Genomic DNA, 508,619 nt, shown 5'->3' with positions numbered 1-508,619 from the left:
TAAGCCCCACCCACCCGCCCTAGTTCAATTGCGACGAATTTTTCATTCGTTGTTAGACCAAGGGACGAAGCGTAACTGCAAAGTCTCTATTTTCCTACAAAAAATGTACCATTTTGAATCTTTTAAGCTTATCTAAAAATTGATGAATCGAAAAATTGAAAATTCGGAAAATACTTAGATACATCAAAAATCGAAAAATTGGAAAACTTAAAATCGAAATATCAAAAATTTATTAAGTCGAAAAATCAGGAAATCGAAAACTCAAAATTGAAAAATCGAAGAAAAATTGAAGACTCGACAAATCAAAAAATCCCGAAACTGAAACATCAAAAATTTAAAAAATAATAAACCTGAAAGATGCCAAAATTCAAAAATCTAAAAATTGAAAAAGCAAAGATCTGAAAAATCGGAAAATTGAAAAATCGAAAAATTAAACAATTAAAAAACCGAAAAGCATTCGATTTTGCAATTTTAAAGTAAAATTGTAAAATGTTATACAATTTTAATTTTTTTTTTTCAAAAATCTGGATCCCTAGGGTAAAAACTCAACACGTATTCATAAACCACATGTGGGGTTGTAGGTCATTTTATAAAATATAAATAATATTTACTGTTGTAAAATTTGGAAAAGGGGTACCTATTTTTCGTCCTGTAGGGGTCATGAAACATCGAAAAAATATGTGTAAGGTAATCATTTTCTGTAGATTTTTGTCTCACTGGGGTATTTTCGAACAATACGGAATAATTGTTGAAACTATTTAAAAGGAAATGACATCAAACTAATCCTCCTACATTCCTTGGTTTTATTTTATAGAGAGAAAGTACATTCTGAATAACAGAACAAAATATTTGGGTTTGAACTGTTGTGTTTACAGTACGAAGATCCTAAATTTTGATTACTCAGATTAATGACCCATAAAAGTTTGAACGTCCGATTTTTATTTCACTTAACAAAAAAATCTACGCAGACTGTGACTTTGAGAAATATTCAGTTCTTGAGGGATCTTCTAAAAAATGTAAAAAACTTAAGAAGATCATTAAACAATTTTTTAGGATTCACCTAGGTATAAGAAAAGTAAATGTCACGGAATTTTAAAAATTAAACCCACACATTTACTGAATTAATTTTGTCCCAAGAAGCTCCGAAATAACGCTATCAATGTAAACAACCCAAGATGATGAAAGAGATTCTAAATTTATTTAAAACCGGTCTTTGTTTACGTTTCCGGCACCTGCGAAAATTAGCATTATTATTTCTGCCGCGGCCCTCTTAATAACTCATTGTAAATTTTTCTCTCATTTATCGTACGACATTTTCATGCCCTCAACACCCACATTAACACTGCCAAAAGTGTGAATTAGCACCCTCTAGCACTCAGTGTTATAAATGGCCCTTATTACCCTTAATCGCCACTTTCCTTGTAACTTAAAACCTGCGTAAAACCAAAATACTTAATTAAACCGCTGTTTGATTAAAGCTGTGACCTGCTAAACCCTTAATTATACCACATAAACCTCGTCCATCTAAAGTCGGCGACTCTTAGCGCCTCTCTGTGTTCCACACGTGATGAAAATTCGGTCCTCTGGGACAAAGATCGCCAGAATGGTAACTCGTGATTAAAGTTGGAGTTCATCAGCGAACCGACCGCCGAGTGAGTAATCAATAAAGAAGCAGGATCGAGGAACGAGCCGTAAGCTGGCCTTTTGTAAGCAACTTCAAACTTGATGTTTTCAGATCGGATGTCATTGTTGGACTTTCAGTTTCTGTATTGGCTTAGTAGCCATGGGACAGCGGGCACGGTCACGTTGTCGTCGCCGTAGGCACTCGCACACATTGCCCTTTTCGTGTTTTCTTTCTCAACAGAATCGCCCAGACGGAATCCGACATATTTATTTTTTTCGGGAGGTTTTCGGGTGAACTGGGGACGGCAACGAAACGAGTTGTTGGGAGTTGGCGATTTTTAAATTATCTGGGTGTGGATTAGCATTAACGCGTTATTGTTCCCGCGACACCGGAAATTTAGACCAAGCGTAAACGCTTTATTTGGATAAAAATTGAAATGGGTGATGTAATCGCACTAACACAGAGAAGTTATTATTCCCACGGCGGTCACTTTATACCGAAACGATGACAGCGTAGCTGTTGAAACGTGGCGACTGTTTAAATTGAGTTTTAATGGATACAGCGTAATCTTCGGTGTCAGACCGTTGGGACACCCTGTATAGATAATATCTGTTAACCTTTCCGATGTGAATTCAGTCTTGTAAGTTTTCTGGCGATTTGTTAGTCAGAACGATTTACATAATAACATACATGCAGGTGTCCGTAAAGTTCGGAATAAATTTGGTAAAACATTCAGGACTGAAATTTCATGTAAACTCGAACTGATTACTTTAGTTTTGAATTTTTTTCGGCAACGCATTAGTTATTTTTTAGCGTAAGCTAAGTAGTGTAAACCAGTCTGTCGAGCGACTGGCTACTTTTATGTTTTCTCGACGTTTCTTGACCTCTAGAGTACGAAAAATAGGTCTCTAGTTTCGGGACCGACAGTTATTAAATTTTGTACGTATATTAAGAATATCGTGTAGACGATAAAACACTTTTTTTGTCTGATCATCCCCACCAACGATGATATGACGTCATCTCCAACTTTTATAACAGTAAATGTTATTTAAATTTTATAAAATAACACTCTTCCATTCGTAGTTTATGAATAGACATCCGGATTTTTGGAAAAAAAATACATTTTACCTGTAAAACCGATTGTTCTGCCACCTTACAAATCTTTTAGGATTATCGGAAACATGGTAAATTTATCTGTTTACTATCCTCCAAAAAACTGATGACGTCATCACAATTTTTTAAAGAAAAACTTATTTAACATTACATGCATATCTTTATTTTAATTTCTAGTGGCTCTCATAAAAAATTATTAAAAAGTTCTACCTATTTTTATAATCTTTGAAACAGCTAGACGTGTTTTATTGTACTTCAGACCATTTTTTATGAATATTGTCTTAATAGTTTTAAATTTTTTGCATTTTTTGGATATCTCGAATATTTTGGTGTTCTTCGGAATTTTGAATTTCGTGGGTTTCTCGTATTTCCTTGTGCTTCTAGATTTCTTGGATTTCTTTCTTATTGGGCTTTTAGGTTTTTTAGATTTCTTGGATTATCTGAGTTTCTGAGGCTTCTTGACTTGCTTGGGAGTTCGAAACTTTTGATTTTTTACAAAGTTTATGATTTCCAGAATTTTGAATTTATTAAGTTTTTTGGTCTTGGTTTTTAGAAATTTAAAAATTTTGTTCCAAATTGTTGTTTTAGAATGTTTATAATCTTAACAACTTTGGATTTTTTGGGTTTATATGATTTGTCAAAGTTTTTGGGTTTTTTGGATTTCTTGGGTTTCTTGGGAATTTTGAATTTTGTGGGTTTCTTGGGTTTCCTTCACCCTCTAGATTTCTTGGATTTCTTCTCCTTGGGTTCTTGGGTTTCTTAGGATTCTTGAGTCTTCTTGAGTTTCTCGGGAGATGAAAATTTATTAAGTTTCTTACTCTTGGATCTCTCATAATTTTAATTTTTTCCCAAATTTTTGTTGTTTTAGAATGTTTATATTCTTAAGAATTTTGGAACTTTTGGATTTATTTCATTTCTCGAAAATTTTGGAATTTTGCATTTGTTGGGTTTCCTCAACCCTTTACATTTCTTAGATTTTTTCTCCTTGAGCTTTTGGGTTTCTTAGGGTTCTTGGGTTATCTGAGTTCTGAAGCTTCTTGAGTTTCTCGAGAGATCATTTGTTTTTAATTTTTCAGAGTTTATGATTTCTAGAATTTTGAATTTCTTGGATTTGTTAAGTTTCTTGATTTTGGGTTCTTGAAATTTTGTTTGATTTCTCAAAGTTTTCAGGTTTTTTGGAATTCTTGGGTTTTTTGGAAATTTTGAATTTTCTGGGTTTCTCAGATTTCCTTGACACTCTAGATTTCTTAAATTTCTTCTACTTGGACTCTTGGGTTTCTTAGGGTTCTTGGGTTATCTGAGTTCTAAGGCTTTTTGAGTTTATCGGGAGATCAAAATTTTTCATTTTTTAGAATGTTTATAATTTCCAGAATTTTTAGTTTCCTAGATTTCTTAAGTTTCTTAGCATTGAGTTTTTTGAGATTTCAAAATTTGGTTTTAAACTTTTGTTTTAATGTTTATAATTTTCGAATTTCATGTATTTCTTGTAATTTTTTAATTTTTTGTGTTTCTTGTATTTCTTGTATTTTTGTATTTCTTGTATTTCTTGTATTTCTTGTGTTTCTAGTAATTCTTGTATTTCTTGTATTTCTTGGGTTTCGCGTACTTTTTGTATTTCTTGGATTTCCCGTACTTCTTGGATTTCTTGGATTTCTTAGGCTTCTTTTTTTTGCATAGGTCACTTAGGACTCCTTGTCTCACTGGACTTCTTCGCTGTCTTGATTTTCTTGGGCCCTTGATATTCTTAGATTTCTTGAATTTCTGTGGCTTCTTGAGTTTTTTGGGATTTAAAATTTTTGAATTTTCAGAATGTTTATAAGGAATTTCAAGAATTTTGAATTTCTTGGATTTCTTGGGTTTTTAATTTCATGGGTTTTTGGGTTTCCTCGTCTCATTAGATTTCTTGGGTTTCTTGGATTTGTTGGGTTATCTCAGGAGATGAAAATTTTTGATTTTTCACAGTTTATGATTTCTAGAATTTGGAATTTCTTGGATTTAAAAATTCCTTGCTCTTGGATATCTCATAATTTTATCTTTTTTTTTGTAAATTTTTGTTGTTTTAGAATGTTTATATTCCTAAGAATTTTGGAACTTTTGGTTTTATTTCATTTTGACGAATTTTTGGAATTTTGCATTTCTTGGGCTTCTTGGGAACTTTGAGTTTCCTGGGTTTCTCGGGTTTCCTCAACCCTCTATACAGGGTGACTGCGAAATAAGTGCAAATATTTTAACCACGGCATCCCCCACCCTAGTAGAGCCGAAATATAGAAAAAAGAAATTAAAAATCGAATGGGGCAAAACCCCCATGAACCACCCTCGATACGAAGGCACTGAGCCACCTTGTAAACAGAGTTGGAAAAACGTTCGAATAAAAACGACCTAAACACTTTCAGTTTCAATTAAAAGTAAAACCGACTTTTTGCTGCTTATCATTCGTTCATTCATTTACTCATTCATCGTTAAAGGTCATTGTGAAAGTTTTTTGGTAATTTTGATTCTGACGGATGTTTGGTCCTTGTCACAACGATTTTACGTTGTTTATTGGAACAGAAATAAGAGCAACTTAGAATGCTACTACCTTTTTACAAGAAATGTTGAAAATGTTGTCCTTGACTAGCAATACAGGCGTCAGAGCGTCGCAAGAGGTTTGTTGATAGGTAAAAAAACACCGGAGTAGCGGGTGTCACTTTTACTTGTTGAAGCTCTTCGATAATTTCTGGACACTGTTGATTTCCACAAACGAACTGTTTCATCCAACTGATACACATTTATCGAAAACCGTCTCTTGAAATCGTACTTGTTGACCACTACGTGGAGTTCCATCGGACAAAAAGTGAGTTACACAACGTGAACAATCAGTGGACTCCAAACCGTGCACTTTGTCAACATGGTATGGATGTGGCCGTATTCTTTTAATGTAGGATGCACTACAAGCTGTGAAAATCCAACTTCTTCTTTCTGTCCTATCACGGCCACGATCGTGAGTTTGAGGTTGAAGGTACCATGATCTCGGAGATGCACCCATTACCATATCGACACAATCTGCATGGGAAAACTGCACCATAAACCGATTTCACCGACCGCTCGATGCTAACTGGCCCTTTTCGTGTTTTTCACGTTGCGATTAAAAAAGTGCCTGATAAAGTAACTTTTTTGGTTCTTTAACCGACTCGCTCTGTTCCATTCATTGTAGTAATTATGTAGGTCACAAAACAGTCCAGCGGCGCGTACAACAATTTACATTGAATTTCAAATAATTTTTTCTAGACACTGCTACTACTTAGGACCGTGAATTTTACCCAGTGACATAATCATATTGTGAGCTATTCCCCATTTTTTTTTTGCATGTATTTCGCAGTCACCTTGTATGTCGTGGATTTCTCTTCCTTGAGCTCTTGGGTTTCTTAGGGTTCTTAGGTTATCTGAGTTCTGGAGCTTCTTGAGTTTCTCGAGACATCATTTTTTTTATTTTTCAGAGAGTTTATGATTTCTAGAATTTTGAATTTCGTGGATTTATTAAGTTTTCGGGGGTTTTGGAATTCTTGGGTTTCTTGGAAATTTTGAATTTTCTAGGTTTCTCGGATTTCCTTGACCCTCTAAATTTGTTAGATTTCTTCTCCTTGGACTCTTGGGTTTCTTAAAGTTCTTGGATTGTCTAAGTTCTGAGGCTTTTTGAGTTTCTCGCGAAATCAAAATTTTTGATTTTTCAGAATGTTTATAATTTCCAGTTAAGAATTTTTTGGGTTTCTTTATTTTCTTGGTTTTTTAATTTCATGGGTTTTTGGGTTTCCTCGTCTCACTAAATTTCTTGGGTTTCTTGAATTTGTTGGGTTATCTGTGTTACTGAGGTGTCTTGAGTTTCTTGAGAGTTCCAAATTTTTGATTTTTCAGAATGTTTATGATTTCCAAAATTTTATATTTTTTGAAATTCTTAAATTTCTTGGTCTTGGGTTTCTTGATATTTTCAAATTTTGTTTCAAATTTTTGTTTTTTTTAGAACGTTTAAGAATTTTGGATTTGTTTTATTTCTCAGTGTTTTGGGTTTCTAGCGAATTTTAAAATTACTGGATTGTTTTGGTTTCCACGTCCTCCTAGATTTCTTGGATTTCTTCTAGTTGGGCTTTTAGATCTCTTAAATTTCTTAGATTTTTTGGGTTATCTGAGTTTCAAAGGCTTCTTGAATTTCTAGGAAGTTTAAAATTTTCGATCTTTCAGAATGTTATGATAACCAGAATTTTTAATTTTTTGAATTTCTCAATTTTCTTGGCCTTGTAGTTTCCTGATAATTTAAAATTGCTTCTGGATATCTTTACTTTCCATGCTCTCCTAGATTTCCTGGATTTCTTCCCGCTGTGCTCCTGGGTTTCTTAATTTTCTTGGATTTCTTGGGTTATATGAGTTTCGGATATTTCTTGAGTTTCCTGAGAGTTCAAAATTTTTGACTTTTTTTATTTATAATTTTCAGAAAATTGGGTTTCTCAGGTTGCTTTTACTGTTATCTGAGTTGGTGACGATTCTTCAGTTTCTTGGGAGTTTAAAATATGTAACATTTCAGAATGTTTATGATTTCTAGAATTTTGAGTTTCTTGACATTTTAAATTTTTATTCCAAATTTTTGTTTTTTTTTTAATAATCTTAAGAATTTTGAATTTCTTGGATTTCTTTGATATATGGGATTTGTGTTTTTTTTTGGGTTTCCTTGTCTCACTAGACTTCTTCGCTTTCTTGATTTTCTTGATCTCTGGCTTTTCTTTGATTTCGTGGATTTCTTGGGTTAACTAAGTTTCTAAGGCTTCTTGAGTTTCTTGGGAGTTTTTCAGAATGTTTCTATGTAGTTTTCCATAATATTAAATTTCTTAGGTTTCTTAAATGTCTTGATCTTGGGTTTCTTGAGAGTTTAAATTTTGTTCTAAATTTTTGTTTTTTTAATGTTCATAATTTTCAAAATTTTGGATTTGTTGGATTCCGCGCATTTATTGGGTTTTTTGAATTTCATTTTTCTTAGGATTCCTCGTCTCACTGGACTTCTTGGCGTTCTTGGTTTTCCTGGGCTCTCAGTTTCTTGGGTTTATTGAGAGTTAAAAAATGTTTTTTCAGAATATTGAGTTTTTATACTATTTTATATCAAGGCAAATTATATCATAACATTTTGTGCCACTTCTTTGAGTAACTCGAGCATAGCGGTGAAATAGCAAATATTAACGCCGAAGTTTCCGGTTCGACCTCCTCGTGAGGAAATTTTTTTCTTACACTGTGACTGGTATTATCTATATTTTTAGCTAATAGGGGTTATCATAAAATAAATAAAATTGGACAAATCACTGTTTCTACTAATTTTGTTATTAAAACTCATGTTTCCATTACATAATTTCAAAGATAAAATACAAACTGATATTTTTGTTATTTTGCACCTAGTGAAACAAACTGTAAACAATTATTTACCACAAAATAATAATTAAATTGGAGGATTATTTCAGGCTTTCGATTTAGAATTGTGAATGAATTAGTTACGTCACCATTCCCCTAAATATACATAATAGGCCATTGTTGACGAATAATCGATTATATAACACAAAACACCACAACTAATATATCTTAATCGCGCTATATCCTTATTAATGGCAATGCTGAATAATACTCCTACACCCACGACTGAAATTACGAGAGATGGCTTTCACGCATGAAACGAAAATTATTTGTAACTTATTGTCGATATCGTTTAAACAAAATTGAATTGAATTTTTTTAAATAAATATCAATTCAATAACAATATCGGGCGCTTTGAAATTTAAATTGCTCTCCAAATAAATTTAGGAAATACAGCGGGATTTGCATTGTTATTCGTTTTATATTAAAAAACAGAAATTTTGTTCGTGGTGTCGCCAGTTTTTCCAAAATAAAAAACCGCAAACACACTAAATCTCCCAAAAAGTGCACTGTTTTCTGTGACTTTACTAAAATAGAACTTCAGGCTCCTCACTGCCAGAAATAACTTCGCCAAAATACTTAAACGCTCGTAAAACAAACATCTCTATGAAATACGGACAATTAAATTTCTTTTTTTTTTTCTAGAAACAGTGACTAGAAAATTTAACATTTTGACTAGTTTCTCTCCCCGAAATGACTGTTTTAACTTGTCGGATGGGTGTAATACGACTGGCTGTTTTCGATTACGACCGGTGTGCAGTGACAGATAAAGCACGTTTCAGATGACAAAATGAAGTATATTTATGATGATGTATTTTACGAGGTCGCATCAATTTTTACGGCTTTGCAGAATATTTCAATATCCGATGATCGGCACTTTGTGCGTTGGGAGAAAAATCAGGACGCAACTGTAAAAACATGGACGTGACGATGTCCACAAGATTTACTGTTTCGCCACAAAGTAAATTTGACGGTCGATATGTTTTGATTTAGGGGTTCCTGGTATGCATTTGTTGGCGGAAATGGATTATATCGTTTTACGCGCTTTGTCTCTTTCGTGCCACTTTTGTTGTGCCAACTAAGTTAACAGGGCGAATTTGACACTCTTCGGCAGGAATGACCCCACGGTTATCCATCATCCCGAGAAAGTTACGTTTTGTATATAAAGTTGAAGGTATTTCCTTTATTAAAACACACAGTTGAGTTATGTAAATATTTTGCGAGGTTTAAAATATTCGGCGTCTGGTTTTTATGAAATATTGTTATTGACGCTAACAAAATGTCTTGATGGCGTGGTTAAACGGAAAATATATGTTAAGCCGTTGCTCAAAAAGTTTCATATTTGACGTTTCCGCTTATTTATTTTATTAGTATTAGGTGAAATATTTTTTGTTGTGAAAGAAATCTTGCGGAAATTTTTTATGCTCATCCGCAATGTTGTAACGCAAAAGCCACAATTTCATCTTTTAACCGCAAAACGCAAACGTTTCTTACTAATTTACAGCCCGTAGTACGTCTCTGTTGAAATTTTATTGTACCCACGAGCGGCGTCTTCTTCGATCTAAATTGCCAATACGGCATCAATCCCAGCCTTAAAAAAGCCAATTCCCGTTTTTATTGAGATGGGATTTTTGTTTAAGAGACTCATTCTTGGAGTCTTTACTGCGGTCTTTTTACTTTTATTTTCGGTAAATTTAATTTCTTGCCTTTCTTGGAGTTGTTGGATTTCCAGGATTTCTTTGGTTTTTCGAATTTTTTGGGCTCCTTGGACTTTTTCATGGGTTTCACGTTTCCTTGTCTCTTTTGGTTTTCTTAGATGTCTCCAATTTCTTGGGTTAACTGGGTTTCTGAGGCTTCTTGAATTTTTTAGGAGTTCAAACTTTTTGATTTTTTAGAATGTTTATAGGTATTTTCAGGAAATTTGAATTCTGTTCTAAATTTTTGTTTTTTTATGTTTTTAATTTTAAAAATTTTCAAATTCTTGGATTTTTCGCATTTTTTGGGTTTTTTGGATTACTTGGGTTTTTTGAATTCCGTGCACTCTTTATGTTTCCTCATTTCGATAGACTTCATGGGTTTCTTGGGTTGTCTCAGTTTCTGAAGGTTTTTTGAGTTACTTGGGAATTTTTTAATTTTTCAGAACATTTTTGACTTCCTGAATTTTGCATTTGTTGGATTTCTTGGATTTCTTGGATTTCCTGGATTTCTTAGATTTCTTGTACTTCTTGGATTTTTTTGCATTTTTGAATCTTTTTGGGTTTCTTGGCTGTCTTTCATAGGTTTCTTAAGTTTCCCTGTCTCACTGGACTTCTTCGCTTTTTTGAGCATCTAGGGAGTTAAACATTTTTTAATTTCCAGAACGTTTATAAGTGATTTCAACAATTTTAACTTTTGGTTTTTTTAATGTTCTTGGAATCCTTGGAGTTTTTTAGGTTTTAGTGGGTTTCTTGGATTTTTTAATACCATCTTTTTTGGGTTTCCTCTTCTCACTAGATTTTTGGTTTTCTTGGCTTTCTTGGGTTCTTGGGTTTCTTGAGTTGTTTGGGTTTATTGGGGGCTAAAGAATTTTTGATTTTTCAGTTTTTGGAGTTTTCTAAGTTTTTTGGATTTCTTGGATTTTTTTAATTTCGTGCGCTTTTTAGGTTTCCTCATTTCGATAGACTTCATTGATTTTTTGAATTTCTTGTGTTATCTGAGATTTTGAAGGTTTCTTGAGGTTCTTAGGAGTTTAAATTTTTTGATTTTTCAGAATGCTTTTGATTTCCTAGATTTTACATTTTTTGGATTTCTTGGATTTCTTGGCTTTTTTGGATTTCTTGGCTTTTTTGGATTTTTTGGATTTCTTGGATTTTTTGGATTTCTTGAATTTCTTGGATTTTTCGAATTTGTTGGAATTCTTGGATTTCTTGGATTTTCCGAATTTCTTGGATTTTTTTGGATTTCCTGGATTTTTTGGATTTTTTGAGTTTCTGGGATTTCTTGGATTTCTTGGATTTCTTGGATTTCTTGGATTTCTTGGGTTCTTTCATAGGTTTCCTAGGTTTCCTTATATCACTGGACTTCTTCGCCTTCTTGAACATCTAGGGAGTTAAACATTTTTTAATTTTCAGAATGTTTATGCATGATTTCAACAATTTAAAATTTTTTTTAGGTTTTTTGCATTTTTTGGATTTTTTTAATTTCGCGCGCTTTTTGGGTTTCCACATTTCAATAAACTTCATGGGTTTCTTGGATTTCTTGGGCTATCTGAGTTTCTGAATGTTTCTTGAGTTTCTTGGGTGTTCAAATTTTTTGAATTTTCAGAACGCTTTTGATTTGCTAAATTTTGCATTTTTTGGATTTCTTGGATTTTTTGGATTTCTTAGATTTCTTGGATTTCTTAAATTTCTTGGATTTCCTGGATTTCGTGGATTTCTCAGATTTCTGGGATTTCTTGGAATTCTGGGATTTTTTTTGGATTTCCTGAATTTTTTAGATTTTTAGGGTTTCTTGGATTTGTTGGATTTCTTGAAGTTCTTGGATTTCTTGGATTTTTTGGATTTCTTGGATTTTTTGGATTCCTTGGACGTTTTTGGATTTTCTGGATTTTTTGGGTTTCTGGGATTTCTTGGATTCCTTGGATTTCTTAGATTACTTGGAATTCTTGGATTTTTTGGAATTTTTGGATTTCTTGGTTTCCCGGATTTCCTGGATTTCTTGGATTTTTTGGATTTTTTGGATTTTTTGGATTTCTTGGATTTTTTGGATTTCTCGGATTCCTTGGAATTCTTGGATTTCTTACATTTCTTGGAATTCTTGGATTTCTTGGATTTTTTTGGATATCCTAGATTTTTTAGATTTTCAGAGTTTCTTGGATTTCTTGGAGTCCTTGGATTTTTTGGATTTATTGGATTCCTTGGATTTTTAGGATTTCTTGGATTTCTTGGTTTCCCGGATTTCTTGGATTTTTTGAATTTTTTGGGTTTCTTGGATTTGTTGGATTTCTCGGAATTTTTGGAATTCTTGGATTTCTTATATTTTTTGGAATTCTTGGATTTCTTGGATTTTTTTGGATTGCCTAGATTTTTTAGATTTTTAGAGTCTCTTGGATTTCTTGGAGTCCTTCGTTTTTTGGATTTATTGGATTTCTTGGATTTTTTGGATTTCTTGGATTTCTTGGATTTTTTGGATTTCTTGGATTTCTAGGATTTCTTGGATTTCTTGGACTTTTTGGATTTTTTGGATTTCTTGGATTTTTTGGATTTCTTTGAATTCTTGGATTTCTTGGATTTCTTGGATTTCTTGGATTTCTTGGATTTCTTGGATTTCTTGGATTTGTTGGGTTCTTTCATAGGTTTATTAGGTTTCCTTATATCACTGGACTTCTTCGCCATTTTTTAATTTTCAGAATGTTTATGGATGATTTCAACAATTTAAAATTTTTGTTTTTTTAATGTTATTAATTTTCAAAATTTTAAATTGTTAGATTCCTCGAGTTTTTTAAGTTTTTTGCATTTCTTGGATTTTTTTAATTTTGCGCGCTTTTTGTGTTTCCTCATTTCAATAGACTTCATGGGTTTCTTGGATTTCTTGGGCTATCTGAGTTTCTGAAAGTTTCTTGAGTTTCTTGGGTGTTTAAATTTTTTGATTTTTCAGAACGCTTTTGACTTCCTAAATTTTGCATTTTTTAGATTTCTTGGATTTCTTGGATTTTTTGGATTTTTTGGATTTCTTAGATTTCTTAGATTTCTTGGATTTCCTGGATTTCTTGGATTTCCTGGATTTCTCAGATTTCTGGGATTTCTTGGATTTCTCGGATTTTTTTTGGATTTCTTGGGTTTTTTAGATTTTTAGGGTTTCTTGGATTTTTGAAGTCCTTGGGTTTCTTGGATTTCCCGGATTTCTTGGATTTCTTGGATTTTTTGGATTTCTTGGATTTTTTGGATTTTTTGGATTTCTTGGATTTCGCGGATTTCTTGAATTTTTTGGAATTTTTGGATTTCTTGGATTTTTTGGATTTCTCGGATTCGTTGGAATTCTTGTATTTCTTACATTTCTTGGATTTTTTTTGGATTTCCTGGATTTTTTAGATTTTTAGGATTTCTTGGATTTCTTGGAGTCCTTGGATATTTTGGATTTCCTGGATTTATTGGATTTATTGGATTTCTTGGATTTCTTGGATTTCTTGGATTTCTAGGATTTCTTGGATTTCTTGGATTTCTTGGACTTTTTGGATTTTTTGGATTTCTTGGATTTCTTGGATTTCTTGGATTTCTTGGATTTCTTGGATTTCTTGGACTTTTTGGATTTTTTGGATTTTTTGGATTTCTTGGATTTTTTGGATTTCTTGGATTTCTTGGATTTCTCGGATTTCTTGGATTTCTTATATTTCTTAGATTTCTTGGATTTCTTGGATTTCATGGATTTCTTGGATTTCTCGGATTTGTTGGATTTCTTGGGTTCTTTCATAGGCTTCTTAGGTTTCCTTATATCACTGGACTTCTTCGCCTTCTTAAACATCTAGGGAGTTAAACATTTTTGAATTTCCAGAATGTTTATAAGTGATTTCCACAATTATATATTTTTTTTAATGTTCTTAATTTTCAAAATTTTTAAATTCTTGGATTCCTAGGAGTTTCTTAGATTTTTTGGATTTCTTGAATTTTTTTAATACCATCTCTTTTGAATTTCCTCTTCTCACTAGACTTCTTGGTTTTCTTGGCTTTATTCGGTTCTTGAGTTTCTTGAGTTGTTTGGGTTTATTGGGGGCTAAAGAATTTTTGATTTTTCAGATTGAGTTTTTAAACTAGGCAGCCAAAATTTCCTACAAGAAAGTTTAATTATATCATCACATTTTATATTACTATTACTATTATTAATGTGGAAGTTCCCGGTTCGATCTCTTCATGGGGATTTTTTTTTCTTACACTGTGACTGGTCTAAATTGTCTAAAAATCCATAAAAAATTCTGGGATGTAGATCTCGATGTACCAATTCCAAAAATATCGTGTGTTAATGGTCACGGAGTAATATTTTCGAAATATCCTCTTTTAAAAGCAAATTTTTTGAAAATTTCAAAATTTTCTTATTTCAGTGGACGACTCCGAGTAAAACGGTTGAAGTTATCCAAGAATTGATGCCGGAAGTAAATTGTAGAACTCGAAATCTGATTCCAAATATATCGCGTGTTTATTGTCACGGAGAAATATTTTCGATACATTTTCTTTTAAAATCAATTTTTAAAAAATACAAAAATTGTGATATTTCAGTGAACGATTCTGGAAAACGGTTGGAGTTGTCGAAGAAACGATGCCGGAAGTGGTTGCGATCTAGAAAAAATGTGTTAGTTAAGTTTCGAAAATAGTTAATAATAATTAATAGGTCGAAATTTGAAGGAAAATATCACTTTTGAGAAATTTGTCTTAAAATTCACAAAAAAATCTGGGATATAGTTCTCGGTGCGCTGATTCCAAAAATATAGCGTGTTTGTGGTTACGGAGCAATACTTTCGAACTATTCTCTTCTAAAATCACGCCAAGAAATTTTATTATACACTAAAAGGAGCAGCAGCAGTTTCAGTAAATCGTAAAAATATTCAACGGAACCGAGAGTAATTATTGTATCAGAAGTATTAAGTGGAATTGTAAAGTTTAGACGAAACTTAAAAGCAGTCCAGATAAAATTGTGGGTTCTGTACAACTACGACTGAGCAAAATAGATATCGCCGACACCGAAATAGAATTTTATTTATTTTCCACACGTATGTGCCCATTTCTCGTTAACCGCCTCGTCCGTCGCCTCTCGTTATTACATTTTTATCCACCTTTTGACTTGCTTAATTACAAACGTCTTCGTTACATCGCAACGGAAAGTGTGTGCGTGATTTTAGCATTTTTTTAATTCCCGCAGCCTGATTATTAATTCTGAAAGTTCTTAAAGCGCTCCCCTAAAAATGCCACTAATTACGCCCCACGTAAACAGGAAAAATGATCTCACCCCTATCTCCCGTAAAACTCGCAAAGAGCCCAATTTAAAATTACGTCGCTGCAGGATGCAGATTTATCAAAGAAATTAATTGGGGTTAAATCCGGCATAATTCCGGCGCGCCTCTCCCGGAATATCATCCTCATCAAACGCACATCCCATTCTTAGTGGGCAATTAGAACATCACAGACATGTTGCATGCGCATAATTAGTTACGTACGAATACCAATTCCAATTAGAAATTGCGATCCGGCCCGGATCCGGGCCCGGATTAGCGATAGCCGAGCCGGGGCGGCCGGCAGTGACGCCTCGTGAAGCAGAGATAGGTGCCGCTCTGCACTGAAACCAATACATTGTTGCCAAGTGTTTGTTATAGTACGAGCGTGCAGGTTAGTGCACGAGCTGTAGCGAGGGCTGCAATCGCAGCAACCGCTCCATCCAAGTCTTGTAATTTATATTTTCAGTTTAAAAACAATTTGTTTGTCGTTGCTGTAAACCCGAAAGTACTTAAAACCCGCACCGGCGTCGGATTTGCCGCCCCTGGCGGTCAGCCGTCGGGATTTCGCAATCGATACTCACGCGGGAATGGAGCATTTCGCATAAACGAGACAAATATGTACACGTGTGCGCGTTTTTCACCCGGAAATTCCGGGCGGTCTTGAATTATGCAAGGGTCGCGAAGCGCCGCCGGCGACTTTCCACCCGCGAGCTCTATTTCATGTAGTTTTGCATGTTTGATGGGAGGGGCGACGCCACTGGTTGCCCGACGCTGGCTTACTGGCCCATTTCGGGGCTGACGTCATCGCCGGCACCTACGTCATTGGGATAGGTCGCAGGAGGTTGCTGGAGCTGCGTCGAACTTGACAAAAAGAGGTGCAGGTGTTTGCATGGAGCGGCCGGGCTGCAGGAAAGAAAGCCGGGGAGGATTATAAATGAGGTGGACAAGGAGCCGGGCTGGGACCGAGGTTGTTGTTAATCCTTGGCAGTGATCGTTACAAGAGTACTTAGAAGCTTCTCCTTTTGCACTTTTATATGATAATTAGAGAATAATCTGACGCTGTAGCTCTAATTGCAAGTGATAAACCTGGTGGGGTTTCATTAATGTGAACACTGTGCAACAGATGAGGAATAAATTTTCAATATCAACATGGTTCAGTGAAGTGAGAAGTTTTTTGTGGTACGTACGGAATAAATTGTGCACAAGTTTTAAATTGATTGCGGTGGTATTTATTTGATGATGTCTGTTTCGTTTAGATATTTTAATCCAATTGAGAATTAAACAATTATGGGCAATATTAACACTTCGTTGCGTTACATATTTAAACATTTATTTAAAACGGATAGAATGCATTGTGTTTGATGAATTAATTACAAATAGCAAAAACAATGCACTATGTGTAAATTTTTAACCAAATGTTGTAAAATTGAGTACCGAATGTTGTACTCAGCGGGATTAAATTATCTAAATTGATAAATGTAACATATATTTTGTTGATTAAAAATTAAAAATTTACTAAAATTTGTGTGTACTTAATATCAAATATTAATCTGTTATTTGTATCTTTAGCGGTATTAGTTCAAGTAAGATCAAACCGGGTCAGAGTGGGTCACACCAGGTCGAATCAAGGCAAATTATGTCAGATTAGGTCTGACCAATAGTTAGATAGCGGGGTTCCTAGCTCAGTTCATGTGACTTGATACCTCGTAGAAAAGCTAGGAAAAGACTGTTCCATATCTACATACAAATATTTCTGTTCTTTAAATAATGCTAAACAACTGGAGGTATTCAATATTTCCTCAACAAATAACATAAAATGTGTTTCAACCCAAACATATTTGCCGAATTGCATTTTTCCAACGGAAACGAGAAAAGAAATTGTCAGGTGTGGGATTAAAACCCACGTTCTCGTTCGAGCATCAGAGCTTTAAGCTAACGTCTTAAATCGCTTGGGCTGATTATATTTATTTGTTTTATTTATAAATCTGTACTTTGGGATATAGTGGGGCTATAACGCGAATCTGAGCAAAATACAATCGCAGACCGACCTCAAGCGCGCTCGCCCAAATAGGTCAGGTCAACCGAGCACAAGACGATGTCAAACGTTCGATAAAAAGTAGTGCGGCTTCTAGTTTAGGTCAAATGAGGTCAAACTTAGCTAGGAGCCCCACTATATAACTACTCAGGCCAATTTTGTTAAAGTTATGTCAAATCAGTTGTAAGTATTCTCTTTGCTTCTTAATAAATTGAACTAGAATTGGGTATTGGAATTTTGACGTCCTTTGATTAGGGGTTGTTTTAACATCAAATTTTATCAGTTTTGAAGAAGTCGGATTTGTTGGACTTCCACTTCAGGAGCGAAGGAAGTTCTGTATAAATAACCTTAGATTATTTTTTTAATGGTTAATACTTAAGAGTAATTTTGGTAAATGATATACTCTCTAAGAAAACAGAGGGTGGGTGGGCGGTTATGGTACTTCCTAAGATGTGACTGATGAAGAATGCAGAAAAATGGGAAAACTTTCTAAAAATTTTCGAAAAAAAAATTGTAAGAAGATTTGATTCAAATGAAAAAAGCAACATTCTTGTAAAGGATTTTTTTCATAGATTACGAATCTGAAGTTGTTTTTTCGATAACTTGTCAGATAACCGAGAAAAGTAGAGAAATATTTTAAAGAATTTTCTAAAATTTTTAAAATAACTTTAGTCGTATACAAAAACGGAATATTGCCAAAAATTATTAATTTTATTTTTTCAAATAACTGAAAAAGAATGGGAAAATGATCTTCCGAATTTTTCTAAAAATGATAAAAGAGCCTTCGGTTAACAAATTTGAAGATTTCATGTGTACCTTTTCCAATAACCCAAAACGTGGGAATACACTCCAACTTTAAGCGAGGGAAGCGAACCTTTTTCATTTTTTAAAGTCAGCCAGATTTGTTTCCGGATATCTTATTTTTTTCTTAAATCACTTATTAAAACGAAACGACCGTTTAATTCTGGGGTTTTTACGAGCGAAGCGAGCTTGATTCCTAATACTAGCACCATAAATTTTCAGATTTTTTGTCACTATGTCATAAAAGTGACACCAGAATTTTTTCCTAAGATTCTTTCTACTGACGAAATTACAGATTATGAAGTGAGATTTTCTTCATTTTTCGAAATAACCCCTAAAAAAAATTGAAAAATTTGCCAGTATTTTTTTAATATATTAAAAAAGACTCAAATCAAATGGAAAAAAGAATCATCTTAGCGAGAACTCTATACGTACATAACGAATTTGAAGATTTTTATCTGTACCTTCCTCAAAAAAAAAACTTTTAACGAGCGAAGCGAGCTTCATTTATTTTTGAAGCGGTGCCAGATTTGTTTGCGAAAACTTTATACACACTTGAGATCTTTTTGCGAGCGAAGCGAGCTGTACTTTTGCCATTTCTCAAACGACGTATTAATTTTTTCTTGAATTTTTTTTACTAAAATAGAGGTCTGTTAAATCAGTTACAAACCGTTTTTGAAAAGCGTCAACAATTTTTGTAAAGATTTCAAATTTGATTTATAATAATTAATGCTTTTAGTCAATCAACAGAAAAAGTTTTTTCAAAGAATATATTTTTTGTCAAAGTTTATACGACATTCATAATTTCGTTTAAGTCACTCTGTCGTCTGTGTCAATTTTTATCCGAGAGATAATCTCCAAAACTACTGGACTGACTTTTGTTGGTTTTTAAAGCTATTTTTTCTACGGCCCACGTTTTTTGGTTTTCTAATAGAGCTATTAACGCACGCAAATGACGTCACAGCAGTTCGTTAATAGCGGAAAGGCGTTCTTTAATAGATCTGGTGTAATTTAGATCGGTAAGATTGGTAGCCATGACGAGAAATGTTAGGTGGATGTCAGTGGCAAATGTAAACTTAAAATTTCCCATGTTTCCGGACGCGTAACTTCTTCGCAAGACATTTGAATCAATTTTAAATTACAAAAACTCGAATTGATTCGAATTACAGTTGTTGTTGTGAAAATTAGAACCTCAAATATTACGTGGTTAGTGTCAGACCGACCCATCACCAACCACGACAAAAGTCCCCAGATTAAAAAAAATGCAAATTTCAATTAAAATTTGGGAAAAAACGTGTGCGGTAGAAAAAATAGTATAAATAACTCGTTCATAAGGCAATTGAGGCACTCATCCTTTATATAACTCGCGGCTTCGCCGCTCGTTCTATAAACTTGGATTCGTGCCTCAATATTTGCCTTATGAAACTCGTTCTTTAATATACTATTAGGAATATAGTGTACGTGTTAAAACGCCAACCAAAATTTCTTTGATCATCGCTATCAAGAATTTGATGACGTTAGCTCAAAGTTTTGCATACTAAATGCTATTCAAGTTTTATAAAATAACATACTCCTATAGTTATGCCCCCTTTCGTTTTCTTACATAGGGATTCATACCATATATTACAATGTTTTTCTTAAAAAACTGGTTTGATCGTACTTCAGGGGCGAGTAAAATTCTGTCCAATAAATTTAGCCAATTCTTACTTCCCGAGCGTCATCTAAGGAAGTATTGTAATCGAGTCCATCGGACGAATGGCCACTTTTATATTTTCTCGACGTTTCATGACCCCTAGTCTGCCGTTTCCGTTTGTCTGTCTGTCTGTCTGTCTGTATTCATTTTTATTAGACACGTAATCTCCGAAACTAATGGACCGATTGTTGTCAAATTTTGTATATATATTAGAAATATCATGTAAATCGTTATGTGCTAACCAAAATTGTACTAATCATCCTCACCAACAATTTTCTACGTTTAACTTGTTACAGTCTTTCAAGCAAGCTGTAGCCCCGCCACTCGCACCCTCCTCATTCCAGTGACTCCTTTACATATTGTTCAGTCTTACCTTGACAAGTGATAGCTCCGCCCACTTTTCCTATATTTTTTTAGAAGGTGTTATTTGCCAAAATCAGTCTTATCTTAGCAGGTACTAGCCCCGTCCACCAGCCACATTCTCATTTTAACGATTTTATTTCTGTTCATCATTTTTCATTCAGGTACAATGAATCACTAAAATGGTGGCGGGGTAAGTAGGCGGAGTTAATTATATGTTCTTCGCTAAAGTGACAAAAAACTAATAGAACCTGGTCTGTTAAAAAGAGAAATAAGAACTCTAATCGTATTTTTTTACACTATTTGCTATATAAATGCATTTTTTATTTCATAAGAAAAAAAGAACGGGTGGGTGGGCGGGGCTAACATTAACTTTGTCTTACAGAGTCTTTTATAAGCAAGCAGTAGCCCCGCCCACCCACCCCCTCTTCATTCCAGTGACTCCTCTAAATATTGTTCAGTCTTATCTTGGCAAGTGATGGCCCCACCCACCCACCCTCTATTTTTTTAGATGGTGTTATTTGCCAAAATTAGTCTTATCTTAGCAGGTACTAACCCCACCCAATCGCCCCATTCTATTTTAACGATTTTATTTCTGTTCATCAGTATAAAATCCACCTTTCATTCAGATACAATGAATCACTAAAATGAAGGCGGGGTAAGTAGGCCAAGTTAATAATATGTTCATCTGTAAAGTGAGAAGAAACTAATAGAACCTGCTCTGTTATAAAGACAAATAAGAACGCTAATCGTAGTTTTTTTACGCTATTACAAAAATGCATTTTTTATTTCAGAAGAAAAAAAGAACGGGTGGGTGGCCGGGGCTAAGTTTAACTTTTTCCCACAGAGTCTTTTATAAGCAAGCAGTAGCCCCGCCCACCCACCCTCCCTTCATTCCAGTGACTCTTCTAAATATTGTTCAGTCTTATCTTGGCAAGTGATAGCCCCACCCACCCACCCTCTATTTTTTTAGAGGGTGTTATTTGCCAAAATTAGTCTTATCTTAGCAGGTACTAGCCCCACCAAATCGCCCCATTCTATTTTAACGATTTTATTTCCGTTCGTCAGTATAAAATCCACCTTTCATTCAGATACAATGAATCACTAAAATGAAGGCGGGGTAAGTAGGCGGAGTTAATTATATGTTTCTTTGTAAAGTGATAAGAAACTAATAGAACCTGGTCTGTTAAAAAGAGAAATAAGAAAACTACTCGTATTTTCTTTTAACACTATTTGCTATAAAAATGCATTTTTTGTTTCAGAAGAAAAAACGAATGGGTGGGTGGCCGGGGCTAAGTTTAACTTTTTCCCACAGAGTCTTTTATAAGCAAGCAGTAGCCCCGCCCACCCACCCTCCTCATTCCAGTGACTCCTTTACATATTGTTCAGTCTTACCTTGACAAGTGATAGCTCCGCCCACTTTTCCTATATTTTTTTAGAAGGTGTTATTTGCCAAAATCAGTCTTATCTTAGCAGGTACTAGCCCCGTCCACCAGCCACATTCTCATTTTAACGATTTTATTTCTGTTCATCATTTTTCATTCAGGTACAATGAATCACTAAAATGGTGGCGGGGTAAGTAGGCGGAGTTAATTATATGTTCTTCGCTAAAGTGACAAAAAACTAATAGAACCTGGTCTGTTAAAAAGAGAAATAAGAACTCTAATCGTATTTTTTTACACTATTTGCTATATAAATGCATTTTTTATTTCATAAGAAAAAAAGAACGGGTGGGTGGGCGGGGCTAACATTAACTTTGTCTTACAGAGTCTTTTATAAGCAAGCAGTAGCCCCGCCCACCCACCCTTTCTTCATTCCAGTGACTCCTCTAAATATTGTTCAGTCTTATCTTGGCAAGTGATGGCCCCACCCACCCACCCTCTATTTTTTTAGATGGTGTTATTTGCCAAAATTAGTCTTATCTTAGCAGGTACTAACCCCACCCAATCGCCCCATTCTATTTTAACGATTTTATTTCTGTTCATCAGTATAAAATCCACCTTTCATTCAGATACAATGAATCACTAAAATGAAGGCGGGGTAAGTAGGCCAAGTTAATAATATGTTCATCTGTAAAGTGAGAAGAAACTAATAGAACCTGCTCTGTTATAAAGACAAATAAGAACGCTAATCGTAGTTTTTTTACGCTATTACAAAAATGCATTTTTTATTTCAGAAGAAAAAAAGAACGGGTGGGTGGCCGGGGCTAAGTTTAACTTTTTCCCACAGAGTCTTTTATAAGCAAGCAGTAGCCCCGCCCACCCACCCTCCCTTCATTCCAGTGACTCTTCTAAATATTGTTCAGTCTTATCTTGGCAAGTGATAGCCCCACCCACCCACCCTCTATTTTTTTAGAGGGTGTTATTTGCCAAAATTAGTCTTATCTTAGCAGGTACTAGCCCCACCAAATCGCCCCATTCTATTTTAACGATTTTATTTCCGTTCGTCAGTATAAAATCCACCTTTCATTCAGATACAATGAATCACTAAAATGAAGGCGGGGTAAGTAGGCGGAGTTAATTATATGTTTCTTTGTAAAGTGATAAGAAACTAATAGAACCTGGTCTGTTAAAAAGAGAAATAAGAAAACTACTCGTATTTTCTTTTAACACTATTTGCTATAAAAATGCATTTTTTGTTTCAGAAGAAAAAACGAATGGGTGGGTGGGCGGGGCTAAATTTAACTTTTTCTTACAAAGTTTTTTATAAGCAAGCAGTAGCCCCGCCCACCCACCCCTTCTTCATTCCAGTGACTATTCTAAATATTGTTCAGTCTTATCTTGGCAAGTGATAGCCCCACTCACCCACCCTCTATTTTTTAAGAGGGGGTTATTTACTAAAATCAGTCTTATCTTAGCAGGTACTAGCCCCGCCTACCCAATTCTCATTTTAACGATTTGGTATCTGTTCATCAGTATAAGATCAACCTTTCATTCAGACCACATACAAGGAATTACTAAAGTGAAGGCGTTGTAAGTGGGCGGAGTTAATTATATGTTCCACTGTAAAGTGGCAAGAAACTATATTTGTCATTTCAACGAATTCTAAGTTTACTTGATTTAATTGTTATACAAAAATTTAGTCCTATAAGTGTGGTGTACGAATCCGCTTTGGGCTTTCCCCTAACCATCGATTCCAAACTTGGCGTTTCGTCATTTTCTTTTTTTTTCTCTTTTTCTCTCGCATTGTGTATTATCTATGTTTATGACGGCATAAAAAGTTTTTATTGATGGTAATTTCTCGTAGAAAAACAAGGATTTTGCAGCTAATCTCCGCCTCTCAGCTTACGACGAATAAAAAAAGTCATCGCAATGGAGATAGGGCGGGTGGGCGGGGCTCAGGTGGTACTTTTTTTCTTAATATGTGTAATCTTCTTTTCACAATAAGAAACTTAAAGCATCTTTAAAGTGCTAAAATTTTTGTAGGGGAGTTTTGCAATTACGCTCCACCCCTCGGTCTGACAACGAATGAAAAATTCATCACGATGGAGATCGAGACAGATGGGTGGGGCTTATCTTTTGGCTTTCTTTTTTATTTAATACATTTTCACTTAGTTTTCTTTGAATAACACGATTGCTTAAGAACACGTTTTACGTGGTAATTTCTCGTGGAAAATTAAGGATTTTGCAGTTAAGCTCCGCCCCTCTGGCTTAAGACGAATAAAAAAAAAATCATCACAATTGAGACAGGGTGGGTGGGCGGTTCTTATATTTTGCCTTAACTTAAGAAATGTAAAAAATGGTAAATTTTTGAAAATAAATATTGATTTATTAAGCTTCGATCTAACAACGAAGGAAAAATTCACCACAATACGTTTGACTAAAGAGAAAAAAAGAATCAAAAACATGTAAAAAGTGTATAATTTTGCAATTTCTCTCTTTCTCTCCCATTGTTTATGTTTATGATGTCATAACAAATTTTTTATTGACGAAATTACCCCACTTTTCCAAAAGGTTAGAATTCGCCCCCCTTTATTTAAAAATGTAAAACCTTCTCGGAGACCCCAATTATATTTTTTTAAGAATGTGAAACCTCGGTCATTCATACTATCTCTACTGTTTTTCCGAGAAATCCGGTTAGATTGTACTTCAGGGGCGATGGAAGTTCTATCCAGTAACTTTGGACCAATTTTTTATACATGTACAGGTCAAATATAAGTCAAAAACGCTTCGCTTAGTAAACGAACAAAATAATCCATTTTTTATTTTAAAATGAAATTGAGTTTCCGCTTCCAAATCACGAATTAAAAGAAACAAATTGAATTATTAGACAAAAAGCCACTTTGTGCCACATCTAGGTCAGATCTTATAGTCGCAACTAGACAAACATGTTCTAACCCAATTTTCCCTAATTTTATACCAAACCAAATTCATTTTGATTCTCGACCACCAACCAATACACAAAATGAAATTCGACTGCAAAATTGATATTTCTGAATATTGGCAGCTTCTGCTCTCTTGATTTATGAAGAAGGATAAGAACGCTACGATGTTTTGTTAAGAATTCATTGCTATTGTGCAAGTTCTCTCGAACAAAGAAAATAATTAAAGTAGCAGGAATATGGTTTGAACAGATAATAAAATGCAGCTGCAGGGGCGAAAGAACCTCTTTGTCTTCCACGCTATGTTCCGTGAAAGCATTATCAGAAGGAAACGAGATACAAGAATACTTTATCTAACAAACTTTACGTGTAGCTTTTTGTTGTATTAGCGCACTCCAAAAAAAGTTTCATCTCAAAAGTGCCAATTAAACGAGGCTACTTATCAGTTAATCACATCAGAGAATCCATTACTAAAGATGCAGAAATAAAAGAGAGGGACTGAAAAATCGGCTACAGGTAACATTGTGGCCAACTTCATTTGTACAAGACACGTGTATTAATACTGATATATCTAAACAGTGAAAGCGTGTAATTTAGTAAGTTTTTGCTTTGTGAATTCATGTATAAATTACGTGTCGTCTCGTCTCATAAATAATCCACATTAGTATTTAGCAGCGTCTGTAGTTGTCTGAGTCATTAAAGTAATGATACTTTTCGTCGCATAGAAACAGTTCGCTTGAATAGACTTTAACTAATTCGCGTGAATAAACGCAGATAACGTTCGTCCCATTATTCGTGAGCTCGCACGCCATAGAAATGCAGTTTCAGCACAAATATAACCTCCACATTCTTCCCGGCGGCTCAACGTCCTTTTAATGCATCGAAATCAACATAACACGCGTTCGATCGTTCGTTCGACTTTTCAAAAATAGATCTGCGAGGAGGGAAATTCATAAAGGCGTTCGTAATCTACGTTATCTAGTTTCATAAATAGATGAGTGTAAAAGCGCTCGATAGAAAGTTTCAATGAAAACACAATCACGTCGATGATGGAAATAATAAACTGTGGCGACATGTAACAAGGAAAATATGTAACGCTGAAAGTCTGCGATAATATTCATAATGGTATTATGTAAGCTGACGCGAGCATAGACGACATGCGAAAGCTTATAACAAAGTCTACAGAGGAATAAAACAACTCGAGTCTTCAAGACTAGGCATAATCTGGATATTTATGAAGTTATTCGTCAAGTTTAGAGCTACTCCCGGACGAGACCCACGTCGAGCGCAGGTTTCACTTTCTCCGCCAAATCGCATTATCTGTTCAGTGTCATAAACGCAACCGCCGAGTTATGAGCTTACACAGTTTTTGTGTACATTGCGTCTTGTGTAAAAGTACTATTTTTATCCAGAGCGTATTAAACATTTCCATTGTAAACATTCGCTAAATTAGAGGCTTGTGCGGTGTTGCGTAAACGAGAAGTACTATAGACGCTAAATTTAAATCAACGAAAGAGAGAGCTTTTAAATAATAAGCGGCTTGTTCATGTTTAATAATATCGGCCGAGCTGGGGTTTGTGAATTAATAAATAGGAGGAAATGAGAGAAAACGTCTTCTGAAGTCTAGTAGATTAGTTTAATCTGACATTTACAAGAATTTTGTTGTTAAGGGGAGCGAAAGAGGAGAAAAATTATCGTCGGGATTAAAGTATTCGGTTCGCAACGGTCTGAAAGAGTTACTAAAGACAGTATTTATTTTTTTCGTGTTTGTTACATTTTGCTTTTGCTCGCAGTAATCTGTTTAATTGCTGTAAAATTAACTTTTACTATATTTTTTCATTTTTAATTATCAGACTTGTCTAAACAAACCCATTTCAGTGAATACATTTATTGCTGAAACTGGAAACCGAGTGATGGAAAAGAATGATTTATAAAATTAATGAACACTAAATGGAATTTGTGGTAAATTGCATTCCATATCAGCTCCTGCGTTAAAATTAACCTGAATTGTAGAAATAAGCCCACTGAACTGATAATAGCTAATTTTAGTGAGGACTGTTGGGAATGCACACAACGTAATAAATTTATAGCTGATTCAATAATTAAAGCGTTGCCTAAGGTTTATTAAATCTGAAGCTCATAATTTTCGCTTTTAAATATTATCAAATGTTATTATAACGAATTCATGTCTTCCCAAATTGCTCTTTTCGTGTTTAAAAGAAAAATAAAACATGATATCAATCCTTTGAGTTTTTTTTGACCTACATCCACCACAGTTTAACTGTTTGTGATCCTCAAAATCGTATTAAATGTAAATGTATGTTTGTTTATAAACTACTAACTGCATATTGTCAAATAATGTTACTGATTTAATTCGCAAACTGTGCTGCACTAAATAACCGCAAATTAATTTATTTAATTAAAATGTACAATTTAAACATAATACTAAATTAAAAACCGTAAAAATTAACCTTCAAAACAAGTGAAAAAACCCGGACACAAAAAATTGTCCTTAAAAAGTCTGAATTTGGTTAAGATTCGCTGCAACAATCGATACGCAGTCCCCACCTTCCTTCGAACTGAACTGATTCCTACACCAACTGAATTATAAACAGCTGAAGTGATTATCATAAAAAAAAAACACACAAAATAAATAAGACACAATCAGAAACGTGCATTTACGTACTCTGAGTTTTGAAACGCCAAGTGACCTTACTTATGTATTTTTGTTTAAAATATGTAGGACTTCCGTGTCCAAATTCTAAAATGTGATTTGCAAAGGCTGACCAGTTTCTTGTTGCCCCACTATTTTTTAAAATTTTATGGTCTTCTAGTATATTTTATGTTCGATTTCAGTTCCCTAGTATACGGTATGTCCTGTGTTCATAGGATATACTAGGGAATTACAAAATCGGATCATCGATCATATTAGGAAAGCAAACGTCCCATCCTTTAAATTTTTTGGTGCCCTAGTTCTATACTCGTTTTCGGTCCCATAGTATATTCTATGAATACCTATAAACGTAGGACATAATGGATACTAGGATATACGGATACTAGGGGAACGAAAAATTAGAAAAATCAGACTTTTAGTCCCCTAGTATATTCTTTGTTCGATAATTCGATTTTGTGGTTCCTTAGAATGCCCTGTCCTCGTTTTTGGTCCCCCGGTAATCTTATACATAAACGTACAATAATCTGTATACTAGGGGACCGAAATCGAACATAGAATATAGTAGGGAACCGTAAAATTCGAAAATTCGGACTTTTAGTCCCCTAGTATGATGGATGTTCAATAATCCAATTTTGTGGTTCCTAATCGATTATATCAAGGGAGATACAAGGGACCACAAAATTTGATCATCCAAGATTTGTTATACGAGGGTTCCAAAAGTCCAAATTTTGAAAATTTTGTGGTCCCCTAGTATATTCTATGCTCATGTTCGGTCTCCGAGTATATTTTATGAATAGCTGTGAACATATAATATAACGGCATATGGATTCTAGGGAGCCAAGATCGAACATAGAATATACTAAGGGTCAAAATTTGATTCGATTTTGTGGTTGCTCAAGATGTCCTATGTTCAATTTTGGTCCACTTGTAATCTTATAAACGTAGAATAAACTGTGAGGGACCGAGATTGAACATAGGATATACTAGGACTAAGGGCCCACAAAATTTGAAAAATCTGACTTTTAGTCCCCTAGTATGATGGATGTTCAATGATCCAATTTTGTGGTACCTAATAATCGAATATATGATATACCAGGGGACCACCAAATCGGATCATCGAACATTTATTATACGAGGGTACCAAAAGTCCAAATTTTGAACATTTTGTGGTCCCCTAGTATATTCTATGCTCATATTCGGTCTCCGAGAATGAATATGAGCATATATGAATACCTATGAATATGTGATATAATCACATATGGATTCAACGGGGGCAAGATGGAAAATAGGATATACTAGAGGACAAAATTTGAAAAATCGGATTTTTAGTCACCTAGTATATTCCATATTCAATGACTATATTTTTTGTGGTTCCTTAGTATGTCCTATCTACGATTTTAGTCTATCAGTCATCTTACAAACTTACAATAAACATAGGATATACTAGGGGCTATAAAATTTGCAAAATCGGACTTTTAATCCCTTAGTATGATGTATGTTCCATGATTCAGTTTTGTGGTCTCCTAGTATATCCTCTGTTCGATCTCGTTCCTCTAGTATACGGTGTGTCCTATGTTAATTGGATATACTAGGGGACCATAAAATTAGAACATGGAACATTCATCATTCTAAGGAAGCAAAAGCTTGATTTTTCAAATTTTGTGGTCCCCTAGTTCTATACTTGTATTCCGTCCCCTAGTATATTCTATGGATATCTATAAACATAGGGTATAACGGTATATGGATACTACGGGCTGACATCGATTGTAGGATATATTACGGGAACAAAAGTTTTGAAAAATCAGACTTTTATTCCCCTAGCATATTCTAGTTCTATGATTTGATTTTGTGGTCCATTAAAATGTCCTATCTTCGTTTCTGGTCTCTTATATGCTAGAGAACCGAGATCGAATATAGGATATACTAGAGGACCACAAAATTTGAAAAATCGGAATTTTAGTCCGCTAGTATGATGGATGCTTAATAATTCAATTTTGTGGTTCCTAATAATCGAATATGGGAAGAACTAGGGGACTGCAAAATCGGATCATCGAACATCCTTTATACTAGGGTACCAGAAGTCGGATTTTTTGGTCTACTAGTAATCTTAAAAACTTACAATAAACTGTAGACTAGTGGGTCGAGGTTGAACATAGGATATACTAGGGGACCACAAAATTTGAAAAATCGGACGTTTAATCCCTTAGTATGATGAACGTTTCATGATCTAGTTTTATGATCTCCTAGTATATTCTCTGGTCGATCTCGTTCCCCTGGTATACGGTGTGTCCTATGTTCACTGGATATACTAGGGGCCATAAAATCGGAGCATCGAGAACATCAATCGTACTAAAGAAGAAAAAGCTCGATTTTTCAAATTTTGTGGTCCTCTAGTTCAATACTTGTATTCGGTCCCCTAGTATATAGGATATAAGGGTATATGGGTAGTAGGGGAGGGATATCAAACATAGATTATAGAAAGAAACAAAATTTGAAAAATTGGATTTTAGCTAACCCTTAGTATATTCCATGTTCGATGATTCGACTTTGTGGTCCCCTAAAATTACCAATGTTTAATTCTCATCCATTAATAATTTTCTAAAGGTACAATAAACTGTATACTAGGAGACCAAGATCGAACGTAGAATATACTCGGGGACTACAAAATTTGCAAAATCGGACGTTTAATTCCTTAGTATGATGTATGTTCCATGATCCAGTTTTGGAGTCTCCTAGTATATTTTCTGTTCGATCTCATTCCCCTAGTATACGGAGTGTCCTATGTTCATTGGATATACTAGGGGACCATAAAATCAGAACATCGAGCATCCATCATACTAAGAAAGCAAAAGAAGATTTTTCAAATTTTGTGGTCCTCTAGTTCAATACTAATATTCCGTCCCCTAGTATATAGGATATAAGGGCATATAGATAGTAGGGGAGCGATATCAAAGATAGAATATAGTAACAAACAAAAAATGAAAAATTGGGTTTTAGCAAACTCTTAGTATATTCTATGTTCTATGATTCGACTTTGTGGTCCCCTAAAATTACCAAACTGTATACTAGGGGACCAAGATCGAACATAGAATATACTTGTGGACCACAAAATTTGAAAAATCGGACTTTTAATTCCTTAGTATGATGGATGTTGCATGATCTAGTTTTGTGGTCTTCCAGTATATCCTCTGTTCGATCTCATTCTCCTAGTATACGGTGTGTCCTATGTTCATTGGATATACTAGGAGACCATAAAATCAAACTAAGGAAGGAAAAGCTGAATTTTTCAAATTTTGTGGTTTGCTAGTATATTCGGTGAATAGCTAGGAACATAGGATGTAATAACATATGGCTACTAGGGGGCCAAGAACGAATGCAGGATAAACTAGGGGACAAAATCTGACAAATCGGATTTTTTTAGTCATCTAGTATATTCTATGTTCAATGATTCGATTTTGTGATTCCCTAGTATGTCCTATCTTCAATTTTGGTCTAACAGTAACCTTATAAACTTGCAATAAACTATATACTAGTGGGCGCAGGTCGAACATAGGATGTACTAGGAGACTACAAAATTTGAAAAATTGGACGTTTAACCCCTTAGTCTGATCGGATATTCCATGATCCAGTTTTGTGGTGTCTTAATATATCCTCTGTTCGGTCTGGTTCCCCTAGTATACGGTGTGTCCTATACTAGGGGACCATAAAATCGGAAAATTTTCAAATTTTGTGGTTTCCTAGTTATATACTTATATTCGGTCCTTTAGTATATAGGATATAATTAGAGATGTGCCGACTATAGTCGGCCGACTGTTCCGCTTTGCTAAAACCGGTTTATAATTGCAACAGTGTGTTTTTTTTTTTCTATTTCTCTGACTACCTTAAAAACTTGTTTTATTTTAATAAAAGGAATAACTAAAGTTTCTTTGTTTTACAAAAAATGTGTTAAATTTGTTTGGATAATTTTAACATTTAATTTTTTGTAGTAATTCAGTACAAAAATAAAGAATAACACAATTTAGGGCAGTTTATACAATACTCAACCAATTTTAACCACTTTTTTGGAAAATTTTTGGGAATTTTGAATTCGCTTTGCGTGTTTATTGGACCAGATATCGTGACGGTGATTTCAGAATCGTAACTAGCGGAAAATTATCTACACTTTCACACCAATTTTCGGTCGATTAAACCAATTTTAACCGGTTTTGACTAAGCCGACTAGTCGGCCGACTATAGTCGGTACACCTCTAGATATAATACTATATGGATAGTAGGGGGCGATATCGAACAAACGATATACTAAGGAAAAAAAATTGAAAAAATTGAATTTTAGTCCCTTAGTATATTCTATCTTCGATGATTCGACTTTGTGGTCCCCTAGAATGGCCTATCTTCAATTTTGATTCAATAATCTTCTAAATGTACAATAAACTGTATACTAGGGGACCGAGATCGAACATAGGATATACTAGCAAACCACAAAATTTGAAAAATCGGACTATTAGTCCTCTAGTATGATGGATGTTTAATGAACCAATTTCGTGGTTTCCTAGTATATCCTACGAACATAGGGCACAGTGTACACTTGAGAACCGAAATCAAATGTAGGATGTACTAGGGGAGCACAAAATTGGATTATCGAACATCCATTATATCAGGGTAACACAAGTACGATTTTTCAAATTTTGTGGTCTGATAGTATATCCTATCTACTATTTTCGTCTACTAGTATCTTACAAATATACAATAAACTGTATACTAGGAAACCAAGATTGATCAAACATAGGATATACGAGGGGACCACAAAACTTGGAAAATCGAACGTTTAGTCTCCTAGTATGATGGATATTCCATGATCTAGTTTTATGGTTCCCTAGTATATTCTATGAACATAAATAATAACATATACAAGGGGACCGAAATCGTATATAGGATGTAGTAAGGGACCACAAAATCGGATCATCGAGCTTCGATTATACCAGCCCAGGGTAGCACAATTCCGATTTTTCAAATTTTCTGGTCCCCTACATGTTCGATCTTGGTCCCCTAGTATGCGGTATATCCTATGCGATATACTTGGGGAGCAAAACACTTTTTCGTCGATTTTCGGTCCCCTAGTATAACTTATGTTCATTCTAGATACCTTAGTTTGTCGCATTATAATAATACTAGGGGACCAAAACGCGTTTTCGTCTATTTTTGGTGATTCCATGTTCGATGAAGCCGATTTTGTGGAACCCTAGTTTATGGCTGTCCTGAGCTTCGGCTTGACTTGACTTGGCTCAGCTTGTTATCTTATGTTCTTTTTTTTTTCATAACGAATGAAAATGATGAAAATTTATTTAGTAGAACAAAATCTTCTGAAGTATAAGTTAATTGGACATTAAAAAATATTATGTAACTGAATCACAAAGAATAGCAAATATGAATGTGATTATGAATATTATTGACGAAAAGATTTACTTAAAAATGAAGTAAAGAGTGTTTAATTAAATAAAAAATTGGGAAAACTAATCCAGAGTGAAAGGCGATGAAGGATTATAGAGTATAATTATCACCTAATCAAATAAAAAAACTGCAAAATTGTAAAGAAAAAAAATAGGTGTAATATAATTTTCGATTTAAGAGAACGACCAAATACAACTATTAATTGCCTCTAAAAAGCTTGAATTTGGTTAAGACTCGCTGCAACGGTCGACACGTCTTCCCCACCTTCGCTCAAACTGAACTGATTCCTATACCAACCGAATTATGAGCTAATGATCTTGAAATAGCTGAAGCGATTATCATCAAACATAGTTAAGACCCATCCCGATTAAATCCGCTTTCAAACAAAAAAAACCCACTCGGTTTATCCGTTTTCGTACGTAATCTACTACGAAAAAAATAAGACAAAATCAGAAACGTGGATCTACATACTTTAAGAGTTGTAAAACGCCAAGTGACCTTGTTTACGTGTCGATTAATGAACAAAAGCGGTAAAAATTTGTACTGTGATAATAAAAAGTACAAAATTTGCATTTTTAACACAAAATACATGCAAATTATTTTCAAATATGCTCCAAGTATGAATTAAATTTCGAAGCATATGTTAATTTTCACCAACGCATAAAATAAAAATTGTTTTTTTAAAGCGCGATTTAATTACAACATTAATTAACTAATAAACTGGCGTATTGACGCAGGAGTAAGTATATCTAAAAATAATTGACTTGCTGTTGCGCCTCTTGTAACTTTTTCTAACCTATAAATAAGAAACCGTTTTGGAAAAAATCAGTTCAGTGTAATGGGCTTCTGGTGAAGCAGTCGCATTTAAAGAAAAATCCGAAAAAACGAAATTACGCGACTACTTTAAACTTTAAATCTGTAGCGAGCTTGCTCGTCTCAATTATCCCCGCTTAACGTTCAACTCTTCATTTTTAATTCCTCTCGTGTACATCTCCCGCAATACCTATCAGGAGACTTCCTACGTCGAAACCGATATTCAAGTGCCTTATCTTCGGAAATTACCGCCTTGATGGAGTTTACTAGTTATCCTAGTTTATCGAACTTAACCATTTAACTACATATTATCCCCATAAAGGTCAAGTGAATTAATTAAGAAACACCAGAGTCGATAAGAGCCGAGGGTATACCAAAACCATCTCGTTACCGATAACTCAACCTCAGACATCACTCCCGAAACCCATCTAAAAATAAATCCGAAAAGTCGTCGCTAAACAAATCTCATAAACTATCATCTCCCACGGCGGAATTTTTAATACGTCATATAAATATATATTTTACGGTTGGACAAAGTTAGATTGGAGTCGTGCGCAAACACCAACCTAAGGGAGAAGAACTGTCGCAGAGTTGTGATTGGTTATCAATGTCTGCGAAACTTTATTTTGTCATTACATTACGAAGAAACTAGCACTGGACGGAGGTACGCGTGAAGTTGGGAAAAGTTGAGGCGCGGACGTGAGTCGGGGAGATGGGCGGACGGGGTGAACGGTCGCGGCAGGACCGGACTTGAGAACCCATAAATACAAGCCACCATTCGTATGAAAAAACATTTGTAGAAGTTTGATTTTGTTGCGAAAATACGAAGTCTACGGTCAAGGCGGATTCATAAACCACAAGTACAGGTGTATGTTATTTTGTAAAATTTGATTCGTATTTAGCACGCAAAAAAATCGCCGTCAAAGTACGGTCCTGTCCACCGGAGATTATTATGCATGGAAATGGAAATGCGGTTGTTGACAAGGTTGATTTTTTTATGGTGCAGTAAAGCCCCAAAGGGAGTGATTTAATGTAGTAGTCGTAAGAGATCGATTATTTAAAATAAGGATCTATCAGCGCTTTATTCTTTCGTAACGTATCCACTACTAGTTTTTTTTTTATGAAAACGTTTTTTAAATCGACGAAAAATGTGAACAGCGCCTGAAAATGCTTTCCGCCCAGAGCAACTCTTCACCTGTCCCGGTCTATAAATATCACCGCCCCTCAATTACAAAGCATCAATTCAAAATAAATTAGCCCAAACTGAATTTTCAGGTGGACGTTTCAAGTGAAATAAATCTTGATTCCGGTGTTTATATAAACATTTACATCGTCCGGGCTTTAGTTCCAATAAATAAATTTCAATATCGATTCCAGTTTCAGCGGTCGATGTTAAAAGCTCGCTCGTATCTCTGAAATTCTTCATGTTCTTGTAAATTTCCAACAAAGTTGCCACTTTCGTGGTGATATTTTGTTTCAGGGTGAGTAAACGGGGCTTAAACAACATGTCTGTAACATATTTGGGGATTGTGTGGTTCGTTTGTGTTTAATATCGGTGCATTTTATGCACTGTTTAACTATTCTGGGTATTTCAGGAGCTCGGAGGAATTTAGCAGAGCTTACAGACTGTTGCGTGGTGGAGCTTTCGCGAAATTTGAAAAGTTTGAATGGGTCGTAGGCGCTTTAGCAAAATTTCTTCCATGAATTTTAAAAAATACAAAAATTAACAGCCGGATTTGAAATTTTCATGCAATCCCTCGATTTTGCTCTGGAATAAAGCATGTTCTCACTAAACATTTATGAACGTATCTAAAACGTACATCAGAAAGAAGCCGTCTCGGCGTATCCATCGTCCAACCGGACTCATTGTGTATTTCAGACACACGCATTCATATTTTTTAAAAATCAAACTCGCATAAAAGCACACACTCAGAATACAAGGTTCCGTAAAAAATGGAAACGACAAAGTTTCCTTTCACTTCTCCACGTTGACAAAGGTTATCAGTCGTACGTCACGTCACAACGCGACACCCGAAATTAGCCCCCACCCCCTGAATCCGAAACACGACATAAAGTTCTGTTACTTTTACGAGAAAAATTGGGGTAAGTGTCACAAAATCTGGATAGTCTGTGAAGGATATTTTAAATGTGCTGAAATAATGTTGCAAACTAGAAGTGACAGTAAACCTGTTAAACTCCCAGTTTTATTAGTCTAATAAAACAGTTTTACTGTGTAATAAACATTTTATTTAGAATTGGTTTTATTAATAGTTAACAGTGAGTATCTGTAATCTGTAATTGACAACTAAATGTGGTACTTTCAAGTCGAATAAAATATTTTTCTAAAGCTAATGGGCAAATATTGGCTTTAAACAAAGCTTTATTGGCAGTAATATTTTGGTCAGTTCAGCAGGTTTTGTCTTGATTAATTGAAATATTTTTTGCGTTAGTAAAAGGTTTATTATAGTAGACATTGCTGATTAGAAGTAAATAATCGTTTATTACGCAGAAAGTACCCAAGTGAGTAAAAGCAAACTTTATCCACTAGCGAGCAATTTCGTGCACGTGTATTTACCCGAGTGACTCATTTTCGTGAGTAGATAAAATCTCTATTCAGAACTCTATTAATAATGGCACAAGTCCGGGAGTGGGTTATTTTATAAAATTGAAATTGTTTTTAGTAAAAAACATTTTGCGTGGACTTCATTGAATTGTTGATAAAGATGATATGACAAATTTTAGTTGGCGTTTTACCCTCAACCCAGTAGTTTCGGATAATAAAAGTGAAATGTCATTGATGAATTAATTATTTCACAACGTTATGTAAACCCTCGTTGGATTTAAAATAATTTATTTATGATAAGTAACATATTTACTTGAATTTATAGCAATTGCTGGAATCAGGGCTTGAAATTTTACTTTATATAAAAGTATATGAAATTTGGATTCGAGCACTTGCACTCTGGTGTACTACAACTGGTGCCTCTAGAAAATTCTTCCGAATTTGCCTCTTCCTGTGATGAATGTTTTTGAAATAATTTGAAAAATCCTCTAGGACCTCTTGTGGTTTGTTTTTGAAGTAGTTTGAAAGAATCTCGGGGATCCTCTTTATTTGTTTTGTTTTTGAAGTAGTTTTTAAGAATCTCGGGGACCCCTTCGGTCTGGTTTTTGAAGTTGTTTGAAAGAATCTCGCAGACAACTTGTGGCTTGTTTTTTAAGTAGTTTGAAGGAATCTCTATAATCCCCTTTGCTTTGCTTTTGAACTACTTTGAAAAAATCTCACAGATCATTTTTGTTATGTTTTTGAAGTAATTTTTAAGTATCTCGAGGACCACTCCTGTCTGATTTTTGAAGGAGTTTGAAAGAATTTCAGGGACAACTGGGGGCTGGTTTTTGAAGTAATTTGCAATAATCTCTGGGATCCCCTTTGTTTTGATTTTGAACTAATTTTTGAAAGAATTGCAGAAACTATTTTTGTTTTAAATTTTGAAGTAATTGAGTCTCGATTACCTCTTTGGTCCGGTTTTTGAAGTGGTTTGAAATAATCACGGAGATTCCCATCGTTTTGGTTTTGAAGTAGTCTGAAAAAATCTCAGGGACCACTTTTACTTTGTTTTTGAAGTAATTTTTGAGAAACTCAGGGTCCTTTCCTGTTTGGGTTTTGAAATATTTAGTCTGAAAGAATCTCGGGGACACATTGTGTCTGGTTTTTGAAGAAGTTTGAAAAAATCTCGGGTATCCCTTTGTTTTAGTTTTGAAGTAGTTTGAAAGAATCTCGGGGACCACTTTTGTGATGATTTTGAAGTAAGTTTTAAGAATCACAGGGACCTCTTCTGTCTGGGTTTTGAAGTAATGTGAAAGAATCTCGGGGACAAATTGTGGCTGATTTTTGAAGTAGTTTGAAATAATCTTAAGGACCATTTTTGTTTTATTTTTGAAGTAAATTTTAGAATCTGCCGATAATTTTTGAAGTACTTTGAAATAATCTCGGGTATTCCCTTCGTTTTGGTTTTAAAGTAGTTTGAAAGAATCTCAGGGACCACATTTGTTTTGGTTTTTAAGGAATTTTTAAGAATCTCAGGGACCACATCGGTCTGGTTTTTGAAGTAGTTTGCAAGAATTTGGGGGACATGCTGTTATTTGGTTTTGAAGTAGTTTGAATTAATCTCGGAAACTCCTTCTGTTTTGGTTTTGAATTAGTTTGAAATAATCTTAGGAACCACTTTTGTTTTGGTTTTGAAGTAATTTTTAAGAATCTGAGAGACGACTTCTGTCTGGTTTTCGATGTAGTTTGAAAGAATCTCAGGGACACCTTGTGTCTGGTTTTTGAAGTAGTTTGAAAGAATCTCCGGGACATTTTGTGGCTGGTTTTTGAAGTAGCTTGGATAAATCTCATGGATCACCTTTGTTGTGGTTTTGAAGTAGTTTGAAAGAATCTCAGAAACCACTTTTGTTTTGTAGTAAATACCGGGGGCTCCTTCTGTTTTGGTTTTGAAGCAGTTTGAAATAATTTCAGACACCACTTTTGTTTAGTTTATAAAGTTATTTGAAAGAATCTCGGAGATCCCCTTTTTGTGGTTTTGAAGTAGTTTGAAAGAATCTCAGTAAGCAGTTTTGTTTTGTAGTTGAAGTAATTTTTAAAAATCCCGAGGACCTCTTCTGTCTGGTTTTTGAAGTAGTTTGAAAAGGTCTCGTTGACACCTTATGGATAGTTTTTGAAGAAGTTTGAAAAAATCTCGGGAGTTTCTTTTGCTTTGGTTTTGAAGTATTTTGAAACAATCTCAGGAACTACTTCTGTTTTGTAGTTGAAGTAATTTTTAAGAATCTCAGGGACCAATTCCGTTTGGTTTTTGAAGTAAGAACTTCGGGGAAAACTTTTGTCCGGTTTTTGAAGTAGTTGAAAAAAAATCTCAGGGGCTCCTCCTGTTTTGGTTTTGAGGTAGTTTGAAATAAACTCAAAGGTTAATTTTGTTTTGTTTTTGAAGAAATTTTTAAGAATCTCGGGGATCCCCTTTGTTGTGGTTTTGAAGTAGTGAAATAATCTTAGGAACCAATTTTTGTTTTGTAGTTGACGTAATTTTGAAGAATCTCGGGGACCTCTTCAGTCTGGTTTTTGAAGTAGTTTGAAAGAATCTCAGGAACAACTTATGTCTGGTTTTTGCAGTAGTTTGAACAAATCTAGGGGGCTCCTTCTGTTTTGGTTTTGAAGTAGTTTGAAATAATCTCAGGGGCCACTTTTGTTTTGTTTTTGAAATAATTTTTAAGAATCTCGGTGACCTCTTCGATCTGATTTTTGAAGTAGTTTGAAAGGATCTCAGGGACACTTTTGGCTGGTTTTTCATGTAGTTTGAAAGAATATCGGGGGTTCCTTTTCTTTTGGTTTTAAAGTAGTTTGAAAGAATCTCAGGGACAACTTTTGTTTTGTTTTTGAAGTAGTTTTTAAGAATCTCGGGGAATTTTTTGTCGGGGTTTTGAAGTAGTTTGAAAGAATCTCGGGGGCGTGTTTGTTTTGGTTTTGAAGTAGTTTGAAATAATCTCAGGTACCACTTTTATTTATTATTTGCAGTAATTTGAAAGAATCTCGGGGACACTTTGTAGGTGATTTTTGAAGTAGTTTGAAACAATCTCGGGATCGCATCTTTTGTGATTTTGAAGCAGTTTGAAAGAATCTCAAAGGCCACTTTTGTTTTGTGGTTGAAGTAATTTTTAAGAATCTCGGGGATCTTTTCAGTCTGATTTTTGAAGTAGTCTCGGGGACAACTTGTGTCTGGTTTTTGAAGTAGTTTGAAATTATCTCGGGGGCCTTCTCTGTTTTGGATTTGAAGTAGTGTGAAATAATCTCAGGTGCAACTTGTGTTTTGTTTTTGAAGTAATTTTTAAGAATCTCGGGAACCTCTTCGGTCTGATTTTTGTTTTGAAGTTGTTTGAAAAAATTTGGAAAACAACTTGTGGCTAATTTTTGAAGTTGTTTGAGAAAATATCGGTGGTTTCTTTTGTTTTGTTTTTGAAGTAGTTTTTAAGAATCTCGGGGAATTTTCTGTCGGAGTTTTGAAGTAGTTTGAAAGAATCTCGGGGGCGCGTTTGTTTTGGTTTTGAAGTAGTTTGAAATAATCTCAAGGACCACTTTTATTTAGTATTTGAAGTAATTTGAAAGAATTTCGGGGACTCTTTGTGGCTGATTTTTGAAGTAGTTTGAAACAATCTCGAGATGGCATCTTTTGTGATTTTGAAGTAGTTTGAAAGAATCTCAAAGGCCACTTTTGTTTTGTAGATGAACTAATTTTTAAGTATCTCGGGGACCTTTTCAGTCTGATTTTTGAAGTAGTCTCGGGGACAACTTGTGTCTGGTTTTTGAAGTAGTTTGAAAGAATCTCGGGGGCTTTTTCTGTTTTGGATTTGAAGTAGTTTGAAATAATCTCAGGTGCCACTTTTGTTTTGTTTTTGAAGTAATTTTTAAGAATCTCGGGAACCTCTTCGGTCTGATTTTTGAAGTTGTTTGAAAGGATTTGGAAGACAACTTGTGGCTAATTTTTGAAGTTGTTTGAGAAAATATCGGTGGTTTCTTTTGTTTTGGTTTTGAGATAGTTTGAAAAAACTCTCAGGGTCACTTTTGTTTTGTTTTTGAAGTAGTTTTTAAGAATCTCGGGGAATTTTCTGTCGGAGTTTTGAAGTAGTTTGAAAGAATCTCGGGGGCGCGTTTGTTTTGGTTTTGAAGTAGTTTGAAATAATCCCAGGGACCACTTTTATATAGTATTTGAAGTAATTTGAAAGAATCTCGGGGACACTTTGTGGCTGATTTTTGAAGTAGTTTGAAACAATCTCGGGATCGCATCTTTTGTGATTTTGAAGCAGTTTGAAAGAATCTCAAAGGCCACTTTTGTTTCGTAGTTGAACTAATTTTTAAGTATCTCGGAGATCTTTTCAGTCTGATTTTTCAAGTAGTCTCGGTGACAACTTATGTCTGGTTTTTGAAGTAGTTTGAAAGAATCTCGGGGGCTTTTTCTGTTTTGGATTTGAAGTAGTTTGAAATAATCTCAGGTGCCACTTTTGTTTTGTTTTTGAAGTAATTTTTAAGAATCTCGGGAACCTCTTCGGTCTGATTTTTGAAGTTGTTTGAAAGGATCTGGAAGACAACTGGTGGCTAATTTTTGAAGTTGTTTGAGAAAATCTCGGTGGTTTCTTTTGTTTTGGTTTTGAGGTAGTTTGAAAAAACTCTCAGGGTCACTTTTGTTTTGTTTTTGAAGTAGTTTTTAAGAATCTTCGGTCTGGTTTTTGAAGTAGTTTGAAGGAATTTCGGGGATCGTTTTTCTTTTGGTTTTGAAATATTACCAAAGAATCCCAGGTACCAGTTTTGTTTTATGTTTGAAGTAATGTTTAAGAATGTTGGGGACCTCTTCTGGCTGGTTTTTGATGTAGTTTGAAACAATCTCAGGGACATCTCGTGCCTGGTGTTTGAACTAATTTGAAAGTATCTTGGGAAACCCTTGTCCTGCTTTTGAAGTAGTTTCAAAAAATCTCGGAGTACCGTGATCTGGGGTGGAGGGAAAATGCTGACCCAGTGCGGGAAAAATTTAAATCGGTGCCTGAGAGGCCGAAATTTCACTTCACTTAAACGTGTATAAAATTAAATGCATGAGTTTACTTGGCTTAACTGATTTCCTAATTTCATTTGTGGAATTTTTACATAATTTATTATCGCGCTGTGAATTAATGAATTGCGAGCTTATAAAAGTAAAAATAACGGGTTATAATATATTACGTGTGCCTTATCTTCTTTTCAAATTAAAATATTTCCGTAATAAAAGTGGAAGAAAAATATAGCTCTCATTCAAAGTGTCGCTATTATACTCGGAATATTGTAAGAAAAATGTACACTACTAAATGCATATTTCTATAGTATTGAACCAAACTAAACCAAAACGGTTTTTTAAATCTTCTGTATAATATTACGTTGTTGATGTTAGTTAAAGAATCTCGTCTTGATTATGTTTCCACTTACTTGGCCCCTACCAAAGTTACATAAAATACATGTTAATGTCATTACTATGATTGCATTCACAACAAAAGCACTCAGAACTTTCGCTCCTTCCGAGCCTTTTCCCCCGTGCACCCCATTTTTTCCTCGCTCCTCCTCCAATTAAAAGTGCAAGAAACGGCGTCGCTTCCGGTGGATTCCGGACGCGGAGCGGATTCCGGAAACGGTCGGTCGCATTTGGGGCAGCGGGTAAGCGGTCGGTTGTTTGATGATGATGTATGCAGGGTATTCATCTTCTCTGGCGGCCTCGCTCTCATTAACACCGCCTCTGGCCAACAAGACGGCTCATTTTTCATCATTCACGCACGCGCGCGTATTCATCTCCATCCAGACGCTGACTGACGGACGTCTGACATTCCAGGCACACTTGATTGTGATTAATATTCTCTGGATTTGGACGCGGCGGCGGCGGCGGCGGGGAGATTGCCTCGCTCGGGGGAGGGCCACTCGAACGCGACGTCGACAGATGAAGGAAGGAACTCGTTATGTGGAAACGAGACGTTTCAGAAATCTATCACATCCGAGCACACGTGTTTTGTTTGGGGGCGGGGATGATAAGCTCACCTAGGCGTGAGGTGCATCGGGAAATGGACGATGCAGAGGGAGCGTAAGAGTCATGAGAGTCATTTTTTAATGTCAGTGTAAGAGACAGGGAGAGTCGAAGATCAATGATATTATTTTTACTAGTGTGTATCTTACTTCAGAATGTTTGCAATTTAACATTTTCTCTATATACCTTCAAATAGGGAAGTAGGTTGAGTTTATGTGCAATAATTTAAATTTTGTGAAATCTTTCCGAAAATGTCATCTATCCCGCCGCCTCCAATATTTTTATGAAAACAACTTAAATTCGTAAATTCGGTTGTAGAAGAGATTACTATAATAGAAAATTTTATCGAAATCTCAAATCTATATTTATTTTCTCTGTATTCCATTAAACAAGGAAATTAAAAGTGTTTATTTGAATTAATTGAGATTTTATCAAATCGTTCCGAAAATATTTAATCTAGGTCTTGATTCAAAGATCAAGATATTATTAACTAGATACATGATTGCAGGTAAATTACATTACTTGATGTACAAGTTTCTCTAGAATTTTTGGAATTTTTATTTAAAAAATATTTGTTAGCCCGGCGCCTCCACCATTTTTACGCCAACAAATTAAATTCGCGAAATTGGCTGGAGAAGAGATTTACTATAACGGGAAATTTTATCAAGATCACAAATTTACAATTATTTTCTCCGGATTAGTAAATAAAACTTATTTATTTGAATTAATTTAGATTTTATCAAATCGTTCCGAAAATGTTTCATCTAGGTCTTGATTCAAATTTGTACTGGTTTGTTATAATGTCAAATATCAAGATAATATTAACTAAATACATGATTTCAGCTAAATTATATCACTTTTTGTACAAGTTTCTTGAGAATTCTTGAAAAATTATTTAAAAAATATTTGTCATCCCGGCGCCTCCACCATTTTTATGAAAATAATTTAAATTCGTAAAATTGGTTGGAGGAGTGTTTACTGCAACTACAAATTTTATCGAGATCACATATCCATATTTATTTTCTCCGTATTCCTTCAAATAACAAAATAAAACGTATTCATCCGATTTATTTGAGATTTTATCAAATCGTTCCGATAATATTTGATCTAGGTCTTGATTCAAATTTGTACATGTTTGTTATAATGTCAAACATCAAGATATTATTAACTAAATGCATGATTTCAGCTAAATTATATCACTTTTTGTACAAGTTTCTTGAGAATTCTTGAAAAATTATTTAAAAAATATTTGTTGTGCCGGCGCCTCCACTATTTTTATGAAAACAATTTAAATTCGTAAAATCGGTTGGAGGAGTGTTTACTGCAACGATAAATTTTATCGAGATCACATATCTATATTTATTTTCTCCGTATTCCTTCAAATAGCAAAACCAAACTTGTTGATCTGAATTATTTGAGATTTTATCAAATCGTTCCGAAAATGTTTTATCTAGGTCTTGATTCAAATTTGTACGGGTTTGTTATAATGTCAAACATCAAGTTATTATTAACTAAAAAGCATGATTTCAGCTAAATTATATAACTTTTTGTACAAGTTTCATGAGAATCCTTGAAAAATTATTTAAAAAATATTTGTTACACCGGCGCCTCAACAATTTTTATGAAAACTATTTAAATTCGTAAAATCGGTTGGAGGAGTATTTACTGCAACGGTAAATTTTCTCAAGATCACATATCCATATTTATTTTTTCCGTATTCCTCCAAATAACAAAATGGAACATGTTAATCTGAATTATTTGAGATTTTATCAAATCGTTAAGAAAATGTTTCATCTGGGTCTTGATTCAAATTTGTACGTGTTTGTTACAATGTCAAACATCAAGATATTATTAACTAAATACATGATTTCAGCTAAATTGTATCACTTTTTGTACAAGTTTCTTCAGAATTCTTGAAAAATTATTTAAAAAATATTTGTTATCCCGGCGCCTCCACCATTTTTATGAAAACAATTTAAATTCGTAAAATCTGTTGGAGGAGTGTTTACTAGTACGGTAAATTTTATCAAGATCACATATTTATATTTTTTATTTTCTCCGTATTCCTTCGAATAACAAAATAAAACGTGTTGATCTGAATTATTTGAGATTTTATCAAATCGTTAAGAAAATGTTTCATCTAGGTCTTGATTCAAATTTGTACGTGTTTGTTACAATGTCAAACATCAAGATGTTATTAACTAAATGCATGATTTCAGCTGAATTATATCACTTTTTGTACAAGTTTCTTGAGAATTCGGGAAAAATTATTCAAAAAATATTTGTTATCCCGGCGCCTCCACTATTTTTATGAAAACAATTTAAATTCGTAAAATCGGTTGGAGGAGTGTTTACTGCAACGATAAATTTTATCGAGATCACATATCCATATTTATTTTCTCCGTATTCCTCCAAATAACAAAATAAAACATGTTGATCTGAATTATTCGAGATTTTATCAAATCGTTACGAAAATGTTTCATCTAGGTCTTGATTCAAATTTGTACATGTTTGTTATAATGTCATACATCAAGATATTATTAACTAAATGCATGATTTCAGCTAAATTATATCACTTTTTGTACAAGTTTCTTGAGAATTCTTGAAAAATTATTTTAAAAATATTTGTTATCCCGGCGCCTCCATCATTTTTATGAAAACAATTTAAATTCGTAAAATCGGTTGGAGGAGTGTTTACTGCAACGTTAAATTTTATCAAGATCACATATTTAAATTTTTTTTCTCCGTATTCCTCCAAATAACAAAATAAAACGTGTTGATCTGAATTATTGGAGATTTTATCAAATCGTTCCGAAAATGTTTCATCTAGGTCTTGATTCAAATTTGTACGTGTTTGTTACAATGTCAAACATTAAGATATTATTAACTAAAAATACATGATTTCAGCTAAATTATATCGCTTTTTGTACAAGTTTCTTGAAAATTCTTGAAAAATTATTTAAAAAATATTTGTTATACCGGCGCCTCCACTATTTTTATGAAAACAATTTAAATTCGTAAAATCTGTTGGAGGAGTGTTTACTAGTACGGTAAATTTTATCAAGATCACATATTTATATTTTTTATTTTCTCCGTATTCCTCCAAATAACAAAATAAAACATGTTGATCTGAATTATTCGAGATTTTATCAAATCGTTCCGAAAATGTTTCATCTAGGTCTTGATTCAAATTTGTACGTGTTTGTTATAATGTCAAACATCAAGATATTATTAACTAAATACCTAATTTCAGCTAAATTATATCACTTTTTGTACAAGTTTCTTGAGAATTCTTGAAAAATTATTTTTAAAAAATTTGTTATCCCATCGCCTCCACCATTTTTATGAAAACAATTTAAATTAGTAAAATCTGTTGGAGAAATGTTAACTGCAACGGTAAATTTTATCAAGATCACATATCCATATTTATTTTCTCCGTATTCCTTCAAATAACAAAATAAAACGTGTTGATCTGAATTATTTGAGATTTTATCAAACCGTTCCGAAAATGTCTCATCTAGGTCTTGATTCAAATTTCTACGGGTTTGTTATAATGACAAACATCAAGATATTATTAACTAAAAGCATGATTTCAGCTTAATTATATCACTTTTTGTACAAGTTTCTTGACAATTCTTGAAAAATTATTCAAAAAATGTTTGTTATCCCGGCGCCTCCACAATTTTTAAGAAAACAATTTAAATTCGTAAAATCGGTTGGAGGAGTGTTTACTGCAACGGTAAATTTTATCAAGATCACATATCTATATTTATTTTCTCCGTATTCCTTCAAATAACAGAAAAAAACGTGTTGATCTGAATTATTGGAGATTTTATCAAATCGTTCCGAAAATATTTTATGTAGGTCTTGATTCAAATTCGTACGTGTTTGTTACAATGTCAAACATCAAGATATTATTAACCAAATACATGATTTCAGCTAAATTATATCACTTTTTCTACAAGTTTCTTGAGAATTCTTGAAAAATTATTAAAAAAATATTTGTTTTCCCGGCGCCTTCACAATTTTTATGAAAACGATTTCAATTCGTAAAATCGGTTGGAGGAGTGTTTACTGCAACGGTAAATTTTATCAACATCACATATCTATATTTATTTTCTCCGCATTCCTTCAAATAACAAAATAAAACGTGTTGATCTGAATTATTTGAGATTTTATCAAATCGTTCCGAAAATGTTTTATCTAGGTCTTGATTCAAATTTATACGGGTTTGTTATAATGTCAAACATCAAGATATTATTAACTAAATGCATGATTTCATCTAAATTGTATCACTTTTTGTACAAGTTTCTTGAGAATTCTTGAAAAATTATTTAAAAAATATTTGTTATCCCGGCGCCTCTACTATTTTTATGAAAACAATTTAAATTCGTAAAATCGGTTGGAGGAGTGTTTACTGCAACGATAAATTTTATCGAGATCACATATCCATATTTATTTTCTCCGTATTCCTTCAAATAACAAAATAAAACTTGTTGATCTGAATTATTCGAGATTTATCAAATCGTTAAAAAATGTTTCATCTAGATCTTGATTCAAATTTGTACGGGTTTGTTACAATGTCAAACATCATGATATTTTTAACTAAATACATGATTTCAGCTAAATTATATCACTTTTGGTACAAGTTTCTTGAGAGTTCTTGAAAAATTATTTAAAAAATATTTGTTATCCCGGCGCCTCCACATTTTGTATGAAAACAATTTAAATTCGTAAAATCTTTTGGAGGAGTATTTACTGCAACGGTAAATTTTATCAAGATCACGTATTTATATTTTTTTTCTCCGTATTCCTTGAAATAACAAAATAAAACGTGTTGATCTGAATTATTTGAGATTTTATCAAATCGTTAAGAAAATGTTTCATCTAGGTCTTGATCCAAATTTGTACGTGTTTGTTATAATGTCAAACATCAAGATATTATTAACTAAATACATGATTTCAGCTAAATTATATCACTTTTTGTACAAGTTTCTTGAGAATTCTTGAAAAATTATTTACAAAATATTTGTTATCCCGGCGTCTCCACCATTTTTTATGAAAACAATTTAAATTCGTAAAATTTGTTGGAGGAGTGTTTACTAGTGCGGTAAATTTTATCAAGGTCACATATTTATATTTTTTATTTTCGCCGTATTCCTTCGAATAACAAAATAAAACGTGTTGATCTGAATTATTTGAGATTTTATCAAATCGTTAAGAAAATGTTTCATCTGGGTCTTGATTCAAATTTGTACGTGTTTGTTACAATGTCAAACATCAAGATATTATTAACTAAATGCATGATTTCAGCTAAATTATATCACTTTTTGTACAAGTTTCTTGAGAATTCGGGAAAAATTATTTAAAAAATATTTGTGATCCCGGCGCCTCCACCATTTTTATGAAAACAATTTAAATTCGTAAAATCGGTTGGAGGTGTGTTTACTGCAACGATAAATTTTATCGAGATCACATATCCATATTTATTTTCTCCGTATTCCTTCAAATAACAAAATAAAACGTGTTGATCTGAATTATTTGAGCTTTTAACAAATCGTTCCGAAAATGTTTCATCTAGGTCTTGATAAAAATTCGTACGTGTTTGTTACAATGTCAAACATCAAGATATTATTAACTAAATACACGATTTCAGCTAAATTATATCACTTTTTGTACAAGTTTCTTGAGAATTCTTGAAAAATTATTTAAAAAATATTTGTTATCCCGGCGCCTGCACTATTTTTATGAAAACAATTTAAATTCGTAAAATCTGTTGAAGGAGTGTTTACTAGTACGGTAAATTTTACCAAGATGACATATCTATATTTATTTTCTCCGTATTCCTTCAAATAACAAAATAAAACGTGTTGATTTGAATTATTTGAGATTTTATCAAATCGTTCCGAAAATGTTTCATCTAGGTCTTGATTCAAATTTGTACTGGTTTGTTATAATGTCAAACATCAAGATATTATTAACTAAAGACATGATTTCAGCTAAATTATATCACTGTTTGTACAAGTTTCTTGAGAATTCTTGAAAAATTATTCAAAAAGTATTTGTCATTCCGGCGCCTCCACCATTTTTATGAAAACAATTTAAATTCTTAAAATCGGTTGGAGCCGTGTTTACTGCAACGATAAATTTTATCGAGATCACATATCCATATTTATTTTCTCCGTATTCCTTCAAATAACAAAATAAAACTTGTTGATCTGAATTATTCGAGATTTTATCAAATCGTTCCAAAAATGTTTCATTTAGGTCTTGATTCAAATTTGTACGGGTTTGTTATAATGTCAAACATTAAGATATTTTTAACTAAATGCATGATTCCGCTAAATTATATCACTTTTTTTACAAGTTTCTTGAGAATTCTTGAAAAATTATTTAAAAAATATTTGTTATCCCGGCGCCTCCACCATTTTTATGAAAACGATTTAAATTCGTAAAATCTGTTGGAGGAGCCTTTACTAGTACGGTAAATTTTATCAAGATCACATATCCATATTTATTTTCTCCGTATTCCTTCAAATAAGAAAATAAAACGTATTGATCTGAATTATTTGAGATTTTATCAAATCGTTAAGAAAACGTTTCATCTAGGTCTTGATTCAAATTTGTACGTGTTTGTTACAATGTCAAACATCAAGATATTATGAACTAAATACATGATTCCGCTAAATTATATCACTTTTTTTACAAGTTTCTTGAGAATTCTTGAAAAATTATTTAAAAAATATTTGTTATCCCGGCGCCTCCACCATTTTTATGAAAACGATTTAAATTCGTAAAATCTGTTGGAGGAGCCTTTACTAGTACGGTAAATTGTATCAAGATCACATATCCATATTTATTTTCTCCGTATTCCTTCAAATAAGAAAATAAAACGTATTGATCTGAATTATTTGAGATTTTATCAAATCGTTAAGAAAACGTTTCATTTAGGTCTTGATTCAAATTTGTACGTGTTTGTTACAATGTCAAACATCAAGATATTATTAGCGAAATACATGATTTCAGCTAAATTATATCACTTTTTGTACAAGTCTCTTGAAAATTCTTGAAAAATTATTTAAAAAATATTTGTTATTCCGGCGCCTCCACAATTTTTATGAAAACAATTTAAATTCATAAAATCGGTTGGAGGAGTGTTTACTGCAACGATAAATTTTATCGAGATCACATATCCATATTTATTTTCTCCGTATTCCTTCAAATAACAAAATAAAACATGTTGATCTGAATTATTCGATATTTTTTCAAATCATTAAGAAAATGTTTTATCTAGGTCTTGATTCAAATTTGTACGGGTTTGTTATAATGTCAAACATCAAGGTATTATTAACTGAATACTTGATTTCAACTAAATTATATCACTTGTTGTACAAGTTTCTCAAGAATTCTTGAAAAATTATTTAAAAAATATTTGTAGTCCCGGCGCCTCCACCTTTTTTATGAAAACAATTTAAATTCGTAAAATCGGTTGGAGGAGTGTTTACTGCAATGGTAAATTTTATCAAAATTACATATCTATATTTATTTTCTCCGTATTCCTTCAAATAAGAAAATAAAACGTGTTGATCTGATTTATTTGAGATTTTATCAAATCGTTCCAAAAATGTTTTATCTAGGTCTTGATTCAAATTTGTACATGTTTGTTATTATGTCAAAGATCAAGGTATTATTAATTAAATACACCATTCTAGCCTAAATTGCATCATTTTATGTTCCAGATTCTTGAAAAATCTTGGAAAAATAATTTTAAAAATATTGGTCATCCCGGCGTCTCCACCTATTTTATGAAAACAATTTAAATGCGTAAGATCGGTTTGGGGAGAAATTACTATAAGAGGAAATTTTATCAAGGTCTCGAATCCATATTGATTCAATTGTGTGCGTGTTTGTTGTTTTGACAAATATCAAGGTATGGTTAACGAAAAACGTAATTTGGCTAAATTTTATCATTTCGTGTACAGGTTTCCTTAGAATTCTTGAGCAAATTATTTTTAATGTATTTGTTACCCGGCGCCTCTGCAATTTTTATGAGTAAAATTTAAATTAGTAAAATCATTCTTAGAAAGAGTTGGTATACTTAATCGGAACTTTTTCAGAATTACAAATCAATGCTTATTTTCGCTGAATCACTTAATAAGGAACAAAAATGAGTCTATGTAATAGGATGAAGTGAATTTGGGCGAAATTTTCCAAGAAAATGGAAGTTTTCGGACCGAAATTTTATGATGATTGTTCCACGTTCTCAGGTGGGAAATACTAAAAGCGAGGCACTGAACAATAAGGTGTATTTGTAATTAATTCAAAACTAGTATATTTATCTTTGTTTTCGTTTGAAGTGAGATACCGTGTTATGTTTGTCTTTTTCTCTCTCTTTCCCTAATGCACTCCCGAAAGGCATGTAACAGCTCGGCATATTCTAAGAGTTTGTAAATAAAAGGCGGCCGAATTCGGATAAAGTATGAAATTCAGATGGTAAATGGAGTGTCTGTTTTTTCGTTTCTTCTGCGGTTTCTCTATTATTAGTACATCCGACAAGCCATCTAGCCATGATGAAACGTTTCTCCGTTATTGAAATTCTTCGTGCAAGTCTGTGCAGAGAGTTTGACAGTGCAGGATCACTCTGTCTCGAAATTATTTTTCCAAGGATTGTGCGGAAAGGCCTGAATGGTCCATCCCGAGGCACGACAACGAAACGCGATTAGAGTTGGAGCCGTGTTTCATGACGCATTGTCCTTCCGTCTGTCTCCGCGAAGGAGTTAAAAATCCTCGCCGGATAATTAAAATTGATCGTGGACAAATAATGTCACGTCGGTCGATCTTGCACTTTTTAATAAACGATGTCGGGAACAAACCGGAATGTCAAAGTTTCAAGTTTTAAAAATTAGATTGCTTTTATTATCCAATTTATTCCCTGAGTTCTCGCTATATTAAATGTCAAGTGTTGGAGGAACTGATAATGAAGTTTCGAAGAATGTTAATTAACTATTATTAGTCCTTTGAAATTAAAAGAATTACGGGGGATCCAAATTTGATTGACACCGATGCGGGTGATTTCGTCGCTGAACGCATTAATACAGATTTTCGAAAAAAATCGTCACTGGCGTTTTGACGTGTAGCATCTTCTGGGTAATTTCGTTAATCGGTCGCATTTTTCGCGTTATTTATGCCGCCATTAAGTTCTCTCGCTGGTGTGAGTTTAATGAATAAAACAGGTGCGCCTTTAATTCTTTCTCGAGATGGTTTTCGAGCTAACGATCTCGCGAATTTATTACCGACATCTGTGTTATTGTTTATTTGAAGTTTTATAAGGGAATTAGTGCCGGCGCGGACGGATGCTGGAAATAATCGAAATGGGAGAAGCTGGCAGGTGCGATTGGCAGAGGAGGCCAAGGACGAACAGCTCACGGGAACTATTCATTATTATTATTATTAGCGAACAGCAACTCGCGGGGAAAAATTTGGGAAAAGTAAGCCTCTTGAGGCCGGTATTGATTTGAGCTACACAGTGGCGGTGTGTGTGATTTTGGCGCGGCTCTTCAGGCTTGAAACGTCCTTGAAAGAGTAAGAGACGCACAGTCACAGAAACAACAGTCCTTGAACATAACAAGAAGTGTCGCTCGCAGGCCCAAGTAGGTACAATGGGAGCCGCGCCAAGTGGTTTCACTGCTGCAACGACATCTACACAGCGAAATGGGAGTCAACATGTGTAAATATTTAGAGAAGCTGCACGAATTGCAATTGAAGTTTGACAGGAATGCATACGGCAAGCCGAATCGCTGCAACAGGATCTGAATAATTTACGGTGCTAATTTGCGGCAGTGGGCCATTAAAGGTTCATGTGATATTGACTTAGTCGACGTTTGCTTGGATGGACGGATTCTGGGTGACTGCGTTTTGGGTGGTAAATAGAGAGATGTGTGTCAAACGGAACTGAAAACTAAAAACCGAACATAAAAATTGCTGAGATATAGCTTATTGACGGTTCTGGATCAAAATTTGACGACAAAATCGAAAATTCCGGGGCGATCATAGTATTTTTGATAAAGGAGTTGTCCAGCGCATGTCTCAGATGTGGCCATATTTTATTTTGGCAAGTTTGAAAATTTCGTAAATTTCTGGAAGTCAAAATTAATTAAGGATATTTTTTTCGTCATTTTCGACCGTGCTTGGAGAAAGGTCAAAATTTTTATTTACCGGAAAATTGAAAAAATTTAGTTTATCTAAAAATCTACAAGAAATTCTAAAAGTAAATTTGGACAAATTGAATAAAAAATATAGGTTATTCATGGTTCTGGACCAAGATTGGTAGGTAAAATCGAACATTCTGGAGAGATCGATTACGAAAAAACTGGGTGGCCAAAAATTATGAAAATAAGAATGTTTGCGCCTATCGAGAAAATAATAATCCAAAGTTGATATGACGACTGGTTTTCAAAATTTTCAGTTACAAAATGAAATTACATCTCTGGAAAAACGGTAGGAATTTTTGAATAAATTAAATCGCAAAAAATTTCTCGAATACAAAATTAGGTGCAGGATATTTTTTTGGTCATTTTCACTGATGCTTAGGGAATGAACACGCCTATCAGAGAAAATTATCCAAAATCGAAACGATGACTACTTTTCAAAAAGTTTAAGCTCAAAATCAAATTTTCAACATGTCTCAGATGTGAGCATATTTTATTTTGGCAATTCTGGAAAATTCGTAAACTTCTGGAAGTCAAAATTAGTCAAGGATATTTTTTTCGTCATTTCGTCTTGCTTGGAGCAAGGTCAAAATTTTTATTTGCCGGAAAACTGAAAAAATTGAGTTTCTTTTTGCGAAGGTGACGAAAAAATCTACAAGAAATTCTGAAAGTTAATTTGGACGAATTGAATAAAAAAATATAGGTTATTCTTCATGGTTCTGGACAAAGATTGGTGGATAAAATCGAAAATTCTTGAGTAATCGTTTTCCGAAATCGTCCTGAATAATTCAGCACAATTTCGGAAAAACTGTATGGTCAAAATGATGACAATAAAAATGTTTGCGCCTATCGGGAAAATAATGCAAAGTCGATATGACGAACGGTTTTCAAAATTTTCAGTTACAACATTAAATTTTCAAAATGTCTCAGAAATGACCACAGTTTATTATACGTCTCTGGAAAAACGGTAGGAATTTTCGAATAAATTAAATCGCAAAAAATTTCTCGAAGTCAAAATTAGGTCCAGGATATTTTTTTGGTCATTTTCACTAATGCTTGGGGAGGGACCAAATTTTTCACCTATTGAGGTATTGGAAAATTGAGCATTTTCACGACGGCCACGAAAAATCCACAAAAAATTCTGGAATATAAACTTCGAAGAGTTCAACCGGAAAATATAGTTTATTGACGCTCCTAGATCAAGATTTGAGAACAAAATCGAAAATTCCGGGGCGATCATATTTTTTTTAATAGAGGAGTTATCCAGCGCTATTTCGGAAAAATTGGATCGCCAAAAATGATCAAAATACAAAATATATTAATTTTGTGAAGGAATGACACGCCTATCAGAGAAAATATTCCAAAATCGAAACGATGATTGGTTTTCAAAAAGTTTAAGCTCAAAATCAAATTTTCGACATGTCTCAGATGTGGCCCTATTTTATTTTGGCAATTCTGGAAACTTCGTAAACTTCTGGAAGTCAAAATTAATCAAGGATATTTTTTTCGTCATTTTCGACCGTGCTTGGAGAAAGGTCAACATTTTTATTTACCGGAAAATTGAACAAATTCAGTTTTCTTTTGCGAAGGTGGCGAAAAATCTAGAAGAACTTCTAAAAGTTATTTTGGACGAATTGAATAAAAAACGTAGGTTATTCATGGTTCTGGGCAAAGATTGGTGGAGAAAATCGAAAATTCTGGAAAGATCATTTTCCGGCATCGTGCTGAATAATTCAGCAGGATTTCGCAAAAACTGGATGCCAAAAATTATGAAAAAAAAAAAATTATTGCGCTTATCGGGAATTAATCCAAAGTCGATATGACGAACGGTTTTCAAAATTTTCAGTTACAAAATCAAATTTTCAAAATGTCTGAGAATTGACCAGATTTTATTAAACATCTCTAAGAAAACGGTAAATTTTATGCTCAAAATCAAATTTTCGACATGTCTCAGATGTGGCCCTATTTTATTTTGGCAATTCTGGAAAATTCGTAAACTTCTGGAAGTCAAAATTAATCAAGGATATTTTTTCGTCATTTTCGACCGTGCTTGGAGAAAGGTCAACATTTTTATTTACCGGAAAATTGAAAAAATTATTTTTTTTTTGCGAAGGTGGCGAAAAGTCTACAAGAAATTCTAAAAGTTAATTTGGACGAATTGAATAAAAAATTAAAAAACGTAGGTTATTCATGGTTCTGGGCAAAGATTGGTGGAGAAAATCGAAAATTCTGGAAAGATCATTTTCCGGAATCGTGCTGAATAATTCAGCAGGATTTCGCAAAAACTGGATGTCCAAAAATTATAAAAAAAAAATATTGCGCTTATCGGGAAATAATCCAAAGTCGATATGACGAACGGTTTTCAAAATTTTCAGTTGCAAAATAAAATTTTCAAAATGTCTGATAATTGACCAGATTTTATTAAACATCTCTAAGAGAACGGTAAATTTTATGCTGAAAATCAAATTTTCAACATGTCTCAGAGGTGGCCATATTTTATTTTGGCAATTCTGGAAAATTCATAAACTTCTGGAAGTCAAAATTAATCAAGGATATTTATTTCGTCATTTTCGACCGTGCTTGTAGAAAGGTCAAAATTTTTATTCAACGGAAAATTGGAAACATTCAGTTTTTTTGCGAAGGTGACGAAAAATCTACAAGAAATTCTAAAAGTTAATTTGGACGAATTCAGTAAAAAACATAGGTTATTCATGGTTCTGGGCAAAGATTGGTGGTTAAAATCGAAAATTCTGGAGAGATCGTTTTCCGGAATCGTGCTGAATAATTCAGCATGATTTCTCAAAAACTGAATGCCAACAAATTATGAAAAAAAAAATGATTGCGCTTATCAGGAAAATAATCCAAAGTCGATATGACGAACGGTTTTCAAAATTTTCAGTTACAAAATCAAATTTTCAAAATGTCTCTGAATTGACCAGATTTTATTAAAGATCTCTAAGAAAACGGTAAATTTTAAGCTCAAAATCAAATTTCCAACATGTCTCAGATGTGGCCCTATTTTATTTTGGCAATTCTGGAAAATTCGTAAACTTCTGGAAGTCAAAATTAATCAAGGATATTTTTTTCGTCATTTTCGACCGTGCTTGGAGAAGGGTCAAAATTTGTATTAACCGGAAAATTGAAAAAATTGAGGCGAAGGTGGCGAAAAATCTACAAGAAATTCTAAAAATTTATTTGGACGAATTGAATAAAAAACATAGGTTATTCATGGTTCTGGGCAAAGATTGGTGAGTAAAATCGAAAATTCTGGAGAGATCGTTTCCCGGAATTGCGCTGAATAATTCAACACGATGTCGGAAAAACTGGATGGACAAAAATTATGAAAGAAAAAATGTTTGCGCCTATTGGGAAAATAATCCAAAGTCGATATGACGAACGGTTTTCAAAATTTTCAGTTACAAAATCAAATTTTCAAAATGTCTCAGAATTGACCAGATTTTATTATACATCTCTAAGAAAACGGTAAATTTTAAGCTCAAAATCAAATTTTTAACATGTCTCAGATGTGGCCATATTTTATTTTGGCAATTCTGGAAAATTCGTAAACTTCTGGAAGTCAAAATTAATCAAGGATAATTTTTTCGTCATTTTCGACCGTGCGTGGAGAATGGTCAAAATTTTTATTCAACGGAAAGTTGAAAAAATGTATTTGTTTTTCCCGAAAAATCTACAAGTAATTCTAAAAGTTAATTTGGACGAATTGAATAAAAAACAGAGGTTATTCATGGTTCTGGGCAAAGATTAGTGGGTAGAATCGAAAATTCTGGAGAGATCGTTTTCCCTAATCGTGCTGAATAATTAGCATGATTTCGCAAAAACTGAATGCAGAAAAATTATCAAAAAAAAAAAAATTATTGCGCTTATCGGGAAAATAATCCAAAGTCCATATGACGAACGGTTTTCAAAATTTTTAGTTACAAAATCAAATTTTCAAAATGTCTCAGAATTGTGCAGATTTTATTATACATCTCTAAGAAAACGGTAAATTTTAAGCTCAAAATCAAATTTCCAACATGTCTTCTATGTGACCATATTTTATTTTGGCAATTCTGGAAATTTCGTAAACTTCTGGAAGTCAAAATTAATCAAGGATATTGTTTTCGTCATTTTCGACCGTGCTTGGAGAAAGGTCAAAATTTTTATTAACCGGAAAATTGAAAAAATTGAGTTTTCTTTTGCGAATGTGGCGAAAAATCTACAAGAAATTCTAAAAGTTAATTTGGACGAAATGAATAAAAAACATAGGGTTATGCATGGTTCTGGGCAAATTTTGGTGGGTAAAATCGAAAATTCTGGAGAGATCGTTTTCCGGAATCGTGCTGAATAATTCAGCATGATTTCGCAAAAACTGAATTCCGAAAAATTATGAAAAAAAAAATGATTGCGCTAATCGGGAAAATAATTCAAAGTCAGTATGACGAACGGTTTCCAAATTTTCAGTTACAAAATCAGATTTTCAAAATGTCTCAGAGTTGACCAGATTTTATTATATATCTATAAGAAAACAGTAAATTTTAAGCTTAAAATCAAATTTTCAACATGTCTCAGATGTGGTCATGTTATATTTTGGCAATTCTGGAAAATTCGTAAACTTCTGGAAGTCAAAATTAATCAAGGATATTTTTTTTTCGTCATTTCGTCTTGCTTGGAGAAAGGTCAAAATTTTTATTTGCCGGAAAATTGAAAAAATTGAGTTTCTTTTTGCGAAGGTGACGAAAAATCTACAAGAAATTCTGAAAGTTAATTTGAACGAATTGAATAAAAAAATATAGGTTGTTCATGGTTCTGGACAAAGATTGGTGGGTAAAATCGAAAATTCTTGAGTGATCGTTTTCCGGAATCGTCATGAATAATTCAGCATAATTTCGGAAAAACTGGATGATCAAAAATGATGAAAACAAAAATGTTTGCGCTTATCGGGAAAATAATCCAAAGTCGATATGACGACTGGTTTTCAAAATTTTCAGTTACAAAATCAAATTTTCAAAATGTCTCAGAATTGACCATATTTTATTATTCATCTGTGGGAAAACGGTAGGAATTTTTGAATAAATTAAATCGCAAAAAATTTTTCGACGTCAAAATTAGGTCCAGGATATTTTTTTGGTCATTGTCACTGATGCTTGGGCAAAAATTGAGCATTTTCACGACAGCAACGAAAAATCCACAAAAGATTCTAGAACATAAACTTCGAAGATTTGAATCGCAAAATATAATTTATTAACGGTCCTAGATCAAGATTTGAGAACAAAATCGAAAATTCCGGGGCGAACATATTTTTTTTTTGACAGAGGAGTTGTCCAGCGCTATTCCGGAAAAATTAGATCGCCAAAAATGATCAAAAAACAAAATATATTAATTTTGCGAAGGAATGACACGTATATTAGAGAAAATAATCCAAAATCGAAACGATGATTGGTTTTCAAAAAGTTTAAGCTCAAAATGAAATTTTCAACATGTCTCAGATTTGAGCATTTTTATTTTGGCAATTCTGGAAAATTCGTAAACTTGTGGAAGTCAAAATTAATCAAGGATATTTTTTTCGTCATTTTCTACCATGCTTGAAGATAGATCGATTTTTTTTGCGGAAAATTGAAAAAATTGAATTTTTGTTTCGCCAAGGTGGCGAAAAATCTACAAGAAATTCTGAAAGTTAATTTGGACGAATTAAATAAAAAAATATAGGTTATGCATGGTTCTAGACCAAGATTAGTGGGTAAAATCGAAATTTCAGGAGAGATCGTTTCCCGGAGTCGTGTTGACTAATAATTCGGCATGATTTCGGAAAAATCGGGTGGCCAAAAATTATGAAAAAAAAAATGATTGGGACTATCGGAGAAATTAATCCAAAGTTGATATGACGACTGGTTTTCAAAATGTTCAGTTACAAATTCCAATTTTCAAAATGTCTCAGAATTGACCACATTTTATTATACTTCTGTGGGAACATAATAGGAATTTTCGAAGAAATTAAGTCGCCAAACATTTTGGAAGTCAAAATTAGCCCCAGGATATTTTTTTTTTGTAATTTTCAATGATTCTTGGGGAGTGGTCAAATTTTTAATCTATTGGGGTATTGAAAAATTTAGTTTTTTTGCGAAGTGAACCCAAAATCCACAAAAAATTCTGGAACAGGAACTTAGACGAGTTGATTCGAAAAATATAGCTTATTGACGGTCATGGATCAAGATTTGAGGACAAAATCGAAAATTCCGGGGCGATCATATTTTTTTGAAATTCCGGAAAAATTGATTCGCCAAAAATTATGAAAAAGCAAAATATATTAATTTTGCGAAGGAATGACACGCCTATCCGAGATAATAATCCAAAATCGATATGATGTTTGGTTTTCAAAAATGTTAAACTCAAAATCAAATTTTCAACGTGTCTCAGATGTGGCCATATTTTATTTTGGCAATTCTAGAAAATTCGTAAATTTCTGGAAGTCAAAATTATCCAAAGATATTTTTTGGTCATTTTCGACCACGCTGGGGAGAGGCCAAAATTTTTATTTACCGGAAAATTGAAAAATTTAGAAATTCTAAAAGTTAATTTGGACGAATTCAATAAAAAAATCTGAGTTATTCGTGGTTCTGGACCGAGATTGCTGGGTAAAATCAAAAATTCTGTAGAAATCGTTTTCCGGAATCGTCCCGAAAAATTCAGCACGATTTCGGAAAATCTGGATGGCCAAAAATAATGAAAACAAAAATGTGTGCGCCTATCGGAAAAATAATCCAAAGTCGATATGACGACTGGTTTTCAAAATTTTCAGTTACAAAATTAAGTTTTCAAAATGTCTCAGAATTGTCCACATTTAATCAAACATCTCTGGGAAAACGGTAGGAATTTTCGAAGAAATTAAGTCGCAAGTTATTTCTCGATGTTAAAATTAGCTCCAAGACATTTTTTTCGTCATTTTCGACCGTACTTGGAGAAAGATCAAAATTTTTAATTACCGGATTATTGAAAAAATTTAGTTTTTTGCGATGCTCTCGAAAAATCTACAAAAAATTCTGGAAGATAAATTTGGATGAACTGAATAAAAAAATTTAGATTATTCATGGTTCTGGACCAAGATTGGGGGGTAAAATCGAAAATTCTGGATAGATCGTTTTCCGGAATCGTGCTCAATAATTCAGCACGCTTTCGGAAAAACTGGATGGAAAAAAATTATTAAAAAAAATGTTTGCGCTTATCGGAAAAATAATCCAAAGTCGATATTACGACTGGTTTAGTTTCAGCTACAAAATCAAATATTCAAATTGGGTCAGAATTGATCACATTTTAGTATACATCACTAGGAAAGCGACAAGAATTTTCGAAAAAATTAAGTCGCAAAAAATTTCTGGAAGTCCAAGATGTTTTTCTGATAATTTTCACTGATGCTTGGAGAAGGTCCAAATTTTTCACCTGTTGAGGTATTGAAAAAATGAACTTTTTCACGAAGGCAATGAAAATTCCACAAAAAATTCTGGAACATAAAGTTCCACGAGTGAATCGAAAATATAGCTTATTGACGGTCCTGGATCAAGATTTGAAGACACAATCGAAAATTCCGGAGCTATCATAGTATTTTTGAAAAAGGAGTTCTATAAAAATTATGGAAAACGAAATATTATTAATTTTGCGAAGGAGTAATACGCCTACTAGAGAAAATAATCCAAAATAGATATGATGATTGGTTTGAAAAATTTGAATCCCAAAGTCAAATTTTCAAGATATATCATAAGTGGCCCTATTTTATTTTGGCAATTCTGGGAAATTATAGGAATTCTGGAAAAAATGAAACCGTAAACTTCTGGTAATCAAAACAACAAAGGCTCTTTTTTTCGTCATTTCCAATCGTGCTTGGAGAATTGTCAAAATTTTTAATTACTGGAACAGTAAAAAAAATGTTTTTTTGTGAAGGTGAGGATAAATGTACAAGAAATTGCAGAAGTTAAATGGGGACGAATGGAATAAAAAATATAAGTTATTCAAGGTTTTGGACCGAGACTGGTGGGTAAAATCGAAAATTCTGTAGAGATAGTTTTCCGAAATCGTGCTGAATTTTTCAGCACGATTTCGGAAAATCTGGATGGCCAAAAATAATGAAAACAAAAATGTTTGCTCCTATCGGAAAAATAATCCAAAGTCGATATGATGACTGGTTTTCAAAATTTTCAGTTACTAAATCAAATTTTCAAAATATTTCAGAATTGACCAGATTGTATTATACATCTTTAAGAAAAAGGTAGGAATTTTCGGAGAAATTAAGTCGCAAAAATTTCTGGATTTCAAAATTAGCTCCAGGATATTTTTTTGGTAATTTTCACTGATGCTTGGGCAAGGATCAAATTTTTCACCTATTGAGGTATTGAAAAATTGAGCATTTTCACGAAGGCAACGAAAAATACATAAAAAATTCTGGAACATAAACTGCGACGATTTGAATTGAAATATAGCTAGATCAAGCTTTAAGGGCAAAATCGTAAATTCCGTGGTGATCGAAGGAGTTCTCCAGCATATTCTTGTTGCCCAGCGCTATTCCGGAAAAATTGGATAGTCAAAAATTATGAAAAAAATGTAAATATTAATTTTGGGAAGGAATATCAAAGAAAATAATCCAAAATCAATATGATGATTGCTTTTCAAAAATTTTAAGCTGAAAATCAAATTTTCAAAATATTTCACAAGCGGCCATATTTTATTTTGGCATTTCTGGAAAATACTCGGAATTTTCGAAAAAAGGAAGCCGTAAACTTCTGGAAGTCGAAATTAATCTAGGGCATTTTTTTCGTTATTTCCAATCGTGCTTAGAGAAAGGTCAAAATTTTTAATTACTGGAATACTGAAAAAAAATATTTTTTTTGCGAAGGTGAGGACAAATCTACAAGAAATTCTAGAAGTTAAATGTGGACGAATTGAATGAAAAAATATAGTTTATTCATGGTTCTGGACCAAGATTGGTGGGTAAAATCGAAAATTCTGGAGAGATCATTTCCCGAACGTTCAGTACGATTTCGAAAAAACTGGATGGTCAAAAATTCTGAAAAAGAAATTATTTGCGACTATCGGGGAAATAATCCAAAGTCAATATGTCGACTGGTTTTCAAAATTTTCAGTTACAAAATGTCTCACAATTGGCCAGATTTTATTGCACATCTTCAAGAAAACGGTAGGAATTTTCGAAGAAATTAAGTCGCAAAAAATTTCTGGATTTCAAAGTGAGCTCCAGGATATTTTTTTAGTAATTTTCACTCATGCTTGAAAAGGATCAAATTTTTCACCTATTGAGGTATTGAAAAAATGAGCTTTTTCACGAAGACAACGAAAAATCGACAAAAAAATCTGGAACATAAAGTTCGACGAGTTGAATCGAAAATATAGCTTATTGACGGTCCTGGATCAAGATTTGAGGACAAAATCGAAAATTCCGGAGCTATCATAGAATTTTTGAAAAAAGAGTACTACAAAAATTATGGTAAAACTAAATATTATTAATTTTGCGAAGTAGTGGTACGCCTACTAGAGAAAATAATCCAAAATAGATGTGATGATTGGTTTCAAAAATTTTAATCTCAACATCAAATTTTCAAGATATCTCAGAAGTGACTATATTTAATTTTGGCAATTCTGGGAAAATATAGGAATTCTGGAAAAAATGAAACCGTAAACTTCTGGAAATCCAAATTAACAGTCACAAAAACTTTCTGGAAGTCAAAATTAGCCCTAGTATATCTTTTTGGTAATTTTCAATGGTGCTCGGGGAAGGATCAAAATTTTCACCTATTGGAGTATTGAAAAATTGAGCTTTTTTGCGAAGGCAACAAAAAATCCACAAAAAAATCTGGAACATAAACTTGGACGAGTTGAACCGAAAAATGTAGTTTATTGACGGTTCTGTATCAAGATTTGAGGACAAAATCGAAAATTCCGGGATCATAGTATTTTTGCCCAGCGCTATTCCAGAAAAATTGGATCGCAAAAATTAAAAAAAAAAATATATTAATTTTGCTTAGGAATGATACATCTAAATAATCCAAAATCGATGTGACGATTAGTGTTAAAAAATTTTAAGTTTAAAATCAAATTTTCAACATATCTCAGAAGTGACCATATTTAATTTTGGCAATTCTGGAAAATTGTAGGAATTTTCGAGAAAAATAAAGCCGTAAACTTCTGGAAATCAAAATTAACCAAGGATATTTTTTTCATCATTTTCGACCGTGCATATAGAAAGGTCAAAATTTTTAAATACGGGAATATTGAAAAAATTGGGTTTTTTCCGAAGGTGACGAAAAATCTACAACAAATTCTAGAAGATAAATTTGGACGATTTCGGAAAAACTCTATGGCCAAAAATTATGAAAAAAAAATGTTTACGCCTATCGGACGCAAAGTCGATCTGACGACTGGTTTTCAAATTTTTCAGGTGCTAATTTTTGGACAAATCAGATCTTAAAACTTCTGGAGGTCAAAATTAACCGAACAAGTTTTTTGGTAATTTTCGACAGTATTTGGAGAAAGGTTAAAATTTTCACTCTTGAAAAACTGAGATTTTGGCGAACTTTCCTGAAAATCTACAAAAAATTTGGGAGATATTTATATTTCCGAGACTTTAACTTAATGCAACATGTTTGGCTCACCCCTGAAGTTACCCGGAATTAATATGAAGATGTCAATGATTTAATTTCCGACGTAAAGAAAGTATTTTTTCCAACTCATTTGAGGATCCAAATCTTTCAGGAAACCTTACCGGATTGTCCATTGCCTCCAGAACCTGTTCTGACAAGATCGGGTGAAGCGGCAATATATTATTGAGATCATTTTGGCGATATAAAAAAGGTTCGTTTCATAATTTTGTTGTGTAATTCTGAACTAAATGAAATATTTTAGGTTGTTATGGAATCTGACTCCAGAGTGTCGAAATCCATCTCCGATTCTCAATACTATTTCCAACACGAGCATCTCAGACGTAATTTGGCTTATATAAAAACCCATTTTGCCATCTTAAAAACAAGTATAACTAAATTAGGGACCATTGGACTGACTTTAAGTTGATTCACTTACGTTCATCATATAAGAGGCCTATCAATTGAAAAATTTTAAATTGTTAAAGTTACCCCATTTCCGATTTTTCACGTTGAACTATCAATCCAATAAAGCTTAATTTTCAGAGGCGTTATGTCCACTTTTAAAAATTTTGACCAGCTAATAAAGCATCAAAAAAGACCGCAAACAGCTTTACTCTAAACCTACCTGAAGCCCCAGTTTTAAAACGATCGTACAAAGTATGTTCGACAATGGTGTTGAAATTTTAACGTGACTGCGGGCTGTGTAATCTAATTTACTTTACGTAAACGACCCCAACGCCTCGAATTTTCAATCCGCGAAAACGGTTTCAAATGTTTAAAAAAAAGCTTATAGAGTGCGGGGGAAATCGATTTCCCTTAATGCCTTCTTTAAACTACTAATACTGCTAGTGCTGCGACAACTATTACTACTGCCACTACTTTGAAATTTCTGTCCCCTTGACACAAATAATTTCGAAATTTCGAAAAACAACCATCTCATTTACCAATCACTCCTCCTTGTATTCAGATAAAACGCTAAAAAAAAATTGAAAGCTCGCCCCGCATTAATGCAGTCCCGCACCGCTGCAAACAGCATTTCTCCGATTCACTTCCATCCATCACTCGTCGCTCCCCCGAGATTTGGTCAGCCCATTTCCGCGGCCATGTTAGTTGCGATTTTCAATTGTTCCGAATCATGGGCGCCCATAAAAACCTTTCTCAGGGGGGGCCACCCTGAAATTTTTGTAATATACTCTGTTCTTGTATATATAAATAATATAATAATATAAATCTTTACTATTATAAATATATATTTTAATCATCAACTACGTTAATCAAATCTACTCGCAAATAACCCTACAACATCATTATTCTTATTATTAACACAACAGTGTAAAATATCTAAATTAAAAAGTTACAAAAATATAAAATTAATCAAAAACAAATTGCTAATTTCTTTTTTCTTGGCCAAAATCGTCAATTACTGTAGCAACAGATGTTTCTTCGGCATTAGCTCTCTCTGTCTCACAAATACTACTGTCAAGTTTTTTTTATTTTTACAAAATCTTGCCAATTTTGGATTTCGTCTGATAAATTGTCAGTGGAGTAAAATTCGCCCAACCCTTTAAAGCAACTTGGTTTTAAGTTATGTACATTCTTTGGATGTAAGGAAAATAATGAGTATGATGACACTTTTGTTTCGGAAAATCATGTCGTTAAGGAAAGAATGAAATGATCCAGGTATGGAATAAAAGTGCCAAAATAATTTTCTATGCTATCTGTGTTGTAGTTCGCACGCCCACAGGTGAAACAGTTCTGGAGCAACCGAAATTTCCACTCGAAGTCGATGGCTACTCTGAAAAACCGCCATCAGTAGTAATAAATAACACCACGTATTTTATACTTCTTATTAGCTGAAGTATCATCATCAGTATTTGTAATTTTTCTCTTGAAGAAATTTCAAATATCCATATTTCTCTGTTTTTAAATAAAATATTAAATTTAAAACTTAAACAGACATTTAATCAAGAGTACTTAGGTACGCTTGTATTTTGAAATAAATAAATAATAAAAAGTATAGTCAACAAAACGCCGGTTTAACAACTGTTCGTCTTTACACGTCACTTCACCACAGATAAAAAGTGAAAACGGATTGAATTTTTGGACGTAAGCAATAAAATATTTGCTCTTGTATTGTAATAACTGTAAAAAGCAAATAACGAAACAACCCATAATTCAGTACCGGTTAAAAAGGACAGATTTATGATGTTTCCAGGCAAATCTGGGCCGAACAGAGGGTTTCAAAACCAGATGGTCTAAGTTTGTCACATTTCTGTGTTTGTGTGGCAATAAAACTGAAAGTGTAGGGTATGTACCTACTCTTACAAATGTGCTGAAGTTTAATTTTAACAAATAAAAAGGAAATTGACGCAGAATCTCAGGGGGGGCCATCGCCCCCCCTGGCCCCCCCCTATGGGCGCCCATGTTCCGAATTAAAGTAGACCGTCACATATCGCATCCCAAACACAAACAACAATTTAATTATTATAAATCCTTCTCGTTTATCTCCCGAATTCGGTTTCGGAGAGCGGGTAAATAAATATTGCAAAAATTAATCTGGAACTTGGGGTGTCGGCCAGCGCAGCCCATTTCGGATTTCCGCTTTGCCATCCGACGTAATTTAACGCGGTTTGGCGGTCGTGGTGCTTTATTTGAATCGGAGCACGTGTAGATTTTATCTGCGATCTTAAAAAACGATATTCGCTCTTATTACTAAGTAAAATAAACACATGTGACTAATATTAAACTAGTTGTTGATCGTTAATGTACGTCAGAAATAATCAAGGGTCAAGGTTCCAGCCTTGTATTACTACGACCTGCAGCGAATGGAAATAAAATTTCCGATACTGCGGCTAATTTTCTGCCTTGACTGCCCCAAATAGTGTATCATTTATGTGAGCACCTATAGTTTATATTAGCCATGGAAATTGCGATTAAATTTGCATGAGGACTAAATTGCGATGGCGCTTACGCCCAAAATCAATATTATTACGACGTACATATTGTTACGTGTACACAGTTTATGCATATGAATGGTTTTCGGCCAAACCCCGATACAATATCGCCTTAATATCTAAATTAACTTAACGAAATAAAAGTGCTTTTGTTCTAGTAATAGCAAAAATTAATTTTCCGATTTTCCACATGAAAGAAAGGCGTTTTCAATCGGACAAAGGAACAAAGAGATAATGTCGAAGCTAAGAACCCCGAAACCAGTTTATTTACGAAGAGATGGAGTTGAGAGTCTACTTGGAGATGTTGCGTTAAAGCCCAGAACTTCTGAATATTGAAATTTTTCTCCACCGAAGCGCTCGGATCTAGTTTACGTTAAAAACACGTAACAAACCTGGTTGAGGAAAGCGTGTGAAGTTTGTTTAATTTTTCTTTCCTTTTTAACTACAAACGGATGCAATTATTCGCCTTGCAGAAACGCTAATATTTAATGCATTTCTTGCGCTTTTATGTTAATGGAGTGCTGCATTTTTATAAAGTGGGACGGGCGACATCAAAGATTTTACAGCCGGCTGCAAATTAAACATGAAGCGAAATAATTATTTGCCAAAAAACACACAATCGTAAAAGTTGACTTTATACACCACCAACTCGTAATAAAAAAGCAATATAAATGCTACCTAGGGCTTTATCATAATAAAAACGTAATAAAACAAACACTAAACACTTAATTTTAATTCCTCTCTTTATCCCGTCGACTCCGACAAGCAATAAAATTAATGTTTAACAACAAAACTCCTGCACCATATTTTTGTCATAATTAGCGCACTTGTAGTTGCATAATTTCATTTGGCTGTTTTTTAGAGGCGGGCCGCTTAATGTCGTACTTTCAAAAGCTTTTAGTCTCGAGATACTTATAATAATGTTCTATCTGGCGCCTGAATGTCTCTAGTTTAAATAACTTGGAGAGGAGCTATCTCATCAAGACCAAACATTTCGAACAATGCAAATAAAACCGTACGGCTTTGATGGTCTTTTCATGGTTGGCTCGGATGCAATCGACCACATGCAAGTTAAACGTTGCATACAGAATGCAAATGATGCATTACTCCGGATTTTTGCCGGCTTTCGGCTTTTGATGCGAAAGCTTTGACCACTGAGAGAATCCGACTTTTGCGAATCAAATTTGTATTTGAGCTACGCCCACAGGTAATGACCATGTGGGGGTGGCGCTCTTATGGATACTTGACAGTACAAAGCTTTCGAGGTAGGGAAAGTTCTGACCGCAGACGCCGCAATACCGCTTCAGAGCCGCAGTTCTGAGGGAGAATTTTATCTAAAAAAATTTAACCCCACTGAGACGAATTATTCATTTTTGACGTTGCCAGTGCTTAGAATTCTTGCGTCTCCTAAAAATATATGCAAATAATTGTGCTAGAATGGACATGAAGCTTTAAACACGCTATTATAGCTTTTAGAACGTTGAATGCAAGCTAAAAGAGTAAAGTGGGAATGATATTACTGGGATGCATTTTACGCAATCTGCACATTCAAGCCATTTAGCCACTAATGTTAATTCTTGACAAGCGTGAGGTTTCAGCTTTCTGAAGATAATGAAATTTTGGTTTTATAAAATTATTCCACTTGTGACGTAATTTCACCGTGGCTAATTCATTGTTGATCTAATTTGAAAAAATTGGTGCCCGAGATTTCGTCGCCTGAGAACTTATTTGATCTACAGACCAGAGCGCACTCAGGCCAATATCGGCTCTAAGCGATTTATCCATAAGTTGAATTTCGTTAGAGCTGAACGATTTAATACATAATGTTCTCGAATGACAAAATTTACATTTCAAATTGTGTTATGAAATGGTAAAACGCTCACCAAAATTTGTTACCAAGAATGAAATGACGTAAAATCCAAATTTTACAATAGTGGATGTAATTTAAATTTTATATCCTCCGTTTATGGTTCATGAATCCGTGTTGAATTTTTATCTTAGACGTCAAGATTTTTGAAAAAAATCAACGTTTTCCAAATTACAGTTATTGGAAGCATGTTAAATAGTTAGATTTATTCGTTAATGCCCTCCAGAAGTTGCAATTTTATCGAATAAATGTTATTTAAAGGTTAAAAAGTAGCATAGTCTTAACTTGTGGTTTATAATTACTCTATTGAGATTTTTTGGGCTTTTCGTAGGTGTTTCAATTTTTCCATTCTTCAAATTTTCGATTCCTCGATTTCTCAATTTTTCGATATTTCAATGAGGCGATTTCTCAATTTTTGTCTTCTTCAATTTTACAGTTTCTAAATATTTCGATTTTTCAATTTTTCAAATTTTTACGTTTCTAAATTTTTGGATATTTCTTTCAGTCTCCATTTTTCAGCTTTTCGAATTCTTGACTTTTCGACTCCTCGATTTCTCGTTCTTTTCACTTTTCGGTTTCTCGATGTCTCAGTTTTTGAATTTTTCGATGGGTCGATTTTTGAATTATCCGATTTTTCAATTTTCCAATTTTTTTTAATTGTCGAATTTCGATTTCTCGATTTGTTGATTTTTCAGTTTATCGATTTTTGAATTTTAGGTTTTCGAGTTTTTATTTTTTTGATGTTTAGATGTCTCCATTTTTCAGTTTTACGATATTTTAATTTTTCTTTCGACTTTGTTTTTTTTGACTTTTCGATTTCTCAATTTTCCAATTTTTGGATATTTCGTCCAATTTTGTGATTTTTCAGTTTTTCGATCCTCAGTTTTTGGATTTTTCAACTTTAGATGTTTCAATTTTTCAATATTTAAATTTTGGCCTTTCTTAATTTTTCCATTCTTCGAATTTTCGATTCCTCGATTTTTTTATTTTTTGATACCTCAGTTCTCCATGTTCCATTGATACGATTTCTTAATTTTTGTCGTCTTCAATTACACGATTTCTAAATATTTCGATATTTCAATTTTTCAAATTTTAACGTTTCTAAATTGTCAGTTTCCCAATTTTTAAAGTAAACTTTTTTTATGTTCCCATTTCTCGACTTCACAAAATTTAGATTTTGCGCCACTTCAATTTTTCGATTTTTCAGGATTTTGATTTTTCAATTTTTCGATTTTTTAAGCTTACGATTTTTCATCTTTACTTTATAGTTTTCTGATTTCTCAACTTTCCAATTTTTTAATTTCTCAAATTTTTGGATATTTCTTTCAGTTTTGGGATTTCTCAATATTTTGTATCTTCTTCTTTTTCTATCTTTCGAATTCTGGATTTTTAGATCTTTAGATTTTCAGTTTTTCGTTTTTTAAATTTTAGAGTTTTCAATTTTTCGACTGTTTTATATTTCAATTTCTCAATTTTTGAACTGTTCGAAATTTTAAATTTTCAATTTGAAAAATTCTAGATTTTTCGATTTCTCGAGTTTTCAGTTCTTCTATATTTTAATTTTTCAATTTTCCGAATTTTTAAATTTTCGATTTATCAATTTTTTTAAATTTCGATTTATCGAGATTCGGATATTTCGATATTTTAATTGTTCAGTCTCTAGATTTATCCATTTTTCCATTTTGAACTTTTCGATTTTTCGATTTTGGCCTATTTCGGTTCCTCAATTTTTTAATTTTTCGACTCCTGGATCTCTCGCTATTTTGATTTTTCGATTTCTCATTGCCTCAGTTTTTGAATTTTTCGATGTTTCGATTTTTCGATTTGTTGGTTTTTTGATTTTTTATTTTTCGGCTTTTCGATTTTTCAGTGTATCTATTTTTGAATTATGCGATTTTTGAATTTTACAATTTTTTTAATTGTCGAGTTTCGATTTATATTTTGTTGATTTTTCAGTGTTCTGATTTTTAGAATTTAGATTTCCGAACTTTATTTTTTTGATGTTTACATTTCTCCATTTTTTAATTTTACGATATTTTAATTCTTCAATGTTTTTAATTTTATATTTTTTGACTTTTCGATTTTTCAATTCTTCAATATTTTTTAATTTTGCAAATTTTGATGTTTCTGAATTTTCAGTTTTTCGATTTCTCAATTAATCTATTTTTCGATTTTCCCATTTCTCGACTTCCTTCGATCTTTCAGTTCTTCGATTTTTTAAGTCTACGATTTTTCGACTTTTCTTTTCGATTTGTCAATTTTTCAATTTTTTAATTTCCCAATTTTTGGAGATTTGGTTCAATTTTGTGATTTTTCAGTTTATAGATTCTGCAAATTTTCTTTTATTTTTCAATTTTTCGAGTTCTCGATTTTTCCATTTCTCGATTTTTCAACTTTAGATGTTTCAATTTTCAATATTTCAATTTTGGACTTCGTCAATTTCTCCGTTCTCCAAATTTTCGATTTCTTAACTTTTCGATGTTTCAATGATACTCAATTTTTGTCCTCTTCAATTTTATGATTTCTGAATATTTCGCATTTTGAATTTTTCAAATCTTGACGCTTCTAAATTTTCAGTGTACTGATTTCTGAAGTAAACTTTTCTTTTATTTTCTCATTTTTCGACTTCCCAAAGGGTCGATTTTTCACTTCAATTCTTCAATTTTTCAGGTTTTTGATTTTTTAATTTTTCGATTTTTTAAGCTTACGATTTTTCGACTTCGCTATTTCAGTTTTTTGATTTCTCAATTTTCCATTTTTTTAATTTATCAAATTTTTGAATATTTCTTTTAGTTTTGGGATTTCACAATTTTTCAAATTTTCAATTTTTCGACTTTTCGACTCTTCGATTTCTCGTTCTTTTCAGTTTTCGATTTCTCAATGTCTCAGTCTTTGAATTCATCAATGTTTCAATTTTTCGAATTTTGAATTTTAGATTTTCGAATTTTTATTTTTCTGATTTTTTGATTTAGAATTCTCAATTTTTTTTCCAATTTTGACGTTTCTGAATTTTCAGTTTCTGATTTCTCAATTAATCTATTTTTCGATTTTCCCATTTCTCGACTTCCCAAAGTTTCGATCTAACAGTTCTTCAATTTTTGCTTTGCTTTTTTGACTTTTTGATTTTTCAATTTTTTATTTTCACAATTTTCGGAAATTTTGTAATTTTTCAGTTTTTCGATTCGTCCATTTTTCAATTTTTCGACTGTTTTATCTTCGATTTCTCAATTTTTCGACTTTTTGAGATTTTAACTTTTCAGTTTTTGAAATTTTAGGTTTTTAGATTTATTGACTTTCCAGTTCTTCGTTTTAATTTTTCAATTTTCGGAATTTTTAAATTTTCGATTTTCCATTTTTTTGTTGCTCTATTTTCCTTAATTTTTCGATGTTTCGATTTTTCAATTATCCGATTGTTCAATTTCTCAATTTTAAAATTTTCGATTTTCCAGTTTTAATTTTTTCAAATTTTTTGATATCTCGATTTATCGATTTCAGATGTTTCGATGTTTCGACTGTCAATTTCTCGATTCTTGAATTTTTTCATTTTTAACTTTTCTTCTCGGCTTTCGGTTCCTCGATTACTTGATACTCTGATTTTTCGATTTTTCGATGTCTCAGTTTTTGAATTTCTCCATGTTTCGATTTTTGGATTTCTCAGTTGTTCGATTTTTTACTTTTGGGCTTTTCAGTTTTTCGATTTTCCAATTTTCCAATTTTTTAAATTATGTAGTTCCGATTTCTCGATTTGTCGTTTTTGCAGTTTCTCGATTTTTCAGTTTTACGTGTTTTAATTGTTCAATGTTTTAAAATTTAGATTTTTCGATTTTGTCGATTTTTTAATTTTTCAATTCTTCATATTTCGATTTTTCTTTTTTCAAATTTTGGCGTTGCTAATTTTTCCCATTTCTCGACATCTCCAAGTTTCGATTTTTCAGTTCTCCATTTCTTGGATTCTTCGACTTTGGGTTTTTGGTTTTACAATTTCTCAATTTTCCAATTTTTTAATTTCTCAGTTTTTGGATATTTATCCGACTTTTCGTTTTTTAAATTTTACATTTTTCAATTTTTCAATTGTTTTATGCTTCGATTTTTCAATTTTTCAACTTTCCGATATCTTGGGTGGGATTTTGTTTCTATAACGATAAAATATCGGTACCGATAAAATGTGGTAGTCTTTTTCTTTGGCATCTGAAATTTATATTTTCGTCCTTGTCATTTATCGCTTCGTTATCGCTTCGCATCGTATAGGTAGAAACAAAATCCCACCCCTTAACTTTTCAGTTTTTAAAATTTTAGGTTTTTGTTCTTCTAGATTTCAATTTTTCAATTTTCGGATTTTTTTATTTTGCCATCTTGGTTTTTCCAATTTAAAATTCTTTTTTTTTCATCTTTCGATTTTTAGATTTCCCGATTTTTCAAGTTTTCGATTTCTCAATTTTTTCAACATTATTAGTTTTGGGAACTTTTCAATTTCAGGTTTTTTTAATTCTTCGATATTTTCATTTTTCGATTTTTAAATTTTCTGTTCTTCGATAAATTCAGTTTTTTGGTTTTTTAGTATCAGTAAAAAATAACTACCAAAATTGTGAGTGAAAATGTATAAAAACTAATATAAAATAGAACGCAATGCCTCTAAAACAAAAAATAACTGTATGTCAAAAACTAGCGAAACATACGAGATGTGATATATTCTGAACGCTTAGAGTCGACATTTGAATGAGCGCGCTGCGGTCTGTGATTCAAACAAGTTCTCAGGCGACGATTTGTCTCCAATTCGTTTGATTCTAGTCATTTCTAGATACACATGATTTAATGTTTTCAGTTTTTTGGAATAAATACGTTCCGCAGACACTTAGGCTTGACTTTTTAAATTGTCATTTTTCGTGGTGACGTGATTTGCGTAAACCAATTCCGATTCATTAAATCGTTTTTGCGGTTGGACCAGACCCTAAAATATTTATTCCCGTCTGGATTTCTTCCTCTCGAGCACAAATAAAACTTGATCTCATCTCCCCCACAAGTTTCATTAAGATTGACTGTTCCAAAGAAGCATGGTGGTTATTGTTGATGATTTTTTGCGGGCGTATTTGCTTTGCTTTTCGTCGTCTCATTATCGAGAGTTTCGTTTCATGTTCTTTCGGACAAAAGATCCGCTTCGAAAATTAGCTTTTCCCTCGTTGAATCCCGTTTCGTTCGCATTGTCTTATTGCCGTTTATCGTGATGTCACATTGTTTTACATAAATTAACGAAATTGTCGGATTATTTGTGGTGTCTCTGCCGCTGGCATATTCGTATTGATTCATCAAACTTATCGTCTGTTTGTATCTAGAAGCTCCGTCATTATGGTGGAGAGCACGTAATAATTTTATTAGCGGAATGCTGTCAATCATCCTCTATAACGTCGTAAACTCGAGGAAATGAGGCACATTGTAAATACCACCTTAATGATAATGTTATACCATTAACAGAGTGTCAATAAGCACGTTAATAATGGAGCCGAATTAATAGGGAAACGTATTTTCGTAGGGAGCTTTTATGTTGGGTGAAATAACAATGGCGCAGCTTTCAGGGAAACGCCACCAAAAAATGTGGCACATCACCGCCTGCGTGGCAGGATTTATAATAATTTTTTCGAGTGACGTCATCATTGTCTCGGCGGGGGTTATTAATTAAGTCGCATTAATTTCGTGGCTGTGTCACGTTCCCAGATAAAGTCAATCTTGTCGTCAAACGATTTTGACTTCGTGTAGCGGCCTTGTGGGAGTAGCAGGGGTTAAAACACTCATCTCAATCCCTTCCTTTTTGGCCGAAAAGTAATCAAACAACAAACACCGAAAGGACGATTTGTGCAGTTTATTTTCGTTATTGGATTTGGAATTGTGAAAGTAATAACAGACTGACTAGTAGAGAATTGGAAAAATGTCTGTTGTGAAACAAAGCGCGTTCGTCTATATGATTCTTTTATTTCATTGTCCCGTTCAATCTGGCCGAGTCTGACCCGAGCCAAACAGATGTACAGTTTTAAAACAATTCCGCTATTTTCTTATCCCGAGTCGAATAGTCAAGTGCATCGTTAAAACATTATTGGTCGTATCTCTTAATGGCAACACGGAATTAGAACGCGACTTTGTACACAACGAAATCCAAATATAAGTCGGCCGCTGACGGACGAAAAATTTTACGTTCGGCTCGTGCTTAGCATTATTATTATTATTATTTCAGATCCTGGTGGAAAAAGTTATCGTGGGCGGGCACTCTGCTAAAAATAACAAATGCACGATTGCTGTCTTTCGCCAAAAAGAGAATTCTAAATATAGGGAAAAAATCCGCGCTATTATATTTCGATGAAAATGGCAACATTTCGTTTGTTGTGCGGATTTGCGCCCCAAATCACGAATTTAAAATTCCCTCAACTCCTGATGCGAGGACACATTATCCTTTAAACAGCCTTGATCCCATCCTGTTTCCCTAAACAAGACATAAGTTGGACACGAATACAAATCGGATGACAAGGATCACGAATACGATCCGAATTATTCGCTTAAGTGACCCGAACCCTATGACCCGAACCTACAAAATATTATCAAACAACTAAATTAAGGATATATTTAGGCGCTGCTTAGCACAATCAATTTTCGCTATCAATTTCGACCAGTCCGAAACGCTTTAAGAGTTTCGAGGGACACAGCTCATTCTCTACGGCGCCATGTAACGTTGACCCGCTTAATCTAGCTTAATACGCTATATTACAGCCATGTAACGGATATTACCTGGAAAATTTAAACTCCGACTGGAAATAATACCCGAACACGGTTTCAACAAATTAACTTCCAAACCACAACGCTTCGGCGCTTTAATGTCAAATAGCAGAGATGTAACAGGTGATACTTAAACACTTTGACAATTTTAGACGTTTAAAACAAATAAGTCACGGCTCTGAGGGTGAGGGAAATACTGTATACGTTATTTAGGTTGATTTTCTTCAATTGATTTCTGTTGTTCACCTGATCATAACTTTTTTCTTCATAACATTGTACAGGGCTTTATAAATGATTATTTAATCGAACTAGGTCATGGAAGCGTGTCGCCTATCACTTTATGTTTTGATATTTTTCAGCTCCTGTGGTTCTTAAACACTTTGATAAAAAAGTATTCTTTTACGGAAATATTAAGGAGTTTTGTTGCTTTTGCAATCTCGAGACGCAATCGAGGTACGGATGCAAGGTTGGAAGGTCAAGGGGTGGTTTGAGACCAGCAGTAACAAGCTGAATTTAATAAGTGGCGGTGTAGCGGAAGGACACAATCTTCACCCGAAAATTCAAATTAATTGATGGAACCGATATTATCTGGAAAATTTAAACTCCGAGTGGAAATAATTCCCGAACACGGCTTCAACTAAATAACTTCGAAACCACAACGCTTCGGCGCTTTAATGTCAAATAGTAGAGATGTAACAGGTGATACTTAAACCCTTTGACAATTTTAGATGTTTAAAACAAATAAGTCACGGCTCTGAGGGTGAGGGAAATACTGTATACGTTATTTAGGTTGATTTTCTTCAATGGATTTCTGTTGATCACCTGATCATAACATTTTTCTTCATAACATTGTACAGGGCTTTATAAATGATTATTTAATCGAACTAGGTCATGGAAGCGTGTCGCCTATCACTTTATGTTTTGATATTTTTCAGCTCCTGTAGTTCTTAAACACTTTGATAAAAATGTATTCTTTTACGGAAATATTAAGGAGTTTTGTTGCTTTTGCAATCTCGAGACGCAATCGAGGTACGGATGCAAGGCTGGAAGGTCAAGGGGTGGTTTGAGACGAGCAGTAACAAGCTGAATTTAATAGGTGGTGGTTGAGCGGATGGACACAATTTTCAGTCGAAAATTCAAAGTAATTGATGTAATGGATATTATCTGGAAAATTTAAACTCCGAGTGGAAATAATTCCCGAACACGGCTTCAACAAAATAACTTCGAAACAACAACGCTTCGGCGCTTTAATGTCAAATAGCAGAGATGTAACAGGTGATACTTAAACACTTTGACAATTTTAGATGTTTAAAACAAATAAGTCACGGCTCTGAGGGTGAGGGAAATACTGTATACGTTATCTAGGTTGATTTTCTTCAATGGATTTCTGTTGTTCACCTGATCATAACTTTTTCTTCATAACATTGTACAGGGCTTTATAGATGATTATTTAATCGAACTAGGTCATGGAAGCGTGCCGCCTATCACTTTATGTTTTGATATTTTTCAGCTCCTGTAGTTCTTAAACACTTTGATAAAAATGTATTCTTTTACGGAAATATTAAGGAGTTTTGTTGCTTTTGCAATCTCGAGACGCAATCGAGATACGGATGCAAGGCTGGAAGGTCAAGGGGTAGTTTGAGACGAGCAGTAACAAGCTGAATTTAATAGGTGGCGTGTAGCGGAAGGACACAATCTTCACCCGAAAATTCGAAGTAATTGATGGAACCGATATTATCTGGAAAATTTAAACTCCGACTGGAAATAATACCCGAACACGGTTTCAACAAAATAACTTCGAAACCACAACGCTTCGGCGCTTTAATGTCAAATAGCAGAGATGTAACAGGTGATACTTAAACACTTTGACAATTTTAGATGTTTAAAACAAATAAGTCACGGCTCTGAGGATGAGGGAAATACTGTATACGTTATCTAGGTTGATTTTCTTCAATGGATTTCTGTTGTTCACCTGATCATAACTTTTTCTTCATAACATTGTACAGGGCTTTATAGATGATTATTTAATCGAACTAGGTCATGGAAGCGTGCCGCCTATCACTTTATGTTTTGATATTTTTCAGCTCCTGTAGTTCTTAAACACTTTGATAAAAATGTATTCTTTTACGGAAATATTAAGGAGTTTTGTTGCTTTTGCAATCTCGAGACGCAATCGAGATACGGATGCAAGGCTGGAAGGTCAAGGGGTAGTTTGAGACGAGCAGTAACAAGCTGAATTTAATAGGTGGCGTGTAGCGGAAGGACACAATCTTCACCCGAAAATTCGAAGTAATTGATGGAACCGATATTATCTGGAAAATTTAAACTCCGACTGGAAATAATACCCGAACACGGTTTCAACAAAATAACTTCGAAACCACAACGCTTCGGCGCTTTAATGTCAAATAGCAGAGATGTAACAGGTGATACTTAAACACTTTGACAATTTTAGATGTTTAAAACAAATAAGTCACGGCTCTGAGGGTGAGGGAAATACTGTATACGTTATTTAGGTTGATTTTCTTCAATGGATTTCTGTTGTTCACCTGATCATAACATTTTTCTTCATAACATTTTACAGGGCTTTATAAATGATTATTTAATCGAACTAGGTCATGGAAGCGTGTCGCCTATCACTTTATGTTTTGATATTTTTCAGCTCCTGTAGTTCTTAAACACTTTGATAAAAATGTATTCTTTTACGGAAATATTAAGGAGTTTTGTTGCTTTTGCAATCTCGAGACGCAATCGAGGTACGGATGCATGGCTGGAAGGTCAAGGGGTGGTTTGAGACGAGCAGTAACAAGCTGAATTTAATAGGTGGCGGTGTAGCGGAAGGACACAATCTTCACCCGAAAATTCAAAGTAATTGATGTACCCGATATTATCTGGAAAATTTAAACTCCGAGTGGAAATAATTCCCGGACACGGTTTCAGCAAAACAACTTCGAAATCACAACGTCACGGCGCTTTAATGTCATGTAGAAGAGATGTAACAGGTGATACTTAACCACACTCACAATTTTATTTGTTTAAAAAAAATCAAGTCACCGCTCTGAGTGTGAGGAAAGTACTGTATAAATTACGTAGATTGATTTTCTTCAATGGATTTCTGCTGTTCACGTGATCATAACTTTTTTCTTAATAACATTGTACAGGTTTGTTATAAATGATTATAGAGTCGAAGTGGGTCATGGAAGCGTGCCGCCTATCACTTTATGTTTTGATGTTTTTCAGCTCCTGTAGTTCTTCAAGTTCTTTTACGGAAAGATTAGGGAATTTTGTTGTTTTTATAATCTAGAGGGGCAATCAAGGTGCGGATGCAAGGTGATCAATAAATGCAGCCCGTTTTCTGGATTCGGCTTCCGTTTTTGCAGAAGATGCAAACTGGAAGGTCGAAGGGTGGTTTGAGAGCAGGAATAACAAGCTGAATTTAGTAGGTGGCGGTGGAGGAGAAGGACACAATTTTCACCCCAAAATTCAAAGTAATTGATGTAACGGATTTTACCTTGAAAATTTGAACTCCCACTGGAAATAATTCCCGAACACTGTTTCAGCAAAATAACTTCAAAACCACAACGTTACAGCGCTTTAATGTCAAATAGCAAAGGTGTAACAGGTGATACTTAAACACTTTGACAATTTTAGTTGTCAAAAAAAATCAAGTCGTCGCTCTGAGTGTCAGGGAAGTACTGTATTAATCATTTGGGTTAATTTTCTTCAATCGATTTCTGCTTTTCATTTGATCATAACTTTTTTCTTCATAACATTGAGCAGGGTTTTTATAAATGATTATAGAGTCGAATTCGGTCATGGAAGCGTGCCGCCTATCACTTTCCGTTTTGGCGTTTTCAGCTCCTGTAATTCTTAAAGACTTTAATAAAAAAATGTGTTCTTTTACCGACAGATTAGGCAATTTTGTTGCTTTTGTAATTTAGAGGCGCAATCAACGTACGGATAGAAGGTGATGAATAAATGCAGCCCGTTTTCTGGATGCGGCTTCCGTTTTTGCAGAAGATGCAGACTGGAAGGTCGAAGGGTGGTTTGAGAGGAGGAATAACAAGCTGAATTTAGTAGGTGGCGGTGGAGCAGAAGGACACAATTTTCACCCGAAAATTCAAAGTAATTGATGTAACGGATTTTACCCGGAAAATTTGAACTCCCACTGGAAATAATTCCCGAACACAGTTTCAGCAAAATAACTTCAAAACCACAACGTTACGGCTCTTTAATGACAAGTAGCAAAGGTGTAACAGGTGATACTTAAACACTTTGACAATTTTAGTTGTTAAAAAAAATCAAGTCGTCGCTCTGAGTGTGAGGGAACTACTGTATTAATTATTTAGGTCAATTTTCTTCAACCGATTTCTGCTTTTCATTTGATCATAACTTTTTTCTTCATAACATTGTGCAGGGTTTCTGTAAATGATTATAGAGTCGAATTCGGTCTTGGAAGCGTGCCGCTAATCACTTTCTGTTTTGATGTTTTTAGCTCCTGTAGTTCTTAAAGACTTTGATAAAAAATGTGTTCTTTTACGGACAGATTAGGGAATTTTGTTGCTTTTGTAATCTAGAGGCGCAATCAAGGTACGGATGCAAGGTGATGAATAAATGCAGCCAGTTTTCTGGATGCGGCTTCCGTTTTTGCAGATGATGCAGACTAGAAGGTCGAAGGGTGGTTAGAGAGGAGGAATAACAAGCTGAATTTAGTAGGTGGCGGTGGAGGAGAAGGACACAATTTTCACCCGAAAGTTCAAAGTAATTGATCTAACGGAATTAACCTCGAAAATTTGAACTCCCACTGGAAACAATTCCCCAAAAAACAGTTTCAGCAAAATAACTTCAAAACCACAACGTTACGGCGCTTTAATGTCAAGTAGTAGAGGTGTAACAGGTGATACTTAAACACTTTGACAATTTTAGTTGTTAAAAACAATCAACTCGTCGCTCTGACTTTGAGGGTATTAATTATTTAGGTTAATTTTCTTCAACCGATTTCTGTTTTTAATTTCATCATAACTTTTTTCTTCATAACATTGTGCAGGTTTTCTATAAATGATTATGGAGTCGAATTCGGTCATGGAAGCGTGCCGCCTATCACTTTCCGTATTGACGTTTTTAGTTCCTGTAGTTCTTAAAGACTTTGATAAAAAATGTGTTCTTTCACAGAAAGATTAGGGAATTTTGTTGCTTTTGTAATCTGGAGGCACAATCAAGGTACGGATGCAAGGTAATGAATAAATGCAGCCAATTTTCTAAATGGGGCTTCCGTTTTTGCAGAAGATGCAGACTGGAAGGTCGAAGGGTGGTTTGAGAGGAGGAATAACAAGCTGAATTTAGTAGGTAACGGTGGAGCAGAAGGACACAAAAAACACAAAAATACAATTCAAAGTAATTGTAGTATTAATTTATTATTTGCCTTACAGGCTTAATAATATTCCCAGTAGGGGTACAAATGAACTTAATCTACCTCAGATAAATCCAAAACAATAAAAATAAATAAAATAAAATAAAAATTCGAGCGTTATATAATAAATATTCTATTCTTTCTGCTTGCCCACCCCTTGCCATAGTTCCCTTATCTTCCATACTTCTTTCATCCAGTCCAGTCCTCTTCCATCCTCGTTTAGCGCTTCTTCCCTACTTTCCTCCGATTCTCTCAATCCTTCACATCCTTCCAGCATATGCTCTATTCTTTCTCCCTCTCTCCAACATATCCTACACCTTCTGTCAGTTTCATCCATCCAAAAATTATTCTCTTTCTCTTTATTTCCACACCTAAATCTCGCCATCATTCTTTTCTCCTTTATACTCTCTCTCTCTGTGTACTTTGGTACTTCTTTTTTTACTGTTTTTCTATAGTCTGCATTATATCTAGACTCCGATATTCTCGATCCACGTTCTTGCTTATCTATATCCTTATCTCTTACACTCAGCTCTTCTTTCATACTCCTTCCCATTTCTCTCATTCTCTCTATTTCTTCACATGCATATCCCTTTCCTTCATAATACTTGTCCCTTTCGTTCCAAACATGTTTTCCCCCTTCCTTACTTATTTCGTTCCAACATTCTTGCAATATGTTGCAATCACCTCTCTCACTGAACTTCTCTTCAAATCCAACCGCCCTTTTACCCGCTTCTACTCTCATTTTCTCCCTTTTTGTTTCTTCTCTCACTATATACCCCGGCGTATACTTTTCCAATCCCAATGTCCATTTCAAGTATTTTTCTTGCACTCTCTCTATTTCTTCATATTCCCTCCATCCCCAAATCTCAGCTCCGTACATGAATACACTTTTGACCAAAGTATCAAACATCATTATTCTTTTCTTATAATCATGTCCAAATTTTCTCTCTCCTATTCCCCATACTATTTCTACCACTTTGTTCGCTTTTTGGACCATTTCTTGAATATGCGCTCTATCTGAGTTATTGCTCTTTAATGTATATCCTAAGTACTGAAATTCTTTCACCTGTTCAATCTTCTTCCCTCTCCATGCCCACTCTTCCTTCTCCTTTCTTACTTTCTTCCCAAACACCACCATTTTTGTTTCTTCCACATTCACTTCCAATTCCTTTTTTTTACATACTTTTCCAAACTTTTAATCATTGCTTTCATTTCTTCTCTTTTCTTTGCCACAATCACCAAATCATCTGCGTACGACAACGACCACACTTTCTCTTTGCCGACTACCACCCCTCCTGTCTGTGCTTTTCTGAACATTTCATCTATACCTCCTAGATAAGCTGCAAACAATGCGGGGCTGAGTGGGCATCCTTGTCTCACTCCTCTATTTGTATAAAAACTCTCACTCTCTATTCCATTTACTCTCACCGTATTTACTGTTTCTTCATATATTTCTTCCATTTTCGTTACCAAGTATGCATCTACTCCCTTTCTCCTCAAATACTCCCACATTTTCTCTCTATTCACGCTATCAAACGCTGCTTTGAAATCTATGAACAGTGTGTACATTCGTCCACCCTCTTTCCTTATTTCTCTTCCTACTAAATACCGCAGGATGTACATATTGTCCATAGTACCTCTTCCTTTCCTAAACCCTGCCTGAACGTCTGGTAACATATCCCTTGCTTCCATCTCCTTTCGTAACCTCTCATCGAGTATCATTGCATATATCTTGTACGCCGTATTGAGCAAGGTAATCCCTCGGTAGTTCTTCACATCACTTTTTTGCCCCTTTTTAAATAATGGGATTATTATACCTTCTCTCCACTGCTGAGGAAATCCTTTTCCCTTCCAAACTCCATTTACCACTTCCCATATCTTTTCTTTCACTTCTTCTGTCCCGAACATCCACCCTTCGTTCTGGATTCCATCCCCTCCTGGTGCCTTTCCTCTTTTCAGTCTTCCAATCTGTCTTTCTATTTCATCTTTTGTTATTTCCGAACGTCTCCACATTTCTTCCGTCGTTGTGATTCCTTTATTTATTTTACAGCATTTTTCCTCACAACCTCCCAATAATTCCATAAAGTGTGTTTTCCATTCATGTATTTTGATTTTCCCGCTGATTTCAGTCTTCCTTCTCCGTTCCTTGTTTATATATCTCCATACTTGCTCTTCTGTTTTCAGGGACTTTATTGTCTTCTCTTCTTCTTCTCGTTTTTCTCTTTTTCTTTCTTCCCATTTTCTCCTATAATTCTCTCTTGCTTTCAGGTACTCTTCTTTCCTTCCCTTGTTATTCTTCCATTTTCTTAATTTTTCCCTTGCTTTTCTCTTCAACTCACTACATTCTCCGTTCCATCCATTATCCCTCCCTTGCCATATCTATATCTTTCTTTTTTCCGTAGCTTCTACAATTAGGTTGCTCAGTTCCACCATCATAGCTTCTATATCTTCTTTTACTTCGAATTTCTTTTTTTCTAGTCTACTTCTGTATGTTTGAATTCCCTCTTCATCTCATATTCTTTTTTCTAGTTCTTTTCTTTCATGTCTTCTCTCTTCTTTTTCGTACTCTTGCTCTTTTCCTTTGATTTTTATTTCTAGAGGCATGTGGTCTGATTCTACCCTTTCCCCCACTTTGAAACTCTCTATTTCTTCCCACGCCTCTTCGTTGACAATCCCATAATCTATAATTGATTCTCCCCTCGCCCCTACGTACGTCCATTCTCCTTCTTCATCTCCTTCCTTGTTTCCATTCAAAATTTCCCATCTATTATCTGCCACAATATTTTCCCTTCTTTGTTATTTGCTTTATCTTTTGATCCTCTTTTCTCTCCCTTTTCTTTATCTATTATTCTTGTCCCCTTATCGCCCAATCTTGCGTTAAAATCCCCTCCTATAACTATTTTTTCATCTCCTTTTTCTTTTGTTTCCATTGCTATGTTTATCTTGGTTTCCTCCATTTTCTTGCTATAAACGGTTATTATTTCCCATCGATTGTTATCCAGCTGTATTACTTTCTTCATTAATCCGTTTTTATTATTACACCCTTTTCCAATTCTTGCATTTCTTTTCGAATTCCCATTACTATTCCCCCGCTTGCTTTCCCCTTTTTCTTTTCCTTTGTCGCCCCTTGACACTCCCACACATATTCTTGTGGTAGTGTCTCTTCCAATTTCTCCCAGTTTTCTCTTTGCACCCAAGTCTCTACTAGCCCCACAACACCAAATTTTCCCACGTAGTCCCAGAACTCCTTTTCCTTTTTTCGCAACCCTTGGACATTCCAAAACAGTACCTTCACCCCTTTTTCTCCTAACTTTGTACCAGCTTCTCTTTTTCCGATTTCCCTATCTACATCCTTTATTTCTTTTCCTTTTTCTTTGCCTTGTTTGCTTCCCTTTTTCCTCGTTTTCTTCCTTCTCTTTTGGCTCTTTACTAAAAATTTTCTGCCTTCTTAAGTCTGCCCTCTTCTTCATTCCATTTAAAATTTCTGCCGTCTACAGTTAACTTTTTATATCCCATTCTAAACGTTTTTCCTTTATTTCTCTCTTTTGTTGCCTCTTCTTTTATCTTGTTTTGAATTTTTCTTTCCGTTTTCGTCAGATCATCATTTATGTAAATTGACGACCCTTTTAAGTTCTTCTTGCTTTTCATTACATTTATTTTTTGTTCTCTGTTTTCGAATTCCACTACATAAACTTTCTCTGCAATTTTGTACGCGCTTTTAACTTTACTCTCTACTTTGACTTTCTCTTCTAAAAATTTTGTCACTTTTTCAATTATCTGCTTCTGCTCTCCTGTTTCTATGTCCAATCCCATCATCACTGCTTTATTTCTTCTCTTTTCTCTCTCCATTCGATCTAGTTGACTTTCTACTTCACCCACTCTCTTTCCCATTTCTTCCTTAGCTCTCTTCCATTCTTCATACTTATCTCTAATTTCTTGATTTTGCTCCTGCAGTTAATCTCTTGTCTGCTTTAATTCTTCTCTTGTTGTTTTAAGCTCCTCTTTAAGCTGTGTATTCCATTCGTTCAATAGTTGTTTATTACTTTCTCTCATATCATCTCTGATTTGTGTCACAAGTTCGCTGATCATCTTTTTGACCTTCTCCATCTCTATATCTCCTTGATTTTCCTTCTCTCTCGATTGCAGAGGTGATCTTACTGTTATTTTGCTTCTTTGGAAGACCTGCTCGTTCTCTTTCGGCGACTCTACTTCTCTATCCCTTTTCTTTCTTTCTGTCCCTTTACTACTCATTACCTCTTTGTCTCTTCAGAGGTTATTCTCCTATCCGTGTTTACGTTTATCCGTTATCTGTGCTGATCCCTCGATTTTTCTCCCCTATCGCTTCGCTGTTATCGTTTCACTTCTAACTTAGCTGAATTTAGCAGGTGGCGGTGGAGCAGAAGGACACAATCTTCACCCGAAAATTAAAAGTAATTGATGTAACGGATTTTACCTCGAAAATTTGAACTCCCACTGGAAATAATTCCCGAACTCAGTTTCAGCAAAATAACTTCAAAACCACAACGTTACGGCGCTTTAATGTCAAGTAGCAGAGATCTAACAAGTAATACACTTTGACAATTTTAGTTGTTTAAAGATCAAGTCACCGCTCTGAGTGTGAGGGAATAAGTACTGTATAAATTATTTAGGTTGATTTTCTTCAATGGATTTCTGCTTTTCACGTGTTCATAACTTTTGTCGTCATAATTTGATACAGGTTTCTATAACTGAAGTCGCAATAGGTCATGGAAGCGTGCCGCCTATCACTTTATGTTTTGACGTTGTTCAATTCTTAAAGACTTAAAGAAAAATTGTGTTCTCAGAAAGACTGCAAGTCTTTTCGTGCAAAAAATCTGCTGCGTTTAGCACGACTGCCCCAGCGCTCGTACTTCTCCCAGCTTTTTTATCACGAACTGAGCAGGCAGCAGCAGCGAATAAGATCACTAAAGGCGGCCAAATCCGACGTTCGTTACGGCAGCTCTAATTACTTTGGATTATTAATCGACTTTGAAACTAATTTAAGGCAATCAAACAGCAATAAATGCTCGATTTGGCAGTGCATGTTCGAGTTTCGCTTTTTATCAATTTTAAATTAGGTAAATCGGGCAGGTCAGATGGCATTAAGCGGGCAGATTTCAGGTCCAATTAAGACGTGAAATGTTTCCTGGTGCGTTTTAATATTCCGCAGGAAAGTTGGTAATGTTTCTTTAAATTGCGTGTAAAAATAAACAAGTTGTTTAAAGGACCGATGCTGGAAAATTGTATAAAGGAATGAGAGAAGGGAGAATTAACATTCAGGACATATCGTCGACAGTGGAGAGATATTTAACTAGATTGGTTTGAGATACTTATTGGGGAAGCAGCTGGAATTTTCTTTGTGTTTTTCGATAAGTTTGTACTTTGTTAGCACTTGAATCGGTGTCAGTCTAAGATTATGCAAAGAATTTGGGAAAATCAAACTGGGGGAGACACTATAATTCTGCTTGTGGAAATTGAGGTATTAAAAGCTGTCAAAGTTTGTTGTAACGTCGAGAGATCTGGAAAATTTAAAAGCTCTTCGACTGAGAGCAGCTGGACGATCGTGAAGTTCACTTAATTGCAACGGAGTCGGATACACGTTTCAGTAACATTATTTGCACTTGTAGACATTTTTCACCAAAAAAAGAGTGGATTATAACGACTTGTACACCTGAGAACACACTCGGCCATTTTGTTTCACAACGTATACGCGACTTGTAGGCCAGTGCTAGATAAACCACCAATGCAACGACCGCAATAAAAAATAAACTTTATCACACCGCTGCACAACCCAGGCCAAAGTTCTAAACTCCGCTATTGAAGAAGCTTCAAAATCAATTCCAATGTCTTTATTTCTCTATAACGTAATTGCTGGCTATGTCCGGCTTCGTTCCATAATTCATGACCCGAGCCTCCCGGTGCACCCATCGGTGAATAATTTTCACTATTATCACGAAAACTTGCGAATTATACGACAAAAACACGAAAGTCGATAACAGCGATACTTGCATGTATTATTCAAACAAAATACAACCCAACTTCTTTTATCCCTTGTATTTTCCGCAGTCATTGCTTATGTTTCGCGTGATTGATAGACAATCATGCCTTATTCCAAAACACGTACGCTTTCGATTCTACATGGATGCTTAATGCCAGTGTCTTGTAAATGTGGATGTCGTTTTCAATTTTCCGAATCTCAGCGACAGATTTTTCCATGCTCGCTTGTCATGTCGTATCGACAACTTGGGGTGATTATTATTTTTTCTCTCACCTGAGGCCCAAACTCAAGCATTTCATTGCTAGTCAAGTGTTGATTTTTTAAATTTATCAGGTGTTTTTAATAACTTGAGGAAAATAAGTCGCATGTCGCAAGATCTCGTCTCACATTGTCAAGTCGAAAAATGGAATTCTCAACTAAGAGTCTTGTTTTATTCAAAACTGGCGTGACCGTCAATTTGGCTCGGAATTATTTAAATTGAAATATCTCGAAATAATTGAACGACTTGTAAAAATCGAGGAGAAATGCGCGCTGAATTATTTACGTTATTGCAATCGTGCCTCGCATTTCACCATGAGAGAACATTTGACAAATGTGGTAAGTTGGTGACCCTTCAGTGATTAAGAGCTTCCAGGTAGTGGCCGGCCTGAAAGCTTTAGAAGGTCACTAGAGCTTTACGTAAAGCTTCCACTCAGCAGGAGACAGAAGCCGACATTACAACTGGATTGAGCGACGGAAATGTATATTGTTATCGGAAAGTGCTTTACCGCACGCTGCCCAATCGATGGTAAAGACAGGCATGCATGGAGATAAATAAAATTATGACCCGGCTTGCTTTACTTAAACCTTACTTTTTAATCAACCCGTTAAAAGCTTTCAAGCTTTGTGAGGATTTTTTGTAATTTGTTGTTAAAAATTTACACGATTTCGAGGGAGAAAATTCGGATTTTTTTTTTTAAGTAAATTGGTCTGGGTTGGTTCTGTTTGTTTTAATTCCAGCGGGATTACAAAACCTCTTAACACACAAAATTTTCCTAATTTTGCTGAAAAACTAAACCACTACTTAGTAAAATTATTCATCCGAAATTAAAACACAAAATTTTTAACAAAATACACAGTACATAAAATTCGCTTATCTGTCCAACGCAGAGACGTATCAAACCTCTGTTTCTCTTAGTGTAATACTGAAAGCTCGCGCCGGCTCCATCCATCCGCGACTTTTCAGTTGAATAATCCATATTCATGGCACAAAGGCAACAATTTATTTTTTGCAAGCGGCTACAACAGGCCAAAATAAACTTCGATTAAAGTAAACAATTCAATTTCAATTTCAAATATTACACATCTATCCAGACAAAACCGAAATTGAAAACGGAATCGGATTATAACAGAGGCAACGAACATAAAGTGCAAACTTTTATGCACGCCGCCACGAATAGAAATTGGAAAGATTAGGGAGTTTTGTTGCTTTTGCAATCTAGAGGCGCAATCGAGGTACGGATGCAAGGTGAGTTTGCAAAATGTTGCCGCATCCGAACTCGTAATGAATAAAAGCAGCCAGTTTTCTGGATGCGGCTTCCGTTTTTGCCGAAGATGCAAGCTGGAAGGTCGAGGGGTGGTTGGAGAGGAGGAATAACAAGCGGAATTTAATAGGTGGCGGTGGAGCGGAAGGACAAAATTTTCACGTGAAATTTCAAAGATTGATGCATAATTACTAACTGTTCTTGTACTGTGGTAACATGTGCTTTTTCCAGAAAGCTTAAATTTAACATTACTAGACAGATCGTTGTGAGGCATGTCTGTGGGCTTGAGGAAAAATAGTGTATGTATAATGCAGTCTAATGAACTTATATATCAAGGGAATACAATTGTCTAAAGTGACTAAAACAAATGAACACTGTTTGCTATAACTACACTTTTATTAAAACAGAAACGACAGAAACTATTTCAAACTGTCCTAGAAAAATTGTAAGCAAAATTTGTATTTCTGCGGTAACGTGCTTTGTTGGCCATTTCCAACTTTATTTTCAGTAATTTATGTTCTTTTTAGTCACACGATGCAACTCCTTTGTTGCTGAAACACGTTCAAATTCAGGCATTGCGTAGGTTTTGATTTGTTTTTTATTTATTCATTCGTTTATTTATTTAAAGAGTTTACTGTTTTGCTGGGTTTTCTAGCAAGTGTCGTTTTATTATTCGACGTGAAAATATATGAGTTTTTTTCAGGTCATACACCGTACCACCGAAACCCAAACTTATTAAAATTTTAAAATCAAAAGATTAATTTATTTTATTTCATTAAAAGTATCGTAGTATCGCATTACATTACATTTCAAAATTAATATATTTTTCCCCCCAAAAAATCGATTACCTAAAATTGACAGATACGGTGTTGGTTATGCTCTCGAAGTCAGGTAAATTCTTGTGTAATTTTTTTTTTAAGGACTTTTCACCTCATTTTATTTTTTAAAAATTTGAAAAATCCGGATGTCGCTAGTGTTTTTTTATATTTAAATGAGTCTTGAAGTTGCTTGTTTATGAAAAAGTTTTAAATATCTTTAGAGGACTGCTGGTGTTTTATTTCAGAACCAATTTAAAAGAACCTTGGGGACACGTGGTGTTTTCTTCTTAAAAAATCTTAAAGGTTCCAGATATTTTGAATCCAAATTTGATAGGCTGTTGCGGGGATCTTTGAAAAACGAAAAAATGATCTTCTAGTATCTTGTTTTCAAGACAATTTTAAAGAATCTTGAGATTCCTAGTGTTTTTTTGAAGAATGTGAAAGAATTTGATGTTCGATTTTTGAAAAAAAAAAAAAAACTAGAAGGACCTTAGAATTCTCTAGTCTTTCGTTTTCAGAAGAATTTGAAAGAGTGTCGGGTCCCTAATGTCTTTGAAGAATTAAAAAAAAATTAGGACCCCGGCTTGATTTTTGAAGAGAATGTGTTTTCAAGAGAATTCGAAATAATTTTGGGGTTTCTAAGATTTTTTTGACGTATTTAAAAGAATTTTAGGATCCATTTGTATCTTCTTTTCAAGACAATTTAAAAGAATTTTGGGTCCCCAATTGTTTTTCTGAAGAATTTGAAAGAATTTTAGGGGCCCACGATTTTTGGTTTTGCAAGAAATTGAAAGAATCTTAGAAACCCCTTATGCTGTTTCTACACAAATTCGAAAGAAACTTGGGGTCTTTTGGAAACAGATAAAAGTATCTAGTGTTTTGTGTTCAAGAGAATTCCAAAGAATTTTGGGGTTCCTAAGGTCCTCTTTGACGAATTTAAAAGAATTCCTTTAAATTCCGAAAATGACAAAAAAAAAAAATAATAAGGTCGCAAAAGGACGAAAAGGACGAAAAAGGACGAAAAGGATGAAAAAGGATAAATAAGGATGAAAAAGGACGAAAAGGACGGAAAAGGATAATAAGGACGAAAAAGGACGAAGAGGACGAAAAGGACGAAAGAGGACAAAAAAGGACGAAAAGGACGAAAAGGGATAATAAGGACGAAAGAGGACCAAAAGGACGAAGATGGACGAAAAAGGATAAGAAGGACGAAAAAGGATAATGAGGACGAAAGAGGACGAAAGGACGAAAAAGGATAATAAGGACGAAAAAGAACGAAAAGGACGAAAAATACAGAAAAAGGACGAAAAGGACAAAAAAGGATAATAAAAACGAAAGAGGACGAAAAAGGACGGCAAAGGACGAAAAGGACGAAAAAAACACGAAAAAAGACGAGAAGCACCTAAAAGGACGAAAAGGACGAAAATGGATAATAAGGGCAAAGAAGGACGAAAAAGGACGAAAAGGACGAGAAAGGTTGTAAAAGGACCAAAAAGGACGAAAAGACGAAAAAGAATAAAAAGGTCGATAAAGAACGAAATACTACGCAAAAGATGACGAGGACGAAACAAGGCGAAAAGGACGAAAAAGACGAAAGAGGACGAAAAAGACGAAAGAGGACGAAAAAGAACGGAGAAGGACGAAAAAGGCCGGAAAGAACGAAAAAGGATAATAAGGACAAAAACGGGCGAAATGGACGAAAACGGATAATAAGGGCAAAGAAGGACGAAAAAGGATAAAAAGGGACAATAAGGAGGGAAAAGGACGAAAAGGACCAAAAAGGACGAAAAAGGATAGTAAGGACGAAAAAGGACGAAAAGGACTAAAAAGGCGAAAAGGACGAAAAAGGACAATAAAGGACGAAAAGGACGAAAAAGGATAATAAGGACGAAAAGGACGAAAAAGGTAGAAATAGGACGAAAACGACGAAAAAGGATAATAAGGACGAGAAAAGATAAATAGGACGAAAAAGCATAATAAGGACGAAAAAGGACGAGAAGGACCTAGAAGGAGGTAAAGGACGAAAAGGACGAAAAAAGACGAAAAGTATGAAAGAGGCAATGTGGACGAAGAAGGACGAAAAGGACGAAAAAGTTAGAAAAGGACCAATTAGGATAATAAGGGCGAAAAAAGACGAAAACGGATGAAAACGACGAAAAAGGATAATAAGCACCAAAAAGGACGAAAAGGACGAAAAAGGGCGAAAAGGACGAAAGAGGATAATACGGACGAAAAAGGACGAAAAGGACAAAAAAAGACGAAAAAGGATAATGAGGACGAAAAAGGACGAAAAGGATGAAAAGGACGAAAAAGAATAATAAGGCCGAAAGACGACGAAAAAGACGAAATAGGACGAAAAAGGACGAACAGGACGAAAAAGGACGAAAAGGGCGAAATAGATTATAAAGACGAGAAAAGACGAAAAGGACGAAAAATACGAAAAGGACGAAAAAGACGAAAGAAGACAAAAAAGGACGGAAAGGATGAAAAATGATAATAAGGACGAAAAAGGACGAAAAGGACGAAGGAGAAAAAAGGATAATAAGGAGGAAAAAGGATAATAAGGACGAAAACGGACAAAAAGGACGAAAAAGGACGGAAAGGACGACAAAAAGGACGAGAAAGGTTGTAAAAGGACCAAAAAGGACGAAAAGACGAAAAATAATAAAAAGGTCGATAAAGAACGAAAAAAATGAAAAAGGACGAAAAGGACTAAAAAGAATTATAAGGACGAAAAAGGGTGAAAGAGACTAAAAAGACGAAAAGGACGACAAGGACGAAAGAGGACAAAAAGGACAAAAGGACGAAAAGGACGAAAAGGATAACAAGAACAATAAAGGACGAAAAGGACGACGAAGGACGAAAAAGTACGAAAAGGACGAAAAAAGATTATAAGGACGAAAAAGGGCAAAAGGATGAAAAAGGATAATAAGGATGAAAAAGGACGAAGAAGGACGAACATTACGAAAAAGGACGACAAGGGACGAAAAGGACGAAAGAGGACGAAAAGGACGAAAAAGGACAAAAAGGACGACAAAGGATAATAAGGACGGAAAAGGGCCAAAAAGGACGAGAAGGACCTAAAAGGACGAAAAGGACGAAACATGACGTTAAAGGACGAAAGGGACGAAAAAGGCAATAGGGACGAAACAGGACGACAAGGATGAAAAAGGAATAAAAAGGACGAAAAGGACGAATTAGGATAAGAAGGACGAAAAAGGACGGAAAAGGACGAAAAAGGATAATAAGGGAAAAAGGGCGAAAAAGAACGAGAAGGACCTAAAAGGACGAAAAGGACGAAACATGACGAAAAGGACGAAGGACGAAAAAGGATAATACGGACGAAAAAGGATATTTGGAAAGAGATAACACTGTCTTGGGGTCCTCTAGTGTTTAGGTTTAAACAGGATTCGAATGAATTTTGGTATAGCTAGTGTCTTTTTTGAAGAATTTAAAAGAATTTTGGGACCCCTGGTGTTTGGTTTCTGAGAGAAGTTAGAAGAAACTTAGGATCCTGTAGCATCTTGTGTTAAAGAGAATTTTAAAGAATCTCAAGGCCCCTAGTGTTATTTTTTGAAGAATTTTAAAGAATTTTGGACCTTTGATAGTCGGTTTTTGAAACAAATTGGAAGAATTTTTGGACCTCCTGATGCTACTTTTGAATGAATTGGCAAGAAGATTGGGGACTTTTGGAAACAGATGAAAGTGATTTGGGGTCATCCTCAGTTTTGTTGTCACAAGAATTCGATACAATTTTGCTGTCCTAGTGCGTTTTTTTGACAAATTTTGAAAAATTTTCGGACCTCTGTTGCTTGGTTTTCGAAAAAAATTAGAAGAACGTTGAAAATCTTGTTTTCAATAGAATTTGAAAGAATCTTGGTGTTCTTTGTGTTCTTTTTGAAAATTTTAAAAGAATATTTATTTGGTTTCTTATTTTCACGAGAATTTGAAAAAAATTTGAGGTTCGTAGTCTTCTTTTTGAAGAATTTCAAAGAATTTTTGGGCTCCTGATATTGGGTTTTTACAAGAAATTGCAAGAATCTTGGTAACTGCTGGTGACTTGTGATTTTCTGGTGTTTTGTTTTCAAGAGAATTAAAAAAAAATTGGGGGTTTAGTTTTTGAAAGAAATTAGAAGAACTTTAAGATAGTCTAGTATCTTTTTTTTTCAAGAGAATTTGAAAGAACTTTGGGGCCCCTGATATTTGGTTTTTTAAAGAAATTGAAAGAAACTTGGGAGAGAGATAAAAGTGACGTGGGGTTCCTAGTGTTCTTTTTCAAGAATTTCATAGAATTATAGTACCTCTGATTTTGAAAAAATAATGGAAAAATCTTGTGAAATCCGGATGTTGGTTTTGAACGAACTGGAAAGAAATTTGGGGACCTTTGGAAAGAGATAAAAGTGCCTTATGATCCTCTGAAGTTTCGTTTCCAAGAGAATTGAAAAGAATTTTAGGGTCCCTAGTGTCCTTTTTTACAAATTTAAAAGAATTTTGGGACCCCTTATTATTATTAACACTAATATTATTGTATTATACATTGATGGTTACATCTATGGTTTAACAATGCATTCATTTTTAACCCTACAAGTTTAGATTCTTTGAAAAACTTTACAATTTCTCTTGGAAATTGCTAAACGAATTTAGCAGGTGCTTTGAAGTTGTAATCACACATTTCTGGACCTGTTTAATTGCCTGTATTTTAAAGCGGGCACAACTTTTTCTAAATAACTTCAGACCATTTTTTACACGCATTTGACCTTTGCTAACTGCCTCCTATTTAAAAAGTCTGCTAAATTTTTTCATTGAAAAAGTATAGACGATGTCACAACCGAGAGCCCGAGTTAGTTACTGAAAAATAGGACGCCCGAAGCACCGTCTGAGTAGTCTGAAGCTTTTCGTTTAATATCATTATTGAATTTTTTATCCTATTTATACACAATGTTTATTTAATATTTCTTAAGTGCTATCATCGAAGCAACATCAACGATCGTGCTTATATTTTTGAAAAGCCGGCTTGTTTACGTAACGATTAAGCGATGAGAGGCGAAGAAATTTCAGATCGATCGAACTTTGAAATTGGTTTCCCGCAAACCGGCAATTCGTGTGAAGAACAAGGCCCGTTAACGGTGAAAAATCGTGAACGACGTGTTGCTCGAGCTTCGATAGTACACACAATGCGTCCTTCGTGTGTATTGCTCGCAGTCTTCAGCTCGCATTAAAACTTTTCGCCCCGTAATAGAGACCCCAAAACTGCCCCGTAGAAATTCATCATCGACCGCATTTCGGAGCCCTCACACACCACCACCATAATTTCCTAACGAAATTCAGTCAGAATGAAATACGGCTCGGTCCAAAGTCACAATCCACGTAATGGGAGTTCTTGGCAATTCTCGGCGAGTATTCTTCTGTCGTTATAACGAATCGGTAAACTCCTCGCTGACGGTTCTCCAGAGTACTGCAATAAGCAATGTCTAACTGCTGCACCACTGAGCACTATTAAGGAACGAATATCTCGCTCTTCTGGCGGATTACATCTGCATTTATTAAGATTCTTTTTGTTGTTCTTTAAGAGCTAATCCCACTATTTATCTCTCTACAGAACATTAATCTGGGAGTGCAGATAAATGGATTATGTCTGGTCATAAGCTGTGGAACGCCCATCTCTTAACGTCGGCCTCTTCGGTTTTGTTGCGCCGTCAACGTGTCAAAAAAAGTAAAAAGTGTGTTCGAGCTGGAAATTTCTTAAAACTTTGCCGAGTTTTTGTAACCGGAGAATGGGTTATAAGTTGGGGATTTTTGGGCAATGAATCAGCCAGACATGACTGAAAGGAATTCTTTTAAATTTACTTCGCCTCTTTCACAGCGTTTGGAATTAAAAACTTAAAAAATCTCCCCTATGCTTGCCGTAATATATTTTTCCGGTTTCGCAGGCTATTTGCACCACTTACTGCTCATATCTCCCTCTACGTCCACCTATTTCAATGCGTCTTCATTAACCCTAGTCTAAATAACCCCAAACGAGGAGCTTGTACGTGACACTATATTTAACCAGACCTCATTAAAAAGCAAGAGTTAAATTCGCCAGTTGAACGGACAAAACAAACACCCAGCCATCCGGCGGGATGTTTTTCTAGTTTTTTCGGCTTTCGAACGATCGATTTACGTTCGGTGGAAAAAATTCAAGCAAAAACTGACAATGGAAAATTTATATCGCCGATATCCAATGCATTTACAAGTTGACAGAAGCGAGGGTACATATTGTAGTGTTTTGACAGTATCAATTCTCAGAATAATTGCACAAGTTGTAGTTGAACATCCGCCAGACTTCGAGCGTCATTGCTAAAGTTTGAGATGTAGCGATATATGACTTTGCAGTAACATTTATTGCGTTTTTTAGACTCGAAACTTCATTAAAGTTTGATTGTTATTCGGCGTTTATTGCTGAAAATTAGATTCATTTGAAGCCATTTCCGCATAACTGAGTTTGAGTAGATTTTCTGATTTGTGAGACGGAGTTTTCACAAATGAAAAACTTATGACACGTGTTGCGCAAGTTTAGACTTTTGAGGACACAAGTATTAACGCACTCACACAAAGGCTGCTAAGAGATTTTACGGAAGATGTACACAATATCGACGAAACTAATCATAACTTTTCTTAAAGTTCGATATTGCTGTGTAATGTTTAGCTTTTTATTATTTTAAAACAACTTGTAAACTTCAGTTTACACCACTTTAAAGTTCCTCAAAGGTTAGTTCTTGGACGGTTGGTCTTTCAAATTTGTGAGAATGATTTATTTACAACACTGTTACAACGCGCTAAAACTAAATATGTATTTACGCAGTGGTTTTGTTAAACATTTGGAATAAATTCTTCTCCTCTATACCCTTTTCAATATTTTTCGATCTTTTTAATACTTTTATTTGTTATGTACAGATTTTCTACTTCTTTCTATTTCTTGTGTCCTTTCAATCATTTGATTTAGGGGGTCAATGTCGTATTTTTCCAACATTTTCCATTTCCCGATCTCTTCCTAAAATATTTTATTCTTCCATTGCTTTTCTTCTAGATCGTTCTAATTCCTCTATTTATTGCATTTACGATTTCTTCGTGTTGTCTTGTGCCTTTTCGACCGTCGAATTTAGGGGTTCAGGGCCCATTTTTTTAAGTTTTCCATCTCTTTCGTTCTCCTGGTAAAATATTCATTTCTTCTATTATTTTCCCTCTCAATCTTCCTAATTCTTCTCTTTATTGAATTCAGGTTCTCCTCTTCTGCTCCTTTGTTGTCATTTATGCCCCTCTGACGGGTTTTTTTCAATTCCTTCCTAAAATCTTCATTTCTTCCATCGTTTTTCCTTTCGATCTTCATAATTCTTGTGCTTATTCCATCTAGGTTGCTGGATTGGGGGTCCACGACCCATTTTTTCTTCCTTTTCAATTTCTTGCCAAAATATTCATTTCTTCCATCGCTTTCCCTCTCGATTTTGTTAATTCTTTTATTTATTGCATTCAGGTTTTCTCCTCCGCCTCCTGCTGCTGCTTCTTCTTCTTCTCTATCCCTTACGCTTTTTCGCGTTTGATTTAGGACATCCACGATCCATTTATCCAATTTTTCTTTCGTTTTCGATATCTTGGTAAAATTTTCATTTCTTTTATAGATTTCCCTCTCGATCTTCCTAATTCCCCTATTCATGGAAGCCACGTTTTCTTCTCCTTCTTCCATATGCTCTTTCAAACGTTGGATTTAGAGAATGTACGACCCACTTTTCCCACTTTTCCATCTTCTTCGATGTCTTCCAGGTTTTCTTCTTCTTAGTTCCCTATGCTCTCTCTAGCTTTGGATTTAGGAAGTTCGTGATCTATTTATTTTCCATCTTCTTCGATCACCTGCTAAAATTTTCATTTCTTGAACGTTTAGATCTTTTTGTAGTTCCTCTGTTTGTTGCACTTAGGTTTCTTCTTCTTCTTCTTCTTCTTCTTCTTCTTCTTCCTCTTCTTTTTCTTCTTCTTCTTCCTCATTTATTATGGCCTCTTAAACGTTGGATTTGTCAAATATTTTCTTTTTTTTCGATGTCTTGGTAAAATTTTCATTTCTTCTATAGTTCGATTTTCCCAATTCCTCTATTTATTGCATTGGGGTGTTCTTCTTCATTTTCTTTATACCGTATGCCCTTTAGTGTTTTTTTTTTCATCTTTTTCGATCTCTTGCTTGTAGTTTTATTTCTTCCATCGTTTGACCTCTCAATCTTCCTAATTACTTTATTCATTGCATCCAGGTCTTCTTCTTATTTCCTATATTCCTTATGCCCTTTCGCGTTAGATTTAGGGAATCCTCGACCCAGTTTTCCAATTTTTTCGTCTGCTATCGTTTTCTTTCTCGATCTTCATAATTCTTCTATTTATTGCATCTAGATCTTCTTCTTCTTTTTCTGTGTACTCCTTATTCCCTTTTACGTTTGATTTAGGATTCATGATCTATTTATCTAATGTTTCCACATTTTTCAGTCTCTTGCTTGAATTTTTATTTCTTCCAGTGTTTTGTCTCTCCATCTTCCTAATTATTCTATTTATTGCATCCAGGTTTTCTCCTTCCTTTTCATTACTCCTTTTGCCCCTTGGCGTTTGATTTAAAGGATCCATGTTCCATTTGTTAAATTTTCCATCGATTTCGATCTCTCAAGTACTTGAATTTTTACTTCTTCTATCGCTTCCCTTTCAATCTAAGTCCTCTATTTACTGCATCCAGATCTTTTTCTTCCTTTTCTTCCTTATGCTTTTTCGAACGTTGGATTTAGGAAAAACACGACCCATTTTTCCGATTTTTCAATCCTTTTCGATCCTCTTCTAAAATTTTTTTCCTCTACTGTCTTCGCTCTGGATCTTCCTAATCCTCTTAATTATTACATCCAGGTTTTCTTCGTCTTTATTTCTGTTCCTTATGCTCTTTCGCGTTTGAGTTAATGCATCCATGATCCACTGATCAAATTTTTCCATCTTTTTCGATGTCTTGGTAAAATTTTTGTTTCTTCTTCTTCGTTCCATATGCTGTTTCGAGCCTCAGACTTAGGGAAACCGCAACACATTTTTCCTATTTTTCCATCTTTTTCGATCGTCTGCTAAAATCTTCATTTCTTCCATTTTTTACCTTCTCGATCTTCCTAATTCTTCTATTTATTCCATCCAGGTTTTCTTCTTCTCTGTTCGTTATGCGTTTTTGCGTTGGATTTAAAAGAGCCATGATAAATTTATCCAATTTTTCGATGTCTGAGAAAAATTTTCATTTGCCCCATCGTTTTCCCCCTTGATTTTTCTAATTCCTCTATTTATTACATCCAGGTCTTCTTTTTTTTTCTATTTTTATGCCCTTTCGCATTAGATTTAAGGAATCCATGATCCATTTATCTAATTTTCCATTTTTTAGGTCTTTTGCTTTAATTTTTGTAGTTCTCCCTCTCAATCTTCCTATTCCTTTATTTATTCCATCCAAATTTTCTTCGTCTTTTTTTTCATTCCATATAACCTTTCGCGTTTGATTTAGGGAATCTATGATCCATTTATCAATTTTTACCAACTTCTTCGATGTTTTGGTAAAATTTTTGTTTCTTTGAGACTTTTCCTCATTGCATGTAGGATTTCTTATTCTTCTTTTTCTTCTTCATTCCATATGCTGTTTCGAGCCTCAGACTTAGGGAAACCGCAACACATTTTTCCTATTATTCCATCTTTTTCAACCTTCTGCTAGAATCTTCGGTTCTTCGATTTTTTACCCACTAGATCTTCCTAATTCTTATATTTATTACATCCGGGTTTTCTTCGTCTCTTTTATATTCCTTATGCTCTTTCGTGTTTGATTTAGTGCATCCATGATCCACTGATCTAATTTTTTTATCTTTTTTGATGTCTTAGTAAAATTTTTATTTCTTCTAGGGTTTTCCTCATTACATCTAGGTTTTCCTATTCTTATTCTTCTTCGTCATTCCATATGTTGTTTCGAGCGTTAGACTTAGGGAAACCGCAACACATTTTTCCTATTTTTCCATATTTTCGATCTTCTGCTAAAATCTTCATATTTTCTATTTTTTACCCTTTCGATCTTCCTAATTCTTTTATTCAGGTCTTCTTTTTCTCTATTCGTTTTGCTTTTTTACGTGGGATTTAAGGTAGCCATGATAAATTTATCCAATTTTCCGATGTCTTAGCAAAATTTTCATTTCCCCATTGTCTTCCCCTCTGATTTTTCTAATTCCTCTATTTATTGCATCCAGCTCTTCTTCTTCTTTTTCTCTATTCCTTATGCTCTTTCGTGTTGGATTTAGGAAATAAACGATACATTTTTCCGATTTTCTAATCCTTTTCGATCTTCTTCTAAAATCCATTTCCTCCACTATCTTCGCTCTCGATCTTCCTAATTTTCCCAGCTATTACATCCAGATTTTCTTCGTCTTTTTTTCTATTCCTTCTGCTCTTTCGCGGTTGATTTAGTGCTTCCATGATCCACCGATCAAATTTTTCCATCTTTTTCGATGTCTTAGTAAAATTTTTGTTTCTTCTAGATTTTTCCTCATTACATCTAGGTTTTCTTCTTGTTATTTTTCTTCGTCATTCCATATGTTGTTTCGAGCGTTAGACTTTGGGAAACCGCAACACATTTTTCCTATTTTTCCATATATTTCGATCTTCTGCCAAAATCTTCATTTCTTCCACTTTTTACCCCTTCGATCTTCCTATTTCTTTTATTTATGCATCCGGGTCTTCTTCTTCTCTGTTCGCTATGCTCTTTTGCGTTGGATTTAAGAGAGCTATGACAAATCTATCCAATTTTTCAATGTCTTAGAAAAATTTTCATTTCCCCATCGTTTTCCCTCTTAATTTTTCTAATTCCTCTATTTATTAAATTCAGGTCTTCTTCTTCTTTTTTTCTACTCCTTATGCCCTTTTGCGTTGGATTTAAGGAATCTATGATCCATTCATCTAATTTATAATTTTCCATCTTTTTCGTTCTTTTGCTTTAATTTTTATAATTCGACCTCTCAATCTTCCTATTTATTGCATTCAAATTTTCTTCGTCTTCCTTTTTATACCATATAGCCTTCCGCGTTTGATTTAGGGAATTCATGACTCATTTATCAAATTTTTCCAACTTCTTCGATGACTTGGTAAAATTTTGTTTCTTCTAGAGTTTTCCTCATTGCATCTAGGATTTCTTATTCATCTTCTTTTTCTTCATTCCATTTGCTGTTTCGATCCTTAGGCTTAGGGAAACCGCAACACATTTTTCCTATTTTTCCATCTTTTTAGATCTTCTGCTAAAATCTTCATTTCTTCCATTTTTTAACCCCTCGATCTTCCTAATTCTTCTATTTATTGCTTACAGATTTTCTTCTTCTCTGTTTGTTATGCCCTTTTACGTTGAATTTAAAGGAGACATGATAAATGCATCCAATTTTTCATGTCTTGGTAAAATTTTCGTTTGTTATAGAGTTTTCCTTATTGCATCCAGAAATCCGCAACCGCAACACAGTTTTCCTATTTTTTATATTTTTCGATCTCCTACCAAAATATTCATTTCTTCAATTGTTTTCCCTCTCTATCTTCCTAATTCTCCTATTTATTGCATCCCGGTTTTATTTTTTTCTATTTGTTATGCCCTTTCGCGTTGGATTTAAGGGACCCATGATAAATGTATCCATTTTTTTTTCAGTTTCATTCAAATTCTAATTCCTCTATTTATTGGATTCAGCTCTTCTTCTTCTTTTTCTCTATTCCTTATGCCATTTCGCATTTGATGAAGGGAATGCATGATCCATTTATCCAATTTTTCTATATTTTTCGGTCTCTTGCTAAAATTTTTATTTCTCTGACGTTTTCCATCTGAAAGTTTGTAATTCTTTTACTTGTTGCATTCAGGTTTTCTTCTTGTTCAGTATTCCTTATGCCATTTTGAGCGTTGAATTGAGGCAACCCATGGCCCATTTGTCTAGTCTTTCCATCCTTATCGATCTCTTAATAAAATTTTCATTTCTTCCATCGTTTTTTCTCGTAATCTTACTATTTCCTCTATTGGATGGATCCAGGTCTTCATGTTTCCCCCTCGTTTTCTTTTCCTCAAGGTTTCCATCTCATGCACTCTCCTTGTCAGCCTTCCTGGGTGCATTCTTATTAAATACCATGTCAGCTTTCGTGTGTTTATCGCATATTTTCAGGGTCTTAGTTTACTTTAATTTAATTATTCGAATCCATTACTGTTTTGATTTCCTTTCGTTTATTGGCTTTCTGTCCTTTAATTCTGTTCCAAAAAACTCTTATCTTGTCTTTACGAAGCTCATTTAGTGTGAATTTTCATCCCGTTATAGTTTAATGTTTTTATTTATTTTTCCCTTCTCACGCTTTTAACTATACAATTTATTTAACCTTTCCTCTATTTTAATAAAAAATAACGACACCACTAAGAATAGCGGGAAAAGTAACGACGAAATGAAAATAACTTGGCTATTTTCCCGGCGCATCCACCATTCGTCGCCCGATTATTTTAATTAATATTTCTCACCACAGCCTAAATTAGCAGTTTTCGCCACATCATTCCGCCATATTTTGTTTACTCAGCAAAAACGCACGCGCCACCATTATGCAAACAAGCTCCAGTTTTTGCACGTGATAATGCGAGAAGAAGTTTAACTTAATGAAAATCCGCAGCTTTTAGCAAATTAACAATAAAATCTCCCACTTGTTCGAGTCAATATCAAACAAATTGCGTCTACGCGAAGTGAAACGTCTGCCGGAAAATTATTTCAGCAAACAAGAACAGCCGTTGCATTCTGGCCCCATACGGAAGAATCCAGCCTAGAATTCTAATCATGTTTTAACAATATCACGAATTCCGCAATATTTCGTTGCAAATCTCTAATTTTCATGCACGTACACTCTTTATCCTTTTCGCTCGTCGCTAATGAAATCCGATGTAACTAGCCCGGATTTATGGGTTAGTTCTCTTGTTTCGTTCTAATGTGAAGTGGAATTTATGGGGTTTTTTCAGGATGTTGTTTATTTTTTCTGCTTGTTCGGATACTATAATTATTGGGTTTATTTATGAGCTGCGTCGGACGAGGTCTTTGTTTTGAATCGACTTCGGATAAGCGTTAAATGTGCTATCGGTATATTTTTTTATAGTTTGATTATCATTTACAACACACTGCAAAATCCGACTGGAAAAACAAGAGGTCATTATAATCTTGTTTTGTATGCATTTCGTGTTGTTTTTCGGTGTCTACGACCGGAATGTGGAAATAGTAAAACGTGAAATAAAAACTTTCAGTTGTGTGTCGGCTTATAAATAAATCAAATCAATATTTGCTGTAAAAATTGGCTACAAATAATGTCGCGCACTAAACGCAAGCTTACAAATTTCAGCAAGGATTTATGGAAAAGTAATTAATTTTCGTCATTTTCCCGAATCGGAAACCTATCGGCGTCCAATCAATTTTTCAGGGGCTTTTCCAATCAATTACCAAAAGAAATTCGCAGCCGCCACGAATGCCCCCAATTAATCAATTTCCTTTCAAAATATGTTTCAATTTTAAACACAAACCGAAATGGAACGTCTTGTGTTGCAATAAAGTCGTAAAATTTCGATTAATATGGCAATTAGATTTTGTTAGTGCGTTGCTTTTAGTAAAAACCGTGCCCGTATACACCTACATTAAAATTCTAATAATGTAAATTGTTTCGGGTCGGAAATTCCAAATTGAATTGTTAAAATGTTTCGCAACAAAATGCTAACTTACCGAAATATTTCAAATAAATTAGAATATCGAGCGCCGAGTAAAAATTTTAATAATAAGCTTTGAGTAGAATTCGAAGATCTCGATTGTTCGTCGAATGCGCTTAGCAAACGTTGCGTTTTCGTGCATCCAGTTCGAAATTTTCCTTTAACTCCGTCGCAATAAAACTTTAACCGTTTCCGCGGCTCTCGACATATTAAAATGAGGCAAATCGTGGCAATAAAACTCGGCAATGATGTGTGCGATTACACGGGATCTAAATGTAAGCGCCGTCAATAAACGTAAGGCAATCCGCACGGGTTTACATGGAATCGCTTAAATAATTGTGACCCACTTCCAGTGATTAATTGCGAGGGTTTTAATATCTTTTATAGTTCTGAAAATGGCCTCAAAACGTATAGAAGCGTTAGGGAGCGAACTGAGCGCAAACACCCATTAAAATCTAAGAAAATAATATATTACCCTTACTATTTGTTGAAAGTCGCGCTAATTCACTCTTCTGTTCCGAATAGGCGTAAATCGCCCCGGAGCCGAGTAATGGTGATTTTATTGTGCAGGCCAAGAATTCAAACGGAAGATTTCCAATTTTTATGGTTCAGAGGGCCGAATTTATGGAGCCGATTTTTAAATTAGTCATGAGTTCTGACAGATATATGAGTAATCAAAAACAAAGCACGCGAGCTGGTAAACAAACGCTCAAAACGAGAGCCCACTGGGCGAAAACCAATTCGGAAAGAGCACGTGCAAACGTAATTAACGCACGGTAAATAAAGTATACACTTTTGACCATTAAGCTAACTTCACGACGTGTTTTTATGGGCAAGCTGGTGACAAAGCACGTCGTTATGACACCTTTCAATTAAATTGAATTGCAATTTGTTCACATGAAGAGTTCTTGTCTTTTTCTTACAATAATCACATCTTAAAAACACTCCCTTGTTCACAACACTTGGTACTACTTTATTTTCAAATCAAAAACTAATCTAAATTTAAATTTAAGTCAGTGGTTCCCAAAATGTGCGTTGTGAGCTAGACATACTCTTGAATTGTTTTGGACCAAATTTGTTGATACTCACTAATATGGATTTAGTGAATACGAATTCGAGTTCAGAACCCCTTAAATTTTCTTATTTTTTTGATATTACTCAGCTTATATAAAACTAACATTGTCTTGCTCTAATGAATGAAATAATACAAACCGGAAGCGGAATACTTGATCGTTTTGAAATGGTGAATCCGTAAATTTGCAACATATTTTTCGTAAAATATTTCGATTTACATAACTTCCTTATTCCGTAGCGAAGTTTTCCGAAATTTGCTCTTTTCACTAATTTGAATCTAGGGAATCCGAATGCAAGTTCAGAATTGACCTACGGAAATTCTTGTATTTTTTTTATTTATTTTTTTTTAATTGTGCTGCTTATAGAAAAATATCATGGCCACTTTATCAGTCTTTCAAAGCGGAAGGGCTAAGTTATCGGGCTCAAAAGATCGTCGAACACGATTAGAAAGGTCCAAGAAATCCAATGGTACAACTCGGAAGTCGAATTCTTCAACCATTTTGAATTAGTGAATCCGTAAATTTGAAAAATATTTTTCGTAAAGTATATACTTCGCCTGAACTTCCTTATTTGATAAATGAGACTCCTGAAATTTGTTGTACTTAGTAGCTTGGATCTACTGAATAAGACTCGGAATTCAAAATCGACCTGCGGAAGTCCGTAAATTTTTTGGGATTTTTTTATTTTATGCTACCTACAATAAAGAAACATCGTTTATTGTATCCGTCTTTCAAGGACCAACAGGTAAATCATCTGGTTCAAAACATTACCTGGTACAAGTAGAAAGCTTCAAGGAATAGAATACTGTTGGATACTTGAACCGCTTTGACATGGTGAATCCGTAAATTTGCGAAATATTTTTCGTGAAATATTTCGCCTGACGTGGTACTAGCTTCCTTATTCGGTAAGGAGTCTTCCTAAGTTAACTATACTTCCTAATTCAAACTTGACCTACGTAGATACTTGCATTTTTTTGATTTTTTTTTTAATTTCTCTACTTTAAAAAAAATAACGTTGTCTGCTTTATCAGCGTCTCAAGGCCGAATGATTAAATTATCGTGTTCAAGAGGTTATCTGCACGAATAGAATACTCTAACGAATCAACTGTTACAAACCGGAAGCGGAATACTTGATCGTTTTGAAATGGTGAATCCGTAAATTTGCAAAATATTTTTCGTAAAATATTTCGATTTACATAACTTCCTTATTCCGTAGCGAAGTTTTCCGAAATTTGCTCTTTTCACTAATTTGAATCTAGGGAATCCGAATGCAAGTTCAGAATTGACCTACGAAAGTTCTTGAATTTTTTTATTTATTTATTTTTTTTAATTGTGCTACGTATAGAAAAATAACATCGCCACTTTATCAGTATTTCAAAACGGAAGGGCTAAGTTTTCGAGCTAAAAAGTTCGTCTAACACGATTAGAAAGGTCCCAGAAATCGAATGGTACAACCCGGAAGTCGAATTCTTAAACCATTTTGAATTGGTGAATCCGTAAATTTGAAAAATATTTTTCGTAAAATATATACTTCGCCTGAACTTCCTTATTTGATAACGGAGACTCCTGAAATTTGCTGTACGTACTAACTTGGACCTACTGAATAAGACTCGAAGTTCAAAACCGACCTGCGGAAGTCCGTAAATTCTTTTGGATTTTTTTACTTTATGCTACCTACAATAAAGAAGCATCGTTTATTGTATCCGTCTCTCAAGGATGAGCAGGTAAATCATCTGGTTCAACACATTACCTGATACGAGTAGAAAGCTCCAAGGAATAGAATGCTGTTTGATACATGAACCGCTTTGAAATGGTGAATCCGTAAATTTGAAAAATATTTTTCGTAAAATATATACTTCGCCTGAACTTCCTTATTTGATAACGGAGACTCTTGAAATTTGCTGTACTTACTAACTTTTGGATCTACTGAATAAGACTCGGAATTCAAAACCGACCTCCGGAAGTCCGTAATTTTTTTTTTATTTTTACACCATGCTACCTACAGTAAAGAAGCATTCTTTATTGTATCGGTCTCTCAAGGACGAACAGGTAAATCATCCGGTTCAACACATTACCTGCTACGAGTAGAAAGTTTCAAAGAATAGAATGCTGTTGGATACTTGAACCGCTTTGAAATGGTGAATCCGTAAATTTGCAAAATATTTTTCGTGAAATATTTCGCCTGACGTGGTACTAACTTCTTTATTCGCTAAAGAGTCTTCCAAAATTAGTTATTCCTACTAATTCAAACTTAACCTACGTAGATACTTGGATTTTTTTTTATTTATTTTTAAATTTCTCTACTGTTAGAAAAATAACGTCGTCTGCTTTATCAGCGTCTCAAGGCCCAATGATTAAATTATCGTGTTCAAGAGGTTAGTTGCACGAATAGAATACTCTAAGTAATCAACTGTTACAAACCGGAAGCGGAATACTTGAATCGTTTTGAAATGATGAATCCGTAAATTTGCAAAATATTTTTCGTAAAATATTTCGATTTACATTACTTCCTTATACCGTAGCGAAGTTTTGGGAAATTTGCTCTTTTCACTAATTCGAATCTAGGGAATCCGAATACAAGTTCAGAATTGACCTACGGAAATTCTTGAATTTTTTTTATTTTTTTTTTTTTTAATTGTGCTACTTATAGAAAAATAACATCGCCATTTTATCAGTCTTTCAAAGCGGAAAGGCTAAGTTATCGGGCTCAAAAAATATTCTAACACGATTAGAAAGGTCCAAGAAATCGAATGGTACAACCCGGAAGTCGAATTCTTTAACCACTTTGAATTGGTGAATCTGTAAATTTGAAAAATATTTTTCATAAAATATATACTTCGCCCGAACTTCCTTATTTGATAACAGAGACTCCTGAAATTTGTTGTAATTTCGATCTACTGAATGAGACTCGGAATAGAGAACTGACTTGCGGAGGTACTCAAATTTTTTGGATTTTTTTAATTTATGCTACTAACAATAAAATAGCATAGTCTATTTTATCCGTCCCTCAAGTCCAAACAGCCAAATTATCTGGCTCAAAACATTACCTGGTACGAGTAGAAAGCTTCAAGGAATAGAATGCTACACATTAGAAGTTGTATACTTGAACCGCTTTGAAATGGTGAATCCGTAAATTTGCAAAATATTTGTCGTGAAATATCTCGCCTGACGTGGTACTAACTTTCTTATTCGGTAAGGAGTCTTCCGAAATTTGCTATACTTACTAATTCAAACTTGACCTACGTAGATCCTTGGTTTTTTTTATTTTTCCACTTTTGGAAAAATAACATCGTCTGCTTTATCAGCGTCTCAAGCCCGAATTACTAAATTATCGTATTCAAGAGGTTATCTGCACGAACAGAACACTCTAAGGAATCAACTGGTACAAACCGGAGGTGGAATATTTGAACCGTTTTAAAATGGTGAATCCATAAACTCGAAAAATATTTTTCCTAAAATATCTCGTTTTACATAATGCTAACTTCCTTATTCCTTAGCGAAGTCTTCCGAAAGTTGCTAATCTCACTAATTTGAATTTAGGGAATCCGAATGCAAGTCCAGAATTGACCCACGAAAATTCTTGAATTTTTTTTTATTTTTTTTTATTGAGCTGTTTATAGAAAAACAACAGTTTTCAATTTACCAGTCTCTCAAAGCCGAACGGCCAAGTTATCGGGCTCAAAAGGTCTGTTAGATGACCTTCTGAGATCGATTAGAAAGAAATCGAATGGTACAACCCGAAGGTCGAATTCTTGAACAATTTTGGATTGATGAATCCGTAAATTTGAAAAATATTTTCGTCGAAATCTTCCGAAATTTGCTGTTCTCACTAATTTGAATCTGGGGAATCTGAATACAAGTTCAGAATTAACCTACGGAGATTCTTGAATTTTTTTTTTTTAATTGTGCTACTTATAGAAAAATTACATCGTCCGCTTTATCACTCCCTCAAAAGCGAACGGCTAATTTACCGGGCTCAAAGGGTCATTTAACATAATTAGAAAGGTATAAGAGATCGTTTGGTACAAACAGGAAGTCGAATATTTGAACCGTTTTGAAATGGTGAATCCGTAAATTCGATAAAAATTTTCGTAAAATATCTCGCCTGACGAAGTGCTAATTTCCTTGTTCGGTAACGAAGTCTTACGAAATTTGGTGTTCGCAATAATTTGACTCTAGGGAATCCGAATGCAAGTTCAAAATCGACCCACGGAAATTCTTGAATTTTTTTGTTTTTTTTTTTAATTGAGCTATTTATAGAAAAACAACAATTTTCAATTTACCAGTCTCTCAAAGCCGAACGGCTGAGTTACCGGGCTCAAAAGGTCATCTTACACGATTAGAAAGGTCCAAGAAATCGAATGGTACAACCCGAAGGTCGAATTCTTGAACAATTTTGGATTGATGAATCCGTAAATTTGAAAAATATTTTCGTGCAAGTCTTCCGAAATTTGCTGTTCTCACTAAATTGAATCTGGGGAATCCGAATACAAGTTCAGAATTGACCTACGGAGATTGTTGAATTTTTTTTTAAATTGTGCTACTTATAGAAAAATCACATATAGCCGTTCGCTTTATCAGTCCCTCAAAAGCGAACGGCTAATTTATTGGGCTCAAAGGGTCATTTAACATAATTAGAAAGGTATGAGAGATCGTTTGGTACAAACAGAAAGTCGAATATTTGAATCGTTTTGAAATGGTGAATCCGTAAATTCGATAAAAATTTTCGTAAAATATCTCGCCTGACGAAGTGCTAATTTCCTTATTCAGTAACGAAGTCTTACGAAATTTGGTGTTCGCACTCATTTGACTCTAGGGAATCCGAATGGAAGTTCAGAATCGATCCACGGAAATTCTAACTTATAGAAAAACAACAATTTTCAATTTACCAGTCTCTCAAAGCCGAATGGCTAAGTTACCGGGCTCAAAAGGTCATCAAACACGATTAGAAAGGTCTACGAAATCGAATGTTACAACCCGAAGGTAGAATTCTTGAAGAATTTTGGATTAATGAATCCGTAAATTTGAAAAATATTTTTCGTCGATATCTTACGAAATTTGCTGTACTCACTAATTTGAATCTGGGGAATTCGAATTCAAGTTCAAAATTGACCTACAGAAATTTTTGAATTTTTCTTTATTTTTTTTAAATTGTGCTACTTATAGAAAAGTAACACCGTCGGTTTTATCAGTCTCTCAAAGCCGAATGGCTAAGTTATTGGGCTCAAAGTGTCATCTCTCATCTAGCACGATTAAAAAGATCTAAGGAATTAAATGGTACAAACCGGAAGTCGGATACTTGAATCGATTTGAAATGGTGAATCCGTAAATTTGAAAACAAAATTCGTAAAATGTCACGACTGATGTAGCGGTAACTTTCATAATCGGTAACGAAGTCTTCCGAAATTTGCTGTTCTCACTAATTTGGATCTGGAAAATTCGAATACAAATTCAGTATTGATCTACGAAGATTCTTGATTTTTAAATTTTTTTTTTTTTTGTAAATTGTGCTGGTTACAGAAAAATAACCCCATTCGTTTTATCTGTCTATCAAAGCCGAACGGCTAAGTTATTGGGCTCAAAAGGTCATCTAACACAATTACAAATATCAAAAAAATCGAATGCTACAAACCTGATGTCAGATACTTGAATCGTTTAGAAATGGTGAATCCGTAAATTCGTAAAATATCACCACTCATGTAGTTTTACAAATCCAGAATTGGCCTACAGAGATTCTTGAATATTTTTCGTTTTTTTTAATTGTGCTACTTATAGAAAAATAACATCGCCTTCTTAATCAGTTTTTCAAAGGGGAACGGCTAAGTTATCGACCTCAAAGGATCATATAACACGATTAGAAAGGTCCAAGAAATCGAGTGATACAACCCGGAAATCGAATTCTAGAACCATTTTGAATTGGTGAATCCGTAAATTTGAATAATATTTTTCGTAAAATATGTACTTCGCCAGAACTTCCTTATTTGATAACGTAGACTACTGAAATTTGCTGTACTTACTAATTTCGATCTACTGTATAAGACCTGGAATCGAGAACCGACCTGCGGAGTTCCACAATTTTTTTTGTTTTTTTACTTTATGCTACCTACAATAAAATAGCATCGTCTATTTTATCCGTCCCTCAAGACCGAATAGCCAAATTATCTGGCTCAAAATATTACTCGGTGGGATAATTTTTTTTTATTTATTTAACTTGTGCTACTTATAGAAAAATCACATCGCCCGCTTTATCAGTCTCTCAAGGGCGAATGGCTAAGTTATCTGCCTCAATAGGTCATCTAACACGATTGTAAAGGTCCAAGAAATCGAATGGTGCAAGCGGAAGTTGAATACTTGAACCCTTTTTGAAATGGTGCATCCGTAAATTATCTCACCTTATAAAGTGCTACATTTTTTATTCAGTAACGGAGTCTTCCGAAATTTGCTGCTCTCACTAATTTGAATCTGGGGCATCCGAATGAAAATTCAGAAATGATCTACTGAGATCCTTAATTTTTTTTTTATTTTTTGTTTAATTGTGCTACTTATAGAAAAATAACACCGTCCGTTTAACCAGTCTCTCAAAGCCGAAAGGGCAAGTTATTGAGCTCAACGGGTCATCTAGTTCAATCAGAAAAGTCAAAGAAATCGAATGGTACAAACCGAAATTTGGATACTTGAATCGTTTTTAAATGGTGAATCCGTAAATTTGAAAAAAAAAAAATCCTAAAATATCATGACTGTTGTAAATTCCTCATGCGGTAACGGAGTCTTCCGAAATTTGCTGCTCTCACTAACTTGTATCTAGGGAGTCCGAATAGAAATTCAGAATTGACCTACGAAGATGCTTGATTGATTTTTTTTTGAGTTTTTGTTAAATTGTGGTGTTTACAGAAAAATAGCACCGTCCGTTTTATCAGTCTCTCAAAGCCGAATGGCTAAATTAGTGGGCTCAAAGGGACATCCAACACGATTGGAAAGGTCCAAGAAACCCATTGGTGCAAATCGGAAGTCGGATACTTGGATCGTTTGTAAATGGTGAATCCGTAAATTTGAAAAAAAAAATCGTAAAATATCACGACTGATGTAGTTGTAACTTCCTTATGCGGTAACGGAGTCTTCCGAAATTTGCTGCTCTCACTAACTTGTATCTAGGGAGCCCGAATAGAAATTCAGAATTGACTTACGAAGATCCTTGATTTTTTTTTTTTGAGTTTTTGTCAAATTGTGGTGTTTATAGAAAAATAGCACCGTCCGTTTTATCAGTCTCTCAAAGCCGAATGGCTAAATTAGTGGGCTCAAGGGGACATCCAGCACGATTGGAAAGGTCCAAGAAACCCATTGATGTAAATCGAAAGTCGAATTCTTGAATCATTTTGGATTGGTGAATCCGTAAATTTGAAAAAAACATCGTAAAATCTCACGACTGATATAGTGTTCACTTCCTTATTCGGTAACAAAGTTTTTCGAAATTTGCTGTTCTGACTAATTTGAATCTGGGGAACCCGAATACAAATTCAGAATTGACCTATAGAAATTCTTGAATTTTTTTTTATTTTTTTTTAATTCTGCTATTTACAGAAAAATAACACCGTCCGTTTTATGTGTCCCTCAAAGTAGAACGGCTAATTTATTGGGTTCAAGGGGTCATCTAGCATGATTAGAAAGGTCCAAGAAATCGAATAGTACAAATCGGAAGTCGAATAAATGAACCGTTTTGAAATGGTGAATCCGTAAATTGGGTAAATATTTTCGTAAAATATCGCGACTGATGTAGTAGTAACTGCCTTATTCAGTAACGCAGTCTTCTGAAATTAACTGTACTTACTAATTTGAGTCTAGGGAATCCGAATATGAGTTCAACGTTGACCTATGTAGGTTCTTGATTTTTTTTTTCTTCATTTTTTATTGTGCTACTCATAGAAAATAGCATTGTTTGCTTTATCACCGTGTCGCGGCTGAACGACTTATCGTGCTCGAGAAGTTATTTGCACGAGTGGAACACTCTGATGAATCGATTGGTAGAAACCGAAAGTCGTAAACTTGAACCGTTTTAAAATGGTGAATCCGTAAATTTGAAAAAAAATTTCTTGAAATATCTCGCTTGACGTAGTGCTAACTTCCTTATTCGATAATGAAAACTCCTGAAGTTTGCTGTACTTTCTAATTTGCATCTAGAGAATCCTAATCCGAGTTGAGAATTGACCCATGGAATTCCTTAAATGTTTTTGATTTGAATCATAAAAGGATGAATCTGTAGAATCGTCCAAAAAGCTCTAGTTAATACACTCTGCAGCTTTAACTGCGCTAAATACGAAGAAAAAACTGTTAGTTGGTGATAGACGGCTCAGGGAATATACAAAGAGTTGCTTTATTAAAAACGACAAAAAAATCCAAAAAAAAAAATCAAAGTGGCCCTCTTCGAAACAATGTTGGGAACCGCTGGCTTAAGCACTACTTCCTTGTACAAAACACGAGAGCTCAGGTGAGCTGTTTCTGCGTTAAGAACTCCGCCAAGCCGCTCATCTCCAGACACGAAAATTTCCTCACAATTCCTCTTTCCCCGGTAAGTGAGAATTGTGGTCTCGAGCTAACTATAATAAATCGTTTAATTTTAATGCACCAGTACTGGAATGGAATCTGTAGAAACGTAGACCTTGTTATCATAAATAAATCATGGCGGTGCTTACAAACAATATCCAGAAGGAAGGCGAACGCGAAGTGAAGTAAAGTAATTAGATTTCGAGCGATGTGAACGCCTTGAGCGGCCAAATATTGTGTGCAACTGGAGCAACATTGTCGAATTTCAAACTAGTTCACGCTTCTGTCGCGTATAGGCGCTTGCATAATATTTCAAACTCAATTACGCATTCCTCCGACGTCATTGGATATTTATTTAATGCCGTTCTGATGGAAGATCCTCGGGGAACTTCGTGCACATGCTAAATTCATTTCCTTCTTAATTGGATCGGTTCCGAATAGTTTCATAGCGGCGACGTGACGGCGAAAATTGAATTTTTTACACCAAGTATTTATTGACTGTTTAAAAAAAACAACGGTTCACATGTGGGTCTATTTTACAAAATTTATTTGCGACGCAGCCTAGGTCATGCTATAACGACAACAGTGTCACGAACTTTTTTCGTGTTTATTAAACCAAAAACAACAAATAAATAAATCTGGTTTAACGTGACGTTGGCCTTTGTTCAAAAAACTAAAAACGATAATAATTCATAATTATTTTCATTGCATTAAATCATTCTCCATTATAATTTTATAATTGTGTATAAATTTTCCCAATCCCGGGTAGCACTATATATTATTTTCTTCCAACTCATTCAAATCAAACCAGTTTCTATGTGACATTCTTTCGATGTATAAACAGAAATAAATACTTGAGCTTCAGATTGCTATTACCTAGTGCTGAAGGACAATTTGTCATCATTTTATTTTATTTAGGTATGTGTGTATCACAAAACGAAAATGGTAAAATTAAATTTTATGATTTTTTTAAAGAGCTGGGTTTCTCGGATTATACTTATAGCCTTCGGCCAATTTTTTATTGATCAAATAAGAATAATAATAATAATAATAATCAAATTCGAAACATGTTGTTCCATTGTGACTTAATTAATAATTTTAGTCCTCTGTTTTGAGGAAACAACTCATTCAAATTAAAGAAATTTCTACGTGACATTCTTTCGATGTATAAACATAAACAATCGATGTTAAGCATGTACATTGATAATAAAATACTCTTTTCTTATGGTTATTTGCTTTAAATATATTTCGTATTGTCCGTATGTCTGCGAACGGTTCGAGGTGTCATTTACACCACTGGTTTTTAATAGTATAAAAGTTTCAATGTTCCTAAAGTATTATTATTAATGAGGGACTTTTTAGTGTCTAATAAAAAAAGTTAATCTTAAAAATGCTTGTGGATACTAAAGTGGGAAGAATTCCAGCTACCTAAACGTGCTCGCTACGCTCTCATTCCAAGGATATATGTGTTTTTTTAATCTAGAGATTATTATTACAATTGAACCTAAAAAGCTTCACAAAGACTCTTTCTAGAATACTTCTAGACTACACTCTAAAAATAGAACGTTTAGAATGCGAGCGCAGCGAGCACGTTCAGGTGTAATTTAAAAAAATATTCATGTGTGTGCTTGAGAAGCTAAATTATTTACGAGAGAATTTTTTAGTGTCTAAAAAACTAAATCTTGAACACAAATAACTTCTCTAATAAGACTCTTGCTTAAAAATTTCTGAGACTAAATTTCAAAAGTAGAACGTTTAAAATGCGAGCGCAGCGAGCACGTTCAGGTGTAATTTAAAAAATATTGATGTGTGTCCTTGAGAAGCTAAATTATTTACGAGAAAATTTTTGTGAATGTCAAAGTTGGAGAAACCTGAACGGGCTCGTTGCGCTCGCATTCTAAGTGTTTGTTTTTTAAAATATAAAAATTTATTATTACAACTAAACACAAATAACTTCCCAAATAAGACTCTTTTTTAAATATTTCTGGGACTAAATTTCAAAAAAAGAACGTTTAGAACGCGAGCGCAGCGAGCACGTTTAGGTGTAATTTAAAAAAAAATCATGTGTGTGCTTGAGAAGCTAAATTATTTACGACAGAATTTTTGTGTCTAAAAAACTAAATCTTGAAAATGTTTGTGAATGTCAAAGTTGGAGAAACCTGAACGTGCTCTCTGCGCTCGCATTCTAAGAGTTTGTTTTTTAAAATATAGAAATTTATTATTACAACTGACCACAAATAACTTTTGTAATAAGACCCTTTCTTAAATATTTCTGAAACTAAATTTCAAAATTAGAACGTTTAAAATGCGAGCGCAGCGAGCACGTTCAGGTGTCATTTAAAAAATATTGATGTGTGTCCTTGAGAAGCTAAATTATTTACGAGAGAATTTTTTAGTGTCTAAAAAACTAAATCTTGAAAATGTTTGTGAATGTCAAAGTTGGAGAAACCTGAACGTGCTCTCTGCGCTCGCATTCTAAGAGTTTGTTTTTTTAAATATAGAAATTTATTATTACAAGTGCACACAAATAACTTCTCTAATAAGACTCTTTCTTAAATAGTTCTGAGACTAAAGTTCAAAAAAAGAACGTTTAGAATGCGGGCGCAGCGAGCACGTTCAGATATAATTTGACCAGTTTTTCATTAGTGTCGCTGAGAAGCTAAATTATTGAGAAATATTTTTTTGTTACTGAAATTTTAAAAATATGAAACCGAAACATCTTGAATATGCTAGCTACGCCTTTTAGGGCTTGATTTTTTCAGATAATTTACCTTCATAGTAAGATTTCGAAAATCATTACAATGAAAATTAAATTTCAAAATCGTCAAAAATAACAAGGCGTCAACATCCTTAAAATTGACAACAAAAACAAAAAAAATCAGTGTGAAAAACCTCAGAAACTTCATTCTTCAAAGAAAACTACATGTATTAAGTAAAATGGAAAAATTAATCTATTATCAAATATTTCATTTGCCAAAATCAGTCTTATCTTAGCAAGTACTAGCCCCGCCCACCCGCCCTCTATTTTCCTAAAAAGTATGTCATTCGCCAAAATCAGTCTTACCTTAACTATGAAAAAAAATCCATTTTTCTCGGATCGATTTAAATTAACTTCGACTTGCATTAGTGTTCAAATTGCATCTTAGTAATGTCAATCAGATTGCTTATATTCACCAATCCACGGTTGTAAAGTGGCATTAACATTTTTGCACAATTAGGCTCCGCCTCCTTTCTCACGACAAACAAATAAAAATCGTTACAACTGAAATAGGGCGGGTGGGCGGGGTTTATTATTCGACTTACTTTTTTCTTATTAATATACATACTCTTCACAACAAAAGACTGAAAACATGTTTAAGATGGGAAATTTTATCTGCCACACGTCTCTACAAATTTACCATTTTAAACAAGTTTTCAGTTTCTTGTCGTGAATAGAAAACTACGTACACATAAGAAAAAAAAGGAAAAATACAAAGCCCGCCCACCCGCCCTCATCTCAATTTTCTTATTGGTCGTGAGCCGAGGGACGGAGCTTAACTGCAAAATGCTTACCTCTTTGTAAGAAATTACCATGTGAAACATGTTTTTAAGTATCATGTTGAAAGAAAAGTATATATGTTAAGAAAAAAAAGTTAAAAATAAGAGAGCATTGTTATTCAAAATTTTAACGAAAATTAGGATCGTTGCGTAAAATGTATTTTTCCTAAAGCTTGCCTAAAGTGCCTATTTTGCCATTTTTAGAAAAAAATCCGCTCTACGGTCGTCTTTGTTAATATTTACAAACAGACTAAAACTCAGACGTAGACTTTTTAAGATGTCCAGAAATATGTATACAGTTATGTTTCAGGATGCAATCAATTTCGCATCTGCGACTGTTTATACCCCAAACATTCCAGCTAATGCGGTTTAATTAATTTTATGGTGCGTAAGTAACTTAATGGTTATTTTACCTTGACAAGGGGAAATAAAAATTTTCCGACACGTTTGCTGAAAGTTTTATGATTAAATTTCTGAATAATGGAGAAAACTGTCACTCAAAGTGAGTCAGTGTCTCCGGATTTCGGCCCTTAATTCCTCTCCCTGCCACATTCAGATTTTATTAAAAGACGGATTAAGCAAGCAGGTAATTCAGTGAATCTATGTTTTAAGACCTCAGCTCCTCATAGTTTTCGGATTTCTCTCATCGCCGCTGGGTGGTCGAGACTTAAACCACCCCCGTACAATTTAACTGAAAAAAAAAAGGGTTCGAGGAGCACAAAACAACAACCTTTTCATTTTTCCACGACACGTTCTCCCTCTCGCACGATATTATCTCGCTCATTACCCGCCATCATTTCCATAAGCTTTGAATTAAGCCGAACCGTTCGTACCGCAACCAACTAAAGATTTAGCCCCGAGTTGCGCTTTTCGCATCCGCGTTTTGCTTTCCCTCCAAGAAAAGCGTGCCAAAGATGGAGGATGTGTAATTTAACGTAAACTTAATTAGCGACTGGATTCAAAGATAGTTGGGAGTTCATTAACGAACTCAATGTTCCATTTAGACGATTATGCGAGATTTTATTAAAACGTTTTATATGAGCGACGAGAGAATGAGAACCGAAATAATTACTAATGAGTTTTAATGGTATTAACTTCACAGTTTATCGGATGCTGACAGTTTGCGCGAAAGGGTGCATTGATGCCGAAGTAGACGACGGAATTGGTCGATAGTTGGGACGAAGCGGATGAGTGGCGGCCTCTGTGAATCCCCGTGTGAACGAAATTGCTATTTCGGTCAAGCTTTAGAGTTGTTTTCTGTATAACTCGAGGACGGATTTTTAACGAAGAGGTTAGAGGGCGGCAGTTTAGTGGCACTGAATTTGTTTAAAATTTATTTGAGACAACAGTTTGTGGAAATCTTTGCTCTTCTTAGAAGCGACAAAATTTTATCAGGATTGTCTGGTTTTGTTATTACGTTTTAGTGTGAACTGTGGTTAAATTTGGTCTTATCTTTATTCGTTTTTTTCGTAAGATCCGAATGTCAAGGTTGAGAATGATCACTTATCTGCACTAATTTTGTAATTAATAGAATGGTGTGAGTTTATTAACATTTCTGGTTTGTTTATCTTTGACTATTTTTATTAGAGACGTTTCCTTGGCTATAATGGGTTTTTCGCAGCATTTGTGGCATTTATGTGGATTTCCCACCGTTTGTGGTTGGCCTGGATTGTCTTATCACTATATTAGCATTTTATTTAGTTGATTTTTCTATTTTGAAAAGGTCACTAATTTCGTCTTTGTTCTCTTATCTTATTTAATTACTCATTTACATTTATTTTACATTAAAGACATTCGTTTGGGTTAAGTAATGAATTACATTACCGCACTAGAAACCTAATGTATATTAATCCACGTCCAAAACACCGAAATGGCACTAACTAGTGCCTTGTTGGGGGCAAATTTATACTTGTGTGGTAATAGAACAAATTTTGAAAATTTTACATTATTTACTCTCATTTATAAATTAGATTTAAGTTACATCGTGGTAGAATACATGCTATCATTATACAGGATGTCCCAGTGACTTTTTTTACACAATATTTTTACAGAGAAAAAAATACACATCAATAATGTTGCGTTATCTCTGTTTTTCTAATAAAACGATTTCATACTATGTATTTTACGGTTCGCTGGATCTACAAAATGTTAAAATGATAAGACGTTCTAACATCAAAATGATCTTACTGAAGGACATTTCAACGTATAAAATTAAACTTAAGATCTGTTGTGCGTATCACATATTTATAAATACGTATTCGAAATTAGAAACTTCATTCTCCTCTAGTTAAACGTATCGGTGTACTTTTTCCATTAACATTTTATCAAATAACAAATGTGCCTAGTAAACGCCATTTCAACTTTATAAAATGATATCGGCCTGTATTTGTGCTCTATGAATCCGCCTTGTTTTTCTATATCATAATTATATCTTTTATTGTTTAAACTTTCTTTTTCTTTAGTCACATAATACGCATCCGCGCAAGTCTAACTCGTAGACCTTTCATATACTTGCATATGATTCATTTATGTGTGATCTATTTTTTTTTGTTTAATTCTTGGCCACATAACAATACCGAGCTTTCTAAGTTCAGCCACAGACAACCCATATTCAGCAAAAGTCCACAAGTGTGTTCGTATCAAAAGCAGTGGCGAAATGTGGTTGATTAAAGTATGATACATGAATGAACGAAGAAACATAATCAGCTTGCTGAATCAGCCAGGGAAAAATTTAGACTGACGCCATTTACGCCGAAATTCTACTTCATTTACTACTGGTGCCTCTGGTGAAATTTTCCAGACCTGACTTGACCTTACTTGTAATGTCTTGTGTTTCAAATAATTTGAAAGAATCTCGGAGATCTTCCTGTGTACTATTTTTGAAGCAGTTTGAAAGAATTTTGGGGATCCCTTGTCATGTTTTTGAAGTAATTTGTAGGAATCTCGGAGACTCGTTTTGTTTTGTTTTTGAAATAGTTTGAAAAAATCCCGGGAAACCTGCTTTTTGAAGTAGTTCAAGATCGAAGACTTCTATTGTTTTGTTTTTAAAGTAGTTTGAAAGAATCTCGAGAATCTTTTTGTTTAGTTTTTGAAGTGGTTTGAAAGAATCTTGAGATTTCTTGTCATGTTTATGAAGTATTTTGAAAGAATCTCAAATACTATTTTTCTTTTGTTTTTGAAGTAGTTTAAAAAAATTTAGGAAATCTCTTTTATTTGAAAGAATCAAGGGGACTCCATTTCTTTTGTTTTTGAGGTTATTTTCAAGAATCTCGGGGACAATTTGTGCCTAGTTTTTGAAGTAGTTTAAAGGAATCTCAGGAACCTCATTTGTTTTGTTTTTGAAGTAATTTGAAAGAATCTAGGCGTGGTCTTGTGCCTAGTCTTTGAAGTAATTTCAAAAAATCTCAGGGACCCGTTGTGCCTGGTTTTTGAAGTAGTTTGAAAGTATCTCGGGGACTACTTTTGCGTTCTTTTTTAGGTGGTTTATAAGAATCTCGGGAACCCCTTTTGCTTTGTTTTTTGAATTTGAAAGAATTGTGTGCCTTGGTTTGAAAGAATCTCGGGGAATCTTTTTGCATGGTTTTTGAAGTAGTTTCAAAAAATCTCGGGAACCCGTTGTGCCTGGTTTTTGAAATAGTTTGAACGAATCTCTGGGATTTCTTCTACCGGATTTTTGAAGTAATTTGAAAGAAACTCAGGGATCTGTCGTATGTCGTTTTTGAAGTAGTCTGAAAGAATCTCCGAGAGTTCTTTTGTTTCATTTTCTAAGTAGTTTGAAAGAATGTTGGGAAACCGTTGTACTTGCTTTTTGAAGTAGTTCAAAAGAATCTCGAAGACTTCTATTGTTTTGTTTTTGAAGTAGTTTGATAGAAGCTTGAGAATCTTTTTGTTTTGTTTTTGAAGTAGTTTGAAAGAATCTCGGGGACCGCTTGTGCTTGGTGTTTGAGGTAGTTTGAAAGAATCTTGAGATTCCTTGTCATGTTTATGAAGTATTTTGAACGAATCTCAAACACTATTTTTCTTTTGTTTTTGAAGTAGTTTAAAAAATTTTTGGAAATCTCTTTTATTTGAAAGAATCAAGGGGACTCAATTTGTTTTGTTTTTGAAGTTATTTTCAAGAATCTCGGGGACAATTTGTGCCTGGTTTTTGATGTAATTCGAAAGAATCTCGTTAACCCCTTGGATTTTTGGTTTTTGAAATAATTCGAAAGAACCTCGGGAACCCCTTGGATATTTGGTTTTTGAAATACATAATTCGAAAGAATCTCGGGGACCTCTTGTGCCTAGATTCTGAAGTAGTTTAAAAGAATCTCAGCAACCTCATTTGTTTTGTTTTTGAAGTAATTTGAAAAATATCGGCGAGGTCTTGTGCCTAGATTTTGAAGTAATTTAAAAAAATCTCAGGGACCCGTTGTGCCTGGTTTTTGAAGTAGTTTGAAAGTATCTCGGGGACTACATTTGCGTTCTTTTTTAAGTGGTTTATAAGAATCTCGGGAACCCATTTTGCTTTGTTTTTGAATTTGAAAGAATTGTGTGCCTTGGTTTGAAAGAATCTCGGGGAATCTTTTTGCTTGGTTTTTGAAGTAGTTTCAAAAAATCTCAGGGACCCGTTGTGCCTGGTTTTTGAAATAGTTTGAACGAATCTCTGGGATTTCTTCTACCGGATTTTTGAAGTAATTTGAAAGAAACTCAGGGATCTGTCGTATGTCGTTTTTGAAGTAGTCTGAAAGAATCTCCGAGAGTTCTTTTGTTTCATTTTCTAAGTAGTTTGAAAGAATGTCGGGAACCCATTTTAGTTTGTTTTTGAAGTGGTTTGAGATAATCTCGAGACCCAATTTTTTCATGTTTTTGAAGTAGTTTGAAAGGATTTTGGTGTCCTTGTCTGGTTTTTGAAGTACTTAATTTGAAAGAAAGTGGAGAACCACTGAAAGACTCTCAAGGACCACCTTTGTTTTTGAAGTAATTTGAAAGAAACTAGGGGATCGCTTGTGCGTAGTCTTTGAAGTAATTTTAAACAATTTTGGGGACTCGTTGTGCCTGGTTTTTAAAGTAGTTTATAGGAATCTCGGCGACTTCTTGTGTCTCATTTTTGAAGTAGTTTGAAAGAATCTCAGGGAACTGTTGTGCCTCATTTTTGAAGTAGTTTGACCGAAACTCGGGAACCCTTTTTACTTTGTTTTTGAAGTAATTTGAAAGAATCTCGGGGACCTCTTGTGCATAGTTTTTGAAGTAGTTTCAAAAAATCTTGGGGACCATTTCTGCCTCATTTTTGAAGTAGTTTGAAAGAATCTCGGGGACTTCTTTTTTTTCATTTTTTAAGTAGTTTGAAAGAATGTCGGGAACCCATTTTGTTCTGTTCTTGAAGTGGTTTGAGATAATCTCGAGAATCACTTTTTTCATGTTTTTGAAGTAATTAGAAATAATCTTTGGGACTGCTTGTGTTTTGTTTTTGAAGTCGTTTGGCGGAATCTTGGGGGCCTCTTTTGTCTGGCTGTTGAAGTATGTAGTTTAAACAATCTCGGGGACTTCCTATGGGACTTGTTTTTCAAGTAATTTGAAAGAATCTCGGGGATTCTCTTGTGTTTTGTTTTTGAAGTAGGATTTTGGTACTTTTGTCTGGTTTTTCAAGTACGTACTTTGAAAGAAAGTGGAGAACCACTTGTATTTTATTTTTTGAAGTAGCGTGAAAGAATCTCGGAGATCTCTTTTGTTTGAAAGAACCTCAGGGACTCCTTTTGATTTGTTTTTGATCTTATTTTAAAGAATCTCGGGAACCCCTTGACTTTTTGGTTATTGGAAGAGTTCGAAGTTCTCAGGAACCACTTTTGCTTTGTTTTTGAAGTAATTTGAAAAAATCTCGGGGATGTCTTGTGCCTAATGTTTGAAGTATATTTCAAAAAATTTCGGGGACTCGTTATGCCTGGTTTTTGAAGTAGTTTGAAGGAATCTCGGGGACTTCTTATGTCTCATTTTTGAGGTGGTTTGAAAAAATCTCAGGGAACTGTTGTGCCGCATTTTTGAAGTAGTTTAACCGAAACTCGGGAACCCTTTTTACTTTGTTTTTGAAGTAATTTGAAAGAATCTCGGGGACCTCTTGTGCCTAGTTTTTGAAGTAGTTTCAAAAAATCTCGGGGACCATTTCTGCCCCATTTTTGAAGTAGTTTGAAAGAATGTCGGAAACCCCTTTTGTTCTGTTTTTGAAGTAGTTTTTAGGAATCTCGGGAACCTCTTTTGTCTGGCTGTTCAACTATGTAGCTTAAAATATCTCGGGCATTTGTTTTTGAAGTAGGTTGAAAGAATCTCGGAGATTCTTTTGTATTTTTTTCGAAGTAGTTTGAAAGGAGCTTGGTTTCTTTGTCTGGTTTTCGAAATATGTAATTTCAAAGAATGTCGGGAACCCCTTGTGTGTTTGTTTTGAAGTAATTTGAAAGATTCTCGGCGACGTCTTTTACCTAGTTTCTGAAGTAATTTCAAAAAATCTCGGGAACCCGTTGTGTCTAGTTTTTAAAGTAGCTTGAAGGTATCTCGGGGACTCCCTGTGTGTGATTTTTGAAGTAGTTTGAAAGAATCTCGGTGAATCTTTTTGCTTGGTTTTTGAAGTAGTTTAAAGAAACCTCCGAAACCCTTTTTGCTTTATTTATGAAGTAATTTGAAAGAATCTCGAGAACCTCTTTTGTCTAGTTTTTAATGAAGTTTCAAAAAATCTTGACGAGCCGTTGTGCCTGGTTTTTGAAGTAGTTTGAAGGTATCTTGAGACGTCTTGTGCCTGATGTTTAAAGTAGTTTGAAAGAATCTCGGGGATCCTTTAGTGTTTTTTCGAAGTAGTTTGAAAGAATCTTGGTTCCCTTGGTTTTTGAAATATGTAATTTCAAAGAATGTCTGGAACCCCTTGTTTTTTGGTTTTGAAGTAATTTGGAAGAATCTCGGCGACGTTTTGTACCCAGTTTTTGAAGTAATTTCAAAAAATCTCGGGAACCCGTTGTGTCTGGTTTTTGAAGTAGCTTGAAGGTATCTCGGGAACTTCCTGTGTCTGGTTTTTGAAGTAGTTTGAAAGAATCTCTTGGAATCTTTTTGCTTGGTTTTCGAAGTAGTTTAAAAGAACCTCCGGAACACTTTTTGCTTCATTTATGAAGTAATTTGAAAGAATCTCGAGCACCTCTTTTATCTCATTTTTAAAGCGGTTTCAAAAAATCTTGAGGAGCCTTTGTGTCTGGTTTTTGAAGTAGTTTGAAGGTATCTTGGGGACGTCTTGTGCCTGATATTTAAAGTAGTTTGAAAGAATCTCGGGGATTCTTTTGTGTTTTTTTCGAAGTAGTTTGAAAGAATCTTGGTTCCCTTGTTTGGTTTTTGAAGTATGTAATTTCAAAGAATGTCGGGAACTCCTTGTGTTTTGGTTTTGAAGAAATTTGAAAGAATCTCGGCGACGTCTTGTACCTAGTTTTTGAAGTAATTTCAAAAAATCTCGGGAACCCGTTGTGTCTGGTTTTTAAAGTAGCTTGAAGGTATCTCGGGGACCTTATGTGTCTGATTTTTGAAGTAGTTTGAAAGAATCTCAGGGAATCTTTTTACTTGATTTTTGAAGTAGTTTAAAAGAACCTTTGGAACCATTTTTGCTTTATTTATGAAGTAATTTGAAAGAATCTCGAGAACCTCTTTTGTCTAATTTTTAAAGCAGTTTCAAAAAACCTTGAGGAGCCGTTGTGCCTGGTTTTTGAAGTAGTTTGAAGGTATCTCGGGGACGTCTTGTGCCTGATATTTAAAGTAGTTTGAAAGAATCTCGGGGATCCTTTTGCTTAGTTATAAGTGCCGGATTATATATTTTCTAAGCTGTCTAAAAGAAGTGATTCCCATAGTAGAGAGCTTAGATTTGTTGAAAAACAATTGACTATACCCACTCATATGACTGCTCGTTTTGAATCATCTTTCTTATATCTGGCTCCCTATATTGTGAATCACTTAGATCAATTTCTTGATATGTCCAGCCAAGTCATTAAAAAGCAGCTGATTTTTGATATTTTACGAGGTACCGACTTAGGCATTTCTTTTAATAAATTTTAAATTTGTGTTTCTTTTTTATTGTGTTTGATGTATGATTTTATTTGTTTTATTCTTAGGTTAGTTAAATTAATTATCAGTAGGTATACACTGTTAACTAACCGTTTGTACTGTTGTGCAATAAACTTATCTATCTATCTAGTTTTTGAAGTAGTTTGAAAAAATCTCGGGAACTCCTTTTGTTCTATTTTTTAATTAGTTTGAAACAATCTCAGAAGCCCATTTTGTCCCATTTACGAAGTGGTTTGAGATAATCTCAGGAGCCCCTTTTTTCATGTTTTGAACTAATTTGAAATAATCTCGGGGACATGTGCCTAGTTTTTGAAGTATTTTAAAAGAATCTCGGGAAATGTTTTTGCTTGATTTTTGAAGTAGTTTAAAAGAATCTCGGGAACCCCTTTTGCTTTGTTTTTGAAGTAATTTGAAATAAAGTCGGGGACCTCATGTGCCTAGTTTTTGAAGTAGTTTCAAAAAATCTCGGGGATGTCTTGTGCCTGATATTTAAAGTAGTTTGAAAGAATCTCGGGGATCCTTTTGCTTAGTTTTTGAAGTAATTTAAAAGAATCTCGGGAATCCCTTTTGATTTGTTTTTGAAGTAGTTTGAAAAAATCATGGAAACTCCTTTTGTTCTATTTTTTAATTAATTTGAAACAATCTCGGAAACCCATTTTGTTCTGTTTTTGAAGTGGTTTGTGATAATCTCGGGAGCCCCTTTTTTCATGTTTTTGAACTAATTTGAAATAATCTCGGGGACCTGTTGTGCCTAGTTTTTAAGTACTTTAAAAGAATCTCAGGAACCCCTTTTGTGTTGTTTTTGAAGTAGCTTAAAAGAATCTAGGGAAGCACTTTTTCTTAGTTTTTGAAGTAATTTCAAAGAATCTCGGGGAATCTTTTTGCTTGGTTTTTGAAGTAGTTTAAAAGAATCTCGGGAACCTCTTTTGCTTTGATTTTGAAGTAATTTGAAATAATCTCGGGGACCTCATGTGCCTAGTTTTTGAAGTAGTTTCAAAAAATCTCGGGGATGTCTTGTACCTGATTTTTTAAGTAGTTTGAAAGAATCTCGGAGAATATTTTGGCTTAGTTTTTGAACTAGTTTAAAAGAATCTCGGGAACCCCTTTTGTTTTGTTTTTTGAAGTAATTTAAAATAATCTCGGGGACCTCCTGTGCCTAGTTTTTAAAGCAGTTTCCTAAAATCTCGGGGACCTGTTGTGCCTGGTTTTTGAAGTAGTTTGAACGAATCTCGGGGACCTCTGGTGTCCGATTTTTGAAGTAATTGCAAAGAATCTCAGGGAACTGTTGTGTCTCGTTTTTGAAATGCTTGATAACCCCTCCTGTATTATTTTTAAACTCATTTGAAAGTATCTCGGAGACACCTTGTGCCTGCTTTTTGAAATAGTTTGAAAGAATCTTGAGGATCCTTTGTGACGTTTTTGAAGTAGTTTGGAAGAATTTTGTGGACCCTTGTCGTATAATGAAACTTGGGCCATCAAATTTGTTACTAAATGCCAGTACTCCTGTGATATTTAATGAGACATAATCCGGCCTAATAAAACTAGAACTACGCCGACTTGTACCAATTTGTTACTCTTAACGTGACAATTAATTTAAATATGTCAAGTTCATTTAAAAATTACGCCTCTAATTAAAAAAACGGCGCCGCCATTTGTCACGATTTATCGCATTTTCGAAACAGAGTCGTCGTTTTCAATCACCGTTATTTATTGTAATTTATGTGCGATCGGTAACAAATTCACGGCAATCAACACCCGTATGATTAACGAGGCGCTCAAATCGCCGGCTATTAAGCGAACAGTTATTATTACGTCGAAAATATAAATAAAACTGAATGAATTAGACGAAATTATTAACAAATTCCTTTCATATTTCCAACCTTGGCATCTCCTACAGTTTAGGCGTGTCCGCAAGGTATGCTATTGTTTATTTATAATTAATTCGATCTGGTTAATATTGAATATCTTCATTGACGCCGGGCAGTAGAATGCGTCTCAAATAAAAAGGAACATGACAAGTCAAAAACAAAAATCGAAATGCCGACCTTGGGCGGGAATTTCGAATTACCTCAACGCATCCTTGATTCGCGTCGCGCTTTTTGCACAAACCGCATTTTTCGATATTGTCGATATGTATTTCCCAATTAGAGTAAAATTCAGCGATTACGAAAAGTTACGTGAGGCGAATACGTGACGAGAGTGAACTTTAACTGTTGCTATTACGGGCGTTTTGCTACGGTTTATCGGAAAAATGAGCCTGTGAAGGTACTGCGACCGCGCCCAGCTTTAGGCAATCTTCATTCTTCATTCAACCGTTAGAGGTTTAATGAATGCGATTAATTAATGTGAATTTTGATAAAACACGAAAATATCATGGTCAACATATGTTTTTATTAGTGTCGAATTTAATTGTAATTAATTGATAAGATAATGGTACTACTGAATCGAATTGAGATAAAAATGTGGAAATATTCAAGGCTTGGGTTGACGTTTTCTTAATGGTTCGACTGATTTTGTGTGAACATGGTAGTAATTAATATCGGAATTAATTTTTAGTTTTCGTAAATCGAATTCTTTACATTTTTACTATGACTAATGGTCATATGAATATGTAGCGGAGTTAAAAAATGACGGACTAAAATTAAGAGATTAACACGTTTAAAAATACCACGCAAAACTTTGATATGACGTCATCAAATTTATAGAAGGGATTGGTTGGATTTGTAATCTCGAACATAGCGTGAGCAACAAACATAAAATTAGTTCTAAGGACTGTCATAAATTTAAAATTTATTTTTAACAACGGTAAGTTTCGCTAAGTGATCGAGTTTTTAGCCACAGATAAAATTATATTAATAGCCTTCTAGTAAATATATGACAACAAAAAAGGCCAAATCGCCCATAAAACAAATAAAACAGGATATTAATCTGAATAAAATAAATTCCATTATAAATAATTCTAACCGATTACTTCACCTCCACCTCCACCAAATCTGGACCAAATGCAAAAAGCGCTTTTTCCACATTACCACATTTAACACTGCCATAAATTCAGAATACAAAAGATCTCATTAGAAACAAAAAAGTCATAAATATTGAAAAGTAGGAGTGTTCGAATCAGATTCCTTCTCGAAAAGTACAGATTTTCGAATTCGCGCGTCCCCAAAAAAACGGAGTCAGAAAAATCGGTCACGCCTTGCAATTTACCTGTCGATTTTATAAATTATTCATCAGACGCAGACTGACCATAAAACTGTAAATTTTTAACCGGTGGCTTAACGATTACAACGAAATTATATCAAGGTCGTCTGAAGCGACCTTAAGAGTTCAGTGAGGGCAAAGATAAGTATCAAAAGAAAGAGAAAAACGAATCTAGAATGGCAGAGGTGCATGGTGAAAGGTTAAGCAGTTTTGTCTGTGTGGAATGTATAGGTCGACTTTGATCGAGTCTAATGGGTTGCGATGGTATCAGCTGTTGTAAACAATGTAGGTACTTTGGTGGTACTAGGGCGGTGTTTTTGGTTCGATTGTCTTCTAGTTTAATTATGCTTTAAAGCTTAAAGGTTAATCATTGTGTCCACCTAATTGTTTTGTAAATTAGGCAGATCTTATCTTCCGAAAATAGGACCGGTAGGGAAATTATCGCCATCTATGGCGACATTTTGTGGGCTTGTATCAGCTCCTGTGTTACATCATCGTTTTTTGAAATTAATTAACGAAAAAACTCCCACAACAAAGCGGCGCCTAATCGAACATCTCGCCGCTCTATTGTGCAAATTTTTTCGTCAAAAAGCAATTTCCTAACAATCGAAATTCCTCAGCCTTGATCATCGAGTCGAATTTTCCCCGAGTTCAATCAACCAACCTCCACCAAAAGTAAAAACTTCAATTAATTCATTAACAAGGTCGATCCGTGTGAATTAACAACACCATCAATTTCGCCCGAACAAATTGTGGCTACCGTCTGGACCACCATCAGATCTATCAAAAATCAACTCGAACGACGTGTTTTGGTAATTCAATGTAATCCAGATTCGCCACGATACAAATAAATTAAAGGAAATTGATTTTTAATTAGTTTTATCGCATACTAACATCCAACTTAACCTTTCCGAAATGCAAATCGACGAAAAATCGAAAATCAGATCGGACAGGTGTGGTCTCTTCATCAGTTCACCTTGCAGCTACAATAATCGTCTTATTTATTGCGTTATCGTTAAGTACCGCGACAAATTAATATTTTTGGGCGTGTGCTCGACTCTAGTCGTAAATTTCACGCTAGTTCTCGGTGACAAAGCGGCCTTCTACAGGGAAAAAATCGCGCTCCAGGATGCAGACCCTTATACATATTGATACTCACCTGCATTAACATAGCATTTGAATAACACTTGAACTTACTCTTGACAAATTGGCCTTTTTCCGACACTCTAAATGGAAATAACGCGTAAACAATAATCCAGTCGTAATCTCATAAACGCATTCCTAACGTTCCTGCCGCTGTTCGTTAATAATTCATCGATTTTGCAATTAAAAAATTATGGCGATATACACACAGCTACTGGTTCCTTGACAATAAAACGCTTGAATTACGGCGTTATTATGCAGTCTTGGGGTTTAAATTAATTGGTTTTCGCTCACGAGCGACAATTCCGCAAGAAATATATTATCACCATATCGTAATTTTTGCAAATTGACACTTTTTTTTTAATTGCCAATAAAATCGTGAGACCTTTAAACTAATTTAGACTACAATCTGATTATTCCTAATTATTATTTTTAAATTATTGTTGTCCAAAAATGTAAAAATTGTTGGCGTGCCGGCGGTAAAAATGCAAACAGAGCATGACACAAAAGTGAGAACAGCGCGTGTGGTACGTGTTATCTAACATTTTCCCAACTCCTGAAAAAACTGTAAAAAAAGAAAGAAAATCGTACGTGTCGTTACGTCTGTGGAAATCGTTGCGTTTATCGGCGCGTTTTTCTTGTTGCTCTTCAAGAGCTTTGGGGAGATCTTCTAGTGAAAGCAGAGGACCTTGCTCTTCAGTTGGGGTACTGAGGGACTGGGGGAATCTATATAATAAAGGCGGGGCTGCTGGGTTGGGTACAGTGTTCAACAGTCCTAGTGCTTAGGAGGTTGGAATTTTACACAAAATGAAGGTCCTGGTAAGTGCATGGGTACGGGGAAGACGGCATTTTTAATTTTTGCTATATTTTAAACACACTTCCATTTGATCAAAATATTTTTTCTTTAGTGTTGCTATTTGTTTTAACTTTGTCTTCATTTTTCGGGCTTGTATTTTCAAATAATGCGTCTTATTTTTCGAACATGTCGGTGGTCACGTATGATTTTATTAATTTCTGGTTTAAAATATGTAAAACAGTTGGTATGTTTCTTATTTGTTGTTAGTACGCTTTGAGTTTTATATTTTTTCGGATATTAAATGTTTTATTAAAAAGTAAAATTTTGTAGGGCGAACGAAGCGCGTGACTTGTTTGTAAAATTTGTTACCAATATTTTTTAAAATAGACCTAGCCTGAATCGTCTGCTATTATGTTGATAAATATTTTTCTAACTATGTAGTTAATACACTTTTACTGTTATAATTTTATTTCTGTATATAGTTTTTTCTAATTTATCTACTTATAAAATTTATTTTCGTTTTTTTTTTCTTGTCATAAAATTATAAAAAGGAAACTAAAGTCAATGCAAAAAAGGACATTTTGATTTTTATATTACACGCTCGTAAAATTTGTAAGCAGTAATTAGCAATCAAATGTCTATAAAACCTGACAGGTATAATTTATAAATGCTTTTAATTGAACTAATTTAGGCGACCTTAATTAATAAAATCTAAATTGGAAAAAATTCCACGAAAAGTGACTTAAAGCGCCACCTGCTAGCAATATCGCGAGTAGATCTTCAAGGAAAAAATCTGCAGGCCTTTAACAATTTCTCTTTCTAAGCCTTACATCAAACATTATATTTTCTGAATGTAGTATTTTCCAAAACTTTCACGGTTTTTGCGATATTTTTACCACAATTTCAGAAACTAAATATCAACCAATTACTTCCGCATAACACAATCATAAATTTATTAAAAATATAACTCACATGTACCACGTTTCTAATCCCAGTACAGGCAGTACCGGAAGAAACTTTTTCCCTCTTTATTGAAAATCGTATCTAAAATATTCTTTCTTTCGACAAAATTTCATTCAACCTTAAATAATATTAAACTTGTTGCGGTACTACCAAAAAATTTCGAGAAACTCTTTCCGAACCCCAATTTTCCAGATCTTAGTAAGTTGCGTGTTGGCGGCCACATCCGCCACCTATGTCCCCTACGCCATCTACCCCCAACACATCCCCGTGATTGACTCCAACGGCGTCCCGGTTGAGCCCCTCGAGAACCAGCAGGCTAAAGCCGCCCATTACGCCGCCCACGCTGAAGCCAGCGCGCGCACCGGCCAGTACTCCCCTCTCGCCCATGCCGTCTACGCCGTCCCCGCCGTGTCCGCCGTCCCCGTCAACGCTCTCCCCGCTGATACCCCCGAGGTAGCCGCCGCCAAGATCCAGCACTACCACGACTTCGCCGTGGCCGCCCAGCGCAACGGCGTCAACGTCGCCGTGCCCGTAGCCCAATACGCCGGCCACCCCGTCGACACCCCCGAAGTCCAACTGGCTAAAGCCGCCCACTTCGCCGCCCACGCCGCCGCCCGCGCCAACGTGCACCTCCGCAAGAGGCGCGACGTCTTGGCTTACCACTACCCGGTGATCGGACCCAACGGTGTCCCTGTTAACACTCCTGAGGTACAACAAGCCACCGCTGCGCACCTCGCCGCCCACGCTTCCATCACCGGCGTGCCTCTAGACACCCCCGAAGTCGCCGCCGCCAAGGCTAGCCATTTCGCCGCCCATGCCGCCGCCGGGCATGTCGTGGGTGCGCCCGTCCTGGCTGCGTATGGGTACTACGGGTCCGTGTACCCACACGCTGCTATTGGGGCTGACGGGCAACCCGTGGAGACCGCTGAAGTCCAATTAGCCAAGGCTGCCCACTTCGCCGCCCACGCCGCCGCCCGCCACTACTAAGACGACCTTTAGTGATTGAAGATACAGTTTTATAAATTAGTTTGTTATGTCATACTGCCGTACGATTCGTTCTTGGTTGTTAACGGCTTTTGGGTTTGGCGGTTAAAAATCAAGAAAAGATTTTTGTTGAGGAACCATGTACATAATGTTGTGGAAAAAGCCTAAATCTTTAATAAAACCATTAATGTAATTTGAATTTAATTTTATTGCGTTGATAAAATGAGAGGTTATTGGCGGTGGGAAGAAATCTGGCGTCGGGTCTATCGGGATCACGTGGCGATAAAAAGAATTCTTGTTGCGAGTTATGACCGGCCTTCCCTGTCTGCACTGAGAGCATGATATAATTTCTTTTATCAGAAGTTACGCATGAATACCTCTCCTGATGTAACTCGGTGTGAAATTAGAAATTGGTTCTCGATTCAAGGACTTCGGAGCGAAGTTGGCAGAACTTTATGACAAAAAAGTGGGGTTAAATAACTCCAGCGGACACGAATCGACGCTCCAAACGTTGCACTGTCCCTTAGTATCGTGTAGGTCAAAAGTTATAGGTTGCACAATTCCTTATGGTCGCGCAATAGATAGTACAGAGGTAGTACCAAAATTAATTTAACCCCACGTACAACGTGAATAACAGTTCCTATAAATGCTACCATTTTTAGACCGACTACGCTTTAGTACGACGTTTTCGAGGTACCACCAAATCCAGTTAAAAAAACTCAACTACATCCATTACTGTCACACTGATTAAAATAATAGCGTTCATAAATTAATTAAAATAAATTTTTTAGCGGTACCACTCCATAAATATTCCTACCTCTATCTCGTCAGCATCAATAAACAAGTGAACAGCAAAAACAAATACCAGTCCGATGATTAAGAAATAAATTACAACAACAAAAAGTCCCCATGGGCGATGATATCCTTGATCCGAGCTCGCATCTCATCAAATACGTCTTTCGACCACTCCCAACAGAAAAACTGTTCACATCTCCTACTCTGTAAAGTCGTACCGCGAAACTGGACCTGTCGTAACATTCCGGAACCGTACCAAAAAACCTAGACCTTGAAGTTGCACCGCCTTCCATACTCTTGAACTTTAAATAGTCAACCACAATAACAATTATTTCACTTCACCTTACTGCCAATATATGAAGCAGACATAGGCGGGGCGGGGTATATAAGCTCTTAAGGACGCTTTTTCTAATAGTTGTTGCGAGTTCTCTATAGAAGCGCAATGAAGCTCGTGGTAAGTGCAATCTTAGTGTGTCCATAAAAGGTAATGTCATTCTAACAGGTACTCATCGTTGCGGTACTCGCTTATACTTCCGCGTCTCACGTGGTACCGGTGGGAGTCACCGTAGGACTCACACCCTACTCCCACCCAATTGCTTCGTTGTACCATAGTCAAGATGTCTGGGGGCAGTACGCTTACGGGTACGCCACCCCCACTAGTACCAAAGCGGAAACTAAGACAGCTGATGGAGTCACTCATGGAGGGTACTCATACATCGACTCTAACGGAATCCTACAAACGGTGCACTACACCGCGGACCCCGTCCACGGGTTCCGAGTAGCCGCTACCAACCTTCCGAAAGACGCTCCTGATGTAGCCTACGCTAAAGCGCAACATCTCGCTGACTATGCAGCCGTCCAAGCCGAACACGCTAAAATTGCAGTCCAGTACTCCAACCCAATCGTAGTACCCGCCGCTTCCGTACTACCAACCCCCGTCCAAGACCTACCCGAAGTTGTAGAAGCGCGCGCTAGACACTTAGCCGTCCTCCAAGCAGCTTACACCGGTGCCGCCGTAGTACCACCACAACCCGTCCAAGATCTGCCAGAAGTAGCCAAAGCTCGCGCCGAGCACTTAGCTATAGTTGCGCAAACCCGAGCAAGAGACGCCGCTGCCCATCTTAGCCCAGTACAACTCACCGGGAACGTGGTAGCAGTGCAAACCACAGCACCGGTTGCTGCCCCTGTGGCCACTAGCCAAGTTTCATACACCCCGGCGTCGTCCCAGTACCACGCCCAAGATGGTTTAGGGCAATACTCGTACGGGTACGTAGGTCCAACTAGCTCGAAAAGCGAAACCAAGTCCGCTGATGGGGTCACCAGAGGCGGGTACTCTTACATCGACGCCAACGGGGTACTACAAACCGTGAATTACATTTCTGATGCAGTGCATGGGTTTAGGGTAGCTGCTACGAATTTACCAGTAGGGCCTAGTGGTACCGTCGCGGAGCAGCAGGTTGTGGCAGCTAAGGCAGTACCGGTAGTAGGGCAGTTGTACTCTCACACCGTCTACTTTTAAACTAGATGCTTGTATTTCGCAATTAATAAATTAATTAATTAGATGCATGCTGAAATCCTTGATTAATTTATGTATGTAGTTTGAAGTGTTTTAAGTAAATTGTTGATTAATTTGTTTTTGTAATTGTGTTGACCCGTTAGATGGACGTTAAAAAGGTATCTGTTATCGGAGATTAGTTCATAATGTCAAAGTTTAGCTACTATGATGCTAATTGATTAAACAAAATAGAAAGTTAGGCGCTTGAACATTTCTTTTTTTAACAGGAAAATGTATACCGGGCGACAATGAAAACCGGTACTTACGCAATTCTTATTAAAGATGCAAGTGAACTAGTTTTGCGAGACAACATATGCGTTTCTGCTGTGTAACTGGTGGAATAAAATAACTGCTTTTGTTCTAAAAAAAACTGCGTAGTAGGATTTAAATTTCGGCATTTGTACAATTTTTACTTCCTGAACTAAGCTGAGGCTACTGTTTTGTTTTCTCTGTGTCTGTCTGTCTGTCTGTCTTCCGTGTGTTCGAATTTTTGTTGGACGGATAATCTCCGAAACTACTGGATCGATTATTGTCAGATTTTATATGTGTATTAGGAATATCGTATAAATGGTAAAATGCTAACCAACATTTGGATAAACGTCCCCACCAATAATAGGATGACGTCATATTATTAAAAAAAATCAAAATTGTATAACAATATTTTGCAATTTAACTTTGAAACTGCAAAATCGAATGCTTTGAAATTTTGCAAACGTTTTAAAGTTATCGTAATCATGGTGAAGTGTTAATCAAAATTTATTCGTTTATCCAATTCCAAAAAATTGATGACGTAATCTCCAAATTTTACCGAATTAATCTTGTCTGAAATATGTAAAATATTACAATCGTAGAGTTTAGAATTACTTATACAGGGTGACTCAAAAAATTGATAAATGAGGCAATTTATTGGATGATTGAATAAAGTCAAAAACTCAAGAATCAATAATAATCAAGATCAAGAATCCATTATTTTCTCAAAAATTTGAGAATACAATAGGAATATTAGTACTACACTGCATCTGAGCAAATAGATATACTTGTCCTTGAAAACAATGCTGATGACGTCATCACAAAATTTTGTATGGAAAAACTCACTAGAAACAATCCCGTAGCATGCTTCTTTACATTTACTTTAATTTTACCTACATATCTTTATTTTTTTTATTTTATCTTATAAGAGTCATCATAAAAAAATTAAATTCGCAAAATGAAATCTTATAATTTTTCGAAATATATGGATTTGTTTACCTTTGAACAATTTTTTGATATCCCCATTTTTCTTTTTTTATTTTTGTTCATTTTTCAATTTTTCCATTTTTATTGTTTCGGTTTCATAATTTTTCGTTTTTTCAACTTTAATTTTTAAAATTTCTCAATTTCTCGTTTTCCAAATTTTACAATTTCTCAATTTCCAAATTTTTCATTTTTCGCACTCAGTTTTCCGCTTTTCAATTTTTCAATTTTGCAACTTTTCACTTATTCAGTTTTTCAAATTTTCAGTTCTTCTATTTCTCAATTTTTTAAATTTTCATTTTTTCTATTTCCCAATCTATAAATTTTGAACGTCAATTTTTAATTTTCGATATTTCAATTTTTTGTTTCTTCAATTTTTCTTGATTCCAAGTTTCAGATTTTTTAAAGTTTTCATTTTATACTTTCTCGTAATTTCATTTTCAATTTTGTAATGTTTCCATTTTTTTCATTGGACAAGTTGAAAAATCGAAAAATTAAAGATCGGAAAACTAAAAAATCAAGAAGAAATTAAAAAACGAAAAACTGAAAAAACGAGAAATTGTATAATCGAAAAATTGCAAATCGAAAAACTGAAGAAACAAAAAATTGATACATTGAAAAATTAAAAACCCGTAAACTTAAAAATCACAAAAAATTAATGTACCAAAAAATTGGAAATAAGCAAAACGAATCGATTCGAATCGAAAATTTGGAAAACCCAAAAATTGTAAAATCGAAAAGTTATAGATTCGTCAAAATTGGTAACTCGAAAAGCTAACATCGAAAGATGGAAAACTTGAAAAATTATTAAAAATGAAGAAACTCAAAAATTAAAAGTCGAATAAATGAAAAAGTTTTAAAACCAATGATTGAAAAATGGAAAAATTCTAAAATCGTAAAATTGAAAATCTAAAATCTAAAAATTGCAAGTCGAAGAACTGAAGAAAAAGGAAAATTGAAAATGAAAAAAATAAAAATCGGGAAACTTAATGAAAATCGAAAAAATTACTGAACCAAAAAATTGGAAAGAAACAAAAATGAATCGAAAATTTGTAAAACCCAAAAATTGCAATAAATATGAAGGAAATCATAAATTGAAAATCGAAAAACTGAAAAAGTGCTTAAAAACTTTTAAAATGCACTGATTGAAAAATGGAGGAAAATTTTTACAATTGTAAAATTGAAAAACTAAAAAAACGAGAAATTTCAAAATCGAAAAAGTAGGAAACCGAAAAATTGCAAATCGGAGAATGGAAGAAACGAAAAATTGATGCATTGAAAAATTAAAAATCGAGAAACTTAAAAATCGAAAATTAATGAACCAAAAAAATTGAAAAGAAGCAAAAACGTATCGAATCCAAAAATTGTAACATTCCATGATTGAAAAATGAAAAAGTTAAAAAAGTGGAAAATATGAGAAATTATAATTATTTTACGTATTTCCAAAGAAAACTAGAAAAATTGAAAATCAAAAATTGAAATATTAAGAAACTGAAAAATTTGAAATTGAAAAAATGAAGGGCTAAAAAATCTAAAAGTTAAAAAACCATAAATTAAAAACCGAAAAATAGAGAAATCCCAAAATTATACAATTTCACAATGCAAAAAAGAAACATAATAAAATCCGAAGATTGCAAAACCGAAAGATTGCAAAATTAAGCAAATAAAAAACTAGAACGGAAAATTGTAAATTGAAAATTTGAAAAACTGAGAAATTAAACAATTGGAAAATTGAAAAATTAAAAACTAAAGAATCGAAAAACAGAAAAATTCAAAATTGAAAACTTGTAAATCGATAAAGTGAAGAAACAAATAAATGGAAAACTGATGAATTAAAAATAGAAAAACGAAAAAATCGGAAAGAAATAAAAAATACCAAAATCGCAAATCGAAAAAATGAACAAACGAAAAATTGATACAGTGAAAAATTAAAAACGGAAATATAAAGTTCAGAACAAATTATTGAACCAAAAAATTGGAAAAAAGCAAAAACGAATCGAATCGAACTGAAAATTTGGAAAACCCAAAAATTGTACAATCGAAAAATTATAGATTCCTCAAAATTGTAAACTCGAAAATCGAAAAATTTTTATAATCCAATGATTGAAAAATGGAAAATTCTAAAATTCATAAAACTGAAGCGAAAAATTCAAGAAATTACATATTTAAAATGAACACTAGACAAATTTCAAATCAAAAATTGAAAAATCAACAAATTGAAAAATTTGAAATTGAAAAATAGAAAATTAAAAAATCTAAAAGTTGAATAACGGAAAAATTAGAAAGCGAAAAATAGTGAAATCCAAAAATTTAAAAAGTTCACATTGTTGAAAAGAAAAATTATAAAATATAAACATTGAAAAACTGAAAAATTGAAAAAATAAAATAAAAAACCGAATGAAATAAAAAATTAAAGAATTGGAAAAATGAAAATTCGGGAAACATAAAAATCAGAACAAGTTTTTGAACCAAAAAATTGGAAAGAAGCAAAAACGAATCGAATCGAACTGAAAATTTGGCAAACCCAAAAATTGTACAATCGAAAAATTATAGATTCGTCAAAATTGTAAACTCGAAAAACTAATAATCGAAAAATTTTTAAAATCCAATGATTGAAAAATGGAAAAATTCTAAAATTCGTAAAATAGAGAAAGTGAAAAATTCAAAAATTATATATTTAAAATGAAAACTAGAAAACTTTCAAATCAAAAATTGAAAAATTTGAAATTGAAAAAACGGAAAATTAAAAAATCTAAAAGTTGAATAACGGAAAAATTAGAAAGCGAAAAATAGTGAAATCCAAAAATTTAAAACGTTCACATTGTTGAAAAGAAAAATTATAAAATCTGAACATTGAAAAACCGAAAAATTGAAAAACAAAGTAAAAAACCGAATGAAATGAAAAATTAAAGAATTGGATAAATGAAAAATTAAAAATTGAAAACTAATAAATCGAAAAAGGAAAGAAACAAAAAATGGAAAATTTAAGAATTAAAAATCGGAAAACTAAAAAAATCGGAAAAAATTAATGAACCAAAAAATTCGAAAGAAGAAAAACGAAACGAATCGAAAATTTGGAAAACCCAAAAATTGTAAAATTGAAAAATTATAGATTTGTCAAAATTGTAAACTCGCAAAACTAAATTGAGGGATCAAAAAATCGAAAAATTAAATATAAAAAAATTCAAAAATTAAATATCAAGAAAATCAAAAATTAAAAATCGAAAAACTGAAAAAACGAACAAATGAAAAAGTTTCAAAACCCAATGGTCGAAAAATGAAAAAAATCGTAAAATGAAAAGTAGAAAATTTACAAATTAAAAATTGAAAAATCGACAAACTTAAAATTTTGAAAATCAAAAAAGGAAAAATTAAAAACCGGAAAATAGAGAAATAGAAAATGTAAAAATTGAAAAATATATACAAATATGAAATCTACAAAACCCAAAAATTGAAAAAAGAAATCGGAAAACTGCAAATCGAAAATTTGAAGCATTGAAAATTTAAAGAATTGAAAAATTGAAAAATTAAAAATTAAAGAATCGAAAACTTCAACAACTAAACATTGAAAACTTGCAAATCGAAAAAGTGAAAAAACAAAAAAAAATGGGAAATTAAATAATTAAAAAATTCAAGTAAAAAAAGCTACGGGAGTGTTATTTACGTCACTGGCTTAAACCTCATCGAAGGTATGTAAAAACAAAAATCGCTGTACTTCAGGCTAGGAAATTTCTGTCGCAATAACCTTCGTCCAAATTTTTTTTGGGGATATTCTAATCTATTAAATTTATTTCTATTCTATTCTAGATGAGAATATAATATATATAATTTTCCCAAAAACTATCCACCAGACTTTTTTGAAAATTGGTAATCCGTTTCAAAAAATTGTTGACGTCATCTGAATACATTAATAAATCCACTTGATAAATCCTTTGGCCACACAAAAACTACAATGACGTCCAGTGCTCATTATTCAACAACAAGTTTTTCAGTTAACCAATTTCATCAATACTTGTTTTGGCTAATAAATTTTAATCTGCCTCGTTATATAAAAATTGAGCAGTAATGCGTTTCTTATCAAAGTAATATAAAGAATATTGCATAACATTTGCAACAATTATAAAAAATTAGAGTCACTATTAATACAATATTTCGCAAAAGTAAAAATTCAGTCTTATCACCACGAAAACAAATAAATAAATAAAATTTGACATCTAGAATAATCCGGATTAGAATTCTCCTAACACAGATAAAGCAAATCACAAACCAGTATTTTGATTAGAACAGAGCGAAATTGCAACACATTATTTTGTTCCAAATTTTTTTCCAAACAACTTCCTGTATTTCAAAAAACAGACAGTTTTTTTCCAACATCTAACTAATGCTCCCGCGACAGTAAAAACGTATGTCAAAGTCCACACGTAATTACCACACAGGGGCTCGCCGGATGATAATGAAATCCTTATCAAGTGACCTTTGGGTTAACTCATCCAAAACTTATATAAAGAAGTTACAAGAAAGACCAACGAGTCAAAACCGGACACATGCCGTCCAGACGCGTAGTGATTAAGTGAAAAATTATTAAATTGGAACTAACTGTGGACAAAATGGTGCACTCGAAAATACTACAAACCGAAAACTCCAGAACCCTGTTAACAGTGTCCGAAAAGTTGGAAAAAGAACCGCGAAAAGCGACACAATTTTTGGCTTCGGCGTTAGGTAAGCAAAAAATTTATCACTAGTAAATTCAAGTACGCAAATTAAGATTTATTATTGTTATCGACGTAGTAGTGCGTCAATTTAGTGTGATTGACGTTCGATTTGTTTATCACTGGTAAGTGTAATTTTCGACTTTGATTTTTCAGCGACACTGAGTGCGCTATGCCTCGGCATGTGCCTCGTGTGGACTTCCCCGGCCTTGCCCATGCTGGAAAACCCCCAAAGTCCCGTTAAAATTTCCAAGAGCGAAGGCGCCTGGATTGGTTCACTTCTGACCCTAGGGGCTTGCCTGGGTGCTATTCCTACAGGACCCATCGCCAATTGGGTGGGTCGGAAACGCACCCTTCAATTTCTAGCGCTACCGCTTTTCGCTTCATGGATGATTATAGCCTATGGGTAAAAATGGGTACTTTTTACCACCGTCATTCACTAGAACGGTTGTTTTATTTCAGTGATTGCGTGGCGGCGCTTTACGTCGCCCGTTTTATCGCTGGAGTGGCGTGCGGCGGCGTCAGTGTCGCCGCCCCCATGTACATAGCGGAACTAGCACACACGTCCATCCGGGGGACTCTAGGGACGTTTTTCCAGGTCCTGATTACAGTGGGTGTGCTTCTGGAATATTTACTGGGTGAGTAAAATCCTGCAGACGGTTCTTTTTTCGGTTTAAAGGTGGCTCTGGACTCACCAACTCCACAAATGATTATAGTAATTGTGAAAATATCACAGTTCGTTAACTAAAATTGTACGCTTTTGCGTCCAGAAGTGGATTAACTGATGTAATGTAAACAAGCCGCTTAATTAGGTTTTTCATGATTGCTTTTTGTTTTTACGAGTCTCGGTGTATTGACGATTCAATTTTTCAAGCGACCTATAACATTTTAGCGCTCGAATTACGTTTATTGGTGTTATTTATGGGAATGTTCTTTGAGAGATAAATGGAGTGTGTGCAAAGAGTATTTGCTCAATTTTCGGGGGTTTTTAAGTCTAATTTGACGTGTTCGAGTGAAAAGTAAAAGGTTTTTTAATCAGCTGGGTTTTGATGTTTGGGGGCTAATTCTGCGTGTCGTAAAGTAATAAACTGTAGTACACGATATTACAACTAAAAAAATACGGTTTATTTATCCAAGGGTAAACGACATTTATGTAAATGTTAATTTTTTGGAGTCAAAATTTTATGTATTTTTGTCAATAATTTCAAATGGAGTCAAATGGGTTATGTATCTACTCGTACAAATCAGGGTTGTGCACATTAACAATAAAACGCACACAATAGCGATCGCTGACAATGCTACAATGATTTATTTATTCGCAGTTACCACGGTTTTGTTTATAATTGCGTTGTATATAAAATCATAACATACGTAATGTTGAAATAATTCAAACATGTTGTAATGCGCATTATAAAGCCGTCAATATCATTCATTATTTATTTAATTTCACGCAAAAATCACAGCGTTCGCTTCAAAATTATTTTTCTACCAAATCTGCTGATTTTATATTTTACATATTATGGTAAAATAAGGTTATCCAAATTTTGCTATTCATCCCCACCAAAAATGTGATGGCGCCATATCAATATTTTGGTAAAGGTAGGGATTAATGAGTGTCAGGGTCCGCTAACTCACGCTTTTTTTCGTCACGGGTGGAGCTGAATTGTGGATCTTTGCGCGATCCGCTCGTCGTAGAAGGAATGGGAGTACAGACCAACATATGCTTTTCGAAAAATCGAAATATGGAGATCTCGAACAAGCGAAAAACTAAATCATTGCAATATCAATAAATCGAGAAATCAAAAAATTTTGGAAATCGAGAAATTTAAAATTCGAAGAAAAATCGAAAAATCGAGAATTTTAAAAGTCGAAAAACCAAAAAATCGAAATCCGAAAAGACGAAAAATCGGTACATCAAAAAATCGAAAAACTTATAAACCAAGAAATTCAATCACCCAGACATCGAGAAACCAAAAAATTAAAAGATCGGAATACCCATAAATCGAGAAATCAGGAAATCAACAAATTTTAATATCGAAAAATTGAAAAGCCGAAATATTAAAATAAGAAAAGTTGTAAAATCGAAATCTCGGCCTATGGAAACGTCAAAAGATGAAAAAATCTAAAATTTTACAATCGAAAAATTCAGAAATCAAAAAATTGAAAAATCGAGAAAAAGTAAAAATGGTCGAACAATTTTAAAAATCGGAAAACCGAGACGTCGAGAAATTGAATATTTGAAAAATTCAAAAATTTAAATATGTATTAAAAATTTGAAATCTGGAAATCGTATCATCAAAAGATCGAAAAACGCGAAATGTAAAATTTAAAAAATTGAAAAACTACAAATCAAAAAACTAGAAATCGAAAAATCGAAATAGCTAAAACTTAAAATATTGGGAAATTGAGTAGGTAATCGAAAAATTAAAAAATCGAAAAAGAAAAATCGATAGATGAAAACTTTTTAAATTTAGAAAAGTGAACAATTGAAGAATTGAGAAACTAAACAATCGAGAAAAAATCGAAAAACCGAGAAATAGAGAAATCGAATCAAGAATTGAAGTCCAGAAGTCAAAAAATTGATAATTTGAAAAATCGAAATAACCCAAAATTGAAATGTCGAAAAACTCGAGATTGAAAATTTTAAACTTAAAAAAGCCCATAAATCGAAAGTATAAACTTCGAAATCTCGATAAATCGAGAAATGGAAAAATTGAAAAACTGAAAAATTGACCGAGGAATCAAAAACTTTTAAATGAACAAATTGGTTAAAAATCCAAAAATTTTAAAATCCGAAAAATTGATAAATTGAAAACTTGAAATATTAGAAAACCCGACACTGAAAAACCCTAAAAGTGAAACATTGAAAACTTGAGAAATCAAAAAGCTGAGAAATTTAAACATCGAGAAATTGAAACTTTGAAAAATCAAAAAATTGAAAAATCAAAAATCGATTAATCGGGAAATTGAGAAACACAAAAATCCAAAATTTAAAAACACAAAAAATTGAAAAATTGAAAATTTGAAAAATTTAAAATTCGAAAAAGAAAAATCGAAAAACGAAGATTTTTAAAAATTGAAAAACCCAATAATCGAAGTTCGAAGAGTCGTAAAATCAAAATCCGCAAAGTGGAGAATCGAAAAGCTAATAAATCCAGAAATTGAAAAATCCCAAAACTGAAATCTCGAAAAATTTAAAAATCAAAAAATTGGAAAATCAAAAAATCGAAAAACTTAGATATCGAGAAATGGAAATTGAAAAATTGAAACACAAGAAATCTAAACATCAAAACATCGAGAAATCCAGAAATTGAGAAATCGAAAAATCGAAAATTTCAAAAATTGAAACGACGGAAAATTGAAAAATTTGAAATTTAAACTTAAGAAATTCGATTAATTGAAAAATCAAAACTTTCAAATCTCCCTAAATCGAGCAATGAAAAAGTTGAAAAACTGAAAAATTTATAAATTGAAAAATTAAAAAATTGAAAAATCGAAAAACCGAAACAAGAAAGGTCGAAAAATCGAAAGATCAAGCAATGGAAACGTCAAAATATCAAAAAATTTAAAATTTAAATATCGAAAAATCACTAAATCGAAAAATTGAAAAACCAGAAACTGGAAAAGTTCCAAAATTCTAATGTTGAAAAATTAAGAAATCAAAGACTTGAAAAATCGAGACATTGAAAAAAAAGGGGAAAAATTTTAAAAACCGAGTCGTCGAGAAATAGAAAATTTGAAAAATTGAAATACATGGGTATTTAAAAATTAAAAATTTGAAATCGGGAAACTGAATCATCAAAAAATGGTAAAAATACAAATGTTAAATTAAAAAATTGAATAATTTAAAAATCGGGAAAGAAAAATCGAAAAATCAAAAATTTTAAAAATAAAAACATGGAAAATTGAAAAATTGAAAGATTGAGCAATCGAGCAATCGAAACATCAAAAAATCTAAAATTTAAAAAATTGACAAATTGAAGAATCGAAAAAGTAAACAATCGAGGAAAAATCAAGAAATTGAGACGTCGAAATTGAAAAATTGAAACATCAAGAAATCTAAAGATCTACAATTTCAGCAATGGAGAAGTCGGAAAATTTAAAAATTGAGAAATCAAAATAGCCCAAAATTGAAATATCGAAAAATTCGAAATTGAAAAATGTGAACTTAAAAGATCCGATAAAAATCTGAACTTCGAAATCTCGATAAGTCGAGAATTGGAAAAATTGAAAAATTGAAAAAGTTGAAAACCTAAAAATCACAAACTTTTAAAATCGAAAAATCTAAAAACGAAAATCCGAAAACAGAAAGATCGGGAAATCGAAATATCAAAGTGGTGAAAAATCTAAGATTTAAAAATTCTGAAAATCAAGAAATTGAAAACTTGAAATATTAAAAAACCCGAAATTGAAAAATCCTAAAACTGAAACAGAAAAATTGAGAAATAAAAAAAATGAGAAATTAAAAAATCGGCAAACTGAAAAATTGGAAAAACAAAAATCGATTCATCGAGAAATTGCGAAATCGAAAAATCCAAAATTTAGAAACGCAAAAAACTGAAAAATTTAAAATCCGAAAAGTCAAAAAATCGAAATCCAAACAGTCGAAAGATCGAAACATCAAAAAATTAAAAATTGAAAAAGTCGAAAAATGAAAACATCCTACAATTTAGAAATTGACAAATTGAGAAATGTTGAAAAAGTGAGAAATCGAGAGTTTAAAAAATCGAAAAACCGAAAAATTGAAATACATATTAAAAAATTTAAAATCGGGAAATCAAAACAACAGAAAATCGTAAAATGAAAATTTGGAAAAATCGAAAATGTAAAATTTTAAAAATCTAAAAACTAAAAATCTAAAACTAGAAATTCAGAAATCAAAAATTCTACAATTAAAAAAAATAATAAAAAGTGATAAATTGGGAAATTAAAAAATTCCCAAACTGAAATGTCAAAAAAAAAGAAAAACCGAAACATCGAGAAATCGAAATCGATATCGATAACTTGAGAAATCAAAAAATTTTAAAAATCGGAAAGTTAAAAAACCGAAATATCGAAATAAGAATAGTCGAAAAATCGAAAGATCGATAATCAAAACGTCAAAAAATCAAAAAATCTAATATTTAAAAATCGAAAAATTGTTAAAAATCACAAATTGAAAAATTCCCACTATTGAAATGTAAAACTGAGAAATCAAAAACATACAAAATCAAGAAATTGAAATAATAAAAGGCCCAAAAATTTAAAAAATCGAAAAACCGAAGAGTGGAAAAATCAAGAATTCGAAAAATTGAAAAATTGGAATGGATATATAAAACACAATAAATCAGGAAATCGAAACATCAAAAAATCGTAAAAAGGCGAAGGTAAAATTAAAAAAAAACAAAAAATCGATAAATCAAAAATTGAAAAAATTGGGAAATTCAAAAACTGAAAAATTTAACAATCGAAAGAAAAAATGGAAAAATCAAAAATTTTTTAAATCAAAAATCGAAAGATTGAGCAGTCGAAACTCATCAAAAAATCAAAATATCTAAAACTTAAAAACCGAAAAATTGAAGAATTGAAAAATCGAAATAAAAAATTGAATCCTCAAGAAATGTAAGCATTAAAACATCGAGATGTCCAGAAGTCGAGAAATCGAAATAGCAAAAAATTAAAAAATGGAAAAATTAAATAACTGAAAAATTGAAGATTTGAAAAACCAAAAAATCTAAACACGCAAGTGCGAAATTGAAAAATCCTAAAACTAAAACATCGAAAAATTTAGAAATCTAAAAATCGGGAAATTGAAAATTGAGAAACTGAAACATTGAGATATTAAAAAATTGAAAAATCAAAAAATCAATTAGTCAATAAATTGAATGGAATCGAAAAAACTGAAATTTCTGAAAATTGGGAAATCGAAAATAAAACATGGGGAAGTCGAAAATCTGAAAATCAAGTGATTGAAAAATCAACAATATGAAAAGTCCCCAAACTGAAATATTTAAAAATTGAATAAAGAAATCGAAAAATCATAAAGCCGAAAAATATAAAAATTGTTATTCAATTTTGTTTTCTTCTCCCAAAAATCTCAATGTCTAGGATAATTCAATATTAACTTATTAACTACAAGTTCGGAACTATGTTACATTTTAACATTCAAATAACATTTATTTGACAAAATTGTAAGATGTGTAATGGTGTTTCTTCAAAATAATTAGGATTTTCAGCACTCCACATTCTGAATTTTTTGATAAAATTTTGATAGGTTAGGAAAAATTCAAGGCGCATTTATAAACCACGACTACAGAAGTATACTATTTTATGAAATTTACATAATATTGAATTTAGGTAATTTTGAGGAGACGTAACCAAATTGTAAACTTTATTAAAAAGAGTTGGAAAATTTACGAGATTCTTATTTGTTGTTTTTTTACAATACCAAAGTCCTTGAATTCGACGTACCTCTGTTCATTCAACTTTTAATTTTTTACATGGAGTCAATATACGTACGCGAATTTGGCAAAAAACTTATCGTAAACAACTGAAGGATTTTTTTATTAGATTCATCAGTCAAGTGTATTTCAGCGTTGTTTTTAGATAACATTTTGTTTATTTTGAAACAAATACTACCTCTTTTATCTGCGACTAATAATTAAATTAATTTTCTACATAATTATGCTTAAATTGGGTCTGTTGAAAGCAATGCCCGATGTAGCGTTGTGTTAATCCCGGATCTAATTGAATTCGTATTTATATTTTCGTTGTTATCTAAACGACTACAACTTCACATTTCTCTGTTCCTAATTTACGAATAAATATTGATAAACATTTTGTAACGTTTACAGTTTAGTCAAGTTTCTATCGCAGTATAACAATCTCTCGAATTGCACCCTAAAGAGCGTCAATTTCCCCCAACTCCCCAAAATAAAAACGTGCAACCAAATTTGCACCTTAGTTCTCCTCTATTTTTAGTGAACTTAAATCGATTCTCAGCTCTATTTCCCAGTCCCCCGAAACTGTACACACCGAACCTGCCACATTTCATACGCCGCCGTCCTCGCACCTTCTCTCCCTTAATTCTTTTCTTCAGCCCCAGAATGAAATTTCTCGAATTAAATAATCCCCTTTCAGCTTTGTAAACCCAGCGAATAAAACATTACAAAAGCACGTAAGCTTTTAAGCAAAAGGGACCGAAATGAATAATAAAAAAAGAAATCTTGTCCATCCCACTTGCTTTATGTGTTTTACCGATGCCCGGCACGTTTGTCCATTTATTGATTTTTCCCAGTTCGTGGACATCCCACGTATTAAAATTTGAGACGTCAAAGTTGCGTACAAAGTACTAGTTCGAAACTAATTAAATGGAACACGAGTACAAAACACGTATGCGCCCTGCGCTAAATCACTGCGTCTCCCTAGAACTCCTCAGCACAAAGCCACTTAAAACGTAAACATTTCTCGTTTGAAATGTTTACGCGCGTAATTAGAATCACATTAACAATTTGTTTTTCCAGGGGGAACGATTACTTCCTTCCAATACCTCGCCCTGGCGTCGGCCGCCTTCCCGCTGCTTTTCCTGACGACGTTCTCGTTCATGCCCGAAACGCCGGTGTATTTGTATACGAAGGGGCGGATCGACGACGCGAGGAAGGCGCTCCAGTTTTTCAGGGGACGCCACTACAGCGTGGATGAGGAATTGATGAAGATCGCTGAAGACATTAAAGAGGCGACGGCAAACAAAACTAGTTTGGGGGATTTGTTGAGGTCGAGGGTAACGCTTAATGGGCTGGTCATTTCTATGGCATTAATGGCCTTCCAGCAGCTGAGTGGCATAAACGCTGTGCTTTTTTACGCCGCCAATATTTTCGCCGAAACGGGAAGCTCGATGGCGCCGGATACGTGTGCAATTTTGGTGGGAGTAGTGCAGGTGGGTAGATTAAAAAAGTTTTGGGGGAAGATCATTCTCTAATATTTAATAAGGGAAGCGTGAGAGGCGTTTTTGTGACAAATATGGTTTTAAAATATGTTAGCTGCATTTCCTAAAAGTGAAACCAGCTTGTAGTTTCAACAAACTGCACAAAAATGTTCCGAATTAAACCTTAGCAACCTAAATATTAATTTATATTACACTGTTAGTATTTATACCGTAACTGCTGCTCGTTCCATTGTCATTAGTACGGATATGACCAACATCTGCACTAAACATTCTATCCCTGAATTTTGAATTGTTACAATTTCTTGAATCATGGCGAAAATAGCAAAAATATCGTCCACATACATCAACTACACATACGTAAATGAAAAATATCTAAACTTATTTATGTAAAAAAAATGTCAAAGAAGAAAATACACCTTCATACTGCCGGAAAAATTTCCCGTGAAATTGAAAAGGATTCAGTTTCTTTGGCTAAATATAGTTCTTGATCATCAATTTGTTAGAGTAACTGCAAAAGGTAGACCAGTAAATTGTTTGCTGCAATATTTGAAAGAAAACTGAAGGCCCCAATGGTTTTTTTTTTAATTTTAAAGAATCTTGGAAGCCCCTGTTTTTTTTATTTTGAAGGAGCGCTGGGAACCCCAGGTGTTTTTTTTTGAGAACTAAAATAAGTTCCGATGTTTCATTTTTTCAAGAACTTGTAATAAGACTCTCGGTAAGACCTAGTGTGTTGTTTTTGAAAGAATTTGAAAGAATCATAGGAATCTCTAGCCATTTATTTCTTTAATAATTTAAAACACTCTCGGAGACCTCTAGTGTTTTATAAAAATTTTCACTACATTTGGATTTCTTTTTTTATAATTCGGAAAATCCTACGGGACCACCTTGGTGTTTTTTTTAAGTTTTGGGAACCCTTGGTGTTATATTTTTTTAAATAATTTTAAAAAATCCTAACGATCGTTGTTTCATGTATTCAAGAACTGACTCTGGAGTGCCTCTGCTCTTGTATTTCGAAATTTCTAGTGTTTTATTTATTGAAGTAATTTGAAAGCGTCTTAGAAACCCCTGTATTTTATTTTTAAAATAGTAGAAAAAAAATTAAGCCCTCAGTATTTCATTTTTTAACAATCTCCAAAATTCTCAAGGTCCTCTGGTGTTTCTTTTTTAATAATTTGAAAGAATCAAGGGACTGAATCTCTAGTGTTTTATTTATGAAAGAATTTGAAATAATCTTTGAAATCCCTGGTATTTTATTTACTTAAATAATTTGAAAGCATCTTGGAAATTCCTTGTGTTTTATTTTTGAAATAATATAAAAAAAAAATCCAAGCCCCCGTATTTCATTTTTCAAGTATTTTTAACATTCTCACGGTCCTCTGGTGTTTGTTTTTTTGAAATAATTTGAAAGAATCATGGGAATCGCTAGTATTTTATTTTTTTAATAATTTAAACGATTCTTGGAGGCCCCTGGTCTTTCATTTTTGAAAGAATTTGAAAGAATCCTAGAATCTCTAGTGATTTATCTTTTTTTAATAATTGAAAAAACTCTCTGACGAAAAAAATTGCAAAAATGTTCACTATACTTGGATTTAATTTTGTATAATTTGGAAAATCCTAGGGGCCCGTGGTGTTTTTTTTTAATAATTTTAAAACATCCTAAAATACCATTCTGATTCATTTTTTCAAGAAGTGTCTGGAGTGCCTCTGGTCTTGTGTTTTTGAAAGAATTTGAAAGAATCTTTGCAATCCCTAGTGTTTTATTTATTGAAGTAATTTGAAAGAATCTTTGAAACCCCTGATATTTTATTTATTTAAATAATTTGAAATCATATGCGAAGCTTTTGGAATAATATAAAAAAAACCCTAGCCCCCCCCTGTATTTAATTTTTCAAGTATTTCTAAGATTCTCAAGGTCGTCTGGTGTTGTGTTTTTTGAAAGAATTTGAAAGAGTCATAGAAATCTCTAGTGATTTATTTCTTTAATAATCCAAAAAGTTCTCGGAGGCCTCTAATGTTTCGCTTTTGAAAGAATTTGCAAACATTTTCACTACTCCTGGATTTATTTTTTTATATAAATTGGGAAATCCTAGGGGCCCTTAGTGTTTTTTTTAGTTTTGGGATTATATTTTTAAATAATTTTAAAAAATCGTAAAAACACTTCATTTTTTCAAGAATTTGTAACACTCTGGAATACCTCTGGCTTCTATTTTTGAAATAATTTGGAAGAATCTTTGAAATCTCTAGTGTTTTATTTATTGAAGTAATTTGAAAGCATCTTAAAAAATCAATGTATTTTATTTTTAAAATAATAGAAAAAAACTTTAAGCCCTCGATATTTCATTTTTAAGAATCTCTGGTGCTTTCTTATTTCTGAAAGAATTTGAAAGAATCTTTGAATATATTATATCAAAGATTCTTTCAAATTCTTATAATATATTATATAAAAAAAAATCCAAGACCCCATACGTTTTTAATTTTTCAAGTGATTCTAAGATTCTTAGTCATCTGGTGTCCAGTACAATTGCAAGTTTTAGAATGGTATTTAAGGAAATGAGATTTCAAAATTAAGAATCTCACGATTTTGATTCCTGCTTCTAGTAGGTACTTATTTAAATTTTGAAAATCCAAAACTTGAGGATTTCGCTAATCACAGATTTAGGGTTTCATTACTGTGGATTTATATCATAATTTTCAGACTTCGAATGTCGACATTAGGATTCAAAATTGAGAATTTCAGGATTATGATGTGTGATTTGGCGTTTTAGGATTCAGGGTTTTTGGAATTATGGATTCCAGAATTTCGTAATTTCGTATTTCTGAGTTGAAAATTTCGGCATTTGAAGTTTCAAGTTTCATGACTTGAAGATTTTACTATTTTGGATTCCGACTACACAATTTTAGGACTTTGCTATTGTGATTCTCGGGTTTCGTAATTTCATGTTTCAGAACGTCAAAGTGCGGGGTTTAATCTAAAATTCGAGCTTTTCAGAAATTGCAAATTTAGGATTTCATGACTATGGATTTAGAATTCAGAATGTTCAGATCAAGTTTTCAAAATTCAGAATTTCAAAATTATGATTTGTGTTTTAGCGTTTTAGGATTCAATGTTTTTGAATGATTTTGTATGGCTTGAGAATTTCGGCATTTATAATTTCAAGATTCATGACTTGAAGATTTTACTATTCTGCATTCCGGATTACAATTTTAGGACTTAAGGGTTGTGATTTTTGGATTCTGGAATTGCAAGTTTTAGAACGTGAAAGTGGAGGATTTGGATCTGAGATTTCAAAACTAAGAATCCCTTTGTTCTGTATTTCTGGATTGCGAGGTCTACCAAAATCCACAACTGGGATTTAGGGTATCATAATTTTAGAATTCAGAATGTCAAAATCAGGATTTCAAAATCCAAAATTTCAAGCTTATGATTTGGGATTTGCCGTTTTAGGATTCAGAGTTTTCGGAATTATGGGTTCCAGAATTTCGTGATTTCGTATTTCTGAGTAGAGAATTTCGGCATTTGAAGTTTCAAGATTCATGACTTGCATATTTTACTGTTACGTATTACGGATTCACAATTTTAAGATGACAGGATTGTGATTTTCGGATTCTGTAATTTCAAATTTTAGAACGTGAAACTGCAGGATTTAAAGATCTGAGTTTTCAAAATTAAGAATCCCATGATTTCTTTTTTGAAATTATTTGAAAGAATCGTGGAAATTTCTAGTTTTTATTCTTGAAAGAATTTGAAAGAATCTTTGAAATCCCCGATATTTTATTTCTTTAAATAATTTGAAAGCATCATAGAAACCCTTTGTGCATTATCTGTGAAATAATAAAAAAAAATCCAAGCAACCCGTATTTAATTTTTAAAGAATTTCTAAGATTCTCAGGGCCGGTTTACAGAACAGCGAGTTAAATATTTAATCCTCGATTAGTTTAACAGAGAATTAAAATGTGGAATATGAGCCCGTGATTGGTTGAAATATGCGCGTTGCCTCGCAACGGACCTCAGTTAAAAGTTAATTCGCTTTCTATAAATCGGGTCTTAGTGTTTTGTTTTTTCAAATAATTAATGGAAAAATCATCGGCACCTCTAATGTTTTTTTTTTTTTAATAATTTAAAGAACTCCCGGACGCCTCTATTATTTTGTTTTTGATAGCATTTCCAAAAATTTTCGCTAAAATTGGATTTTTTTTGTATAATTTGGAAAATCCTATCGGCCCTTGATGTTTTTTTAAGTTTTGAGAATCCTTGGTGTTTTATATTTTTAAATAATTTAAAAAAATCCTAAAAGATCTTTTTGTTTCATTTTTTCAAGAATTTTTAAGACTCGCAAGGCCTTCTGGTCTTGTATTTAAAAAAAAATTTGAAATCTTCAGTGTTTTATTTATTGAAGTAATTTGAAAGCATCTTAGAAACCCCCGTGTTTTATTTTTAAAATAATAGAAAAGAAACGTTAAGCCCTCGGTATTTCATTTTTTAGAATCTCTGAAATTCTCAACTCTCTCTGGTGTTTTGTTTTTTGAAATAATTTGAAAGAATCATGGGAATCTCTACAGTTTTATTTTTGAAAGAATTTGAAAGAATCTTTGAAAATCCTAGTGTTTTATTTATTGAAGTAATTTGAAAGCATTTTAAGAAACTCCTGTTTTGTTTTTAAAATAGAAAAAAACTGTAGGACCTCGGTATTTAATTTTTACGAATCTCTGAAATTCTCAAGGTTCTCTGATTATTTTTTTTTAATAATTTGAAAGAATCACTGAAATCTCAAACGTTTTATTTTTGAAAGAATTTGAAAGAATCTTTGAAATACCTGGTATTTTATTTATTTAAATAATTTGAAAACATCTTGGAAGCTTCTTGTTTTATTTTTTAAATCATAAAAAAAATCCAAGCACCCCCTGGTGTTTTGTTTTTTGAAAGAATCATGGGAATCTCTAGCGTTTTCAAAAAACTAAATTCTCAAGGTTCTCTGGTGTTCTTTTTTTTTAATAATTTGAAAGAATTACGGAAATCTCAAGTCTTTTATTTTTGAAAGAATTTGAAAGAAACTTTGAAATCCACGGTATTTTATTTACTTAAATTATTTGAAAACATCTTGGAAGCTTTTTGTGTTTTATTTTTGAAATAATAAGAAAACTCCAGACCCCCCGTATTTAATTTTTCAAAAATTTCTAAGATTCTCAAGGCCCTCGGGTGTTTTTTGAAATAATTTGAAAGAATCATGGGAATCCTTGCGTTTTATTTTTTTTATAATTTAAAAAATTCTAGCCTTTTGTTTTTGAAAGAATTTGTAAGATTTTTCAGTACACTTGGATTTATTTTTTTTATAATTTGGAAAATCCTAGAGGCTCTTGGTGTTTTTTTAAAGTTTTGGGAAGCCTCAGAGTTTTATATTTTTATTTATTTTTTTAATTCTGGACACTATGGCTTCTGGTGTTTTATATTTGAAAGAATTTGAAAAAATCTTTGAAATGCCTCGTATCTTATTTATTCAAATAATTTGAAAGCATCTTGGAAACTCGTTGTGTTTTATTTTTGAAATAATAAAAAAGTCCAAGCCACAGTATTTAATTTTTCAAAAATTTCTGAGATTCTCAATGTCCGCAGGTGTTTTGTTTTTTGAAATAATTTGAAAGAATCGTAGGAATCTGTAGTGTTTTATCTTTTTAAGAATTTAAAAAATTCTTGTAGGCCCCAGGTCTTTTGTTTTTGAAAAAATATTCAAAAATTTTCAGTAAACTTGGATTTTATTTTTTTTTTAATTCGGAAAATCCTATAATCTCTTGGTGTTTTTTGATGTTTTGGAAAGCCTTAGTGTTTCATGTTTTAATTTTTTTTTTCACAATTTTAGAACACTCTCTTGTTCCATTTTTTTCAAGAATTTGTCAGACTCTCTATGGCCTCTGGTGTTTTATATTTAAAATAATTTGAAGGAATGTTTGAAATCGCTTTTATTTTTTGTGTTTCATTTTTCAAATAATTAAAAAAGTCCAAGCCCGTCGTATTTAATTTTTCACAAATTTCTAATATTCTCAAGGTCTTCTTGTGTTTTGTTTTTTGAAATAATTTGCAAGAATCGTGGGAATCCCTAGTGTTTTATTTTTTGTAATAATTTAAAAGATTTTTGAAAGCAACTAGCCTTTTGTTTTGAAAGAATTTTCGAAAATTTTCAGTACACTTGGATTTTTTTATAATTTCGAAAATCCTAGAGGTTCTTGGTGTTTTTTTGAAGTTTAGGCCAGCCTTGGTGTTTTAGATTTTTATGATTATTATAATTTTTTTAATCCTGGAAGACTCTGTTTTTCCATTGTTTCAAGAATTTGTAAGACTGTCTGTAGCCTCTGGTGTTTTATATCTGAAAGAATTTGAAGGAATCTTTGAAACCTATTGTGTTTTATTTTTCAAATAATAAAAAAACTCCAAGCTCCTCGTATTTAATTTTTCAAAAGTTTGTAAGATTCTCAAGTTCCACTGGTGTTTTGCTTTTTGTAATAATTTAAAAGATTCTTGGGGGCAACTAGCCTTTTGTTTTGAAAGAATTTTTGAAAATGTTCAGTACACTTGGATTTTTTTTTTATAATTTCGAAAATCCTAGAGGCTCTTCGTGTTTTTTGAAGTTTAGGTCAGCCTTAGTGTTTTATATATTTTTTAAATCTTTGAAATCCTCGGTGTTTTATTTATTTCAATAATTTGAAACCATCTTGCAAACCCCTTCTTTTATTAAAAAAAAAAAAAAAAAAATCAAGCCCCCGGTATTTAATTTTTCAAGAATTTCTAAAATTCTCAATATCTCTGGTGTTTTATTTTTTGCAATAGTTTGAAAGAATCACGGGAATCTCTAGTGTTTTTGAAAAAAATTTCAAAAATCTTTAGTATGCTTGGATTTTTTTTATAATTTGGAAAATCCTAGAAGCTCTTAGTGTTTTTTTGAAGTTATGGGAAGCTTTAGTGTTTTATATTAAAAAAAAATAATCCTGGAACACTCTCTTGTTCCATTTTTTCAAGAACTTGCAAGACTTTCTGTGGCCTTTGTCGTTTTATAATTGAAAGAATTTGAAAGAGTCTTTGGAATCCCTGGTAGTTTATTTAATTAAATAATTTGGAAGCAACTTGGAAACCTTTTGTGTTTTATTTTTGAGATAATAAAAAAAGGCCAAGATTCCGGTACTTAATTTTTCAAAAATTTCCAAGATTCTCAAGGTCCTCTGGTGTTTTGAATTTTGAAATAATTTGAAAGAATCATGAGAATCTCTAGAGTTTTATATTTAAAATTTTTTTCCGAAAAAATTTGCAAACATTTTCACTACTCTTGGATTTTATTTTTTATAAATTAGAAAATCCTATTAGTCCTTGATGTTTTTTAAAAGTTTTGGAAACTCTTATTAGTGTTTTATATATATATTTTTTTTATTTTGAAAGACCCTTTTGTTCTATTTTTTCAAGAATTTGTAACACTCTTTATAGCCTCTGGTGTTTTCTTTTTGAAAGAATTTGAAAGAATCTTTGAAATCTTTAGTATTTTATATTGTTTTTTTTTTTTTTAAAGAAATTGCAAAAATTTTCGCAGTTTTTTTTTTTGGGGGGGGACTCTATCTTGATGTGTTATATTTTTAAATAATTTACTCTTGATATTGTTTTTTAAGGAGTATTGGAAACCCCCGGTGTTTTGTTTTTTAAAGGATTAAAATAAATCCTGGTGTTTAAGATTCTTAAGGACCTCTGGTATTTAAAACTCAAGGACCTCTGGTGTTTTTAAAATTATAGAATTTGGACGACTCCTGGGGGTCTCAGATGTTTTATTTTAAAGGCATTTGCAAGAATCTTCGGTATTCTTGGTATTTTAAACTGTGTTTTTGAAAGAATTTAAAACATACTTGCTTTTTTTAAATAATTTAAATAAATCCTTGATATCCCAGGTTTTTAAGTTTTGGAGAATTCGTAATATTTTTGGGAACCGTTGATCTCCTGTTTTTAAAAGAATTGGAAAGAATTTTAAAATTGAAAGAACAATGAAATTCTTGGTGTTTAGATAATTTGAACTGATCCTGAGAGAACTTGACGTTTTATTTTTTCAAGAATTCACAAGCGAAACAACTCGATATTTTACTTTGTCAGCAAACACTACATTTTTGAGCTAGCAGAACTTAAGAGTTTTAAAATTTAACTTCAAAAAATACCAAAAAATATAGAATGATAAAACAGCTATTTGACCATTTTTTTATTATTTTGGTAAAAATGATTGAGGTACCAGTTTAATAATGTACTGTAATAATAATTTCTAGACATCTTTGAGAAATTATACATATTTAAAAAAAAGGTGGTAGGGGGTAGATACTCCTCTACAATCCCGATAGGCGTTAGATCTGCTTGAGGGTAGCGACTTTGCCCACGGGAGCCCCGATTCTCTCCTAACTCCTAGAACCGGGAGAAATAAGGTCCCAACCGAACACCTAAATATCGTCTCCTACATCCTCCCACTAAGATATCTGTCCTATAGCCAAATAATCGAAAATGACTATAAAGAAGAAACAAGAAATGACTTTCGTTTTCAACTAACGACGTTTCAAAATGTCCAAACCGAGATCGGTTTACGCTGATTTTCCCGATTTTTTCTGCGTGTTTCCTCGGTTTTTACTCCGCCAAGTGGTGTTTTGCACGCGTGATGGTGCAAAAATCGATAGTCATGTCATTTATCACAATGAATCAAACCTGTCCATTATTTCCCTCGCGTACATCCATATGTATTTCGCTACATACATTAATTAATCAGTCGTAATTTCATCTCTGGTTTCGATTTTGACGAGACAATGAAGTTGGATTACCACAGCAAAAATTTAACCTTGTAATTTTGTTCACGAATTAGCCAGAAACAAGCCGAATTATTCTGACTGCTCGCATTATCTACTCCATGAGAGAGATTTATAGTTTGGATGCATTTTTCACACTCGGGCCACTAGAGATTTGTATGCTGAAAATTCCTTGGATTTCGTGTCTAACAATAAATACAGTGTTGCTAAGTGTAAATAGCGTCTACTTAGACAAGATTTTTTTTTCTAGTTTTTGTGATAGTTGCCATGTTTCATTAACATCTGTTCAATTAGTCTGTCTGATACGCACATAAAAAGATCAAAGTAAGTGAGAACTCGCATCTCTGGAACAGTATGCCAGATTTCGGAATAAAAAATCGTCTCAGTGTTTACCCGCGACGTCGCTAGTTGCAAGTGACAGTTTTCCACTTGAAGCCACCTTTGTGATTGCTATCTGAACCCCGAATCTCCACCAAATACCAACCCTCATTCAACTTTAAAACAAATTTAAATAAAAATCTGTTAAACACACATCCCCATCTCGTAAATTTTTATAAGCCCGAAATGAAAAACAGCCGTAATCTCTCGAAATAAATACATAATAAGCCGCTCCTCGAATATTCCGTAGCCCACCACAGCCGAATCGATAAAAATAATTAAGCCCGTTCTAAAATTATTAACAGCTAGATAACGTCCTCCCGTATTTCAAGTTTGATTCGCCGCCACTCCCAATTAAATCTCGCAACGAATCAATCACTCCGATTTTTTCAATTGGTTGGCGACAAGTGAATGAGCCCGAGTACACCGGAACCAAAACTTAATAGAGGTGTAGGGAAAAGATAAAAGGGATTTATGGTTCGATGTCGCCCACTCGAAAGGACCTAAACTGTTGACCTGAACGTGCAGATAACCGCACATACCACGTCCCTGAAGAATACTTTAATGGCGCACCTCACCGCAAATCTCTCACTTTACACTTTAAACATGAGCCGGCTGCAGGCACAGAGGCGGGATCGGATGTACATAGAGAATAGAGGGAAAAATTCAGGATAAGGGGTGTGGAAGGTGTAGCGTTCTTAATTGAAGGCGAACGACCGAGATTTGGTATCCTAGGCACGGAGACAAACGCAGAATTGGGGGAAATCCGGATCAAAACAAAAATAGACGGACAGAATTAAGGCAAAACGTAGGAGATGGGTAATGTTTTTGGTATTCAGGGTGGCAATGGACTGTTGTGTCAAGGGACCACGGTTGAGGGTGATTCTGGTAAAATTTAACATTGATTGTTGACAAGAAAGCAGGGGCGGATCGACCGAATGGGCAAAATAGCACTAATGTTGATTTAATGATGACAGAACAATCATTATTATTATTGAATTATTCATTCCCTTTACAAAGTCGGTGACGTCATTTCAAAAGTTGATTAACTAAATTTTTATTAAAAAATATGTCCCGAAATGTAATGTTGTGGGCTTTGGAAATATATGTGATATTTTAAGATAGTTTTAGAAATTTATAATTTTACAGAAATTTTGAGCACCCTTTGGTTTTTTTTTTTTTTCTAATAATTTGAAAATCTTGTGGAAGCCTATGGTGTTTTGTTTGTAAAAGATCTTGAAAGAATCTTCAGAACAACTTTTTTTATTTGATTTTATTTTATTTTATTATATTTTTAAATAATTTTAAAAAATCTAACCAGCTGTATCTAGCAGACTTTCCTTAAGTTTCAGTTTTTAATTTAATATGAAAGAATCTCCGTAAATCCTGGTGTTATATTTTGAATATTTTTCAAAAATCCTAGAAAACCCTGGTGTTTTATTTCTGAACGAATTTCAAGGAATCTTAGGAACCCCTAGTGTTTTATTTATTTCAAGAACTTGAACGAATCTTCAAAAATCCTAGAAGCGCTGGATGTTTTATTTTTGAAAGCATTTGAAAAAATCTAAGGTGCTCTTGGCGTTATACTTTTAATATTTTTCAACAATCGCGGACCCCTGGTGTTTTATTTTTGAAAGAATTAAAAAAAAAATCCTAGAAAAAGTGTTTTATTTAAAAAACTTGAAAGAATCTTCAAAATCTTGGTGTTAAATTTTTAATATTTTCAAAAATTCTAGGAGCCCTGGATTTTTTTTAATTTTTGAAAGAATCTAAGGAATCCTTGGTGTTTCACTTTTTTAAATGACTTACAAGGATCTTGAGCCTTTTTGGTATTTTATCTTTTTAAGAATCTGTAAGATTCTTGGAGGGGTTGGTGTTTTATTTTTAAGGAATTGGACGGCATTTGACAGCATCTTCTGAACCCATGGTGTTATATTTTTAATATTTTTAAAAACTCCTGGAAACCAGATGTTTTATATGTTAAAATATTTCAACGAATCTTCGGGGCTTGGACTTTTATCCTTAAAAAAATTTAAAAGAATCTTAGGAACCCCTAGTGTTCTATTCATTTAAAATCTTCGGAAATCCTGATGTTATATTTTTAATATTTTTCAAAAATCCTAAAAGCCCTTAGTGTTCTATTTTTGTAAGAATTAGTAAGATTTTTTAAAGATGAGTGGTGTTTAATTTTTAAAAGAACTTGAAAGAATCTTTCAATCCCTAGTGTTATATTTTTTATATTTTTCAAAAATCCTGGGAACCATGGGTATTTTATATTTTAAAGTATATCAAAGAGTCTTAGGAACCCCTAGTGTTTAATTTATTTAAAGAACTATAGAATTGCTGGTGTTATATTTTAAATATTTTTCAAAAAATTTAGAAATGTTTGTTTTTTAAATTATTTGAAGGAATTTAAGGAACCCCTAGTGCCTTATTTTTATGAATTTGTAAGATTCTTAGCTAGTGAATGGTGTTTTATTTTTAAAAGGATTTGAAAGAATTCTCTGAACCCTTGGTGTTATTTTAATATTTTTCCAAAATCCTGGAAACCATAGGCGTTTTATAATTTACAGTATACCAAAGAAACTTGGGACCCTTAATCTCAGAAATCCAGAGTGTTTTACTTATTTAAAGAATTTTATAGAATCTTCGGAAATCCTGGTGTTATATTTTTAACATTTTTTTAAAATATCCTAAAGTATTTGAAGAAATCTACTGAACACCTGGTGTTTTATTTTTAAAACAACTTTAAGCAATCTTCTGAATTCCTGGTGTTATATTTCTAATATTTTTCTAAAATCTTGGGAAACATGGATATTTTATATGTTAAAATATTTCAAAGAATCTTCGGGGCTTGGAGTTTTATTTTTAAAAAAATTTTAAAGAATCTTAGGAACCCCTAGTGTTCTATTCATTTAAAGAACTTGAAAGAATCTTTGGAAATCCTGATGTTATATTTTTAATACTTTTCAAAAATCCTAAAAGCCCTGGGTGTTCTATTTTTATAAGAATTAGTAAGATTTTTGAAAATGGGTGGTGTTTTATTTTTAAAAGAACTTGAAAGAATCTTTCAATCCCTAGTGTTATATTTTTTATATTTTTCAAAAATCCTGGGAACCATGGGTGTTTTATATTTTAAAGTATATCAAAGAGTCTTAGGAGTCCCTAGTGTTTAATTTATTTAAAGAACTTTATAGAATTGCTGGTGTTCTATTTTTAATATTTTTCAAAAATTTTAGAAGTTCTGGGTATCTGTTTTTTAAATTATTTGAAGGAATTTAAGGAACCCCTGGTGCCTTATTTTTTATGAATTTGTAAGATTCTTAGCTAGTGAATGGTCTTTTATTTTTAATAAGATTTGAAACAATCTCTGAACCCTTGGTGTTATTTTAATATTTTTCCAAAATCCTGGAAACCATAGGTGTTTTATAATTTACAGTATACCAAAGAAACTTGGGACCCTTATTCTTAGAAACCCATAGTGTTTTATTTATTTAAAGAATTTTATAAAATCTTCGGAAATCCTGGTGTTATATTTTTAACATTTTTTAAAATATCTGAAAGTATTTAAAGAAATCTACTGAACACCTAGTGTTTTATTTTTAGAAGAATTTTAAGAAATCTTCTGAATCCGTGGTGTTATATTTCTAATATTTTTCTAAAATCTTGGGAAAATGGGTTCTTGCTGTTTTATTTTTGAAGGAATTTGAAGGAATCTAAGGAATCCCTAGTGTTTTATTTATTTAGAGCACTTGAAAAAATCTTTAGAAATACTGGCGTTGTTTTTTTTAATATCTTTCAAAAATCCTAGAAAAACTTGGTGTTTTGTTTTTGAAACTATTTGAAGGAATCTAATTAATTCTTGGTGTTTTATATATTTAAATAATTTGAAAGAATCGTGACAGTATTAATTTTTTAAGAATTTGTAAGTATTGGCCGATGAGGTGTTTTATTTTTAAAAGAACTTGAAAGAATCGTCTTAAGCCTTGGTTTTATATTTGTAAAATTTTCAAGAATCCTAGGAACCATGGGTGTTTTATATTTTAACGGATATCAAAGCATCTTGGTTCCCTTGATGTTTTATTTTTTAACGAATTTGAAAAAATCTTAGAAACCCCTAGTGTTCTTAAAATAACTTGAAAAGATCTTCGGAAATCGTTAGATTATATTTTAAATATTTTTCAAAAATCCTAGAAGCTCTGGGTGTTTCTTTAAAACATATTTGAAGAAATTTAAGGGACTCCTGGTATTTTATTTATTTAAATAATTTAAAAGAATCCTGCGAGTTCTTGACGTTTTATTTTTAAAAGAACTTGAAATCTCTAAACCCCTGGTGTTCAATTTAGTTAAAAAACTTCATAGAATCTTCAGAAATCCTGCTGTAATGTTTTTAATATTTTTCAAAAATTCTAGAAGCCCTAAGTGTTTTATTTTTTAAAGTATTTGAAAGAATCTAAGGAATCCCTGATGCCTTACTTCTTCAAGAATTTGTAAGATGTTTAAGGGGCGGAAGATGTTTTATTTTCAAAAGTATTTGAAACAATTTTCTGAACCCTTGGTGTTGTATTTTTAATATTATTCAAAAAAAATCCTGGGAACCACAGGTGTCTTATATTTTACAGTATATCAAACAAACTTGGCACCCTTAATTTTAGCAACCCCTAGTGTTTTATTTATTTAGAGAACTATAGAATCTTCGAAAATCCTGGTGTTACATTTTTAATATTTTTTAAAATATCCTGGGAACTATAGATGTTTTATATTTTAAAGTATATAAAACAACTCGTCATCCTTGTTGTTTTATTTATGAAATAAAATGCAAACATCTTAGGAACCCTAGTGTTCAATTTTTTTAAAGAACTTTATAGAATTTTCAGAAATCCTGGTGTGATATTTTTAATATTTTTCAAAAATTCTGGAAGCCCTGGGTGTTTTATTTTTTAAAATATTTGAAGGAATGTAAGGAAACCCTGATGCTTTATTTTTTTTTAAGAATTTGTAAGATTCTTAGGGGGTGGATGGTGGTTTATTTTTAAAAGAATTTGAAATAATTTTTTGAACCCTTGGTATTATAATATTATATATACCTTAATCTTATGAATTACTAGTGTCTAATTTACTTAAAGAACTTTATAGAATCTTCGGAAATCCTGGTGTTATATTTTTAATATTTTTCAATAATTCTAGAAGTCTTTATGTTTTAATTTTAAAATTATTTGAAAGAATCTTCAGAACCCTTAGTGTTTTATTCATTTAAAGAACTTAAAAGAATCTTCGAAAATCCTGGAGTTATATTTTTAATGTTTTTCAAAAATCCTTGTGGCCATTGGTTTTTTATATTTTAAAGCATTAAAGTGTTTTATTTATCCAAATAATTGACAGACTCCTGGGAGTTCCTGGTATTTTTTTCTCGGTAAAAAATTGTAGGAAACCCTGGTGTTATATTTTTAATATTTTTCAAGAATCTTGACAACTCTTTGTGTTTTATTTTTTAAAGCATTAAAAAGTCTTGGTGTTTTATATTTGAAAGAATCTTAGGAACGCCTTGTGTTATATTTTTAATGTTTTTCAAAAATACTGGTGTTTTATATTTTTAAGTATTCCAAAGAGTATCAGTGTTTTTTGGAAAGAATTTGAAAGAGTTGGGAAACATAAGATTTTTATCTTTAAATTCCAGGTGTTTTATTTATTTTTTTTTAAATTCATGAAAAATCCTAATGCACTAATATTGATGTAATGAATATAAAACACCTAATTTTGAAAACTCTTGGTGTTTTATTTTTGGAAGAATGTCAAATAATCTTAGCAATCCCTGGTGTTCTATTTATTCAAATAATTGAAAGACTCATGGGGGCCGTTGGTGTTTTCTTTTTAAATGAACCAGTGAAATTTTTTCCGAAACTCTGGTGTTATCATTTTAATATTTTTCAAAAATCCTGAGAGCTCTGGGTGTTTTATTTTTTAAAGCATTTTAAAAAATCTTAGTGTTTTATATTTAAAAGAATCTTAACAACCCTTGGTGTCATATTTTTAATATTTTTAAAAAATACTGGGAGCTACAGGTGTTTTATACTTTTAAGTATTTCAAGGAGTATTGGAGTTCTTTGAAAAGACTTTGAAAAAATCTTAGGAAACTTAAAATTTTTATCTTTTAAATCCCAGGTGTTTCAGTTTTCAAAAATTGCACTAATATTGCTCTAATGAATATAAAACACCCAATCTTGGAAATACTTGGTGTTTTATGTTTGGCAGAATTTCAGAGAATCTTAGGAACCCCTGATGTTTTATTCATTTAAATACCTAATTTGTAAGAATCCTGGAATTTTCTGATGTTATATTTTTGATATTTTTCAAAAATCATGAGTAGCGTGGATATTTTATTTCCTAAAAACATTTTAAAGAATCTCAAGGATTATATTTTAAAGTATTAAAGTGTTTTATTTATTCAAATAATTGAAAGTATCCGGGGAGTTCCTAGTATTTTTAAAGCATTTTAAAAAATCTTGCTGTTTTATATTTGAAAGAAACTTAGGAACCCCTGGTGTTACATTTTTAATATTTTTAAAAAATACTGGCAGCAACAGGTGTTTTATATTTTTAAGTATTTCAAAAAGTGTTAAGAGTTTTTTGAAAGGAATTTCAATTAATCTTGGGAAACTTTAAATTTTTTTATCTTTTGAATCCCAGATGTTTCATTTTTTAAAAATTCATAAAGAATCCCGACGCACGAATATTGATTTAATGAATATATAACACCGAATTTTGGAGCCTCTTGGTGTTTCATTTTTGGAAGAATTTCAAAGAATCTTAGGATCCCCTGGTGTTTTATTTAGTTAAATAATTTAAAAGAATCCTGGAGTTTCCTAGTGTTACATTTTTGATATTTTTCAAAAATCTTGACAAGCGTGAATTTTTTATTTTTTGAGGACCCTTGATGTTTTATATTCGTTAGATTCTGAGACACCACTCTTGGTGTTCTATTTATTTAAATAATTTAAAAAATCCTGGGAGTTCATGGTGTTTTATTTTATCTAGTATTTAAAAGATTTTCGGAGCGCTGGTGTTTCGTTTTTAGGACAACTTGAAAAAATATTCCAAACCCTGGTGTTACATATTTTTAAATATTTCAGGGAGTTTTGCTTTTTGGAAAGAATTTAAAAAATGTTAGGAAATTTAAGATTCTTTATCTTTTAAATCCCAAGTGTTTTATTTTTTAAAAAATTCATAGATAATCCCTAACGCACCAGTATTGATTTAATGATTATAAAGCACCGATTAAAACAAATTTATTCATTCCCTCCGGAATCCTGCCAACGCAATTCTGTTGTTACTAGTCTCAAATTGTCCGTACCAAAATATACAGAATTGGTTGTTCTTCGTAAGCCAGGGAAGTTCTCCCAAAATAATTTTCAATTACTTTAGTACACTACTTCGCGATGGCCGAACTCTTATTAGCAAATTTGCGTCGCCAAGCCCACTAACCCAGTTCCGGGCTTCCGGAATCGGTGTCGCTAATATTTCCGGAATTCCGCGGGCGAAACAGTCAAAGAAACATGGAATTAATCTTAACCTAGCGCTAAATTCCGGGCCAAAATCGATAGTGCGGTTAAGGGCCGGTGTCGCCCATCCAAAAGGCCATCCGTCCCTGCGCCATTTCACGCAGAGCTGAATGTCTAACTAGGTGATTGTCAAAAATAATTAATACGTTTGTCATAATTCGCGTGCGCCCAATTATTCAACAGGTGTCTCTAAAGTTATGAATAACCCGATAATAAACACGTCGACTGTGTGCATTTCGGATTAGTTCGATTAAAAATGGACCGTTTAATTAGCTCGATAATGAGCGACTTTTTGGAGCGAAAACCCGCCCGAGTTTCTAGGAATCGCAAAGCGCCGATAAACAAAAAACCAGATTTACATTTACACGGGTCGGAGTGGCTTACTCAAATGCGCTCAGTCTCACTTTTAAATGGTTATTTCGGTTCGGCGCGTTTAAACCGTATCGATTTAAAAACACTTGCGGACTTGCCTAAAAAGGAAAGTAAACAAACGGTAAGTCTGCAGTTGGCGTCTTGCTACTGTAAATAAATTTAATTAGAGATTAGGCGATGAAGGAGGACGGATTAGAGACTTCATCGGAATGGGTTTCTAAACAGAGTGATCCTTCGAGACGCCCACGTTTCCAGGAGCTGGATGACATGCTTAAGTACGCCTACTGGAGAAAATTTCCAGGAAATGCGTAAATTTTTAATAATGAGGGGAGATTTGCATTGATGTCTTATTTTTTAAGAATGAGTTTCATATCACCGGAGATTTTAGCGAATTTATTAAATATTAACGCATCGAACGAATTTTCGCTGTACTTTAGTAAATTAATTTCAACGCACACCGTGTGTCCTGTTTAAAGAAGATAAAGCACGGGATATCTGATAACGAAAGGACGCAAAAAATCAGTTTAAATCACTTCCTGCTTTTTTAAACTTTCTCCTACTCCGCCTAAATCCACCTCTAATCAATAATAAAAAAACTAGCCCTCTTCCGGAACTTCCACTTTGTCCATTCCCCATGCCTGAACGCACACTTATTCAACCGATAGTTTTACCCCATTTTCTATCTTCTGCTTCTTTACAGGTGGTAGCGACGATGTTATCAACCCTTCTCATCGACAAAGCCGGCCGAAAAATCCTCCTCTTTCTCTCGTCGCTCGTTATGTGCATTTCGTTGGTTTCTCTAGGAATCTATTTCCACGTAAAAGCGACCCAAGACCTCGCTTTTTTGAGTTCGCTACCTCTGGTAAGCTTGGGGCTTTTCATCGTCATGTTCTCGGTGGGTTTGGGACCCATCCCGTGGATTATGCTGGGGGAAATCTTCACTCCGAAGACTAAAGGGGTAGCAAGCTCCATTTCCGCCGCTTTCAACTGGGTGTTGGCGTTCACGGTAACCAACCAGTATCAAAACATGAACGATACTTTAGGGGTAGGACCCACTTTTGTGCTTTTTGGGGCGATTTGTGGGGTAGGGGCGATTTTTGTGAGCCTGCTTGTACCTGAAACGAAAGGAAAGGATGTTGAACAAGTCCAAGGGGTCTTAATGGGGAACAGAATTCTCAACTGTTCGTGCAGAAGCAAATCGACTGAAGTGTAAAAATTTGGTTTAAGTACTTAGATTTAGTATCGTGATAGGTATTTATTTAACTAAATAAAATAATAAAACACTGGTGGTTGGTTTATTTATTGTTGTTAAGCTCTCACAGTTTTTCTTTTTTGAATTATTCAAGTTGTGTAACGGTTTTAATGAAAACCGCTAGGAAAAATCACCGCAGGGTGAAAACTGTTAGAGTGACGTCTATTATTGTTTGCAGTGTTCCAGTTAGATAATGATCAAACATGCAATTACCATGCCACTAACACTGGCTGAAAGATTTTCAATCAATTATGAATGACAGTTCGTGCATAAAAAATGACGTCTATCGGGGTTTACTTGAAAATTTGTGCTGAAAGTTTGAGGCGTACAAATTGGAAAATTGGTTCCACCTTCAAAATTTGTGAAGTGCTTACTTCTGGACAGTCCTTTCATATGTATTTTTAGTTCCTGACCGTAAGCGTCTGTCTGTCCGTATGTGTGTCTGTGCGTCTGTCTGTCGTCACCGATTTTTATTAAACAAATAATCTCCGAAAATACTGGACCGATTATTGTCAAATTTTGTAAATCATGTAGATGGTAAAACGATAACCAAAATTTGTCTAATCATCTCCACCAATAATGTTATGACGTCACTTCAAAATTGTACATAGTACTTGCAACGGTAAGGCCTGTGCTCCAATACTATGCTTTAAGTCCAGAACCAGTAAATATTATTGAGAAACAAAATTTCCCATCAACTTTCAGGTTTCACTTAGCACTTGCTAAGATAACACTGATTGTGGCAAATGACATATCCCCTAAGAGAATGGAGGGTGGGTGGGCGAGGCTAGTACTAGTTAAGAAATGGCTGATTGTGGCGAATGACATATCCTTTAAGAAAATAGCGGGCAATTCAGCAAGACTAGTACTTGCTAAGATAAGATCATGGAAGAAAGACAAAAGTGAAAATAATGGAATAGTCGAAGAGAGAAGATGAGAGCTCTTTGGTGGAAATAAAACTTTTTTTACAACTTACGTTCTGTTAGTTCCCATTTCCACTCTAAAAAAAACATATAATTAACCACGCCCACCCACCCCGCCTCCATTTCTATGAGTCATTTTATGTACTCAAAGGTGGATCTTATTCTCGACAGAAATAAAATCGTTATAGTGAGAGTAGCGAGGGTGGGTGGGGCTAGTACCTGCTACGATAAGAGACATACCCAGCATACTTTCTAAAGAAATAACAGATGGGTGGGTGGGCGGGGCTAGCACTTAATCAAATAAGACTGATTCTGGCAAATGAGATACTTTCTAAGAAAATAGAAGGCGGGTGGGCTGGGTTAGTAGCTACTTGCCAAGATATACTATGTAGGACCCAGAGAACAATCGGTAATAGATTATTGAATAGTGAATGAAAAAGCATGGGAAGGAATTTCGCTGGTTAAAGTGGGAGAAAGGATAGACTCCGAATATATGGAACTGGAGGTTGAAATTGGAGAATATAACATAAAACAGAGGAGGAGAAAGCAGGAAAATATGTGAGAATAATATGGGATGACGGGGCTAGGGAGGCAAATGAAGAGAAGTTAACAACTTATCCTTTCGTTGAAACTAACTAATACCCAAGAAAAATGGGATGAATTGGAACAACTGATAAAAGATGCAGAAATGAAGCTAGAAATTAGTAAAGGTAGAAGTGGAGGGAGAAAAAATGACTGGTGGAATAAATAATGCAGAAAAGGAAGGACTAGGAGCAAGAACTTTGAAGGATGAAGTAAAAAGTGTGAAAAGTCAAGGAAAACAGATGTGACAGGAGTTCTGTAGAAGAGATAAGAAATTCTAGGTAGAACAATAGAGATAGAGAATGATAATAGAGGAAGAAGAGCCACATTACTTAACAACCTAAAACAAAAATGTGTGAGGAGCAAAAAAAAATGCAAAATGTAAATCAAAAAAAAAAAGAGAAGAAAGCAATCGGTCTAGTAGTTTCGGAGACACAGATGACAGACAGACGACAGACAGACGGAAACGGGGGACCACTTTTTTCGTATTCCAGGAGTTTTTTCCATGGTATTAGGAAATTACAAACAAATAAAAATTAGATAATTAACGATCAACGAGCAAACATTTCTCATTCCTAAACTCCGACTTTCTCTAGATGCACCCCGTTCTTCTAAAATTTTCGTTTTTATTTTACGTTGCTCCTTTTTAAGATATATTTTACCCAGAAATAAAGGAAACATATTTAAAAGTTTTAATTTAATACTATGCCAATCTGGCAATTTAAAACTTACAATTTAGTGAATCACAGAAATCGAGGCGGGGTTAATTATATGTTCTTTTTTAGAATTGAAATGGGAACTAATAGAACGTAAGTTGTTAAATAAAGTTTTATTTCCATTAAAGAGCTCCCATGTTTCTCGTCGACTAATTGCAACAGCTGCTTTCCTTCAATATTTTCACTTTTGTCTTTGGATCTTCTTTTTCCATCATCTTATCTTAGCAAGAACCAGTCCCGCCCACCCACCCTTTATTTTCTCAAAAAATATATTATTTGCCAAAATTAGTCTTATCTTAACAAGGATTAGCCCCGCCCACCCGCCCTCCGTTCTCTTTGGGCTATGCCATTTGCCAAAATCAATCTTATCTTAGCAAGTACTAGCCCCGCCCACCCGCCCTCTATTTTCTTAAAGAAGATATTATTTGCAAAAATCAGTCTTATCTTGACAAGTACTAACCCCGCCCACCCGCGCTCTAGTCTTTTAGGGGATATACCATTTGCAAAAACAAACTTATCTTAGCAAGTACTAACCCCGCCCACCCACCCTCTATTTTCTTAAAGAATATATTATTTGGCAAAATCAGTCTTATCTTAACAAGGACTAGCCCCGCCTATTCGCCCCCCGTTTTCTTTAGGGGCGTGCCATTTGCCAAAATCAATCTTATCTTAGCAAGTACTAGCCCCGCCCGCCCGCCGTCTATTCTCTTAAAAAGTATACAGAGTGTTATCGAAAGATACGTACAACAAAATTGACAGTTCTTCGCGAAGTTTAAGAAGTTTGAAAAATTTATTTTGTGTTATCAAAATTATAAGGGGAAAATTAACCCTTATCCAACCTTTTTAGACGCTACTGAAGAATAAATAGGTAAAAATAATTTATTTTAGTAAATCCTAGCAACTGTAACAATGAAACTTTTGTCAAGACTAAATGTTGCTATAGAAACGAAAGATGATCTTTTTATCAGAGGCGTACAACGAATTTGGACATTAATTTTAATAATTTTTATCTCTAAAAGGAGAACACTTTTACCTGAACTTTTTTTACTTTTAACACCCATATTTCGAGACAATTGCCGACTTTATTTTGTACGTACCTTTCAATAACATGCTGTATTATTTGTAATCAGCCTTATCTTAGCAAGGATTGGCCCCGCCCACCCGCCCTCCGTTCTCTTTGGGGGTATGCCATTTGCCAAAATCAATCTTATCTTAGCAAGTACTAGCCCGACTCACCCGCCCTCTATTTTCTTAAAGAGTATATTATTTGCAATCTGTCTTATCTTAGGAAGGACTGGCCCCGCCCACGCGCCCTCCGTTCTCTTTGGGGGTATGCCATTTGCCAAAATCAATCTTATCTGAGCAAGTACAAGCCCCGCCCACCCGCCCTCTATTTTCTTAAAGAGTATATTATTTGCAATCTGTCATATCTTAGCAAGTACTAGCCCCGCCCACGCGCCCTCTATTTTCTTAAAAAGTATATTATTTGCAATCAGTCTTAGGAAGGACTGGCCCCGCCCACGCGCCCTCCGTTCTCTTTGGGAGTATGCCATTTGCCAAAATCAATCTTATCTTAGCAAGTACTAGCCCCGCCCACCCGTCCTCTATTTTTTTAAAAAGTATATTATTTGCCAAAGTCAGTCTTATCTTAACAAGTACTAGCCCCGCCCACCCGCCCTCCATTCTCTTAGATGGTATGCCATTTGCCACAATCAGTCTTATCTTAGCAAGTGCTAAGTGAAACCTGAAAGTTGATGGATAATTTCGTTTCTCAATAATATGTAGTAGTTCTAGGCTTAAAACATAGAACTGGAGCACAATTCTTACCATTCATTCGTAGTTTCAAACTATTTTAATGAGAAGGTTATCCCGAATCATTTTCTGAAAATTGAAAAAATTGCCTAGCCCTTATACAAAACTCGTTTGTTTAAGAGAAATTAACGTTAATTCACTAACATATCCAACAGAACTTGTGTGTAATTTGTTTTTATAACTATGGGATTTTTTTTTTAAATTGGAATAGGTATTTCCTGAAAAAAATGTTAACTTAACAACCTATATTTACCTAAAATGACACTTGATCACCAAATTGTAAGTTTTAAATTGCCAGATTGTCATAATATTAAATTAAAAATTTTAAATATGTTTTCTTTATTTGGGATTAGAATGTATTATGACGAAATAAACCCATACGCCGCCCCGGTACGACGCCTAAGGGTCTTTAAGTATGTATGCGTTTCTTCTAGTATGTAGTATGGCTGATCGGCCGGGCGACGCGCCGTTCACCAAAGGACGAGGATGCCGTTTTGGATTCGAGAAAAACCTCGATTGCGAAACATCAAGAAGGGAATATGGGTTTAAATAGAGGCCACCTTCGGGAACGAGATTATTCAGTGAACAATAGAACATACGATGAAAGAGTGTGATAAATTAAAAAAAAAAGAAGAAATCAATCGGTCTAGTAGTTTCGGAGACGCAGATGACAGATAGACGACAGACAGACGGAAACGGGGGACCACTTTTTTCGGTATTTTCAATGGTGTTTGGAAATTACAAACAAATAAAAATTAGATAATTAACGATCAACGAGCAAAGCATTTCTCATTTCTAAACTCCCGACTTTCTTTCTAGATGCACCCCGTTCTTCTAAAATTTTCCTTTATATTTTACGTTGCTTCTTTTTAAGATATATTCCAACCCGAAATAAAGAAAACATATTTAAAATTTGTAATTTAATATTATGCCAATCTGGCAATTTAAAACTTACGGTTTGGCAAATCACAGAAATCGAGGCGGGGTGGGTGGGCGGGGTTAATTATGGAAATGGGAACTAATAGAACTAATAGAACGTAAGTTGTTAAAAAAAGTTTTATTTTCACTGAAGAACTCCCATGTTTCTCTAATTGCAACAGCTGCTTCCCCTCATTATGTTCACTTTTGTCTTTGGATCTTCTTCTTTCATTATCTTATCTTAAAAAGAACTAGCCCCGCCCACCCATCCTTTATTTTCTGAAAGAGTATATTATTTGCCAAAATCAGTCTTATCTTAACAAGGACTAGCCCCGCCCACCCACCCTCCGTTTTCTTTGGGGGCGTGACATTTCCCAAAATCAATCTTATATTAGCAAATACTAGCCCCGCCCACCCGTCCTCTACTTTCTTTCAGTATATTATTTGCCAAAGTCAGTCTTATCTTAACAAGTACTAGCCCCGCCCACCCGCCTCTTAGCAAGTGCTAAGTGAAACCTGAAAATTGATGGATAATTTCGTTTCTCAATAATATGTACTGATTTTGGGCTTAAAACATAGAACTGGAGCACATTTCTGACCATTCATTCGTAGTTTCAAACTATTTTAATGAGAAGGTTATCCCGAATCATTTTCTGAAAATTGAAAAAATTGCCTAGCTCTTATACAAAAGTCGTTTGTTTAAGAGAAATTAAAGTTAATTCACTAACATATCAATTTTTGAAAATTTGGAAAAGATAATTCCTGGAAAAATGTTGATAAAAAATGTCATAATATTAAATTAAAAATTTTAAACATGTTTTCTTTATTTCGGATTAGAATGTATTATTACGAAATAAACCCATACGCCCCCCCTGTACGACGCCTATGGGTCTATAAGTATGTATGCGTTTCTTCTAGTATGTAGTATGACTCATCGGCAAGGCGACGTGGCGTTGACTAAAGGAAGGGGAAGTCGGGATGGATTCGAGAAAGACCTCGATTGCGAAACATCGAGAAGGGAATATGGGTTTACATTGCGCCACATTCGGGAACAAGATTATTTAGTGAACGAGTAGAGTCCAGCAAGTGTTGAGAAAACCCAGACAAGTCGCACCGGAATTATTTTTGTACATAATCTCTGTGTAATTAGTCGTGTGAATTTAATTTACTAAGAAATATATTGTTGATTTTAACCCACGCCGATTTTAAACACCCGTTCGACGTAACAATATATTAAAAAAGAGCAACGTAAAATAAAAACGAAAATTTTAGAAGAACGGGATGCATCTAGAGAAAGTCGTAGTTTAGGAATGAGAAATGCCTTGTTCGTTGATCGTTAATTATCTAACTTTTATTTGTTTGTAAAGTACGAGAAAAGTGGTCTCCCATTGTCTGTCGTCTATTTTTTTTTTAATTTATCATACTTTTCCATCGTATGTTCTATTGTTTCTCGGTCTTTTTGACACATTCTGTATTTCCTCTCTTCCTCACACATGATTACTCTCTCCTTTTTGTTTTAGGTTGTTAAGTAATGTGGCTCTTCTTCCTCTATCATTCTACCTAGAATTTCTTATCTCTGCTACAGAACTCCTGTCACATCTATTTTCCTTGACGTCTCACACTTTTTACTTCATGCTTCACAGTTCTTGCTCGTAGTCCTCCTTTTTCAACATTACTCAGCCCACCAGTAATTTTTCCTCCCACCACTTCTACTTACAGTAACTTCTACCTTCATTTCTGCATCTTTTATCAGTTGTTCCAATTCATCAAATTTTGCTCACATATTTTCCTGCTTTCTCCTTCTCGGTTTTCTGTCATATTCTCCTATTTCAGCCTCCAGTGCCATATATTCGGGGTCTATCCTTTCTCCCACTTTCAACTGCGAGATGTTTTTTCGTACACTATTAAATAATAATCTATTACCGATTGTTCTCTGAGTCCTACATAGTATATCTTGACAAGTAGCTACTAACCCAGCCCACCCACCTTCTATTTTTTTAGAAAGTATCTCATTTGCCACAATCCGTCTTACCGTAACAAGTGCTAGCCCCGCCCACCCACCGACTTTATATTTCTTTAGAAGGTATGCTGGGTATGTCATTTACCAAAATCAGTCTTATCATAGCAGGTACTAGCCCCACCCACCTGCACTATTCTCATTATAACGATTTTATTTCTGTTGAGTATAAGATCCACCTTTCGTTCAGACTAGATAAAATGAATCACAGAAATGGAGACGGTTGGGTGGGCGGGGTTAATTATATGTTCTTTTTTAGAATGGAAATGGGAACTAGTAGAACGTAAGTATTAAAAAAATGTTTATTTCCACTAAAGAACTCCCATTTTCTCTCTTCGACTAATTCCGACAACTGCTTTCCTTCATTATTTTCACTTTTGTCTTTAGATCTTCTTCTTCCGTCATTTTTTGTTAGCAAGTACTAGCCCCGCCCACCCACCCTTTATTTTCTTACAGGGATGTAATTGGCCACAATCAGCCTTTTCTTAACAAGTACTAGAAGTTTTATTTCCACTAAAGAAGTCCCATTTTCTCTCTTCGACGGATTTCGACAGCTGCTTTCTTTCATTATTTTCACTTTTGTCTTTGGATCTTCTTCTTCCATCATCTTGTCATAGCTAGTACTAGCCCCGCCCACCCATCCTTTATTTTCTTACAGGGTATGTAATTTGGCACAATCAGCCTTTTCTTAACTAGTACTAGCCCCACCCACCCTTTATTTTCTTATTTCATTTCATTTACCAAAATCAGTCTTATCTTAACGAGGACTAGCCCCGCCCACCCGCCCTTCATTCTCTGAGGGTGTATGTCATTTGGCACAATCAGTCTTATCTTAGCAAATGCTAACTGAAACCTGAAAGTCATAGGACAATTTTGTTTCTCAATAATACTTAATGCTTTTGGGCTTAGAATAAAATTGGAGCCCATGCCTTACCAGTCATTCACAGCTTCAAGCTATTTTAGTTGCGAAGCTTTCCCCAATCATTTTCAATGCACAGTTGCGACCAGAATATCTTGGACGCCATTTTTCTGTCATTTTGAAAATTTTGATGTAGTCCATGCTTTATTGTCACTTTGAAGTTTAAAAGATTCGTCAGATTTGTCACGTCGCATCCACTGTTAGCATGCCTGCAACGTCAAAAATGACAAAACTATAAAATAAGGTTACAATACTTAAAGGTGTTTCACATTTTGTGACAGAGGAATGACGTTGACGTCCAAAATTTTCTGGCCGCGACTGTACGTACTGACACTGAAAATTTGACTGACAAAGACAGAGAACTAAAATCTATAGCTAGAGTTTTCTCCAAGGTAGAAAAGGACTACCATATTTGTTTCTTTCTAACTTGACAACGCTGCCATCCCTGTTCACACTCTCAAAAACGACATAAAAAAGTAGAAGTAGTGATCAAAAATTACTATCTGAGTTGGTATCAAAAATTTGCTTGAAATCCAAAATTGACGTTTGACAGTGACGTTTAACTAACTTTTATTCTCAGAATTGGTTCATTCTATTGCCAACTCAAACACTATTTGTTGCTTTCGTTGTAGAACAAAAGACGCTGCGTCACTCTGCTGGTTCTCAAACTTGTATGATTATCCCCGCGTTGCTAAGTTCGCACAAAATAAATGTTGAAACAGTTGCATTAACTCTAACGGAAATGTTTGCCTTACAAACAAACGTCACATTATCACTGTAACAAACATAAAGTTTTGTGTAGCGTTTAGTGTCATATTATGCAAGAGTTCGTTTCGTTTTCGGGTATACGTACTCTGTTAGAAAAACTATGTAGCGTTAACTTAACATAATCACACGTTATTACAAATAATTTCGATTGATTTTCTGTTGAAAGAAATTGCGAAAAGCGTGAAAATTCTTGTAACGTTTATTAATTTAATCTTAGGGAATACACAGCTTGGCGCTGGAATATTTTCCAGAGACACCTGTCTTACGCTCGCCTTAGCGCTGTCACTGCCAGCTGAGAACGTTTGCAGTTTATTTTACCTTTCTGAAATTTACGGGAAGTCGTTCTTGTGCCGTTATTATTACAAGTAATATACAAGCAAGTACTAAGAGGTTAATAATACAAGACACGAAAGTGACATTTTCTTGAATAAGTGTTATAGTTTCAATTAGTAGGAAGCTTTAATAAGTAATATAATTTAATTAACTCGGCTGAAACAATAGAAAGCTCCATAGTGTAGCTTAATTAAATCGCTCCTAAATTTAAAACGGAGTAATAATTTCAACTCCGGCGTCACCGGAATTAGCATTTAATTTGATACAAACAAAGCGTACGTAAAATGAATATGTACAAAACAAACGAAATAAAAAAAGTGTATAATTTTGTTTACACTGAGGATGTTGTTGGCGAATACATTTTAACAAATATAGAATTGTGAATTACTTTTTAATTAGACTCCACAAACGTTTAATTTTGTTACGCACTGTCTGCAATTAGATGAAATAAGCGTACGAGAGCAAATGAGACAACGCACTTGAGGAACGTAGGTCATGGAAACGTGCCGCCTTTCAGTTTTGGATTTTATTAAATATTAACATTACAATAAAAAAAATTACAGTATGTATATATATCTTTATTTACACTTTTACATTGAGAATACATTTTTTGAACACTGTTTAACAAATATGGAATTATGCATTATTTACTTAATTAGGCTTCAAAAATTTTTACATTTGTTCCACACTATGTTTACAATTAGTGTACATCTTAACATCGATCAGATGAATTTTAAGATTAACAATCGCTTAAACGAAAATAACTAACATTTGGCTACGAAACACAGCCTTTATTATCGGAATCGAATCGGACATAATTCCTGAAAACCTGATGATAATGTACAATGCTCCATCGACAACACAAACAAATAAAAAAATAAATAAGAGATTGTGCGATGAGATTTCTTATACTTAGTCCTAAAATTACAAAGAGTTAAGTCGTTAATCTTTCCCTCTCCAAAAATGAATGAACAATTAAATTACAGTAGTTAAATGCTACATCATTTTTCACTGGGAAACTAGCTGTACAGGTCGAAAAGAGCTTCGCTCTTTTCTCTCGTTTGACTAAAATTTTCAAAAATATTTCAAATTCCTGCACGCCTCGGGTTATTCTACAAAATAAAATACACAACATCCAAATTCGTTATATCGAATTGAAGTTAATTGTAACAAAACGTTTATTACTTTCTAGAACAACCCCAAAAGCGTTTTTTCTCACAGCACGTCTTCGCTCCTCCCGGTGCGAAGACCGAACAGTCTTCGTCAGCCATACAAACACATCGCTACTTTAAAAACAGAGTCTTTATCCAGGTACACTTGTGAAACGGGTTCGCGGCGCTTTCGGCTACGTCGTCACCTCGAGTCCGAGGGGTCTGCGCCGGGGTCGCTGTCGTCCCCTAAGGAGTTTCCTTGCTCGTGCTGCTGCACGTTATAACTGGGAGATCGGAACTGTCTACCCTGCAGCTGGGACCCGTCGGAGCCCCTTCGGCCGGAGACTTCTTTTCGTTTGCAGAAGCACTTGCAGATGATCCGCTTGAAGGCGAATCTGGAAGAAGACGCACTTTGGAAAATGGGTCGATTCGGGCCGGGTTCGAAACCTCCGCCCACGTGCACTAGCATAAAAGACCTGGAGAGCGTCGCCAGCCCTGAGGCAAGCAAATTGTGAACTTATGAATGGAGTAGGAAGGGTGGGGATAAGATAAAGAGCGTTTGAAATTGAAATCTTAGGGAGCCGCCAGTTAGTGGTGCCGTGGGGGTTTTGGAGCTGAGGCGGAAACACGTGGGCGCGGGTTTGAACCCAGGTGACTATTTTCCAAAAAAAAAAATTAACATTGCTGCAAAAGTAACAACAAAAACGTTTCTTTTCATGCTTTCGATTTACTATGGTCTAGAACGCTTTGTTGTTGATGACAGCTATATCCGAGTAATTGTTTTGTTTTTTTCTAGTCCCTACAGTCGCATTAGCTAAGTATTTGTTGTTTTTATGACATACGTATTATAGTTGTGTCTATTGATTAAATAAAGCTGCACAATTTCCCCTGCCACAAACCCCTCCCTGCCGCCACCACACTCCCCGCCCAAAAGCAAACCTCACCTGAAGTCTTTCGAGAAGAGCGCGTAAATCAACGGATTGATCGCACTGTTGCAGTACCCCAACCAGAACAGGATCGAGAACACCAACGAGTGTATGCAATCCTTGCAGAACGCCCGCACTAAGTACATGGTAAAGAACGGAAGCCAACAGAAAATGAAGCCGCCGACGATAATCGCGAGCGTTTTGGCGGCCTTAGTCTCCATGCGGAACCTCTTCACTTGCGCCTTGATGTTCCTCTTGCCCATGCGGCGCGAGATCACCTTCTTGCCGTCCTCGCACGAGCTGGGGCACGGGCTCGGCGCCCGCTCCGTGCTCTCGCAGCTGCTGGAGCGCCGCGACGCGCGCCGCCGCGAGCTTAATCGGTGCACGCGGAGCTGGTTCTCGCGCCTGCACAGCGCCGTGGTGGCGTCTTTGCCGTTGACGGAGTAGTGCACGGCGTAGGAGGCCGTGGGCCCCGTGGGGCTGCTGGGGGTGACGGCCAGCAGGTGCGGGTTGGGCGGCGGCGACAACGTGTCGCTGGAGGGGTAGCTGACGCTGATCTTGACGCGCTCGTGCTTGGCGCGGGTGGAAGGGCTGGGGCTGACGCTGCCGGTGGTGGTGGTGGTGCTGTTGCTGCCGTTGCTGTGCGGGGAGCCGTGGTGGCGCTTGGTGGAGGAGCCGCGGCCGCGGTGGATGCGCAGGGTGAGGCGCTGCTCGTCGAAGCGGTTTCGGGAACCTGGAAACGACGATAATAATAAATATAATAAGTATGTATAACTATTCTGGACTTATTTACTAGCCTATGTGTAGCAAATGCCCTTTAATTTTGGTTGTAGGCAAATCCGACACAAGTTGTCTCTTGCTTTTCTAGGAAGAGCTTTAATGTGTTAAATACACCAAGCCCTTCTACAACTTTCTTTTCGGGTTCTCTTCCTCTATCAATTAGTTCTTGTTGGGTTTTCATAAACTGAAGTTCAAAAAGGTTAACGTGTTTTAAAAATTGTTTATCATCTAGTATTTTGTGCCAATCAATATAAAGATGTCAGAGATTTAACCTCCAACGTAAAGAAAGTATTTCTTCAAGCTCATTTGAGAATCCAAAGCTTCCGGATTGTCTAGTACCTCCAGAAGCTGTTCTGACAAGATTGGGTTCATGCATTAAAGCAGCAATATATATTATTGCGCTCATTTTAACGATATTAAAAACGTTCGTTTATTGTTATTCATTATTTTGTTGTTTAATTCTAAATTAAATGAAACATTTTAGGTTATATTATCATCACGATTTAGATCGAGATGGATAGGTGGGGCTTATCTTCGGCTTTCTTTCTTACTTAAAAAATAAGGATTTTGCAATTATGCTTCGTCTCCTTACTCACGACGAACAAAGGAAAATCGTCGCAACTGAGACAGGGCGGGTGGGCGGGGCTAATGATTTGACTTTTTTTCTTCTTAATGTACATACTCTTCACTCACAACAACAAAATGAAAATTTGTACAAAATGGTAAATTTTATCTACCATACTTCTCTAAAAATTTACCATTTTAAACAAGTTTTCAGTTTCTTGTCGTGAATAGAAAACTACGTACATATAATAAAAAAAGGCAAAATACAAACCCCGCCCTCGTCTCAGTTGGGATGAATTTTCTTATTCGTCGTGAGCCGGGAGGCGGAGTTTAATTGCAAAATACTTATTTTTCTACAAGAAATTGCCATATGCAACAAGTTTTTTAAGCATCATATTGAAAAAAAAAGTAGATATGTTAACAAAAAAGATAAAAATAAGCCTCAATTGTGATAAATTGTTCATTCGTTGTACGACCAATGGGCAAATTTAGGAGCTGAAGTGACCTCGAATCAATATGAAGATGTCAGTGACTTAGTTTCCAACGTAAAGAAAGTATTTCTTAAAGCTCATTTGAGGATCCAAGTCTTTCGGGAAGTCTTAGCGAATTGTCCATTGCCTCCAGAACCTGTTCTGACAAGATGGGGTTCATGGATTAAAGTAGCAACATGTTATTGAGATCGTTTTGACGATATAATAAAGGTTCGTTTATTATTATTATTTTTGATAATTTTCTTGTGTAATTCCAAGTTAAATGAAGCATTTTAGGTTATTAGGGAATTTTACTCCACATGCTACATACTTAAATCTAACAACGAATAAAATATTCATCACAATTTTGAACGACACAGATGGGTGGGGCTTATCTTTTTTACTTAAAGCATTTAGTTTTTTTTTTAACAACACGTTTACTTAAGAACATGTTTCACATGGTAATTTCTCGTAGAAAAATAAAGATTTTGCAATTAAGCTCCGACTCTTTGCTCACGACGAGCAAAGAAAAATCGTCACAATAGAGACAGGGTGGGTGGGCGGAGCTTATGATTTGACTTTATTCTTCTTCTTAACATATATACCCTTCATAACAAAAGACTGAAAATATGTTCAAAATGGTAAATTTTATCTAACACACTTCTCTACAAATTGACCATGTAAAACAAATTTTCAGTTTCTTGTCGTGAATAGAAAATTACTTACATATAGAAACAGTGCAAAATACAAACCCCGCCCACCTACCCTTATCTCATTTGTGATGAATTTCCTTATTCATTGTGAGCCGAGGGGCGGACTTTATTACAAAATGCTTATTTCTCCACAAGAAACTACCATGTGAAACATGTTTTTAAGTATCATGTTGAAAAAAATATGTATATGTTAAGAAAAAACAAGATAAAAATAAGTCCCACCCGCCCACCTCAACCTCAAATGTGATGAATTGTTCATTGGTTGTTCCATCAAGCGGCAAATTTAAAAGCTGAAGTTATCCGGAATCAATATGAAGATGTCAATGATTAAATTTTCAACATAAACAAAGTATTTTTTAAAGCTCATTCGAGGATGCAAGCCTTCCGGCAAGCCTAAGTGGATTGTCCATTGCCTCCAGAACCTGTTCTGACAAGATTAGGTTCATGGATTAAAGCGGCAATATATTATGGCGGTCATTTTGACGATATATAAAAGTTCGTTTATTTTTATTCATAATTTTGTTGTGTAATTCTACATAATTAAATGAAAAATTTTAGGTTATTATGGAATTTGACTCCACATGGTACGTGCATAAGTGAAACAACGAATGAAACATTCATCACGATTTAGATCGCTGCTTATCTTTGGCTTTCTTATTTACTTAAAACATTTAGTTTTTTTTTAACAACACGTTAAGAAAAATTTTCTCATGGTAGTTTCTCGTAAAAAATAAGGATTTTGCAATTAAACTCCGCCTGTTGCTTACGACGAGCAAAGAAAAATCGTCACAATAGAGACAGGGTGGGCGGGCGGGGCTTATGATTTGATTTTGTTTTTCTTCTTAATATACATACCCTTCACAACAAAAGACTGAAAACTTGTTTAATATGGTAAATTTTATCTAACACACACTTCTCTACACACTGACCACGTTAAATAAGTTTTCAGTTTCTTGTCGTGAATAGAAAAGTACTACTAATAAGAAAAAAAAGGCAAAATACAAAACCTGCCCACCCGCCCTCATCTCAGTTGTGATGAATTTTCTTATTCGTCGTGAGTCGAGGGGCGGAGCTTAATTGCAAAACGCTTATTTCTCTACAAGAAACTACCAAACGGTAAAAATAAGCCCCACCTCCCCGCCCCAACCTCAATTGTGATGAATTGTTGTCCCACCAAAGGTCAAATTTAGAAGCTGAAGGAAGTATTTTTTAACGTTCATTTGAGGACCTAAGTCTTTCGGGAAACCTTATCGAATTATCCATTGCCTCCAGAACCTGTTCTGACAAGATTGGATTCATGGATTAAAGCGGCAATATATTATTGCGACCATTTTGACGATATAAAATAGGTTCGTTTATTGTTATTCATAATTTTCTTGTGTAATTTTAAACTAAATGAAACATTTTAGGTTATTATGGAATTTGACTCCACATGCTACGTGCTTAAATGTAACAACCAGTGAAAAAGTCATCTTCGTTTAGATCGGGACGCATGGGTGGGGCTTATTTTTGGCTTTCTTTTGTTCTTAAAACACTTAGTTTTCTTTGAACAACAAGTTTACTTAAGGACATGTTTCACATGGTAATTTCTCGTAGAAAAATAAGGATTTTGCAATTAAGCTCCGCCTTCTTGCTCACGACGAGCAAAGAAAATTCGTTACAAATGAGACAGGGCGGGTGGGCGGGGCTTATGATTTGACTTTGTTTTACCTGTTAATAAACATTTCTTTCACAACAAAAGACTGAAAACATATTTAAAATAGTAAATTTTATCTCCCATTCTTCTCTACAAATTCACCATTTTAAACAAGTTTTCAGTTTCTTGTCGTGAATAGAAAACTACGTACATATAAGAAAAACAGGCAAAATACAAACCCCGCCCACCCGCCCTCATCTCAGTTGCGATGAATTTTCTTATTCGTCGTGAGTCGAGGGGCGGAGCTTAATTGCAAAATGTTTATTTCTCTACAAGAAACTACGATATGAAACAAGTTTTTAAGTATCATGTTGAAACAAAAGTATATGTTAAAAAAACGATAAAATTAAGCCCCACCCACCCGCCCCAACCTCAATTGTGATGAACTGTTCATTTGTTATCCCGCCAAGGGTCAAATTTAGAAGCTGCAGAAAGTATTTCTTAACGTTCATTTGAGTGAGTACCTAAGTCTTTCGGAAAACCTTATCGGGTTATCCATTGCCTCCAGAACCTGTTCTGACAAGATTGAATTCATGGATTAAAGCGGCAATATATTATTGCGATCATTTTGACGATATAAATAATGTTCGTTTATTGTTATTCATAATTTTCTTGTGTAATTTTAAACTAAATGAAACATTTTAGGTTATTATGGAATTTGACTCCACATGCTACATGCTTAAATGTAACAAGCAATGAAAAAGTCATCTTGATTTAGATCGAGACGGATGGGTGGGACTTATCTTTGGCTTTCTTTTGTACTTAAAACACTTAGTTTCTAGTTTCTCGTAGAAAATAAGGATTTTGCAATTAAGCTCCGCCTTCTTGCTAACGACGAGCAAAGAAAATTCGTTACAAATGAGACAGGGCGGGTGGGCGGGGCTTATGATTTGACTTTGTTTTTCTTCTTAATAAACATATCTTTCACAACAAAAGACTGAAAACTTGTTTAAAATGGTAAATTTTATCTCCCATCCTTCTCTCCAAATTCACCATTTTAAACAAGTTTTCAGTTTCTTGTTGTGAATAGAAAGTTACGTACATATAAGAAAAACAAGCAAAATACAAACCCCGCCCTTCCGCCCTCATCTCAGTTGTAATGAATTTTCTTATTCGTCGTGAGTCGAGGGGCGGAGCTTAATTGCAAATTGCTTATTTCTCTACAAGAAACTACCATGTGAAACAAGTTTTTAAGTATCATGTTGAAACAAAAGTATGTTAAAGAAAGAACGTTAAAAACAAGCCCCACCCACCCGTCCCAACCTCAATTGTGATGAATTGTTCATTCATTGTCCCACCAAGGGTCAAATTTAGAAGCTGAAGAAAGTATTTCTTAACGTTCATTTGAGGACCTAAGTTTTTCGGGAAACCTTATCGGATTGTCCATTGCCTCCAGAACCTGTTCTGACAAGATTGGATTCATGGACCAAAGCGGCAATATATTATTGCGACCATTTTGACGATATAAAAAAGGTTGGTTTATTGTTATTCATAATATTCTTGTGTAATTTTAAACTAAATGAAACATTTTAGGTTATTATGGAATTTGACTCCACATGCTACATGCTTAAATGTAACAACCAATGAAAAAGTCATCTTGATTTAGATCGGGACGGATGGGTGGGGCTTATCTTTGGCTTTCTTTTGTACTTCAAACGCGTAATTTTCTTTGAACAACACGTTTATTTAAGAACATGTTTCACATGGTAATTTCTCGTAGAAAATAAGGATTTTGCAATTAAGCTCCGCCTTCTTGCTCACGACGAGCAAAGAAAATTCGTCACAATAGAGACAGGGTGGGTGGGCGGGGATTATGATTTGACTTTGTTTTTCTTCTTAATATACATATCCTTCAGAACAAAATACTGAAAACACGTTTAAAATGGTATAATTTTATCTCCCACACTTCGCCTACAAATTTACCATTTTAAACAAGTTTTCAGTTTCTTGTTGTGAATAGAAAACTACGTACATATAAGAAAAACAGGCAAAATACAAACCCCGCCCACCCGCCCTCGTCTCAGATGTGATGATTTTCTTATTCGTCGTGAGTCGAGGGGCGGAGCTTAATTGCCAAATGCTTATTTCTCTACAAGAAACTACCATATAAAACAAGTTTTTAAGTGTCATGTTGAAACAAAAGTATATGTTAAAAAAAACGACAAAAATAAGCCCCACCCACCCGCCCCAATCTCAATTGTGATGAATTGTTCATTCGTTGTCCTACCAAGAGTCAAATTTAGAAGCTGAAGAAAGTTTAACTTTCATTTGAGGACCTAAGTCTTTCGGGAAACCTTATCGAATTGTCCATTGTCTCCAGAACCTGACATGATTCTGACAAGATTAAATTCATGGACTAAAGCGGCAATATATTATTGCGATCATTTCGACGATATAAAAAAGTTCGTTTACTGTTATTCATAATCTTCTTGTGTAATTTTAAACTAAATGAAACATTTTAGGTTATCACGTTTATTTAAGAACATGTTTCACATGGTAATTTCTCGCAGAAAAATAAGGATTTTGCAATTAAGCTCCGCCTCCTTGCTCAAGACGAGGAAAGAAAATTCGTCACAATAGAGACAGGGTAGGTGGGCGGGGCTTATGATTTGACTTTGTTTTTCTTCTTATAATACATACCCTTCACAACAAAAGACTGAAAACTTGTTTAATATGGCAAATTTTATCTAACATACACTTCTCTACAAATTCACCATGTTAAACAAGTTTTCAGTTTCTTGTCGTGAATAGAAAACTACGTACATATAAGAAAAAAAGGCAAACCCCGCCCACCCGCCCCTGTCTCGTTTGTGATGAATTTTCTTATTGGTTGTGAGTCGAGAGGCGGATTTTACTACAAAATGCTTATTTCTCTACAAGAAACTACCATGTGAAACATGTTTTTAATTATCATGTTGAAAGAAAAATATAGTATATACTAAGAAAAAACAAGTTGAAAATAAGCCCCATCCGCCTGTTTCAACCTCAATTGTGATGAATTTTTCATTCGTTCTTCCATCAAGCGGCAAATTTAGAACCTGAAGTTATCAGGAATCAATATGACGATGTCAATGATTTAATTTTTAATATATTATTGCGATCATTTTGACGATATAAAAAGTATTCGTTTATTATTATTCATAATTCCATTGTGAAAAATTAAATGAAAAACTTTAGATTATAATGGAATTGGAATCCACATGCTACATGCTTAAATGTAACAATGAATGAAAAATTCATCACCACTTAGACCGAGACGGAGAGGTGCGGCTTATCTTTAGCTATCTTTTTGCTTAAAATATTTAATTTTCTTTGACAACTACGTTTACTTAAGAATATGGTGATTTCTCGTTGAAAAATAAGGATTTTGCTATTAAGCTCCGCTTCCTTGCTCACGACGAGCAAAGAAAAATCGTCAGAATAGAGACAGGGTGGCCGGGCGGGGCTTATGATTTGACTTTGTTTCTTTTCTTAATATACATACCCTTCACAACAGAAGATTGAAAACTGGTTTAATACGGTAAATTTTATCTAACACACACTTCTCTACACATTCGCCATGTTAAACAAGTTTTCAGTTTCTTGTCGTGAATAGAAAAGTACTACTAATAGGAGAAAAAAGGCAAAATACAAACCCCGCCCACCCGCCCTTGTCTGGTTTGTGATGAATTTTCTTATTCGTCGTGAGCCGAGGGGCGGAGCTTAATTGCAAAATGCTTATTTCTCTACAAGAAACTCCCAAATGAAACATATTTTTAACTATCATGTTGAAAAAAAAATATGTGCTAAGACAAAAAAGTTAAAAATTATTCATTCATTGTCCGACCAAGGGGCAAATTTAGAAGCTGAAGTTATCCGAAATCAATATGATGTTAATGATTTAATTTCCAGCGTAAAGGAAATATTTCTTAAAGCTCATTTGAGGATTCAAGACTTTTATGAAACCTTACCGGATTGTCCATTGCCTCCAGAACCTGTTCTGACAAGGTGGGGTTCATGGACTGAAGCGGCAATATATTATTGCGAACATTTTGACGATATAAAAATGATTCGTTTATTACTATTCATAATTTTGTTGTGTAATACTTTATAAAAAAATACCGATTACAAAAAAAAAAAAAATTGTGAGCAAAGTATGACAAGAAAAAGATTTAAAGGTGAAACCTCCTGAAATCTCTAATTTTAAATATTCTCCTTTAACTTCATGTGATATAAAAAGATCCTTCTCTAGGTATAACAATGTCCTGACAGAATCATACTTATTAAATAAAAAACAATAATAAAAATCACCCCAACTCTCTATTTCAGAAGTCAAAACGTTGTTTCCGGATTAAAATTCTGCAGACGAACTCGGCGAATTTAATTTTGTCTAGTTCGTCTGAAATAATATATACACCTGTACACAAACTCGTTTCAAAAGGGTTGCAATCAAAAGTTTAAATTCTCTTCGGTAGTTTGTACTTATCTTCGTCGGGGGTTGCTCGCTTTGTAAAACTTTATAGAAACTGAACGTAATTTTCTGAAATGTTTTCCATCGTTTCTAGGAAAGACTTTTTATCATTCAAATGCACAACATATTCCAAGGATGCTAGTTTGAAGTGGATTACGGCTCAATACACAATAAAAGAATTCACACAGCACTCCAGGGATGTTTCATTTATGTACACAACGAAGCAGATGTATAAAGGAGAGTGATGTGGGGTGAAAATGTACACATTACATAATGTATTAGTTCCACTTTATGGTAACAAGACGGCCGCAGTATACAATGTGTGAATAATTTATGGGATAAATTGAACTAATATATGTGGGAAATAATTAAATGCAGCTCGCTGCGCTCGCTGAAATTTTTCAAGTCTGTCTTCACCATCTTCACCCCTTGTTTAGTAAATTTAGCTTTCCCGAGTATTATTTTTATTTCAAGAAGATAATTTTATTAAACCTACAAACATCGTAGTATAAATTTGCCTTATAATAACACGAACTCAGCGAACTTATGCAAAGGAAATTCAGCTTTGTTTGTTAACCCAAGTTTATTGAGTTTTTCAGTTTAAATCCGTGCATATCATGTAGTTAGCAAGCTCCCGTACTACTTTGATAAAAAACTTCCACACTCCATTGTTGTGGAGTTTTTTAATCTCGTTCTTCTCTTTCGTATCTAGTCATGTAAATACCGCTCACAACCTCTCCTCGACGTAAAACCTTAGAAAAATATTTAGAGAGCGCCGAAATTTGACTGTTCCGCACTAATTTGTCAACGTCGAGTCGTATTGACGCCTGTTTCCATTAAGGAAACGCACAGCGATTTTCTCGGTGAGTTTATTAAGAATTCGACAGGGAAGTAGACGAGAGGCATTAGCTTGTTTGATAACAACTCCTTTGGAAGTTTTGTCGCTGAGGTTAGCATCCGTGTGCAGTACACGTGCCAATGGGAGATTTAGGTTAATCCGGAAGTTTTTTAAATAGAAAACGGCGTGTAGGTAGTTCCCTGCAGGAAAATAATGAGGGAAAAAATGTGAGAGAGCACGAAGAATACGAAGGCAATTTAAAACGTCCCGTGTTCGATGGTTTGTTGTTTTTAATAACGCAACAAGTGCATGACGAAAAAAGTATTTCGTGAAAATAAATTGTGGCATTTCAGTGAAATCCGGGTTTTGTCGTGGACATTTTTCAAGAGCCGGGACAAATTCACGAGACGAGTGGTAAACAGAGTTTCAATTATTAAACTCGGTGTTATTTGTCCATTAGGACAAGAAAAATCTGCCGTTTGCAATATCGTGGAAAGGTTGCCCTTTGCTCCCCAAATAAGAAAATATTTACCTTTCCCTCCCGAGTATCTTGTTCCATTTGCTGCAATCCCAGAAAGACAAATGTAAATTCGAAATCTAAAACTACGCCTCGTCTCGTGGTATGTCAACCTGGCGCTTCCATCCATTTATTTCCAACGTTCGCATCAGTTAATTAAACTAAACGTTAAATTTCACTGAAATAACCTCCTACAGCATCAAACGATAATTAACGAAACGAATAATTTCACGAAATCGCATCTAATTAAAAGCGCTCCGCTTTAGTTTGTCTTCAAAGACTTCCAAACTACAAAGTCCGAAAGCTATATTGATTGTCTTGTCGAAGAGGGTCGGAAAATCCAAGACAGGTCAATAATTCAGAGGAAATAGGAGAAGATATCTCTCGAAAGAAGAAAAAAATCATTTATATTGACACTGATCTCAAACGCTGAGCTTCTTGATGGTCTAGGCGAAACCTTTCACGACGAGACTAAAAAACGACGCCAACACAAAAACGTACTTTGCTGATTTAGAAAGCGTTCGATCGAGAGTAAATAATACATAAGTGGGATGTGCTGGCCAAGATTGGCTACATGGGGCGATATTGCGACTTTAAACTTTCAGCAACTAGTAGAAAGAAAGGACGTTTTATTGAACACAAAAGTAGCGGGTTTGTAGCTTTGTATTAATTAATCTTGTGAGGACGAAAAGAATTGTCACTCTATTCGGGTCTAGAAGAGAGCAAACATACTCTCGGCTGCAATAAAATTTGCTCGTCGATGTCACAGCAGCCATTGTGTTAAAAAATGACGTTGACGACCAAAATTTATTGCTCACGACTGCACATACAATTCACGGATCGCCGTAAAGAACAAGCTATCGTGGCGTTTCACAGAGACCTTTTTTTAATGACAAGCGGAAAAGAGATGTTTCGGTATCTGGGAACAAAAATTGCTTCAGTCCTAAAAAAGCTACTAAAGAGAAACTTTTAATGTAAATCGGAAAAACTGCTTTGTGGTGAAGCTTACGAAAGTAAAAAATAAATCTTGGTGCACGGAAAACAGTAGAGAGAAAAACAAGGTCTTAAAATAGAACATGTTTTTTTTATTCCCTGCCGTCAGTTAATGACGTCACCCTTTTTATATACATTATACAAATTTGGACTAAATGGACTTTTTTCCAAATTTATTGTTGCTTGTGCTGCTAAATATTCACCCTCGATGTTTCGTAAATCTTAGAATATGAAAAAGTAGTTCTCCTGTTTCGTCTGACTGTTCTCTGTGACTGACGCTTTTATTACTTTCAATCTGAAGATTTGACAGTGAAATTTTAACGATACTTATTATGTAGAAGACTAAATGATAACCATAATTTGAACCTTATGAAATTTTTGATAATTTGTGGACCTTCTTCGAAAACTAGCCAAAGACATTTTTCTGTAGAATTCAAACCACAAAAATTATTTTAGGTTTCATTTTTTCGAAAATTCCTACCATTTTTGCAGAATCGCCACATCGACTAAGGTTTATTTATTCATCCCCTTCAAAAAGTTGATAATGTCATCTCAAAAAATGATTAAACATGTCCTTAAACTAGTTCAAGGTTTCTTACACACAACTTCTCTCGTTCCTGAAATACAGTCGAACAAATGCAGCTTTTTTCAAAAATTTTCGACCACCTTCGAATATTACCGAGACATTTTCGTGAAAATCTCGATCCGCAAAAATTATTTTCGGTTTCATTTTATCGAAAAATTCTACCACTTTTCCAGAATCACCAACTCAAATGCGAGAAATTTTACGATTTTTAAAAAATTTCGCGTTCAAAGTGAATATTTCTAAGAAAAAACACGTCGAAGTCGAGTATTCCAAACTTTTTTGTGGATTTTTATTACATTTTTCCAAAAGCTCAATTTTTATATACCTCATGAAATTTTTGATCATTTTTGACCTTGTTTGAAAATTAGCTAGACATTTTTTTGTAGATTTATTTATTCATCCCCTTCAAGAAGTTGATGACGTCATCTCAAAAAATTATTAAGCATGTCCTGAGTGATTCTCTCAATCAATCGATGACATTTGCTGTATTTTAATTAAAAACAAAAAACTAATTCAAGGTTACTTACACAGAACTTCTCTCGTTACTGAAATACAGTCGAACAAATGCAGCTTTTTTCAAAAATTATAACATAATTTTGAGATTTTTTTTTATACAAAAGTCCTCATTTTTCGACCACCTTCGAAAGTTACCGACACATTTTCTTGAAGATCTCGATCCCCAAAAATTATTTTCGGTTTCATTTTATCGAAAAGTTCTACCACTTTTCCCGAATCGCCAATTCAATTGTGAGAAATTTTACGATTTTTAAAAAATCGAATATTCCAGAATTTTTTGTGGATTTTTATTACATTTTTCCAAAAGCTCAATTTTTATATATCTCATGATCTTTTTGATCATTTTTTGACCTTGTTTGAAAATTAGCTAGACATTTTTTTGTAGATTTATTTATTCATCCCCTTCAAGAAGTTGATGACGTCATCTCAAAAAATTATTAAACATGTCCTGAGTGATTCTCTCAATCAATCGATGACATTTGCTGCATTTTAATTAAAAACAAAAAACTAGTTCAAGGTTACTTACACAGAACTTCTCTCGTTCGTGAAATACAGTCGAACAAATGCAATTTTTTTCAAAAATTATAACATAATTTTGAGGTTTTTTTTTATATAAAAGTCCTCATTTTTCGACCACCTTCCAAAATTACCGAGACATTTTCTTGAAGATCTCGATCCCCAAAAATTATTTTCGGCTTCATTTTATCGAAAAATTCTACCACTTTTCCAGAATCTCCAACTGAAATGTGAGAAGTTTTACGATTTTTAAAAAATTCACGTTCAAATCGAATATTTCTAAAAAAACACGTCGAAATCGAATATTCCAGAATTTTTTGTGGATTTTTATTACATTTTTCCGAAAACTCAATTTTTATATACCTCATGAAATTTTTGATCATTTTTTGACCCTGTTTGATAATTAGCTAGACATTTTTCTTGTAGATTTATTTATTCATCCCCTTCAAGAAGTTGACGTCATCTCAAAAAATTATTAAACATGTCCTGAGTGATTCTCTCAATCGATCGATGACATTTGTTGTATTTTAATTAAAAACAAAAAACTAGTTCAAGGTTACTTACACAGAACTTCTCTCGTTCCTGAAATACAGTCGAACAAATGCAGCTCTTTTGAAAAATTATAACATAATTTTGGAATTTTTTTTATATAAAAGTCCTCATTTTTCGACCACCTTCGAAAATCACCGAGACATTTTCTTGAAAATCTCGATCCCCAAAAATTATTTTCGATTTCATTTTATCGAAAAATTCTACCACTTTTCCAGAATCGCCAACTCAAATGCGAGAAATTTTACGATTTTTAAAAAATTTCACGTTCAAACCAAATATTTTGCAGAAAAAAGCACGTCGAAATCAAATATCTCGGAGTTTTTTGAGGATTTTTATTACATTTATCCAAAAGCTCAATTTTTCTATACCTCATGAAACTTTTGATCATTTCTTGACCTTGTTTGAAAATTAGCTAGACATTTTTTTGGAGATTTATTTATTCATCCCCTTCAAGAAGTTGATGACGTCATCTCAAAAAATTATTAAATATGTCCTGAGTGATTCTCTCAATCAGTCGATGACATTTGTTGTATTTTAATTAAAAACAAAAAACTAGTTCCAGGTTACTTACACAGAACTTCTCACGTTCCTGAAATACAGTCGAACAAATGCAGCTCTTTTCAAAAATTATAACATAATTTTGAGATTTTTTTATATAAAAGTCCTCATTTTTCGACCACCTTCGAAAATTACCGAGATATTTTCTTGAAGATCTCGATCCCCAAAAATTATTTTCGGTTTCATTTTATCAAAAATTCTACCACGTTTAGAGAATCGGCAACTGAAATGTGAGAAATTTTACGATTTTTAAAAAATTTCACGGTCAAACCGAATATTTCTAAAAAAAAACACGTCGAAATCGAATATTCCAGAATTCTTTGTGGATTTTTATTACATTTTTCCAAAAGTTAAATTTTTATATACCTCATGAAATTTTTGATCATTTTTTGACATTGTTTGAAAATTAGCTAGACATATTTCTTGTTGATTTATTTATTCATCCCCATCAAGAAGTTGATGACGTCATCTCAAAAAATTATTAAGCATGTCCTGAGTGATTCTCTCAATCAATCGATGACATTTGCTGTATTTTAATTAAAAACAAAAAACTAGTTCAAGGTTACTTACACAGAATTTCTCTCGTTCCTGAAATACAGTCGAACAAATGCAGCTCTTTTCAAAAATTATAACATAATTTTGAGATTTTTTTTATATAAAAGTCCTCATTTTTCGACCACCTTCGAAAATTACCGAGACATTTTCTTGAAGATCTCGATCCACAAAAATTATGTTCGGTTTCATTTTATCGAAAAATTCTACCACTTTTCCCGAATCGCCAATTCAATTGTGAGAAATTTTACGTTTTTTAAAAAATCGAATATTCCAGAATTTTTTGTGGATTTTTATTACATTTTTCCAAAAGCTCAATTTTTATATACCTCATGAAATTTTTGATCATTTTTTAACCTTGTTTGAAAATTAGCTAGACATTTTTTTTGTAGATTTATTTATTCATCCCCTTCAAGAAGTTGATGACGTCATCTCAAAAAATTATTAAACATGTCCTGAGTGATTCTCTCAATCAATCGATGACATTTGCTGCATTTTAATTAAAAACAAAAAACTAGTTCAAGGTTACTTACACAGAACTTCTCTCGTTACTGAAATACAGTCGAACAAATGCAGCTCTTTTCAAAAATTATAACATAGTTTTCAGATTTTTTTTTTTATATAAAAGTCCTCATTTTTCGACCACCTTCGAACATTACCGAGACATTTTCTTGAAGATCTCGATCCCCAAAAATTATTTTCGGTTTCATTTTATCGAAAAATTCTACCACTTTTCCAGAATCGCCAACTAAAATGTGAGAAATTTTACGATTTTTAAAAAATTTCACATTCACACCGAATATTTCTAAAAAAAAACACGTCGAAATCGTGTATTCCAGAATTCTTTGTGGATTTTTATTACATTTTTCCAAAAGTTAAATTTTTTATACCTCATGAAATTTTTGATCATTTTTTGACATTGTTTGAAAATTAGCTAGACATGTTTCTTGTGGATTTATTTATTCATCCCCTTCAAGAAGTTGATGACGTCATCTCAAAAAATTATTAAGCATGTCCTGAGTGATTCTCTCAATCAATCGATGACATTTGCTGCATTTTAATTAAAAAAAAACTAGTTCAAGGTTACTTACACAGAACTTCTCTCGTTCCTGAAATACAGTCGAACAAATGCAGCTCTTTTCAAAAGTTATAACATAATTTAGAGATTTTTTTTATATAAAAGTCCTCATTTTTCGACCACCTTCGAAAATTACCGAGACATTTTCTTGCAGATCTCGATCCCCAAAAATTATTTTCGGTTTCATTTTATCGAAAAATTCTACCACTTTTCCAGAATCGCCAACTGAAATGTGAGAAATTTTACGATTTTTAAAAAATTTCACGTTCAAACAGAATATTTCTAAAAAAACACGTCGAAATCGAATATTCCAGAATTTTTTGTGGATTTTTATTACATTTTTCCAAAAGCTCAATTTTTATATACCTCATGAAATTTTTGATTATTTTTTGACCTTGTTTGAAAATTAGCTAGACATTTTTTTTGTAGATTTATTTATTCATCCCCTTCAAGAAGTTGATGACGTCATCTCACAAAATTATTAAACATGTCCTGAGTGATTCTCTCAATCAATTGATGACATTTGCTGTATTTTAATTAAAAACAAGAAACTAGTTCAAGGTTACTTACACAGAACTTCTCCCGTTCCTGAAATACAGTCGAACAAATGCAGCTTTTTTCAAAAATTATAACATAATTTTGAGATTTTTTTTTTTATAAAAGTCCTCATTTTTCAACCACCTTCGAAGATTACCGAGACATTTTCTTGAAGATCTCGATCCCCAAAAATTATTTTCGGTTTCATTTTATCGAAAAATTCTACCACTTTTCCAGAATCGCCAACTCAAATGTGAGAAATTTTACGATTTTTAAAAAATTTCACGTTCAAACCGAATATTTCTAAAAAAAAACACGTCGAAATAGAATATTCTAGAATTTTTTGTGGATTTTTATTACATTTTTCCAAAAGCTCAATTTTTATATACCTCATGAAACTTTTGATCACTTTTTGACCTTGTTTGAAAATTAGCTAGACATTTTTTTTGTAGATTTATTTATTCATCCCCTTCAAGAAGTTGATGACGTCATCTCAAAAAATTATTAAACATGTCCTGAGTGATTCTCTCAATCAATCGATGACATTTTCTGTATTTTAATTAAAAACAAAAATCTAGTTCAAGGTTACTTACACAGAACTTCTCTCGTTCCTGAACTACAGTCGAACAAATGCAGCTCTTTTCAAAAATTATAACATAATTTTGAGATTTTTTTTTATATAAAAGTCCTCATTTTTCGACCACCTTCGAAAATTACCGAGACATTTTCTTGAAGATCTCGATCCCCAAAAATTATTTTCGGTTTCATTTTATCGAAAAATTCTACCACTTTTCCAGAATCGCCAACTCAAATGTGAGAAATTTTACGATTTTTAAAAAATTTCACGTTCAAACCGAATATTTCTAAAAAAACACGTCGAAATCGAATATTCCAGAATTTTTTGTGGATTTTTATTACATTTTTCCAAAAGCTCAATTTTTATATACCTCATGAAATTTTTGATCATTTTTTGACCTTGTTTGAAAATTAGCTAGACATTTTTTTTGTAGATTTATTTATTCATCCCCTTCAAGAAGTTGATGACGTCATCTCAAAAAATTATTAAATATGTCCTGAGAGATTTTCTCAAAACAATCGATCACATTTGCTGTGTTTTAATAAAAAAAAAATGATCAAAAGCTGTTGCGACAAAACTTCCCTCGCACCTAAAGTACAGTGAAACATATCCAGCATTTTTGAGTTAAGTTTTTACTTTGCAAAATTTTGCGATGAGGTCATCAACATTTTTGCAAGGACACGTATATCAACTTGGATTGGTGCACTGTAATACTAAAAATACCAGTACTGTATTCCCAAAATTTTCTGGGAAAAGGGAGTGAGCCGTTCCTGATTTAATCAACAAAATAAATTGATACATTCATTAATTTTTTTGACTCACTTTTATAAGCAAATCTAAAAAATATTAATGCAGTGATAACTCACAAGTAAAAGCTCATGATATTTTGTAGATTTCGGGTAGATTTAGGAATTTAACTCGTTGCTATAAAAATTTGCATTTTAATACCTTTAAAGTTCACAAGTTTTTACAAGATTAATAGGAGCAATATCAGTTTTTTCGTAGTAAGTACTAGATCCGCCCACCCGCCCCCTGTTTTCTCAGAGGACATGTCATCTGCCAAAATCAGCCTTATCTTCCCAAGTACTAGCCCCACCCACCCGCCCTCTATTTTCTCAGAAGATATGTTATTGCCAAAATAAGGCCTATGTTAGCAAGTACTATCTCCGCCCACTCTCAGAGGGTAGTACTTGCTAGTACTTGCAAAGATAAGTCTTACTTTGGCAAATGACATATCCTCTGAGAAAACAGGGGCGGGTGGGCGGGGCTAGTACTTATCTAATATGAGACTGATTTTGGCAAATGCTATATTTTCTGAGAAAATAAGGGGCGGGTGGGCGGGCCTAGTACTTCGTAAGATAAGACTGATTTTGGCAGATGACATACCTTCTACAAAAGTAAAGGGTGGGTGGGCGGGGCTACTACTTGCTAAGATAAGAGTTATTTCGGCAAATCACATATCCTCTGAGAAAATAAGGGGCGGGTGGGCGGGCCGAGTACTTGTTAAGATAAAACTGATTTTATATTAGCAAAATACCGATAATTCAATAACCCAGATCTATTTTTCTGCATAAACCATTAAAGAGCAGAATTTATTGAACAGAGATACAAATTGTCTATTGCTTTTCTCAGAAGAGCTTTAGTGTGTTAAATACACCAAGCCTTCCTACAACTTTTTTTTCGAGTTCTCTTCCTGTATCAATTAGTAAAATGAAGTTCAAAAGTGTAAAAGCGTTTTAATTTGTAAGTACTAACCCCACCCACCCTCCCTCTATTTTCTGAGAGGGTATATTCTTTGCCAAAATCAGTCTTTATCTTAGCAAGTAGAAGCCCCGCCCACCCACCCCCTAGTTTCTTAAAGGATGTATTATTTGCCAAAATCAGTCTTATTTTTACAAATTCTATCTCCACCCACCCGCCCTCTATTTTCTTAAAGGGTATATCATTTGCCAAAATCAGTCTTATCTTAGCAAGTACAAGCCCCGCCCACCCACCCCCTACTTTCTTGAAGGGTATATGATTTGCTAAGATTAGTCTTATTTTAAAAAGGAGGATTTTTAGAAAATTTTCCAAAAGCCCAATTTTTCCTAATAAAAATTTTGACGTATTTTTTATAGAGTTCGACTTTCAAAAGTTACTTCCACCCTCATTTTGTCGAAAACTTCTATCATTATATCAATTTTAACGATTTTCAAAAAAATTTGCGATATCGGATATTTCGAAAATTTTACTCCAAGACCATCAAAACGCTATATTTTCCGAATCAATACGTTGAGATCTATGTCCCAGAATTTGTTGTGGATTTTTAGACAACTTTAAAAAAGATCTTAATTTTTTCTTGCAAACTTTCAACTTTTTGTCGACCAATTTCGAAAATAACTAAAAGAAATTTTTTGTAGATTTCGACCTCATTTCTTCGATAAGCCAACAATTTCGTTCAGATTCTTTCTTAATTACTTCTGTGAGACTCAACTACAGAAAAAGTCTAGAATGCGAGCGCAGCGAGCATGATCATATTTTACTAGAAAAACTACTTTATACTTAAAAAATTTTCAGAAAAACTTGGTGTATTGTATAGGATTGATTCGGCTAAATTTTGTAGCGACGTCATCAATTTTTGGGAGGGGCTGAAGATATATGTTGATTAAGGATTTACCATACCTACGACCATCTTAAAACGTTTACAAGATTTCAAGACATTCGGATTTGCAAATTCAGAGGTAAATTGTACAATGTTGTTACACAATTGTATTTTTTTTTTCCAAAAATCTGGACGTCTAGGAATATAAATCAATACAGATTCATAAACTACGGCTGTATGTTATTTTATAAATTTAATTAACGTTAACAACGAAACATTTTCAAGGTGACGCCATCACATTATTAGTAAATTATTAGTTATTTTGATAAGCATTTTACCACCTACATGATTTGCCTAAATTTGACAACAATCCGTATGGTAGTTTCGGAAGTTATTTATCTAATGATAATCTCGACAGAAAGCAGACAAACAGACGAAAACGGGAGACGTTGATAAAACATGAAAGTAGCGATTCGCCCGATGGATCCTATTAGAATACTACAAAATGCCGACAATTCAATTGTCAATTTTAACGATTTTCAAAAAAATTGGCTTTCAAACCGGATATTTCGAAAATTTTATTCCGAGACCATCAACACGCTATATTTTTCGAATCAACACGTTGAGATCTATGTCCCAGAATTTTTTGTGGATTGTTAGACAACTTTCAAAAGATCTCAAATTTTTTCTTGCAAAATTTTGACTTTTTTTCGACCACTTTCGAAAATAACTAAAAGAATTTTTTTGTAGATTTCGACCTCATTTCTTCGATAAGTCAACAATTGCGCTGAGATGCTTTCTTAATTACTTCTATGAGACTAAACTGCAGAAAAAGTCTAGAATGCGAGCGCAGCGAGCAGGTTCTAGTTTTATTAGAAAAATTGCTTTAAAGTTATAAAATTTTCAAGAAAATGGGGTGAGCCGTTCTTGATTTGATTATTGTAGATAGGATGACGTGATCAATTTTTTGGGATAAATTGTGATTAAAAAGCATTCGGTTTTGTAGCTTCAACACGGATTCATAAACTACACATGTAGGAGTATATTATTTAGTAAAATTTAAAAGACATTTACGTAATTTCCGTTCGGGATGTAAAAATAAAAAAAGTGCAATTCATTCAAACCCATAACCTATATACCGAACTTCCCTTACCGTTTAAGCACCACACGTAATGATCTAAAGCTGAATTTTCAGAACATTATTAAAATATCGTCAATTTAAAAATAGCGTTTTCATGTTAATTCAAAATCATTCCCTTTATGTGAAAAGATTTGTAATCTAGAGGACTCTAAAAACTGAAGAACCTATCAAATCAAGTGCCACTCGACCTCCTTTACAAATTAACTGTTTTGATCAATAAATTGTTCGTTATACCGTCGAACCGTCAATTAAAAACGCGCATTTTTATTCAGGAGTTTAATCAGTCGAAATATGTGAAATTTTATTCGAAATATACCTGATACCATGGAGCAAAAAATCAAAAATAAAACAAATATTTTCTTGTTGTATTTGATTTAAAATCGTGTAATTCGACAACGAAACATTCGATAAAAATTGAGTTCGAACTTTCTAATAACTTTTTCAAGCCGTCAGTTACACATAAACTAAAGTTAAGAAAACTTGAACAGGACAAGATAATAGTTGTTAAGAGTTAGTGGTATATTTTTGAAGTTGTGGAACTAGATGTCGCTGCGATAAACGAAAACATACGCAACTCATCCAGAGTCCTTAAAGTTAGATAAAAACACAAATACAACACGGAAAAAGTATCAACAATAAGCAACTGAAGCACTATAGATTTTGAATGGATCTCACGTTCAGTTAGAAAAATATATTCCCCGTAAAAGCGCAGTAAACATAAAGAAAAATATACTTCGTTCAGATGTGACAAGTACTAGCTTAAAATAAACGAATAAAAAACTGGGCTGCTACGTATTTTAATACCTGTAACTTCTCACTAGCTTTTCTTTATAAATAATAGACGTCTTGAAGCGCACATCGTGGTTCTAAACTCTGGTTAATTTCTCTCGTCGTTTTTCCGGCTGTTCTATTAATAAATCAACAAAAGAAGAGCATGAGGAGCTGAGAAATACGTAGAGACAGCCTAATTAAAAAATTATGCGTGTTTGAAGTAGTTGAACTATTAATGAACTTACTTCAGTCGGTTAACTGTTTCGGGGGAAATATGTAAATTTGCCCTTGGTTTATTTCAGCTTTCAGTTTTCACTTTGTTATTGATTTCTAGCCATAATTACGTGTAATCGTATTAGAGAAATCGATCTTCAGCTGGTTTACGCTCGAGTAATTGTCAAACGATATATACTACACGACGTTGTAGTTTTACCTTGCCACAAAACAAGCAAAACAAACATTATTACAATAATTCACTGAGCTCGTAGACGATTGTTATTATTTATTACACACTTAAAAAATCTAAACATAACCAGTTTCGAACAAGACTTTACATGAAACCGAACACCAACCTTTGGTAGTCCTAAATCCCTGGTTAATTGCCCTCGTCGTTCTTATGGCGGCTCTATAAATACGCCAGTAGAAGAAGAGCATGACAAACATGGGTATGTAAAAGCTACCGAGGGCCGAGTAGACGACGTATCCCGCCTCGTTAGTAAGTTCGCACTTCCACGGACAGTGCAGGTCCTCAGGCTGGGTCGTGTTTGTTGTATCGTCTTCCGTCTAAAATAAATTAACAGGAATTAATTAGATTAACGTGTGGTCCGGGCTGATGCCAATTAAACAAATCACTTTTAGGCAGGCCGAAGCAACAGATTTAATTAGGAGATTGGAACCTTCGTCACAAAGCAACGTGAAGGAGGGACCCTCCGAGGCATGATCTAAAATTAATAAGAGATAAAGCAAAAAATAGCTTTTTTGATCCGCACTAAATCCCAGCGATAAGTTCCGACACAATCTGTACAACTTTATAAATGGAACTGTCTTCCATCCCGCTCGGAATTTTTGCCGCCTCGGATCCTTCTTTATTTTAATCTGAACCTAAAAAGACAACCCCCATTTATAAAGTGTACACCCTGCAGCTACAACATGTAATAAATTATTCATTCCGGGATCAAGAACACAAAAACATTGCGCACAGTTGCGAGCTTTGTTATCCTTATTTGCCGACTAATCACCGCCGCCGCACATCACGAAACGCGCCGCCGTCTCCACTTTTTCCACGTCTTACACGGAGAGATTAATGTCGAAAAAATTATCTTAGGAGTATTAAAACAAGAGAGAAAGAGAGCTGCAGGTAGGATACTAATTATTACGACAATTATCCATATTCACAACTATCTCTCGAAAAGTAGAGTGCCTTTATGTTTTATGTCGTTTTTAATTTAGGTTATATAACTGGTTGACAGAAACACGTGTATGACATAGTTACTGTCAAATTTATCATGAACGTTCGTCTCAACGGGTTTTCCTGAAATATCAAGCTCCATTTAAAATTATCAATCCAGAAGAAACGCATAACGAAAAAAATGTCAAGATTCAAAATTTACTATCCACTGAAAAACAATTATTAGCGCAAATCGAGTGTTTAGAAGCAGAAAGAAGAGGAAATTTATTGATTAGTAGAAACAATTAACAGTTTAAATTTAAAGAATTTAAAAATTAATGACAAACTGGTAATTGCAGGCAAATTTGGAATAAACGAAGAAGTGATTACTAGAGAGCGGATTTCTAAGTTTAATGCTTTTTGTGAAAAATGTAAGCACTTCAAAACTTTTTTATATCTGTAACTATGATACAATTTGGAGTCATTTGACACATTTTTTTATGCTTATTTGCTTTTTTTTCAATTTTATGCATATTAAAACTTATATGCTTATTTAATGCTTTTTTCGACGAATATGAGTTTTAAGCATATTTTGTTCAAATGCCGGCCTTGTCGGGAATGACAAATACTTGTTAGTTAGGCGTATCGTATCGTATGCATTTTACCTGGACGTGACCATGGAAGTACACTTACTCAAGACCCTTTCTATGAATAGGTTCCGGTCGTTTGGGTAATAAAATTTTATTATAGGATTGGAAAAATACTCCATAGATTTTATGACTTTAAATCCTTACTTCCGTTGATAATGAATTAAAGCTTTTAACCAGATGTTCTTTTTCGGCATTTTGCGGCAAGACCGTTGAAGATTTTCTAGAAAAAAGGATTATTGTACCCAACTACCTACCTTAAAATTTTTCTAATGGAAACTTTTAAGTAAATGAACCGTTTATTTCACAACCATCAGTCTATCGCATCTGTCGTAGTACAGTGTTATACGTGATTCTCCCTTGTTACATGTTGAGTTCTTTTTGGTAATATTACTAATATTTTAAAAGAATGGCGAAAGTAAAATCGACGCCGGATGAGTGGATAAGGGATTTTCCAGAATTAAAATTAGAAAACAACAAAATATTCTGCAGAGCTTGTGTGAAAACCGTAAGCCCATTAATTTTTGTTTATCTATTTTCCTTTACTAATCCTGTATATGTACGTTGTTTTAGATTCAAAGTGATAAAAATATAACGTGACGCAACATGTCAGAACGGCTCTTCATGTAGAAAGGAAGAAAATGTTTGAAGTTTCTAAAATTAAACAGCAGACCATACATGAATCTGTTGCATCTACTTCCACAAAAGATGAGCAGTTTCAGTTTAATTTCGATTTATGTAAAATGATGATCCAGTCCAATATACCTTTAAAAAAATTGGAGAATGGCCCTCTTCAAGAATTCCTTGAAAAACACTGCAATCGACATATTCCGGTTGAAAGTACTCTCCGAAAAAATTATGAAGGCCCAGTGTTTCAACAAGTTTACAACGAAATTAAACATCGCATTGGAGATAATTATTTATGGTTCGCTGTCGATGAAACAACCGATAGTTGTGGAAGATACGTGGCAAGTTTAATTGTTGGAATCTTAAATGAAAATTTCCCTAGACGAGGGTATGTAGTAAATTTGAAAATGTTAGATAAAACAAATGGCAGTACGATTACCAGATTTGTAAATGACAGTCTTAAGTCACTATTTTTGCCAAATGCCATACCGGCGAATAAAATTTTATTGATGATCTTGGATGCAGCTTGTTATATGTTGAAAGCAGGGAATAATCTAAAAATATTGTACCCCAATTTAATTCACTCTACTTGCATTGCCCACGGTTTAAACAGAGTGGCTGAAGGAATACGTTTGCAGTTTCCTACTGTTAATAAATTAGTGGCAAATGGTAAAAAGATTTTTGTTAAAGCCCCACTAAGAGTGCAACATTTTAAGGAAAAATTTCCAAACATACCATTGCCCCCAGAGCCGATTATAACGAGGTGGGGAATATGGTTACAGGCCACATTTTATTATGACAAATATATCAAAGAATTTGCGGAAGGAGTTACGGAGTCTAGGGAAGATTCTTCTCAATCGATTAAAGATTTAAACAAAGATTTGCGACAAGATCTAGCTTTTCTAAGAAGCAATTATCAATTCGTATGTAAGGTAAATAGAAAAGTTAGAAAAACCCAACATGTTGGTAGATGCCATAAACTTAGTGAAAGAATTTAAACAACAAGCAAACGCACTAAGGGGTGATATTGGTACTAGAGTATCTCAAAAACTTGACGAAGTGTTAAATAAAAATCCAGGTTTCGATGTTCTTTCCGACGTTGCTCGTACTACTACTGCTTGGTTTATCAAATTTTTAAGTAAATGGTTCCATATCATGTCGTCTCGATGTGACATTTCGGCTAAACAAATCTAATTTACGTGAATAAAAAATATCCTGAAATTTTGCAAGGAATTATTGTTTCATTTTAAATGGAACGGGGGGGGGGGGGGGTATTGCAAACCAGTACAAACAGGTTTAATTTTGACAACACAAACTATTTTAGATATTTAGGAGTATTTTTTAAACGTCAGAGGTTACAAATTTTTTTATGCATCAACATTTTCACAAGATGCGATACCAAATGCACTTCAGTTTAGATCACTTCTTAAAAATTTATGTGTAATTCAATGCTTCCAAAGTACGCACACAAAGGGAAGTTATACAGTGTAGTAGATGATCAAAATTTATTAGAAATAAAAGATTTGCTACCTTCGAGTAATGTGGTTTCTTCTACACACTTGACTGTTTCTCTTTCTTGTGACTAGAACAGTTACAATCAAATATTTTGTGTTCTCAGGCAGAATTGTTTGTATAAAGTTGCGGGCTATATTTTGGCAAGAATTAGAGAAGCAATAAAGTGTTATTTGTCTATAAGCAACTATTACCAAAAAAAATGTCCTTATACGAAATTCTTCTGTTTAAGAAATTTCGTAATACCATTAAAAATACCCCTAGAGTACGAAAAAAGTGGTCTCCCGTTTCCGTCTGTCTGTCGTATGTCTGTCATTTGTGTCAATTATTATTACATAGATAATCTCCGAAACTAATAGACCGATTGTTTCGTCTTTTTTTTAATTTATCACACTCTTTCATCATATGTTCTATTGTTTCTCAGACTTTTTGACACATTATGCATTTTCTCTCTTCCTCACATATGATAACTCTCTCCTTCTTGTTTCAGGTTGTTAAATAATGTGGCTCTTCTTCCTCTATTATCATTCTCTATCTCAATCGTTCTACCTAGAATTTCTTATCTCTTCTATAGAGCTCCTGCCACGTCTGTTTTCGATGACTTCTCACTCTTTTTACTTCATCCTTCAAAATTCTTGCTCGTAGGCCGCCTTTCTCAACATGCCTCATTCCACCAGTAATTTTTTCTCCGCCCACTTCTACCTACACTAATTTCCAGCTTCATTTCTGCATCTTTTATCAGTTGTTCCAATTCATCCCAATTTGCTTGCGTATTGGCTTCACCGAAAGGGTGCATTGTTAATTATTCTTCATGCGCTCTACTAGCTCTCTCATCCCATATTATTCTCACATATTTTCCTGCTTTCTCTTTCTCTGTTTTCTGTCATATTCTCCTATTTAAACCTCCAGTGCCATATATTTCGGAGTCTATCTTTTCTCCCACTTTAAACTGCGAAATTTCTCACTATTAAATTATCTATGACCGATTCTTCTCTCGGTCCTACATAGCATATATTGGCAAGTATTAACCCCGCCCTCCCACCCATCTTTTATTTTCTTAGAGAATATGTTATTTACCAAAATCAGTCTGATCTTAACAAGTACTAGCCCCCGTTTGAATATAAGTTCATTCAGAGTAGAAAAAATGAATCACAGAAATGGAGACGGGATGGGTGGGCGGGATTAATTGTATGTTCTTTTGTAGAGTCGGAATGGAAACTAATCGAACGTAAGCTGTTAAAACAGTTTTATTACCACTCACGAGCACCCACTCTTCGACTAATTCCAACAGTTGCTTTTCTTTATTATTTTCACTTTTGTCTTTGGATCTTCTTCTTCCACAAAGTTATTTTAGAGAGATTTTACCAAAATCAGTCTTATCTTAACAAATACTAATCCCACCGAATCGCCCTCTATTTTCTTACCACAATCAACCTTTTCTTAACTAGTGCTGTCCCCGCTCACCTACCCTCTTTTTTCTTAGAGAGTCTGTCGTTTACCAAAATCAGTCTTATCTTAGCAAATATTAGCCCCGCCCACCCACCCTTTATTTTTCTAGGGGGTATGTCATTTACCACAATCAGTCTTATCTTAGCAAGTGCTGAGTGAAACCTGAAAGTTGATGGATAATTTTGTTTCTCAATAATATCTACTGGTTCGGGGCTTAAAACATTGAAGCACATTTCTTGCCATTCATTCGCAGTTTCAAACTATTGTTACGCTGTACGGGCAAATAAAAATTGGCGTGGATTAAAACTCAACAACTTATTTCTTAATAACTCGTATTTACACGACTAACTATTGCAACGATTATGTCCAGAAATTGTTCAACTAGCTGAATGAATCCCTCCGTTCCCGACGGCGGCCTCTATTTAAAGCCCGACTCTCCTCTAGACGTTTCGCGATCCAAGTCTTTATTTTATTATTTATATGGGTTTATTTCGTAACAATATTGTAGTGAGGAAGTTATCCCCAAACATTTCCTGAAAATTGAAAAAATTGTCTAGCCCTTATCCAAAATGCGTTTGTTCAAGAGAAATTAAAGTTAATTCACTAACATATCCAGCAGAAGTTGTATGTAATTTGTTCTTAATTATGGAAAAAAAAATGATAAATTTGAAAGTGGTAATTCCTGAAAAAAATATTGATTTAAGAACTCTATATTCACATAAAATGAAATTTTATCACCAAATTGTAAGTTTTAAATTGGCAGCTTGTTATAATATTTAATAAAAAATATAAAAATGTCTTGTTTATTTCGAGTTAGAGTATATTTTAAGAAAGAGTAACGTAAAATAAAAAGGAATTTTTTTAAAGAATGGTGTGCATTTAGAGAAAGTCGGAGTTTAGGAATGAGAGAAGCTTTGTTCGTTGATCGTAAATTGTCTAATTCTTATTTGTTTGTAATTTCGTAATACAATTGAAAACACCGCTGGAGTACGAAAAAAGTGGTCTCTCGTTTCGGTCTGTCTGTCGTCTGTCTGTCATCTGTGTCAATTTTTATTAAATAGATAATCTCCGGAACTACTAGACCGATTGTTTCAAATTTTGTAGGTATATTGGGAATAACATGTAGTTCTCTCAATATTTCTTCCCTGCTTGCTTCTCTTTTTCTTCGTTTATCACACTCTTCCATCGTATGTTCTATTGTATTTCGGTCTTTTTGATACATTCTATATTCTCTCTCTCCCTCACAGATGATTACTCTCTTCTTCTTGTTGTTTTAGGTTGTTAAGTAATGTTGCTCTTCTTACTCTATTATCACTAAATATCTAATCGTTCTACCTACAGTTTCTTATCTCTTCTACATAAGAGCTCCTGCCACATCTGTTTTCCTTGACTGCCCACTCTTTTTATTTCATCCTCCAAAGTTGTTTTTCGTAGTAGTTGTAGTTCTTCTTTGTCATTTTTTCTCCCTCCACTTCTATCTCCACTAATTTTTACCTTCATTTCTTTTATCAGTTGTTCTAGTTCATACCATTTTGTTTGCGTATTAGCTTCAACGAAAGGGTACGTTGTTAACTTCTCTTCATATGCCCCACTAGCCCCCTCATCCCAAATTATTCTCACATAGTTTCCTATTTTCTTCTTCTCTGTTTTGTGTTATATTCTCCTATTTCAACTTCCAGTATCGGATATATTCAGAGTCTATCCTTTCTCCCGCTTTGAACTGCAAAATTTCTTCTCATGCTTTCTCGTTCACTATTAAATATTCCACTACCGATTGTTCACTCGGTCCTATATAGTATATTTTGGCAAATAGCTACTAACCCCGCCCACCCACCCTTTATTTTCTTAGAATATGTCTTTTACGAAAATCAGCCTTATCTATTTTCTTAGAGGGTATGTCATTCGGCACAATCAACTTTATCTTAACTAATACTAGCCCCGCCCACACACTCTTTATTTTCTTAGAGAATATTTCATTTTCAATTCGTCTTATCTTAGCAAATGCTGGTCCCGCCCACCCACCCGTCGTTTATTTTCTTAAAGGGTATGGTATTTACCAAAATCGGTCATATCTTAACAAGTACTAGCCCCTGTTGAGTATAAGATCCACCTTTCATTCAGATTAGATAAAATGAGTCACAGAAATAGAGGCGGGGTGGGTGGGCGGAGTTAATTACGTGCCCGAATAGAACGTAAGCGGTTAAAAAAAAATTAATTTCCACTCAAGAGCTCCCATCTTCTCTCTTCAACAAATTCCAATAGTTACTTCTGTCTTTCGATCTTCTTCTTCCGTCATCCTATCTTAGCAAGAACTAGCCCCGCCCACCCACCCTTCATTTTCCTAGAGGATACGCGATACGATTACCAATATCAGACTTATCTTAACAAGTACTAGTCCCATCGAATCGCCACAACCAGGCTTTTTTTAACTAGTACTAGCCCCGCCCACCCACCATTTATGTTCTTAGAGAGTATGTGATTTACCAAATCAGTCTTATCTTAACAAGTAGTAGCCCCTGTTGTCTCTAAGATCCACCTTTCATTCAGATCAGATAAAACGAATCACAGAAATGGAGGCGGGGTGGGTGGGCGGCGTTAATTATATATTCTTTTGTAGAGTGGGAATACAAACTAATAGAAGCTGTTAAAAAAAGTTTTATTTCCACTCAGGAGCTTCCATTTTCTCTCTTCGACTAATTCCAACAGTTGCTTTTCTTCATTATTTTCACTTCTGTTTTTGGAATTTCTTTATCCATTATCTTATCTTAGCAAAAATTAGCCCCGCCCACCCACACTTTATTTTCGTAGAGTCTTTTACCAAATTCAGCCTTATCTATTTTCTTAGAGGGTATGTCATTTACCCAAATCAGCCTTTTCTTAACTAGTACTACTATCGCCGACCCACCCTTTATTTTCTTAGAGAGCATGTCATCACAAACAGACTTAATTATATTTACTATAATCATCTGCATACATAAAACTTTTTTTTGAAGACTCGTTACATCATTAAAAATATGGTAAAAAGCAGAGGACCTAAATTGAGCCTTGAGCCACCCTACTATTTACATTTATTTCAAAAGACTTACATCCACCATAGTCAACATATTGTTTGCTCTCTACAATATAATAAGAACAAATCATCACACAATCTAAACAATTCAAGTTTTTTTAAAAGCACGCAATGATTCACAATATCAAACGCTTTTGTCAAATCGGTATATATCACATCTACTTGGAAATTATTATCTAAAGCTGATGACACAAATTGCGTAAATTCATATAGTTTTTGCTGCTTTCAGAATGTCCTCATCATTAACAGAAAATAATATTACAGACTTTTTGAAAAGAGATAGAAACACAGTTGTTATCACCACAAGTAACATAGATGTTAGTACTCGTAGCACAGTTATTATCACATCGAGGAACATTATTATCACAGAAAACGATGGAAAAATTGTAAGCGAAAGCGTTGACAATCTCTCGTAGACACTACATGGTCACCAAATGCCATTTCGCTTAACATCATGTGAGATTTTGTTTTAATTTTCACACACGACCAAAACTTTTTTGGATCATATTTGATGGAATTTTCACTATTGTTTACAAATCGCAAATATTCATTACGACTTTCAGTACGGATGTCACGTCTAAGATTTTTTACTTTATTATCTTATCAAAAACTAACCCCGCCCACCCACCCTTTATTTTCTTAGAGGGTATGTATATATATAATTCGGTTTCAAAACGCTCTATGACATCTTCTGACTCCTAACCACCGTTCTTCAAAACTTGTGTATAATTTGTTTTTAATTAAGTATTGAAAAAAATTTTGAAAATTTGAAAATGGTAATGACAATTTAAAACTTACAATTTGGTAACTAAATTTCATTTCACGTAAATGTAGAGTTTTTAAATCAAATTTTTTTAATAATAAATTTTAAACCTTTATTTTTGCTGAAATATCATTTTCAATCAACTAATGTTTTATTCAGTGAATGTTTAATGAGTGGTCTACCGTAGTCTAAATTTTGTACACTGATTTCTTCTATAGCTCAAGATTTCCGTTTGTGAATTTTCTCCTATTTTCTTTTTTTTGACGGCAAGTTATTATACAGAAAAGACAGACAATCTAGAGTAGCAAAGGACTACCGTATCTATGTTTCTTTCTCACTTGTCCCTATCAGTCTTGTCCACACTCTTAAAAACGCCATAAAGCACCAAAGCACCCTAGTTACCTACTCCAACCCCCGCACAAAAATATTGCTATCAGCCCTTTGTCCTCCCCAGCCCCGAGCACGTACACATATTCACAACAAAATGCAATTACAAAGCAGCGCGAAATCGAACCTGCAAACCCTGCAGATTTTTATAACCCGGACAAATTTAAAGTCACGAAATGCAATTACACCGCTTCGTGTTTGCTGTTAACTCCGCTGTTAACTTTTTTCGACTGGAGGCGGGATAGAAATGTTCACCTTGCGATTATGAATTGGAAAGGGGTAGTATTTGCACGATCGGGGTTAAGCATTGGTTACATGACACGAGTTCATGGACATTATGTTCGCTTTTGAGGGTAATAGGTGTTTACCGAGGTGATGTAGTGGCGATACATTTTCTTGGCGGTAAAACGCGGAGTGAAATTCTGTGGGAAATTGGACGCAAAATAAATATGTGGGGAAAGATTGGAATGTGCAAGAATAGCTTTACGGGAGGGATTTGGGTACGCCGGATGCGAATCGGGTTCAGGTTTGTGTACGTTGAAAGCAGTTATGTCAATATTTTAAAAATTACCTGCTGCGAAATTTACGTAATTCGAAGGAGTTTGACGGGATTCATTTAGTTCGGCTGGAATATGTCGTAAATGGTATTAACGTGGAAAAATTGGTTTGATTGTTTGCATAAAAACGCATTTTTCTCCGTCAAAAGATTAAGAAATAAGAAATTTTCTAGTCAATTTAAGATATTTTAACTGTTATAAACATATCGTATTATATTTATTTTGAGTTCTGAATAAAAGATCAAAATATACTTCTCAAGTCTGAACAAACATAAACAAGTTCTTTTAGAAGAAAAATCATTTATTGAAGGAAAAGGTACTAAAGAATAACATTTTTTGGTCTAAATGACCATATTTTAAATTTCTACACAAAAATGGTGGAGGCGCCGGAAATATAACTAATTTTGAATCCATTTATTTCAAGAATTACGAAAGAACTTCCTCATTAAATGATATTTTAGTAAATAATGAACCGTTTATTTAAATAGCTTAATTTCTAAACAAAATATGGACAGAAGCTAAAGTTTGAAAAAATTTAAATGAGTTCTTTTCAAACCAATTAAGCTAACTCTAATCTATTACGGAGAAAAGAAACTTTCGTCTGTTATTTGAAGAAATGTGACAAAAATACGAACTGATTCATGTTTCTGATAAAATTTCCATTAAGAATAATCTCTGTTCGGCCAAGTCAGCTATATTTTACTTTTTCTTCCAAAAATGGTGGAGGCGCCGGGAAAATAATTAATTTTGAAACTAAGTATCTCAAGAATTACAGAATAATTTACTCATGTAATGATACATTTTAGTAAGTAATGAAACATTTATTTAAATAGCTTCATTTCTAAACAAACTATGAAGACAAGCTCAAGTTTGAAAAATTTAAATGAGTTCTTTTCAAACCAATTAAACTAACTCTAATTTATAACGAAGTAAAGGAACTTTCGTCTGTTATTTGAAGAGATGTGATAAAAATACGGACTGATTCGTGGTTCTGGGAAAATTTTCAGTAAGAATAATCTCTGTTCGGCCAAATCGACTATATTTTAAAATTCGCATAAAATGGTGGAGGCGCCGGGAAAATAATTAATTTTGAAACCATTTATTTGAAGACGTATGAGAGGATTTACACATACACATAAAATCGTATATATTTTAGTAAATAATGAACCATTTATTTGAATAGCTTGATTTCTAAACAAAATAAGTATAAAGACAAGCTCAAGTTTGAAAAAATTTAAACAAACTCTTTTCAAACCAATTAAGCTAAGTCTAGTTTATTACAGAGAAAAGGGACTTTCGTCTGTCATTTGAAGAAATCTGATAAAAATACCTGTTAAGACGATAAGACTGATTGTGGAAAGTTACATATATTCTAATAAAATACCACGCGGAGAAATCACGAATGAAGAGGGGGTCAGTGGGTGGTGCTATTGCTCGCTTATAAAAGATTCTGTAACTTCTACTAGATACCATTCCCACTCTACAAAAAACATATAATATAATTAATCCCGCCCACCCACACCTCCTACATTTCAGTGATTCATTTTATCTAGCCTGAGTGGAAGGTGGATATCATACTGAATAAAAATAAAATCGTTAGAATGAGAACAGCGAGGGTGGGCGGGGCTAGTACTTGCTAAGATAGGATTGATTTTGGTAAATGACTTATCTTCCAAGAAAATAAAGAGTAGGTGGGCTGAACTAAATTTGCTAAAATAAGACTGAACAATATCAAAAGTTGTCACTGGAAAGAAGAGAGGGTGGGTGGGTGGGGCTAATACTTGTTAAGATAAGACTGACTGTGATAAATGCAATTTCTTCCAAAAAAATATATGCTAGGCGGGCGGAGCTAAAATTTGCTAAGATAAGACTGAACAATATCAAGAGTTGTCACTGGAAAGAAGAGAGGGCGGGTGGGCGGGGCTAATACTTACTAAGATAAGACTTATTGTGGTAAATGACATACCCTCTAAGAAAATAAAGAGTGGGTGAGCAGAGCTAAAATTTGCTAAGATAAGACTGAACAATTATCAAGAGTTTTCACTGAAATGAAGAGAGGGCGGGTGGGCGGGGCTAATACTTGTTAAGATAAGACTGACTGTGGTAAATGACATACCCTCCAAAAAAATAAAGGCTAGGTGGGAGGAGCTAAAACTTGCTAAGGTAAGACTGAACAACATCAAGAACTGTCACTGGAAAGAAGCGAGGGTGGGTGGGCGGGGCTAATACTTGTTAAGATAAGACTGACTGTGGTAAATGACATACCCTCTAAAAAATAAATGCTAGGTGGGCGTAACTAAAATTTGCTAAAATAAGACTGAACAATATCAAAAGTTGTCACTGGAAAGAAGAGAGGGTGGGTGGGTGAGGCTAATACTTGTTAAGATAAGACTGACTGTGATAAATGCAATATCTTCCAAAAAAATATATGCTAGGCGGGCGGAGCTAAAATTTGCTAAGATAAGACTGAACAATATCAAGAGTTGTCACTGGAAAGAAGAGAGGGTGGGTGGGCGGGGCTAATACTTACTAAGATAAGACTTATTGTGGTAAATGACATACCCTCTAAGAAAATAAAGAGTGGGTGAGCGGAGCTAAAATTTGCTAAGACAAGACTGAACAATTATCAAGAGTTTTCACTGAAATGAAGAGAGGGTGGGTGGGTGGGGCTAATACTTGTTAAGATAAGACTGACTGTGATAAATGCAATATCTTCCAAAAAAATATATGCTAGGCGGGCGGAGCTAAAATTTGCTAAGATAAGACAGAACAATATCAAGAGTTGTCACTGGAAAGAAGAGAGGGTGGGTGGGCGGGGCTAATACTTACTAAGATAAGACTTATTGTGGTAAATGACATACCCTCTAAGAAAACAAAGAGTGGGTGAGCGGAGCTAAAATTTGCTAAGACAAGACTGAACAATTATCAAGAGTTTTCACTGAAATGAAGAGAGGGTGGGTGGGTGGGGCTAATACTTGTTAAGATAAGACTGACTGTGATAAATGCAATATCTTCCAAAAAAATATATGCTAGGCGGGCGGAGCTAAAATTTGCTAAGATAAGACAGAACAATATCAAGAGTTGTCACTGGAAAGAAGAGAGGGTGGGTGGGCGGGGCTAATACTTACTAAGATAAGACTTATTGTGGTAAATGACATACCCTCTAAGAAAATAAAGAGTGGGTGAGCGGAGCTAAAATTTGCTAAGACAAGACTGAACAATTATCAAGAGTTTTCACTGAAATGAAGAGAGGGTGGGTGGGTGGGGCTAATACTTGTTAAGATAAGACTGACTGTGATAAATGCAATATCTTCCAAAAAAATATATGCTAGGCGGGCGGAGCTAAAATTTGCTAAGATAAGACAGAACAATATCAAGAGTTGTCACTGTAAAGAAGAGAGGGTGGGTGGGCGGGGCTAATACTTACTAAGATAAGACTTATTGTGGTAAATGACATATCCTCTAAAAAAATAATGGTTAAGTGGGCGGAAATAAGACAACAATATCAAGTCTTATCACTTTTTGAGTGACTTTCATATACTTTAATTTTCGAAAAACATGGTGGAGGCGCCGAGAAAACAAAAAATTTTAAAATCATGTATTCGAAGAATTACGAAAAAACTTATATGTAGAATGATATATTTTAATAATTGATGACGCATTTATTTAAATATCTTCATGTCTAAACAAAATTTCCAGGCACATCAAGTTTGAAAAAAAATAAATGAACTTTTCCGAACCAATTAAACAACCTCTAATTTATTGATTAAAAACTTAATTTTATCTGTTATTTGAGTAGATGTGGCAAATATAACCAAAAATTTGTGATCTTGAGAATATTTCTAGTAAGAAAAACCCCTCTTTGAATCATTTTCATATACTTTAATTTTTGCAAAAAATGGAGGAGGCGCCGGGAAAACAAAATATTTTGAAATCATGTACTCGAAGAATAACGAAAAAACTTATACGTAGAATGATATATTTTAATAAATTATGATGCCTTTATTTAAATGTTTTCATTTCTGTACAAAATATCCAGGCAAATTCAAATTTGAAAAAAAATAAACCCGCTTTTTCGAACCAATTAAACCAACATTAATTAATTGGTTAAAAAAAACTTACTTTTATCTGTTATTTGAGTAGGTGTGGCAAAAACAACCACTGATTTGTGATTTGAGAAAATGTCCAGTAAGAGCAAACCCTTTTCGAGTGACCTTCACATATTTTAATTTTTGCAAAAAATGGTGGAGGCGCCGGGAAAACAAAAATTTTAAAATTATGTATTCGAAGAATTACGACAAAACTTATATGTAGAATGATATATTTTAATAAATCATAACGCGTTTATTTAAATATTTTCATTTCTGAACAAAACATCCAGGCAAATTCAAGTTTGAAAAAAAATAAACGAGCTTTTTAGAACCAATTAAAGCAACTCTAATTAATTGGTAAAAAAACTTACTTTTATCTGTTATTTGAGTAGGTGTGGCAAAAACAACAACTGATTTGTGATTTTGAGAAAATGTCCAGTAAGGGCAACCCCTTTTCGAGTCAACTTCATAAACTTTAATTTTGCCAAAATTGTGGAGGCGCCGGGAAAACAAAAAATTTTAAAATTATGTATTCGAAAAATTACGAAAAAACTTATATGTAGAATGATATATTTTAATAAATCATGACGAATTTATTTCAATATTTTTATTTATTAACCAAATATCCAGGCAAATTGAAGTTTGAAAAAATAAACGAGCTTTTTCGAACTAATTAAATCAGCTCCAATTTATTGGTAAAAACTTACTTTTATCCGTTATTTGAAAATGTGTGGTAAAAATAGCCACAAATTTGTAATCTTGAGAAAATTTCTAGTAAGTGCAACCCCTTTTTGAGTGACTTTCATATACTTTAAGTCTTTGCAAAAATGGTGGAGGCGCCGGGAAAACAAAGAATTTTTAAATCATATATTCGAAGTATTACGAAAAACTTGTACGCAGAATGATATATTTTAATAAATCATGATGCATTTATTTAAATATCTTCATTTCTGAACAGAATATTCAGGCAAATTCAAGTTTGAAGAAAAATAAACGAGCTTTTTCGAACTAATTAAATCAGCTCCAATTTATTGGTAAAAACTTACTTTTATCTGTTATTTGAAGAAGTGTGGTAAAAATAGCCACAAATTTGTGATAATGAGAAAATTTCTAGTAAGTGCAACCATTTTTTGAGCGACTTTCATATACTTTACGTTTTTGCAAAAATGGTGGAGGCGCCAGGAAAACAAAGAATTTTTAAATCATATATTCGAAGTATTACAAAAAACTTACACGCAGAATGATATATTTTAATAAATCATGATGCATTTATTTAAGTATCTTCGTTTCTCAACAAAATATCCAGGCAAATTCAAGTTTGAAGAAAAATAAACGAGCTTTTTCGAACTAATTAAATCAGCTCCAATTTATTAGTAAAAACTTACTTTTATCTGTTATTTGAAGAGGTTTGGTAAAAATAGCCACAAATTTGTGATCTTGAGAGAACTTCTAGTAAGTGCAATCCCTTTTTGAGTGACTTTCATATACTTTACGTTTTTGCAAAAATGGTGGAGGCGCCGGGAAAACAAAGAATTTTTAAATCATATATTCGAAGTAGTATGAAAAAACTTATACGTAGAATGATATATTGTAATAAATCATGATGCATTTATTTAAATATCCTCATTTCTGAACAAAATATCCAGGGAAATTCAAATTTGAAGAAAAATAAACGAGCTTTTTCGAACTAATTAAATCAGCTCCAATTTATTGGTAAAAACTTACTTTTATCTGTTATTTGAAGAAGTGTGGTAAAAATAGCCACAAATTTGTGATCTTGAGAAAATTTCTAGAAAGTGCAACCCCTTTTTGAGTGACTTTCATGTACTTTAAGGTTTTGCAAAAATGGTGGAGGCGCCGGGAAAACAAAAATTTTTTAAATCATATATTCGAAGTATTACGAAAAAACCTATACGTAGAATGATATATTTTAATAAATCATGATGCATTCATTTAAATATCTTCATTTCTGAACAAAATATCCAGGCAAATTCAAGTTTGAAGAAAAATAAACGAGCTTTTTCGAACTAATTAAATCAGCTTTTATCTGTTATTTGAATAGGTGTGGTAAAAATCACCACAAATTTGTGATCTTGAGAAAATTTCTAGTAAGTGCAACCCCTTTTTGAGTGACTTTCATGTAGTTTAAATTTTTGCAAAAATTGTGGAGGCGCCGGGAAAAAAAAATGTTTATATCATATATTCGAAGTATTACGAAAAAACTTACACGTAGAATGATATATTTTAATAAATCATGATGCATTTATTTAAGTATCTTCGTTTCTCAACAAAATATCCAGGCAAATTCAAGTTTGAAGAAAAATAAACGAGCTTTTTCGAACTAATTAAATCAGCTCCAATTTATTAGTAAAAACTTACTTTTATCTGTTATTTGAAGAGGTGTGGTAAAAATAGCCACAGATTTCTGATCTAGAGCAAATTTCTAGTAAGAGCAACCCCTTTTCGAGTCTCTTTCGTATACATTAATTTTTGAAAAAAAAAATGGTGGAGGCGTCGGGAAAACAAAAATTTTGAAATCATATATTCTAAGTATTACGAAAAAACTTATACGTAGAATGATATATTTTAATAAATCATGAAGCATTTATTTAAATATCTTCAATTCTGAACAAAATATCCAGACAAATTCAAGTTTGAAAAAAAACAAACGAGCTTTTTCGAACGAATTAAACTAACTCTAATTAATTGGTAAAAAAACTTACTTTTATCTGTTATTTGAGCAGATATAGTAAAAACAAACATAATCATAGACAATTAATAAAAAACTGGATTCCACCCAAAAAAAAGTCCAAATCTGTAAATTCGCACTTAAACTTTATTTTGCCTAATAATAAAAAGTGAAACTTCAAACAAATACGCACAATTTCTTCAATTAATCCTCGAAACTAAGAAACTTTAAAATTTTAGATACCCTCCCTTAATTGAACTTTGTGATCAGAGCGAATAATAACCACCGCATTTGAAACAAATATTCACTTTAATAATTCCAACAGTGGTATCTATTTATTTTAATTCGTTGTAAATTGAGAGCACTTAAATTAAAAAGTTGTTTACTTCAAAACTTAGTTATTAGGTCATACACAAACAATATATAATTGCATTGCTTCGCTTGCTGTATTGTTCTCTGTTTACACTCAATCAAGCAAACAATGATATGATACCTAAAGCTTCAGTAAAATTAACAAACTCGTCTAATATTTGCAGAAATTTACAAAAATATAGTTACTGTGTTTGTGTATGATAAAATCGCAAAATTTACATTTTACCACGCACACTAAACCCAAGAAACAAAAACAAAATTGTATCTCGAATTATTGATTTAATATTAATCCATTCGACCAACAAACTAAATAAACGTATCCACATTGAAAACAACCCCCTCTACCCGTTTTAACGATTTTTCATTTCGCATGTACACGTGTGTTATACAATTTTTTCGAAACCACAGCTGTACATTCACAATTTATATTTCCGCTTGTAGTCATTAACCCGCCGTTACAAACTCTCAAACTTAAAAAAAGTACCAAACTTCATTAAAAAATTTCATGGTCGCTCCACACTTCCCGAGCAGTAAATCCACAACTACGACATCCTCTTTTAAAGCCAATAACAAGCTAAAGCCCCCTTTTGAACGCAAAAATTTTACGCCCGTAATAACAATACACTTTACTACCGAAATTACCTGCTCAAAATGTTGACACTCGCGATCAATCAAAACAGAAATTTCCTCAACGCGTACGTCGTAATAAAAACATAAACAAGTGAGTAATGGCTTACGTCAAAAATTTAATAAAACAAAACAAAGCGACTGAATTAAAAAAGAATCAGCTTAATCGTTCCGTAAGTCTGTTGGCTTAACCTGCCAACATTATTGTTATTCTAAACAATACGTAAATGGAATTTTAAATACGACCACTCGACATTGTAAATATTGGTCGAAGCTATAGGACAATCTTCGATATTTGATTTTGACGGTTCGGTAGCGAACGCAAACATTAATCAATCAATTGTGGTCGTTGCTATAATTTGAAAGTTACGTGGGGTTGGTAAATAGACACTTACGTCGCTGTCTTTCCAGCCCACCAAGGGCGGAAAACAAATGACGAAGCTGAGAACCCATAGTCCGGCGATGAGCATTTTTGCCCGGGAAGGGGACATGATGCTGGGGTAAGTGATGGGTCGTGTTACCGCGACGTAACGGTCGAGAGAAATGGCGCAGAGGTTGAGGATGGATGCGGTGCACATCCACACGTCGAGGGCGAGCCACATGTTACACCAGACGTCGCCAAAAATCCAAACCTGGAAACAAAGTTCTTATTACGAGCAACGTTTTAACTGGGTTCGGCCAATTAACGTGCGAAATCAATATTAAAATCCCATAATTCGTTTTTAATTGGCAGGTTTAGGACTGGCGTAACTTCGTAGCTTAATGAGTCTTTAAAACTTTATAAACCACAACACAAACAATTACACTTAAGGATTCACATAGCTGAAGCTCGTTTTGAATTTAGATTGACCGCGACGTTGAAAGCTAAAAATTCCTGCAGCTTTGTTTTTGCAACTTGACATTTAACTTTCATGAAAAGTGCGGAGGCAGAAATGTGTGCTTTTTTCTCCTTCAAAGTCAACATCCATGTAATTTACGGGATCCATAATTAACGACTTATTTTTAATTAATTATTTAATATTTGTCTTTTAATTAATACACGAATGTGCTTTTGTTGATTTACAAACGAAATGTCAGTTAAAATAAACTTATTTATACTGTACTGTTTTGATGTTTTCAGTGGTTCAATCAATCAAAAGAATCTCATATTCATTGTTGTAAACCATAAAAGCATGTTGAAAACTACAACGACATATCTTTTTCGCCTTCCTCACTTTATTTATTTCACACCTTCTACAAAAAATAAATCAATATTTTTTTTCTGGAGTTATGAGCTCTGACATAAACCAGCAGAATTACCCAGACAAAATCCTATATCATAACCACTTTTTTTTATTCTGTAACAATATTTTGAGGTTAGAGGTCAACATAAGTGCAGATTCTTCTGAAATCATTGGGTGAAATTAATTGCATTCAACCATAATTAAGTATAATTATGACTAATTTGACATAATTAAGGTTTTTAAGTTTAATTAGCGATGCTTAATTGAAATTCCGTGTAATATTTTAGTCAAGTACTAATTAATTAATTAATTAATTCGCAAATTCCATTTAATTGGGATTATCCTACAAGAGTGCTTATGTATAAGCATGAAATAATATAAAACTTTCTTAATGATGAAGTTCCTCCAGGAGTCATTTATAGAACCGCTTCTAGATCTCGAAACCAATATAGTGATGTATTAAAAATTCTGTTAAAATTAAATGGATTCGTGACACAGTAAATATCAATTAAATTATAATCACAAACTGTGATACATTCAGAGCCTGTTTAAATATTGCAGCTTTAATCAAACGATTTACTGACCGTATGATGAAATTTAATCAATCAGACCCTTAGATTCGCGGTTTAATTGTAATTAAATAATTAATCAGAATTTAAATATCTTAAACATAAAAACCAGGCATATGTGAAAATTTCTACACAAGTCCGACTTTTGTTGTCATAATTGAGTATCTGGATTAGTCTCACAATTTCAGTGTCTTTTTTAATGGTACAAATTATTGCCTGGAGTTATCTCCCGTTAAACTTGAAAAAAAAATCTACATTTTTATTCCGGAAATGACACTGTCCTGTACATTCTTCTCTCCAGACTAAACGGATCGAGTGTCGAGTCTGTAAAGTTGCTCGTGGAACTTGAAAGCTTCAGGGAATCGTTTGTTCTAAAGCTCGAGGTGATTTCTTTAACCGTTCTGGAATCTATGTATTTTTAATCCGGACAGCGTGCTATATATTCTTCTCAACTAACGGATCAAATATCCGGTCTGAAAATTGATCCTAGAACTAGAAAGCTTCAAGAAATCGAACGCTCTATGCCGCAAAATGAATTCTTGAACCGTTCTGGAGTTATCTCTCGTTAAATTTGAAACAGAAAACTGCTTTTTTATGGAAATGACACCATCTCGTCGCCTGAGAACTTGTTTGATCTACAGACCAGAGCGCGTTCAGGCAAGTGTCGACTCTAAGCGATTTGGTTGATTTGAACTATAATTTCTGCGTAAAATAGAGGTCGGATTTTATAATGAATGAGTGAACATTTTTGGTACATATATAGACATGCAACTATTTTTTTTTTAACTAAGAATTAATTCTTAACGTCTTAAATTAACAATATTGTTGAAATCGTAATAATCCAACGGATTTTTTCGGGAAAATGTAGTTATTTTTATGTTTTGGAAACATTATCTTCTACTTTGTATGGATTTTTAAATGTCTTCAGTGCCAAATTTTTGTGGTTATTTTCGATACATTGTTTGATATTAACAGTGAGAAAAAAAAAATGAAATATTAAAATAGTCGAAAATTTGAAAAATCGAAAACCTGAAAAATCGAGAAATCTAATAATCGAAAAATTTTAAAAATCGAAAAATAAAGATGTCAAGAAATCAAAACATAAAAAATCATAAAACAGAAAAATTGAAAAATTTGAAAATCTAATATTTAAAAACAGAGGAATCAAAAATCGACTTTTCAATTTCTTTATTACTCGATGTTTCCGTTTTTCAATTTTTGGATGTTTCGATTTTTGATTTCCCGATTTTGTGATTTCTCGCTTTTTCGATTTTTCGAATTTCCGGCTTTTCAATTATTAGATTTTACGATTTTTCAGTTCTTCAGTTTTTTGATTTCCCAATTTTTCATCATTTCCGTTTTGGAAATTTTCAGTTTATCCATTTTTTTAGTTTTTTGACTCCTCAATTTTCCAATTTTTCAATTTTTCGATGTTTCGGGTTTTTGATTTTCCAATTTTTAGACTACTCAACTTTTTGATGTATTAGCTTTGGAATTTTTCGGTTTTTAGATTCTTCAATTTTTCTCGATTTCTCGATTTTTCAATTTTTCAAGTCTCCCATTTTTCTGTATTTAAATTTTATTTTTTAAATGTTAGATTTTTCAATTTTTTTATGTTTTCATTTCCCCATCTTCCGATTTTTCGAGTTCTCAGTTTTTGATTTTTTGATTTTTAATTTTTCGATTTTTAAAATTATTGATTTTTCAGTTTTTCAATTTTTCAATTTTTCTCTTTTTCTATTTATCGATAGTTTTAAAATTTAAAATTTTTCATTTTGTCTTTTTAGTTTTAACTTTTTTTAACTTTCGGAGTTTTCCATTCTAGAGTTTCTTCAATTTTTGGATGTTTCGATTTTTTGATTTCTCGCTGTTTTCTATTTTTCAATTTTCGCCTTTTCTATTTTTCACTTTTCCAGTTTTCCAATTTCCAAATTTTTCGTTATTTCAGTTTAGGAATTGTTCAATTTATCGATTTATTTATTTTTAAATTTTTTCCAATTCTCCATTTCTCGATATTTAGATGTTTCAGTTTTTCAATTTTTCGATGTTTTGATTTCGCGGTTTTTCAGTTTTTCGACTTTTCGGCTTTTCAAGTTTTAGATTTTTCAATTTTTCCTGATTTCAATTTGGAATTTTTTAATTTCTCGATGTTTCAGTTTTTAATTTTTTAGTTTTCCAATTTTTAAATTTCTCAATTTTTTGATGTTTTCAGTTTTTAGGTTATTCAATTTTATTCGATTTTCCAATTTTTCGATATTTCGACTTTTCGATTTCTCAATTTTCCGATTTCTGGATATTCTGATGTTTCGATTTCCCGATTTTTCAATTTACCAGCCTCAATTTTTCTATATTTTAATTTTTCAATTTTTTTAATTTTAGATTTTTCGATTTCTCGCATTGTTGATTTTTCGGTTCTTCAATATTTCTATTTCTAATTTTAAATGTGAGATTTTTCAGTTTTTTGATGTTTCGATTTCCCGATTTTTCGATTTTTCGACTTCACAGCTTTCTCTATTTATCGATTTTTTTTTAGTTTTAAATTTTCAATTTTTCAATTTTTAACTTTTGGATTTTTCGATTTTAGGGTATTTTTGTTTTTCGTCATTTTTCGACTACTCGAATTTTGAATTTCTCGATTTTTCGACGTTTCAGTTTTTCAAATTTTCGATGTTTAGATTTCGCGGTTTTTCAGTTTTTCGACTTTTCGGCTTTTCAAGTTTTAGATTTTTCCATTTTTCCTGATTTTAGTTTAGAATTTTTTAATTTCTCGATGTTTCAGTTTTCCAATTTTTAGATTTCTCAATTTTTTGATGTTTTCAGTTTTTAGGTTCTTCAATTTTTTTCGATTTTCCAATTTTTCGATATTTCAACTTTTCGATTTCTCAATTTTTCGAGTTTTTGATCTTCTGATTTGTCGGTTTCCCGATTTTTCAATTTTCTAGTCTTCAATTTTTCTATATTTTTATTTTTAAATTTTAGATTTTTCGATTTCTTGCATTGTCAATTTTTCGAGTTTTCGGTTCTTCAATATCTCTATTTCTATTTTTCTAATTTTTAAATGTTAATTTTTTCAGTTTTTTCATGTTTCGATTTTTCGACTTCACAGCTTTCTCTATTTATAGATTTTTTTTTGGTTTTAAATTTTCAATTTTTGATGTTTTAACTTTTGGATTTTTCGATTTTAGGATATTTCTGTTTTTCTATATTTTTCGACTTCTCGACTTTTCAATTTCTGGATTTCTCGACGTTTAGGTTTCTCAATTTTTCGATTTTTTGATTACTCATTTTCGATTTTTCGATTTTCGGCATCAAAAAAATTGATAATCTAAAATTTAAAAATTGAAAAACGGAAAATCGAAACTCTAAAATTTAGAAAATTGAAAAATTGAAAAGTCGGATAATTGAAAAATCAAAACATCGAAAAACTGGAAAATTGAAAAACCGAAAATCCGAAAATTAAAGAATCGAAAAATCAAAAAATCCAGAAATCGAGAAATCGAAAAATCGAAAAATTGAGAAACCGAAATAGGCCAAAATCGAAAAGATAAAAATTGAGGAATTGATATAAAAAAAAATTGGACAATCAAAACATTGAAACATCCAAATCTCGATAAATCTAGAAATTAAAAATTTAAAAATTCGAAAAATTAAAAAATTGAAATATTGAGAAATCAAAAGATCAAATGATCGAGAAATCGAAGTCATGATATCCAAAAATCTAAAAATTGAAGAATTGAGAAACTGGAAAATCGAAACAGTTGAAAATCAAGAAATGGGTAAATCAGAACATCGATTAATTGAAAAATCGAAAAATTGAGAATTTAGGAAAGTCAAAAATTGAAAATCAACAAATCGAAATATTTAAAAAATCGTAAAATTGAGGAGAAGAATTGAAAAATGTAAAACTGAAACATCGAAAAATTGAAAATCGAGAAACTGAAAAATTGGGAAATTGTAAAATCGAAAAATTGAATAATAAATAATCTGAAAAATCCCTAAACTGAAATTTAGAAAAATTGAAAAATGAAAGAAAAACTGAAGATTGAAAAAACTGAAAAATCTCAAAACTAATATATCCAAAAACTGAAAAATTAAAAAATTGAAAAATTGAGAAATCAAAAACTCAAAAAAGTGAAGTCGAAAAATTAAAACCTTAGAAAGTTGAAAAATTGAAAAACCAAATCCCTAAAAATCGGAAAATTGAAGAATTAAAGAAATGAAAATTAGAAAAACTGAGAGTTTATAAAAGCCAAATTTGAAAAATTGAAAAATGGAATAAATGAAAAATCGAAACATCGAAAAACTGGAAAATCGAAAAATCAAAAGATCGAGAAATCGAAACGTCGACAAGTCGAAAAATTGAGAAACCGAGGTAGGCCAAAATCAAAAAGTTAAAAATTGAAAATCTCGATAAATCTTGAAATCAAAAATTTATAAATTCGAAAAATTGAAAAATTGAAATATTGAGAAATCGAAAGATCAAAAGATCGAAATCTAAAAGTCATGAAGTCCAAAATCGAAAAATTGAGAAACCTGAAAAATCGAAAAATTGAAAAATTGAAGAACTGGAAAATCAGAACATCGATTAATTGAAAAATCGAAAAATTGAGTATTTAGAAAAGTCAAAATATTAATAAACCGTAAAATGGACGAGAAGAAAAATTGGAAAAACGTAAAATTGAAATATCGGAAAATTGAGAAATCGAAAAATTGAAAATCGCTAAATTGAAAAATTGAAAGGGATATAAACTGAAAAATTCCAAACCTAAAATTTCGAAAAATTAAAAAATGAAAATCAAACCAGCGATTAATTCAAAAATCGAAAAATTGAGTTTATAAAAATCAAAAATTGAAAACAATATTTAAAATCGTAAAACTGTTGAGGAGAAAAATTGAAAAAACGTAAAACTGAAAAACTGAAGAATTATAAAAACCAAAAATTGAATAATAAATAAACTGAAAAATTCCAAAACTAAAATTTCGAAAAATTAAGAATTCTAAAATTGAAAAAACTAGAAATCGAAAAATCTCAATGTCGAGAATTATTATTATTACTTTTCGTTGTAGAGTCCCATCAAGCAATTCTTTCCCGTAGAAATTATGGCCGAAACCGGTTAGGATGTGTATCAAATCACGGAAAATGGCTTATAGATTAAATCGTTTCTGAACGCTTAGAGTCGACATTGGCCTGAGTATGCTCTGGTCTGTAGATCAAACAAGTTCTTAGGCAACGATCTAGAACATTCTTCCCGACAAACTAGAGAGATCGAATATCGGGCCAGAAAATATGCTCATACAACCAGAAAACTTCAAGGAATCGAACACTCTAAGCCACAAGACGAATTCATGAACCGTTCTGGAGTTATATCCCGTCAAATTGAAAAAAAAAACGAATTGTTTAATTCGGACATAACAACGCCCTTTATATTCGTCTTTCTATAGTATTCGTTCTAAAAATTAACTGATAGAAATATACAGCTGCAACGAATCGAATAACGAAGACAATTAGTTAATTAAAAACTAACATAAAATAACAAATAACTGGTGATAACTCCAACGTCAACACCATTTTAAGTGCCGCTGCTGAATTTTATGATTGTTATCATTATCACATTCCTTTATTTCTTGATCTTTCTGCAGTTATAACTCATCCTGAAAGCTTATAAATCAGATGTCGCAAGATAGTAGTCTCATTTAAGAAAAATAAAATGAACGAAGTATCTGGAAAGTGGTCAATTTAGAACATGGTCGCTAAAGAAAGATAGTTACTCATAATTCCCAAAAAAAATTTTTCTTTTTTGAAAAACAGGCTACAAATCTTCCAAACAGAAATGTGCTTGCTGTGTTAAAATCAATCGAACTTTTTAAAACCCACCACCGAATCGCTGCAATTGTGTAACATTTCCGCAGTTTGAAAAACCCTCCATTACTCACTAAATTCCCCCCTAAAGATAAAATATAAAGAGAAATGACTATTTAATCATCTCTAATGTTTACAACAGTGCAAGCCCAATTTAGCCCGCAATTCTAAACAAACGCTTCGAAATGAAACTGGAACAAATTGTTCCGAGCAAACAAACATCCTTTCCACGTCGCCGTTCATCATCACGCCATCCCCAAAATGAAAAATTCGTCGCCGAAACGGCTTCATCTCTACGCCATTGTACGTTATGAAGCCAGCCTTTACTAATGTTAATTGCAATTTAGTTTTTACGCGAGCGCATGGCAACAATGTAGCACTAACAAAAAGACACAAACAATGAAGATAAAACCGTCGTCGGAAATTAACGAAATCCCCGTTAATAACACTTCCGCACACGTTTAGGCGCCACGACAGGTCAGAAAAACCCCAGAGATTTTACTTTCAAAAAAGGATAGTGGCGCCGTGACCAGGATAACACATTTCCGTTCCCAGGGAGAGGCATCGTTCTGAGGAACGTCTAATTCCGTGTTTTCTTAGAATACGCTGGATTATGCGTTTCCGGTGGAGAGTCAGCCGCCGATTTTATTAGACAGATAATCTTCGAACGAAATTGAAATTTCAAGTGTGCTTTAAGATATCGTTGCGATAGTGTAGTTCTACAAGAATCTTAACGCTACGTCGCAGGACCTATTGTTAAAACGTTAAATACTTTAACAAAGAAGCCGATAATGGACGTTATCGGATGGATCTCTAAAGGTCGCTCTTTCAGCCTCTTCTCGAACAGTGATTTTTTTTCAAGCTTTGATTAAAGTAGTTTTTTCTTTATATTTCGCTTGTTTTATTAAGTTCGTAATCACGATGACAATTTCAACAATGTAAGCCCAGTAATTTTATTTTGTTGTTGCTCTGTGAAGGGGGTTGTTTTTTGCGAAGGTATTTTCATTAGTTTATTTGTGCGTTATGTGAGCAAAGCAATTTCGTTAAATGTAAATACCCGTAAAACAATCTTTTGTCTTTCTGTGTTATTCAGAAGGCGAAATGTTGCTCTTTGACGGCGAAATAACGTGAACTATGGCTGCAATTTCGTGTTAATTGTTAATATAATGTTTTGTTCTTGGGGAAGTCGTATCGTAGACGTTAACAACAGCAAATTGGGGTTGGAGTTTCAGTGGAGAGTGATGAAGGAGGCAATGGTCAAAATAAAGAAATCTTGAAAATTGTCCATTTAAAACATTTAAAAAAATGTTGATTAATAAACTAAAACTCGGAACTTTTATTAATTAACAGATTCTAGCATACTTGTATTTTTAAGGAAAAAATGTTCATGTTCAAAAGTTCACATCTCTGGCTTAGCATACGACAAAAAAATCGAACAAAGTTCAACTTTTTTCTCTCTAGCTATACCGGTTTATGATATTTTATCCTGAGCATAATTTCATAAAAACTCAACAGATTTTGTATCAAAAGAAAATTCACTAAGAGAAAGTTCGAAAATTTTGTAAAATACAGAGTGTCCCACTTGAGTAACATGAAAAACCAAATACTAAACTACTCTTCGTTTTATATACGTTTACGAAGCAATTTAATAAAAAGTTTTATACAAAACTCTAAACCTCCATTTTTTAAAATGGCAGAGTTGAGAACTTCTGAATACCATCACTTTTTTGCATACAAATCCAACTATGTTGGAAGCTGTTGATCACTAAACTTATATGTCCGTCTTTTTTCTTTGTTTTAAAAAAAAATCTACATCTATGAAGATATATAAGATGTTATTTAAAAAATGGTGTGTAACATTCAGATGAAATACCCTGTGTGTTTGAAAATAATTTTAAATTGTAGCTGTAAATATTTTCTATTAAAGCGAATCAAAAACTTGTCAATAATTCAGTCAGTTCGTAATTTTCCGACTCCACAACGTTGGGACATCCTGTATATGGAACGAAATTGTTTTCTTTCCAAAATGCAAGTTTTTAAAAGACTAAGTGAATCGATTTAAATCTGTATCCACAAATATTTTTAAATATACAGGCACAAACCAACATTTTTAAATGAAACAGCCTGTACATTTAACAGGTTCAGATTTTTACGAATAAAGAAGAAAACACTATCAGATTAGGATCTCTTAATTAAGAGTTTTCAAGACAGTCGTATTCTTATGGAAAAGTATCATATTTAAAAATTCACCCTTCAACTACTTTTAAAAATAGAGGTTTGGAATTTTTCGTAGAACTGTTTTGTTAAATGGCTTAGAATACAGTAAAGAATCCAACAAGCTTTAAACTTATCGTTTTTAACTATATTATTATTATTAAATCCAGAAAAACTCGAAAGGTTTTAAATCAAACGGAAAGTGACTAAGAGAAAGCTAGAAAATATTACGAAATACAGGGTGTCTCACTTGAATAATATGAAAAACTGGCAATCTACTGAATTCGTCACTCAATACATATATTTGACTTAAAATACTCTCGATTTTATATATGTTTACGAAGAAATTAAATAAAAAGTTTTATACAAAACTCTAAACCTCAATTTTTAAAAATGGCGAAGTTGAGAACTTCTAAATACCATCACTTTTTTGAATACAAATCCAAATATGTTAGAAACTGTTGATCACTAAACTTATATGTCCAACTTTTTTTGTTCTAAAAAAAAATCTAAATCTTTGAAGATATGTAGGATGTTATTTAAAAAATGCAACCATGGTGTGTAACATTCAGATGAAATACCCTGTATGTTCGAAAATAATTTTAAATTGTAGCCGTAAATATTTTCTATTAAAGCGAATCAAAAACTTGTCAATAATTCAGTGAGTTCGTAATTTTCCGACTCCACAACGTTGGGGCATCCTGTATATGGAACGAAATTGTTTTCCTTCCCAAAATGCAAGTTTTTAAAAGACTAAGTGAATCGATTTAAATCTGTCTCCACAAATATTTTTAAATATACAGGCACAAAACAACATTTTTTAATGAAACAGCCTGTACATTTAACAGGTTCAGATTTTTACAAATAAAGAAGAAAACAATATCAGATTAAGATCTCTTAATTAAGAGTTTTCAAGACAGTCGTATTCTTATGGAAAAGTATCATATTTAAAAATTCACCCTTCAACTACTTTTAAAAATAGAGGTTTGGAATTTTTCGTAGAACTGTTTTGTTAAATGGCTTAGAATACAGTAAAGAATCCAACAAGCTTTAAACTTATCGTTTTTAACTATATTATTATTATTAAATCCAGAAAAACTCGAAAGGTTTTAAATCAAACGGAAAGTGACTAAGAGAAAGCTAGAAAATATTACGAAATACAGGGTGTCTCACTTGAATAATATGAAAAACTGGCAATCTACTGAATTCGTCACTCAATACATATATTTGACTTAAAATACTCTCGATTTTATATATGTTTACGAAGAAATTAAATAAAAAGTTTTATACAAAACTCTAAACCTCAATTTTTAAAAATGGCGAAGTTGAGAACTTCTAAATACCATCACTTTTTTGAATACAAATCCAAATATGTTAGAAACTGTTGATCACTAAACTTATATGTCCAACTTTTTTTGTTCTAAAAAAAAATCTAAATCTTTGAAGATATGTAGGATGTTATTTAAAAAATGCAACCATGGTGTGTAACATTCAGATGAAATACCCTGTATGTTCGAAAATAATTTTAAATTGTAGCCGTAAATATTTTCTATTAAAGCGAATCAAAAACTTGTCAATAATTCAGTGAGTTCGTAATTTTCCGACTCCACAACGTTGGGGCATCCTGTATATGGAACGAAATTGTTTTCCTTCCCAAAATGCAAGTTTTTAAAAGACTAAGTGAATCGATTTAAATCTGTCTCCACAAATATTTTTAAATATACAGGCACAAAACAACATTTTTTAATGAAACAGCCTGTACATTTAACAGGTTCAGATTTTTACAAATAAAGAAGAAAACAATATCAGATTAAGATCTCTTAATTAAGAGTTTTCAAGACAGTCGTATTCTTATGGAAAAGTATCATATTTAAAAATTCACCCTTCAACTACTTTTAAAAATAGAGGTTTGGAATTTTTCGTAGAACTGTTTTGTTAAATGGCTTAGAATACAGTAAAGAATCCAACAAGCTTTAAACTTATCGTTTTTAACTATATTATTATTATTAAATCCAGAAAAACTCGAAAGGTTTTAAATCAAACGGAAAGTGACTAAGAGAAAGCTAGAAAATATTACGAAATACAGGGTGTCTCACTTGAATAATATGAAAAACTGGCAATCTACTGAATTCGTCACTCAATACATATATTTGACTTAAAATACTCTCGATTTTATATATGTTTACGAAGAAATTAAATAAAAAGTTTTATACAAAACTCTAAACCTCAATTTTTAAAAATGGCGAAGTTGAGAACTTCTAAATACCATCACTTTTTTGAATACAAATCCAAATATGTTAGAAACTGTTGATCACTAAACTTATATGTCCAACTTTTTTTGTTCTAAAAAAAAATCTAAATCTTTGAAGATATGTAGGATGTTATTTAAAAAATGCAACCATGGTGTGTAACATTCAGATGAAATACCCTGTATGTTCGAAAATAATTTTAAATTGTAGCCGTAAATATTTTCTATTAAAGCGAATCAAAAACTTGTCAATAATTCAGTGAGTTCGTAATTTTCCGACTCCACAACGTTGGGGCATCCTGTATATGGAACGAAATTGTTTTCCTTCCCAAAATGCAAGTTTTTAAAAGACTAAGTGAATCGATTTAAATCTGTCTCCACAAATATTTTTAAATATACAGGCACAAAACAACATTTTTTAATGAAACAGCCTGTACATTTAACAGGTTCAGATTTTTACAAATAAAGAAGAAAACAATATCAGATTAAGATCTCTTAATTAAGAGTTTTCAAGACAGTCGTATTCTTATGGAAAAGTATCATATTTAAAAATTCACCCTTCAACTACTTTTAAAAATAGAGGTTTGGAATTTTTCGTAGAACTGTTTTGTTAAATGGCTTAGAATACAGTAAAGAATCCAACAAGCTTTAAACTTATCGTTTTTAACTATATTATTATTATTAAATCCAGAAAAACTCGAAAGGTTTTAAATCAAACGGAAAGTGACTAAGAGAAAGCTAGAAAATATTACGAAATACAGGGTGTCTCACTTGAATAATATGAAAAACTGGCAATCTACTGAATTCGTCACTCAATACATATATTTGACTTAAAATACTCTCGATTTTATATATGTTTACGAAGAAATTAAATAAAAAGTTTTATACAAAACTCTAAACCTCAATTTTTAAAAATGGCGAAGTTGAGAACTTCTAAATACCATCACTTTTTTGAATACAAATCCAAATATGTTAGAAACTGTTGATCACTAAACTTATATGTCCAACTTTTTTTGTTCTAAAAAAAAATCTAAATCTTTGAAGATATGTAGGATGTTATTTAAAAAATGCAACCATGGTGTGTAACATTCAGATGAAATACCCTGTATGTTCGAAAATAATTTTAAATTGTAGCCGTAAATATTTTCTATTAAAGCGAATCAAAAACTTGTCAATAATTCAGTGAGTTCGTAATTTTCCGACTCCACAACGTTGGGGCATCCTGTATATGGAACGAAATTGTTTTCCTTCCCAAAATGCAAGTTTTTAAAAGACTAAGTGAATCGATTTAAATCTGTCTCCACAAATATTTTTAAATATACAGACACAAAACAACATTTTTTAATGAAACAGCCTGTACATTTAACAGGTTCAGATTTTTACAAATAAAGAAGAAAACAATATCAGATTAGGATCTCTTAATTAAGAGTTTTCAAGACAGTCGTATTCTTATGGAAAAGTATCATATTTAAAAATTCACCCTTCAACTACTTTTAAAAATAGAGGTTTGGAATTTTTCGTAGAACTGATTTGTTAAATGGCTTAGAATACAGTAAAGAATCCAACAAGCTTTAAACTTATCGTTTTTAACTGTATTATTATTAAATCCAGAAAAACTCGATACTTTGAAATCAAACGGAAAGTTACTAAGAGAAAGCTAGAAAATATTATGAAATACAGGGTGTCTCACTTGAATAATATGTAAAAGTGACAATCTAATGAATTCTTCACTCTATACATACATTTGACTTAAAATATTCTCGATTTTATATATGTTTACGAAGAAATTAAATAAAAAGTTTTATACAAAACTCTAAACCTCCGTTTTTTAAAATGGTGGAGTTGAGAACTTCTAAATATCACTTTTTTGCATACAAATCCAAATATGTTGGAAGCTGTTGATCACTAAACTTATATGTCCGTCTTTTTTTTTTGTTTTTAAAAAAAATCTACATCTATGAAGATATATAAGATGTTATTTAAAAAGTGCAACTATGCTGTGTAACATTCAGATGAAATACCCAGTATGTTTGAAAATAATTTTAAATTGTAGCTGTAAATATTGTCTATTAAAGCGAATCAAAAACTGGTCAATAATTTAGTCACTTCGTAATTTTCCGACTCCGCAACGTTGGGACACACTGTATATGGAACGAAATTGTTTTCTTTCCCAAAATGCACGTTTTATAAAGACTACGTGAATCGATTTAAGTCTGTATCCACAAATATTTTTCAATATACAGGCACAAACCAACATTTTTAAATGAAACAGCCTGTACATTTAACAGGCAATACGGCAAAGAATTCGACAAGGTTTAAACTTATTGTTTTTATCTATATTATTATTAAATCCAGAAAAACTCAAAAGGTTTTGAAACAAACAGAAAGTTACTAGGAGAAAGCTAGTAAATATTATAAAATACAGGGTGTCCCATTTGAATAATATAAAAAACTGGCAATCTAGGCACTAGATAAACGAGTTAAAACGCTATTCAGTTTTGTATACGTTTACGTAACACTTAAATAAAATGTTTTATGCAAAATTTTAAGCCTCCATTTTTAAAAATGGCGAAGTTGAAAACCATTACATACGACCGTTTTTGCATAAAAATTCAAATATGTAAAAACCTCTAGATATGTCTATATCTTCTTTCTTTGTTTTTAGTAAAAATTTTAAATCTGTGGAGATATACAGGGTGTTATTAAAAAATGCAACTATGACTTTCAGATGAAATTAATATTAAATGAAATAAATAAAATCTTTTATCACTACCTCATTGTCCGCCCCCGCACCGTTGAGACAGCCTGCATATGAAATGATACCCTACCTTTTACGAAGTTACGAGTTTTTAAAAGACTAAGTGAAAAGTTGTATCCGAAACATAAGTGGTTTTATAAACAAAACGAAGCCCTCAAGACTGAGTATCTCCTGAAGCGACTACATGATTGAACACCAAAAATAATTATTATCGTCAAGAATTATGGTTCGCAGAGCCTTTCCGGGATTATATCGCCCAGGTCTCGCATCTGGGAAATTTGACTTACCCCTCCAGGAACCCTACGTTCCTAAAAGCCAAGTCACTTTGCATGTTAGATTAGTACGGCACATAAATTCGCACAACTATTAATTCATTATTGACATTGTGTCACAGCCAGTGGCGTAGACAGAAATAGATTCCTGCCTCCTCATAATTAAATTTTTTATTGTGCCGCCACAAACGATAACAGTTGCAGTTTTTGCAGTGTTATTCTCGAGCGAAAATCGATCCCGACTGTTTTTTTAAATTAAAATCTACCATTTGGCAAAAATTGCACCTGCATCGGAAGTGCAGTCGCGAGTTTTTGTCACAGGAATGAAAATTACACTAGTTTTTAAACAACGCCAAGCTCCGCATTTGCAGATTTAGCTTAAAATTATGGAACAATATTTTAGTAGAGCGCAACGGTTATTACCAAATGTAAATTATTCCTTTGTATGATATATAGCCATGATTTATTTTTCGTTTTTATTGAAATTGGATAATAATCGGCTGCAAATTTTAATCGTTCTCTTTTATAAGCAACATTAATTAAAACACCAGCATGTAGTTAAAGACCGTTTTAATGACAAATTGTTACCAAAAAATCTAGCCAGAATAACATATTTATCTCGCGTTTTTCGCCTCCATTTATGCGCTAGCTTCCGTTTTCGTTCCTTTTATTGAAAATTTCGAATGAAGCAGTCGCTTTCTCAAGCTCCGCTTTTTAATAACGTCGCTTTTTGGTTTCTAAAGATGTGTCGATACGCTTCCGCAAACAACTTGTTTGCTTTGCGTGCATCTGAAAAGCGCTGAAAAAAGCTGGAACGAAGCGGCGCTCCAACAGGTGCAGGATTTTTCAGGCGAACTCCAAACAAGCGAAACTTGCCAGACACGAGACAATCAGAGTTGAGAGTTTGCGTTGATAATTAGCTCAATTTATGTACAAGGCTGAAAAAGCGCTTGATCGGGGGCTCGTCTAGCCGATGTGGGATTAATGAGCTTTCAGGGGCACCTGCTACACGCTAAAATTTGATTATGGAAATGTGTAGTTGCGGGTTATTCTTCATCTTGCTGGGATTGAAAGTGGGTCAGGATGATTGCGGAAGTTCGCTGCGGTGTAAGAACAGTTTAGAACGATCCGGGAGGTCAAGGCGATCAACAGATCAGGGTGAATAAGGAGTTTTTGAGAAGGTGGAACACTCTAATAAAGTGGCGCAGTTTGGATTCAGTGCACTCGAAAACAAGCTGGGAAATAAATGCTTTAGTCAATAAGAGAGTGAATTGTGTGTTTATTCTGCACAATAAAATATGAATAAATACATACATTTTTACAAAGGAGCTGCAATTCCATGGAAGTGTTATTACTGTGTACGGAGTCTAGATTCTGTAAACAACTGTTACGGAATAATCCAAACTGACTAATGCAAGCGATAAAACGTTTGCTCGAAATGGTCTCCGTTCTGGTGAATATCTGAACACCGGGTTATTGAATTTTACGACGATAGTCAAGCGAACAAGTCTCTATAACCACGATTTTAGCGTTTTTCAATAAAATTCTCTTCTAAACATAGCAATTAAAAACAGAAGCTCCTGGAAGCATTGGGTACCTACACCACATAGTGACAGTTTCTGAGCATTTCCTGGAGGAATTGATAACTAACTCGACCTTAAAGTTTATTTTCAGCTTTGATAAAAGAATCGAGTGGAAATAAATCCAGCAAAACAATTAATAATCATAACTCATCGTCTCGCAACACAAATTCTCTAGCGTAATTAATGGTTGTCTAAAGAGTAAGTTATTAATTTGGTTGATTAATTGCTTGGAAATATTTAAAGTAGGCTTATTAATTGCAGAAAAAACTGGTCTCATTGATTTACTATCACACTAAAAAGCTTATTTCTATGCATATTTTAAAATTTTTGCTGCATTCTTCGTGGTAATTGAGTATCATGTTGTTCAAAGAATACTATGTAGGTATATTAAGAAAAAAAAAAACAACCAAAGATTAGGCCCCACCCATACCCGCTCCGATGTCAATATTCAGTTGTGATGAATTTTTAATTCGTTGTCAGATCGAGGGGTGGGGCTTAATTGCAAGATCCATATTTGTCTACAAGAATTTACTAAGTATTTTAAACATGTTTTCAGGTTCTTGTTCTGAAAAGACGACTACGTATGTTACGAAAAAATGCAAACTATAAAACTCGCCCACCCACCCTATCTCAATTGTGATGACTGTTAGTTAATCGTCGAGAGCCAAAGGAGCGGAATTTAATGGCAAAATCCTTATTATTTCTCTACAAGAAATCACCATGATTTTGAGTATCGTGATATTCAAAAAATACTGTGTATATGCAGAAAAAATTTCTCGGCGAATAAAAAAATCATCACAATTGAGATCGGGCGGGTGGGCGGGCTTACATTTTCCTCTTTTGTTTTAATATGTGTACACTTCCTTTCACAACATGAAATTTAAAACATGTTTAAAACGGAAAATTTGTATAAAAAAATATCGATTTTGCAATTAGACTTCGCCCCATAATTCGAAAATCCATATTTCCTTGCAAAAATGAAAAGGTGTTATAAGAGGAAAACTAAATGTATTAATTAAAAAAGAAACCCAAAATAGAAGCCCCAGCCATCCGTCTCAATCTCAATCGTGTTGAATTTTTCATTCGTTGTCAGACCGAGAGGCGGAGCCTAATTCCAAAATCAATATTTCCCTATACAAATTTACCGTTTTAAATATGTTTTAAGTTTCTTGTTGTGAAAAGATGACTATACATGTTAAAAAAACAAAGCAAAACGTAAGCCCTTGTAGTTTTAATCTTTATTTGAGATGAATAACAATAAATCTTGTTGTTGATTTAAACGTCGAAAACTATCTTTAACAATGCATAAGTACTGACAGAAAACTATAGTATTTATTACAGTAATACTGATTTTGGCAAAAGACATACCTTATAAGAAAATAGAGGGTGGGGTGGGTGGGCGGGGCTACTACTTGCTAAGATAAGACTTATTTTGGCAAGTGACATACTCTCTAAGAATATTCGTTTTTTCTTCTTCGGTTTTACAATTTTTTGATATCGCAATTCTTCGTTTTTTCGTGTTTTTAATTATTGAATTTTTCCACATGTCATAATTTTTCGTTTTTCCAACTTTTATTTTTCAACTTTTTAATTTCTCTACTTCCAGATTTGTCAGTTTTTCGTTTCTTAATTTTTTCGATTTGAAATTCTTCAATTTTGCAATTTTTCAATATTACAGCTTTTCATTTTATCGATTTTTTAGTTTCTCAATATTTAATTTTTCGATTTTTCAATTTTTCGTCTCTTCAATTTTGTAAGTTCTTGATTTTTATCTTTCATTTTTCCGAATTTATATCACAATGCTTCGTTTCTCCATTTCCTTTGTTTTTTCATGTTTACTTCGATCTTATAATTCTTCTTTATACAATTTTACAATTCTTAAACTTTTCAATTTTTCAGTTTCTACATTTCTCAGTTATTCGATTTTCCGACTTCTTTAATTTTCAATATTTCAATTTTACAATATTTCGTTTTTTCGGTTTCGCACTTTTTCGATTTTTAAGTTTCTTAATTTTTTATTTTCCATTTTTTAATGTATCGTTTTTTCAATTTTTCAAGTTCCTCATTTCCAGTTTTCACGTTTTTCAAAGTTTTCGTTTTATACTTTTTCGTTTTTCTTTTGATTTTTTAATTTTACAATTTTTGATTCGAAAAGTTAAAAAATCCGAAAATGATTTTTAATTGGTTGATTTTTCAACTTTTCTATTTCTCCATTTTTAGATTTTCCAGTTCTTCACTCTTGCATTTTTTCGATTTTAAAATTTTTCGGTTTTTTGTTCCTCTAGTTTAATTTGTGGATTTTAAATTTTCCGAAGTTTTTCGAACTTATAGTTTTTCATTTTATCGATTTTTCTTTTTCTCAATTTTTAATTTTTCGATTTTTCAAATTTTCGTCTCCTCAGTTTTGTAAGTTCTTGATTTTTATCTTTCATTTTTTCAATTTTATATCACAATTCTTCGTTTCTCCATTTCCTTTGTTCTTTCAATGTTTACTTGGATTGTATAAATTTTCTTTATTCAATTTTTGATTTTTCAATTTTCAATTTTACAATCCTTATATTTTTCAATTTTGCAGTTTTTCGACTCCTCAATTATTCGATTTTCCGATTTCTTTAATTTTCAGTATTTCGATTTCTCAATATTTCGTTTTTTCGGTTTCGCACTTTTCCGGTTTTTAAGTTTCTTAATTTTTTGTCTTTCCATTTTTTAATTTGTCGTTTTTTCAATTTTTCAAATTCCTCATTTCCAGTTTTCAAGTTTTTTCAAAGTTTTCGTTTTATACTTTTTCGTTTTTCTTTAGATTTTTAATTTTACAATTTTTGATTCGAAAAGTTAAAAAATCGAAAAATGATTTTTAATTTGTTGATATTTCAATTTATCGATTTCTCGATTCCTAGACTTTTCAATTTTTCGTTCTTGCAGTTTTCGATTTTAAAATCTTTCGATTTTTTGTTTCTCTACTTTTAATTTGTAGATTTTTCAATTTGCCGAATTCTTATTTTTTCCATTTTTCAGTTTCTCGATTTCTGAATTTTTACAAATTCATTTTATCGATTTTTCTGTTTCTCAATTTTTAATTTTTCGATTTTTCAAATTTTCGTCTCCTCAGTTTTGTACGTTCTTGATTTTTATCTTTCATTTTTTCAATTTTATATCACAATTCTTCGTTTCTCCATTTCCTTTGTTTTTTCAATGTTTACTTGGATTAGGTATATAAATTTTCTTTATTCAATTTTTGATTTTTCAATTTTCAATTATACAAATCTTAAATGTTCCGATTTTGCAGTTTTTTCGATTTCTCAACTATTCGATTTTCCGATTTCTTTCAATTTTCAATATTTCGATTTTACAGTATTTGTTTTTTTCGGTTTCGCACTTCTCCGGTTTTTAAGTTTCTTAATTTTTTGTCTTTCCATTTTTTAATTTGTCGTTTTTTCAATTTTTCAAATTCCTCATTTCCAGTTTTCAGGTTTTTCAAAGTTTTCGTTTTTTACTTTTTCGTTTTTCTTTTGATTTTTTAATTTTACAATTTTTGATTCGAAAAGTTTTAAATCCAAAAATGATTTTTAATTTGTGGATTTTTGAATTTTTCGATTTCTCAGTTCTTAGATTTTTCAATTTTTCGTTCTTGCAGGTTTGCGATGTTAAAATTGTTCGGTTTTTTGTTTCTCTAGTTTTAATTTGTCGATTTTTCAATTTTCCGAATTTTTATTTTTTCCATTTTTCAATTTCTCGATTTTTGAATTTTTACAAGATTCAATTTTTCGATCTACTTATCAGTTGTTCGATTTTTAGTTTTTCTCTTTTTAATCTGTTGATTTTGAAATTTTTCGAATTCCAATTCTTGGAGTTTACAGTTTTTGGATTTTTCATTTATTCGAATTCTCAAGCTTTCGATATTTAAAATTATAGGTTTGATACAATCTCTCAGGAAAAATAATCTAAAATCTCCTTTTTGCAATTTTTCAAAATATCAGTTTTAATAAATTGTTTTTTTTTTCGCTGAAAACTTAAAAAATTGCAAATCGAAAAGTAGAACCAACGAAAAATTGCAAAATAGAAAGATTGCATAAAAAGGAAAAATTGAAACACTGAAAAACTAAAAATCGAGAAACTTAAAAATCGAAAACAATGAACCGAAAAATTGGAAAGAAAAAACCAATCGATTCGGAAAATTCGCATACCCAAAAACAGTGAAATCGAAAAATTTATAGAACTGTCAAAATTGAAAAAATCGAAAAATCTCTAAGGAAATAGAGGGCGGAGCTAGAACTTGCCAAAATGAGGCTGATTTTGGAAAATGACGTACACTCTGAGAAAGTAGAGGGTGGGTGGGCGGGGCTAGTATTTGCTAAGATAACACTAATTTTGGCAGATGACATAACTTCTAAGAAAATAGAGGGCGGGCGGGTGGTTTTTTGTGTTCTTAATTTTTCAATTTTTCCACATTTCATAATTTTTCGTTTTTTCACCTTTTCAATTTCTCAACTTCCAAATTTATCAGTTCTTCATTTCTTGAATTTTTCGATTCGAAGTTTTTTAATTTTGCAATTTTTCGACAGTACTGTTTTTCATGTTATCAATTTTTCAGTTTCTCAATTTTTAATTTTTCGATTTTTCGTCTCCCCAATTTTTTAAGTTCTCAAATTTAATTTTTCATTTACCCGATTTTTTTATTTTCATTTCCTCGATTTTATATCACAATTCTTCGTTTCTTCATTTCCTTTGCTTTTTCAATGTTTACTTGGATTTTATAATTTTTGTTTAGCAATTTTTGATTTTTCAATTTTCGATTTTACAATTCTTAAATTTTTAGGTTTTTTCAATCATTATTCGATTTTCCGATTTCTTTAGTTTTCAATATTTAGATTTCACAATATTTCGTGCTTTTTTGATTTTTAAGGTTCTCAACTTTTATTCTTTCCAGTTTTCAATTGGTAGTTTTTTCAATTTTTCAAATAGGAAGATTGCAAATCCAGGAACTAAGGAAAGGAAAAATTGAAACACTGAAAACTAAAAATCGAGAAACTAAAAAATCGAAAAAAATGAACCGAAAAATTGGAAAGAAAAAACGAATCGATTCGAAAAATTCGAATACCCAAAAACAGTAAAATCGAAAAATTATAGAACTGTCAGAATTGAAAAAATCTAAAAATGGGTGGGTGGGCGGCACTAGTATTTGCTAAGATAAGACTGATTTTGGCAGATGACAGACCTTCTAAAAAATTAGCGGGCGGGTGGGCGGGTCTATAACTTGCTAAGAAAAGACTGATTTTGGCAAGTCACTACCCTCTAAAAATATTCGTTTTTTCTTCTTCGATTTTACAATTTTTTGATACTGCACTTGTTCGTTGTTTCGTATTTTTTATTTTTCAATTTTTCCACATTTCATAATTCTTCGTTTCTTCAACTTCAGAAATTTGTCAGTTTTTCGTTTCTTGAATTTTTAGACTTGAAACTTTTCAATTTTGCAATTTTTCGATTGTTCAATTTTTCGTCTCCTCAATTTTGTAAGTTCTGAATTATTATCTTTCATTTTCCAGATCTTTTATTTTCATTTTCTCAATTTTATATCACAATTCTTCATTTCTTCATTTCCTTTGTTTTTCAACGTTTACTTCGATTTTATAATTTTTGTTTATTCAATTTTTAATTTCTCAATTTTCGATTTTACAATATTTCGTACTTTTTTGATTTTTAACTTTCTCAATTTTTAATCTTTCCAATTTTTAATTTATCGTTTTTTCAATTTTTCAAGTTGTTCATTCTACTTTTCAGATTTTCCAAAGTTTTCGGCTTATACTTTTTCGTTTTTCTTTTGATTTTTTAATTTTATATTTAATAAAATTTAAAAAATCCAAAATGATTTTTAAGTTGTTGATTTTTCAATTTTTGCGATTTCTCGGTTCTTAGATTTTTCAATTTTTCGACTTCTCAGTTTTTATATATTCAATTCTTGGTTCTTGTAGTTTTCGATTTTAACATTTTTCGGTTTTTTGTTTCTCTAGTTTTAATTTATCGATTTTTCAATTTTCCAAATTTATATTTTTTCCATTTTTTAGTTTTACGATTTCTCTATTTTTACAAGATTCAATGTTTCGCTTTCCAATTCTTGTATTTTAAAATTTTTCGATTATTTATTTATTCGAATTCTGAATTTTTCGATATTTGAAACTATAGATTTTATACAGTCTATCAGCAAAAATAATCTAACATCTCCTTTTTGCAATTTTTCAAAATATCAGGTTTCATAAATTGCAAAATAGGAAAATTGCAAATCGACACACTAAAGAAAGGAAAAATTGAAACACTGAAAAACTAAAAATCGAGAAACTTAAAAATCGAAAACAATGAACCGAAAAATTGGAAAGAATAAATGAATCGATCCAGAAAATTCGAAAACCCAAAAGCTGTAAAATCGAAAAATTAGAGAACTATCAGAATTGTAAAATCGAAAAATTGAAAAATATAGAGAAACTGAAAAAATAAAAAGCGAAAAATTGATAAATTGAAAATATGAAAAATAATCCATTAATTGAAGTCATTCTAATCGTAAAATTGCAAATCAAAAATTGAAGAAACAAAAAATTGAAAACTCAAGAACCTGAAACATCTAAGTTGAAAAAACGAAAAATTAAAAAATCGAAAAGTTGAAAATTGAAATAGCAATTTTTCCATATAATGCCAAATTTCTCTGCATATATATGCGCATATTTCCATGTTTCTTCTGCATATAATTCCGAGCTTTACTTATCACTATAAAAGCTTGTCATTTCATAGAAGAATACTTTTGACGAATTCGCAGAAAGTCCACACCACTGTACCCGAGCAACTATAAACCGCCCCTTGTTGAACGCTCTCCGGCAACTTCACTTTAACGACGTTACAGTTCTAATAAGATTTCCAGGTCTTGTGGTTTATGTAGGTGCAGTTAGACAAACATGTTCATTAACGCCCGAAATTTTCTCCCGTCTTGTTATTTTTCGCCCCCGAATTAGCATCATTCCAAATTCTCCCAACTTTGCAAAACAAACACAAATTATCCTCGGCGCGATTCCGATACAACAATTTTTAACCCAATTACCTCCACCACCACGTTGATTCGTCGAAAAGCCCAATTGTCGATGTTTCCTCGCCCGACTTAAATTAATTTCTCCGGTAATAATAATTTCTTTGAATTTTGGCCTATCTGATTTAATTAAAAAGGAAGCACCCGTCGGCTTACATTTAATTTTCTACAAGCTCCGGAATGGAACTTGCGGTGAACTTGATGAAATTAAGTAAAGCTTTAAATTATATCTTTTAATGTTGTTTACTGATGTTCCGTTTATTCGGAGTTACTTCGCTCGGCAACAAATTGATTTTAATTGGTATTCTTAAGATCAAACTTCGCCGAATTTAACGTTCGACTTTCGAAACGAAACCGAAATAAGTTCTTTTGTGTGTTAGAAAGTGTTGATTTTCGCGTACCGCGTTTCGAACTTGATTTTAGATTTCAAAACTGTGTGAGTGAATCTGAAATGCAAACTATGCAGTAATCGGACTAAAGCATGCATCAAGCAAGAAACCGTTTAATCAGCAGTTAAGGATCCACACATATTTTCTCAGTTCCGGAATCGAGTTGAGCGTATGCAGATAACCCCTCGTTGAGCCGGAATCCACCCCTTGATAAAACGGGAAACTTTTCCAATAAGATCCATTATTTTCTTAACATACTTTACAGATTCTTCACGATAAATTTAACATCAATTCGAAACAGACGTTCAGCTGATGTGTGCACGTAGCACTTAACATAATTCCTCCATAAGGAGGGAGAATTTCTAGAGCTCGACACGCTTACCGACTTATACTTCTGTCAAGATATAAGTGATTTATAAGCAAATATTATATTTGTGATAAAATATGGCATTTACGAAATAGAAACGCCACCTATACACGTCTCATGCATCATCAAAAAGACGGTTTTTAGACGGCTTAGCAGCTGTTGCACGAAAACGATTTATTATTTATCAGTGGAAATGGATTTTTGAAGACCTGTGTAAACCAAATGCTCAAAAATCCCAATTACGAGAAGACTGTAATTTAATATCGTTTCAAGATGATCGAAAAGGACTCAAATATCTCGCCTACGTCGAAAACATTCACACGAAAAAAAACCTAAGTGATAAATTGGCGAGATGAAATTGTAACCGTCATAAGGCTTCAGATTGTGTGCACTGTTAAAAATACAGAAATTAGGGCAAAATCTTCCATTATAAAACGCGAAAGAGAACACCGATGTCACGCATCGTCGATCAATGTTTAACAGGCTTTCCACGAAACTCATGTAATGTAATAATTATAGCACCGCAGTCACTTACGTTTAAATTTTAAACCCGCACTAGTTTCAATCTTTAACAACCTTAGACCTGCACTTAGCTGAATTATTCAAACCGGCCCGATTTTATTTTTGTTTTAAACCGGTCTCTACTACTTATAAAAAATACTCTTCCACGTGTCTCAGTTCACCCCCCGGCGAACACACCCTCCATAAAAATTGCCATTTTAACTTAGAAACTTCCACCACGTATCTGGCGCATATTATCGCTTCCTGCCCTACACCTTAAGTGTGTCGTTTACTTAACAGCCCTAACGCAATTTTAAGAGCACTTTTATTCAATTCGTGGCAATTCATTCAATTTTCGTGAAAAAATTGCCAGAATATGAGACCGGTTTTATCCAGTCGCATCGTTAAACAATGTATTCGTTAGATGCTTTTTAAGTGAATTAGGACGAGTTGGTAATTACAGAGCTAATGAAAATTGCTTGTTTTTGACGTGCACCGAAAAATTTAAACGAGCGTTTTTTAAAGAGAAGTTGTCCAAGAGGATCCTCGTTAGTGTTTTATTGTTAGATCGAAGACTTTTTTGGGAGAGATTTATGTGTTGGAAGTTGTCACATGATTTATTGTGGTAGTAAAGTATCGGGTTATATTTTACGGCAGAAGTAATGAAGCGGAAGTCAAACGGTGGGAAAATAACGCAAAATAACGTTTTTTATTAAATGCGGGTTTCGACGCAATTTTAGATAAGCGAACAGACTGGTTATTAAAGTCGGACTTAATACAGAATTTTGCCAGTCTGTGCGAGACCGTGATGTCCTGGAGACAAAATCAAAAACATTTTTACCCGTCATTCTTCCGTCGAACTGATCCGTATTGCTTTGAGTTGATATAGCCTGGAGGATTAAAATTGAATGAGGACATTTGTAAATAAGGAATGAAGGTGGTATTTTTAGAAGCAGCGGAGAGTATCGGAAAATAATTATTTTTATTGACGCTACCCATCGATCGAACAAATAGATGATAATAATTATATTGATAGATAACCGGTTTATGTGAACGAACGAAGTTTGCTTTCCTGATGTTATTATTAAAGTTGACGTCTAAATTGAACATGGCTGTGGATATTAAGCGCACTTTGATTAGAAAATAATTCTGTGACGAAAGTAATAACACAGACACGTCAGGGAGCTTGACATGGCGAAAACATTATTACGGAGATAAAAAAAAACAGTCGGCACGTGGAATTTCGACGTTCACGTGTCTGAATGTACAAATAACAACAACGTTTTCTCTTTTTTGCCTCATTAATCTTATTAAGTGTAACAACGTTGTCGCCTGCAGACTTCAAACGGCTGGGGTTCTTATTAGCAAAGCACCTGGAAGTTAAACACGGTTTTAAATTTTGAGTAAAAAGGCGAGATGGGTGGAAATCTCGTTTCGACGATTGATCGAATTTATTAAAGTGGATGAGATAGGCAGCCAGTGATGCAGCAAGATGCACTCGAGCTTTCTATTTTCATCGATCCCTTCGGCCCACATCCTAGTTCCGTTATATTTAACGGGCAATTTCGCAACATTACTTTTAATTTATGATAATTTCATTAGGTAGTTTCAGGTTCGTGCAAGCGCAAATATAACCAATGAATTCTGCTTAGAGTACAGTTAAGTGAGCTTTATTGCTGAGAAACTTTCCGTTTGACCGTGCCCTCGGTGATTTGCAGTTCGGAGGGCAGATACAATTAAAGCTAGTGGATTTTATACCCCGGCTTATTCAATCTCGAAATCAGAAATGTTGTCGAAGTTGTAAAACAAAATATTTTTCAATGTATTTAATACAGTGGAATGCAGTCATACGACGCGATGAAACTTTTATAAAGTAAACTCAAATGTCAATTCTTTTGGGTTTTTATATGTACATGATACTTCCCCCAAGGAAAAAAAGGTTAAGTCAGGTCAGGTCAGGTCAGGTAAGGTCAGGTCGGCTTGAAATCATATTTAAAAATTTACTTGAAAAAGTTGATCTCATAAATCTGTCGATTTTTTTCTCCTAAACTGAACGCTTGATCCCTAAAATATAAACACTGTTTCTCTGTGTCATATTTCTGTGATATCGCAGATAAAACGATTTATTAAGTAAATATTGAAGTACAGCCAAAATCTGTATTTAGATTGGTGCTAATTCAAATGATTCTTTCAAAAATCCTAAAAATTGTCTTAATTCATTGGATAAACCACAAATAAATTCCTAGATGTAAATCTCCAAGTGCTAATTCGAAAAATATAGCTCGTTTATGGTCACCAATTCGGTTTAAAATTCAATTTTTTCAAAAATCCCAAAGTTTGGAGGACTTCTTGAAAAATATGAAGAGTTTTCGAAAAAATGGGGACGAAAGTAACTTCTGGAGGTCGAGATCTGCAAAAAAATCGCTTCAGGCAAATTTCGAAAGTAATCGGAAATAGGTCGAAATTTTCATAAGGGGGATTATTGAAAAATTCAGCTTTTCAAAAACTTGTGAAAAAATCCACCAAAAATTCTAAAATATAGATCTTGAGGTGCTGATTCGAAAAATACAGCGTGCTTATGTTCACGGAGCAAGATTTGAGAAATATTCGATTTGAAAGTCAATTTTTTTTTAAATCAAAAAAATTGCCTTAATTCGTTACGGAATTTTGGAAAAATAGTAGGAGTTTTCTTAAAAATGAGTCCGAAAGTTATTTCCGGAGGTCAAAATCTAGACAAAAAACTCTTCAGATAATTTTCAAAGTTAGTCGAAAACAGGTTGAAATTTTCATAAGAGAGAGTACCTATTGAAAAATTGAGCTTTTCTAAAAGTTGTCTAAAAATCCACAAAAAATTCTGAGATATACATCTCGAGGTGCTAATTCCAAAAATATATCTCGTTTATGGTTACAGAGCAAAATTTTAGAAAATTCGCTTTGAAATTCAATTTTTTTTCAAAAATCCCAAAATTAAAAATTTGCATTAATTCGTGGAGGACTTCTTGAAAAGTATGAAGAGTTTTAGAAAAAAAGGGGACAAAAGTAATTTCTGGAGGTCGAAATGTGCAAAAAAACAGATTTTTGTAGAATATAGATCTCAGGGTGCTGATTCGAAAAATATAGCATGTTTATGGTCATGAAGAAAAATTTTAGAAATATCCGGTTTGAAAGGCTTTTTTTTTTCAAAAATCCTAAAAATTGCCCCAATTCGTTGGGAAATTCTGGAAAAATAATAGGAATTTTTGAAAAAATGATCCCGAAAGTAACTTCTGGGGTCGAGATCTACAAAAAAATATCTTTAAATAATTTTCGAAAGTAGTCGAAAACACGTGGATATTTTCATAAAGGAGAGTACTGAAAATTTGAGCTTTTCCAAAAATTGTCTAAAAATCCACAAAAAAATTCTGAAATATAGACCTCGAGGTGTTGATTCGAAAAATACAGCATGTTCATGGTCACAATGCAAGATGTTAGAAATATTAGATTTGAAAGCTATTTTTTTCAAAAATCCTAAAATTTGGATTAATTCGTTGAGGAATTCTGAAAAAATAAAAGGGGTTTTAGAAAAAATTGGACCGAAAGTAACTTCTGGAGATCTCTGTAGGTAATTTTCGAAGGTGGTCGAAAATAGGTCGTAATTTTCGTAAGTGGGAGTATTGTTAAATAGAGCTTTTGAAAAAGTTATCTGAAAATCTACGAAAAATTCTGGGATATAGATCTCGAAGTGATGATTCGAAGAATATAGCATGTTTATGGGTCACAAAGCAGGATTTTAGAAATATTCGGCTTGAAATCCATTTTTTTTAAATTCCAAAAAATTTCTTTAACTCGTGGAGAATTTCTGGAAAAATATGAGAAGTTTTCGAAAAAATGGAACCAAAAGTAACTTGTGGAGATCGAAATTTACAAAAAAATCTCTTTAGATGATTTCCAAAAGTAGACGAAAACAGGTCGAAATGTTCATAAGGGATAGTATTGAAAATTGGAGCTTTTCTAAACGTTGTCTAAAAATCCACAAAAAATCTAAGATATAGAACTCATGATCCTGATTCGAAAAATATTGTATGTTCATAGTCACAGACCAAGATTTTAGAAATATTCGATTTGAAAGCCCATTTTTCCAGAAATCCTAAAAATTGATTTAATTCGTTGAGGAATTCTGGAAAAATAATAGGCGTTTTCGAAAAAATCAGCCCGAAAGTATCTTCTGGAGAATCAGATCCACAAAAAAATATCTTTAGATGATTTTTAAAACTAGAGGAAAACACGTCGAAATTTTCATAAAAGAGAGTTTTGAAACACTGAGCTTTTCTAAAAGTTGTCTAAAAATCCACAAAAGAATTCTGAGATATAGATCTCTAGGTGCTAATTCACAAAATATAACATGTTTATAGTCACGGAGTAAAATTTTAGAAATATTTGGTTTGAAATCCATTTTTTTTTTTCAAAAATCCTAAAACCTGCTTTAATTCGCGGAGGAATTCTGCAAAAATATGAGGAGTTTTCAAAAAAATTGGGCCGGGAGTAACTTCTGGAGGTCGAGATCTACAATAAAATCTCCTTAGATGGTTTCCGAAAGTAGACGAAAACAGGTCGAAATTTTCATAAGGGAGAATATTGAAAATTGGAGCTTTTCTGAAAGTTGTCTAAAAATCCACAAAAAAATCTAAGACATAGATCTCAAGGTGCTGATTCGAAAAATATAGCATGTTTATAGTCACGGAGCAAAATTTTAGAAATGTTTTGTTTGAAATACATTTTTTTTTTCAAAAATCCTAAAACTTGCTTGATTTGTGGCGGAATTCTGGAAAAATATGAGTTTTCAAAAAAATGGGGCCGAAAATAACTTCTCGAGGTCGAAATCTACAAAAAAATCTCCTTAGATAGTTTTCGAAAGGGAGAATATTGCAAACTGGAGCTTTTCTAAAAGTTGTCTAAAAGTACACAAAAAATCTGATATATAGATCTCGAGGGGCTGATTCGAAAAATATAGCATGTTTATGGTCACAGAGCAAGATTTTAGAAATATTCAATTTGAAAGCCAATTTTTACAGAAATCCTAAAAATTGACTTAATTCGTTGAGGAATTCTGGAAAAATAATAGGAGTTTTGAAAAAAATTAGTCCGAAAGTAAGTTCTACACGTTGAAATCTACAAAAAATTCTCTTTAAATAATTTTCAAAAGTTGTCGAAAACACGTCGCAATTTTCATAAGGGAGAGTATTGAAAAATTGAGCTTTTCTAAGAGTCGTCATAAAATCCACAAAATAATTCTGAGATATAGATCTCAAGGTGCTGATTCAAAAAATACTGCATGTTTGTGGTCACAGAGTAAGATTTTAGAAATATTCAATTTGAAAGCCAATTTCTTAAAAAATCCTAAAACTTGCTTTAATTCGTGGAGGAATTCTGGAAAAATATGAGAAGTTTACAAAAAAAATGGGGCCGAAAGTAACTTCTGGAGGTCGAAATCTACAATAAAATCTCCTTAGATGATTTTCGAAACTAGACGGAAACAGCTCGAAATTCTCATAAGGGAGAGTTTTGAAAATTGAAGCTTTTGTAAAACTGGTCTAAAAGTCCACAAAAAAGTCTGAGATGTAGATCTCGAGATACTGTTTCAAAAAATATAAGATGTTTATGATCACAGAGTAAGATTCCAGAAATATTCGATTAGAAAGCCAATTTTTCCAGAAATCGTAAAAATTGCTTTAATTCGTTGAGGAATTCTGGAAAAATAATAGCAGTTTCCGAAAAAATGAGTCTGAAACGAACGTCTGGAGGTCGAGATCTACAAAAAAATCTTTTTAGATAATTTTCAAAACTAGTCGAAAACACGCCGAAATTTTCATAATGGAGAATTTTGAAAAATTAAGCTTTTTCAAAAGTTCTCTAAAAATACACAAAAGAATTCTGAGGTATAGATGTCAAGGTGCTGATTCGAAAAATATAGCATGTTTGTAATCACGAAGCAAAATTTTAGAAATGTTTGGTTTGAAATACATTTTTTTTTTTTCAAAAATCCTAAAACTTGCTTAATTTGTGGAGGAATACCGGAAAAATATGAAGAGTTTCCAAAAAAAATGGGGCCAAAAGTAACTTCTGGAGGTCGAAATCTACAATAAAATCTCCTTAGATAATTTTCGAAAGGGAGAGTATTGCAAATTGGAGCTTTTCTAGAAGTTGTATAAAAATACACAAAAAATCTGATATATAAATCTGGTGGTACTGATTAGAAAAATATAGCATGTTTATGGTCACAGAGCAAGATTTTAGAAATATTCGATTTGAAAGCGAATTTTTACAGAAATTCTAAAAATTGACTTAATTCGTTGAGGAATTCTGGAAAAATAATAGGAGTTTTGGAAAAAATGAGTCCGAAAGTAAGTTCTACAGGTTGAAATCTACAAAAAATTCTCTTTAAATAATTTTCAAAAGTTGTCGAAAACACGTCCAAATTTTCATAAGGGAGTGTTTTGAAAAATTGAGCTTTTCTAAAAGTTGTCTTAAAATTGTCTAAAAATCTACAAAAAATTCTGATATCTCCAGGTGCTGTTTCGAAAAATATAGCAGGTTTATGGGTCACAAAGCAAGATTTTAGAAATAGTCGGCTTGAAATCGATTTTTTTTTTTCAAAATTCCAAAAAAATGTTTTAATTCGTGGAAAATTTGTAGAAAAATATCAGGAGCTTTCGAAAAAATGGAACCAAAAGTAACTTCTGGAGGTCGAGATCTACAGAAAAATCCCCTTAGACTGCTTTTGAAAGTAGACGAAAACAGGTCGAAATTTTTATAAGGGTGAGTATTGAAAATTGAGCTTTTCGAAAAGTTCTCTAAAAATCCACAAAAAAAATCTGAAATACAGATCTCGAGCTGATGATTCGAAAAATACAGCATGTTTACGGTCACGGAGCAAGATTTTAGAAATATTCATTTTAAAAGCCAATTTTTTTTTAAATCCAAAAAATTGCCTTAATTCGTTGCGGAATTTTGGAAAAGTAGTAGGAAATTTCAAAAAATAAATCCGAAAGTAGCTTCTGGAGGTCAAAATCTACACCCAAAATGTCTTTAGGTAATTTTCGAAGTTAGTCGAAAAGAAGACGAAATTTTCATTCATAAGGAATAAATGAAGCCGAAAATAATTTCTAGAGATCAAAGTCTACAAAAAAATGTCTTTAGACAATTTTCGAAGGAGGTCGAAAAAGCCAGAAATTTTCAAGTATTGAAGTTTTGAGCTTTTGAAAAAGTTGTCTAAAAATTCACAAAAATCTCGGAGCAAAAGTTTTGAAATTAAATTGGTATGGCAAAATTTTTAACAATACTATTTATACTGAAAATTTTAGAAAAACGGAAGGAATTTCCGAAGTAATGAAGCCAAAAATAACTTCTGGAGGTCAAAATGTACAAAAGAGCTCTTTAGGTAATCGAAAAAAGCTGGAAATTTTCATAAGGAAGAGTATTGAAAAATTGAGATTTTGAAAAAGTTCTCTAAAAATTTACGAAAAATTGCGGGATGCAAATCTCGACGTGCTCATTCGAAAAATATAGCGTATTTATCGCCTTCGAGGCAGATTTTTGAAAAATTAGGTTTGAATAAACAAATTTTTGAAAATCGTAACACTTGCCATAATTCGTATTGAAAATTCTGGTAAAGCGGTAAAACGAAGCCGAAAATAACTTCTGGAGGTCGAAGTCTACAAAAAAATGCTTTTGGTAATTTTCGAAAGAGTTTGAAAAAAGCCCGTAATTTTCATTTATTAAAACTTTGAGCTTTTGAAAAAGTTCTCTAAAAATCTACGAAAAATTCAGGGATGTATATCTTAACGAACTCATTAAAAAAATATAGCGTATTTATTGTCTCGGGCAAGATTTTTGAAAAATTAGGTTTGATTGACAAAATTTTTGAAAATCTTAAAAATTCCCACATTACGTAACGCGAATGCTGGTAAAATGGTAGGAATTTCCCAAGTTTCCGAATTTCCGAAGTCTACAAAAATTTGGATAATTTTGGAAGGAATTCGAAAAAGCTCGAAATTTTCATCAAGAAACTACTAAACTTTTGAGCTTTTAAAATAGTGTAAAAATCCGCAAAAAATTTCAGAGCAAGATGGGCAAGATGTTCAAAATAATGAGTTCAAAAGACAAAATTCTTAAAAATTCTAGGCATCGCCATATTTCATACTGAAAATTCTGGAAAAATTATACTAATTCTTCAAAAAATATCTTTAGGTACTTGCTGTTGGCGGTCAAAAACGCCGCTTGAAAAATTGAGCTTTTCTAAAGGTTGTCTGAAAATCCACAAAGACTTCTCCGATATAAATCTCAATGTACTGATTGAAAAAAAACAGCACGTTTATGGTCACGGAGCAAGATTTTAAAAATTTTAGGTTTGAAACCATTTTTTTTTAAATCATAAAAATTGCCTTAATTCGCTGAGGAATTTTTAAAAAATACTAGAAGTTTTCGAAAAAATAAGTTCAGGAGGTCGAAATCAACGCAAAAATCTCTTCCTGTAATTTTCGAAGGTAATCAAAAAACAGGTAGAAATTTTTAGAAGGGAGAGTATTGAAAAATTTAGCTTTTCTAAAAGTTATCCCAGGGAGATATGTTGTGAAAAAAAAATAAATCCTTTTTAAATTTGTCTATTCGTCCTTCAAATATTGATGACGTCATGTCAAAAATGAGACTAGTTTACAAATTTTAGACAAGTTTTATTCCCAGAAATTAAAATAACATTTATTTAGGTTTTTGTGCTACTGAATTAAAATTCATTAATAAAAAATTATATCACGTCTAGTTTTCCAGAAATTAAATTAATTAAATTTTTTAATTATGTTAGATATTTTTGAAATGTTTTTACTTTAATTTGACATCCATGAATCACGAGCAAAGTTAGCATCTTCACTAAGATTTTATTAAAAACAAACAGTGTTTTAATGTATTGGAAACACCGGGGATTAGGAAATTTTTTTAGTCAGAAATTATACATAGCATATATATATATATATGTAGAAAAAATCATATGGATAAACTAAAAAAGTTAAAACTCCACGACCATATAACTTGGGAAAGAATAGAGTTATCAAAACTCTATAAATACTATTACTTTTAGTTTGAAGGAAAAAAATGACGTATATAACTATATATAGTATTGGCGTCAATTTGACAACAATCGGTTCGGTAGTTTCGGAAAATATATTAGTCTAATGAAAATCGACACAGACAGACAGAACGGGAGAAACATGAAAGTAGCCACTCGCTGGACGGCTAAATTGATAAAAAAAATTCACCTAATTTGCTTTAATTTGGACTCAGTTGGCTCCTCCTAAGATAAGATTTAAAGCAGGATGTGCGATAGGAACAGAATTACATTTATCACATTTGTGAATCATTTGACCCCAATTTGCTACAATTTAATGTAACCACGCCGACCCAACAGCGACAAAATTCCGCGTCCATAGCCACACCTGAGCCACGTGGTGTCCCTCGTTTCACCGCCTGTTTTCATCCTAAAAATAAACTCCCCGAATGCGAAAAAAAATTAAATTGTATCGTCCTTATGCTTACAATTATTAGAGACTTGAACAACGAAATCAAATTTAAACAGTAGAAAAATTTGATTACACTTCGTTTAGATGCTGCGTACCTTGGCTCATTTTTTTTATACCGGCAATCCAATTTTGTCCTTACATTAAACAGTTTTTTTGTACGCTTCGTGCAAGAAATAATTTAATAAAAATTTAATCTGGACTCCAATTACAAGTCCGATTGCATGTTATGAGCAAATACGACAAAACTGCCAACGTAATGAAAACCTAATTTTCCAAATTAGAGCCGAAAGCTGGTATAATAAAACGTCGCTTCCCTGTTTACGCTTAATAAAAATTTTATTGTGATTACTTCATTTTCACTCACACGTTAGCTTCCTGTATCCCCTAACACCGCAGATAACGTCTGACAACACTTCAGATCTTATTTAATAGATTAATCTCCACTCCCCGGACGATAAATCACGAAATGACAACAACAATTCCCAGGACTTGCTCGGGCAGGAGCAACAGGAAAAAGTTTTTTCGTCGTTCCGTAACTTTATCACTGATAGGTCACGAGCGGTGTATGGAAATTTTCGCTTTTTCTGCGAAAAAACACGCGAAGTGGAGTTATAGTGCGAAATCACGAATACTGATAGCTTGATAAAATTAAGGTAATGATAGAGAAACTGGAATTTCACTTTTTTCGGTTCTTGGGGCGAAACTCTGTTTCAGACGTTCTTGCTTTCCGGTGCTAACCATGCATAAAATAAATTTGCCCCGGAGCGAGGCGAAACTTCCTTAAAAGGACAAAGAGAGTAAACGAACGGCGGATAAAGAAATCACGAATTATGGAATCACAGGGAATCTTATCTTTCTTATACTTACACACAAGTGCATGGAATACGGTAAATAAAAATCTAGCGGCTGCTTTCAGCGCTCTTTGATCGCTTACGTAATCCCACCGACTGCGCCAAAAGTGCTTACTCCAGAATGTACACAAACATGTTTCACTATTACGAAACTCTTCTTTTTCCGATTTTTATCTAGAGTGTGGAGACCACTGACAGCGACGTCATTTTAAAAAGAAACATAGATTTGCTACTCTTGAGGAAAGTACAGCTATAGATTTTCAGAAATTTTCAGTGGCGGTACGTATAGTTTTGGAAATTCCTTTCTACCCTATAAAATTTTATTGGCAATATCGAGGCGAACAGTACTACAATATTTACAACTTAAATTTGTCCCGTCCGGACAGGGACCATCGTTACTCACGAACGAAAATAACCATTATTTTATGACTACAACTACCTGCTAAATGTTCTCCAACAAATTCGGATGCACTGGTGTGAGCCATAAATATTTCTTACCATTGTACTAACTACTATCCGTCTCGTTATTGCCAATAAAATTTTATAGGGTACAATGAAATTTCCAAAACTATACATTGAGTGATTGGGGGTAACTTCGTCACTAAAATAGCTTGAAGTTGTGAATGAATGGTAAGAGAGATGCTCGAATTCTGTTTTGAGCCCAGAACCAGTAGGTATTATTGGGAAACAAAATTATTAGGGATGTACCGACTAGTGGCCGACTGGTCGGATAAGCCGACTATTCGGCCATTTTTCATCGTCGGCTACAGTCGGCGACTGGTCGGCTAAACAGCCGATCGGTCGGCTTTTTTTATTAAAATTAAAATAGTATATAAAACAATTAAACCCGGTTTACAGAACCTCAATTGAATATTTAATTGCGATTTAATTTTTAACCCCACCTTAAAGTATCTTGTGACCGACTTTACGCCAATCAGACGTCGCTAATGGCCTTGTTAAATGCGCGGTCAACTTAATCTCAGTTAAAATATTGTATATATAAACTGGCCCTAAATTGTGTTATTCTTTATTTTTGTACTGAGTTACTAAAAAAAATTAAATGTTAAAATTATCTAAACAAATTTAATACATTTTTTGGAAAACAAATGAACTTTAGTTATTCCTTTTATTAAAATAAAACAAATTTTTAAGGTAGTCAAAGAAATAGAAAAAAAAACACATTGTCTGTCGCATTTATAAACCGGTTTTAGCAAAGCCGAACAGTCGGCCGACTAGTCGGTTTTTACTGGCCGACCATCGGCTAGTCGGTTAGTCGGCCAGACCTACGTCGGTACATCTCTAATTTTTAGGCAACTTTTTTCAATTTCTCAATTTTTTCCATTTTTTAATTTCTCGATTTTTGCAAGTTTTGCTTTTTAATTCTTCAATTTTTCGATTCACTCTTACGACTTTGCAAATTTTCAAAATTTTCAGTTTGAATCTTTTTTTGAAAAAGTGTAAAAATTAAAAATCGAGAATTTGGACAGTTAAAAATGTAAAAATCAAAACTGAAACATTGAAAAATCGTAAACGAAAAACTGGAAAATTCGTTAGCGAAAAATCAAAAAATTAAATTTTTAAAAAATTCGTAAGTCAAAAAATTGAAAAATTTTAAAAATAAAAAAAGTTCGAAATTTTGAATAATTCATAAGTAAAAAAATTGAAAAATTTTGATTTTAAATCTTGAACAACAAAAATTAGAAAAATTGGAGCTGGAAAAATTCAAGATCAAGAGACTGAAAAATCGAAAAATGGACAAATTAAAATATCTAAAAATTGAAAAATATTTTTGAGATGCGTATTCCGGAATTTCTTTCTTAATTTTTTTTGGACAATATTTTGAATAGCTCAAAATTTTCTTTTTGAAGACTTCAACGTCTTTTGAATTACTTTCAAAAATTACCCTAGGAGATTTTTTCCAAAAGAATTTTTTTGGATTTTTTAGGCAAGTTTTTTCAATTTCTCAATTTTTTCCATTTTTTAATTTCTCTTTTTTTTCAAGTTTTGCTTTTTAATTCTTCAATTTTTCGATTCACTCTTACGACTTTGCAAATTTTCAAATTTTCAGTTTGAATGTTTTTTTGAAAAATTGAAAAATTAAAAATCGAGAATTTGGACAGTTAAAAATGTAACAATCAAAACTGAAACATTGAAAAATCGTAAACAAAAAATTGAAAAATTCGATAACGAAAAATCAATAGATAAAATTTTTAAAAAATTCGTAAGTCAAAAAATTGAAAAATTTTGATTTTAAAATTTGAACAACAAAAAACAGAAAAATTGCAGATGGAAAAATTAAAGATCAAGAGACTGAAAAATTGAAAAATGGAGAAATTAAAATATTCAAAAATTGAAAAATATTTGGAGATGCGTATTCCAGAAATTCTTTTTTTATTTTTTTGGGCAATATTTTGAGAAGCTCAAAATTTTCTTTTTGAAGATTTCGACCTCTTTTGAACTACTTTCAAAAAGTACCCTATTAGATATTTTCCCAGATTTTTTTTTGGATTTTTTAGGCAACTTTTTTCAATTTCTCAATTTTTTCCATTTTTTAATTTCTCGATTTTTCCAAGTTTTGCTTTTTAATTCTTCAATTTTTCGATTCACTCTTACGACTTCGCAAATTTTCAAATTTTCAGTTTGAATCTTTTTTTGAAAAACTGAAAAATTAAACATCGAGAATTTGGACAGTTAAAAATGTAACAATCAAAACCGAAACATTGAAAATTCGTAAAATAAAGAAACGAAAAACTGGAAAATTCGATAGTTGAAAAATACAAAAATTCGAAATTTTGAAAAATTTTAAATTATCCATCAATTTTCAGGTATCAATTAAACATTTAGTGATAAATCGCTACGAAAATTATCTTATACATTTATGACGAAGCCTTTAGAAATTTGAAAATGCTAGATGGAAAAAATTATGCCACAGTTTTTTGTATTATAACTTGCCTTTAAACTCCGGGAATGTTTCGATAGTGACCCAAGAAATTAGATAAAAATCCACAAGGCGTAATCTGAGCTGCAGAATAAATCAATATATAAAATTTGGACTACGGTCTCATTAAATATTCACTGAATAAATATCTGTTGATTAAAAATGAAAATATGTTTGAACAAAAATAAAATTGCTTCAATTGGTAAGATAAGACTGATTTTGGTAAACCACATACGCTCTAAGAAAATAAAGGGTGGGTGGGCGGGGCTAGTTCTTGCTAAGAAAAGATAACGGAAAAAGAAGATCCGAAGACAAAAGTGAAAATAATGAAGGAAAGGAACTGTTGGAATTAGTCGAAGAGAGAAAATGGAAGCTGTTCAGGGGAAATAAAACTTAAATTCTATTAGTAACCTTTCCCACTGTACAAAAAAAATCAAGTAGTTTTATTTTTAGTTACTTTTCTTCATTATTTTTTCGCTTTTGTCTTTGAATCTTCTTTTTCCTTTATCCTGTTAGCAAGTACTCCATTTCTGTGATTCATTTTATCCAATTTGAATGAAAGGTGGATCTTGTTAAGGTAAGACTGATTCTGATAATTGACATACCCTTTAAGAAAATAAAGGGTGGGTTGGAGTGGCTAGTACTAATAAAGATCAATCTGACTGTGGCGAATGACATACCCTCTAAGAAAATAAAAAGTGAGTGAGCGGAATTAAAATTTGGTACGATAAAACTGAACTATATCAAGAGTTGTCACTGGAATGAAGAGAGGGTGGGTGGGCGGGGCTAATACTTGTTAAGACAAGACTGACTGGTAAATGACATACCCTCTAAAAAATAAAGGTTAGGTGGGCGGAGCTAAAACTTGCTAAAATAAGACAACAATATCAAGTGTTGTCATTGGAATGGAGAGAGGGCGGGGGTGGGTGGGCAGGGCGACAACTTGTTCATTAAAACTAGAAAAAACGCTAAAAAACTAAGCTTAAAATATCTTAATAAATTTTGAAATAAAGTAATTTTAAATTTTTGTTCTCCCGGCGCCTCCACCATTTTTATACAAAATTAAATCAATTAAAATTGAGCTGAATAGTGGTTGTTTCTAACTGAAATTCTCCCAAAATCACGAATCCGTGGTTGTTTTCATCCAATGTACAAAATTTGGACTACTATACCGCTAATTAAATATTCACTGAATAAAAATCTGTTGATTAAAAATGAAAATATGTTTGAACAAAAATAAAATTGCTTCAGTTGGTAAGATAAGACTAATTTTGGTAAATCACATACGCTCTAAGAAAATAAAGGGTGGGTGGGCGGGACTAGTTCTTGCTAAGATAAGATAACGGAAAAAGAAGATCCGAAGACAAAAGTGAAAATAATGAAGGAAAGGAACTGTTGGAATTAGTCGAAGAGAGAAAGTGGAAGCTCTTCAAGGGAAATAAAACTTAAATTATATTAGTAACCTTTCCCACTGTACAAAAAAAAATTAAGTAGTTTTATTTCCGCTCAAGAGCTCCCATCTTCCCGCTCCGAATAATTCCAACAGTTGCTTTTCTTCATTATTTTCACTTTTGTCTTTGATTCTTCTTTTTCCTTTATCCTGTTAGCAAGTACTCCATTTCTGTGATTCATTTTATCCAATTTGAATGAAAGGTGGATCTTGTTAAGGTAAGACTGATTCTGATAATTGACATACCCTTTAAGAAAATAAAGGGTGGGTTGGAGTGGCTAGTACTAATAAAGATCAATCTGACTGTGGCGAATGACATACCCTCTAAGAAAATAAAAAGTGAGTGAGCGGAATTAAAATTTGGTACGATAAGACTGAACAATATCAAGAGTTGTCACTGGAATGAAGAGAGGGTGGGTGGGCGGGGCTAATTCTTGTTAAGACAAGACTGACTGGTAAATGTCATACCCTCTAAAAAACAAAGGTTAGGTGGGCGGAGCTAAAACTTGCTAAGAAAAGACAACAATATCAAATGTTGTCATTGGAATGGAAAACGGAGGGGGGGTGGCGGTGGCCAGGGCGACTACTTGTTCATTAAAACTGGAAAAAAACTAAAAAGCTAAACTTAAAATATCTTAATAAATTTTGAAATAAAGTAATTTTAAATTTTTGTTCTCCCGGCGACTCCACCATTTTTATACAAAATTAAATCAATTAAAGAGCTGAATAATGGTTGTTTCTAACTGAAATTCTCCCAAAATCACGAATCCGTGATTGTTTTCATCCAATGTACAAAATTTGGACTACGGTATACCGGTAATTAAATATTCACTGAATAAAAATCTGTTGATTAAAAATGAAAATATATTTGAATAAAAATAAAATTGCTTCAGTTGGTAAGATAAGACTGATTTTGGTAAATCACATACCCTCTAAGAAAATAAAGGGTGGGTGGACGGGGCTAATTCTTGCTAAGATAAGATAATGGAAAAAGAAGATCCGAAGACAAAAGTCAAAATAATGAAGGAAAGCAACTGTTCGATTTAGCCGAAGAAAGAAAATGGGAGTTCTTCAGTGGAAATATTTTTTTTAACCCTTATATTCTATTAGTCCCCATTCCCATTCTACAAAAAAAAATTAACCCCGCCCACCCACCCTACCTCCATTTCTATGATTCATTTTATCCAATCTGAATGAAAGATGGATTTTAGGTACGGGGGCAAGTACTTGTTAAGATAAGACTGATTTTGGTAAATGACATACTCTCTAAGAAAATTAAGGGTGGGTGGGTAGGGCTAGTACTAGTTAAGATAAAGCTGATTAGGGGGAATGACATACCCTCTAAGAAAATAAAGGGTGGGTGGGCGGGGTTAGTTCTTGCTATGATAAGATGATGGAAAAAGAAGATCCAAAGATTAAAGTGAAAAGAATGAAGAAAAGCAACTGTTGGAATTAGTCGAAGAGGGAAGATGGCAGCTCTTGAGTGGAGATAATAATAACTATACTATACAATAATACGCCAAGGTGGTGAAGACAATCATTATAGACCGAATGGTCTTCATTACCGCGGCGTATATACTATTTTTTTCACTAGTAGCGCAGTACAAAACACAGCTTAAAAAATTTTCAGTTTATTAAAAGTATCATAACATCAACTAACATCCCCTAACTAGGTTCTGATGTTTTTCATCATTATTCTCCGACGTTAGAAAAGTTAGTTTGTAATGAGGTTAGTAATTTCAAATTATCAATTAATTTATGATATTTTTTTTAGGAAATAGGTAAGACAGTGAACTATGTACCCCTTCCGAGATGCTGTTATGGCAATTAACATTTTTACATTCCTCTTGAAAATAAATTAAAAAATCTGGTACTAATGGGCAATTTTCTTTTGTGAAGCATTACATAACCTCAGTCTTTATTATAGACCTTGGTCAATAAAATAACTTCACTTCCATTATTACCCTTAAATGACATATTCTCTAAGAAAATAAAGAGTGGGTGGGGAGAGCTAGTTCTTTCTAAGATAGGATAATGGAAAAAGAAGATCCAAAGATAAAAGTGAAAATAATGAGTAAGTAATAAGTAACTGTTTGAATTAGTCGAATTGAGAAGATGAGATCTCTTCAGTGGAAATATTTTTTTACATTCTACGTTCTATTAGTTCCCATTCCGACTCTACAAGAGAACATATAATTAAGCACGCCCACCCACCCCGCCTCAATTTCTGTGATTCATATTATCTAATCTGAATGCAAGGTGAATCGTATACTCAACAGGAGCTAGTACCTGTTAAGATAAGGCTGATTTTGGTAAATAATATACCGTCCAAGGAAAAAAAGGTGGGTGGGTGGGCGGTACTAGCACTTGCTAAGATAAGACTGGACATACCTTCTAGGAAAATGAGGAATATAGAAAAAGAAGGACTAAGTGCAAGAACTTTGGAGGATGAAGTAAAAAGAATGAGAAGTCAAGGAAAACAGATGTGGCAGGAGCTCTGTAGAGGAGATAAGAAATTCCAGGTAGAACGATAGATATTTAATGATAATAGAGGAAGAAGAGCCGCAGCACAAGCTAAAGTGAGAAGGAGAGAGTAATCATGCATGAGGAAGAGAGAAAATGCAGAATGTGTCAAAAAGAGCGAGAAACAATAGAACATACAATGAAAGAGTGTGATATACTAAAAAAGAGAAGAAAGCAGGAAGAAATATTGAGAGAGATTATATATCTAATAAAAATTGACACAAATTATAGACAGACGAAAACGGGCGACCACTTTTTTTGTATACTAGGGGTATTTAAAATGGTATTACGAAATTACAAACAAATAAGAATTAGGCAATTAACGATGAACGAACAAAACATCTCACATTCCTAAACTCCGACTTTGTCTAGATGCATCCCATTCTTCTAAAAGTTTATTTAATATTATGACAAACAGCTAATTTAAAACTTACAGTTTGGTGATCAAGTTTCATTTCATGTAAATATATAATTTTTAAATCAACACTTTCAGGAATTACATTTTTCAAATTTTCAAAAATTTTTTCTTCCCCCACTGTGCCTACTTTAGAGCATTGAATTACACAAACATTTTTAAGAAGTGACCTAAACTGAAATGCATTTGGTATTTTTGTCTCAATCTAATTAGACTGAAAATATTTTCTAACGCATCTTGTGAGAATCTTAACGTAACTATACGAAAATTTATAACCTCTAACGTTTAAAAAGCACTCCTCAAGATCTAAAATAATGTTTGTTGACAAAATTAAACCTGTTTGTACTGGCTTCCAACAGCCCCCCGTTCCAATAGTGATATTTTGAAATAAAACAACAATTTCTTGCAAAAAATTCAGGGTGTTTTTATTTTCACGCGAATTAGATTTACTAATGGCCGAAGTGTCAGATCTAGACGACGTCATACGGAACCATTTATTTAAAAATTTGATAAACCAAGCAGTAGTATAAACACCACGTTTGTGTCAAACAAAAATTGAAGCCTCGCACTTACATCCAAACTTATTAAATTAGCTACCAAAGAGACTTTTATTTTGTTAAAAACCTCATCGCTTGGAATGCACATTTATTAAACAATTCGTCCGAAATTATCATAATTTTGTTATTTGCCATGGCAGATCTAATATTTTTGTAAATGTGAAATATATATTTTTTTATTCATCAGCTGGTTTAGAAATGAAATTTTGAAGAACAATTTGTCTTGATCTATTGCCAAAATATTTCCACATTGCCTGATTTGCTGCACCCATATCTGTTTTCATCTAAATATAAACAATATTTATCATAATCTTTGAAAAATTTTACTTTTAAATTTAAATAACAAAAAATTCCTGGATAGAATTTGATAAGCTCTATTTTCCGACGTAATGTACGTAAAGATGGCAGCAAATAATTTAATTTTAACAAAGAATAATAGCCTGAAGAACCGCAAGAAAATTTAATCGACAGTGCTTTTACTTCAGTCTCGAAGCGCCGTCTACTCAGTTTTTTATTTAACTACATTTGTAATAACTTCTTCGTTTATTCCAAATTTGCATGAATTACCAATTTATAATTAATTTTTAAATTCTCTAAATTTAAACTGCCAATTTTTTCTTTTAAACAACAAATTTCGTCTTCTTTCTGCTGCAATAAATTGGTAGTACTTTCCTAAACACTCGATTTGCGCTAATCATTGTTTTTCAGTGGATAGTAAATTTTGAATTAGGATATTTTTTTCATTAATTGTTTCTTCTGGATTAATAATTTTAAATATATAAAAAAACATAAAAATCCAACTGAAAAACTGAAAGTTTCACCAAATGTGCATTAAATCGAACCAAATAAATGATTAAAATAGCAGGCCTAAAACTTGTGAAATAAAAAATTTATTCAATAATGTGTGGGTTCACTTTGATTCCTGATGTTTGCGGTGTCCTGTGGGATCTCGTCTCAAGCTTCCTGAAACCGCATACGAAGGTCATTTAAATGATTCGGGGGATGCCTCAAGTTACCTACACGTGTGCCCATGATATCCCACACATGTTCGATTGGTGACAAATCTGGTGAAGGAGCAGGCCAGGGCAGAACTTCAACATATATACGGTCCTAAATTTGCCGTATTAAAAAACCGGCTTCTCTCATACCGACAATGCGATACGCGATAGCCCTAAAATTCTCTACACAACTAATGTAAATCAACTAGCAAAGCAAAATTCTGCTAGAAGAAACGTTGTTTTCAAAAAGTAAAAAGGGTAAGATAACAACTTATATTGTTCCGACCAATTGGTACAGAACTTAAGACCTCAAACTTGGGTTTCTACCTCTGATAAACCTCCAAACTCCATCTTCTTTTGGCATTTCTATTAACTTTATACACCTTTTGGCTATTGATTGGTGTTTCATAAATAATATTGATAATGTCGAAGAAACATGTTCCAAATTTTATGATAATCTGTACAGTTTATTGGACTCAACCGTGTCCAAATATTCTCCGTCAAATCTCCACCGCCAATATTACGCTCCTTGGTTTACTAGTGACGTCCTTCATTCTATTCGACTAAAAAAATTTGTACTTTTAAAAAATACAAAAGGAGTGGATCTTCACAATCTTACGAGTATGATTCATTTAAAATTATTCCTGATAAAAGGTCACATTTTTCGGTCCTCTGTGTTTAGTTATGATTTCGGTTTGGTGGCAGCAACATCAGAGCTTCGTTTTGGCTTAAGAGTAGGGCTCTTTTCACGAATTTCTGATTTATTATTAATAGATATTAGTGAAAATGTGTTGTATTAGTATTGTGAACACGAACGAAGTAGGATATTTTTCCGAAAAGGACCGAAAACAGCGTAAGTACGACTTCAGTTTTCATTTTTCGGATTCCGTGATTCGTTCACTCGACAATGTTTAAATTTTGTGAAAATTTTCGAAACGGTTGAAATTGGTTGATCAAAGCTATACATTTTCACGATATAAATTAATAAATTTTAAACATAATCAATATCACTTATAATGTTTAAATATGATAAGCATAAATATATATGATAATTAAACCGAAACTCGTTGTCCTACAAGCCCGAAATTACTAAAAACAAATCAATTTGTTTAAACATTGTTAAATTATCCCCGAAAATGTGCATTTTCCCGGCCAAAATATGAAAAATAATTTTTGCAATCTCATCGTGACGTACGATGACGTCACTGTCACGTGAGCTACCTGATAAAAGGTCACATTTTCGATCCTTTGTGTTCAGTTTTGATTCCAGTCTGGTAGCAGCAACACTGGAGCTCCGTTTTGGGTTAAAAGTAGTACGTATTCGCGAATTTCTAAATTTGTATATTGTAACTTTTGTAACTAAAGCATTTTGTACTGTATATTGTATGTGTTACTAACTTAACTTGGGTCTTGCCAATTTAGCTCCAGAGGTGCAAATGCTTTGTTCTCACGGTGCATTTGCTTGGGTTTTAATTTTGCAACAGTGCATTCTTTGGTTCCGAGACTGAATTCTCCATGTCGTCAGACGCTCTGGCCTGGGGGGGTTCTGTTGGCCCTTAGATGCTGGGTCATCATCCTAAAAGGATGAGGTTCATCATCCTTAAAGGATGAGGTCATTCGGCCCTGTATCTATGCGGCTGCGTTCTCCCTTGTTGAGAAAAGAAAACTTCGTATATTAAGAAAAGACGGACAAAATATAAACCCCACCCACCCACCCAGTCTCAATTGTAATGAATTTTTTATTCATTGTGAGTCGAAAAGCGGAGCTTAGTTGCAAAATTCCCACTTCTCTGCAAGAAATTACCATGTGCATATTTATTTATTAAAAGGGTAAAATTTCGTAGAGAAATCTAGGTTTTGCAATTAAACTCCCCCCCTCGGTCTAATTACGAATGAAAAACTCAACACAATTAAGAGCGGGGCGGGTGTTTTTTCTTAGTATATATAGTTTTCCTTCGACAACAAGATAATAGCAATTTTATGTAGTGAAACGAGGGTTTTGAAATTAAGATCCGCCCTCTGACTCACGACAAATAAAAAAAAATGATCACATTTGAGATAGGGTGGGTGGGTGGGGTGATATTTTTTTTGACTTGTTTTCTTAATATACGTAGTCTTCTTTTCGCAAGAAGAAACTTAAAACATGTTCAAAACGGTAAATTTTGTAGGATTTCGCAATTACGCTCCGCCCCTCGGTCTAACAACGAATGAAAAATTCACCACAATTGAGATCGGGACGGGTGGGTCCTGCTTAATCTTTGTTTTTTTTCTTAACGTATAGAGTTTTGTTTCGAAAACACGATAAGTAGTTAAGCATGTTTTCAGTTTCTTGTTGGGAAAAGAAAACTTCGTATATTAAGAAAAGACGGACAAAATATAAACCCCGCCCACCCACCCAGTCTCAATTGTAATGAATTTTTTATTCATCGTGAGTCGAAGGGCGGAGCTTAGTTCCAAAATTCTCACTTCTCTACAAGAAATTACCAGGTGCATATTTATTTATTAAAAGGGTAAAATTTGGTAGAGAAATATAGGTTTTGCAATTAAACTCCGCCCCTCGGTGTAATTACGGATGAAAAACTCAACACAATTGAGAGCGGGGCAGGTATTTTTTCTTAGTATATATAGTTTTCTTTCAACAACAGGATACCTAAAAGCATATTTCGCATAGCAATTTTATATAGAAAAACGAGGAGTTTGAAGTTAAGATCCGCCCTCTGACTCACGACGAATAAAAAAATTCGTCACAATTGCGATAGGGTGGGTGGGTGGGGCTTATATTTTTCCCGTTTTTTCTTAATATACGTAGTCTTCTTTTCACAAGAAGTAACTTAAAACATGTTCAAAATGGTAAATTTTGTAGGATTTTGCAACTACGCTCCGCCCCCTGGTCTAACAACGAATAAAAAATTCATCATAATTTAGATCGGGATGGGTGGCTCCTGCTTCATCGTTACCTTTTTTTTTTCTTCTTCTTCTTAATATATAGTTTTGTTTCGAAAACACGATAGTTAAACATGTTTTTAGTTTCTTGTTGGGAAAAGAAAACTTCGTATATTAAGAAAAGGTGGACAAAATATAAAAAATAATTTTTGCAATCTCATCGTGACGTACGATGACGTCACTGTCACGTGAGCCACATGATAATAGGCCACATTTTCGATCCTTTGTGTTCAGTTTTGATTCCGGTCTGGTAGCAGCAACACTGGAGCTCCGTTTTGGGTTAAAAGTAGTACGTATTCGCGAATTTCTAAATTTGTATATTGTAACTTTTGTAATTAAAGCATTTTGTACTGTATATTGTATGTGTTACTAACTTAACTTGGGTCTTGCCAATTTAGCTCCAGTGGTGCAAATGTTTTGTTCTCACGGTGCATTTGCTTGGGTTTTAATTTTGCAACAGTGCATTCTTTGGTTCCGAGTCTGAATTCTCCATGTCGTCAGACGCTCTGGCCTGGGGGGGTTCTGTTGGCCCTTAGACGCTGGATCGCATCATTCTATAAGGATGAGGTCAGTCGGCCTTGGATTTATGCGGCTGCGTTCTCCCTTGGGCGTGTGAGCGCTGCGACCAATAGATTTCGTCCCGAGTTCCATCGGTGTGTTTGCTTGGGTTTTCATTTTGCAACATTCTCAATTTTTGGTGCAATTTCTTCCGGTTGTGTATTGGGTACTAACTTTGCATTTGTATTGCATCTGAATTGTATCTGTATCTGTAGTGTATTCTGTATTGTAGCTAGATTGTAGGTACCTGTATTGTATTTCCGTTGTACTGTTCTGTATAACGTTCTATCCCTCATTAACAAATCCTAGCCCTCTCCTTTCCTAGCGAGATCGGCTCCAGACCTTCCCGTGGTTCTTGCTGAGCATCAACTATCGAGGACAGATAATTCAAATTCAAAACCAGCAAAGTTTCACAAAAATCTTGAAAATCGCTCGTTGGTAGCCAACGTGGAGCAAAAGAGACTTTTGTAACTCAACTATCTTTGTTAACTTTGTATTCTTAAGGAAACAAAAATATATTACATTTAACTTATTATTTATAAGGACAAATGTGAAGACAAGTTATTAACACATTTTTCCTTCATTTTCCTTTTTTTCCTCGGCAACTTCTACCTTTGATAGGAGTCGTTTCTTTGATAAGCGTCATCACTAAATCAGCAATGTTAGTGTTTTGTAACATTGCGTTGGCACTATTGATAAAAAACCTATAGACGATTAAAAAATGGGGGTTGGTGGTAGAAAGGTGAAAATTTAGGGTTATGTGTACTTTTTGATGCCAAATCTTAAAAAAGTAAAAATAAAAAATTTTGTCTAAAAAATAGACAAACATTTTTTAGGGTGGGCCACCCTTATCACTTAAAGATTTAAAAAATAGTTTACAACCTATTCTCAGACCTACCGAATATACATAAAAAATTTCATACAAATCGGTCAACCCGTTTCGGACGAGTTCGGTTTTATACATAATGCATTATTATTTTAGAACAAATTTCATTACCATAAAAATGGTTATACTGAATCGACCTTGAAAGATAGGCAACTTTTAGAGGGTAACAATTTCGTCATACATGATTTTTACGAAGTTTAACCGTTTAAGCAGCGTAAGCAACGTAAGCTGTCAAAGGACGAATAATTTTCCCGTTTTTCCGAATTTTTCATTGCTACTTCGCTTCTAATGATCGTAGCGTGATGTTATATAGCCTATGTGTAGATACGATATATAGACTATCCAACACAAAAAGATTTTTTGAATTCGAACCAGTAGTTTCTGAGATTAGCGCGTTCAATTAAACAAAAGCTTCAGCTTTATTATATAAGTATAGATACTCGTATATATTTTCTTTTTTCTATTTTTGTAGTTATTGTAGTTTTTCTTATTGAAATATGTATTAACTTTTCTGTTTTTAATATTCTTAATTATTATTGTTGTCCTGTTATTAGGTTATCCTGTTGGACAATAAAGGATTTATTTATTTATTTATTTATTTATGCTCCGCAAAATATGCTCTTGATTTGCATCTTATCTAAGTATTTTAAAAACTTTATAGATAGTGAGACATATTCGTTGTTCTCTGCAATTTTTCGCTGTTATTGTGGGTTTTTATACAGTTATTTTGATAAATTTTGGTGTGTCACAGGACTTTTATGTGTGCGGTACTTCTAGCAAGTTTTACGCTGCTGCGTTGAGTATTTGCCCGGATTTTGCCTTTTTAATTAAGTGTGGGTTTCAACCTTATCACTGAGTAAGTTTTTGCTCTTTCTTTTTCCTTATCAGCGAAGTCATTCACCTAGTGTTAATCTTCCCTGATCCCTTCCGTGGCCTAACTTGTTTGTTTTATGTTAGACACCATATGCCCTACTGGTGTGAAGTACTGTGTCCCAGTCTTTGTTCCCATATTTTTTATCATTTACCTGATCCACTCATGGCAATATTTTGTTTGGTATGTAATGGTGCGGTAACACCTTCTACACCATCTATTAAGTGTTCATCTTGTAAAAAATACTGTCACACCAAATGCTCTAGATTGGATTCTGGCAGTTTGGACAGCAACGTATCTTGGATGTGTCCTGCTTGCTCTCCTTCGTTACTGGTGCCTACAACTCCTATTTCACTTTCTGCGATCGAACAATTACCTTAATCGAAAAACAATTCGTTAAATTAAGAACTGAACTTTTGACTGAGATTTCGCAGTTAATTGACGACAAATTTCAACAATTCAACAATAGGATTGCGACTGTTGAGAGTGATGTCAAGAAATTGCAGGAAGAAGTTCATTCGCTCCAGACTGGCAGCTCCAGTGAGGCCTCCTCTTATAAAGTCAGTGAGGTGGTGTCGGAAATTTATGATCGTAATGTCCGTAGCAAAAATGTAATTTTATATAACATGCCCGAATCTTCAGCACAATCTGCCGAAGTTAGAGTGAACGATGATGTGAGTCAAATTATCTCGATTTTTGAACCGTTAGGAAACCTACCACAACCCAAAAATTTATATCGCATGGGCCCTCCTAGCCCAATTCTATACGTCCATTGAAACTGATTTTTGACAATAATGATGAGGTAATGTGTGTTTTAAGGAGTAATAAAAATAATACTAATAAACGTTTTCATTGTCATCCGGACTTAACTAAATTACAACGTGACAATAATGCTGAGATAATTAATGACTTTAATATGAGAAAATCACGAGGCGAAACTGACATCAAGTTGATATACAGGAATAACATGGCTTCAATTGTTGGAATTAGGAACAGTGGAAATAAAAGCAATCGCCCAAAAAACTAAATAGGTCTGTTAATAAACTTAATTTTTTTTATCAGAATGCTGGGGGTATTAGGACTAGGCTTAAGGAGTTCTCAAAGAATGTAAACGCTAGTCTTTATGATGTTATTATTGTTACATAAACATGGTTATGCAACAAAATATTAGATTCTGAATTATTGTTATGCAATTATAAAATTTATCGTGCTGATCGGAAATTTGAGTCCGTTTTGAAAACTAGAGGTGGTGGGGTCTTGATTACCATTAATAAACAATATAATTCATCCTGCGTTCTTTATAGTGATAATGTGGAAAGTATTTATGTTCGTATTGTTATCAATAATTTGAGGCTGATTATTGGTGGTGTATATATTCCACCTATGTCTTCGCTTGAAACTTTTACCGATCATTGTACTGATTTGGAATCCATATTTGAACAATTTCCTGATTTTCACTACATCATTGCCGGTGATTTTAATTTACCTCATTTGGTCTGGGATGGTAATGAAGTTATTAATGATTTAGCTGGTTCTTCCAGAGAACTTTATAATATGTTAAACGTTACTTATGCTTTTTTGAATTTAAATCAGGTTAATCAAATCCCAAATAATAGGAATGTTTTCCTTGACCTTATATTTACGAATTTAAAGCAGTTGGACATATTTAAAGCGGAAGATCCCATTTTTGATGACAGTCACCATCATATCCCATATTCTTGGTCCGTTGACATCAACTCCCCGACAATTTTGATATCACAAGTTGAAGTTTTTGATTTTGCCAATGGCAATTATGTTCTTTTGAACGACTATCTTGCTTCTATTAACTGGGATGTTTGCTTTCAAGGCAAAAATTTAAATGACAAAGTTTTAACATTCTACGGTATACTTTTTGCGGGCATCACTCATTTCATTCCCACGAAAATATTAAGAACTGGCTGTTCGTCTTACCCAAGTTGGTTCAATAAGGAGTTAATCGAATTATACAAAACGAAAAACTCAGCCCATTCGGCATTTCAAGTTTCTGGCAATCTTAACGACTATTTATACTTTAAATCTGTTAGGTCTTGTTGTAAATAGCTTAATGACAGTCTTTATGCTTCCTATATTCGCAAGGTGGATGGTTGTATATTGAATGATCTGACATATTTTTGGAAGTTTATTAAAAGCAAAAAGGATTGTAATGGTATTCCGAATGAAATGTTTTTTGATGAAATATCCTCTTCAGGTGGTCAAGACGTTTCCAATTTGTTTGCAGATTTTTTTTCATCAGTTTATGATAAGGGTAGTAACTACGATTTGGCTGATAATTTTAATTTTTGTCCTAAGATGGAAGTAAATGATGGTGGTTTGAGGGTAACTAATAGGGATGTCTTTGATTATATCTCAGTTATGAAATCTTCATTAAGTCCTGGTCCTGATGGCATTCCTAGCTTTTTGTTAAAAAAGTGTATTTGTACGATTACGTCACCATTGTGTTCTTTGTTTGAATCATCTTTGCTTGAATGTAAATTTCCTGAGATATGGAAAAATAGTTATGTAACTCCCATCTATAAATCAGGAAAACGTCATTTAATTATTAACTACAGGGGGGTCTGCAATCAGTCCGCGATTCCTAAAATGCTGAATTTTTTAAATTGTAAGCAAATACAGTGGATGTCAGTTAATGTGTTGTCCGATAAACAGCATGGTTTTTCCAAAAACAGGTCTACTTTGTCGAATTTATTAGAGTATTATTGTTTTTTGAATGATGCCTTTGCGGAAAGGCTGCAGGTGTATTCTGTTTATACAGACTTTTCCAAGGCATTCGATAGGGTTAATCATAGACTTCTCCTCTTTAAATTGGGTAAATTGGGTTTTAGGAGTGATACTGTGGAATGGTTCAAATCATTTTTATCTGGACGAGTACAGCAAGTTAGAATTGGTCAACATCTATCAGAACCCTTTTTAGTTTCTTCAGGTGTGCCTCAAGGTTCACATTGTGGCCCAATATTGTTTCTATTATTTATTAATGATATAATATCTTGCTCAAATACTCCAGGGTTTTGATGTTTGCTGACGATCTTAAATTGTTTAAGACAATTAGAAATAATGATGATGCTTCAGATCTTCAAATGGATTTGAAACGTTTATACGAATGGACCATTATTAATATGCTACCCCTCAATATAAAGAAATGTGACATTATATCTTTCGGTAATATTAAAAGGATCATTACAGCAGATTATTATCTTGGTGATTCTTTAGTCTCTAGAGTTGAAGAGGTGAAAGATCATTTTTGATTCTAGACTTACTTTTAAGCCTCATTATCAATTAATTTTTAAGAAAGCGATGAATATGTTAGGTTATATATGGCGTCATTGTAAAGAGTTATCCCCTTGGTCTTTGAAAACTTTATATGTATCCCTTGTTCGCCCACATCTTGAGTACTGTTCTCCCGTATGGCGGCCTTATTACAATGTTGATTGTTGTTTGTTGGAAAGAGTTCAGAAGAAGTTCTTTAGGTTAATTGAATATAAATTTAATCGAAGTCATCGCCAAGGTGACTACACTTGGATTATGTGTACTCTCAACATGAATTCTCTTGAGGACCGGCGCAATATAGCCGACGTAAATTTTTTGCATGGGATTATCAATGGTTATATTGACAATTCTGATTTATTGAGTCAATTAATGTTTTGGGTGGCACCGACCAATTCTAGAAACACACGTAGCGTAGTTCTGTTTCGTGTCCCATTGTACAACTCTTCCAGAGCTGGAAATCATCCTTTGTTCCGTATGATGAGAGAGGCTAATCGGCCGGTAAATCATGATCAATTTCTATTGTTTAACACAACCAAAGGGAAATTTAGGAATAAAGTAAGAAATTTGTTAACCTCTTAGCTTGCGTCTAAACTTGTTAAGAATTTATATTCTGTTCTGTATGTTAGAATATGTTTTGTTAAATTTTGCTAAATTTAGCTATATTTACTCAGGTTATTTTATATCTGTTTTTTTTTTTGGAAAGTTAACTTTTATTTATTTTTGCGTTTATATTTAATTTTTATGTCCTTCTGGATCTTTTTGTTTCACTATTAATTGTATATAAGGTACGAGACAAAAAATTATCACGGTGCAGAATTTTTGCCTAAATGTATTAAAAGGAAGTGAAGATACCTGGTTGATTGAGCAATTCCATTTTTAATTAATTTAATAAAACATTTTCACAGAAAACACAAAACTGAACGAAATTTATTGAAAATATGTAATTTTGTTAACAGACTTATTGTGACAAATTATTATCACGCTTAAAAGAGAAATAACTAACTAACTAAATGAAAACTAATTTAATGTATTTTCCACCTGCTTCTATGAGATTGTAGACGCGTTACTTCATAGAATTGACCAAATGGATGAAGTAATTGACGTCCAAATTCTCCCAAGCCGTCAAGATACCATCTTTCGATTCATTAACTGTTGCGTACTGCTTCCCATCTTTATAAACCTCTCGTACAAGTATGGAGTTCCATACATTCTCAATAGGGTTGAGATGTAGGCTTTCCGCAGGCTATTATAGCAAAGCTATATTTTGTCGTTGAAACCACGTTTTCGATGAATTAGACACATGAATCGACGCATTATTTTGCTGAAAAATCACTTTGCTGTCTTGAAATAGGTTCAAAGGTGGTTTGAGGTGCATTTCCAACACATCTTGGTAATTCAGAGAGTCCATTCGATTTGATTAATGCTAAGTTATTATTTCCTAAGCTACTAAAGGCACCCCAGACCATAACATTGCCACCTCCTTGAACTAATTTTGACAAATACTTTGGTTCTTTCCGTAAATCGTGCCAATAATATCTAAAACCATCAGGACCATCAAGATTAACTTTCTTTTTATCTGAAAAATCTATCTGGAACCCTTCTTCATTTTTCGTCTGCATTTTTCTGGCCCACGACGTTTTTTAATATGTTCTTTTATTAACATTTGTTGTTTCTTATATTTGGCATATTTAACATTTTTGTCATTAACCAGAACTCGGAAAACTGTTCTTTTGTGAACAGGAAGTCCTAGGGTCGTCTTTATCATTTGAGACGACATGTTATCCTTTATACCCGGAGCCACAATGGATCTTTTGGCACGTGCAGTGAGTTTTTCTTTTCTTCCACAATTTTGTCGTCCATTTTCACTGTATTTCTTTCTTACAAACTTGGAGATTGTGGTCCGATCTCTTCCAATCTTTCATCCTATTTCCGCAAAAGTCAAACCTTGGTCATAGTATGCCTCAATCTGTCCTTTTTCACGTTCTGTTAGATCGTTTTCTTTGCCCATGGCGAAAGACAATTATTGTAGCTCAGCCAATTATATTTCGACACTTTATCAGTTCTAACAAACAATTGCATATCGTGCATATCATACAAATAAACAACAATTACGCATACTACGTTTTTCTAATTGATTTTTATACAAAAAGTGATGCGTGATAATTTTTTGTCTCAAAATTTCTTGACACAATTGAGTTTTCACCGATCAGAAATTATTTGATGCAAAAATATCACTGAAAAAAACATTTTTGTTTAGTAAATTAACTTCTACTGGGTGTATTATTTAGTCAAAGGTCTAGATAATAAAAAATTCTTAAAAAATTGCACCGTGATAATTTTTTGTCTCGTACCTTATCTTAAGGGGTATCCCGTTGAATAAATAAATAAATAAATAAATAAATAAATAATTTTCTTCATAATAGAACTGATTGTTCTGTTCTCTTGGGTAAAATTAATTTTCATGTACCACGACTAAATACTGGCCAACATATTTCTTTTTATATAAACTCTGCTAGAACTAATGCTCTAGATAGATCTTCAGTTAATTTAATGTGCATTGTAGAATAGTATTATCCGTTTAAGATTACTCTTACTATGTATAAGCTCTTGAGTCTAACGACTCCTACATTTTGAGAGCCGCTGATCTAAACAAAACAATCCGTCTTTACCGGTCCCCGTTTTCGGTATCCTACCGACTGCGCCAATTACGAGTGCCTCTTAGCCGAAAACCTACCTTGAACACCTCCCACGTCGCAGAAAAGGGCAAAACCGCCACTCCCACGAGCAGATCGGCCACAGCCAACGACACGATGAAGAGATTGGTAACAGACCTCAGCTTCGACGAGCAAAAAACCGCAGCGATGACAAGACAGTTTCCGACGATGACCATGACATTGATGAGTGCGAGTACCGAGAGGGATAGGAGGAGTCGCGGTTCGCCCCATTTGACATCTTCCAAAAGTGCCGCACACGCGGACGCGTTGAGTGTAATTCGCATCACATTAGCACTTTTTCACACGCGGTTTCAGCACCAACAACATTTTCTTCGCCGGCATTAAATCGACCGAATCACAGACATTCTCCAGATGAGAGGAAATTATTTACAGCACCGACACGGTAATCTTGTTATATCCGTCGTCGTTTCCATAATGCTTGCGCTGATGCTTGTTTAGCAGAGGACCTCATCGTCTTAATTGGGAAAGCCTGAAACAGATAATGAAGTAATTATTGGATTTTTCGCGGTAAGGGTGAGTGGCGATTGCAAATTGGAAGGACGGGCGAAGCGGAGCTGGTTATATCACGTTTTAAAATTAATCACGCACGTTTGCCAAATTTAACGTCGTTGTGTGGATACATAGTTAAATTTCGGGGTTTTTTAAATTCAATTTCCGTTACTTGCAGGGACGATAATGTCATTAAGAGTGGCATTTTATTACCGGAATTCCTCTGAAACTTCAATGGGCTTTGATGTAGTAAAAAAATTAAACAATGTGCAGATTAACAAGGTAGCGCTATTCGGCAGACGAAAACAATTAAAATTTAATTCGACAGGTTAAATGGCGCTTTATAATTAAATCAATATTTGAAAAAAAATTACCGATAACGGTACAGTCGAACAAGTCCTGCTTCTTTGAAAAATGATAAAATTTTATTTTACGAACTTCTATTTATGATAATCTTTGTACATTGAATCAAATATAGACAAGACTAGTAACAGTGTAAGAAACAAAATGACGCCTATAAATGAGTTTTGACAGCCTTTATTATTTTTTTTGTGTTTGTCTACGACCGAGAAGTTAAAACATAGAGAGCTTTCAAATATCGAACAATTGAAAAATGAACATTGATTCAATAAAAATAATAATAATAATTGAGAAATCGAAAACCTGTAAAAATATAAAACTGAAAAATCAAAAAATTGAAAAATTGAATAATTGAGAAATCGAAAAATTATTAAATTCTAAAACTGCAAAATCGCATACACATAAAATTAAAAGTCGAATAATTTTAAAATCGAAAAATTGAAAAACTACAAAATTTAAATCGAAATTTTGAAAAATTAAATTTCAAAAAATTGGAAAATCTAAAGAATAAAATTCGGATAAATGAAAAATAATAAATTGAATAAATGAAAAAACGAAGAAAAATTGATTAATAGCCAATTGAGAAATTGTAAAAATATAAAACTGAAAAATCAAAAAATTGCAAAATTACGTATTTGAAAAATTTTAAAATCGAAAAATTACGAAATTATGAAATCGAAAATTGAAGGTCGAAACAATGAAGTTCAGATAATTGTTGAAAACTGAAAAATTGAATAATTATTGAAAAAACGAAAATTTTCAAAAACGAAGAATTGTAAAATTGAAAATTGAGAAATTGATTTTAAAAACCGAATAATCGAAACATCCAAAAATTGAAAAATCTGTTGTCTTTAAAAACGGAAAATTGTAAAATAATTAAACTGAAAAATTAAAATAATGAAAAATTAAGACTGAAATTTGGAACAATTAAAAATAAAAAAATTAAAAAATTGTAAAATTTCACCAAATTAAAAATTGGATAATTCAAAAATGAAAAATCGAAGTATTCAAAAACCGAAAAATCGGAAAATTGAGAAATTGGTAAATTTTATTGAGACATCGAAAATTGAAAAACTGATTCATTAAATGGACAATTGAAAACTTGAAAAATTGTAACAATATATCATTTAAAAATCAAAAAACCTTGAAAATTACGAAACTCTAAAAAATCGTATAATTTCAAAATCGAAAAGTTGAAAAATCAGACAAATGTAAAATTGAAAAATCGAAAACCTGGAAAATCAGAAATTGAAATTTTGAAATATGTATTAAAATTCAAAAACTTAAAAAAATTTAAAAATCAAATTCGGATAATTGAGGAATCAAAAACTGAAAAATCAGATATGTTTTAACACTGAAAAATTGTAAAATATTTGAACTGAAAAATCAAAAACTCAAAAAATTAAAAATTAAAAATAGAAAATTCATAAAATTACAAAATTGAATTTAGATAATTGTCAAACCGAAAAATTATTAAACTGTAAAAATTACAAAATTATTCAATTGAAAAATCGAACAGTTGACAAATGAAAAATCGAAGGATTCCAAAACCAAAAAATCGGAAAATAGAGGAATTGGAAAATCTTATATTCAAAAATCAAAAATGAAAAAGCCGATTCATTAAAAACTGCACAATTGAAAACTCGAAAAATATAAAACTGAAAAATCAAAAAACTTCAAAATTGCGAAACTAAAATATCGTATAATTTTAAAATCGAAAATTTGAAAAATCGGACAAATGTAAAGTTGAGAAATAACAAAATGAAGTTCGGATATCAAAAATCCAAAATTGAATAATTTGAAGAATTTTAAAAACGAAAAATTATAAAATCGAAAATGAGAAATTGATTAAGTTGAAAAATCAAAAAAATGTAAAATCGAATAATTGAACAATCTGTTATCTTTAAAAACGAAAAATTGTAAAATAATTAAACTGATAATTTAAAAACTTCAAAAATTAAAATTGAAATTTTGAACAACTAAAAATAAAAAAATTGAAAAATTGTGAAATTGCTAAATTAAAAATTGGATAATTGAAAAATGAAAAATCGAAGGATTTCAAAACCGAAAAATCGGAAAATCGAGGAATTGGAAAATCTTAACTGAAAATCAAAAATTGAAAAACTGATTCATTAAACACTAGGCAACTTAAAACTCGAAAAACTGTAAAAATATAAAACTGAAAAATCAAAAAACATCAAAATCACGAAAGTCTAAAAATTCGTACAATTTTAAATCGAAAAGTTGAAAAATCAGACAAATGTAAAATAGAAAAATAACTGAATTGAAAAACCGAAAACTTGGAAAATTGGAAATTGAAATTTTGACATAATATAATTAAAAAATTAGAAAATCGAAAATATCAAATTGGCATGATTGAGATCTCAAAAATTGAACCGAAAAATTGTAAAATAATAAAATGAAAATTGAAAAAATTGAAAATTTGAAAAATTACAAAATTGAAATTTGGATAATTCTAAAACCGAAAAATTATTAAACTGAAAATTAAAAATTCAAAAATCTAAAAATTTTAGATTCGAAAACAGAAAAATCGGAAAATTCAGGAATTGGAAAATCTGTTATTGAAAAATCAAAAATTGAATAACTGACCAATTGAGAAATCAAGAAATCGGAAATTGAAATTTTGAAATATTAAAAATAAAAAATTAAAAAATTTTAAAATTCAAATTCGGGTACTTGAGAAATCAAAAATTGAAAAGAAATCAAAAATTGAAAAATCAGATACCTTTAACACCGAATAATTGTAAAATATTTAATCTGAAAACTCAAAAACTCAAAAAATTAAAAATTAAAAATTGAAAATTTATAAAATTACAAAATTGAATTTAGATAATTGTCAAACCAAAAAATTATTAAACTGTAAAAGTTACAAAATTATTCAATTGAAAAATCGAACAACTGACAAATGAAAAATCGACGGATTCCAAAATCGGAAAATCGAGGAATTGGATCTTGTATTGAAAAATCAAAAATTGAAAAACCGATTCATTAAAAACTGGACAATTGAAAACTCGAAAAATATAAAACTGAAAAATCAAAAAACTTCAAAATTGCGAAACTCTAAAAAATCGTATAATTTTAAAGTCGGAAATTTGAAACATCTGACAAATGTAAAATTGAGAAATAACAAAACGAAGTTCGGATATCAAAAATCAAAAATTGAATAATCGAAAAAATTAAAAATTTTTAAAACGAAGAAAAACCGAATAGTTGAGACATCCAAAAATTGTAAAAACGTAAAGTTGAAAAATCAAAAAAATGTAAAATCGAATACTTGAACAGTCTGTTATCTTTAAAAACGAAAAATTGTAAAATAATTCAACTGAAAAATTAAGAACTTGAAAAATTAAAATTGAAATTTTGAACAATTAAAAATCAAAAAATTGAAAAATTGTGAAATTACTAAATTAAAAATTGGATAATCGTGAACTCGAACATTCATTAAACTGCAAAAAATGAAAAATTGCAAAATTATTAATTAAAAAATCGAAGAACTGAAAAATGAAAAATCGATGGATTCTAAAACCGAAAAATCGGAAAACAGAGGAATTGGCAAATCTGATATTGAAAAATCAAAAATTAAAAAACTGAGTCATTAAAAACTGGACAATTGAGGACTCGAAAAATGTAAAAATATAAAACTGAAAAATCAAAAAACTTCAAAATTACGAAACTCTAAAAAATCTTCTAATTTTAATATCGAAAAATTGAAAAATCAGACAAATGTAAAATAAAAATTGACAAAATTGAAAAATCGAAAACTTGGAAAACTGGAAATTGAATTTTTTAAATATTAAAACCAAAAAATTAGAAAATCGAAAAAATTAAATTCGGATAATTGAGAAATCAAAAACTGTAAAATCAGATACCTTCAAAAAAAATCAAAAAACTTCAAAATTACGAAAGTCTAAAAAATCGCCTAATTTTAAAACGAAAAGTTGAAAAATCAGACAAATGTAAAATTACAAAAATAACAAAACTGAAAAATCGAAAACTTGCAAAATTGGAAATTGAAATTTTGAAATATTAAAAATCAAAAAATTAAAAATCAGATATCTTTAAAACCGAAAAATTGTAAAATTATAAAACTATAAAATTGAAAAATTAAAAATTTGAAAAATTGAAATCTAAATTTTGAAAATTTAAAAGTCTAAAAATTGGAAAATCGAAACAATGAAATTTGGATTAATGAAGAATCAAAAATTGATTAATTGCAAAAACGAAAAATTTTAAAAACGAAGAATTATCAAATTGAAAAATGAGAAATTGATTAATAAAAACCAAATATGTAGCCGAGACATCCAAAAATTATAAAAACGTAAAGTTGAAAATTGAAACAATTATAAAAAATAACTATTTAGTTTGGAACACACAAATCAAAAATTGAAAAATTGTAAAATTACTAAATTAAAAATTGGATTGAAAAATGAAAAATCGAAGGGTTTCAAAACCGAAAAAACGGAAAATCGAGGAATTGGAAAATCTTATACTGAAAAATCAAAAATTGAAAAACTGATTCATTAAACACTAGGCAAGTGAAAACTCGAAAACTTGTAAAAATATAAAACTGAAAAATCAAAAAACTTCAAAATTACGAAAGTCTAAAAATTCGTACAATTTTAAATCTTTGTTGAAAAATCAGACAAATGTAAAATAGAAAAATAACAAAATTGAAAAACCGAAAACTTGGAAAATTGGAAATTGAAATTTTCACATAATATATTTAAAAAATTAGAAAATCGAAAATATCAAATTCGCATGATTGAGATCTCAAAAATTGAAAAAACAAATACCTTTAAAACCGAAAAATTGTAATAATAAATATAAAATGAAAATTGAAAAAACTGAAAATTTGAAACATTACAAAATTGAAATTTGGATAATTCAAAAAACCGAAAAATTATTAAACTGAAAATTAAAAATTCAAAAATCTAAAAATTTTAGATTTGAAAACAGAAAAATCAGAAAATTGGGGAATTGAAAAATTTGTTATTGTAAAATCAAAAATTGAATAACTGATACATCAAAAACTGGCCTTTTGAGAAATCAAGAAATTGTTAAGATATAAAACTGAAAAATCAAAAAATTGCAAAATTATATAATTGAAAATCAATATCTTGGAAAATTGTAAATCGAAATTTTGGAAAATTAAAAATAAAAAAAAATGAATAATGGTAAAACCGAAAAATTATTAAACTGTAAAAATTGCAAAATTATAAAATTGAAAAATCGAATAATGATAAAATCGTGAAATTGAAACCTCATTAAGTTGAAAAGTTGAAAAAGAATTCAAAAATCAAAAATTTTGAAATCGAAAAATTCAGAAAACTTCCCTTAAAATTATCATTTAATTTTCCAAGTTTTATTTTTCTTTGGAAACCAGGAGTTTCCATTACAAATTTTTGCGATTGGATTCTTTAATATTTTTGAGTCACCCTGTATAAATAAATCTTTAAAAAATCCATGAATCATATTTTGCACATTTTAATTGGATTTATTCGGCAAAATTTTGAGATGACGTCATCGAGTTTTTGGAAGCTAAACAGATATATTTTGCTTAAAAAATTCCCATGGTTACGACAAGTTTAAAACGTCTGCAAGATTTCAGAGCATAAAAATAAATTGAAAGTTGTTATAAAATTTTTCATATTCTAGTGGTTATGATACCCAGACGAACATCATAACACTAAATGTTCATGTAGCTTACTTACGTCTGAGAAGTAAAAATTAAGTATACTGCACTTAAGTAAGTCAACTGAATGAGTATCATTGGTCTAGATTTCTCCTTCGAGTCCGCCACCATACTCCCTGCTCAAAAGCAAATCTCACCAGATTTTTTTCGAACTGAGCGCGTAAATTAACGGATTCATCGAACTGTTGCATTTCATCTAAACTGACAAAAAATAATTAAAAATGAAAAAGTTAGAAATGATGAAAACCTTCGAACATATTAAATAATTTCACATTCTGAGTTAAGTTTACATCGATGACGCACTCACCAACATCAACCCTTTTGTGTTAAAGCAAATTCGTTCCTAAACAACACGTCACATATGAGTGCTTCTATTAACCCCCTAATTAATTTAATTCTTCATGCCGATATTGAACCTCGAGGTGAAATAGTTTGTCAACAGGTGGCCTTTTGACGCCTCAGTGTCGTGGCGAAAATATTTCCCTAACAACCTTTTCGCAATTAAAAAAAAATACTTCAAAGCGATTTTTTCTTAACTGCGCGCTTCCGCTCGTACAAGTAGCACGAGTACAAAAAACCAATGTAGAAGGTCATAAAACTGCTCCACCATTAATCCAACATGGCGAGCGAAGCGAGCCGTAACGGCTGCAACACCATTACCCGCTTATATTGAATCTGCTGATTTCGAAACGCGAACAATGAGCATCTGCTTAAATTTTAATGTCTGCTCGCCGCCTATAAGATTACGCCTAAATCGGTGTTAACGAGCGCAAGCTGAAACCATCCCCATAACGTCGAAATTTATTTTCGCACCCGGCAACCAGGTTCACCGCCCTTATCTCTTGGCCACCATTCAAACCGATAAATTTTCCGGCCGAAACAGCTGATTTTCTGCTTACGCCAATTGACCATCTTTTAAAATTAATGAGGGAAATTATGAGAGTAAGTGACTTTTCGGCCGGAATTTATGGACGCTCGAATTATTAATAGGGAGATATATTCGGAGCGTTTTAGCGCCATAACTTATTCAATGCGATTTTAAAATTAGCGCTCATTAATTTTAAGTGGATCTAAGTTATCTGCACTGTAATCCGTGTCTGTTAAAACTAATTGATTTAAGAAAAATTAACGAGTCCATTAGCTAATCGAAGCAGTTAATTAGGGCCAGGGTGACGCTTTTAACTTCCGCGGAACGAGGTCATCTTCGACCGTTTCAACGGATTTGCACGTTTTGAGGTACGTATTCAAAAATCCGAACAACCGCCAAGTGTCAATATTGGTCCGCTGAAAACGGCTTTGTCGGGCTCGTTTTAAACCCGTCCCAGTATCGATTCGTCCATTCTCCCCGTAATTAAAGTCCCCTTTGTTTCAGTTAAATATTAATCTAATATTTCCATTTATGGAGATTAACTAAACAAATCCTCCTTGAAATTATTTCAGGGCCACCAAATTAATCCGACTCCACCGAATTAGAAGATACTCGGAAGATGCACCAGTATTAAGTTGGAACAGTGGAATGGGACGAAACGTTTCTATGATATCGATTTCGCGTTTCAGCATTCATAATAGACCTTGTGCACACATGCATTGAATGACCAAAGTCGAGATATTGCCGGGGGCGGGCAATTTTTACGACAAAAGGTTGTTGTATTGATTGAAGGAAGAAGTACTTGCAAAATTTGTCGACCGGATACAAGCCGGAATTTTCGGAAGTTCGCCCGGCGCATCCACCATTTCTTAAAACTTTTCGATGTCTTGAAGATAATATAACTTGGATGCAGCGAAACTTATTTTGCAATTTGTTATTAAATTTACAGTTAATTTTACCCCGGGATAAGTTTAGCTTGTCGAGATATAAATTTAATATACGACGTAGAGCGCAACTTGAAAGTGACTTCAAGTACGGTGAGGACAACTTGGTCATTCCTCGGGCTGTTTGTACGACCCTGTGTAGAGATACAATGGAATGCTGAAGTAGCGACGTCTCAACGGATTGCTGTACAGTGAATCTTTAAATTTTTTATATTTTCGCAAGATTATACTAAAATCCAAAAAATGCGTTAACTTACTTTGAAGAAATATTACTTACTTACCGTTCGGTCAATTATAAGAAAATCATTTTAGAGTCTGTATGAAATATTAAAAATTAACAATTAACACGCCACTATACACGACAATGGTTTAGAGACATATGGTGTTTTGTTAAATATCTCCTGATAAAGTCGATGTTGGGCAGATTAACACTGGATTACCCAGTAATTTCGTAAATGGTACGCGATTAACACCTAATTCTTCACCAGATACTTCATCAATCGACAACGTCACTATTTAAATATTTAGTCCCGAAAATCCAATTTAAGTTCTACTTCAAAAATGTATTATTATCACTATTATTAATAATAATAATAATAATATTCTTACACCAGTTTTGTACACTAAACTGTAAACGTACACTTAACAAAATAGTCGAAAATCAAGAAATTGAACGAAAAACTAAAACATCGAAAAATGCTCTCCTGAAAATTAAAAAATTTTAAAAATCGAAAACTGAAAATATCGAAAAGTTAAAAAATATCTTAAAATTAAAATGTCGAAAAGTTGAAAAAATCGCAAAATGGAAGTACGAAATTTTTTAAAGCGAAATGCCGCGATGTCAAGAAATCGAAAATTCGAAAAATGGAAGAATTAAACTGTATATTAAAAAATTTAAAATCTAAAAATTGGTAAATCGAAAAAGAAAATATTAAAAAAACTAGAAATCCAGAAATCGAAAACTGTAAAATTTAAAAAATCGAAAAATTGAAGAATCGAAAAACTGAAAAATTGGGTAATTGGAAAATCCCAAAATTGAAATGGCAAACAATTGAAAAATTGAGAAATCGAAATAGCCCAAAATCGAAAAAATTAAAATTGGATAATTCTAACTAAAAAAAAAACAATAAAGTGAAAAATTAAAAATCGATAAATCGAGAAATCGAAAAAGTGGAAAGCGAAAAACTGAAGAAATTTAAAAATCCAAAAATTGAAATATCGAAAGAAAAATTTTTAAAATCGAAAAATCCAAAGATTCAGAAACCGAAACATTAAAAACTAAAAAATTTTAAACGTAAACATGAACTGAAAAATGGAAAAATCGAGAACTGAATAATCGAAAATCAAAACATCTAAAACTTGAAAAGTCGATAAATCAAAAAATCTATTAATCGACAAATTGAGAAAGCGAAAAATTGGTTTATGAACAACAAAAATTGAAAAATGGAAAAATCGTAAAACCGAAATATCGGAAAATTGGGAAAACGAAAAATAAAAAATTGGGAAATAGAGAAATTGACGAATCGACAATTTGAAAAATCCCCAAACTGAATTATCAAAAATTGTGTAATCGAAAAATCGAGAAATAGAGAAATCGAAAAATCTAAAATTTTTAAAAACTGAACAATTGAAAAACTGAAAAATCTGGAATATAGAAGGCGAAAAAACGATAGATTGAAAAATCGAAACATCAAAAATTGAAACTTTTTAAGTTAAAAAATTTTCAAAAAATTGAAAAATAGAAAAATCGAAGAACTGAAAAATCGAACAATCCTGATATCGAAAATTCGAAAATGGAATAATTAAAATTCATTTTGAAAATGTTAAATCGAAAAATGGGAAAATCGAAAATGCAAAATGTCAAATATCGAAAAAGAAAAAAATTCAAAAAACTAGAAATCGAGAATTCGAAGAATCTAAAATTTTAAAAACGGTAAAATTGGAAAATCGAAAAATTGAAAAATCGAGAAAATGGAAAATCCCAAAACTGAAACGGCAGACAATTGAAAAATCGAAAAACTGGAAAATCGGAAGTGGAAAAATCCAAAAACCGAAAATTCGAGAAGTCCAAACAGATAAATTGAAACGTCACAAAACCGAGATACCAAAAAATCGAAATATCTGGACGGAGAAAAATCGAAAAATTGAAAGATTGGACAATCAAAGTAGCCCAAAATCGAAAAATCCATAAATCGAGAAATCGAAAACATGAAAACCTGAAAAGTAGAAAACATTTAAAAACCCAAAAATTGAAAAATCGAAAGAACAAAAATATTGAAAATCCCAAAATTGAAATGGCAAACAATCGGAAAATTGGAAAATCGAAAATGGAAAAATCGAAAAACCGAAAAATCGAGAAGTCCAAATTGAAAAATTGAAACAACACAAAACCGAAATATTGAAAGCTCGAAGTTGAGAAGTCGGGAAGTCGAAAAATCGAAAAATTGAGAAATCGAAATAGCCCAAAATCAAAATCAAAATTGGATAATTCTAACTTTAAAAAAACAATAAATTGAAAAATCAAAAGTAGATAAATCCAGAAATCGAAAAAGTGAAAAGCGAAAAACTGAAGAAATTTAAAAACCCAAAATTGAAAAATCGAAAGAAAAATTTTTAAATTAGAAAAATTGAGGAACTGAAACATTTAAAAGCGAGAAGATGAAAAATCGAACGATTCAGAAACCGAAACATTAAAAACTGAAAAATTTTAAACGTAAATATGACTGAAAAATAGAAAAATCGTGAACTGAAAAATCGAAAATCAAAACATCTAAAACTTGAAAAGTCGATAAATCAAAGATCTAGTAATCGACAAATTGAGAAAACGAAAAATTGATTTATGAACAACAAAAATTGAAAAATGGAAAAATCGTAAAGCCGAAATATCGGAAAATTTGAAAAACGAAAAATAAAAAATTGGGAAATAGAGAAATTGACGAATCGACAATTTGAAAAATCCCCAAACTGAATTATCAAAAATTGTGTAATCGAAAAATCGAGAAAATATCGAGAAATAGAGAAATCGAAAAATCGAAAAACCGAAAATTCGAAAAATCTAAAATTTTTAAAAACTAAACAATGAAAAACTGAAAAATCTGGAATATAGACGGCGAAAAATCGAAAAATTGAAAAATCGAAACATCAAAAATTGAAACTTTTTAAGTTAAAAAATTTTCAAAAAATTGAAAAATAGAAAAATCGAAGAACCGAAAAACCGAACAATCGTGATATCGAAAATTCGAAAATGGAATAATTAAAATTCATTTTGAAACAACACAAAACCGAAATATTGAAAGCTCGAAGTTGAGAAGTCGGGAAGTCGAAAAATCAAAAAATTGAGAAATCGAAATAGCCCAAAATCAAAATCAAAATTGGATATTTCTAACTTTAAAAAAACAATAAATTGAAAAATCAAAAGTAGATAAAAAAAAGTGAAAAGCGAAAAACTGAAGAAATTTAAAAACCCAAAATTGAAAAATCGAAAGAAAAATTTTTAAATTAGAAAAATTGAGGAACTGAAACATTTAAAAGCGAGAAGATGAAAAATCGAAATATCCAGAAACCGGAACATTTAAAAACCGAAAAATTTTAAACGTAAATATGAACTGAAAAATAGAAAAATCGAGAACTGAAAAATCGAAAATCAAAACATCTAAAACTTGAAAAGTCGATAAATCAAAAAATCTATTAATCGACAAATTGAGAAAGCGAAAAATCGATTTATGAGCAACAAAAATTGAAAAATGGAAAAATCGTAAAACCGAAATATAGGAAAATGGGGAAAACGAAAAATAAAAAATTGGGAAATAGAGAAATTGACGAATCGACTATTTGAAAAATCCCCAAACTGAATTATCAAAAATTGTGTAATCGAAAAATCGAGAAATACAAATATCGAGAAATAGAGAAATCGAAAAATCGAAAAACCGAAAATTCGAAAAATTTAAAAATTTTAAAAACTGAACAATTGAAAAACTGAAAAATCTGGAATATAGAAGGCGAAAAATCGAGAGATTGAAAAATCGAAACATCAAAAATTGAAAATTTTTAAGTTAAAAAATTTTCAAAAAATGAAAAATAGAAAAATCGAAGAACCAAAAAATCGAGCAATCGTGATATCGAAAATTCGAAACTGGAATGATTAAAATTCATTTTGAAAATGTTAAATCGAAAAATGGGAAAATCGAAAATGCAAAATGTCAAAAATCGAAAAAGAAAAAAATTCAAAAAACTAGAAATCGATAATTCGAAGAATCTAAAATTTTAAAACTGGAAAATCGAAAAATTGAAGAATCGAAAAACCGAACAATCGAGAAAATGGAAAATCCCAAAACTGAAACAGCAAACAATTGAAAAATCGAAAAACTGGAAAATCGGAAGTGGAAAAATCCAAAAACCGAAAATTCGGGAAGTCCAAACTGATGAATTGAAACGTCACAAAACCGAGATATCAAACAATCGAAACATCTGGACGGCGAGAAATCGAAAAATTGAAAGATTGAGCAATCAAAGTAGCCCAAAATCGAAAAATCCATAAATCGAGAAATCGAAAACCTGAAAACCTGAAAAGCAGAAAACATTTAAAAACCCAAAAATTGAAAAATCGGAAGAATACAAATTTTGAAAATTCACAAATTGGTAAACTAAAAATTCTAAAAACGAGAAGGCGAAAAATCGAAAGATCGAGAAATCGAAACATAAAAAACTTGAAAAGTCGAAAAATCAAAAAAACTATTAATCGAGAAATTGAGAAAAAAAAACGAAAATTCAAAAACGCCAAAAATTTAAAAATTGAAAAATCGAAAAATTTTACAATCGAAAAAATGAAGAAGCGAAAAATAAAAAAATCAAGAAATCGAGAAATTGAAGAATCGACAATTAGAAAAATCCCTAAACTGAATTATCGAAAAACTGTGTAATCGAAAAATCTAAAATTTTAAAAACCGAAAAATTGAAAAACTGCAAAATCTAAAAGCAAGAAAGCAAAATATCGAAATATCGAGAAATCAAAACATCTAAAACTGGAAAATCGAAAAACTGAGATATCGAAAAATGTGAAAACCAAAAATCGAAAAAATCGAGAAATCGAAAAACTAGAAATCAAGAATCGAAACATCAAAAATTGGAGAAATTGAACTATTAGAAATTACCAAAATTTAATTAAAACATCAAAAACTGGAGAAACAGAAAAATTGAAAATGGAGAAATCGAAAAATTGAAAAAAGAAAAGTCTAAAAATTTTAAAAATCGAGAAACTGAGACGTCGAGAAATCGAAAATTCGAAAAATTGCAGAATTTAAATATATAAAAGTAGTAAAATTGAAAAATGGAGAAACCGAAAATTAAAATGTAAAAAATCGAAAATTAAAAAATCCAAGCAACTAGAAATCCAGAAATGGAAAAATTTAAAATTTAAAAAATCAAAAAATTGAAAGTCGAAAAAAGAATTGAAGAATTGAAAAATCGAGAAATTGGAAAATTACAAAAATTGAAATGGCAAACTATTGAAAAATAGAAAAATTGGAAAATCAAAAAATCGGCAAGTGGAAAAATCGAAAAACAAGAAATCGAGAAGTTGAAATTGAAAAATTAAAACATCATCACAAAACCTAAACATCAAAAGATCGATAATCCGAAAAAATTCAAAACATTTCAAAACGAAAAAATTGAAAAATCGGAAGATAAAAAATTTTTAAAACGAAAAATTGAGAAACTGAAAAATCTAAATTTAAGACGGCAAAAACTCAAAATATAAAGAAATCGAAATCGAAAATTGAAAAATTTTAAACTTAAAAATTCGAAAAACTGAAAATTGTTTTCATTTTTCGAGAACTGAAAAATCTAAAAATTAAAACATCTAAAACTCGAAAAGTCGAAAAATCAAAACATCTATTAATCGATAAATTGAGAAAAGGAAAAATATAAAAATTTAAAAATCGTGAAACTGAAATATCGGAAGATTGGGAAATGGAAAAATAAAAGCATCGGGAACTGAAGAACCGAAAAATTTAAAACCAAAAAATGAAAAATCCAAAAATCAAAACTTTAAAATATCAAACAAATGAAAAACTGAAAATTCTTAAAGCGAGGAGGCGAAAAATCGAAAGACCGAGAAATCCAAACATCATAAACTGAAAAATCGAAAAACTGAGAAATCGAAACATAAAAAACCTGGAAAGTCGAAAAATCAAAAAAACTATTAATCTAGAAATTGAGAAAAAAAAACGAAAATTCAAAAACACCAAAAATTTAAAAATTGAAAAATCGAAAAATTTTACAATCGAAAAAATGAAGAACCGAAAAATAAAACAATCAGGAAATCGAGAAATTGAAGAATCGACAATTAGAAAAATCGCTAAACTGAATTATTGAAAAACTGTGTAATCGAAAAATCAAAAATTTGGAAAATTGTAAAATCAAAAAAAAATTTTAAAAATCGAAAAATTGAAAAACTGCAAAATCTAAAAGCAAGAAGGCGAAATACCGAAAGATCGAAAAATCAAAACATCTAAAACTGAAAAATCGAAAAACTGAGATATCGAAAAATGTAAAAACCAAAAAACGAAAAAATCGAGAAATCAAAAATTTTAAGAATCGAAAAATCGAAAAGCTAGGAGGCGAGAAATCGACACATCAAAAATTGGAGAAATTGAGAAATAGAAAACTTAAAGAACTGAAAAATCGAGAAATTGAAATATTCCCAAATTGAATTAAAATATCAAAAACTGGAGAAACAGAAAAATTGAAAAATGGAAAAATCGAGAAATTGAGAAAAGAAAAAAGAATTGAAAAATTGAAAAATCGAGAATTTGGAAAAATACAAAAATTGAAACGGCAAACTATTGAAAAATAGAAAAATTGGAAAATCAAAAAATCGGCAAGTGGAAAAATCGAAAAACGAGAAATCGAGAAGTTGAAATTGAAAAATTGAAACATCATCACAAAACCTAAACATCAAAAGTTCGAAAAATCTGGAAGTCGAGAAGTCAAAAAATCGAAAAATTGAAAAACTCTAAAAGTGGAAAACTAAAAAATCAAAACATTTAAAAACGAAAAAATTGAAAAATCGAAAGACAAAAATTTTTTAAAACAAAAAATTGAGAAACTGAAAAATCTAAATCTAAGACGGCGAGAAATCAAAATATAAAGAAATCGAAATCAAAAATTGTTTCCATTTTTCGAGAACTGAAAAATCCAAAAATTAAAACATCTAAATCTCGAAAAGTCGAAAAATCAAAACATCTATTAATCGATAAATTGAGAAAATCGGAAGATTGGGAAATGGAAAAATTAAAGAATCGGGAAATCCGGAAATTGAAGAACCAAAAAATTTAAAACCAAAAAATAAAAAATCCAAAATCAAAACTTTAAAAAATCAAACAAATGAAAAACTGAAAAATCTTAAAGCGAGGAGGCGAAAAATCGAAAGACCGAGAAATCCAAACATCAAAAACTGAAAAATCGAAAAACTGAGAAATCGAAAAATTGAAAAACTGAAAAATCGAAGCGAGAAGGCGAAAAATCGAAATATCGGTAAATCGAAACATCCTAGAGTGAAAAATTTAAATTTTAATAATTCGAAAAATCCAAAAAGAGAAAAATCAAAGTATTGAAAAATTAAAAAGTCGGTAAACCGAAAAGTGAAAAAATCGAAAAACCACGAAACCGAGAAGTTGAAATCAAAACATCAAAAGATCGAAAAATCTGCTAGTCGAAAAGTCGAAAAATCGAAAAACTATTCTTTAAAAAAACAAAAAAATGTAAAAACAAACAATCAGAATCTCGATAAATCGAGAAATCGGAACATTGAAAAACTCAAAATGCGGAAAACTGAAAAATCGAAAAATTTAGAAACCCAAAAATTGAAAAAAAGAAAGATCAAAAACTTTTTAAATCGAAAAATTGAGAAAATGAAAAATTTAAAAACAAGAAGGCGAAAAATCAAGAAACTGAAACATCAAAAATTGAAAAATTTCAAACTTAAAAATTCGAAAAACGGAAAAACGTTTCCAGTTTTAGAGAACTGAAAAATCCAAAAATCAAAACATCTAAAAGTGGAAAAGTCGAAAAATCAGAAATCTATTATTCTAGAAATTTAAAAAGGAAAAATCAAAAATTAAAATATTGAAAAATTGAAAAATGGTGAAACTGACACATCGGAAAATTGTGAAATCAAAAAATACAAAAAATCGGGAATTGAAGAATCGAAAAATTTAAAACCGAAAAATGAAAAATTCAAAAATCAAAAATTTTTTAAAATCGAAAAATCAAAAGACTGAAAAATCGAAAAGCAGGAAGACTAAAAATAGAAACTCGGTAAATCGAAACATCAAAGACTGAAAAATTTAAAACTTAATAAAGCATTCGATTTTCCAACTTCAAAGTAAAAATTGCAAAAATCTTTCATACAATTTTGATTATTTTCAAAAATTTTAGATGCCAAGGGTAAAAACTCAGTACGGATTTATAAACCAAAAGTGTAAAATTTGGAGATTACGTGATTCCATTGTTGGTGGAGATGATCAGAGAAATTTTATTTAACATTTTACCATCTAGATTCCTAACATACATACAAAATTTGACAGCAATGATATTAAAGTAGTTAGTCGCCAAATAGACTTGATTATAATAGTTCCTTAGCTTACGCTAGAGAAGTAAATACCTGTCACCTTGTTAATTCAAATATCAAACATTGTATCATTGGCCACACGCTGTGAAATCGGCGCAGTCAAGTGGATAACGCTACATTTTGGATCATTTTCTCCACGTTCGGCATTTTTGCCTTTCTGTTCTCAAAAACCTAGAGAATAAAATAAGAATTACCTATTGATAACTTTGGCAGAATTTATCACTCAAACTCCTCTTGGATTCGAGTTCTCCCCTGTGATTGATGCTGCCTGCAGCGTTTAAATTTTTTCCCCATTTCTTAACTTCCACCATTTATTGTGGCTTTTGCACCATTTATCGCACCTTCCCGCTACTAGCTCCTGATTAGCAACACGATCTATCGCCTCCATCCCCCGAGAATATTTAATGGAGTTTTGGCCCTCTGGCGATCCGTTCCTATTCTCTAACAAAATATTTATATTCCGAGACTATCGCCTCTACCTGTTTAATAAATGTGTTTACACCGCTCCTTCCAATTTTCTCGCATTATTCCATAAAAACCCCGCCAAAGTTGTAACTAAGTTGGCGCACGATTTAATTAGAAACACGATATGGACACCAAAATAACACACCATCGATTAGTTCAAAGCCTCGGGGTTATTTCCGATCTGAATAGAATCGAACTAAACCGAAGAAAACTTGGAATGGACGCCTCTTCGTAATTAATTTTTTACTGGGACAAAATTTAATTTTCAATTCTGGCTTTTCAATAACAGTTCAAGCGGGTGATGGCCGATCTTTGTTTAAAATTCACAGGCAAATTTCCGTTTAAATCGATTCTGGCTTCGAAAATATATCGAGGGTTTTTTAGGGAGAAGGAGGCGACTATAAATGACTGGTTAATAAGGTTTATTTTGAGGAGACAGCTACGGTTCTCGTTTTAATAGCGCTGTACCAGTTTTGAAAAACTATCCCGGCGCCTCCACCTAAATTCCGTTTCGCTTTAGTCGTATCATCTTACTAAGTGGCCACATTTACTCAAACCTCAACGTCCGAAATAGCTCCGCAATATGCTAATGAAAAGTTAATGCATACGGTGTTAATGCACTGGTCGATATCATCGTGGTCATAAATGATTCTTCAATACAAGAGGAGCGCCATTTGTACGTGATTGCGGTTGGCAGTGACGGAAATGATTTCGGTTCGATTGACATCAGCGGTCGCGTTGAACCCCGGTCCACCCCTTTGTTTAGCAAGGAAAAATTTTTTAATCATCATAAAAGCCAAACGACACGTAATCAAACATAATAAAAGAAGGAATCAGGAAGGGAGTTTAAACTCGCGTGCAAATTGGCGATTGTGAATTTCTTCTCTTCGGCATGAGCGTGTGTTAAATATTGACGCGTTCTGAGTGATGGCTGCCATGTTGTCGCTCTAAATACGTTATCTTGCCAATGGATGTACAAAAAATTGCGGAAAAAAGGGGAATCGTGGCGTATTTTGAGCACAAATTCGAGCTTTTCTATATTTCACAATGTTAGCGTCTGGTGTAGTACGGTGCCAGGGTTTCTAGATATTTTATACATTTGGCAATTTTTTAACGCTATTTAGACACGTTTTCTTACATCCATGAGGAAAGATCAAAGTTGTCTGCAAAAATAAATTAAAACAGCTTATTTAGGCAAAAAATACCAAGAAAATTGCGTATTTTTATATCTACACAACACCTACACCCAAAATTAAAAAGTCAGAGCTTCTCTCAGACTTTTCACAAGCCAATAACTGCTTCAATAAAACAAAACAAATTGGAAAAATTAACGACGTTGAACATTCTTCGGCGAAATCAAAATGGGGGTCCTCAGGGACCCATCCATCTTAGAGCCTCTTTATAATGTTTGCTAACGATCTTCCTAATTATTTATGTAATGGCTAACTTAATGTATATATCTACGTTGGTGAGGCAAATATAAAAATCCAGCTACTATTTAATTGTCTACATGAATGGTTTACTAAAAATATACTTCTCATTAATAAAGACGAAGTTTTATGTTCTAGTTACAAAAAATTGTGTTTATTTATCACACGCGACGTTTGAGATTACAATACAAGACATAAATAACAATTATTTTCCAAATCTGACTCCGCAGATCTGTATCAGACTTTGCAATTAACTGCTCTAGACTTTAATGACCCCTCACGCGAGATCCGAAACGTAAAAAAATGTGTTTATATTTAAAGGTAATTAATTTCATTCAGAAGGGTAACTACACAGTTGAAACATTTTTTGAATGAAATATATTTAATAATTTCCTCCAATGACGACATCAAATTTTTCACATCCAGAAACTTAGTCCACTGATTAGTTTTTTAAACATCCTGTATGATAATAATTTCTGCAATAAATCATATATGTTAAAAATAAAAAACCTGAATTAAATGTGTCACCAATTACAATTGGAGAAATATTTAAATTTGAAAACTCGAAAAATTGCAGAATTTACATATTCAAAAATCGAAAGACTGAAAAATTGTAAATTTGAAGAAAGAAAAAATTCAAAAATTACAAAGTAGAAAAATCGAAAAAATAAAATCTATCTGAACAACTGAAAAATTGAAAAAAATAAACGAAAATTTAAATTTATAATAATAATTATTGCAAAATCGAAAAGTGTAAACCTGAAAATTCTAAAAATAAAAAATGTTAATATTGAAGATTGAAAAATTGCAAAAAACGTAAATTTAAAGAAAAATTCAAAAATCGTAAAACTGAAAAATTCAAAAGCCGAAAAAACGACAATTTTAAAAATTCTGTATTTTTTCATTTTGAAAACTTGAAACACTGGAATTAAAAACGAACAATAGAAAATGCGAAAAAGTATAAATTGGGAAACATTCAAATTTAAAAACTCGAAACTTGAATAAACGAAAAACTGAAAAATCGAAATGAAATTTAAATTGGGAAATCTAAAAAATGATACTGAAGAATCAATAAATTGTAAAATCGTAAATTTAAATAAAACTTCAAAAATTGCAAAAATGGAAAATTGGAAAGCCGAAAAATAGAAAAAATTCATTTTGAAAACTTGAAAAACTGAAAATGAAACATATAAACTGAGAAACATTTGGATTTGAAAACTTGAAAACTGAAGAAACGAAAAATTAAAAAATCCTAAAGTTAAAAACAAGAAATTGAAAAATTTTAAACGTAAAAAGCGAAAAAGTGCAAAATCGATAAATTAAAAATCTACCAACTAAAAATTGAAAAACTGAGAAATCTAATAATTTCAAAATTGTAAAATCAAAAAATTCAGAACCCGAAAAATTAAAAAATCAAAAATCCAAATATTGAAGAATCGCGAAATTGAAAAATCGTGAATTTAAAGAAACTTTCAAAAATCATAAAAATGAAAAATTCAAAATCCGAAAAATTGAAAAATTCAAATTACTAAAACTTGAAACACTGAAATTAAAAATAAACAACAGAAAATTCGAAAAAGTATAAATTGGGACACATTCAAATTTAAAAATTCGTAACTTGAATAAACGAAAAACTGAAAAATCGAAATGAAATCTGAAAAATTGAGAAGTTTAAGAATTGAAGAAACGAAAAATTGGGAAATCTAAATACTGAAGAATTAAATGGCAAAATCGTAAGTTTAAAGAAAACTTCAAAAATCGTAAAACTGGAAAATTCGAAAGCCGAAAAATAGAAAAAATTAATTTTTGAAAACATAAACTGAGAAACATTTGGATTCTAAGACTCGAAAACTGAAGAAACGAAAAATTAAAAAATCGTAAAGTTAAAGATCAAGAAAAAATTGAAAAATTTCAAACGTAAAAATCGGAAAAGTACAAAACCGATAAATTAAAAATCCACCAACTAAAAATTGAAAAACTGAGAAAACTAATAATTTCAAAATTGTAAAATCAAAAAATTCAGAACCCGAAAAATTAAAAAATCAAAAATCCAAATACTGAAGAATCGCAAAATTGAAAAATCGTGAATTTAAAGAAACTTTCAAAAATCATAAAAATGAAAAATTCAAAATCCGAAAAATTTAAAAATTCAAATTACTAAAACTTGAAACACTGAAATTAAAAATGAACAATAGAAAATTCGAAAAAGTATAAATTGGGAAACATTCAAATTTAAAAATTCGAAAGTTGAATAAACGAAAAACTGAAAAATCGAAATGAAATCTGAAAAATTGAAGAAACGAAAAATTGGGAAATCTAAATACTGAAGAATTAAATTGCAAAATCGTAAGTTTAAAGAAAACTTCAAAAATCGTAAAACTGGAAAATTCGAAAGCCGAAAAATAGAAAAAATTAATTTTTGAAAACATAAACTGAGAAACATTTGGATTCTAAGACTCGAAAACTGAAGAAACGAAAAATTAAAAAATCGTAAAGTTAAAAATCAAGAAAAAATTAAAAAATTTCAAACGTAAAAATCGGAAAAGTACAAAATCGGTAAATTAAAAATCTACCAACTAAAAATTAAAAAACTGAGAAATCTAATAATTTCAAAATTGTAAAATCAAAAAATTCAGAACCCGAAAAATTAAAAAATCAAAAATCCAAATATTAAAGAATCGCAAAATTGAAAAACCGTGAATTTAAAGAAACTTTCAAAAATCATAAAAATGACAAATTCAAAATCCGAAAAATTGAAAAATTCAAATTACTAAAACTTGAAACACTGAAATTAAAAATGAACAATAGAAAATTCGAAAAAGTATAAATTGGGAAACATTCAAATTTAAAAATTCAAAACTTGAATAAACGAAAAACTGAAAAATCGAAAGAAATCTGAAAAATTGAGAAGTTTAAGAATTGAAGAAACGAAAAATTGGGAAATCTCAATACTGAAGAATTAAATGGCAAAATCGTAAGTTTAAAGAAAACTTCAAAAATCGTAAAACTGGAAAATTCGAAAGCCGAAAAATAGAAAAAATTAATTTTTGAAAACATAAACTGAGAAACATTTGGATTCTAAGACTCGAAAACTGAAGAAACGAAAAATTAAAAAATCGTAAAGTTAAAGATCAAGAAAAAATTGAAAAATTTTAAACGTAAAAATCGAAAAAGTGCAAAATCGATAAATTAAAAATCTACCAACTAAAAATTGAAAAACTGAGAAATCTAATAATTTCAAAATTGTAAAATCAAAAAATTCAAAACCCGAAAAATTAAAAAATCAAAAATCCAAATATTGAAGAATCGCAAAATTGAAAAATCGTGAATTTAAAGAAACTTTCAAAAATCACCAAAATGAAAAATTCAAAATCCGAAAAATTGAAAAATTCAAATACAAAAACTTGAAAAACGAAACTCAACAACGAACAATGAAAAATTCAAGAAAATATAAATTGAGAAACATTTAAACCAGAAAATTCGAAAACTGAAGAAACGAAAAATTGAAAAAATCAAGAAACTGAAAACCCAAAAATTGGGAAGCTTAAAAATTGAAAAAACGAAAAATTGAGAAATTTAAACAATGAAAAATCAAAAATTGCAAAATCGAAAAACTGTAAACCCTAAAAATTTAAAAATCAAAAATCTAAATCTGAAGAATAGAAAAATTGCAAAACTGTAAAATTAAACATTACTTCCTTTGCTTACGCTCGGGAAGTAAAAATCAAAACATTCAAAATCAGAAAAATTAAAAAATTAAAAATCCAAATATTGAAGAATCGTGAAATTGAAAAAACGTAAATTTGAAGAAAATTTCAAAAATCGTGAAAACGAAAAATTCAAAATACAAAAAATTTATAAATTAAAATTTGAAAACTGAAAAACTGAACTCAAAAACGAACAATATAAATTGAGAAACATTTAAACTTGAAACGAAAAATTAAAAAATGGGGAAATTGAAAACTGAAAATTTAGGAAGTTTAAAAATTGAAAAATGGAAAAATTGCAAAATCGAAAAAGTGTAAACACGAAAAATTTTAAAATTAAAAATTTAAATACTGAAGAATGGAAAAATTGCAAAATCGTAAAAACCAATAATTCAAAATACAAAAAATTGAAAAATTCAAATTCGAACACTTGGAAAACTGAACAACATTTAAATTTGAAAACTCGTAAACTGACGAAACGAAAAATTGAAAAATCGCGGATTTAAAGAAAACTTCAAAAATCATAAAACTGAAAAATTCAAAACCGGAAAAATTGAAAAATTTAAATTTAGAAACTGAAAAACTGAAATTAAAAGCGAACAAAAGAAAATTCGAAAACATAAAAATGTAGAAACATTTACATTATTTGAAAAGTCGTAAACTGAAGAAACGAAAACTTGAAAAATCGAGGAAATGAAACTGAAAAATTGGTAAATTTAAAAATTTTAAAAAGGAACGATTACAAAATCAAAAAAGTGTAAACCCGACAAAAATGAAAAAATCAAAAATATAAATACTAAAGAAAATGCAAAATCATTAATTATAAGAAAACCTCAAAAATCGTAAAACTGAATAATTTAAAGCCCCAAAAATCGGAAAATTGAAAAATTTAAATTAAAACAAACAATAAAAAATTCGAAAAAATAAAAATAGAGAACCATTATTTGAAAAGTCCAAAACGGAAGAAACGAAAACTGAAAAATTGGGAAATTTAAAAATTGACCATTCCAAAATCAAAAAAGTGAAAACCCGAAAAAGTGAAAAATCAAAAATATTCAGTATGTATTTATAATTTTTAAGAAAACCTCGAAAATCGTAAAATTAAATAATTCAAAACCTGAAAAATTAATTGAAAAATGTACGTTCGAAAACTTGAAAAATTGAAAACACAATGAACAATTAAAAATTAGAAAAATAAAAATTTAGAAAGAAACGAAATCTTGAAAAATCGAGAAACTGAAAACTGAAAAAACGGGAAATTTACAAACTGGAAAAAAAAAGAACAATCGCAAAATCCAAAAATTGGGAACCCGAAAAATTGAAGAATCAAAAATCTAATTCGTATATTTATATATTATATTTGAAAACTTGAAAAATTGAAAAAAATGATAAATTTGCAAAAACAAAAATTGATAAACATTTAAATTTGAAAACTCGAAAACTGAAGAAACAAATAATTGAAAATTAAAGTTGTGCAAAATCGCAAACTTAAAAAAACCAAAAATTCTAAACTTGGAAATCTGAAAAATTCAGAAGCTGAAAAATCAAAGAAATAAAAAATGGAAAATTCAAAAAAATTTAAACCGAAAAGCATTTAATTTTAAAAACTTGAAAATTGAAGAAACGAAACACTGAAAAATCAAAAAATTAAAAACTATAAAAATTTAATAAGAAGCTGAAAATTGAAAAACCGAAAAACTGGAAAATCAAAAAACTGCAATATTACAAATTTAAAGAAAAGCAAAATTTAAAATTTAAAACTTGAAAAATTAAAAAAATGGTAATTGGTAACTTGAAAACTGTAGAGACGAAAATGGAAACTCTGAAAATCCAAAAATTGAACAATTAAAATTCTAAATATTGAAGAATCAACAAATTGTAAAATCGTTAATTTAAAGTAGGAAATTAGTAAACAGGATTCTCTTAACATTGTAGTTGTACTTGCAAAATTTTCATGTCACCAGCCCAGTAATTACAAAGATCGTACACTGTACACAACCCACGAACTACCAGTGAAACACTAGGAAGAAACGTGCATTTTCGTATTCCAACCTTCAATCGCTAAGAAACCATGAGATTCGACATCGTTTCTTTAGTTTTACAGACTTTTACATCAATAAAATTATGGGTTAGTCGAGAGATACGTAAGGAATATGTTATTTAAAAAAATTTTAACACCATTTACCACGCAAAATTTTAAGGTGACGTCATCAAATGGTTGGTGGAGACGAATGAACAAATTTTGATTAGCATTTTACCATTTACACGATATTCCCAAAATACATCTAAAATTTGACAATTAGATATCGAATTAAAATCGAGACAGACGACAAAAGAGCAGTCAGACGACTAAATTTTTCAGTCACTAGAATGTCATAAAAACTTACCAAGAAAAATCTTGCCAAAATCCACACGTCTTAGACCCCACTCTAAGCACACCGGATCACAGATCATAAACAAACAATATTCCAACTTAAAATCATACATTTTCGTATTCTACCATTTGTGAAACACCAATAAAACCCAATCATCGAATTATCGTTCGCAATATCTTCCTCGACTTAAAACTTCTAACTCGCTCCGAAACCAGCAACCAGCTCGCTCCGCCCAACTACAATCAATCGCAGACAGTGCAACCCGTTTCATAACAACTGTATCACTACTAGATTAGCAAACCGACATGCTTTTAAATGACGATTGATTATTCTGCATAGGATGTGGGTGCTTGCATCCCACTCCGTTCGGAAATGTCAAACTTGTCGTTCCAGCTAATCTTTCACGAAGAAGAGAACTCTGAAATATAACAATAATGAGACCGGAGCTGAAATTGTAGCCACAACGCACATAAAGACCGGCACAAAGCCGCTGTTATGTCGACCTGCTTGTTCCGTATGATGGATGACTGATTATGAGCAAATTAACAACTATAGTACGCTCAACTGAAATTAGCATAACAACTTGACGGGATTTATGCGTTAGCAAGCCGTGAATCAAGATAACGTTACTTGGGGGGATAGCATTACACATAGGGGCGTCTTATATGGGTCGTAGGAAGGACTAGGAGTGGGATGAGCAATCGGTGGCGCCGCCGAGTGACCAGTAGCGAAAGCGGCAACTAGTATACAATACATTAAATTATGTGTCCATGTTTCAAGTTCTGACTTATTCAGTGGTGCTAAATCGAAGTTTTACGTGAGTCAATCGCTTTTATTTAGCGCCCTCTAATAGCTGGTGTCTATTAAAAATTAATCATAATTTTCGGCAGCGGTGCTCGAATATCGCACTATTTGAAAGTCTAATTTTAGCAGTGAGCTTTTAGTTACGTGGGAGTTTATCTGTTCCCGGCAAATTTACGATCGGTTCTGTCTAGGTTCTGCGGCTGACAATCAAACAACGAATTACCGCGATTAAACTATCAAACTTGAAACAGTTCGTCCTATAGTTAGTCCAGAACTGTAGCTGCCCCAGCTACTCATCCACCATTAAGATAATCCTCACAATATCTCGAAAAATCTCGTTTCGTCTCAGACTGTAATGACTAAAGCGATTTCTTTCAAATAACGCCGGGATGAAACGTTCGAGATCGGCGATAATCAAGCCGTGAATAAAGTTCGAAAGTGAGTTTCGAAGCCGGAAATTCCGTCAAGTTTCGCTCGATTCAAATCCAGCAGTGTCGCTATTGATTCACGTTATCAGCAAATATGTTTGACAAGGTTTAGTGGCATTCGCAGCGGTTCTCGATGTTAAATGCCGCCATAATTCCAAATCGACCGGACAGGCAGCCACCAGTTCCTCAAGTCCCTCATTAACTTAACAAAAACGCTCGTCCAATTTTAAAACTTTTCACCAACTCGAAAAACTCCCTCGGTATTCTTGGCTCGTCCTGGACAGCGCGGAACTTTATTCTGCTCTCGGACCTCTTGCAACCCAATCCGCGCTAAATCAAATTATGAATGGAAAGTAGGAATAGAAAAAGTTTATTGTAACGTGCGGCAGACAAAAAACGACAAGTGGGAACTCGACGTCGGATCGCTTTATTCGACGAACGAGGTGATTTATGCCGAGCTCACAGAGTCTATTAAACTGAAACTTTCACCTAGGTGTTCGTGTTCATATAACGATTATAAAATTATCGAAATTTGCAACAAAAAATTCTCCGGAAATCATTAATTAAATCCAGAATATTATATACGAAGGGTTTTTGCACTAAAATGTGCACACAGGACATTGCTTTTACAGGACATGGGAAACACACCTCAGTGTCGCTGAAAGAAATTCATCGACTTTAACAACTAACACGTGCAGTTTTACAAATTCAGTACTTTGTACTTCCCGAGCGTAAGCTAGGGAAGTATTGTAATCGAGTCCATCGAAAGACTGGCTACTTTCATGTTTTGATGACGGTTCATTACACTTAGAGTACGAAAAAATAGGTCTTTCGTTTTTGGCTGTCTGCCCTCCACTTGTGGTTTATGAATCCATGTTCAATTGTTATCTCAGACATCTAGATATCAGGCAAAAATCAAACCTGTGTAACAATTATTCGATTTTTTTTTTGATTTTTCTATTTTTCGATTTCTCGATTTTTCAATTCTTCGATTTCTCGACCTTCTAATTTTTCGAATATTTTAATTTTAGTTGCTTCGATTTCTCGATGTTTCAGTCCTTGGATTTTTCTGTTTCCCAGTTGTTCGAATTTTTAAATTTTTTTATTTTTGAATTTTTATATTTTTCGATTTTAGATTTCTCCATTTTTAATGTTTCAATTTCTCGATTTTTAAAATTTTCGACGACTCAGTTATAAATTTTTCAGTTCAATTTTTTAGATTTCTAAATTTTCGATTTTCCAATTTTTCAATTTTTCGTTTTCTGAATTTTTATATTTTTTGGTTTCTTGTTTTTACGGTATTTCAGTATCAAAATTTCTCAAATTTTCAATTGTTCACGTTTCTAAGTTTTTCGATTTTTCGAATACTTGATTTCTGGATTAATCGATTTTTCGACTTTTAAACTTTTTGATTCCTGGATTTTTCGACTTCTCAGTTTTTGATTTTCCCCTTTTTCGATTTCTCGACTTTTCGATGGTTCGATTTATGGATTTTTCTATTTTTCAGTTTCTCAATTCTTCAAGTTTTCGATTTTTCAGTTTTTTTTTTCAATTTTTCGAGTTTTTAAATATTAGATTTTCCGATTTTTTTATTTTTTGTTTTCTCGATTTTTTAATTCTTGGATTTCGCAATTTTTCGACGTTTGTTTTGGAATTTTTAGATTTTTCGACTTTTCGATTTTTCAATTTCCCGATTTTTTGACTTTTCAATTTTTTGGTTCTTCAACTTCTTGATCTTCTATTTTTTCGATTTTGTATATTTTAGATTCTTCAAATCTTCGATGCTTCAGTCCTTGGCTTTTCGATTGTTGGAATTTTTGAATTTTTTAATTTTTGAATTTTTAGATTATTCGATTTTAGATTTTTCAAAAGTTTCGATTTGTAGTGTTTCAATTTCTGGATTTTCAAATTTTCGATTCCTTAGTTAAAACGTATTTTAAATTTTAGACTTTTCGATTTCTTGATTCTTCAGTTTTTAGATTTTTCTAATATTCAGTTTTACGAGTTTTTTTATTTTCTTTTTATTTCGATTTCTCGATCTACCAATTTTTCGAAGTCTCAGTTTTAAATTTTTCAGTTTTTCAATTTTTAGATTTCTAAATTTTCAATTTCCCGATTTTTTTTAAGTTACATTTTCCTATTTTTAATTTTTTATTTAAGCTATTTCGATTTCTTGATTTCTTGATTTTTTCATGTTTCGATTTTTGGATTTTTCAATTTTCCTTTTTTTTTGATATCTCAATTTTTTTATTTTTTGAATTCCCATTTTTCCGATATTTCAGATCTATATTTGTCAAATTTTCAATTTTTGACGTTTCTAAGTTTCCGTTTTGTCGAGTTTTCGAATTCCTGATTTCTCGATTAATCGATTATTCAGTTTTTTGATTTTCCCATTTCCCGACTTTTCGATATTTCAATTTCTCGATTTTTCGATTTTTCAGTTTCTCAATTCTTCAATTTTTCAATTTTTCGATTTTTCAGGTTTTTCATTTCAAATTTTTGGATTTCTAAATTTTTGATTTTATAATTTATCAATTTTATGATTTTGCGATTTCTCAATTTTGCAATTTTTCAATTTATTGATTTTTTGGAGTTAAATTTTCCTATTTTAAATTTTTCGTTTGAGTTAGGTATTTAGATTTCTCGATTTCTTGATTTCTTCATGTTTCGATTTTTCGATTTCTAAATTCTTTTATTTTTCGGTTTCTCATTTTTCCAGTATTTCAGTATCAAGATTAGTCGAATTTTTTTTAAAATGTCTTACGTTTCTAAGTTTTCGATTTGTCGATTTTCCGAATTCTTGATTTCTCGATTAATTGATTTTTCGGCTTTTAAACTTTCCGATTTCTGGATTTCTCGACTTTTCAGTTTTTCAGCTTTTCAATTCTTCAATTTTTCAATTTTTCGATTTTTCAGGTTTGTGATTTTCAATTTTTCGATTTTTTAAATTTTAGACTTCTCGAATTTTCAACTTTTCGATTTTTCAATTCCTCGACTTCTCGATTTTTCAATTTTTTGATTTTTCAATTTCCCGATATTTTGATTTTCGATTTTTTTAATTTTAGATTCTTGGATGTTTCGAAATTTTTAATTTTTTTTTTATTTTTTAAATTTTGCGATTTTAATTTTACAATTTTTCGATTTTTAAAATTTTCGATAATTCAGTTTTTCCAAAAATTTAATTTTTCGGTATTTTAGATTTAAAACTTTCGATTTTTTGACTTTTCAGTTTTCATATTTTTCTATTATTCAGTTTTTCGAATTTTTATTTTTTTTTTTCGATTTCTCGATCTTCCAATTTTTCAGTTTTTCAATTTTTGGATTTCTAAATTTTGGATTTTCCAAATTTATAATTTTTTGATTTCTCAATTTTTCAAAGTTTCGATTTTTCAATTTTTCAATTTATCCATTTATCGCTTTTCTAAGTTAAATTTTTCTGTTTTTAATTTTTCATTTGGACGTTTTCGAGTTCTCAATTTTTCGATGTTTCAAGTTTCAATTTTTCAATTATCGATTTTTCGTTTGCTCGGAATTTCGATTTTTCGGCTTTCCGATTTTTCGATTTTTGGGTTTTTCAATTTTTCGGAATTTCAGTTTTGGGATTTCTCAATTTCTAAATTCATCAATTTTTCCATTTTCCATTTCGACTTTTTAATTTCCGGTTTCTGGATTTTTCAAATTTTTCAATTTCTCGATTTTTTAATGTTTCGAATTTTCAGTCTTCCGAATTTTCGACTTCGTAATTTTAGATTTTGCAATTTTCCAATTTTTCGATCGTTTGATGTTTCGATTTTTCGATTTCTTAATTTTTCGATTTTTCAATTGTTTGATGCTTCAATTTCAAGATGTTTCAGTTTTTGAATTTTATTGATGTTTCGGCTTTTCAGCTTCTAGATTTCCCAACTTTTCGTCAATCAAGTGTATTTTTTCAGTTCCTCGATTTTTCTGTTTATCGATTTTTCGATTTTCGAATTTTAGATTTTTGAATTTTTAAATGTTTCGATTTTTTTGTTGTTTCGATTCCTCTATTTTTTTATTTTTGGAAAGTTTAATTGTTCAGTTTTTAAAATTTTAGATTTTTGGCTCTCGATTGCTCGATCTTTTCATGTTTCAATTTTCAATTAATCGATTTTTGGATTTCTGTTTTTCCCTTCTTCGGTTTTTCGATTTTTAGATTTTTGAATTAACAAACTTTGTGATTTTTCGGTTTTTAAATTTTTCGACATCAATTTTTGTTCCATATTTCAATTTCGATTTTTAAATTTACATTTTTCGATTTCATGATTTTGATTTCTCGTCTTCTGATTTTTCAGTTTTTCGAATTTTTTTTTTTTTTGATTTTTCGATCTTCCAATTTTTCAGTTGTTCAATTTTTGGAATTCTAAATTTTTGCAATTTTTTGAAGTATCGATTTTCTCAATTTTTTGATTCATCAATTTTTCTATGTTCCAGTTTCGACTTTTTAAATTTCCGGTTTCTGGATTTTTCAAATTTTGCGATTTCTTGATTTTTTTATTTTTTCGATTTTTTGATGTTTCGAATTCTCGATCTTCCGAATTTTCGACTTCGTAATTTTAGATTTTTTAATTTTCCAATTTTTCGATCCTTTGATATTTCGATTTTCCGATTTTTCAATCTTTCGATTACTCAATTTATCGAGATTTCGATGTTTCGGTTTTTCGATTGTTCAATTTCAAAATTTTCAAATTTTAAATTTTTCGATTTATCGATTTCTTTTAATTGTCAGTTTTGATTATTTTTACGATTTTTAAAATTTTTGATTTTTCGATTGTTCATTTTATAGGATTGTAAATTCTTCAATTTTTCAGTTTTTCGATTTCTCAATTTTTGATTTTTCGACTTCTCAATTTTTAGATTTTTCAATTGTTTGATGCTTCAATTTCAAGATGTTTCAGTTTTTGAATTTTATTGTTTCGGCTTTTCAGCTTTTAGATTTCCCAATTTTTCGTCAATTAAGTGTATTTTTCAGTTCCTCGATTTTTCTGTTTATCGATTTTCGAATTTTAGATTTTTGAATTTTTAAATGGTTTCGATGTTTTTTGTTGTTTCGATTTCTCTACTTTTTAATTTTTGGAAAGTTTAATTGTTCAGTTTTCAAAATTTTAGATTTTTGGCTCTCGATTGCTCGATTTTTTCATGTTTCAATTTTTCAATTAATCGATTTTTGGATTTCTGAATTATCAAACTTTTCGATTTTTTGATTTTTGAATTTTTCGACATATCTATGTTTGTTCCATATTTCAATTTCGATTTTTTAAATTTGGATTTTTCGATTTCATGATTTCTCGTCCTTTGATTTTTTAGTTTTTCGAATTTTCAATACTTCGATTTCTTAAATTTTACATTTTTAAGTTTCAATTTTTCGATTTTGAAAATTTTTGATTTCACAATTTCTCAACTGATGTTCGATTTATCGATATTTCGATTTTTGAGTTTTTCGGTTTTTCGAAAATCATTTTTCCAGCCACTGGTTTTTGCTTTATAAAGGTTAGAAAAAATTGTTTACATTGTTCGAAGAAGCGAGGGAAATTCTGGGGAAATAACCCTCGACCAATTATTTTGAATAAAATAAATGCTCTCTACTGCTCCACTATTACTTTTCGTAATAGTTTAACTACTTAATTAATAAAATGCAAGATTTTATTTTATAGCACTCGTGTTAAAAATGCTCGTTAATCACACTGAAAATATGTGGTTCAGTAGTACTTATCGTAGCTTCATAAAAAATTTTACTACCATTAACTCTTCCTTGTTTGTAAACTGGTCTGTGCAAATTGTCTGAATATTTTACGATTTTTTTACAGCTATTTTTTCATCCTTTTTTTAAGGGTGCATTAAATGTTTATAAGTCACAAACCTTTTATATTATTACTACCACTCCTTAAATTACAGAAATATTTTGCAAACTTTATTACGACACGAATACACAAAGCCAAACTTACGATTTGTCTTTCACATTTTTACACTTTTTCCTATAAACATTTTTACCCAAGTAGTTGCTACAAAGTTTTGAAGGAGCTGTAGTAACAGCCTTAACAGCGACTTATTAGTGTCACTGAAACCACCCATTATCCCACTACGAACTTTACTCCAGTGGCCAAAAAGACACCACTCCTCAACCACCTCGCAAAAACTCCCGTCCTGGCCATCCCCGAACTTCATTTTCCCTCCGCCGGCCAGCCCGCGACAAATCAAATTATGAAAACTCTAAAGCGTACACTCCTCCAGTGACATTTCCGTTTTTCAAAGAGTTATTTATGGCCGAATCGATCACGATATTGTCCGTCGAAGCCGGCGATCATCAACGTTACCACGGGAACAGCAACGCACTGCATTTTCCCGTGAAAAACGGCCACAACTCCATGCAAACAGCTGTCATAAATAAATTTCCCGAGCGGTTGCCTAAATTATCCTTCTTGCATGGAGAGGCCCGAAATTTGCTTTATTGCTCACACCCGCCTTGGAAAAAACCGAAAGCGACCCGAGAGGGTAGAGATACGCTGGTCGATGGGGTGCGAGGGCAATTGTGGCGGCTCAGTCGTAAAAGTAGTGGCCTTTAGTGGGGATAATTAATTAGAGATGAACTGGAATTAAATAACGGCGCGTTTTTACGAGTCTGGTGTTGTGCAGAGACCAGTGCTAGGACCTCGATATTTTTGATCGACAACAACGATATTATTGATACTGAAACGTGTAAATATTTTGTTCAATAATAATTTTGAATTTACGCTTGTTTATCTGTGTTTTTAAATTAAATCTGAGCTGTTTACGTGTTGCAGACCTCTCACAATTATTAAAAATATTGTGATTGCTTTGTTCCACTGGGTCCAATTATTATCACAGCTTTAATGAAATGGGGACAATCCGAACCATGTAACCGAAAAATTTGGGAGAGAATACCGCAACAAGCTATATTTGTATTGTTGAGAGTAATTAGTTCATCTGAAAGTTATTGACTCTGATAGTCCAATTTTGTACCAAATAGAAAATACAAATCCGATCAATTTTTCATTAAAGAGTTTAAAAACATCGATGCTGAAATAAATTCGCTAAAATCACTGCATATCATACAAATATTCGTGTTATTTGCACCAAAAAAAACACAATTAAAGTCAGTTGTGCTTTAAATGTAAATCCGGGCTTTCACGGAACTTCATGTTGTTATTTCAACAAAAATATAAAGTTACCTAACAAACTTGCAAACAATTATACCATCCTAATTAATTTTATTCCAACACTTATTTAGCAGCGAGTTGTTATTAAAACTAGAAATGTAGTTATAAATTTATCCGTGCATTCACGAATGTGCGCAACGGGCTCTGTCTCTAGATTAAAATCACTATTTACATTTAACAGATCATAATTAAAACGAAAACGATTTCCTTCAAATACGAAGTTATTAAAAACAAATCAATTTGTTCAGACGTTGTTAAACTAACCCCGAAGATACGCATTGGGGGCGAAAGTATGAAAAATAATCCAGTGGAGGTCACATTTTGCGTCCTTTTGTGTTCAGTTTTGATTTCGAACTGGTGGCGGCAACATCGGCGCGTCGTTTTGGCGTAAACCTAGCGGTGCAATTTGAATTTTAATTTGTATAAAACTTTTGAGAACTATTGACGTTGGATAGTCAAAGCAGATGGCTTTTCCGTCAGTAGAAATTCTCTCGTTTTTGGCTGTAACGGTAATTTTTCCAGTTCGTCGCGGCGGTGCAAAAGTTACAATTGTGAATTTTTTAATCTATTGGCGACAATATTACGTATAAAATACACTCGTGTTTGTAGCTATTCGGTGATTTTTAAACTTATTAGTGATGGAGGAAATCGAAGCGAAAATACACACTTTACGGAAGGTTAATTTTTCTAGAAAAGTCGGAAAAGCGAGTTCGTAAGAATCAAGCGGTGTCGCTCTTGACATTGTTGGTTTTAAATTTACGATTTTTAATGATTGTTAGCGAAATCAGTTCGTGAAAACGCAGCTTATAAATTATCTAGACATAATTAAACAATATTAAACATAATTAATATTATTTGTAATGTTTAATACGATAAGTATTAATATATCGCAACTCAACCGAAAAGCGGCTTCTCACAAACACGAAGTTATTAAAAACAGATCAATTTGTTCAAACGTCGTTAAACTAACTTCGAAAACATGCATCTGCTGGCGAAAGTATGAAAAATAACTGGTGGCGGCAACATCGGCGCCTCGTTTTGGTGTAAACCTAGCGGTACAATTTGAATTTTAATTTATATAAAATTTTTGAGAACTATTGACGTTGGACTGTCAAAGCAGATGGCTTTTTCGTCAGTAGAAATTCTCTCGATTTTGGCTGTAACGGTAATTTTTCCAGTTCGTCGAGGCCGTGCAAAAGTTACAACTGTGATTTTTATAAATTATTGGCAACAATATTACGTATAAAATACACTCTTGTTTGTAGCTATTCGGTGATTTTTAAACTTATTAGTGATGGAGGAAATCGAAGCGAAAATACACACTTTACGGAAGGTTAATTTTTCCAGAAAAGTCGGAAAAGCGAGTTCGTAAGAATCAAGCGGTGTCGCTCTTGACATTGTTGGTTTTAAATTTACGATTTTTAATGATTGTTAGCGAAATCACTTCGTGAAAACGCAGCTTATATATTATCATGACATAATTAAACAATGTTACACAAAATTAATATTATTTGTAATGTTTAATACGATAAGTATTGATATATCGCAACTCAACCGAACAGCGGCTTCCCACAACCACGAAGTTATTAAAACCAGATCAATCTGTTCAAACGTTGTTAAACTAACCTCGAAAACGCGCATTTGCTGGCGAAAGTATGAAAAATAACTGGTGGCGGCAACATCGGCGCCTCGTTTTGGCGTAAACCCAGTGGTACATTTTGAATTATAATTTATATAAAATTTTTCAGAACTATTGAAGTTGGACAGTCAAAGCAGATGGCTTTTCCGTCAGTAGAAATTCTCTCGTTTTTGGCTGTAACGGTAATTTTTCCAGTTCGTCGCGGCGGTGCAAAAGTTACAATTGTGAATTTTTATAATTTATTGGAGACAATATTACGTATAAAATACACTCGTGTTTGTAGCTATTCGGGATTTTTAAACTTATTAGTGATGGAGGAAATCGAAGCGAAAATACAAACTTTACGGAAGGTCAATTTTTCCAGAAAAGTTGGAAAAGCGAGTTCGTAAGAATCAAGCGGTGTCGCTCTTGACATTGTTGGTTTTAAATTTACGTTTTTTAATGATTGTTAGCGAAATCAGTTCGTGAAAACGCAGCTGATAAATTATCATGGCATAATTATACAATGTTAAACATAATTAATATTATTTGTAATGTTTAATACGATAAGTATTAATATATCACAACTCAACCGAAAAGCGGCTTCCCACAAACACGAAGTTATTAAAAACAGATCAATTTGTTCAAACGTTGTTAAACTAACCTCGAAAACACGCATCTGCTGGTGAAAGTATGAAAAATAACTGGTGGCGGCAACATCGGTGCGTCGTTTTGGCGTAAACCTAGCGGTACAATTTAAATTTTAATTTATATAAAATTTTTGACAACGTTTGAAGTTGGACAGTCAAAACAAGTGGCTTTTCCGTCAGTAGAAATTATTACAGCCGTTTGTGCTCAGTTTTGATTTCGGTCTGGTGGCGACAACAAGGGCGCGTCGTTTTTTATTTATTGTGGGTAAAAGTTGCACTCTCTAAATTTTTTAGAAAATAGAATCGTGTTAGTCCGCGACTAATGGAAAATTTGTCTGCCATCCGTCCGGGTTTTTAATAGACATATAATCTTCGAAACTACTGAACCGATTGTTGTCAAATTTTGTATGTATATTAGGAATATCATGTAGATGGTAAAACGCTAATCAAATTTTGAATAATCATCCCCATCAACAATAGCATGACGTCATCTCAAAATGTACATTAGCAAATATTATTTAAATTTTACAAAATAAGGCACTTGTGGTTTATGAATCCGTGTTGATATTTTAACCTACTTTCTGGAAGGCACGTTAAAATGGGTTATATATAATCAAGCTACAAAAAACAGATTATTTAAATCGCGTAACTTTGAAACCTCAGAGTTTGAAATGAAATTCAACTAAATTCAGGCGGCTGAATTGCTTGACACGGCTCTGCCTAAAATTATATAAACTTCATCATTTTCTTATACAAGACAAGAAAATTAAGTGAGAATTTTTTCTCCAAAGTTTATCTGTAGGCAACTTTTCCGAAAGGTAATCATCCGTTCTGTTTTTGTTTATAAAGAAAAATTAGTCTTTCAAATTAGTTTCTTAAACTCGAAAGCAATATTAAAAGCGAATTTGTTAAGCAACAAAGTCATAGACAAAATAAGACGCCTTTAGCTTTGATAAAGTTAAAAATGCTCAACTTTCAGAAACATGTTTAAACAAAAGTATAAAAATGTTAGGTTTTAAATTACAGCTGTAACAAAAACGTCAGACGATTAAATATTTAATATGGCACGACGGGAGTAATTATTATTAAAATATTCTGCTGCGGAGATTCTTCTTTAGTCTAGAATTTAAACTAGAACTCATTTACGAAGTTATTTAGATTTTTGTCTGGTTTAATTTTCGCTGAATGTTTGCAGCAACTGTAAATTATACCGAATTTATTACTTACATAAACGTTGATTGTAATCTCTCTTTTATCACTAATAACTGCAAACTGTTTTAATATTACTGAAGCCAAACGTAAAAACTTCACCAAAAAATTTAATATAGTCTTAAACCGCGTAAGTTTTCGTTACGCTTTAATTAAAACTAAAACAAAATTCGAAATGTTTACCATTTCCATTCTGGTTATTCTCAGCAGACCCTCCACAAGCAATCTTCCCCAAAAAAAGAGTTGCCATCCCCCTCACCATCCATCAATTCCAGGCTAACTTTAGTTTTGAATAATTGAACACTTCTTGAGCTCTTCACGTGATTTACGAGCACGCAGAAAAAACGCAAAAACTTGAAAGTGCCATTATGGCGTTTTGTCGCCATTTTTATTACACCGACGTCTGAAGATAGAGTTAAACCCCCGGGATCGCCGCCTTAAGATCGGATAACTAAATTCTCAGCGAACAGTCGGTATTGGATGATTTTATGCTAAGTTGGACCGGTGGGAATCGGCTTAAGATGGAGGTGGTTTGAAGGCACTGCAGATGCGTGCTCTTTGCTTATTTTCTGCTTTGCTTAAACGTCAGGGGGAATGTCTGTCGGCCAATCGATCGAAAAAAACAGAAAACAAATATTTTCATAAAATAATACACCACATATTCCAAAATCAAATACATAATGCATGAGGAAACGCTCCCCTTTTTCTGCTCGTTGACACCGGAATTTTCCAAGACTTTCGACCTCACGATTTTTCAATTATTAACTCTAGTTTGAAAGAAAAACAAGCCGAGGAGTTTGGGAAACTCAATTATTGTCGAAAAAAGACGCTATTGATTCATTTTAATGAAATAGCACTTTCTCGTGACCTATTGGCTGGACAGCGGCGCCGCGGCAGGGGATGCGGCGGGGACGCTAAATTACTCCGGAGGCTTCATTGTGGCATTAAAGACCAACTAAATGTGCTGTTAAAAAATTCAAAATCTGGTGCCCAGTGATGGGCTAAATCTTAATATTTTTAAAACTTCGGGTTAAATTAACTGTGGTTGTGAATTTCGGTTTACAGCGAAAAATAGTTTATTATTCAAATTAAAAATAATCAAAAATGTTATTTTCAAAATCTAAGCATTAAGGCGGTTTGTGCAAATAGGAAAAAATAAATTACTAAAATATACGTTGCACTGGATGAAATAAAAAGTATTTGTTTATGATTGCGATGTACTATAAATGAGAGTTGCGTAGTAAATTCCAGGCCAAAGTTTTTAAATCGGATACTTCTAAATATGAAATTCACTCACTTGATCCCTTCATGATAAAAAATTCAAGTTCTTAATACTCCTAAACGATAAAGCAGATATTTGTGCTAACTTGAGTCACACTATAGCTGTGTTTTAAGGAAATTCGATGGAATTATTTTTTTGAGACACCCTATATAAGTGGCCATAAAATTAGAGAATATCATCAAAATACGTAATATTTGGAAGACGTCATAATTTTTTTTAAGGAATAATTAAACTAATTTTGAGTAATATCTTGTAATTCTTTAGTACGAACAGTTTTAGAAGTGTAGAATTTGATGGTTAAATTCTGATTTCTACTTCCCAAGCATTAGCTGTCTGTTGTCTGTCTGTCTATCTATTTGAGTCAATTTTTGTTACTTACTTACCCTTTGCTTTTTTTCTTAATATATACAGGTTTCTTTCAACATCACCGTACTTAAAAACATGTTTCAGATAGGAAGTTCTTGCGAAGAAATAAAGATTTTGCATTTAAACTCCGCCCCCGAGCTCACGGCGAATAACATCATTACAATTGAGGTGGTGGTGGATACGCGGGGCTTAAATTTTGCTTTCTTTTAGACATACGTAATATTTTTTTCATGATACAATGTTAAAAACGTTTAGAATGGTAAAGTTTTGTCGGGAAAGATCGATTTTATAATTGAGCTTCGCCATTCGGTGTAACAACGAATGAAAAATTCATCACAATTGAGAGTGGGGTGGGTGGGTGGGGCTTATTTTTTGACGTTTTTTTTCTTTACACATAAAGTTTCCTTTCAACAACATGTTTCATATGGTAGTTTCTTGTAGAGAAATAAACATTTTGCCATTAAGCTCCGCCCTTCGGCTCACAACGAATCAAAAAGTTATCACAATTGAGATGAGGGCGGGTGGGCAGGATTTATATTTCACACTGTTTTTCTTAATATATGTACGTAAGTTTCTGTTTATGGCAAGAAACTGAAAACATGTTTAAAAGGGTAAATTTGTAGAGAAGTGTGGCGAATAAAATTTACCATTTTCAACATGTTTTCCGTCACTTGTTGTGAAAGAAAGACTATGTATATTAAGAAAAAAAAAACATAATGTAAACCCCCCCCCCCCCACCCTATCTCAATTGTAACGATATTTCTTTATTCGTTGTGAGTCAAGAGGGGCGGAGCTTAATTGCAAAATCAGTATTTTTCTACAAGAATTACCATCTGTCTATGTCAATTTTGGTTACTTACTTACTCTTTCCTTTTTTTTAATATATATTTGGGTTTCTTTGTACATCACCATACTTAAAAATATGTTTCAGATAATAAGTTCTTGCGAAGAAATAAGGATTTTGCAATTAAACTCCGCCCCCGGGCTCACGGCGAATAAAATCATTCCAGTTGAGATGGTGGTGGACAGGCGTGGCTTAAATTTTGCGTTTTTCTGGATATACGTTAAATTTTTTTCACGATAAGATATTAAAACGTTTAGAATGGTAAATTTTTGTCGGGAAAGATCGATTTCATAATTAAGCTCCGCCAGTCGGTCTGACAACAAATGAAAAATTCATCACAATTGAGATTGGGGCGGGTGGGTGGGGCTTATTTTTTGACACATATGTAGTTTCCTTTCAACAACATGTTACTTAAAAAGATGTTTTATATGGTAGTTTCTTGTAGAGAAATAAACATTTTGCAGTTAAGCTCCGCCCTTCGACTCAAAATGCATCAAAAAGTTATCACAATTGAGATGAGGGCGGGTGGGCGGGGTTTATATTTCACCGTTTTTTTCTTAATATCTGTACGTAGGTTTCTTTTTATGACAAGAAACTGAAAACATGTTTAAAAGGGTAAATTTGTAGAGAAGTGTGGCGAATAAAATTTACCATTTTCAACATGTTTTCAGTTACTTGTTGTGAAGCAAAAACTATGTATATTAAGAAAAAAAATACATAATATAAACCCCGCCCACCCACCCTATCTCAATTGTAACGATTTTTCTTTATTCGTTGTGAGTCAAGGGGGACAGAGCTTAATTGCAAAATCAGTATTTTTCTACAAGAATTACCATCTGTTTGTGTCAATTTTTGTTACATACTTCCTCTTTGCTTTTTTTTAATACATATATATGCAGGTTTCTTTCAACATCACTTGAAAGCATGTTTCAGACAGTGAGTTATTGCGAAGAAAGAAAGATTTTGCAAGTAAACTCCGCCCCCGGGTTCACAGCGAATAACATCATTACAATTGTGATGGTGATGCATAGGCGGGGCTTAACTATTGCTTTTTTCTGGATATACGTAATACTTTTTTCACGATAAGATATTAAAAACGTTTAGAATGGTAAAGTTTTATTGGGAAAGATTTTATAATTAAGCTCCGCCATTCGGTCTAACAACGAATGTAAAATTCAGCACAATTGACACGGGGGTGGGTGGGCGGGGCTTATTTTTTCATGTCTTTTTTCAACACATATATAGTTTCCTTTAAACAACACGTCATATGGTAGTTTCTTATAGAGAAATAAACATTTTACAATTAAGCTCCGCCCTTCGACTCACAACGAATCAAAAAGTTATCAAAGTTGAGACGAGGGTGGGTGGGCGGGGTTTATATTTCACCGTTTTTTTCTTAATATCTGTACGTAGGTTTCTTTTTACGACAAGAAACTGAAAACATGTTTAAAAATGTAAATTTGTAGAAAAGTGTGGCGAATAAAATTTGCCATTTTCAAAATGTTTTCAGTTACTTGTTGTGAAGGAAAGACTATGTATATTAAGAAAAAAAAATGCATAATATAAACCCCCCCCCCACCCACCCTATCTCAATTGTGACGATTTTTCTTTATTCGTTGTGAGTCAAGGGGGGCGGAGCTAATTGCAAAATCAGTATTTTTCTACAAGAATTACCCTGTGTTTGTATCACTTTTTGTTACTTACTTACTCTTTGCTTTTTTTTTAATATATATAAGTTTCTTTCAACATCACCATTCTTAAAAATATGTTTCAGATAGTAAGTTCTTGCGAAGAAATAAGGATTTTGCACTTAAACTCCGTCCCCAACGGCTAACAGGGAATGACATCATGACAATTATTGAGATAGTGGTGGGTAGGAGGAGCTTAAATTTTGCTTTTTTGTGGATATACGTAATATTTTTTTCACGATAAGATAGTGAAAACGTTTAGATTTAATTTTTGTCGGGAATAATCGATTTTATAATTAAGCTCCGCCACTCGGTCTGACAACGAATGAAAAATTCATCACAATTGCGATTGGGGCGGGTGGGTGGGGCTTATTTTTTGATACATATGTAGTTTCCTTTCAACAACATGTTACTTAAAAACATGTTTCATATGGTAGTTTCTTGTAGAGAAATAAACATTTTGCAATTAAGCTCCGACCTTCGGCTCACAACGAATAAAAATGTTATCACAATTGAGAAGAAGGCGGGTGGGCGGGGTTTATATTTCACCCATTTTTTATTAATATATGTACGTAGTTTTCTTTTTACGACAAGAAATTAAAAACAACGTTTGTAAAGGTAAATTTGTAGAGAAGTGTGAGCCATAACATTTAACATTTTCAATATGTTTTCAGTTACTTGTTGTGAAGGGAAGATTATGTATATTAAAAAAAAAAGCAAAATATAAACCCCGCCCACCCACCCTGTCCCAGTTGTAACGATTTTTATTTGTTCGTCGTGAGCCATGGGGGCGGAGCTTAATTCCAAAATCCGTATTTTTCAACAAGAGTTACCATCTTTTTTTGTCAATTTTTGTTACTTACTTACTCTTTCCTTTTTCTTAATATATACATCTGCAAGTTTCTTTCAACAACACCACGTTTCAGACAGTTAGTTCTTGCGAAGAAATAAGGGGTTTGCAATTAAACTCCGCCCCCGGAATCACGGCGAATAACAACATTACATTTGAAATGGTGGTGAGTAGGCGGGGCTTAAATTTAACTTTTTTCTGGATATACGTAGTATTATTTTCACCATTAGATATTAAAAACCTTTAGAATGGTAAACTTTTGTCGGGAAAGATCGATTTTATAATTAAGTTCCACCATTCGGTCTAACAACGAATGAAAAATTCATCACAATTGAGACAGGGGTGGGTGGGCGGGGCTTATTTTTTCATGTTTTTTTTTTCAACACATATATAGTTTCCTTTAAACAACACGTCATATGGTAGTTTCTTATAGAGAAATAAACATTTTGCAATTAAACTCCGCCCTTCGGCTCACAACGAATCAAAAAGTTATCAATATTGAGATGAGGGCGGGTGACCGGGGTTTATATTTCACCGATTTTGTCTTAATAAATGTCCGTAGATCTCTTTTTACGACAAAAAACTGAAAACATGTTTGAAAGGGTAAATTTGTAGAAAAGTGTGACGGATAAAATTTACCAGTTTCTACATGTTTTCAGTTACTTGTTGTAAGGAAAGACTATGTATATTAAGAAAGAAAAAGCAAAATATAAACCCCGCCCACCCACCCTATCTCAATTGTAACGATTTTTCTTTATTCGTTGTGAGCCAAGGGGGGCGGAGCTTAATTGCAAAATCAGTATTTTTCTACAAGAATTACCATATGAAACATGTTCTTCAGTGATCGTGTTGCTCAAAAAAACTATATATATTAAGCAAGAAAAGCCGAAAATAAGCTCCACACATTCGTCAATTATTCGTAAAAAAAAAATTTCTCGAAGACATCTAAATTTGTGCAACATTTTATAGGCTTTTTTGTTTCTTATACTGTTATTGCTATTATCTATATTTTTTATTACTCAAACCAAGAACGTTGCGAAATATTTTCAAATGGGAAAGCTCACTAAAAATACAAGCATAACCTTGAGCTTTATCCACGCATTCATATTTTTGGAGCAATTCATAACATACGTAAATACATTCGATTCAAAGCCAGTGGCAGATTACAGGTTATTAAAGTATGATACATTAATAAACTCGGGAAAACAAGCTTTACAACAATCTCCAAAAATATGTTTAGGGTGCCATTTAATTTCTTACATTGTTACTGGTGTTAGTTTAATTTGCTTTAATGTATAGAAATTATCAAAAACACGACTTTTTCCTGAAATTTTGAAAAACGGTGTTATTAATGTCATACTGGACCTATAAAAATTGATATCATGCTATAACTACTTTGTTTGTTTTCTCGACGTTTCATGAACTCTCGAGTATGAAAAAATAGGTCTCCGTCCCCGTCCAATTTTTACTAAACTATACGTTACAAATATCGTGTAAATAGTAAAATGGTAACCGACATTTGTCTAATCATCCCTACCAACAATTTGAGAACACACCTCAACATTTCCATGGTAAATACTATATAAGTTTTGTAAAATAACATCCTGATGTACTTGTTGTTTATGAATCCGCTTTGAATTTTTTCGCTTAGCCATTAAGATTTTGTATACTAATTTAAGAGGAACGTAATAAATCGACCAAATGTAGGTCACGTGAAGGTCGCGACTCCGATCCTGTCTGGGGTTCAATCACCTCATGGCCCACTTGATTTTTCTCTGACACTATAAATGGTACTATCAAATTTTATAGTTTTTCGATGAAGCCGGATTTGTTTGGCTGAACATCAAGGGCGAGGGAAGTTCTATCTAATAACATAAGACATTTTTACCTATTTTTTTTAACTTAAAAGAGAGACGAGGGAAGGTCTGAAATAATAACTTAAGCTTATAAAAATAAAACACGGACTGTATCTTCCATAGAAAAAATTATTAACGATGTGACTGTGAAAAAATAAGCGTAAAAGATTTTTTTGCTATATTACAATATATAGAAATAGAAGATTTTGTAAAAATAAATATCACAGAGACAAAACCATTTTGAAAAGGAGAAATGAATGAAGTTCCTAGAATTCAATAATCAACACTCATATTGAGTAAAAATATAATACACAACTGAGAAATAACTTACTAGACATCCTGTACTCAAGTTATACTTGTTTTATTATAAAAAAAAAAAACACTAAATAAATTTACACTAAAACCATCCTGGCACACTGCTTTTTTAAAGAATAGAATACACAATTCTGGCCATTTTACTGCTGAAGAACGTGACAAAAATTTAAGAAAATTTCGTCCGGGTAAATAAGTAACTGATAATTTATTTATTGATCCATTCCTATGTGCAAAGAATTTTTATTAAGTATCTTAATTCGAACAAATTTGTCTTAAATTTAAATTTCGCTGAATCCTACTTGACAGCCTGATATTTTGAGTGAAATTAGCACCTCCGTCTCAATTTAATTTATTTTGGTAAAACTTATTTTTCTTAAAATTTGCTGAAATTTTACGTAAATAATAATAATAATCCAAAGTGTTACTAAAACGTAATTTTAATCTTTTCACAAAAAATCTCTCAAGTTAGATTACCTCTCTGTTCAACGTGTTTTTTTCCTTGAAGAAAATATAATTGATAATTACTTTTATACAGTATGTTCCACTTTTATATTTTTTGTTATTATTTCAAAAGTGTCATAAAACCAAATTATTATTATATTATTTCATCAAGTAAATAATCTTCACAACACAACACTTTTCCGCTGCAAAATTTTGAAAAAATCGAATTGCTTTTCTAGCGACTTATTTATTTATTAATAAATAATAATACTAAAGATAGTTCTTCCACTATACCTAAAATTAGACCATCTCCTCTATTACATCAAAAGTAGCACTTCTATTTTGTTTTCATTTATTTTTATCTTTGCACTTCTCTTTATCACCAAAAATAGAACTTACAAACCAAAAATAAAAATTTCTGTCTGTACACAGTACTCACCCTTAACGACATTTCTTTCTAATCATAAACGAAAAACTTGCATAATTCAGTATAACCCCCCAAATGCACCCTCCGCCCCTGCCCCTCACTCCCCCAACTCCAGAAACTTTTTCCTCTATTCAAATAATTGTTTTTTCCAGTGCGCACCCGCGCCCCCGATAAAATCTAAATTACATCCCTGCATTTCTTCCTCAAAAAAAAAAAAAATGAAATCGCGTGCCGCCGTAACGATTAAGAACTTCACCTATCAATTAAGCGGGAAAATCAATACGAAAAATCCACCATTACCTTCACCTGTCACAAAATGGTATATTGGGCATGGTAAAGTCGCGTCTGTCCAGCACCGGAGTCGCGGGCGCTCCGTTCCGAGAGCGGCGAGAGCGTCGGCTCGGACGGCGGCGGGACACTGAGCGTCGCGGCGCTCGGCGCCGATTCTAACCCTCTCCCGGTTGGCCTAGGATTTTTGCTTGCCGGTGCTCGGCTCGACCGATCACGAGGAAAAAGTGATGCGGTGGCGTATGCGGATGCATCCAGAGATGCAGCACGGGGATGATTGCGAGAAACGACGCAATTTCTGCCAAGAAACGGCTACAAGAGGCCGTAAATACGTGATGTGTTTAAGGAGCGACGCTCAGGTCTGCAGTAAATAAGCGCGGAATGTGCGGGCTGCATCAATTTGCTGAGAATCGGAGGGAAGTGTGTCTGCAGGTTGGCGGGATTGTTTTATTGGCCGAATGTAATAAATTATCAAGGAGGGTCGTAAAATTTTCACGGGTTGTCATAAATTTTTATGGTGGAGGGGCGTTCGTAATTTTTGCTTTAAGCAGAAATTAAATGTTTGGACGGTGAATTGTGCTGGTGTGCGATGGCACGAACGCATTCCGGGATTAAATGATGCGGATTTACATAGTTGGACCATCAGATGCACTATTTTTCATTAAAACGCAAATTGTGGGAATTTACGAACGACAAGAACAACAAATTTTAATGAATTATTTAATTCTTCTTAAAACAATGCAGTCTAACTCTGGCATCTTCCACTGCTAAATTATGTCAATTACCATTAAATGTAGGCCTCGGTCCGAGCTAGTGGTGAGCTTCTTTTACTGGTCTTCTTTTTAAATTGGATGCAAAAACAACGTTAAGAAATATAAATCAATCTGTTCTGTAATAAGTATTTTTCCTAGTCACGTCAAATCAGCTCAGATCAGGTCACGTCAGATCATGTCAAATTAGAACAGAACAGGTTATCAGGTTAGTCCAGGTCTGGTCAGGTTAGGTCAATTCAGGTCAAGTCAAATCCGATTCAAAATTTCTTAAACCACTCTGACTGGTTTAATTAAAAATCTGTGAAAAGATTTCAAGGAGTGTATGATGATTGTAGATCTCTATTTTTCTATGTTACATGTATCTACGTCATTTCAAAGCTTTATAATAAGGATAAATGGCATAAGAATAAAAGAAGGTAGGTATAATACAAATTCCTCTATCTTCTTTTTAATTTCTCTAGAATTTTATTACCGTTGGCGACACTGACAATATTTTGCAAACAAATGACTAGGGCGCTTAAACGTCAATTTAAATATTATCATTTATGTCATTCTGAGCTTACCGCGATGGGATGCAAACGAATTTTTTAATTTTTTGAGTAAAAATATTATCTAGCAAGACAAGAACTCGTTCCTAAACTTTCCAAATACGAAATATGCAGACTAACAGCTAGAATCTTTGTAGTATTTAAGATCCCAAATTTTATTCCTATTCTACGTGACCAATCCCTCATATCCAGTAACCATTAGTGCACATTTATCAAGCACGTGAGCGTAGACAACCACTTTTATACTCGTTTACGATTATCAAACCATTAATGGAATCCATGAATGGAATTATCTGATGATGAGTCAGGAGGTTTTGATTTTGTCTCTGATTCAGAATAAATCCTTGACCCTCCTTTCAATCTTATAGAACAATAATGTTTCTCCATTATTATCGTATTTATGTGTGAATACTCATTGAACAAAAACTAAGGAGATCGTTTGACATAACCTATAATTCTATAACAAAGATAGGCTAGGTTCTGGTACTTTCCATTCGAAAAACATATTTCTCTAACCCTAAATATCTCGCTAGATACATCTCGATTTCTAAAAATTAGAATTTGAATTTGAAAATTTCAAATAACACGAATTGTGTACCTAATTACTAAGTATTACAAATTACCGTAATAATTGGTCTTATTAACATATTGTTTCAAGGATTCTCTTTAAAAATTTAACAAATACAAATCTTGCCACCCTTTTTTCATCGCTTTTTTATCGGTGTTTTGGTACTTTTCCTGGTTTTGTTCCTTTTTTTGTCGCCTTCTTTTTAATTATTTTCCTGACATTATTTGACGCCTTTTTGGGTTTTTTTAGTCGCCTTTTTACCATTTTAATGTTGCTTTTTTTCAATTTTTTCGCCTTTTTTGTCCATCATTTGTCGCGATTTCTTCAGCCTTTTTTGTTCCCTTTTTTCTGTATTTTCCCCCATTTTATTTACCTTTTTTTGTTTTTTTAACTTTTTTTATTGTTTTTCTTATCCTTGCTAAATGAAATCAATGAAATGTAGAATGGGTGGGTGGGCGGGGCTAAATATTTCTCTGAAATATATGGCAAAATGTGCATGCCATGTTTATCACTCTAGTTTTTATCGGATTTTTGTCCCTTTTTCACTACGTTTATTATGACTTTCTTTGTCTCCTTATTTATCGTTTCTTTTGTCTCTTTTTGTGCCGTTTTCGTGTCGCGCTTAATATTTGCTGCCTTTTTTATCCCCCTTTTTTAACGTTTTTTGATCTTTTCTGGTGTGATTTCTTCATTTTTTTGTCCCTTTTTGTGTATTTTCTCATTTTCTTTGCCCTTTTTTCCGATTTTTTCTTAACTTCTTTTGTCGTTTTTTTTATCTTTGCTAAATGAAATCAATGAGATTTGGTATTTCGCTGAAATGTGGATATCATGTTTGTCACCCTTGTTTTTATCGGATTTTTGACCCTTTTTTCACGTTTTTTTGTCTCCTTATTTATTGTTTTTTTTGTGCCGTTTTTGTGTCGCCTTTAATTTTTGCTGCCTTTTTTTCCCCCTTGTGTCGCGTTTTTAATCTTTTCTGGCCCGATTTCTTCACCTTTTTTTTTTTTGTTCCCTTTTTCTGTATTTTCCCATTTTGTTTAACTTTTTTACTTTGTTTTTCTTACACTTGCTAAATGAAATCAATGAAATGTAGAATGGGTGGGTGGGCGGGGCTAAATATTTCGCTGCAATATATGGCATAATGTAGATATTATGTTTGTCACCCTTGTTTTCGTCGGATTTTTGGCCCTTTTTTCCATGTTTTTTTTGTCTTTTTTTTTTGTCTTTTTTGTGTCGCCTTTCATTTTTGCTGCCTTTTTTGTCCCCTTTTATCGCGTTTTTGATCTTTTCTAGTGCAATTTCTTTGCCTTTTTTTGTTCCCTTTTTCTGAATTTCTCCCATTTTGTTTATCATCTTTTGTATTGTTTTTCTTAAACTTGCTAAATGATATCAATAAAGTGTAGAACGGGTGGACGGGCGGGGCTAAATATTTCCCTGTATATATGGTAAAATGTGCATGCCATGTTTTTTTGGCCATTTTTTCCACGTTTTTTATGCCTCTTTTGCCTTGTTATTTATCGTTTCTTTTGTCTTTTTTCGTGCCGTTTTTGTGTCGCCTTTAATTTTTGCTGCCTTTTTTTGCTTTTATCACGTTTTTTGATCTTTGCTGGCGCGATTTCTTCACTATTTTTGTTCGATTTTTCTGCATTTTTCACATTTTGTTTACCCTTTAGGTAGGCGGGACTAAATATTTCGCTTAAATATATAGCAAAGTGTGGATTTCATGTTTGTCACCCTTGTTTTTGTCGGATTTTTGACCCTTTTTTCTACGTTTTTTTTATGACTTTTTTGTGTCCTTATTTATCGTTTCTTTTGACTCTTTTTGTGCTCCTTTTGTGTCGCCTCTAACTTTTGCCCCCTTTTTTGTCCCGCTTTTGTCGCGTTTTCTGATCTTCTCTGGCGCGATTTGTTCCCCTTTTTTATGTTTCCTTTTTCTGTATTTTTCCCATTTTGTTTACCTTTTTTTTTCTTTTTTGTCTTAAACTTGCTAAGTGAAACCAATGAAATGTAGAATGGGTGGGTGGGTGGAGCTAGATATTTCGCTGAAATATAATGCAAAATGTGGATATCATGTCACCCTTCTTTTTATCGGAGTCTTGGTCTTTTTTTCAACGTTTTTCTTATACCTTTTTTTGTCTCCGTATTTATCGTTTCTTTTATCTTTTTTGGGTCGTTTTTGTGTCGCCTTTAATTTTTGCTGTCTTTTTTCCCTCTTGTGTTGCGTTTTTGATAATTTCTGGTCCGATTTCTTGATCTTTTTTTGTTCCCTTTTTCTGTATTTTCACGTCTTTTTTGTTGTCTTTCTTTTGTTTCCTTATTTATCCTTTTTTTTGTCTTTTTTGTGTCGCCTTTAATTTTTGCTGCCTTTTTTATCTCCCTTCTGTCGCATTTTTGATCTTTTCTGGCGCAATTTCTTCGCCTTTTTTTGTTCCCTTTTTCTGTATTTCTCCCATTTTGTTTACCTTTTTTATTGTTTTTCTTAAACTTGCTAAATAAAATCAATAAAATGTAGAACGGGTGGGTGGACGGCGCTAAATATTTCTCTGTATATATGCAAAATGTGCATGCCATGTTTGTCACTCTTGTTTTTATCAGATTTTTGGCCATTTTTTCCACGTTTTTCTTGCCTCTTTTGCCTCCTTATTTACCGTTTCTTTTATCTTTTTTGTGCCGTCTTTGTGTCGCCTTTTATTTTTGCTGCCTTTTTTTGTTCCGCTTTTGTCACGTTTTTTGTTTTTTGCTGGCGCAATTTCTTCACCTTTTTTTGTTCCCTTTTTCTTTATTTTTCCGATTTTGTTTACCCTTTTTATTATTCATCGGGGTTAAATATTTCGCTTAAATATATAGCAAAGTGTGGATCTCATGTTTGTCTGTCACCCTTATTTTTATCGGATTTTTTATCTTTTTTTACGTTTTTTATGCCTTTTTGTGTCTCCTTATTTAACGTTTCTTTTGTCTCTTTTTGGGCTCCTTTTGTGTCGCCTCTAACTTTTGCTCCCTTTTTTGTTCCGCTTTTGTCGCGATTTTTTATATCTTTTCTGGAGCGATTTCTTCACCTTTTTTATGTTCCCTTTTTCTCTATTTTTCCCATTTTGTTTACCCTTTTTTTTTCTTCTTTGTCTTAAACTTGCTAAGTGAAATCAATGAAATGTAGAATGGGTGGGTGGGCGGGGCTAGATATTTCGCTGAAATATAATGCAAAATGTGGATATCGTGTTTGTCACCCTTGTTTTTATCGGAATTTTGGCCTTTTTTTCAACGTTTTTCTTATGACATTTTTGTCTCCATAATTATCGTTTCTTTTCTTTTTTTGGGCCGTTTTTGTGTCCCCCTTAATTTTTGTTGTTTTTTTCTTACGCTTTTGTCGCGTTTTTTGACCTTTTCTGGCTCGATTTCTTCACCTACTTTTTCGTTCCCCTTTTCTGTTTTTTTGCCATTTTGTTTACTCTATTTCTTCTTTTTTATTGTTTTTCTTATATCCCTGCTAAATGAAATCAATGAAATGAATGGGTGGGTGGGTGGGGCTAAATATTTATCTGAAATATATGGCAAAATGTGGCTATCATGTTTGTCATCCTTGTTTTTACTGGATTTTTGACCCTTTTTTCGACGTTTTTGTATGCCTTTTTTTTGTCTCCTTATTTACCATTTTTTTCCTCTTTTTTGCCGCTTTTGTTTCGCCTTTAATTTTTGCTGCCTTTTCGGTCTTTTTCTTAGAATTTATGTTATTATTTTTTTGTCGCCTTTTTTTTTTCGTCTTTTTCTAAAGTTGAAAATTATAGACCGATTTCCCACCTTTCCAATTAAATAATTCTACATTCTATCTATCTAGATTCTATCTATCCTGTTGTGAAAAGTTATATAAAAGTTATATATCAGAGCATCAGCATTGTTTTTAAATTGTAGATCAACAACGACAAACTTTTAGCAAAAAAAAAAATTGCAAAATCAGTCTTATCTTAGCAAGTACTAGCCCCGCCCACCCGCCCCATTGTTTTCTTAGAGAATGTCATTTGCCAAAATCAGTCTTATCTTGGCAAGTACTATAACCGCCCACCCACCCTTTATTTTGTTAGAAGATATGCCATTTGCCAATAACAGTTTTACATTAGCAACTACTAGCCCCGCCCACCCGCCCTTTATTTTCTTAGAGGGTATGTTATTTGGCAATATCAGTCTTATCTTAGCAAGTCCTATATACGAGTACACTTCATATACAGGCTGTTTGTTTTATTTGATACAACCCCTGTAACTTTTTTATTCTTAAAAATAAACCTGTAGTTCTCTAAGAAAATTTGTAATATTTTAAAAGATCTATCTGATGGCAACGTCAAATTTTTATTCTCACTTCCGGCAGAACCAGAAATGACGTCAACTTAATTTTTTTTTAATTAAAAAAAAATAAGTTGACCTCATTTCCGCTTCTACCGGAAAAATGTGTGGTTACCATCACATAGATCTCTTAAAATACATAATACAAATTTGCTCAAAGAACTGTATGTTTATCTTTAAAAATGAAAATGTTACAGAGGTTATGTCAAATAAAAGAAACGCGTGGTACATACAGTCGACCATAAAGTAGATTGTGTAGTGTTCAGAAGAAATTTACTAACTTTTTATTTTTAAACTAAAGATTGATAAAAATAAATACTGATACTTCGAAAGGCTTAAAATAGTTCTCTCACTTCATGCTAGCAAGAAAAATCATAGCATTAATTATGTTTCGTTACCAAAATACTACACAATCTAATTAATTGCCTAGAGCTTGCTCAGTATATGAAACCCAGAATGCCTTCTTATGACATTCGGTTAATGAACCCACTTATCGATTTTCATTTACGAATTATTATGGTCTTAATTCGCCTCATACTACAATAGGTTCATATATATATTGTGTATCTGATAGACCGTTATCTTTAATTCAAACGAACTGTTTTTTTGTGTTCTATTTTTGCTATTAGTTTAATATTTTAACGCTAAGTTAATTTGAGTTGTCTTCTAGGTAGAAATATTTATTTGCTCTAGCTGGCATTTTCATTATTTTTCTCGTATAAAATTGCGACATTATGAGTTGTACTTTTTCGCAGTAACTGTTATTATTAAAAACAACTTCGTTTGGCTGAAGCAGTTTTACGATAGTCTGCTTCAGTTTCGCTGAAATTTGGACACATGCCATGAATGTCACAAAAGTGTCTTGGCGTTTGATTTATACTTTAAAATAATAATTTTTGTGCACGTATTTTTACATGAAGTTTAACTTGAATTCTTTCTCGATCCATCAGTTGTGAAACCTAAACACAGCTAACAATGTTTATCTTTCGAGCAAGTTTATTAATACTGCAAAGAACCGCTAAAAGCAGCAACCGGTGTAATTTATTACAGAATACATATTTAGGGGCGGTTTCGGCCAAAACATTTTTTTTGTATCGTTCTCTTTTACCTATTTTGTGGCTTGTTTAATGCTTCAGTGACCCGAACCGTATGTACTTTACGAACCAATAAATCATTATAAATATTATAGCATTTGTAACCACAGGAAATTGCTCACACGCCTATAATAAATCATTGTTTACTTTCTTTCTACATACAGCATAAAATTGGAACTAATCGGTATAGATTTGGCGGAAGCGTTTTTTACAACTGTATTAGTTTTCAAATTCTACTAATTGACTTCACTTTTCGATGTACACACATTTTAACCTCTGAATTTAAGGCATGTCGAACACGTTTGTACAACTTCGGCTGAAATATTTTGTCTGTGCGCCTCCTCAAAGGATCCTTCAAACGTTTGCTTTTATTTCAATTACAGACGCATTTCGCGTACGCAATGTTTTCATTTAATTAGATTTTTGTGCCACCAAAATGACGTAAATTTAGAAATAATTTTATCGTCCAATGAAAATTTTTAGTTAAATTAAATTAAATTGTGTTTTTGTACCTATTTGAATTTACAAGGTGTAAAAGATAAAACTTGAAAGATTAAACATTATTAAAGTTTGTAACTGAAAACTGACACAAACAGTGACAAATTCGTGGTTTATGCTCGTTCCGCAATAGAAAATTATAGGCCTATTACTTTGATTAATAACTTCTCAAAAGTTTTCGAAAATGTCATTTTCAGCAATATCTATTTTAGTATAAAAAGAACACTTTGTGAGAAGCAGCATGGATTCGTAAAGGGAAGGTCGACAGTAACTAATTTGTTCTTGTTAACTCAGTTTCTTGCTAAGTCAGTAGATGATGGTGTGCAAGCTGATGTTATTTACGCGGATTTCTCCAAAGCGTTTGATAGAATAAATCATAAACTATTGCTCCAGAAACTAAGTATACTAGGCTTTTCACCATTCTTACTTAATCTTATTGCTTCATATTTGTGTGATAGAAAACAATTCGTTTTAGTGGCAGGACATTCGTCAAGGGAAATATTTCCGACTTCGGGAGTTCCTCAGGGATCTGTTCTTGGACCGCTTCTTTTCGGTTTATTTATTAATGATATAATTAAAGACTTAGATGTAGAATATTTGTTATATGCAGATGATCTGAAGCTTTTTTCAAAAATTGAAGGATGGGGTGATTGTCATAATATGCAGTTGAACTTAAGTAAAATATTGGACTGGTGTGATAGTAATCAACTGCCTGTTAATAAAGAAAAATGTTATGTAATGTCGTTTTCACTGAAAAAGAAACTTTTTATTTACGATTATAAAATTGAAAGTGAAGTATTGTCGAGACCGATAATGATCCATGATTTGGGAGTTATTTTTGATAGTAAATTGACTTTTCGCTTTCATATCGAACATGTTATATCGGAATGCTTTAAAACTCTTGGATATATATATAGGAATACAAAAGAATTTACTGAATCAAAAACACTTATGTCGCTATATACAGCATTAGTTAGACCTAAAATCGACTATGCTTGTGTGATATGGTTTCCATATCATGCGACCTGGATATCGCAACTAGAAAGAATACAGCGCAAGTTTCTCAAATATCTGTGTTACAAAGAAGATGGAGTCTATCCGCAAATTGGGTTTCCTCACTCAGAACTTCTGCAAAGATTCTCTGTTACAACAACATACAATCGTAACAAAATGTTTTCAGCGATGTTCATACATAAAATAGTTACCAACGATATTGATTGTTCGGATATAATTGTTAAAATTCCAATTAATGCAAACCATAGGATGCTCTCTTTAAGAAACCAAGTGATATTTGCACTTCCAACGCCAAGAACAAATGTTTTAAAGTATTCACCATTATATAGAATGTGTTACATTGGAAACTGGGTTAATCGGGAACTAGGAATATTTGATAAGAAAAAGTTGGAAATAAAGAAATTGGATTACAACGAAAGCTAAACATTTGAACTATTTAATTAACAATCTGTTGAATGTATTCTGTAAATGGGAAATCCTGTAGAATACAAATACAATAATAATAATAATAATAATAATAATAATAATAAAATATTCTCTTAAATAAATTACGAGTGGACACACGAGTTGATCGAAACTTGTTGCGTCAGAAACTTCTACTTTGTGGCTAGGAGGTAATTTGCATAGGTGCAACGTCAACCATGTTGGAATACCTCAAGGTAGTTACTGAGATCCACATTATTTTCATTTTTAGTTATTGGACTACAGTTTTAGCACTCTAATGGATGCAGTCCCCAAAGAGCCGTCCACATTAGTACATCAACGTTTTTTTTTTTTTGTTTTTTAAAGTCACATTAACGAAATAGCGGCCGAACACATCACCAGACTTTATATTTCCACTTAATTTATTTTCCGTGTCACAATCCATAATTTAATAAAATTTTTACAACCTTGCATAAAATTAAATTATAACTTTATATCCGCGCTTAAATTTTCACACATATAGGTTCACCACATTGCGATCTTTAAATATTAAACTCCTTCAGCGGGTATTCCTGGAGGACATTCTCCAACACTTCACCTAAAAATTGAATGTCCACCCATCACTTGAGAAAATATGAATAAGCACTTACAACTTCCACCGACTTTTTTCTTAAGCGGACGTTAAAAAAATTCTTTCTCCATTTATCGTTTTATATATTTTATTGCTTTATTTTCTTTGTGGAGTTGCTCTACACGGCCTTCGACCTTATAAAAACCCCAGACTTGTATTCCACGTCCCAGGCGACTCTATTAAAATCACCCCGCCCACACTAGAAAGTGTTCGGAATAAAGTGTCTCCTACTCCTGTCGAAATAATTAAAAGGTTGAATTTTAAGTAAAATTATTGCCATTATTCGCGGTGGTGCTCAGAGGCGTTCATTATGATGGTAATTAGCGACGGAAGAAGTAGGAGTGGCCACTGAACGTTCATGGGAAGGCAAGTGTTTTTGCAGAGCTTCCTAAAACGAAAACTGAATCGGAAGAAATTTATTCAATTTTATTCAAAGCCGCCAGACGGAAAAAATTTCTAACCGACGATTCAGTTTGACGTAAACAGGAATTTAAAGAATTGTGCGGTCGAATCCTACCAGAGCCACTTAATTTTAAATTCCGGTTTAAATTCGTAGTAATGCTCGGAATCCGCCGGATTATAAATCAATTTGTATCGTTTGAAAATTTGGGTTTGAGCTCCGCCCACTTCTTAATTCTAGCTCCGCCTACTACCGCGCTGTATTATTTAGTATTTTTTGCGCTCTTGATACTGTAAGTCGTCGGGGTTTGTGCTTCGGGAGTGAGTGATATTAGATTCAGCTTCGGGAAAGCCCTGCGATATGTTACACGAATACGGAAAATAAAAAGAATAAACATGTTTCCCGAAACAAATAGAAAAGTAGATATGTATGAATCGAGCGGAGGATTTATTGGGTGCAATAGAAATTTGATTGTTCGAAATACGGGTATTTCAGGAAGCATTTCGTACGTAAATCTTTGAGTAACGCCAAGGAAATATTATATGGAGATGAGAAAATTACAGTGGTGGCAGTTTTTAGCGCCTCCTCTCATTTCTCATCTCCGGTATGGAATAAAGATGCATTCTTTTGTTAATTGCGAAATGATGGATGTGGGGAATAGAGTTTCGGAAAAAAGCTTACAAAGATAAAGTGCTGCTGCGGCTTGAAAGCCGTTGCATGCGGGTTTCTCTTCTTCTAAAAGCTCGAGCACTACGTCTTGTATTTTCACTGTGTTAACGTTTATTGTCTGGTTTTTGTACTTTTTTTTTTAGTAAATTATAGTTAAACATTTTTTGCTAGACAACCACTTCGAATCATTTGATTGTAAAATTCTGAATCCGGTGGCATTGTATCGCAGACACCGGAATAAAGCAAACAACATAACGAGGTGTGCTTAACCGAGTTTTCCAGTAGATAACTGTGTCAATCCTCTCCCTAAAAATTGCAAAGCCCTTCTTAACAGCTAATTCTCTCGGAAAGCCTGCCGAATTTCCGAACATTTTTTATCGCGTTCGAATATGGAGCGCACTGATTAAGTTTTCGTCGAGATTCCCTCGAATCTGCAATCCCCGGATTTATTATTTAAATAACGTTAAAACAGAGCAGCGCACTCGCACTCGAAACGTCATCACGAGGAGAAACAAAGTTAATTTTCTCTTCCACCTTGCTGAAGAATGGGATGATCAATAAAACCGTCCGCTAGGACGAGACAATCCTATTACACGGGATTCAGAACCGAGAGCTTTTTCTCGGTCTAACATACTTGTCGGTCCCGCAAAAAATGTCCGTTTTTCCTGCGGCACGAGTTCTTCTTAATCTCGGATAGTCGGTGAGAGTTTCACGCGTTATCGAAATTAGTGGAACACACGAACTAGGGTTAATAGCGGAGAGCGCCGAAAAAATGGGCGTGTGGGACGCCGGGGGGTCGTAAAGCTATCAGGGGCGGCGTACAAACATTATCAAATTTTCTTAGTTTTTATTTAGTGGATGGGTAGGGGTGAATTTAGTCTGAAACGCTTTTTGTGATACAAGTGTTGAATAAATCGGCGCCTGAGGATTTGTTTGATCTACAGACCAGACCGCGGTCAAGCAAGTGTCGACCCTAAGCGATTTGGTTGATTTAGATAATACAAATAAAATCACATGTTTCACTCGATTTTGCAATTTTTCGATTTAAAATTTTTCGAGTTTTCAATTTATAATTTTTCGATTTTTTCATTCTTTAATTTTATTTCTTCAAATTTTTGATTTGCAGTTTTTCGTTTCAGGTTTTTTTTTTTCAACATTTTTACAATTTTTCGATTTTTCAGTCTCAATTTTTCTATTTGCAGTTTTCAACTTTTCATTTTTTTGTTCAATTTTACGGTATATAACTCTTCGAGTTTTGACTTTTAAATTTTCAGTTTTTCGATTTTACAAGTTTTGGATGTTTCGATTTTAGATTTTTCAGTTTCTCGGTTTTTCCATGTTTTTATAATTCAGTTTTTGATTTGCTGTTTTTCTAGTTTTCATTTTAAAGAAATATGTAATAATTATAGTTTTAAAAATTTTTCACTCTTGTAATTATACGATTTTAATTTTTTTTAATTTTTCAGTTACTGGATTTTAAAACTGTTTCATTTATTCGATTTTATCAATTTCTCGATTTTTAATTTTTGAATTTCACCATATTTAATTTTTCAATTCCTTGATCATTCAGTTACAATGTTGACGGTTCTATAGTTCTTAGATTTTTGGATTTTTAATTCGATTCATTATTCTTCTTTCGAATTTTTCGATTAATTTTGTTTCTATTTTTAAATTCCCCAATTTTTATTCTTTCAGTGTTTTAATTTTTGGTTTCTTCAGTTCTTTGGTTTGCAATTTTTTGCCATTCGACTTTTTCGATTTTTTCTCGTTTTTTCAGTTTTTCGATTTTTAATTTTTCGATTTTTGGATTTTTCAGCTTCTCGAATTAAAAAAATAGAAAAATTGCAGAACTGTAAAATTGAAAAATCAAAAATGATATTCCGAAAAATTATAAAATGAAAACTTTTTAAAATTGCAATTTCACGTGCTTCAAATTTTAAATTTTTGGATTTTTCAATTTTTCGTTTTCTTAATTTTTTGATTTGCAATTTTTCGTTTCGTTTCCTTTTTTTCAACGTGAAATTTTCCAGTTTATCGATTTCTCAATTTTTGGTTTCTCAGTTTTTAGATCTTTGATTTTTCGTTTTTTCAGTTTTAGATTTTTCAATTTCAAGGTACATATTTTAATTTTTCGTTTCTTCAATTTTTGATTTGCAATTTTCCTAATTTCCATTTTAAATAAGTATATAATAATTATTATTATAATTTTTGACTTTTTCAATTTCACGTTTTAGAATTGTTCCATTTTTATTAGATTTTAAAACATTTTCATTTATTCAATTTTTCAGTTCCATGATTTAAAATTTTTGACCTTCTCGATATTTAATTTTTCAATATTTCGATCATTCAATGTCACCATTTTCGACATTACAATGTTGAAGATTTTACAGTTTCTAGATATTTGGGTTTTCCAATTTTTTGGTTTGATTCGTTTTTCTTACCAATTTTTCGATTTATTAATTTATTTTTCGCTTTTTCAATTTCTCGATTTTTAGTTTTTCAATTATTCTATTTTTTAGTTTCTTAGTTTTTAGATTTCTCAATTTTTCGATTTTTAATTTTTGAATTTCTTCATATTTAATTTTTCAATTTTTGATCATTCAGTTACAGATTTTCGACTTTACAATGTTGACGATTCTATAGTTTTTAGATTTTTGGGTTTCCAATTTTTTGATTTGATTCATTATTCTTCTTTCAAATTGTTCGATTTTTTTTCTATTTTTAAATTCCTCAATTTTTATTCTTTCAGTGTTTCAATTTTTGGTTTCTTCAGTTCTTTGGTTTGCAATTTTTCGCCATTCGACTTTTTCGATTTTTTTCTCGTTTTTTCAGTTTTTCGATTTTTAATTTTTCGATTTTTGGATTTTTCAGCTTTTCGAATTTAAAAAATAGAAAAATTGCAGAACTCTGAAATTGAAAAATCAAAAATGATATTCCGAAAATTTATAAAATGAAAACTTTTAAAAAATTTTCGATTTGCAATTTCAGGTGCTTCAAATTTTAAATTTTTGGATTTTTCAATTTTTCGTTTTCTTAATTTTTCGATTTGCAATTTTTTGTTTCGTGTCCTTTTTGAATGTGAAATTTTCCAGTTTTTCGATTTCTCAATTTTTGGTTTCTCAGTTTTTATATTTTTGATTTTTCGTTTTTTCAATTTTAGATTTCCTAAGTTCTATTTTAAATAAGTAAATAATAATTATTATTATTATTATAATTTTTCACTTTTTCAATTTCACGTTTTAGAATTGTTCCATTTTTATTAGATTTTAAAACATTTTCATTTATTCGATTTTTCAATTTTTCGATTTTTAACTTTTGAATTTCTCCATGTTCAATTTTTCAATTCTTTGATTATTCAGTTACAGTTTTTCGACTTTACAATGTTGACGATTCCATAATTTTTAGATTTTTGGGTTTACCAATTTTTTGATTCGATTCATCATTCTTCTTTCAAATTGTTCGATTATTTTTTTTCTATCTTTAAATTCCTCAATTTTTATTCTTTCAGTGTTTCAAGTTTTGGTTCTTCAGTTCTTCGGTTTGCAATTTTTCGCCATTCGACTTTTTCGGTTTTTTCTTGTTTTTTCGGTTTTTCGATTTTTCAGTTTTTTCCGATTCTTTAGTTTTCCAATTTTTTATGTTTCGATTTTTCGAATTTTCAGCTTTTCGAATTAAAAAAATTGAAACATTGCAGAACTCTAAAATTGAAAAATCAAAAATGATATTCCGGAAGAATGAAAACTTTTTAAAATTTTTCGATTTGCAATTTCACGTGCTTCAAATTTTAAATTTTTGGATTTTTCAATTTTTCGTTTTCTTAATTTTTTGATTTGCAATTTTTTGTTTCGTTTCCTTTTTTCAATGTGAAATTTTCCAGTTTTTCGATTTCTCAATTGTTTGGTTTCTCAGTTTTTAGATTTTTGATTTTTTGTTTTTTCAATTTTAGATTTTTCAATCAATTTTTCATTTCTTCAATTTTTGATTTGCAGTTTTCCTAATTTCTATTTTAAATAAGTATATAATAAGAATTATTATTATTATAATTTTTCACTTTTTCAATTTCACGTTTTAGAATTGTTCCATTTTTGCTAAATTTTAAAACATTTTCATTTATTCGATTTTTCAATTTAAAATTTTTGACTTTCTCGATATTTAATTTTTCAATATTTCGATCATTCATTGTTACCATTTTTGACATTACAATGTTGGCGATTTTACAATTTTTAAATTTTTGGGTTTTCCAATTTTTTGGTTTAATTCGTTTTTCTTCTTGCCAATTTTTCGATTAATTAATTTATTTTTCGATTTTCCAAGTTTTGGTTGTTTCAATTTTAGATTTTTCAGTTTCTCGGTTTTTCCATTTTTTTTAATTCAGTTTTTGATTTGCTGTTTTTCTAGTTTTCATTTTAAAGAAATATGTGATAATTATAGTTTAAAAAATTTTGCACTTTTCTAATTATGTATACTATTTTCAATTTTTTTAATTTTTCAGTTATTGGATTTTAAAACTTTTTCATTTATTCGATTTTTCAATTTTTCGATTGATCATTCAGTTACAGATTTTGGACTTTACAATGTTGACGATTCTATGGTTTTTAGATTTTTGGGTTTTCCAATTTTTTGATTCGATTCATTACTCTTCTTTCCAATTTTTCGATTAATTTTGTTTCTATTTTTAAATTCCTCAATTTTTATTCTTTCAGTGTTTCAACTTTTGGTTTCTTAAGTTCTTTATTTTGCAATTTTTCGCCATTCGACTTTTTCGATTATTTCTTGTTTTTTCAGTTTTTTGATTTTTCAGTTTTTTCCGTTTCTCTAGTTTTCCGATTTTTAATTTTTCGAATTCAAAAAAATAGAAAAATTACAGTACTCTAAAATTGAAAAATCAAAAATGATATTCCGAAAAATTATAAAATGAAAACTTTTTGAAATTTTTCGATTTGCAATTTCACGTGCTTCAAATTTAAAATTTTTGGATTGTTCAGTTTTTCGTTTTCTTAATTTGTCGATTTGCGATTTTTCGTTTCGTTTCCTTTTTTCAAAGCGAAATTTTCCAGTTTTTCAATTTCTCAATTGTTTGATTTCTCAGTTTTTAGATTTTTGATTTTTCGTTTTTTCAATTGTAGATTTTTCAATTCCAAGGTACATATATCAATTTCTGATTTGCAATTTTCCTAATTTCCATTTTAATAAGTATATAATAATAATTATTATTGTTATAATTTTTCACGTTTTAGAATTGTTCCATTTTTATTAGATTTTAAAACATTTTCATGTGTTCGATTTTTCAATTTCATAATTTAAAATTTTTTACTTTCTCGATATTTAATTTTTCAATATTTCGACATTACAATTTTTAGATTTTTGGGTTTTCTAATTTTTTGGATTGATTCGTTTTTCGATTTACTAATTTATTTTTCGATTTTTCAATTTCTCGATTTTTACTTTTTCAATTTTTAAGTTTTTCGGTTTCTTAGCTTTTAGATTTTTTAGTTTTTCGTTTTTTCAGTTTTAGATTTTTCAATTTCTCGGTATTTCAATTTTTGATTTGTAATTTTTCTAGTTTCCATTTCAAATGTTTATATAATAATAATAACAATCATAATTATAATTTTTAAAATTTTTCACTTCACCAATTTCACGTTTTAGAATTGTTCCATTTATGGATTGGATTTTAAAACATTATATTTATTCGATGTTTCCATTTTTTTATTTAAAATTTTTGACTTTCTCGATATTTAATTTTTCAATATTTCGATTGTTCAACGTTATAGTTTTTCGACTGTACAATGTTGACGATTCTACAATTTTTAGATTTTCGGATTTTCCAATTTTTTGGTTTGATTCGTTCTTCTTCTTACCAATTTTTAAATTTATTAGTTTATTTTTCGATTTTTCAATTTCTCGATTTTTACTTTTCCAATTTTTCGGTTTCTTAGCTTTTAGATTTTTTAGTTTTTCGTTTTTTCAGTTTTAGATTTTTCAATTTCTCGGTATTTCAATTTTTGATTTGTAATTTTTCTAGTTTCCATTTTAAATATTTATGTAATAATAATCATAATTACAATTTTTAAAATTTTTCATTTCGCCAATTTCACGTTTTAGAATTGTTCCATTTTTGAACTGGATTTTAAAACATTTTTATTTATTCGATTTTTCCATTTTTTGATTTTAAATTTTTTACTTTCTCTATATTTAATTTTTCAATATTTCGATCATTCAACGTTATAGTTTTTCGACTGTACAATGTTGACGATTCTACAATTTTTAGATTTTTGGGTTTTCCAGTTTTTTTGCGATTTTTTAACTTTTCAAATCAAAAAATTGGAAACATTGCAAAATTGTAAATAAATTGGAAATCCAGAACTTGAAAAACTGAATTAACGAGAAATTGAAAATTCAGAATATTAAAAAACTACCAAACTTCAAAATCAAAAAGTGCGCAATCGAAAAAACGAAATATTGAAAAATAAAAATATTAAAAATTACAGAAATCGGAAAATCGGATAATTGGGAAATTCATAAATTGCAAAATTAAAAAAACGAGAAATTCACAAATGAATGAAAACTGAACAGGGATTCATAAACCACATGTGGAAATCTTATTGTTACTGAGGATGATTATCAAAATTTTGGGCACCGTTTCGGAGATTATCTGTTTAATAAAAATCCGACAGAATAGACATGAAACGTCGAGAAAACATAAAATAGCCGGTCGTCCAATGGACTCGATTACAATACTTCCTGAGCCTAAGCTAAGGAAATAAAATAAGTGAGTAAAAATAAGTAAAATTCGAAGGGAACGTAATAATTCAAACGTAACATTTCACAATCACAACCCCGTTAGGAAGGCGACGGAAATTGCCATCAAAACTTCTTATTACCACGGCGAACAATTCCATTAAGAAATTACGAGTTCGAAGAAAAAATACCTTGTTAAAAATTGAACAAGCCCGGAAATGGACGAGGAAGTTCAAAAAACAGGCGGCCTCGCATATTTCGGTATTTTCACGTAAAAATATGAACTCTGCGACGTAATACCTTAATATAAACCGAAACGACCGCAAAATGTCAACTCGCGGAGTTCATGACTATTATTATCTCCGCTACAATCACAGCTAAAAAAACCCCAATTACCAAGTACTGCTTTTATTTATAAGTACGCAGTCGTCCAGACCGTATTTTATCTTCCACATTTTTATTCGGCTGCCAAATCGCGTCTAATTTCGTTCGATACAAACCGTTTCGTTCGCAATAAAAGCGTCCACGAGAAAAACTCTATAAGAAGCATATCCGAATTTTACGTTCCGTTTTATCGCTGTATCGCGAAACGGAAATCAATCCATCATATATTGTCCTCCAGAAGCCATGAATTTAAAAGCCGACGCGGTGATTAATGGTGGTCATTCTGAACACAGAACATTAACCGGTTATTTGGCCCGAATATTTTTCGTTTTTATTTCGGCGTGTTTTATTCGTTTCTGAAAGGAGTGAACGACGATAAAACGGAAGTATGTATGTCGATAATCCAATTACAGGAGGTTCAATAAAATGTGTCGGTCCGAAAACCTCAAGGCATTTGATTCAATGAAACCTCCGTGTGAGATAAAATCCGACTTTCTTTGCTCTTCCGGTCTTTTGCGCGGATAATATTCAGATTACTTTTAAGATTAATAAAAATAAATGATTCTTCGTGGAAGTTGGCTTAAGTGCACCCCGCAGGGCTGTTTCGACTGACTGATGCAAATGAGGGCGGGAGTGGATGCAATGTTTTCCTTCTTATGACGGAGTTCGCGGATAAAAATGGAGAGGAATAAAAAAATATGCGGAAATACAAGCTTTAGTGGCAGTAGCAGAAACTGCCACTCATTCAGAACAAAGTTTTTTAATGTTAGTTTCATTACCGAGGTTTTATAATACGCAACGCTTGCCTCAAAAGCCGGGGAAAAAACCTAACCTCTCCCTTTGTTTTATGCATGGAAAATCTGCCACATGGTTAGTTCTGGAATCGGGTTTGCAGGCACTGTCTTCCTGATTTGTTGACCTTCCAGCTGCTCCGTCGCCGCAGCAATAACATCTAAAATGTGAGTAATTCCACCTGCACAAGCAGCGCATTCCTGGTCCTGCAATTTCCAATTCATGCGGAGCTCAGTTCCTGCCTCGGTTAATTATAATAGTCAAACCAGGATTTTTCCGTTTCTCCCTTGTTAATATTCATTCCATCTCAGCAAGTGGCATCGCCGGAGCAAACCGCATATTTTAACTTAAACCTTTATTATGAAAAAGCACTCGAGTCCGTTAGTTTCATAACTTCACATCCCATTCAAACACAATCCAGTTTTCATTTCATAATCCCAGAAAACAGAGCATCTCGGCTTAATTCGCTCCCGAACCTTTACAAAATTCGGGGGTGCCGTAAACCTTGAACAGTTTTAAGGATCTTCGTTACACCGAGTTAAACTCATTCACTCAACTTTTGCCAATACATCATAATCCGCTCCATCATCATTTTGTATTTTGCCAAAACTATAGACTACATGTGGGCTCGAGTTAATTAAAATCAGTCAACCTTCAATACGCACTTATCGCTGAAAACGTCACAAAATACAAAACATGAAAGCTCTTAAACTCGAATTGTCCTCGTTTAAAACGAGTTATTCTAAATAAATTTTAGTCACGGAACGTGGGGGAATTTTTTATGCTAATTGGGGGTTTCGACGGGGGAATATGACGAACGGCAACCTCGTAACTGGCGTACTTAGGGTTTGTTATTTTTAAACAAATAAGAGGGCGGATTTTTGGGGGCGCACCACTAGCTGTACAGTTACACCGAATTACCGAGTTTCAAATCTCTCCAGGCAATTAATCTCGTTTAAAGGCCAAACAGAAGCTCTGAAACTTACGCTTTATTATTTACGAGCTTTCACCAACTTAGTATAAGTGGGAAAAATTCGCGTTTTGTCACTAGGCTTCGTTAGAAGCATTGAAATTTTGCGGTTAGTTATGTGGAACAGAATGACTCGGTAATGGTAATTGGGAGCTTTCATTCCACAGTCTTGCTATTGGCTTCAATTGTATAATTAGATTTATTGTATTGCAAAGTCTACTTGTGGGAGGAGCGGAAATTCTACCGGAATTTTCCTAATCGATTTACATTCGTATGAATGTTCTCTAAATAAGTTACTGTTCACTCGCTCATAAATATATTATTTATTCAGAACCAGCGATTACAGAAACTATTCCTAAAACGTACAACCGTGAAATTTTTCATTCTTATAGGGTACTCGTCTAACGACCAGTTGCATAAAAATGTCCACTTACACTACTAAAGACTAATTAATGCCCCTCCAATTAAAAATTTTAAATTATACAATCTTTTTTAAGCAACGCCAAAAGTGGCTTGTCGTTGCTAAGCTAGACAATTAATGCAAATTTATTACTTCGAGAGAGATAAATACGGAAAATAGGTATACAATTTCTGGAGGAAATTTTCACCAAAAATACTATGGATAAACCACGAATATTATAATATTTTGCTTGCTTATTTTAAAAATGACGCTATCAATTTTTTGACTTTTTCGACAGAACTTCCCTCGCTCCTAAAGTACAGTGAAACATATTCCGCATTCTCGAGTTTTTATTTATATTAATACATCGAAAGAATGTCACGTAGAAATTAGTTTGATTTGAATTAATTCACAGTCGAACAAAATGATCCGAATATTAGAATTATTATTTTATTATTATTATAAAGACGAGTTTTTCACATTTTCGAGGAAAAGGGATGACTCGTTCTTAATTTGACCAATCAGAAATTGGTAATGAAGTCATCCACATGATTAATACTAGTCACAGTACAAAAGAAAAGTAGTCGCAGCGTATTACCAATGCAAGAAAAAAAAATTGGTCTAAAGAGTTTAGTGAGTACTTCACTCTCGCTGTCGGAATCGTGACGACTCCATGCCTATTATGTCTTTTTTCGTATTACATTTTTGTAGCGGGGCATTTGAAAATAAATTAAGTGTTAATTTTTTCAATTTTGTTATTATTTGAAATTAACATCTTAAACTAAAACATGTTTTCTACGAATTGGAATAACTGGATGACAATGCCGACGGTCCAGACTTTTTTATTGCTCTGACTTCCATTTATTGAATAAAACACTACATTTTTTCGGTTTTGGGATGCCGTAATTCACATTTGGTTAATTATAACTTGTGTAGATCTAGGGGAGCATCCCTAGCTTCCCCCTAGCTACGGCCTTGTCTAAGGGTTATGAAATATCGAGAAAATTTGAAAGTAACAAATTGCCCAATGGATTCCATTACTGTCCGTCCTTAGGTTATCCTCGATAAGAAAAACAAGTATTTATGTTTATACATCGGAAGAATGTCACGTAGAAATTAGTTTCATTTGAATGAGTTCGTCCCCTCAAAACAGAGGATCAAAACAACTAACTAGTAAGCTACAATCGACAAAATGTTCTGAATATCATTATTATAATTTTTATTAAATAAAGATGTTTGTATCTTCACATTTTCGAATTTATTCGGTAAAATTTTGAGATAACATTATCAATTTTTTGGGGGAAATAAACAGATTTATTTTGATTAAAAATTTACCATAGTTACAATGACCTTAAAACGTCTACAAGATTTCAAAGTATTCAGTTTTGCAATTCTTGATTAAAGCAATAAAATAAATTCACGCATTCATTTTTTTTTTATTCACCCTGTATATGCAAATCCAAAAAATATGAATGGAGTGATAAATTACAACCACAGACTCATCATATTTTGCATATTTAATATAGGATTTATTCAGGAAAATTTTGAGGTGACGTCATCATTTTTTTAGGGGGGAGGAACAAATACATTTTGACTAAAAATTTACCATGCCTATGACAACTTTAAAACATCTCCAAGGTTTCAAAGCATTCGGTTTTCTGATTAAATCAAAAAAATAAATTCACGCATTCATTAATTTTTTTGAGTCACCTGTATATATACAAATCCAAAAAATATGAATGGAATGATAAATCGCAAGTACAGACTCATCATATTTTGTACATTTTAGATAGAATTTATTCGGCAAACTTTTGAGCTGACGTTATCAATTTTTTGGAGGGGATAAGTCAATATATTTTGATTAAAAATTTACGTCAAGATTTACTTTCCAAAATTTATTGAGATTTTTTTGCCAACTCTTCCAAACGCTCACACTTTTCCACATTCCTTTTACACTTCCGTCAAAATAGCACGATATGAAATTTTTGTAGATATAAAGAAAATTATTATTAATTTTTATTTCACAAAGTACAATTGTTTTAAGGATATATTTTGTGGTTTTTATATATTCACAAAAATGTATAAAATATGTTTATTTGAAACAACAGTGAGTTCAGGAGTGGGATTTTGTTTCTATAACGATAAAATATCGGTACCGATAAAATGTGGGGTTCTCTTTTATTACAATTTTGAAAAAGTTTGAAAGAATATCGGGTCCCCTTTTGTTGTGATTTTGAAAAGATTATAAAGACTCTCGGGGAAAATCGGAAAACTGAAAAATTTAAGAGTCGCATATCTTAAAAATGAAAAAACAAAAAAAAATGAAAAAATGCAAATCGAAAAATTGAGTAAACGAGAAATTGAGCAAATTAACATTGAAAAAACAAAAAAAATAAAATCGAAACACTCAAAAATCGACTAAATGAAGAAATAACGACAATAAAAAACCGAAAAATTTAAAAATTCAAAAATTGGAAAATCGAAAAACAAAAAAAAACGAAAAATTGAAGAATTGAAAAATTCAAACAAAAAATAGCGGGCCGAGGTGAAAGTTAAAGAGTCTTGTAAGCTAGGAGTAGCACCGCCCACTTACCCCTCTTTATTCCAGTGACTACTCTAAATATTATTCAATCTTATCTTAACAAGTACTAGCCCCGCCCACCCACCCTCTCTTTTCTAACAAGGTATGTGATTTGCCAAAGTTATTCTTATCTTAGCATATACTGGGGTGGGATTTTGTTTCTATAACGATAAAATATCGGTACCGATAAAATGTGGTCGTCTTTTCCTTTCACATTGAAATTTGTATATTCGTCCTTGTCATTTATCGCTTCGTTATAACTTCGTATCGTATCGGTAAAAACAAAATTCCACCCCAGGACAGATCAGGGGTGCGATTTTGTTTCTCGATCGAAAAAAACTCGATAGCGATAAAATCTCGTTTGCTGATTGGTTGAGAGGCTGAGTTGGTGAGACATTTCTGTTAAATTTCTCGATTCTGTCACGAAATCAAGTCTTCATGGAGTGATATTTTCTCGGTAGCTCTGATTGAAGTGATAAATTTTGGAGACATAACCTCAAAATTTATGTCAAAATAGAAGTTCAAAATCGTAATTCTGAGTTATAAGTTCTTAAAATTAAGGTAATTGTAAACTTTTGAGCATTTAATAAGCTTATATGGAAAGAATAAATGCAAACTTTGCATTTAAAAGCTACGCAATGCCATTTATCGCAAGTGAAAATTTATCACTTCGGTCAAGAAACAAAATCCCACCCCAGGTCACGTTAGGTCAATCAGGTCAAGTGCACGAAATAAGAGCGGGCCTAGTATTTCATAAAATGTTTAAGACATTTTTTTCAAACATTTTCGAAAATCAGCTAAAGATATTTTCTTGTAAATATCAACTTCTTTAAGATTTAAAAATTTCACTTTTAATCCGAATTTTCCGGGGATTTGTAATCCGCGACTAAGAACACGCTATATTCTCGAATCAGCACGTTAAGATCTACATGCCAGAATTTTTTGAGATTTTTTGGACAACTTTTCCAAACGCTCGGTTTTTCCCTATTGAAATTTTCGACCATTTTTCGACGATTTTCGAAAATTAACTGAAGACATTTTCTGGTACATTTCGATATCTAGAAGTCATTTTCGGCTCCGTTTCTTCGGAAATTCCCATCGTTTTTCCAAAATCGCCGATTGAAATATGGCATTTTTACGATTTTTAAAAAATTTCACTTTCAGTCTGAATTTTCCGAAAATGTTTAATCCGCGACTATGAACACGCTATATTTTTCACGTTAAGATCTACATTTTAAATTTTATCTTATTCAAAGAACAAATCACCCGATTCCGATGAATCGAGAACTCAAGAAATCAAAAAAACGAAAAAAAAAATTGGAAGGTCGAAAAACTGGAGAATGAAAAAGTTGAAAATCTAAGAAATCGAAAAGTACAAAGATCGCAAATTCGAGTAACGAAAATCGAAAACTCGAGAAATCAAAAAATCGAAAATTGAAAAAGTTGAAATAGCGAAAAACTGTAGTATGGAAAAATCGAAAAGTCTAAGAACTGAAGAATAGAAAATAGAAAAATCTGGACATCGAAAAGGAAACAAATTGAAAATTCCAATATCGAAAACTCGATGAATCAAATACTCGAAAAGCGAACATCGGAAAACCGAAAATTCCAGAATCTAAAAACCGAATATTAAAAATTCGAAAATCGCGATTTTGAATATATAATCAAAAATTTGAAAATCGAAAAGTGGAGAAATGGAAAAATTGAAAAATTGAGAAGTTGAAATTTAAAAAATCGAAATTGGAAATGTCAAAAATCGAAAAGTAAAAAAGTTGAAAAATCGAAAAACTGGAGAATGAAAGAATCGAAATATCGAAGAACCGAAAATTAAAAATTTGAAAATCGAGATTTAGAATACTTAACTGAAAATTCTAAAATCGAAAAGTCGAATGATGGAAAAATCGAGAGAAATTGAAATTTAAAAAATTGAAAACTAGAATATCGAAAAATGGAGAGATTGAAAATTCGAGTAACGAAAATCGAAAACTCGGGAAACCAAAAAAATGAAAAATAAAAGATAACTTGACATCGAAAAAATTGAAAAGCAGAAGATCTAAAATTCGAAATTTCGAAAAATCAAAAATTCGCGTTAGTGCCTGTTAAAATAAGATCGATTTTGGCAAGTGTTATACCCTCTAAGAAAAACGGGGTGGGCGGGCGGGGCTAATACCTGCTCAAATAAGAAAAATCAAAACTCGAAAAGTACAAAGACTGGAAATTCGAGTGACGAAAATCGAAAATTCGGAAAATCAAAAAATCGAAGAGTAAAAAGTTAAAAAAGCGAAAAACTGAAGCAGGAAAAAATTGAAAATTGAAAAATCGAATATCGAAAACTCGATGAATCAAATATTCGAAAAGCGAAAATCGGAAAACCGAAAATTCGAAAATCTAAAAACCGGATATTAAAAATTAGAAAATCGAAAAGTCGAAAAATTGAAATTTAAAAAATGGAAAATTGGAAATTCAACAATCTAAAATTAAAAAAGTTGAAATATCGAAAAACTGAAGAATGAAAAATTGAAATATCGAAGAACTGAAAAATGAAAAATCGGGAAATCGAAAAGAAACATACTGAAAATCGAAAATTTGAATAATCGAAAATTCTAAAATCGAAAAGTGGAATGATGCAAAAATCGAGAAATTGAAATTTAAAAAATTGAAAACTTGAATATCGAAAAATCGAAAAATGAAAACATTAAAAATTCGAGTAACGAAAATCGAAAACTCGGGAAATCAAAAAATCTAAACGTAAAACTGTTGAAAAATCGAAAAACTGAAGAATGAAAGAATTGAAAAATCAGCAAATCGGAGAGGACACATTTGAAAATTCGAGTATCGAAAAACTGGAAAATCTAAAAATCGGAAATCGAAAAACAGAAAATCTAAAATCGGGAATCGAAAAACCGAAAAACCAAAAATGCTAAAATCGAAAAGACGAAAAACGGAAAAAAAAGAGAAATTGACATTGAAAAAATTGAAAACCAGAAGATCGAAAATTCGAAAGTTGAAAATGAGAAAAATCGAAAATTCGAATATTGGAAAATCAAAAATTCGGGTTAGTGGCTGTTGAAATTAGATCGACTTTGGCAAGTGTTATACCCTATAAGAAAGAAAGGGCGGGTGGGCGGGGCTAGTACCTGCTAAAATTAGACCGATTTTGGCAAATGAGAGATCGGGATTCGCTCGAGAAATCAAAAACACCGAAAAGTAAAAAAAAATGAAAAGTCGAAAAACTGGAGAATGGAAAAGTTGAAAATTCAAGAAATCGAAAAGTAAAAAAACAACTGAAAAGTGTGAAAATTTAAGAATGTCACTGTAAAATCGACAAATCAAAAGTCGAAAAGTACAAAAATTGAAAATTCGAGTAACGAAAATCGAAAACTCGAGAAATCGAAAAAATCGGAAAGTAAAAAAGTTGAAAAAGCGAAAAACTGAAGAATGGAAAACCGAAAATTCGAAAATCGGAATTTCGAATTTGTAGTTAAAAATTCGAAAATCTAGAAGTCGAAAGATGGAAAAATGAAGAATCGAGAAATTGAAATTTAAAAAACTGGAAACGAGAATATCGAAAAATCGAAATTTCAAAAACTGAAAATTTGAAAAATCGAAATTGGAATGTTAAAAATCGAAAAGTAAAAAAATTGAAAAATCGAAAAACTCAAGAGTGAAAAATTGAATTATGAAGAACTGAAAAATGAAAAATCGGGAAATCGAAAATGAAACACATTGAAAATTCGATGAATAAAATATTCAAAAAGCGAAAATCGGAAACGGAAAATTCTAAAATCTAAAAACCGAAAATTAAAAATTTGAAAATCGAGATTTCGAATAATCGAAAATTCTAAAATCGAGAAGTTGAAATTTAAAAAATGCAAAACTCGGGGAATCAAAAAATCATTGTCAAATGTTTCTAATGGGTGTAATCCGCACTTCGCACCCCCTGTAACCGCTCCAATAAAAATGATAAAAACCCTCCCCTACACCATTCCGCATTTTTGAGGTCCCGAGCACATCCACCGTGTGAAAATACGTCCGGAAGCATTCACCAGATATTAAAGCAATGCATCTTACGCACACCCTCATCCCGAGATCCAAAGTTCATAAAGTGGTGGCAACGTTTAATGAAATGCAAATACAAAATCGATTCCGATGTCTTATTGTTTCGCTACATCCGTCGGTTCGAGTTATTAAAACCGGAGGAGATGACACGATTCCGGGCATTCTTTCGCCGCTGATTGCTGTGACACGCGTCATGCAATTGCCCTAACGCCATAAATATTAATTACGTTTACTATGAAACACTGATTATGTTTTGTCGGTAGAGTTAGTAATTTGCGGATTAGGTAGGAAAGCTAATTTGATTGTTATTGATTAGACGAAAATTTGCATCCGGAATTGCTCGCGCCGCACCCGCGCGCTGTACGAGACAAACAATTTGTTTTCATAGAGAAAAATCTGGCGCAATGTGGCGCGCTAAAAATAAACCGGAGGTGGTGCAAAAAGAGTGCTTGCAAACAAATGTAGCTGGTCGTTTGGGGTGTGTATTTTCGGTTTTTCGGTGTTTGGGTTTTGGCGTTGGGGGAGTTGGTAGATCGTTCATTATCGGCAGGTGGAGCGGAGTTTCTCCCAGTGGACAATGATGAATCTGGGGTTTTTCTCTTTTACGTGATTAGGGGGATTATCTACAAGTGGAATCGCGACAACTCGCTGGTTTTGGTTTGGCTTTTCGAAAAAGTGACACGATTCGGCGACGTTAATGGCTACAAAATTTAATAAGAATTAGCGAAATTGCTGAAAATATTAATGAACTTTTAAAGCGAAGTTTTTTGCTTACGAACGGCGAGAGGGAAAAGAAAATATATAATACATTCCAGACTTAACTTCCTGCAAAAATCTTTTCCGTTATCGATTAGTTGCCAATATCCTGTCAAGCAGCAGTCAGTTTTACTGAAGCCGATACCAATTAGTCGAAAACATAAAGTGTCAGGGTGCGTTAATAGGCATCAATCTGATTGAAAATTATGTGTAAGACATTAATTCCTCTACGGGCAAATTTGACAGTTATGACGGTTGGACGAATAGTTTCAATTTATGGTGCTACTTTGGGATACAATTGCCCAATACCATTTGCTGAAAATCGAAGCTGTACCCCCGAAAAGCTTAAAAACTGAAAAATTTCATCGAGTATAATAATAGTTAAATGGGGGGGTTCTCGACCTAGAAACTTCCCCAATATATACAATATAGGGATGCGTCATTGAATCACATGTAAAAAAAATTGTCACATTATAAATTTCAAGCAAGATTTACTTAGCAAAAGTTTAAGATGACGTCATCACTTTATTGGAAGGGATGAAAAGATAAACGTGATCAGCATGTGTCAAATGTTATTTTTGGAAAATATCTAAGTGACCTTCCTCTAGAGTTCTTTCAAAACATTTCTAATCTTTTATGAATAAAGAGATAAACGTATTATAATCGAAATTGTTAGTTCCGCCTTTTTTTCAGCAGAAAAAAAAGGCGGAATGTGTTATTTTTGAAAATATTTAGGTGACTTTTTACAGAGTTCTATTAAAACCTTTTCTAATCCTTTAGAGTCTAAATAAATGGTTAAATACGTTATGACCGAAATTATTATTTCTGACTTTAAGTGGCTTTCTTATCGAATTCTTTTAAAAACATTTTCTAATCCATTATTGACTAAAGGGGTAAACGCATTATTACCGAAATTGTTATTTCTGACTTTTCTTTTTCAGAAGTAAAAGATCCTAATGTCAAAAATGACAAAATTGTCGTCTGAGTATTATTTCTAGAAAACGTTTAAGTGGCTTCCTTGTAGAATTGTTTTAAAATATACAAAACAAGCTTAAACAGAGTAAAAGCAATCGATGTTGTAGTTTTCTAAGTTTCGTATTTTTTTCTGACACTTAAATAATACATAACGATAAAAATAGAGGCGGTTTAATAAATGACAATTATAGAAGTATATTCTTTTCCACATTTTAAATAAGATTTACTTAGCAAAAATTTTTAATAACGTCATCAATTTTTTGGAAGGGATTTACAACAAATTGTGATTAGCAGGATACCATCTTCAAAATAAGCTTAAAGGGAGTTCAAAATTTCATAGAAATCACTCTTGTAATTTATCAGTTTTGAATTCTTTCTTAATACCTAATTTCATATGGTTTAAAATAGGAGTGGTTTAATAAATGATGGGTCTAGAGTATGTTCTTCCCCAAATTTAATAAGATTTACGTCGCAAAATTTTGAAGTGACGTCATCAATTTTTTTGAAGGGATGGAAAGATAAATTACCATGTTCACGATAAGCTTAAACCGAGTACAAAATTCCACAGAAATCAATTTTGTAGTTTCGAAATTTTGAATTTTTTCCTAACATCTAATTTCATGTGGTTAAAAATAGGAGTAGTCTGAAAAATGATAGTTCTAGAAGTTTATTCTTTTACACATATTAAGTACGATTACTTAAAAAAATTTTGAAATAACGTCATCCATTTTTTGGAGGGGATTACAAGACAAATTGTGATTATCGGCTCCAGGATAAGCTTAAGCCAAACATTTAATTCACCATAGGGTTAAAAATGGGAGGTAGTTTAATAAATGACAAGTCTGGAGGTATATACTTTTACAAATATTAAATAGGATTTAGTTAGCAAAATTTTGAAATGACGTCATCATATTATTCGATGGGATGAAAAGGTACATTTTGATCAGCGACTTACTATATTCAAAATAAGCTTAACCGAACACAAAATTTCAGGGAAATCAATTTTGAAGTTTCGAAGTTTTTGTAGTTTTTGTCTAACATCTAATTTCGTGGGGTTAAAAATATTAGTAGCTTAATAAATGACAGGTCTACTAGTCTATTCTTTTAAATACTAAATACGATTTACTTAGCAAAATTTTGAATCGACGTCATCTATTTTTTGAAAAGAATTCAAACAATAAATTGCGATTAGCAACTTACCATCTTCACAATAAGCTAAAGCGAGTACAAAATTTCACAGAAATCAATTCTGTAATTTCTATGTTTTGAATTTTTTCAAGACAACTCATTTGATAGGTTTAAAAATAGAAATGGTTTAATCAATGATCGGTCTTGAGTACGTTCTTCCACACAATTTAAATAAGATTTACCTAGCAAAATTTTGAAGTGACGTCATCAATTTTGTGGAAGGGATGAAAAGATAAATTATGATTAGCGGCTTCCCATGTTCACGATAAGCTTAAAGCGAGTACAAAATTCCACAGAAATCAACTTTGTAGTTTCGAAATTTTGAATTTTTTCCTAACATCTAATTTCATGTGGTTCAAAATAGGAGTAGTTTAAAAAATGATAGGTCTAGAAGTTTATTCTTTTACACATATTAAGTACGATTACTTAAAAAAATTTTGAAATGACGTCATCCATTTTTTGAAGGGGATTACAAGACAAATTGTGATTATCGGCTCCAGGATAAGCTTAAGCCAAACATTTAATTCACCAGAGGGTTAAAAATGGGCGGTAGTTTAATAAATTACAAGTCTGGATGTATATACTTTTACAAATATTAAATAGGATTTATTTAGCAAAATTTTGAAGTGACGTCATCATTTTATTCGATGGGATGAAAAGATACATTTTGATCAGCGACTTACTATACTCAAAATAAGCTTAACCGAACACAAAATTTCAGGGAAATCAATTTTGAAGTTTCGAAGTTTTTGAATTTTTTCTCTAACATCTAATTTCGTGGGGTTAAAAATATTAGTAGTTTAATAAATGACAGGTCTAGAAGTCTATTCTTTTAAATACTAAATACGATTTACTTAGCAAAATTTTGAAACGTCATCTATTTTTTGAAAGAATTCAAAAAATAAATTGCGATTAGCAACTTACCATCTTCACAATAAGCTAAAGCGAGTACAAAATTCCACAGAAATCAACTTTGTAGTTTCGAAATTTTGAATTTTTTCCTAACATCTAATTTCATGTGGTTAAAAATAGGAGTAATTTAAAAAATGATAGGTCTAGAAGTTCTAGCAAAATTTTGTCAAATGGCGTCAACCATTTTTTGGAGGGGATTACAACACAAATTGTGATTATCGGTTCCAGGATAAGCTTAAGCCAAACATCTAATTCATGATACGGTTAAAAAAGAGGGGTAGTTTAATAAATGACAAGTCTGGATATATATATTTTTGCATTTATTAAACAGGATTTATTTAGCAAAATTTTGAACTGACGTCATGAATTTTTTGGAAGGGATAAATGGTGAATAGCGTCTTACTATGTTCACCATAAGTTTAAACGAAGCACAAAATTCCACAGAAATTAATTTTGTAATTGTAATTTCTAAGGTTTTAATTTTTTCTCTAAAACCTAATTTCATATGGTTAAAAACTGTGATTAGCGACTTACCATGTTCAGCATAAGATTAAACGAGTACAAAATTTCACGAAAATCAATTTCGTAATTTCGAAATTTTGAATTTTTTCCTAACATCTAATTTCATAGGGTTAAAAATAGGGGTAGAATAAACGACAGGTCTAGAAGTATATTCTTTTACACATATTAAATAGGATTTACTTGACAAAATTTTGAAATGACGTCATCTTTTTTTGGGAAGAGACGAAAAGATAAATTGCGATCCGCAGTTGACTATGTTCACGATATCCTTAAACTCTGTGAAAAATTTCGGAGCAATGGTTTTAAAATTTCCTTAGCAAAATTTTGAGACATCATCAAATCTGTGGTGGAAATAATTAGACAAATTCTGATTAAGATTTTCTTAAAATATACCTAAAATTTAACAACGATTAATCAAGTAGTTTTGAAGATTATCTGTATTATTACCAATAGATGAGAGACAAACACATGAAATGAGGAGACCTCCTGTTTGTTTCATATAATTACTAGGAGAAGCTAGTTTTTACCCAGGAAGTAAAACTAAAAAACTGAAAATTTTAAGCAAATAAAAAACTAACATACCAATTTTTGGAAACATTTTTTATTATATTCACCATTTCACCTGCAAAATTTTGTTTGATCGCTTTCTATTTTCCTAGAACATTGTTTCCATATCTTCTTGTAGATGAAACGTTTTGGGTCACCTTTAAAAGCGAGCCAAATACGACTTTTTTTCTCTAATGTATTTACATTGCTGTGATCTACCACACCTACATACACCCCCACCCTCTTCCAATTTTCCCGATTTAAATTCAGATCTCTTTAAACAAAACCTTTTACCATCAAAAGTAAAAAATCAAAATACTCCCCCGTCCAATCCCCTGCGGACCCTCTCCATTTCCAAAACCAACACAGTCTGTTCGTCACCCACTTAACGCCATTAAAACGCGCCCTCCCTATTTACCCCTCGAATATCCACCTGCGAAAACATCTTTCCCTGTCGACTCGACGCCCCCGGCGTTGTACTCTTATTTTTGCGAACGCAAATATTTTTCCTAGTCTTAAGAAAGTCGATTTGCATCCCATTCGCAGCCCTTAGGTGCGTCGCAAAGTAGTTGGTTATCTTTGTTTCATATTCATCGCGCGTCACCACTCGAAAATTCTTCGTCCTCGTGAAGAATTCAGCACGTCGTCTCTGTCGCGCAAAAACAGGTCACTAGCAAATAAAAAGCCAGCCATGTATCGGCCCGTCTTTTGTCTAGCCTTATCCTAGTTAGAATACAAAAAGAACGAGATTCGGGCTTATTGGAAACGGCCGGATATGTGTCACGTACGGTACTAAAACGCCGAAATTGTGGATGATGCGAGCCATAAATATAAACATACACCGGATGAACTTGATTCAATTGTGGATGAAATTCAAATTCCGCAAACGCGCAGAGACGCCGGGATAGTTATTCGATTTTGGGGTGCGTTGTGGATTTAGTTTTGTTTGTTACCGCTCATTACAATTTTTCAAGGAAGAGGCGAAGCCTGAAAAATGGACGGATGGATGCACTTTCGAAATTTACAGGCGTAAGCTTGGTGTTCGCACACCGAGGACGATACAATAATTGATGCAGCCTGGGGCAAGTGATTAGAGTTCAGTGCATAAGCGATCTATTATTGCGATATGACCAACGTGATTGGCTCAGAGCCTGACAATTGCACTACATAATAGAATTAAAGCGAATAATGGGCCGTTGGAGATTTTTAAATTTTACAGGACTGACGCCGGCGCAGTTTCAAAAATTGCGATATTGCAATGGGCGATTCTGGAAAAACAGTTGGAGTTAGTCAAATTTTGAAAATCGTTGAAAGTAGGTCGAAATTTGCATTGTAGAAAATTTCTTTTTTGAAAAAGTTGTCTGAAAATTCAGGATTGTAGATCTTGACGTGCTGAAATATAGCGTGTTTCTGATAAGGGAGCTAAACTTTCTAAATTTTCGAAGTCAAATTCGAAAATTTTGAATTTTTAAAAACTGCGATTTTTCAATGGGCGATTCTGGAAAAACGGTTGGAGTCATCGGAGAAATGAAGATGGAAGTGCCTTCTCGGGTCCGAAATTTATAAGAAAATGTATTTATTGAAAATGGGTCGAAATTTGCATTAAGATACATAGTGGAAAATTTCATCATTGAAAAAATTGGTCTAAAGAGTTTAGACAGTACTTCCCTCGCTGTCGGAAACTTGACAACTGCATGCCTATTGTGTTTTTTTTCTCATTACATTTTTGTAGTGGGAATTAAAAAAAAAAATTGCGATGACGTCATCAACATTTTTGCAAGGACACGTATATCAGTTGGGATAGATGTAGTGTAATACTAAGAATAAAATTATTATATTCTCAAATTTTCGGGAAAATGAATTGGGTCGTTTTGAATATTGATTTGTAATAATCAATTAAATAACGAAACAATTTACTCACGTATACGTATCAGAGGCAACTGAAAATCGTGTATGTATAAACATTCTTAATTTAAGATGACAGGCGTAACAGCATACGTGAGAGTCAAACAGAGAAACTGTAAACAAAACGACCATCGGTTTTATTGCTTCGACTTCCGCTTATTATATAAAACATTGGGTTTTATTTTAATTCTTGACGGTGAAATTCACAATTGGTTGATTATAAACATGTCTATTTCACATTCGCGGAACCAAGTCAACGCATAAAACAAATGCAGGTCTGTAATGTTAAAGTCGATGTAAATAAGCGTGCTACCCTTATGTTTCAACCGAGTTTTTCCTTTAACAAATTTTGTGTCTACCAAATTGGGTTGGTTGGGGTGTAATACTAATAATAAGTGTTGCCTTTAATTTAATCAATAAAATAAATTGACTTCATTAATTTTTTTGAACCACCTCTTAAGAAAATCTAAAAAATATGAATGGAATGATAAATCACAAGCACAAACTCATCATATTTTTTGCATTTTAGATAGGATTTATTCAGCAAAATTTAAGGGTGACGTCATCAATTTTTTTAGGAGGGATGAACAAATACATTTTGAACAAAAGTTTACCATGCTTATAATAACTTTAAAATATTCCCAAGATTTCAAAGCATTCGGTTTTGTAATTCCTGATTAAATCGATAAAATAAATTCACGCTTTCATTAATTTTTTTGAGTCATCCTGTATATGCAAATCCAAAAATATGAATGGAATGATAAATCACAAGTACAGACTCATCATATTTTGTACATTTTAGATACGATTTATTCGGCAAACTTTTGAGCTGAGGTCATCAGTTTTTTGTAGAAGATAACCAAATATATTTTGACTAAAAATTTATTATGCTCTTTATAACCTTAAAACATCTGCAAGATTTCAAAGCATTCGGTTTTGTAGTTCCTGATTAAATCAATAAAATAAATTTACGCATTCATTAATTTTTTTGAGTCACCCTGTATATGCAAATCGAAAAAATTTGAATGGAATGATAAATCACAAGAAGAGACTCACCATATTTTGTACATTTTAGATAGGATTTATTTAGCAAAATTTTGTGGTGACGTCATAAATTTTTTAGGGGGGACGACCAAATACGTTTTGATCAAAAATTTACCATGCTTATGATAATTTTAAAATTTCTTCAAGATTTCGAAGCATTCGGTTTTGTAGTTCCTGAGTAAATCAGTAAAATAAATTTACGCTTTCATTTATTTTCTTGAATCACCCTGTATATGCAAATCCAAAAAATATGAATGGAGTGATAGATCACAAGTACAGACTGATCATATTTTGTACATTTTAGATATGATTTATTCGGCAAATTTTCGAGCTGACGTCATCAAGTTTTTGAAGGGGATAAGCAAATATATTTTGGCTAAACATTTATTATGCTCTTTATAACCTTAAAACATCTGCAAGATTTCAGAGCATTCGGTTTTGTAGTTCCTGATTAAATCAATAAAATATATTTATGCATTCATTAATTTTTTTGAGTCACCTGTATATGCAAATCCAAAAAATATGAATGGAGTGATAGATCACAAGTATAGACTCATCATATTTTGTACATTTTAGATATAATTTATTCCACAAACTTTTGAGCTGACGTCATCAAGTTTTTGGAGGGGATAAGCAAATATTTTTTGACTAAAGATTTATGATGCTCTTTATAGCCTTAAAACATCTGCAACATTTCAAAGCATTCTGGTTAGCAGATTAAAAATTAAATTTCAAAATGTTGTTTTATAATTTTGATTTTTTTTCCAAAAATCTGGACGTTTCGGGTGAAAAGTCGATTCAGAGTTGTAAACTACATGTGTAGGGCTATGTTATTTTATACAATTGAAAACCCATTTACTATGTACAATTTTGAAGTGACGTCATCGCATTAGTGGTGGGGATGATTAGACAAATTTTGGGTAGCGTTTTACCATCTACATGATATTCTTAATATAAGTACAAAATTTCACAACAGTCGGTCGAGTACTTTCGGAGATTATCTGTCTAATAAAAATCCGGGACGGCAGACGGACAGACAGACGGACGGACAGACGGACAGACGGACAGACGGACAGACAGACGGAAATGGGAGACCTATTTCTTCGTCTTCTAGGGGTCATGAAAGATCGAGAAAACGTAAAAGTAGAGAGTCGGCCGACGGACTCGATTACAATACTTCCTTTGCTTACGCTCGGGAAGTAAAAATGGTCTAAAAATACCCAAAAAATTCAGGGTTATACATCTTGCCGTGCTGATTCCGAAAATATATCGTGTTCAGGGTCATGAAGCAATATTTTCGAAATATTCCAAGCGAAATTCAATTTTTTTGAATTTTTGCTTCCCGAGCGTAAGCAAAGGAAGTTTTGTAATCGAGTCCGTCGGCCGACTCTCTACTTTTACGTTTTTTCGATCTTTCATGACCCCTAGAAGACGAAGAAATAGGTCTCCCATTTCCGTCTGTCTGTCCGTCTGTCCGTCCGTCTGTCCGTCTGTCCGTCTGTCTGCCGTCCCGGATTTTTATTAGACAGATAATCTCCGAAAGTACTGGACCGATTGTTGTGAAATTTTGTAGTTATATTAGGAATATCATGTAGATGGTAAAACGCTAATCAAAATTTGTCTAATCATCCCCACCACTAATGTGATAACGTCACTTCAAAATTGTACATAGTAAATGGGTTTTAAATTGTATAAAATAATATAGTCCCAAAACATGTAGTTTACGACTCCGAATTGAGTTTTTACCCAAAACGTCCAGATTTTTGGAAAAAAAATCAAAATTATAAAACAACATTTTGCAATTTAATTTTGAATCTGCTAATCCGAATGTTTTGAAATGTTGCAGATGTTTTAAGGCTATAAAGAGCACCATAAATCTTTACTCAAAATATATTTGGTTATCCCCTCCAAAAACTTGATGACGTCAGCTCAAAAGTTTGCCGAATAAATCCTATCTAAAATGTATAAAATATGATGCGTCTGTACTTGTGATATATCACTCCATTCATATTTTTTGGATTTGCATATACAGGGTGACTCAAAGAAATTAATGAATGCGCAAAATTTATTTTACTGATTTACTCTGGAACTACAAAACCGAATGCTTTGAAATCTTGAAGATGTTTTAAAATTATCATAAGCATGGTAAATTTTTGATCAAAATGTAATTTGGTCGTCCCTCCTAAAAAATATGACGTCACCACAAAATTTTGCTGAATAAATCCTATCTAAAATGTACAAAATATGGTGAGTCTCTTCTTGTGATTTATCATTCCATTCAAATTTTTTCGATTTGCATATACAGGGTGACTGAAAAAATTAATGAATGCGTCAATTTATTTTATTGATTTAATCAGGAATTACAGAACCGAATGCTTTGAAATCTTGGAGATGTTTTAAAGTTATCATAAGCATGGTAAATTTTTTATCAAAATGTATTTGCTCTTCCCCCCTTAAAAATTGATGACGTCACTCCAAAATTTTGCTGAATAAATCCTATCTAAAATGTACAAAATATGATGAGTCTGCACTTGTGATTTATCATTCCATTCAAATTTTTTGGATTTGCATATACAGGGTGACTCAAAAAAATTAATGAATGCGTCAATTTATTTTATTGATTTAATCAGGAATTACAGAACCGAATGCTGTGAAATCTTGGAGATATTTTAAAGTTATCATAAGCATGGTAAATTTTATATCAAAATTTATTTACTCATCCCCCCCTAAAAAAATTGATGACGTCACCCTAAAATTTGGTAAATAAATCCTATCTAAAATGTACAAAATATGATGAGTCTGTACTTGTGATTTATCATTCCATTCATATTTTTGGATTTGCATATACAGGATGACTCAAAAAAATTAATGAATGCGTGAATTTATTTTATCGATTTAATCAGGAATTACAAAACCGAATGCTTTGAAATCTTGGAGATATTTTAAAGTTATTATAAGCATGGTAAACTTTTGTTCAAAATGTATTTGTTCATCCCTCCTAAAAAAATTGATGACGTCACCCTTAAATTTTGCTGAATAAATCCTATCTAAAATGCAAAAAATATGATGAGTTTGTACTTGTGATTTATCATTCCATTCATATTTTTTAGATTTTCTTAAGAGGTGGCTCAAAAAATTAATGAAGTCAATTTATTTTATTGATTAAATTAAAGGCAACACTTATTATTAGTATTACATTGGACCAACCCAATTTGGTAGACACAAAATTTTTTAAAGTAAAAAAAAACTCGGTTGAAACATAAGGGTAGCACGCTTATTTACATCGACTTTAACATTACAGACGTGCATTTGTTTTATGCGCTGACTAGGTTCCGCGAATGTGGAATAGACATGTTTATAATCAACCAATTGTGAATTCCACCCTCAAAAATTAAAATAAAACCCAATGTTTTGTATAATAAGCGGAAGTCGAAGCAATAAAGCCGATGGTCGTTTTGTTTACAGTTTCTCTGTTTGACTCTCACGTATGCTGTTACGCTTGTCATCTTAAATTAAGAATGTTTATACATAAACGATTTTCAGTTGCCTCTCATATTACACCCCGGCGCCGTATACGTGAGTAAATTGTTTCGTTATTTTATTAATTATTACAAATCAATATTCAAAACGACCCAATTCATTTTCCCGAAAATTTGGGAATACAATAATTTTATTCTTAGTATTACACTACATCTGTCCCAACTGATATACGTGTCCTTGCAAAAATGTTGATGACGTCACCGCATTTTTTTTTAATTCCCACTACAAAAATGTAATGAGAAAAAAAACACAATAGGCATGCAGTCGTCAAGTTTCCGACAGCGAGGGAAGTACTGTCTAAACTCTTTAGACCAATTTTTTTTAAATTGGGATATTTCAGTGAGCGATTCTGGAAAAATGGTTGGAGTTATCTAAGAAATGAAGCTGAAAGTGACTTCTGCGACCCGAAAATGAGTCAAAATTTGCATAAGAGTGTTATACAGGATGTCTGGAAAATGGCAAATAACTACTAAGATAAAACTGATTTTGGCAAATGAGATACCCTCTAAGAAAAGAAAGCGTGGGTGGGTAGGTCAACTCAAATAAGTTCGATTTTGGCAAATGACATACCCGCTAAGGAAAGAGAGGGTGGGTGGGCGGGGCTAGTACCTGCTAAGATAAGAGTGATTTTGGAAAATGAAATACTCCATAAGAAAAGAGAGGGCGGGTGGGTAAAACTAGTACCTGTCAAAATTGATTTTGGCAAATGACATACTCTCTAAGAAAATAGAGGGCGGGCGGGTGGTACTAGTACTTGCTACGATAAGTCTGATTTTAGCAAAGGACGTATCCTCTAAGATATTTAATTACATTATTATAAGAAAAGACACTAGAGGCTCCAAAGCACTTTCAAATTCTTCCCAAACAGGAATAACTAAAACCTCAAGATTGTTTGAAATTTTTCAAAAATAAAACACGACTCCAAAATTAACTGAACCTGACCTGACGAGCTCTGAGTATGAGAGAAGTACTGTATAAATTCCTTAGACAGATTGTTTAAAGGAAGATAGGTAGAAAAATAGGACTGAATGAAAAGGAAATCTTGAATGAATCACGAAATATGAGGATGGATGGAATATGAGGAAAATAAGATGCTGGATACCTAGAATGAATAGAGAGTAAGAAAACCCTGTAAAAAAAAAGCAACAGGAAGACTAAAATTAAGACGGAATTAACAGGTTTACGAAGATTAAAAAAGGTGGTTATAAGACTTGTGAAAGAAAAAATTTAAAGAGAAAAATAGTTTATCGAGCGAAAGCTAAGAAAAATGGTCAGGTAACTGCAGTTATTGGCGAATATTGCGGCCAGCCTGTCCCTAGTTCTACCCCGATTCTGATCTTTCCGGGCCAATTTTTTAATTATGCGAAAAAATTAGCCCACTCAGGCGTACCTAAGTCGAAAATCCATACTCCGGCGTAAATTTCTCCCCGCACGCAATTCCGCGCAATTAAAATTTTAATCTTCCCAAATGATCACGTTTTTAAATATTTCGATAAAAATTGAAAGGTGGAGCGGTTAGCACGGCATGCCACCGATGTGATTTCGTCGACGTTGGCATTTTAACCTCTCCCGGAGTTGTTCGTGTCGATTCCGGGGCGAAAGAATTGGAGGTGTTACGTGAGCGGAAATTTTACGTCGGACCAGCGAAATACTGACCATCAGTGGAAGAGTAATGAGGCCTTGACCCACTCTCTAACGATATTATAACGTTTGTGATAAGATCTCGGGCGGTGTTTCTTTCCGGGCACGTTCGAACAACTAATTAGATTGTTACGTGAAAAATTCCGGTAAATACGGTTTGATGGGGGACGAAGATGACACCAATTCGCATTTTTTCAACATAATTCATCAATTCTGTGTTCGAAAAATGCGGATAATTTCATTGATGAAGCAATTTTTAGGGGTGGAAGCAGATTTATAAAAAATAAATTCGATGTTTTTTCTTATTATCCCGTGCTGCGATCTCAAGCGGTGTTTCTTTCCGGGCACGTTCGAACGACTAATTAGATTGTCACATGAAAAATTCGGGTAAATAAGTTCGACGAGAGGGGGCGGTGACGACAGATGATGGCACTGAAATGTAGGGGTAGATGAAAAAACGGCGAAGAATATTACGAATAGGATGCTGCTTCGAGGGATTCTTGGCCTAATTGGTATTAAAACCGCATAGTTGGATAAGTTTGCAATTTTGAGTAAGCGAAAAAAGTTAATTGTTTTCCAAGTGTTCGAGTTTTCTTTAACATAAATGAAAATTTTTGTTTTTTCTTGAAATTGCATTTTAAATTAGCGTCTAGACAAGTTGAAGGTTTTGTATTGTAGTAGTTCGCGTTCAGTATTCAATTTGCACAATAGAGAAGCAATGTCGCAGTTCGCTTTTATTCGAGAAATATAATTACTGCTTGCACGGAGAGTTTTAAATTCTTCTTCGGTGAATAAAAATAATTTTCAATGAAAGATAAATTCAAATTGTAGATAATGAGGTTCTTCTTTCTTGTACGTATTAAATCTACCCGTCTGAATAAGAGAGTTATTAATTATTATTTCCTTCATTTCTCGTCGTGGTATGGATTTCGTGCAACCCTTGCATCGTGATGATGACGTACAAAATTAAAATTTCCTTCAAAAGATAGTAAACTCTTGTAGTATTTAGTTTAGAGCCTCCCCTTTCGCCCTCTATTTTCCCAGCGTCGCTTTCCTCAGATCCCAAATAAACTCTTCACGAATCTTTAACAAAGTTCGATGCGGTTAAGGTCTACAAAGAGCCAATAGACCAACCATCTCCTTTATTGAATCTTCATCGAGATGGATCGCCTAATTTATCAATCCTCACTTTACATCCAGCAAAAAGAATCCGCTACAAAGTTAAACAACACTCTCAAACGAATAAAATAAAATGTAATCAGCATAATAACTAAACGGCTTTTTTGGAGATTAAAGGCCGAGCTTCGCACTAAATAACGACGGCGTTAATTGCCGAGCGTAAAAGATTAAGCAAAAGCGAATTTTTTTATTTATTAGTCGACGATTAAACGAGTGGAAAGCGGGAGCGGCGGTATGATTTGACTGCAGCAAACAAACGATGTTCATGTTTGGTTTTTTGAAATGGAGGGTGAAGCGCGCCGGGTGGTCGATCAATAGCAACACTTCCAGTGATAATAATAGTTTGTGTTGGCATAAATCTGGTCGAGCGATTGGAAAGTGGGGTAAAAAGTGCAAACACGCCTTTGAGTAAGAGAGCTGAATGGAGCCAGGGAGGGACTATTATGGAGCAATTAAGGTTTAAGGGTGCAAAGTGAATCGCGGTAATAAGGGTGAGGCGCGGCCGGGGGGAAATGAGTAAGCGAACTGCGCTGGAATCCTCAAATAAAAGAAAAGTGTAGTTTGGGGAGGAATTAAGAACTACTCTGCGTATTTACAAAGAAAACCAAATTGAGTTTGCTTTGTCGCGGCGACTTTCTTTCTTTTTAGTTTAAATTTAATGCTAAAAATATTATGTCTTTCTATAACGGGACGCTTTCTACTCGTTCATTCATCGCCCGATGCTGCACATTTTATTCCTGATACAGACTTGATATTACTTTTTTATTGCTTTGTTCTATACGTATCTACTTCGTTTGATTTATAGGCCACGTCACTCTCACGTATTTTATTTCCCCGTGTGTCATAACTGTCTTAGTTAATTTATATTTATTGGGTTTTTATAACAATCTAATAGCACCGTGAGTTAATTCAATTTACTAATAGCTACTTAAGTCACAAAGGAAGTAAAAGCATTATTAGCATACGAATGTGGAGTTTGCCCACAATTACGCTGTCTGTCCTTCTGCCTGTCTGTTTATCCGCCTTCTGTGTGGATTTTTTTTAGACAGTTGTTACTTATACAGCGTGACTTAAAGAAATTAATGAATCTTTCCACTGTGTATACCCTCATTATGCAAATTTCGAAATTTAAGTTCTGATTTTACTAAATGACATACCCTCTAAGAAAATAAAAAACGGGTGGGCGGTGCCAGTATTTGCTAAGATAAGACTGATATAGGCAAATAACATACTCTCTATGGAAATAAAGGGCGGGTGGGCTGTTCTAATACTTGCCAAGATAAAATTGAATTTGGCAAATGACCTACTCTCTAAGAAAATGAAGGGCGAGTGGACAGGGGTGGTACTTACTAAGAAAAGACCAATTTTGCCAAGTGACATACCCTCTAAGAAAATAAGGGCGGTTTCCCTAGTTAAAAACAAATTCTGCCGGATACGTTAGTGAATTAACTTTAAATTCTCTTAAACAAACGAGTTTTGTATAACGGCTACGCAATTTTTTCAATTTGCAGAAAATGATTGGGGATAACTTCCCTACTTAAATAGTTTGACCCCACGAATGAATGGTAAGAAATGGGCTCCAATTCTATGTTTTAAGCCCAGAACCAGTAGATATTATTGAGAAACAAATCCATATCCATCAACTTTCAGGTTTCACTTACCACTTGCTAAGATAAAACTGATTGTAGTATGTCATACCCCCTAAGAGAAAGAGGGCGGGTGGTGGGGCTAATACTTGTTAAGATAAGACTGATTTTAGCGAATGACATACTCTCTAAGAAAATAAAGGGTGGGTGGGCGGGGCTAGTACTAGTTAAGAAAAGGTTAATTGTGGTAAGTGAGATACCCTGTAAGAAATCAAAGGGTTGGTGGGCGGGGCTAGTACTTTCTAAGATAATATGATGGAAGAAACAGATTCAAAAACAAATAATACTAACACTTCTTAGTGACATAAACTCTAAGAAAACAAAGGGTGGGTGGGTGGGGCTAGTACTTGCTAAGATAAGACTGATTTTAGTGAATGACATACTCTCTAAGAAAATAAAGGATGAGTGGGCTAGTACTAGTTAAGAAAAGGTTGTTTGTGGTAAATGACATACCCTGTAACAAATCAAAGGGTGGGTGGACGGGGCTAGTACTTTCTAAGATAAGATAATGGAAGAAACAGATTCAAAGACAAAAGTGAAAATAATGAAAAAAAGCAGCTGTTGGAATTAATCGAAAAGAGAAGATGAGAGCTTTTGAGTGGAAATAAAACTTTTTTTTAAACTTGTGTTCTATTAATTCCCGTTTCCACTCTAAAAAAGAACATATAATTAACCACGCCCACCCAGCACGCCTCCATTTCTGAGACTCATTTTATCTAATCAGAATAAAAGTTGAATCTTCTACTCAACAGAAATAAAATCGTTTGAATGAGAAAACCGCGGGTGGGTGGAGCTAGTACCTGCTAAGGTAAAATGATTTTGGCGAATGACATACCCTCTAAGAAAGTAGAGGGCGGGTGGGCGGGGCTAATAAGATCGATTTTGCTAAATGACTACTCTCTGGAAAAAAAATTAGTCGAAGGTTATTTCAACAGTGAAAGTGCAGCGAAATTTATCCGACTTTTTCGAAAATTTTTATTTTGATTTTGCAATTTTTGTTTTCTGATATCATCCATAAAGTAAAATCCAGTGGCCTAAATAGCGGTCCCACAGTTTTTTTGACTTGAATTTTTCAGTTCTTCAGTCTTTCATTTTTTGTTTCATTTTTTCGAGTTTTCAACTTTTGAATTTTTCAATTTTTGTTTTTCTTTTCTAAAATTCTGCGACATCTCTTCGAGTTTTCATTTTTAAATTTTCCAGTTTTCCGATTTTTCATGTTTCAGACGTTTCAATTTTTAGATTATGCAGTTTTCCGATTTGAAATTTCACGAGTTTTTTGAATTTTTAATTTTTGAATTTGTACATTTTCTTCAGTTTTTCGAGAAAAACGAGGGAGAACAGGTTATTCTACGTGGGTTACATTATTACAGTTCAAAATTATTGAATAATAAATATATTAACACTATGTTTTTTATTATAGTATCTGTTCTTTGCGCGAAAAAATGATTGAAAGAAAACTATGTAAATCTCAATTGTGATGAGTTTTTCATTCCTAGCCAAACCGAGGGGCGGAGTTTAATTGTAACATCAAAATTTCTCTAGAAAATACATGTTTCATATGGTAATTTCTTGTAAAGAAATGCGAATTTTGCAACTAAGCTCCACCCTTGAGCTCACGATGCATAAAAAATTCATCACAATTGAGAAGGGGTGGGTGGGCGGGGCTTATATTTTGTCCATTTTTTCTTAATATACGAAATCTTTTTTCAACAGATTAAACACCACCCACCCGCCCCGATCTCAATTGTGGTGAATTTTTCATTCGTTAATTGCAAAATACGTATTTCTCTACAAAAATTTACCATTTTCAACATGTTTTAAGTTTCTTATTGTGAAAAGAAGGCTACAGGTATGATAAAAAAGGCAAACAAATGTGTCAAATTAAACTAAGCGTAACGTTAATCAAGTGACAAACGGGCATTACAAATCGAAAAACTACAATGGAAATTAAAAAATTGAGAAATCGGATAATGGAAAAATGAATAAAGGGCGGGTGGGCGGCGCTAGTATTTGGTAAAATAAGAAAGGTTTGTCGTTCTTGATGTACAATTTAAAAACCATTCTGAATTTCTGATATATAACTTCACTACAGAATAGGTATAGTATTAATTCTAAACTTTTAGAAAAATTGGAAAGGAGGGAAATCGGTCTGTAATTTTCAACTTTAGATGCAGCACCGGATTTCAATACAGGACAGGTCTTAGATTAGGGAAAACCCCTGTTTCAAGAGATTTATTAAATATTAATTGGAGTGGCTTAACAATTTGGAACTTCCAAACTCTAATTATGAAGCTTGGGATCTATTCAGAACCTGAGTTAAGTCTTTGCCAAAATCAGTCTTATCTTAGCAAGTACCAGCCCCGTCCAACCACCCTTCATTTTCTTAGAGAATTGATCATTTGCCAAAATCAGTCTTATCTTGGCAAGTACTAGATGCATCACCGGACTTCAAGACAGGACAGGTCTTAAATTCTTTCCACTTTATAGGGAAAATCCCTGTTTCAAGAGATTTACTAAATATTAATAGGAGTGGCTTATCAATATGGAATTTTGCAATCCCTAGTTATGAAGCTTGGGATCTGATCAGAACCTGGGTTAGGTCTTTGGCAAAATCAGTAATATCTTAGCAAGTACTAGTCCCGCCCACTCACCCTTCGTTTTCTTAGAGAGTGGATCATTTGCCAAAATCAGTCTTATCTTGGCAAGTACTAGCCCCGCCCACCCACCCTTTATTTTCTTGGAGTGTATGTCATTTGGCAAAATCAGTCTTATCTTATCAACCTCGTCCACTCACCCTTCGTTTTCTTAGAGAGTGGATCATTTGCCAAAATCAGTCTTATATTGGCAAGTACTAGCCCCGCCCACCCACCCTTTATTTACTTAGAATGTATGTCATTTGGCAAAATTTGTCTTATCTTATCAACCTCACCCACTCACCCTTCGTTTTCTTAGAGAGTGGATCATTTGCCAAAATGAGTCTTATCTTGGCAAGTACTAGCCATGCCCACTCACCCTTTATTTTCTGAGAATGTATGTCATTTGGCAAAATTAATCTTATCTTATCAACCTCACCCACTCACCCTTCGTTTTCTTAGAGAGTGGATCATTTGCCAAAATCAGTCTTATATTGGCAAGTACTAGCCCCGCCCACCCACCCTTTATTTACTTAGAATGTATGTCATTTGGCAAAATTTGTCTTATCTTATCAACCTCACCCACTCACCCTTCGTTTTCTTAGAGAGTGGATCATTTGCCAAAATCAGTCTTATCTTGGCAAGTACTAGCCCCGCCCACCCACCCTTTATTTACTTAGAATGTATGTCATTTGACAAAATTAGTCTTATCTTATCAACCTCACCCACTCACCCTTCGTTTTCTTAGAGAGTGGATCATTTGCCAAAATCAGTCTTATATTGGCAAGTACTAGCCCCGCCCACCCACCCTTTATTTTCTTAGAATATATGCCATTTGGGCAAAATCAGTCTTATCTTATCAACCTCGCCCACTCACCCTTCGTTTTCTTAGAGAGTGGATCATTTGCCAAAATCAGTCTTATCTTGACAAGTACTAGCCCCGCCCACCCACCCTTTATTTTCTTAGAGTGCATGTCATTTGCCAAAGTCAGACTTATCTTATCAACCTCGCCCACTCACCCTTCGTTTTCTTAGGGAATAGATCATTTGCCAAAATCAATCTTATCTTGGCAAGTACTAGTCCCGCCGACCCACCCTGTATTTTCTTAGAGGGTATGCTATTTGACAAAATGAGTCTTATTTTGGCAAGTACTAGCCCCACCCACCCTTTATTTTTTTAGAGAGTATGATATTTGCCAATATCAGTCTTATCTCAGCAATTACTAGCCCCGCCCACCCGTCCTTTATTTTTTTTGAAGGTACGTCATTTGTCAAAATCAGTCTTATTTTGGCAAGTACTGCTAAATCTATATCTAAATGTGCACACTGCGCACGTATTCTGAGGGTAATAGAAGGAAGTTTAAAATGCGAGCGCAGCGAGCACATTCACGTGTAATTTAAAAAATTGTTTATTGGTGTCCTTGAGAAGCTAAATTATTAAGAACAATTTTGTTACTTAAAAATGTGAGTTTAGAGATTTTTTTGTGATCACTAATGTCTCTGGGACTGAAACAAGCTTAGTGACCGTTTGTGCGTAGTTTTTTTAAGACACTAAATTAATTAAAAAAGGGAATGTTCACAATGCGAAGGTAGCGGGTTCGAGCCCCTCACGGGTCACATTTTTTTCTTACACTGTGACTTGTGTTACCTATATTTTTTCATATTTGTGCCAGCAATTAGTCTTAAATGAAATTTTTAAGATTTCTAGTTTTACCATTAAAAAAATAGTCAACACCAGAGCTATTCAAAGTACTCAACAAAAGTATTTGAACTACCAAGTACTTCCTTTTACAAAAGTACTTTCCACGTGTACTTGAAGTAAAATCCAAGTTCATTACTTCAAGTACTTGATATACTTGAAATACTGAAAATACTTCAAGTAAACTATCCAATCATTTGAAATACTACAGATTAACATAACTTTTTTGTTAATTAATTTATAACAGAAACATCGGTATTGTATGCTATTTTCTCAGACTTCTGTTACTTTTTACTTCCCGAGTGTAAGCGAAGGAGTTATTGTAATCGAGTCCGTCAGTCGACTCTCTATTTTTACGTTTTTTCGGCCTTTCATGACCCCTAGAGTACGAAGAAATAGGTCTCTCGTTTCCGTCTGTGTGTCCGTCTGTCTGTCTGTCTGTCCGTCTACCGTCCCGGATTTTTATTAGACATATAATAGTGGCTATTCTGTAACGCATCCGTTAAATTTAAGGGTGCTTTAAAATTGTCTATTTTACCGGGGTGTTAAATGTACGATTTAAAGATGCTATTCTGTAACACGAAAATAACGGACGCCGACAAAAATCCAACTTTTAAAGCACGTCCGTTAAATGCATTGTGAACCACCCACATCTGTAGGCAGTGTGTCCTCATCGTAGACTGGATGCACATGTTTACGCAGAAACTTTGACAGTTAAGCATATGAGTGTGTGAGGTTAAGTTAAACATCATACGAAATTCGCATGTTATATTCAAAAAATGTGGTCTTAACTGAAATTATTTGAAATATTTAACATTAATGAATGTTAAATGTTTAAAAAATTGGTCTAAAGAGTTCAGACAGTACTTCCCTCGCTGTCGGAAACTTGACGACTGCATGCCTATTGTGTTTTTTTTCTCATTACATATTTGTAGTGGGAATTTAAAAAAAAATTGCGATGACGTCATCAACATTTTTGCAAGGACACGTATGTCAGTTGGGATAGATGTAGTGTAATACTAAGAATAAAATTATTGTATTCCCAAATTTTCGGGAAAATGAATTGGGTCGTTTTGAATATTGATTTGTTATAATCATATATCTAATAGTACTATATTGCTAACTGGCCTCAAAAGATTCCGAAATCCGAAAACATAACGGCAGAGCAATATATCGGACCTCTCTGTCTCTCTGTGGTACTAAACAGTACTATTCTTATTTGAGTGCAATCAATAACTCCAATCAATTCAGAAAAACGTGGCTCTATTGCACTAAAGTTTCGTTCATTATTCTGCCTGGTTTGTGGAGAGTTCGGAAATTTTATCCACTGATTTAGTAAATGAGCCACAACGCAATTGGACACTTCTGCAATGCAACGACTCACACTTGGTTGACTTAATGCGAATGAAAAACCATGTCCAGTTCCCACCTGGTAATTTCCGTGCCCAAAAAAATGCTTAATTTAATCCTGATCAGAAAAAAATCTATATTTTTTACCTTTGCACACGTTCACGTCTTTCTTCCATAAGTGCCAAATTAATAATTAACCTATCTAATGCCATACTTAATTAAAGATTAATTGTTACCAGCAAAGCAAGTTTAATGCAAGTTAAAAAAACACAGAAAACAACTATAGGTTATATCCAAACCCTGCTTTAAATTTTAACGGTTGCTTTGGCCTAGCCGATAAAAATTCTCTCTTAAACGCTTATTTTAACCCACCTAACGTTAAATTTTAACGCACCTACCAGATACAGAATAGGTTTGTAGTTTTACCGTACCCTTAAAATTTTAACCGTGCGTTATTTTTATCGGATGTCTTACAGAATAGCCCCTAATCTCCGAAAGTACTGGCTCAAATTTTGTATTTATATTAGGAATAGCATATAGTAGATGATAAAATGCTAACCAAAATTTGTCTAATCATCCCCACCAATAATGTGATGACGTCACTTCAGTTTTAAACTGTATGAAATAACATAGTCCTACACATGTAGTTTATGACTCCGTATTGAGTTTTTACCCGAAACGTCCAGAAAATCAAAATTATAAAACAACATTTTGTAATTTAAATGCTTTGAAATCTTGCAGATGTTTTAAAGTTATGATAAGCATAATAAATTTTTAATTAAAATAAAAAAATAGTCGACACTGATAACATTGGGGTTAAAATACACCAAAGAAAAAAACACCCTTGGAATTTCTCAGTTTCCGCTTCTGTTTTCCGGTGTTAACGGAAATGTCGAAATTAGTTAGTATTTTGAATCAGCCTAATTAAAGCTAAAGGCTAATTCAGTTTGTTTTGCACAACAATCAACGTAATTAGTTGTGGAGAGAGGACATAGAGAGCTAAGTAAACTGACAATAACTTAAACAAGACCAAGCAAGACTTATTGGTAATGCAAAATCAATATTTCATGTCTGATAAATGTGGAATAAACATGTACTTTGTGCGACGCTTGTTATAAACAGTGTAAACTAAAACTGTCTGGGTTCACACGAAGAGCAGGATAATGGATAAATTACATCCATCGATCACATGAGAATGAGAATGAAAGGATGATTGCGTTAAATATGTGAGGAAATATTGCATTCGTAATTTTATTAACAGTAAAGTCGGAGGGCAGGCAATAATTTTAACAACCGTTCCAGCTATAAGTAATATGCTAGGTCATAATACCGGAGATTCGTTTTAATGAAACGTTCGACAATAATCTTGTTAAAACGGTGAAAACTAGCTAAATTTTAATTAATAAGTTCTAAACGTTGATCGTAATCTTTTTCTACCCTTATGCGTCAACAAACAACGTAATACAGTGTAATAACGAATTCTAGGTCAACGATTGTTGAAAAACGAAGTCAAATTGTTAGCAGTCATAAAGCCAAATGTCAGGCCGCGATATATCTTTATGATATATTTCTGATTTCAGGAATATAAATAAAGTGAATAGATCATCTCAGGATCGATGCAAAACTCTGTAGAGTTTACGCATAATTTTGCTATTTTAGCGCAACCGTTTTATTTGTGAAAGTTAGTTTTAACGATTCACTAAATCCAGGTGCTTTGTTTACCCACAAAAAATACACCTTGTGTTTTCGTAGCGGGCAACTGCACGGATTTATGCCGGAACAACTCTAAACCGGCTTTAATAAGGCAAATAGCGTGCACCTCGCGAATTATCGCAGGATTAGATAAGCCCCGAAAATTACATCGACACAAAAATAAAATTCAAATAATATTAAGCCCCTATAACCCGCGAACTACTAAATAAAATTTGGCACAACTTCGCTCGTAAACTTGTCTAAGAAAGAAAAGTTCAAAGGTTAACCGCCACGAGTTTCTTAGAAAAACAAAAATGGCTGTTCTTCGCGGTCCGTCGGAAAAACTCACCCGTTGAAATATCGTCCTCTCCCAGACGCAGAAATGTTAATTTTATTTCTATTACGATGCGAACGATCCGGCAACAAAGAGTGTCTTCTGTATCAAAGGAAAAAATCCAATTGCATTCATTCTTTGATACAACGAATTTAAGAATTCCTTTTTTCGTGCGGCTTTCAGCGCGTCGACAGATCATTAAAAAAAAATTAATTTGACCGCGAAAAATGTACGATTCGGGCGATAAAAACCGACGCGAATGGTTTCATCTGTATGTTTTATGAGGTTTAGTGTTGAAATTAAATCGCGTCATAATTTAAGCCTGATGCGGACGATTCTGCAAAAACGTTGTTTCGGTTTAATTAACTCAGCTAAAAACCGCGAATAAATCCGCAGAGATAATGTCGATTTTTTAACGCGTTTCGTCGATTGGGTTTTCAGCTTGCCGCCGACTACAAAGTTTCAACTTTTAGCTCCTTCGTAAATATTTATGGCTTTATGCCGGGAAATTACGGCGAAAGGCTCTATGGCTTTTTATTTCGTTTTATGTTTTTTTCATGGTATTTATTCGGTTAATTACGCGGTTTCGGTGCCGCCGGGAAGATAGAGGACGTGTACGGCATTGTAAATAACATGGTAATGATCGGTGTTGCTAGAGAAGGAAAGTTTCTTCACCTGATACGCAGAGCAGACAGTAAACAGCAAAGAGAGGAGGCCCTCGATTTGCATTTGGTAATTATCTAGTTTAATTACTTCTGCCACAAGACGCTTTTTACGGGGATTCCTTTAGGGCGACTCGCTATTTCAAATCACGCCCTAAACGACTTTTTATTGCCTTAATCTAAAGAGGAAACACGAAAACAAAAAAATCTATCAAGTGCAACCACTTCTGCCTGCTGAAAGCTTTTATGTCGATATAATTGAAATTTAGCCTGCAGCAAATCCGCATTGCATACATTTTTCTTTACGAAAATAATTATAAATGAAAACAGATACGTAGGTAGTAATTATTATTATAACAGCTGATATAATTACGCACATCCTTCAAAGCGTGCTTTAATTAAAAGCTTTTATCGCTTTTTATTGCCGAGTTTTTTTTGCATAAGAAAAAACACACGATTGTTTATTTTCCCATTTTTGTGGTTTAATTACTCTTTATTATTTTTTGAAATATAAGCTTTTTTTCTACTAATTAACCCCTTTAATACAATATTGTTTACACTGAAATTGATAAGTTATCGTCTAGTCGGTTTAATTATTTCTCCTCCAGAAAGTTGATGACGTCACCTAAAAAAACCCTAAACACATCTTTAGTTAAAAGAATTTCCTAAGGCGTGCTGCTATTTGTGCTTCAGTATTTTTTTTATTTTTGAATCCAACGCTGTTTAAAAAATTTAAATCTAAGCTCATTATGTTTTAGATCGTATTTCAATTAATGTTTAATCATTCACAACAAGAGCCCTAATCGCATGTCAGAGTAAATTTCCAGTATCTGATTACACTGCAAACTTATCAGTCGAAGAATAGCCTTTAGCATTAATTAATCAATAATGAATTTCTGTTGAAACATGTACATATTATTCGGCAACATCCAATCCTCAACATTAAATCTGTGTTTATTTATTCTATTGTGTTTTCGATGTATTGTTTTGGCATACTGAGCTAGTTTATAGCGTCCGTTTTAATCCTAGACATGGAAATTTTTAGAAAAAAAAAACAATTTTTCGATATTTCAGTTTGGGGAATGTTCAATCTTTCTATTCTCCAATTTTTCAATTTTTCCTACTTTTGGTGTTTCTAAATTTTCGATTTCTCGATTAGTCGAATTTTCATTTTTACACTTTACGATTTTTCGGCTTTGCAATTTCTCAATTTTTCAATTTTCCGCTTTTCCAATTTTTTGATTTTTCAAGTTTCCAATGTCGCATTTCTGGATTTTTTTTAATTTCGGGATTTTTCATTATTTCTATTTTTCAATTTTACGATATTTCCACGTTTTTATTTTTTACTTTTTCGATTTTTCAAAATTTGCGCTTACTTAAATTTTAGGTATTTTGATTTTGTAATTTTTTCATTTTTCAGTTTCTGGATTTTTTATTTATTCGATTTTCAATTTCTCAGTTTTTCGAATTTTCGATTACCCAATTTTTCGATATTTTAGTTTTAGGATGTATCAATTTGTCGATTCTTCAATTTCTCGACCTTACGAAATTCCAATTTTCTGATTTTTCGATTCTTCAATTTTTCGATTTCTCAATTTTTCAAATTTTTAAATTTTAGATTTAGCACTTTTTGATGTTTCGATTTCTCGATCTTCCAATTTTTCGAATTCTCGCTTTTGGATTTTTATTTATGTTTAGGTTCAGATGTTTCAATTTTTGAATTTTTCGTTTGTTCATTTTTTCCATATTTTAATTTTCTGATTTTTTAAATTTTAGTTCTTCGATTTTAATTTTTTTTTTTTAATTTTTTCACCTTCTCGTCTTTAAGTTTTTGGGTTTTTCAGTTTTTCGATTTTTCAAATTTTTCATTCTTTATATTTCCGATTTTTCAAAAGTTTCCTATTTTCAATTTTACAATTGTTCAATTTTTAGATATTTTCATTTTTATTTTTTAAATTTCAGATATTTCGGTTTCTGCATTTCTCGATTTTTCAGTTCTTCGATTCTTGTTTTTTTTTTTCAATTTTTCGAATTTTTAAATTTTAGATTTTTCAGTTTTGACGTTTCGGTTCCTGGATCTTTCAAGTTTTAGGTTTCTGCATTTTACAATTTTTCTCTTTTTAAAATTTTTGATTTATTGATTTTTCAAATTTTCAATTTTTCGATTTCTCAATTTATCGAGATTTCGATGTTTCGGTTTTGAAAATTTTTAATTTTTTGGGTTTTCAATTTCTCAATTTTACATTTTTTCGATTTGTCAACTTTCAAACTTTTCGATTTTTTCTATTTTTTTTATTTTTCGACTACTCGACTTCTGCATTTCTCGATTTTTTTCAATTACGATTTCCCGATTTCTCGGTTTTTCGATTTTTCGATTTTTCTATTTTTTACTTCATAAATTTTTCAAAATTTTGCGAATTTTTAAATTTGAAATTTCTCCATTTTCAATATCATAATTTTTCGATTTTTTAAATTTTAAACATTTCAATTTCTGGATTTTTTAGTTCTTCGATTTTTCTATTTTTCGATTTTTAATTTTTCAATTTCTGAATTTTTCAATTTTCCGATTTTTCAATTTTTCAATTTTTAAAGTCTTCAATATCTCAATTCTGAAATTCTTCAGTTTTAGGATTTTTTACTTTTTCGAATTTTCAAAATTTTACTCTTACTTAAATTTTAGATTTTCCGATTTTGTAACTTTTTCATTTTCAATATTTTGATGTTTCGATTTCTCGATCTCTCAATTTTTCGCCTTCTCGCTTTTAGATTTTCCATTTTCCAATTTCTCAATTCTTCGACTTTTCGAATTTTTCACTTTCATTTTCGATTCGTCAAAATTTTGCAATTTTTTACTTTAGATTATTCGATTTTAATTTTATTTATTTTTCGATTATTCAATTTTTTCATAGTTTCATTTTTTGACTTTTTAAATTTCAGATATTTCGACTTTTGGATTTTTTGAATTTTTAAATTCTTTGAGATTTGCTTTTTTTTCTCAATTTTTCCAATTCTTAAATTTTAGATTTTTCAGTTCTGACGTTTCGATTCCTCGATCTTTGAATTTTTCACCTTCTCGCTTTTAGCTTTTTGGGTTTTTCAATTTTTCTATTTTTAAAATTTTTGATTTTTGGATTTTCTAATTTTTCGGTTTTTAAATAAACTTGTTCGATTTTACAACTTTTCAATTATTCGATTTCTCGATTTATCCAGATTTTGATGTTTCGATTTTTCAAATATTTGATTTTTCGGTTTTTAAATTATTGAATTTTTTCATTCTTTATATATTTTTCAAAATGTTATGATTATTGAATTTTTCAATTTTTTAATTATGCAATTATTCAATTTTTAGACATTTTATTATTTTTTTGAATTTTTAAATTTCAGATATTTCAGCTTCTGGATTTTAGGATTTTTCAGTTCTTCGATTCTTGTTTTATTCCAGTTTTTCAAATTTTTATTTTCAGTTTTGACGTTTCGGTTCCTCGATCTTTCAAATTTTCACCTTGTCGCTTGTAGATTTTTGGATTTTGCAAAATTTCTCGAGTTCTCGGTTTTTCGATTTTTCGACTTTTCGATTTTTTTCACATTTTAGATTTTTCAACATTTTGGGAGTTATTAAATTCGAGATTTTTTGGTTTTTCAGTATTTTAATTTTTCGATTTTTCAAATTGTAGAAATTTCGATTTCTGGATTTTTTAGTTCATCGATTTTCAATTTTTCAATTTCTCAATTTTTTCATGTTCAAGCATTCAGTTTTTCGATATTCCAGATATAAATTAAAATTAAGATATTTTGACTTCTGTATTTTTAATTTTTTGATTATTCGGTTTTTAAGTTCTTGAATTTTTTAGTTTTTCCATTTCTCAATTTTTTAATTGCTTGATTTCTCGATTTTTCGATTTTTCCAATTTTTCATTCTTTAGATTTTCTTAATTTTTTCTTTTTTTTAAATTTTACATTTGTTCAGTTTTTAGATATTCTAATTTTTTATATTTTTTAAATTTGAGATATTTTGACTTCTGGATTTTTCGATTTTTCAGTTCTTCGATTTTTGTTTTTTCAATTTTTCGAATTTTTAAATTTTAGATTTTTCCTTTTGACGTTTCGATTCTACGATTCTTCAACTTTTCGCCTTCTTGCTTTTGGATTTTTGGGTTTTTCAATTTTTCAATTTTTAAAATTTTAAATTTTTCGATTTTTCGGTTTTTAAATTTTTCGATTTTTTAGCTTTTCAATTTTTCGATTTTTCCCACCTGTCGATCTTTTGGTGTCTAAATTTCGCCATGTATCAATTTTCAGTTTCGATTTTTCGATTTTTTGACTTTTAGATTTTTTTTTTATTTTTCACTATTTAAATTTTTTAATATTTTACTTTTTCGATTTTTTAAATTTTAGATCTTTCTATTTCTAAAATTTTCGATTTTTCAATTTCTCGATTATTTTACTTTTCATTTCTTTATATTTCATTTTTTTAATTTTTGATTTTTCGATTTCTCGATCTTTAGCTTTCTCGTTTTTAAATTTTTCGGTTTTTCATTTCCTCGATTTTTCAATTTTTCACTGTTTCGATTTTCCGATTTATCGAGATTTCTGTTTCTACTTTTAAATTCAAATTTCCAATTTTAAATTTTTGGGCTTTTCGATTTCTCTACATTTCAATTTTTTGAATTCTCGAACTCTCGATTTCACGATGTTCCAATTTTTCAATCTCGATTTCTCGGCTTTGCGATTTTTCAACTTTTTGATTTTTGATTTTTCAATTTTTCAACATTTCTATTTTGGAATGTTTTCAATTTCTCGATTCTTCAATTTCTCGATTTTTCAGTTATTCGATTCTTCAATTTTTCAACTTTTCGCCTTCTTGCTTTTGGATTTTTCAATTAATCGATTTTTAAAATTTTTAATTTTTTGATTTTTCGGTTTTTAAATTCTTGAATTTTTCAGTTTTTCCATTTTTCAATTTTTTAATTGCTCGATTTCTCGATTTTTCGATTTTTCAATTTTTTAATTTTTTTAATTTTACAATTGTTCAGTTTTAAGATATTCCAATTTTTTATATTTTTTAAATTTCAGATATTTCGACTTCTGGATTTTTCGATTTTTCAGTTCTTTGATTTTTGTTTTTTCAATTTTTCGAATTTTTGAATTTTAGATTTTTCCTTTTGACGTTTCGATTCTACGATTTTTCAATTTTTCACCTTCTTGCTTTTGGATTTTTTAACTTTTCAATTTTTCGATTTTTCCCACCTCTCAATCTTTTGATGTCTAGATTTCGCCATGTACCTAATTTTCAATTTCGATTTTTCGATTTTTTGACTTTTAGTTTTTTTTTATTTTTCACTATTTAAATTTTTTAATATTTTACTTTTCCGATTTTTTAAATTTTAGATCTTTCTATTTCTAAAATTTTCGATTTTTCAATTTCTCGATTATTTTACTTTTCATTTCTTTAGATTTCAGTTTTTTTACTTTTTGATGCTTCGATTTCTCGATCTTTAGCTTTCTCGTTTTTAAATTTTTCGGTTTTTCTTTTTCTCGATTTTTCAATTTTTCACTGTTTCGATTTTCCGATTTATCGAGATTTCTGTTTCTACTTTTAAATTTAAATTTCCAATTTTAAATTTTTGGGCTTTTCGATTTCTCTACATTTCAATTTTTTGAATTCTCGAACTCTCGATTTCACGATGTTCCAATTTTTCAATCTCGATTTCTCGGCTTTGCGATTTTTCAACTTTTTGATTTTTTGATTTTTCAATTTTTCAACATTCCTATTTTGGAATTTTTTCAATTTCTCGATTCTTCAATTTCTCGATTTTTCAGGTATTCGATTCTTCAATTTTTCAACTTTTCGCCTCCTTGCTTTTGGATTTTTCAATTAATCGATTTTTAAAATTTTTCATTTTTTGATTTTTCGGTTTTTAAATTCTTGAATTTTTCATTTTTTCCATTTTTCAATTTTTTAATTGCTCGATTTCTCGATTTTTCGATTTTTCAATTTTTTAATTTTTTTAATTTTACAATTGTTCAGTTTTTAAATATTCTAATTTTTGATATTTTTTAAATTTCAGATATTTCGACTTCTGGATTTTTCGATTTTTCAGTTCTTCGATTTTTGTTTTTTCAATTTTTCGAATTTTTAAATTTTAGGTTTTCCCTTTTGACATTTCGATTCTATGATTCTTCAGTTTTTCGCCTTCTGGCTTTTCGTTTTTTTAACTTTTCAATTTTTCGATTTTTCCCGCCTCTCGATCTTTTGGTGTCTAGATTTCGCCATGTATCAATTTTTCAATTTCGATTTTTCGATTTTTTGACTTTCAGATTTTTTTTATTTTTTACTTTTTAGATTTTTCAATATTTTACTTTTTCGATTCTTTAAATTTTAGATCATTCTATTTCTGAAATTTTCGATTTCTCAATTGCTCGATTATTTTACTTTTCATTTCTTTAGATTTTAGATTTTTTACTTTTTGATGTTTCGATTTCCCGATTTATCGAGATTTCTGTTTCGATTTTCCAATTTTTTCAGTACTTTTAAATTCAAATTTCCAATTTTAAATTTTTGGGTTTTTCGATTTCTCTACATTTCAATTTTTGAATTCTCGATCTCTGGATTTCACGATGTTCCAATTTTTCAATCTCGATTTTTCAGTTATTCGATTATTTAATTTTTCGATTTTTAAAATTTTTAATTTTTTGATTTTTCGGTTTTTAAATTCTTGAATTTTTCAGTTTTTCCATTTTTCAACTTTTTAGTTTCTCGATTTCGCGATTTCTCGATTTTTCGATTTTTCCAATTTCATTCTTTAGATTTCCTTCATTTTTTCATTTTTTTTATTTTACAATTGTTCAGTTTTTAGATATTCTAATTTTTTATCTTTTTTAAATTTCAGATATTTCGACTTCTGGATTTTTCGATTTTTCAGTTCTTCGATTTTTGTTTTTTCAATTTTTCGAATTTTTAAATTTTAGGTTTTTCCTTTTGACATTTCGATTCTATGATTCTTCAGTTTTTCGCCTTCTGTCTTTTCGTTTTTTTAACTTTTCAATTTTTCGATTTTTCCCGCCTCTCGATCTTTTGGTGTCTAGATTTCGCCATGTATCAATTTTTCAATTTCGATTTTTCGATTTTTTGACTTTCAGATTTTTTTTATTTTTTACTTTTTAGATTTTTCAATATTTTACTTTTTCGATTCTTTAAATTTTAGATCATTCTATTTCTGAAATTTTCGATTTCTCAATTGCTTGATTATTTTACTTTTCATTTCTTTAGATTTTAGATTTTTTACTTTTTGATGTTTCGATTTCCCGATTTATCGAGATTTCTGTTTCGATTTTCCAATTTTTTCAGTACTTTTAAATTCAAATTTCCAGTTTTAAATTTTTGGGTTTTTCGATTTCTCTACATTTCAATTTTTTGAATTCTCGATCTCTCGATTTCACGATGTTCCAATTTTTCAATCTCGATTTTTCAGTTATTCGATTATTCAATTTTTCGATTTTTGGATTTTTTAATGTTTTGATTTTTCGATCATTCAGTTTTTCGACTTTTTGAATTTCATTATCTCATTCATTAATATTTTTAAGCCACTTTGTAATGATTATTGATAAACCACATATATGGAGCCATAATATTTTGCTTATTTTAGATAGGATTTGTCCGGAAAAATTTTGAGATGACGTCATCACATTGTTTCTGAGACTGATCACAGACAGAGACACAGACGACACACAGTCGACAGACCATTTTTTCATATACTACATGTCATGAAATGTCGGGAAAACCTGAAAGAATCTGAAAAAACTTTTTGTGGCTGGATAAATAAATTCCATGTTTGTTTTGTGTACCTTGTGAGCTAATATTTTGTCTCAGTTCATGAACTACAATAATAAATAATACAAAGATTAATTTTTCATGAGTTTCCCATTTTAAATTTTGAAAGCACTGAACCGAGAACGTTAAAATGAACATATTCATGATTTATATCAGACGATTGCCAGCAAGCATTATTTAAATTCTCTGTCAACTTAGTGGAAGGCACGCCAGATAAACAATCAATGACAAGCATTAATGTCGTCCACGTGCTTCGTTTATTCCTATCATTTATTATCTAAACTATACATCAAAACAAATGAAATAAACCCTTCATTTAACCGTCGCCTCGTCGTGAAGTAGTCGTTAATATCGAATTTAAGTTTTATCCGTATAAAGTAAAAAATGCCTTAAGCATTATATATTTACATTTTTCTCCTTCCTCGCTTCGCTTTCTTGTTTCCTCCCCGTTCCACATTTCCTGCCAGTGGAAAAAAACCCCTTCACTTTTACTCACATTCAGAAAAAACTTCTCCCAAAGGTACCCAATAATAAAAACAATAAACCCACCAAACCGAGATCAATAGTAATAGTATAAACTGAATATTTCAAAGCTATAGATTTCCACCATAATTCACGTCATCGTTTCACCTAACCTGTAATAAATAATGACGTGTGCGAAGGTCACAAAGACGACCTCGTCGATATTGACAATAATCGAATAAGAAAATTATTTCCTCGTGTGTTTATTTCCCGAACCTTAACCCCTTTATGCTATTATGTCAGTAGCGACGCCGCCAACCGAAGAAACAAAGTCAATTTTCCGCCTTCGGCACACCGTGATCTATTTATTTTGATTTGGAACGAGCAACAGCGCCGGCTCCCCTACACGGAAAATATAGTGATGTCCATTTAGGCAAAAATACGACGCATTTATTTATAACCATGCCCATTTGAAGTCGTACTGTACTAAATTCTAGGAAAACCTGCACTTTCGGATGCACGAACCTAACCACTGTGACTGTGCAGTCGAACGCCGCCAGGTGGCGCCTTAAAGCAGTCCATCCCCACCCTCTCTAATTTTCGTACTTCCAGAATAAACCGTATCAATCAAGCGTGCTCTGAATTCGTCGTGCATCGAGCAGCAGGAACTAATTGAAGGGTCGCGTCAGCTTAACAAAAGACAATCGCCCGGGATAATGACGTCGCTGTCCTGGGCAAAGCGGGCCGGAGGGCGGGGGGCGGCTTAGTCCTCAGGTATTTCGAGATTTGGTTGTCTGTCTGTCTTTCGATTATCGCGGAGTCGTGTCTCTGCAGTCTTAAAACTTTAAATAATCGCCGAGTTTACGGTGGGAATTAGGCTTAAGCTCCTTAACGGGCCGCGTTTACGCTCTGTTGGTGTTGTCGGCGAGTTTTATTGTTTTGTTAATATGGATGTAAAGTCGACGAAATTCGGGACATGAGGGTTTTTCAGCGCGACAAAAGTGAAATTAAGAAATGGAAATCGAGGATTAAATATTTATTTAAGGAACATAAAAATGCGAGGTTTGGTGGGTTTGCGATAAAATAATATCCGGGAAGTATATGTTTGAGCGTTAACACCACACTAAATTTGAAAATAAATTTAAGGCGAGTGCGACTTATAGGTTTTTCTTATGTTGTACGTGAGAGATCTTTCTAAGGACTCGCATAAAGATACAATGTTGAAATAACTGACACTAATGCTCACAAAATTTATCTTTATTAATTCTACAAAGTCAAAATTGGTTGAAAATTATTTCGATAGAACTTCCCGCGCCCCTGAGGTACAGTCCAACAAGTCGTGCTTCTTTTAAAAATTATGAAATTTAATTTTGCAAATTTTTACTCTTTTGTGGTAACTTTATGGAGTAAAAACAATATAGTTACAGTGTAGGAGAAAACAAGAAGGTTTCACCTTCCTAAAAATCAAAAAGACAGTTGGGGCCCGAGAAGGTTTCACTTTCTTAAAAAAAAGGTGGTTGGGGCCTCTGAGAAGGTTTCACATTATTAAATAAAAAACAGTTGGGGCACCCGAGAAAGTTACAGCTTCTTAAAAAAAAAGGCACTTGGGACCTCCGAGAAGGTTTCACCAACTAAAAAAAAAGAAAGACAGTTGGGTCCCTCAAGAAGGTTTGAATTTCTTAAAAAATTCAGTTGGGGCACCCAAGGAGGTTTCAGGTTCTTAAAAATGCCATCTAGGGCCCCCGAGAAGGTTTCACCTTTTTAAAAAAAAGAAAGTTGGGGCCCTCGAGCAGGTACAGCTTAAAAAATAGCTCGAAACCCCTAAGAAGGTTTCACTTAAAAGAAAAAACAGTTGGGACTATCGACAAGGTCTCACATTCTTAAAAAAAGACAGTCAGGGCCCTTGAGAAGGTTTCACCTATATTGAAAAACAGACAGTTGGGGCCCTCGGGAAGGTTTCACCTTCTTAAAAAAAAGATAATTGAGACCCCGAAAAGGTTTCACCTTCTTAAACAAAAGACAGTTCGGGCCCTCGAGAAGGTTTTATATTCTTCAAAAAAAACAGTTGGGACCCTCCAAGAAAGTTTCACATTCTTAAAAAAACAGTTGGAGCCCTCGAGAAGGTTTCATCTTCTTAAAAATAAAAGACAGTTGGGGTCCCAGAAAGGGTTTCATTTTCTTAAAAAATAAAAGACAGTTGGGGTTCCAGAGAGGTTTTCACCTTCGTAAACAAAAGACAGTTAGGACCCACGAGAAGATTTCACCTACATTGAAAAAAAGACAGTTGGGACCCTCAAGAAGATTTCACATTCTTCAAAAAAACAGTTGGGACCCCCTAAGAAGGTTTCACATTCTTAAAAAAAACAGTTGGAGCCCTCGAGAAGGTTTCATCTTCTTAAAAAATAAAAGACAATTGGGGTCCCAGAAAGGGTTTCACTTTTTTAAAAAAGACAGATAGAATCCACGAGAAGATTTCACCTACATTTAAAAAAGGCAGTTGGGCCCTCGAGAATGTTTTACATTCTTCAAAACAACAGTTGGGACCCTCGAAAAGATTTCACATTCTTCAAAAAAACAGTTGGGATCCCCTAAAAAATAAAGACAGTTGGGGTCCCCTAAAAAAAAGACAGTCGGGGCCACTGCGAAGGTTTCACCTTAAAAAAGCAGTTGACACCCCTGAGAAGGTTTCACATTCCTTCGAATTTGACGAAAGTTAGTTCTACAGAATTTCCCTCGCCCCTTAATAACAAATCCCGCGTCATTTTAAATACTTATTTTTTTAATTTAATTATAAAAAAATTGCGCTTCTTGTTTTTTGATAATCCCTATAAAATAACAACCAGTAGTTCTTCGATTTTTGTCTTTTTTTCCAATGTTTCACATTCCTTCGAATTTGACGAAAGTTACTTCTACAGAATTTCCCTCACCCCTTAAGAACAAATCCCGCGTCATTTTATATACTTATTTTTTTAATTTAATTATAAAAAATTGCGCTTCTTGTTTTTTGATAATCCCTATAATATAACAACCAGTAGTTCTTCGATTTTTGTCTTTTTTTTTCAATGTTTCACCTTCTCGCCTTTAAGTTTCTGAGTTTTTCAATTTTTCAATTTTTAAAATTTTTGAATTTTTCGATTTTTCAAGTTTTCGGTTTTTAAATAAAGTTGTTAGATTTTCAAACTTTTCAAATATTCGATTTCTTGATTTATTCAGATTTCGATGTTCCGGTTTTTAAAATTTTTGATTTTTCGGTTTTTCGATTTTTCAACTTTTCAATTTTTCGATTTTTCGAATTTTTCATTCTTTACATTTCCTATTTTCAACTTTAGATTATTGGATTTTTCAATTTTTTAATTTTACAATTGTTCAATTTTTAGATATTTTAATTTTTTGATTTTTTAAATTTCAGATGTTTCGGTTTCTGGATTTCTCGATTTCTCAGTTCTTCGATTCTTGTTTTTTTTTCAATTTTTCCAATTTTTAAATTTTAGATTTTTCAGTTTTGACGTTTCGGTTCCTGGATCTTTCAAATTTTCACCTTCTCGGTTTTAGGTTTCTGCATTTTACATTTTCTCTTCTTAAAATTTTTGATTTCCTGATTTTTCAACTTTTCAATTATTCGATTTCTCGATTTATCGAGATTTCAATGTTTTGGTTCTGAAAATTTTTAATTCTTTGGGATTTAAATTTTTCAATTTTACATTTTTTCGATTTGTCAACTTTCAAGTTTTTCGATTTTATCGATTTTTTGATTTTTCGACTACTTGACTTCTCCATTTCTCGATTTTTTTCAATTACGATTTCTCGATTTCTCGGTTTTCCGATTTTTCGACTTTTCGATTTTTCTATTTTTTACTTTATAGATTTTTCAAATCCCCCTAAGAAAAAAACAGTTTGACGAAAGTTAGTTCTACAGAATTTCCCTCGCCCCTTAAGAACAAATCCCGCTTCATTTTATATACTTAATTTTTTAATTTAATGATAAAAAAATTGCGCTTCTTGTTTTTGGATAATCCCTATAAAGTAACAACCAGTTGCGTAAATGACATTCCCGCAGATTTTTTATCTTGAAATTGTCAATTCTTATTTTTTTTTTGTTTCATTAGTTATTCGATTTGCAATTTTTGAGATTTAACAAGTTCAAATTTTTTAGTTTTCCAAGTATTGATTTTTTCAATTTTGCACTTTGAAATTTTTCGTTTCGGTTTTCATTTGCCTTATTTTTTCAATTTTTTGATTTTTCAATGTTTACATTTTGTAACTTTTTGGTTTGGTCAATTTCAATTTTTTTCATTTTCTTTTCTTTAAGTTTTAAATTTTGCAAGTGTTCTCTTTGGATTTCTCAAGTTTTAAAATTTAAAATTTTTCAATTTTTTACATTGAAATTTTTCGTATCGGTTTTTTTTCCTCATTTTTTAATTATTCGATTTTTCAATGTTTACATTTTGTAACTTTTTGATTTGATCAATTTCAGTTTTTTTCATTTTTTTTTTTTCTTCAAATTGTAGATTTATCCATTTTTAATTTTTCCGTGTTTCAGTTCAAGGTTACAGTTTATCAACTTTTCAATTTTCACGATTCTATAACGTTTCCATTTTCAAGGTGAAATTTTTGGATTTTTTCTTTTTTTCGATTTTGCAATTTTTCGATTTAGGTTTCTTAAATTTTCAAATGTAAATTTTTCAAATTTCGATTTGAAATTTTTGTTTTAGTTTCTATTTACCTTATATTTTTATTTTTCAATCTTTACATTTTATAATTTTTTGTTTTTTCTTTTTCAATTTATACATTTTTTTTCTTCAAATTTTAGGTTTTACAATTTTTCGATTTTTTAATTTTTCATTTCTTCAAAATTTTGATTTGCAATTTTTCTTTCCGGTTTTTTATTCTAATGTTTTTCATGATTCTGATTTTATTATTTTTCTTTTTTCAATTTTTTGGATTTTTCAATTTTCCGGTTTTTCAACTTAAGATTTTCAATTTTGAATTTCTCAGATGCTTGATTTTTGAAATTTTCGTTTCTTCAATTTTTGATTTGCAGTTTTTCTAGTTTTCATTTTAAATATTGTATTAATAATTACAATTATTAATTTTTTCATTTGTCTGTTATTGGATTTTAAAACTTTTTCATTTATTCAACTTTTCAATTTTTCCATTTCTCGATTTTTCATTTTTCGCTCTTTCAAATGAGTGTTACAGTTTTTCAACTTTTTTTCATGATTCTATCATTTTTCCATTTTCAAGGTGGAATTTTTGGATTTCTCATTTCAACTTTTGAGTTTTCCAATTTTTCGACTGGATTCGTTTTTCTTCTTTCCAATTTTTCGATTGATTAATTTTTTCTCATTTGCAATATTTCTGTTTTCAATTTTTCTTTTTAACACTTCTGGATTTTTTATTTTTCGTTTTTTACTTTTAGATTTTTTAGTTTCTCGATTTTTCAATTTTTTATTCATTGAATTTTTTACTTACAATTTTTGATATTCAACAAGCTAAATTTTTCAGTTTTTCAGTTTTCAAACTTTTGTTTTTTCAATTTTTAGATTTTGCAATTTTTCGATTTGGGATTCTCAAGTTTTTCGAATTGACATTTTTCGCTTCGGTTTTTATTTTCCTTGTTTTTCCAATTATTCGATTTTTCAATGTTTACATTTTATAATTTTTTGTTTTTTCAATTCCGGTTTTTTCTTCTTTTTTTTTCAAATTTTAGGTTTTGCAAGCTTTCGATTTAAAATTTCTGCCGGTTTCAATTTTTAATTTTTCAATTTTTCGATTTTTTAATTTTCCATTTTTTCAAAGTCTCGATTTGGAATTTTTCGTTTCGGTTTTCTATTTTTCTGTTTTTATATGTTCTGATTTTATCATTTTTCTTTCCCGAATGTGAATTTTTCAAGTTTTGGATTTTTCAATTTTTCGGTTTTTCATCTTTTAGAATTTCAATTTTGGATATTTCTCAGTCTCTTGATTTTTGAATTTTTCGTTCTTTCAATTCTTTTTTTTCAAGTTTTCATTTTAAATATGTAATAATAATCACAATTATTAATTTTTACATTTGTCTGTAACTGGATTTTAAAATTTTTCATTTTTTCAATTTCTTGATATTTAATCTTTCAATGTTTCGGCCTCTCAGTCGAATTTTTTCAACTTTTCAGTTTTGATGATTCTATCATTTTGCATTTTCAAAGTGTGATTTTTGGACTTTTCAATTTTCCGATTTGCAATATTTTGGTTTTCAATTTTTAGATTTTTCAAAATTTAGACGTTTTATGTTTCGTTTTTTTAATTTTAGATTTTTTAGTTTTTCAAATTTCTATTTTTTATTCATTGAATTTGTGACTTGCAATTTTTAGATTTTCCAATTTTTGGATTTCATTTTCTCAAGTTTGAATACGTAACTTTTTCAATTTTTCGATTTAAAATTTTTCGTTTCGGTTTTTATTTTCCTTGTTTTCCATTTATTCGATTTTTCAATGGTTACATTTTATTATTTTTTGTTTTTTCAATTTCAATGTATACATTTGTTCTTCAAATTTTAGATTTTGCAAGTTTTCGATTAAAAATTTCTCAAGTTTTCAATTTTTAATTTTTCAAATTTTGGACTTTTATTCATTTTTGGTTTCTTTCTGTTTTCAATGTTCTGATTTGATCTTTTTTGTGAAATTTTTCAGGTTTTGGATTTTTTAATTCTTCGGTTTTTCATCTTTTAGATTTTCAATTTTGGATTTCTCAGTTTTTAATTTTTGAATTTTCCCATTTTTGTCTATAATTGGATTTTAAAATTTTTCATATATTCGAGTTTCTAATTTTTTGATTTTTAACTTTTCAGTTTCTCAATATTTAATTTTTGAATTCTTCGATCGTTCATTTGAGTGTTACAGTTTTTCAACTTTTCAATTTTGACGATTCTATAATTTTTCCATTTACAAGATGGAATTTTTGAATTTTTCAATTTTTCGATTCGCAATATTTCGGCTTTCGATTTTCCAAGTTTTCAACTTTTAGATTTATTATTTTTCGTTTTTTAATTTTAGATTTTTTAGTTTCTCGATTTTTCAATTTTTCATTTCTTGAAACTTTGACCCACAATTTTTCTAATTTTCATTTCAATTTCATTATTATAATTATTGAATTTCAAAAATTTTTCATTTATTCGAGTTTTCAATATTTCAATTTTTTTTTTATTTGTACATTTGGTCGCATCGACAGCTAGGTCATTAGCAACCTTACATGGTAGGAAATCACACTTTAATTTATCACTTTTTCGATCTTTGATCTTACAATTTTTCGACTTTACAGTTTTGACAGTTCTATAATTTTTCGATTTTACAACTTTTGAGTTTTCCAATTTTTTGACTGGATTCGTTTTTTCTTCTTTCCAATTTTTCGATTGATTAATTTTTTCCATTTGTAAGTTTTACGATTTTTAGTTTTTCAATGTTTCGATTTTGCACTTTTCCACTTTTCCAATTTTGCAATTTTTCACTTTTTCGGTTTCTCAATTTTCCAGTATTTTCCGATCTTTTACTTTTTGGATTTTTATTATTTCGATTTTTCAACTTTTCGCATCAAAAAAAAGGAATAATTAAGAAACGAAACATTAAAAATTGAGAAACGCCAAAATTGAGAAAGTACAAAACCAAAAAACAAAATATTATAAAATCGAAATATTGAAAATTAAAAAAATCGGAAAATCGGATAATTGACAAACCCAAAAATTGCAAAATTGAAAAAAATCGAGAAAAGGATAATTAAAAAAATGGGAGAAATAAAAAATAAAAATCGAAAATTTCAAAAATTGAGAAAAAATATTAGAGTTGAAACAACGAAAAATTGTGATTTCAAAAATTGGTCGAAGTTAAATAAATCAATTTCCAAATTTGATTATTTAATGTTACAAGGAAGATATGTGTCTAATATTAAGTAAATGTAAAGAACCACTAGAAAATTTTGAGATGACGTCATCATTTTTTTAGAACGGTATAAATAAATTAATTAATTCCGATCCAGCAGTTTCGGAGATGATCTGTTTAATAAAAATCTGGCCAGACAGCGAACAAACAGACAGAATAAAACGGGCGACCTATTTTTCCATACTCTAGGGGTCAGGAAACATCAAGATAAAAGTAGCCAGTGGTCCAATGGTCTCGATTGCAATATTCAGATTACTTACGCTCAAGAAATAAAAGCGAGAGCAGATATTTAAATCTAGAAATATGGGGCTGTCAATGAGAGAGACAGGTTTCAGTAGTGTAGAAAATGTTATTACAGATAGATCGAAACATATTACCTACTTTATATTTAAATTATCAGTTTTATCGCCGGTCTCTTTCAAATATAGAAACAGACACTCATCGACCGTCACAAAGTCTGCATATTTTCGTCTTTAATATATTCTCAAAACCGGAAACGAAATCGCTAAAACTACCTCTTCATTCTGTGTACAAAATTAAACCGAAAACTTTTCGTGTGATTTCATTCGCTATCTGTCTCTCGTTAATCCCCCCGAAGAAAAACTTCCCTGGCACCGATATATCGTCCCGGAGTGAGATCGCCAAACAAATCAAGCACGCCGAAACCCGAACCCAGAAATTACGACTATTTTCTTCATGTGTGACACGAAACGTCTCATCACAAGCCATTTGTCTCGGCCGTTTTTCACACCTGGCTCGCCATCAAAACAAAGAAAAGTCATAAATTTGTCAAATACCTCCTCCGACACCCCATAGATCAAAGGAACAAAAATATCGCATTCCCTATGATCGGGAACACACGTTTCCTGCAGCTCCGTTTCGCACTCTTCGCTATCAAGCGAATAATTTTTTTATGAATCGTCCATCGATTGAGTCGGATCGAGTGCCATGATGGCACAGAGTGCGCAATATCGCTTTGATGGGAAATTAATGGATGGCGGATGCTTTAAACAGATAATATAATTATCCTAATATACAAAGGATATTTAATGACACTCCGGTTCACTGTTTAAACAATCTAAATGCGCCTCTTATATGCACGACTTGACAATTAGCTCCTCTCCTTTATCGCCTCTTCGCAGCAGCCATTTTACACATTATGCCGCAGAAAGGGAAGACAGAAAAATACACTTTTGCGAAATGGGACTTTTAAATGCACCTGGTTCGCGGAATTTATGCGTATGGTTAATAAAAGGCGACGTTTAATTTAGTGTTGACGAGGATATTTTTGGAAGGTATGAATATTCAAAGATGCGGGTCGCAGAAATGAGTTTATTCGATTCTGTTACATTCTTTTACCGAATTTTCATGCTTCGTTTGATGTTTCTTTGTTGGATCTGATTGATGATGTGAGCAACCAATTTTGTTATATCCGCTCTTTGAGATTCGAAATGTAGTTGAAATACGAAAAACATCCGAGACTTAGTTTTTACGTGAGAGTTAGAAATGCGTCTTAACACGTTGGAACTTTATAACTTGGCATCTGTGGGACCGAGGTTCTAAGTAAACAAAAGTTAAATAGCAGAAGATAAGTAAAAGCAAACATTGCTTTACATTTCATATTTAAATAAAATTAACTCTTAAAAAATCAAAATGTGTATTAAAGCATAAGCACACTAATAAAGTCTATTGACCACTTTTTGGAAAGAAACTATCTGGTAAACTTGAGACGAATTCGGAAAAAATTATATTGATAAAAATGGTGGATGCGCCGGGATAATAAATAAATTTCAAACGAAATCATTTTTAAAATCTTAAGAAATAGTCTTAAGAAACATTATATTTCGCAAGAAACTATGTCTTGATGTATGAACCCACTTCATCATAACAAACAAAACATTAAATCAAGTTAAACATTTTTTTGACAATTTTTCGATGAAACACATTTTTCTCCATTGTTTGAAAACACACAGTAAACATATTCTTGAAACCGAGGGTCTTTCCGATCAGAATAACCCAATTTGAAAAAAAATAATTTTTGCTAAAAATGGTGGATGCGCCGGGATTATAAATAATTTTGAAATCAAATCATTTTTAAAATCTTAGGAAACTCACTTAAGAAATATTATTTTTCGGAAGAAACTGTCTTGATGTATGAACCTACTTCATCAGAATAAACAAGTAATAGTATTGAGTTAAATATCTTTTTTCGAATCGATTTTGCCAATTTTTCTAGACAAACACATTTTTCTCCATTGTTTGAACACACAGTAAACAAAGGGATTTTCCGATGAGAATAACCCAGTTTGAAAAAAAATAAAATTTTGTTCAAAATGCTGGAGGCACCAGAATAAATATCAAATTTAAAATTAATTATATAAGTATTTAAAAAAATTTAAGAAACTTCCTCATGAAAAAAAACGACAAAAATCAAACAAGATAAAAAAACCACAAAAAACGGTGACAAAATAAGCGATTTTCAAGGCGGTAAAAAATAAAACAAGAAACTCGACCAAAACAAATTACAAGAATCATAAAAAAGGCTCCAAAAAAACACCTAAAAGGAAAAATCGAAAAGTGCCAAAAAGAAACCGAAACAGTTGTTTTTAATAATGATACATTTTTCTGTTCTACAAAACAATTAAATGGAAATGTTCATGCATTTGTAAAAAAATAAAATTTGGGGCCAAAAATAAATTTAAAATAATTTATTTAAAAACTGCTTTTTGTTTTATTTCAGTCGACGTTGCTCCAGGAGATTTTGACTTGGGAACATCATCCGTGTCAAAGATTTACCTGATTTTTCGTTAATAATTTTCCAATTTTTATGATTTTTCAATTTTTCGATTGTACACTTTTTTGTCCTTGAGTTCTCATTCATACGACTTTTTAATTTCTTTGATTTTTCAATTTTTTTCGAATTTAAATTTTCCAAATATTTGATTTTTCAAATTCTGAATTTTTCAAGCTTCATGTTTCATTTTTAGGTTCCCGTTATTTCAATTTACCGATTTGTAATTCTTCGAGATCTTTTTGTTTTTCCAATTTTTCGATTTGAAATTTTTATGGTTTTCAGTTTAAAATTTTTCCATTTCTTAATTTTTCTTGTCTTTTTTTGTTAATTTTTCATTTTTTTGTGTCTCAATGTTAAAATTTTTCAAATTTACAATTTTTCCTTTTTTAATTTTTCAACTATACAGTTTAATAATTTTTCGATTTCTCAGTTAATCAATTTTTTAATTTCGCCATATAAAATTTTTCGATTTTTCAATTTGAAGATTTCAGTCTTTCTGTTCAATATTTAGTTTCTCGATTTACAATTTTTCGGATTTTGAATTTTTATTTTTACAGTACAGAAAAATTGGGAATTTTCTTTTTTTGAACTATTTAATTTTTTAATTATTCGGTTTTAAAATTTTGTACTTATTTCGATTCCTCAATTATCGGACTTTTCGATTTTTTTGATTTTTAATTTTACAATTTAAATATTTTTGATTTTTCATTCGTCTATTTTTCAATTTCCCGAACTTAAATTTTTCAATTTTTCAATTTTTCGATTTTTTAACTTGAAATTTTTAGCTTCTCGTTTTTAATTTTTTTGATTTTTCAACTTTACGAACTGCAATTTTTCGATTTTTCAACTCTTGGGTTTTTAAATTTTTAGATGTTTTTTTAGATTTTTCAAATTTTAAATTCATAATTATCCGATTTTCAAGTTTTCTGATTTTCAATTGCCCAATTTTTCTCAGTTTTTTAAGTTTTGAATTTTAAAATTTCGTGATTTTCTGTTTGTTTTTTTAGTTAATATTCCAATCTTTCGATGTTACGATTTTTTAATTCACAATTTTTGCGATTTTGTAGTTTATGGACTTTTTAACCTTTTGATTGTGCAATTTTAAAATTTTGTAATTTTTCGATTTCAACAATAATCGAACTTAAAACTTTAAACAGTGTATTTTTCAATTTTTCATTTCATCAATTTTTGGATTTACAATTTTTAGGACTTTTAATTTTAAAAATTGAGCACTCGATAAAAAATCGACGAACTGAAGGAACCGAAAACTGAAAAATAAAAAAAATTAGAGAAATATACACTTCAAAATCGAAAAGAAAAATCAGAAACGCAAAAGCTGGAAAATCGAAAATTTGAAAAATTTAAAACTGAAAACTCGAAATATTGCAAACACAAAAATTTAAGAAACGAAAAAAAAAATCGAAAAAGTAATTACCTGGAAACCGAAAAATCAAAGAAAAATTTGAAAAGTTGAAACTCAAATATTCGTTTTCAATTTTTCGATTCTTGAATGTTTGAATGTTTATTTAAAAACTGTTTTTTGTGTTATTTCAATCGACGTTGCTCCATGAGATTTTGATTTGGAGACATCTTCCGTATCAAAGATTTTTCTGATTTTCCGTTCATAGTTTTCCAATTTTTCAGATTTTTCAATTTCTCGATTTTTCAATTTATCGATTTTACAATTTTTTGTCCTTTTTCAATTTATCAACTTTGTAATTTTTCGATTTCTCATTCATCCGACTTTTTAATTTCTTTGATTTTTCAATTTTCCTGTTTTATTTTCAGGTTCTCGATAGTTCAATTTACCGATTTGTAATTCTAAGGGCCGGTTTATAGAACACCGAGTTAAATATTTAATCCTCGATTAGTTTAACAGAGAATTAAAATGCGGAATATGAGCCGGTGATTGGTTAAAATATGCGCGTTGCCTGGCAACGGACCTCAATTAAAAGTTAATCGCGAATTAACTTTAACTTCGCTTTCTATAAATCGGGTCTTAGAGTTTTTTATTTAAAAGTTTTCAGTTATTTATATTTCAACTTTCAAATTTTTAAATTTTTCAGTCTTTTGGTTTTTTGTTTCTTCAATTTTTCGATTTGAAATTTTTCTGGTTTTCAGTTTAAAATTTTTCCGTTTCTTAATTTTTCTTTTCCATTTTTTGGGTAATTTTTCATTTTTTTGTGTCTCAATGTTAAAATTTTCTAATTTACAATTTTTCCTTTTTTAATTTTTCAACTTTACAGTTTAATAATTTTTCGATTTCTCAGTTACTCGATTTTTTTATTTTGCCATTTAAAATTTTTCAATTTTTCAATTTTCCAACTTGAAGATTTCAGTTTTTTCTCGAATTTTCATTCCCAATTTTTCTGATTTTCCGATTTTTTATTTTTCCATTTATAACTTTTGAATTTTAAAATTTTGCGATTTATCTGTTCGACGTTTTAGTTAATATTCCAATTTTTCAATTTTCAAGTTTTTGATTTTGCAATTTTTGAACTATTTAATTTTTTAATTATTCAGTTTTAAAATTTTGTAATATTTCGAAATTTTGATTTCTAATTTTACAATTTAACAATTTTTGATTTTCCATCCGTCTATTTTTCAATTTCTCGAACTTAAATTTTTGTAACTTTCGAATTTTTCAATTTTTCGATTTTTAAAATTAAAATTTTCAATTTTTCTGTCGGATTTTTAGTTTCTCGATTTATATTTTTTTGATTTTTCGACTTTTCGGACTGCAATTTTTCGATTTATCAACTCTTGCAATTTGAAAATTTTAGATGTTGGTTTCCAATTTTTCAAATTTTAAATCTATAACTTTCCGGTTTGCAATTTTTCGGATTTTCAATTTTAATTTTTCAAATTCTCAATTTTTCTGGTTAATATTCCAATATATCGATATTAACAATTTTTTGATTAGCAATTTTTGTAATTTTAAAGTTTCTAGACTTTTAACCTTTTGATTGTGCAATTTTAAAATTTTGTAGTTTTTCGAATTTTCAATAATCGAACTATTCGATTTTTTTACAATTTAATAATTTTTGATTTCCCAGTGATACGATTTTCAATTTTTCGGAATTAAACTTTTCGATTTTTCTACTTTTGATGTTTCAATTTTGTCTTCGATTTCTAGTTAGTCGATTTTTATTTATTCGTTTTTTCAATATTTCGATTTTTTAACGTTTGAATTTTTCAATTTTTAGATTTTTCAACTTGAAATTTACAATTTTTCTGTCGGATTTTTTAATTTCTCGATTTTTATTTTTTGGATTTTTCAACTTTTCGAACTGTAATTTTTCGATTTTTCAAATTTTAAATTTTTTCTGTTCGATTTTTTAGTTAATATTTCAATTTTTCGATGTTTCGATTTTTTAATTTACAAGTTTTTTAATTTTGTAGTTTATGGACTTTTTAACCTTTTGATTGTGCAATTTTAAATTTTGTAATTTTTCGATTTCAACAATAATCGAACTTTTCGATTTTTTACAATTTTATTTGATTTCCCAAGCATACGATTTTTAAATTTCTCGAAATTAAACGTTTCAGATTTTCGACTTTTCTACTTTGTCTTCTATTTTTTTGTTCCTCGATTTACAATTTTTCGTTTTTTCAATATTTCGATTTGGCATGTTTCAAGTTTCAGAATTTTTCAATTTTCGATTTTAGCAACTTTTCAATTTTTCAAGTTTTCGATTTTTTTGCCCTAAATTTTTAAACATTTTATTTTCAATTTTTCATTTAATAAATCTTCAATTTTAAAAATTGAGCACTGGATAAAAGGCAAATCGACGAACTGAAGGAAAAGAAAACTGAAAAATAAAAAATTAAGGAAACATACACTTCAAAATCGAAAAGAAAAAGCACAAATTGAAAAATGCAAAAGCTGAAAAATTAAAAATTTGAAAAATTTAAAACTGAAAACTCGAAATATTGCAAATCGAAAAACTTAAGAAACAAAAAATTAAAAATCGAAAAATTAATGATCTAGAAACTGAAAAATTGAAGAGAAAATTCGAAAAGTTGAAACATTGCAAAACTGAAAAATTTTAAATGGAAAACTCGAAAAAACGCAAATCAAAAAATTTAAGGAACGGAAAATCTAGTGCCTCAATTTTTAATTTTTCGTTTCTCCAATTTTTCGATTTGGTTTATTTCAAGTTCCAAAATTTTCCATTTTTCGATTTTAGCAACTTTTCAATTTTTGAAGTTTTCGATTTTGAATTTCGATTTTGTTTTTCAATTTTTCGTTTAGGAACGCAAATCGAAGAACTGAAGAAACGAAAAAAACTGAAAAATACAGACATTAAAGAAATCTGCACTTAAAAATTGAAAAGAAAAATCAGAGAATACACTGGAAAATCGAAAATTTGAAAAATTTCTAGAAAAATTGCAAATCGAAAAATAAAAAATCGAAAACTTAAGGGTAGAGAAACCGAAAAATTTAAGTAAAGAAAAACTAAAAAACAGAGAAATTAAAAATTGAGAAACTAAACACTTCAAAAAATTTAAAAATTGAAAAATTCCAAAGTTACGAAACGACAAATTAAAAAAATTAATTTTAAATTTTTGGATTTTTGAATTTTTGAATGTTTTGATTTTTGATATCGATTATTCACTTTCCCGATTTTTAATTTTTCAGTGTTTCAATTTTTCGAGTCTTCAACCAAATTCAAACTGAAATTTCGAAAATTCATAAACCAGCAAATTTTGGATTATTTTGCCTCATAGACGTTAAATTCCCACCCAAACAAGACTTTTTGATGTTGCTTCAGTATTTTCAATATTCGCCCGTGGGAACATTTTCAGTGTGAAAAATTGAAAAATTTAAAAACGACAAATTTAATCCAAAACTTGAAAAATAAAAATCAAAAATATCAAAAATCCTGACACTGAAAAATTTATAAATTGCAAAATAAAAATCGAAAAACTAAAAATTGCCAATGTGCGTTGTTATGGTTGGGTGCGAAATAAACAAAGGATTCTCTGGCGGAAAATTCCCTCGTTCTAATAATATCTCAATCTAGGACATAAGAACCCATAAACCAAAAAACGCTATTCTGTCTCCAGTCTCCACGGCAGACACAACGCCCACACTTCAGCACCCCGACATTTAGTCTGCTCACGCCCGTACCCCGAAATTCCGCGAATCTCTCACACCCATGACGTCATGTGTGGGTGTTTTCGATTGAATCGGTTCCAGTTTTCTTTCATCCGAATTATTTTGGCAAAGAACTGAGACTTGTCGTCTCCACAAGTAAAATAAATGCGACCGCTCGGCAATAAAAATCCTTATACCAGATAAGCCATCTCTCCGTGTCCGCCACGTATGCGCCGCCCCCATCAGAATTCCTCGCAGTATCCCTGACTATTAAACTTACAAAACTTTAATCCCGAATCTCTGCAAAATCTGCGCCGATATTAAATGCAAATGCCATTGAAAGCAACGGAAAGAACACAGAGCAAAAAATATCACCTCTCTCTTTTAGCATTCGGAGTGGCTGGAGCGAGATGGAGGCTCGTGCAAGATTGAGTGGTGGCTTTGAAGCCGCCCTGACAGCCTAACAACCGCAACCGAAGAAGTGCCATTTTTTAAACGAACGCACGATTAGCCCGGTTTTGTTTGCCCCGAAATACAGTAGAGAAATGGGGAGTTAAGCGGCTACAAAGCCACCTTCTAAACAGAAAAGAGAAATAAATACGTCGAGCGAATGAGGCCGCTAACTTGGCAACACTGAGTTAATCTATTTTACTCAAATGCTAGCACCTTGTTCTAGCACGAGCTAGCACCGTCACTCAAAAAGCTAGAACTATCTAATTATTTTGGTTTTACAAGATTTCGTTTTTCGATTTTGGAGCAAAAAATTTGTTTTTGATAATAATCATAATACATTTGTCGTTTGAGCGAAAAAACAGAATCTGTCAGGCGCCGGGATCAAAAATAAATTTAAAGTCATTTATTTAAAAACTGTTTCCAAATTACGAGTTCTTTCGATTTTCAACATTTGTCGATTTTTAAATTTTTAAATTTTTCGAACTTTTACTTTTGGTTTCTTGAATTATTAGATTTAAAATTTTTCAGGTTTTCAATTTCAAAGTTAGCAAATTTTTTTTCAATTTTCGTTAATTTTTAATATTTTTGAGTCCTAATATTAAAATTTTTCTATTTTACAATTTTTCGTTTTTCGATTTTTCAATTTCGCATTTTTTTAATTTTTCAATTTTTGGATTTTTCAGTTTGAAATTTTTAATTTTTCTGTAGACATTTCAACGTTTCGAACTGCAATTTTTCAATTTTTCAACTTTGTAGTTTTTCGATTTCTTATTCATCAGATTTTTCAATTTGTTTGATATTTCAATTTCTCGAATTTAAATTTGCCAAATTTTGAATTTTTCAAATTTTGAAATTTTCATGTTTCCAAGTTTCGAGTTTTTTCGAGTTTAAAATTTGTCAGTTTTTTGAGTCCTCAACTTTTGAAATTCTAAATTTTACGATCTTGTGGTATTTATTTATTTTTTTTTTTATTTATTTTACAGAGAAATTACAGAGTAGAGGAAAAAAAAATCCTATGGGTACTCTATACAAATTAAACTAAATTATTAAAGTTAACTTTAACCTTTTTGAAGATGCTTGTAGTGGGTGCGGCGACTAGGGTAGGTTGTAAAGAATTCCACTCCTTGAAAACGCGATTGGGTAAAAAAAATTGACGGCTCTTCGTCGAGTATGTCTGGTGTTTTAGTTGTCGAGGGTGGCCTCGTAACCTGTTGTCATTTTGTGGTTTGTAAATGTGCGAGAGGTCCACGCTGAACTTGGATGTTAGAATGTTGTAGGTGGTTATAAGATCGAGTTTTCTCAGTCTCGTTGTAATTGGTTCAAGATATATCATGTCACGTAAGCAAATCGGATGAAGAACTAGTTCCTGTAGATGTACATCATCCCCCTCTGCTACTGATGGTTAAAAGTGCTGTAAAATGTACTAATTACATATGTGGTGTGAACACAGGTGACAACTTCAATTTTCGCACAGCAGATATTACTGTTTTAATCAAGGGTATCTCGCTAATTGATTGGTCATCACTTAATAAATCTACTGATGTGAATTTAGCATGTGAAATATTCTACATGAAACTTCAAGAGGTGTTCGGTTCAAATGTTCCAAAAAGTATAGCACGTAAACATCACTATCCTCCTTGGTTCTCTGTTGATCTCATAAAGGAAATAAAGCAAAAAAGTAAATTTTGGAAAAAGTACAAGAAATACGGTGATAAAGAAGACTATGAAAAATTCAAAAATTTGCGTAGGGTTATCAAAGTGAAACTAGCAAAGCTATATAAAGATTATTTATTCAAAGTTGAGGGCGAAATTTCTAATGATCCGAACAAATTTTGGCAATTTGTTAAATATAAAAGTAATGGTACCGATATTCCCTTTAATATGAGTCTTGGTAATGTAAACTACTCTGGACCAAAGGAGATAGTTGATGCTTTTTACGAAATGTTTAAGTCAGTGTTCACTCCTGTAACATATAACTTAGGGAACTATTCCAAGGAATCTCAGTCTTTGTGTCAATACGTGTCTTTGAAGTCTATTTCTGAGCAAGATGTTATTGAGGCAATATACCAATTAAAGCCCAAGTATACAGCTGGTCCTGACAAGATTCCGGCGATAGTGATTAGGGATTGTGCATTGAGTCTAGCTGAGCCTTTAACAGCATTATTCAATTTATGTTTGAGAGAAGCTAAATTTCCTGATGAGTGGAAAAAATCGAAAATTGTCCCTGTCTTTAAGAGTGGTGATAAGTTTTGCATTGAGAATTATCGCCCAGTGTCTCTGATTAATAATTTTGGAAAGGTTTTCGAATTTATTATTTACAAACAGCTTTTTTCCCAATTAAAATGTTATTTTAATGAAGTACAACATGGCTTTTTTCCTGGGAGATCGACAGTAACGAATTTGTGCGCAATCACACAATATATTTCGAAATCAATAGACCTGAATTGTCAAACTGACGTTATTTACATTGACCTGTCGAAGGCTTTTGATAAGTTAGACCACGATCTTCTTTTGTCAAAACTTAGTAATATTGGCTGTTCCCCAAATGTAGTCGAATTTTTCTCCTCTTACTTGTGTAGAAGAAAGCAGCATGTATTTGTTCATGGTCATTCCTCTCAAGAATTTATAGCTCATTCAGGGGTACCGCAAGGTTCTGTTCTTGGACCACTGTTGTTCAATATTTTTATAAATGACATAATGGCTGCACTGAATGTACCCTGTTTATTATATGCAGACGATATCAAAATATATACTACCATTTATGGTATCGAAGATTGTGAGAATTTACAAAAGAATCTTAATATTGTATCTGATTGGTGTGAACTAAACCAACTTCCCATTAATAAAAAAAAGTCAGTGGTGATGTCTTATGGTCTCAAAAACAATACATTCCTTTTTAATTATGAGTTAAAGGATTATTTGTTGGATAGACCGGAAGTGGTCAAGGACTTGGGTGTGACATTCGATAAGAAATTGTGTTTTTCGGATCATATTGAGAGAACGGTAAACAGCTCTATGAAAATTTACGGATATATAGTGCGTACCGCAAAAGAATTTTCTAATAATTTGACTCTAATAAGAATATTTAATTCGTTCGTACGCAGCAAACTTGAATATGCGTCGGTTGTTTGGTTCCCACATCATAAAAACCATACAGAAAATTTAGAGCGCGTGTTGAGACGGTTTTTAAAGTACCTTTGCTATCGAGTGGACGGAACTTATCCTCCTGTTGGATATTCATATTGCAGACTTTTGGAAAGGTTTTCATTTCAAAGTCTTAGTGAAAGAAACAAGACAGCAAAAATTATTTTCCTGTATAAAATTTTGAATTCTGTTTTCGACTGTCCATGCTTACTGGCACAAATAAGTTTCCATATAAACGTAAGAGCATATAATACAAGGAATATGTCAATTTTTTATATTGGAAAGTCTCGTACGGATGTCTTAAAATATTCTCCTCTATGGACAATGTGTCGCTTAGGTAATTATGCCCATAATCAGACAGATCTGTTTACAACTAATGTATCGGAATTGAAGAAACTCGACTTCTCCGAATTATCTTAAAAATTATGAATGAAAACCTAATTGTGATATATATATATATATATATATATATATATATAATAAAGTTGAAATGATCAGATGTATGTTCTGTAATTGGAGTTTTGCTCCGTTGGACATACTGCATAATAATAATAATAATAATAAGACGCATTTGTGAGAGGCGTTCGGCATATGATGGTCTTCGAATTCCAAAACCAAGACGGGTGGCCTTTCGTTGTGTTTGTTCTAATAGATTTCTGTCCCGACAAAGTATTGGGTACCATATAGCGCTGGCATATTCCAGGAGGGGTCTGATATACATGATGTAAAGTTTCCGAGTTGTTTCATACGACGGCTTTGAGAAAATTTTGTTACAGATGTATATCGTTGAGTTAGCTTTCTTGCATATTTTATCAATGTGTTGTGTCCAAGTCAAACGGTCATTAATGATGACACCCAAATCGTTTACAGATTTTACAGAGCGCAAGAGTTTTCCATTGATGGAGTAAGTGTTAAGAGGGTTGTTTGGCCCGATGTGAAGAACGACGCATTTGTCTTCGTTTAGTGGTAGAAGCCAAGCTGAAGACCAAATGGCGATTTTGTGCAGATCACTTTGGAGAGTGTCCCAGTTAGATGTTGGGTCAGCAAAAATTTTTGCGTCGTCAGCATAAAGGGCGCATTTTGAACTGATGACAGCGACGAGATCGGATGTGTAAGCCAAGAAGAGTAGTGGCGCCAGGACGGATCCTTGTGGTACACCACTTAAAACACTTCTGGGATTAGAATACTCCTTGTCCACCCGGACTTTGAACGAACGGTTATTAAGAAACGATGAAATCCACGTTAAGAGGTCTCCACGGACGCCTTGGTGATGGAGTTTGTGCATCAATCGCTGATGAGGGACACGGTCAAACGCTCGGGAAAAGTCTAAGTAAATGACGTCTGTAGGCTTATGTTTGTCAAGTGAGTCAGACCACTCGTTTAAGCATGATAATAAGTTGGTGACGATTGAGCGGCCTTTAAGGAAGCCATGCTGAACGTTAGGAATGATTTCGTTTTCAACAAGAAATTGAGATAATGAATCGACTATGATAGATTCCATAATTTTGGACACCACTGACACTAAGCTAATCGGCCTGTAGTTGTCTGGAGAGAGCTTGTTGCCTTTTTTAAAAATAGGTGTGACGTAAGCACAACGCCAGACGTCTGGCACAATGGAAGTTTTAAAAGAGTTTGTCATTATTATGGCCAGGGGTGAGCTTAGGGAGCTGATACAGTGTTTCAGTAGGTGCACATCAATGTTGTCAGGTCCAGGGGCAGAGTTGGACTTAAGATTTTTTATTTTTTGTCTTATTATCGATGGAGTGAAATTGATGTTACTTAGAAAGTTCTCACAACTGGGAGTAGAGAGTACTGCTGTCAGTGGATCGTTTGGCTCTGGTGTGAAAGACTTGCAAAAACTCTCAGCTAATAACTCGGCTACTTCCAGGTTGTTGTTGCACAGAGTTCCGTTGGGGTGTTGGATCAGAGGTACGCTGACCTTTGAGCACAGGGCATTCCGAATGTATTGGTGGAACTTCTTTTGGTTGTTGCTGAAAATTACTGACTGTTCATATGCCTTCTTAGCTTTCTGTAATTTGATAGATAGTTCGTTTGAGAAAAGCCTGTGAGCTACGTAGTCATTATTGCATTTTGTTCTCCGAAATTTTTTCCAAAGGGCTTTCTTTTTTGATAATTCTTTTATAAGGTTACGATTTATCCAAGGTTTATTTTTCGCTCGTTTGATAACCATCGTCTTAGTGTATTTTGCTTTGAGTGATGTAATGATCGCTGTCAGGTAATTCCATTGCTCATTTGGATCTAAGTTACGGAGACAGGAGTGCCAATCAATTTGATTAATATCGCTGTTAACTAAATTGTAGTTAATACGCTTAACCACCGTTGAGTCAACGCGATTGGGGTGAGTCGAAACAAAAAATTGAATTTGGCTGCTTAACACTGCGTGGTCAGATATGCCGATTGGTGGTTCATATTGAATATTTGACAAGAGCTGACGATCGTTTACAATAATCCAGTCTAGGAGTGAGGGGTTTGTGTTTTCTCTGAAGCGAGTTGGTTCATTGACAAGCTGTGTGAGGCCAAGGTCTATTAAGAAATTGTGATAAAGAGCTTCTGTACTGTTAGGATGATCGAGGGATACAATATGTTTGAAGTCTGGCAGATTGAAATCGCCAGTGACGATTACTTGAGAGTATTGGGTTATTAGCTCAGTCAAGACTGTAATGATATTATTGTCTGTGGTTGCGGGAGTGTCTGGTGGCCTGTAGATACATAATAATAAGAGACTGAAGGATTGTAAAGAGATGTGAAGAGCAAGGGTTTCCACTGAATTAATTTCAATGTCAATAGTTTTAATTTGGAAATTCAAAAAACAGTTTTTATTGAGGAAAATTGCGACACCTCCTCCTCGTGTGTGGACTCTATCGTTACGGTGTATGTTATAGTCGGGCGGACAAATCATTGAGTTTCTTCAGTTTTTCGATTTACAATATTTCAAGTTTTCAGTTTCAAATTTAGCAAATTTTCTTTTCAATTTTTTGTTAATTTTTAATTTTTTTGAGTCCCAACGTTAAAATTTTTCTATTTTTACAATTTATCGTTTTTCGATTTTTCAATTTCGCAATTTTTTTTTAATTTTTCAATTTTTCGATTTTTCAGTTTGAAATTTTTAATTTTTCTGTTAGACATTTCAACGTTTCGAACTGCAATTTTTCAATTTTTCAACTTTGTAGTTTTTCGATTTCTCATTCATCCGATTTTTCACTTTGTTTGATATTTCAATTTCTCGAATTTAAATTTGCCAAATTTTGGATTCTTCAAATTTTGAAATTTTCAAGTTTCCAAGTTTCGAGTTCTTTAGAGTTTAAAATTTGTCAGTTTTTTGATTTCTCAACTTTTGAAATTCTAAATTTTCGGATCTTGTGGTTTTTGGTTTCTTCTATTTTTAGACTTAAAATTTTCCAGGTTTTCAGTTTCAAATTTGGCAAATTTTTTTTTTCCAATTTTTTGTTAATTTTTAGTTTTTTTGAGTCCCAATGTTAAAATTTTTCTGTTTTACAATTTTTCGATTTTTCAGTTTGAAATTTTCAATTTTTCTGTTAGACATTTTCAACGTTTCGAACTGCAATTTTTCAATTTTTCAACTTTGTAGTTTTTCGATTTCTCATTCATCCGATTTCTCATTCATCAGATTTTTCAATTTGTTTGATATTTCACTTTCTCGAATTTAAATTTGCCAAATTTTGGATTTTTCAGATTTTGAAATTTTCATGTTTCCAAGTTTCGAGTTTTTTCGAGTTTAAAATTTGTCAGTTTTTTGATTTCGCAACTTTTGACATTCTAAATTTTACGATCTTGTGGTTTTTAGTTTCGTCAGTTTTTAGATTTAAAATTTTCCAAGTCTTCAGTTTCAAATTTGGCAAATTTACTTTTCGATTGTTTGTTAAATTTTAATTTTTTTGAGTCCCAATGTTAAAATTTTTCTATTTTACAATTTTTCGTTCTTCGATTTTTCAATTTCGCAATTTTTTTCAAATTTTTCAATTTTTCGATTTTTCAGTTTGAAATTTTCTATTTTTCTGTTAGACATTTCAACGTTTCGAACTGCAATTTTTCAATTTTTCAACTTTGTGGTTTTTCGATTTCTCATTCATCCGATTTCTCATTCATTAGATTTTTCAAATTTGTTTGAAATTTCAATTTCTCGAATTTAAATTTGCCAAATTTGGGATTTTTCAAATTTTGAAATTTTCATGTTTCCAAGTTTCGAGTTTTTTCGAGTTTAAAATTAGTCAGTTTTTTGAGTCCTCAACTTTCGAAATTCTAAATTTTACGATCTTGTGGTTTTTAGTTTCTTCAGTTTTTCGATTTACAATATTTCAAGTTTTCAGTTTCAAATTTAGCAAATTTTCTTTTCAATTTTTTGTTAATTTTTAATTTTTTTGAGACCCAACGTTAAAATTGTTCGTTTTTCGAATTTTCAATTTTGCAATTTTTTTTTAATTTTTCAAAATTTTTCGATTTTTCAGTTTGAAATTTTCAATTTTTCTGTAGACATTTCAACGTTTCGAACTGCAATTTTTCAATTTTTCAACTTTGTAGTTTTTCGATTTCTCATTCATCCGATTTTTCAATTTGTTTGATATTTCAATTTCTCGAATTTTAATTTGCCAAATTTTGGATTTTTCAAGTTTTGAAATTTTCAAGATTCCAAGATTCGAGTTCTTTCGGGTTTAAAATTTGTCAGGTTTTTGATTTCTCAACTTTTGAAATTCTAAATTTTACGATCTTGTGGTTTTTAGTTTCTTCAGTTTTTCGATTTAAAATGTTTCAGGTTTTCAGTTGCAAATTTAGCAAATTTTCTTTTCAATTGTTTGTTAATTTTTAATTTTTTTGAATCTCAATGTCAAAATTTTTCAATTTCACATTTCGTTTTTCCATTTTTCAATTTCGCCATTTTAAATTTTTCAATTTTTCAGCTTGAAATTTCCAATGTTTCTGTTAGCCAACTTTTCGAACTGTAATTTTTCGATTTTTCAGCTCTTGAATTTTTGAATTTTCGAATTTTTTTTTCGATTCTAAAACTATAAAAATTTTCCTATTTTTTCAGATTTGCAAGTTCCCGGATTTTCAATTTTTTTTATTTTTTTGTGAAAAGTTGATAAAATCGAAAAATTGAAAATTTCGAAAGTTGAAACATTCTAAATCGAAAATTTGAAAAACTGAAAAATAAAAAATCGGAAAACTAGAAATCTAAGAGAAAATTGGAGAATTCAAAAGTTGAAAAATCGAAAAATTGTAAAGTTTAATTGGGTAATGGAGAAATCAAAAATTTTTAAATTGTAAAATTGACAATCAAAAACCCGAAAAATCCAATGATTGAGAGAGAAATCGAAAATTTTCAGACTTCAAAATTGAAAAATTTAAAAATTTAAAAATTCAGAAAATGCAAAATCAAAAAATTGAAAATTAAAAAATTGAAACAGAAAAATTGGAATATTAAGTAAAAACCGAAATTAAGTAAAAAAACGGAACATTCGAAAAATTATAAATACAAAAATCGAAAAATTGCAGTTCAAAAAGTTGAAAAATCAAATGAATTAAAAATCCAACCAAACAATTGAAAATTTAAAGTTGGAAAATTGAAAAATCGAAAAATTCATAAATTGAAAAATCAAAAATTGAAAAATTTAAGTTCGAGAAATTGAAAAATCAGCATTACAAAATTCTAAAATTTGGTAATTAAAAAATTAAAAAGCCAAAAATTGAGAAATGAAAAATTGGAATTTTAACTAACAAATTGATCAGAACCGCAAAATTTAAAAATTCTGAAATTAAAAATCGAAAAATCAGAAAACATGCGACATAAAGAAATAGAAATTGAAAATCCAAAAAATTGCAAATCTGAAAATTGATAATAGATGCGAAAAATTTAAAAACAGAGAAATTATAGATTTAGAATCGAAAATATAAAAATTCAAGAGTTGAAAAATCTAAACTGTGTTTCAAAAAGTTGGAAAACCAAAAAAGTTAAATCGAGAAACTAAAAGTCTAACAGAAAAATTGAAAATTTCAAGTAGAAAAATCGACATTGAAAAATTGAAATTGGCGAAATTAAAAAATCAGGAAATACAAAAATTTTAACTTTGAGACACAAAAAAAAAGTTAACATAGAATCCAAAATAGATTTTAAAAATTAAATTTAAAACTGGAAACAGGAAAATTTCATTTCGAAAAAATTAAGAAACAAAAATCTAAAAGACTTGAAATTTAAAAATTCGTAAGTTGAGAAATCAAAAACCGAAATATTTTAAATAAAGAATTCGAAGAATTAGAAATCGGAAAATTGAAATATCCAGGAACATAAAATCAAACAGCAAATAAATTTGGAAAATTTAAATTCGAGAAATTAAAAAGTTGAAGAAATGAAAGAACAAAAAATTTTAAAATCGAAAAATTGAACCTTTTCTTTGTTTTTTTTTTGTAGCCCTTTTTGCTGATTTTTTGTAATTTATTTAGTCGGGTTTTTTTTGTCTCCTTTTTTGCCACCTTGAATAACGTTTATTTCGTCGCCCTTTTTTCGTCGATTTTGTAATCTTTTTTTGTTTTTGTCGCTTTTTCTTTGTTTCATGAGAAAGTTTCTTAAAATTTTTGAAATATATAAATAATTTTAAATTTGGTTTTTATTCTGGCGCCTATACGTTTTTGAACAAATTAATTAATATTTATTCAAATTGCGTCATTTTTATCAAAAAGTCTCTCCGGTCCAAGAATATGTTCACTGTGTGTGTTCAAACGATTAAGAAAAATGTGTATTCGTAGAAAAATTGTCAAAATCGTTTCGAAAAATAATTTTAAATCCTATAAACTTAACAAGAAGTGTGTCTAGAGGCCAAGTACAAATTATTAAGTTTTACTATTGAGATTGAGACGCTTTATTATATGACTTTACCTAATAAAAGCACAGTTTTTTCTAATGGATCCAGCGTGCGCTAGCTGGTGCTAGTTTAGAATAATGGTGCTAGCTTTTAAGAAAAATATTAACTTAGTGTTGCCAAGTTAACGGACCCCAGTGAAATCGTCGTAGGTCCGAATTAATTATCGCCTGAATAATGCATAATAATCGAAAGACCTGCAATTTGTCTCAATTCCCTGCGAATTTTTATCAAGCTCGAGTTTTATCCAATTACAAACTTTTTCTTAGTTTTAAGGTGGCGCGCCGAAAGCGGAGCCTAAAAAACAAATTGGTTCGTGGCGAAAATCTTTGATTTCGGACGAAATGTGGTAAGTGGGCAAACTTCGCGTAAATACGGCCGCGATAAATTAGGGCTTTGTCGAATTTGGCGGGAGTAAGGCGAGAAAGTGCTTAATTAAAAAAGTGATTTACGGCCAAGGCTGAGAAATTTTGCACGCGAGATATGATCTGCCAAACGCGAATTCTTTCGCTGCCTGTTTAGGAAATAATAAAAACCGCCACAGATAACATCTACGTCCAGGAAAATTAACCAAAATGTCCACCACACATCGTAAAAGTCACACAAATTTAGATCTAGCAATTTTTGCTAAGAATCTTGTACTTCTTAAAATTAACTTTATTCAACAAACAGCCTGATGTTTAACCAGCATCAAGTTTTATGTAATCAGCTTACTTGCTTTTCAGAGTACATTTTCTAAAACTCCAATTGAAGTTCTCCTGTAAAGTGGTTTATTTTAATCTCATAACGAACCGTAGTTTGGGAACTATTTTCGAAGAGTTGCGAGTAATTTTATCGAAGTTTTGCATTTTCTCAGCGTAAATTTTTCCCTTGAAGCGGATTTTCGAACTCGCAACTTTGGCTTAAAATCTCTCCCAGGGCCGCACTTGCGAATTTGTCTTTTGTTGTTGTGCAGACTTTGCAGTGACGGTTTAATAAATATATCTGACAATTTTTCGCAGCTTTGGGAGAAAATTCGCATTGTTTCGGCTCTGTGAAGATAAATTCGTGTTTTGTTTACATAGCTCTTGTTTTGAAAGGGGAAATATTTAGAAATGTTTACGGATTACGGGGCACTCGGAGCTGTTTGTTTAATACAACAACATTCATCGATTTGTGATTCTTTAACGGCAACTTTTCGTGAAGTATCACAACTTTTATGAAAACTACAACAAAAAATATGTGTTTAATAAATTCGACTTGTGCTAATATTGTTTGCCGATTTTAGTTTTTCATAATTTTTTTCGCATTTCTAAAACCGCTATTTTTTACAGATTTTACAAAAAACGATATTAAATTTAAATATTGTCTCTGCGCATAAATAATTTATAACAACTTTTGTTTCTTTTTCAAATCAATATATCATTCTGTCATTTTGTCTTTTTAGAGTCTATGGTTGTTTTTCCTGTATCTCTTCAAACAATTAAGAAAAATGTCGTTTTATTGTAAAAACTGAAGTTAAAAAAATTTCTTAACATTTTTGAAATATGTACAGGATTTTATTTTTTTTTTTTTTTATCCCGGCGCCTCCACCAATTTTGTCAAATTCTATAGTTTTTAAAATTGATTGAAAATTACATCATTCTCATCGAACATTCTATGTAGATCATGAATATTTGCTTATTTTCTCTGTGTTTCTTCAAACAACGCAGAAAAATATATTACCAAAAAAATTTTTTTTCATCCGATTTTGATGCATTTTCGAACTTTTTATTAGGTTTTTTAGCGTCTTTTGAATAGCCCTCATTTTCTAACGCTTTTTTTAACACATTTTTTTGTTTATCCACCGTTATTTGTTATCGTTTTTTGTTGCCATTTTTTGTTTTTCTTTTGTCGTGTTTTCTTCCCATTTTGATAACCTTTTTTTTGCCTTTTTGGCTGATTTTGTTCGTCTTTTCTTAGGTTCTATTTTCGGCCTTTTTTATATTTTTGTAGCCTTTTTGCCGCCTCTTTAAATTTTTCAGTTTCTCAATTTTTCCATTTTTTTTCGATTCTTCAGTTAATTTTGTCAGTTCTTCGATGGTTCAATGTTAAAATTTTTGGTTTGTTCAATTTTTCCGATTGGTCAATTTTTTATTTCTGGAATTTTTCAATTTTACAAGATTTTAATTTTTCGGTTTTGTGCAGATCTGAACGAAAAATTTAATTTTTATAAAAATGGTGAAGGCGCCACAATAATAATAATTAATTTAAAACCATTTAAAATTCAGGATTGGAAAAATTGAAAATTGCAATTCTGAAGAAACGGAAAATTGAAAAATCGAAAAATAAAAAATCGAGAAATGATGAAATCGAAAAGGAAAATCGAAAAATTAAGAAGTCAAAAGTGTAAAATATCGAAATATTGAAAAAATTTCCAGTTGAAAACTTAAAAAATTGTAAGAATGGGAAAACTGAAGAAACAAAAACTACAAGAAAAATCGAAAAATTGAAACATCGGGCCACTGAGAAATCGAAAAATTATATATAATTGTAAAATTCAAAAACATGAAAACGGCAAATCATAAAAATTTAAGAAATGAAAAAATGAAAAATAATTAGTATTTGAAAAATTAAAAAATAAAATAAAATGGAAAAATTGAAAGAAAATTTCTAAAATGAAGACATGAAAAATATAGAAAGTAAAAAATCGGAAATAAAGATAGAAAAATCGAACAATTCTAAAGCTGAAAAATCGAAAAATTTTAAAGGAGAAATTGAAAAATCGGATAATTCGAAATCGAAAAATTACTAAATTGAAAAGTCGTATTATTGACAAATCAAAAAGTTACAAAACTGTAAATATGAACAAATAAAAAATTAACAAATCCAAAAATTGAAAATACGAAAAATGTTAACAATGAAACGCCGAAAAATCGAAAAATTAATTAAAAAATTATACAAAAAAACGAAAAACTGAAAAATTCAAAATTTGAAAAACCAAAAATTTTAAAAATTCAAAAATCGGACTCATGAAAATTGGGGAAACCAAGAAATCAAAAAGGAAAATGAATAATTCAGATGTTAAAAGTGTAAAATCTCGAAATATTGAAAAATTTCTAATTGAAAACCTGAAAAATTATAATAGAAAAATTGAAGAAACAAAAACTACAAGAAAAATCGAGAAATTAAAAAATCGGACATTTGAGAAGTCGAAAAATCATAAAATTGTAAAATTGAAAAACATGAAAACTACAAATCGAAAATTTTAAAAAATGAAAAATTGAAAAACAACAATACTTGGAAAATTAAAAATTGAAAAAAAAAATGGAAAAATTGAAAGTTTCGAAAGTGAAAAAATATGGACACAAAAATCGAAAACAAAGATCGAAAAATTGAACAATTCTAAAACTGGAAAATCGAAAAACTGAAAAACTTAAAAGGAAAAATTGAAAAATCGAATAACTGGAAATCGACAAATTTCAAAATTGCAAAATCAGGAAAATTAAAAAATTCGTATGATTGACGAATCAAAAAATTACAAAACTGTAAATTTGAACAATAAAAAAATTAAGGGAGTTAAATTGTGGATTCAAAAAATTTTACAAATTGAAAAATTGAAAATACCAAAAATATTAACATTAAAACACCGAAAAATCGAAAAATTAATTAAAAATCATACAAAAAAGACGAAAAACTGAAAAATTCAAAAATTGAAAGTCCAAAAACTTGAAAAATTCAAAATTAAGAAATTCAAAAATCGGACGCTTGGAAAATCGAAAAATTAAAAATCCAGAAACTAAGAAATCGAAAAAAGTAGAAAATACAGAAATATTGAGAAATTTCTAATTGAAACTCAAAAAATTGTGAGAATGGAAAAATTGAAGAAACAAAAAAATTAGAAGAAAAATCGAAAAACTGAAAAATCGGACATTTGAGAAATCGAAAAATTATAAAATTGTACAATTGAAAAACATGAAAACTTCAAATAGAAAAATTTAAGAAATGAAAAATTGAAAAACAATAATTAGTAGTTGAAAAAATAAAAAAATCAAACAAAAAATAGAAAAATTGAAAATTTCGAAATTGAAAAAATGAAAACTATATCAACTAAAAAATTGAAAACAAAGACAGAACAGCTGAACAATTCTAAAGCTGAAAAATCGAAAAACTAAAAAATTTAAAAGGAAAAATTGAAAAATCGGATAATTGGAAATCGAAAAATTACTAAATTAAAAAAACAGGACAATTGAAAAATCGTAAAATTAGCAAATCAAAAAATTACAAAACAGTACATTTGAACAATCAAAAAATTGAACGAGCTAAATTATAATTTCAAAAAATTGACAAATCGAAAAGTTGAAAATACGATAAGTGGTAACATTGAAACACCGAAAAATCGAAAAATTAATTAAACAATCATACAGAAAAATAGAAAAACAGAAAAATTCAAGGCTGAGAAGGCGAAACTTTTAAAAATTCAAAATCGAGAAATTCAAAAATCGGACGCTTGAAAAATCGAAAAATTAAAAACCGAAAAAGAAAATCGAATAAGTAAGACGTTAAAAGCGTTAAACATCGAAATATTGAAAAATTTCTAATTGAAAAAATTGTAAGAATGGAAAAATTAAAGAAACAAAAACTACAAAAAAAATCGAGAAATTCAAAAATCGGACATTTGAGAAATCGAAAAATTATAAAATTATAAAACTAAGAAACCTGGAAACTGCAAATCGAAAAATTTAAGAAATGAAATATTGGAAAATAACAATATATTAGTTGGAAAATTAAAAAATCGAAAAAAATGAATAAATTAAAAATTTCGAAAGTGAAAAAATTAAAAATATATAAACAAAAAAATCGAAAACAAAGATCTAAAAATTTTAAAATTCTAATGCTGAAAAACTGAAAAATGTAAAAGGACAAATTGTAAAATCGAATAATTGGAAATCGAAAAATTACTAAATTGCAAAATCAGGAAAATTAAATAATCGAATGAATGACAAATCAAAAAACTACAAGACTGTAAATTTGAACAATCAAGAAATGGAAGAAATTAGTAAATTCAAAAAATTGACAAATCGAAAATACGAAAAATGTTAACATTAACACACCCAAAATTCATACAAAAAATCGAAAAACTAAAAATTCAAAAGTTGAAAAGCCGAAAATTTTAAAAATTCAAAATCAAGAAATTCAAAAACGAACGCTTGAAAAATCGAAAAATTAAAAATCGAGAAACTGGAAAATCGAATAATTAAGAAATTTTGAAAAACCAAAAAATTCACAAATTAAAAAGCCGAAAATTTTAAAAATTCAAAATCAAGAAATTCAAAAATCGGACGCTTGAATAACCGAAAAATTAAAAATCCAAATGGAAAATCGAAAAATTAAGAAGTCAAAAATATAAAATATCGAAATTTTGAAAAACCAAAATTCAAAATTAAAAAGCCGAAAATTTTTCAAAATCAAAATCAAGAAATTCAAAAATCGGACGCTTGAAAAACCGAAAAATCAAAAATAGAAAAGGAAAATCGAAAAATTAAGATGTCAGAAGTATAAAATATCGAAATATTGAAACATTTCTAATTGAAAATTGAAAAAATGAAAAATATAGAAACAAAAAATCGAAAACAAAGATCGAAAAATTTAAAGTTCTAAAGCTGAAAAATCGAAAAATCGAAATACTGAAAAGTTTAAATGGAGAAATTGAAAGACAGGAAAACTGGAAATCAAAAAATTACGACACTGTAAATTTGAAGAAACAAAAAATTGACAAATCGAAAAATTAAAAATACAAAAAATGTTCACATTGAAACACCGCAAAATCGAAAAATTTATTAAAAAATTATATAAAAAAATCGAAAAACTAAAAAATTCAAAAGGTAAAAAGCCGAAAATTTTAAAAATTCACAATAAAAAAATAAAAAAATCGAACACTTGAAAAATCGAGAAACTAAGAAGTTGAAAAGGAAAATAGAAAGATTAAGATCTCAAAAGTATAAAATATCGAAATGTCTAATTGAAAACTGAATGGGAAAATTGAAGAAACAAAAACTACAAGAAAAATCGAGAAATTGAAAAACTGAAAAAATTAAAAGGGGAAAATTGCAAAATCGTATGATTTACAAATCAAAAAATTACAAAACTGTAAATTTGAACAATAAAAAAATTGAAGGAGTTAAACTGTGGATTCAAAATCGAAAAATTGAAACACCGAAAAATTAATTAAAAAATCGTACAAATCAGAAAATTGAAAAACTATGACTGAGAAATCGAAAAATTATACAATTGCAAATTTGAACAAACAAAAAATTGAAAATTCAGATAATTAATTATACAAATAAAACATTGATAAAACGAAAAATTTCAAATCAAAAATTGAAAACAACATCGAAACTGAAAAGTCGAAAAAATAAGGAAAACAGAAAAATTTAAAAGATGAACAATTGAATAATTAACAAATTCATAAAATCGGAAAACATAAACTAAATCTTGAAAATTTCAGAGTCAAAAAATTGAAAAACTGGTAAATCTAAAAAACGAAAACTCGAAAAATTGCAAAAGAAATAATGAAATCGAAAAATACAATATAAAAATCAAAAAATGGAATAGTTAAAAAATCGGAAAACTTAGAAATCGTAAAATTGAAAAATTGAAGAATCTTTAGAATTCCACAAATCCAAATTTGGGCCACGGAAATCATTATATACTGAATTTTTCACGTTCTGGAACAAATCTTGACTGAATGAGAGTCATTTACCAAACACCTGGTAGCTAATCTTACTTGACCTACCCCGACCTGACCTGACCGGACCTAACCTGATAAATAATCTATCTATACAATTTCCAGTTGTGTTTTTAAAGTACATCCAATTTAATTTGTTTTAATAATTTTATTTGTACGCAGTCCCCAATGTAATTAAACCAGTTAAAGCTGTATTTTTCCCTGCAACATTTTCAACGAAACTCTGAACATTTACTTTATGTAGCATTTCGCTTGTACGCAAAACCTTTTACAAAACATTTCTAACTACAGTGCACTTGTTTAACTTTTATTCTCTGCATTCGAGCTAAATTTTTCGCGAAACAACCCTCTCCAAAGTTATGCAACGCTCCCAACGAACGACATTCCAGCAAATGGAGCAGCCGCTCTGCAGACTAAAAACTAATAACCGTTTTTATCCGAACCTAAAATTTCATCAATCCGCCACCCACTATTCCTCTTTTTGTGACTTAACAAACACCAATCCATTAACTAATTAAAAAACGTAAACACTCTATAAAGACCCCATTTTTTCACGTGAACGCTCTTTTGAAAACCTAATTAGCAGACAATTCTTTCAACTTTGGACTGATTGAAATGAAACAGTTTTGTTTACTTACGGAAAAAGCTCAAGTGGCTCTCTAAAAGATCCAATAAATGCAAATCTGCGCAAAGTATCAGCGAACGATGCTTGTCAGGATCGACCCTCCACATCTAGGGCATTAGTGAGACCCTCATTTGGCTCAAGAGATTATGTCCGGCCCGAAAAATTGAAAACTTAACTAGTTGCCGCAGAGTCTTAATCGATTTGAATGTCAAGATTTCGGCCGAAGCCGGGTAAACACCGCTTTAATAATTAAGTAAGGTTGAGTATCTTTTAACAATCGTATTTTCGATAGTTCGCTTTTTCCTTTCCGAGTGGACAATGTGATTACCGATTATACAGAAAAGTACCAAATTGCGTGACGTGGCCTAAATTATGGTTATTCTTAATTTAAGTGGTATTTTTAGAAGTCGCATGTTTGTGCCAACCATAATAGAGAGAATTTCGCTCAATTTTAAGCTGGAAACTAAATCCTACCCTCCTTGCTACGTCGCTAATGTAATTTATCGATAATTGTAACAGCAGATGGCTCGTTGTGTACACACTCACCTGCGATAGCTAATTGTATTTACTAATACTCGAACGCGAACAAGGTTTTTGCGACTAAGACAGCGAAAAAATTTACTAAATCGTAGGCTTTACAAAGTGTGAAATGAAGAATATTTATTTAATCCTTAAAACTATCGTTTATACATTATTTTAATACGAGAGTTTTTAATATAGTTTTCCATGATTCTCAATCACACTCTTTAGAGCGAAAAAACCAATCCATGTTTAAAAGAAAAAATAAGAAACTTCCTCATCGATCTATATATTTCGGTATGCTTATCTTTGAATGTACTGATATCTGCACGTAATATCACAAAGCTAACTCAGTTTTAAACTGTGTTAAATACCTTTTTTATCAATTTGACCAACTTAATTTTTTCCATAAAAACGCAATTTTTTCCAAAGGGATACAAAAAAAACAACAACGGTTTCGTGATTCAGAAAGTTGTCGATAAAAACGACCCAATTACGCAGAGATTTGAAGAAAATTTAAAATTTGACTAAAGTTTTGGACCAATTTGGACGAATTTATTTATTTCCATGAAAACGCGTTTTTCTCAATCGTTTGAAAAGATACAGAGAAAACAGTAACAGATTCCTTGGAAGGTTAACACAATTTGGCACAGATCTGAACGAAATTGTGTTCCTCTTATTCGAATTCCTCCCTAGATTTTGATTTGCAATTTACGGTTACCAATTTTTAATTTTCAAAATTTTTCAATTTTTCAGTTTTTCAATTTTCTCTTTGCGAACTTTGTTAATTTTCGATTTCTCAATTTCTCAGTCAACCGATTTTCAGGTTCTCTATTTTTAATTCTTCAATTTTTCGATGTTTGAGTTTTTTGTTTCTTCAATATTTTCATTTGAAATTTTTCAGATTTTTCATTTCAAATTTTTCAATTTTCCGACATTCAACTTTTGAATTTCCCACTTTTTTTATTTTTCTTCCCGATTTTTTAGTTAACTTTTCAATTTTTCGGTGTCTAAATGTTATAATTTTTGTTTTTTTTTTATTTGTCAGATTTTTGGATCTACAAATTCTTCAATTATCACTTTTTTGATTATTTAGATTTACGATGGTTCAATTTAATAATCTTCTCCTTTCTCAGTCATCCCATGTTTCAATTTCTTGTTTTAAATTTTTCGATTTTTCGCCTTTAGAATTGTCCAATTTTTCAATCTTTATTTTCGATTTTTTAATTTCTACATTTTTCCTTTATCGATTTTTCAATTTTTCGTTGGATCAATTTTTCGAATTGTAATTTTTCAGGTTTTCAACCTTAAATTTTTCAATTTTTATTTATGTTTTCCACTTTGGAAATTTTTAGTTTTTAATTTTTTTTCGATTTTTTAGTTTTTGAATTTTTCGTTTAAATATTTCGATTTGCAGTTTTTATTTCTTACAATTTTATAATTTTTCTATTTCTCAAGTGCGCCATATTTCAATTTCTGGTGTTTAATTTTACCATTTTTCGATCTTTAATTTTTTGTTTCTTCAATTTTTCAGTTTGAACTTTTTCGGATTTTCAGTTTTAAATTTTTCAGTTTTTCGATTCTTCAACTTTTGAATTTTTCGGTGCCTAAATGTTATAATTTTTGTTTTTTTTTGATTTGTCAGATTTTTGGATCTACAAATTCTTCAATTATCACTTTTTTGATTATTTAGATTTACGACGGTTCAATTTAATAATCTTCTCATTTCTCAGTTATCCCATGTTTTAATTTTTTGTTTTAAATTTTTCGATTTTTCGCCTTTAGAATTGTCCAATTTTTCAATCTTCATTTTCGATTTTTTAATTTCTACATTTTTCCTTTATCGATTTTTCAATTTTTCGTTAGATCAATTTTTCGAAATGCAATTTTTCAGGTTTTCAATCTTAAATTTTTCAATTTTTATTTACGTTTTTCACTTTGGAAATTTTTAGTTTTTACATTTTTTTCGATTTTTTAGTTTTTGAATTTTTCGTTTAAATGTTTCGATTTGCAGTTTGTATTTCTTACAATTTTATAATTTTTCTATTTCTCAAGTGCGCCATATTTCAATTTCTGGTGTTTAATTTTTCCATTTTTCGATCTTTAATTTTTTGTTTCTTCAGTTTTTCAGTTTGAACTTTTTCGGATTCTCAGTTTTAAATTTTTCAGTTTTTCGATTCTTCAACTTTTGAATTTTTCAATTTTTTTGTTTTTCTTCCCAACTTCTTAGTTAATTTTTCAATTTTTCAGTGTTTCAATGTTATAATTTTTCGTTTTTTCGATTTGTCACGTTTTTGAATCTACAAATTCTTCAATTATCACTTTTTAGATTGTTCAAATTTACGATTTTGTAATCTTTCGATATCTCGGTCATTTGATGTTTCAATTTCTAGTTTTAATTTTTTTAATTATCGATTTTTCGGCTTTAGAATTGTTCAATTTTTCGATTTCTGTTTTCGATTTTCTGGTTTCTAAATTTTCCCTTTTTCGATTTTTCATTTCTTCGTTCCATCAATTTTTCGACAAAAAACTTTTCGGGTTTTCAGTCTGAAATTTTTCAATTTTTGGTTTTTTTACTTTTGAAATTTTCAGATTTTCCATTTTTTTGCGTTTTTCAATTTTTCGCTTAAATTTTTCGATTTGCAATTTATGTTTTTCATTTTTACAATTTTATGATTTTTCATTTTCTCAATTGTCCGATTTTTCAATTTCTGGTTTTTAATTTTTTAATTTTTGGATCTTCTATTTTTTGTTTCTTTAATTTTCCCACTCTTACCTCTGAGTTTTAAAATTTTCGATTTCTAATTCCTTTCTTCAATTTGACAAATCGTGATTTAAATATACATTTCCACCATTTTTATAAAAATTAAATTTTTTGTTCAGATCTGCACCAAATTGTGTTCGCCTAAATCATTATTCAAAGTTGAAAAATTGAAAAATTGTGAAACTGAAAAATGAAAACTGAAAAATTGTATAATTGAGAAATCGAAAAATTATAACAGTGTAAAATTAAACAATCAAAAAATTGTAACTCTGAAACATTGAAAAAATTAAAAATTAGAAGATTGAAAACCAGAAAGGAACGAAAAATCGAAAAATTAAAGATATAGAAACTAAAAAAACGAAAAGAAAAAAAAAGAAATCCCAAAAATTGGAAAATTGAAAACTTTAAAAATACAAAACTTAAGAAAAGACAAAAAAATTGAACAATTTAATTTGAAAACTTAAAAACATCAAACAATTTTATTTTTAATTCTTCAATTTTTTAGTTTATTGTTTCTTCCATTTTTTGAATTGAAACTTTTCAGATTTTTATTTTTAAATTTTTCAATTTTTCAATTTTTCGGCCTAAGGATTGTTCAGTTTTTCGATTTTTGTTTTCGATTTTTGTTTTCGATTTTTTAGTTTCTAAATTTTCCCTTTTTCGAGTTTTCAACTTAAATTTTTCAATTTTTCGTTTTTTCACTTTTCAAATTTCGGTTTGCAGTTTTTGTTTCGCAATTGTCCTATTTTTCAATTTTTGATTTTTAATTTTTCAATTTTTCGATCTTTGAGTTTTTGTTTCTTCAATTTTCAATTTTAAATTTTTCGGATTTTCAATTTTTAATTTTTCAGTTTTTCGATTTTTCAACTTTTGAATTTTACAATTTTTTGTTTCTTTTCCCGACTTTTTAGTTAATTTTTCAATTTTTCGGTGGTTTAGTGTTGCAATTTTTGGTTTTTTTGATTTGTCAGATTTTTGACTCTACAAATTGTTGAATTATCAGTTTTTTATTATTCGATTTTCTCATACGATTTTTCAATTTTCCTGATTTTCCAATTTTACAATTTAATAATCTTTCAATTTCTTAGTCATCTGCTGTTTCAATTTCTTGTTTTAAATTTTTCAATTTTTCGGTTTTAGAATTACCTATTTAATTTTTCGATTTTTTAGTTTCTAAATTTTCCCTTTTCCGATTTGTCAATTTTCGTTCCATCAATTTTTCGATTTGCAATTTTTCCAGTTTTCAATATTAAATTTTTCAGTTTTTCGTTTTATCACTTTCAAAATTTTCAATTGTTCCATTTTTTTGATTTTTAAGTTTTTCAATTTTTCGCTTAAATTTTTTGATTTGCAGTTTTTATGTTTCTCAATTTTACAGTTTTTCTATTTCTCAATTGTCCGATTTTTTAATTTAGGGTTTTCAATTTTTCGATTTTTTGATCTTTGAGTTTTGTTTTTTCAATTTTTCAATTTGAAACTTTTCAGATGTTTAATTTCAGTTTTTTGATTTTTCAACTTTAGAATTTTTCTTTCATTAAATTTTTCGATTTTTTAATTTTTCGATTTGTCATACGATTTTTCAATTTTCCTGATTTTCAAATTTTACAATTTAATAATCTTTCGATTTCTCAATCATCCGATGTTTCAATTTCTTGTTTTAAATTTTTCAATTCTTCGATTTTTCGGCTTTGGAATTGTTCAGTATTTCGATCTTTGTTTTCGATTTTTTAGTTTCTAAATTTTCCCTTTTTCTATTTTTCAATTTTTCGTTGAAAAACAATCAAAAATATCGAAAAATCAAAAAACTGTAGAATTAAAAAATTGTCAAAACGAAAAATTTAAAAATTCAAGAAAAACTGCAAATCGAAAAAGGAAAGAACCGAAATATTGAATAATCGAAAACTTAAAGATCCAGACACAAAAAAATTTTAAATCAAAATCAAAAATCGGAAAACTGAAAATTTTAAAAACACAAAGGAAAAAACGAAAAATGAAAAACTTAAATTTGAAAACAAAAAAACTTGAACATCGAAAATTTAGTGAAATGAAAACTCAATGAACCAAATTTCAAAATTTTGAAACAGAAAAATCGAATACAAAAAACTAAAAGTCTTGAAAAATTTAAAAGTTAAAAAACCGAGAAATTGAAAATTTTTTATTTAAGAAATCGAAAAATCGGTTGATTGGAAATCGATAAATTAAAATTTGTAAAACTGCACAACCAAACACACCCAAAAATCAAGAAACAGTAAAATCCAAAAAATGTCCAAATTGAAAAAGTGAAAAATCGAAAAACTGTGACACTGAAATATCGAAAAATTGCAAATTTTAAGAAGAATTTCAAATCGAAAAACTGAAGAACCGAAATATTGAAAAATCGAAAAATTAAAGATGTAGAAACTAAAAAATGTAAAATAAAAATAAAAAATCGTAAAGTTGACAATTTTAAAAACACGCAGGTTAAAAAACGCAAAAATTGAAAAATTTAAATTTTGAAAACCTAAAACCTGCACATCGAAAATTTGATGAAACGAAAACTTAATGGAACCAAAATTAAAAATTTTGAAACAGAAAAATCGAATAAAAAAACTCAAAATCTTGAGAAACCGAGAAACTGAAAAATTTTCAATCAAGAAATCGAAAAATAGGTTGAATGAGAAATCGAAAAATTACAAAATTGTAAAACTGAACAATCAAAAATATCGAAAAATCAGGAAACAGTAAAATTCAAAAATTGTCAAATCGAAAAAATGTCGAATAGAAAAATCGAAATATTGTAACAGTAAATCATCGAAAAATCGCAAAATTCAAGAAAAATTGCAAATCTAAAAACTAAAGAACCGAAATACTGAATAATGGAAAAGTTAAAGATCTAGGAACTAAAAAATCTAAAATCGGAAAATCGAAAATTTTAAAAACACAAAGCTTAAAAAACCAAAAATTGAAAAATTTTAATTTGAAAACCTAAAAATTTGCACATCAAAAATTTGATGCAACGAAAACTCAATGGAACCACAACTACAAATTTGGAAATAAAAAAATGGTATACAAAAACTCAAAAACTTAAAAAATTATAAATTTGAAAAACCCAGAAAATTAAAAAAATTCATTTAAAAAATCGAAAAATCAGATGATTGGGAAATCGAAAAATTGAAAAAGTGAACAATCGAAAAACTGTAACACTGAAACATCGAAAAATTGAAAAACTCAAGACTGAGCACTAGAAAAATTGCAAATCGAAAAACTGAAGAACCAAAATATTGAATAAACAAAAAATTAAAAATCTAGAAACTCGGATATCTAAATTAAAAATTTCAAAAATCGAAAAATTGAAATATTTTATAACACAAAGGTTAAAAAACGAATAATTGAAAAATTGTAGTTGAGAAATGGATAATCGCAAAATTTTAAATTAAAAACTCGAAAAATTGTTAATTTGATAAAAATGGTGGAGACGCCGGGATAATACTTCATTAAATTTAAAACCATTCGCTTCAAAAATTATAAAAAGCTTTAAAACAATATATTTCCGCAAAAACAATACATTTTCTTAAATTATCTTGATATCAGAACCTAATATTACAAACCAAGCAAAAATTTTATTCGAGTAAATTCATTTTTCGACTAATTTTGAGAACTCTAATTATTTTAATGAAAACGGATTTGCCCCAATCGTTTGAAAAGATACGAGAAAAACAACAGATTCGTAACCCAGAAGAAACTCCCGACAAAATGAACAGAGTTTCGCACGTGTCCCAAAGAAAAATTAAAATTTGATAAAAATGGTGGATGCGCCGGGATAATAGTTAAATTTAAAAACTGCAAAAATGTTAAGTAGTTTTGACAACTCTAATTATTTTCATGAAAAGGGATTTTTCTCAATGACTTGGAAAGATACGATGAAAACAACAACAGATTCGTATTCCAGAAACAATTCCCGACAAGATGAACACAATTTCGCACAGTTCTGAAAGAAAAATTATAATTTGGTAAAAATGGTGGAGGCGCCGGGATAATCATTAAATATGAAATCGTTTAATTCAAAACTTTTAATAGACTTCTTCATCGAACAAAGTATTTCGGAAGAAATAATACCGAACATCTGAGCGTAATACACCAAAGCAAACAAAATTTTAAACCGAGGTAAGACCCCTTTTTCAGCCGATTTGTCCAGCTTTAATTTTTTCCATTAAAAAGCATTTTTCTCCTTTGTTTGAAGAGATACAGGACAAACAAGCAGAGACTCGTGAGCCGGAGGAAATTTCCAATAAGAGTGACCCACTTCCACAGTAATTACTAAATCTAAACCTTTTTTTTTTTCAAAAATATTACAATCTTGCGATTCTTCCAACTACCATTAAAACTGCCAAGAACAGCTCCCACGGAAAAAGTGTCAGTTCTGAATTAGGCCTGATTATCGTATCCCATTTATCCGCCATAAAAAATCATCTAAAAATCCCACTTTATCTCCACGGGCTGCACGTTTTCGCTCACTGGATCAATACGCCATCATATAAGCTTATTTCATAATCATATTATGTGCAATCCGAGATGGAATCTAAATTCTGTATTCGTCTGTACCTAAATCTCGAACGGGACAAGTTTTGCATTTATTGAGATCGACAGGTATCAAACCAAGTTTCACATTAATATGAAAATCAGTCTTCTTTATGTGGGGGGCGTATTTACATATTTATGGCAACAGAAAATTCCGAAACCCGGCTGAAAATTTTAATTATGACTCGCACGTCAATATTTCCCCCAAACCCGAAAATCCCCCGATCTCACGCGAATAACCGAAAAAACTAGCAACAAAATATGCAGTTTGTGCGTTATGCTAATTCCAGCATAGATACAGACTGAAGTCTGTAATTACGCGAATTTAAAATTGAGATTAGGAAATCTGATCGTACGATATATTTTTTTAATTACAGCTCAAACGTCTCCGGGTTCAATATCAAATCGTAAAACTTCCTTAATATTATCTCGGACCTACAAAAATTTGCAATATCGTGAATCCCATTACCCGAAATAATTCCGTTATAAATCTGAGGAGCACTCATAACACCGAAAATTATGTTCCGGGCGAAATTAATGTCACGAAAAGGCTCTTGAATTGCTTTAGCGGGTTCTGTTTGTTGTGGTTACGTCCGTGCGCTGGTGCAGAAACATGGAACATTTCCGGAAAAGCGCGGATTTTCATTATGGCATGTTTTCCGGTCAATTTGAGGGCGGTTCGATTTTGGGACGAGCGAATAGAGAGATGCCGGGTTTGTAAATTTCGAACAATAGACAGGGTTTTGACCTTTTATTGACAAGGAGTCCCGCCGAAGTCAGCAGAAGTTTTGATCTTCGTGATTTCCGACCGTTTAGTTTTCAAGTTTTTTTAACGTGTGGTTTCCAACTAAACAAGTGTAAGACCACACGATTTTAGTTATTTTGATTATACAGGGATTCTATCTGTCTTTTAAATTATCCCGTGTTTACTTTTACTTCAATTAAAGAGTCTGTGGAACGAAATCCACTTTAAAGCTACTAAAACGTGTGCACGTTATTTATTTTTGCCTAGTATTACATAACTGAACCACCGTGTGTGTGCCCCCATTCCAGGCCTAATCTAGCGTAATTTCTCATAATATCGCCCAAAATTAATTCAGCGTAATCTTCGATTGGCCATAAATCAGCGGCTTATCCTCCTCCATAACCAACTTAATTTATTCCGTCGAGAAAAACGTCTCCATTTAACGCCTCCAAAACTATCGATTACCGTACCCAAATTAGAATCTTGTCAGATTTTAATAGTGTGCATTTTGGCGCGTAATAAATGTGATTCAATTACGGTCTGACACAACATTAACATCGATGTTGGAACTAATTTCTCCTCTTCGTTGCAACTACTTACTAAGTGTCTGACATGTCGTGCCTCATTTCCATTCCCAAACTTATAACTGTTTAAATTAGTTAGGGAATATTTCATTCCCGTTTAGGGAATAGTAAAGGGTTGGCTACATCTAAAAATCTCCAGAGTTATCTGAAAAGTAGTCGGTGCGGTAGTAAATTTCCAGGCACCCAATCAAAATGACCTTATACTTCCTTAGCAATCGCTCGGGAAGTAAAAATCACCAATCCTACGCTCCATGAATTAATTGTATGAAAATTGCTCGTCCACGATTAGACTTTTGCGCGGCTAATTGTCGGAAACGGAAATAGACGATCATTACGACACTTAAACGAGCGGTTTAACAACAATCAAGGTTAATTGATTATTTTAAGGACTGTCACGACGGATGATTGATTTATGGCCTGCCGGAGACAGGGTTATGATGGGTGCATAGTTAATGCAGGTGCTGAAAGTTGGCGCCATCGATTATGATCAAATTTTAAAGAGCTCGCAGTGCGTATTATTAGCGAGCTGATATTAAAATGCATTAGAATGCCGAAAATAAATGGTGAAGGTCGGTTCCTGCGGATTTCAAAACACATAAAGATACATAATTATTTCAACCACTCCGTACCAAGGAGTGTAAAAGCTACACAAACAAACCAAGGGCAGATGGCGGGTTTGGAAACAGGAAAATTGGGAGAGGCTGCTTTGTGTAAACACTTTTTGCGTGCACAATTATCTGAAAAGTACCACGAGGTTGGGGTAATAATGTACGAGATGATTTTATTGTGAGTCGTAAAAGTTTATTTTTTACTTGCGGCACAACAAGGCTGACTTAAATACGACGCGTGAGGTTGTGGAAAAAATTTCCGATAGGATGAAATCGCGGAAAATAATAAAGCTTGTAAACGATCTTCACAGCTGTTTTTTCAAGGTTTATTGTCATTTTACATTTTTCGTCTCTTTCGTTTGCACTTTCCGAGTGTAAGCTGAAGAAGTAACCAAAATTTTTCTAATCATCCCACCAGCAATCAAAATTTTCTGCATTAAATATTATTAAATTTCATAAAATAATAACCCTTACACTTGTGTTTTATGAACCCGTCTTGAGTTTCTATCTTACTTAGAAATTTTATAATTTTTAAATTTTGTATTATCCATTTTCGGGTAAAATTTAGTCCACAATATTTTGATATGACGTTATAGATTTCTAGAAAACATTAGCTTAGTTATTATAACCTATTAAACAAGTAGTTATATGACGGGGGTTCTGGTTCATACATAATTCATAATTAACATGGGAAATCGCAACATTTTCTGAATTTTTCAGAGATTTCTGGCCTTTTTCTTTGGGGTATCGAAAAACCCACCCCCTAAAACGGTGTAATGTACCGACCATGTAGTGAGCCAGAAAACTCACCCCTAAAAAAGCGGTCGCCACTTGTGGTCATAAAAAAATCGAAAACTCGGCCCCTAAATTCTGAAATTTTTGCGTTTTTCATGTCAATTTCCCATAACAATGAGTCAGAACCCCCACCATATAATTGCAACTGAAACAATGAGAAGTTTCAAGTTTTTGTTTCAGCTCAGGATAAAGTTACTTTTGTCAATGTCTTTTCGCAAAAGTCGAGATTTTTATACAACTTCACGAATCCAAAAGTAATAAATTTTTTTAGAGGTCTGGATTTCTTTTTAGTTTTTTTATATATTTATATTGCCTCAGAAACTTCAGCTTACTTAGACTCAACTTTCTAAGTGTCTTTAGAAAAAAGTCGACGTTCCCACAAAATCTCAGAAATTTGAAGTTTTTTTTCTCAAGTTCTTAGCTTGATTTTTTTTTTCAAGATTTTGATATATTTAACTTTTGTGTCAAGTATGAAATTGTGAAAAGGACCTAAAAATTTTGGAGAAAATCCCAAAATTTAGAAATTCTTCAAAAAAAAAGTTATATCTTAAAAACAGATTTCAAAAAAAATTTTGTAAATCTTCACTTTTTATTATAAGCTCAACATAAAATTAATTTGATCGTACGTAAAACCCCGAGATTTTCATAAAACTACACAAACTTGAACAAAATTGGTTTTCATAACAGAATTTTTTCTAAGATTTTTTAGTTTTTTCGAGATTTTTGTCAAAAATTCTTGACTTCTCTCCGAAGGCAATAAAATGTGTTCCGAAAATGTTCGTTCTTTATCTCAAACAAAGACAGAGTCTCTAATGTATTTAAGCAAATATAAAGGTTTTGAAAAAACTCAAAATTTTGGAAAAAAAACTCAAAATTTCGAATTTGGTCATACATTTCACTATTTATTTTGAAAATTATTTTACCTCAAGGCCTTGACTTTTGGTCTCAAGAACCAAAGTCTTGGAAAATACACATATCTTAGTGAAAAAATTCTAAATTTTGAAAATTTCCTAAAACCTTCTACTTTGTCAGTTTACAATACTTAGACTCAATTTTCTCGTGTCTGGGGAAAAAGTCGACGTTTTCATATCGCAAAAACTTGATTAAGATCATGTTTTTTTTTCTCAAATTTTTGAGGATTTTTTTTCAATAATTTAAGATATTTTTCTTTTTGTGTCAAGTAGATGTTTTCTCAAAATTTTCACTGATTCTCTCAACTGAAAATAGAGTCACCAATGTCTCTAGGAAATAAAATCGTGAAAATGACGTAAAAATTTTGGAACGAAAACCCCAAAATTTGGGAAATCTTCAAAAAAAGTTATATCTCAAAACAAATTTCAAAAAATCTTGCCGTTATGATTTAAGCTCAACGTAAAATTAATTTTGTATTACGTAAAACTCCGGGATTTTCATAAAACTATACCAACTTGAACAAAAATCGTTTCGATGAACTGATTTTTTTCAGATTTTTTAGTTTTTTTGAGAGATTTTTGTAACAAATTATTGAGTTTTTCTCCCAAGACAATAAAATATTTTCTGAAAATTTTCATTCTTTACATCAACTAAGAACAGAACGCTAGTGTATTTAAGCAAAAATAAAAATTTTGAGAAAAACAAAAAATTTTGACAAAAAAAACTCAAAATTTCAATTTGGTTTTTTAACATTTCATTATTTATTAGCGCTCTGGCCATTTTGAAAATTCTTTTATTTCAAGGCCTTGACTTTTGGCCCCAAGAATCAAAATGTTGAAAAAAAAACTCATATCTTGGTGGAAAATTCTAAATTCTTAAAATTTCCTAAAATCGTCTGTTTTTTGTCCGTTTAGCATACTAAGACGCAATTTTCTCGTGTCTTTATGAAAAAAGTCGACGTTTTCACATCTCAGCAACTTGATTAAAAATTGTTAAATTTTTTCTCAGATTTTTGAGAATTTTTTTTCAAAATTTTGACATTTTTCAAAATTACTTGTCTTTTTGTGTCAAGTAGATGTTTTGTTAAGATTTTATCCACTGAAAATACAGTCACCAATGTTTAGGATATAAAATCGTGAAAAGGACCTAAACATTTTGGAGAAAATCCCAAAATTTAGAAATTCTTCAAAATAAAGTTATATCTTAAAAACAGATTTCAAAAAAATGTTTGCAAATCTTCAGTTTTTATTATAAGCTCAACATAAAGTTAATTTTGTCGTACGTAAAACCCCGAGATTTTCATAAAACTACACGAACGTGAACAAAATTGGTTTTCATAACAGAATTTTTTCTAAGATTTTTTAGTTTTTTCGAGATTTTTGTCAAAAATTCTTGACTCCTCTCCGAAGGCAATAAAATGTGTTCCGAAAATGTTCGTTCTTTATCTCAAACAAAGACAGAGTCTCTAATGTATTTAAGCAATTATAAAGGTTTTGAAAAAACGCAAACATTTCGGTATTTATTTTGAAAATTATTTTACCTCAAGGCATTGACTTTTGATCTCAAGAATCAAAGTCTTGAAAAAAACTCATATCTTGGTGAAAAAATTCTAAATTCCAAAATGTTCCTAAAATCTTCTACTTTATGTCAGTTTAGGATATTTAGACGCGATTTTCTCGTGACTGTAGGAAAAAAGTCCACGTTTTCACATCTCAGAAACTTGATTAAAATCATGTTTTTTTTTTCGCAGATTTTTAGGATTTTTTTTCAATATTATGAGATATTTTTCAAAATTAGTTGACATTTTGTACCAAGTTAATGATGCCTCAAAATTTTCACTGATTCTTTCGACAGAGAATAGAGTCACCAATGTGTTTAGGAAATAAAATCGTCAAAAGGACCTAAACATTTTGGAGAGAAAATCCCAAAATTTGAGAAATCGTAAAAAAAAACGTTATATCTCAAAAACAAATTTCAAAAAAATGTTGACGTTTTTGTTTAAGCTTAACGTAAAGTTAATTTTGTATTACCTACGTAAAACCCATGGATTTTCAGAAAACTACACAAACTTGAACAAAAATGGTTTCCATGAGCTGAGAGGTATTTTGTCGAAACTTCTTGACTTTTCCTCCCAAGAAATAAAATGTTTCCTGAAAATTTTCGTTCTTTACTTCGACTAAGAACAGAATCGCCAGTGTATTTAAGCAAAAATAAAAATGTTGAAAAAAGCAAAAAGTGTTGGCAAAAAAACTCAAAACTTCAAATTTGTTTCTTTAACATTTCATTATTTATTAGCGCTCTGGCCATTTTGAAAATTGTTTTATCTCAAGGCCTTAGCTTTTGGTCTTAAGAATCACAGTCTTGAAAAAAAACTCACATCTTGGTGAAAAAATTCCAAATTCTGAAAATTTCCTAAAATCTGTTTTCTGTCACTCTAGGATACTTACACAATTTTCTCGTATGTTTAGAAAAAAAGTCAACGTTTTCACATCTCAGAAACATAAAAAAATGTTTTCGAGGATTTTTTTTCAAGATTTTGAGCTATTTTTCAAAATTACTTGACTTTTTGCTTCAAGTAGATGTTTCTCAAAATTTTTACTGATACTGTCAACTGACAATAGAGTCACCAATGTCTCTAGAAAATAAAATCGTGAAAAGGACCTAATAATTTGGAAGAGAAAACCCAAAATTTGGGAAATCTTCAAAAAAATTACATCTCAAAAACAAATTTCAAACAAATGTTGCCAGTTCAGTTCAAGATAACGTTAATTTTGTATTACGTACAAACACGGGATTTTTATAAAACTATACAAACTTTTTTTGAGAAATTTTTGCCAAAAATTCTTCACTTTTTCTCCCAAAACAATAAGATGTTTCCTGAAAATTTTCGTTCCTTACCTCTACTAAAAACAGAATCGCTAATGTATTTAAGCAAAAATAAAAATATTGAAAAAAAAACATTTTGCCAAAAAAACTCAAAATTTCAAAATTGTTTTTTTGACATTTCATTATTTATTAGCGCTCTGGCCATTTTAAAAATTCTTTTATCTCAAAGCCTTGACTTTTAGTCACAAGAATCAAAATCTTGAAAAAAAACTCATTCATATCTTGGTGAAAAAATCTAAATTCTGAAAATTGACTAAAATTTTCTATTTGATTTCGGGTTAGGATACTTTGACTCAATTTTCTAGTGTCTTCAGAAAAAACGTCAGCGTTCTCACATCTCAGAAACTTGATTAAAATGTGTTTTTTTTAGATTTTGAGGATTTTTTTCAAGATTTTGGGATATTTTTCAAAATTACTTGACTTTTTGTGTCAAGTAAATGTTTTGCTAACTGATTCTCTCAACTGAGAATAGAGGCACCAATAGCTTTAGAAAATAAAATCGTGTAAAAGACCTAAAAATTTTGGAAAGAAAATCCTAAAATTTGGAAAACCTTCAAAAAAAAATTTGCAAATCTTCCGTTTATATTCAAGTTCAACGTACAGTTAATTTTATCTTGAGTAAAACTCCTAGATTTTCATAAAACTACACAAAGAAGAACAAAAATGATTTCTATGAGCTGATTTTTTTCAAATTTTATTTTTTTTTTGAGACTTTTTTGTCAAAAATTCTTGACTTTTTCTCCCAAGACAATAAGTTGTTTTCTGAAAATGTTCGTTCTTTACCTCAACTAAGTACAGAATCGTTAATATATTTAAGCAAAAATAAAAAAATTTGAAAAAACTACAAATTTTGGGAAAAACCCAAAATTTCGAATTTGGTTCTTTTTAGCATCTCACTATTTATTACCTCTCTCGGCGTTTTAAAAATTCTTTTTTCTTAAGACCTTGAGTTTTGTCTCAAGAATCAAAATCTTCAAAAAAAAATCATAGATTTTGTTGAACAAACTCTAAATTCTAAAAATTTTCTAAAATCTTCTATTTTTATATCCGTTGAGTATATTCAGACTCAATTTTCCCAGTGCCTTTAGGAAAAGGTGGACGTTTTAAGATATTTTTTAAAATTGCTAGTAGATGTCTTAAGATTTTTATTGTTTCTCTCAACTGAAAATAGAATTACAAGTGTCTTTAGGAAATAAAATCGTGAAAAAGACCCAGAAATTTTGAGGAGAAAAATCCCAAAATTTGGAAAATTTTCAAAAACGCTGTCTTGAAAACAAATTTAAAAAAAAATCTGCAAATCGCCTGTTTTTTATTCAAACTCAACATAAAGTTAATTTTGTCTTAAGGAAAACCCCGACATTTTCATAAACCCAGACAAACTTAAAAAAAACGATTCCCATAAGATGAATTTTGTTCTCGGATTTCTTAGTTTTTCCAAGAGATTTTTTAGACAAAATTCTTGACTTTTCTCCAAAGACAATAGGAGTTTTCTGAACATGTTCGTTCTTTATCTCAACTAAAAACAAAATCACGAATATATTTAAGCAAAAATAAAAAGCTTCAAAAACCTAAAAATTTCGGGAAAAAATCTCATTAAAAAAACAAACAAGATATTATGCTGGTTCCTGTGTAGAAACAACTTGAAACAAATAAAACAATTTTCTGTTAATACAAAGGAGAAAAAAATGGGTATTTGTTAAAATAAAAATCTGTCAACACTGTATTCAATCCAGGAAAATTGGCAACATCGGGGAGTTTTATCTTAAAGACTAATTTAATCTCTGCGTCACTTCTTGCCATGCATGTGACGTAGACATTTTCCTGCTGAAGTATTTTTACTCATATCAGCGTGTGCAACACGCGAGTGCATAATTATTTATTAGACATTTTTCAAAAATATCATTAACATCTTTTGACGCCAAAATATAAAAAAAATCTGGAAAACACCGAAAGTACGATTAAAAAAATTTTCAAATTTACTTTTTTTGAAGAATAAACTGTGTTCCTAAGAAATACTCGAAAATCGCCTACGTGCTCTGCACAGTAACCCATCTCAGATCGGATTTTATAAGTGATCCCTTTTAAAAACTTTAAAGTTGTTAGTTGTTTCCCAGTTTAAAGCCACTTATCAGAAACAAAGTTAACGTCGTCGTTTCCATAACTGACACTTTGACACTCCCACGTGAAGTAACAAGTGGCTATCGAACAGGTCATGATCTTTAACTTATTTTCGTACTTGATCATATAATAAAATCTGAATTGTAAAACATCGGCATTATCCTACACAATTTACTTATCGCAACACGGTCCGATAGATTGATTGCGAACGCACGAGTTGTTAAACGTCTGACATTAATTACAAATATGATTTTCTTTACGATTCTCGACACATAAACGCTTCTAAAGCCTATTTAGAAATGCGTGTTGCCATTCTACCAAGGTTATTTTTTCGGTGACTTATTAATGGATGTCACTAATTAAGACAACATCAACACTTTCCCGCTGTCCAACAAAAAATAAAAACAAAAAAACACACGTCACGTACTTGTGTTCCATAGCTGATTAACACAACTTTCTGAATGACACACGCTGCTAAAACTCCGACTTTGTTATTGTGGATTCTTGAGCAACCGGTCTAATTAAAATTTCGCTCGGGTTCATTCATCAACAGTATAATTTATTATGTCGATTGTTTAAGTCGAGATTGAACGAAGCACACAACTTTATCTAGGTGTCTGCCACTTAGAAAACAGATTAATTACCTTTGAGCTTCCAGCAGCTTCATCCGACTGTGTTTGCATGCTTGAAAAACCGAAAAACTTCACTAAATCGCGTCGGAAAGACTGAAATTCGTGCGGTGTCCGCAACCGACTGTCAGGATTCGCTGCAGTCGCCCCTCTTCGAAGTTCGCAGGGTCGGACTAAAAGCGTTTGCCTGTAATTAAGACACTATCGAACGAAACCGATAAAGTCGCACTTTAATAACTAGGTGCATATTATATCAATTAGTCGAGCGGTGTTGATGTAAACAATTTCAACAAACAGAGGGAGGTAGAAGACGGAGCAGGCCGAAGAAAAACAATTAAATTAAACGGAGCGATGATTCCTTTTGTCTTGCGCTGGGGAAGGGAGTTAATAGGGAAATTGCCGTCATTATGAGTATTATAATTAATTTTCAATGAGGAAGGTTTGAATAAAAATTATGTTAAATGGTGAAGCGCTCGGTTTGGGCGGAAAGAAAACCAGACTTACCTAAAGCGGAGACTTAACTACTGCTTTTATGATGGTAAAGTGGAGAATGAATCACGCGGTCGGTTTTGACCATTTTGATAAATAAGGCGTGGAATTGTTGTTTGGGGCCTTTTTGGTTCCTGGACAACGACCCGCCGCCTTTGAGAACGTAAGTTCGGCCAGAGGTCGGCTAAGTTATGGATTGCGAAGACCGTAACTGGGGAAAGTGAGAACGAATGTACGGGATGTCTCGCCGGAAATGGCACACTCACGCTATATTGGAACATTTTCCAAAGTAGACGTTCGGAGAGAATTATTTAACGGGACTTCGTTTAAAAGTTTTACCTCGTCTGGTTTAAGTAAGTCAAATGAAAATTAATTAAACAACAACAAAAATAATAAACGAGATTTAACACCATTATTTTACAATTAGTGTAAACAAAACACATACAAATTACTTTTTTTATCTACGAATGACGAATGAATAGCCTAATTTTTGCAAAATAGAATTTATTGTGCTATTACTGTTATTTCAGTTATCTTCGAGGGTATTAGACCTTAAAGGTTACTTACTATTGTTGGTCATGGTTCTATTTATATAACGTTCGCATAACAGTTTTCACAATGAATTTATCAGTTTCTAATGTAATACTATAATAATAGCTATACAACTATTACTGTTATAAACTAAATTGCAACACGTAACCTTGATTTAACCAATTATCTCTTCCGAATCTCGAAAAACTTTCAAACTCAAAACAGCAACCAGGAAAACACAAATCGAATTCTGCTGTATAAAATATTGAAATTCTGCAAACGTCGTTGCTTTTAGCTTGAAGGGGGAAGCTTAATATGTACAAACACGAGTAAATTATCTTTGTATCTTAACAAATTCGTGCCTACTTTTCCACAAAAATAAAAATTGGTCGAAGGTTATTTTGACAGAACTTTGACAAACAAATCCGGCTTCTTTGAAATTTAGTTTCTATTTTTGTTTCCTGAAAACCTTCATTAAATTAAAACCAATCCTGTAAATGACCCTCCCGCAAATTTTTTGAGTTTCGAGTTTTCATCAAGTTTAAATCTTTCAGTTTTTCAATTTCTATATTTTGCAAATTTCGATTTGAGTTTCTCGAGTTTTAAATTCTTAATTTTTTCGATTTTTCAATGTTCAATTTTTATAATTTTTTGTTTTCTCAATCTCAGTTTTTTCAATTTTTCGTTTCTTCAATTTCTGATTGTTTCAAATTTTCGATTTGCGGTTTTCCCTTTCGGTTTTCCATTTTCTTTATTTTTACAATTTTTCGATTTTTCCATGTTCCTATTTTAAAATTTTTAGTTTTTTCAGTTTAATTTTTTCCAGTTTTTCGTTCTTCAGTTTTTCGATTTGCAATTTTGCAATTTTTAATTTTTTTTTTGTTTCTTCAATTTTACCGTACGTAACTCTCGACTATTCATTTTAAAATGTTTCATTTTCTTGAATTTCCAACTTTTATTTTTTCGATTTTTCAATGCTCCGATTTATAATTTTTTGTTTTCTCAATTTCAATTTTTTCAATTTTCCGTTTCTTGAATTTTTCATTGCTTCAAATTTTCGATTTTCAGTTTTCGTTTCGGTTTTTATTTTCTTTATTTTTACAACTTTTCGATTTTTCCGTGTTCCTGTTTTAAAATTGTTTGTTTTTTCAATTACAATTTCTTCAATTTTTCGTTCTTCAGTGTTTCGTTTTTCGATTTGCAATTTTTAAATTTTTAATTTTTTTTTGTTTCTTCAATTTTACGATATGTAACTCTCGAGTTTTCATTTTAAAGTTTTTAGTTTCTCGAATTTCCAGCTTGTGGATGTTTCAATTTTTCGATTTGCAATTTCACAAGGTTTAAAATCTCAAGTTTTGAATTTTTCAATTTTTCGTTTCTTCAAATTTTCAATTTGAAAGTTTTCGTTCCATGTTTTATTGTCTTTATTTTTTTATTTTTTCGATTTTTCAATGTTCCGATTTTATAAATTTTTGGTTTCTCAGTGTCAATTTTTTCAATTTTTCGTTTCAAATTTTCGTTGCTTCAAATTTTCGATTAACAGTTTTTCGTTTCGATTTTTTATTTTCTTTATTTTAATAATTTTTCGATTTTTCCATGTTCCGATTTTAAACTTTTTTGTTTATTCAGTTTCAATTTTTTCAATTTTTCGATTTACAATTTTTTAAGTTTTAATTTTTTTGTTTTTTTCGATTTTTTGATTTGTAATTTCACAAGTTTTAAAACCTTAATTTTTCAATTTTGCGATTTTTCAATTTGTCAATTTTTCACTTTTTGGATTTGCAATTTTTCATTTCGGTTTTTCATTGTCTTTAATTTTTCAAATTTTCGGTTTTTCAATGTTCTGATTTTATGATTTTTCTTTTTTCATTCTACAATTTTTAAATTTTTGGATTTTTCAATTTTTCGGTTTTTAAATTTTTTAGTTCGTCGATTTTTCAATTATTCGTTTCTTCAATTTTTGATTTGAAATTTTTCTAGTTTTCATTTTAAACACGTATGTAATAATAATTAGAATTTTTTAAATTGTTCACTTTTTCAATTTAGGATTTTATGATTGTTTCCTTTTTCTTCCTATTGGATTTTAATCAAACTTTTTCGTTGATTCGATTTTTAATTTTGAATTTCCGAATATTTAATTTTTCAATTTTCGATCTTTCAATGTTACAGTTTTTCTGCTTTACAATTTTTACGATTCTATAATTTTTCGATTTTACAATTTTTGGGCTTTCTAATTTTTCGACTTGATTCATTTTTTCTTCTTTCTAATTTTTCGATTCATTCAGTTTGTCGATTTTCTAGTTCGTCGATTTTTGGTTTTTCAATTTTTTCAATTTTTCATTTCTTCAATTTTTCATTTCTTCAGTTTTTCATTGCTTCAAATTTTCGATTTGCAATTTTTCGTTCCATTTTTTATTTTCTTTATTTTGTTATTTTTTCGATTTTTCCATATTTCGATTTTAAAATTTTTCTATTTGCAATTTTTCAAGTTTTTTTTTTTGTTTCTTCAGTTTTTCGATTTGCAATTTCACGAGTTTTAAGATCTTGATTTTTCAGTTTTTCCATGTTTCAATTTTTGCATCATTTGAAATTTCTCGTTTCGGTTTTTCATTTTCTTTATTTTTTCAATTATTCGACTTTTCAATGTTCTGATTTTATAATTTTTCTTTTTTCATTGTGAAATTAAATTTTTGGATTTTTCAATTTTTCGGTTTTTCGATTTCAAATTTTTTAGTTCCTCGATTTTTCAATTATTCGTTCCTTCAATTTTTGATTTGCAATTTTTTCAGTTTTCATTTTAAATATGTAATAATAGTAATAATTTTTAAAATTGCCCACTTTTTCAATTTTACGATTTTACAATTTTTTCATTTTTGGATTTTAAAACTTTGTCATTTATTCGATTTTTCAGCATTTCAATTTTGAATTTTTCATTTTTTAATTTTGAAATTCCGGATATTTAATTTTTCTTTTTGCTTTACAATTTTTACGATTCTATGATTTTTCGATGTTTCCAATTTTTGGGTTTTCCAATTTTCGGATTCATTATTTTTCTCGATTTGAGTTTCTCAATGTTTCGATTTTTCGTTTCTCCAGTTCGATTTTGCAGTTTCTCGTTTTTTTAAGTTTTTCGATTTTTCAACTTTTCGAATCAAAAAAGTGAAAAAATTGCAAAATTGTAAAATTGAAAAATCAAAAATTAAAATACGAAAACGTACAAAATGGAACCTTTGAAAATCTGAAAAGTGGAAATCAAGAATTGAAAAACTGAAGAAATGAAAAATTAACAAATCGGAAGATTAAAAATTGAGAAACTTAAAAACCAAAAAAGTGCAAATAAAATCGGAAAAACGAAATTCTGTAAAATTAAAATATGTACTGACAAGAAATCGGAAAATCGGATAATAGAAAAATCCAAAAATTGCAAAACTGAAAATTTTGAAAATTGGAAAATTGATGAATTGAAAATCAAGTTGAAAAACTGAACAAATGAAAAATTATGACATCTAAAAACATGGAAAAAATAAAGGGAATGCAGAAACGAAAAATTGTGTTGTAAAATTAAGAAAATGAAAATTAAAAAATCGGGAAAATGGAAAATAAAAATCAAGAACCGGAAAAAATGAAAAACGAAAAATTAAAGATTTACAAACTAAAATATCGAAAAAATTGTAATATTGAAAAATTGCAGAATTGAAAAATTGTAAACCGAAGAAACGAAAAATTGAAAAATTTGGAAGTCGAGCAATTGAAAATTTGAAAAATTAAAGTTGAAAAAAAAAATGATCAAACCGAAACAATGAAAAATGGAAAAATTAAAGATTGACAAACTGAAAAATCGAAAAATGAAAAATTGTACTATCGAAAAATTGCAAAATTGAAAAATTACTAGTTGGAAAATTAAACGAAAATTTGAAAAATCGGAAAATTAAAAATTCAGAAATTAAAAATCGAAAAAGTGCAAGTAATCGGAAAACGAAATTCTGTAAAATCGAAATACTGACAATTAAGAAAATCCTAAAATCGGATAATTGAGAAAACCGAAAATTGCAAAACCTAAAAATTTGAAAATTGGAAAATGGAGGAACCGAAAATCAGATTAAAAATTTGAAAAAATGAACAAGCGAAAAATTATAACATCTAAAAAAAATGTAAAAAAAAATAAAGGAAATGAAGGAATGAAAAATTGTGATATAAAATTGAGAAAACGAAAATTAAAAAATCGGTAAAATGCAAAATAAAAATCAAGAACTGGAAAAATTGAAAAACGAAAAATTAAAGATTGACAAACTCAAAAATCGAAAAAAAATTGTAATATTGAAAAATTGCAGAATTGAAAAATTGTAAACCGAAAAATTGAAAAATTTGGAAGTCGAGCAATTGAAAATTTGAAAAATTAAAGTTGAAAAAACGAAAAATGATCAAACCGAAACAATGAAAAATGGAAAAATTAAAGATTGATAAACTGAAACATCGAAAAATGAAAAATTGTTCTAACGAAAAATTGCAAAATTGAAAAATTACAGGTTGGAAAATTAAACAAACGAAAATTTGAAAAATCGAAAAAGTGCAAGTAATCGGAAAACGAAATTCTGTAAAAGCGAAATACTGACAATTAAGAAAATCCTAAAATCGGATAATTGAGAAAACCAAAAATTGCAAATCCGAAAAATTTGAAAATTGGAAAATGGAGGAACCGAAAATCAGATTAAAAATTTGAATAAATGAACAAGCGAAAAATTATAACATTAAAAAAAAATGTAAAAAGAATAAAGGAAACGAAGAAATGAAAAATTGGAATATAAAATTGAGAAAACGAAAATTAAAAAATCGGAAAAATGGAAAATAAAAATCAAGAACTGGAAAAGTTAGGAAACGAAAAATCGAAAAATTGAAAATTGACAAACTGCAAAATGAAAAATTGTAATATCAAAATATTGCAAAATTGAAAAACTACCAATCGGAAAATTAAACAAACGAAAAATTGAACAATTTGGAAATCGAGAAATTGAAAATTTGAAACATTAAAATTGAGAAAACGAAAAATGACCAAACTGAAACATTGAAAAATGAAAAAAATGATAAAACAATGAAAATGAAAAAACTAAAAATTGTGCTATCAAAAAATTGGTCGAAGATGAATAAATTCGGATTTTTGGAAAAATTATTATATTTGATTTTGCAAATTTAATTTTTTTATGATAACCCTTATTTAAAATAAAAGTATGTATGTAATATTTAACGTACCTATATCAATTTGGGTAGATACAGTGTAATACTAATAATAACAGTACTGTATTCCCAAATTTTTGAGACGATGTCATCAATCTTTTGGGAGGGGATAAACGAATAAATTTTGATTAACAATTTACCATGATTACGCCAACCTTAAAACGTTGTCAAGATTTATTTATCTTATTTTATAAAATTAAAAACAAATTGACTGCTGTAAATTTTGGAGACGACGTCATCAAATTGTTGGTGGGATAATTAGCAAAATTTTGGTTAGTGTATTACCATCTGCATGATAGTCCTAATCTACATACAAAATTTGACAATAATCGATCCAATAGTTTGGGAGATTATCTGTCTAACAAAAATCCGGACAGATAGCAAACAAACATATGGACTCCATTAAAAAATTGGTAGACTCATGCGATTTACACTAAATTTCCCGAGTACAACATAGGATTTTAGAATTATATCACGCACGAACAGAGTGAGGAGTAAGTTTCATTTGAATAACACCTGAAATAATATCCAACATTTCAGAGCTGCTAAACAATTAGGACCGCTTTTAAGCTCATTTGAAAACAACTAACAGTAACCATGTGTAGAGCGAGCGAATTCTACTCTGTTGATTTCCCTATTTCAGCTTAAATTTTAACTTAACCGAAGTCTTTAAAAAGACCACCTATCTTTACATCTTGCTTAATTTCGTCAGTAATTCCTCCACGCGACTCATCTTTCTATAGACAATATCGCGGTCGTAAATTACTCCGTTAATGACACTGTGTAGCTCATAAAATTTCGATGTCAATATACTCAATCCATATGTAATGTTGTAATCGCCGCTATGAATATTAAATTTTATTGCATTACGAGCTGTAAACGTTCGTGTCCCCCGAGTTTCTCGCTCTACCTGTCAGCCCCGTAATTAAGTGCACCTAATAAATAACACCTACACCACGTTCACCTGACGTCTTCCCTACGTTAGCCTTCCACGTCAAATGAACGTACGAAAAAGGCATTTCCTCATTTTTCCCCAAACTCATCCTCGCGTGCTTCCGATGTAATCCGGCGATTATACAGACACGACTTACACACGAAAATATACACAAAAGGTTCATTCCTCCAAAGGCAATAATCATTACACAAACCCAGATCGTTCGTGTCCGTAAATCACGATAAAATCCCAGCTAAACGTGGTGCACGTGATAAAGTGGATTCTTAAGAGCGCCACCTAAAGAGGAACTTCATGAATCTAGTTATGCATTCCGACACGGCGTTATGAAAAAAATTATGACAGCGGTGATGAGATTTGTTTTTATGGATTCGGGTGCTTATTAAACTTGGGGCTTTTCGCGTTCGCCTTATATAAAATGTATAAGGTCTCGACTTTGATGTATCACAGGTAGGTAATAAAAGTTTTCTTCGTGGAATCGGGTAAACAAACGAGGCTTTGACACCTCATCGAAGTTATGCAATTATAGATACATACAAAAATAGACATATAACTTTGTGAAAAAAAAAGTGCGAGGTGTTCGCAGACGCGAGTACACAATAGGTGAGAAAAGCGCGCCGAGGAACAACAAACACAAACTTACCCCGTTTGTTCAAATAAGCATTAATCATAATTTGCCTGGATGTGGTAACAAAAGCGACGCCAAGTTACTGAAAGCTCGCGAAGCAAACAATTTCTAATTTTAATTGTGGTTTGAAAGAAAAGCCGAATGTGCATCGATCGTGCACCTACGTCAACGGTGGTGCAAACGTCTCGGGTTTTGTGTCTGTGTTTGACAAGCTGTTATCGAGAAATTACTGCAACACGTTCTCTCGATCTAGTCCCGGAATCCCAGGCTCCGGAGCTGAGACTCCGGATTCGTCCCGGAGTTATAAATCATGCGGCAACAGACAACCCATGGCCGACTGCCAACAGGGTTGCGACCTACGACATATTTATAGATACGCAACAGTATTAACGTCGGAAAAAGGGTCAAAAACTGTTCTACCTCAAGTTGGGGTTTCATTCTGACACTCCGTGGCATAATCAAAAGCGACGTAATATCCCCAGCGTCATTATTTTCTTTTTTCAGCATTCTTTATACTATTCGAAAGCAGAAGATTCCCTCTCGCGCAATATCTTTCACAGTTATAAATCAACGCCGTTCCCCAAAGGAAGCTTTTACGTTATTGATGCCAAGTGGTACTTTTAATTAAAAAAAAAAAAACGTAAGCTGGCGATTACTCAGCTGAATTAATGCCCGCAGCCGAATAAAAATGCAAGTGCTACGTTTGTGACTTTTTTAATCCGACCGACTGCGCCAAATTTAACCTAAACAACAAAAATTCACCCGCTATTCTTATCCAACTTAATCAGACAAGAATCTACTTTGATCTCAAATTGTTTTGATAATCCGCCTTAACCCGACGAACTAATTAAGCGATCTTACACACAGCTAAACCGATTTGGAGAATTCAGATACACTTGGCGAATAATTACGCCTCTGGGTACAGCAGCCCGGTATTATTACTTAAGAACAGGTCGAACAATCGCGGAACTAAATTAGATGTTTGGCTCGGGAAAAACTAAAAAAACTAAGGTCGAGGGATCGTTGTGTAAAGGAAGTGTCCCGGAGGCTCGAGTGTCACTTCAAGACTTCATTACGAGTCGAGAGGCGGAGTAGCTTGTTAAAATTCTGTTTCAGATTTAAAAGAAACAGGAGCTTCCAGTATTGTGTAATCTGCATGATTGGGAATATTTTATAACGATCAGTCGTTAAGCGTTCTGTAGCGAGAGAAACAATGCGGAAAAATAAAGGAGGTCGGCGGCGCGTAAGAACAGAGATATTTTTAATGAGATAATTATTATCGTCGCAGACGGATAATGGATACATTTAGGATAACCGCAATGGGTGAACATTGTAAAAAAAGCTCGTTTATTTGTTGCGATATGGCGACTGGACGCACCCCCTCGGCGAGGAAGCGAACTTCTATGTGGATCTTCCGCTAGGGGGCACAGTCGAGCAGGGACCTGTTTGAAAAGATATGTACCAAAGTAAGTTTCATCATTGTTTAAGTATATTATAGTTGGACAACCTATACGGACAATCACTTTCCCATGTAGAAAAGAATGAATATATATTTTACATCTCACTCGCTTCACTATGAAGTGGCGGTACCTTACGAAAGAAGGTAAAAATAGTCTGTAAGCACGTGATGTCGATAAAATAGTAAACGGACGTATTAATCAGTACGTTGTACGGTGAGCAGTTACAAAATAAGCAAACGTACGTGTTGAAGACTTTACATATATGTAATACATATATGTATATGTAGTGCATACCTGTTTCATGTGTGTGGTAGCACGTATATTTGCACAAAAACAAATAAAGGTTAAGGTAACAAAAATTTAATATTATCGCGGTATATGTATTATCCATGAATTGCATGCCTAACAAATATGCGTCCCTTCGTCCATTTTAAAGGCACGAAATTAAACGACCACTACTTTAATTAATAAGTAACAAGTCATCTAATTTGCCTCCAGAATAACTATGGGTTATCATCAAACTATGAACACCAAATTAATTCAATATGAACATCTTCCTACGTATTTTTTTTTATTAACAGTAGTCAAATCATTAAATACATATTATTATCTTTGAAACTAAAATGCATTTTAATACAAAATATTTATTACCATTTAAATATATACGATTTAGACATGAAGAAATAAATTTAAAATCGCAAAAATTAAATGTAGCAGACTTAAAACAGCCTTAAATGCGTCTTGTATGTACGTGCTTATCAGTATGTATGAATAATGACTGATGATTATTGTAAAACAGGAAATCCTCGAAATCGAAAATTTAAAACCTTGAAAATTCAAATATGGGAAAATTGTAAAATCGAGAAATCGAAACATAAAAAAATCAAAAAAATAAAAATTGGAAAGTCAAAAATTTTAAAATCCAGAAATTGAAAATCGAAAAATAAAAAAAAAATGGACAATCGAAAATTGAAAAATTTTGAAAATTGAAAAATTGAAATATGGAAGAACTGAAAACTCAAAAAATCGAAAAATAATAATAATTTAAAAATTGAAAAGTTAAAATTGAGAAATCGAAAAATTGAAAAATCAAAAACCTGAATAATCGAAAAATTGAAGAACTGAAGAACTGAAAAATTGAAACTTTAGGAAGTGGAGAAATGGGAATATAAAAAAATAGATTAATTGAGAAATCCGAAAACTAAAAATTCAGAAACGTGAAAATTTGAAAAATAAAAAAATATTGAAGAACTAAAAAATCGAAAAATCTAAAATTTAAAACATTGAAAAGTTAAAATATCCTAAAACTGAAAAATGGAGAAATCCAAACATAAAAATTCAAAAAAATTAAAATTCGAAAATCTAAAATTTAAAAATCGAAAAACTGAAAAATCAACGAATCGAGAAGGGGAAAATTTAAAAAATTGGAAAATTGGAAAATCGGATAAATAAAAAATCTAAACATCGAAAAATCGAGAAACCGAAAAGCAAAAATCGAAAAACCAACAAATCGAAAAATCGAAACATTGTAAAATTCAAAAATTGAGAGATCGGGAAATCGAAAAATCAAAAGACAAAAAAATCGAAGAGTCGAAAAATCGGGAAGTCGAAAAATCAAAAAATTGAGAAACCGAAATAGGCCAAAATCGAAAAATTGAAAACTTAAATATGGAAAAATTGATAAAGCGAGAGATTGAATAATCAAAACATCGAAACATCCGAATCTCAATAAATTGAAATCTCAAAAAATTTAAAAATTCGGAAATTTGAAGAATTAAAATATGGAAAATTTGAAAAATTGAGAAATTGAAATATAAAACAATCGAAACATTGAAAAATCTAAAGTATAAAAAACAAAAAACTGAAAATCCAAAAATAAAAAATAGAAAAATCTAGAAGTCGAAAAATCAAAGAATCGAAGTATTGAAAAATATCAAAACTGAAAGAAATATCCAAAAATTGAGAAATCGAAAAACCAATAAAGCGAAGTCGAAAAATCGAAGAATTGAAGAACTGAAAAATCAAAACTTTGAGAAGTGGGAAAATCAAAAATGTAGCGGAGCTTTCAAAGCGCTCCGCTAGTACCCTTTCGAGGGCGCTGTCCTCGGCAGCGCCGATATCAACCCCACCAAGCTCACCCCCACTGGAACGCACCCCACCTGAAGTTACTTCATTGTGCAGGTACTCCCACGCATCTCAACCCTGCCTATAAAAGGGCAACTCGGACGCTTTCCAGGCAGATGGAACTCCACCATCTCCACCTTAAGGGTTGCACTGTCTCGGTCCCCTTCTGGTGATCACCAGGGCTGCACTGTGTTACGGTCCCCTGCGCTGCTTCGAGATCTTCACCAGGGCTGCACTGTTTTACGGTCCCCTGCGCCGCTTCGATATTATCACCAGGGCTGCACTGTGTTACGGTCCCCTGCGCCGCTTCGAGATCATCACCAGGGCTGCACTGTTTTACGGTCCCCCTGCGCCGCTCCGACGACGTCATCTCCAGGGTCGCACTGTTCAGGTCCCCTGTGCCGCATCGCCGACGTCGTCATCTCCAGGGTCGCACTCTCTAGGTCCCCTGTGCCGCACCGCCGACGTCGTCATCTCCAGGGTCGCACTCTCTAGGTCCCCTGTGCCGTATCGCCGACGTCGTCATCTCCAGGGTCGCACTGTCTAGGTCCCCTGTGCCGTATCGCCGACGTCGTCATCTCCAGGGTCGCACTGTCTAGGTCCCCTGTGCCGTATCGCCGACGTCGTCATCTCCAGGGTCGCACTCTCTAGGTCCCCTGTGCCGTATCGCCGACGTCGTCATCTCCAGGGTCGCACTCTCTAGGTCCCCTGTGACGCATCGCCGATGTCGTCATCTCCAGGGTCGCACTCTCTAGGTCCCCTGTGCCGTATCGCCGACGTCGTCATCTCCAGGGTCGCACTGTCCAGGTCTCCTGTGCCGCACCGCCGACGTCGTCATCTCCAGGGTCGCACTGTCCAGGTGCCCTGTGCTACATACATCGCCGCCGTCATCCCCTACGACGCTCTGAGTCCCAGGAGCCGCCACCATCCCCGACGAGAATTGCCACCACTTCGATAACCCATACCCATATTTTGCTTTGTATTGTTTGCTTATTATCAATAAACCGCTGAGCTACCACAAACTGTCGCCCTAACGTGGGGCTTCGAACAAGGGAGGATACCACAATCTGGCTCCCCACCGTGGGGCCTTGAAGAGGAGAAAATACCACAAAAATAAATTAATTGAGGAATCAGAAAACTGAAAATTTAACGCAAAAATTTGAAAAATTGAAAAATTTAAATACTGAAGAACTGAAAAGTCAAAAAATCGAGAAATCGAAAAATCTAAAATTTAAAACATTGAATAATTAAAATATCGCAAAATTGAAGAATCGAGAAATCCAATTCAATTTGAAAAATTGAAAAATCGGGACGCTGAAAACTTGGAAAATCCAAAAATTGAAAAGCTCAAAAGAAAAAATCTAAAAACCGAGAAATCCAAAAATCGAAACATCGAAAAATTCAAAAACTGAGACTTCGAGAAATCGAAAAATCGGAGGATCCAGAAATTGAGAAGTCGGAAGCCGAAAAGGAAAGTTAAAAATTGAAAAATTGAGAAATTGAACAATCAAAACAATGAAACATCTGAATTCGATAAATTGAGAAATTAAAAAATTGAATAATCGAAAAATTTTAAAAAAGAAAAACAGGTAAATCGAAAATTAAAATTCAAAAAATCGAAAAATTGAAAAATTGAAATATAGAAGAATTGAAAACTCGAGATATCGAAAAACCTAGAATTTTAAAAAATGGAATATTAAAACATCGAAAAGTTGAAAAATTGAGAAATCGAAGCATTAAACAGTCGCAGAATTGAAAAATTGACCCATTTTCTATGTACAATTTTGAAGTGACGTCATCGCATTAGTGCAAATTTTGGTTAGCGTTTTACCATCTACATGATATACCTAATATAACTACAAAATTTCACAACAATCGGTCCAGTACTTTCGGGGATTATCTGTCTAATAAAAATCCGGGACGGCAGACAGACGGACAGACGGACAGACGGACAGACGGACCGACGGACCGACGGACAGACAGACGGAAATGGTAGACCTATTTGTTCGTCTTCTAGGGGTCATGAAAGATCGAGAAAACGTAAAGTAGAGAGTCGGCCGACGGACTCGATTACAATACTTCCTTTGCTTACACTCGGGAAGTAAAAATGGAATATTAAAACTTCGAAAAGTTGAAAAATTGAGAAATCGAAGCATTAAACAGTCGCAGAATTGAAAAATCTAAAGTTTACAATTAATTGAAAATTCAAAAAGTAAAAAATCGAGAAATGAAGAAAAATCCATCAATTCAAAAATTGAAAAGTCGAAAAATTGAAATATTGAAAAATCTCATAGCTGAAAGAAATATTCAAAAAATTGAGAAATTAAAAAATTGGAAAATTGAGAAATCGAAAATCTAAAAAAGCAAAATCGAAAAAGATGTGTTTTGTGAAGATGTGAAAAATCGAAACTTTAGGAAGTCCAGAAATGGACAAATAAAAAAAAATACTTTTCCGGCAAACTGAAAAGAAACCTGAAAATTTGAAAAATTGAAAAATCGAAATATTTAAAAACCGTAAAATTGAAGAGGACAAAAATTGAGAAATTGTATCATTGAAACATCGAAAGATTGAGAAATCGAAAAATAAAAAAATCGAGAAATAGAAAATTTGAAGAATAGAAGAATCGGAAAAGCCCAAAATTGAAATATTGAAAAATTGAGACATTTAAAGTCGAAAAATCGAGAAATCGACAAGCTGAAAAATCCCAATAGCGTATTTATAAATCACAAGATCAGGACTATGCTAGTTTTTAAAATTTAAATAACATTATAAATTGGAAAATGTTGATTTTTTTTCCAAAAATCTTGACGTCTAAGGTGAAAACTCGACACGGATGCATAAACCGTAAACGGGGGACATACTATTGTAAAATTTGGAGATTGCGTCATTTTATTGTTCGTGACAAATTTTGGTGAGTGTTTTACCATTTGATAATACAATTTGAAATGTAAATTTTGTGATTCGGGAACATTATGTATTAAATCGTTAAGATGTTCAAGAACTTTTTTCACTTATTCGTTGTAAAGTCCAATGGTCGAAATGGGTTAGGTAGTTCTTCGTAGTGGATGTGCATCAGATCAACTCTAACGAATGTCGGCTTATAGATAAATCGCTTAAAGCCGATATTGGCCTGAGTGTGCTTTGGTCTGTAGATCAAACAAGTTCTCAGGCGACGAAAAATTGCTGGGATTTTTTCATGCCTTAGAAAATTAAAAAGTAAAAAATACAATAACAAAAATTGTAAAAAGAAGAAAATTTTGGAAACGCTGACAAATATTACATCTTAAAAAAAATAACACTTGAAGAAGTGCTTTCGGCGTAGTATTTTTGATGCTGGCGTGAACAAAATACTCTATATCAGTGTGCAGTGCGCAAAGAGTTAACTGTGCAGATCTAGCCGAAAATCCGAAAACCAGATCGCTGTGTGTAGGGCCAGCATAACGGAAGTAATAAATCATCCCATCGGTTGAAGAACGTTGGGTCGGTGCATTGATGTCGGTGTTATATCCCAAGAGGGGTCCAATACACCCAATAAAATCGAACAGACAAAATAAAGCTTCAAACATGATTATTTTTATACTAAAATTCTGAAGTTTATAAACTAAACATTTTATTTATTTATTTATGTATTTATTTATTTATTTATGTATTTATTTATTTATTTATTTATTTATATATTTATTTATTGTACGAGTATCTTGTTTTCGAACTATAATAAACATTTCAAACAATGTCTGTAACTTATTTTAATGTAAATTATATTCATGTGGTTAACAAAATCAGATGTAATATTATTGTGATTTTGGCCTTATATTATTCTCGATTTTATTACAGCAGAACGGCGTATTCTTTTTAAATTTTAGAAGTTACGGAAACTAGTTCAAGAAACAATTAGTTATCTCGTATTTTTGGAACAAAATCTATCATAACGTCGCATAACAGCAATTGTTTTTCATAGAACCAAACAGACTTCAAAGCAGCCTTTAACAACTCGATATTACAAACATGCCTCTTAAGTTCTTAATGCGTTTTTTTCTGTCTTGTAATTATTTGTAATGTTAACGCCGAAAGTTTGTCATTCTGTTATATTGTGTTAATATTTTTGTAACACCACGAATTTAAATTTTACTAAATCTTGTAAAACTAAACAATTATACCAGTTTAAAAACCCTTGGAAAGTTTCTGTCTGTCTTCAGATACAGTCAAATAAAAATAGACGTCAAATTCATTTAAATACAATTTTTTCGTATCACGTTACAACGCGTTGGCTTCATATTTTTTATGTCAAGTATATTTTCATATTTTGTACATATATGTTTACACATTATTGTTTACGGAACAATGTTAATTATGGATTTATGGATAACTCCTCGTATAAGAGCAGATTGAAGGGTGTTTGCCTTTGCTAATGTTTGATGGCGCCATCTGATGTAGAGTAAAATAAACCTAATACGTTGGCTCACTGCAGTGAAAATGCGCGTTGACGAAAAATTTGTCCCACACCCCCTGGATTCCTTGTCCTAAAGCTCACTATTTAGGCGAAGTAAAATTTGTATTAGGTTGTCCAACTATAATATACTTAAACAATGGTTTCATCCATGGAGGAATCCTACACGAATTGAAAACTTCTTTGAAAGATAATGTAGGCAACCAAAAATTTCTTCCTACTATATAATTTAGTCAAAAATTCTAGTTTTCTGAATTGTGCGGGTTTAAAATGCAAACCAGTGCTATAACTAATGATATATTTACAATAGAAGTAATTGTACATAATAAGGTAGGTACATGGCAGTAAATAAATGGAAAAATATTACTAAAATATGTTCCTGTATGAACAATACATAAAATGAGAAAGTTATTTCCATTCTGCTTCAGTGAACGACTCTGATTTAAAAGTGGAAACTACACCAATAACTGTTCAGAGAAATGAAAGTAATGAGATCAGGACCGCATTAATATTAATGCAAGGACTAGGCGATCCGTTCAGTACAACTTAACGAGAAATGTCCTTAACCCATTACCAAAAAAGGAAAAAAAAAATGCATAAAAACAAATTAAGTTAAAAAAATATGAAACCACTTGAACGTTGCACGAAACAACCACGCTTCTGACGTTGCAACGTGCAAGACTCAATTTATAAGCTAACCTCTTCGTAATAGCAAGCGAAATTTATTAAAAAACATACAACAAAAATACGCAAAAATTTAACAGATCTACATGAAAAAATATCAATATAAAACAATAAATATCTTCAGTCTCTCATAAAATGTCTTAAAAAAGCTCACCACACAAAACTAGATTAAAAAATATACGACGGGGGGGAAAAACACTATTTAAAAAAGCATGTAGTTAGTAATATTGCTAAAATTGCTTCAAAATACTTAGAAGAATATTACAGGACTCTTCACATGAAACGTGCTGAGCTCTGGATACATCAATTAACTATTTCTCTGTTTAATATTATTTAAATTGTCATTTCATGCTTCCTATGTAAAAAATTCAATAAACTGGACAAACTTGGCCGACTTATCATGGAAATTATGTATCACAATTTTACATGAAGGTACTAAACTACGACCTAACGACGCCAGCCCTGCCTGCAGCCGGTCAACGATAAGTACGACTTGCGAGTAGCGCCACAGATTTGATCCGCGAATAGCGGCTGACCCGACCTCCCTGCTGCACCCCGTCCGCAGACAACCGCCAGCACCGACCTGAAATGATCTGAAAACAACTAAAGACAACTATCTGGATGCTGACTCTGCGATTTCCTCGACTTCCCCGTCTTCGTTTCAGTTTTGACTTGATCGATGCTCATCTTCCGGGGGTTACCCAGAGTGACTAAAGCGCTGGCGATGGCCAACCCCGCCGACTGCCCCTTCACCGTGTACGGCTCACAGCCCGTAGGCAACCTCACCAACAGACTTAAAACCGCCGCCTTGTTGCCGTAGCACGGCTCCAGCGCTATCGGACTCGGGGCGTCCCGCTTTTTCCGCTTCAAGTCGGCGATCATCGATATACCGTTATCAAACTCTAGCTTCTCCTTAACTTCTAACTCGACCAGCACCTGAGAAAACGGCCGAGACGCCATCTGTTCCATCTCCACGAACAGCCGCTGGCGTCTGCGGTACATGTCGTAGCGCTGCTTGATTTTCCACAAAATGGCGGCGAACAACAACAACAACAAGAAACACCTGCGAACAATACGTCAGTACGGACACCGAGGAAACCTACGCCAACTCACGAAGAAAAAGTAATGAAAAACTGCTGGAGATTCAGTTTCGGATACTGCGAGAACGAGATCTGTATCCACAGCGGCGGCTGGAAGTCGTAGACGTAGACGTAGAAAGTCGTTAGAGTCACGTTGTCTTCGACGCCGAAGTTATATTCAGACTTTGGAAATTTGGTCTTGAACGTTGTACAATTGAAGTCTTCATAGATGGGTTTCTCCTCTTTGTTATTTCGACTTCGTATCGTTATGTTCATCTTGGCAAGAACGGAGCACTGGATGGAAAAATCCGCGTCGATGTCGGCTTTTATGGGAGCGTTTCGGAAATTGATTTGGGTGAAATGGCGGTCTTCCTTCTTTGACAAGTTGAAAGTGAATTGGTAGTCGATGGTGAGGTCGTCTACAACAAAGACCGTTCTTTCTGATAAAACAAAGCTAAAAGTGCATTGCTTTGCAATATATTTTGACTAAATGATAGCTATAGCACTTCCAATGCTGCTAACATTTCGATAGTTGTTATAGTTTATAATAGTTATATCATTGATGAAAATGATAAAACGTGTGGCTCACAGCACGACTCCTTGAGGAACTCCAACTCACATTACACCAATGCAACGTGGAACAATACGTCCGTAATATTCGCCACAACTTGAAACCATTGCTTAAGTATATTATAGTTGGACAACCTATACGGAGAATCACTTTCCCGTGTAGAAAAGAATGAACATATGTTTTACATCTCACTCGCTTCACTGTGAAGTGGCGGTACCTTACGAAAGGAGGTAAAAATAGTCTGTAAGCACGTGATGTCGATAAGGTAGACTTTACATATATGCAATATATTTATATGTAGTGCATGCCTGTTTCATGTGTGTGGTAGCACGTATGTTTGCACAGAAACAAATAAAGGTTAAGGTAACAAAAATTTAATATTATTAACATCTTACGTATTTTTTTTATTAACAGTAGTCAAATCACTAAATACATATTATCTTTGAAACTAAAATGCATTTTATCACAAAATATTTACCACCATTTAAATATATACGATTTATTAGACATCAAGAAATAAATTTAAAATCGCAAAAATTAAATGTAGCAGACTTAGAACAGCCTTAAATGCGTCTTGTATGTACGTGCTTATCAGTATGTAGGCATTTGAACGCACGATTTGTCATTTTTCGATGTTTTAACTAAGCAAGTATGAGACCGATTTTTGCAAATGACATATCTTCTAAGAAAATAAGGGTGGGTGGGCGGGGCTAGTACTCGTCAAGATAAAACTGATTTTAGCAGATGACCCACTCTTTTAAGAAAATAAAGGGTGGGTGGGCGGGGTAGTACTGGTCAAGATGAGACTGATTTTGGCAGATGACTTATTCTTCTAAGAAAATAAAGGCTGGGTGGGTGGGCTAGTACTTGCTAAAAATAAAAAAACTTAAAAATCTAAAAATGACAAATTGAAAAATTGAAAAAAAAACAAATCTTATAAAATCGAATTTGAAATTCCAGTTTTAATTTTTTTTTTTAGTTTTTAGGTTTTTCAACTTTTAAATATTTCATTCGATAATTGGTTTGACAATTTTCCAGATTTAATTCCAATCTTTTGATGTTTCAAGTTTTAACTTTACAATTTTGGAATTTTTTGATTTTTAATTTTTCAAATTCTCAAGTTAAAATTTTTCCTTTTCACGATTTGTCATTTTTCGATTTTTTAACTAAGCAAGTATGAGACTGATTTTTGCAGATGACATATCTTCTAAGAAAATAAGGGTGAGTGGGCGGGGCTAGTACTTGTCAAGATAAAACTGATTTTGGCAGATGACCCACTCTTCTATGAAAATAAAGGGTGGGTGGGCGGGGTAGTACTTGTCAAGAGGAGACTGATTTTGGCAGATGACTTATTCTTCTAAGAAAATAAAGGCTGGGTGGGTGGGCTAGTACTTGCTAAAAATAAAAAAACTTAAAAATCTAAAAATGACAAATTGAAAAATTGAAAAAAAAACAAATCTTATAAAATCGAATTTGAAATTCCAGTTTTAATTTTTTTTTTTTTAGTTTTTAGGTTTTTCAACTTTTAAATATTTCATTCGATAATTGGTTTGACAATTTTCCAGATTTAATTCCAATCTTTTGATGTTTCAAGTTTTAACTTTTCAATTTTGGAATTTTTTGATTTTTAAGTTTTCAAGTTCTCAAGTTAAAATTTTTCCTTTTCACGATTTGTCATTTTTCGATTTTTTAACTAAGCAAGTATGAGACTGATTTTTGCAGATGACATATCTTCTAAGAAAATAAGGGTGGGTGGGCGGGGCTAGTGTTTGTCAAGATAAAACTGGTTTTGGCAGATGACCCACTCTTCTAAGAAAATAAAGGGTGGGTGGGCGGGGTAGTACTGGTCAAGATGAGACTGATTTTGGCAGATGACTTATTCTTCTAAGAAAATAAAGGCTGGGTGGGTGGGCTAGTACTTGCTAAAAATAAAAAAACTTAAAAATCTAAAAATGACAAATTGAAAAATTGAAAAAAAAAACAAATCTTATAAAATCGAATTCGAAATTCCAGTTTTAATTTTTTTTTTTAGTTTTTAGATTTTTCAAATTTTAAATATTTCATTTGATAATTTGTTTGACAATTTTCCAGATTTAATTCCAATCTTTTGATGTTTCAACTTTTAACTTTACAATTTTGGAATTTTTTCATTTTTAATTTTTGAAGTTGTCAAGTTAAAATTTTTCCTTTTCACGATTTGTCATTTTTCGATTTTTTAACTAAGCAAGTATGAGACCGATTTTTGCAAATGACATATCTTCTAAGAAAATAAGGGTGGGTGGGCGGGGCTAGTACTTGTCAAGATATAACTGATTTTGGCAGATGACCCACTCTTCTAAGAAAATAAAGGGTGGGTGGGCGGGGTAGTACTGGTCAAGATGAGACTGATTTTGGCAGATGACTTATTCTTCTAAGAAAATAAAGGCTGGGTGGGTGGGCTAGTACTTGCTAAAAATAAAAAAACTTAAAAATCTAAAAATGACAAATTGAAAAATTGAAAAAAAAACAAATCTTATAAAATCGAATTTGAAATTCCAGTTTTAATTTTTTTTTTTAGTTTTTAGGTTTTTCAACTTTTAAATATTTCATTCGATAATTGGTTTGACAATTTTCCAGATTTAATTCCAATCTTTTGATGTTTCAAGTTTTAACTTTACAATTTTGGAATTTTTTGATTTTTAATTTTTCAAATTCTCAAGTTAAAATTTTTCCTTTTCACGATTTGTCATTTTTCGATTTTTTACTAAGCAAGTATGAGACCGATTTTTGCAAATGACATATCCTCTAAGAAAATAAGGGTGGGTGGGCGAGGCTAGTATTTGTTAAAATAAGACGGATTTTGGCAGATGACCAACTCTTCTAAGAAAATAATGGGTGGGTGGGCGGGGTAGTACTTGTCAAGATGAGACTGATTTTGGCAGATGACTTATTCTTCTAAGAAAATAAAGGCTGGATGGGTGGGGCTAGTACTTGTTAAACATAAAAAAAAAATTAAAAATCTAAAAATGACAAATTGAAAAAAACAAATCTTATAAAATCAAATTCAAAATTCCAGTTTTAATTTTTTTTTTAATTTCTAGATTTTTCAACTTTTAAAAATTTCATTTGATAATTTGTTTGACAATTTTCCTGTTTTTAATTCCAATCTTTTGATGTTTCCAGTTTTAACTTTACAATTTTAGCATTTTTTGATTTATAATTTTTCAAGTTCTCAAGTAAAAATTTTTCCTTTTCACGATTTGTCATTTTTCGATGTTTTAACTAAGCAAGTATGAGACTGATTTTTCCATATGACTTATTCTTCGAAGAAAATAAAGGCTGGATGGGTGGGGCTAGTACTTGCTAAAAATAAAAAAACTTAAAAATCTAAAAATGACAAATTGAAAAAAAAACAAATCTTATAAAATCGAATTCGAAATTCCAGTTTTAATTTTTTTTTTTAGTTTTTAGATTTTTCAACTTTTAAATATTTCATTTGATAATTTGTTTGAGAATTTTCTAGTTTTTAATTCCAATTTTTTGATGTTTCAAGTTTTAACTTTACAATTTTGGAATTTTTTGATTTTTAATTTTTCAAATTCTCAAGTTAAAATTTTTCCTTTTCACGATTTGTCATTTTTCGATTTTTTAACTAAGCAAGTATGAGACTGATTTTTGCAGATGACATATCTTCTAAGAAAATAAGGGTGAGTGGGCGGGGCTAGTACTTGTCAAGATAAAACTGATTTTGGCAGATGACCCATTCTTCTAAGAAAATAAAGGGTGGGTGGGCGGGGTAGTACTTGTCAAGATGAGACTGATTTTGGCAGATGACTTATTTTTCTAAGAAAATAAAGGCTGGATGAGTGGGGCTAGTACCTGCTAAAAATAAAAAAACTTAAAAATCTAAAAATGACAAATTAAAAAAAAACAAAACTTATAAAATCGAATTCGAAATTCCAGTTTTATTTTTTTTTTAGTTTTTAGATTTTTCAACTTTTAAATATTTCATTTGCTAATTTGTTTGACAATTTTCCAGATTTAATTCCAATCTTTTGATGTTTCAAGTTTTAACTTTACAATTTTGGAATGAATTTTTGATTTTTAATTTTGTCAAGTTCTCAAGTTAAAATTTTTCCTTTTCACGATTTGTCATTTTTCGATTTTTTAACTAAGCAAGTATGAGACTGATTTTTGCAAATGACATATCTTTTAAGAAAATAAGGGTGGGTGACACAGTAAATTCTCGAAATCGAAAATTTAAAACATTGAAAAATTCAAATATGGGAAAATTGTAAAATCGAGAAATCGAAACATAAAAAATCAAAAAAATAAAAATTGGAAAGTCAAAAATTTTAAAATCCAGAAATTGAACAATCGGTTAATTCAAAAATCGAAACATCGAACAATTGGAAAATCGAAAAATAAAAAACAATTGGACAATCGAAAATTTAAATATTCCGAAAATTGAAAAATTGAAATATAGAAGAACTGAAAACTCAAAAAATGGAAAAACTGAAAAATCACAAAATTGAACGAAATATCCAAAAATTAGGAAATTAAAAAATTGAGAAACAGAAAAGTCAAAAAAGCAGAGTCGAAAAATCGCAAATTTAAAAAATCGAAAAATTGAAAAATCAAAAACCTGAATAATCGAAAAATTAAAGAATTGAAGAACTGAAAAATCGAGAAACCGAAAAATCTAGAAATTTAAAAATTAAAATATGGAAAAGTTGAAAAATTGAGAAATTGAAATACAAAACAATCGAAAAGTTGAAAAATTTAATGCATAAAAAACGAAAAACTGATAATCCGAAAATAAAAGATCGAAAAATCTAGAGGTTGAAAAATTAAAGAATCGAAGTATTTAAAAATATCAAAACTGAAAGAAATATCCAAAAATTGAGAAATCGAAAAACCAATAAAGCGAAGTCGAAAAATTGAAGAATTGAAGAACTGAAAAATCGAAACTTTGAGAAGTGGGAAAATCAAAAATAGATTAATTGAGAAATCAGAAAACTGAAATTTTAACGTCAAAATTTTTTCATTGAAAAATTTAAATACTGAAGAACTGAGAAGTCAAAAAATCGAGAAATCGAAAAATCTAAGATTTAAAACATTGAACAATTAAAATATTGCAAAATTGAAGAATCGAGAAATCCAATTCAATTTAAAAAATTGAAAAATTGAAAAATCGGAACATTAAAAAATTGGAAAATCCAGAAATTGAGAAGCTCAAAAGAAAAAAATCGAGAAACCGAGAAATCCAAAAATCGAAACATCAAAAAATTGAAAAACTGAGACATCGAGAAATCGAAAAATCGAAGGATCGAGAAATTGAGGAGTCGTAAGTCGAAAAGGAAAGTTAAAAATTGAAAAATTGATAAATTGAGAGACTGAACAAACAACGAAACATCTGAATTCGATAAATTGAGAAATGTAAAAATTCAATAATCGGAAAATTTTAAAAAAGAAAAACTGGAAAATCGAAAATTAAAATGAAAAAATTTGAAAAATTGAAATATTAAAACATCGAAAAAAAATCGAAGTATAAAACAGTCGAAGAATTGAAAAATCTAAAGTTTAACAATAAATTGAAAATCCAAAAAGCAAAAATCGGGAAATGGAAAATTTGAAGAATGGAAGAATTGGAAAAGCCCAAAATTGAAATATTAAAAAATCGAGACATTTAAAGTTGAAAAATCGAGAAATCGAAAAGCCGAAAAGGCTCAATAGCGTATTTATAAATCACAAGATCAGGACTATGCTATTTTTTTAAATTTAAATAACATTATAAATTGGAAAATGTTCATTTTTTTCCAAAAATCTTGACGTCCAAGGTGAAAACTCAACACGGATGCATAAACCGTAAACGTAATATAGTATTGTAAAATTTGGAGATTGCGTCATTTCATTGTTGGTGACAAATTTTGGTGAGTGTTTTACCATTTGATAATACAATTTGAAATGTAAATTTTGTCATTCGGAAACATTATGTATTAAATCGTTAAGATGTTCAAGAAATGTGTTCACTTATTCGTTGTAAAGTCCAATGGTCGAAACGGGTTAGTTCTTCGTAGTGGATGTGTATCAGATCAACTCTAACGAATGTCGACTTATAAATAAATCGCTTAAAGCCGATATTGGCCTGAGTGTGGTTTGGTCTGTAGATCAAACAAGTTCTCAGGCGACGAAAAATTGCATGTGGAGGGAGACTTCGGATTACAAATCGTGCCAAGAAAGTAATAAATTTATATCGGTCTAAAATATTTGGGAGAAATGGATTTTCATTCAGATGGATTAAAATTATCATAATCACTATTGATATTAATTAACACAAAATGGCGCGCAAGTTATCAGTTAATTTCGTTAATAAATTCATAGAAACCTATATGGGATTTTTTCATGCCTTAGAAAATTAAAAAGTAAAAAATACAATAACAAAAATTTTAAAATGCGATTTACGAAAAATTAGTTGACCTGTGCAGAGGAAAATTTTGGAAACGCTGACAAGTATTACATCTTAAAAAAATTAACACTTGAAGAAGTGCTTTCGGAGAAGTATTTTTGATGCTGGCGTGAACAAAATACTCTGTATCTGTGTCAGTGTGCAGTGCGCAAAGAGTTAACTGTGCAGATCTAGCCGAAAATTCGAAAACCAGATCGCTGTGTGTAGGGCTAGCATAACGGAAGTAATAAATCATCCCATCGGTTAAAGAACGTTGGGTCGGTGCACTGATGTCGGTGTTATATCCCGAGAGGGGCCCAGTACAGAGTACACCCAATAAAATGGAATAGACAAAATAAAGCTTCAAACATGATTACTTTTATACTAAAATTCTAAAGTTTATAAACTGCATATTTTATTTATTTACTTATTTATCTTGTTTTCGAAATATAGTAAACATTTCAAACAATGTCTGTAACTTATTTTAATGTAAATTATATTCATGTGGTTGACAAATCAGATGTAATATTAGTGTGATTTTGACCTTATTCTAGATTTTATTACAGCAGAATGGCGCATCCTTTTTAAATTTTAAAAGTTGCGGAAACTAATTCAACTAGAAACAATTAGTTATCTCGTATTTTTGGAACAAAATCTACCAAAACGTCGGATTTCATCAATTGTTTTTCATAGAAACAAACAGTCTTCAAAGCAACCTTTAACAACCCGATATTACAAACATGCGTTTTTTTTCTGTCTTGTAATTATTTGTAATGTCAACGCCGAAAGTTTATGTCATTCTATTATTTACTTTGAATATATATTTTCATTTTGTGTTAATATTTTCAAAATTTTACTAAATCTCGTAAAACTAAACAATTATACCAGTTTAAAAACCCTTGGAAAGTTTCTGTCAGTCTTCAGATATAGTCAAATAAAAATAGGCGTCAAATTCATTTAAATACAATTCTTTCGTATCATGTTACAACGCGTTGCTTCGTATTTTTTATGTCAAGTATATTTTCATATTTTGTACATATATGTCTATATACATTACTCCTTACGGAACAATGTTAATTATGGATTTATGGATAACTCCTCGTATAAGAGCAGAGTGAAGGGTGTTTGCCTTTGCTAATGTTTGATGGCGCCATCTGAAGTAGAGTAAAATAAACCTAATACGTTCGCTCACTGTAGTGAAAATGCGCGTTGACGAAAAATTTGCCCCACGCCCCCTGGATTTCTTGTCCTAAAGCTCACTATTTAGGCGAAGTAAAATTTGTATTAGGTTGTCCAACTATAACATATTTAAACAATGTTGAAACTAATGGGTGACTGTTTTTTTGTGAAATACGAGTTCTATTACCGACTTCTCCTCTCCATCCGACCGAATAGTGCATACTTACAATAGCACGACTCCTTGTTGATCGGATCCGAGTTGTAGTGGTTCGTCGCGTCGCACTTCTCGCAGTGGTCCCCGATCAGCCCCTTCGTCGTGCAGTAGCACTTGCCCGTCTCCGGGTGGCAGTGCGTCGCTTGCCCGTTGCATTCGCACGGCTGGCACTTGCCCCCGTTGACCGGGTTGCCCCAGTACCCCTTGACGCAGTGCTCGCACTGGTTGCCCGTCGTCAGGTTCCTGCACGGCAGGCACGTGCTCGTGTTGGCGACGCAGCTCGCGTGCCCGTTGCACTGGCACAGGGGACACGTGGTGAAGTGCCACCTGTCCGACGGGCACGTGCTCGACGGCAGCGAGTGCGTGTGGAGGGTGGGACCCGCGTACCCTCCGGGCATGCACTCGCCGAGGCCCGTCTTGGAACCGTCGTCGCACCAGCCGCAAGCCGGGTCGTCGCGGCACTTGGCGCACGTCGAGTAGAAGCTGCACTGGGAGTTCTCGCCGCTGTCGCGACTCCGGCACTTGCTGCCGACCGTCGTCCACTCGCGGCATTGACCGTAGGGGAAGCTCGCCGTGTACGCGTTCTTGTCGACGCAGCGGCCCTCGTTCTGGCACCAAATGCACTCCTCCTGGGTACAGTTGAGACACGACGAGTATTCGGAACAGACTTTTTGACACTGGATTGGCTCCGCGGCGGTCGCGGTGGTGTTGGAAGGCAAGGGGTGGGTGACGCACTTGGCGTGCTCGAAGCGCCACCTACAATAACAATAACAACGCACTTTTACAACTCCATCTGTTCGGTAAACACAGTATAGAGACCGGGGTGTTTGCTGAAAGTTCGGCCAACTTACCTGCAGAAGGGTTGTGAAGTGCAAGCGGAACAAGTGTGGAGCTGTTTACATATCGGGGTTGGATCCAGGGGACAGTGTTCCAACTTCGAGATGTTGCTCTCTGAACTGTTCCTGCACTTCTTGTTATGCATGCACGCGCTGCCGCACCAAACACACTCACTAGTCGTTTGAACGCAACTCAAACAATCCTCCAACTTCTCGCATCTGCCCTCGTTCTGGATCACGCTTTGGGTGATCATCGTGCGGTTGAGTTCGGGGCAGCGGATGATGAGGCCGTCAGCCTGCGACGTCAAGTTCTTAGGTGGAATGTTTTGGATCGCGGTGCAGAAGTTGCTTCTCATATCCCAGACGCACTTCACCCCCGGTTTTTTGCTCAAGCAATCGTTGGAGGTGATGTACGAAGTGCAACTCCCGGGGGTGTATTTCAGCATGTCGGACAGCATCTGCCCGTCGAAACCGCCGTAAATGTACAAGGACCCCTCGAAAGTGACCGCCGAGTGGCCGAACCTCGCCAAATCCGCGTGAATGTCCTTTGGCACCTGGAGCACCTGCCAAGTGTCGCACGTCACGTCGTACGCCAGGAACTCCGAACTGTAACACTTGGCTCCGTAACTGTGCAAAGTGTCATTGTGGGTGTTGCCGCCGAAGACCAGCATCAACCCCCCCGAGATGAAGGTCGCCGTATGCAAGAAACGCGCCGAAGGGGCGTCCTTCAACAAAATCCATACCCTGCTATTTGGATCATAAGAATACAGACTTTTGCTCAAAACTTGAGCGGATTCGTTCTCCGACACCACTCCCCCATACACGTATATCTTCCCGGTGAGGGAGTCCCACGAGGCCGTGTGACCGTACCCCCCCTTAACCGGATACCCCCTAGTGGTGACTATATGCCACTCGCGAGTACCGAAATAGTACTCCTGCACCGTATTCAAGTACCCCAAGTGAGGAGAGTGACCGAACAGGACGATCATCCTGTCGGCTTTCCGGTTAGTGGGATTTTCGATGACCGTAGCCGTATGACCGGCAGATTTTAACGGACCGCACATCAGGACGCTCGAATTACACGCCACTGCTTTCACTGTTATGTTTTCCCACGTTTTGGCATTGATATCGAAGGCCCAAACTTCAGAAGTGGGACCGCGGTTACCCAACACACCTCCATAGAGGAAAATTTTATCACCGTAGATTACTGTGGAGTGGCCGTAGCGGTGAGATGGACCCTCCGAGATGTGGGGCGTCTCCCACACGTTCCCTACACAACAACACAACAATAAGTACCCAAACGGACAAAAATAATGTCCCGAAGCGTTCAAGAAAGGCGGTGTTGTTTAAACTTTCTGGCTGCAATTAATTATTGCACTAATTACTTCAATATTCCTAATAAGTTTTTTAATAAAAAATAATAATATTGTTACGAAAATAAACCCATACGCCTGGCTGCAATTAAGTTTTGTAATAAAAAATATCACGTTTATTATTATTGCTCGCATATCAAAGTTGAGTGAAAAAATTAAAACGTGCTGGATAAACAGAATATTGTTATGAAAAAAACCCATACGGTGCCCCGGTACGACGCCTATGGGTTTTCTAGTATGTGCGGGGATGTTAGGTGACTCATCGTCGGTGACGGCGGTCGGACAGCGTTCGCTAAAGAAAAGCCTGGAAGCGGAAGTCGCGATGGGTGCTCCAGAACAAACCTAGAAACGGTGACGGCGACCTTTCGAGAAGGATCGCGAGCTGTTTAAATAAATTGTTGAGTTTTACCCACGCCGATTTTAAATCACCGATCATCGTAACAATATCAAACGTTAATTTATTGCACTAAGTAACCTTTTATTAACTACAATTTTTTGTTCGACATTTTCAGTCCTGAAGTTACTAAAAGAACCCCAGCCTTTCTCAATCAGTTCGGGTACTTTCGGTAGTCCGCCGGCAGCGACTACCATTTTAGCTCGTCACTGTACACCTCAAACTTTCCTCGAAGTTTCGAGCCCGACCCACTTACCATTAAAATCGTATACATAAACCATGAACCTCCTAATGTAGCTCTCCCCGGCGATTAAATACATCGAGTCCCTCCAGACCGCCGCCCCGTGCGACGCCGACCCCGGCGGCACGAAGCTCTCCACTTTCACCGTCTCCCAGTACCCGCTCGGGGCGTACTGGCTGCAATCGTCCCCCTTGTACTCGCTCTCGCACCGGCACCCGAACTCCGGCTCGCAGTGCCCCCTGCCCTTGTGGTTGCCGCAGTTATCGGGGCACTCCTGCAGGTGGCACGCCGCCCCCGTCCAGCCGCCGTAGCAAGTGCACACTTCGTCGATGCAGATGCCGTTGCCGCTGCAGTCCACCCCCGACACCTTCGAGGGGCAGGCGTTCAAGCGGTAGGTCATGTTAAAGCCCGACATGTTGAAGGCGTCGTCGCTGAAGAAGTGCACCAAGGCGGAGCCGGAGTACGCCACGATCTCGGGGATGCGCCGGATGCTGTAGTCGCTCTTGTACATGAGGCCGCTGAAGACGGCCAAAAGAGGCGAGTCCACGCTGTCGCCGTCGAAGATGTACAAGTGGTCCCAGCCGCATTCCGTCGCGAACTCCTCGAGGTGGAGGGTGATGGAGGTGTTGGGGGCGTCGATCAACCAGCTGCATTTGACGCTGAGGGAGTAGTTACCCAAGCCGTCGTGGATGGTGCCGGTTGAGGTGCCGAGGCTGGAAAAATGAACGGCGACGTAATGAAAATTAGTTTATTAATCATTAAATATTGACGATATTTCCAATTTGTTTACACGTACGTTTTACAAACACAATAATAAAATTTAGTAAACGGATTAACAATTTGTTACAAAATTTAACTTTTTAAAATGTTCCTATCGCCTTAGTAGTATTTGCTTGGGTTCATTGAACGGTTTCGGTCTTGCAAGAAAGGTATTAAACACATTCAGGAAAGTTTTTGTAGACTTTGTTTAGATAAGCAATTAGCGGTACGACAGATACCACATTCAAAAATTTACATCTGTACTTTCATTCTTGAATCTTTATGGGGTCACCGGAATTTTTCGACTTCAAGTGTGAAGATTTCTATGCTAATTATGCTTTGTCATGTCATATAAGTATGATAAACTTCAAAAATTGGTAGTCAAACTTATTTTTTAGTTGAAAATAGCGGTATACTGGTAAATGTTGTTCAGTAGTTTCGGAGGTTATTGTCGCAGTTAAAAAATCACGACTAGCAAACAATGAGATTATTTTATTACATTTGAAGAGTACAAAATTATTATATGAAACCATTAACAATGCTTCTTTGTAAATAACTGGAAGAATTCAGAGAAAAAATTGTACATCGTATTCTTAGAATTTTTATCGCTTTTAACAGTATTATGAAAGGTTTCACCTTTATCTCAAAGTCGATAGTAGTTATCTCACTTAAAAGAAAAGCTGTCGACAAATATTTATTTCCATTACTGAATAGCGTAGATAAAACACAGTATTAGTTATGACGTAAATACGCAGAAAAACAAAAAACCAAATAAAAAACTACAATGCAAAATCTAGGGTGGAACACGTGGCAAGATTTTGAGTTTTGTATAAGAATTAATTACTTAGCAAAAATTTGAGATGACGTCATCAAATTGTTGGCGGGGATGATGAGACAAAATTTGCAATTGTGGCGGTAAAAAATACTCTCACAAAGTATTGCAGGTGTAATAAAGCGAAAAACAATGCAAGTAATTCACTGACTAATTTAATTAAACTCTCGACTTTCTCCCAGGTATTTCACTCGGAAAAAATCCAAGCCGGTCCTGCTCTTGCACCAGTATAACCTTGCACAAGATCAGATTGCATCTGCTTTGTCCATGCTCAAATGCATGACGGTGAAAGTTTTAATTCCAGCAACTCTTACCCAATTTAATTAAAACGAAAATAGCGATAAGTAGTTAAAAATAGCTACATAAACTATATAAAACGGCAAGTGTTCAGCAATGCCATTGAATTTAAAATGCGCACATAATTTTCCCCAAGGTCTATGTAAATAATCAAATAAAACTCTGCACTCCAGGATTACAAACAACATTTTGTGGACTTTTTTCAAACCCTAGCAAGTTTATTTGTTGAAAAAAAACTAGTCGCAGCTGGTAATTTCTGCAAGCAATCGCGTCACAACCAACATTTTCTGCATTTTAAATGGAACAAACAAACAATCTGTGCTGATAAGATAAATCTACTATCGAGTCTCACTTACAGTAAGTTAGTAAAGTGACCACTTAAAATTTAAACCCAATCATTAACTAACTATGCACACTCTAAATGATCATTGTGGAGATGTTATCATCACATTGTTGATAAGCTACACAATGTGTGTATGATGTTCCGAACCCAGTTCTTACGTTCCTACTTTTCTTACCGCACTTTCCCTCCGCAGAACTGACATTGGGGCCCCTGCCATCCGTCGTAACACACGCAAGTATCATTTTTGCACACCCCATTGCCATTACAACTTGGGTCGACACATTTAGCTCGAGCCATCGAGCACACACTCAATACCAGAACTGCACAACACACAACCTGCCAGAGATAACATTTTCGCCGATACTTCGACTTGAACAAGAACAAAAACATTTGCAAAATCTCTAACATTTTCTTATTACCACCATTATCCACTACTTTACAGTTGCATTACGTCGACGTCAAAACAAAACGGTAAATTTTAATGGAACTCGGTTTTGACTGTTGCTGGCGATTCGGTGTGCTTGACGTCAGTGGGATGTTGAGAATTCCTTCGTTTCACTGTTTATTTTGATTACATGAAGACTGGGTGCTCGACGAACTTTATTTTCCATATTTCTTGACGTTTTCTACATAACAGATGAAATGTCACTGGCGGCAGCGCAGCCAACTTAAAGAGAAAGAAGCGAAGAGTGGAAGTCACTAGCAGGTCACTAGATTCGGCTTGACGAGGAGACAGGGGCGTACTGGCCACAGGTGTCACAAAGGGGAACGGCAAAGTGACTGATTTTACGCAAACTTGACTATCCCCTCGCAAGTGATAAGTGCTTGCTAAGTGATCAACGACCACTGTTGCCAAGTCGCCGGCTGGTGACCGAATTTTACTTTCAAGAAAGTTTCATCGAATTTAATTATGGTTTTATCTATTTTTATTTCAAAAGGTCGAAATCAGTAAAGCAACTATTATTAGTACTTAATCAGAGCAATATAAACGGTAATAATAAGTATATATAATAAGGTAATTTATTTCAGTTGAAATGATATCTGCTATCTCTAGTGGAAAGTCGATATCATAAATAAGTCCACACATTTTGACAATCTGCTAGATTGGTTGTAGTCAAATTTTATAGATATTTTAGTAATATTGTGTAAACAATTTGCACGGTAAATGCTACTTAGATTTTGTAAAACAATATACTCCTGCATTTCCGGTTTAAGGGACTCGCTAGACGAGGTATAATATTTTTTTGGTTTTTTGTACGAAAAAATGATATTAATATAGATGTATCATACATCAAACTGCAGCTTTTTTCATATTCTAGAGCCCAGAGACCAGTTCAATCAACTAAAAAAATATGGCTGAGAAATATCGTAAAAAAGGCACCATTGTATGTTTTCTTTTCAAGTTTTTTGAGTCATAACCATCATAGAATCGCTTGAAAATTCGCACATGGATAAAACATCACTTTTTACAGGGCGCAGAGTCATTAAATGTTTGTTAGTGGTACAATTTGTTTAAATAATAATGTGTTCATTAAAATCAAAATATACCACAAATTAATGCAAAATACGTCGAATAATTTTAACAGGAATATCAGACGAAAATTAATGATCTATTGGTTAGCAGAGGTTTTAACAAAAACTAACAATTATTGAAAAAAATGGGTATCAATTCGACAGAATTTGAGCAGTTAGTTCAGTACTTTGCCGATAGGAGCGCCACTAAAATTTACGGAAGCGACTTTCCAGGTAAAACCCTTATCGCCTGCTTTACCATAAGCTAATTGTTAGAGTTCTCGGCTGATTTTTCTAATTTATGGCAAGGAACTCAGTTTTATAACAAGCCGCCAGGACCGGCCGTAGTAATCTATTGTTAAGGAAATTAACTTTTACGCAATGAGGTACTATCACAAAACCGAATTAAAACTGGGGAACTATAATATTTTTACTCCACTCAGGATCCTGAATTCAATACACATGATTACTAAAAATTCATTGTAATATTATTATTAATATATATTTTGCTTTCTTAATTAATAAAACTAATAAACATATTTATAATAATAATAAAAAATATATAAAATACAGCTTTTGTTTAACACGTATAAGTAGCTAAGTGTATCTACTACTTATCCCAGAAAGGAGGTGTTTTAAAAAAGCCCTACGCCCAGTAACTTCTCCCTTCATTGTTTACTCAAAAAAAGTGCTCGTATATGTTTCCATTTGTCGAGAGATCATTTTCAAAATATATTTATAATAAAAATATGCAAGTCTTGGTGATGAAAAATGTACTCCTAACAAATTATTAAAGTACATAAAAAAATAGAAACAAATTTTATTTATTTAAAAAAAATCTCTCGCAAATGCAGGTTCCTCTTTCTTCTTGAATCAATTATTTCGGGCAATAAAGCGCCAAAGCAAAATCTGCGAAGTTTATCTGCCATCTATTTACATATATTTCTTCGTCTATATAAATTTTTTCTATATTTATTCCTTTGAGTGTCCATACAACAAAATAAACTTGTGAAATACCCGTAACAAGCATTTGTCCCTGGATTTGAAAGTAGTAATCATGATTCTTTTTTTAGTTTCAATTCTCTCACTGTCAATGTACAAAATTTGATTATTTTTTTTCTAACCGCTTCTTCGGGAGACAAATCTTGCGATTTTGAAGGGCATTTAATTTCGACTAATGCACTCCTATCCTCTAGAACCCTGCCTGGACTAGCAGCCAAGTAAGGAAATTGTTTTGAAATAAACAAGCCACACCGTTCAGTTTTTATATTTTTATTTATTTCAAAACACTTGACAGCTTTTTTCTCACTTTGCTGTCCATAGTATGTATGACTATTACCTCTGTACAACAGAGACTCCACAGTTTTAGCTATTGCTGTAGTCGGTCTAAGTTTGTAAATACGTCCAAAATTTGAAGCCGTAACCCTAATTTCTCTTTCTTTTGCCCAAATGTGCCTGTTGCCTAGTGTCTATTTCAATTTGGTCTAAATTCAAAGATAATTTTCTCAAAAAAACCTCTTTGGCTGTCACAAATGTTTTTACATCCATGACAGGATTTTCTAAAAAATATTTAAACCATAATCGCAGTCGGAACCAGCATACGCAAATTTTTTTACGACTTATTTTTTTACGAATACTTTGTCTAAGACGAGCTTGTTTTATAGACGAACAATATTTTTTTGTTATTAAACCAAGACCGTTTTAATCACAATATATTTACTTATCCCCTCTAAAAAATGGATGACGTCACCTCAAAATTTTTCTGAATAAATCCTATCTAAATTGTATAAAATATGATGAGTCTCTTCTTGTGATTTATCATTCCATTCATGTTTTTTGGATTTGCATATACAGAATGACCCCAAAAATTAATGAATGCGTAAATTTATTTTATTGATTTAATTAGGAACTACAGAACCCAATGCTTTGAAATCTTGCAAATGTTTTAAGGTTATAAAGAGCATAATAAATTTTTAGTCAAAATATATTTGCTTATCCCCTCAAAACAATTGATGACGTCAGCTCAAAAGTTTGCCGTATAATCCTATTTAAAGTTTACAAAATATAATGAGTCTCTTCTTGTAATTTATCATTCCATTCATATTGTTTGGATTCGGATATACAGGGTGACTCAAAAAATTTAATGAATGCGCAAATTTATTTTATTTTTTTATTTCTCAATTTTTCAATGTTTCAGTTTGGGATTTTTTCACTGTTTCGATTCTTTAATTTTCCTTCCATTTTTAGGTTTTTCAATATTTCAGCTTTGGAATTTTGCAATATTTCGTTTCTTCAATTTTTCAAATTTTTGATATTGTGTTTTCTCGGTTTTTAAATGTTTCGATATTTTAATTTTTCAGTTTTTAAAGTTTTAGGTTTTTAGATTTCTCACTATCTCGACTTTTCGATTTTTCAGTTCCATGATTTTTCAATTTGTCGAATTTTTAAATTTTAGATTTTTTGTTCTCGATCATTCAATTTTCTGAGATTTCAGACTTAGATTTTTTTTGTTGTTCAATTCTTGGATTTTTAAAATTTTTGTTTTTTAAATTTTCCTATTTATCAACTTACTGGGATTTCAATGTTTTGATTTTTTGATTGTTCAATTTCTCGATTTTTTGAATTTTTAGTTTTTGATACGATTTTTTTTTCAAAAATTTTCAATTAACTTTACGATATTTCAGTTTTCCGATTTTTAAATTTTTTTATTCTTCAGTTTTCAATTTTTGACGTTTCTAAATTTTTCGATTTTTCAATTTTTCGATTAACTGATTTTTTGATTTTCCCATTTCTCTATTTCTTGATTTTTCAATTCTTTCTTCAATTGTGATTTTTCAATTTTTCGATTTCTGAATTTTTCAATATTTCAGTTTTGGATTTTTTCACTTTTTCGATTCTTCAATTTTCTTTCCATTTTTCAGTTTTTCAAGATTTCAGTTTTGAATTTTTTCACTTTTTCGATTTTTCAATTTTCCTTCCATTTTTCAGTTTTTCAGTATTTCAGTTCTGAGATTTTGCAATGTTTCTTTCCGTTAATTTTATTGTTTTCCTTGATGTTTTGATTTCTCGATTTTTAAATTGTTTAATTTTTAGATTGTTCAATTTCTCGATTTATAGATTTTTAAATTTTTCGGTTTACCGATTTTTTTCATTTAAAATGTTTCAATTTTTCAATTATTAAGTTTTCGATTTTTCAATTTTGGTGTAATTTGAAAACGGTATTAATAATACATTTAGGCGAATAAACTAATAGGCGGGCTTGATAAGCCTTATTTGCTCTACAGTGTCTAAATTGTGTTTGAATAATATAATAATTATCTCGAATATTAAAACTAATATGTCAAAAGAATACGAGAAATGATTATTCTGTGCTGAAGTAATTATCATTATTCTGCATTATCGGCTTACGAGGCTTTTATGACCCACCTCCGGTAGTCGTCTATCCCAGCGCGTCAGGTAGATTAAAAGAAGAATTGCTGGTTGCGTTTAAGGCAACAAATGGCGCCCAATTCAAACTTGTCTCTCGTCTAGCATTCCCCCTTAAGAATCCGCCTTGATTTTTTACCTTAGGCATTAAGATTTTCCCAAAAAAAAACAAAATTGTCTAACATTTTATACCAATATAAGAGAAACGTTCGACAATCCCTCAATTTATTCATACAAACATAAAACAAATATATATAAAGATATTGTATAATTTTATGGCACATAGTGAGTATTTGATTAGACATCTTCACAAAACAAAATTGCATTGATCCTTTGGTTTAAAATTTCAAAATTCTTTTAATGCGGAATCAACCCTAGTATGAAAAGCTTCTGGAGATTCAGTTTTGGAGGCTGCGCGAAGGAAATCTGTATCCATAGCGGCGGCTGGAGGTCGTAAACGTACACGTAGAAAGTCGTTAGAATCACGTTGTCTTCGACGCCGAAGTTATATTCAGACTTTAGAAATCTGGTCTTGAAGGTTGTACAATTGACGTCTTCGTAGATGAGTTTCTCCTCATTGTTATTTCGACTCCGTACCGTTATGTTCATCTTGGCAAGAACGGAGCACTTGATGAAAAAATCCGTGTCGATGTCGGCTTTTATGGGACTGTTTCGGAAATTTATTTGAGTGAAATGACGGTCTTCCTTCTTTGACAAGTTGAAAGTGAATTGGTAGTCGATGGTGAGGTCGTCTACAACAAAGACCGTTCTTTCTGATAAAACAAAGCTAAAAGTGCATTGTTTTGCAATATTTTTTGACTAAAAGATAGCTATAGCACTTCCAATGCTGCTAACATTTCGATGGTTGTTATAGTTTATAATAGTTATATCATTGATGAGGTGTAACAATACGTCCGTAATATTCGCCACAACTACACCGTTTTCCAAATATATCTCGGAATGACCGAAGTCTACTACTTGAAACTAATGGGTGACTGTTTTTTTATGAAATACGAGTTCTATTACCCACCTCTCCTCTCCATCCGACCGAATACTGAATACTTACAAACGCACGACTCCTTGTTGATTGGATCCGAGACGTAGTGGTTCGTCCCGTCGCACTTCTCGCAGTGGTCCCCGATCAGCCCCTTCGTCGTGCAGTAGCACTCGCCCGTCTCCGGGTGGCAGTGCGTCGCTTGCCCGTTGCACTCGCACGGCTGGCACTTGCCCCCGTTGACCGGGTTGCCCCAGTACCCCTTGACGCAGTGCTCACACTGGTTGCCCGTCGTCAGGTTCCTGCACGGCAGGCACGTGCTCGTGTTGGCGACGCAGCTCGCGTGCCCGTTGCACTGGCACAAGGGGCACGTGGTGAAGTGCCACCTATCCGATGGACACGTCCTCGACGGCAGCGAGTGCGTGTGGAGGGTGGCACCCGTGTACCCTCCGGGCATGCACTCGCCGAGGCCCGTCTTGGAGCCATCGTCGCACCAGCCGCAAGCCGGGTCGTCGCGGCATTTGGTGCACGTCGAGTAGAAGCTGCACTGGGAGTTCTCGCCGCTGTCGCGACTCCGGCACTTGCTGCCGACCGTCGTCCAATCGCGGCATTGACCGTAGGGGAAGCTCGCCGTGTACGCGTTCTTGTCGACGCAGCGGCCCTCGGTCTGGCACCAAATGCACTCCTCCTGGGTACAGTCGAGACAGGACGAATGTTGGGAACAGGCTTTTTGACACAGGTTTGGCCACGTAGTGTCGGAAGGCAGGGGATTGGGCAGGCACTTGGCCCGCAGGAAGCGCCACCTAGGTTCATAACATGTCATGGAAAGACTTGAATGTTTGCCAACTTACCTGCAAATGGGTTGTGAACTGCAAGCGGAACAAGTGTGGAGCTGTTTGCATATCGGGGTTGGATCCATGGGGCAGTGTTCCAACTTCGAGATGTTGCTCCCCGAACTGTTCGTGCACTTCTTGTGATGCAGGCACGCGCTGCCGCACCAAACACACTCACTAGTGGTTTGAACGCAACTCAAACAATCCTCTAACTTCTCGCATCTGCCTTCGTTCTGGATCACGCTTTGGGTGATCATCGTGCGGTCGAGTTCGGGGCAGCGGATGATGGGACCATCAGCCTGCGACGTCAGATTCTTGAGTGGAATGTTTTGGATCGCGGTGCAGAAGTTGTTTCTCATATCCCAGACGCACTTCACCCCCGGTTTTTTGCTCAAGCAATCGTTGGAGGTGATGTACGAGGTGCAACTCCCGGGGGTGTATTTCAGCATGTCGGACAGCATCTGGCCGTCGAAACCGCCGTAAATGTACAAGGACCCCTCGAAAGTGACCGCCGAGTGGCCGAACCTCGCCAAATCCGCGTGAATGTCCTTTGGTACCTGGAGCACCTGCCAAGTGTCGCACGTCACGTCGTACGTCAGGAACTCCGAACTGTAGCACTTGGCTCCGGAACTATGCAAAGTGTTACTGAAGGTGTTACCGCCGAAGACCAGCATCAACCCCCCCGAGATGAAGGTCGCCGTATGCAAGAAACGCGCCGAGGGGGCGTCCTTCAACAAAACCCATACCCTGCTATTAGGATCATAAGAATACAGACTTTTGCTTAAAACTTGAGGGTATTCGTTATTCGACACCACTCCTCCATACACGTATATCTTCCCGGTGAGGGAGTCGTACGAGGCCGTGTGACCATACCCCCCCTTAACCGGATACCCTCTAGTGGTGACTCTATGCCATTTGCGAGTACGGAAATAGTACTCCTGCACCGTATTCAAGTACCCCAAGTGAGGAGAGTGACCGAACAGGACGATCATCCTGTCGGCTTTCCGGTTAGTGGGATTTTCGATGACCGTAGCCGTATGACCGGCCGATTTTAACGGACCGCACATCAGGACGCTCGAATTACACGCCACTGCTTTTACTGTTATGTTTTTCCACGTTTTGGCTTTGAAATTGAAGGCCCAAACTTCAGAAGTGTAACCGCGGTTACCCAACACACCTCCATAGAGGAAAATTTTATTACCGTGGATGACTGTGGAGTGGCCGTAGCGGTGAGATGGACCCTCCGAGATGTGGGGCGTCTCCCACACGTTCCCTACACAACAATCAACAATAAGTACCCAAACGGACAAAAATAATGTCCCGAAGCATCTGAGAAATGCTGCTTAAGGGGGGACGCTAGACGAGAGACAAGTTTGAATTGGGCACCATTTGTTGCCTTAAACGCAACCAGCAATTCTTCTTTAAATCTACCTGACGCGCTGAGATAGACGACTACCGGACGTGGGTCATAAAAGCATCGTAAGCCGATAATGCAGAATAATCATTTCTCGTATTCTTTCGACATATTAATTTTAATATTCAAACACAATTTAGACACTGTAGAGAAAACAAGGCTTATCAAACCCGTCTATTAGTTTATTCGCCTATATGTATTATTAATACCGTTTTCAAATTACACCAAAATTGAAAAATCGAAAACTTAATAACTGAAAAATTGAAACATTTTAAATGAAAAAAATCGGTAAACCGAAAAATTGAAAAATCTATAAATCGAGAAATTGAACAAACTAAAAATTAAACAATTTAAAAATCGAAGAATTGGAAAACCAAAAAATCTAAACCGAGAACTTGAAAAATCGAATAATCGAGAAATCAAGGAAAACAAAAAAATTAACGGAAAATCTAGAACTTAAAAATTGAAAAATTAAAATACCTATCGAAAAATTGAAAAACCGAGAAATCGAAACATCAAAAAATGGAAAAATTGAAGAACCGAAACATTGCAAAATCTCAGAACTGAAATACTGAAAAACTGAAAAATGGAAGGAAAATTGAAAAATAGAAAAAGTGAAAAAATTCAAAACTGAAATCTTGAAAAACTGAAAAATGGAAAGAAAATTGAAGAATCGGAAAAGTGAAAAAATCCAAAACTGAAACATTGAAAAATCCAGAAATCGAAAAATTGAAAAATCACAATTGAAGAAAGAATTAAAAAATCAAGAAATAAAGAATGGGAAAATCAAAAAATCAGTTATTCGAAAAATTTAGAAACGTCAAAAATTGAAAACTGAAAAATAAAAAAATTAAAAAATTTAAAAATCGTTAAACTGAAATATCGCAAAGTTAATAACTTGAAAAACTGAAAATTTTTGAAAAAAAAATCGTATCAAAAACTAAAAATTCAAAAAATCAAGAAATTGAACAATCAAAAAATCAAAACATTGAAATTCCAGTAAGTTGATAAATAGGAAAATTTAAAAAACAAAAATTTTAAAAATCCAAGAATTGAACAACAAAAAAAATCTAAGCCTGAAAACTCAGAAAATTGAATGATCGAGAACAAAAATCTAAAATTTAAAAATTCGACAAATTGAAAAATAATGGAAGTGAAAAATCGAAAAGTCGAGATAGTGAGAAATCTAAAAACCTTAAACTTTAAAAACTGAAAAATTAAAATATCGAAAAATTTCAAAACCGAGAAAACACAATATCAAAAATTTGAAAAATTGAAGAAACGAAATATTGCAAAATTCCAAAGCTGAAATATTGAAAAACCTAAAAATGGAAGGAAAATTAAAGAATCGAAACAGTGAAAAAATCCCAAACTGAAACATTGAAAAATTGATAAATGGAGAAATGGGAAAATCAAAAAAATTGGTCTAAAGAGTTTAGACAGTACTTCCCTCGCTATCGGAAACGTGACGACTGCATGCCTATTATGTTTTATCTTCACATTAGATTTCAAAGCATTCGGTTTTGTAATTCCTGATTAAATCAATAAAATAAATTTGCGCATTCATTAAATTTTTTGAGTCACCCTGTATATCCGAATCCAAAAAATATGAACGGAATGATAAATTACAATATATATTTTATACAATTTAGATAGGATTTATTCAGCAAAATTTTGAGGTAACGTCATTAATTTTTTAGAGGGGATAAGTAAATATATTGTGATTAAAACGGTCCTTGTTTAATAACAAAAAAATATTGTTCGTCTATAAAACAAGCACGTCTTAGACAAAGTATTCTTAAAAATATATAAATATATATATTATAAAAAAATTTACGTATGCTGGTCCCGACTGCGATTATGGTTTAAATATTTTTTAGAAAATCCTGTCATGGATGTAGAAACATTTGTGACAGCCAAAGAGGTTTTTTTGAGAAAATTATCTTTGAATTTAGACCAAATTGAACTAGATACTAGGGAACAGGCACATTTGGGCAAAAGAAAGAGAAATTAGGGTTACGGCTTCAAATTTTGGACGTATTTGCAAACTTAGACCGACTACAGCAATAACTAAAACTGTGGAGTCTCTATTACATTTAGAGGTAATAGTCATACATACTATGGACAAAGCAAAGTGAGGAAAAAGCTGTCAAGTGTTTTGAAATAAATAAAAATATAAAAACTGAACGGTGTGGCTTGTTTATTTCAAAACAATTTCCTTACTTGGCTGCTAGTCCAGACAGGGTTCTAGAGGATAGGAGTGCATTAGTCGAAATTAAATGCCCTTCAAAATCGCAGGATTTGTCTCCCGAAGAAGCGGTTAGAAAAAAAATAATCAAATTTTGTACATTGACAGTGAGAGAATTGAAACTAAAAAAAGAATCATGATTACTACTTTCAAATCCAGGGACAAATGCTTGTTACGGGTATTTCACAAGTTTATTTTGTTGTATGGACACACGAAGGAATAAACATAGAAAAAATTTATAAAGACGAAGAAACATATGTAAAAAGATGGCAGATAAACTTGGCAGATTTTACTTTGGCGCATTATTGCCCGAAATAATTGATTCAAGAAGAAAGGGGAACCTGCCTTTGCGAGAGATTTTTTTTAAATAAATAAAATTTGTTTCTATTTTTTATGTACTTTAATAATTTATTAGGAGTACATTTTTCATCACCAAGACTTGCATATTTTTACTATAAATATATTTTGAAAATGATCTCTCGGCAAATGAAAACCTATACGAGCACTTTTTTCGAGTAAACAATGAAGGGAGAAGTTACTGGACGTAGGGCTTTTTTAAAACACCTCCTTTTAGGGATAAGTAGTAGATACACTTAGCTACTTATACGTGTTAAACAAAAGCTGTATTTTATATATTTTTTATTATTATTATAAATATGTTTATTAGTTTTATTAATTAACAAAGCAAAATATATATTAACAATAATATTACAATGATTTTTTAGTAATCATGTGTATTGAATTCAGGATCCCGAGTGGAGTAAAAATATTATAGTTCCCCAGTTTTAATTCGGTTTTATGATAGTACCTCATTGCGTAAAATTTAATTTCCTTAACAATAGATTACTACGGCCGGTCCTGGCGGCTTGTTATAAAACTGAGTTCCTTGCCATAAATTAGAAAAATCAGCCGAGAACTCTAACAATTAGCTTATGGTAGAGCAGGCGATAAGAGTTTTACCTGGAAAGTCGCTTCCGTAAATTTTAGTGGCGCTCCTATCGGCAAAGTACTGAACTAACTGCTCAAATTCTGTCGAATTGATACCCATTTTTTTCAATAATTGTTAATTTTTGTTAAAAACTCTGCTAACCAATAGATCATTAATTTTCCTCTGATATTCCTGTTAAAATTATTCGACGTATTTTGCATTAATTTGTGGTATATTTTGATTTTAATAAACACATTATTATTTAAACAAATTGTACCACTAACAAACATTTAATGACTCTGCGCTCTGTAAAAAGTGATGTTTTATCCATGTGCGAATTTTCAAACGATTCTATGATGGTTATGACTCAAAAAACTTGAAAAGAAAACATGCAGTGGTGCTTTTTTTACGATATTTCTCAGCCATATTTTTTTAATTGATTAAACTGGTCTCTGCGCTCTAGAATATGAAAACAGCTGCAGTTTGATGTAGATACATCTATATTAATATCATTTTTTCATACAAAAAACCAAAAAAATGTTATACCTCGTCTAGCGAGTCCCCTTAGTTGTTATTGTAGAAATCCAGCCTTTTTCAATCAGTTCGGGTACTTATTATTTTACCTTTAAAATCGTATACATAAACCATGGACCTCTTAATGTAGCTCTCCCCGGCGATCAAATACATCGAGTCCTTCCAGACCGCCGCCCCGTGCGACGCCGACCCCGGTGGCACGGAGCTCTTCACCTTCACCGTCTCCCAGTACCCATTGGGGGCGTACTGACCGCAATCGTCCCCCTTATAGTCGCTCTTGCACCCGCACCCGAACCCCGGCACGCAGTGCCCTCTTCCCTCGTGGTGGCCGCAGTTGTCGGGACACTCCTGCAGGTGGCACGCCGCCCCCGTCCAGCCGTCGTAGCAAGTGCACACTTCCTCGTTGCACCTGCCGTTGCCGCTGCAGTCCACCCCCGACACCTTCGACGGGCAGGCGTTCAGGCGATAGGTCAAGTTGAAACCCGACATGGTGAAGGCGTCGTCGCTGGAGAAGTGCACCAAGGCGGAGCCAGAGTACGCCACAATTTCGGGGATGTGCCGCATGCTGTAGTTGTTCTTGTACATGAGGCCGCTGAAGCCGGCCAGCAGGGGCGAGTCCACATTGTCACCGTCGAAGATGTAAAGGTAGTCCCAGCCGCATTCCGTCGCGAAGTCCTCTAGATGGAGGGTGATGTGAGTGTTGGGGGCGTCGATCAACCAGCTGCATTTGGCGCCGAGGGAGTAGTTGCCCGAGCCGTCGTGGATGGTGCCGGTTGAGGTGCCCAGACTGGGAGAAGAAAAATCAAAAATCCACCAACACCGCAATTTTTTCGAAAATTATATACAATTAATAAATTACAAAATGTTCTTACCGCACTTTCCCGCCGCAGAACTGACATTGGGGCCCCTGCCATCCATCGTAACACACGCAAGTATCATTTTTGCACACCCCATTACCACTACAACTTGGGTCGACGCATTTGGCCCTTGCCATCGAGCACAAACTCAATACCAAAAGTGCGTAAGACACAGCTTGCCAAAGATAGCATTGTCGCCGATATTTCGACTTGAACAAGAACAAGAACATCGGAAAAATATTAATATGATATTTTTAATATCTTTGATTTTGTATATTTGTCGACGTTTCTTAAGTAACAAACACACATTACGCAATTCGTGATCTTTGGTCTTGTAGTCTTTGCAATCAACCAGTGTTGCCACAGTGAATTTGCGAAATTTCGCTACGCGTTGCTGAAACTTCCACCACTAAATTTACCCTACGCCACTGGTTTTCAAAATGATTAAACTGTACTTGTATTACTGGTTGCATCACATTTATCAAACTTTTGATATGCGCGTCATTAAATAAGAATTAATAAATTTTGAGTGATATTTTTAACCAAGATATGATTCAATCCGATAAAGATTTATAGTTAGCAACGACCTTGATTTTAAACTGGCTTCAAGTTTAGATCCACGAGATTATTATTTTTAGCACGCAAAAAAAACAACAGACAAATTTTATTGGTAGAAGCATGTGGAAAAAACGTGATATAACGAAAATTAGGTCGCTGACTAATTAAAAAATTCAAGGTTATTAGTGCAATAAGTTTTTTACGGTTTTTAGGTTGGTTGCGATGCACCAAATTATCACAAATGTCAAAATGTTCTAACCTCAATAGATTAAAAATCAATAAAAGAGTGTGGTAACAATTAATGAGTTGTAAAAGCTCCTGTAAGTACCGAAGTATTAATTAATAGAGTATGAGTCATGTTGATTTATCGTGATTTTGTTCTAATGATTAACAGGCTAGAAGGTGGCCATTACACCCATTTTAATACTAATGTTAATTATCAAGGATCTTACTCATGTTTACACAGATTGGGTTATTTGGTAATTAGTTCAACAGTTTCACGGTTCCGTCAATATTTATTTAACTCAACAGGAATTTCCTTTGTACTTTTAATAATGACATTTTCGTTTCAGGTTATCACCACAGAATGCAAAACAAATCAGTAGTCGGACCCTAGACAAGCGTAAGTAAACACTTTTATTACCAAAGTCGACCAAACTAGTAAATATTTTCCTATTTCCTTAAACTCCAACCATTACCCCTCCAATGAAATCATCATCAATTTAGTCTTGACTTTATCTCAAAAAAAATACATTGACGCGAATCCTGTGCCGATTTAGCGTGAAAACTATGCTTCTCAGCCATTGGCCGCAGATAAAATTTTGTAGAGTAATTAGACTTTTAACCTTGCCCATTCGATTGGCTCATCCTTATCACCAAGATAAACCCAGCAGATATAAAAGCTCTTAACGCTTTCCAACAAACAGTTTCGTCTCAAAGTCGCCGAAAGCCCGTCACGTCTCTCCGTCCAAATCTGACATTTCGCACGTGTGACTCGTTCGTTTTCCCCGTGTTCCGAATTTCTTCACCCTGTCGTTACAACAGCAGCCCCCACAACACTCCCTCTACCAATGGCTGATCCTGGTGAAAATTTGAATGGATGCGCGTCTCTCATCGACCCCCTAGCGAGGGTCCACGTCGTGGAGACGGCGGGCCTCAACTTCTTGAAATTCCCCCAGTTCCCCGTGGTACAGATGCTGATGAAGGAATTGAACCTGTGTGCACACGACCACAGCTTCGTACCACCGTGGTAAAAAGCGACAGACTTTGATTTCGAGTGTTCCTATTTTCACGTGCTCACGTGATCACTACCCCCAATGGGCAAAGTCGTTAACGGTGATTAAGCGCGCAAGGTAGCACTACCTTGAGGACTTATAAACATTTTCGTTAGTTTGGATTTAGTGTTTGTTAGTTTAGTCAAAATGCCGATCTTTGCGTTGCAGAGGTCGTACAAGTACATGATGTATGCCACAAAGCAGCCGTCGTTGAGGATCAACCAAGCGGATCTTAAGTGCAAGAATGGGTGCGGGTACTACGGGAATGCCGACTGGGATGGTGAGTTTGTCGTCAAAAAGATTTTTTTTTTATTAGACGAGAGTTCGTTCTGTTTATATCAAGTGTTTCATTGAAGGTAATAAATGGAAGTGATCCTGTGATCTAGATTACAAATGTTGTTGTTATTTCTGATAATGTTTAGATGTTGCGATTAAAAGGAAGCTAGAAAAAATGTAGACATTTGGAGAAATAAACACAGATTAAAAAGTTCAAACATTTAGAAGAATGTACAGTATGTACCATAGAAACAAAAATTTTGTTGTTGTAGCATTGTTAGATTTAACGTTTCCGAAAAACCAGACTTTAGGAAACACCAGTATAATTAAGTTGACATTTGAAGATATAAAGGTGACTCACTAACGACGCGTTTCTCGATATTTCATTAATTATTGGAATTAAAAAAAAAAAAAACAATATGTACTCCACATCTTTTGATTGGTCTTTTAGTTGAATTTAGTTGCCATTAGAAAAAATAAATAAATAAAAATTTAAGTCACTGGTCTCAGTAAAGTTTATTCACGTCTCGCTTCACATGGCTATTTGATAATTATTTAATTAAGTCGGTTCGTCCATAAAGTTATCACCCCTTATCACTCCTTACCCAAATATGTTTACTCATTACAGGAAATACTTTCCTTTTGTCTCTATAGCAAATAATTGACGTCACGACCAGACTTTAAAACAACATCTCTTATCACACAAACTTCGAGATGATCGACACTCTCTGATAACCAAACCGTCCATCAATTCAATTCGAACCCGTTTTCAGGCTATTGTTCAAAATGCTATCGCAACCACATGGACCAAGAGCGGCAACGGAAAGCCCGCCAAAGCCACCACAGCGATCAGACGAAAATCTCTGGTTTTTCAAAATTCGAGGAAAAAAAGCGCCAACAAACCGACAAGAAGAACAAGTACTTGAAGAGTTTACCCGTCTTTCGCAAAACATCGAGCGTCAAAGGTAATTCACCCCTCCGAAAGTAGCCCTTGTGTTAATAAAGCGCACAGATTCGGGACGTCCGGAGCGCCATCTGGACTTGCGCCAAGCCAACCCCGATGCCGATAAATTAATGGCGGAGTTCATCTCCCTGTACGGGGTATGGGGAGACATGGTCCGGAGGGACTTCTTCAAGTGTGTCCAGTCCTTCACCACCAAGATCTACAGCGAGTTGGACAACAAACCCATCGAAGATATAGCAGAAATGGCGCAGAAGTACTACAACCTGTACAGCAACCGGGTTAACTCGACGGAGACGTATCAAGAAGTGACCACAGATGTGAGGGACGAGCTTTTGGACTTCTTCGAGAAGTACGTCATGGTTAGTCTGTATAGGTGAGTGGGTGAGTACGATGAGTAACGACAATAACCGAGGTTAATCGATAGTTGGCTGTTCTGCCCGCCCTCTACTAACGACGAAGAGAAAGATCTTATTATTCAAGAACGCATACGCAAACTTAGCTGGGTCAACGCCCACCATTTAGACTGTTGCATTAGCGAAACTAGTATAGAAGTTAGGGATTTAGTATATACAGCTATCACGCATTTGCTAGGGATGGATTCGATGAAAGCACCCCAGGAAAAATTGGCTTGTGTGGTCAATTGTTGCCAGAGTGTGGTTAAAGTGCTGCAGCACTGTCAAGGAGGGCCGGTTAGTGCAGACGAGTTTTTACCAGCACTTATCTTCATCGTGTTGAAAGCTAACCCGGCTAGACTGAAGAGCAATATTTTATACGTGACACGATTTTGTAACGATAGTAGACTAATGCAAGGAGAAGCGGGCTACTATTTCACTAATTTGGTAAGAACGACAACCGCCAACCCTAGTAATCGTAATAATATTAATAATAATAATTGTTTTATAGTGCTGCGCCGTCTCTTTCATCGAAAACCTCACCGCCGAGTCCCTCAACATGCCCCAACAAGAATTCGAAGCCTACATGAACGGCGAAATCACATCAGTCAGCGCCTGGGAATCCGCGCTAGTGGCATGCGAGGGCATGCACCAACTCTGCGAGCACCTCTCTCTCCTCAAAGACCTCTCACAACGTACAACCACAGTACAAGACGAAACTCAAAAACTCACTCAAGACATTCTAAAATTCAAAGACGAAATCAACGAGAAAGTCATCTCAGTTTTAGAAAAAACCCCTCTCATAATCAAGCCTCGAAAAACCCCCGAAGATCTAAAAATCGAGGCTTCCCAAATCGCCGCCATTAAAATCGAGGTTGAAGAAACCCAACCTCAAACCAACTTCTACCTACAAAATTTGCAAATCGGTCAGAACAACCTCGGCGAGAATAAAACCAAACTACAATTAGACATCACGTCGTGCATGGACAAGCAACAGTCGTTGGAGTTTCTCTCCCCGGCTTTCGAAAGTCTAGAGGGCGCCACTCCGGATGACCAAAACAGCTTGAGTTTGTCGAAAATTAACTACGATATAGATTTTTCGGATTTGAGTGGGGAGAATAGCGTGGCGGAGTTGACTCCGGAGAAGCGGAAGTCCCCGAGTTTTACTCCCGATCCGTTTAGTCCCGTGGGGAGTAGTTGTACCATCACGCAAGTACCGCTGGTACCGTCGCAAGTGGAGTCGGATTTTGTTCTTCCGTTCGTGGAAGGTGAGAAAGCGGGGGAGGAGACGCTGTTGGAGAAGGAAGACGAGGCGGCAAATTTACCATCACCCATTAAACCCATGACATCACAGTACTCGGGCTTTTCGAAGCAAGGGTGGCAGATACCGAGCATCCCGTGCATTACGGGGGACTTGGCGTCGAGTAATGCATCACAGTCTAACAGTCAGGCGTCGACGAGTCATGATAACTGAATAGGAATTGCTTTATGGTTGTACTGGAATGTGGTTGTATTTTAGTGTTGTTTTGTAAAATATATTTAATTTGATTATTATTAAATAGAAAATGCTGTTTAGTTTGCGTTGTCACCTTATTGCGTGCAAATAGACGGTATATCACTTATTGCTCATTTATTGATATGATAAATTTCGCAGAAGTTGAGCTGATGCAACTTTTGCACACTCATCTATTTTAAATGTATCGTAGTGAATACTTGAAATAAAACAAAAATTTTACGTTGTTCCAATAATTTAAATTCTAAAATCATATTCCCCATTGTTTCGTAATACGACGCCACTGACTTTTTGGTTAGGATCAACCTAACAAACAAAAATCCCTAATTCGGCGACCTAAATTTTCAGGTTAGGTGTTTTTGTTTGAAGTTTATTCCCAGTTTATGAATTTATCCATGGGTTGTTTATGTTTCTACATTATTAAAATGAAGTTTTTGTAAAAATAAAAAATAATTACGGTCGGTTAAAGCGATAATAACACACAACCAAAAATGAACTATGTTTGTGCTTCGAAGGCTGTGACTTTAAAAGATTTCGACCGAATATGTCGAACCTGCATGGGAGACGAAAAAATAAGCCCCATAACGGACACCTACATAGGTGACTTAAAAGTGACAGATTTACTAAAGTCTAACGTGATGATTGAAGTCAATACAGACGATATTCTTCCACAAAATATATGTGAAACCTGCCTTAACGACCTCTACACAGTCCACAAATTCAAGAAACAGTGTCAAGATAACGAAGCCGCTTTAAAACTCCTAGCGGAAAACGTCTTTGATGACGAGCCAAGTGACAAAGAAGAGAAATTCTTGTGCAACATCACCATCATCGAAGACGACGTGGACATAAAATCGGAAAAAAGCGACTGCGAGAAAAACTCAGACACAGCCCCCCAGGAACACCTGGGGGAGCACCAAAAATCCCCCAGACACCCTCAACGCGTCAAACGCAAGTGTGAAGTTTGCAAGAAAGTCTACAACCGCGGCTACTTTCGCCAACACATGCGGTCACACACCAAAGAAAAACCCTACCAGTGCGAATTCTGCTCGCAGAGCTTCTCGCTCAGCCGCAACTTGAAGCGGCACAAAATGATCCACACCGGCGAGCGGCCACATGTGTGCAACGTGTGTGGGAAGGGCTTCATCCAAGCCACGTCCCTCCACGCCCACCATAAAGTCCACCAATCACAGCAATTCCCGCCCAAGTGTGAACAGGTGAAATACATGTGCGACTTCTGCGGGCGTGGCTTCAAGCGGCTCGTCCACTTCAACGCCCACACGGAGAAGCACGCCCCCGATTCGTCTGCGGATGACAAGTCTGAGAAGAGCGAGCCGCGTGATTACGTGTGTGATGTTTGTGCGCGCGCGTACAAGACCAAGCACCACCTTAAAGCGCATCAGTTGACGCACGGCGAGAAGACTTTTCTGTGTAGTGATTGTGGGAGGTGCTTTGTGAAGAAGGCGGCGCTTGACTCGCACTTGAAGGTTCATACGGGAGAAAAGCCGCATACGTGTGAGGTGTGTAAAAAGTCGTTTACGCACTATATGACTCTCATTTCGCACATGCATATACATTCGGGGTTGAAGCCCTATAGGTGTAGTTTTTGTACTAAAGCGTTTACGCAGTCGTCGCATTTGAGGTCTCATCTGAGGACGCATAGTGGGGAGAGGCCGCACAAGTGCTCGTTTTGTGGGAAGAGTTTCGCTTTGAAGGGGAATTTGACGGTTCATGTGAGGACGCATACGGGGGAGACGCCATACATTTGTCCCGTGTGTGGAAAAGGGTTTTATGACTCTAGTAGCATGAAGAAGCATCAAAAGAGTCATTAGGACAGGGATACCTTTAATCTGGTTTATTTTGTTTTTACAGTGTCGATAATAACCAGAAACTATAATTGTTCAAAAAATATACTTTTTGTAAAAGTGTGGTTTTTGTAATTTGTCCAACAGCCCCCAGGATTTTTCAAACTCTCACAAAAAATTTAAAACATGTTTAAAATGGTAAATTTTTGTAGGAAAGTATCGATTTTGCAATTAAGCTCCTCCCCTCAGCTCACGACGAATAAAAAATCATCAGAATTGAGATAGGGCGGGTGGGCGGGGCTTACATTTTCCTTTTTTTTCTTAATATACATTGCCATCTTTTCATAAGAAACTTAAAACATGGTTAAAATGGTACATTTTTGCAAAATCAATATTGTGAAAAGAAGTCTGTACATATTAAAACAAAAAGGCAAAATGTAAGCCCGCCCACCCGCCCTATCTCAATTGTAAAGATTTTTTTATTCACTGTGAACCAAAACCTTAACTGCAAAATACTTATGTTTTTCCAAGAAATTAAAAATGTGTTTTTGAATATCGTGTTGTTCAAAGAATACAATTTATATTAAGAAAAAAGGCAAAATATATACCCCACCCACCCACCCCATATCAATTGTGATAATTTTTTTATTCATAAAAACTTAAAACACAATTTTTATAAGGGAATATGTATTTTCCAATTAGACTCCTCCCCTAACTTTGCCAACGAATGAAAACTTCACTACTATTTAGATCAGGGCAGGTTTGGGTGGGGCCTAATCTTTGGCTTTATTTTTTCTTAATATACATAGTACCTACTCTTTGAACAACACGATACTCAAAAACATGTTTTTATTCCTTGTAGACAAATAAAGATTTTGCAATTAAGCTCCTCCTCCTTGGCTCACGACGAATAAAAATCATCACAACTAGGACAGGGCGGATGGGGGAAACTTACATTTTGCCTTGTTTTCTTGACATGTGTGGTCATCTTTTCACAACAAGAAACTCAAAACATGTTTAAAATGGTAAATTTGTATAGGGAAATATCGATTTTGCAATTACGCTCCGCCTCTCGGTCTGACAACGAATGAAAAATTCATCACGATTGAGATCGAGACGGATGGGTGGGGCTTCTCTTTTGGTTTTTTTTTTAATTAAAACCTTTAGTTTTCTTTGTATAACACGATTACTTAAAAACATATTTCACATGGTAATTTCTAGAAAAATAAGGATTTACAATTAAGCTCCACCCTTCGGCTCACGACTAATAAGAAAATAATCAGAATTGAAAGAGGGCGGGTGGGTGGGGCTTATATTTTGCCTTTTTTTGTCTTAATATACATAGCCATCTTTTCACAACAAGAAACTAAAAACATGGTTAAAATGGTATATTTTTCCAAGGAAATATGAATTTTAAAATTATGGGGCGAAGCTTATTTGCAATATTGATATTTCTTTATGCAAACGTTCCATTGTAAACATGTTTAAATTTCATGTTGTTAAAGGAAGTCTAAAAATATTAAAACAAAAAGCCAAAATGTAAACCCACCCACCCGCCCTATCTCAATTGTGATGATTTTTTTTATGCGCCGTCAACCAAGGGCGGAGCTGAACTGGAAAATACTTATTTCTTTACAAAAAATTAAAAACATGTATTTGAGTATCGTGTTGTACAAGGAATACTATGTAGGTATATTAAGAAAAAAAAGGTAAACTATGGATTTTGCAATTAGGCTCCGCCCCTAGGTCTGACAACGAATGAAAACATCATTACTGCATATGTGTTTAGATCAGTGCAGTTATGGGTGGGGCTTAATCTTTGGCTTGTTTTTTTCTTAATATACATACTATATTTTTTACACCACGGTACTCAAAAACATGTTTTTAATTTCTCGTTGAGAGAGTTATATTTTGCCTTTTTTTTTCTTAATACACATAGCCAGCTTTTCACAACAAGAAACTTAAAACATTGTTGAAATGGTCCATTTTATCAACGAAATATGAATTTTGTAATTATGGGGCGTATTGCAGTATTGATACTTCTTTATACAAATTTTCCATTTTAAACATGTTTTAAGTTTCATGTCGTGAAAAGAGTTCTACACATATTAAAATAAAAAGGCAAAATATGAGCCCGCCCACCCACCCTATCTCAATTGCAATGATTTTTTTATTCGCCGTGTACCAAGGTGGCGGAGCTTAATTGCAAAATACTTATTTCTTTACAAAAATTAAAAACATGTTTAGAGTATCGTGGTGTTCAATGAATACAATGTACCCATATTAAGAAAAAAAAAAGGCAAAATATAAACCCCGCTCACCCACCCCATCTCAATTGTGATGATTTTTTTATTCTTAGAAATCTAAAATACGTTTAAAATGGTAAATTTTTGTAAGAAACTATAGATTTTGCAATTAGGCTCTTCCCCTAGATCTGTCAGCGAATGAAAACTTTCCTATTTAGATCATGGTAGGTATGGGTGGGGCTTTAATTTTTTCTTAATATACGTAGTATTCTTTGAATAACACGATAGTCAAAAACATGTCTTACATGGTAATTTCTTCTTTTAGAGAAATAATAACGATTTTGCAATTAAATTTCGCTCCTTTGGCTATCGACGATAAAAAAATCATCACAATCGAGATAGGGTGGGTGGGCGGGGCTTATATTTTCCTCTTTTTTTTTAATATACGTAGTATTCTTTGAACACCACGATGCTCAAAAACATGTTTTTAATTTCTCGTAGAGAAATAAGGATTTTGCAGTTAAGCTCCGCCCCCTTGGCTCACGATGAATAAAAAAATATCACAACTGAGATAGGGAGGGTGGGTGGGGCTACATTTTTTTTTTTTTTCATTAATCCATGTAGACTTATTTTGACAACAAGTAACTTAAAACTTGCCTAAAATGCTAAATTTTTGTAGTAATTAACCTAAATCCTCCCCCTTTTAATGCGGCAAAACTTGAACATCAAAGTTATTCTCAACGGGAACAAGTTTTTTTATTCTCAAACAATATTCCCAAGGAACCGTAACGTAACGCCACTGAACTTTTGGTAAGGATCAACCAAAAAACAAAAATCCCTAAAACCGGTGACCCAAATATTGAGGTTAGGTGTGTGTGTTTGTTGTTTGAAATTTGTTCTACAATTTATTAATTTACCTATGAGTTTGTTTATCTTTCTACAATTATTAAAATCACGTTTTTTAAAAAAATCTGGAAAATCAATAATTGAAAAGTTGGTAACTACCGAAAATGAACTTTGTGTGTGCTTCGAAGGCTATAACTTTAAAAGATTTCGACCGAATATGCCGAACCTGTATGGGGGACGAAAAAATAACCCCCATAATGGACACCTTCATAGGTGATTTAAAAATCGTCGATTTACTGAAGTCCACTGTGACGATTGAAGTCAGCAACGACGATTTTCTCCCAAAAAATATGTGTGAAGCCTGCCTTAATGCCCTTTTCGCAGTCTACAAATTCAAGAAACAGTGTCAAAACACCGAAGCCGCCCTAAAACTACTAGCAGACAATGCCTTTGGAGCTACCACAACCCCCAAAGAAGAAGGAATCTCGTACAACATCACCATCATCGGAGACGATGTAGACCTAAATTCTGAAAAAAGCTGCGAAAAAGACTCAAGTCCGGTGAAAAACACCCCTCCTCAAGAACACAATTACAGCGCCCGCCCCGACACAACACCCCCCGAAAACGACGTCCCAAAGCCCCCGAAACCCCGCAGACGCCCCAACCGCCCCAAAATCACTTGCCAAGTCTGCTGCAAAATATTCTACCGTGCCACCATCGACCGCCACATGCGCACCCACACCAAAGAAAAACCCTTCCAGTGCGAGTATTGCTCGCGCTGCTTTTCCATAGACCGCAACTTGAAACGCCACAAAATGCTGCACACTGGCGAGCGCCCCTTCATCTGCGAGCTCTGCGGGAAGGGCTTCATCCAAGCCGCCTCCCTCCTCGCCCACAAACAAGTCCACCACTCCCACAAGGGAGTCCGCCGCCGCTCCCACGAACAGTGGAAATACACGTGCGAGTCCTGCGGGCGGGGCTTCAAACGCCTCGGCCACTTCAACGCCCACACCGAAAAGCACGCCCTCGAGTCGGGCGCGGAAGTCCAATCGGAGAAGAGCGAGCCACGCGACTACGTGTGCGACGTGTGCGCGCGCGCCTTCAAGACCAGCCGCACGCTCAAAACGCACCAGTTGGTACACGGCGAAAAGACGTTTTTGTGTAGTGATTGTGGGAAGGGCTTCGTGTCGAAGGCGGCGCTTGACTCGCACTTGAAGGTGCATACGGGGGAAAAGCCGCACACGTGCGAGGTGTGTAAGAAGACGTTTTCGCACTATATGAGTCTGGTTTCGCACTTGCATACACACACGGGGGTGAAGCAATATAAGTGTCGGTTTTGTGATAGGGCGTTTACGCAGGCGTCGCATGTGAAGTCCCATTTGAGGACGCACAGTGGGGAGAGGCCGCATAAGTGCTCGTATTGTGATAAGAGTTTCGCTTTGAGGGGGAATTTGAAGGTGCACGAAAGAACGCACACGGGGGAAAAGCCGTACGCTTGCCCCGTTTGTGGCAAAGGGTTTTATGACTCGAGTAGTATGAAGAAGCATCAGAAGAGCCATGAGGATAAATAACCAGAATTTTGTAAGAATGATTGTTTGAAAAGTGTATTTTTTACAAAAGTGTGTTCTTTGTAATTTCCCCAACTACAGAAAAATTCAAAGCAAGCAAGTTTTTATTGTTATAGCAGTTATAAATAAAGAAATTAAAAGTGAAAGTGTCGTTGCTTCCACAACGAGACGCCACTGTGTTTTGACATAAGGACACAAAAGTCCCTAACGCCTTAAATCGATGCATTATATTTTGAGGTTAGGTTTGTTGATGTTTCCGCAAAAGTATAAAACCGTCAGAATTTGCATTTTCGAAAAATGAACAATTAAAACAAACATAGAACAGTATAAATATTTTACGAAATACTTGTTTTTGGATGGAGAAACTCCCAAAGTGACTTGAGACCGAAACTTTGGAGATGAGCAGCCCCCAACCCTCGACAAACCACTAAAAATGACCTGCGCTTACTCTTCAAAGGCCGTAACATTTAAGGATTTCGACCGGATATGTCGCACGTGCTTAGGAGACGAAAAACTTAGCCCCATCATGGACACCACCATCGGTGATTTAAAAGTGGCAGACTTACTCGAAGACACCGTACTAATAGACATCAACAAATACGACTTCCTGCCTCAAAACATATGCGAAAACTGCCTCAACGAGCTCTACAAAGTATATGAATTCAAAAAACAGTGCTACGAAAACGAAGCCGCCTTAAAACTTCTCGCTACCAACATCCACGACAGCGACAAAAGCGACAAAGAGGAAGACTTCACCTGCAACATCACCCTCATTGAAGACGACGCCGACATCAAGTGCGAATCCAGCGATTGTGATAAAAACGACAAAAAAAAGTCAGCCAAAACCCCCGAACAGCACAAATGCAACATCTGCGACTACACCACCGCCACCAAAGACGATCTCCGCCACCACCGTAAGGCCGCCAAGCACCCGGAGCACCGAAACCACAAGTGCGAGATCTGCCACAAAGCCTTCACTCGGAGCAAGCTGCGCCAGCACATGCGCTCGCACACCAAAGAGAAGCCCTACCAGTGCGAGATTTGCGCCCAGAGCTTCTCCATGAGCGGCAACTTGAAGCGCCACAAGATGACCCACACCGGCGAGCGCCCCCACGTGTGCAGCATCTGCGGCAAGGGTTTCATCCAGGCTACGTCGCTGCACGCCCACGAGAAGGTCCACCAGGCGCACGAAAACCTCGCCCCCGAGTGTTTGGGCTCGCTGAAGTTCACGTGCAACTACTGCGGGCGTGGCTTCAAACGCCTCGCCCCGTTCAACGCCCACATCGAGAAGCACACGTCTGATTCGTTCGTGCGGAAGGCCGACAAATCGGAGAAGACGGTGGAGTCACGTGATCACGTGTGCGATATTTGTGCGCGGGCGTACAAGACTAAGCACCTCCTTAAGGCGCATCGGCTGACGCACGGGGAGAAGTCGTTTTTGTGTAGTAATTGTGGGAAGGGCTTTGTGACGAAGGCGGCGCTTCACTCGCACTTGAAAGTGCACACGGGGGAAAAACCGCACACGTGTGTTATTTGTAAGAAGTCGTTCGCACACGTGGGGAGTTTCGATTCGCATATGTTGATACACTCGGGGTTGAAGCCCTATAGTTGTAAATATTGTAGTAAGTCGTTTACGCAGTTGTCACATTTGACGTATCATTTGAGGACTCATAGTGGGGAAAGACCGTACACGTGTTCGTATTGTAGTAAGAGTTTCGCTTTGAAGGGGAATTTGACAGTTCACGTGAGGACGCACACGGGAGAAACGCCCTACGTTTGCCCCGTTTGCGGGAAAGGGTTTTATGACTCTAGTAGTATGAAGAAACATCAAAGGAATCATAAGGAGGTGTGGCGTGATGGGGAGGCGGGGCTTGGGCAACCGCAACAAATACATTATCAAATGCCCATTATAAGCACAGTGCTATCGTAAAACTGGAATTGTTCGAAAAATAAACTTCTTTATAAAGCTGTACTGTGTCTATTTTTCAACTTTACACACACGTAATTAACAAAAAAACACCTTCAAGGTTGTATACTGTGTGATCACTAATATATATATGTAAAAGCTAAAGCAACTGGAATCCGTATAAAAACCTAAATTTTAATTAGTGCCAACCCCACCTTCAAGCGTTTATTCCCGTCAACTCTGCAATTTCTTTACACAGCTGCCCCGAATGCTTTTCATAATCAACATTTTCCACATTGACAACCACGATTTTGAGCCGCTGTTCATCCTAAAACAAAAACTGCAATCCACACTCAAGTCGCCCTTTTACCTACATTGTAAGTCTCAACTTTGGCCCTGCATTTAAAAATGAACTGCTTAAAATTGGCGTTTTGGAAAATGGCGGTCCCCGCCTCCGAGTTATCTTCCATCGCAAGCCCCACCTCCTGGGAGGTCTTTCCTAAGATTTTCTCCGCCTCTCCGGAAAACACGCTCACCCATTGGTTACCGCTGAAGTCGCCTATGTTCATCTGAAACACGTCGTTTCAGTGTTGCCAACTGCGTTCCACGCACGATTACTCACCGAAACTAACAACCTGTATTTAAAATTGGGATACTCCCTGTTACACTTCTCGCATCTGTACATCCCGTTTTCCAAATCTACTACTTTCTTGTTACAATCTGGAGTTGGACACGCTTTGTAGATGGCGTTTTCGGACCGCATTAACAACACAGTGGCTAGGGTTTGGAAATAGTCACCGCGTTCGGAATTACCCAGACCTTTATCTTGGACTTCCTTCAAATAAAGCCACTGACTCTGGAAGCTGCCACTGCCGGTCCTATTTTTTTTTTTATTATTATTAAGTGTGGCTCAAATTTTACGAAAATAATACCTTTCACTCAAATTCTTCACATCCGACTCTTTCCCCTCCAAATCGAACCACCCTTTAATTTTGTGACACTCCTGTATGTCGGGGTTGATCTTCATCTGACTACTCATGACGGTTGATAAAGTTTTCCCGCCCCCGAATTCCCCCACCTTGGCCCCCCTTACCAACACCACTGGATTATTCACGCCGTCAAAACTTTCAGCTTGACTACCCCACAACGTTAGTGTGATCTGTAAAACTAACTCGTTATTGGTTACTTTAAAAAGCGCGGGATAATACCGAAGTTTTTGATTGGTCAACTAAAATTACGTCACGTTTAGTCATCTCGCGATTGGTCGTCCGTGACGTAAAATTCTGAATGTCAGAAACCTCTTTACAAACTCCAATTACATCAATCAGAGCCCCCACAGCCAACTCGGCGACTGACGAAATCGGTACGAACGAGTATTTAACTTGAGGGACCAACCCGTCGTCGTTAAGACACTCTTCGATCACCGTTTCGTTACCAATGGTCATTTCGTAGTCATTTTTGAGCGTGTTGAACTGTTTATTGGCCGGTTTTAGTTGACACTTACTAAAGTAGTAAACTTTATCCACCTGAAACAACAAATTTAAGCAAAAATAGTATCTCTGAAGCTACTAAATAAAGTCGTCACCTGCAGGTAGTTGAAGTACTTGTCAGCCAAGTCTCTGAACGCCGTACACCGAATCTCTCCACTCTCATCCATCAAATCAACACTAAACAACTTCCCTTCGCCCCTTGAATTCGACCACGTCCGCATCTGAGACTTATTTGAAACGCGCGCCTTAATCACCCACTTGTTGTGATAAGGAGTGAGGGCTGAAATCTGACTAATGACTCTACTTTCCGACAGACTCTGGTTCAAAGACTGATTCAAGTCTCTAGGCTGCTCTGGCACGCTTTGTACTGTGTTAGTCACAGGTTTAGCCTCTGAACTCGAATGACTCGCTATAACTTGATCTGTCAGTTGCTCTGGATTCCCAATTTTCTCATCCATACTACACAATACCTCCATGCCAATAATCAGCAAGATTTTGTTGATTTTCTGGCTGCTGCTCAATTCGCTCAAGTGGTACTGCTTCATTTTAATTATCGAAAAATTTTCCACTCCGGACACACCGGTTAACATGGCGTGGGAAATCTGGTACTTGCCGTCTGATATTAATAGTCTGTATCGTTCTTTATCGGAATTGCAGTTGATTTTTTTGCTTTGGAGGATCTGCACGATGGGCTCTGGCACCTTCTCGTCTTTCATTATTCGCTGAAAATGGGTTGGTTGGGGTGAAATGGCGGTAATGGGGGGCACGTACCAATAGGGCTCCGGTGGACAGTTGCGGGGGCATTTTTGGGCGTTTTATACTTTATTTTCTTTGGAGAAGTAAAAGACGCAGAAGATTTTGGCGCCAATTGTAACTACACACAAGTTATGACAAGTTGATTATTGCGTAACCAACATGAGGACGCGAATGTCACTAGCATGTGTTGAATTGGGGCGGCAGTGACTAAAGTTGCATAAATCGGGATCCGAAATATTTCACCGTGTGAAAATCAGTTTATTTTTTGTTGTTCCTTTGTCCAGTTTTGAAAATTTTCCACGGATTTACCCGTTTTTGACAATGTTTTAATGATATAGCGGACAATATCGAACTCAACTTTTATTCAAAAGTTCAGTAGAAACACTTCTGGGACACAAGTATATTGTCAGGGCCATGGTAGAAGAAGACATGGTATAGGCATACGCATCTGGTGTGACGTCAAGTGGGGTGAAATTAGCGCGAAATTTAAAATACAATTCGTTATCCAACAACTAATTGACGTATTGGACAGAGCAATGACAACTCAAGCTGAAATTCCCTAGACTTCCCTAGCGAAGCTCACAAGAGTCACAAGGTCGTTGATGCCACCTAACGTCACAAATGGATGCGCAGACCATTTTTAAATTGGTACATCGGATGCCTATACCATGTCTCCTTCTACCATGGTCAGGGCCACGGCCATATATAACAGGTCTGCGAACTCCGAGTTTAAAATGGTCTTTTTTCGAAGAGATCCCAGAAGGCCACGGGAGCTTAAAGTTCCTAGCGCCGTCTACTGGATACTATGATGAAACTGTCCACAATAATGAATGAAATTTGCGTAAAAATGTCCTTGAATGCAAGTTGTCATAAATGTCAGCTTTATAGGTTAGGTTTTGTGACATCTTTTTGAAAGATGAGGGGAAATATACGTCAAATGTCATGTCAAACGTCAGTCGATAGCGCAAATAGTACAAGTAACTACCACATGGTGGCGGTCATCTTAAGCTCCCACAACCTACTACGATACCAGTTTTTAAGCGCCCGTTTTATGAAAATTTATGAATGGAGTTGAAACACCTTACTTATACCACCGTGGTCAGGGCTATGAAAGTCTCATCTGACTCCATAAGAAATACATGGGGAGCTTACGGAACGACATAAAGAGGTCACTGGCGTCACTAAAGGTGCTCCGACCTTGAAGAACATAGTTTCTTTTTCATTTTAAGGTTTTCGGTGAACGTTTTGTCTGGTTTTGTCTGGTTTTGTCAACAAGAAATGTCATATTATTTACGGAATCATACGGGATGTTGGGTTATGGGGTTAAAAACAAACGTAAAATTTATTGTAACAAAGTAATAGATACTTACGACACAGTCTTACGATACATGTAAAAAATACTAGAAAATTCCAGGCTAAAGAGGTCAACAAACTGCAGGTTAAACGAAATAGTTTAATTTTCGATGTGTGCGTGTTTGAGCGGTCCAAGATTTATTTTTAAATTTTAGTGTGTAAAAAATTCTAACTCTAATAAAAACTGAGACGAGGTAATCAAGAGGAAAGTCTTTGCAGGGGTGGTGGAATGGTATTTTTGTATGGTTCGTTTTTTAGCCGCAAACCAGTTAACGTATACAGTGCATAAATTGGGAAAAACTCACAAAATGTATTACCCACTACCAGAGTATAAACTGCAAAATGTTCAGGTGGCATCATTAAATCGCCAAAAATCACATCTTCATTGAAAACTTTAAAATGTCACAGAATTAAAACAGGATGTACCACTTCGTAAGAATGTGCAAAGTTCTCACAAACTTCGCAGAAGTGGTGGTGTAAGAATTTTCGTATTAATGAATATCCACAAACATACCATAAACAGTTGTGTTCTTTCAAGGTGAGTTTCCGGTAACTCACATCACTTAATGATTGTTGAAGAGACCGGAATACAGGGAAGATGTGTTGTGGAAGTTTATTTAAAAGAACACCTTGGCAAATTTTTCATTTCAAATAAAATAGTGTTTCACAGTTGGTTCTTGCACTTGTATCGAAATAATCTGTAGTAAATAGTTTCCGAAACGTTCTTTGGAATTCTATTGGTGTGGGATTTATACAATTCCCAAATTGACGCCTCACAGAGCCAAACAAATATGTCAAACAATACTGATTTAGTTGCAGCAACCTTTTAGTGAAAATTGTAAACAAATTGTATTCTGTGAAAACTATTAAAAATAATAAGCAAAATGTTTATGTTCCTGAAGTTGTTTTTTATTTTTTTGTGAGTGATTTAAAAATATTAAGAGTGAATTAAAAATTTTGCAATTCACTTGTGGATAACAACTTATTTGTCAGACTTGTTAAGGTTTTAATAAACGCAGTTTAAAACGTCAAAATTGAATAAAAATGTTTTGCTTGAATATATATAATTTATAGGAAAGAAAAAAATGACCAATGTCACTAGTACATGCCAACCATTTTTATTTTTGTGTACAATTATTAGTATTGTATGAATCACATACGAATGCTACGAAATATTTGAATCTTCGTGTTTCCCGGGAACGGGCTCCCAAGGTCACACCCGTTCCGCAAATATTGCTGAAGTTTCGTTACTGATCTACTGTGATATTGTTATATAACTATAATTTATTACAAGGCTAAATATATGTTAAAATTAAATTAAGGTAAATTTAACACCATTTAAGAAAACGCAACATCATGTAGGTTTTATTTTTAGCTTCATTAAAAAAAAGGTGTTCAAATAATGTTAAATTGTCAGATTTAGGAATTTAACTCGTTACTATGAAAATATGCAATTTAACACCTTTTAAATTTAACAAGTTTTTACAAGTTTAATGGGGGCAATTTCAGTCTTATCTTAGCAAGTGCTACTCCCGCCCACCCGCCCCCTATTTTCTCGGAGTTTATGTCATTTGCCAAAATAAGTTTCATCTTAACAAGTACTAGCCCCGCCCACCCGCCCTCTGTTTTCTTAGAAGCTATGACGTTTGCCAAAATCAGTCTTATCTGAGTAAGTCCTAGCCCCGCCCACCCGCCCCTATTTTCTCAGAGGATGTCATTTGCCAAAATAAAACTTATCTTTGCAAGGACTAGCCCTTTGAGAAAATAAGGGACGGGTGGGCGGTACTAGTACATGCTAACATAAGTCTTATTTTGGCAAATGACATATCCTCTGAGAAAATAGGGGCGGGTGGGCGGGGCTAGTACTTGGTAAGATAAGACTGATTTTGGCAAATGACATATCCTGTGAGAAAATAGGGGGCGGGTGGGTGGGGCTAGCACTTGGTAAGATAAGACTGATTTTGGCAAATGACATACCCTACAAGAAAATAAAGGGTGGGTGGGCGGGGCTAGTACTTGGCAAGAAAAGATTGATTTTGGCAAATGACATATCCTGTGAGAAAATAGGGGGAGGGTGGGTGGGGCTAGTACTTAGTAAGATAAGACTGATTTTGGCAAAGGATATACCCTACAAGAAAATAAAGGGTGGGTGGGGCGGTGCTAGTGCTTGTCAAGAAAGATTGATTTTGGCAAATGACCTATCCTCTGAGAAAATAGGTGGCGGGTGGGCGGAGCTAGTACTTGGTAAGATAAGACTGATTTTCGCAAATGACATATACGACGATTGAAGAGATGTAGAAAATTGTTCCCAAAAAGAAGACCATTCTAAGAAATTGAGATATTGTAGATGACCAATAAGAAACTTTCGATGGATTTCTAGTGCAAAAAAAATCGAAACCAACGTTCGAGATAATTTTTTACCAACACAGGAGCTTTTGATCGAGGTGATTGAAGAGAGGCTGTAGATTCTTCCCGAAAAGAAGATCATTCTAAGAAATTTCGATATTGTAGACGATTAAGATAGGGATTTTAGAGCAAAAGAAAATCTAAACTGATGTTCGAGAAGGATTGTAATCTAAATCGGAAAATGCAAGAGATTTGGAGCGAAACGATTGACGGGAGGTAGAAGATTCTTTCAGAAAAGGTCATTCTAAGAAATTTAGATATTGTAGACGGTCAGTATAGGGATTTTCTAAGAGGTTTTAGAGCAAAACTAAATAAAAAAAAAAAAAGAATTATAATCTAACACCGAAAAATTAATAGCTTTTGAGCGAGACGATTGAAAAGATGTAGAAAATTCTTCTCGAAAAGAAGATCATTCTAAAGAATTTCGATATTGTAGACGATCAAGATCGGGAATTTAGAGCAAAAGAAAATCCAAACTGATATTCGAAAATAATTCTAATCTAAAACGAGAAATCCAATAGATTTTGAGCGAAACGATTGAAGGGAGGTAGAAGATTCTTTCAGAAAAGATCACTCTAAGAAATTTCGATATTGTAGACGATCAATCTAGGGATTTTCTAGGAGATTTTAGAGCAAAACTAAGTCTAAGAAAAAGAACTATAATCTAACACCGAAAGATTAATAGCTTTTGAGCGAGACAATTGAAGAGATGTAGAAACTTCTTCCCGAAAAGAAGACCATTCTAAAGAATTTCGATATTGTAGACGATCAAGATAGACATATTTTAGAGCAAAAGAAAATCTAAACTGATATTCGAGAAGAATTCTAATCTAAAATGGGAAATCCAATAGATTTTGAGCAGAACGATTGAAGGGAGGTAGAAGATTCTTTCAGAAAAGGTCATTCTAAGAAATTTCAATATTGTAGCCGGTCAATATAGGGATTTTCTAGGAGGTTTTAGAGCAAAACTAAATCTTAAAAAAATAATTATTATAACCTAACACAGAAAAATTAATAGCTTTTAAGCGAGACGATTGAAAAGATGTAGAAAATTTTTCTCGAAAAGAAGATCATTCTAAAGAATTTAGATATTGTAGACGATCAAGATAGGAATTTTAGAGCAAAAGAAAATCTAAACTGATGTTCGAGAAGAATTCTAATCTAAAACGGGAAATGCAATAGATTTTGAGCGAAACGATTGAAGGAAGGTAGAAGATTCTTTCAAAAAAGGTCATTCTAAGAAATTTCGTTATTGTAGACCGTCAATATAAGGATTTTCTGGGAGGTTTTAGAGTAAAACTAAATCTAAAAACTAAAAAGAAGAATTACAATCTAATACCGAAAAATTAATAGCTTTTGAGCGAGACGATTGAAAAGATGTAGAAAATTTTTCTCGAAAAGAAGATCATTCTAAAGAATTTAGATATTGTAGACGATTAAGATAGGAATTTTAGAGCAAAAGAAAATCTAAACTGCTATTCGAGAAGAATTCTAATCTAAAACGGGAAATGCAATAGATTTTGAGCGAAACGATTGAAGGGAGGTAGAAGATTCTTTTAGAAAAGGTAATTCTAAGAAATTTCAATATTGTAGACGGTCAATGTAGGGATTTTCTAAAAGGATTTAGAGCATAACTAAATCTAAAAAAAAGAACTATAATCTAACACAGAAAAATTAATAGTTTTTGAGCGAGACGATTGAAAAGATGTAGAAAATTCTTCTCGAAAAGAAGATCATTCTAAAGAATTTCGATATTGTAGACGATTAAGATAGGAATTTTAGAGCAAAAGAAAATCTAAACTGATATTCGAGAAGAATTCTAATCTAAAACGGGAAATGCAATAGATTTTGAGCGAAACGATTGAAGGGAGGTAGAAGATTCTTTCAGAAAAGGTCATTCTAAGAAATTTCAATATTGTAGACGGTCAATGTAGGGATTTTCTAAAAGGATTTAGAGCAAAACTAAATCTAAAAGAAAGAACTATAACCTAACACAGAAAAATTAATAGCTTTTGAGCGAGACGATTGAAAACATGTAAAAAAGTCTTCTCGAAAAGAAGATCATTCTAAAGAATTTCGATATTGTAGACGATCAAGATAGGGATTTTAGAGCAAAAGAAAATCTAAACTGATGTTCGAGAAGAATTCTAATCTAAAACGGGAAATCCAATAGATTTTGAGCGAAACGATTGAAGGGAGGTAGAAGATTCTTTCAGAAAAGGTCATTGTAAGAAATTTCAATATTATAGACGGTCAATGTAGGGATTTTCTAAAAGGATTTAGAGCAAAACTAAATCTAAAAATAAGAATTATAATCTAACACCGAAAAATTAATAGCTTTTTAGCGAGACGATTGAAGAGAGGCAGAAGATTCTTCTCGAAAAGAAGATCATTCTAAGAAATTTCAATATTATAGACGGTCAATGTAGGGATTTTCTAAAAGGATTTAGAGCAAAACTAAAAAAAAAGAGCTATAATCTAACACAGAAAAATTAATAGCTTTTGAGCGAGACGATTGAAAAGATGTAGAAAATTCTTCTCGAAAAGAAGATCATTCCAAAGAATTTCGATATTGTAGATGATGAAGATAGGAATTTTAGAGCAAAAGAAAATCTAAACTGATATTCGAGAAGAATTCTAATCTAAGACGGGAAATCCAATAGATTTTGATCGAAACGATTGAAGAGAGGTAGAAGATTCTTTCAGAAAAAGTCATCCTAAGAAATTTCAATATTGTAGACGGTCAATGTAGGGATTTTCTAAAAGGATTTAGAGCATAACTAAATCTAAAAAAAAGAACTATAATCTAACACAGAAAAATTAATAGCTTTTTAGCGAGACGATTGAAGAGAGGCAGAAGATTCTTCTCGAAAAGAAGATCATTCTAAGGAATTTCGATATTGTAGACGATCAAGATATAGGGATTTTAGAGCAAAAGAAAATCTAAACTGATATTCGAGAAGAATTCTAATCTAAAACGGGAAATCGAATAGATTTTGAGCGAAACGATTGAAGGGAGGTAGAAGATTCTTTCAGAAAAGGTCATTCTAAGAAATTTTGATATTGTAGACGATCAATATAGGGATTTTCTAGAAGGTTTTAGAGCAAAACTAAATCTAAAAAAAAAATGTAATCAAAAGATATTTGCTTATACCTTACAAAAAATTGATGACGTCATCTCAACATTTTGCCGGATAAATCCTATCTAAAATGCACAAAATATGATCAGTGTGTGATTTATCACTGCATTCATATCTTCTAAATTAGCTTAAACAGGATGACTCAAAAAAATTAATGAATGCGTGAATTTATTTTATTGATTTAATCAGGACCTGCAAAACCAAATCCTTTGAAATCTTGGAGATGTTTTAAAGTTATCATAAGCATGGTAAATTTTTGATGAAAATGTATTTGCTCATCCCCCTAAAAAATTTATGACGTCACTTCAAAATATTGCTGAATATACCCTATCTTAAATGTGCAAAATATGATGAGTCTATACTTGTAATTTATTTTTAATATACAGTTAATATTTTTTAATTTGCTCACACAGGGTGTCTCAGAAAAATTAATGACTGAGTTGTTAAAAAATAAATATCCAATGAGATTTAACTCGTTACTATGGAAATATACAATTTAACACGTTTTAAATTTAACAAGTTTTTTCAAGTTTAAAAGTGCTAGCCCCGCCCACCCTCCCTTTTCTTAGAGGGTATAACGTTTGCCAAAATCAGTCTTATCTGAGCAAGTGCTAAAATAAGATTGATACTGGCAAATGACATACACTCTAAGACAATGGATGGCAGGTGGGCGGACTGGTACTTGCTAAGATAAGACTGATTTTGGCAAATGACATACCCTCTAAGAAAAGGGAGGGTGGCTGGTCGGGGATAGTACTTACTAAGAGGAGACTGATTTTGGCGAATAACGTACCTTATAAGAAAATGACGGGCGGGTGGGCGGGCTTAGTATTTGCCAAGATAAGACTAAATAATTAAATTATTTTACCGTTTTTCGCCGTTATTTGAAGATCTTGTGCGAAAATTGCTTCAGATTGTTATTTTTTATTTATATATTTAACAAAGGAATCCCTTGGATTTTTTTAAAGTTCTTTCACATACGAAACAAAAAAGGCTCTAAAGATTCTGTCACACTTTAAAAGTAACAGTCCCATACTTTTTCATGTTTTTTGGAAAAAATCTTGTTCATAATATTAGTTATTCCTGGAAAAATTAGAACCTTAATTTTTTATGCATCAGTCAAAAGTAATATTCGTTTTATTAGTGATAAAATAATGTCACGCATTTTATTAATGAAACACATTACTGTCTTAAGTGTCATATTTGTGTTGCCATAACTCGCATAAAGTTGTCATTTTTCCAACTCTGACTCAGTACAGTTTGTTGACATTTTGGGTGCCGTGGGGATAATAACATGTTGATATTACTAAAACAATGCGCAATATGCAATGACAGTACTCACGTGACACATCGCGTCAATATAAAATAAATACAAAAGTAATAAATCTTGTGTTGGCGATTAAATATAATAAAACACAAAACTAATTAATATTCTCAAAACTTTATTATTTTACTTACTCAACTATGACACTGGGCGTCACCAACTTAACAAGCATCTCAAAGTTGGGTCAACTTAACCTCCCCCCTCCACAAGCAAATTTATTGAAAAAATAATTAAAAAAGTATATTTAGTTACACTTCAGGTTAAACGTTATGGCTTAGTATCAATTAAACAAATAAATTAGTAAGGAACCAACAAACTACAAAACCTACATCTAACATTATCAAAAACGTCCCTAATAACTAGCTCACATTCGACGTGAACTTTGATGGTTGTATGATCGAAGTCTTTCTAGCTGGTACAGTTTCGGGTGTGGGGATGGCGTCGCCCGTGGCAAACCCGGGCACCGAACACGGCGTCTTCAAAGGTGCTTTGTTCACGCCCCCGAGTTTCTGCTTCGCCATCTGATAGTCCCCGGAATCGAAATATTTCTGACCTTTGGCTAGACGCTTCTGCAAAAACGCGGAATGGCCCCCCATCAAGCGCCCGGCGTTGGGGCCCGTGGCCGTGTTGGCGTACTTGGCTTTGAGTTTGGCCTCTTCGATCTTCTCGACGTCGTGGGGGCTCATTTCCTGAGCAGCTTCCAGCTCTTGATCACTCATTGTAATAATGCTACAAGATTATTTTTTATTATACTTAGTAAAGTAAACACGATTTGCGTGATAGTGCAGTGCGAAATGGGTAAATAGGGATTTGTGACCTGTTGAGACATGTCTCAATCAAATATGTACGCTTTTTTTTTTAAATGTCAATAAAAAGTCACTTTGAGGTTACTTTACCCAGGGACAACAGGTCTTGTTTTCTTCGTACTGCAACCGCGCAAATTCCGACGATTTCATAAATAATTAACGTAATTGTATGATTATTTACCAGAAATAAGCAAAAACTTGATTGGAATTAAAATGACAGTTGTTGTCGATAGACAGCTGCGTGGACAGTGGTGCCAACTATTCCGCGGCGCGTTGACAAGGATAGGTTAACACAAGTGGCAAGTGACAGACAGAGATGCATCCGGCGCTAGGTTCAAATTTCGTCGACGATTTAAATAATTTAAATTTAAAAACGGTTTCGCACTATTAATTATTAGCGGCGGATTTCTGATAATTACAAAATCAATAACGATTGTAAATATAGATATTGATTTCGAGTGATCTGTCGTCCTTTATCGCGCATAATATTTTATTTAAGTACCCTTGAAGTGAATCAGGGACAGTTTAAACAGAGAAATGAGGCCGGCCAGATATTTGGGTTAAATGTCTTGGAACGGTGGAAACAGAGATGTTTTTACTCCGTACTCTCGCATTCCACCAATTGGCAGCAAAAATACGGGTTTCCAAAATTTCAAAACTGACAGCCGGGCTGTGGACATAGGGAAAAAACATGCGACCTACCCGCAGCGAAAAAGGTGAGATTTACATTTCAAAACGCATCAATGACTCCATTTTTCAGAAAACTACCTCCAAAAGAAACTTCCAAGTCACTAGAGACCGAGAAATTGCTAATCAGGAGAAAAACGTACATCGTTTTGGAACCCCTAGTTTTGAAAAAACCCAAATGTGGAAAGAAATCACTGTAAACTACCTAAGAATAAACTATTTATTCACAATTTGCGTGAGTTGTTTCTTAATTTCAAACGCTATTATTCCTAAGGCGGCTCCTACATTTAAACTATCAATGTCATTACTTAAGGGTATGTTAAGGCGGGCGCCGTTTGTCTTAAGGGCTAGTTCATACGAATTTTTACTGACGCCGAGAGTTTCGCCCCCTACTATTACAACTATCTGGGGAGAGGTGCGAAAATCGACGCTGTAGTAAGGTAAAAGAGGAATTTTTTCCAGGACTGTGGCTAAATCCTCAATATTGTCACCACAGACCAATTTATTATCAGCTATGAAAAAATTCGCTTCTTTGCCCACTATCTCCTCAATTGAGTCCCAGTCCATACTTTTGTTAAGTCGCAATTTAAAATGAGCGCCTACTGAGCTCCTCAACACTTTACTGTCCCATAGATTTGCGCAACCTTTAGTTAAAATAACCCGCTCGCATCCAACAGCGGCACAAATTCTTAAAATGGTCCCTAAATTTCCTGGTTCTCGAATGTTGTCACAAATTACCGTAATTGGAAGCGCGTGTTTTGGGGTAAAATCCTCCACACTTGGCAGTTTAAAAATAGCTGAAACTTCGTGTTAGGTTTATAAATTACAAAAACACCAACGTACCCATGATTCCTGGGGTCGTGGTAAGATCTGACCACATTTGCATCTCTTTGTAGGGCATTTTATACAACAAAGCCCCCGCTTTTGGTAAAAAGGGCCTCAAATAATCAACTTCGTCTTTGCGGCTAAATAAAATATACTTTAAGTGGCAGCCCGACTGCAGAGCGTCTTTAATAAGACGCTTACCTTCCAAGAGAACCAAATCCTTTTTATCTGTGTCCTTTTTTGATTTCACTTCAGTCAAAATTTTACTACAAATTTAATTTTTTTATTGCGACAATACGAAAAACGCTTCTTACTTCTTACCCCACTCGTTGATCGTTGTTTTTCATTTTTGTATAAATAAAGTTCCCATCTTTATCTATAATGGTCTCAAGCATATCGGTGGTTGTGCTAACCTTACTTTTTTGATGGGTTGCAATCAACGGTTTATCGGACTTTTTCGTTTTAAATTTATATTTTAGACCGTCAGGGGAGTCTTCAGTCACATTTTTAGACCTCTCCCAAGCCGGTTTGAACGCCCCATATTTTTCAAAGATTTTTTTTTCAGGGGGGTTATGTTGCTTGTTTTCCATTTCTTGAAACTCTTCGGGTGTGTAGACTTTTATCGGTGTTCGGTGCCCCCATCGCGGATAAAAACGCACTTGTTGGGTAATTACATGACTTTTCAGGGCATTTTTAACAAAAATGTTTAAAGTGGATGCCATATTCGAAAAGTGAGGTTATGTTTGACTAAAAATGTGAATCATTTTGTTTATCACAGCAAATACGAAATTCATTTAGATTATACGCATCAACCACATGCAGTGGTTTAGTGCGTCTTTTAACAATAACATTTTTGTTATAATTACAAATAATTAAATCGATTAAGGGGCATTTACACCGTCGAGTCAAACTAAAGGCGGCTTTACACGCGTCAGTTTTAGTTCCTAACACTAGCGATTTGGCGCGAAAATTCCTAATTCAAATTTTGTTTTGACAACGTTGCAAAAATGACTGCGTTTCACCGTCTGTCATGTCTTGTCAACGTCACGTCGCCCCGTTATGGCCGTCGGGGTATTCAAACTATCGAAAAGTCAACGATCCTTCTTAAGTATAATATTCTTAATTTTAAACTTGATCCAAGTACTAACGGGTGTAACTATGTTAAGTTTATCGATCTATGTCTGCATTTCAGTGGCACCGATTCTATTTTCAGAACGTGCAGAACTTAGTTACGTATTTGCAGTTGTTGCTATTTGCGGCGTCAACAACATCTGCTGTTGGTTGTTCGGTTTAAAAATCCGACTGAAGTGCCTAAACCAAGCCTCCAAGTACGACCTCCACCAACTCAACAAAGTTTAACGTTTCTTTGCAGAAAAAGTACCCGAAGTTTGGTCTTCGCCTGGATCTGCATATCTTTCTACGTGATTACGTACCTGATAATCTTGGCGAGGCACACGCGGAAAATTTACAAACACATAATACGCGCCATGGATCACTCGTTCTACACCGGTATTAGCAAGTACTTGAAAGACTCGAATTGGAAGATAAGCATCGACAAAATTCAGTACGATATGCAGTGTTGCGGCGCCAAAAGCTACAAAGAATGGTATGAAGTACCCTGGTTGGATAAATACCAAATCAATGTAAAATCTGAATCAGTTAAACAGTGAATAAAACCCTAATTTTGAAAATGTGGTCATCAGATAGTGGTTTTAGGTACCGCGAAAATGGTTCTTCGTTGTATCCGGTAACGCCGTGGAGTTGCTGTCGACTTGGTTTTCCTATGCAGTGTCTGCACGACCCGTTGCAACAAACTGGGGCACATAGTGTTTGGGCGGATCAACACTCCCTGACTTTGGATTCGTTGAACACTGAGGGGTGTATAAACAAACTTAAACCACCCATTCGATGGTCCTTGACGGGGTTTATTTTACTAGTAGTAGTCAACTGTATTGTACAGTTGCTTATTTTTATCGTGGTCCGGTTATTGTACACGTCGTGTCGCAACGACGCGATTTTGAACGACGCAGACGGAGTGGCCCCAGGCTGGATTTTTGGTAGGGGGGATTGCGGGTACGGTGGAGGAAAGTCGCTAATGCACATAATGGTAATGATAGAACCAATCACAAGCGAAACTTTATTTTGATTTGTAGTATCCTAACTCTACCGAACGACGTAGAAAAAGTACAAGTCCGACAAACGACGAAGAGAATCGGTTGATCGACAGTCATGACAACTAGCAACGAGTATAGATTTATTTATATATACATATATTGTAAATAAGTGTGTATACATAAGCTGAAGAAACTTCCAACTAAGGTTTTTGTGCTCCATTCGAACAAAAGTATTTTTGTTTAAGAAATTGTTTATTTTTCATTAAATTGCAGGATTAATACAAAAGACTGATAAAACTAAATTCGAGACGAATCCGTGGATGCTTCATAATACTAAAATTAAAAGTGAAGTCGCTGTGACGAATCATGATGTATCTATTACTTATTATACAAAACAAAACTAAGTATAAAAAGGAAAGTAAAATAAAATGACAATTACCGAACTGTTCATACTATTTTTCTAGAGACGCTATATTACACATTCTTTTTAAATCATATGGAGCACAACAAATATATAATATTACAATCTACGAGATTAATTTATTATAATTAATATGTATATTTTCTTTCACTTACATCAGCTCGTACAACGACGCTCCTCTTCAACCTAGTGCTGAAAAAAGAAAAATATAAAAAGGTTTCATCCTTACACCTCGATGTAAACATCTTGTATAAGTTTACTCAGATTTTTGACTTACTGGAATTAAATTTAATAAATATTTTTTTATATCAACATCAAAAGTTCACAATATATGCAAGAACGTATCAGGGGTAACTAGAGCAGAAATTTAAAAAATCACCAAAAACAACTTACCAGCAATACCAGCAATGGCCTCCGACGCCGAATACTTAACATCAATATCATTATCTATGGTGAGTTTATCAAGCACTGGTTTGACCTGGGGCTGTATGACCGCCTGATCCAGCTGTGGCGCCACCTTCTGCAGCGTCTTCGCCACGTTAAACCTAACATTCGCCACTTTATCATTCGCCATATTTAAAACGGTAGGCAGAAGCAGCCTCGTCGTAATGTCACTCCCACAGGCCTCCGCCAAAACATTAATACAAAACAAACAAGTCATCCTGTAGAGGTAATTCTGGTCGCGTGACATCGCCAAAACCTTCGGTATAATCGTAGTCTCCGCCCACTCTGCCCCGAACTGGTCCACCAGCTTCCTCAGATTCAAAGTGGCCGCCTCCCTTATGGCGAAAACGTGGTCCATCAACCAGGTCATACACAGCGCGTTCAGCTTCTCGTCGAAGAACTCGCGACCCAACTGGCCCGCCAGCAGCGGCATGTACTCTATGATCGCCGAACGCACCCTCCACTTGGAGTCCTCGGCCAGCTCGACGATGGCCGGCAGCAGCGACTGCGACAGCTGCTGGATGCCGATGACTTCGTTGACGCAGTCGAGGTTCGAGATTATGTTCAGCCTGACTTCGGGGCATTCGTCCTTGAGTTGGGTGAGGAAAAGCGGGAGGAGGTGTTCGATGGTGTTGTGGCGGCCGAGGATGGGGCTGAGACCCATGATCACGGAGGCCAGCGCAGACTTGACGTGCTGGTTGGGGTCGGCGACGAGCTCTTTCACGCACGGGAGGATGTTGTTCATTATTATGCTTTCCTGGTGGGCTTTGTCCAGGTTCTGACAGAAATCCTTCACTTTGTTGGCGGCGGCGGCACGGACTTCGGCTTCCGTGTCTTTGAGGAGGTTCTGGAAGGCGGGGACGAGGTCGGTGCGGGTGATTTCGGGACCGACGGCTTTCTGGAGGTCGGTGAATTTGTCGGCGACCATGTAGCGGACCCTCCAGGAGGTGTCGCCTGGGGGAAATGCGGGGTGATTTTGATTTTTTTTTTTGGAGTTGTAGATACATAATTTACTTTAGTAAAAGTTATTGTTGCTAACGATATCTCCTGCCACTTGAACAACCCAAGATAATTAACTTAAGTACACTTTCGTATATACTTAAGTATAATAAAACCAAAGCAATAATTACATTTACGTCATTTTTCTTATCAAATAAATATCTTTCAAAATAATGACTCAACAATAATCAGATGATTCATTGTGTTTTACAACAAAAAATAATTTTAAATCACGATCAGAAGTACCGGTTCTTCCACAGAAAAAAATAACTACCTACCAGTGCAATTCCGAACCGTGGGCATGACGAACATTTCGATGTCCTCCTGTGGGAAAAGCGAGGCGAAATTCACGCACGCTTCCACGGCTAACAATCTGACCGAATCCTGTTCGTCCTGTGTCAAGCTCAAAAACATGGGGATCAAATCGGTTTTCAGATATTCCAATTCCACGACTTGCGCTAGTTCGCCTAATTTCGTGGCTGCGGCTCTTCTTACCATGGGGGTATCATCCTGACACAGCGCGCGAAAGTGGGACCTCAGATCGGCTTTCATTTGAGTTGAGATTCTTGGATAACAGACCTGTAAAGGTTCTTCGTCAAAAATACAATATCTTTTCCCCTACATCGTTATTAAAATTAAAGTGTTTTAAATTAAGCATAAACTGGGTTATTTGGACTATTAACAAAATAGGTATATTGACCCCTTGACACATTACATTATACACGCATATTATGGATTCATTTCCTAAATTGTACGTTTAGCTTGACCATACAAACATATTTCAAACACGCGAAAATAATTTCATTCGTCGTGGATTTGGTGTAATTACAAAAAAATTAACTTGTTCTTAAAACGTGGAAATCTGTTTATCGGCGGATTCGCAAGTCCTGGATTCTGCTTTATAATGAATTTCCGAAAACTGTTGGTAAATCAACCACAGTGAATTCTATAGTTTCATGAATAAATTTAGTGAAATTTGCCGCTTCGTTGTGATGATTGATCATTTACAAGAGTCATAGCTGATTAGGATGATTTATTTGGGTTTGAGTAACGGGTTATATTTTGTAAATTTCGTGCATATTCAATACCGGCTTTTTCAGGAGGGTACTAAAATTTAGCTACCTGTGTTACCTGAATTAGAAAGGAATGCAACCCCAATTCTTAGTAGCCAACAATGTCTACTCGTCGGCCGTCGCAAATGTTAAATATAGCCTAAATTTCTTGAGTGTGAAAACGTGCTTACAACAAAAGGGAGGCAACTTTTATTTATGTTATTTTCAGATGGATGATATAAGACGCGGAAATTTTCCAACCAATTGATATACAATGTTTTACAACTTTATAACCACCCCAAACAACTACGTTTTTACAAATTTGAATTTTCAGGATAACAACAAAAAATAATAGTCTCCACTCTAAAAATAATGTTAACCTTCAAGGTTACTTAAAAAAAAAATTTTTTTTTTCTTAACTAGCCGATTCTCTCAAATTATGTGCCTTAATGCTACAATAAACTTCAAAACCGAGTACGTTTATTTGAAAACTCCATTGTGAATTTTGACTATGATTCGCGTGTTTGTGCATTGGTTGCGATTTCTATTGGATTTATAAGGGGTCGTATTAAAGAAAAACTCAAACTTAGAGATTAGAGATGTACCGACTACAGTCGGCCGACTAGTCGGCTTTGTCAAAACCGGTTAAAATTAGTTTAATCGACCGAAAATTGGTGTCAAAGTGTAGATAATTTTCCGCTAGTTACGATTCTGAAATCGCCGTCACGATATATGGTCCAATAAACACGCAAAGCGAATTCAAAATTTCCAAAAATTTTCCAAAAAAGTGGTTAAAATTGGTTAAGTATTGTATAAACTGCCCTAAATTGTGTTATTCTTTATTTTTGTGCTGAGTTACTACAAAAAATTAAATGTTAAAATTATCCAAAAAAATTTAACACATTTTTTGGAAAAAAAAGAAACTTCAGTTATTCCTTTTATTAAAATAAAACAAGTTTTTAAGGTAGTCAGAGAAATAAAAAAAAAACCCACTGTCTGTTGCATTTATAAACAGTCGGCCGACTGTAGTCGGTACATCTCTATTAGAGATTAATATCGTTTTTGTTATGAGTAATTAATTCAAAGTGTGTAGTGCTGCAAATTTGAAGGAAAATCCCTTGAAGTAGGCTGGGATTTATTGCTGTTCGTCTCAGAAACAGATTACGTATTATAACTAAAAGTCCTCACATTTTGTCCGTTTTTTCTTACAATGTGTAGTCTTCTCTTCACAACAAAAAAACATAATTTTAAATGTTTCATGCTATGAAAAGAAGTCTACACATATTAAAACAACAAGGCAAAATGGGAGCCCGCCCACCCGCCCTATCTCAATTGCAATGATCCTTTTTTTTATTCGTCGTGACCCAATAATCTAGTAGTACTCGCTACGATAAAATCGATTTTGGCTAATGATCTACTCTCTAAGAAAACAAAGCCCGGGAGGGCCGGACAAATGACCTACTCTTCTAAGAAAAAGTATTAGCCCTGCCCACCCACCCTTTATTTTCTTAGAATAGGTCATCTGCCAAAATCAACTTTTCTTTGTCAAGTATGAGTCTGATTTTTGCAAATGACATACCCTCTAAGAAAATAAGGGTGGGTGGGTGGGCGGGGCTAGTACTTGTCAAGATAAGACTGATTTTGGCAGATGACGGGTCTTCTAAGAAAATAAAGGGTGGGTGGGCCAAAAAATAAGACTCATTTTGGTAAATGACCTACTCTTCTAAGAAAAGATACTATGTATATTAAGGAAAATTAAAGCCAAAGATTAAGCCCCACCCATACCTAGCCTGATCGAAATAGTAATGAAGTTTTCATCCATTGGCAGACCTAGGGGCGGAGTCTAATTCCAAAGTCCATAGTTCCTTACAAAAGTGTACAATTTTAAACGTGTTTTATGTTTCTAACAATAAAAAAAATCATCACAATTGAGATTGGGGCGGGTGGGTGGGGCTTAACGTTCGTTTTTTTTTTAATATATAGAGTTTTCTTTCAACAACGGAATAGCTAAACATGTTTTCGGTTTCTTGTTGGAAAAAGAAGACTTCGCATATTAAGAAAAATTGGACAAAATATAAGCCCCGCCCACCCACCCGTTCTCGATTGTGATGAATGTTTTATTCATTGTGAGCTGAAGGGCGGAGTCTGGTTACAAAATCCTCGTTTGTCTACAAAAAATTACTATATGAAATTCATCACAATTGAGATTGGGGCGGGTGGGTGGGGCTTAATTTTCTTTTTTTTTTTAATATATAGAGTTTTCTTTCAGCAACGGAATAACTAAACATGTTTTCGGTTTCTTGTTGGAAAAAGAAGACTTCGTATATTAAGAAAAATTGGACAAAAATACTTATTTCTTTACACAAAATTAAAAACATGTTTTTAGTATCGTGGTGTTCAAAGAATACTACGTATATTAAGAAAAAATGGCGAAATATAAACCTCGCCCACCCACCCCAACTCAATTGTGATGATTTTTTTTATTGTTAGAAACATAAAAAACGTTTAAAATTGTACACTTTTGTAAGGAAATATAGACTTTGGAATTAGGCTCCGCCCCTAGGTCTGCCAATGGATGAAAACTTCATTACTATTTCGATCAGACTAGGTATGGGTGGGGCTTAATCTTTGGCTTTAATTTTTCCTAAATATACATAGTATTCTTTGATACACGACACTAAAAAAATGTCTTACATGGTAATTTCTTGTAAAAAAATAATAAATTTAACAAGAACAAGAAACTTAAATTGGCTCTAGATAATAATAAAAAAAAATCATCACAATCGAGACAGGGTGTGTGGCCGTGGCTTATGTTTTGCCTTTTTTTCTTAATATACGTAGTCGTCTTTTCAGAACAAGAAACTTAAAACATGTTAATTTTTCAGTTTTTCATTTCTTCAATTTTTCGATTTGCAATTTTTCGTTTTTTCTTTATTTTTTCAACTTTTCGGTTTTTCCATGTTAGGATTTTAAAATTTTTCCAAATTATTAGATTTTAAAACTTTCCATTTATTCAATTTTCCACGTTTTAGATTTCGATTTTTTCAGTTTTTCATTTTTCCGATGTTTTAGTTTGTCGATTTTCCAACTTTTCGAGTCAAAAAAATGGAAAAATTGCAAAATTATGAAACTGAAAAATTAAAAGTGAGAAAACAAAAAAGTACAAAATGAAAACTTCGAAAAGTCTAAAAGTTCGTTTTTTCAATTTTTCGTTTCTTTAATTTTTGGTTTGCAGTTTTTCTAGTTTTCATTTTAAATATGTAATAATTATAATGTTTAAAATCTGTCACTTTTTAATGTTACGAACTTACAATTTTTACATTTTTCAATGACAGGATTTTAAAACTTTTTCGTTTATTTTATTTTTTCCGATATTTTAGTTTGTCGTTTTTCCAACTTTTCGAACAAAACAATTAACAAATTGTAAAATTGAAAAATCAAAAATGAAAAACGAAAAAGTACAAAATGAAAACATTGAAAAACCCAAAAATTAGTTTTTCCTCGTTAATTTTTTTCAATTTTTCTAGTTTTCATTTTAAATGTGTAATAATCATGATTTTTAAAATTTGTCATTTTTTTATTTTACGATTTTACTGTTTCACGAGTTTTCAATTTTGAATTTTTCAGTTTTTCATTTCCTCAATTTGTCGATTTGCAATTCTTCTTTTCTGTTTATTATTTAATTTATTTCTTCAATTTTTCGGTTTTTCCATTTTGCACGTTTTAGGTTTCGAATCTTTCAGTTTTTGGATTTTTCGATTTTCAAACTTTTCGAATAAAAAAAATGGAAAAATGGAAAAATTGCAAAATTGTAAAATTGAAAAGTCAAAAATGAAAAAACGAAAAAGTACAAAATGAAAACTTTGAAAAATCTAAAATAAGTTTATTTTTTCGACTTTTCAATTTTTCGTTTCTTTAATTTCTGGTTTGTATACAAACATGGATCTTGCAATTAAGCCCCGCCCCTTGATCTGGCAACGAATGAAAAATTCATCACAATTGAGACTGAGATCGAGGAGGGTAAAGGTGGGGCCTAATCTTTGTCTTTGTTTTTTTCTTAATATACACAATATTTTTTGAACAACAATATACTCAAACACTTGTTTTTAATTTCTCGTAGAGAAATAATGATTTTTCAGTTAAGCTCCGCCGAAAATGTGAGCCCGCCCACCCACCCTATCTTAATTGTGATGATCTTTTTTTTATTCGCTGTGAACCAAGAGGGCGGAGCTTAACTGCAAAATACTTGCTTCTTTACAAGATATTAAAAACATGTTTTTAGTATTGTGGTGTTCAAAGAATACTATGTATATTACGAAAAAATGGCAATGGGCGCCACCCCATCTAATTGTGATGATTTTTTTAATTCTTAGAAACTTACAACACGTTTAAAATTGTAAATTTTTGTAAGGAAACAACAATTAGGCTCCGCTCCTAGGTCTGACAATGAATGAAAACTTCATTACTATTTAGATCAGGGCAGGTATGGGTGGAGCCTCATCTTTGGCTTTAATTTTTTCTTAATATACATGGGCTTCTTTAAATCACACGATAGTCAAAAACATGTCTTACGTAGTAATTTCTTGTAGAGAAATAATAAGAATTTTGCAGTTAAGCTCCGCCTTCTTGGCTCACGACGAATAAAAAAAATCATCACAATTGAGATAGGGCGGGTGGGCGGGGCTACATTTTGCCTTTTTTTATATGTGTAGACTTATTTCGACAACAATAAACTTAAAACATGTCTAAAATGGTAAATTTTTGTAGTAATCAAATTAAATCTTCCACTTTTCTACAACCCCCTTAAATAATAATAATAAAATAAATTTTTACTTCCCACGCGTAAATAGGAAGTACTGTAAGAGGATCCATCTGACGAGCGGCTACTTTTATATTTTCTCGACGTTTTATAACCCCTAGAGTATAAAGAAATAGGTCTCCCATTTCCGTCAGTCTGTCTGCCGTCTCTGTCGACTTTTATTAGACATATAATACTATAATCATACATATAATCCGAAACTACCGAACCAATTGTTGTCAAATTTTATGTGGTTAGATAGCAAAACGCTAACAAAAATTTGTCTGATCACCCCACCAATCATCTTCAAAATTTGCATTAGTAAATGTTGCTAGAATTCCATAAATAACATACACCTGAATATGTAATTTATGAATCCGTTTGGAAGACAATAAAAATTTTATAATCACATTTACAATTTGACTTTGAAATTGCAATACTGAATTCTGTGAAATTTTGCATTTTAAGGTTATTGCTAAAAAAAAGAATAATTTTTATATATTATATTCCCTTAATTAATATTTAGAAACATTTGTTAAATTTTTTCCCGTTGATTATATGCTTTTATCGTATTTTCCCACTCATTCTAACCAAATTTTAGATAATGAATCACTTAAAGATAGGAAAATCATACATTTCATTTTCTTTTAACACAAATGCCGCCGCTAAACGTGCTAATAGTTGAATTCTTTCGAAGTATAAACATAAACAGTTAAAGTTAAGCATGCATTGAGAAACTGAGAATGCATTTTTTCCCGTTGGTTATCTGCTTTAAATACATTTCACATTGTCCGCACTTGTGAGAACCGCGCAAGAAAAACTTAACCGCTGCGACAACACACGAGTTTTTTTTTTTTTTTTCTAATTTTGAATATAATTTAATAAAAAAAAAAAAACGAATAAAGTACTACCAACATTCAAGCGTAAAAGTGTGAGGTCACGTGAAATGTGGGTGGTCAAAACTGAAGTTTGCTGCGCCACTTTTACACTGTACAACTCATGTTTGAGCAAGACAACCAATAAAAACCTTAGTGTGGAAAGCGGAAAGATTCGCATTTATGCCCAGAAAACCATAAACACCAAGACAACAGACAGAGTGAACGAATGGTAATTTTAGTAGTGTGGTTCAGGTTTTTGAACGAACCGAACCCCAATTACACTGACCACTAGAAAGCTGATCGCGTGATTTTTATTTCTGATTCTTAAATTTATAAAAAATTTCCATAATAATAATAATATAACGGAGTCATTTTGCCCCACATCTAGCATGCATTTTAACGGAAACAATAAAAAATCTCATAAAAACCCACCGAAAACAGCCCACACGCCGACGTCCTCGAAGTGAACCAATCCCCCGCCGACAGTCTCTGCACCAGCGGCACGAAGTGGTTCTCCAGATCAGCCGGACTGTGTTGCTGCGCCACCGCCCGCAGACTCTCCACCGCCTTGTCCCTCACCACCGTCTCCTCCACCGTCGCGAGGCTCTCCAGCGGGGGCAGCAGGCAGTAGGCGTACTCGGGCCCGCCGACCAGCGTAATGAAGTTGCCCAGCTGCTCCGCGAGCGCCAGCAGCACCTCATCCTCGTCGTAGATCGTCTCCGTGAGGAAGGGGATGAGCTCCGAGCGGGTGCGTTCCACCCCCAGCGCCAGCGCTATTGTTGACAGCTTCTTGATGGAGTTGAGCCGCAGCTACGGAAAATGACGTCACTTTCCGGCATCCGGAGGCGTGTGCTTACCTGGACGTCTTCGTTTTTGAGCTCGTCGATCAGGACCGCGATGGGGTACAGGGAATCGTCGCCCGCTGAGTCGCTGGCTGCCATTGTAGACCTTAGTCCGGTTGAGGTTGAAGTCGCCGATACCGTCGTCTTTGTTTTTTTGTTAATACAGTTACTGTCACACACCTAGTGGGATTATTTGATGAAATGGGGGCTGGCGGGATGGGGCGCCGCTTTTTACATATCGCAAATAACTTACAAAATTTAAATTCGTTGTCAAACGCCACAAAGATTACCTTTGATGTCTCAACGTTCACTGTTTTTATTTGAGGCTGCAGGGGGCGCTGCGGAGGGCGCTGATTCGAGAATGACAGACGACGATGGGCGCGGAATTTGAAACGAGATCACAAAATGAATAATTTTGTTGCTAGTTTTGCAATAAAGTATAAACTTAAATCATCGTTTAACTAAATGCATATAATTGCACTCCTTTAACCCTGATTACAGGTTGATCTTGATTGTTTTACAGTTTTTGTAATTTAAACTTGGGGATTTTAGTTTTTTTGGATGATTTTTGATACCGTTTAGCACGTGCTAGTTGTCCGAGACTCCAAGGACAATTTCATAATAATTATTGATAAATAAAAACCAACAGGAATACTACCATAAAATTATGAAAAACAGTGGAAATTAGGTATTGAGATAAAAATCGCCTTTACAACATAACTAAGTGAAACAGTCATTTTAAAAGTCGCATTTCCGAGAATTTTTAAAATGACGTCATCAAATTTTTGGGGGGGATAATTGTGCGGTGATGCACATTTTGACTTTTATTATAACTTGAATCGCACGAGAATAAAGGAAGAATCATGGGAAGAATGGAGATGTTTCATTTATTGATCGCAGCGGCACGTGGCGACAACTCGAACGACTACCAACAATACAAAATACTAATAAATAAAACATAATCGTTAGCCATCTTTTTCTTCTGACATACAGGTGGCACGACAAACATATAAACTTAAGTAAGTAATATAAAAATTCCAAGCCAGAAATTTACAACAGACCTGTTATTAAACGTCCTTTAAAAGTAAATAATACAAAAATAATTAAAATTAAAATAAAATGAAACAAAAATTTCTATTCCTGTGAACAATAATAATA

At 33.0% G+C, this 508,619-nt stretch overlaps 15 protein-coding genes and 2 long non-coding RNA genes across 32 annotated transcripts; 10 read left to right on the top strand and 7 right to left on the bottom strand.

Annotated features, from left to right (window-relative positions):
- The first annotated feature begins 128,085 nt into the window (after positions 1-128,085).
- LOC135139162 (cuticle protein 18.7-like) lies at positions 128,086-130,307 on the top strand. The gene is made up of 2 exons (XM_064069300.1): positions 128,086-128,190; positions 129,323-130,307. The coding sequence occupies exons 1-2, from the start codon at positions 128,179-128,181 to the stop codon at positions 130,115-130,117; spliced, it is 807 nt and encodes a 268-aa protein (XP_063925370.1). The 5' UTR covers positions 128,086-128,178; the 3' UTR covers positions 130,118-130,307.
- Positions 130,308-131,256: 949 nt separating this feature from the next.
- On the top strand, positions 131,257-132,540 carry LOC135139157 (uncharacterized). The gene is made up of 2 exons (XM_064069288.1): positions 131,257-131,363; positions 131,412-132,540. The coding sequence occupies exons 1-2, from the start codon at positions 131,352-131,354 to the stop codon at positions 132,426-132,428; spliced, it is 1,029 nt and encodes a 342-aa protein (XP_063925358.1). The 5' UTR covers positions 131,257-131,351; the 3' UTR covers positions 132,429-132,540.
- Positions 132,541-138,196: 5,656 nt separating this feature from the next.
- On the top strand, positions 138,197-164,735 carry LOC135139149 (facilitated trehalose transporter Tret1-like). Its single transcript, XM_064069276.1, has 5 exons — positions 138,197-138,416; positions 138,563-138,812; positions 138,869-139,044; positions 145,909-146,321; positions 164,151-164,735. Exons 1-5 carry the CDS (start codon positions 138,305-138,307, stop codon positions 164,661-164,663), a joined length of 1,464 nt encoding a protein of 487 aa, XP_063925346.1. The 5' UTR covers positions 138,197-138,304; the 3' UTR covers positions 164,664-164,735.
- Positions 164,736-174,312: 9,577 nt separating this feature from the next.
- LOC135139091 (octopamine receptor Oamb) lies at positions 174,313-426,055 on the bottom strand. Of its 5 annotated transcripts, none has more exons than XM_064069188.1 (6): positions 425,955-426,055; positions 270,560-271,029; positions 215,327-215,563; positions 197,326-197,536; positions 175,786-176,500; positions 174,313-175,236 (listed from the first exon to the last, which is right to left on the bottom strand). In XM_064069188.1, exons 2-6 carry the CDS (start codon positions 270,821-270,823, stop codon positions 175,044-175,046), a joined length of 1,620 nt encoding a protein of 539 aa, XP_063925258.1. In that variant the 5' UTR covers positions 270,824-271,029; positions 425,955-426,055; the 3' UTR covers positions 174,313-175,043. The 5 variants fall into 5 exon arrangements, with proteins under 5 accessions (XP_063925258.1, XP_063925250.1, XP_063925267.1 ...); XM_064069180.1 differs by lacking the exon at positions 425,955-426,055 and adding an exon at positions 315,815-315,909; XM_064069197.1 differs by lacking the exon at positions 425,955-426,055 and adding an exon at positions 315,821-315,906.
- Positions 426,056-442,087: 16,032 nt separating this feature from the next.
- LOC135139070 (attractin-like protein 1) lies at positions 442,088-457,766 on the bottom strand. Its single transcript, XM_064069161.1, has 6 exons — positions 457,208-457,766; positions 454,817-455,514; positions 452,809-454,063; positions 451,971-452,713; positions 443,601-443,985; positions 442,088-443,550 (listed from the first exon to the last, which is right to left on the bottom strand). Exons 1-6 carry the CDS (start codon positions 457,438-457,440, stop codon positions 443,091-443,093), a joined length of 3,774 nt encoding a protein of 1,257 aa, XP_063925231.1. The 5' UTR covers positions 457,441-457,766; the 3' UTR covers positions 442,088-443,090.
- Positions 457,767-462,223: 4,457 nt separating this feature from the next.
- Positions 462,224-470,463, bottom strand: LOC135139028 (attractin-like protein 1). The gene is made up of 5 exons (XM_064069102.1): positions 469,794-470,463; positions 469,011-469,708; positions 463,816-465,070; positions 463,037-463,767; positions 462,224-462,722 (listed from the first exon to the last, which is right to left on the bottom strand). Exons 1-5 carry the CDS (start codon positions 470,006-470,008, stop codon positions 462,328-462,330), a joined length of 3,294 nt encoding a protein of 1,097 aa, XP_063925172.1. The 5' UTR covers positions 470,009-470,463; the 3' UTR covers positions 462,224-462,327.
- Positions 470,464-470,549: 86 nt separating this feature from the next.
- LOC135139036 (rab5 GDP/GTP exchange factor-like) lies at positions 470,550-474,817 on the top strand. Of its 4 annotated transcripts, none has more exons than XM_064069123.1 (7): positions 470,550-470,656; positions 470,909-470,958; positions 471,779-471,890; positions 472,660-472,851; positions 472,899-473,223; positions 473,275-473,689; positions 473,754-474,817. In XM_064069123.1, exons 3-7 carry the CDS (start codon positions 471,794-471,796, stop codon positions 474,714-474,716), a joined length of 1,992 nt encoding a protein of 663 aa, XP_063925193.1. In that variant the 5' UTR covers positions 470,550-470,656; positions 470,909-470,958; positions 471,779-471,793; the 3' UTR covers positions 474,717-474,817. The 4 variants fall into 4 exon arrangements, with proteins under 4 accessions (XP_063925193.1, XP_063925202.1, XP_063925210.1 ...); XM_064069132.1 differs by lacking the exon at positions 470,550-470,656 and adding an exon at positions 470,797-470,815; XM_064069140.1 differs by lacking the exons at positions 470,550-470,656; positions 470,909-470,958 and adding an exon at positions 471,121-471,721.
- Positions 474,818-475,083: 266 nt separating this feature from the next.
- LOC135139059 (zinc finger protein 664-like) lies at positions 475,084-476,680 on the top strand. Its single transcript, XM_064069151.1, has one exon. It carries the CDS (start codon positions 475,247-475,249, stop codon positions 476,585-476,587), a length of 1,341 nt encoding a protein of 446 aa, XP_063925221.1. The 5' UTR covers positions 475,084-475,246; the 3' UTR covers positions 476,588-476,680.
- Positions 476,681-479,686: 3,006 nt separating this feature from the next.
- Positions 479,687-481,338, top strand: LOC135139020 (zinc finger protein 391-like). Its single transcript, XM_064069090.1, has one exon. It carries the CDS (start codon positions 479,817-479,819, stop codon positions 481,221-481,223), a length of 1,407 nt encoding a protein of 468 aa, XP_063925160.1. The 5' UTR covers positions 479,687-479,816; the 3' UTR covers positions 481,224-481,338.
- A 93-nt stretch (positions 481,339-481,431) lies between these two features.
- Positions 481,432-483,192, top strand: LOC135139014 (gastrula zinc finger protein XlCGF57.1-like). Its single transcript, XM_064069077.1, has one exon. The coding sequence runs from the start codon at positions 481,654-481,656 to the stop codon at positions 483,148-483,150; it is 1,497 nt and encodes a 498-aa protein (XP_063925147.1). The 5' UTR covers positions 481,432-481,653; the 3' UTR covers positions 483,151-483,192.
- Positions 483,176-485,526, bottom strand: LOC135139002 (replication protein A 70 kDa DNA-binding subunit-like). The gene is made up of 7 exons (XM_064069067.1): positions 485,388-485,526; positions 484,712-485,338; positions 484,335-484,652; positions 484,059-484,285; positions 483,749-484,004; positions 483,501-483,695; positions 483,176-483,454 (listed from the first exon to the last, which is right to left on the bottom strand). The coding sequence occupies exons 1-7, from the start codon at positions 485,418-485,420 to the stop codon at positions 483,344-483,346; spliced, it is 1,767 nt and encodes a 588-aa protein (XP_063925137.1). The 5' UTR covers positions 485,421-485,526; the 3' UTR covers positions 483,176-483,343.
- A 1,121-nt stretch (positions 485,527-486,647) lies between these two features.
- Positions 486,648-487,626, top strand: LOC135134401 (uncharacterized). The gene is made up of 2 exons (XR_010281294.1): positions 486,648-487,201; positions 487,264-487,626. It is a non-coding gene; the product is annotated as an uncharacterized LOC135134401 (long non-coding RNA).
- Positions 487,627-493,693: 6,067 nt separating this feature from the next.
- Endos (endosulfine) lies at positions 493,694-494,693 on the bottom strand. 2 transcript variants are annotated; one of them, XM_064069040.1, is made up of 2 exons: positions 494,583-494,693; positions 493,694-494,324 (listed from the first exon to the last, which is right to left on the bottom strand). In XM_064069040.1, exon 2 carries the CDS (start codon positions 494,312-494,314, stop codon positions 493,955-493,957), a length of 360 nt encoding a protein of 119 aa, XP_063925110.1. In that variant the 5' UTR covers positions 494,315-494,324; positions 494,583-494,693; the 3' UTR covers positions 493,694-493,954. The 2 variants fall into 2 exon arrangements, with proteins under 2 accessions (XP_063925110.1, XP_063925117.1); XM_064069047.1 differs by lacking the exon at positions 494,583-494,693 and adding an exon at positions 494,492-494,576.
- Positions 494,693-495,318, top strand: LOC135138992 (uncharacterized). Of its 2 annotated transcripts, XR_010282097.1 has the most exons (3): positions 494,693-494,836; positions 494,901-495,117; positions 495,162-495,318. It is a non-coding gene; the product is annotated as an uncharacterized LOC135138992 (long non-coding RNA). The 2 variants fall into 2 exon arrangements; XR_010282096.1 differs by having other exon boundaries at positions 494,693-495,117.
- On the bottom strand, positions 495,291-496,831 carry LOC135138961 (rRNA methyltransferase 3, mitochondrial). Its single transcript, XM_064069016.1, has 3 exons — positions 496,235-496,831; positions 495,932-496,179; positions 495,291-495,885 (listed from the first exon to the last, which is right to left on the bottom strand). Exons 1-3 carry the CDS (start codon positions 496,633-496,635, stop codon positions 495,305-495,307), a joined length of 1,230 nt encoding a protein of 409 aa, XP_063925086.1. The 5' UTR covers positions 496,636-496,831; the 3' UTR covers positions 495,291-495,304.
- Positions 496,805-498,294, top strand: LOC135138972 (photoreceptor outer segment membrane glycoprotein 2). Its single transcript, XM_064069027.1, has 4 exons — positions 496,805-497,241; positions 497,286-497,579; positions 497,630-498,020; positions 498,067-498,294. The coding sequence occupies exons 1-4, from the start codon at positions 496,973-496,975 to the stop codon at positions 498,151-498,153; spliced, it is 1,041 nt and encodes a 346-aa protein (XP_063925097.1). The 5' UTR covers positions 496,805-496,972; the 3' UTR covers positions 498,154-498,294.
- Positions 498,037-507,802, bottom strand: LOC135138924 (serine/threonine-protein phosphatase 2A 65 kDa regulatory subunit A alpha isoform). Of its 7 annotated transcripts, none has more exons than XM_064068983.1 (7): positions 507,715-507,802; positions 507,477-507,641; positions 507,052-507,429; positions 500,170-500,470; positions 498,842-499,846; positions 498,604-498,640; positions 498,037-498,149 (listed from the first exon to the last, which is right to left on the bottom strand). In XM_064068983.1, exons 2-6 carry the CDS (start codon positions 507,558-507,560, stop codon positions 498,630-498,632), a joined length of 1,779 nt encoding a protein of 592 aa, XP_063925053.1. In that variant the 5' UTR covers positions 507,561-507,641; positions 507,715-507,802; the 3' UTR covers positions 498,037-498,149; positions 498,604-498,629. The 7 variants fall into 7 exon arrangements, with proteins under 7 accessions (XP_063925053.1, XP_063925076.1, XP_063925048.1 ...); XM_064069006.1 differs by having other exon boundaries at positions 498,604-498,634; XM_064068978.1 differs by lacking the exon at positions 498,037-498,149 and adding an exon at positions 498,463-498,554.
- Between the last annotated feature and the right edge of the window lie 817 nt (positions 507,803-508,619).

Source organism: Zophobas morio, unplaced genomic scaffold (genome assembly GCF_036711695.1).
Source record: "Zophobas morio isolate AGI-343-1 ecotype UQ-CSIRO unplaced genomic scaffold, CSIRO_AGI_Zmor_V1 ptg000004l, whole genome shotgun sequence".
Taxonomy (NCBI): domain Eukaryota; kingdom Metazoa; phylum Arthropoda; class Insecta; order Coleoptera; family Tenebrionidae; genus Zophobas; species Zophobas morio.
Note: the sequence above shows the minus strand (reverse complement) of the source record. Positions and strands in the feature narration are given on the sequence as shown.

Excerpts from the sequence above, each read along its gene's own strand:
- LOC135139020 (XM_064069090.1), top strand. The coding sequence starts at position 479,817 with ATGAACTTTGTGTGTGCTTCGAAGGCTATAACTTTAAAAGATTTCGAC.
- LOC135138972 (XM_064069027.1), top strand. The coding sequence starts at position 496,973 with ATGGCCGTCGGGGTATTCAAACTATCGAAAAGTCAACGATCCTTCTTA. Across the intron at positions 497,242-497,285 it reads TGCCTAAACCAAGCCTCCAA|AAAAAGTACCCGAAGTTTGG; the intron begins GTACGACCTCCA and ends GTTTCTTTGCAG. Across the intron at positions 497,580-497,629 it reads AAATCTGAATCAGTTAAACA|GTACCGCGAAAATGGTTCTT; the intron begins GTGAATAAAACC and ends TAGTGGTTTTAG.
- LOC135138961 (XM_064069016.1), bottom strand. The coding sequence starts at position 496,635 with ATGGCATCCACTTTAAACATTTTTGTTAAAAATGCCCTGAAAAGTCAT. Across the intron at positions 496,180-496,234 it reads AACAACGATCAACGAGTGGG|TAAAATTTTGACTGAAGTGA; the intron begins GTAAGAAGTAAG and ends TTAAATTTGTAG. Across the intron at positions 495,886-495,931 it reads CACGACCCCAGGAATCATGG|CTATTTTTAAACTGCCAAGT; the intron begins GTACGTTGGTGT and ends ACGAAGTTTCAG.
- LOC135139091 (XM_064069188.1), bottom strand. The coding sequence starts at position 270,823 with ATGCGAATTACACTCAACGCGTCCGCGTGTGCGGCACTTTTGGAAGAT. Across the intron at positions 215,564-270,559 it reads CGACGTGGGAGGTGTTCAAG|GTTTGGATTTTTGGCGACGT; the intron begins GTAGGTTTTCGG and ends CTTTGTTTCCAG. Across the intron at positions 197,537-215,326 it reads TGGGCTGGAAAGACAGCGAC|ACGGAAGACGATACAACAAA; the intron begins GTAAGTGTCTAT and ends AATTTATTTTAG.
- LOC135139149 (XM_064069276.1), top strand. The coding sequence starts at position 138,305 with ATGGTGCACTCGAAAATACTACAAACCGAAAACTCCAGAACCCTGTTA. Across the intron at positions 139,045-145,908 it reads GCTTCTGGAATATTTACTGG|GGGGAACGATTACTTCCTTC; the intron begins GTGAGTAAAATC and ends TTGTTTTTCCAG. Across the intron at positions 146,322-164,150 it reads TTTTGGTGGGAGTAGTGCAG|GTGGTAGCGACGATGTTATC; the intron begins GTGGGTAGATTA and ends GCTTCTTTACAG.
- LOC135139002 (XM_064069067.1), bottom strand. The coding sequence starts at position 485,420 with ATGCCCCCGCAACTGTCCACCGGAGCCCTATTG. Across the intron at positions 484,286-484,334 it reads TTGACCAATCAAAAACTTCG|ATCACACTAACGTTGTGGGG; the intron begins GTATTATCCCGC and ends TTAGTTTTACAG. Across the intron at positions 483,696-483,748 it reads AATACAGGTTGTTAGTTTCG|ATGAACATAGGCGACTTCAG; the intron begins GTGAGTAATCGT and ends GACGTGTTTCAG.
- LOC135139070 (XM_064069161.1), bottom strand. The coding sequence starts at position 457,440 with ATGTTAGAGATTTTGCAAATGTTTTTGTTCTTGTTCAAGTCGAAGTAT. Across the intron at positions 455,515-457,207 it reads TTCTGCGGAGGGAAAGTGCG|CCTCGGCACCTCAACCGGCA; the intron begins GTAAGAAAAGTA and ends TCATTTTTCCAG. Across the intron at positions 452,714-452,808 it reads ACTTCACAACCCTTCTGCAG|GTGGCGCTTCGAGCACGCCA; the intron begins GTAAGTTGGCCG and ends TTGTTATTGTAG.
- LOC135139059 (XM_064069151.1), top strand. The coding sequence starts at position 475,247 with ATGAACTATGTTTGTGCTTCGAAGGCTGTGACTTTAAAAGATTTCGAC.
- LOC135138924 (XM_064068959.1), bottom strand. The coding sequence starts at position 507,560 with ATGGCAGCCAGCGACTCAGCGGGCGACGATTCCCTGTACCCCATCGCG. Across the intron at positions 507,430-507,476 it reads TCAAAAACGAAGACGTCCAG|CTGCGGCTCAACTCCATCAA; the intron begins GTAAGCACACGC and ends CATTTTCCGTAG. Across the intron at positions 499,847-500,169 it reads CACGGTTCGGAATTGCACTG|GCGACACCTCCTGGAGGGTC; the intron begins GTAGGTAGTTAT and ends CATTTCCCCCAG.
- LOC135139036 (XM_064069115.1), top strand. The coding sequence starts at position 471,758 with ATGCCGATCTTTGCGTTGCAGAGGTCGTACAAGTACATGATGTATGCC. Across the intron at positions 472,852-472,898 it reads CAAAACATCGAGCGTCAAAG|ATTCGGGACGTCCGGAGCGC; the intron begins GTAATTCACCCC and ends TAAAGCGCACAG. Across the intron at positions 473,224-473,274 it reads GTCATGGTTAGTCTGTATAG|TTGGCTGTTCTGCCCGCCCT; the intron begins GTGAGTGGGTGA and ends GTTAATCGATAG.
- Endos (XM_064069040.1), bottom strand. The coding sequence starts at position 494,314 with ATGAGTGATCAAGAGCTGGAAGCTGCTCAGGAAATGAGCCCCCACGAC.
- LOC135139028 (XM_064069102.1), bottom strand. The coding sequence starts at position 470,008 with ATGTTCTTGTTCTTGTTCAAGTCGAAATATCGGCGACAATGCTATCTT. Across the intron at positions 465,071-469,010 it reads TTATGTATACGATTTTAAAG|GGAACGTGTGGGAGACGCCC; the intron begins GTAAAATAATAA and ends ATTGTTGTGTAG. Across the intron at positions 463,768-463,815 it reads AGTTCACAACCCATTTGCAG|GTGGCGCTTCCTGCGGGCCA; the intron begins GTAAGTTGGCAA and ends TTATGAACCTAG.
- LOC135139014 (XM_064069077.1), top strand. The coding sequence starts at position 481,654 with ATGACCTGCGCTTACTCTTCAAAGGCCGTAACATTTAAGGATTTCGAC.